We start from the raw sequence: 523,412 nt of genomic DNA, 5'->3' as shown, positions 1-523,412 counted from the left end.
GTACGTGACATAGGTGGGGGTTTGATCAAGTTTAAGTAAAGACAATGCCTTCCAGAAAGATTCCTCAATACCATATCCGTTATCTATAGATGGGACTGTGGTTAGCAGTAGGGGTCTTATCCTTAACCTGGTTGGCAGCGCCAACTGGTCCCTCCTCTGGCTGACTTCTAACTTCTCCTTCTGAGATGCAGTGTAAAAGTCTGAAGAGAATTAAGGGTCTCCTTCCTCAGATGGAGTTACTGGGAGAAACCCAGATTAAGTATATGCCCTTGGGTAAGTCTTAACACCTCTAAGGGTCTGGGATTTTAGGTTTCTCTTTTGTAATACTAAAGAGCTGAAAAATAAACAAACAGAAGGGCTGGGCTAAACAAACTATAAGGTAGTAGGTAGTATTTTTTTTTTTTTTTGAGATGGAGTTTCACTCTTGTTGCTCTGGCTAGAGGGCAATGGCACAATCTCGGCTCACTGCATCCTCTGCCTCCTGGGTTCAAGTGATTCTCCTGCCTCAGCCTCCCAAGTAGCTGATATTAAAGGCATGCACCACCATGCTCGGCTAATTTTGTTTTTTAAGTAGAAATGGGGTTTCTCCATGTTGGTTAAGCTGGTCTCGAACTCCCAACCTCAGGTGATCTGCCTGCCTCGGCCTCCCAGAGTGCTGGGATTATAGGCATAAGCCATCTCGCCCGGCATTCTAAGGTACTACTTTTAAATAGATGGCCCAGAAACAGTAATGTGACAGGAATGGCTTATGGGCAAGCTGACAGTCATATGGATGACCCTATGTGGCCACCTTGGTGTCAGTGCTCATTCTGACTGGTAGGTGCCTATGCAGTACAAGTTGTTAGTAATGTATTTGCTCTGGCTATAGATATGCAGAGGTATTGAGCGCTCAGTCCTCAGCCCTCAGGGCAGCTGGACGTCCTGAGCCTGCTATTTCTAAACACAAACCACCCTATACATTTTTCCTGATATGCATATAAATATTAACTTTTATGAGAAACAATAACATGTCTTTTAGAGATAATATTCTGTTAATTTATAAGAGTATCATTTGCATTTTCTTTTTTTTTTTAAGAGACGGGGTTTTACTATGTTGGCCAGATGGTCTCAATCTCCTGACTTCATGATCCACCTACCTCAGCCTCCCAAAGTGCTGGGATTACAGGCATGAGCCACCACGCCGGGCCTCCATTTGCATTTTCTAGAGGGAAATGTTTCATAATCATAACCCTCAGATAATATATGTGGTAGGCCATGGAAAAAACAAATGGGGAGTTCTCTCTGGAGGGTCTCAGAAAGGCAGAAAAGATGCTTATAGCAAAGATAGAGAATTGGCAGATAGCTGTATGAAGATTTGGCTTTTGGAGATGCATTAATTATCTTGCACCCGAATCACAATGATAATAAAGAGATAATTCCTTCTAAATATCTGGTGTAAGGTACAAGGTTTAGTAAACGGTGAATGAATGAATGACCTATACTAAGTGTCTTTGGGCACCTAGAATTAATACCTTGTTCCCTTGATATGTCTTCAGCTGACCATTTATGTATATCTGTTGCCTCCACTAGACTGAGGACTTCTTGGTCAAGGACACCCAGTTTATAGTACTTTGTTTTAGCAGCCCAAAGTGCCCCATGAGGGCGGAGACCTTATTGTCTCAATTACCACTACATGTAGCCACTATGTTGAAATACCCACCATAGTACCTAGCACACAGTAAGTTCTCAATAAATATTTGTTGACTTAAATAATTAATTCAGCTCCGTCTTTAAGTATAATAGTATAAAGCATGCTAAGAAAGACAATTTTAATGTTGAAAATAGAATGTAAATAAGGTGAGCTGTATTTATTGAGGTCCAGGCTATAAATAAAATTAGGCTCAAATATTTCTTTTTTTTCTTTTCTCTCTTTTTTTTTTTTTTTTTTGAGACAAGGTCTTTGTTGCCCAGGATGGAGTGTAGTAGCCACAATCTTGGTTCACTGCAACCTCTATCTCCTGGGTGCAAGCAATTCTCCTGCCTCAGCCCTCCCAAAGTAGCTGGGATCACAGGCATGTGATTTCAGTACAGAGGAGGTTTCACCATGTTGGCCAGGCTGGTCTTGAACTCCTGACCTCAGGTGACCCACCTGCCTCAGCCTCCCAAAGTGCTGGGATTACAGGCATGAAGCTCAAATATTTCAAAGGATGAGTCTTTGATGAGGGAACTACTTAAAGAGTTCCTTCATGAAAGGACCAGGTAAAGAACACTGAGTCACCTAGAGCTTGCAATAGTGAAATTCTGTTAACATTTCTAGGGCTAAAGATGCAAGGGGAGAAAATAGTGTAGCATAGCCCACATAGTGCAGAGCTGGGGGCCGTCTTGCAAGACCTACAGCTGTGCAATGAAGCTGCCACTGTCAAAACCACAGAGCCCTCTTAACATTGCTTTTGCTGCATCCCAGAGATTTTAGTATGTTGTGTCTTTGTTTGCATTTATTTCAAATAATTTTTAAATTTCTGCCTTAATTTCATTGTTTACCCAAAAGTCCTTCAGGAGCAAGTTGCTTAATTTCTAGTAATTGTGTGGTATTGAGAGATCTTCTTGGCATTTGTGTTTTTATTCCACTGTGGTCCAAGAGCATGGTTGGTACAATTTCAATTTTTAAAACTTTATTGAGACTTATATTATGACTGAGCACATGGTCAATCTTTGAGTATATCCCATGTGAATAAAAGAATATATATCCTGTGGTTGATGGTGGAATATTTTCTTTCTTTCTTTTTTTTTTTTTGTTTTTTTTTTGAGACGGAGTTTCGCTGTTGTTACCCAGACTGGAGTGCAATGGCACAATTTTGACTCACTGCAACCTCTGCCTCCTGGGTTCAAGCAATTCTCCTGCCTCAGTCTCCTGAGTAGCTGGGACTACAGGCGCGCAGCACCATGCCCAGCTAATTTTTGTATTTTTAGTAGAGACGGGGTTTCACCTTGTTGACCAGGATGATCTCAATCTCTTGACCTTGTGATCCACCCGCCTCGGCCTCCCAAAGTGCTGGGATTACAGGCGTGAGCCACCGTGCCCGGCTGATGATGGAATATTTTCTAGATATCTATTATGTCCAATTGATCAAGTGTTTAATTTAAGTCTAGAATTTCTTTGTTAGTAAAAGCAGTGTTAACAGGAAAGTGTATAACTCTAAACATCTACATCAAGAAGTTAGAAAGATCTCAGATTAATAATCCAACATCACATCTAGAGGAACTAGAAAAATGAGAACAAATTAATCTCAAAACTAGCAGAAGAAAAGCAATAACTAAATTCAGAGCAGAACTGAATGAAATTGAGACCCCAAAATTCATACAAAGGATTAACAAAACTAAATGTTGGTTATTTGAAAAGATAAACAAGATGGATAGACTGCTATCTAGATTAACAAAGAAAAAAAGGAGACAAGATATAAATAAGCACAAAAAGAAATGACAAAGGTGACATTACAACCAATCCCGCAGACATTCAAAAGATCCTCAGAGACTGGTATGAAGACCTCTATGCACATAAACAAGAAAATCTAGAAGAAATGAATGAATTCCTGGAAACAGCCTCCCAAGATTGAATCAAGAAGAAATTGAAACCCTGAACAGATCAATATTGAGTTCTGAAATTTAATCAGTAATAAAAAATTTGCCAAACAAAAGTAGCCCTGGACCAGATAGGGTCATGGTCAAATTCTAACAGACTTACAAGAAAGAACTGTTACCAATTCTACTGAAACCAAAAAAACTCCTTAACTCATTCTACAAAGTATCAGCCTGATACCAAAATACAGCAAAGACACAATGAAAAAAGAAAACTGCAGGCCAATACTCCTGATGAACATAGACACAAAAATCCTCAACAAAATACTGGTGAATTGAATCTGGCAGCACATTAAAAAGTTCAGGCAGCCAGGAGCAGTGGCTTATGCCAGTAATCCCAGCACTTTGGGAGGCTGAGGCAGGCAGATCACCTGAGGTTGGGAGTTTGAGAGCAGCTTGACAAACGTGGAGAAACCCCGTCTCTACTAAAAATACAAAATTAGCCAGGTGTGGTAGTGCATGCCTGTAATCCCAGCTACTTGGGAGGCTGAGGCAGGAGAATCACTTGAACCCAGAGGCAGAGGTTGCAGTTAGCTGAGATCATGCCATTGCACTCTAGCTGGGATAATAAGAGTGAAACTCTGTCTCAAAAAAAGAAAAAAGTTAACGCACCGCAATCAAGGTATTCCTGGGATACAAGCAACGCAATCCAGGTATTCCTGGGATACAAGCCTAGTTCAATATATGCAAATCAATAAATGTGGTTCATCACACAAACAGAACTAAAAACAAAACCATACAATCATCTCAACAGACACAGAAAAAGTTTTTGATAAAATCCGGTATCCCTTTATCATAAAAACTCTCAGCAAACTAGGCATCAAAGGAACATACCTCAAATTAATAAGAGCTATCTATGACAAACCCACAACCAACATCATACTGAATGGGCAAAAGCTGGAAGCATTCCCCTTGAGAACTGGAGCAACACAAGGACTCCCACTCTCATTATTCCTATTCCATGTAATATGGACGTCCTAGCCAGAGCAATCAGGCAAGGGAAAGAAAGAAAAGGCATCCAACTAGGAAAATAAGTTAAACTATCTCTCTTTGTTGGCAATATGAATCTTTACCTAGAAAACCCTAACAACTCCACCAAAAAGCTCCTAGACTGATTAATGTCCTCAATTTCAGGATCAAAATCAATGTACAAAAATTAGTAGCATTTCTATACACCATTAATGTTCAAGCTGGGAGCCAAATCAGGAACATAATCCATTTTACAATAGACACACACACACTTAAGAATACAACTAACCAAGAGGGTGAAGGATCTTCACAAGAAGAACTACAAAACACTGCTGAAATAAATCAGAGATGACACAAACAAATGGAAAAACGTTCTATGCTCATGGATTGAAAGAATCAATATCATTAAAATGGCCATACTGCCCAAAGCAACCTACAGATTCAACACTATTTCTGTAAAACTACCAATATAACTTTTCACAGAATTAGAAAAAACTATTCTAAAAGTCATATAGAACCAAAAAAGAGAAAAAATATTTAAGGGAATCCTAAGGAAAAAGAACAAAGCAGAAGTATCACATTAACTGACTCCAAATTATAAGGCTACAGTAACCAAAACAGCATGCTACTTCTACAAAAACAGATCACATAGACCAATGGAATAAAATAGAAAATCCAGGAATAAAGCCACACACTTAGAACCACCTGATCTTCAACAAAGTCAACACCCTATTCAATAAATGATGCTGGGATGGACTGGTTAGTCATATGTGGAAGAATGAAATTGGATCCCTACCTTTCACCATACACAAAAATTAACTCAAGATGGATTAAAGGTTTAAATGTAAGGCCTCAAACTATAAAAATCCCAGAAGAAAATCTAGAGAAAGAATTTATGACATCATCCTTGGGAAATAATTTATTACCAAGTCCTTAAAACAAAACAAAAATTGACAAGTGGAATCTAATTAAACTAAAGAACTTCTGCTCAGCAAAAGAAATTATCAATAAGGTAAACAGACAGCCTACAGAATAGAAGAAAATATATGCAAACTCTCCAACAAAGTTCTAGTATCCAGAATCTAAAAGGAATTTAAACAAATCAACAAGCAAAAAATAAATAACCCCATTAAAAGGGGAGTGAAGGACATGAACAGACACTTCTCAAAAGAAGGCACACAAGCAGCCAACACACATGAAAAATACTGAGCATCACTAATCATCAGAAAAATGCAAATCTAAACCACAATAAGATGCCATCTCACACCAGTCAGAATGGCTATCATTAAAAAGTTAGAAAATAACAGATGTTGGCGATGTTTCTGTGGAGAACAGGGAATGATTCTACACTGTTGGTGGGAGTGTAAATTAGTTCAGCCACTGTGGAAAGCAGTTTGGAGATCTGTGAAAGAACTTAGAATAGAATTACTATTAGACCCAGCAATCCCATTACTGGGCATATATCCAAAGAAAAATACATCATTCTACCAAAAAGGCACATGCACTTGTATGTTCATCACAACACCATTCACAATAGCAAAGACCTGGAATCAACCTAGGTGCCTATCAATGGTGGATTGGATAAAGAAAATGTAGATAAATAAAAGTATTACACATCATGTATACTACACAGCCATGAAAGAGAATGAGCTCTTCAAGACCAGCCTGGCTAACATGGTGAAACCCCATCTCTACAACAAAATACAAAAGTTAGCTGGGCATCATGGTGGGTGCCTGTAATCCTGGGTAGTGGAGGTTGCAGTGAGCCAAGATCTCACCATTCCTCTCCAGCCTGGGAGACAGAGTGAGACTCCATCTTTAAAAAAAAAAAAAAAAAAAAAACGGGCCGGGCGCGGTGGCTCAAGTCTGTAATCCCAGCACTTTGGGAGGCCGATGCGGGTGGATCATGAGGTCAAGAGATCGTGACCATCCTGGTCAACATGGTGAAACCCCATCTCTACTAAAAATGCAAAAAAATTAGCTGGGCATGGTGGCACGTGCCTGTAATCCCAGCTACTCAGGAGGCTGAGGCAGGAGAATTGCCTGAACCCAGGAGGCGGAGGTTGCGGTGAGCCAAGATCGTGCCATTGCACTCCAGCCTGGGTAACAAGAGCAAAACTCCATCTCAAAATAAATAAATAAATAAAATAAAGAACAAGCTCAGCCAGGCATAGTGGCTCATGCCTGTAACCCTAGCACTTTGGGAGGCTGAGGTGGGTGGATCACCTGAGGTCAGGAGTTTCGAGACCAGCTTGGCCAAGATGTAGAGAGTGTGTGTCTCTACTAAAATAATTAGCTGGGCATGGTGACTCACGCCTATAATCCCACCTTCTTGGGAGGCTGAGGCATGAGAATATCTTGAACCAGGGAGACAGAGGTTGCAGTGAGTCAAGATCATGCCACTTGCACTCCTGCCTGAGTGACAGAGCGAGACTCCATATCAAAAAAAAAAAAAAAGTGAGCTCATGTCCTTTGCAGCAACATGAATGCTGCTAGAGGCCATTATCCTAAATGAAAAAACGCAAAAACTGCATGTTCTCACTTATAAGTGGGAGGTAAATATGGGGTACTCATGGACATAAAGATGGGAACAGTAAATACTGGGATTACTAGGAAAAGGAGGCAGAAAGGGGTGCAAGTGCTGAAAACTACTTATGGATACTATGCTTACTACCTGGGCAATGAAATCATTTTGTACCCAAACCTTAGCATCACACAATATACTCATGTAACAAACCTGCACATGTACCCCCCAGATTCTAAAATAAAAAATTGAAATTGTATGTAAGAGCAAAACCACACAGAGCCCGAGTAGGGAGGAAATGTTGGAATTAATACCCTGATAGCTCTCTCCTCTACACTCCCCTGGCTAAACCCGACCAGCAGTCAGTTGATTAGGGAGCATGGGTAACAACAATCCTTGGCTTCCAGGAAAATTGAGAAAATCAAAGAATGGCAGAGAATGAATCTTGAATGGTCAGATGGAAAACAACTAGCAGAGATACAAAAGAATGTTCTCTTGAGAGAATAAAGAAAATAAACCACAGAAAATAAGGAAAAAGTCAAATATGACAGAAATCTTCAGAGAGTGCTAATTCTGTTGTCCTTCGCTCTCTTCGTTTTTCTTCTTGTTGTAGGTATATTTATTATTTTTCCCCTGGAGTCTTATTATTGTCCTCATTTCTTAATGTTGTCTTTCAGTATGAATGTTTTAACTGTCATAGATGATTCCAAGCATATATAAAAGTAGAGTGATATAATAAACTCTCGTTACACCACCCAGTTTCAACAATTAAAAACATTTGGCCAATCTTCTCTATAATTCAACTCTTTTTCCCTACTCGGATTATTTTAAAGCAAATTCCAGATATTATGCATGCATATTTCATACATATAATAAAGATGAAGACTTTCTAAAACACGAGTATAAGATAATTATCAAATCTAAAAAAAGTGAACCATATTTAAGTAGCTGAATATCATCAGATATGCAGTCAGCTTTTACAGGTTCCTGTTTTCCTTACAAAATTTTTTACACTTTATTTTGTGCATCAGAATCTCAATGAGGTGTGTGTGTGTGTGTGTGTGTGTGTGTGTGTGTGTATTTGTTGCCCAGGCTGGAGTCCAGTGGAATGACCTCAGCTCACTGCAACCTCTGCCTCCTGGGTTCAAGCGATTCTCCTGCCTCAGCCTCCCAAGTCACTGGGATTACAGGTGCCTGCCACTATGCCCAGCTAAGTTTCAGTAGAGACAGGATTTCACCATGTTGGCCAGACTGCTCTCAAACTCCTGACCTCAGGTGATCTGCCTGCCTTGGCCTCCCAAAGTGCTGGGATTACAGGTGTGAGCCACTGCACCCAGCCAAGGTCCATATGTTTTAACTGGTTAATATGTCTTTTAATATTTGTGCCCCTCTTCTATTTATTTTCTTTTTCTTTTATTGTTTTTTAATATGCCTTGCAACTCAACTTTTTGTCAAAAATAAAAATTAAAAAAACAAGATTGTTTTCTGCAAGCTCAATTTCCTGGTTGCATCCCCAGGGTTTGCTGCTGTTATTGTTATTTTAAGACGGGTTTTTGCTCTTTCACCTTGGATGGAGTGCAGTGGCACAATTATAGCTCACTGTAGCCTTGAACTTCTGGGCTCAAAGGATCCTCCTGCCTCAGCCTCCTAAGTACCAAGCACATGCTACCACACCTGACTAATTTTTTAAAATTTTGGTAGATACAGGGTCTCACTGCATTGACCAGACTAACCTCAAATTCCTGATCTCAAGCACTCCTTCTGCCTCAGCTTGCTGAAGTGCTGGTGCTAGTTCTAGCTTTTTCATTCAGGAGACACTGTGTCTAGTTTGTGTGTGTGTGTGTGTGTGTGTGTGTGTGTGTTAGCAGCTGATGATTACAGTTGCTTATGTTGATTAATTTATTAGGAATTGAAAAATGAAAAATGATGATGCTCTAATTTTACCATTCTTCATTTATTAGAGGGAGTATATCTATAAAGAGAAACTTCTCATTGTCAACTATTGGGTTACCCTGTGGTACAAGCAATATAAGAAAGACAAAATAAATGCTTTATTCTTTTCCCTTTAATTACTAGTTTTTAGCATAATGAGTTAGTTTCCTAGCATCCTCCAAAAATGACCAATGGCATTTTTTTCTTTAGCATCATTATGAACTCATGGATTTTAAACATATTTAAATATTTTAAACAATACTGAAATATTTTAAGTATTTCAATCCCTTGATTGTGATTCATGTTAACATTTCTCCTCCTTTGGCCAGTGGAAATCTATTAAAGTTGGTTTCAAGTTCCTTTAATGCAACTCTAGTACTCTTTGATAGCTGCATTGTTGTCTAGTATTGTGAAGTATTCCAGCCTCCTCTTTTACTTGCCTTGCCCCAAACATGGAATCCACCATTTTGCCAAGGTGTCTTGGTGCTGTGTCCCAGTCAGTAGAAAAAACCCAGAGGCAGTGACCAGCTGAATAGCAATGAACACCTAAAGTAGCCAGATTGTGATCTCAAAATAGCATTTTTTCAGTAAATCATTGCTTCTAGGTATTATAAAATGTGCTAGGAAATGATGGTAAATTGCAGAAATGGACACACATTCCTCTCCCTCCTGTATACCCCATGTCTCTTCATAATGTGGCATTGACACTTCTACCATTAAGAGGCAGAGTCTCTTTACCTCTTTAATCTGCACTTGGCATTGTGACTTGATTTGGCTAATGGAAAACAGCAAAGCTGACAAAAGCAGAGACTTTGAAAAGCACATGTGCAATGGGGCTTGCTCACTGCACTGCTGAGAACAAGCTTGGGTTAGGCTCCTAGAGAATAAAACACCACTTGGGGAGAGGCACTTGCCATCCTGATTGTCCCAGCTGCAGTTCAGATGTGAATTACACCATTCTACATAGTCCATCCCCAAACTAGCCAGCCAAAACTGCAAACTAGCCAGCTGACCCACGGAATCATGGGAAATAAAAACGTTTGTTGTTTTAAGCCATTAAGTCTTAAGGGGGCCGGGCGCAGTGGCTCAAGCCTGTAATCCCAGCACTTTGGGAGGCCAAGGCGGGTGGATCACGAGGTCAAGAGATCAAGACCATCCTGGTCAACATGGTGAAACGCCTTCTCTACTAAAAATACAAAAAATTAGCTGGGCATAGTGGCGCATGCCTGTAATCCCAGCTACTCAAGAGGCTGAGGCAGGAGAATCACTTGAACTGGGGAGGTGAAGGTGAGCCAAGACCACGCCACTGCACTCCAACCTGGCGACAGAGCAAGACTCTGTCTCAAAAAAAAAAAAAGAAAAAAGAATTCACTTACAATAGTGATGATAGCACCAAACCATAGGGGACACACCCCCATGCCTGAAACACCTCCCACTAGGCCCCACCTCCAACATTCAGATCACATCTCAGCATGAGATTTCAAAAGGACAAAATATAAACCGTATCAAACCCCATCATAAATTGAGGAGCATGTGTATTTTAAATACATTCATATACGTTCATATAATGGCTCTCTCTGTAGTTATGCCATGAACTGGATCTCTTAAGTTCATCTGTTTGCATTTTAATTTTACATTTACTTTTACATTATTATTATTATTTGCTGGAGTTTTGCTCTTCTGGCCCAGGCTGGAGTGCAATAGCATGATTTCAGCTCACTGCAACCTCCGCCTCCCAGGTTCAAGCTATTCTCCTGCCTCAGCCTCCCAAGTATCTGGGATTATAGGCATGTGTCATCATGCCTGGCTAATTTTGTATTTTTAGTAGAGATGGAGTTTCACCATTTTGATCAGGCTGGTCTCAAACTCCTGGCCTCAGGTGATCTGCCCAGCCCTTGGCCTCCCAAAGTGTTAGAATTACAGGCATGAGCCACCATGTGGCCATATTATGATTATTTTTTAAAATTTACATGCTTCTAGAATTAAATATATAACAAAATGTGTGTGAATTAGCTTCCCTCTCTGTCTCTACTGTCCTCTTCCTTCCTATAGGTAACCATTTTTAAAACCTTTAATAATTTGTCCTTTTATTTTATTTATTTTTATTTATTTATTTATTTTTTAAGACGGAGTTTCACCATGTTGGTCAGGCTGGTCTTGAACTCCTGACCTCAGGTGATCTGCCTGCTTTGACCTCCAAAGTGCTTGGATTACAGGCATGAGCCACCATGCCCAGCCTTTGTCCTTCCGTTTTATTGTTAATTTTAAATCACTTCACTAAGCAATTTTAAATAAAATAAATCATTTTGTTGGTAATAAGAATATTTTTGTTAAGCCTTAGATTTGCCTATAATTCCACAGTTTACAGAAGTCTTCTTCAATTCACAATTCCATTGTATAAAAAGCTTCCAGAAGAAAATGCCCCACTGAGTATCTGTATAGACTAATTCTAAAGTGAGATGTGATGCTAAAAGATGCACATTCTCCTCTCATGAAAATTATGAAGACTTAGGAAGTTTGTGCTTTTTTGCCTCCAATTCATCACTTAGGGAATGCATGTCAATGTATTGAGGTGACCCCACTGAGAAATGAAGTAAGTACCAGAGGTAGGATAATCAATGCTTCTTTCCAATTATTGTTTGGTTCAGGTCTCTCTATTCTTTCTTGGTTCCACTCCAGTAACTAAATTAAATTTATAGGAATTTTAGATTCACTTCTACAATGCAGTACATACAATTTGGAAAATGATTGCTTGGTGTTGTAGGGGATATGACCAAAGGCAAGGCCCAATGCTTGACTCTAGAAGCTCAGAATCAAGTGGATTTTTAAAAAGACATTTCAAAAATTCAGGCATTTTTGTTCATTGAAAACAGCCCTACTTTGCATAGAATTTATTTTCTGGGGACCTTCATCAAATGTAAGTCTTTGAACCAGGATTTGAGAATAAATTAAAATGCTGCTGCTTTTTTGTCTTCAGATTAATTGTGGAAAAACTGTCTTCTGACTTTAAGATGGTACCCCTGGTTCTAGAAAGAGCTTCAGCATTTCTATGCAGGGTAAGAGCAATAAGGTAATATACAGGCAGTCCCTCCAACACAGAATGTTCCTACTGTGAACAGATTCTAGAGGAAAAGAAGGTAAACATAGGCCGGGCGCGGTGGCTCAAGCCTGTAATCCCAGCACTTTGGGAGGCCAAGGCGTGTGGATCACAAGGTCAAGAGATCCAGACCATTCTGGTCAACATGGTGAAACCCCGTCTCTACTAAAAATACAAAAAATTAGTTGGGCACAGTGGCGCGTGCCTGTAATCCCAGCTACTCAGGAGGCTGAGGCAGGAGAATTGCCTGAACCCAGGAGGCGGAGGTTGCAGTGAGCCGAGATCGCGCCATTGCACTCCAGCCTGGGTAACAAGAGTGAAACTCTGTCTCAAAAAAAAAAAAAAAAGGAAGCTAAACATACTGTCAGAAAGACTTATGTAATATTTCCACATAGCAACAGCTGTTTTCTCTTTGAGGTTTTCAACTAGACTCTTCAGAGAACCCCCTATAAAACAAAGATGGCTGAAACAGTTTCACGAAGGATCTGTTAAAAATAAACAAACTCACCAAACACTTCTTTATTTCACCCTTTACTTCTAAAATACAATAATAAGGAAAGAAACTTAAGAAAAGGCAAAAAGATTTCACTTTCTTTTCAATGTTATTACCTCTTTAGTAAGTTAAGGGTGCAAAGATCTGTCATTGTAAAACAGGGTTTATGAATAGGAAGATGTTGTTTTGGTGTTTTTAAAGGAGCTCATTGTAAATAAATATACAGTTAAAATTATGAAGCAAAATTACATGATCTTGTAAACATTTACCTTCAAGCTGCTAGAAGCATAAATAGTGATAATACTAATGCTATTACTATACTACAAAATACCTTTTGAGTTTAGTGAATACTCACCTTGTAAAGACAAGGGCTCAGCAAACTATGACCTTCAGGCTAAATCCAGCCCACTGTCTGGATTTAGGATCTTAAAAAAGTAATGACCTCATTACTATTCAGTCTCTTCATAGTCAGCTAATTTATTTTTTCTTTTTTTGACAATTTAAAGGGCTTAACCTTCTGGCTAGCTAAATTTTTTTTTTTTTTTTTTTTGAGACAGAGTCTGTCTGTCACCCAGGCTGGTGTGCAGTGGTGCAATCTCAGCTCACTGCAACCGCCACCTCCCAGGTTCAAAAGATTCTCCTGCCTCAACCTCCTGAGTAGCTGGGACTACAGGTGCACAACACCATGCCTGGCTATTTTTGTAAATATTTATATTTATATTTTTGGTGTTTTTAGATGGAATCTCACTCTTTTGTCAGGCTGGAGATCTTGACTCACAGCAACCTCTGCCTCCCGGGTTCAAGTGATTCTCCTGCCTTAGCCTCCCAAGTAGCTGAGATTACAGGCACGTGCCACCACCATCACTGTTCCTGGCTAATTTTTGTAGTTTTAGTAAACACCAGGTTTCACAATGTTGGCCTGACTGGTCTTGAACACCTGATCTCAAATGATTTGCCTACCTTGGCCTCCCAAAATTCTGGATTGCAGGTATGAGCCACCATGTCTGGCCTTTTAAAAATATTTTTAGTACAGATGGGGTTTCAACACATTGGCCAGGCTGTCTCAAACTCCTGACCTCAAGTGATCCACCCACCTCGACCTCCCAAAGTGCTGCTATTACAGGCTTGAGCCACCATACCTGGCCCTGGCTAACTTTGATATGTAGGAGCACATATGCATGGGGTCTGGAGTGAGCTTCAGATCCTGCCTATGAATGACTTTACATTTTGAAATGTTTGGGTAAAAAAGTCAAAGGAAGAATAATATTTCATAGCACATGAAATTTTTTTTTCAAGACAAAGTCTCACTCTATTGCCCAGGCTGGGGTGCAGTGGCACAATCTTAGCTCACTGCAACCTCCACCTCCCAGGTTCAGGCAATTCTCCTGCCTCAGCTTCCTGCATAGCTGGGATTACAGGCATGCACTACCACACCCAGATAATTTTTGTATTTTTAGTAGAGACAGGGTTTCACCATATTGGTCAAGCTGGTCTCGAACTCCTGACCTCGTGATCCACCGGTCTCGGCCTCCTAAAGTGCTGAGATTACAGTCGTGAGCCACTGTGCCCGGCTGGCGCATGAAAATTATATAAGATTCAAATGTCAGTGTCTATAAAGTTTAACTGGAACTTTACCATGCCCATTCATTTACCTATTGTCTATTGCTTTTACACTATAACAGCACAGTTGAATTGTTGCAGCAGAGACCATATAGCTTACAAATCTTAAGATATTTACTACCTGGCCCTTTACAGAAAAAGTTTTCCAACCCCTGTACTAGGAAGAACAGGGGTGAAATATATACTCATGAGTCACAACAGACAAGATCTCTTGCTTCATGGAACCTACCACCAGACCATTATCTCACTGGCCAGGCGCAGTGGCTTATGCATGTAATCCTAGCACTTTGGGAGGCTGAAGCAAGTGAATCACCTGAGGTCAGAAGTTCAAGACCAGCCTGGTTAACATGGTGAAACCCCATCTCTACTAAAAATAGGAAGAAAAAATTAGCTGGGCATGGTGGCACATGCCTGTAATCCTAGCTACTCAGGAGACTGAGGCAAGAGAATCACTTGAACCCAGGAGGTGGAGGTTGCAGTGAGCCAAGATCGAGCCATTACACTTCAGCCTGGGCAACAGAGTGAAAACTCCATCTCAAAAAAAAAAAAAAAAGACATTAACACTCTTAAATCTCATAACAAGTCCAGAGGTGGAGGTACAATTTTATTATTATCTTCATGAGGCAACTAAGGTATGTTGTTATACCCACAGGCTACTGAGGTACAGAGAGATTAAGAATATTGTCAAAATCCACCCAGATCACTGAGGGAGGCAGGATCTGTCGCTCACTCCAGACCCCATGCATATGTACTCCCATTGATCACCATTAGCCACCTAGGAAGTTAAGCTCTTTAAACTGCCAAAGCGGGGGCGGGGGGGGGAACAGATCCTGACTATGAAGAAAGTGAAATAGTAATAAAGATGTTATTATTTTTCTGACAGTTTTAGATTTACAGAAAAATTGAGCAGAGACTACAGAGCACCAATATGTGACCCCAATCTCTGCACACAGTTGCTTCTTTTAGTTTTTTTTTTTTATTGCATTTTAGGTTTTGGGGTACATGTGCAGAACATGCAAGATAGTTGCATAGGTACACACGTGGCAGTGTGTTTCGCTGCCTTCCTCCCCTTCACCTATATCCAGCATTTCTCCCCATGCTATCCCTCCCCAGCTCCCCCCTTCGCTGTCCCTCCCCTATTCCCCCCAATAGACCCCAGTGTGTAGTGCTCCCTTCCCTGTGTCCATGTGTTCTCATTGTTCATCATCCGTCTATGAGTGAGAATATGCGGTATTTCATTTTCTGTTCTTGTGTCAGTTTGCTGAGAATGATGTTCTCCAGATTCATCCATGTCCCTACAAAGGACACGAACTCATCATTTTTGATGGCTGCATAATATTCCATGGTGTATATGTGCCACATTTTCCCTGTCCAGTCTATCATCGATGGGCATTTGGGTTCATTCCAGGTCTTTGCTATTGTAAACAGTGCTGCAATGAACATTCGTGTGCATGTGTCCTTATGGTACATTGATTTATAGTCCTTTGGATATATACCCAATAATGGGATTGCTGGGTCAAATGCAATTTCTATTTCTAGGTCCTTGAGGAATTGCCACACTGTCTTCCACAATGGTTGAACTAATTTACACTCCCACCAGCAGTGTAAAAGTGTTTCTATTTCTCCACATTCTCTCCAGCATCTGTTGTCTCCAGATTTTTTAATGATCGTCATTCTACCTGGCGTGAGATGGTGTCTCAATGTGGTTTTGATTTGCATCTCTCTGATGACCAGTGACGATGAGCATTTTTTCATATGTTTGTTGGCCTCATATATGTCTTCTTTTGTAAAGTGTCTGTTCATATCCTTTGCCCATTTTTGCATGGGCTTGTTTTTTTCTTGTAAATCTGTTTGAGTTCTTTGTAAATTCTGGATATCAGCCCTTTGTCAGATGGGTAGACTGCAAAAATTTTTTCCCATTCTGTTGGTTGCTGATTCACTCTAGTGACTGTTTCTTTTGCCATACAGAAGCTGTGGAGTTTCATTAGGTCCCATTTGTCTATTTTGGCTTTTGTTGCCAATGCTTTTGATGTTTTGGTCATGAAGTCCTTGCCTACTCCTATGTCCTGAATGGTTTTGCCTAGATTTTCTTCTAGGGTTTTTATGGTGCCAGGTCTTATGTTTAAGTCTTTAATCCATCTGGAGTTAATTTTAGTGTAAGGTGTCAGGAAGGGGTCCAGTTTCTGCTTTCTGCAGCTGGCTAGCCAGTTTTCCCAACACCATTTATTAAACAGGGAATCCTTTCCCCGTTGCTTGTTTTTGTCAGGTTTATCCAAGATTGTATGGTTGTAGATATGTTATGTTGCCTCCGATGCCTCTGTTCTGTTCCATTGGTCTATATCTCTGTTTTGGTACCAGTACCACGCTGATTTGATTACTGTAGCCTTGTAGTATAGTTTGAAGTCCAGTAGTGTGATGCCTCCTGCTGTGTTCTTTTTGCTTAGAATTGACTTGGCTATGCGGGCTCTCTTTTGGTCCCATATGAAGTTCAAGGTGGTTTTTCCAGTTCTGTGAAGAAAGTCAATGGTAGCTTGATGGGGATAGCGTGAGTCTGTAAATTACTTTGGGCAGTATGGCTATTTTCATGATATTGATTCTTCCTAACTATGAACATGGAGTGTTTCTCCATCTATTTGTGTCCTCTCTTATTTCATTGAGCAGTGGTTTGTAGTTTTCCTTGAAGAGGTCCCTTACATTCCTTGTAAGTTGTATTCCTAGGTATTTTATTCTCTTTGTAGCAATTGCGAATGGCAGTTCGTGCTGATTTGGCTTTCTTTAAGTCTGTTATTGGTGTATAGGAATGCTTGTGATTTTTGCACATTGATTTTATATCCTGAGACTTTGCTGAAGTTGCTTATCAGTTTCAGGAGTTTTTGGGCTGAGACAATGGGGTCTTCTAGATATACTATTATGTCGTCTGCAAATAGAGACAATTTGGCTTCCTCCTTTCCTATTTGAATACCCTTTATTTCTTTTTCTTGCCTGATTGCTCTGGCTAGAACTTCCAGTACTATACTGAATAGGAGTGGTGAGAGAGGGCATCCTTGTCTAGTGCCAGATTTCAAAGGGAATGCTTCCAGTTTTTGCCCCTTCAGTATGATATTGGCTGTTGGTTTGTCATTAATAGCTTTTATTATTTTGAGATACATTCCATCAATTCTGAGTTTATTGAGGGTTTTAGCATAAAGGGCTGTTGAATTTTGTCAAAGGCCTTCTCTGCATCAATTGAGATAATCATGTGGTTTTTGTTTTTGGTTCTGTTTATGTGGTGAATTACGTTTATAGACTTGCATATTTTGAACCAGCCTTGCATCCCCGGGATGAATCCTACCTGATCATGATGGATAAGCTTTTTGATGTGCTGTTGCAATTGGATTGCCAGTATTTTATTGAAGATTTTTGCATCTATTTCATCATGGATATTGGCCTGAAGTTTTCTTTTCTTGTTGAGTCTCTGCCAGATTTTGGTATCAGGATGATGCTGGTCTCATAAAATGATTTGGGAAGGATTCCCTCTTTTTGGATTATTTGGAATAGTTTCAGAAGGAATGGTACCAGCTCCTCTTTGTGTGTCTGGTAGAATTCGGCTGTAAACCCATCTGGACATGGGCTTTTTTTGTGTGGTAGGCTCTTAATTGCTGCCTCAACTTCAGACCTTGTTATTGGTCTATTCATAGTTTCGGCTTCCTCCTGGTTTAGGCTTGGGAGGACACAAGTGTCCAGGAATTTATCCATTTCTTCCAGGTTTACTAATTTATGTGCATAGAGTTGTTTGTAATATTCTCTGATGATGGTTTGCATTTCTGTGGAATCTGTGGTGATTTCCCCTTTATCATTTTTTATTGCATCTATTTGGTTATTCTCTCTTTTCTTTTTTATCAGTCTGGCTAGTGGTCTATTTTGTTGATCTTTTCAAAAAACCAGCTCTTGGATTTATTGATTTTTTGAAGGTTTTTTTCATGTCTCTATCTCCTTCAGTTCAGCTCTGATCTTAGTTATTTCTTGTCTTCTGCTAGGTTTTGAGTTTTTTTGATCTTGCTCCTCTAGCTCTTTCAATTTTGACGATAGGGTGTCAATTTTGGATCTCTCCACTCTTCTCATATGGGCACTATTGCTATATATTTTCCTCTAGAGACTGCTTTAAATGTGTCCCAGAGATTCTGGTATGTTGTGTCTTCGTTCTCGTCGGTTTAAAAGAACTTCTTTATTTCTGCCTTCATTTCATTGTTTATCCAGTCAACATTCAAGAGCTAGTTGTTCAGTTTCCATGAAGCTGTGCGGTTCTGAGTTAGTTTCTAAATTCTGAGTTCTAACTTGATTGCACTGTGGTCTGAGAGACTGTTTGTTATGATTTCAGTTGTTTTGCATTTGCTGAGGAGTGATTTACTTCCAATTATGTGGTCAATTTTAGAGTAGGTGTGATGTGGTGCTGAGAAGAATGTATATTCTGTGGATTTGGGGTGGAGAGTTCTGTAAATGTCTATCTCTTTCAGTTTTATTTTACATTAATATAGTACTCTTGTTATAATTAATGAGTCAATATTGTTACTTTATTATTAACCAAAGTCCATACTTTATTCGAATTTTCTTAGTTTTTCTCTAATATCTGTTTTTTTAATTTTTGAGACAGAGTCTTGCTCTGGCACCCTAGTTGGAGTGTAGTGATGCAATCTTGGCTCACTGCAACTCTGCCTCAAGGTTCAAGCAATTCTCCTGCCTCAGCCTCCCAGGTAGCTGGGAATACAGGCATGCACCACTACAAAATTCCTGTTTCTAACACTACAAGATGCTCTAGTTTCATCATGCATATATCCTGCCCAGAATCAGCCATTTCTCCAAGTAGCCCTGGTTTCTTCTACTGAAGAATGGTATTACAATAGAAGCCAAGATCTGCACAGTCATTGTGTACTACCTTGTTTCTTTTAGGCCCTCTCAGTGGACAGAGCAAAGAAATGTATATGTATATACTAATCTAAATGTGGTAGGCCAAGAACAGCCCCCTAAAAGGTATCTACCTCCTCTCCTGGGAACCTGTGAATGTAACATTATTTGGAAAAATTGTCTTTGCAGTTGTGATTAAGTTAAGGATTCACACTCAGCAACTTTTCCATTTTCCTTCCACTCAGTATGTATTGTTGATTATGAACTCAGCAATATACAGTTAGACACAGCCTGTCTGACTTCTTTCCCAAGCACAAGAAGGCCAGCCCTTCACCTGTGTTCACTAACTAGTTGAACTTCAGATGCCTGAGCTAGCAGGCTTCCACAAGGATTGAATGAACGAGAAAGCTTCTGGGAAAGTAGAGACATTTTGACAACCAACAGTTGGGAAAAATTTTTTGCAGTCTACCCATCTGACAAAGGGCTGATATCCAGAATTTACAAAGAACTCAAACAGATTTACAAGAAAAAAACAAGCCCATTCAAAAATGGGCAAAGGATATGAACAGACACTTTACAAAAGAAGACATACATGAGGCCAACAAACATATGAAAAAATGCTTATCATCACTGGTCATTAGAGAGATGCAAATCAAAACCACATTGAGACACCATCTCATGCCAGTTAGAATGACAATCATTAAAAAATCTGGAGACAACAGATGCTGTACAGCATGTGGATAAATAGGAACACTTTTACACTGTTGCTGGGAGTATAAATTAGTTCAACCATTGTGGAAGACAGTGTGGCAATTCCTCAAGGACCTAGAAATAGAAATTGCATTTGACCCAGCAATCCCATTATTGGGTATATATCCAAAGGATTATAAATTGTTCTACTATAATGACACATGCACACGAATGTTCACTGCAGCACTGTTTACAATAGCAAAGACCTGGAATGAACCCAAATGCCCATCGATGATAGACTGGACAGGGAAAATGTGGCACATATACACCATGGAATATTATGCAGCCATCAAAAATGATGAGTTTGTGCCCTTTGTAGGGACATGGATGAACCTGGAAACCATCATTCTCAGCAAGCTGACACAAGAACAGAAAATCAAACACCACATATTCTCACTCATAGGCAGGTGTTGGATAATGAGAACACAGGGACACAGGGAGGGGGGCATCACACACTGGGGTCTGTTGGGGGGAAATAGGGGAGGGACAGCAGGGGGTGGGGAGTTGGGGAGAGATAGTATGGGGAGAAATCCATGCAGTATGCTAGGCTTCCACTTTGGAGAACTGGGAAAATTCAAATGTTAAGAGTATATTTTATTAATAACTATTTATAATTTTTTCTAGTTTTGTTCAATTAGCAGATAGCCATTACTCATTTGACAAATAAATCTACCATACAAACAAAGAAGAAAAGCTACTATGAGTTAGGAAAAAACACTACTGGCAGGGTGTGGTGGCTCCCACCTGTAATCCCAGCACTTTGGGAGACTGAGGCAGGTAGATCACAAGGTCAGGAGGGAGACCAGCCTGGCCAACATGGTGAAATCCTGTCTCTACTAAAAATACAAAAATTACCTGGTCCTGGTGGCACATGCCTGTAATCCCAGTTACTCTGGAGGCTGAGGTAGGAGAATTGCTTGAACCCAGGAGGCGGAGGTTGTGGTGAGGAGAGATCACGCCATTGCACTGCAGCCTGAGTGACAGAGCAAGACTCTATCTCAAAAAAAAAAGAAAGAAAAAAAAAAACTCTACTCCATTCCCCCAAATTAAGATCACTTGTACTGAGGCATGAAAGTAGGTATATCTCCAAGGATCTTAGTCTAAAGCAATAATATTTGCACAAATACATGCGCTTGCTTAGAAGGGAGGAATAAATGAGCTCTGAAAATAATCATTGAAAAGCAGGAAACTGTTTTTTTGACCATGAAAGCCTGCCATAATGACCACTTTCCTTATATAAAGATGAAATATGAATTTATGACTTAATAGACTCACCAAAGTCAAGAATGTAATTTCATTTTGCCTTCAAGATTTTATGCTGTCCACCAGCAAGCATCTAAAGTATTGCTCAGTCTGCAATCATTACAGAACAGTCCTATCAGTCCACAGTAAAGAAGCTGGAGAGAGTCTGGATGCAGTGGCACCACCTGTAATCCCAGCAATTTGGGAGGCCCAGGTGGGTAGATCACCTGAGATCAAGAGTTCAAGACCAGCCTGCCATGGTGAAACCCTGTCTCTACTAAAAATACAAAAATTAGCCAAGCATGGTGGCATGCATCTGCAATCCCAGCTACTTGGGAGGCTGAGGCAGGAGATTTGCTTAAACCTGGGAGGCAGAGGTTGTGGTTTCAGCTGAAAAGCTGAAATCATGCCATTGCACTCTATCCTGGGTGACGGAGACAGACTCTATCTCAAAAAAAAAAAAAAAAAAAAAAAAAAAAAGCTGCAGAGAGCTATCCAGTTTTGAGCTTGTAGTAAAGCCCATTTTAATCTGCTTTAAAGTACATGTGAGAGTATTACTGATATAATGTAGTCCAAACAGGTTCTCCATACCTCTGAAAACCTGAGACCTTTAAAATGAGGAGTGGTCATTCTTTGGCTGCCACTATGTTAGCTATAACTTTTTTGTATTACTGTCTGAGTCGTTCTAAAATTTCCCTAATTATACTCAAGACTGTCGTTTGTCTTCTTTTTTTCCCCATAGATTTTTAAAATGCTGTTCATTTAAGTAAAACGAGATCTTTGAACACTGAAAACATCTATACATTAATTTTTAAAATTTATTTCTGTCTTTCCATTCCTATAACTAAAAGTAGAAATTATTTAATCTTTATTCTGTAGTAAAAGATTTATTACAATTATGACTTTACCATTTCTGAGACAATTATGACTTTTCCACTTCTGAGACAATTATGAGTCACCCAGAAATATATATTCATATTTGGTATTGAATATTTTCAAACTGAATAATTTTTTTTTTTTTGAGATGGAGTATCTCTGTTGTTACCCAGACTGGAGTGCAATGGCAAGATCTTGGCTCACTGCAACCTCTGCCTTCTGGGTTCAAGCAATTCTCCTGCCTCAGCCTCCTGAGTAGCTGGGACTACAGGCATGCACCACCATGCCCAGCTAATTTTTGAATTTTTAGTAGAGATGGGGTTTCACCTCGTTGACCAGGATGGTCTCGATCTCTTGACCTCGTGATTCACCCGCATCGGCCTCACAAAGTGCTGGGATTACAGGCATAAGCCACCGCGCCCGGCCGACTGAATAATTTTTTAAATCAGTTTTTGGAAGCTATCACTATTTTGCTAATGTTATTTATGCATGTATCTTATTTCTTCAGTGTTCAAATATAGGCAAATCCGAAGGTAGGGATCTACACTAAATGAACAAACATTATTTTCTTATTAAAACACGCAGTCTAGAATATTCTTTGACAATATTTGGAAACCACCTTTATGAAAATTGAAAATAAAAAAGGTAAGTTTTATAATCCTTTTTAAAAAAACACTTTGCATTACATGAAAAGTATTATTTTATATGAGAGATTAAGATAATCCAAAAGATGGCCAGGTGCGGTGGCTCAAGCCTGTAATCCCAGCACTTTGGGAGGCCAAGGCGGGTGGACCATGAGGTCAAGAGATCGAGACCATCCTGGTCAACATGGTGAAACCTCGTTTCTACTAAAAATACAAAAAATTAGCTGGGCATGGTGGCACGTGCCTGTAATCCCAGCTACTCAGGAGGCTGAGGCAGGAGAATTGCTTGAACCCAGGAGGCGGAGGTTGCGGTAAGCCGAGATCATGCCATTGCACTCCAGCCTGGGTAGCAAGAGCGAAACTCCATCTTGAAAAAAAAAAAAAAAAAGATAATCCAAAAGATGTCCATATTGATCACACTTGTATATGCAGAAGAAAATTCAGTAATGTCAATTTTAACATTATCTCCAGAGTAATCATTTATCAAATATAATGTTAAGGTGGGCTAAATTGCTATAACAAAGAAATCCCAAGATGTACAGTGACTCAACCACAATAGGTGAGACTTCTCACTCACATAACAGTCCTGGGCAGTGGGATGTGGGTGTTTGTTCTCCAGGAGGTGACTCAGGAACCCAGGCTCTTCCATTCTCTGGCTCTGATTTAGAGTCTCTTGTCTGCAACAAGATGGCAGAAGTGGAAAAGGGGATGCATGGCATAAACTTACTTCTGTAAAGTCACCTCCACTTGCTATCCATCAGCTAAATTCAGTCACATAGTCACATGAAACTGTAAGGAAACCTGGGAAAGGTATTCTAACAATGCCATTAAGGAGGGGGAAATGCATTAGCTAGTAGTTTCTGCCACATCTGGTGAGACAACCACTCATAATTACAGCTACTTGGGAGACTATATTCTGGGTTTGAGAGTTGTTTTGGTTAGAATTTAGGTGATACGTATTCTTTAGATTTCATTCTGGAAGAGTGAGCTTGCATCCACTGTGGGTGAACTGGGATGTACATTATGAAGAGACACCCAGACACAAAACCAGAGCTGACAAAATCACCTTTGGTAACAGGGGCTGCTGCCACCTGGAGGATAAATGCTGAAAGACTGGTTCCTGGGACGCTAGAACATCGGTATGAATGCATTCATTCTCTCTTGTGTTAAAAAATTTGAACTCCGGGTAAAATAGCATATAGACACAAAACCTTTCCCTTCTTAAATTCTACTCAAGTAACCTAAAGCTCGTTCAGGATAGATCTGTTTCTTTCCTTCAGAGGAATAGATAAATCTTAGAAATACAAAAGTGAACCAATTCAAGCTGTAGGGGGAAATCCTGGAATTCTGGTAACAGGTTTTTCTGTGAGGCTTTGAAATCTTCACATTAAGAGCTGGCTTTGGCCAGGTGTGGTGGCTCATTCCTATAATCCCAGCATTTCAGGAGGCTGAGGTGTGAGGATCACTTGAAGCCAGGAGTTTGAGACCAGCTGAGGCAACAGAGTGAGACCCTGCTGGTGCTCTGAAAATTTAATTGATCAAACTCATCTGTTTTTTAAAGTCCATAATGAAATAGGGAAAAAACAACTTCTATTATAAACTGCTCATTTAAGAATTCCCTAGTCAGAAACCGGTAACTGTTTTGGTTGGGCTCTGGCTCTGATATGCTGCTGTTATGTGCTGGTTTGGCATCCATCTGGTCATTCTGGCATCTGCTGTATTCATAGCTGAACAACTTTAAAATCACCCTACTGAGATCCCCACTGAAGTTCCCTCTCTCAAACTTAGGAATATGAACTCTTGACCTCCAAGGAGGGCCTCCTTAAAGTCAGATTGTTATAGGCTGTTTCTGCTTTGTGAATAATTTTCCCCACCTGGATAAGGAATCTGTACAGGATTAGTATACATATGCCACCGATGGAAAACAAAATGTATTTACCTCAGAAGCTACTTTTAAACAAGACAAGATGGTCACTCAGTAGACAGTTGGCAAGTAAGGTTATCAAGTCTCAGATTTAATGAAGCTCTTATTTTGATTGGGTTCTGGACAGTATTAAGTACTTATACCAATTTACAATATGGGGTCTCAAAGACTTCCAGAAAGAAAATAAATGAAAAAAAAAAGCCAAGAAACAAATGAAGTCAAAACTCTTACAGCTTTATATGAGCTCTTTTAGAAAAACTTTTCAGCATGATAGAAATAAAATTATAGACTTCATGAAAGAGACAAGCAGTAAATATTGCTCTATAATTTGCACAAATGCTTTAGGATAAATTAAAAAGATCAGTCTTTAGAGAACTAAATTTTGCAATGGTTTTACTTTGGAAAAGATTCTTTTTTTTATTCCATGTGAAAATCAGTTACTCAATTGAGTTATGAGACTTTTGCTTAAAGATAAATATTATCTTTACCAAATAAAAATGTAACTTTGGTTTATTAAGGTATTGCTCAGTATCCCTACTAATCAGCTATAAGATCAAGACCAAAGAAATGCATGTTAGCATACTTGACATTAGACCAACAATTATTAGTTGTAAGAAATCTTCAAGAACTTTTCTGTATTAAGACCTTTTGCTAAGATTTACAGAGTTTTAATACTAGACCATAAAATTATTTTGAAGAATTCTATATTAAAAATTAGTTAACCTTCTTTACTGATGTTCCTGGAGAAAAAAAAGAATTAGTTAAGTTTACTTAAGTTTATTTTATGACTTGAGGTTAAAATATGGCTAAATGTTTTCTCTGGATTTTTAGCATAGTGCAAAACTTAAATGCAGACATGAAATTGTACTCTAAAGTTTGAATTTGTTTTTTCGCAAGAAGTCCAGTAATTATAATTGCCTAAATTTGTTATATGGTCATGCATCACTTAATGAAGGGGACACTTTCTGAGAAATGCATTGTCAGGCAATTTCATTTTTCTGTCATGATAGAGTGTAATTACACAAACCACGATGGTATAGCCTACTACAAAACTAAGCTATATGGTGCATTAGTTCATTCTCACACTGCTACTACAGGCATACCCGAGACTAGGTAATTTATAAAGAAAAAGAGGTTTAACAGACTCACAGTTCCACATGGCTGGAGAGGCCTCACAATTATGGTGGAAGGTGAAGAAGGAGAAAAGGCATGTCTTTTTTTTTTTTTTTTTTTGTATTTTTGGTAGAGGCAGAGTTTCACTATGTTGGCTAGGCTGGTCTCGAACTCCTGACCTTAAGTAATCCACCTGCCTCAGCCTCCCAAAGTGCTGATATTGGCTATTCTATTATATTTTTTAAAAAAAATTTTCTTGTAAATCCTTGTCTAATTCTACAGAAAAGATTTCCTGGGATTTTGATAGAAATTATGTCAAACCTGTTTATCAATTTGGAAAGAATGAACATTTTATATGTTGACTCTTTTAGTTGATGAACACTATGTATTTTCATTTGTTCTGATCTTCTTTGATTTCTTTCTTTGGCATTGTGTAGTTTCAGCATGCAAATCCAATGCAGTTTTGTTACGTTTACACCTGAACATTTCTCTCTTTTTTGAGCAATTTTAAATGGAATTGTATTTTAAATTTTGACATCTACAAATGTCTACATGTCTCACTGCTAGCATATAGGAATACAATACTTATTTATTTATTTATGAGATGGATTTTTGCTCTTGCTGCCTAATCTGGAGTGCAGTGGCGCGATCTCAGCTCACTGCAACCTCTGCCTCCTGGGATCACATGATTCTCCTGCGTCAGCCTCCTGAGTAGCTGACATTACAGGTGCCTGCCACCATGCCCAGCTAATTTTTGTATTTTTAGTAGAGCCAGAGTTTTGCTATGTTGGCCAGGCTGGTTTTAAACTCCTCACCTCAGGTGATCCATTCGCCTCAGCCTCCCAAAATTCCAGGATTACAGGTCTGAACCACTGTGCCCAGCCTGGAAATATAATTTATTTTTGTATGTTTATCCTGTGTCCTGCAACCTTGTTGAACTTATCTTATTAATTCTTAGAGTATTTTTGTAGATTTTTGGGGGGGATTTTCTATGTAGATAACAGGTCATCTTCAAATGAAAACATTTCATTTTTTCTTTTCCAAATGGTATGCCTTTTATTTCCTTTTATTGCCTTATTGCAGTGGCTAGAAGTTTTAGCTCTATGTTGAATAAAAGTGATGCTAGCAGATGTTCTTGCCTTGTTTCCAACTAGAGAGAAAGCATTCCTACTGATGTCTACAGAATCTGACAATACCAAGCAAAAAGAACAAAGCTGGAAGCATCAAGCTATCTGACTTCAAACTATACTATAAGGCTATGGTAATCAAAACTGCATGGTACTGGTATCAAAACAGAGATATAGACCAACGGAACAGAACAGAAGCCTTGGAAGTAATGCCACACATCTACAACCATCTGATCTTTGACAAGCCTGACAAAATCAAGCAATGGGGAAAGGATTCCCTGTTTAATAAATGGTTTTGAGAAAACTGGCTAGCCATGTGCAGAAAGCTGAAATTGGACCCATTCCTTACACCTTATACAAAGATTAACTCCAGATGGATTGAAGACTTAAACATAAGACCTAACACCATAAAAACCCTAGAAGAAAACCTAGACAATACCATTCAGGACTGGTAATACCATTCCTATTACAGATAATAGGAAAGGACTTCATGACTAAAACACAAAAAGCAATGGCAACAAACGCCAAAATTGACAAGTGGGATCTAATTAAACTTAAGAGTTTCTGCACAGCAAAAGAAACTATCATTAGAGTGAACTGGCAATCAACAGAATGGGAAAAAATTTTTGCAATCTACCCATCTAACAAAGGGGTAATATCCAGAATCTACAAAGAACTATAACAAATTTACAAGAAAAAAAACCAAACAACTGTATCAAAAAGTGGGCAAAGTATATGAACAGACACTTTTCAAAAGAAGACATTTATGCAGCCAACAAACCTATGAAAAAAATGCTTATCATCACTGGTCATTAGAAAAATTCAAATCAAAACCACATTGAGATACCATCTCATGCCAGTTAGAGTGGTGATCATTAAAAAATCTAGAGACAACAGATGCTGGAGAGGATGTGGAGAAATAGGAATGCTTTTACACTGTTGGTGGGAGTGTAAATCAGTTCAACCATTGTGGAAGACAGTGTGGCAATTCCTCAAGGATCTAGAAATAGAAATACTATTTGACTAAGCAATCCAATTACTGGGTATATACCCAAAGGATTATAAATTGTTCTATTATAAAGACACATGCACATGTATTTTACTGTGGCACTGTTCACAATAGCAAAGACTTGGAACCAACCCAAATGACCATCAACGATAGACTGGTTAAAGAAAATGTGGCACAGATACACCATGGAATACTATAGTGCCATAAAAAAGGGCGCCTGGGCAACAGAGCAAGACTCTGTCTCAAAAAGAAAGAAAGGAAGGAAGGAAGGAAGGAAGGAAGGAAGGAAGGAAGGAAGGAAGGAAGGAAGGAAGGAAGGAAGGAAAGAGAGAGAGAGAGAGAGAGAAAGAGAGAAAGAAAGAAACATCACACAACATAGCCTGCTGGGGGGTGAGAAAGCTAGGGGAGGTATAGAAGGGGGTGGGAGGATTGGGGAGGAATAACATTAGGAGAAATACCTAATGTAGATGACGGGGGGAATGGATGCAGCAAACCACCATGGCATGTGTATACCTATGTAATAATCCTGCAGGATCTGCACATGTACCCCAGAACTTAAAGTTAAAAAAAATCTGTAAGTACTAATGAGTGAATGTGTCAAGGTTGCGTAATGCACAGTAAGCAACACATAAAATCAGTTCCATGTGCATATAGTAGCATCAAACACCTGGAAAATATTTTTTAAATTCCACTTATCCTAGTGCCTCCACAAAACATAAAATTTAGGAATTAATCTAACAAAAAAGTCCAAAATCTCTGCACTGAAAATTACAAGACATTATTTACAGAAATTAAAGACCTAGATAAATGGAAACATATTATGTCCATAGATTAGAAGACTCAATATTTTTAAAATCACAATTCTACCAAATAGATCTATAAATTCAATGCAATCCTAGTAAAAAAAAAGTACAGCAGGTTTTTAAATTGAATTTAAGAGCTGATTCTAAAATGTATACATAAATTTAAATGACTTTAAATCATCAATGTGATTTCTAAAAAGAAAAAGCTAGAGGACTTAACACTATCCAATTTCAAAACTTCCTATAGTAAGCTACAGTAATCAAGGCAAAGGTCATGGCAAATCATTATGCCAAGTAAAGGAAGCCAGGCACAAAAGAGCATATAGTGTATGCTTTCTTGTATATAAAATTCTCGAAAATGTAACCTATTCTGTAGTACACACAGCAATTGTGATTGGTTGCAGGATGTGGGCTAAAAGCAGAGGTGGAGAGCACAGAGGGCAAAAGAATGAAAAGGTTCGGTTATCTTGATTGCAGGAAATGTTTCAAAGGTGCATGCATTTGTCAAAACTCATCAAATTGTATGCCTGTACCTTGTACCTTGTACAACTCTTCATTTGTGCAGTTTTACTGACTATAAATTATGTCTCTATAAAGTTGTAGATAGGAATTTGTTCAACTTTTAGATTTGCACATTTTAAAAAAAAATTCCACTGGAGCATTTTACCTTTGGCTGTAGCTGTTATAAAATGTTACTACTCTGTTGTTAATAATCCAGCCATGGTTATGGCTATTTCTTGTTCTTAGACATCTTTGCGGTTCCTTGCTGTATCCTCTGAAGCTACCTGGGAACACCAAGGTGTACTCCTCACCTTGCTCCTGTAACCTGAGGAGCATACTAGAAATAATTAGATATTACTGGGAGGCTTCCATTCCTAGTTCTTTGTCTGGAATTCTCTACAATCTTGTCAAAGCTGCTCTGCTCGTCTGTGAACTGAGACCAGATCTGAAAATAAGTCCTATCTTGGGATCTTTTACGCAATGCAGAGATTGAGTAAGATCGTTAATTCTCTCTTCTATTAACAAAGAGTAAAAAGTGTGTGTCAGCAATCCAGTACCGTGATATTTGCTTGATACCACAGCATTCTACCTGACCTTAGTTCACAATTGTAAGATGATCAAGGTTCTCTATCAAGAAAAGAGTAAAGTTGACCTTCTCTAAAAGTTGGGGCCAGAACTGGTAACCATGACTGGTAACCAAGACACACTTACATGAGTTGATAGCCTGTGAATAGTAAAGTTGACCTTCTCTAAAAGGTGGAGCCTGAACTGGTAACCATGACTGGTAACCAAGACACACATGAGTTGATAGCCTGTGAATACAATAACAATACATTTTTGATTGTTGTATCAATGTGCAAAAGTTATAAATATCTCTCATTCCTATATCTGCTTTTATACACCATTCATCACTGTGTGCAGAATCCTCTGATGCCCTGCCTTGCATCTGGGATGATAGGTGTGATGTGTGGGCAAAGGAAGGCAAGCATCTAGCTAAATATTGATTTGGGTACAGCAGAGTTCTGATTTTGCATAATTCGTACTCATCTGCTTCATCTTGTTGAGAAAAAAACAGAGTTCCTGGATTGTTGTGATATATCAATAGTGGTGCCTGGCCTAGGCTGTGCTAGAAATATGACCTTTGAAAAGTAGATTTCTTTTTTGTTCTTAGGATGAAACTTGAACTTTATTACAACTCATAAGAACACCTATTATATTTGTGGATAGTGTGTTTGAGAGTGTTTACCATGAGTTTGATCCATTTCTTGCATTATAGGTAGGGTGAGTCTAGTTTCAGTTTGCACAGTACTGTTCACTCTTGTTGAATTTCAGTTTTTACCTTATATCTCAGCATAAATATTAATAGTATGTTATGCTTTCAGAAGTATCCCAGTTTGAATGAGAAATTATATGTTCATCTTATACATGTATGTTATAGAACCTCCAATACAAGCCATCTCCCGACTCTCCATGGTGAAAAGGTTCACAACTTCCATGACATAAATGAAAGAGTACAGTTTGGAATAATAAAATAGAAAGTTTCATCAAATGGAGTTTTACACTCTATTCAAGGACCGAAATCACACTTAGGTTTTTGGAACAATCTGGCAATGCCTCGGCTACTTCACTAGAATCTGCTCAGTATTGACATGGTGGCCATGAGGGCCATGGTCCTTTGGAAGTTCTTGACTCTAGGTTTCACCTTAATCAATAGAGGAGTAGTGTGTGCTCTTATTGGCAATTAATATGATATCAATATTCTTGTCAATTAGAACTTGTCTAGGATTTGTATATTCATATTCAAATAGAAACTACCACATTTCAGCAGTCAGAGAGATGGAACTGAGTTACATGGTCTGGTGGCCTTTCAGGAAAATTGTATAAGGTATATTAGTGATATTGTGGACTATGATAAGCCTGTATATAGTGGTAATACTGATAAAATGTTGTATATATTGTAGCCAAGACAAAACTGTCTTGTGCAAGTATTGAAACTGTACATTTTGTATTTGAGAGAAAGCATATTTGAGGCTCAAGTAATAAGAGATCATAGGCAGATTTAGGTTTTATAACAACAAAAATGGGAGACTAGAGAAGAAAAATGCTATAACTTTTTATTTCACTTAGTAGATAATATCCTAGTCTGTTTTTGCTCCATAACTAAAAGTAAATTCAATCTCCAGAGGCTGCTTTTTGTAAAAAAAATGCTAATTAATTTGAGTACTTGTAATTAACTAAGGATCTATCTAAAAATAAATAAAGGTGATGTACCGTCTCCCCCACAGCAACAAAGGGATTTTGCTTTGCATTGTAAATCAAGTTCAAAGAATACTATTTGGTAAGATGTTAAATTGCAAACTTTTTTTTTTGAGACACAGTATTACTCTGTTGCCCACGCTGGAGTACAGTGGTGTGATCTCGGCTCACTGCAACCTCCGCCTTCTGGGTTCAAGAGATTCTCCTGCTTCAGCTTCTCAAGTAGCTGGGATTACAGATGTACACCACCAAGCCCAGCTAATTTTTGCATTTTTAGTAGAGATGGGGTTTCACCATGTTGGCCAGGCTGGTCTCAAACTCCTTATCTCAGGTGATCCATCTGCCTCAGCATCCCGAAGTGTTTCAATTACAGGCGTGAGCCACCACACCGGCTGTTAAATTGCAAACGTTCACGAGAATTGCCCATCTTGTTCTTTTTGTGAGACAGAGATTCATGTGAATTTGAGTTAATGTTATCTGTGTTTTGTCATCTATTAATGTAAAGTTTTCCAGGAAGTATTATTTGACCAAAGTTATTGTGAAACACACATTAGGAATTAGTATTATGTCCTTTCAAAATAACCTCCAACATAATCTGTACTTCTGATTACTTTCCTTACTGGATACATTTTCTTACTTGATAAATTGTAGTTCTGGGCATAATATTGAGTCGAAGCTGCAATGTTTAGCTTCTTTTAGGATTATCTATGTATTTCTGAAGCATAAAAATATTTATCATATTTCTTTACCAATACAGAAAAAAATTATTGCCAGCCTGACTCTGCTGGTGCATAAATTGACAACCTGTTTTTCATTTCATTTAGATTTTAGAAAAATCTGGAAGATAGGCATCCTGGCAATTGGGATTATTTACCTCTGGGACATTTTCTAGCTAAAAGGAGGAGTGATTCTTTTGACAGCTCTAAGGTAAAAGGGGTTCAAAAGTTGGAGTCCAGGTCTCACACGGGAAATGTCTCATTAGCACCCCCCCACACACACTTTTATGTAAATGATAGTACCTCAACTATAGGGTGAACTAAAAAGAAAAAAAGCAGCCCCTCCTCACACTCCAGCCAGCTTCCAGTGACCTGGGTAACCCATAGAAGTCTAGTCTCTGAAATCAGATTGAGGTCACCCAAGAGGACAGGGCTCAAAGAGACCTGATCAAAACACACGAAAATATTTTCTGGGGAGAGGTATCTTCTAGGGCTTAAATTATGTGAACAATCTTTCAAATAAGATGTCCACCACACACTCCTATTTACCCAAGCACATGAGGTGAAAGACAACGTGAAGACTGAAAGAAACGATAAGCAATAGACCTAGATCTGTTGGGGTTTTGGATATTGGAACTAACAGATCTAGATATTAAAATAACTATGCTTACTATAGCCAAGTAAGCAAATCTAAAATAGAAAATTCAGTAGAAAACTGAAAACTGTACAGAAATAACATAGATGATTTTAAAAAGAAGTACCCAGAAATACTTGAACTTTAAAAAGTGTAACAACTGAAACTAAGAATTCAGTGGGTGAGTTTGACATCAGATTTAAAGGAGAATTACTATAAGAGAGGACAGAAAACAGAATGAAGCATGGAGAGACAAAGAGATAAAAATTACATAAGAGATAATAATAAACCCAGAGGATGTGGTGAAGGAAGAAAAACTAACATGCATTTCACTTGAGTTCCAGAGAAAAAAAGGAGAGAGCAAGTGGGTCAGAATAAGCCATTTGAAGTTTATAGCTGAAAAATTTCCAAACTGACTAAAAACGTCATAGCCCAGATCTCTACAAAGCAGAGCTTGAGGCAAAAGCTTACATGTACACTTTACTAGGAACTGTAATCCCACAAGCACGAGAGTGGGGTAAGATTGATGTGAGATAGGGAAGGACGTAGTACAGATGTAGAGTGTGTTATACTAATGTGGGCAAACACTCATTGCAAATCTATTACCTCATCTTACAACCCATCATCAGAAAAGGTACACAAGCAACTGTTACTTCAACAATCTGGTTCTGAGGAGGAAGGGAGAGAAAACAATCCAGGAGTTTTCCTCTCCCATTGGGTAGAACCCACTACAGGGCATGATACCTCCCACACTTCAAGGTTGTGTTCATGTGAGCACTGAGTGGGTACCATGGTATGCATCTCATGCCTCAGCCCACTGGGAAAGCCCCAGGGCAGGACATGAAAGTACATGGCAAGTGTGTGAGATAAGCCACTGGCATGTTGTACTCAAGTGTGACAAGGATCCAAGGATCGGGAAACAGCCACCACAGAGGGCAGATATGAATCTGTGGCAACAAGGCTAGTGCATGGATCAAGGGTGACACAAGAAGTAGATCTTGTACAGACGTCAGTCCAACCAATTCCAGAAGCCCTACAAGCCCAAAGTAGGATAGGAAAAGATTTTCACCTAGGCACATTGGAGTCAAATGGCTGAAAATCCAAGAAAGACAAAAACTTTTAAAAAATTATTACTAGACTTTGAGTTCTGGGGTACATGTGCAGAATGTGCAGGTTTTTTACACAGGTATACACGTGCCATGGTGGTTTGCTGCATCCATCACCCCATCATCTACATTAGGTATTTCTCTTAATGCTATCCCTCCCCTATCTCCTACCTCCTGACCCCCTGACAGGCCCTGGTGTGTGATGTTCCCCTCCCTGTGTCCATGTGTTCTCATTGTTCAACTCCCACTTATGAGTGAGAACATGCAGTGTTTGGTTTTCTGTTCTTGTGTTAGTTTGCTGAGAATGATGGTTTCCAGCTTCATCCATGACCCTGCAAAGGATGTGAACTCACCCTTTTTTATGGTTGTGTAGTATTCCGTGGTATATATGTGCCATATTTTCTTTATCCAGTCTGTCATTGATGGGCATTTGGGTTGCTGCAGCTAGCTCAATGTCTGCCCAAACGGCTGCCCAGTTTTGTGATGAAAACCTGGCAGTGTAGGTATCAGAGGGAATCTCCTGGTCTGCGGGCTGTGAAGACCCTGGGAAAGTGCAGTATCTGGGACAGAGTGCAGGGTACAGTCCCTAACGGCTTCCCTTGGCTAGGAGAGGATGTTTTCTGACCCCTTGCGCTTCCCAGGTGAGGTGGCACCCCACCCTGCTTTGGCTTACCCTTCTGGGCTGCACCCACTGTCCAACCAGTCTCAATGAGATGTGCCAGGTACCTCACTTGGAAATGCAGAAATCACCCACCTTCTGCATCAATGTTGCTGGGAGCTGCATGCTGGAGCTGTTCCTATTCAGCCATCTTGGAAACTTTTTTTTTTTTGAGACGGAATTTCACTCTTACCAGGCCAGAGTGCAGTGGTGTGATCTCAGCTCACTGCAAACTCCACCCCAGGTTCAAGCAATTCTCCTGCCTTAGCCTACCAAGTAGCTGAGATAACAGGTGCCCACCACCACGCCCGGCTAATTTTTGTATTTTTAATTTTTAGTAGAGACAGGGTTTCACCACGTTGGCCAGGCTGCTCTCGAACTCCTGACCTCGGGTGATCCACCTGGCTTGGCCCCACAATGTGCTGGGATTGCTGGGATTACAGGCATGAGCCACGGCACAGGGCGGAAAGACAGAAACTCTTCTTTTTTTTTGAGACAGAGTCTCTCTCTGTCGCCCAGGCTGGGGTACAATGGCACACTCTCGGCTCACCACGACCTCTGCCTCCTGGATTCAAGCAATTCTCCTGCCTCAGCCTTCCAAGTAGCTGGGATTACAGGCGCACACACCTGTAATTTTGTATTTTTAGTAGAGTTGGGGTTTCACCATGTTGGTCAGGTTGGTCTTAAACTCCTGACCTCATGATCTGCCTGCCTCGGTCTCCCAAAAGTGCTGAGATTACAGACATGAACCACTAAGCCTGGTTCAGAAACTCTTAAAGAGCAGCCAGGCAAAGAGAGCAGGGCAGAGGAGTAGTGCTCAGCCATGCACAGTATGTGTGGTCGGGGAATTCTAGTGGAGGCCGGAATGGAAGCAGTTGTGAGAGGGTCCAGCAGAAGAGAACACGGCTGACAAAGTGTTGAGTTCATTGGCAAGTTTGGCCTGGCCTTAGCTGTTGCAGGCAAGAGGTGTGGTTAATTCTGCCTTACATGATGTGGATGCTGGGCACAGAGCTGTCATCTTTGACCGGTTTGTGGAGAATGGGACATTGTGGTAAGGGAAGGGACTCACTTTCTCATCCCATGGGTACAGAAACCAATTATCTTTGGTGTTCTCAACCACCTAATACGCCAGTCATCACTGGTAGCAAAGATTTACAGAAAGTCAGTATCACACTGCATATCCGGCCGGTAGCTAGCCAGCTTCCTCGCATCTTCACCAGCATCTGTGAGGACTGTGATGACCATGTGCTGCCGTCCATCACTACCGAGATTCTCAAGTCAGTGGTGGCTCGCTTTGATGCTAGAGAACTAATCGCCCTGAGAGAGCAGGTCTCCAGGCAGGTGAGCAACGACCTTAGGGAGTGAGCAGCCACCTTTGGGCTTATCCTGGACCACGTGTCCTTGACACATCTGACCTTCGGGAAGGAGTTCACAGAAGTGATGGAAGCGAAATACGTAGCTCATCAGGAAGCAGAGAGGGCCAGATTTGTGGTGGAAAAGGCTGAGCAGAAGAAAAAGGCGGCCATCATGCTTGCTGAGGGCGACTCCAAGGTCGCCAAGTTGATTGCCAGCTCACTGGCCACCGCAGGGGACGGCCTGATGGAGCTGCGCAAGCTGAAAGCTACGTACCAGCTCTCACGCTCTCGGAACATCAACTGCCTGCTGGCAGGGCAGTCTGTGCTCCTCCAGTTGCCCCAATGAGGGCCCACCCTGCCTCCACCTCTGCGGGATGATTCTTAATATTGCCTGCCTTCTGCTCCTACCCCAGAAATCACTGTGATATTTCATGACTGGCTTAAAGTGAAGGAAATAAAGGTAAAATCACTTCAGATCTCTAATTAGTTTATTTAAAAAAAAAAACGTGGCTAGAGAAAAAAAGATCATCTTAAAAGGAACAACAACTGAAATAATAGCTTACTTCTCAGTAGAAGCAATGGAAGCAAGAAGACAATAACATGACATTTTCTTTTCTTTTCTTTTCTTTTTTTTTTGAGATAGAGTCTTGCTCTGCCACCCAGGCTAGAGTTCAGTGTCACTATCTTAGCTCACCGCAACCTCCGCCTCCTGGGTTCAAGCAATTCTCCTGACAGCCTCCTGAGTAGCTGGAATTACAGGTGCCTGCCACTAATTTAGCACCCGGCTAATTTTTGTATTTTTAGTAGAGACGGGGTTTCACCATCTTGGCCAGGATGGTCTCGAACTCCTGACCTCGTGATCCACCCCCTCAGCCTCCCCAAGTGCTGGGATGACAGGCGTGAGCCGCTGCGCCTGGCCTAACATGACATTTTCTTTTCTTTTTTTTTTAATTGCATTTTAGGTTTTGGGGCGCATGTGAAGAACATGCAAGATTGTTGCATAAGTACACACATGGCAGTGTGATTTGCTGCCTTCCTCCCCTTCACCTACATCTGTCATGGCTCCCCATGCTCTCTCTCCCCAACTCCCCACCCCCTGCTGTCCCTCCCCTATTTCCCCCCAACAGACTCCAGTGTGTGATGCTCCCCTCCCTGTATCCATGTGTTCTCATTGTTCAGCACCCACCTATGAGTGAGCACATGCAGTGTTTGATTTTCTGTTCTTGTGTCAGTTTGCTGAGAATGATGGTTTCCCGGTTCATCCATGTCTCTATAAAGGACACGAACTTCGTTTTTGATTGCTGCATAATATTCCATGGTGTATATGTGCCACATTTTCCCAGTCCAGTCTATCATCAATGGGCATTTGGGTTGGTTCCAGGTCTTTGCTATTGTAAACCGTGCTGCAATGAACATTCATGTGCATGTGTCCTTATAGTAGAAAGATTTATAATCCTTTGGATATATACCCAGTAATGGGATTGCTGGGTCAAATGGAATTTCTATTTCTAGGTCCTTGAGGAATTGCCACACTGTCTTCCACAATGGTTGAACTAATTTACATTCCCACCAGCAGTGTAAAAGTGTTCCTATTTCTCCACATCCTCTCCCGAATCTGTTGTCTCCAGATTTTTTAATGATTGCCATTCTAACTGGTGTGAGATGGTATCTAAATGTAGTTTTGATTTGCATCTCTCTAATGACCAGTGATGATGAGCATTTTTTCATGTTTGTTGGCCTCATGTATGTCAACATGACATTTTCAATGTGCTGAAGGAGAATAGCTGCCATAGTGGCTTAGCAAACATCTACAAATGGTGAAAATGCTCTTTAGGAATGAAGTAGAAATAATCAAGATAGAGTGAGAATTCATCTCCAGCAAGCCTATACTACAAGTATTAAAAGGTATTCAGGTAAAAAGAAAATGAGCCCATGCAGAAGGTCAGAAATAGAGGAAGGAATACAAAGCAGTAAAGATAGTAATTATGTTAGGGTCTTCGTTCATTTGTGTTGCTATAACAGAATATCTCAGACTGGGTAATTTATAAAGAACAGAAATTTATTTCCTCACACTTCTGGAAGCTGAGAAGTTCAAGATCAAGGCCATGAGAGACTTCTTGCTGAGCCCTCACATGGCAGAAGGCAGAAGGGCAAGAGAGAGTGAACCTACTCCAGCAAACCCATTAATCCATTCACCTACCCTCTTCCTCAAAAGCCTCACCTCTCAAGACTGTTAAATTGGGGATTGAGTTTTCAACACAAATTATCAAGGACATATTAGAGCATAGCAACTAGTAACTCTAAATAATAGTTAACTATATAAAACAAAAATAATGTCTTGTGCAGTTTAAAATATTTATAGCTACAAGACCACAAGAGTATATAATTTGGAGGGAGGTATATGGAGTTACAGGGCTTAAAAACCTCCCACTGGAAGAGGGTAAAAATACCAGTTGACATTAGACTTTGTCAAGACAAAATTCGCATACTGTAGTTGCTAAGGCAACCACCAAAGAAAGAGTAAAAGCTGTATAATGTCCTGGCAAATAAAGATTAAAAGTAGAATTATTAAAAAGATCAATATCGGCTGGGCATGGTGGTTCATTCCTGTAATCCCAGCACTATGGGAGGTCGACACAGGTGAATCACTTGAGGCCAGGAGTTCGAGACCAGCCTGGCCAACGTGATGAAATCTTGTCTCTACTATAAATACAAGAATTCGCTGGATGTGATGGTGGGTGCCTCTAGTCCCAGCTACCTGGGAGGCTGAAGCAGGAGAATCAGTTAATTATGCCACCGGACTCCAGCCTGGCCAGCAAAGCGAGACTCTGCAAGAAAGAGAGAGAGAGAGAGAGGAAGGAAGGAAGGAAGGAAGGAAGGAAGGAAGGAAGGAAGGAAGGAAGGAAGGAAGGAAGGAAAAAAGATCAATATAAAAAAGACAAGAATGGAGAGAAAAAGGAGCATAGAACAAGTATACATCACACAATAATTTGGTAGAGTTAAAACCAACATATATCAATAATTATAACAAATGTAAAGCAACTAAACGTTGCAATTAAAACATAAAGAATGACAGGCTAGTTTTAAAAAATAAACCCCATGGAAAGAAAGTTTAGATTTCATCTCCTCCAAGTTATCTATAACACAAAATTATCTGCAGCCCCTCAGATTTGGTTCAAATTTATAAACCATAGCAATCTCACTTATCACTGTATCCTAATTCAGATAATTTTGTTTAGAGGGGGTCTCACTATGTTTTTGTGAGAATCCAGGCTGGACTCAAATTCTAGGCTCAATCAATCCTCCTACCTCAGCCCCCCAAGAAGCTGGGACTACAGGCACATGACACTGCACTTGGCTTCAGATAATTCTTTTCTTTTCCTTTGTCTTCAGATGTTAAAGAATCCCTTCATTATTGAGCCAAAAAAATCATCTTAGATCTACTTTATTGAGACAGACAACATGTCTCTCTCTAAATTCATATGACAGTCCATCAGCTGTAGGAATATGGATACCAATTTTTCAATTTACATATCCCTAGTTTTAAAAAATAATTTTTATATGATCTTCACCATGTTTTTATATAATTTATGAAAACGGCTCCTTGTACAGTTGGCCCATTGATCCAGTTCACTGAATTATTTTTGGACTCTGCTTCAGTGAGCCATCATATTGGCACTTTCTTCCACTTCATATCATAGGGAAATGATACAAAGAGCATATTTTCTGTATTTTCATCTTATTCATTGATAAAAACATTGAATTTGCTTCGAGCAGGCATTGGAGAACTTTTTCTACATTGACCTTGATCCATGAATCAACATTCTGAAGGTATGCAGTTTTAAGTCTTAATCAATTTGCCTGTGTAGCCAGTCACATCCCTCCAACTTGTCCATGAGAGGCCTTGAGACATCCTGAGTCAACTTGAGTCTTTGTTAGATGCCTTGCTTAAATTCAAATACATGGCTGGGTACAGTAACTCAAGCCTGTAATCCCAGGACTTTGGGAGTCTGAGGTGGGTGGATCACTTCAGGTCAGGAGTTTAAGACCAGCCTGGCCAACATGGTGAAATGCCATCTCTACCAAAAAAATATAAAAAATTCGCCAGATACGGTGGCACGTACCTGTAATCCCAGCTACCAGGGAGACTGGGGTAGGAGAATCGCTTAAACCCAGGAGGTGGAGGCTGCAGTGAGCCAAGATTGTGCCTCTGCATTCCAACCTGGGCAACAGAGTGAGACTCCATCTCAAAAATAAATAAATAAATAAATTCAAATACCTTAGGTCTGCTTATCAAACTAGATGTGACAATCTCTGTAGTGAGTGCACATCTCATTTCCATTTGTTTATGGGGACAGAGAGTCAACTCTAAATAATATGTAAGTCTGTAGACTTAGGTTAGAAAAAGTATGATAATCCAGCTCCTCATCCATCTACAGGCACTGAAGCTGCCAGACAACACTTTTTTTTTTCTTTTTTTGAGATCAAGTCTCACTCTGTTGCCCAAGCTGGAGTGCAATGGCGTGGTCTCAGCTCACTACAACCTCTGCCTCCTGGATTCAAGCGATTCTTCTGCCTCAGCCTCCTAAAGTAGCTGGCACGTGTCACTATACCTGGCTAATTTTTGTATTTTTAGTAGAGACAGGGTTTCACTATGTAACCCAGGCTGGTCTTGAACTCCTGACCTCATGATCCACCTGCCTTGGCCTCCCAAAGTGCTGGGATTACAGGTGTGAGCCACTGTGCCTGGCCTCGACATTACTTTTTAAAGAAGATGCCACACTGGAGCAGACTGGACCTTTGAACCCCTGGAGAACCTCAATGGGTCCTAAACCATGAATAAAAAGTAAAACTAGTAATAGCCTTTAGAAACCCCAGGGGCCATAGTCAAGGTAGACTGTACTTCAAAAAGTTACAAACTGGTTTATCTGAGGCTCAGAGGGCACTGATCTCAGATAATTGAAATGAAGATGCTCCCTGAACTAGAACTCTGAGGTCCTTCTTAGTGAACCGGAATCACGACGGTGGACTTTTTCCTAGAGGAGCTGCATGAGTTAGGATGCTTTCTGCTGTATGTAACAAAAACTGACTCAAACTGGCTTAGACAATTAAAATGTTCATTATTTCACCAAATCAAACTTCAAGAGGCAGAGCAGGTTTTAGGCTTGGTGGATGCAGTAGCATAATTCTGTCATCCGCAACCCAGGATTATTTTTCATCACTCTAACTTGGGAGAGAAATAAAATTACTAAAACTGATTTAGACCATTTTCTGGGTTTGAATGGATGTTGGTGAGTCAACCACCAACAGAAGAATTTTTGAACCTTGAATGTAGACTAGAACTCCTAGTTCTAAGCCAGAGTTTCTTTCCTGACTTTTAGGGTGAGTCAACCCTAAGGTTGAAGGCAAGGATGTAAATTGGATGACTTAAGAATACACCCAAAGAGATGTAGCTTTACCCCTAGGAATATACCTCTATACAGTCCTATGATCTTCTCCAACATAGTGGTAACATAGTTCATGAATTCTAAACAGAGACCTAGGATGTAGGTGGGGGAAACCCTTGTTCCACAGATACAATGTGTATAGAAACCTTTATTTTCTTTTGGAAGCTTGAGGCAGAAAGTCAAGATGGGAAAGGCACCCAGGTACCTTTCTAGTTGGAAATCAACCTAGACTAAGTTTAATAAATGGTAAAATATAAACGGAATAATTTTATTGGCTGTTCAATAGTGAAGAGAAGCTGGAACTAATGAATAAACTAAGGAATGGGATATTGTTTTTATTAAGTTATGCTACCTCTACCTTTGATCAGGAACATGTAAGAGCTAGCTATGTACTATGAACAACAATATTTTTCTTTATATCTTAGAGATTTTGAAGTGTTTTTAAGAATAGTGAATTTTTTTTTTTTTTTTTTTGAGACAGGGTCTCACTCTATTGCCCCCAACTGGAGTGCAGTGGTGCGATCTCAGCTCACCACAACCTCTGCCTCCCAGGCTCATTTGATTCTCCTGTCTTAGCCTCCCAAGTAGCTGAGATTACAGGCACATGTCACTACCACCGGGCTAATTTTTGTATTTTTAGTAGAGACAGGGTTTCACCATGTTGGCCAGGCTGGTCTCGAACTCCTGACCTCAAGTGATCCACCTGCCTCGGCTTCCCAAAGTGCTGAGATTATAGGCATGAGCCACCGTGCCTGGCCAGGGAAATATTTTTGACAGCTCAATTTATCATATATACTCACTTTACAAGGCATGCTAAAAAGAGAAACTATTAATTACTGAAAATGAAACTGATTTTTACCATAGAATTATTTTAGTGTTCTTATACATGTACTTTTGTCTTAGACATATGGGTTGCTCTTTCAAAGATTAGCATTGAAAAGAGAATTCCACTTCTGGAGTAAGATGAATGTGTAACTTCTATTGACTTCAAGGATTGAAATTGCCTCCACTGGAAGGAATTCTCATTCAAGCCACATATTTTCTGTCTTGTCTCCCTACCTTTGGATAGCATATAAATTTCTAAGAAATAGAGAGAAGGATAGATGTGCATGCAAATGTTGGTATTTATTCCATATTTAGCTATCCAATGCAAAGACACCATCTCAAGAGCAGAGAAAACATATTTGAATAGTGTAATCTTGGGTTAGAAAAGACCACATATCTGATGTTTGCATTGCATTTTATAAATAACTGCAAGTTAATATTGTGCAAATTAATGTTTTAATGCAAATATTTCAATGAAACTTTGAGACTCACTCAGCCTTGTGTGTACTTATTTAGCTGACTATCCCTTGGAGACTTCATAATTTATTAATTTGCTCAAAAAAATTGATACGTGCCAAGTGCACTACCTTAGGCATTGGTGATACGGCAGTGAAAGATGGGCAAAGTCTTAATCTTTGTGGACATTACATACTTGGAAGGGGGATAGGAAATAACCGATCAAATGAATGAACAAGATAATTTCCCATAGTGATAAGGCAGTGGAACAGGTTGATATGATAGACAGTGATGTAGAAGTGCAATATGAGCTGGTCAAAGAAAGTCTTTGAGGAGGTGATATTTGAGCAGAGACTGAAATAATGCAAAGGAGGCAGCCATGTGCACAAAAATCTTTAACCCAAGAGAGATAGTATATGCAAAAGAACTCTGCAGCACTAGCATAATGCCTCTTCCTTACAGCTTGTTGATGCTCCAAAACTTGCTTAGTTGAAAACCTGTCACATTTACAATAAAACACTTAGGACTGTAGAAATTAATTTGTCATGAAAAAATATGGACAAATTTAGCTTCAGGGATGCTATAGTCTAATGTCTTTATTGGGAGTCACTGAGGAGTTAAGAAAGAAGAAATTTGAAGAAGAAAAGAAGAAATTGGAAAATGAACCCAACTTCATCTTGGGGGATCTGGGAGCCCAAGAAGGGGAAGGCTCTGGTGGGGTTGGGATATTCCAAGAGCAAGGATTCTGTCCCCGATTCTGGGGCCCTTATTCCTGGCTCCTGACACTTGCTTTAGCCTCTACTCAGAGTTTCTCAGAAGGGGTCCTCTCCAGCCTGGTGGTGTGGAAGGGGCCTGGGCCCTGGGTCAGCCTCCCAGCTCAGCCACAGTCCGGCTCTGTGGCCAAGGGCAGGTGCTTCGCTTCTCTGGGCCTCCATTTCTTCCTCTATGAAAGGTGAGTAACAAAGTGCTGTCCTCATAAAAATGCTGTCCCAGTTAATGAAGACCATTCTGTAAGGAAGCCAGCACAATGCCTGTTACGTAGTAGGTACTCATTAAAAGGTGCTCTTCATCCCTGAAAAAAAAAAAAAAAAGAAGAAAGAAGGAATTGCTAACTTCTATTTCCTATTTTACTAGTTAATTTTAATTACTGTAGCTTCATCAGATGCTCTTTGTACAAATGTGAGTGTCTTTGGCTGCTTTCTTGTTTGATTTTAAGTTGGGATACAAGTTACTTAACAATAACAAGAGTTGACAGTAGCTGATAATTTCCAGGTCTCAGACACACGTCCATTTGCAAAACATTTCCATTTGTTCCCACTGTATCTGTGAACTTGGCGTACAGTCAAAAACAGAAGTGCACGTGCTATTGTTCGCTATATTTTCTGAATATTCACTATTTACCAGAAGTATTTTCTGTATATTTGTTATTTAACTCCCGAAGTAACAAGGTTCTAAAAGGAAGCAAAACTGATTTAAAAAAAAAGAAAGAAAGCGTGAGAGAGAGGAGATACCACATGATCTGGTGTATCTAGGTCAGTTAATAAATGAAGGAAAAAATATAATAAGGATGATTAAGACATGAGAGGAGCTTCAAAAAGGAGTTAACTATCAAAGGATTAAGATAGGCCTCTTGAGAAATCTGATAGCGTCTTTAAGTATCTTTGCAAAAATACTTGTGCTGCAAATGTCAGTTATGAAGAATGGCATCTCCTACTATCCTGCAAAAATCAGTACTTGATTTGTTCTGTATTTATTCTGTGACTTGATGCTTAATTGAAATTATAACCTCAATTTTATCCAAATAAGATAAAGTTTTTACATTTCTTAGTTTTATGATTCAAAATAAACTTCCAATTGAACCTTTTTTTTACTATTTCTATGAACGATTTGTTCCTATTCCAACTTGTCTCACTTCTATAAGTAGATGGTGCATTTGCATACCTAAAGAATAATAATATCAATTCTGATTCAGGCTTATTGCTCTCTATAGCATTCTGGCATTCATTAACCAAGCCAGAAAAATGTCAGGATAATGCATTGAGATGGAAATTACAATTAAACCACAGCTAGCTTTTTTTTTTTTACCCCTTCAAGGAACTGTTTGGATGAATAGCTGCTTTTCTTTTCTTTTTTTTTTAGCAATAATGTCTCACTGTAATGCCCAGACTGACTTCTGGGCTCAAGGGATTCTCCCACCTCAGCCTTTCAAGTCACAGGGACTACAGGAACACAACACCCCACAGGCTTATGGCTGCTTTTCTATGCCCTAAAGCTCTAAATCTTAGGCTTTCTCCTTCAGTGACCCCATACTCCAAAAGAACGTGAAATGGAAGACACTGGAACTGCTCATTGTTTCGAAACAATGTTGTTTTTTTTTTTGAGACAGATGTCATTTTGATGCTTCATCTGATGCTTCTACCATTTTATACCTGAAATGATTCAGAATCCAGGCAAGAAGGAGAGATGATGTATATTGAACTCCTCAAAAGCCCAACAGCTGACATTTATTACTTACCATGGGCCATTTGATGTCCTAAGCATTTTATGTGGTCTATCTCGTTTAGTTCTCACCAAAGCCCCAATATCATTTCATCTTTGAGTAAAGAAATTCAGAAACTACTGGGGGTGGTAGCTCATACTTGTAATCTCAGAATTTTGGGAGGCTGAGGTGGGAGGATCACTTGAGCCCAAGAGTTTAAGACCAGCCTGGACAACATAAAGAGACCCTGTCTCTACACACACACACACACACACACACACACACACACACACACACACTCACACACACACACAAATACCTGGCAGAGTAGCATGCACCTGTAGTTCTAGATACTTGGGAGACTGATGTGGGAGGATCACTTGAACTCAGGAAGCCAAGGCTGCAATGAGCCATGATCATGCCACTGTACTCCAACCTGGGCATGGGAGTCTCAAAAAAAAGCAAGAAAGAAATGACACCAAAACGTTAAACAATTTTCCAGGCCACTCAGTTCTGGAGACATAATTCGAACCAAGGCAGTATGATGTCAAAGCTGTGGTTTTTACCCCTAGGATATACTATCTTGTGTGTGGAAATAGGAAAATCATCTGAGTATGGATCTATGTTCTGTACAGCCATCCATCTTCCTGTGCAATGATTCATGACCTGTATTTACCCTCATTAATGTGACATAAACTGCTCTCCCAAGGCCATCACAGTCAACTATAGAAGTAGCTACAAATAATGTTAACAGCACATTCCAAACTCCTCTGAAGATATTATACTGTTGAGCAAATTCAGAACAAATATCAGAAAAGCAATTTATATTTTTGGATTTCTCTTATTAATAAGATGTTATATCTCTCATTCTACAAACATTTATTGAACACTATAATTTGCCATGCAGTTGAGGGATTTCAGTGCACCTAATAAACAGCACACTTCCCCCACCCCTAAAGTTTTGAATCAATTGAGAAATCGGCAGTATATTAGTTTGCTAGGACTGCTGTAATTGAGACACACAAAGAAGGAAGAAAATGTGACAGTTAATAAAAGCAGATTCAGATGGGAAAGATGTTGGAACTAGCAGACAAGGACTTTAAAATAACAATAGTATATATGCTTAAAACATTGGGGTACAGGGAGGTGGACAATATATAGGTAGGAAATTTCATTCCAGGAATAGAAGCTACAGAAAATATGCAATGGAAATGCTAGGACTGAAAAATACAATATGAGAAATGAAGAATTCATCAATTGGGCTTAATGGCCACTTGATAAGAGTGGAAGAAATGATCAAGGTACTTGAATATGAAATGTATAAAATAAAACGTAAAGAGAAAAATAAATGAAAAAACTGAACAAATCTTTGAGACTTACAGGTTGTAATGAAATCATCTAATAGATGTGTAATTGGAGCCAAAGAAGAGCAGGAAAGGGAAAGTAGGGAAGGAAACATACTTGAAGAAATAATGACCAAGAATTTTGCAAAATTGATGGGGGGTTGAGGGTAATGGTGGCAACTCACAGATCCAGAATCCTAAACAGGAGGACAATGACAAGATTTTTGGCTGACTTCTCATCAGAAAGAATGGAGGTGAGCCAACAATGGAACAGCATCTTTAAAATGCTGAAAGAAAAAAAAAGCTGAATCTAGAGGTCTATATACAGTAAAATTATCCTTCAAAAACTTAAGGCCAAATAGATACATTTATAAACAAAAATAGAAAGAATTTATCCCCAGACCAGTGCCATAAGACATACTAGGGGAAATCTTTAGACTGAAGGACAATGATATCAGATGGAAGATCAAATTTGCAATAAGGAATGAAGAATATCAGAAAAAGTAAATAAGTACATAAACATGTTTAGAACCTTTTAATTTTGTATTTAATTGTATCACACATTTTTTCATTCCTAAAAAAGATGATTGATTTTTAAAGTAAAAATAATATGAATGTATCAATATATCATGGGGACTTATACAATGTATTGTGGGGTTTATAATACATGACAATAGAGGATGAGGGATGAGAGGGAGGTAAATTAAAATGTAAAATCTGACTGGGTGCGGTGGCTCACGCCTGTAATCCCAACACTTTGAGAAGCTGAGGTGGGCGGATCACTTGAGGTCAGGAGTTTGAGACCAACCTGGCCAACATGGTGAAACCTCATCTCTGCTAAAAATACAAAAATTAGCTGGGCATGGTGGTGTACACCTGTAGTCCCAGCTACTCAGGAGACTGAGGCAGGTGAATCGCTTGAACCCAGGAGGTAGAGATTGCAGTGAGCTGAGATCGCACCACTGCACTCCAGCCTGGGCAACAGAGCAAGACTGTCTCAGAAAAAAAAAAAAAAAGATCCTTATAAGGGAAATGGTGTAATGTGTAATATATAGTAGCAATGTGCTCTGAAAATATAGACAGTATAACTCTTCAGAATGAGCAGAAGCCAGGCGTGGTGGCTCATGCCTATAATCTCAGCACCCTGGGAGGCCAAGTCAGGCAGATCATTTGGCCAACATGAAGAAACCCCATCTCTACTAAAAACACTAAAATTAGCTGGGCATGGTGGCGGGGGCCTGTGATCCAGCTACTCAGGAGGCTGAGGCAGGAGAATCACTTGAACCAGGGAGGCAGAGGTTGCAGTGAGCTATGATTGTGCCACTGCAATCCAGCCTAGGCAGCGGAGCAACAGTCCATCTCCAAAAAAAAAAAAAAAAAAAAAAAAATGAGCAAAGAATGCAGAACCTATACAGAAAGTAAACCAAGTCATTGATTACATTATTGGTATTAGCATTTTTAAAAGGTCATAGTATAGGGGTTTGCTGTTTGGATAAAACATATGGGACCTTGTTGGTGTTCAGTTAGAGCTGACATGGACTCTAGGTATCCTCTAAGTTTCTTTAGATATTCCTGTGTGATCTTAAACATTCCAGTTTAAACTGGACTTATGTGTTGTGTGGATACTGCAGATTGCTTGATTTATCAGCTCTATCACGCTACTCCCTGAGTGCCTTCTATATAGAAACTGGAAGCAAGGCTTTCTTTTATTCATTCCCAACAATTGCTGGTCACCCCTAACAATGCTGCAATGAACATCCTTGTACATATCTCCTTTGGAACCTGTGTGCATGTTCCTCTGGGTGTACTCAATATGGGTTGTTTGGTTGTAGGGGATATAGTATACATATCCAATTAAGTACTCTCAGACTATTCTAGGAGTGTGGCTGGATGACGCTCCCTGCAAAGTACAGAGAGTACCATTTTCCTACCTGCTACCAATATTTAGCATTATCTAATATTCTAAGATTTTCCGATCTGATGGGTATAAAACTTAGAATATTGGATAATGCAAAATATTGGTGAAATATTTAGGGAAACTAGAAAACCTTAATTCAAAGGATGTAATCAGAAAACATCTTCCTTCTTTCCTTCTTTCCTTCCTTCCTTTCCTTCTTTTCTTCCTCCCTTCCTTCCTCCCTCCCTCTCTTTCTTCCTTGCTTCTCTTTCTTTCTCCAATTCTTTCTTGACTTCTATTCCCTTTAAATTTATTTAGTGGGAAAGTACTTTCTGTTCCAACTTGAAAATGTACGCATTTCCATGACATTTCTCTTACTTTCAGGAAATAAAAATATCTTGGTGACATTGAATAAAAACACAGTCTCATTTCAGTAACTAAAAGTACATTATGTTATTATAAAATCTTTGCATTTAAATTAAGTTAAAATCTTTCTCCTTCCCTTGATGGAACCTTCTACAGGCAGAAACCAGGGGAGGGACTGTGATTTTTCTTTTCTCTATGCTCACCTTCCACTCCATCTATGTTGCTAAGTATGGTTTCCTTTAAGAAGAGGGAGGGAGAAGAGGTGAAAAGGATTAGTAACATGCTGACCGGTATTGTAAGATGGTGTTTTCTGGACCTCATAAGTGTTTAGAGCTGATAATGTGTGGGGTGGGAGTATTCAGAGGATTCCACTGGGAATGCTCAATGGCATTTTCCATGATAGGGGAACTAGAGTTTCCTCTGCTCGCCCATCAGCCCCTAATCCTTTGATTGATTCTACTGGAAGGCACTTGCAGACTTTTTCTGTTAGGATCCTGAGGCTCCCCCAGGCAGCCCTTCTTGGGACTTGAAAGGCACCAGATTAGCTCTTTCTCCTTAGAGGTCATTTTGCAAAGGTAGTATGAATACATGCACTACATCAATGCTATATTTTATACAAATATAAAATAACATTTATTGGGAGAAATGGAAAAGCAAAAATGTGTGTAGGTGACAGCTCCTACTGTCATGAGTCCTCCAGGAATGATGCTTGGACTGATTGTGAGTGGACTGAACCCAGCATGGCCGTGGTACCATAGTGAAGAGCTCTACTTCCACATATATTCCATGGTCATAGAAAAATAGGGACAAGGATCATCTACATGCCTTTGTAATGATGGAAAACCTCTGGCTGGAAATAGGCTTTATTAGAAAGAAGCGACTTCTAGCCAGGTGTGGTGGCGCACGCCTGTAATTCCAGCACTTTGGGAAGCTGAGGCGGGTGGATCACGAGGTCAGAAGTTCAAGACCAGCCTGGCCAACATGGTGAAACCCCATCTCTAAAAAATATAAAAATAAAAAAAGAAAGAAGCAACTTCTGAGATCAGTTGTCATATTTTAGCCTGTTTTCCCATTGAGTGAACTCAGATCTGGTGAGCCAGCTCTTTACAAGGCTACTGAAAGGACATAAGGAATCAGCTGCCAGGGCCATGCAAACTTGTCTGTCCTGAGTAGTTGGCTTAGGCATCTATTGCCCTGAAATACAGGCCCATCCCAAAGCAGCTAAATTCTTGCTTTCCGGCATTGGAGTACTTAGTGAGTCTACCTCTGCCTTTACAATTTTCCAGTGGTCAGATACCAGTCCACTGGTCTCCCTGGCTAGTAGGATGAATATAAAACTCTTTAAGTAGTACTGCTGAAGGCTCTCTCTCTTAAGGTGAAGGGGCAGGTATTCTCTCTCTCTCCATTCTGGGGATGGGAGTCAAAGAACAATGCTCGCCAAAGAAACCTTCCTAACAAATTCTCTTTTGACTCTTGTAGCCTCAATATGAGGCTGATTTTTGACCACCTACTTAGAATTTTTTTGAATAGTGAAATAATGAGTTCTTGGAAATAATTGTTTTTTTTTTTTTGCTTCATAGACACTGAGTATAGGATATTTATAGATACTTTGACAGTTTGTTCTCAACTTTGGCTGGATTTGAGAATCACTGGAGAGGCCTGTCCCTTGGCTGCACCCTGACCAATTAAATCAGAGTCTCTGCAGGTGGGCTCTCTAGGTGATTCTAATCTACAATCAAGGTTGAGAACCACTGCTTATGTAGAAACAAAGGCTTTGAAAGGGGAAACAATTACATTGGATGATTAAACATAATTTCCACCAGTTCCTTCTCTTGACTATAGATTTATTCAGTTCCTGTGGTGTATGCCTTTTTTTAAATGATATCGAGTCTTGCTCTGTCACCCAGGCTGGAGTGCCAGGGTGCAATCACAGCTCACTGCAGCCTCAACCTCCTGGACTTAAGCAACACTTCCATCTCAGCTTCGCATGTAGCTGGGACTACAGGCTTGTGCCACCATGCCCCAACTCATTTTTGTATTTTTTGTAGAGACAGGGTTTTGCCAGGTTGGTCTTAAACTCCTGTGCTCAAGCAGTCTGCCTGTCTTGACCTCCCAAAGTGCTGGGATTACAAATGTGAGCCACCTTGCCTTACTTGGCACATGCCTTTTAAAAGCAGGCAACCCAACGCCATTCCAAGTTGCATTTGGTGCTAAGGAATAGGTTGCATTTAGCAGTGTTTCCAGGAGTTGTCCAGAATACATATTTTGCTTCCTTTTTGTGTATTTCTGTTTTCGTTTGTCTGCTAAGTTTTGTGGCTGAAATTTCAAGTTGTGCTTTCCATCTCTTTCTTTGGGGAACCCTTTATACTCCTGTCTGACACAATGCATTTGGTCCCCTTATCCTCTTGCCATTGTGGACATCAGTGAGTGCACCCCTGGCCTCAGGTAGGTGACTCTTTATTTATTTATTTATTTATTTATTTATTTTGAGACAGGGTCTCTGTCACCCAGGCTAGCATGCACTGGCACAATCTCGGCTCACTACAACCTCCACCTCCCAGGTTCAAGCGATTCTCCTGCCTCAGGCTCCTAAGTAACTGCAATTACAGGCACCTGCCACCATGCCCAGCTAATTTTTGTATTTTTAGTAGAGACGGAGTTTTGCCATGTTAGCCAGGCTGGTCTTGAACTCCTGACCTCAAGTGATCCACTCACCTGGGCCTAACCAAAGTTCTAGGATTATAGGCGAGAGCCACCACGCCTGGTCAAGTGATTCTTTAGAATTCCACCAGCAGCTATAATCTCTTGCTTCCCCTTTCCCATGCAATCAGTTCCAAGTGCTAAGATTTAGGCATCTATTATGTGCCAGACATTGTTAAAAATAAATTCTTTATGTTTCAAGCTTTCTATATATAATTTTATTTAATCTTTCCAATTATACTAAAAAATGGGTGCTCTTATTATCTTCCCCATATTATTAACTTTCCCTAAATGGAAGAAACTGAACTTCTTTCCATTTCAATCACACCTCAAAATAAGGAAAGAGATTCCGTGGTTCTGGTTATAAATGACAGAAATTGACCCTTGCCGATGTAATCAGGGAGCACATTTATTAAAAATGTCATGGGTTTGAATGCAAATGTTTCCTTGGTGTCAAAATTCTATTTATCCTATTTGAGTTTTCTAATAAATTTGAAGCTGAGAAAAGACAGAAATTATTTACATTTTTGCTTCTACAAACTATGAACCTGTTAAAAACAGATTATGTTTCTTCTTTTCTAAGTGGCTAATGTTGGGTCTTGAACATATTGTGCACTTATTAAATGTGAGACTCCTTGAGGTATAGGCAGATTCTGCCTTCTAGCAGAGGGCTGAGGTGTGGTCGAAGCAAGCCCTTATGTAGGAGCTTGTTAGAAGTGCAAAGTCATGGGCCTCACCCTAGACCTACTGAATCAGGATTTGGGGAAGGAGCAGGACATGTTAGCGAGCAATTCAGGTGATTCTGATGCACTCTTGATTTGAAAAGCTCTGCTTTCATGGCTCCTGATCTAGTAGACTCATAGAAAATTTCATTTATAAATGCATATTCACTATTTAATCTGCTAAAAGCCATAGTCATAATGCCTCCTTACTAAAATGAAAGAGGTATGAGTTCACCTCACAACTTGATCTTTCTCATCTTCTCTTGCCATAAGCTGCTTCATTCCTTCCTTTTTCATTTGTGTGCTGTTCAGAAATCAAGGTAGAAGTCAAGTGACGTTTGCTCATTTGTGTGACACAGCAAGTCACACCCAGTCCACATTGTTTGGGATAGGAAATTGTTTCTTCCATCTAATGACTTGAAAGAGAAAGTAGCATCAGTTTGAGTGAATGTGTGTCAGCCTAAAGAGATACAGCATCTCTCTCTCTCTCTCTCTCTCTCTCTCTCATTCACTCACTCCCTCATTACCGTGAAGATGACACCAAGGCATTTCATGAGGGATTTGCCTCCATGACTCAGACACCTCCCACCAGGCTCCACCTCTATCATTGGGGATTACATTTCAACATGAGATTTTTAGGGGACCAACCTCTAAACCATATCAGCTGGCTTTCTCTAGAGAAGTGATTCTCAGCTTTGGCTTCACATCAGAGTCACCTGGAGGGTTTCTAAAACTTTCATTACCCTGTGCTCTGGAGGTTCAGATGGAGCCAGGAGAAATGTAGATTTTCCCAAATTGCCCATTCTTTGCCACTTACCCATTTTGAAATCAACATATGACTGGTTAGCTGCAACTTATGAGATACTATTGCTAGCAGCTCTGCCTTTGAGCCTCATGGGTGGCCACAAATCCCTCCAATGGTACCAGGATGACCATAAGATATGCTGCCCTCCAGACCTTCTGCATCTGGGACTATTCCAGGAGTTTGGGTTCTGACCAAGAATGTTTCTTGCCTGTCCAAGCTGGAATCCCAAGCCCTCTGAGAGCTTAATTTAAAAAACAAAAACAAAAAAATTTGTATTGCTGTATAAAGCACATACCATAGCTACAGCTCAATACTGTTTAGTAGATTTATGAAGTTGTGAAGTTATCACTACTCCCAGAAAGATCCCTCATGACCCCTTACAGTCACTCCTCATTCTCACTCCTGACCATGCTCACACTTTTTTTTTTGAAACAGTCTTTCCCTGTCGCCCAGGCTAGAGTTCAGTGCCACGATCATGGCTCACTGCTGCCTCAACTCTTTGGGCGCCAGCAATCCTTCCCACTCAGCTTCCCAAAGCGCTGGGATTATAGGTATGAGCCACCGCACCTGGCCAATTTCTTTTTTTAAAAGAGCTATCTATATTAAGATGTAACTCACATACCATACAATTCACCTATTGAAGGTGTACAATTCAAGGGCTTGTAGCATTTTCAGAGTTGTGAGCTCATCATCACAATCTATTTTAGAGCATTTTCATTACCTCATAAAGAAACCCTGTGCCCCTTAGCCATCACTCCCAACCTTCTGTCTCCCCTAACCTTAGGCAACCACTGATCTACCTTTTGTCTCTAGAGATTCACCTCCTCTAGATATTTCATATCAGTGGAATCATATAATGATGTGGTCTTTTGTGACTGGCTTCGTCTCTCTTGAACGTGATAGTTTCAAGGTTCATCATCCATGGTCTAGCATGTATCAATATTTCATTTCTTTTTATTGCTGAATAATATTCCATTGTATGAATATATCACATTTTGTTTATCCATTCATCAATTGATGGACATTCGGGTTGTTTTCACTTTTTGACTCTTATGAATAAAGGCACTGTAACCTACTTGTAAGAAGTAGTGCAGAGCCAATCACAGACTCTGAGTTTCAGCCAATCACAGGCAGTCAACTGTTAAAACCATGTTCAAATAAGGCAAATGCAGAGCTGTAACCAATCCACCTGTTTCCTTATCTCAGTTTTGTTTCTTATATAACATTTCTTTTTTCTGTTCATAAATGTCATGTGACCATGTGGCAGCCCCAGAGCCTGATTTGCTAATTGTTCTTTGCTCAATTAAACTCTAAGTTTAATTTGTCTAAAGTTTTTCTTTTAACTGAACATTCATGTACACATTGTGTGAACATACATTTTTATTTCTCTCAGATATATACCTACGAGTAGAATAGCTGGGTTATATGGTAACATATGTTTAGCTTTCTTTTTCCTTTCTTTTCTTTTCTTTTCCTTTTTTTTTTTTTTTTTTTTTGAGACAGGGTCTAACTTTGTTGCCCAGACTGGAGTATAGTGGTGGGATCATAGCCTTGCAGCCTTGTACTCCTGGACTCCAGTGATCCTACTGCCTCAGCCTCCTTAATAGCTAGGACTACAGATGTGCACTACCATGCCTGGCTAATTTTTAAAAAGGTATTTGCAGAGACCGAGTCTCACTTTGTTGCCCTGGCTGGTTTTGAACTCCTGGCTTCAAGTGATCCACTTGCCTTGGCCTTCCAAGGTGGTGGGATTATGGGTGTGAGCCAGTGTTCCTGGCTTGTTTTAGCCTTTTGAGGGACCACTACTCTTTTTAAAGCAACTGTGCCATTTTACATTCCTATCAGCAACATACAAGGGTCCCAATTCCTTTACATCCTTACCAACAATTGTTATTCCATAATAACAATTATGGAATGATTTTATGGTGTGACGTGGTATCTCGTTTGTATTTTCCTGATGGCTAATGTCAAGTATCTTTTCATGTGTATACTGGCCATCTCTAGTTCTTATTTGGAGAATGGCCTATTAAGATCCTTTGCTTCTTTTTAAATTGGGCTACTTGTTTATTTATTATTGAGCTGAAATAGCTCTTTATATGTCCTATATACAAGTCTTGTATTAGATATATGACTTGCAAAAATTAACTTCCATTCTTTGGGTTGTCTTTGGACTTCCTTAAAAGCTTCCACCACTCTTGTGACACTCTGCTTCATGCTGGCTCATGTTGTAGTTAGTTGTTAATATGTACCACTCTCTTTTGAAATCAGAAACTAATTGAGGTGCATACCTTTATTTTTGTATACCATCAGAAACCTAGATTGCTTTCTGCACATGAATAGTGCATTTTGGATTTGAGGTCTGCATGCCAGATCTTATTGAATGAAGTATTTTGAATGTCACTAAATCCAGAGATTTTGTTTTCCACATCTAGACAACCCAGCTGCCTTGTATCCGGATAAAATAAATGGGCGAACGCAATCGATTCTATCCATTAACGATTGTTCCCTTTACCAAGAAAAAAAATAGTGTTGCTATGTGAGTTACCATTTCATAAATAAGCTGTATTCCAAAACTTCACTTGTATGGCCATTATTTGTAATGCTGAACATGTTTTCACCAAGTACCAATGTGATAACAATGGCTCAGCTTACGATTCTGGGACTCAAAACCAGCTGCATTTCTGAAGAAGCTTACTGTAAGTGTGTACATCATAGGTCAAAAGAGCCCTTCATGATCAGGTCTGGCCTGGGAATGGAAGCGTAACTCATCATATGATGTCCATGGGAAAGTGTGTTAGAGCACCGAGCAGCTGCATAAACATGTATTTCCTCTCTGTGTACATGTGTTGTAGACCCAGTGACCTCTGGTCAGGAAGCCTGAAATTAAAAGAGGATTTTGGAATATAAGGAGCCTTCCTAACAAACCCTAGCAGAGACCAGTTATTTTTAGGGATGGGCCGTGTGAATTTAAGACAGGGGTCCTACCCAAATAACAATCTCAAGGAAAAGTGAATGTTTGAATATTATGCCCTATCAAAATGATGACAGTGAAGATTATGCTGTTACATAGGCACATGTTCATAAGCAGAAGAACATAGGGTCTCAGATGTTAAACAGAGCCCCTCAACATTCACACCCAACGAAGGAAAGCAACAAAATAAAACAACAAATGTCTTGGCAGAGAGAAAAAATGAAAAAACTAGAAACAAAGAAACCAAAATGCTAACAATAATTTTGTTCATGCGGAATAACTTTTTTCTGCTTTTCTTTCTTCTGAATTATTTCCAATTTGCTTAGATTTATTTTAGTAGTAAAATCCAGGACAACTTCTCTATGTTTAATTTCTGTAGGATCAGGGATCTTGTTTGTCCTCTATACAGAGATATCACCACTGCATAGAAGAGTACTTGGTACAAAAAAGGCACTTAATAAATATTTGTTGAGTTAGATAAGTAATAAATAAAAAAGCATCAGAATGGAAAAGTAAGTAGAGTTTGGAATGCAGTTATGGACTTCAGAGTAAAAGAGGTAATATTGCTTTATATTTTTTTCATCTGGAGGAGAGAAATTCTAGCACCATGTAAAGATTCGAGGAATCATTTTTTGAGGTCTATGTTGTGAAGAAAGTTTCTGAAACATAAATGTAGTTGGTCATCAATAGAACAAATATGATGTGCAGAAGTAAAAGTTCCATACAGAAATCCTAAGAAATAGCCATTTAATATCTTCTCTAGTCTTCTTTAATTTCCAGAAAGGTTGAGCAGCAAATGTTTTGCAGATGTCTTCTAAGTTGTCTCTGTTTTCATTGTAATATGTGCACAGAAGGGTATGTCTTGATTAACTTAGATTCTAGTAGAATCTAGAAGTTATGATGTTTCTTGGAATTATTTAGTATAACTCCAAATATCCCAGCACTCATGTTCTGCTATTATAATTTTCATTAATTCTAAATTTCATGTATTGGCATCTCTGCCGCAATCCTACTTCCCAAACATCCTTAAGGAGGAAAAGGCTGAGAAGCGCTGGAAATGTTACTAATCATAGTTTGTACCAGAGGATTTTTTTTCTCCCCCAACACTTCCCAAAATATTTTATCTGGATTATTTTCAAATTATTTTGGCAATCATTTGATAAGAAATATTGTTACAGTAGGTTTCATTTTGGATCCTTTTTTAGTTACTCCTTCAAGTTTTGAATGAGTCATATTCTTAGTCTCAACTTCACATGATATATTCCCACTTAATAATGAGTATAAATCTCATTTGTTTTCAAATATATTTTAAGGACAACTGACACAGAAGGATGGAAATATACCATTCTATAAATGATAAAATTATCTTCATAAATCTCTACTTTTTTTTTTTAACTTTGACAAAGTTCTCCAAAGATATAACATGTATAGGATTGCATGGATTAAGAGGGCATTTCATATTTCCTTTCTAAAAGGTAAACATGATTTTTTATAGCTTCTAAAAAAGCATGACTAAAGGATAAAGAGAGAAATTTAAAAGATTATGTCTCGTGCAAGCATCTATACTTTTGTTTCCATTTCTTTTAGAATAAAAGTTGTTTTACATTTTATCTCAGGGCTGACAATCTGATCAGACACAACATAAATCTTCAAGTATCTGAAAGGCTGCTTTTCAGGCAACCTGAAATGATTTTTTTCTTGGAGTACTTGTAAAGTACAGACTCTGAAGCAGGAGTGCCTTAATAGTTTTATAAACTCAAGTCAATAGTATAAATTTTTTTATTTTCTCCCTTTCATTCTCTCTCTCCATTCTTCCTGCTCTTCTTTCTCTCTTTCCCTTCTCTGCTCCTCCTCTCTCCTCCTTTCCCCTCCCCTCCTTCCTTCCCTCCCTCCCTCCCTCTCTCTCTCTCTCTTTTTTTCTTTCTTTCTTTGTCTTGCTCCATCACCCAGGCTGGAATGCAATGGCAAAATCATAGTTCACTGTAACCTCAAACTCCTGGGCTCAAGGGATCCTCTGGAATGCATTTTCAAAGAGATGGTAGTAGGTCTTCTCCTCAAAGATATTTAAAAATGGGATCAAGTTGGGTGTGGTGGCATGCACCTATTGTTCTAGCTACTGGGCAATCTGAAGCAGGAGGATGGCTTGAGCTCAGGAATTTGAGACTGCAGTGAGCTATGACCACACTTGTGAATAGTCACTGTACTCCAGCTCAGGTGACAGAGTGAGACCCTGTTTCTAAAAAAACAAAAACAAAACAAAACAAAAATTAAATGTAAAAATTAAAAAAAATTTAAAAATGGGAACAGCAACCATGAATGTGACAAAAGTAAAGTACTCGAACTTAACTTTCAGTACCAAGATAAATAGCCTCTAGATAATGTGGTCAAGTGGAATTGAATAACTGAGATATCAGAAAATGGAAAATTATTATATAATGTCATTTTATATAGGTTCATCAAATTATCTGATTCTCAAACTTTAAGCAATGCAAAGTCTGTTTAAAAAATGAGGACACTGGGATTTAGCATGTTCAGGAGAACTTGTTTAAATAGGGAGAACTGAACAAAGTTATTAATCTCTATAAAAGGCACGAGGACAAAATGAAGGGTGAAGAAAAACCAAACCTTTAAAGGGATGAGGCAGATGGAGGGGGGCACTGACTTAGCCATTCGGGAAGGGTGACTCATTAACCAGTGGTGGGAAATCCAGAAAACCACATGTTTTACATTTTATCTCAGGGCTGATGATCTGATCAGACACAACATAAATCTTCTCTCTCTTCTGTACCACAGAACTGCCCAGACGACTCAGGAACTGATGGAACCAGGTACCACCAGAGGCAGAATTTAGGGTGAGGTTGAAACAAGAGAGTGTATTTAAGAAGCACCAGGACCTGACATCTCCCTGATTCCATATGGCTTATGACTGAGCCTTTTCTATGTCTGCAGATGGCTGGCAAGAGTGGAGAGAAAACCTCTGACAGGGCAGGGCTAGTAAGGGGTAGGAAGGACACACTAGAACAGACAAGAGTTGGGATACCTTATGAAAAAGGGAATTAAGTGAAACAAATAATATTGGATGTTGAGATTCTCCACTCCCCAACTCTCCACCCCGCTACCCTACCACTTCCCAACCTTCTTCCTCCACTCCAAATGGCTGGCAGCTTGCATATTTTTAGGGCAGGGCTAAGGGGCACAGCTTCTCAGAAACCTTTCATAGACATGGTTATGTAAATGACATCCCCTGGAATCATGCCTAGTTTGCACGGTCATACATAAAGATCCCTGAGCAGAAGCACCTCTTCTGAGAAAGTGAAGCAGCCCAAGACACAGGACCCCAAAGTAATGATATGAGAGATTCACCAACTAAACGGCCCAGCTGGCTCTCCCAACAGTGAAGCAAACATTTGACAAGCCCCTACCATAAGCACAGAGCCTTAGATCCACTCTTTGGAACCCCATGAACTTCTAGCCAAGAATCACCAGACTGAAGAAGTCTCTATATGAAAGATAGAGACTGAAATAATTAGAAAAAAAAAAACTTAGAGGAAATAAAGTATTCAGGAATAAGACAAAATTATCATTAATATATGAGAGATGAGAAGATAATGCATATGTGGAAGACAAGCAGTGTTTTGTATTATAGTAAGAAACATTCAGAGAACAAAAAAGAGCGCTTGGAAATTAAAAATGTGATAGTAAAAATGAAAACTCAATAGAATGGTTAGAGAATATAATTGAAAAAATCTCCTAGTAAATAAAGCAAAAACATCTAAAATAGAAAAAAATATTTAAAAAATCAAAGGATCGGTGGCTCACGCCTGTAATCCCAGCACTTTGGGAGGCCAAGCTGGGTGGATCACTTGAGGTCAGGAGTTTGAGAACAGCCTGCCCAACATGGTGAAACCTTGTCTCTACTAAAATACAAAAAATTAGCTGGGTGTGATGCCAGGCACCTGTAATCCCAGTTACTAGGGAGGCTGAGGCAGGAGAATTGCTTGAACCCTGGAAGTGGAGGTTGCAGTGAGCCAAGATCGCACCATTGCACCCCATCCTGGACAACAAGAGTGAAACTCTGTCTCAAAAATAAATAAATGAATAAATAAAAATAAAAAATGGAGGATCGGTTAGAGAAATCTGACATTTGAATAGTAAGATTTCTAGAAGTTGAAAACAGAGGAAAAAGATTAGATAACATCAAATGCAACTTAAGGAAATTCCCTGGAAATGAAAGGTGTGTTTTCACATTCAGAGGGTCCACTGTGTGCCTAACAAAATAAATAGACTCATACTTTAGTATATCATCAGGAAATTTCAGTGCTTTAGGACGTTAACTGTTATTAGCCAATAAAATTCAAAATGCATAATATATTGATGACCCCTCAACATTTTAAATACTTCAAAATTGTCATTGGATCAAGGGGGAGCTTAAGAGAGAGATGAAATCAAGAAGTCAGTGGAAATAGCAATATTTTATAATCAAAGCCTTTACAAGGAAACTTTATTGTCTCAATGGCCACATTATTAAATACAAATGATAAAAATTGAAGGAACAAATTACTCTTATGAAATTAGGAGAGGACTATGGAAACAGCCTAATAAGGTATTAATAAAGATAAAATAAGACATTAACAAATTAGAAAACATACAAGAAGAATTAAGAAATAAAAACCTAATTTTTAAGAAAAACACCAATGAGAAAGATCTTATGAGTTAAACAAGCTTCTTACAAGCCTAATGGTGGGGGACACAGGGTTGGGGAATGAAATTGACAAGATCAGAAATCAAAAAGAGAAATAATCTCAGATATGAGAGAGATTTTAAAAAATCTTAAGTGAGAGAGAAATATTTGTTTTTGAGTGGTCTAGAATAATTTTCACTAATGTGAAAGATATAATCCATTCTGAAGTTAAAATAGAATAGGAAACCGTAGACACAGCAAGAATTTTTTTAAATGAATAAAAGCAAATCCAGGTATGGAAAATAAACAATATGAACAAAAGTCATTTCTGAGCATGAAATCATGGGTGATCTTGATAGTTTTGCTGATATGCATGGCTACCTTTTCTATTGAAACATATATTGGGTTTATAGCAATATATGTATTGCTATAAAATATATATCAATATATTCTATAATAAAATTATAATAAGCACTAAGAAAGAATTTAAGTCACTGAACAGTAACTATTTGATGTAGCATTTAAGGAAAGATGACTTTAAATTCCCCAATTTACTTTGCGGTTTCCACACCAACATGTTTTTTGTAGCAACATACCTGTTGCAATGTTCCACGCTACTCATATTGCTGGGACAATGGTAATACAGCAGAGTAATGATTCTTTTCTCCCTCAGTGAGATAAAGCCAACAGAAACCAAAATTTGATTATTATTTTCCCTTTTAGAAAACTTTTTTATCTTTTTGAGACAGGGTCTTGCTTTGTTGCCCAGACCGAAGTGTGATCATAGCTCAGTGCTGCCTAGAATTCCTGGGCTCAAGGGACCCTTTCGCCTTAGCCTCCCGAGTAGCTGGGACCATAGGCCACACCACCACATCCAGCTAATTTTAAGATTTTTTGTAGAGAAAAGATCTCACTGTGTTGCTCAGGCTGGTCTTGAATTCCTGGGCTCAAGCGATCCCCCCCACCTCAGCCTCCCAAAGCGCTGTAATTATAGGTGTAAGCTACCGAGCCCCATTTAGATAACTCTTACTATGCAAACATTAAATATATACAAAAGTAAAGAGAACAGTAAGATGAACTCTTATATTCATCACTATCTTCCACAATTATCAACGAATCTTATTCCCTCGATTCATTCACCTCCAGCCCCACTAAATGATTTTGAGGCAAATACCAAACATCATATATTTTCACTCATAAGTATTTCAGTATGGCTCTCCTGAAGTCACAAATCTTTTAAAAAGTTACTATAATGTCGTTATGCCATCTGAAAATTTTAATTTCTTAGCATCATCAAATATCTGATCAGTGCTGAAATTCATTCAATAACTTCAAATTGTTTATAGTTTATTTCAAATAGGACCTAAAGTTTATCAAATTCATAAGTCTTTTCAATATTTATGCTTTCTACTTTTCAATTTCTTTATTATTTATTTATTTATTTACTTTTGAGACAGGGTTTCACTGTCACCTAGGCTGGAGTGCAGTGGTGCAATCTCAGCTCACTGCAGCCTTGAGCTCCTGTGCTCAGGTGATACTCCTGCCTCAGCCTCTCAAGTAGTGGGGACTATAGGTATGTGCGACCATGCCTGGCTAATTATTTTTCTGCTTTTGTTTTTGTTGTTGTTTGTTTGTTTGTTTTGGTTTTGTGTAGAGATAGGGCTTTCCCACGTTGCCCAGGCTGGTCTCTAACTCCTGGACTCAAGCAATTCTCCCGCCTCAGTCTCCCAAAATACCGATATTATAGGCATGAGCCAACCGTGGTCAGCCTAAATTTATTACTTTGATATTATATCTGCAAATGGTTGATATTTGTCTTATGCTCACTTCTCTTTTGACAGAAACTTAAGGGTTTCGGTATCATCCATTAGACAATTCATTGATGAAACGTAAGAAGTCTATAGATGTAGTTATTTCTTTTAGTAAAAAATTCACATATTGCTAGACCCCAGGAAACTGCTTGAAAATTATTTATTAATGTAAAAGTGATTTGGAAAAAATTTTTTAAAAGAAAACTATGCATTAAATATTATGTATCTGATTTGTTATTAGGTTAATAATTGGGAGTTAATGTCTCTCTCACATTCAGTGAATCACACTCTTCTGGTTTTTCTTCTGCTCTTTACTCTGAGTCTTTTATTAGGTCCTCTTTCTCTACTTGACCTCTAAATGTTGGGGTTCCTCAGCAGGCCATTTGAAGCTCACTTCTTTTGCATCATTTTCTTATGAGATCACAATAATACCTCAAGTTGTAAATGAAGTCTTTATTGGCAAATTTGACTAAAAATACTTTCACATAGCCAATACAAAAGTAAAAAGGAAAAATGATGCACTGCCTTATAGAAATTGTGGCTTCAATCAAGAGTTAATATATAGAACGTCCTAAAAACAGAAAAGAAAATAATAAGCCAGGCACAGTGGCTCATGCCTGTAATCCCAGCAATTTGGGAGGCCGAGGCTGGCAGATCATCTGAGGTCAGGAAGCAGAGGTTGCAGTGAGCTGAGATCACGCCACTGCACTCCAGTCTGGGTGACAGAGTGAGACTCCGTGTCAAAAAAGAAAAAAATTACATGGGACCTAAAAGTGGTGGCATTGCATTGAAGAAACCAGAATTAAAGAAGAAACAGGAGAACGATCCAAGATGGCCGATCGCTAACATCCCAGGATTGCAGCTCTCAGGGAAGGCGCGGAGAACTAGAGGACGCCACACTTTCAGACAAAGTCTGGTCGCTCACGGAGCAGAAGATACCCCAGTGGTGGAAACACACGAGTCGCCAGTGCGACTCGTGATCGGCGCAGAGGTTCCGCCGGCACCTCAACGCGGCAGCGCTCGGCGCAGAGTAAACAGGACCGGTTCCCCTTCTTTTTTTTTTTTTTTTTTTTTTTTTTTTTTGAGACAGAGTTTCGCTCTTGTAACCCAGGCTGGAGTGCAATGGCGCGATCTCGGCTCACCGCTACCTCCGCCTCCTGGGTTCAGGCAATTCTCCTGCCTCAGCCTCCTGTGTAGCCGGGATTACAGGCACGCGCCACCATGCCCAGCTAATTTTTTGTATTTTTAGTAGAGACGGGGTTTCACCATGTTGACCAGGATGGTCTCGATCTCTTGACCTCGTGATCCACCCGCCTCGGCCTCCCTAAGTGCTGGGATTACAGGCTTGAGCCACCACGCCCGGCCCCGGTTCCCCTTCTGACCGAGGTTTGGAGCCCCGGGAAGGCAGAGTCGCCTACTACGGAAACAAGAAGGAAGCCCAACAGGAGAATCCTGGGCAGAAAAGCACCATCAGTTTTAACGCCGCTGCTCTGGCCCTGGGAGCTAACAACCTGGACATCCACTCAAGAGACCTAATCTGAAAGTTGGTAATTTCAAAGACGACAGGAGGATAAATTTACAATGACGGGAAGAAACCAGCGTAAAAAAGCTGAGAATACTCAAAGTCAGAACGCCTCTCCCTCTAAAGATGATCACAGTTCCACATCAACAATGGAACAAGGCTTGATGGAGAACGAGCGCCTCCTGATGACAGAATCACTCTTCAAGGAATGGATAATAACAAACTTCAGTGAGTTAAAAGAACATGTTGTAGCCCAACGTAAAGAAACTAGGAACTTTGAAAAAAGGTTTGATGAACTCCTATTGAGAATAGACAACTTAGAGAGGAGTATGAGTGAATTAATGGAACTGAAGAATACAATACAGGAACTCCGAGAAGTATGCACAGGTTTAAACACTCGAATTGTTCAAGCAGAAGAAGGGATATCAGAGGTCAAAGTCCAACTTAATGAAATAAAACGTGAAGAAAAGATTAGAGAAAAAAGGATAAAAAGGAATGAGCAAAGTCTCCAAGAAATGTGGGACTATGTGAAAAGACCAAATTTACGTTTGATAGGTGTACCTGAATGCGACGGAGAGAATGAATCCAAGCTGGAAAATACCCTTCAGGATATTATTCAGGAAAATTTTCCTAAACTAGCAAAGCAGGTCAACACTCAACCCCAGGTAATACAGAGAACACCACAAAGATATTCCTCAAGAAGAGCAACCCCAAGGCACATAATCGTTAGATTCACCAGGGTTGAAACGAAGGAGAGGATACTAAGGGCAGCCAGAGAGAATGGTCAGATTACCCACAAAGGCAAGCCTATCAGACTTACAGCAGATCTCTCGGCAGAAACTCTACAGGCCAGAAGAGAGTGGGGGCCAATATTCAACATCCTCAAAGAACAGAACCTTCAGCCCAGAATTTCATATCCAGCCAAACTAAGCTTCACAACTGAAGGAAAAATAAAATCTTTTATGAACAAGCAAGAACTCAGAGATTTTATTACCACCAGGCCTGCTTTACAAGAGCTTCTGAAAGAAGCATTACACACAGAAAGAAACAACCAGTATTAGCCTTTCTGAAAATACACCAAAAAGTAAAGAGCACCAACATAAAGAAGAATTTACACCAACAAATGGATAAAACAGCCAGTCAACATCAAATGGCAGTAACCCTAAATTTAAATTGACTGAATTCCCAATCAAAAGACACAGCCAAAACCCAACGGCATGTTACATCCAGATCTGTTTAACATGCCAAGGATACACAAAGACTCAAAACAAAGGGATGGAGAAAGATTTACCAACCAAATGGAGAGCAAAAATAAATAATAAATAAATAAAAAGCAGGAGTTGCAATTCTTGTATCGGATAAAATAGATTTTAAAGCAACAAAGATATAGTGGTAAAAGGATCAATGCAACAACAAGAGCTAACGATCCTAACACCCAGATAGGAGACTTAAATTCAATGAGACAGAAAATGAATAAGGATATCAAGGACTCGAACTCAGATCCAGAACAAGTAAACTTAATAAATATTTATAGAGCTCTCCACTTCAAATACACAAAATATACATTCTTGTCAATACCACATCACACCTACCCATTAGTTTAAACGAAACATTGATTGGCCATTATTAATACCCAATTTTTTTCAAAATAAAGCAATATTTCCATTTACTCTCCCTCTTTCTCTTCCTCTTTCTTCCTCTCCTTTACTTTTTTTTTTTTTCTTTACTTCTCTCAAAAAAAAAAAAGAAATCAACTTGTAAACCTCTAGATCCAGGTCGGCAATGTCTCATTCATTGCTTGATTTCCTTTCTTCCCTTCCCTCCCTCCCTCCCTCCCTCCCCGCTTCCTCCCTTCCTCCCTTCCTTCATCCCTTCCTTAAAAAAAAAGAAAAAAAAAAAAAGAAGAAACAGACTCGAGAGCCTGAGAAGAAAAAATGTGGCAGAGGAAGAGCCTGAGTTAAAATGACAAATGAATCAGAAGATGAAATTCTACAACTGGCAATCATAGGAAAAACTATAGCTAATGAAAATGTACAGATGGAAAAACATGCTATAGATGGAAGTCTCCAAAAAAGAGTCTTGATCCCAACACACCTGGCAGGAAGAAGAGAAAGGCCTTGCCAGCCTCTGAGACCCCAAAGGCTACAGAGTCTGAGACCCCTGGAAAGACCCAGGGAAGAAGCCAAATATCAATGAGTCAGTGAAGGAAAAAAATCCTTCACTGGGGAAAAAAGCCCGAGACAAGCTCTAAAAAAGCCAGAGGCCAAGTTTTTTGCTACTCTTAGTAAATCTGTGAGAAAAGTTTCCCACAGTCCCCCAAAACCCAAAATACCCCAGTTGACCTAAAGTCAGTAATTCAACTGGAAGCAAACATCAGAAATACCTGAAGAGGCTTTTAGAAATATTGGGGTCCCGACCCACTTTGTAGCCTTCTCCAAGGGTGAGGCCTGGACTTGAAGATTTCTTAAAACCTCCATAGGTAATTCTGACATATGATGTGTTATTTTAATCGAGATTTATTTGAAATTATAGATTCTGCATCATTTAATTTTCTGTTACATAAATGTTATTTAAACAAAACAATAAGACTAATTAACAGTGGCAATTAATGGTAATTAACAGTACCGATGAGGGAGAAGGAAAGGAAGACTCAGTTGGAGGAAATTCAGACTGCAGAAGTGGCCTGCCTGAAAAGTCACAGCAACAGGCAAAAATAAAACAACCTAGAAAAAAAACTCAGGCTGCACATGCAGACAGATAAGCAGACAGGGTCCAGCACAGAAGCCTTTTGTTTGTTATATAAATAGCAAGCTCCCAGGGAAAAGTTTCCTTCCCTTTTCAGGCATATACATGGTGGGAACCTGCAAAGGGAGTGGTGGCGGGGGGGCTTACCTAAAACAAACCCACAGTTATACAAACAAGAGAAGCGATGCTTTGTGCTTGCCTAGAGACATAGCCACAGCTGCGTAAGATAAAGGACATTGCAGAAACAGCTTTACTAATAAGAGAAGTTACTCAATCTATTACAGAGATGAGAGGAGTTTCTTATAAAAACTTTTGAATTCAAGAAGAAGCTTCTCCACTCCTCCTGGAATCTCCACCTGATTCAGCCCGCCTGCCTCCACCATGTCCATCAGGGTGACCCAGAAGTCCTACAAGGTGTCCACCTCTGGCCTCCAGGCCTTCAGCAGCCGCTCCTACACAAGTGGGCCCGGTGCCCCAATCAGGTCCTCAAGCTTCTCCCTAGTGGGCAGCGGCAGCTTCTGGGGTGGCCTGGGCGGAGGCTATGGTGGGGCCAGCAGCATGGGAGTCATCACCACCATCATGGTCAACCAGAGCCTGCTGAGCCCCCTTAACCTGAAGGTGGACCCCAACATCCAAGCTGTGTGTACCCAGGAGAAGGAGCAGATCAAGACCCTCAACAACAAGTTTGCTTCCTTCATTGACAAGGTACTGTTCCTGGAGAAACAGAACAAGATGCTGGAGACCAAGTGGAACCTCCTGCAGCAGCAGCAGATGGCTCGGAGCAACATGGACAACATGTTTGAGAGCTACATCAAAAACCTTAGGCAGCAGCTGGAGACTCTGGGCCAGGAGAAGCTGAAGCTGGAGGCGGAGCTCGGCAATATGCAGGGACTGGTGGAGGACTTCAAGAACAAGTATGAGGATGAGATCAATAAGCGTACAGAGATGGAGAATGAATTTGTCCTCATCAAGAAGGATGTGGATGAAGCTTACATGAACAAGGTAGATTACATGAACAAGGTAGAGCTGGGGTCTCGCCTGAAAGGGCTGACTGACAAGATCCACTTCCTCAGGCAGCTGTATGAACAGGAGACCCAGAAGCTGCAGTCCCAGATCTCAGACACGTCTGTGGTGCTGTCCATGGACAACAGCCACTCCTTGGACATGGACAGTATCATTGCTGAGGTCAAGGCGCAGTACGAGGAGATCGCCAACCGCAGCTGGGCTAAGGCTGAGAGCATGTACCAGATCAAGTATGAGGAGCTACAGATGGTGGCTGGGAAGCATGGGGATGACCCGTGGGGTACAAAGACTGACATATCCAAGATGAACATTAACATCAGCTGGCTCCAGGCTGAGATCGAGGGCCTCAAAGGCCAGAGAGCTTTCCTGGAGGCCACCATCGCAGATGCCAAGCAGCGTGGGTTGCTGGCTGTTAAGGGTGCCAACACCGAGCTGTTCGATCACTGCGCTAAGTCCTGGGAACACAGCTTCCATTAAACCGGCAAACCTTCTGCCCTTGGGAAATACATTATTCTGTAAGAGAGATAAGCATTTTTTATTTTTTAAACCAAATTTATTGAGGTTCAATTTACAAACAATAAAATGTACATATTGTAAGTGCAAACTTCAATGAAATTTTACGAATGTATTCACCCACACGGGCACTACCTTAATAAAAAAACAGACTATTTACATCACTTCAAATCCAGTTCTATCCAAGTTAGTCTCTTCTTGAGCTCTGAGCAGCCACTAATCTGTTTTCTGTCACTATAGATGTCTTTTAAGAGTTTGGGGTCTCACTTGGGGAATCATACTCTTTTGCATTTGATTTCTTTCCTTTTTTCTTTCTTTCTTTTTTTTTTTTTTTTTTTTTTTTGAGACAGAGTCTTGCTCTGTTGCCCAGGTTAGAGTTGCAATGGCATGATCTTGACTCATTGTAACCTACGTTTTCCAAGTTCAAGTGATTCTCCTGCCTCAGCCTCCCAAACAGTTGGGATTACAGGTGCACACCACCATGCCCAGCTATTTTTTTTTTTTTGCATTTTTAGTAAAGACAGGATGTAGAAAGTAAAAAGTTCCTCTTTAAAGTTTCCCTTCTTGTTAAATAATAATAAAAATAAATGTTAAAAATAATAGTTTGTTTTAAAAACTAACTTCAAAGTGTTTTGCTTTTTACTAACAACTCTTTGTTAAGCCCTATCCTATGTAGTTATTAGACATGCTTATAGGCACATAGTACATTCTATGTCCTTGTACTTTAACCAAGATATCTGTGCTGGACATGCTCACAGGCATATCCCAGCTCACAGTCTATGCCCCTTCCTTATTTAGATTTCCTCTTTTCCTTTGTTCTCCATTGCTTTTACTTATTTAGAAAAGTTTAAAGTTGTTAGCCAATCGGGTTCAGTTTAGATTGTGAGGTCTGGCTCCAACCAATGGAGATCAGACACAGCAATAAGGACCCAATGTGTAAGAAATAAATATGCCTGCCTTTCCTTTGTTCATTGTACTCTCATGGCAAGATGGCTGATGGGAGCACCCTTTCTGCAGAAAGTAAAATTGCCTTGCTGAGATAGCTTTTTGTCTGAATGCTAATTTTTCCTTGTGGTACCTAGGAAGAAGCATTCTGTCTCTAACACAGGATTTCACCATGTTGGTCAGGCTGGTCTACAACCCAATGTCTCCACCAGCCAGCCTCCCAAAGTGCTGGGATTACAGGTATGAGGCACTGTGCTTTGCCTGATTTCTTTTACTCAATATATTTTTTAAATTAATTCATGTTGCATGTCAAGTAGTTGATCCCTCTTGATAATTATTTTCATTGTATAGATATGCCACAAGTTATTTATTCAACAGCTGATGGACATTTGGGTTGTTTCTAGTTTTTGATTAAAAAAAAAGCTGGGCCAGATGCGGTGGCTCACGCCTGTAATCCTGGCACTTTGGGAGGCCAAGGTCAGGGGTTCGAGTCTAGCCTGGCTAACATGGTGAAACCTGGTCTCTACTAAAAATACAAAAAACAGCCTGGTGTAGTGGCATATACCTGTAATTCCAGCTACTCAGGAGGCTGAGGCATGAGAATTGCTTGAACCTGAAAGTTGGAGGTTGCGGTGAGCCAAGATCATGTCACTGCACTCCAGTATGGGCAACAAGAGTGACACTCCGTCTCAAACAGAAATAAAAACAAAAGAAAACAAAGCTGGTATGAACATTATTGCACAATCCTCTGTATGAATATATGTTTTTGTTCCTAGGTAAATTTTTAGGCAATTACTGGATCATACAACAAGTATATCATTGTAATAAAAGACTAAGTTTTCCAAAGTGGTTGTACCATTTTGCATTACCACCACCCACATAGCAGAGGTCCAGTTGCTCTGCATCCTTGATAACATTTGGTATTATCTTTTAATTTGGGGCCATTCTAAAGAACAGGTGGTGATAAAGATGTGCTTCTTACCTGTGCCAGTCTATTTATGTAACCCCATTTTAAAACTGATAATTTTATTAATAACTTTTAAAAAAATCAAAAACGTGAGAATCTGAAATTAAATGTCTGGCTTGACTTTGCAGATATTTTGTTTCTATGTTCCTTCAGGAAATTCCCAGGCGCTGTATAGGTACATAAATCCGTTGTCAGGCAGCAGTAGCACGTTGCTGGCAGCTTGGCTGCTCCTTCGTACTCGCAACCACTAAGGTCTATGCGCACTTCTACAGTTTCCCTCAGTCTTCGCGGCACCTTTCTAAGAAATTCCCAGAGGGCAGCTCAGAAAGGGCGGGCTCTGAGGCTCCAGGCTCCGCCTCTTTCCAGGAACCGTCCACTACCCTGGACTTCGACTGAGGGTGGGAAAAAGAAGGTGACTTCCGGTCTCACGATCGTCTCTAATCTCGCGAGAAGAGAAGGCGGCCGCCATCGGCAGAACGGAGGCGTTGGCGAGGGAGGGGGTGTGGCCGGGGAGCGCAAAGTCCCCGGGAGTAAGGGGGAGGGGGCGGGGTCGCGCGCCCAGGGTGTACGCATGCGCATACACTGCCTATCGGGCTGGGCTGAGGGGAGGGGGCGGCGGCGGCAGAGGCGGCGTCGTTATTTCCGTGGTCCGGACGGTGCGTGGCGGCGCGGGTAACCACGGGAGAAGTAGGTAGGGACCGCCCCTGCGGAGACGTTGAGACCCTCTCTCTCGTGTGTCCGAAAGCCGCAGCCCCCTGGGCGTGTGGCGGACCCAGGGGACCCCAGGTCACCCTGCGGCCCCGGCCCTCCCGCTGCACGTCAGGTAGGAGCTGCGGGCTCCCAGGTGCCTGCTGTGGGCCGAGGCCCGGCCTTGCCCGGTGTTACCAAGGCGACGACCCGGCACCGGACGTGAGCGCCCTCCCGCGCGGCGACAGCCCTGTCCTTGCCTCCGCGCCCAGTGGGACCGGGGCTGGGCCGGGCTGACACGGGCGGGGCAGAAGGGAAGCGGGTGCCCGCCTCAGGTGTGCTTCCGTCCTAGGCCCGGCCGGTAGGACCCTGCGGTGCGTGCCTGTTCCTCATTCTGCCCGACGAGGCTGTGCCCGGGTCCGGGCCGGGCCGGAAGAGGTCCCAGAGAGCTCCTGGCCAGGTGACGGGCTACCTTCATTGACTTCAGTAGTTGCTGCATGGGATCCTGGGCTGCGAGAAGGGACTTTGAATAGTGCCTTGGTCATTTGTGGCTAGCTAGTAGTGAAAGTTGGAAGCTCTAGAGTTCTTTTCGGGCCAGTGGTGAGATGGTTTGTGATTTTTTCCTCTTAAATAGAAAGGCAAAGTTTATAGGCCCTGGTAGGTGGTGGGCTGATAGTAAATAAGCAGCAGGAGTGTTAATTGACGTGGGATTTGATTGCATTAAGGTTATTCTTTGCAGTACTTGTCTTTAGACTCAGAAGAGTTCTGCTTAAAGAGTTTAGTAAGACTCATCCCATTCTGAAACAAACACACATTTCTGCAAATACTCTTGTCCTGAAAGCTACATCCTCTCTCTTACATCAGTATTAATTTTACAGACATAATGGTTATGAAAGCTTCTGTAGATGATGATGATTCAGGATGGGAGCTCAGTATGCCAGAAAAAATGGAAAAAAGCAGTACAAACTGGGTGGACATTACCCAAGAATTTGAAGAAGCTTGTCGAGGTGAGTCTGATTTTTGTATTAAGACGTTCAGTATCTGGGAGGGGTAAAAATAAAATGACGATTGTGCTTTCTAAACTTACCTCATTAGATGAAATCAACAGGTAAGTGTGGTTTATTGAGTTTGTTAGCCACACTTTTTCCTGTATCTAATTTTAAAGCAAGTGTATATTTGATATAGCATTAAATACAGATGTTGAGGCAGTTTTTTAAAATTGAATTTTTCTTGAACAAGTTAGAGAGTACATAGTAATTTCTAACTAGAGAAAATACTTTGTTAATCTAAAAGATGGTAGTATTTTTGTATATTTGAGGTTTCAGAATGATCAGATCACATCATTTCTTATTTAAGATCCTCCAGTGGCTTCCTGTTGCAGATAGAATAAAATCCAAACTCCTTCCCCATGGTCTATAAAATCTGGTCCCTGCCTGCTACTCAGGTTTCATTTATGTGCCACTGCCCCCACCAGGCTTATTACATTCCAGTCACAGGTCTTTTTTTTTTTTTTTTTTTTTTTTAATTTCTTCATGATACAACCAAGGTGGTTCTCCCAGGTGTTAGCATTTTTTGTTTTCTCTCTTTTAAATTGTTTTGCCCCTTGCTTTCACACAATTCGTAAGTGTTACCTCCCTGGTGAGGACCTCAAAACAACCACTTGTTCTCTCCTCTGCAGTTCTGCTTCAGTTCAGTCACTTTTGTTTTTCTTCATACAGCTTATCTTTTTTTTTCACAAGCCATAATTTTCAATTATTTCTTGTTTATTTTCAGTCTCACTCACTGGAATATAAGCTCCATGGGGCAGAGGTCATTTCTGTAACCCTAGTACACAGAACAGTTCTTGGCACATGGTAAATTCAATAAATAGGAGTAAATGATCGGAGAAATGAACATGTTGGTTGGTTGAAGGGAAGGAGCCTAGGGAGAGACTGAAGAACAAGAGAAAGAAACAAATACTAGAATAAGAGCTTGAACGTTAAAGAGAGGATGAGATGAAGGACATGGTAGAGAAATTAACTTGGGGAAAAGCATAGGGACACACTGAGACAAGAAGGACTAAAGTTAGGATGACTGTAAAGGTATATTTCTAAGTGACAGAGGAGGACTGGTGAAGGAATTCACACCTGATGGCTTCAATTGTCTTAAACAGCTTGGTTGGGGTGTTTGAATAGTGCTCTGAAGGGGAGGAGTAAAGACTTGAGACAGCTGCAGGTGGAAAGGGAACCAGCTAAGTATAAGCAAAATGATAAATCATGTGTCATCCTTTGTTTTGAAATGCATGTCCAGTTCAATCACTTTTTATTGCCTCAGTGAGACAGTGGAAAGAACATGAGACTAGGGGTTGGGTGCCTGCCCATGTATGTCTATCTAAGGAAGAGAGAAGTGTCGAGTTACAGTGTAGTTTTTGTGTTCAGAGACCTTAGACTATTGAATGGATTATACTTGTCATCTTGCACTGATTTTAAGTAATCTCTATTAGGGGGCTGTCATTATGAACCTAAATAGGGAAGGTTTTTGAAGGATATTTGGCTTGGTTTGGGCCTTAAGGAGAGAGCAGGTTTTTGTAAGGGTAGGTAATAGAGTGATTCTAGACTGCGATGAACTGTATGAGTCAGAGTTCAGTGAGGATTTTATGTTAGGAGAACAATAAATAATTTTGCTTGGCTACAGAACAATTTTCAGTGCTGGGAATTATAGAGGGTCTTTAGTGCCATTGGTGTGTGTGTGGTTTTTGTTTTTTGTGTTTTTTTAGTTTGAGCTTGTTTTATAGGCAGTAGGAGTTTGTTAATGGTTTTGAGCATAAGATTGAAAGTGTATTCCCCTTGATGATCAGTACAATGGCTTGGACCCTGTAGAAGCTACTCTGTAGTAGCTTCTCAGTAACGTAGTGAGCTTTATAGTCAGGTATGGGCTGGAGTCCCATCTCTGTCGTTGGTTTAGTTTCCTTGAAGTTTAATTAATCTGAGTCTTAGTTTTCTACTCTGGAAAGCAGAGCTTCTACTTTAGAGAATTTTGGGGATTAAATGAGATAGTGAATACAAAGTACTGGATCTATAGTAGCATTCAATGATGGTAACTGTTTTTACTCAAGGTATTTGTTTAGAGTTGAAAACATAGAAGGTTTATCTACCAGCATAATTATGAATTAGGATGAAAAGAGCCTGTAACCTTAGACAAGGTTTTGCACTCAGCCCAGGTTGGGGTGTTAAGGCCTTGGACTAGGACTTGAGAGAATGGACTAGAAGGGTTACATATGAGAACAAATAAATTCATGTTGCTGGAGAGGTGAAAGAAACATGAGAGATGATGTGTTACTTAAACTTTTCCCTTGGTGACAGCAGAGGAGAGTGAACACATATACTACTTCTAAACCTCTCCTTCCTAAATCTTATGGATGGAGTTCAAAATATCTTGTTCATAGCTACATGATATCTTTATAATTTCCTGTTTTATCTTAGAAATTCATGGAAAAGTTTGCATTTTACAACATGTTTGTTGTTTGAGGGAAACACATTTCATTTATGTTAAAGGTCTTTTGCTTCTCACATCATCACATTAATTTGAGATTAGGCAGCTGTACAAAGTTTAATCCTGTCTTTGAATCCCCTGGGACATGATGTTCACCCAGGGTTGTTGTGTACCACAATTTGAAAACCACAGGTCTGCAGAATTTAGTCTCAATGAAATATGACTTTAGAGGTCCTCTTAATTTTAGTCATACCGCTTGCTTTCATATGTATATTCTCTACTTGTTTTTGATTATAAGAAAAATTGAACCCAAGAAAGCAGTTTAGAATACTGGTGGGAGAGACGTTTTGACTTGCCTTCGACTTATATCATAAATTAGACTTATTTCTTTGTGAAGGAACTTTGAGTGGGAGATGAAGTTTAATCTGTGCTCCACTGTGGATAGAGAGGGGGTGGCATGCCATTTTGTGGCCAACATCATGCCATCCTATTAACTCTTCGATAATTAGCTCTTGCACTGTGTCAAGTGGCAAAAATGTGAGGTATCTTTCTTGGAACTAAAGAAAAATTGATATAGAATTAATCTTCATGTACAGATTTAGGACTAATGACTGTTGGCAGTTCTTGATCCTTTGGTATTTGTTTTCCTTTCTTGAAATAATCAGATTTGTAGTCTTGATTATGGTTTAGTAGGCTTCTGTTCTAGTGGCTTTCTGAAAAGTAAATTTAAGACAGATATGATTACATTCTTTTAACTTGCAGGAATCTCTCCTCTTTGGTGCAAGTGTAATGGCATTTGGCTAGACTCTGGTGATTTTTTTAGTACCATAAAATAGTCTGCATATTGATGGCGAAGTTGTTTTTCATCTACTTTTGTACGTATTCTTTTAGTGGCTCTTCAAAGTCCTGAATCAAATACAAACCTTTACCTTTCATGATTTCTTTTATTTCCTACTAGGCAGGTAGCACACATTCCCTATAACTACTCTTCAGGCTCTTATTTTTTCTTTTCTGAATTATTTGTAATTTCACCATTACTATTGTTTTGCCTGATAGGAGATATGTAATTATTTTAAGTAATACTCTAGGCTTTCTTTTTTTAAAAAAAAATTTATAATTTTTTTTTTTTTCTTTTTAGAGTTAAGGTTTCACTCTGTCACCCAGGCTGAAGTGCATGCAGTGCTATGACCATAGCTCACTATAGCCTTGACCTCCTGGGTTCAAGCAATCCTCTCACCTTAGCCTCCTGAGTAGCTGACAATACAGGCATGTGGTATGCCTGGCTTTTTTAGATTATTTTTTGTAGAGACGTTACGTTATGTAGGTTGGTCTCGAACTCCTGGTCTCAAGGGATCTTACCTCAGCTTCCCAAAGTGTGGAATCTTCTTACCTCAGCTTCCCAAAGTGAAGCTTTCCTTCACTAGGAAACGTCTAGGCTTTCCTTGGAGCTTCTAGGCTTTCCTTCTCTAGGAAACCTTTCCTAATTTAAACCATCTCATTTTCTACCTGCAAAAAGTCTCTGATCTTCATATTCCATTTGGTTTTCCATATTTAGATGCTTTCTGAATTGTAAACTCAGAACTTAGAAATTTCACTTAAACATAAATGATCATGTAACATATACTGCTCCTTCTGCTGCCCACCAGATTCCCTTCTCCCACACTATGATTAGCAGCATTCTCTCCTAGGATGATGGCACCAGTAGTATCTGGAGCCCAGAAGTAATCCAAAACCTGCCATGCTGACTTCCGTTCTTTTTATGTTTTAGGCTAGGAGGATATGGGCCCATCCTCTCATTCCATTTTCTTCTCTCTTTGATGGCCTAGTTTAAGCTTGTCCAACCCACTGCCCAAGGGCTGCTTGTGGCCCAGCATGGCTTTGAATGTAGCCCAACACAAATTTGTAAACTTTCTTAAAATGTTACGAGATTTTTTCTTTTCTTTTTTTTTGTAAAGCTCATCACCTATTGTTAGTGTATTTTATATATGGCCTAAGATAATTATTCTTCCACTATGGCCCAGGAAAGCCAAAAGATTGGACATCCCTGGCTTTGTTCATTATTCTGTAGTCAGTCTTTATTCCTAGCACTGTTGGTTAAGGCTTTCCAGATTCTTTCATCTTCTTTAGTTCCTGCTTAGTACTTTAGGAAAATTCATTTACACTTTGTCTTGCCTCTTATAAAACCTGGGATGCTTAAACTTCTCATTGCTCTTCCATTCTTTTCTATCTTCCCTCACCTAGAATATTTGTAGGTGCTCAATATGTATATTTGTTTTAGGAATGTAGAAAAATTCTAAAGCCATACTTCCTCAAACTGAAGAATATTTCGATCTAGGACTACAGAAGTTTGAGAACCACTGTAGTACATTAAATGCTGTCATTTTGGGGGATTGCCTGTAACCAGGATAATTGTGAACCACAAGCATGGAAACTGAAATTATGTTGATACTTGATTATAATGTTATTATCTAGGTGATCTGGAATATTCTGTGATTTTTAAAAAAAGATTATCATTGAAATGATTACATAGTTCTAAAATTATGGAAAAAATACAAATTCTTTGTGAAACTTTCAGTGACATCTTTTTTGCCTCCCACACTCTCATCCATGAATCCAGTTTGAGAATCATTGTTCTAGGAATTTACTGTTTGTTAGCACTTTGTTCTAAGAGAAAAAGGATGGATGGATGGAAATGGTCTTGGCAAAAAATCTAGGCAACCTGTAAAATTGTTTTCCTTGCTCTATGCCATCTAGAATGTTATCAGTGGTGGGGCATGGGTGAGATGGCCAGCACTGGCATTTATGGATCACTTCAGATTAGTGGTTCTCAACTAATGAGTGGGTGGTTTTTCACCTCAGGGGACGTTATAAGACATTTTTGATTGTCACAGTGTATATGAGATGGTGCTACTGGCATCTAACAAGTACATGTCAAGGATACTGCTCCCCATTCAACACACAGGGCAGCCCCCACAAATAATTATTCTCCTCAAAATATCAATGCTGCTTTTCAGTGACTGACACCTGTAATCCCAACACTTTGGGAGGCTGAGGCTGGTGGATCACCTCAAGTCAGGAGCTTGAGACCACAGTGGCAAAACAATATCAATAATGCAACAATATCAATAATGTTCACTGTATTTAGATTACTTTCAAGAAGTTTCAGCTATCATTTAACCTCTCTAACCCTGGATTCTTCAGAACGGGAACATGTGAATACTGAATGACTTAACACCCTTATCAATTAGCACTGACATAGAGCAAGCAGTGTGAATGGGACCTTTGATTCACTTTGATACTCTTCTGCAGTGTTGAATGCATCTTATCAGATTTTTTCCTTAATCATTTATGGTGTATCTTACTTCATCTTAGGAGCTTTAGTTAATAAAAAAGGAGTCCCTAGAAGATACCACGTTCTTCCTTTTAGTTGGTTATTTTGATATTTATCTTTATGGTTTTGGGTAGCATGCTTTTATTACTACTTTTTGATTCTATTTGTCCCCAGTTTAGGCTGTACCTATGGACTTAACCCCCTATAGTTATAGGTAGCTACACTATGGATATGCAGATATTCATAGCTAAGCCAAGGAGTAAAACTATTACTACTTTTTCTTTCCTGCACAGTTCTTCTACTTTGCACAAAAAAATTTTTACCCAAGAATTGGTGTACTTACCATTAATTCTACTTCAGACTCTTTACCAGTTATCTAAATCGCCTTAAGACATTCAGACTCATTGGAGATCCAATTGGTTTCATCTCCTTATAGAACTTTATTCTCTATCCTCTTAACTGCAATCTAGGCTTCCTGCTTTTTGTACCTAGTGTGTAACGTCATTCTGAGATCTTCCTTTTATAATCAGCCTGAGTGTCTTTTTCTTCCTTATGATTGGACATCATTATCATCTTCTTGAGTAAAGTGCATAGGAGATACAATGTTTGGAGGCTCTTAATATCTGAAAATGTCTTTATTCTGTCCTCCCACTTGACTGATATTGTATCTGGGTGCCTTTGAGAATTTTGAAGGCATTGTCCATTCATCTTTTGCTATTAAGAAATCTGATGACATTCTGATACATGTGGAAGTTATATGTCCATACCTTTCTTTTTCTTTCTTCCTTTTTTTTTTTGAGATGGAGTTTCGCTCTTGCTGTCCAGGCTGGATACAAAATCGGCTCACTGTAACCTCTGACTCCCAGGTTCAAGCAATTCTCCTGCCTTAGCCTTTTGAGTAGCTGGGATTACAGGCGCTTGCCACATTCCTAGCTAATTTAGTAGAGACAGGGTTTCGCCATGTTTGCCACTGTGGTCTCAAGCTCCTGACTTGAGGTGATCCACCAGCCTCAGCCTCCCAAAGTGTTGGGATTACAGGTGTGAGTCACTGTGCCTGGCATTGATACCTTTCATACATAACTTTTTAGGATCTTCTGTTTGTCCCCTGTGTCTGGAACTGGAGCAGTGGACAAATAGAAGATCCTAAAAAGTTATGTATGAAAGTGGTCTGGAGCCTTTTTACTTTGATGCTTCAGTTCTAGGAAGCATCCTTGAATTAGCCTGTTTGTTTTTCCTATTACTCTCCTTATGGAATGTCTGTTATTTGGATATTGGATCTCCTAGACTTGTCCTCTGAATTTTTTTCTTATCCTTTCTCCCCTATTTTTCAAATTTTTTTCCTCAACTTCATCTTCTAAATCTTTCGTTGCGCTTTTCTGCTGTCATATTTTTAATTTTGAATCATTACAACTATGGTTTGAGTCCAGTTTTCCTCATATTGAATTTTTCCCTTTGCTCTGAGTGGTGAAAGTTGTATACTGTTGAGCCTACTTAAGGCTTTAACATAAATGTAGAAGTAACTTTAAATATATATATCTTAGATTTCCGGCTCTCTGGAATCCCCTCCCACATAGTGGGAGCTCTCTTTCCCCTCCTGGATTTCCCCTCTGGAGTCCCTTTCCACCCAGTGTGGAAGCTATCTTTCCTCTCCTGGATTCCATCTTTCTGGATTCTCTCACTCAGTGTGAAAGCGGCTTTTCTTTCTCTCATTCAGCATGAGAGCTAGCTGTTTCTTTCTCTCTTCTTCTCCTTTTTCTCTCTCTGCCTAAATAAATCACTTTTCTGCAACAACAACAACAAAACAACAGCAACAATAACAGTATGTGTGTGTGTGTGTGTGTGTGTGTGTGTGTGATGTTACCTTTAGTTCAGTGGTTTGGTGACGTCTAAAATTGCTGGGATCCCCAAGACCATTTTATAGGATATGGAGAGTTGAAACTCTTTGGTGGTTTAATAGTAAGAAGGTATTTGTCTTTATTACTCTTATTCCCTTAATAGTATATGGGGAAGTTGTTCAGAGACTCCATGATGTGTGATGATGTCATTGCTCTGATATAATGTAGAACATTATCCTTCTCATTAAAGTTTTTGAGAAATTCTGCCTGGTTGGATAAGGCTCAGTTTACTCAATTCTATAGGGCTATACAAATCATGATTCTTTGTTCAGTCATTCGCTTAGTGGGGTGCTTATACTCTGCTTCATGAGTAAATTCTTAAGTTTTCAAAGTTTAATAGTGAGAGAGCTGATTCCTGAAGTTCTTTTTTTTAGAGATGAAGTTTTGCTCTTGTTGCTCAGGCTGGAGTGCAGTGGTGCAACCTCAGCTCACTGCAACCTCCGCCTCCTGGGTCCAAGCAGTTCTCGTGCCTCAGCCTCCCAAATAGTTGGGTTTACAAGCATGTGCCCCACACCAGGCTAATTTTGTATTTTTAGTAAAGATGGGATTTCACCATGTTGGCCAGGCTGGTCTCTAACTCCTGGCATTATGTGAGCAGCCCGCCTCAGCCTCCCTGAGTGCTGAAATTACAGGTGTGAGCCACTGGGCCCAGCTTGATTACTGAAGTTCTAAGGAATCTTATGAGTCATTTAGTCTAACCTTTCATTTTACAGATGAGGAAACCAAGGCCGCGAGTGATTGACTTGCTTCTAGATCTGTGGGGTGTTTCTAAGTTTAACGAAGTTATTTGGTACCCAGATTTACCCTGATACATGATAGAATATTACAGCAGTTTCCAAACTTTTGGTCTTAGGACCCCATTATACTTTATGTAGATGTTTATTAGAATTTAAAACTGAGAAATTTAAAAAATATTCATTTAAAAACAATGATGGGCTGGGCGTGGTGGCTCACGCCTATGAACCTAGCATTTTGGGAGGCTGAGGCGGGTGGATTGCCTGAGCTCAGAAGTTCAAGACCAGCCTAGGCAACACTGTGAAACCCCGTCTCTACCAAAATACAAAAAAAATAGCTGGACATGGGACTGTAGTCCCAGCTACTTGGGAGGCTGAGGCAGGAGAATTGCTTGAACCGGGAGGTGGAGGTTGCAGTGAGTTGTTACTGTGCCACTACTCTCCAGCCTGGGCAACAGAGTGAGACTCCATCTATAAATAAATAAATAACCCATTGCATGTTAACATAAGTTAACATTTTTTATTGAGAAATTATTGTATTTACCAAAACAAAATATAATTTACAAAAGTAGAGTTGTTTGACATTTTTGCAAATCACTTTAATGTCTGGCATAATAGAGGGCAACTGAATGCTCATATTTGCTTTTATAATTCAGTCTGTTGCCACATATTTTGATTGAAGTATATGATGTAAATTTGACCTCACCAAATATGTAGTTGAAAAATGGAAGAATCATCAGGTAATTTGGATATTCCTCTTTGATACTCCAGTGAATGACTCTTTAATCCATGCCTGATTTAATGACATGCATTGTCATTTGGAAAATACTGGTTCAGTAAGTTATGCAGATCTTCCAATTTTTTTTTTTTTTTGAGACAGAGTCTTGCTTTGTCACCCAGCCTGGAGTGCAGTAGCACGATCTCTGCTCACGGCCACCTCTGCCTTCCAGGTTTAAGGGATTCTCCTGCTTCAGCCTCCTGAGTAGAGTAGCTGGGATTAGAGGCGTGTACTGTATTTTCAGTAGAGATGGGGTTTCACCATGTTAGCCAGGCTGGTATGATACTCCTGACCTCAAGTGATCTGCCACCTTGGCCTCCCAAAGTACTGGGATTGTGGGTGTGAGCCACCGATCCCGGCTAGATCTTCCAAATGTTAACACGTTTCATTATACAATACTAAAAAACACTTTTTAGTATTTTTTAGTATTGTATAATCACTACTAATACAGAACGCTCTTCTAAGTATTAGGAAATTGTTAGATATACAGTGGAAGATACATATTTTCCAAAATTTTAGTTTTTGCTTGAAAGCTCAAATTTTATCATTGGCAACAAACATTGTCAGTTTTTCTTGAAGTGACAGACTCATTTATTTTTTTCTAAAAAATGCCACATTCTAAAGTCTGAATAACCAGTCTGTCGATTGTTTTTTTCAAATAAAAGTAGTGTTTCATGATAATTGTGCAAGTTTTTTTTTTCTGAGATGGAATTTTGCTTATTTTGCCCAGGCTGGAGTATAATGGTGCAGTCTTGGCTCACTGCAACCTCTGCCTCCTGAATTCAAGTGATTCTCCTGCCTCAGCCTCCCCAGTAACTGGGACTACAGGTGCACACCACCACGCCCAGCTAATTTTGTATTTTTAGTAGATATGGAGTTTTACCATGTTGGCCAAGCTAGTCTTGAACCCCTGACCTCTAGTAATCCACCCACCTCGGCCTCCCAAAGTGCTGGCTGGGATTACAGGCATGAGCCACCATGCCTGGCCCTACAGTATTATTTTTGACTACTGTAAGCATTTCATTTAAGTGGACTCATGGAATATTTATCTATTTGTGCCTGGCTTTTTTCACTTAGCATAATGTCCTCAAGGTTAATCTGTGTTGTAGTATGTCAGAATTTCCTTCCCTTTTTAAGACTGAATAATTTTCCATTGTATGTATATTCCGTCAGTGGACACTTGAGTTGTTTCGCATGTTTTAGTGATTGTGAATAATGCTGTGAACATGAGCATACAAGTACCTCTTTGAGACCCCGTTTTCAATGTTTCTGGATATATGCTCAGAGTTTGAATTGGCTGGATCATATGGTAATTCTGATAAAGTTTTTTTTTAGAGACAGGGTCTTGCTCTGTCACCCAGGCTGGGGTGCAGTGGTTCTGTCCTGGCTTTCTGCTACATCAAACTACAGGGTTCAAGTAATCCTCCCACCTCAGCCTCCCCAGCAGCTAGGACTACAGGTGTGCACCGCCATGCCTGGCTAATTTAAGAAAATATTTTTTGGGAGGCCAAGGCGGGTGGATCACGAGGTCAAGAGATCGAGACCATCCTGGTCAACATGATGAAACCCCGTCTCTGCTAAAAATACAAAAAAATAGCTGGGCATGGTGGCGCACTCCTGTAATCCCAGCTACTTGGGAGGCTGAGGCAGGAAAATTGCCTGAACCCAGGAGGCGGAGGTTGTGGTGAGCAGAGATCACGCCATTGCACTCCAGCCTGGGTAACAAGAGTGAAACTCCATCTCAAAAAAAAAAAAAGAAAGAAAATATTTTATACATACAGGGTCTCACCATGTTGCTCAAGTTGGTTTTGAACTCCTGGGCTTAGGCAGTCCTCTTGCCTCAGCCTCCCAGAATGCTGGGATTACAGGCGTGAGCCACTGCATCTGTCCTGTTTTTAATTTTTTAACAGACTGCTGTACTGTTTTCCACAGTGTCTTGACCATTTTACAACCCTACCAGCAGTGCCCAAGGGTTTCAGTTTCTTCACATCCTCATAACATTGGTTATCTGTTAAAAAGAAAACTGCAGGTTTTCTTTTTTTGTAGTAGCCATCTCAATGGATGTAAGGTGGTGTCATTTTAATTTTAATTTGCATTTTCCTAGTGAATAGTGATCATCAAGGGCATTCTTAAATGAGATTGAAGAAAATTTTTGTCTTTTTTTAGCTGCAAGTGCATGGAAGTGAAGAGTACATGATTAGTTTAGCTTGGGGCCACTGGCTTGATTTGAGCTAAAGCTGCAGCAGTTTTGGTCTCTGTTGCTTTTTTGCCTTCCTATCATTGCTTTTGCATCATTAGTACAGGTATCAACACAATAAAAAAAGACAATGAATGTTTTGGTATGATTATATATGTAATTTTAACATTGCAGACTCCTGGGTTCCCAGACCACTCTTTGAGAATTGCTGGATTACTAGTGTGTGTTCTGTTATGTTTTGTTGTTGTTTTTGTTTAGTTTGAGATGAAGTCTCACTCTGTCACCCAGGTTGGAATACAGTGGCACAATCTTGGCTCACTGCAACCTCCGCCTCCTGGGTTCAAGAGATTCTTCTGCCTCAGCCTCCCAAGTAGCTGGGATTACAGGCACCCGCTACCACACTTGGCATATTTTGTATTTTTAGTAGAGATGGGCTTTTATCATGTTGGCTAGGCTGGTCTCAAACTCCTGACTTCAAGTGATCTGCTAGCCTCAGCCTTATTGTTGTGTATACATGATTCTTACCTGTTTCAGTACCTGGAACTGTTAAAAATTAATGTTATTTAACTAACAGTTGGCTAGGGAAGATTGGCTAAAGTTTTGAAAACTGCTTCTTTACACCTTCCACAGGATTTGGCCATCAATATTTGATCTACTTAGCATGTTATAGAAGTGATTTCTGACTTACCTGCATATTAAAATCATCTGGAGTACCCTAAAACCACTGTATAGGTCCCAACTCTATAGATTGCATTGGTTTGGAATGCTGCTTGGACTTTGGGATTTAGAAAGTTTCCCAGTTGACCACTGCTTTATAGGGATTGAACACTGATTTGATTAGCTGTTTACTCAAGTGTTTTCTACATTATTTAAATAAAATAGGATTTAAAAACATGGTTTGACACTGTTACTGGAACAAAAGAAAATTAGATTATGGTAAAAAGTGGTTTAAAAACAACTTGAGATGTAGTAGTCAGTGCTGTGTAAAAGTTTGCTTGGAGAGATACACTAGTGATTTTAAAATGGGGTTGGTAATTCTGATAAGAATATCGTGGCCAATGATGGGTCATGTATTCTCAAAAGTTTTATTTTTTTTCCTAAAACACTTGATTTATAGTATTCTTTTGTATTTACACAAATACTGTATGTAATACATATTAGTAATTGAGTAGAAATAAGTATTTCTTAGAAAATGAATTTTAAAGTAATACAGGCACATTTTTTCAGGTGCTAATGTCTTTTTTCTTAGAATTAAAAGTTAAATATAAATATGATATTCAAAGATTTTTCTGTTTTTTTAGAATTAAAGTTGGGAGAACTACTTCATGATAAGCTGTAAGTATTTATGTATCCTTTGAAAATAGTGTAGTGTAATATTTCAATCTGTTTTTTTCTAATGTGGAGTAATATTCCTTGAAGTTTGAGTAAATTTACATTTCAAAATTGTAAAAATAAAAGTAATTATAAATATATTTTTAACTGTGATGACCTATTTTGGGGCAGCTGACCCTAGTTGCAATGTGAAACAGTTGTACCTAGGGAAACTGTGACTTATGGGCCTTTCCTTGAGAGCAGATGTACTTACTGAATATGAAATTTCTTGAAGAAAAGATATCAGTTGTATGTCATATGTGGTAGATTGGTTGGTAACCACAAATTGGGTGACTGAGTCCCTAGATAAAAGTAAATGAGAATCCCTGTGTCTTAGTCAGTTTAGTGTTGTTGAAACAGAATACCTGAGACCGGGTAATTTATAAAGAGGTTTATTTGGCACACAATTCTGATGACTGGAAGGTTCAAGATTGGGCACCTGCATCTACTGAGAGCTTTAGGCTGCTTCAACTCATGGTGGAAAGCAGAAGGGGAGCAGCAGGGAGTGGCATGTGGTGCAAAAAGATCACATGGTGGGGGAGGATGCAAGAGAGAGAAACCGAGGAAGTCAGACTCTTTATAACAACCAACTCTCTTGGGTAGTATCATTGACCTTTGAACAACTTGGGGGTTGGGGTGCTGACCCTCCCCGTCACAGTCAAAAACTCATATATAACCTTTGACTCCCCCTAAAACTTAACTACTGGTAGCCTACCGTTGACTGGAAGGCTTACTAATAACATAAACAGCTGATTAACACATATTTTGTATGTCATATGTGCCATATACTGTAATCTTACAGTAAAGTAGGTAAAAGAAAATGTTGGCTGGGCGCGGTGGCTCAAGCCTGTAATCCCAGCACTTTGGGAGGCTGAGGCGGATGGATCACAAGGTCAAGAGATCAAGACCATCCTGGTCAACATGGTGAAACCCCGTCTCTACTAAAAATACAAAAAATTAGCTGGGCATGGTGGCGTGTGCCTGTAATCCCAGCTACTCAGGAGGCTGAGGCGGGAGAACTGCTTGAACCCAGGAGGCGGAGGTTGCTGTGAGCTGAGATCACGCCATTGCACTCCAGCCTGGGTAACAAGAATGAAACTCCGTCTCAAAAAAAAAAGAAAATGCTATGAAGAAAATCATAAGGAAGAGGAAATATACTTACTCTTCATTAAGTGGGTCATCATAAAGGTCTTCATCTTTGTCATATTTATGTTGAGTAGGCTGAGGAAGGAAGAGGAAGTTAGTCTTATAGTCACTGGTGGCACAGGTGCAAGAAAACCTTTGTCTAAGTGGACTCATGCAATTCAGACATGTGTTTAAAGGGTCAACTGTAATTTATTCCAGGGAGAGCAAGAACTCACCTCCCTGGGAGGGCATTAATCTGTTTAGGGGGATTCTCCCCCATGCCCCAGATACTTTCCACCAGATCCCATTTCCCAACACTGCCACATGGGGAATCAAGTTTTAACATGAATTTTGGTGGAGACAAACCGCATTCAAACCATAGCACCCTGGAAAAACAAACGGAAATACTTGTTCATGTTTATACACCCATATGTAGCTCCAGTTCCTATACTGCCATGGCCAGGCTCAATTTTTAAGGTGAGGAATATGAAACGAATTAGTAAGTAGACAAGATTCAACATTGTGGTTGGGGGAAATGGCAGGTAGAATCTGAAATCCAGTTCTTCTCAAATTTTAGTGTGTGTCAGAATCATATGGAGGGCTTAATAAAGTGTAGATTGCTGGACTACCACCCCTAGAATTCTTTGTTAGGTCTAGTGTGTGACCACAGAAATCTTTTTCTTCCTCATGGTGCATGTAAAATAATTTGAGGGGCAAGTACATGAAATAATTTTTATGTCAATGGACAGTTAATTGAAATAGAAGTGTTAGCAAGTTGGGCAGATTAAATACATAGAATAGTTATTAAAAGTAATATAATTTTATATCACTGTGAAAATACAAATAAGCTTACTGGCTGAAAAACAATTTGTGCGTTCTTTTTTTTTTTTTTTTTTTTTGCAGATTTGGTCTTTTTGAAGCCATGTCTGCTATTGAAATGATGGATCCCAAGATGGATGCTGGCATGATTGGAAACCAAGTTAATCGAAAAGTTCTCAGTTTTGAACAAGCTATCAAGGTAGTCATTGTTGTACTTTTTGTGTTTCCATTTATCTTTTATTTCATGTTAAAACATTGTGCTTAATAGTGAAATGAAAGTTGTATTAATAAAAGTATATTTACTTGGGAGGCCGAGGCGGGTGGATCACGAGGTCAACAGATCGAGACCATCCTGGTCAACATGGTGAAACCCCATCTCTACTAAAAATACAAAAAATTAGCTGGACGTGGTGGCGCGTGCCTGTAATCTTAGCTACTCCGGAGGCTGAGGCAGGAGAATTGCCTGAACCCAGGAGGCGGAGGTTGCAGTGAGCCGAGATCGCGCCATTGCACTCCAGCCTGGGTAACAAGAGCGAAACTCCGTCTCCAAAAAAAAAAAAAAGTATATTTACTTCAAAGCATGTCAAGTATATAAACAAGAATTAGTTATAAACTTTTAGTTACGTATCTCTATTAGAATCTGAAAAATTGAGATCTTCATTAAAACCTTGCTCCAAATTTGTACATTTGTATACTTTTAAAATTAATTTTTGAAAGCATTTGGCTATCTATTCAAATATCAGGAAAATTGACCTGGGAATTAAATTTTGTATATTAATATGTTAATACATAGAAGTAAATTTACACAAGGAAAATACTTGTAGTGAAATTAAATTTGCTTTAGAAATTCATTTATACTTGCCATAGAGTTTGATTTTACATATTTTAAGAAGAAAGATTTGCTAAGCAAATGGATATTGTAGACAAAATTTACAAGAAATATAGTTAACCAACTTAAGAGAAGTGTTTTAAATAATCTTTATTTAGTTTTCTAAGTAGTTTTGGGTCATTAAAATGATTTATATTAATGCTTAAAGTTGGTTTGAACTGTGCTTTTAAAATACTTGTTGATATTTGGCTTTTCATTTTATTTGAAGGCCTTTATCATTTTAATTTTTTTTACTGAAAACCTAAGATATATTGTTTTTACAATTATTTGTCAATTAAAAATTTACAAGAAGATGTATAGTTTTTAAGAATACAGAGTTAATTTGGTATGATAGTTTTATCAGATGATAAGATAGTATTTTCTTAGAATTGTTTTTAAATATTGAAATCTAAAATGCTACTATACATAGTATATGGTATACATAAATTTTAAAAAAATTTTGCTTATATGTCACATTCTTCCTCCCTTTTAGGATGGCACTATTAAAATTAAAGATCTCACCTTGCCTGAATTGATAGGGATTATGGATACATGTTTCTGCTGTTTGGTAAGAATGGAAATAAGACTATTGGTTAATTTGAAAACTGTGATTTACCTGAATTTTGTGATTTGAAAGCCTATACACTAATGCTGAGTTTGAAGTAAATGTAATAGTGGGCCAAGTAAAGATGTGTATAACATTAGCAGGCCAGGTAATAGCATTTCATCTTGTCATCTACTTGATTTTACTTTCTAATTTTCTGGGTGAAGGGATATTTTATTTTTAGTGAAGATAATATTATAGCCTTTGTTCATAACACCCTTTTCATTCTCAAGTTGCCTAATAAATAAATCTGTAATTCGAAAGTTTCATAAATAAACATGAAATTGAAACAGCTATACAATGGCTTTGGAGAGATTTTTTTTTTTTTAATCTAGGATAAATTGTAGTAAACTGGCCATCTTCTGTGAAGAAAATTTTTTAGTTATTTGGATATGCTGAATTATGTCTTCCCTAGAAATTATTGTTTGTGGAGATATTCTCATTTGTACTGCTTTCCACTTTCCCATGCTTTCTGACCATCCCTTTCTTTTTAAATTGACATTAAGTCATTGTCCTTAGAAATGTGTAAAATTTATTCATTTGTTCATTCAACATTTATTGATTGCTAGTATGGGTAATTAGGTGTTTTATATGTATAGTTGTCACCTGTGTTTTATATGAGCTTTATTAGATATCTGTATTATCTTACTGCCTATGGTTACATTGCTTGGGAGGGGCCTACCCGCAATCCTAATTCTTCATCTTCTGAAGCCGTCTCTCAAAGATTTCTTTATTACCTTTTAGCAGTTACAGTCCTAGTGGATAGAGTAAAGAAAGGAGGTAAAGGATTGCTGGGAACAGAGGTGAAGAAACAACATGTAAATGCTTTTATAATTGTGCTGTGGGAACAGAGAGGAGGAGTTAATTACATCTGAGAAGTAAGAAAGGCTGTGTAGAAATGAAGTGATACTGGTATGAGGTACTGAAGAATGGTAGGCGTATAACAGGAAGATTCATGGTTTAGTAGAAAAAGAGGCTATATTGCATGGGCATGGCTATGTGAAAATGTTCATTTTGGAAAATCATAAATAGATGCTTAAGGCTGAAGTCTGGCAGGGAGTCAAGTAGGAGTGTGGGAATAGTGGAGAGTAGTGGAGAAGGCAGGAAAGGTAAACAGAGGGAAGATTTTTGCCAAAGTTGAGGAACTATTCTGTGAGACTCTTGGGACTGTATTTAAAATTTTGGACTCTAAAAGGCAGATGGATTTTAGTTTGGAAAGTCTGTCTGCTGCACACTAGTTAATACCAAATACACACCTTAATTACAAAGTTTTTCACAAACATTTGTCATTTTGCAATGCAGTAGTATATGTCTTACTTTGTTGCAGAATTCTTGGGCTTTAGTATAAAAATAACTGTAAACTTGGGCAAATAATAACTCTTAACTCTGTTTCTTTACATGTAAAAAGAGTAAAATACCACCTTTCTCAAAGTGCTAGGAAAAAATGAGATAACATATATGAAAAAAACCTAGCATAATATTTTGGACATAGTAGTTACCCAATTTTGCCTAATGTTGGTATTCCCAACCTCTAGTACATGATGCCGGACATATAGTGGGCACTCAGTAAAATAGTATAAAATCTTAATGTTTTGGAAAGATCTCTGGTTGGGAGTATTAAAGATGGGAAGCAGAAAAACTTACCTAGTTTCTTGCAATAATCTAGGTGAGATATGGTGTTGGCTGGGTTGTGGTGGTAAGGATTATAAAGTTCAGTGAGTATCTAAGGACTTGATTAGTTCTAAAATAGTGAATTTTCCAGTTTGTGGATTTTTATTGCCTACGTTGTAGAATAAATTTCTTTTGGATGCTACATAAAGAGACAATCTTAATTTCATTAATCTCTAACATATTATGCAAACTTATTTATATATGACAATGATTCCCATAGACACTTGAAAAATGTTAATTAATTAAAGTGAATTCTAACTTGTCTTTTTTTAAGTCTTATGATTAATCTTATTTGGGTCTATGGTACTCTGGCCTTTGACTCTAGGATCAATTTAGACTTTGCAGACTCAGTTAATCACCTTAAATATGTACTCTTTTGTTTCTTTATAGATAACATGGTTAGAAGGCCATTCGTTGGCACAGACAGTATTTACGTGCCTTTACATTCATAATCCAGACTTTATAGAAGATCCAGCTATGAAGGCTTTTGCTCTGGGAATCTTGAAAATCTGTGACATTGCAAGGGAAAAAGTAAATAAAGCTGCTGTTTTTGAAGAGGTAAGATTTTGTAATATGAGAATTCCTTGGCCAGGTGTGGTGGCTCATGCCTGTAATCCCAGCACTTTGGGAAGCCAAGGTGAGCAGATCACCTGAGGTTGGGAGTTTGAGACCAGCCTGGCCAACATGGTGAAACCCTATCTCTACTAAAAATACAAAAATTAGCCAGGTGTGGTGGCATGTGCCTGTAATCCCAGCTACTTGGGAGGCTGAGGCATGAGAGTTGCTTGAACCCAGGAGGAGGTTGCAGTGAGCTGAGATTGAACCACTGCATTCCAGCCTGTGCAACAGAGCAACAAAGCTAGACTCTGTCTCAAAAAAAAGAATTCCTAAGTTAATTGCCTGCCTTATTCACTGTGAAGTATTTAAATGATTTTGTGATACATACTTTTGTCCTACATGTATAGTTAAAAACAGTTTTTAAAAAGTAATGCTCTTGCCATTATAGATATATTGGGTAAAGTAATTCCATCCTTTCCAAGAAGGGCTTTCGTCTTAGCATATGTTCTTTCTGTCAATACCATTCATTGAGTATTCGTATGTGCAGAGTACTGTTTTTGGATGTTGTGGGAATTCCCAGAGAAAAATAAGAGACAGTCCTTGTCCTCAGGTCTCTTAAAAGTTATAACACAAAAAGAGAGCTAAGAAGAACAAAAGAATATTTTAGGGTATAGACATTTTCCTCTAGTTTGTCGTAAGTGCCTCACCTGAGAAAGTATTTTGAGTTTTAGACTTGGAAAGATTTTTTTTCCCCATTAGCATAAAAAATAAGCTTTCAGATGCTGATAATTTTAAGGGAATTGCATCTCAATCTAGGATTACAAAAAAATTGTAAGGGAAAATGTGTTAGCATTTGAAATTATTGATAACTAATTATTTTTGTTAAATTCTTCTGTTGAAACCAATGTTTCTTTTTAGTGCTGTTGCTGGTCCAGAATAAATTTCATAGAATTCAACAGTGGTTCAGTGTATAGTATGTAAAACTTTTTTCAATTTATACTGTGTATGTGAGAATAATAAAATATATACTCAATATGTTTGTCCATATTTGAAGGTATGGCTTTTATTGGGGGTGGGAGATGGAGTTTCGTTTCTGTTGCCCTGGCTGGAATGCAATGGCATGATCTCAGCTTACTGCAACCTCCACCTCCTGGGTTCAAGCGATTCTCCTGCCTCAGCCTCCCTAGTAGCTGGGATTACAGGCATGCACCACCATGCCCAGCTAATTTTGTGTTTCAGTAGAGACCCAGTTACACTATGTTGGTCAGGCTGGTTGTGAACTCCTGACCTCAGGTGATCCACCTGCCTTGGCCTTCCAAAGTTCTGGAATTATAGGTGTGAGCCACCACGCCTTTCCATATGGCTTTGTGAGTTGTTTATGAAATAGTGTCTACTTTTTATACAGTCACTGGTTATTTACATGTTTGTATTGATAATGAGTATCATTATGGAAAAATGTTATCCATTTGGATGAAATTTTAAAAAGATTAGTTTGAGTTAGAGAAATACAGATTATTCTAAATACTTGTATTTTCAAAGTACAACTAAAAGAACATCAAAATCAGTGGGGCAGAGAAAGGATTCTTTGGACAACAGTGCACGAATGATTGATTAGCACCCTTGAAAGTTACTTTATCATCATTTCATATCAAAATTTCAGGTAGCTGAAATGCGTTAATTATGAAAAAGTTATTTAAAAATCAGGAGAAGATAGTTCACAGAAAATAAAGTGGCCTGTAAATGTAAGACGCTTAACCTTACTTTAATGCAAATTCAAACTGAAATATCATGATTTTACCCATTGTTGGCAAAAATTAGAAATTTTTTATAAGGTTGATGAGGATGGGAAAACAGGCACTCAGATACTCTTTGTGTGTGTCTATGGTATATGTGTGGTTATTATTTTCCACTTTTTATTCTTTTTTCAGAACTTTTTATTGGGGAATAATTTCAAATGAACAGCAATTATGGCAATCAGCACAAAGAACATATAATTTGTATACAGATTCAACTACTGTTAGCATACTGTCCCATTTGCTTTTTTCACTTACGCACGTGCTTGTGTGCGTGCTCGCTCTCATGTATATATGTATGTATGTCTTTTCCTGGACTCTTAGTAAGTTGTGCCCATTACAGCTTTCTTCCCCGTGACACTTTAGTGTGCTTCTCTGAAGAAAAGGGGCACTGTCCTACAGAACCACGACACAGTTACCAACTTCAACAAATCTGTAATATCTGCACTGTTCAGATTCCATTTCTGTTAATTCCATTTCTGTTAATTCTTCTTAGTGTTTTTTCCCCTACAGCAAAGGATCCAGTCTAGAATTATGTCCTGCATTTAATTGCATATCTCTGTAGTATTCTTTAAGCTACATCAGTATCTTAGCTTATCTTTGTCTCCATTGACATTGATATTTTTGTGAACACAGCCTTGTCCTGCTTTTCATTTCTTGATAGGCTATGCCTCACTTGGGTTTATCTGTTTTTTCCTTATTATATTTAGATTGTGGAATCTTGGCTGGAATACAACATAAGTGATTTGTGTTTTTCAGGGTGTCAAATCTGGAGGTGTGCAGTCTGTCTGCCCTTCAATAGTGATATTTTGATCAGTCCATAAAGATTTTGTCTGATTACCATATGGTTACTATTTTTTTTCCCCTTTGTAGTTAAGCAGTCTTGGGATACACTTTAAGACCATAAAAATAACCTACTGACTAAAGTCTCTCCTCTTAGACTGAACATCTATTGATGGTGCTTGCCTGAGCTAATGTTTACTGTGATGGTTGCAAAATTTGTATTTTTTTATTGTGGTACACTTTCCATATTGATCAGTCAACCCTTGACATTCTACTCTACAGGACTTATACTTTTTTGATGGCAGTGTAAACTCTTACAACTTTAAAAAAGAGCCATGTGGCGATATCTGTCATAATCTAAAATGTACATCTTGACTCAGCAGTTTCAGTTCTAGCAATTTATCCTACAAATATATTTGTGTTTGTACACAGAGACCTATGTGCAAGCATATTAATTATAGAATTGTTTGTAATAACTAATCTGGAAACTACCTCAGTGTTTATCAATAGGAAACTAATTGAAAGATGTCACATTCATACAATCAAGTATTTTGCTGCTGGCCAGGTGTGGTGGCTCATGCCTATAATCCCAGCACTTTGGAGGGACGAGATAGATGGATGGCTTGAGCCCAGGAGTTTGAGGCCAGCCTAGGCAACATCTTGAGACCCTGTCTGTACAAAACTTAGCTGGGTGTGGTGGTGTATACCTGTAGTCTCAGCTACTAGAGAGGTTGAGGTTGAAGGATCACCTGAGTCTGGGAAGGTCAAGGCTGCAGTGAGCTGTGATTGTGCCATTGCACTCTAGTTGTGTGCAGTGAGACTCTGTCTCCAAAAAAAAAAATAAGGATTTTACTGGCTTTAAAAAGGAGATCAATTTTTTTAAAAATTGAAAGAAAAAAAGGTCAATTTATGTGTAGAGATAAAGTTGGATTTCTAAAGTGAGGAAACTCAGGTATAGTAAAGCATGTATGTAGCTTGCTACCACGTTTTTCTTTTTTTAAAAAGGGAGATAGGGGCTGGGTGCGGTGGCTCACGCCTGTAATCCCAGTACTTTGGGAGGCCAAGGCCAGTGAATCATGAGATCAGGAGTTCGCGACCAGGTCTTGAGTGCTAGGGTATACACTTGTTTGCTCTTTTGGGATTTTTATGGTGTGTCTGCATTATTTTGTTCCTAAATAAACTAAGTTTTTTAATAACAGAAGAAATAATAATTGAATTTTATTTTTAGAAGGTTCCACTTTGTTACCCAGGCTGGAATGAAGTGGCATGATTGTAGCTCACTGGTAGCCTTGAACTCCTATGCTCCAGCAATACATTGCCTCAGCCTTCCAAGTAGTTAAGACTACAGATTTGAACCACGTCACGTGGCTATTTTTTAAATTTTTTGTAAAGACTGGATTTTGCTTTGTTGGCCAGGCTGGTATTAGACTCCTGGGCTCAAGTGATGTTCCCACCTCAGCCTCCCCAAGTGCTGTCTGGAATTAGAGCCATGAGCCCTAGCACCTGGCTTGTAATTGAACATCTATTTGTATTCTGGATGAAGGACTTATTAGGAAATGGGAGAAATCATAAAGGAAGAGACTAACAGGACAAGAGTGATAGAAAAACTTTTAGGAAAAATAAAGATACAAAGAGAATTAATTTTTATGAATTATGTTCAAATAAAGTATATACTCAGGCCCAAATGAATAAATGGGCAATAAAATAAGTTGCTTATTTTATGAAGGAAGGTTATCAAATGGCTATAACATGTTAAAAATTTAGCTTCACTATAATCCAGAAAATATAAAAATGAGTAGTTTGATTTTTTTCTTTTTTTTTTAACTCCACCCACTTCTTGATCTTAGATTTCCCAGCTCCTAGAATTGATTGATTTTCATCAATATAATTTTTAAAATGAAAATGTTCAGTATTGGAAGGGATGCAGTAAGTTGACACTTCAGTTTTTACTAGTGGGAGTACATTAGCATAGCTGTTTTGGCAAAAAGTTTAATAATATGTATATCAAGAATCTTAAAAATACTGGTATCATTTAAACTGGTATCATTTAATTATTTCACTTCTATAACTCAGCCTTAAATAATTAGGCCAGGCATTGAGCCTCACGCCTGTAATCCAGCACTCTGAGAGGCCAAGACGGGCGAATCACCTGAGGTCAGTAGTTTGACCAGCCTAGCCAACATGGTGAAACCCTGTCTCTACTGAAAATACAAACATAGCTGGGCATAGTGGCACGTGCCTGTAATCATACCTACTTTGGAGGCTGAGATGATTGAATTGCTTGAACCTGGGAGATGGAGGTAGGAGTGAGCTGAGATTACACCACTACACTCCAGCCTGGGTGACATCTCAACAACAGTAACAAAAAAGGAAGTAATTAGAAATGTGGGCACTTTATGCTGAAATATGTTAACCAGAGTTTTCAGTAGTGAACAATTGACACCAACCAGAATGCCACCGTTAGGGTTCTGATTGAAATAAATTATGGATAATTTATTATATTTATTATGTATATTGAGTATGTAGTTATTAACATGATGAAAGAGTGCTTAATAACGTGGAGAAATGCATATGTCAGAAGGTTAAAAAAAGCAGCATTGTAGCCAACTATGTAAAAATAAAACTGGAAAGAGATAAGTCCAAAAGTTTGCTCCTGGGCCAAAAGATTCTATTTTTTTTTGTTTTGCTAAATATTTCAGATTTTCCAGATAAGTTTGTTTTAGTCTTACATAATTAGAAAAACATACTGATGACCTAGTAAAAACTCTTCAAGAGACCTAGTGATGAATAAATAAGAATGGTTTATAAGTAGCAAATTATTTATTTTAATTGGATGTTTCTGGAGTTCCTAAGTCCTGGTGTATTTTGACCTCAGGTATGTCTTTGATCTGGAGACATTTTCAGGTTTATTTCTTAGCATCTTGCTCACATGTGCAAAATGGGAGCCCTGTCAAAACACTTTTCCTTTTGCATTCTGTGTCTTGTAATATCGTACTGCGAGTGTTATCTTTGATTCTCTCTTTCCTCTTACCCCCTACATCCAGGTTATTTTGCTTTGGCTTGCAGATGCCTTGAATCAGGGCACTGTTTTTTTCTTTTCTCTCATCCTTTCTGCTTTAGTTCAACTGATTTGGCTTCTTTGGAGAAACTTTGGAGTTTCTGAACTCTTCTCTCTGGTCCAGTGTTTTCTTTCTACTTCATTCTCCATGTGACCACTAGTTATCTTCCTAAAAACAAGTATCCCCCTCATGTTTGCTATGTGAAAATTTTAAGTGGGATATGCGTGTATGTACATTTTAATAACAGTACTAATACTTTTATGTAGTTTAATAAGTTAAATAGCCTACAAGACTTACGAGGAGAATTACTTTAATTCTTATTTTTAGCCATATCCTTTTAAAAAGGGATACACACAGCCTGGGCAATATAGCAATATCCCATCTCTACAAAAAAATTAAAAATTTAGCCAGGCATGGTGATGTGGTCTCTGCTCTTTTTTTTTTTTTTTTTTTTTTTTACTGTTCCATATTATTTTCATATATCTGGATAATCTTATATGCTAACTTCTAGATTTAAGGATTTGCTAACTGTAGCTATGATAATGTTAGAATAGATCAGAATATATCATATATTGCCCCTCCCCTTGCCCTAAATTGTTATGCAGTCTTGATATTACTCTGATTATATAAATATTAATGAGAGGTGAGCCAAAGTAGTATATGCTTATATACTGTCTCTTCTTTTTGCTTAGTTTTCTGTGAACTTCTCCCCAGTTTTTTTTTTTGGCCCATTATTGTGAAACCTATCAGGTAATCTGTCAGTTGTATATATATATTTTTTAAATGCTCCTCTTGAAGTCTTCTTGTTCTCTAGTTTCAGGCTGCATCACTTGTGTTCTAGGCCCACTACACAACTGTGTCATTCTAGTTTTTTGTTATTTGTTCTCCTGGGAATTTCATTTACCTCTCTGTTTTTGTTAGGTCCCTTTGTTATCTGGCCCACATACCTTTATTATTTTGCTTGGTGGAATATCTCTAGCTCTTCAGAGAGGCATAAAGGTAGATTTTAAGACCTGGTATGTCTTAAAAAAAACATAAGTTTCCCCTATCCTCACATTTATTTGGTAAGTTGCTATTTGCCATGTAAATAGAAGTAATCTTCCCACCTGCCTACATGTGCCCTATATTCTTCTGCTTTTGTGTTATGTAGATGGACCTTCTTTATTCTTAAGAGTGATAACATCTGCTTGTGCATTGATCTCATACTCTATCTTCAAAGATACTACTCTAGCAATTGTCCCCTGTGTTCTTTGCACAATGAATTTACCCCTCTGCTAGATCGTCTACATTAGCATACAAATATGCTTTATATTACTCTTGTTACATCTATCATTTCTTAGCATAATATTGTCTGCATGTACCTTAATTCTTCTTTTCAGCCAGATTCTATTTAAAAAGGGTACACACAGACTGGGAAACATAGCAAGACCCTGTCTCTACAAAAAAAATAAAAAATCTAGCCAGGTATGGTGATGTGGTACACCTCTGTAGTCCCAGCTACTTGGGAGGCTGAGGCAGGAAGATCACTTGAGCCCAGGAGTTTGAGGCTATGGTGAGCTACAACTTCCACTCCATTCCAGTCTGGTCAGTCGAATGACCCTCTTTAAAAAAAATGTGTTTATACTCACTGTCACTGGTTTTCTTATTTCTCTCTCTGCTCCAGTCAGGCTTTACACCTTTCACCAAAACTACTGTGTCACAGTCATCAAAGACCTCAGTGTTAAACCCAGTGGTTAGATTTGATCTTAAACTTGAATTATCAGCAGATTTTGACCTAGTCATCACTCTATCCTCAAAACACATACGTTGCTTGGCCTTTAAGATGCTTTTCTTTCCTGGTTTGCTACCTCACTGGTGGTTTTTGTCTATCATCTCATTCAGTAAACCAGAACTATACAATAGAAAAACAGTGTAAGCCACATGTGTAGTTCAATTTAGTGTTCTAAATTGGTGAAAGTGGCCATGGGTGAAAAAAATTTTAATGCTATATTTTATTTAACTCAGTATATCTAAAATATTAATGTTTTGGCTGCATAGTATTTTGTGAAGAGTGCAGTTTTAAAATAATTATTTCTGGCAATCATCAAATGATGCTAAAACTACTGGACAAAAGTATAATGAGACACAGGATATGTATGTAGTCTCAAAATATCTTTCTACCAGATACTTATTAATTATAAAAGGAAAAATGATAACTTTGTCATGGAGAAAGTTGGCAGATAGCACCTTAGTTAAGTGGGCAGTATTATCAGTAATTGGACATATTGACATGTGCCTACTGATACAGTGCTCTGGGAAGGATACAACATCACTTCTGTGATATTCCTATCAAATATGATATAACTATTAATCTTGAAGAAACATCAGGCACACCAATTACTGAGGGATATATTACTAAATAACTGTATAGTACAAAGTACTATTCAAAATATGCTACTTTGAAGTACTGTTTGAAAACGTACTTCAAAATGTCAGATGTGAACGTTACGGCAGAGAAATACCCTAGATTAAAGGAGGTTAGAGACGTAAATTTCTGTATTTGGTAATTGTGCTGTGGTTATGCAAGAAGAATATTTTATTTTTAAGAAATCACACTAAACTATTTAGAAATAAAGGGGCATCATAGTCTGCAACTTAATCTCAAAGGTTTCATATTGTCACTATCATAAGTGCTAACCTGTTTGTTGATACTCACAAACTCTGTCTTCTCTCCTGTTAAAATGAAAGTATTCCTGTAAACAATCTGAGCTCAGCCCCTCCACTTATGTTCTGGATTCCATACCCTTTTACCTACTACAGTTAATAAATCTTTGTATTGCATTACTAGTCTGTCCTTCATTGCTCGAGTACTCTTACTGGCATGTAAACATGCTTTACATTCATTTGAAAACACCAGTTTCCTTGATCCCATGGCTCCTTGTATCTACAATCCCATTTCTCAGCTACTCACCACGATAAACTTCTTTAATGATTTGCTTATTTTACTTTTTCTTTCATCTTCTCTTTATTTACTCCAAATGCTTATTCTTCACCACTACTACAGTGAACTGGTCTTTAGCCATCTTGCTAAATTCGGTGTTCTCACTCCTCCTTCTCCAACCTGTGAGCATCATTAGACCCAGTTGATACACTGTGAAATATTTTTTTTTTTTAAGATAGCAATGTCTTACGCTGTCAGTATGAACATCCATTCCCCACAAAAGACTCTGATTGGTCAGCTGCAGTATCTCACGCCTGTAATCCCAGCACTTTGGGAGGCCAAGGTGGGTGGATCACAAGGTCAGGAGTTGGAGACCAGCCTGATCAACATGGTGAAACCCCGTCTCTACTAAAAATACAAAACTTAACTGGGTGTGGTGACACATGCCTATAATCCCAGCTACTCAGGAGGCTTAGGCAGGAGAATCGCTTGAACTGGGGAGTCAGAAATTGCAGTGAGCTGAGATTGCACCATTGCATTCTAGCCCAGGCAACAGAATGAGACTCTTGCCTCAAAAAAAATAAAATAAAATTCTGATTTGGCCTTGCTTGGCTAACAGGCCCATCTGTGAATCAGTCTCTGTGGCTGAGAAGTGATTTATGTTAATTGGCCAATGGAAATAACATACTCAGCTCCCCCTGGAGGAGGAGGCCCAGATATATGATTCATGTTCTTGCTTGGTGGAAATGGGACTGGTGGAAAAGTAGAGCTGCTCACTATAATCCCTGGCTTCCAGAAGCCTCACGATAAGAAATAGATTTCTAACCTCTCTCTCTTACTTGTTTCCACTAATTTAAAATAATTTAAGTTGCATGTAGCAATAAATCTCCTCTTTTTCTGATGAACACCTTTATTGAAGCAAATATTTGATGCAGTATTCATTAATGATTTGTATGCAAAATACCATCAAGGTCAATTTTCTCTTTCTTTTTTTTTTTTTTTTAAGTCTGAGCCAGTATGAGCCTTTCTAAAAATATACCAAAAAGTAAAGAGCATCAACATAAAGAAGAATTTACATCAACGAATGGATAAAATAGCCAGTTAACATCAAATGGCAGTAACCCTAAATTTAAATCGACTAAATCCCCCAATCAAAAGATACAGCCAAAACCTAACGGTATATCCAAAGATACACAAAGACTCAAAACAAAGGGTTGGAGAAAAATTTACCAATCAAATGGAGAGCAAAAATAAATAAACAAAAAGCAGGAGTTGCAGTTCTCACATTTGATAAAATAGATTTCAAAGTAACAAAGATACAGTGGTAAAAGGATCAATGCAACAATAAGAGATCTTAATACCCAGATACATAGAAATATTTTTTTCTGTTTGGTTTCTTGATACCCGTGTTTTGGACTTCTTTCTGCCTTACTGGTTAGTCCAGTTCCTGTGCTTGCTTGTCTAATTGCTAGAGTACTCATGGACTCCCTCCCTTCTCCATAACCACTCTCTAGGTTGGTTGATTTTCCCCAGTTCTGTGGCATTCAATATTAACTAACTATATACTGACGAAGTCCAAATTTATACTTCTATCCTTGAGTCTTTCCTGACTTCCAGTTTCAAGCAAGTGAAATCTGAAATCTCCACTTGGATGACCAAATACATTACAAACTTGATATAACCAAAATTGTACTTCATTTCTGCCCTTACACCTGCTCCTCCCAGAGACTGCCTTATCCAAGGAAATGGTACCATCACTTGCTTAGACCAAAACCTTAAACATGATGCTCTGTTGTACAGTTTACCTCATATTCACATTCATTTCATCAGCATATGTTAGCTCTACCTTTGAAATATATCCTGATTTTAACAACTTCTTACCCTCCCCACTGTTGCAATCCCAATCCAAGTCATCTGTTCTTGCTTGGACTGTTGAATAGAGTCCAATGTCTGGTCTCCCTAGTTTCACTCTGACTTCTGTCCTCAAGTCCACAAATCTTCAAGAGTGATCTTTAATGGTAGCAGGCTGTTTACATGACTCTCCTGCTCTCACTTATCCAATAACTTAGTTAAAATTTTCATTACTGAGGTTTATATACTGAGGACCTGTGGTGTTCTTCCAGAAAGATAAGTTTTCCTTAGACTCTTCTTAGCAAACTTACAGGTAAGTTTTATGGATATTTTTGGTTTTTTTCCTACACAGTGTTGGTCTAGTTTTTTAAAAATAAGATGAGGCTGGGTGTGGTGGCTCATGCCTGTAATCCCAGCACTTTGGGAGGCTAAGGTGGGTGGATTGTTTGAGCTTATGAGTTTGACCAGCCTGGACAACATGGCAAGACCCCATCTCTACTAAAAATACAAAAAAAAATTAGCCCAGTAAGTTGGTGCATGCCTGTATTCCCAGCTACCTCGGAGGCTGAGGTGGGAGGATTGCTTGAGCCCAGAGTGGGGTGGAGGTTACCATGAGCTGAGTTTGCATCACTACACTTGAGCCTGGGTGACAGAGCGAGACCCTGTCTCAAAAAAAGAAAAAAAAAAGGAAAAAGAGGAGTAGTGGGGGAATATTTTACATTGAAAAAGAAAAACCCTAGATTTTTCTTCAAAAAAATTAGGAGACCTGACCACACTGGCCCTGTATTCATTCATAGACACAACAGGATAAGTAGTGGCTGACTCCTTTTAAATGAAGCATATGTTTTCCGATTTGCTATTCTCTACCATTCCCTAGTGTATGTTGTAACCAGCCAGATGTATTTAGGAAGATAACCTGCCTTTTGAGTGTATGACTCCTGCCCCGGAATAAGTCATTCGTTGAACACATATTTATTGAATGGAAGTCTGTTTAGCACTTCTAAGTCCTGGAGGTAAAGCAGCAAATAAAGCCATGATCTCATGTATTATACCTTTCTTGGGACAGATAGTCAATGTATATGTAATTAAATACATGTATAATATCAGGTGGTGATAAGTACCATGAAGAAAAGTAAAGCAGGATAAGGGGGTATAAAATGGTGGAGGGTGCTGCCTTAGAATGCACAGGGAAATCTCTGTTTGAGGAATTGACATTAGAACAGAGGCTGGAATATAGTAAGGGATGAAGCCCTGTAAATATTTTGAAGAAAATCCTTTTCATGTGGGAATCCTGAGAGGAGAATGTGTTTGGTATGTCTGAATGACAACAAGAAAGACCTGTCAGACTGCAATGTGGTGAATATGGAGGGGTAGGAAATAAGTTGGTGAGGGAGACCAGGGCCATGTGATGTAGGGCTGTAGAAGCCATGGTGGGCTTTGGGATTTTACTGTGAGGTAGAAAACTATTGAAAGGTTTTGAATAGGAAGTGACATGATCTGACTTATTTTCAGACAATCCCTCAGCCTCGTGCTGGTGTATAAATTATAGCAGCGACTAAGGTGGTAGGTGGGGAGTTGTCTGGAGGTGGTTATGAGAGTGAGTGATAGTGGTGACTTAAACTAGAGATAGCTGTGAAAGGGTGAGAAGTAGTTAAGACTAGAATTTGAAGATAAGGCCTACAGTGTTTTCGGACGGATTTCATACAGGATGTAGAAAAATGATAGGAGTCGAGGCCAGGGTTTCTGCCTGAGCAACTGTAGATAGATAATAGTGCCATTTAGCGATATTGCAAACACTAGGAAAGTGGGCATCAGGCTCCTTTTTGGAGATGTAAAATTTGCGAATCACATTTGATGTCCAAGTAGAGACAGTATAAACTTCATGTAGAGGATAAGCTTATATAGCTCTGTAATGTGATGAGGTTTTTTTTTTTTTTTTTTGGAGTCGATCACATGAGTCATATAAAATACCCCTGAGTTCTTTGAGACTAAGGACATTGACTTTATTTTCTTACTGTTTATGGAATATAGTACCTCACTTGAATTTGATGCTCACTGTTTCTTTTAAGAATCTAGAAATTTTGCTGTAGCTCTAGCCCCTTTTGAAACTGCCTATTACATTTTTCTTTTTTTTTTTTTTTTTGAGACTCTTGCTCTGTTTGCCCAGGCTGGAGTGCAGTGCTGCAATCTTGGCTCACTGCAAGCTCTGCCTCCCATGTTCAAGTGATTCTCCTGCCTCAGCCTCCCAAACAGTTGGGATTACAGGCGCATGCCACCATGCCTGGCTAGTTTTTTTGTATCTTTAGAAGAGACAGGGTTTTACCATATTTGGCAGGCTGGTCTTGAACTCCTGACCTCAGGTGATCCACCTACCTCGGCCTCCCAAAGTGCTGGGATTACAGGCGTGAGCCACCGTGCCCAGCCCTATGTTTTTACAGGAATTATAGTAGGCAGAAACACTTTTAATAGGGCTTATAACTTGTTAATCAAATCAGCCAGATGATAGTAAATATATTTTCTTCAAAGGGAGTCCAGAAAAAATCACTTAATTAGTTAATGACTCTGCAGTGCTGGGCACAGTGGCTCATGTGTGTAATCCCAGCACTTTGGGAGGCCAAGGCAGGCAGATTGCCTGAGCTCAGAAGTTTGGCTACCAGCCGGGGCAACACGGTGAAACCCCGTCTCTACTAAAATACAAAAAATTAGCCTGGCATTGCAGTGTCCCAGCTGCTCGGGAGGCTGAGACAGGAGAATTGCTTGAACTCAGGAGGTGGAGGTTGCAGTGAGCCAAGATTGTGGCACTGCACTCCAGCCTAGGTGACAGAGTGAGACTCCATCTCAAAAAATTAAAGAAAAAAATGATTTGGGGAATGGGGGTCATATGTCTGAATGACTCAACTTTTTCCTTCCAATGGACTGTAGTGGAACGTGGTTTTGCCATCACTTTGAATAATTCTATTTGAGAAATCTTAACTGTGTAAGCAGGCACTTAATAATTTTTTGAAGTAGTCTTATCTGAATTTTGCAGCCCAGTCATTAAACGGTAATTATTAGATATTTACTGTTCACCTGTGAATGTGAGAATACTTTGTGAGAATTATTACTTTGCAATATTTTCATAAGCATTACCCTTATATGACAAATGAACATATTAAATTGCCTAAGGATGAGCAATTAAAAGTAAGGACAGAGACAACATTAGAATATGGTGTTTTGGCCGGGTGCAGTGGCTCAAGCCTTTAATCCCAGCACTTTGGGAGGCCCAGGCGGGTGGACCATGAGGTCAAGAGATTGAGACCATTCTGGTCAACATGGTGAAATCCCGTCTCTACTAAAAATACAAAAAATTAGCTGGGCATGGTGGCGCGTGCCTGTAATCCCAGCTACTCAGGAGGCTGAGGCAGGAGAATTGCCTGAACCCAGGAAGCAGAGGTTGCGGTGAGCCGAGATCGCGCCATTGCACTCCAGCCTGGGTAATAAGAGCAAAACTCCGTCTCAAAAAAAAAATAATAATATGGTGTTTTAAGTGTGTGCCTTAAAGAAAAGCTTGGGTGTATCTTAACAATATTTAGACAAGCAGAATGACTTTCCATTTCTGTTTCTTTATTAAATAGTGATTTTGTAAGAGAAATATAAAGAAAAGTGTTATATTTTGCCACTATTCAAGGTTTTGTTGCTATTCATGAGCCTGATTATTTCCTTTTTGTATAGGAAGATTTTCAGTCAATGACTTACGGATTTAAAATGGCTAACAGTGTGACAGATCTTCGAGTTACAGGTAAAATTATTTTTAAAGATAATTCACAAGTTTTACATTTTCATTTGTTTCCTTTTAAAACTTATTGTTTCTTTTTCTAGGCATGCTAAAAGATGTGGAGGATGACATGCAAAGAAGAGTAAAGGTATATATGTTTTCTTTTTGGTGTAGAAACAGTACACCTCTAAATGTTAGGTTAACTTTACCTCATTACTAATGTGTAGAACCACCTTTTTCCTGTATTTGCTTTGCATGTTTTTGGTAATGAATTTGAACACTGCTAGAGGAGTTTCTGATAAGTTAATGTCATTTTCAAGTACAGTCATCCCTCAGTATTTTCAAGGCATTGTTTCCAGGACCCCTGTGGATACCAAAATTCAAGGATGCTCAAGTCTCTTATATAAAATGGGTGATATTTGTGTATAACCTGTTCATGTCCTCCTGTATACTTTGAGTCATCTCTAGATTACTTATAATATCTAATATGTTGTAAATGTTCTGTAAATAGTTATACTATACTTTTAAAATTTATATATTTTAATGTTACTTAAAAAATTTTTTTTCTGAATACTTTCAATGAGCGGTTGTTTGAATCCACCCTGTGGATACAGAGAGATGAGTATATTAAAATTTAACCCACTCAGTTCTTTCAACTTTTTGCCAATGTTTTAGATTTTTACTATGCTATTTTAAGAATAGTATTTTTCTCCCACTACTGTTTTGAGTTCCTCAAAGGCGAGCACTATCTCCTTCACCTTTATATCTTTAATAGCTGGTACAGTGTCTGGAACACAGCAGGCTGGTACAGTGTCTGGAACACAGTAGGTGAGCTAAGTAAATGGTGATATCCCACATCTGGTGAAAACCTTCTAGATGACCTTGATGATTTGCTGCCTTTCATAGAAATTAAAAAGGGGAAAAAAAGTTATATTTCTACTTTTTTTTTTTTTTTTTTTGAGACAGTCTTGATCAGGCACCAGGCTGGAGTGCAGTGGCGCGATATCGACTCACTGCAACCTTCGCCTCCCGGGTTCAAGCAATTCTCCTGTCTCAGCCTCCTGAGTAGCTGGGACTACAGGCACACACCACCACGTCCAGCTAATTTTTGTATTTTTAGTAGAGACAGGGTTTCACCATGTTGGCCAGGATGAACACTAGTATAACAGTATGTTTATCAAACTTCATATTCTCTTTTTCTGATTTTTACAATTCAGTGAATTGGGCATTTAGACACACAGAGTGCCCCACTTTTAGACGAGGAAAATACAGATTAAAGGAGTTAAGTAACCTGTGTCTTAGCTTTCCAAAAGGGCATGTAAATGGCAGCTTTAGGGCTAGAGCCCACAACTTCTAGCAGATCTTTCTGTGGTATTTGGTCAAATGAAATTGTCCACAGTAAGTTTTGTATTAAGATAGTTTGTATTTTAGTGTAAAACAGATTGGTATTAACCATTGAACTTTATGTTTTCATTATGTGATTTTCGTAAAGGTTACAGTTTTTTCCCTAACAGGGTTAGTTTTGACAGCATCAGGAATTTCAGTTAATAAAGGAAAATGTACTATGTGCCATATGCTTCTGCTTATGTTATTTCATTGTTTTGCTTTTGCTGTTTCAATACTTAATTCTTTTGCATGATCTTTATAATTTATGTTAAAATGACCTTTCTGTATATAGGATTAATAGGAGGACATAAATATAGACACTACGTTTTTTCTCCAACTGTTTTTCCCAAAAATAGATTCTCGTGTATACTCAAAAAATTACTGTTTTACCTTATATACTTATAATGTAATATTTTTTCAGGTGTGTGTTTATTCATTCACCTTTTTTAAAATTTTAGAGTACTCGAAGTCGACAAGGAGAAGAAAGAGATCCAGAAGTTGAACTAGAAGTAATTGAACTTATTTTCTGGTAGATAATATCAGAGAAGTCTACCTGTTAATGTTGTAGTTTTATGAACTGCGTTATAATTTATGGAAGCCCTTTTTAAGGTATTTCTTTAAAAATTGGACATTGCAAGGGATTTTATTTCCCTTGTATTCATTTTGATAATGATAATACAGCTCTTTCAAATACATGATTTCAAAACTCTTCAGTATTCCTGTGAGGTAGGAAGAAAAATACAATCTTTCACAGATGATGCATCACAGCTCCACAGTATCAAAAGTTGCTGAACCTTTGTCAAGATTCTAAATTTTCTGACTCTGCTAAAAGCACATTTTAATCAGTCCTTTTTAAAATGCAGACAAAATCAGTTTTTTTGAGATAATAGTGTAACTTTTGACTTAGGAAAAGATCAGTCCTGTTGATATAGAAACTTTACATTCCTATTTCAAAAGAATAGGCTTTGTTTTCTGCAGCTCATTTTTTAGGCATTTAAAAGCCTATAAGTGCAGGTGTCTGTAATGTAAATTATTAACATTGAGATTTAGGAGTTAATATATGTAAAATGAAATTCCTTTCATGGGCTTTGCATCTTTTAACTTCTAGTCCTTTCTTGTTTTTTTAGCACCAACAATGTTTAGCAGTATTCAGCAGAGTGAAATTTACTCGTGTGTTACTGACAGTGCTTATAGCCTTTACTAAGAAAGAGGTAAGGACAGTTAACATATCTATCTGTTTTAGTGATTTTGGATGTCATGCCTAAGTGAAACAGTTGTGAAATTTTTCCCTTGAAGTGCTCCTAATCTCAGATATACAGAAATCAGCATTTGGTATATTTATATCTGAGTAACCCTCATGACTTTCTCAAGAAGTCACATGAATTTTATATTCTGTAACTTATTTGTAAATAATACATTGGAAGCTGAAATTGCTTGTAGGTTGTTATATTTTGTGAATTGAAAAGAAGGAAGTAAAAATTTTAGGTAGGCCTATTCTTACCTTCAGTTACATAATTAACTCTTGGATTTGTATAGAACCAAAATCGAGCCCTAGATAGTGACGATTTTTTCTTTTTTGTATTTTTGCATGAATTCAAGTCAATTACAGATTAATTTGTGAATAGTTTATAAATGTGAGTAGGAATCCAGTTTTTACCATTAACTTCTGTAATTCTATTTTTCCCCATTTTTTCCCCCACCTTGATGAATGACATAGTAGCATTGTTGAAAAAATTTTCATTTTCTAGTTGATTGCATTTTTGGTTTTTATTGTTAAAAAAATTATTAAAGTAAACCAGAAATATTTTCTATTGTTTTTATCTTATTTTATTTTATTTGAGGCAGAGTCTCACTCTGTCACCCAGGGTGAAGTGCAGTGGTGCGATGTCAGCTCACTGCAATCTCTGCTTCCTGGGTTCAAACAATTCTCCTGTGTCAGCCTCCTGAGTAGCTGGGTATACAGGCATGTGCCACCACGCCCGGCTAATGTTTTGTATTGTAGTAGCGACGGGGTTTCACCATGTTGGCCAGGATGGTCTCGATCTGCTGACCTCATAGTCTGTCCACCTCGGCCTCCCAAAGTGCCGTGATTACAGGCGTGAGCCACCGTGCCTGGCTTATATTTTCTATTATTTTTAAATGAATCCTACATGTTATAAATGAGTTTAAAAAAAAAAAAAACATTTTCTATCCTAACAGGATCTGGACATCCTGTATTAAGTGCATAGTTTATGAAAACCAATGTCATTACAGCAAGCATTTAATTTCATTATTGTTTATAGGATTTTCCTATTTAATGTATATCTTTCAGTGAAAGAATATGTAAGAATGTTTTTGGTGATTTATTTGCTAGACCAGTGCTGTTGCAGAAGCTCAAAAATTGATGGTTCAAGCAGCAGATCTTCTTTCTGCCATTCATAATTCATTGCATCATGGCATCCAGGCCCAGAATGATACTACAAAAGGAGGTAATTGTTCAGTTTTCTCCTACTTTCTTTCCTTTTTTCCATCCAAAATATATAGTACTTAGCTTATACTAAAATTTCTTTCAAGTCAGTCTTGTACCTTGCAATGTTTTACTCCACAGACTTACAGTGTTTAGGTTCTCCTCTCTATATATTAGACTAAAAAACAATACTGTAGAACTTGGCCATTTCCTGTGTATTACTATTTAGACTCGGAATATGTATCCTCTCTTATGTCCGTGCTGAGATGTTAGAGCCTGGGAGCTTCTTCTTGCTGCCCTGAAAAGCCAGTGCAATGAGAACAGCAGAGAAAGAGTTTAATTATCATGGGGTCAGCCAAATGGAAGGATGAGAGCTGTTTCTCAAATCTTCCTCCCTGAGATTTCGGGCACTAGAGTTGTTGAAGAATATATTGGTGGGCAGGGGACAAGCAAGGAGAGGAGGTTAGTTTTGGGAAGGGACAGTTATCTTTATTTTAAATTGTAAACTAAATTTCTCCCATAGTTGCTTAGTCTACACCAGGAATGAGCAAAGACAGTTAGCTTGTGAGTTTAAAAGCAAGATGGAGTCAGCTGTGTCAGGTTTCTCTCATAATTTTTGCAAAGGCCATTTCAATCTTAACAATGAATCACCTTTTTGATCACCTCTTCTCTTTTGTCTGAGAGATCATCACCTCCATTATACAGTCTACTCTGAACACCAGGCAGGCCTAGATATTCTCTCTGTTTTGAAGAAACTTTCAATCTGTGTTTTTCCTCTGCTCTCATACCACCACATCAGTCATCAGTACAGAAGACTTGTGTGATCAAAATGTTTCACACACACCAGCCGGGTGCCCTCTAATTAAACTCCCATTGAAGGAGTGTTTGTGGTGGTTTGTGTGGAAAATACAAACTCCAACCTCCACTCTCTACCTGGAGGTAATGCCAGGTTCCACAGGTTGAGGACTCAGTCCCCCAAGACAGCTCTTCCTTCACAAGCACCAGTTGCCAAGTCTGGGTTTCCAGAACTTCTGACCCACGGGCTTCAAGTCGGGATTCCCAGGATGCCACCTTTGGTTTTGGCTAATTTGCTTTAGCGACTCACAGAACTCTGGGAAACACTTACTGTGTTTACTGGTTTATTGTGGAGGCTATTATGAAGGATGCAGAAGAAGAGGTGCATAGGGTGAGGTATGGGTAAGGGTCTCGGAGCTTCAATGCCCTGCGTGGGTATACTGTCTCCTAGGAACTTCCACATTTTCAGAAACCTGGAAGTTGTCTGAACTGTGTCCTCTTAGTTTTTATGGAGGCCTCTTTACATAGCATGATCGATTAAACCTTTGGCCATTGGTGATCAACTTGACCTTCAGCCTCTCTCTCATTCCTGGAAGATGTAGAGTGGGGCTGAAAGTCCCAACCCTTTAATCATGCCTCTGTCTTTCTGATTATCTGCCCCACCCTGAAGCTGTCAGTCATTAGCATACCAAAAGACAGCACTTGGAGAATCTAAGGATTTTAGGAGTTATATTAGGAAACAAGAAGGAATACCAAATATATATTTCCATACCTTCTGTGTTCTCACTGCATTCATACACGCCTTTGTTAGATTTTTTTTTTTTTAGTACTTTGTATTTTAGTTTTTTACCTATTTGTCTTTGTTTGAGATTTTCAGCACTTTTAGGCCAGACACTCCCTTCTTGTGTATCACCCTGCTTGGCATGTTGTTGGCACTCAGATTTTATTTATGAACTATGTCTTAGAATAGAATAGTGTACCTCTGTTATAAAGTTTACAGTGGGTTAACATTTTAGATAATGTGTAGCAATTTTGATTGTTCTTAAAATTCATTAAAATGAGATTATATCCTTTTTTCCCCTTCAACGACTTGGCCATTCCAGTATAGAGATGAAGAGAAATTTATATGTTTCAAATTAGTGTTACCTGGTTGTCAGTCTTGTGACCAGAAAGGCAAGTTTTTACTGATTCGCACCTCTTTCCTTTTCCATACCTACCCTCCATTTAGAGACAGGCATTAGTGTTCCCCTTCCTGTAAATTTTTTTTTCCTTACTAAAATGTTAGGTAACAGAGCAACCCAGAAGGTCATTTGGGTTAGGAAATCAGAATTATCATAATTTTTATGTTTCTGCTAGTTGTGCTGAATTTGTGTTTGGTTATAGGATGAGTGACTAGGTGGCATTCGGTACCATAGGACATAACAAGGTGGTTATACATAGAAACTTAGTAGTACATGTTTACAGAGAGGGATAAAATGTCCACAACTCTTAAATGCTTTGAAATCTACAACAATAATACTTTTATGAAAACCACTATATAATAAATGACTTCAAAGTAATTTGTTGGTTTGTGTATCAACAAGATGATGCAAAGCAAGAATCTTCCAGATGATTGGAATCTGGATGTTTCTTTTTGCCATGTCTGTCTACTCCTGGGTTATTCTGCTCTATATCTGTAATCAAGCAAACTCTGAGATGATAATTGTCATGTGATTGTTACTAGCTACAGCTTGGACTTTCCTATATTTCAGACCAGTGCTAAAAATAGCTCGTGCATATGATCTTCTCTATTACTCTGGTTTTATAGTCTGCTGACAGGCTTCACGAAAGTTGTTTACATAAAATTGGCTTGAATAAACCTTTAAAAAATGTAATCTTAGGACTAAGCAGGTAAAATTTTAAATTTAAGGAGTACTCATCCTGTGCTTATGTGTATAATACCTTTTTGCTGGCTTAATTTAACTTTGTAATTATCCCTTAATCATAAGCCATGCAATTCTATAATAAAAAGGTTAATGCTTTCCTAATGTCTATTCTAATAGAAGAATGATGAGAAAGTAATAGTATAGATTAGTTTCGGTCTCTACTCATTCTGCCTTCTGGTTCTATTACAACTCTAGCTGGTGACAAAATGGCTGTGTAAATCTTGAAATCACTGAGCATTCATTTTAGCTTCTCATTGAAAGGCGTATATTCTTTTTTCTTTTTTTTTCCATATATTCAGTATGAATTGTAAACTGGCATTAAGGGAGAAAGTAGGAATAATCAAACTTGATCTGAGAATTACTTGCTGATACATTTACTCAGTGCATGGTAATATCTTTATGAAGATGCAGAATGCAAAAGTGGTTTTGGAGGTGGATAAGGAGAGCACCTCACTGATAATGGGATTTTTTGATGCGGTTACATAGAGCACTCTACTATTAAAATAAATATTTGGCTCTGGAAAATGGATAGACAAACAGATTTTGGAGTCATTTTCAGTGCTTATGAGGGAGTAGATGTGTTTACTTGAGGCTTGCTGGGTTCAAAGATGTGACCTTGGGTTATATCGTTGTTGAAGGAAGAAAGGAGCAAAAAAAATCCAGTGAAGCCGATGTTATTCTTTGTTTTTGCTTATATGCTGTCTTGAATTTTACAGTTCTTTTTTATATATCTGTGGAATTTTAGCTCATCCTTTAAAGTGATGTTCACATCACCTCCTCCAATGAGACTTTCCTGGCTGTATTGGTCAAAATATTTTTTTCTCTCCATGTTTGCTCATAGTTATCTGTGAATTGGGTCTAGTTTACCCTTTAGATTATAAGCATCTTTAACAGTTGCCAATGGAAATAACATTTAAATTTATGTTGCCTGAAATTAGTAGATGCTCTTGGGGAGTGTGTTTTCAAATCTAGTACACAGTTTCAGGAGGACTTGTCATCTTTTAAAAATAAATTAAAAGATACCTGATTAAACTTGGTGGGTTGAACACATGTATTTGCTTTCTGAAATCACAAGCAATTAAGAAGTAATTTTTTTTCAAGGCATAGCTGATAAAGATGAAAAAGACAAGAAAAGGAGAAAATAGCAGTAAAATTATTTTGGAAGCTGGAAAACAGAAGGACCCTGACTTAGCTATCTCCAAATAATTGTATTCTTAGCACTGATAGAGGAAGTCAAAGGCAACCCAGTTCATACTGTGGATCCCCTGAAGGCCGCATTATTAGTTTGCCAGATACTTCTGGAAATGGGTATGAGAATTTAGCTGAGAACATGAGAACTGGTTGATAATCTGTTTAGAAGGAGAAATTTCTTCCTCCTTTTTGCTGAGTGACACTCCTGAACCTCACAGTACTAAAAGTTACTCTCTGGAGGAAGGGGACAGAGGGATTCTGTACACGAGGGAATAAGAGGCCGAGTTGAAGGGTACACATTATGAAAGAGTTAAGTGAAAGTTAAGTAGTTATTATTGTGACCTACTTCTCCCCTCTGCTCCTCTCCTCTCTCTTTCAGAACAGGGTAGCCAGTCACATGTTCTACACTTAAAAGTTTAGAAGATTCTTCTTAGGGAAGTCTGACACGCCCAAGAGGTAGGGAAAAACAAAAGCAAAATCTAAATATGTTAATATCAGCAATTCCCCTGATAAAATGGCTTGGTTGAAAGCTCAATCTATGTTCACAGTGCTTTTTTTTTTTTTTTTTTTGAGACAGAGTCTCTTTTCATCGCCAGGCGCCAGGCTGGAGTACAGTGGCGTGATCTTAGCTCACTGCAACCTCCACCTCCCAGGTTCAAGCAATTCTTCTGCCACAGCCTCCCAAGTAGCTGGGACTAACAGGCGTGCGCACTACCACGCCCAGCTAATTGTTGCATTTTTTTTTTTTTTAATTGAAGACAGGGTTTCACCATGTTTGACAGTATGGTCTCGATCTCTTGACCTTGTGATCTGCCCATCTTGGCCACAGGCGTGAGCCACCACGCCTAGCCCACAGTGCTCTTAATGGTTTTTTGTGTGTGTGCTCTAGTTTAAAATCTGAGTATATAGTTAAAGGTGGAAATCTCTAGCCTAAAAGAAAGAGAATAAAACAGGCAAGCAAACGAAATACCTAAGAGAAATGAGAAAAATCGATACATATGTAAAACAAAAATAGGATGCTGTACGAAAGGAAAAAAGGGGAATATGTTCTTTGAGATTGAAAATAGAAGATCACAGGAGGTGGGAGGCAAGGGGAGGGTAGTATTCAGAGAAATACCTAATGTAGATGACGAGTTGATGGGTGTAGCAAACCACCGTGGCACATGTATACCTGTGTAACAAACCTGCATCTTCTGCACATATATCCCAGAACTTAAAGTATAATTAAAAAAAAAAATGGAAGAGCAGAAATGACAAAAATAGAAAGTTTAGGACACAAAGTTGCAGAAATCTTAGAGCCAAATATGAAAAGGTGAAAAATAAGAAGGTTAAAGATTATACAAGGCTTAGTCAAGAAAGGTCTACTATTTAATAAAGGTGGATAAACTAATATAAGTTGTTCCAGAAATATAAATTAGAAAATAGCAAAAAAACAAACAAAAAAAATTACTCAATGTGGTGGCTCATCCCTGAAATCCCACTGCACTTTGAGAAGCCAAGGCAGGAATATTGCATGAGGCCAGGAATTTGAAACCAACCTGTACAACATAGCAAGACTCCAACTCTACAAAAAATTTAAAAATTAGGTAGGTGTGGTGGTACATGCCTTGTAGTCCTCAGCTACTCAGGAGACTGAAGTGGGAGGATTGCCTGAGCCCAGGAGGCTGAGGCTACATTGAGCTATGGTTGTGCCACTGCACTCCATCCTGAGTGACAGAGACTCTTCAAAACAAACAAATAAACATGTAGGAAAATTTCCTGGAGACAGATGATATGAATACCCAGATTGAAAGGGCCAATAAAGAGCCACCCAGCACAACCAGGATGAAAATTGACTTGTACTGAAGTGGCATATCATAAAAGAATGATAGTGGCAACAAATAGAAGATTGTAAGAGAAAAGAGGCAAAACCAAGTTACATACACAGAATCAAGACAGAATATCACATGTGTGGCAGCGGTGGTAGAAACGAGAAGTCAGTGAAGTGAAAACAAAGTTGGAGGATTGTATTTCCTAATTCAAAACTTACACAGAGCTATAGCAATAAAGACAGTGTAGTTCTGGATAGATACAGATCAGTGGAATAGAATAGAATTGAGAGCCCAGAACCAAACTCTCATGTTCTCAGTTGCTATTTGACAAGAGTATCAAGACAATTCAGTGGGGAAAAAAAAGTCTTTTCATCAAAGATGCCAAGACAACTGGATATCCACATGCCAGAGGATAAAGTTGGATTCTCCCACCACCTCTGCTGCTCCTATGCAAAAGTCAACTCAGAAAGGATCAGTTACTTAAATTTAAGAACTAAAGCTATAAAACTCCTAAAATATAGGCATTAATCTTACACCCAGATTTAAAAAAGCAAACCTGAATGAAAAAATGGTCAAGAGATTGAACAGATATTTCTCTAAATAAGATATGCAAATGGCCAATAAGTACATGAAAAGATATGCAACAACATTAGTCATAAGGGAAATGCAAATCATAATGAAAAGTTACTGCAGCCCACCCACTTGATTGCTGTAATGAAAAACATAATAAAAAATCTTGGCCAGGATGTGGAGAAACTGGAGCCCTAATGCAGTACCAATTGGAAAGTAAAATGATACAGTTCTCTTGGAGACAGTCTGGTAGCGCCTCAAATGTTAAACATAGAATTATCCAAGGGAAATGAAAACATATCCATACAAAAAGTTATACACTAATGCTCATAGCAGCATTATTCATAATAGCCAAAAGGGAAAAACAGCCCAAACGTCCATCAATGGGCCGGGCGCAGTGGCTCACGCCTATAATCCCAGCACTTTGGGAGGCCGAGACAGGTGGATCACGAGGTCAAGAGATCAAGACCATCCTGGTCAACATGGTGAAGCCCTGTCTCTACTAAAAATACAAAAATTACCTGGGCATGGTGGCACATGCCTGTAATCCCAGCTACTCAGGAGGCTGAGGTGGGAGAATTGCCTGAACCCAGGAGGCGGAGGTTGTGGTGAGCCAAGATCGCACCATTACACTCCAGCCTGGGTAACAAGAGTGAAACTCTGTCTCAAAAAAAAAAAAAAAAATCAATGGATGAATGGATAAATAAGTTCACATACCCATCTAGTGGTGTATTATTTGTCAATAAAAAGAAATGAAGTACTGAAGGACCTTTAAAACATTGTGTTACATGGAAGAATCTAATCAGAAAAGACTATTTATTGTATGATTTCCATTTATATAAGATGTCCAGAGTTGGCAAGTCTATAGAGACAGAAAGTAAATTAGTGGTTTCCTAGGAATGGGAGAAGAATTATGAGCAGGTAACAGAGTAGTTAGTTGCTAATGAATATAGAGTTTTTTCTTAGGGTAATGAAAATGTTTTAAATTTGATTGTGATAATTTTACAACTCTTTTAATGTGTAAAAAACCATTGAATTATATACTTTAAGTAGGTGAGTTACATGGTATGTTAATTATATCATTAGAATTGTGAAAAAACTCACTGGAGAAATCTCAGACTGGGGGAAAATGGTTTGTAATGTTGAATTCTATACACAAACTATCATTTAATTTTGAGAAAAGATAATTTCAGGCATTTAAAGTCTCAGAATTTATCTCACAAAAGTTTTGGAAGATGTGCTCCATTAAAACATGTAAGTAAATCAAGAAAGAGGGAAGCATGGGGTTTAGGGAAAATGAGAATCTACCATAAGAAAATAATGAAGGAAATCCCCTGCATGGTGCTGGAGGGAGAAAAACACGAGATAATAGCCGAGCACTATGGACAGATCCAGCTTGGAGGAAGCCTCAAGGCTCTAGGGTAAATATCTTGAAGATACAAGACCGATGTTACATTTGATGTATTCAGAAGAGATTCAGAGAACTGGCAAATGGTTTGGGGTTGAATTAATCCTTATGAGATAATTATTAAGCTTCAGAATGCATATGAAAATTTTCACATCTGGGCAATGAATAACTTACTGACTCATTTACTTGATCATAATGGTGCAAATGCTGAATATTGATTATAACCAAAATTATGATCTAACTATATTGTAGGTGAGGGGACAGAGTGTAAAACTGAAAAGAAACGAAGGAGTACTATAAGCTTGTTTTTTGGTAATATGTAGATCAGGGTATCCAATCCAGTCTTTTTTTTTGAGACCAAGTTTCACTATTGTTGCCCAGGCTGGAGTGCAGTGGTGTGATCTCGGCTCACTGCAACCTCTGCCTCCCAGGTTCAAGTGATCTCCTGCCTCAGCCCCCCAAGTAGCTGGGATGGCAGATGTCCATCGCCACACCTGGCAACCTTTTTTTTTTTTTTTTTTTTTTTTTTAAGTAGAGACGGAGTTTCACCATGTTGGCCAGACTGGTCTGGAACTCCTGACCTTAAGTGATCCACCTGCCTCAGCCTCCCAGAGTGCTGGGATTAGGCATGAGCCACCATGCCCAGACAAGGGTGTCCAATCTTTTGGCTTCCCAGGGCCACACTGGAAGAAGAATTGTCTTGCATCACATGTAAAATATGCTAATGATAGCTGATGAGCTAAAAAATTTTTTAAAATCTCAGTGTTTTAAGAAAGTCTACGAACTGGTGTTAGACTATATTCAGAGTCATTGTGGACTGCAAGTTGGACAAGCTTGACGTAGATAATACCAAAAAAGAAATACAACAGATAACTAAGAGGAAATGGAAGAGATTGCCTCTGGGAAGGGAGAAATGGTGGTGTTTGGTGGAGAACATGGTCAGAGGATTGATTATTGGTTTTATTAAAAACCTTGTTCAACGATTTGATTCTTGAGCCACATGCATGTGTGACTGAAAAAAAGTTTAAAATTTTGTGTTTATTAAAAATAGATTAAAATACATAGAATATGATGGTGCACTACCTGTGATATGGCTCTTTTAACTTCCTGAGGACTGACCTTGGTGCTGAAGACAAAACTATGCTGTTACAACCCAGTCGGCTTAACTTATTCACCGTGGCAGTGTATTGTACAACAGAGGTGGAGCTGACTTCATTTTAAAATCACAAGCCATTAGAGAGTACTAGGCCATGATGTGCTAGTGCCAGGAGCTTGAGATGTTTACTCTTTTAGTTCAGAATTTATTGTCTTTTTAAATAAAGTCCATACATACCAACACCTATGTGCTTATGTGTGTCTAATCCAGAGGATTTCTGGTTTGGGGATGGTACAGTGAAGATGGCTCTGATGTTTCTACTCTCTAAAACCAAGCAAAATCTATAAGGAATATGGGAAATAGAATCTTCCCAGTGTCTTTAAAAATGGGAAACACTTATAACCAGAATCAAAATAGAATGGGACCCAGGAGAGGGAGAATATTACGAGTGGGTACTTAGATTTTCTTGTTATAAACATAAGTAGACCTGCAAAGGACAGTGTTCTCACAAGAAGTTGACATAACTTGAAGGGATAAAACTAGGGATTCTTTTGGAATAATCACGGTGTGGAGTCCACAAGCTGACTGTGGGAAACTATGTGAATAATACCTTGGAGAGGCAAAGGAGGTGGGGCTCTGCCAGAAAACATGCACATATGCTATCTTCGTTTCTGCTGCAAGGTAGAGGAGATGTTTTGATGCTTCAGTAGTCTGGTAACTGGTAATCTTTGTCAATAAAAGAAACATATGTACACAGGTACTTCACATGTGGCTTAAGGAAAGTCAGTGAGGCCTCCTGCTCGTCTAGAGTGTTATTCTAACACCTTACTCAAAAAACTGGTTCAGGAGCACTTCTTCAGTGATATCATAATCAAAAAAGAAACTGTACAGTATTTATACACAAATATTCCAAGAAAATAGTGAGCCCAAACCAAGAAAAACAAAAAGCAGATGAAACTCACAGACCAGAAATACTTTCGTGCAAAAATTTAAAGAATTTATTTTAAAATGGCCACTGTAGAACAAAAGTGGAAAGCAAAAATATTAAGACTAAAGGAAGAAATAATAACAGAAAGGGAGTAAAAGTGACTAAGCAGAGTTTAGGAAAGCAGTAGAAGAGAAAAATCCTGAGCGATCTCATTGAAATTAGCAAAAGCATTCTAGACATTGCTGAAAAGCTGTAAAGGACATGGAGGTCAAGACTGAGGAAGAAACTAAGTGAAACAGAAGTGAGCAAAGGAGATTTGAAGTCTGGTGAGAAAGTAATAGCAAAAGAAGACTCAGTATACATATAATTGGTATCCCTTAAGAAGTAAACCATATTATTGGAACAGAAAAAAATGTTAGACATTTCTAGAAAGAAGAAACTAGAATTAAATCCGTGAGTGTCAATTGAAAGAATATAATGTGTTCTAGGAGAAATTGATAAAGAATTATTAATAGTAAAATATAGCCTAGTAAATTACTTAAGATGTAAAGCAACTGTTATATTGGCTTCATGGTTCCTCACGTCAGCATCAACACAGCAAGTGGTGTAACAATATCTTCAGAGTCCTCACGGTTCTGCAGGCTAGGAAGTTCAAGATTTATGCTTAGCTTCTGCGTGAGGCCATGCAATGAGTCAAAACATGGCAGAAAAGTTTAAAACAGACATGTGGAAAGAGGGACCAAACAGGAAGAACCTCCCTTTTAACAATATACACAATATACTGTCATGGGAACTAACCCATTCCTGTGAGAGCTAATCCAATCTCACGAGAGTGAGAAGGTATTAATCTGTTTTAGAGATACTGCCCCCTTTATTCAAACACCTCCTGTTAGGCTCCATCTCCCAACACTGTTGTACTGGCAGTTAAACTTCAGCATGAATTTTGGTGGGTACAAAAACACATCTAAACTATAGCAATGGCCAAAGGAAGGTAAAGGGAGGTCTTTACCATTATCATTGTTATTATAGGTAAGAAGATTAACAGATACCTTTCTGAAGAAACAGAACTTTAGAGATATTAATAAAGTTGTAGATACAAAATTAATACAAGACTTCTCAATTATCAGAAAGAAAATACACCAAAGAATGAATCTTAATGAAAGGTAACATAGGGAACTACGTGTTTCTGATTTAGTGATAACTAAGTTCTGCTTTTTGCTCTTCTTTCCTTCTGTTCTTGAAAAAGTTCACTCCTAATGCCATGAGGTGGGCCTGAGCACAATGACCATGTGCACTAGAGCAAGACTTTGGAGCCTGCCTCAGGGGTGAGGATGATGTACACATGGGAGATAGGAATAGCCTGACATAAGGTGTTGTAACCATGTGGATAGGTTTAGTGTCCTTGTAGCAGGGTGTGGCCTAGCATGGGCCATCAAAGCCTGTGTGGAGTAAGGAAGTGTCCATGTAGAATGGTAGTGGAATGGGAAGGGCATCTGCAAAGAGATAGACCTAGAGCAGGGGTTTGGAACAGTTCAAGATACCTTGAGAGCATCACCATGAATGGGTAGCCTAACTGGATTGACTACTTCTTAAGTGAGTTGAGTAGGGTATCTCCACAGGAGTGCAGCTGAGCTTGGAGTGCTTAAGCCTAAGCAGGATTGAGAAGGGGACCATGAGGGAACAACCTGGCACTGTATATCAGGAACCTAAGTGGGTTGAGGAGGGTGTGTCTATGGGAAGACAGCCTAGTACAGAGCTTTGGAGTCTAAAGGCAGGGAGTAGAGAGAGGCATGGGGTGTGGGAGTCCAGGCAGGTTGAGGCTTATGTTCTGGGGCCTAGCAGAGTAGGGTGGTGAAACCTGAGGTAAATTCATGGAGGTGGTTTTGTGCAGGGCTGTCAGAGACCAAACCAAGTGCAGGGTTTCAGAACCTAAGCATTTTGAAGAGGGTGTCTCTGTAGAAGGTTGCCCCCGTATAGGGTATCAAATTGTAAGTGGGGAGAAAAGGCTGTCCAAGAGGACAGGATGGCATAAGATGTCAAAGCCTAAGCAGGAAGAGAAGAGTAGAAGGGTGGCCCCATGTAGTAAGTTGCAGCCTAAGCAGGTTGATGAAAAGCTGCTGTGCATCAAGGTGGCCTGTCGTGGGGTGTCAGAGCTCAGATAGGGGTGAGGGAGAGCATCTCTAGAGGAGTGACCTGCCAAATGGAGTAGAGGTTATGGTGGTCTGACATGTCAGTGGTAGGAAATTGTAGTGGACTGAATGATGGCCCCAAAGCTATCAGGGTCCTATTTCTACTTCCTAGAACCTGTAAATATTACTTTATTTGGGAAAGGGATCTTTATAAATGTAGTTGTTAAGGGTCTTGTGATGAGAGGGTAATCATGGATTGTCTGGCTGTACCCAAACATCATAAGTGTCCTAAAAGAGGTGAATGAAGATTAGGCACAGTAAAAGAGAAAAGAAGACAGAGGGAGAGATTGGCATGATGCAGCTACCAGAGAAGGAATGCCAACAGCCAGGAAAAGTCACAAGAGGTAAGACATTCTCCCCTACAGCTTCTGTACAGAGTGTTGCCTGGCTCACACCTTCATCTCAGCCCAGTGAAACTGATATTGAAAACTTGTGTGAGCAAATAAATGTTGTGTTAATCTACCCAGTTTTCGGTAATTTGTTACAACATGCCTAGAAATTAATACAAAGATTGATTATATACAGGGAAATTGATTTTATATATAAATGAATTGAGAATTACAGAATACCAAGTTTCTCAGTTTGGGAACTGAGTTACACTAATTTCTGGAAAGGGAGACAACTAGACTGACCTCTGGTATTGAAATGAAAGATAAGGCTGTAAACTTACAGTTTCAAATATATCTATAGATTGATATGGAAATAAATGTGGCTATTCATGAAGTTACATGGATATCCATCTATTTAACTCTAGAGAGCCTGGGAGCAGTGGTACCCCACTAGCATCCAGGTCTTCTTTCCAAAAGGTCATTGTCTGCTAAAGGGAACTAGGGCATCTTGGAAAACTGAATGATTTCAGGGCAGAGAAAGAACATGAGCCTGGAGCATCTTATGCCAGATATACACTTAAAGAATAATAGGAACATATCAGTTGGACACAGAAAACTCAAAGGGGATCTCATGTAGTCTAAATTAGCAAAAACTTAAGTGGCGAAGTAAATAATTCTGACAGATCATAACTTACTGAATAAAGGATAAAGCCATTACTCTACCCCCATGTAAGTAAATGAAATGATGGACAGTTTGATGAGAATATTTACATGGGTGTCCCCAAATACTAATTTCAAAAGGAAAGGGAAATAACTACAGTGAAGAGGCCTGTTGGACACCACCTTAATCAAGTGTTTAAAATTCACATCACCAATAGTAAGTCAGATCCTCATTTTGCTGATAGAATATAACATTCTGTAATATTCCAAAGATTTATAATCTGAATCTGATCAAGAGGAAACAAGACAAATCCACATTGGAAGGCTATATATAGAATTACTGGTCTGTTGTCTTCAAAGATGTCAGTGTCATGGAAGTCGAGGAAAGACTGAAGAACTGTGCCAGACTGAAGGAGAATTAGAGAATTAAATTAAATGCAGCTGACATGGTTATGAAGAATAGTTTGTGAAACTTGAATTAGGTGATAGTAATTGCTTAGTGTTAGTTTTCTAATTCTGATGGTTTTATTGTGATTATATAAGAGTATGTCTTCGTAGGAATAACACACTAAACATACTTGAGGGTGGTTTATTATTGACTGCACTTGCAACTTGAAGATTGTTTAAAAAAAAAAAGTTACCTCAACGCAAAATAGATCAATATTATGTTGATTCTTATGATACATGAACAGACAAGTTATGATATATCCACACAATGAGGTATCATAATGGAATGAGGTACTAATACATGCAACATAATGAATAAATCGGGGAAACATGGTGTTGAGCCAAAGAAGTCAGATATAAATTGTCTGATGTTTTTGTTCATTTAAAAGTAGGAAAGGCTAATCTTTTGTGGGTTTTTTTGAGACCGAGTCTCACTCTGTTACCCAGGCTGGAGTGCAATGGCTTAATCTCAGCTTACTGCAACCTTCATCTGCCAGGTTCAAGTGATTCTCCCACATCAGCCTCCTGGATAGCTAAGATTACAGGCATACACCACCACACTTGGCTAATTTTTGTATTTTTAGTAGAGATGTTTCACCCTGTTGGCCAGGCTCGTCTTAAACTCCAGACCTCAAGCGATCTGCCTACCTTGGCTTCCCAAAGTGTTGTGATTTCAGGTGTGAGCCACCATACCCGGCCAGGAAAGGCTAATCTGTAGGGACAGGAAGAAGTTCCTTGGTTGTCAAGCATTGGAGTGATAGACTGGGAAAGGGCACAGGAAACTTTTAGGGGTGGTAAAAATGTTCTTGGTGTTTACTGTGGTAGTTAAATGGTTGTACATATTTTTCAGACTATTGAACCATACATTTAATGTTTGTATTATATGTCAGTCATTCCTCAGTAAATTAGAAAAGGAAAGTTTCTCTAACACATGGAAGAAACTTGTTGTAATGGTTATTTCTCAAGAGATAAACGGGATCACAAGTGAGCGGCTTTTTTTCTCCTTAAACTCAGTGATAAGAATGCAATTTTTAAAAAACGCTTTATATCTACTGTCTGTTCAAAAATACACACTAAACAATGTCAAATACATAGATTTGTATCATATTTAATCCTAGATTACTCTGACCAGTGATTAGGGTATGATATTTATTGACACCCTACCTTGAATAGTCTGATTTAATGCTGTTTTGTAACATCATGCTTAAATATAACATAAAACTTACCATTTTAAGTATACAATTCACTATCATTAAGTACATCCACATTGCTGTGCAACTGTCACCACTATCTGCAGAACTTTATGTTCACAGACTGGAACTCTAACCCTTAAACTTGAACCCCCAATTTTTTCCTCCCTACAAATCCTCATGGCCATTGTTATACTTCTCCCTCTGAATTTGACTGTTCTAGGTCCCTCATATAAGTGGTATCATACAATACTTGTCCTTTTGTGTCTGGTTTACTTAGTATAATTTTACAAGTTTGTGTAAAAGGAAATCAAGTAACTAAGAAATGCAGAATAACATAACCAAAGCTCACCAGCTTCTGCCTTGTTTTCCAGAATTCCTTCCAACTTAAGGGCAGCCAAAACTTGTTATTTTAATAAACCTCACTATAAATTGTTTCTGTAACTTGTGAAAGATAATGTTGAATAAATTATGTAATGTCTCTCTTGACTAACACATTTCCAGATTTTTAATTTTGACATCTAAGTTACTTTTAGAGTAACTTACTTTACTCAGGAAAATCAAAGTACTTGTTATCATAAATCTTTATCCAGTGGGAAGGGGAAGGTGAAGATAAGTTGGTTAATGTGTACAAAAATATAGTTAGATAGAATATGTTCTATTGATAGTACAGTAGAGAGACTATAGTTAATATTTTGTTGTATGTTTCAGAATAGCTAGCAGAGAATTAGAATGTTACCAGTACAAAGAAGAAAGAAATGTTTGAAGTCATGGATATGCTAATTACCCTGATTTGATTATTATACATTGTGTACATGTATCAAAATATCACATATACCACAAAATACATACAACTATTATACATCGGTTTTTTAAAAAGAAAAAATAATTATGTAATAACCATATGCTATTGGTAATATTTTTCTGTTATTAATAATGAAGACCAGTGACCTGGCAGGAATTTTAGTAACTCAACAGTTTAAACCCGTGTATCATGATATTTTGAAAATATCGGTTATACTTTGTTATTTTAAGAGAGTGATAGTAAGATCTTATGTGGATCTCTTGTACTGAGTGATTTTTAGCATTTTATTTATTTTTAATTTTCTTATTTTTTTGAGACGGGTCTCGCTGTGTTGGCCAGGTTTGGTCTTGAATTCATAGCCTCAAGCATTCCTCCTGTCTCAGCATCCCAAAGTGCTAGGATTACAGGTATGAACCACTATGCCTGGCTTGGCATTATATTTATGAAGCATTTTAACAGGGAAAACCAGGATTATTTTTGTATACTTATAGTCTTGTAAAATAAGGAAGCTCTGAAAATTGTCTATTTTGTATCCAGTTCATTTCAGGAAAACTTGAGTAAGCACATGTTAGGGGAGAAGTGCTGTGAATTATGTTTCTTTCTGAGCTCATTTAGTAAGGGGCATTAGAGCCTATTCAGGTTATTTCAATATAAGACCGTCTGAAATTGTGTGGTGGAGGTATAAAGTACAGTAGGGAAATGTTAAATCAGTTTATCCTGGGAAGGAATTGGGTTTGATAAAACTTCTTTTAACTTTTTATAATTTCTGCTGCCTTGAAACTAAATGCAGTCTTCTGCCTACCTTTTAGCCCCTCTCCAGCTCAACCATAGTCTATATCCTGAATAACTGGTATGATCTTTTGTTGTATCTCGGTTCTTACCCTCTTTTCTAGTCAAGCAACTTATGATATCTGGTATAGGATGGTTACTGAGTTCCTATGCAGGAGATACAACAAGAGCTGAGACTTAAAAATAGCCATTAGCAAGTCCATTAACCTTTAACATGGACAAAAAAATGTGGAGGAAAAAAAATTTAAGTGTATTTGGAGAATGGAGAGGAGCATACAGATAACTTCTAAGTTTATCGTAGAAACTTTGTTTCCAGTCTATTTATAGGCTTTTTCTGTTTTTTTGTTTTTTTGTTTTTTGTTTTTTGTTTTTTTTTTGAGACGGAGTTTCGCTCTAGTTACCGAGGCTGGAGTACAATGGCGCGATCTCGGCTCACTGCAACCTCCGCCTCCTGGGTTCACAAACTTCCTGAGTTTAGAGACGTTAGGACTTTGAAAATTGCAACTCCCTAAGGAAAAAAGAAAAGCCATATTCTCTGTCCCCAACATTTTTGGCACCAGGGACCTGTTTTGTGGAAGACCATTTTTCTACGGACAAGGGCACGAGGAGGATGGTTTCTAGATAATTCAGCTGTATTACATTTACTGTGCACTTTATTTCTGTGATTACATTGTAATATATCATGAAATAATTACACAGCTCACCATAATATAGAAACAATGGGAGCCCTGAGCTTGGTTTCCTGCGACTAGACAGCCCTCTCTGGTGGTGATGGGAGACAGTGACAGATCATCAGGCATTAGGTTCTCATAAGAATCAAGCAACTTACATCCTTTGTACGCACAGCTCACAATAGGATTTGCACTGCTGGGAGAATCTAATGCCACCGCTGATCTGACAGGAAGTGGAGCTCAGCAGTAATAGGAGTGATGGGGAGCAGCTGTAAGTACAGATGCAGCTTTGCTTGCTCACCGCTAACCTCCTGCTGTGTAGCCTGGTTACTGATAGGCTACAGATAGCTACTAGTCCATGGCCTGGGGTGGGGACTCCCACTCTAGGCCTTTCATATGCTTGGAAAACTTTGTCCTGACTGGTATTTTGTCCTTAGAATAACTCAGACTTTTCTAGGAAGTTATTCATCTAATTTTTCAATGAGTTAGATGTTCCTTTTAAATCCTGGGTGTATCCACACTGAATTATGATTGCTTATTATATTTGTATAGACCAATATTTCTCAACTGGGGCCCCCCAGGGATATTTGGCAATGCCTGGATACATATTTGGTTTTCACAGTAAGGTGGGTGCTATGGCATCTTGTGAGAGATCAGGTATGCTGCTAGAACACCTATTGTAGTATGCAGGATAGCTGAGTTAGTTTTAGGATTAATATTGTTTTATTTTGCACTTTTTAATTATATTAAAATGAAGGTAGTACAAATATATTATTGGCTGGCCATTTCCAATTAATAGTTACTTTCCATGATAATAGAGATTTTCATGAGTGGCTGCTATTATCCACTTAATTCTCTACTTGTGGCATAGGCCTAAAAATGTGTCTATTAAGAATAAAAGAATATTCCTAAATAATTTTAGATGCACGCTAGAATGCTTTCAGGGAAAATAAGGGTGATATACTATTGAAGTATCTGAATTCTGTGCATTTATTAAAACCTAAAATATGTTTGTGTTGGTATGGCAAAGAAGTTTTTTTATAGCATTGATACTACTACTTTTACTTTAGTTCTAAAGTGTTCAAACTATTTCGTTATAGTAGAAATAGCCTTTCATTTTATTCTGAGTGTGTCGCATATCTTGTTACTGAGCAAACATATGAGCTGGGTATTTAGGTGTTTGGGAAATTAAGCCAGTTTCTGCTTTCAAAACAGCTCAGAGAGAGGGGAAAGTGACAAAACCCCATATAGATAGTGCAGTAATATATATAGAAAGTACTGGGGAGATTTGAGGAGGAGAGGGCATTCAAGCTTGTGTCCAAACTACCAGCCTAATAATAAGGGATAGGTTTTACAGGTAGAGAAAATAGTTTGTGTAAAAAGTAAAGAGGCATAAAAGAGCATGAAATTTGTGAGTCACTGTGCATGCTTAGAGCTGATGGTGCTTAGGAATAAAGGAGTGTTCAAAGATCATTTTCAGAAAAAGGTAAAACCATGAATCTCTCATACAGATATAAAAATGTATGTGGCCAGGAGCGATGGCCCACGCCTGTAATCTAGCACTTTTCAGAGGCCAAAGTGGGCTGATTACTGGAGGTCAGGAGTTCAAGGCCAGCCTGGCCAACATGATGAAATCCCGTCTCTACTAAAAATACAAAAATTAGCTGAGTGTGATGGTGGGCACCTATAATCTCAGCTGCTCAGGAGGCTAAGGCAGGAGAATTGCTTGATGGCGCCACTGCACTCCAGCCTGTGTGACAGAGAGACTCTTGTCTCTGGCGGTGGTGGAGAACAAAAAAAGAATGCTAAACTTATTCAAAGAAATGTTATGTATCAGTTCAAATGTAAAACTTTAAACATCACAAATTTATACAAAGTAATGGAATGTTGAAATAAGTTGTGGATGGTAGCAAAGTTGTTTTTTCCTGGTAGAATGGGAAATAAATCAAGGAATTACTACCAGATATGATGGAAATTGCATGTTTGTCACTTGCTTACAATTTATAGATTTCTGAATAGCTCCCATAGAATCAGTCTGAACAATGTGTGTAGTTTTCCATTGGAGTAGTTTTTTTTTTTTCTATAGGAACAGCAGGAAATTGGAAAGCACCTTCCAGTGTTCTGCCAGAGAATCTGTACCATATATAATACAGAGTCAATAAAATTTTTGGATTTAGAGAATGAAATCAGGCTGTGTTTTAGATAAAACGGTTGAGGTGGCAGCATATAGGATTAATTGAATGAGGGAGCAGTCAGTGCAGTTAGACTGTTGGAGTGGCACTAAGAGGGAAGAGGAAGGACAGATTGAGTGTTCATTAGGAATTAGAATCTTTCAGACTTACTAAGTAGGTGAGGCAGTGAGAAGAGACAAGGCTTCTGGCTTAAGCAATTGTAAGGATAGTGAGTCATTTTACTGAGAAAGGAGAACTATAAGAGGAAAAGCAATGTTAGGAGAAAAACAAAGATAGTTTTTGGACATTTGCCTTTTGAGATGATATGACATACCAAGGTGGAAATGTTCCTTATGCAGTTATAAGCCATAGGTGTAGAACTAAGAAAAAAGATTGTGGGCTAAAGATTTTAGTCTTTAGTCTGGAATCATTTAAATTGGAATTTATGTTAGAGTAAGTAACATCAATCAGTTACTTAGGGAGAAAATATGGAGAAGACGAAAAAGACCAAGAACCCTGGGAACATCTTTATTTGCGTGGTCCTAAAGAAAATTATTATATATCCCAGGTGCGTTATTATTTGGTTGTCAGTCTTGCTTTTAATTTTTAATAACACCTATTCAGCTTTAATTTTATCTTTCATTGACATCTGAAACCATATTTTTTCTTAGGTTGTGGCCTGTTCATAGAGTAGCAGGAGAACATTGAATAAAAAATTCGTATTCGTGTATCATTTTAGCAATATACTTCCTCATTTTAGATATCAAGTTGACAAAGACTTAGTTTGGAGTTGTGCACTAGTGTGAAAAGTGAGATCACCAGTGGATGAAGAAGAAAGAGGAACTCACCCTTAGATGTCGTATAATACTGTCTTTAAAGGATTGTGAATTTCTGTAATTACATCTCTGTAGCAAATGCATTTCAAACTCATTGAAGACTAAGGGCTGACAGCTGTGCTGCTCAGCTAAATTTGTAGCTATAAATTCAAATTTATAGCTAACTTTGAATGGATTCTACTGTTAAGTAATTGGGGGAAAGAGAAGCCTACATTATTTGTGTTCCCATTTTACCTTTCTTTACAATCTCATGGTTAGTTTAGCATTCCGTTTTGAAAGAATATACTAACCCTATTTTATCCGGTTTCTCGGAGTTCATTTTGACATAGAAACTCCCCTCCATCACCACTGTCACCACCATGTAGGTAGGAAGTACAGTTTTAGATATTAAATCTACTTATTTAGTTTTTTAAAAAATGTGTATATGGATAGATTATAAATTATAAAATATATTTAGAGGATTTTGTGGTTAGAATTTGTTTGAAAAAGCTGTTTAAACTGGCATTTTTATATTTAATAACATTTACAGTTTAAAATTCAGAGAAACATTGGAAATTTTTATTTTGTGTTTTCTTTTCAGATCATCCAATTATGATGGGTTTTGAACCCCTTGTGAACCAGAGGCTACTTCCACCTACCTTCCCTCGATATGCAAAAATAATTAAAAGGGAAGAAATGGTCAACTATTTTGCGAGATTAATAGATAGAATAAAAACTGTGTGTGAGGTTGTGAATTTAACAAATTTACATTGTATCCTGGTAAGTACAAATCTCTGTTCCAGAATATAACTTCCATTTAAAAAAAAATTGATACATAGTAATTTTACATATTTATGGGGTAACTTTGGTTTGATCACAGAATATTGATCACTTTATAGACACTGATCAAGGGTAAATATTGCTCTTTGTCTATTTTCTGTGATAGCTAGAGGATTAAGTGGTTCATAAATATTACACATGCATACCATCTATTTAATCCTCAAAAGCTCTCATACTGTTTTAGTGATTAAGAAGCTCAAGTTGAAAAAGGTTAGATAATTCATCCAAGATTTGTTTGTTCTGAGACAGGATCTCACTCTGTTATCTAGGCTGGAGTGCAGTGGCATGATCTTGGCTCAAAGCGACCTTGAACTCTTTTTTTTTTTTTTTTGGTGGAGATGGGGGTCTTGATACATCACCCAGGTTGGAGTGCAGTAGGACGATCTCAGCTCACTACAGCCTCAACCTTTCTGGCTCAAGCAGTCCTTCCACCTCTCAGCATCCCAAGAAGCTGGGACCACAGGCATGTGCCACCACACCCAACAGTTTTTTTGTTTAATCATTATTTTTGTAGAGATGGGGACTCACTATGTTACCCAGGCTGGTCTTGAACTCCTGAGCTCAAGCAATCCTCCCACCTCTGCCTCCCAAAATGCTGGGATTGCAGGTATGAGCCCTTGTGCCCTGCCTAGCCTTGAACTCTTGAGGTCAAGTGATCCTCCCACTTCAACCTCCCAGGTAGCTGGTAGAGACACATGCTACTAGACCTGGCTAAATTTTTTCCTTTTTTTTTTTTGAGATGGGGTCTCCTGTTGCCCAGGTTGGAGTGCAGAATGTGATCTCTGCTCCCTGCAAGCTCTGCCTCCCAGGCTCAAGCTATCCTTCCATGTCAGCCTCCTAAGTAGCTAGGACTGCAAGCATGTGCCACCATGCATGGCTAATTTTTTATATTTTTTTGTAGAGACAGGGTTTCACCATTTTGCCCAGGCTGGTCTCTAACGCCTAAGCTCAAGCAGTCCGCCTGCTTCAGCCTCCCAAAGTGCTGGGATTACAGGTGTGAATCACTGAGCTCAGCCAATTTTTAAATTTTTATTTATTGTGCAGACAAGGTCTTACCATGTTGCCCAGGCTGGTCTTGAACTCCTGGTCTCAAGCAGTCCTTCCATCTTGGTCTCCCAAAGTGCCAGGATTACAGGCATGGGCCAGCACTCCTGGCCTCACCTAAGTTTTAAGAGTGGGGATTAAACTCTGGATTCTCTCTTCAAAACATAGAAATGTGTGTGTGTGTGTGTGTGTGTGTGTGTGTGTGTGTGTGTACTGGTATGCACATATATACATACATATGTATTTAAGTATGTATATGTTTTTATATATAAAAATGGGATCATGGTGTTTACCTGCTTTTTAAAATTAATAATTTCTGTGTCATGGACATCTTCCTTTTCATGTCAATAAATACATGACAAATTCTATGTTATTTTAATGGCTGTGTGATATTCCATTATAAGCATATATTAACAGTTTTTTTTCATTTCATTCATATTAAATTACATTTAGGTCATCTTCAATGTTACAAATCATACTAAGATGAACATATTTATAATTAAATCTTTTTATTATATGCTTCCTTCCCCCTTAAGATAAATTCCTAACAAATGAAGCTGCTAGGTTAAAGAATATGCACATTTTTGGCCGGGCGCGGTGGCTCAAGCCTGTAATCCCAGCACTTTGGGAGGCCGAGGCGGGTGGATCACGAGGTGAAGAGATCGAGACCATCCTGGTCAATATGGTGAAACCCCGTCTCTACTAAAAATACAAAAAATTAGCTGGGCATGGTGGCGCGTGCCTGTAGTCCCAGCTACTCGGGAGGCTGAGGTGGGAGAATTGCCTGAACCCAGGGGATGGAGGTTGCGGTGAGCCGAGATCGCGCCATTGCACTCTAGCCTGGGTAACAGGAGCGAAACTTCGTCTCAAAAAAAAAAAAAAAAAGAATATGCACATTTTTAACTATCATATTTTGGATTAATCCTTGTATGGGTTAAAATATAGAAAAACAAGGCTCATTTTAAGAACATTCAGGGTTGGAAGTTTGTTTTTCTCCTGTACCCCCTGACAGCAGAAAAGCTTTTTAATTGGTAAGTTATAGTAATGCATAGAACACAGAAAAATGTACAAGAGTACTGTTTTCTTAGGAATAAGTACACTACGGGTGTGGCATAGCTAGGCATTTGAGTGTTGTTACCTTACTTGCCAAGGTATGGAATTGCCAGCCCCATGTCATTTCTTCTGTGAAATCTTCCCCTTTGGTTGCAGGTTGCCACATTACCTGTGCTCTTTGAGATCACACAGTATATAGTTTATACTCCTAGTACTTAGCAGCAGTCTCTGGGAAATAGTTGATAGTAAATATTTGTGCTTTTGTTTATATTCTCTATTTTTCCTTCTATTCTTTGTCATTAAAACCTAGCTTGTCTTCATTTCTTAGTAAAACTTTCACTGATTATGCCTTTATTACCTTCTGTTGCATTTATTTTCTTATTAGGTTGCTCTTATTTTGTCATAAGAATCAGAATTTTAAAAGTAGACAAAGATCATAGACAGAAAGCCAGAGTTACAACAAACTAAGGTTCAGAGGTTCTAAAGTAACCAGATTATAGTAGCTTATCTGGAATGAGAATAGATATTTTCTTACTCTTTTCTGCCATATTGACTCTTTTTATCTTAATTGTTACATGGATATGTATTTGTGTTCACCAGATTAATTGCAAGATCTTTAAGTGAAATCAACCTATAAACGCTTATCAACCATAAGGTAATATGTTCTTGAGATACATAGTTGTTTTACCAGTTGTATTGGTAGGCAAATGGACTTTAAAATTTTTTTTTAATAAGCAATAGGGCTGACTTGGGTTGTGACAGCCTCCTGATATTGAAGGCTAAGTTGTCTGCCATTATTGCCAGTCACTTTTACTGAGCCTTCTGAGGAAAGCATCGCTCATTCCAGGTACCTCAGGGGGACCTACATTGGTTCTAACTGAGGGTAGGTAACTGAGGCGTTGTTAGTGATCCTTTGGACTTTTCTCAGCAAGCTGCAGGATTTTTTAAAGAATCTCAGAAACCTGTATCTTTTGGTCTTTCCCTAAAGTCAGCAACAGTCAGTAATGTGCACGCAGTTGACTTGGTTACTTGGTATTTATTTCTGTGAAATAGGAACTAAAGTTCTGCCATGACTTAGTAAACTATCGTTGGTATTTTTTTTTGAGTCTAGAATTACCCATTGTCCCTTTTATACAGTTAAACAATTTCTATAGAAATAACCTTTATTTGTCATATTTTAACTCTGGTACTATGTCATTTCCAGGTCTAGTAAAAATTATACTCTATATGGTAAAGCATTTTCAGCTTTTATTTAATCTATTAATGACATTGCTTTTTCTTTATGTATCTATTAGGATTTTTTCTGTGAATTTAGTGAACAGTCACCATGTGTTCTTTCAAGATCTCTGTTACAAGTAAGTTCCACTTAGTATCAAAATACTTCTTTCAACATTGTATGCATATTGACATTGTTTTATTGATTGATTGAACAAAAGGTAGATGCTTTTAAAGAATTTTCCAGTTAGTGTTGTATATTTTTTAATTGAAGTATTAACTTTAAGCATTAAACATTCATAAGGTCATATCCTAGGTCATAAAACACACCTCAATAATATAGAAATAATCAAAATCATCCAGAGTATCTTTCTAATTGTTTTATAATTAAACCAGTAACCAACAAGAGAAAGAGATCCAGGAAAATCTCTAAATATTTTGAAGTTAAACAACCTCTAAGTAATGTATAAGTCAAAGACAGAAGTCTTGAGGGGAGTTCAGCAATATTTTGAACTGAATGAAAGTCAAAATATAACATACCAAAATCTGTGAGATAAAACTAAAGCAGTGCTTACAGCAAAATTTATAGAATCAAATGTTTTTTTGTTTTGAGATAGAGTCTCACTCTGTTGCCCAGGCTGGAGTGCAGTGGCACGCTCTCCGCTCACTGCAACCTCTGCGTCCTGGGTTCAAGTGATTCTTGTGCCTCAGCCTCCCAGGTAGCTGGGATTATAAGTGCACACCACCATGCCTGGCTCATTTTTGTGTTTTTAGTAAAGACAGCGTTTCACTTTGTTGGCCAGGCTGGTCTCAAATGCCTGACCTCAGGTGATCCATCAATCTCGGTCTCCCAAAGTGCTTGGATTATAGGCAGGAGCCACCATGCCAAGCCACATTAAATGTTTATATGAAGGAAAAATATGCCTGGCATGGTGGCTCACACCTGTAATCCCAGCAGCTTGGGAGGCTTGAGGTGGGAGGATTGCTCCAGTCCAGGAGATCAAGACCAGCCTAGGCAACATGGCAAAACCCAGTCTCTACAAAAAATGAGCTTGGTGTGGTGGTGCATTCCTGTGGTCCCAGCTACTCAGGAGTCTGAGGTTGGAGGATCACTTGAACCTGGGAAGTCCAGGCTGCAGTGAGCTATGATTGCACCACTGCACACCATCTTGGGCAACAGAATGAGATCCCATCTCAAAAAAAAAAAAAAGAGTCTACAGTTAGCAATTTAAGCTACCACCATATGAAACCAGAAAAAGAAGAGCAAATTAAAGCAAGCAGAAGGAAGGAAATAATGAAGAGGAGAAATTAGTAAAAATACAGAACAGAAAAACAATGGAGAAAATCAATGCAACCCAGAGCTCATTCTTTGAAAATATTCATTAAGTTGATGAACCTTTAATGAGGCAAAATACAAATGACTAATACCAAGAATGAAAGAAGGGATATCATTACAGACTGTAAACATTAAAAGGACAGTAATGGGAGTATTATATACAGCTCTGTTCATAAATGCAAAAGCAAATAAAATTGACCTATTCCTTGAAATTTAGACATAAATGATCAAAACTCAAGACGAAACAGATAATTTGAATAATCTCTTATCTGTTAAATAAATTGAACTTATAGTTAAAAACCTACAACAGTGCAAATTCCAGGCCAGCTCTATGCAGTGTCTTTTAGAAAATAAAAGAGGCAAGAACACTCATTATATAAGTCAAAATTTACTCTATCAAAACTAAACCAACATTACAAACATAGAAAACTATATAGTTTCCTTATAAACACAGATGTAAAAATCTTATTCCATGAACACAGATGTAAGAATCTTCAATATCGTATTAGTAAATCAAATTCAACAATATATAAAAATAGGTAGTATACTAGGACAAAATAAGATTTATCCTAGGAATCAAGTCTGTTTCCCCATTTGAAAATTGTTCATCAGCCGAGTGCGGTGGCTTATGCCTGTAATCCCAGCACTTTGGGAGGCTGAGGTGGACAGATCACAAGGTGAGGAGATTGAGACCATCTTGGCCAACGTGGTGAAACCCTGTCTCTACTAAAAACATAAAAATTAGCTGGATGTGGTGGCGCATGTTTGTAGTCCCAGCTGCTAGGGAGGCTGAGGCAGAGGAGAATTCCTTGAACCTGAGAGACAGAGGTTGCAGTGAGCTGAGGTCGCACCACTGCACTCCAGCCTGGTGACAGAGAAAGACACCGTCTCAAAAAAAAAGAAAAAAAAATTGGTCAGCATAATTACCGTATTATCCAAAGTCTTAGTAGATACACAAAAGAATTTGACAAAATTCAACATCTATTCATGATTTGAAACTCTTAACAAAACTAGATGTAGAACTTCCTAAACCTGATAAAGGACATACACAAAAATACCCTATAGCTGACATCATACTTAATGATGAAAGGCTAAATGATTTCCTCCAAGAATGGGAAGAAAGCAAAGATGCCCACTTCACTCTTAATTAACATTGGAAATTTTAGCCAGTGCAATAAAGCAAGAAAATGAAAGAAATGGCATACAGATTGGAAAGGAAGAAGCGTGTTGTCTGTTTAGAGATGACATGACTTCCCATGTAAAATGCCCATGGAATTTACGAAGAAATTCCTAGAACCAGTTAGTGAATTTAATGAGATTGCAGAATATGAAGGGATTATACAAAAAGCAGTTGTAATTCTATATACTTGAACAGTGGGAGATCAAAATTTTAAAAACAAAACTATTTACAATAACATCAAAAAATGAAATACTTAGGTACAAATCTAACATGGTTAATATTCAACAATATTCAGTATATTGAATATTCAGATTCAGCATGGTTAATAATAAGGAAATGCAAATTAAACAACAGAAATACTACCCGCCTTTCAGACTATCTTTTATTTTATTTTATTTTTTAATTTTTTTTTTTGAGATGGAGTTTCGCTGTTGTTACCCAGACTGGAGTGCAATGCCACGATCTCGGCTCACTGCAACCTCCGCCTCCTGGGTTCAAGCAATTCTCCTGCCTCAGCCTCCTAAGTAGCTGGGACTACAGGCACGCACCACCATCCCCAGCTAATTTTTGTATTTTTAGTAGAGACAGGGTTTCACCTTGTTGACCAGGATGGTCTCGATCTCTTGACCTCATGATCCGCCCGCCTCGGCCTCCCAAAGTGCTGGGATTATAGGCGTGAGCCACTGCGCCCGACCCAGACTTATCTTTTAAAAAAATATCTGATAATACCAAGTGGTGATGAAGATGTATTGGTGATAGGAGTGTAATGTGGTTCAGCTACTTTAAAAAATAGTGTGGCACATTCTTATTAATTAAACATGTAGATCACACTTCTAGTTGATTGCCTAAGAGAAGTGAAATTTGACATTCTTCTAGAAACCTCTGTAAATGTGTAGAGCTGTTTTGTTCATGATCACCAAAAACCGAGTCAACCTGAATGTTCTTTAGCTGGTAAATGGATAAACATACTGTGGTACATGCACAGTGGAATACTACTCAGAAATAAAAAGAAAATGAAGTATGATATACTTAACAATGCCAGTGAATCTCAACTGCATTATGTTGGGTGGAAGAAGACAAACTCAAAAGACTATACGTTTTCATTTTAATAACATTCCAGAAATGGCAAAATGATAGAGTTGGAGAGCAGCAGATCAGTGGTTGCCAGGGATTTGAGGTGAGAGAAGGGTTTGACCACAAAGGGATCACATGAGGGAATGTTTTTGGGGTGATACAAGTCATTCTGTATCTTGATTGTGAGACTGATTTTAAAAATTATGCATGTGTTAGACTTATAGAACTGCACAACAAAAATGTAAATTTTACCATATGTAAATTTTTTTTTTTTTTTTTTTGAGACGGAGTCTCACTCTGTTGCCCAGGTTGGAGTGCAGTGGCATGATCTCGGCTCAGCGCAGCCTTCGCCTCCTGGGTTCAAGTGATTCTCCTGCCTCAGCCTCCCGAGTAGCTGGGATTACTTCTCTCTACTCCTTTATAGCAAAAGTATCAAAATTATTTGGGATCAAATCTCCATGTAAAAGTAACTTAATTGTGTTAACTGGTCTCTGCCACATTGTTTAGATTAAAACTAAGGTTTTTATGAGGTTGACAACATTTCTGATAACTCTTCTAAGTTTTTTTTAATCTCCAGTATAAGCCCTTAAACTTTGCCCTATTAGAGACACTACCACGCCTAATTTTTGATTTTTAGTAGAGATGGGGTTTCACCATGTTGGTCAGGCTGGTCTGAAACTCCTGACCTTGTGATTCACCCGCCTCAGCCTCCCAGAGTGCTGGGATTACAGGCATGAGCCACTGTGCCCGGCCATATGTAAATTTTAAAATAAAATTTAAAAACAATATTAGGAAATCAAGGTATGGTATATTAAATACAAAGATACAGTGGGATTAAGGGAAGGAAATTAAAACAAATTATTAAATGCAAATTAAATATTTTTTATGTTCAGAAATAAGCATGAAAAAACATTTAAAATATTTGCATGTGTTATAAAACATTCATTAGAGATAAATGTAGGATTAATCAAATGACATAGCCATTTAATATTTCATAGTTTGTGAAGCATTTTTTAATACATTAGCTCATTTGACATAATCAGATTGGTCAGTTTATTTTGACCACTTTAATATTAGTACTCTTGGCTTGGGAGATTTTTATTTCTGTACATTTTTTGTTCTACATCAGAATATACCTTCAGTAAGGATTAATAAGTAGTAACACTCATTGTGGAGACAGCAATTTACAAAAAATTTTCACCAATTTTCTATATTTTATTCACTCACGTAGTCTGTAGTATTTATAAGAGTATACTCATTTCACAGTAATGACAACTCTTTGTGACACCATTACTAATATGTAACATTTATTTTAAGACCACTTTCCTGGTGGATAACAAAAAGGTCTTTGGAACTCATCTCATGCAAGACATGGTGAAAGATGCACTTCGGTCTTTTGTCAGTCCTCCGGTGCTTTCTCCCAAGTAAGTTTTATAGTTTTATAAGACATTTTATAGTTGTATGTGCTCCCTTAAAAGCCCAACTTCTCTCTACTCCTTCTTTATAGCCTAGGTATCAAAATTGTTTAGGATCAAATCTCCACATAAAAGTAACTTAATCGTGTTAATTGATCTCTGCCACATTATTTACGATTTAAACTAAGTTTTTAATAAGGTTGACATTTCTGATAACTCCTCCAAGTTTTTTTGTCTCCAGTGTAAGTCCTTAAACTTTGCCCTATTAGAGGCACTGCCCTGAAAAAATGCTGCCATCAGAGGCTGAAAAGGATTGCATGCAGAAAGAATCATTTGAGTTGGCATTCTGAGAAATTTCAGGCTTTTCCAGTGGGGAAGGGAATAAAGGAGTCATTATTTCTTAACAAAGCTCTTACACTTTGTTAAAAAAAAAAAAAAAAAGATACAGTTAACAAAGTGTGTCTTTTTTCACTGAAAGATACTATGGCTTTCTGTCACAAGTTACTTGATGGTAGATCTCATTCTTTTTAATGGCTTCAAATATTTAGTGATAAATGTTGAGTAACTCTTATCCAAAATGCTTTGGACCAGAGGTATTTTAGATTTTTGATGTTTTTGAATTTTGAAATATTTGCATGTACATAATGTCACCCAGGCTGGAGTGCAGTGGCATCATCTCAGCTCACTGCAACCTCTGCCTCCCAAGTTCAAGCAATTCTCTGGTATCAGCCCCCTAAGTAGCTGAGATCATGGACACATGTCACCATGCCCAGCTAATTTTTATATTTTTATTAGAGATGGGGTTTCACATGTTGGCCAGGCTGGTAACCTGACCCCCAAGTGATCTACCCACCTTGGCCTCCCAAAGTGCTGGGATTATAGGAGGCATGAGCTATTGCACCGGCCTAATGTGTTTCTTTTACGTGGTGGAGTAATTTTTGTTAGTTCAAATCTTTTGAAAGCAGAATTCAGCCTGTTCATATTTGGTATATGCTATTGGGCCATGAGTTTGATATTAATAAATCAACAGAATTTTAATCCATTAAATTAAGATGTCTTAAACAGAAATACACATAAAACAAGGTTATGCATTGATTAGTTCATGGAAATGTTGTGACCAGAGACTCATAGGAATCTAACCCTTTATTTCCCCTATTAGCAATGATTTAATAGTCTAATTTTGTAACTTCAGAAACTTTATGGAACTACCACAAATGATAATAATTGACTGTATATATGGAAAAGTTTATTATATGGTAGTCTATAGTTCCACTGTTTTAAAAATTTCAGTGTTACAGATGATGATTCACTCTTCCTTTGTAAGTGATTTGAAACTTTCTTCTGGAGCATTGATGAGGTTCTCTTTATTTTAGGAGTTCAGAATTTTTACCAGAATATTCATGTGTGATTTTCAGCTAGTCCTATCTGGAACTCGGTCATTAAAGACTCAAGTTTTCAGTCAGATTATTTTTTCCTGTTATTACTTACTTACTGCTTCACCTTCATCTGTTTTGTTTTTTCCTTTTTTAGAGTTCCTAGCATACTAACTAGGTCTTCTAGATCTCCCTTACCTATGCCTCATGACATTCATCTCCTTGTCATTTTTGTTGTGTTGTGAGAAAGTTCTTTGTCTTTATATTCAAGGCTACTAATGAACATACTTCTTAATTTTTAAATTTGAAAATAATCATTTTTAGATCGAGAGAGGCTTTTTGAAAAGTGCTTTATTTTAATCTCAAGTAATTTTCTTGCTTTAGGGTTAAAGATGTAATGAACTTTCAGCTCTTCCCATTTCACCAACTGCCTGTTCCAAGTGTTCACCTTTTTCTTTCTCATGGGTGCTGGGTGCACTATATTTTCCATTGTGTGACCATGGCTCTGTTTATCAGAGATGAGGAAGACCAAAGGAAACCACTTTGTGAGAAGAGATGAAGTGCCAAAGGGATGTATAGGTGATTTATAGCCAATGGCAAGAAGTGCGGGTACAGAAAAAATTAGGATCCTGTATAGTATTTTCTTCACTATTGTAAGCACAGTCCATGAGGATATCAGTTGTAGGAAAGTATATGACGCTGAAGTAGTGTCATGAAAAAGTGGGGCTTTGGACTTTTCCTTTTCTCCTTGTTAATTTGGTCTTATTGGATCCAACTGTAATTGTTCAAATACAGATCTGTAGGAATTGGAAATACCACAGATTTATTGTGTGACTTACATAATTGTAAAATGTTTCTTAATCTAATACTAACATTCTTTAGGAATCAGTTTCATTTTCTTTATTCACCTTCTCTGTTATTTGGTAGCATCTGCAGTAATTGCTGCTTTTGTTTGGGCTGAATAGATTGATTTTAATGATAGGAATTTTATCTTGCAGGTGCTACCTGTATAATAATCACCAGGCAAAGGACTGTATTGACTGCTTTGTTACTCACTGTGTTCGGGTAAGAGCTACAATTTTGATTGTTGTAATGAGTACTTTAAAAATGGTAGACTGTGGCCAGGTGCAGTGGCTCATGCTTTTAATCCCAGCACTTTGGGAGGCTGAGGCAAGTGGATCACCAGAGGTTAGGAGTTTAAGACTAGTCTGGCCAACATAGGGAAACCCCATCTTTACTAAAATCACAAATATTAGTGAGGCATGGTGGTGCACATCTGTAGTCCCAGCTACTGAGGAGGCTGAGGCAGGAGAATCACTTGAACCCAGGAGGTGGAGGTTTCAGTGAGCCAAGATCGTGTCACTGCACTGCAGCCTCGGTGACAGAGTGAGACTTTGTCTCCAAAAAAAAAAAAGCTTGGCTGTAATTCTGTTAGTATCTTTATGCTTTTTTATCTTCTGCTATTTCTTTTTTACAGTGAATAAATAAAAACTGTCTCCTCCTAACACTTGGGTAGATGGTTTTATAACCTAAGGTCTTCTGATAGGTTATTAAGCTACAGAGGCAGCCTTGGATGACCTCCCACTGCAGCCTGCAGGGACTACAGATAGGGAATGTTATGACTCAACTGGGAAAACAGCAGTTGCTTCCTCAAAATTTTTTGTGAATGGACATAAAAACTTACTTTTTTTTAACCTTACGAACAAAGAGTATTTTTAATATCCTTATATACTTCATATTATTCTTAATGAACTGAAATATAATGAAATTACTGGTCGGGTGCCGTGGCTCACGCCTATAATTCCAGCACTTTGGGAGGCTGAGGCGGGTGGATCACCTGAGGTCAGGAGCTGAGACCAGCCTGGTCAACAGGGTGAAACCCTGTCTCCACAAAAAAACACACAAAAAAGCCAGGTGTGGTGGTGTGAGCCTATAGTCCCAGCTACTCCAGATGCTGAGGTGGGAGGATCGCTTGAGCCCAGGAGGTAGAGATTCCAGTGAACCAAGGTAACGTCACTGCACCCCAGCCTGGGCTATAAGAGTGAAACTCTTGTCTTAAAAAAAAAAAAGTACAATATATATAAATTTAAATGAGATCACAAACTTTTTTCTGTATGAAGTAATTAGGAAACAATGCAAACCTTGTAGTGAGTTGAATTATAATTTATTTTTAATTATTTTTATTGTTTGTTTAGAGACAGGGTCTCCCTCTTGCCTAGGCTGGAGTGAAGTAGCGTGATCCTGGCTCACTGCAACTTCTACCCACTGGGCTCAGGAGATCCTCTCACCTCAGCATCTAGAGTAGCTGAGTCTACAGGCTCATGCCACCACAACTGGCTAATTTTTTTTTTTCTGGAGACAGGGCTTCACCCTGTTGGCCAGGCCTGTCTTGAACTCCTAAGCTCAAGTGATGTCTGCCTTGGCTTCCCAAAGCACTGGGATTACAGGCATGAGCCACCACACCCAGCCTCATTTTTATTTAATTAGATGGAACATTTATTTTAGAGAACTCCAACAGGCAGTTCTTTTTGGGCCTAATTCCAGTTACTAAATATATATATAGAAAGGCAGCATGGTATGGGAAACAGAAAGAAACAATAGAAGATCAGACTTCATTTCATTGTTGTTAATATTTTATCAGGCATATCTCTTTTTTCCCACTCTTTAGAGAGTAAAATTCTTATATCTTCTCTGACCTCTTACAGGGTAGTTAATGGTCAAATGAGATAGTATCTCTCTTAAGTATGTAAATATAAAACAATATTATACTTTGAGAATCTTCTAATTCACACTTAAAGCATCTTACTAATCCATGTCTCTTGCCTGGTTAGTGGAATGTTACATAGTATTTTAGATGAGAATACTGTATGGAGAAAGCAGGAATAAAGAACCTTAGTGAGGGTTTATGGCTATTAGCTCTTCTTAAGCTATATAATTATTAGGCATTCTGGTACATTTATAGCAGCATAGGAATGTCAGCCTTGAACATTGGCTTTTGACTCAAAATAAGCAGGAAAGAAATTGTCCTTGTGAAATTGCAAGAAGATATCTAGAGGTTGGAGGAAGGTGTTTTTGCCATATGAAAACAAATTTCACATGAAGCTATATTTTTTTCCAGTTATTGATAAATTCTGGTGGTTTTTTTTTATTTTGATTTTTTGGTGTTGAGTTTCTTAAACACCTGTGTAAAATTAAAAATATACATAGACATAATTCTTACATACACAGCATTTTTTCCCCCTTAAACCAGATTGTGAACTTGGAATTTTATGTTTCTTTAGTACCAGGAAATTTCGTATTTATGGTTGACAAATTATATGTATATTGCAGCCATTCTGTAGTCTTATTCAGATCCATGGACATAACAGGGCTCGACAGAGAGATAAGCTTGGTCATATTCTTGAGGAATTCGCTACCTTGCAGGATGAGGTAAGAGCCAAGTTCCCCTCTCTTCTGAAATTAACTAATTCACACACTTTGTACAGATTTCTAAGAACAATTCTTCAGAACAATATTTTGACTATTTAATTTTTCAACATGATGCACTTTTCACTTAAAATATAAGTTTCTTACACCAAAATTTACAAAATGAAACAGAACAGTAATCCAAACTGATAGACATCTTAAATATTTCTTCGATAATCGGAATAAATTATGAAATATGTGTAAAAGTTTCATAACAAGCTTACATCAAGAAAAATATTAATATATTAATTTTAAAATTAATGTGTGTGCAGCAGGAATATTGATGAGTAAGGACCTGAAGTGTATTATTTGCATTTTTGCCCTGTAAATTTGTTGTAGTTTTAGTTTAAGGCATGTTGAGGTAAATGTTAATCATTGTGAAATGAGAACTTTGAATGTAAACCTAACTAAAAATGCATTTGAAAATGTTTCTTTGGGGGGTCAGATTTAAATTTTCTGCTCGTATTCTTTTTAGCTGTATGTTTTTTAAAGTTCTCTCATTACCTTAAGAAAACAAAGTGAACACAGTTTATGACATTGTATTTTAATAGGCAGAGAAGGTTGATGCAGCGCTTCACACCATGCTGTTGAAACAGGAACCCCAAAGGCAACATTTGGCCTGTTTAGGTACCTGGGTCCTTTACCATAACCTTCGCATTATGATACAGTATCTTCTAAGCGGCTTTGAATTGGAACTCTACAGTATGCACGAGTACTATTACATATATTGGTAAGAGCACAATTTGAGTTAAAACTGGTGGCGGTTAAAATGGATAAGTTCTGAGAAAATTTAGAGTTAATTTTAGGATACTTTTTTATTTAGTATATTTTAACTTTAGTTGTGGGACAATTGGAAAAATTTGAAAATTAGAGCTGTATCATCTTGAATATCTTTAAGTGCTATAATGAGCATATTTTTCCAAATATTTATGTAAAAATTACAAAAATGGCTCCAAAGTAAAGGGATTAATTAAAGATCACTTATTTGCTCCTATGGCGAAAAATTAACATTTTGCGGTGCTAGCTGTGGATGTACCTGACAGAGTTAAACATCAAATTGGAATTATGTCTGTCTCTCGGAAGAAATCAGGACTAACATGATGACTGGGAGCATAATTGTTTCATACTGTGGTGCTGAGGAGTCACTTCAGGAGCTTTGGAGTTGATAATCTTCAGCAGAATAGTTCAGTTCTTCCCTTTCACTTGAGGACAAAATAAACCTAGTAACAGGATGTTTGAGCATATTTTAGGCATGTAAAAGCTGTCATAGAAAGAAAATAAGATTGAGCATTAATGAATTCAGTTATTTTGAATCTTTTTCTGTCTGGCACATTATTTTAAACTGATGACCTATGTTACTCATCACAAACACTCAGATTTAGCATATTAGGCTTTAATAGAGTTCACCTTTTAAACATTTAAATTTATAGAACTTAGTCATTAAGATATTCTGTATTTTCTGAAGTCACTGCTATGGGAGGGGAAGTAATTCTCTTCCATGCTGTTGACATAGATTTTGTTATGAGAAGTGAGGGCTCTTAACAGATAATGTTTGGCTATGAAAACTGAATTTGAGCATCAACTTAGTAATATGAGAATAATTTTCCTTTCTATATATTCTTCAACATTTATATAGATAATATTAAGTAATCCTTAATAACAGGTATTTATATAGCTACTTTGGATACTACATATTGTTATTAATCCATAGTAGACAATTCTGGTTTTGTTTTCATTTCTGTATTTTTGAGATGGGGTCTTGCCATATTGCCCAGGTTGGTTTTGAATGCCTAGGTTGTCAGTCTTCCCACCTCAGCCCCTCAAGTAGATGAGACTACAGATGTGCACCACTGCACCTGTCTACTTTTGTTCCTTTTTATAGGGGAACATGCCCAGGTTTTTTCTTTTGTGCTTTGAAGCAGCTAATGGAACCTTTTGTTCTTGATTTCTCAGATCAAAATATAATTTTTATATGCTTTTGTACATAGATTATTGGGATCTTAATTCAGCAAAAGAATGATAATTCAGATAAATACTCCATTACACATTTGTCTACATACATAAGCAGATTCATTTCTTTTCTTGTTAACGGAACTTACCCATAAATAACCCTTGTGGTCTTTTCATACTTATTTTGAACTGCTATTAATTTCAAAATTACAGACTGGGCTCCTGCATTTCCCCAAGATATCTTTAGTTGTTTTTCATTCATAGGATCCCTGAAGCATGTGGACTTTTTTTTTAAATCATCAGCAAATCAGTGATTCTTTTTTTTTTGGAGACGGAGTTTCGCTCTTATTACCCAGGCTGGAGTACAATGGCGTGATCTCGGCTCACCGCAACCTCCACCTCCTGGGTTCAGGCAATTCTCCTGCCTCAGCCTCCTAAGTAGCTGGGATTACAGGCTTGAGCCACCGCGCCCGGCCAAAACAAAAACAGTGATTCTTAAATTTTAACATGCATCATGTTCTCTTGGAAAATGCATTAATACACAAATTTCTGGACTAAGTTCCTAGAATTTCTGAGCTGTTAGGTCTAGGGTGAGACCAAATAATTTGCATTTCTAACTGGTTCTCAGGTGAACTGCTGCTGGCCCAGAGATGACAATTTGAGAACCTTGGTATATCAGCACTCTCTCCTTAGACATAAATGTATATTAATTTTTATAAAGCACTTAAAAGATCATTGAGGTACCTGATATTTGAGAGGGAAAGCCTGCATCTTAGTTGTCCCTTTCACTCATGTTTCCTTAGGTTAGCTAAACAGAAGGTAGACAGCACCATCAGTTCTCTGTAGAAATCCTTCACTTGAATTATGATATATGGGTTGTTAGGTACTCTCAAATTTTGTAGGGTGGCAGGGAAACAGAATTCAGTTACATGCTATAAAAGGGTACTATAATAAATGTTAAATTCAGGGCCAGGAATTATTTGCTCTCCATGTGAAATTATAGGCTTTCTTATTTGTTATTGTTATAAAGTGTGTGTGTGTGTGTGTGTGTGTGTGTGTGTATCTCCTAGATTTGAATACTTTTCTGCCTTAGCAGTGTTAATTAAAGTTCTGAAAAATTAGTGTCTGGTGGAATGTTCTGTTTTATATTTTATTTATTAAATAAACTCAAGTAAATCGTAAATGTGAGTGTTCTTAATTTTTAAGAATGATTTTATATAATGCCAATAATTGTTTATCTTTGACTTTATTTGCTTGCTTTGTGATTAAAACATTTATAGACCAAACTGAATGTGCTCTGATGTAATAAAAACTTAATGGGCGTTTATTTGATTTGCTTATGTACATGTATAATTATCAAGAAATCTTCTGGAAAGTTGTAAAATGTACAAAGGGAAAATTAATCCTTATGTTTATTTCTTGTAAGATCTAATCTATCTAATCGAATGATCTGTTTTTAAAGACCTAAAGCATTATTTGAAATATCTATTATTGTTAATATACATGTCGATGAAGCTGTCTCATTTAGACATCTACCATTAACTAACATTTTGTATCCTGTAAGGTATCTCTCTGAATTCCTTTATGCATGGTTGATGTCAACACTGAGTCGTGCCGATGGCTCTCAAATGGCAGAGGAGAGGATAATGGAAGAGCAGCAGAAAGGCCGTAGTAGTAAAAAAACAAAGAAAAAAAAGAAAGGTGCTGTGGATTATTTTTAAATTTAAGAATAGAGTGCACTTTAATTTTTATAAATAAATAGATGGAGAGCTACTTCCTGAGTTAGTCATTATATTTTAGTTCTTGTTCCTCTTCAGAAACTGTAAGGTGGAGACTGAGTCCCAGTATTAATGATATAAGCTTTTTGGTTCCTTTCCTTGCTTTCATTTCTTTGCTATTCTTTGTATTATCAGAGGATCATTGATCAAGAAGTAGCCATGTGGAGTGTGCAAGTAAGATACAGGGAACAAGACAGCAGGAGCCCATTGACCTTTTGACAGAGCCTGATAGCTCAGGAGGGAAGTAGTTCTGGAGCTGTGCTGTGGGAGTGGGCACTGAAAGGTGGTCACAGAACACCCTGAGGCATCATCCAAGAACCATGAGAAAAGAGAACTGTTTCAAAGGGACTGCCCTATTGATCACTTAAGGAAGGCTACGGATATTACTACAATTATTATAAAATAGGACTTTATATTTTTTCCTTAGGACTTAAAGCAGTTTGGGTGGGTCATTAAATCACTGTAGTCCTGGGTTTCCATATAAGAGGTTAAGTCTCTGTGGGGGTGAATTCAGAAAAGTTATAATTACTTCATGCTAGAATTTTATAGTGTTAGCTATTTGGGGCATGATTACTATATTTTTTTATTTGTAGGTTTTGACCATAAGTAAAATTTAGCCTGTATGAACAAACTGAAGTTTAATTGAGAATACAAGCTGGAAGATTTTTAAAAATTAGATTCTCTTTGCAATAATGCAAGAGGGAGGAGGAAAAGATTATGGAAGTTTTCTTTCTAATTACAGTTCGCCCATTGAGCCGAGAGATCACAATGAGTCAAGCATATCAGAACATGTGTGCTGGAATGTTTAAAGTAAGTTGTTGAAAGTGAAGTTCTTTTTGCCTTTTAGCTGTATTCCTATTATATGGTTTATTTAAAATGAACTCTCTTCTGTGATTCTTTCCAGATTCTAATTTCACCTTTGCTTTACTTCCTGTCTGCTTGAAGATTACCTTTGTTATCATTAATTTATTCAACAACTATTTGAGCCCTTGCTGTGTGTGAGATACTTTGTACTGGGTACATTGCAGGAGATACCAATTCTATATGGTCCTTGCTTCAAGTGACAGGCCTGTTGATGTATCTGTGAAAGGTAGTATGAAAAGGAAGAGAGTACTTCTAATTGATGATCAGGCAAGGCTTCCTGGAAAAGATGGAGTTTAGGTTTTTTAGGGGAGTGTATGAGGAAGAGGGTGAGCTTCACAACGAATGGCTTAAGCAAAAGCAGGCCTTTTCAAGAGGTAATGGATACTAACTATTAAGTTGTACTTGGCAGTCCAAGAAATTATTTGAGGCAACTTACATTAAAATGCATAAAGCAGAACATGGACTTCTGTTTGAAAATAGGACCTGTGACTATGAAAATTTTATGTCCTAATTTCTTCAGAAGCATTTACTTGAAGGTTTTAAATAGCTGTTTGTTTTCTATTCTGTATTGATGAGAGTGTTCACTTTTTCATATTGATGTCATGTTTTTTCTTGTTCTTTTTCCTTTAGACCATGGTAGCATTTGACATGGATGGCAAAGTACGTAAACCGAAGTTTGAGCTTGATAGTGAACAAGTTCGGTATGAGCACAGGTTTGCTCCATTCAACAGTGTGATGACCCCACCGCCAGTGCACTACTTACAGTTCAAGGTGAACCTGCTTAGTGAAATTGTCATGAAATTTTTAGCCTTAGACCTTCTTAGAGAGATGCTGTTGTGTACCTATCTTGTTACATTAGTAATTATTTAAATTATAAGAGTAATATGAGGTAGTATATGAGGGTTGAGAATTATATATTACCTAGTTAAAACTAGGGAGATATGCTGAATGTTTGCCCCAGTGTCTGTACATGGTGAATAGAAAATGTAGAATTCTTTAATAATTAGAAATGGGATTTTAGAGTTGTTCATATTAAATGTGTTTTGAATTATATTTCTCCTTCTTTTTAGGAAATGTCTGACCTCAATAAATATAGCCCTCCTCCTCAGTCTCCTGAACTGTATGTGGCAGCTAGTAAACACTTTCAGCAGGCAAAAATGATATTGGAAAATATTCCTAACCCGGACCATGAGGTGAGACTGGATTCACAGTAACTCTAGGGGAAAAGTGTAGCAGGAAATACATCTCTGACAGCTGGATGAAAGTTAATTATGAAAGTGAACTTTATAGTATTAGTGAATGGAGCTTGTCATGTTTCTGCGAAGGATTTCAGATAGTTTTGTCAAACTAACCTTTTCAGACAAGAATGAGGTGATGTAAATACCTACTTTGTGTAAATTCAGAAGTCAATGCAAAGACAAATTAAGACTCACAACCATAAAGTAAGAAGGATAAACATAAGATCCAGACTGATCTGATTCATAGCTCAAAATGTTAGCATTGAAACATTTCTGTTTTAATCAGTAGTCAAAGGGGCTGAGCGCAGTGACTCATACCTGTAATCTCAGCACTTTGGGAGGCCGAGGCAGGAGTCATCTGAGGTCAGGACTTTGACACCAGCCTGGCCAACATGGTTAAACTCTGTCTCTACTAAAAATACAAATTAGCCAGGCATGGTGGTGCATGCCTGTAATCCTAGCTACTGAGGAGGCTGAGGCAGGAGAATTTCTCAAACCCGGGAGGTGGCAGTGAGCTGAGATTGCACCGTTGCCCTCCAGCCTAGGTGACTAGAGTGAAACTCTTTCTCAAAAAAAATGTGTCTTACATAAATATTAAAAATGATCTGGCCAGTTGTTACAGGAACAACCTTATTTCACTTGACCATTTAAAAGAAAGGTTATTGCTTTTGAAGACTGAGATATCAAAATAAACTTGGAGAAAAATTTTTTCAGGCTTTTGGTATTTTAATAATTTACCATATCCCTAACTTTATTGAAATACATTTATTTTCTAAAAGTTACCTGTAACATGTACATACTGTTTTGGGAAGTGTATCTTGAGACAACTTCCATAGATGGGTAGCTTAGCGGTATTTATCAAAAAATCATAAATGCTTAGATCCAGCAATTGTGCTTTTTGGGATTTATCTTATATAGATACATGAACACATATAGGAAGTGAAAGTGATGAATATAAGAATATTTATTGCAGCAGGATTTCTAATAGCAAAAAATTGGAAGAAACAGTAGTATCTATCAATAGGGGACTAATAAATTATGATATATTCATATGATGCAATACTATGCAGCCTTGAAAAGGACAAGGAAGATCTTTCTGTGATGGAGTGCTCTTTATGATTTAAGAAGCCTAAAAAGAAAGGTGCAATTTAAATAATTTGCATAGTATGGTGCAGTTTCAGTCAAAGGGGGCAAGGAAGCCTATATGTATATATATGAATAGAAAATATCTTTAGAATGATATATCAGAATTGGTATTGGAGGGAAGCACAGCGTGCCTTGCAAGAGGGGATAGGGAAGATACTTTTTTAAAAATCGTGTATACCATCTAAGAAAATATAAAGGGGGGTGTAAAAATTTGAGGAGATACCTATGATACATGGCATATTTCATTTAGTGAAACTTCATTCATTTATTCCAAGATGAGTCTGTGCTCCAAATACTGTGCTGCCGTTTCAGGACTTTGCAGCCTAATTTTTTGTTGTTGTTGTTGTTATTCAGGAATGCAAGATAAGGTATCCCTTTTAATTCAGAGTTAATTGAAATGGAGTTCTATATTAAAAGAAATATTATAATTTTAAATTGTCTTTATTTAATAAAACATCAACACTTCTATTTACAAAGTTCCTATTATTGTCTATAATTAAGAAATGTTGGCTGCCCACAGTGGCTCCTGCCTATAATACCAGCACTTTGGGAGGCCAAGGTGGGAGGGAGGGAGGACTGCTTGAACCCAGGATTTCAAGATCAGCCTGGGCAACATAGGGAGATCCTGTCTCTACAAAAATTTTAAAATGAGCTGGGTGTGCTGGTGCACAAATCTAGTCCTAGCCACTTGGGAGGCCAAAGTGGGAGGACTGCTTTAGCCAGGAGGTTGAGGCTTCAGTGAGCCATATGCATACCACTATACTCCATCCTGGGTGACAGCAGGACTCTGTCTCAACAGAAAAGGAAAGAAATTTTGACTATGAAGTTTATGTTTCAATAGTTTTATGTTTGTGTTTCAGGTTAATAGAATTTTAAAGGTTGCCAAACCCAACTTTGTGGTTATGAAGTTATTGGCAGGAGGACACAAAAAGGAATCTAAAGTGAGTACATTGTGGAAAAAAGAAATGGTCTTAAATTATTGTGAAGTTTCATAATTTTTTCCAATAAGATGTATAAATATTACAGAAAAAATTAAACCACTGAACAAAGATCATTCTAACAATTTTAGTTCAACACAAAAAATTAACTTACTAGAGCTTGCCATTTTGCCTTGAGATGTATAAGATGTATATTTTGTTGAGTTAAAATTTCTAAAATCTGCCCATGTGTTTTCCATCTCCTTGCTGTATAAACTACCAAATAACTTGGGGTAAAAAAGAAAATGTAAAGAAAATTTTATGGGAGAAGTATGAGGTATTTAAAAGGCATCTACCTTTGGGAAAGTGAATGCTTTAATAATGAAAGATTTCTTTGTAATGGCTCAGAAGAAGAAGAGTCTATAAGCTTTTCTTGGTAATATTATATCATCCATGCCACATCAGCATTTTAGAGTAGAGGTTCTGCGCTGTGGAGAAGCCAGCCACTGAGGCACCGTGGGGGCATTTGCCTGTGTGTATTGCGCACCTTGTATTCCATTGTTTCCCATGATCTGCCTTCCTCCTCTCCTGCCCTGGTTTCCTACTGACTCTTATTTCATTGCTTAGTTCTATCAGTTACCCTGGAACTAAAAAGTATGCGGACCCCTGATCTAACTGAATGTCTTTCCTATAATTTGACTATTTATCTTTGTTAACTGTTCTCTGAAGATAGAAAACAGCTAGTCATCCTTCATAAAACCCCAAAACAGTTTTTCTTCCAGATTAGTTCCTACCTTTTTTATTAACCTAATTTTTTGAAAAAATCTATTTTGTGCTGCTTTGTTTCTAAAAAACACAAGAAACTCAAAAATAGTCTGTTTTGTGTACCATATGAATATTTGTAGATACATTCGTTGACTTTCTGGCTTTCTTTAACAGGTTCCTCCTGAATTTGATTTCTCTGCTCATAAATATTTTCCTGTTGTGAAACTTGTTTGAGAGAGACTGGGAAGGTGGCCATAAAAGGGCAGAGTCTACTTTCAGACCCCACTCTTAGAGGGCACATGTACCAGGCTCCACATCATGGGAAGTGAGATGGATTTCTTAGATAACAACTCATTATAAGGAATACTTTTAGTTTGACAGCCTTATATGATGTGAATGAAAACTGCTGTTTTAAAGTGGTTTATTATGTTCCATGGAAGAAACTAGTTTTATTGAATGCATTGATGAACGTTATATGGTTTTATTACAGATTTAATCACAAATCATTTTTTATGAATGATTGAGTGAAAATAGTGTTTGTAAAGGTTAATAAATTTCTTGACCAAAAAAAAAATGCACTGCTGGAGATGAAAAACATTATTAGCTCTTTGTCCATACTAAGAACTAAAGAAGGTGTATGCTGTTTCCAAAAACATTATCCAAAAGGAATTTTCAAATCAAGGGATTAAACACTTGTATGAGATTTTGGTAAAATACCTTTAGAAGGGATTTTTGGGAGGGCCTCTAAGATATAAACAGAAGCTAAATTACATGAGAATTGTGATTTTATATGTCATGACATCACAAATTATATATCTGTAAGAATACAGATGTGTAAAAAAATCCTTTACCTGTTACTTTTGGCACTTTTAAAAGATTATACATTATGTTTGTTGGTGACATTATTCAAAAAGGAGGCAGATAGAAATTTATATAGATTAAAATTTAGGTCTAGGTTTAAATGTGGTGTACTCCTTTTTGTTTACTTCATATTGTTTAACCCATGAAACATTTTCATGGAGGGGGGTCTGTTCAGTATCCTCTGGCTTTGAAAAACTGACTACATTCCCCTGTGCTTTCAAGTGCCTGGTGCCCGAAGCCCTCCCCTTCCTTTCCTGTTCATTCTGTCTCGCTTTCATGTTTGTGATGGCAACTGTCCAGGCCTCTTGAGCCTGCCTTTTTGTCCTCTGTAGCAGGCAATACTCTTTCAAAATGAGCTACTCTGTGGCTTAAATTGGCTTTAGTGGCTTGGCCTAAGACTAGTGATGGTTTTATATTTGGTCTATGGTTAAAAGCGTTTTCAGCTTCAAATATCTTAACTCTGATTTGATACCTTTCGTAAAAACACAATAGTGAAACTTTTCTGGAAATACTTTAAAGCAGCTAACCTGACTGATCTTGCTAAGAATGTGCCTGTCGCCCCGCTTAGCAGCTAATGAGGTAGCCTGGCTCTCCTTTCCAAGAGTGGTAATACTTGTGTTATTCAGGAACAGCCATTAGGCATCCTGAAATTGTAGAACCCAGAAGTCTTAAAAAAAAAATTTTTTTTTAAGTAGCCTGTACAATAGAAACTTGAATTATGGAGAGAGAAAGGGTATATCTGTTGCTGATTCAGTTACTTGGTTGAGAATGAAAACACTGTTTCTGGCTGGTAATTACTGAATGCTTTAAATAAAAAAAGGCAAAGGAATGGGTAGGAAATAGGCAAGACAAGAAACAAAAGAATCAAAAGAAAAAGCAAAGAGGAAAACAGAATGAGAATGGACATGGAAACAACCAAGAAGAGAGCCTGAAGCAAGTTAGAAAGCTGAGAAATTATTCTTGCCTTTCCAGTGGCCAAGATAAAGATACAACACATAAAATATATGTCCTCCTTAAAAGGGAAAAAAAAAAGGAATATAGATTAATGCAACAAGGGCCCTGCTAGATGATGGGATCACTTTCAATTAAGAGGGGGCACTTTTTAACCACTATGTCTAATTGGGTCTGCTGCGATAAGAGAAGCAGCTAGGTTATTTTGAAGTAAGTCTTCCTAAGTAAAAGTTTTCCTTCTAATCTATCAACTAAAAGATTTATTAGTGTCTGTTACTGACAGAATCATGTGTTTTCCTTTAAATAACTTTAATTTTTGCTTTTTAGTTTGTTTAGAGATGGAGTTTCACTATGTTGCCCAAACTAGACCCAAACCTGTGGGCTGAAGCAGTCCTCCTGCCTCAGCCCCCAGAGTAGCTGGGATTGTAGGCACATGCCTGCCTGGCTAGTTTTTGTTTGTTTTTAAACAGCACATTTCTAATTAGAAATAGTTGGCATTTTATAATTTTTAAAGTAATCTACCATTCACAGTATTTACTGAAAAACAATAGAAATAAGACAGTCTCCTATCATAGAGCTTTTATAATCTTACGACAAATACAGAAAAGCAAACAGGTATTGAAAATGCAGTGAAGAATATGCAGTATGCTGAGTAGGAGAACTGCTCACATGAAACTTCATGGGACAAATCCCCATCTCATTTATTCAAGAGACATAGTTAGTAAAGGGTCCTAGACAGAATGTGCATAGGCTTGCAGGGGAGAGGGTGGCAGCCTGGCTGAAGTATAGAGCAGGAAAAGGATGGAAGAGATGAACCTGAGAGACAAGGAGAAGCTGATGCCCAAAAACCTGGGAGGCCAGCTTAAAGATTTTGGACTTTATTCTGATGCTGGTAGATACCACTAAAGGCTTTTGTTGCAGGGAAATGATGGGCATCAAATCAGATCTGCTTGTTTGAGAATGGTTCAAAAGGGAGGCAGAGAACCAGTCATGTGAGAGAGAGTGTTGGTCTTAACAAAAGATAGTGGCAGAGCAGGTGGAAGAAAGTGGATGGAATCAAGTTTTCAGAGGTACAGCTAATGGATGGTAAATGAGAGAATTTCTGCGGGATCAAGGATGAGTTTTCAGAAAATTTTTTGACTTTGGCAACTAGATGGTGGGGGTGCCACTTGCCCATCTAGGCAAGGTAGGAGACCAGGTTTCGGATAGATTGCTTTGTACATTGAGATATCTTTGGGACATCCTTGTGAAGATGGCAGGTAGTTTGGTCTCAAACTAGGAGGTGCCATCCCGGGTGGAGATGAACTGAGGACTGAGTAACTACAGTCACTGTAATTTTTGGGGGTTGCCGTTGCTCAGGAAGCTCCTAGAGTAAGGGTCTGTGATGAGTACCAAGGAACAGACTTGGGAGGGCCAGAGAATGGGGAGGCACAGGCTGCAGGGAAGAGTACCGCAAAATCATACCAGGCCATTGTTTGATAAGTGTCTCTGCCTGTTTCACTGTTTTGTTTGCACAAGACACTAAGACAATATATTGCCTTAAGTAGTCAAAGCGCACCCTGTTTGGAAAAGTTTAGGAGAGGTGGCTGTTTCCCTAATTCCTCTGTGGCTATGCTCTGGGCACTGGAAAAAGCCTGCAAAGGAGACTTACCAGGGAAATAAGCAGAATGCAGGGCCTCATGCAACTAACAGGCCATTAAGAGGAGTACTGAAAAGAGCCCACTGAATTTGGCAAGTAAAGATTGCTGGTGACTGGCGAGAGCTCTTTCTGGAAGGGGTGGGGCAGAAGTTGGAAAGTCAGTTAAAGTATAGACCATGGGGTGAGGAAAAAGAGACAGTGACTCAAGTGGGCTTGAAGACTTGACTTCCCCACTCTATTCTTAGAGAGGCTCGTATGATCTTAAAAGATCGTAACGTGCAAGCATGGTCACTTGACAACTCTACTTAAAATCCACTGTTCTTTGATGACCTAGTCTTTACCCTGAATGCCAGTTTGGCCTCTCCTACTTTGTTTCTGCCCCCTCTGTTCGGCCCCTTGGGCTGCAGCCACATTGCCTCCCTAATACCCTCAAGCCTTTAGTATCAAATTTTGGAGACTCACATGAAGTTATTATGGAATAGCTCTCTGATTCTCTAAATCTTCTGCAAAGATGAAGATAGATTACCTCTTACTTCTGCTTAAATTTCAGGCATTAAGCCGAGCTTAATGGAAAGTGTGGTGCTTTGATCAAAGACATGTCACCTGTTGACTTCTAGAATTAACTTTGAATGAGCTCTTCTCAAAAAACGAGTGCAAAGAAACTGTTAGACAAGATTGTTCTTTACAGGAAACTATAGGCAGTTGTAGACTATTGGTTGAGTTCACAGAACTACTCTCTTAAATGATATTCAGCTAATATCAAAAAATGCTAATACAGCTTTTTTTGGAGAGTAAGTTAAAATACTTAGGGCAAATGTTTTCATTCTGGTTAAAGGTGGACATGATACATCACCGTGGAGGTGCCATTGTTGTCATACTTCCCTATAGCTTCAAAAGAGGCTAATTAAAAACAAAAAAGAGGCCTGGCGCAGTGGCTGATGCCTGTAATCCCAGCACTTTGGGAGGCCGAGGCAGGCAGATCACAAGGTTAAGAGATCAAGACCATCCTGGCCAACATGGTGAAACCCCGTCTCTACTAAAAATACCAAAATAAGCGGGGCATGGTGACACACACCTGTAGTCCCACACTCAGGAGACTGAGGCAGGAGAATTGCTTGAACCAGGGAGGCAGAGGTTGCAGTGAGCCGAGATCACACCACTGCTGTCTAGCCTGGCGACTGAGACTCCATCTCAAAGAAGGAAACATTAAGCATACATCAGGAACTTTTTCACGAAGACCGACCTTTTTTTTTCTTTTTTTTGAGACGGAGTCTCGCACTGTCGCTCAGGCTGTAGTGCAGTGTTGCAGTCTTGGCTCACTGCAATCTCCGCCTCCTGGGTTCAAGCAATTCTCCTGCCTCAGCCTCCCAAGTAGCTGGAACTACAGGCATGTGCTGCCATGCCCAGCTAATTTTTTTGTAGAGACTGGGTTTCACCATATTGGCCCGGATGGTCCTGATCTCCTGACCTCATGATCCGCATGCCTCAGCCTCCCAAAGTGCTGGGATTATAGGCATAAGCCACCACGCCCAGCCGACTCTGACTTACCTTTTAAGGCTAAGTAGGGTTAATTTCATATTTAGCATTTATTTTTTAAAAGGAATTTGTTCATCTAAATCTAAGAAGGTTCTAAAAGGCAAAACTTCAGTTATGTGGATAATTGGGTTATCTGTTATCTAGGACCGCATATCACAGTATTAGGGTTATTGTAGGGTATAAAGCAATATAAGCAAGGTACAGTCTATGGGTCTATGCCACTCAGGATTTCTTTTCTAGCTTAAAACACCTAATTTTATTATAAAGGAGAAAGGATTTAAGAAAAAAAAAAAAAAAGCATTTGTTTCAAATGGTTAGAGCCTTGGTTTATAGAAAGAAGGTGCATCACCTGAAATGTATATATAATACATATAAGTATATAAATATGAGAACATTAAGACGTTTAACTTTACCAGAGATGTTTCACAGGTGCACCCACAGGACAGGAGCATTTTAGTTTAGTTGTTTTTAAGTGCCTGGGAAGACGTCTACTTCAGTCTATAATACATTATCAGAATTTTATCAACTAGTTTTTAAGGGACAGTGGTTCAGTTCACTTTAAGGAAGTTTGTTATCTGAACCAAGAAGTGGCACACACACAAATATTTAGAGGCATGTTTATGTAACCAGCATGTAAAAATAAGCTGTTTCCCCAACCTTCTGACACTAATACTTTAAAGTCTAAGCTAATAACTTTGTGGGGAAAAAAATTAATAATCCAATTAATGAAAGCTTCTTACAGTTTTTCAAAAATTCATTTCAAAGACAAATGTTAGAAGTTGTTCAGTGTCCCATAAACTATAATCTTTTAGGCCAAATACATAGTGAAAGCAGGCCAATCCCTAGGCCCTAATGACCCTGGATTCACAATTCTCTCCTACCACTCCAGGTTCTGTGACTGGATAATCAGTTATTACACTTTACAGCAAAACATGCTGGTTATTAATCTGATTATATAGCATACCGACTTAACAGGTAATGGTTTCTCAACTTTCACAACACAAAAAAGCATATTAAGTATGTGCAGTGACTACTCACGACATCTGAGGTTGCTTCAGTAATCTCCTGATACAGTTCTGTTTGCCTGAAAAAAGATCAAATGAATAACCCCATCATTCTTGCCCACACCATTTGAGTGTACAGAGGAAGGTGCAGATTAGTAGAGTTCACACTGATTAAGCATTCTATCTATCGGTGTAGTGTGGAAAGTGAAGTTTAAAAAAAAAAAAAACCTACTAAAGAATAGCTATTAACTTTGGATGAAACCAAAAGATCAAGGTTTGAAATCTACTTGATGCTGTTGCACAGGTGACTGTTTTATTTTATTGAAACAGCCCACAGCCCTCTCCATTGTTGGCTGAATCTGCGGTGATCCCAAAGGCAGCTGGGGGTATGAGCGCCTGGAGGAAGCATGCAGCATGCACATGTGCTAAGCATATGGCTTTCGGGGCCCTGTGGGTTGAAGACATTGTACCAACAGCCCATCTCATTCCACAGGAGGTTTAAGGCAAGCTGCCATCCTTATTCCACAGTTTGAGGGTAGATTCTTTAATCGATGAAGGGGAAAAGCAAAATGAGAGCTGTGCAAGTTTTAAAAGTTGAACAGGATGTTTTATTTCTTAGCAATTCTATGCATACAAATTAAACATGAGATGAATAGAGACTTTATTGAGAAAGCAAGAGAGAATTCCTATCAACCCCAAGAGGAACTCAAAGTGAGGTTGGAAAAGGACCTAGAAGGGTATGAAAGTAAGATTTTATCTAAGAAGTTGCCTTTTCTGGGTGGGAAAGTTTAACCTTAGTGACTGGGTTAAAAGGACATACACATGAAGAATGTTCAAGCTGGAGGTGACGACATGAATTGCAAACAGGGCCTGCTTCAGTGACTTTGTGCCTATAGTCCCAGCTACTTGGGAGTGTGAGGCCAGGGATGCCAGCACACCTTAGGCCCCATTTTCCCCTCTGAAAATAAGAGGGTTAGATCAAAGGATCTCTTAGGCCTCAGCATCTCAAATCCTGTGGATCCTCCCACTTACCCCTTAGAGAGCCTTACTGAAAGTCAGTCATTAATGACAAGGCCAGCTTATTTGCAAGTGGTAAGAGCATATTTACCATAAATCCTAAGAACCAACTCAAGTCAAACCTTAATGCCATTGTTACTGTGAATAAGGAATTAGTCATTCTCAAAATTTACATTAACTTGATTTTAAAATCAGTTTTGTGAGTCATTTACCACAAGCTAAATGTGTACACTGACAAAAACCATTGCATTTCTCATGTTTTTCTAAACAGTTCCAATTTCTAACACTGTATATATCCTTTCAACATCAATGAACTTCGTTTTCTTTGACTCCAGTAATAAAGTAGGCATGGATCTGTCCACAACAAACTTGCCCTCTCGTGCCGTGCCTCTGGCCTCTCACTATGCTCTGCTCCAGGTCAGCCGGCTTTTCATCTGTTTTTTCAAGTCTAATCTGCTCCTTGCTTTTCTTGGTAATATATTTAGAGATGTTGCTTTGCCCACATACATGAAGCAAAAAGTAAATACAGACCACAAATTTCAAATTGTAAGCCGGCTTAGTAGTGTTTTGCACATTAAAAATGACAAGGGTTATTATACAAGTAATGTTTTAAAAAATTCTCACGAAACAGCTTTGTATTTAGACTTAAAGCTGTTGCTAGTTTGCTACTGACATTTGTGTTAACAGTCAGTGCTCGAAGCCATTGATTGTCAGCATCTGAACTGACTGCACAAGAGCATAAGCCAGTCAGTCTCTAAGTGAGAACAGATAACAGGCTGGCACCAGCACTCAGCACAGCATGTGGACGGGACGATGCCAGAGGTTAACTCAGACAGAGTTCTGTGTCTCTCCTTCACAGCAGATGGACTCTTCCTATACGTGGCTGTTAATTTCCACAAAGTTACATTCCAGAATCAGGAAGCCCTACTGTCGCCAACACTTGAAGAACTATGTTCCATTTTTGGTGTTGATCTTCTCATAAAATACCTATTATCAAAAATTGTTACATCTTATTAGACACTTCAGAAGTACCCCCCAAAAGCTGTTTAAAAGACCATTCCATTTGTCCTACACAAAGTACATACTAAAATTTCACAATAATCATCTTTAGATGTACATTTTAGTACTATTTCACAGTTTTAAGTGTTCAGTCCCTCATGAACATTTTGTAGTCATCTCTTCAGTCCTGATGTGAAATACGTGATTCCAATTCAATTCAGAGCGTATGATTTCGCTTTTCATGCTGATCAAGTAAATTTATGGTGTCTCTTTTCTGATCTTCATTAAAAACTAAAAAGAAAAAAAAAAACACAAACGTAATATTCTAGGATTAAACATTTTGAATTACCAGCCTAGGCAGGTCCCATTTTGCATTAATTTCTAGAAATTGTGTCATAAAGAGGACTGTATCTCCCACAGGAACACTGTAATTGAGAATTGCATTCCTCATCAAGGATGAGATGGCAAAGGTGATATGAGAGGGAGGCAGGGAAGTGCTGGGTATCGAAGGGCAGGGTCCCTGGCATGGGCTCCACCCTCAAGCCTGTCTTCATGACCAAATGTTGCATTTTCCAAGACGACACTGGCCTGCCATTCCCCTCCCCCCCCCCCCCATTCTGTGCCTATAAAAACCAGGACCCCAGCGGGCACACATACAAATGGCTGGGCGTTGAGAGGAACACACTGACAGAAGAGCACATCGACAGACACCAGCAGGGAATTGACGGCAGAATGACGCAGAAACCAAGGGAAATTTGACCAAGGACAGTAGGAGGAAAGCCTGTCTGTTGAGCAGCCTGACTCCTGGGAAAGACCCTTCCCACTCCATCCCTCTTCTCCCTCCCCACCCATCTGCTCACAGCTACTTTCACCACTCAATAAATCTTGCATTCATTTTCCAAGCTCACGTGGTCTGATTTTTCCAGTACACTAGGGCAAGAACCCGGGATACAGAAAGCCCTCTGTCCTTGCAATAAGGCAGAGGATCTAAGTAAGCTGATTAACACAAGCTGCCTGTGGACAGCTAAGCTGAAAGAGCACACTAACACACACCCACTGGGGATTCAGGAGCTGTAAACACTCAACCCTAGATGCTACTGTGGGGTCGGAACCCATGCTCCCCTAGGGGACTGAGCTGCAGGGCACTGAAGAAGCAAGCCACACCCCTACTGCATGCCTTCTGAGAGGCATAAAGGAACTCCTCCCATTTCAAAGGGACTGAATACATGTCCAACCATGTGCCATTAAAGCCGAGGGACCTAAAGATTCTATACTTGTTAAAACAGTGACATAATGCCCCATATGCCATAGAAAATGGACAATATAAAGTGCACTTATGAAATTTTAGATAATCACCCTCCTGTGCGGTGTGATTCCCTTCCTACTGCACTTCTGGTGCACACGCTGCCTCCTGAGAGCCGTCCACAGCTTCAGACAGCTCTTGGGACTCCAAAGCTCTCCCACTTTACAGAGCTGAAGTCTATGTGGCTTCTACCATCTGGCCTTACTCTATCCTTTAACATACACACACACAAAAAAAAAAAACATAAAAAGACACTTCACAAATAAAACCTAAAACCACGGTCTTGATTTATAACTATGGAATATTAAATGGCAATTTAATGACTATTCATTAAATAATTGCCTTATTTAAACTAATAGTATCTGTTAAAGGCTCTAATAAAGTTGAAGCTAATGTCTTTTTCTCCTTATTTCCCTGAAGCAAGTAAGGTCTAAAACTATTTCAGTGACACAATCTAAAATAATGTAGAAGCTGATGTTAACGACATTTCTTCAAAAAGCTGACAAGGCACTTACCTTCTTTCCCTTACCTACCTACTTTGTTTAAAATCTTACACAAAGTCAAGTCCTTAGGACACAAGAGTGTAGGGGATGAGAGATCGAAAAAGCCTTCAACACAAAGCCAAGCATTTAGTATGACACTAATCCCAGCTCAGGCCTGTAATGCCAGTACTTTGGGAGGCCGAGGTGGGTGGGTTGCCCGAGATAAGGAGTTCAAGACCAGCCTGGCCAACATAGTGAAACTCTGTCTCTACTAAAAATAGAAAATTAGCTGGGCATGTGGCACGAGCTTGTAATCACAGCTTCCAGCTATTTGGGAAGCTGAGGCAGGAGAATCACTTTAACCCAGGAGGGAGAGGCTGCAGTCAGCTGAGATCGTGCCATTACACTCCAGTCTGGGAAAAAAGAGCGAAACTGTCTCAAAAAAAAAAAAAAGTTGTTAGAGGTAAGACAGTGACCAGACTGTGAAACATCTCAAGAACTGAAGTACACAAATGAACAGAGTCAATGACATACACAGAACAGAAAGAAACTGTATTTGCTTAAAAGTCTGGCTGTATTCACCATTTACCTTCTTTAAAAAATTGCCTAAATGAAGACAGCTGAAAATTCAAATTAGGACTTGCATTCTAAAAATTCCAAACAACTCTGCCAAAAGAAACAACTGACATCCTGGATAAATGTAATTTTTAAGAGCACACTGTTGAAGAATCAGACAAGCACAAATTGAGGGACTTTCAACCAAATAACTGGGCCACTGTCCTTCAAAAAAGACCAACAACATGAATGATAAAGATATGAATGATAAAGATAGAAACATCTCCACCATAAAGAACACTAAAGAGGTCCAACAATAAATGCAATGTATAATAATCCTGGGCCAGAAAAAAAAAATCAGTTCAACTCACTAAGTTGAGCAAAGTCTACAGATTAGATAATAGCATTGCATCAATGTTAATTTCCTTATTTTGGTAATTTTACTTGGTTATATAAGATGTTAACATTTAGTGAACCTGGGTGAAGGGTATAGGGAAATTTTTTGCTTTTTAAAAAAATCTAAATTATTTCAAAATAAAAAGGTTAAAAAATGTAAATATTAAAACATTAAGAATAATGCATGGCAGGTGCGGTGGCTCACGCCTGTAATCCCAGCACTTTGGGAGGCTAAGGCGAGTGGATTACAAGGTCAGGAGTTCAAGACCAGCCTGGCCAACATGGTGAAACCCCATCTCTACTAAAATTAGCCGGGCATGGTGGCAGGCGCCTATAATCCCAGCTACTCGGGAGGCTGAGGCAGAGAACCGCTTGAACCTGAGAGGCGGAGGCTGCAGTGAACTGAGATCATGCCACTGCACTCCAGCCAAGGTGACAGAGCAAGACTCTGTCTCAAAAATAGTAATAATAATAAAAAAATAACGCATTACCCAGATGGTAATAAAAGAAAGCATTGGCAAGGCAGAAACTGAAGTGAAGGTAACAACTCCTGCTGTCGAGGATTTCTGCTGAATTCTGAAGTTTATGATGATATTTTAAATGTAGTCACCCTCAGAGGAGGACGGGGAAACAATTCATAATCATGAAAACTATTAAAAGGAAAAAAATCAAGCATTTATCCTATCTACCTTATACAAACAATACCACTGAAGGGTCTTTTTGAGACGGACTTTTGCTCTTGTTGCCTAGGCTGGAGTGTGCGATCTCAGCTCACTGCAACCTCTGCCTCCAAGTTCAAGTGATTCTCCTGCCTCAGCCTCCCAAGTAGCTGGGATTACAGGCATACGCCACCATGCCGGCTAATTTTTTCGTATTTAGTAGAAATGGGGTTTCATGATGTTAGGCTGGTCTTGAACTCCTGACCTCAGGTGATCCACACGCCTCAGCCTCGCAAAGTGTTGGGTTACAGTTGTGCACCACCATGCCTGGCTTAAGTGTCTATTTCTAAGAACATTCCAATTAACAAATGACATAGAAATGAATTGATACAGGCACTGAGCATCAACTGGCATCACAAAAAGAAAGCCATCAGTTATGATGTGCTTCCCGAAGAAAACACACACCACCACCGATCATCTTACCAAGGGCTTGCACCTGGACCTGAGTCTCATCAAGCCTCTGGGCCTAGCTGCCACTCTGCAGAACACAGAGGCCAGGAGACCTCGATAATCTGCCCCATGACTCTATAATCAGCAATATTTAGGCTGTGGGAAACTACAGGTCACACGGCTTGGTTTTTTTTGTTCTTTGTTTTTGAGACAGAGTCTCACTCTGTTGCCCATGCTGGAGGGCAATAGCACAATCTCGGCTCACTGCAACCTCCGCCTCCTGGGTACAAGCAATTCTCCTGCCTCAGCCTCCTGAGTAGCTGGGATTACAGGTGCCCACCACCACCCCCGACTAACTTCTGTATTTTTAGTAGAGATGGGGTTTGACCATGTTGGCCAGGCTGGTCTCAAACTCCTCACCTCAGGTGATCCACCCACCTCAGCCTCCCAAAGTGCTGGGATTACAGGCGTGACCCACCGCACCTGGCTGGCTTGGGCTCTTTGACATACTGCAAAGGCGAGAAAGGAATGGAAGAGAAATCTATAGATTAACAGAGACTTACAGATATATCAAAATTTAAGAAAATTGCCAAGAATAAACTGTGATGTCACCGAATATCACTTGGGTGATAAATCCATAAAGAAATGTGAGAAAATGCCTATTATGAAGGTGAGGATGGTGGTTACTACTGGGGGAAGGAGCAAGCTGACTGGAACAGGGAGACATGGAAAGGGCATAGAGAAGGGCCAGCCATGTTCTGCTAGTAAGGAGGCGGCAGTTACAAGGTGTTCACCTTAGTGAAACTCATTGTTTCACATGTTTTCTGAATCTGTGTTTTACTTTATTTAGTTCTTTATTTATTTAGAGATGGAGTCTCACTCTGTCGCCCAGGCTGGAGTGCAGTGGTACAATCTCTGCTCACTGCAACCTCTGCCTCCCAGGTTCAAATGATTCTCCTGCCTCTGCCTTCCCAGTAGCTGGGACTACAGGTGCACATCACCATACCCCAGCTAATTTTTTGTATTTTTAGTAGACTCAGGGTTTCAACATGTTGGCGAGGCTGGTCTAAAACACCTAACCTCAGGTGACCTGCCCACCTTGGCCACCCAAAGTGCTGGGATTACAGGCATGAGCCACTGTGCCTGGCCTGTGTTTTACTTTATAAAATTGGAACGCATACAAAATTAAAATACTGGATGAAAGCATGGATGAATTTTTTTCCAAACCTAGATGGGCAAGCCTTGCTCTAACTGTGACTCAGAATCCAGAAGCAATAAAAGAAAGGATAAAAATGCTTGAAAATTTTGCATGGCTACACCTGGGCAAAACCAAGATAAGATGGGAGAAAGTATTTGCAACTTACATCACAGATAAAAGGCAATCTTCTTAATATATAAACAGCTCTCAAAAACTGAGAAAGAAAATACCAAGAATCTAATAGAAAAATGAATTTTGTTTTGTTTTGAGACAGAGTCTTGCTCTGTCACCCAGGCTGGAGTGCAATGGCGCAATCTCAGCTCACTGCAACCTCCGACTCTCCTGCCTCAGTCTCCGGAGTAGCTGGGACTACAGGTGTGTGCCACCACACCCAGCTAATTTTTTGTATTGTTAGTAGGGACGAGGTTTCACCACGTTAACCAGAATGGTCTTTATCTCCTGACCGCATAATCTGCCCACCTTGGCCACCCAAAGTGCTCTGTTTATGGGCATGAGCCACCACACCCAGCCCAGGAAAATGAATTTTAACAAAGAATACTCTGATTCCATAGTGATACCAAAACAAACAAGTGTGTTGGAGGATGGAGAGGAGTTCCTTAAAAAATGTCAAGTAATAAATGTGCTGGGATGTCAGAATGTAAAACGTTTACTAGCCATTGATGGGCAATGTTCATCAATGGATGGTAAAGCCACACAAATTCAAAGCATCCTCTTCTAGATGACATATTAATGTCCAAAGGAAAATGGCCTTCTGAGACCTCATGGGCACCACATCAGCTAAGGAATCAAGTACCAGTAGGACCACCTGCTGTTATCCTCCTGGGGGAAAGCAAGAATCCATCAGCCTGAATCCATCACAAGCAAACAGACAAGGCCAGAGTTTGATATGTTCTACAAGATACTGGCCTGGACTCTTCAAAAATTCAAAATAATAATACAAAGGGCAGCTATAATAGCTGCTTGGAAGCTCTATGCACATACTGGGGCTTTTCATCTGGGAGGCAGACTAATCTAGTAGTGACCTAGCCATTTTGTCGGGAAATCCCGAAATGTCACTGAAAAATCATCCTACTTAAAGGCTTGAGCCACACTGAATATATTTCTAGGAACTCTATTCAGAGTTTCTGAATAGATGTCATCACCGTGGGCTTCTCAACCCTCACCTCCCTCCACTGCCCCAGCTTTCAAAGTCTCCTGAAGAAAAGATGGTCTCCCTGAAGTGATCCATTAATTACGATACTATTTGAGGATTCACTGAATAATCACAGCAAAGGACCAGAAAGGGGAAATGAAAGGTGACTTCCCCACCGACCCGGGCACCACTGTTACCATCTATGTTTCTGTCATTCCCTGCCAGGGCTGCCTGCTTGTCTGTTTCAGATTCTGCCTCATTTTCATCCATGTTGTAGTCATCTTCTGCTCTCAGTTTTTGCTGGTTTCTCCCTGTAAAATTAGCACATAAAACCTAAGCTACATCATTTCTCTGTTGATGTCACAGGAATATCCGCGCGCAGGTGCTGGAGGTTATCCATCCTTGCTCACAGTCAGATCCGTGTGCTGCCTCTCCGGAAATGGCAGGGACACATGCACTGGCTTCCAAGACAAACGCATGCACTACGTGTACTCTGCTTGGCCTCTGAATCTAGAGACAACATGGCCCTCAATAAAAGGTGCATTCGAAGCTGAACATGGAGAAACTAGCTAACACCCAAGTCTCCATTTTTTTAAAGAGATAACTCTTTAAAAGGTAAAAGAAAGGTGCTACTGTTTTAGGAAGGAACAGTTATCTATAGTTAATGACAGCATCTCCTTAGAATGGAGAGAGGAAATGGAGCTGCCACTGTGAGCCCAGGGAGAAACTGTCCCTCATATTTATAGCACGAGAGCACCCACACTATTCATCCCTGGAGAGGGGCAGCAATCAGAAAAGATGAGGACAAAAGGCTTTCAAGAGACCTACTCAAAGGGTTTAAGCTACACATTTTACATGTGTATGCAGGCCAGTAAAGCAAATCTGTTTTAAAAGTTCACACCTGGAAAAGCAGCTCTGGTTCTATTTCTCTGGCTCACTGCCTGGGGTGGAAACTGCAAAACGCCTGCATGGCCTGGACACCGTTCTTCAAATGAGCTCACTACACCTGCAGCTAGAAGCAGGTGCATCCCACAGGTGCTGCAGCATCTCAGGCCCAAATTTGTTACGCTTCACAGACAGCCGCTGAGGACTCTGATGTTTGAGCGCCACAGGCTGAGCCAGCCGGTGGGATCTCCCCGCCTCACACACTATGAGCAGCTTCCTGCTGGGCAGGCATGGAACACAGGGACCCAGCAGGGATGCTTAGGGAGGGCTAACAAAATGCAATTCTTTAACTGGAACTTGGGAGGACATGTTCTTCAGAAAGACACTGAAGTGAAATTTAAGTTTAAATGGAATCGGGGTAACTTCTGCAAATAAATACATTCTCCAACTTCTGTCTCTTGGTCCACCCCAGAGCGCAGGTGTCATGTCCTCAGAAGTGTTCCTGGCTCAGGTGGGAAGGACATTTTCCACATCTGAAGGGTCTGAATCCCGGAATAGTCTGTTGATCTCAGATTCCTACCCTTTATGTCTTTAAAAAGAAAAAAAGTCAACCAAACAAAAAGGAGTGATTCACATGTCATTTTTCTTCAATGTTCAAATACGCATTAACCTTCGTCTACCCAATATTCCTTCCTTCCTTCAGTCATTCATTCACTAGGCACCGATTGTCTAAACAGCAGCAGACGACAGTGGAGATACAAAGATCAGGCACATGGCCTGCCTGCCAGGAGGGGACGTCCACTTGGTGCTAGGGACCCATCTCCAGGTCACCCACCTGCAAGGTCCCCATGGCTCCTCATCAATATTGCATCTAAAACCTCGAGTTCTGGAGCATATGCTGCTCTTCCTTCCTGCCTCCCTCTTGATAACAAGTAAGAAACCTTCAGACAAAAAGGAACTGGCAAATCATTGACTGCTGTTTAGTAAAATTCAGGGTGATCCCTGGTGCTGGGAAGGAGATGGAGGTGGCTGAGTGTCTGGTGGAAATGAGTCCACAGCAGCCCCCGAAGCCTCAAACCCACCTTCCTCGGCAGCTTCCTGCTCCTCCTCCTGTCCATCGGGGATGACAAGCTGGTCTCGCTCAGGGCCCTCAGCCTCCTGATTTTCCTGGCTCACCGACAGGGCAGCTGCCACCTGTGGGGTCTGGCCCAGTTCTCTGGTTCCCCCGAAGCCTCTTCTGCCCACAGGTCTGTCTTCTGCCACCTGCTCCCGGCCTGGCTCCTGCGGCAGCTGCAGCCTGTCCCTCTGAGGCTCTTCCTCACTCACCACCTGGATCTCATTGGCTTCCTCTGTGCACAGAACAGTTAGCTGTGACCTTGCCAACATTTGATTAAAAAAAAAAGCAAAACCTTGTGCCACTCAATTCCCAGATGAGTGACAGTGGGGTGGGCTGCACACAGGAGAACCACCAGGTAGCTCCTTTTGTGACCTCAGACACCAACTGTAGGCCTCTCTGTGCCTGCAGCTCACCATTGGAACTGCAATGAAGGGAAAAGTAGCTTAAAAACCATGCACCAAATTATCTCAAACTACAAAGGAAAAAGGGTGTCCTGCTGAGTGACCTGATCGTTGTGAGACAAGCACTTGGGAGCCAGGGCAGGCAGGCCCACCTGGTGCCTGTCATGGACACAGCAACCTCCTGGTTCTGCGTCTAGGGCTCAGCTGCCTCCCCCACATCCCACAGGCCTAGCAATGTCCTGCATAAAGATGTAGCCTGGGCCTTTCTCTACACAGATGCCCAAGAGCACAGCACTTAGTTTGCAAGAAGGCAAGGTAAGACGGAAGAAGCCCCAAGGCCCCAATTCCAGGTGCCCAGAGAGACATCGCCCTGCTCCTGGCTGCCCAGCTGCCAGGTTCACCCATTCCCTCAGCAGCTTGCTTGGACCACTTCCTCTGACTGGGCTCTGGAGAGCGGGGAGCAGGGCAACTGCCAGGCTCTGCTTACCTTTCTCAGCTTGTCTCTTGGAATCCACAGCCACTTCGGAACTGGGGGCTGGTGTCTGGGACTTGCTGTTGCTGGGCATCTTTCCTTTCCCTTGTGGCACCTCTGTGCGTGGCAGGCCTGCCGCCTGCAGCCTGGGCTGAGGCTTGCTGAGGTCGTGGAGCTGAAACAGAAGCACAGGACAGCCAGGGTGGGGCTCTGTGAGCAGAAGCCTTACAAGAATCCCACCAATGCAATGAAGCCCGCCAATCCCACTACCGCGTCCTTCCGACCAAGACCCTGAGAAACGCCACTGTCTACTCTGGTCACGCCCTGGTCATGTGGCATAAATCAGAAGACAAGAGGTTGAGTCAGGGTCTCCCAGAAAGTACTGTCAGTATGGATTAAAACGGAGCAGTGATTCTGCTGAGAGGACGCATTTAAGAATATAAAATACCTCAGCGGAAGATCAACAACAACCAAGCAGCAGCCATGAGCGACACAGCGCTCCTCAACTGCAGGGACGTCTGCAGAAGCCTCGGCCCAGAAACGGCAAAAGCACACGGAATATTCTCCAGGATGGACCATGGCGGGCCACAAAGGCAGTCTCCACACACTTAGTAACTAAAGTCACACAAAGTAAATTCTCTAATAGCAATGGAAGGGACTATAAATCAGTAACAGCATGACACTTGTGACATTCGCAAATATTTGGAAATAAAACAACACACTTCTAAATAACCAGTGAGCCCAACAATAAATCACAATGCAAATTAGAAAATGCTTTGACACAAATTAAAACAAAACCACCACAAGCCAAAACTTAGGGGAAGCAGCTCCAGCAGTGTTTAGAAGAAAATGTACACCTTCAAGCATCTGTATTAGACAGAAAACTTCCAGTTTTCAGTTCTTCGTGTGACGACTGACCAACATGGAGAAACCCCATCTCTACTAAAAATTTAAAATTAGCCCAGTGTGGATGTAAGTCTTCGTGTGAGGACTTAGAAGTCACCACTTGGTTCTAACAACAAGTAAAAAGCTAAATAGATTGAAAAGTTACCAGCCCTTCTGGGATCCATAGGAGAGATGAGGACAGAGTGTAAATCACTGTCCCTAAGCCTGGAGACAGAGAGCCCAAACAGTGAGCCCCAGCTCACCAGGACAGGTTCAGGCAGACATCACTGTGGGAACTGGTATGGGCGTGGAGCCCGACTTGCCATTTATGAACTGCTTGAGGCTCAGTGTGATGAGTCTGAGTGTTAAAAACCTTCCCCAGTCATAAGGGGCTCCCATACTTACAAGTTTTACCTGTAGGAGCTCAATCAGGCTCTCAGTAAATATCAGAGAAAAATTGGCTTGTGCTTCCAGCAGTGGAAGGGGAAAACAGGCCAGAGTGCTCCATTCTCCTTCACCAGGCCTGCCCTCAGGAGGAGCACATTACCCAGAGCTCCCCTGCCGGTATCCAAGCCTAGCTGACCTGGGGGAATGAAACACCCAATTCCAATAAACTCTAGGCTTCCATGCGGGAGAAGGAAGCTATACAATTCTAGCCCATTCCAGCCACTCTGTCCCACTGGGGTAAGGGAATGGCTACTGAGAAGCACAGGGGATATTCACAGCCAAGGGACTCAGGCTCACTAAAAACTCTCAAACTTACAGCACAATGATTTTTGACAAAGGTGCCAAGATGATTCAGTGGGGAAAAAACAGTCTTCCTTTCAATAAGTAATACTGAGATAACTTGATATACTCACACACACACACACGAATGAAGCGGGAGCTCTACCTCACACCATATGCAAGAATTAAATTAACTGAAAATGAATCATAGGCCTAAATGATCTAAGAACTAAGAACCATCATCTCTAAGAACTAAGATGATAAAACTCTGAGAAGAAAATGTAACAGTAAATCTTCATGATCTTGGGTCAGGCAAAGTGTTCTAAACATAACACCAAGAACACACAACAAAAGAAAAAATAATTAAAATGGATTTTGTCAAAATTAGAACTTTTTTTTTGAGATGAAATTTCACTCTTGTTGCCCAGGCTGGAGTGCAACAGCACAATGTCAGCTCACTGCAACCTCCACCTCCTAGGTTCAAGCAATTCTACTGTCTCAGCCTCCCAAGTAGCTTGGGTTACATCCACACTGGGCTAATTTTAAATTTTTAGTAGAGATGGGGTTTCTCCATGTTGATCAGGCTGGTCTCAAACTCCCAATCTTGGGTGATAACACCTGCCTCAGTCTCCCAAAGTGCTGGGATTATAGGCATGAGCCACCGTGCCTGGTCAAAATTAAGAACTTTTGTGCCTCAACTAAACACCATCAAGAAAGTGAAAAAACCCACAGAACTGGGGGGTGAAAAAAACCCTTGCAAATCATATATCCATTATCATATATTTTTAGTACAATATATTTTTTAAAACTCTTTGAACTCAGTAACAGCTCAATTAAAAAGTGAGCAAAGGACCTGAATAGACATTTCTCCAAAGATGATAAACAAATGGCCAATGAAGCATGTGAAAAGATGCTCAATATCATAAGTTATTAGGGAAATGCAAACCCAAACAACAATGAGCTACTACTCCACACCTGCTAGTAAGTATGTCATGAAAAGGTAGTATCAAGAGTTGGCAAGGCTGTGAAGAAACTGGAACCCTCATAAACTACTGGCAGGAGTGTAAAATGGTATGGCCACTTTGGAAGAAGTCTGGGAGTTTCTCAATAGGTTAAATACAGATGACCATATGACCCAGCAGTTCCACTCCTAGGTATTACCCAAAAGAAATGAAACATATAACCACACAAAAACTTCGTGTTCATATGGCATTATTCATAATAGTCAAAATGTGGAAACAATCCAAATGCCCATCAACTGACAATGAATAAACCACATGTGGTCTATCCACAGAATGGATTAATCAGCCACAAAAGGAAATGCAACACGGACACATGCTGCAACCTAGATGAGCCCTGAAGCATTTATACTCAGCCAAAGAAGCCAGACAGGCTGGGTGCGGGGGCTCACACCTGTAATCCCAGCACATCAGGAGGCTGAGGCAGGCAGATCACTTGAGATCGGGAGTTCAAGACCAGACTGGCCAACATGGCTAAACCCCACCTCCACTAAAAATACAAAAATTAGCTGGGCGGGGTGGTGGGTGCCTGTAATCCCAGCTACTCAGGAGGCTGAGGCAGAATTGCTTGAACCTGGGAGGAGGAGGTTGCAGTGGGCCAAGACTGTGCCACTGCACTCTAGCCGGGCCAATAGATCGGGATGCCCTCTCAAAAAAAAAAAAAGGCAACCAGACACAAAAGGCTACACATCTATGATTCCATTGACAGGAAATTGTCCAGATCAGGCAAATCAAGAGACACAAAGTAAATTAGGAGTTGGCAATCTAGGGCTGTGGGGACTGAAGATAAATAAAAGAGAACCAATGGATACAGCGTTTCTTTTGTGGCAATAAAAATGTTCTGAAATTGAGTGTGGTGATGGCTGCATAACTTTGTGACTATACCCAGAACCCATGAATTGTAAATTTTCTATGGGTGAATCACAGGGAATGTGAATTATATCTTAATGAAGCTGCTATGTTTTTTAAAAACCAACCAAAGATCATGCAGAAGGCTTCCGGCAGCAGTTTTCGTGGGCTGTGCTCTGCAGGGGAGACGGGCTGACAGCACGAGGCATGGATCGGCCAGACCTGAGGTCCTGATGGGCTCTACCACTGACCAGGTGTGATGCTGGCCACAGAACTTAACCCCTCCCATGGGCCTGGGGTCCTCAAATCAGGAAAACAGCAACTCTCTCCCAGGCTGGCTATGAACTTGAAATAGGATAATTCCTGTAAAGCCCTGAGCTTGAAAGTAGGGCTGGAGGCCAGCACACTTGGTTAGGGTCCAGGCATCCCAGGACCAGGTTCTGCTCTGTTGTATCTCAGGGAGCCAAGTCCACAAGGGAGGTCAGAGACCAGAGAAAGCCAGACAGCAGATTAAAAAAACAAAATGCCTGAAGACAGAGGTACCTTCTAGAAACTCTTGGCAGAAATTCCCCAGTTACCTGCTGACTCTGGTCATTGTTTTCACTCAGGTCTCTGGAAGCTACAGCTTCGTTCCCCTTTTTGGTGACCTCTTCTATTCGCTCCTCACACTGTTCCTTCACCTCCTTCATCTGATTGATGCATTGGCTCCTTTGGTGAAAGAAAGCAAAGGAAAGGCCTGATGTCTACGGCTGTGTCTCTGCTGGACGGTGACATCCACTTCCATAAGAGACACAGACCCTCTTCCTGCTTCAGGCACTTCATCTGAAGATGGCACTTAAGACAGGGCGACATGTGTGTGTTCAATGATTGAATGACCAAAAGAAACACATTAAAAATGATACCATTGTTCTGAAACACTGAACTTTACTGATTAGGAAAAAAAAAGTTTTTTAACATACAATCTGCAGAATAAAAAATATATGTATTGGTCTTTGTCCTTGACTACCAGCACAGAACTCTTAAAACCCTTGGAAGTTCCTGAGTGAGACAGTATCTAGCTATTCATAACAAGCCCCTCTGGACCAGACTTGAGTTTATACTAATGAGGGGATTGTCAGGGGTGGGGGAAGGATGGGTGTCTGATAGTTTCAGGACAGAGACTGACTGCCAGAAGAACCAACCATGTGACTGGAAAGTTGGAACTTTCAGCTCCACCTCCTCTACGGAGGAGAGAAGGACTGGAGATTGAGTTCATCCCCATGGCTGATGGTTTCATCCATCATGCCTATATAAAAAACTTGGCCGGGTACCTGTACAGTGCCTCATGCCTGTAATCCCAGCACTTTGGGAGGCTGAGTCAGGCAGATCATGAGGTCAAGAGATCGAGACCATCATGACCAACATGATGAAATCGTCTCTACTAAAAAATTAGATGAGCATGGTGGTGCGTGCCTGTAGTCCCAGCTACTTGAGAGGCTGAGGCAGGAGAATCACCTGAACCCGGGTGGCGGAGGTTGCAGTGAGCCGAGATGGCACCATTACATGCCAGCCTGGCGACAGCTAGAGACTCCATCCCAAAAAAAAACAATTAAAAAAAGCCCTCAAACTCCAGACCACAAGGTTTGCAGAGATTTCTGGCTGGGGAACATAACGATGCAGGGGATGGGAGCAGCTGACTCCACGGGACAGCAGTTCCCATGTCCCCCACATTGCCAGCCCTCACCTTAGGACTGTACCACTGGGCTGTTCCGTAAAAGTAAATACAGCGCTCCTAAATTCCGTGACAGTCATTCTGGCAAATTATCAAACCTGAGGGGGCGGTGGGTAACCCTAAAGTTGTAGCCAGCCAGGCAGAAGTGAGGGTGGCTGGGGGACACGTTGGACTTGTGGCTGGCATCGGAGGTGGGAGCAGTTGTGTGAGATGGAGCCCCTTAACCTCGGGGGTCTGTGCCAAGTGGGTAGTGTGAAAACTTTAACTGAACTGGAGGACACTTGGTTGAATTGCTGTTGGAACAGACTTTCAGGCATTGCTTCAGCTTTCTGACTAGAATTTATTTTAAGAGTATTTCGACAAGAGTTATGAAGTAATTAAGAGAATACTCGTTTTGCAAATAAGAATGCTAAGGGGTGACACAGTTGTCTGCCATGGGCCAGGGTCACAGACAGGCTGAAGCCAGACTCCAGGGCTCCTTACCATTATGTCCTCTCCACCACACAGCTCACAGCTCAGCTCACCTTTTCTGAGTCGCAGGCATTTCAGAGCCAAATGTGAGTATCACATTCAATCTCTGACTCTCGAAATACACCCTTTTAGTTCAAAGCACCACAGGGTCATAATGTACCACACACACACAGAAGGGTACCAGGTGCTGTGGAAATAATGCAGTGCAGCAGAGTTCCTGACCTTGGACAGCTGAGAGAGCAGGTGGAAATTTCATTTAAATACAATTTGCACAAACATACAAGCCACAGGTGGTAGACTAGTGCACAGGAGCTTAAACACAGCAAACAAAAAGAGAGTTATCCGATAGTGCAGAACTAAACCAGCAGGTCATTTGCTATCCTGGACCTTTAAAGCTGCAAAAGGATAGTACTGGTTGCACCTGCTCCCAGCCCTGCTAAAACAAAGTACAAAGAGCCTTTATCTCGCAGGCTTGCAGATGAAGTGTGGCTTTCCACATTTCATCTTGACAGCCAGGAGCTGAACTACCTCTGTCCTCAATTCTGAGACACAGGTCATGTAGATTGTGACAGTGTTTCTTCCTGAGGCCTCAGCTTGGCTTTTTCTTACATGCAAGTGGCAAATATTCCAGCATTAACTGGGACTAAATTGGAGAGAAATACAGGACTTGGGTCACAAGTGATTACTATAACTGGTACAATGGATGGTCAGAGTACCATTGATGAAATGTGTTCGACACAAGGATCTATCAGTGCAGGGGATCCCATCATCCAGGGCACCGACCATCACAGTATTATATTCTGGTATCAACACTGGAAACTGTTTCCTCACAGCAGAGAGATTAGATAGTGAGCTGTTCATCTCATGTGCTGACTCTAGGTGCTCCATTTTTGGATGGAGCACAGTGATTGCTCGGTGACGCCTGCCACAGGTGTAGGAGAGTAAGAAGTGCAATGTGTGCTAGCTGACTTCAAGGAAAGAAGTACCTTGTATATCAGGAAACCTGGCCTTTCCATTGGCTTTTGTGTTCTTGGCACTGCCTTCCATAGAAGGACTGGACCAGACAGGATGTTTTAATGGAGGGTGTGCAGTTATGTTTCAGGCACCCTAAGAATTCGCACAAATTGCACAACTTTAGGCAGGGGTCCATTTATAAATTTGCTAACAAAGTGTTTGTACTTTTTATCAGATTCTCTAAAAGGGCCTATAATCCAAAGAAAGTTAAAAATACCTAGCTCTTTTTTGCTTCCAACATTCCATGAACATTACCCCCAGGAAGCATATCTAGCACAGGGCCTTGGGCACAGGTAGTGAAATAGACACAGCCAGCCTGAAAGAGCTTTCAATCTAGGTATCAACCCACCAGGAGCAAAAGGAGTGCGTCTGATCAGGCACAGTGGCTCACACCTGTAATCCCAGCACTTTGGGAGACCAAGGTGGGTGATTACCTGAGGTCAGGAGTTCAAGACCAGCCTGGCCAACATAGTGAAACCCCGTTTCTACTAAAAATACAAAAAACATAGCTGGGTGCAGTGGTAGGCACAATCCCAGCTACTTGGGAGGCTGAGGCAAAAGAATCACTTGAACCCAGGAGGCAGAGGTTGTGGTGAGCCAAGATCACACCACTGCACTCCAGCCTGGGCTACAGAACAAGACTTCACTCAAAAAAAAAAGGAGGGCGCCCTACATGCATCTCCAGCCCAGGTTAAAGGTGTTCACCCATTGCCTTGGCCCAAGCTCTCCTACATGGGGAACAGAGATTCCTTCCCTGTCACTGGGCCGACTGATTTCCACCTAGGTCAAAACTTTCTGGGCCAACATTTATCTAGTGAGGCCATTTATGGCTTTTTAAAATGTTTCAATCTATGTGAGGGAAATATGTGCATTAAGGTGTCTTTAACGATGAATAAGACGACCAAGATACTTCTGGCCAGCCGCAGTGGCTCATGCCTGTAATCCCAGCATTTTGGGAAGCTGAGGTGGGCAGATCACCTGAGATCGGGAGTTTGAAAACTGCATGACCAACGTGGAGAAACCCTGTCTCCATTAAAAATACAAAATTAGCTGGGTGTGCTGGCGCATGCCTGTAGTCCCAGCTACTAGAGAGGCTGAGGCAGGATAATCGCTTGAAGGCAGAGGCTGTAGTGAGCTGAGATCACACCATTGCACTCTGGCCTGGGCAACAAGAGCGAAACTCGGTCTCAAAAAAAAAAAAAAAGACTGAGGTACTTCATTTCTGTTTAGATGCAATTCTTTGATTATCAGCCTAATTCAAGGTTTCTCAACCTTAGCACTGTGTATGTTTTAGGCCAGACAAAACCTGGCTATGGGAAGCTGTCCAGTGGATTATAGAATATTTAGTAGTGTTGCTGGCCTCTCCCCACTAGATGCCAGTAGCAGCCTCCCTGTAAGCCATGACAGACAAAAATGTCTCCAAACATTGCCAAAGGCCTGCTGGGCATAAGAGTGCCCCTACTCAAGAACCACTGGCATAGCTGAATAAAGTTCCACACATATGGGTGACAATCACATTTCCCTTCTTTTTGAGATGGAGTCTCACTCTGTCGCCCGGGCTGGAGTGCAGTGTCATAATCTCGGCTCACTGCAACCTCTGCCTCCCAGATTCAAGCAATTCTCCTGCCTCAGCCTCCTGAGTAGCTAGGATTACAGGCACCCACCACCACAGCTGGCTAACTTTTTGTACTTTTAATAGAGATAGGGTTTCACTATGTTGGCCAGGCTGATCTCAAACTCCTGACCTCATGATCCGTCCACCCTGGCCTCCCAAAGTGCTGGGATTACAGGTGTGAGCCACTGCACCTAGCCACATTTCCCTTCTATTGACTAGTTGCTCATGTCCTCTATAGAGACAGGTACTTGGGGCTTCATGGTTTCAGTTGTATGTGGTTATAAAGTTAGTAGGAAGATATTATGGGCAGGTGAACAATATTTTGGAAGAACGTGGAAATCCCCAAGAACTCAATGCATGTGAGGCAACTGATTCTCCCAGGTTGCTGGTAACCATGCAGATGGCTCAAATCCTTTCAGAATGCAGTCTGACAATTCACGCCCAGCAACAAGCTAAACTACAGGTGAGCCTTACAGAATGAAATAATCCAAAATGGTAATTATTTTTTTCAAAATGGTAATTTTTAAAAGATACCACCTGATCACCCAAGGTCAGGTGTTTGAGACCAGCCTGACCAGCAAGGTGAAACTCCATCTCTACTTAAAAAAATACAAAAATTAGCCAGGCGTGGTGGTGGGCACCTGTAGTTCCAGCTATTCAGGAGGCTGAGGCATGAGAATGCTTGAACCCAGGAGGTGGAGGTTGCAGTGAGCTGAGACTGTGCCACTGTACTCTAGCCTAGGCAACAGAGCAAAACTCTGTCTTAAAAGAAAAAAAAGAAATAATACACACACACACACACTGCAAGTAAATTAAAAAATGATTAAAATGTGTTGATGATGACTGCAGTTAAGTAAATTATTCGTGTGAACCTGGGCATGGACTGGAGAGAGTTAAGTCCAAGAGGAAAGGACAGTCACAAGAGTCGGGCTGTGGGTGGCTGGTTCTTTCTGAATCCCAAACTTACTGTTTTATGAGAAAAAAAAGGGGGAAAAACTTGTAAACTGGTTTTTACTATCTTCCCACAGTGTTTAGCTCACTTTTTAATAGTTTAGTATTGCTTCAATTTGATTATAAAAGTACTCCACTCTCACTGTAAAAATTTGGAAAACCACTGAAAAGTCCAAAGAAAACAAAATTCCCACAATGATCAACAGGCAATAAACTAATAAAAATATATCAATATTTTGCCAGAATGTCTTCTTTAGTTAAAATGTCTTTTAGTCAACAAATTTTATTTTGCTTACATGTGAGCAACTATGGAACCCATTTTTAAAAGCTTTATGTTGTTGACTTAACCAGTACACCTGTGCTTTACAGAGTTTCATGTTACATTTTAAGGCATGCTGAGTAATTCATTTCCTACTGAGAACTGGTCTTGTGCATTTGTGTAGGACATGAATCCTAGAGAGGCCCGTGCCTTTCTGAGAGTCCTGGATGGAGCAGAAGGTGCATGCTCGATCAGAGGTTACATCTCCATCTGCCGCCCTCAGCTTAACCCCCCGCCTCCCAGGTGGCATGCACCCTGCACTGGTGGTACACACTCTTGAGGTGCACTTACAGGTCGTAGGAGAACTTCCTCTCTAGGTTGGTCTGGTTCTTCTGAAACTGGAGGACATCCTGCTGCAGCCTGCCGTAATTCCTCTGCAGGGTCTTTAGCTGGTCTACACCAAGGGGACAAGGAATTGCACAGGTAACAGGCACAGCTGTCATGCCATTTAGCCAAAAGACAACAGAGGCAGACTCAAACATCAGAACATAAAGGACAAGGACAGAATGGGACGAAGGAGAGGACAGAGAAAAAGCTGAAAACACAGCCCCTCCACAGAGTCACTATCCCAGCTGTGGAAAGTGCTCTGGAAGAGCATCAACCCAAAAGAACCTGCATCTTGATCCTTTTCCAAATGTCTCTCTTAAATCTTTTTTGCCTCCAGCCCTTAACATACATGGAAGCTTCTATGTGCCTGTCTCTTTCGCAGACATCATAAGCCCCAAGCTGTCCCCAAAGGTCACACGTACCATCCTGCCCTCATCCCCGGCCAACTAATCCTTCCATCTGTAAAACACTGATTTTTGATGTTTGGTCAGATAAGCAGCCACTCCTGCCGGACTCTCTGCCCTCAGCCACCAGGCTGCCTGCCAGCATCCTCCCTCTGGTCATTTATTCACAGCCAAGCCACTCTCCAAGGCCCTGTGCCCATTTAACCACCCAACACTCTCATTAGGGAAACTGTAGCTTTCTTTAACAAAATTAATCAGCCCCATCCCTGCTGCCCTGATGACTTGGCATATAAAAGAGCCCTGGTAGACAAAGGGCCAAGCTGGCATGGAGGGGAGGGCAGCCACCAGGGGATACCAGAGTGGGTGGCAGCAGCAGCTGAACCCAGACACAGCCAGACAGACAGGCCGGGACAGATGCCAGCATCCCCAAGGTGTGCCTTCACAACATTAGACCTACAATAGTCCCAGGTGGAAGAGAAACTGAAATAAAGCAGAAGGCTTCCGTGAATAACATGGACTCATCCCAAAAGCATGCATGTGACACCCTCAAGAGACAAAACTGTGGTGAAGAGAACAGCTGGGTGGGTGCTGGGCCCAGAGAGGGAGGGGACTGTTGACTTCCCAGGGCATGGGCGTGGGGTCCTCGAGCGGTGGGCACATGCCATGTTGACTGTGGTGGTGATCCGTGAGATTATTTGTCAGGACTTATCCGACTGTACCCACGAGGGGTAAACATTCTTGTATATAAATGATACTTTAATATGCTTAATTGAAAACACTCCACAATCCAACTAAGCATGAGACAACAGAACACAAGTCAACAAAGAAATAAACAATGCCAGGTGTGGTGGCTCATGCCTGTAATCCCATCACTTTGGGAGGCTGAGGTGGGCAGATCACAAGGTTAGGAGTTCAAGACCAGCCTGACCAACATAGTGAAACCCCATCTCTACTAAAAATACAAAAATTAGCTGGGCAACGTAGCAAGTGTCTGTAATCCCAGCTACTTGGGAGGCTAACGCAGGAGAATTGCTTGAACCTGGGAGGCAGAGGTTGCAGTGAGCCGAGATCGCGCCACTGCACTCCAGCCTGGGCAACAGAGTAAGACCCTGTCTCAAAAAAGAAAAAAAATGAATGACTTGTATCACAATGACATGAATGAATCACAAATAACTATGTTGAGTGAGAGAAGCCAGGCAAAAAACAGTATAGACGGTCTAATTCCATCCGTACGCATGCACCCAACTATTAAAAACGCAAACTAGTCTACATGGCAGACCAGAGGCTGCCTGAAGAAGGGGGATCACCACGGTGCCCAAGCAAACTTTTGGGATTAATTTGTTCCCTGTGTTGACTCTAAACACAGGGAACAAATTGTATGTGGGAGTTGACACATACGCTCTATCAAAACTGCTGTCAAACTGAACCTTTATGTGGGGTTTACCAAATGTCAGATAGGCACAATTAAAGCTGCTTTCCGAGAGTAGGGAGAGGAAAGGCTGCAGCCACAGCTCAGCAACAGATCACAAGCTCTGAGACCACCACCCCCACCCCACAGCCAGGCAGCCTCTTCGACTTCGTGTAACCCTATGTTTCCCCCAAACACATTTCACAAAGTGGCCCCTTTTCGCATAAGACTTTTTAATATTCTTAGAACCTGACTTAGAACTAGAATTCCGATCCAGCACAGACCAACAGAACTATAATGCAAGTTGTATAGGAAATTTTTCATTTCCCAGTAACCACATTTTTAGAGTAAAAATTATTCAACTCAACAGATTATTTAGCCCAACAGCATGGACCCTGCTGACCCCTCCTGTCACAGTGGAAGAAGGAGTCCCCCCACACAAAGGACAGCACACCATTTCCTGTTGGCTGCTTCAGAAGGACCCAAAGGAAAACCAATCCCCAGCTGCCAAGTTGAGAATAGGAAAGAAGGGCAATTAAATCAGGCTGGACAGTTTTTCTAAGTTTCATGAACAAAATCTAAATTCAGCATGACCCAATTAACAGGTCACATATATGCCATGTGTATATATAACAGAGCATGTATCTATCATAAGTACTATTTCTTAACACATTCATGAATGACATTCTGAACTCTTCTGTAACTAACAGCTTGCAATGTATTCGGCAATATTTTTTTAAAAGGAAAAGTCTCTTAAGGAGACAGAGTTAGGCAAAAAGAATAAAGATTGTTCAGTGACTCATGACATGAGATTATCCACCATGAGATTATAATGTAGACCCACGTGGACCTAGAGAAGAATGAGAGAAAGGGAGCTTCCTCCTAAAAGGCCAGTGTCTGGCATGGAGGAGAGGAGCAAACTTACCTTGCAGCACTCGGATGAGCCTCTCACCTGTGGTGATGTTATTCACCAAAACCGCCTGCAAGGAAGATAAATACGCATGAAACACCCAAACCAACACTGCAGCCTGACAGCCAGATGTGATGGAAACCAAGGATGGGGCCGCCCTCCCCAACCCAGCGCTTCTGTCAGGGAAGAAGCTGGAGTCCAGCACTCGGGCTGGATCCTTCCATGTCTGCTGCTGAAAAATAACAGGCTGTCCTAGAGATCAGCTCCCCACCACTGCCTCCATCCTGAACAAACGCAAACAAGTCCAGCTCAGCTCCAGCCCAGGAAACGCTGCTCCTCCAGAAAAGGACCCAGCTAGGCCTCACTTCCTCTTGCCTGACAGCAGAGGCTCCAGGCACCCAGAGGGCTAATCACCAATTTCACATAGCACCACACACCATTCCACACCAAACCACACCACACACCATACCATATACCACTTCACACCAAACCACACCACACACGCTATATACCACTTCACACCAAACCACACCACACACCACACCATATACCACTTTACACCAAACCACACCACACACCACACCATATATCACTTCCCACCAAACCACACCACACACACCATACCATATACAACTTCACACCAAACCATACCACACACCATGTACTTCACACCAAACCACACCACACGCCATACCATATACCACTTCACACCAAACCACACCACACACTTCACACCAAACCACACCACACAAACCATGTACCACTTCACACCAAACCACACCACGCACCACACCACATACCACTTCACACCAAACCATATACCACCCCATATACCACCTCATACCAAACCACACCACGCACACCATGTACCACTTCACACCAAACCACACCACGCACCACACCATATACCACTTCACACCAAACCATATACCACCCCATATACCACCTCATACCAAACCACACCACACACACCATGTACCACTTCACACCAAACCACACCACGCACACCATATACCACTTCACACCAAACTACACCACACGCCACACCATATACCACTTCACACCAAACCATATACCACCCCATATACCACCTCACGCCAAACCACACCACACACCATGTACCACTTCACACCAAACCACACCACACACACCATATACAACTTCACACCAAACTATACCACACGCCACACCATATACCACTTTACACCAAACCACATACCACACCATATACCACCTTACACCAAACCACACCACATACCATGTACCACTTCACACCAAACCACACCACACACACCATACACCACTTCACACCAAACCACACCATATACCACTTCACACCAAACCGCACCACACACCACACCATATACTTCACAACAAACCACACCACACACACCATATATGACTTCACACCAAACTACACCACACACCACACCATATACCACTCACACCAAACCACACCACACATCACACCATATACTTCACAACAAACCACACCACTCACCACACCATATACCACTTCACACCAAACTCCACCATACACACCATATACCACTTCATGCCAAACTCCACCACACACACCATATACCACTTCACACCAAACCACACCACATACCAGTTCACACCAAACCACATTACCCCATATACCACAACATATACCACTTCACACCACACTACATAACACCACACCACACACACCACTCCACACTGAACCACATCACACACCACTCCCCTACACCAGACACACATCACACACCACACCACATACCATACCACTCCACATCACACACCATGCCACACCACTCCACACTATGCCACACCATGCCAAACACACCATACTCCACACCAAGCCACACCACACCACACCAAACCATACCACACACCAGTACACACACACCACACACCATTTCACACCAAACCACATTACACAACACACCACTCTACTCCATACCACACATAACACTCCACACAATACACCACTCCACACCAAACCAAACCACACACCATGCCACACATACCACACACTCTACACCAAACCACAACACACCACACACACCATACCACACTATGCACCACTCCACAACACACACCACGCACACCACACACACCACTCCACACACCAAACTACACACCATGCCACGCCACTCCACACCAGACCACATCATACACCACCACACCACACCACACCATGCTACATCACTCTACACACTACACACGCCACTCCACACAACACGACACACTATTCCACAACAAACCACACCACACACCAAACTATACCACACCATGCCACACCACTCTACACACGACACACAATTCCACAACAAACCACACACCACACACCACTCCACATACCACACACACCACTCCATACATCACACACCGCTCCACACGTACCATGCACCACTCCACACACACCACGCACCACTCCACACACACCACACACTGCTCCACACACACATCACACACCACACCACACACACACCACTGCACACACAAGACAGCACACACCACTCTGCACAACGTATCACACACCACACCAAACCATACCACCATAGCGCTCCACTCCGCAGCGCTCCACTCCACACCGCAGCGCTCCACACCGCAGCGCTCCACACCGCAGCGCTCCACACCGCAGCGCTCCATACCAGCCTAGGTCACTCCCTCCCTCAGTGCTCAAACTCTGAATTCCAGGCTGCCTAAAAAACAAAAGGGAATGAGGGGTCACTCCACTAACAAGACCTCACTTGAACTTCTGGCCTTCTTCTCCTGTCCACAGAGTCAATAAGCTTAGGGGCTGGAGGGTTTCACACACCGTTTCACCACGCTGGGAAAGTCAATAGCAGAAGACAGAAGCCGCGCAGGATCCAGATAACAACAACAAAGTGAAAAGAAGAATGAATGTCACGCTCAAGGTAACAATTGGCCAATATGCCCTGACAAGTCACTATGCCAGGAGCTCTTCTAAGCACTCCACATCTACTCACTCATTCACTCTTTTTTTTTAGACAGAGTTTTGCTCTATCACCCAGGCTGGGGTGCGGTGGTGCCATCTCAGCTCACTGCAATCTCCACCCCCCAGGTTCAAGTGATTCTCCTGCCTCAGCCTCCCAAGTAGCTGAAATTACAGGCGTGCACCACCACACCTGGTGGTTTTGTATTTTTACAAAATCTGGCTAATTTTGTATTTTTAGTAGAGGTGGGGTTTTGCCATGTTGGCCAGGCTGGTCTCGAAATTCTGACCTCAAGTAATTTGCCCACCTTGGCCTCCCAAAGTGCTGGGTATACAGGCATAAGCCACTGCACCTGGTCTCATTTACTCTTCTTGACGGTTATGTGAGCTGGTGGTATATCATCCCATTTTAGGAACAGGGAAACCAAACCACAGGCTGTTTAAATGGCTCACAGCCACCTGCCTACTAAGAGGCAAAGTCAAACTCCAGCTCCAACAGATGGGCTGGAGAGCAAACTCTTCACAGCTACTTGCCAAATTTCTACAAACCCAAGCAGGACACCAACATAGTGGGCTGCACCTAATGCTAAAAACAAGCAAAAGCCTGAAAAAAGAGGGGAACGGAATATTAATTACCAAAGTGCAGTACACAGGTAAACTCCATCTTATAGACAAACACATACAGCATGTATGCGTGCCGGGCCACAACGTGAACACTTCTTACTGTGTCATCATCAACAAAGTTTGCAAACACTCTACTACTTGACAAGCTGTCCATAACGTGGAGACACATTTCTGTCCCACTCCTGGTTAGTGGCGGATGATGACAAGCACAGTGCCTCTTCCTCTTCTGGAACCTTTCTGTGTAACCACCCTGTTTTCTCAGGCCTGGAGAGAAACAAGGCTTAGGCAAACAGCAGGCTTTTGGAGTAAGGTGTTTACGAACACAGGGATGCATGCCCACAAATGAAATCGCATCAAACAAATCTGGTGTTTGGGAGCTCTGAGGACATGGAACATTTCCTGAGGAAACAGGAGAGAAGTCACAGTGATAATACCTGTAAAATTCATCCTTCAGGGAAAGATAATCTGAAGGAGTATGTAAAGATATGCTGTGTCAGTTTTTTTTCAGGAAGAGAGATTAGAAAATGAAAGGAGGACCCACACAGTAGAAATCGGATTTATGCAGCACCTGCTACTCTTGGAAAAAGTTTGCAGACGTTCATGTGAAAAGAAAAACAATTACCATGTGATCCCGCAACACCACTTGTGTGTCTGTATACAGAAGCTTTCAAAGCAGGATCCCCATGAGCTATCTGCACTCTCATGTTCGCTGCAGCTTTACTCACAATTACCAAGAGGTGAAAGCAACCCAAGGGACCGTGGATGAATGAATGTTGATAAGCAAAATGTGGTAAATACATACAATGAAATATTATGCCACCTTTACGAAGAAGAAAATACTGACACACGCTACATCATGAATGAACGTAGACATTACACTACATGAAAACATAAGCCCGTCACAGAAGGACAAATGCTGTATGATTCCATTCATATGAAGTACATAAAGTAATCAAAATCACAGAAACAAAATAGAAAGGTGGCTAGATTCTAGGAATAGGTGGTGGGCAGCGGGGGGAGATGGTAATTGGTGTAGAGTGAATAGAGTCCCAGTGTTGCAGAATTTAAAATTCTAGAGATCCGCTGCACAACAATGTGAATATCCTTCATGTCACTGATCGGTACACTTCCATTTCCACCTTGCATCAGTATGAAAACCATGTTTCCTCCAGACATCAGTGTGAGACCAAACGGGGAAAAAAAAGAACACTTAAATAATTATACAATGTTTACCATCAGAGCTCATCTCCTGGGTAAATAATATCTTTCATATCTCCTGAGTAAATAATTTCTATAAAAATTATGGCAATTTGACGCATCCTTTTCCATCCATTCCCCTTAGCTCCGCTTCCCACACAAAGCCACATTAGTGCTTGCAACTGAGGTTCAGATACTGGTGCAATTTGAAATATCTGAAGATATTTCTGCCTCCATGGGACTTTATTCTTCCAAAAAATACATTTTTGTTATCTTCCCCCATCTACTTACTTATGCATGGAAAAATACAGCCTTCACTTAGAAAAATAAAAAAAGGAACATAAAATGCCATCAAGGTCCTTTATATACAATTTTATATTTATAAAAATTTTGTTGAATCATTTTCAGGGAAACTATGAAAATGCTTCTTAGCTTCTTTTGGGATGCCACATATTACAAAGAATAAAAAACCTGAGTTCAAAAAAAAGATTTTCATTTTGAATTAAAAATTTTTAAGAGACAGACTCTCACTCTGTTGCCCAGGCTGCAGTGCAGTGGCCCTATTACAGCTCACTGCGGCCCCCAGCTCCTGTCCTCAAGTGATCCTCCTGCCTCAGCCTCCTGCAGCCCTGGGATTACAGGAGTGAGCCACGGTGCCCAGCCATAATTCAACAAAATTGTTCTTAAATGAATTATATATTCTACTCTAAACAGCCAGGTTGTTTTTCATATTTTGGTGCAGATGGACTTTAGGGGTAGCTGTACTTCCTGGTGTTCATGAGGTATTCCCTAAAAATACAGTTATAGACAAGAAGGGAATAAGTGCCACCAGAAATTAAGTGGAAACTAAACTCAAAGAATCTGTGTAAACCAGACAGGCACGGTAGCTCACATCTACAATACCAGCACTTTGGGAAGCCAAGGCAGGTGGATCATGAGGTCAGAAGTTCGAGACCAGCCTGGCCAACACAGTAAAATCCCGTGTCTACTAAACATACAAAAGTTAGCCAGGCATGGTGGTGCATACCTGTAGTCCCAGCTACTCAGGAGGCTGAGGCAGAAGAACTGCTTGAACTCAGGAGGCGAACGTTGCAGTGAGCCAAGATTGCGCCATTACACTCAGGCCTGGGCAAGATCGCGCCATTGCACTCCAGACAGAGCAAGACTCTGTCTCCAAAAAAAAAAAAAAAGAATCTGGGTGAATCACCCATATACAAATTTATTATGACCATTCCATTCTGGGAAACAAGTATATTTTTACCAAAATTTTTCTGTATTAGATTACTAGAAAAATAAGCTCAATATTTCATAATAAGTTTTCAAAGCAACAAATCTACAATAAAGTATCACATTCTGAAAGCTCAATAAGATGTAAAGACTAACTTAAAAAATGCTAATATTTGAAATGCTCACTTGGCAGCAATGCTGATCACACTGTAAAAAGGAAAAGGTGACTCTTGAAGAAGGTGACATTTTTAACTACTGTATTTGTTTGGTTCATTAAAATAACCTGCTTTGAGGGCATGGGTCCACCTTAAATTTCTGCCTTCTTTATAAAGGATCCTTATCCTATCTAATCCAAGTCAACCCCCTGCAATCAGATGCCTGGAAAATTTTTTGTACTGAAATTCCCATTACTGCTTCAGAGTTACTCCTGTTACTGCCTTAGAATGCAAAAGTTAATCTTAGTGACCTAGGAATGACGTAAGAATGAAGGGAAGAATACGAAGTATTCATTGGAATCGTTTTACCTCTTACCAATCTCAAAATTGTGCTATCTAATAGAAATAGATAGAAACAAAATGTCAGTCACATATGGAAATTAAAAATTCTCTAATAGCCACATTCAATTAAGTAAAAAGAAACAGGTGGACAAAAAATCTGAATAGACATCTCCTTAAATCGGACATATAAATGCCCAATATGTACATGAAAGATGCTCAACCTCATCAGTCATTAATGAAATGCAAATCAAAATGAGAAGATACCACTTCACACCCATCGTCATGGCTATAATTTTTTAAAAGGGGCCAGGCATGGTGGCTCACGCCTGTAATCTGAGCACTTCAGGAGGCCAAGGTGGGCAGATTACTTGAGGTTAGAAGGTTGAGATCGATCTGGCCAACAAAGTGAAACCCTGTGTCTACTAAAAATACAAAAATTAGCCAGGTGTGGTGCACTGCACACCTGTAGTCCCAGCTACTTGAGAGGCTGAGGCAGGGGAATCACTTGAACCTAGGAGGCGAAGGTTGCAGTGAGCTGAAACTGCACCACTGCACCCCAGCCTGGGCAATAGAGCAAGACTCTGTCTCAAAAAAAAATAAAATAAGCGAGTCAAGGTGGCTCATACCTGTAAACCCAGCATTTGGGGAGGCCAAGGCAGGCGGATAACCTGAGGTCAGGAGTTTGAGACCAGCTTGGCCAACACAGTGAAACCCTATCTCTACTAAAAATACAAAAATTAGTTGGGTGTGGTGGCAGGTGCCTGAAAATCCCAGCTACTCGTGAGGCTGAGGCAGGAGAATCACTTGAACCCAGGATGCAGAGGTTGCAGTAAGCCAAGATCATGCCACTGCAGTCCAGCCTGGGTGACAAAGCAAGACTCCATGTCAAAAATAAAATAAAATAACAAGTGTTGACAAGAATGTGGAAAAACTGGGGAGAAACTAGAACCTCCATATACAGCTGCAAAGAATGTAAAATAGTGCAATCCCTGTGAAAACGTCTGTCAGTTTCCCAAAAACTTCAACAAAAACACTGGGTAATATGACCCAATAATCCCACTTGTAGGTGTACACCCAAGAGGAACGAGGACATATCTCCAATCAAAAACCCGTCCACAAATGTTCACGGCAGAATTAGTCATTGTTGGAAATGGGTTTATAATGTTGGGCTGAGATAATGAATCACTCAGCAAGGCTAGTTTACTTCCTGCAAGAAGCGGGCAACTCGCCAGCAATCTTGCCACGAGAGCACACCTGAACAAAGAAGACAGGGACGTTTATAACCTTCATAAGCTGATGCAATAGCCCTACTACTGTGTCCAGTTTCCACTGGCCAGAATGGGACCTCACATTCTATGCTTGACCCAATTGGCTAAAAACTTGGAAATTTCCTGAATAGATAAGGGGGAAAGAAGACAAGGAAGAAGCAGCTAGTGAGGAGAAGGTCAGGACGGTTTCCAGGTAAGGAATGGCATGCACCAGGATTTGCAGCTTGCCCAGTTCTGTTCAGACATGCCAGAGCGAGTCAAGGTAGCTGATTTAAGATGTGGCTGATTTAGAGAATATATATACACGGGTATATGTTTATGCTAATAGTGGATAATGGCCATAGAGCAAGAGATTGTAACTCCTATAAGGAGTCCAAGATATAAACTTTGCAGTCCAAGATACAAACTTTGAAGAAGAACTTTCCCATCTCTCACATTCATGAAGGCCAAAAGTGGAAACAATCCAAATGTCTGTCAACAGGTGAACGGATAAACCAAACATGGTATATTCACATAAGGGAATATCATTCAGCCACAGAAAAGAAGCATTACCGACATGTGCTACATCATGGATGAGGCTTGGAAACACTACACTAAGTGAAAAGCCAGTCACAAAATAAAGGCCACATCCTGCATGATTCTACCTACATGATACGTCCAGAATAGGCAGATCTCGAGAGAGAGACAGCAGATGAATGCTTGCCAGGGGTTGGGGGAGAGGGAAATGGGGAGTGACTGCTTAATGGGTACACATTTCTTTCTGGGGTGGGCACAGTGGCTCACGCCTATAATCCCAGCATTTTGGGAGGCCAAGGTGGGCGGATCACTTGAGGTCAGGAGTTCCAGACCAGCCTAGTCAACATAGTAAAACCCTGTCTGTATTACTCTAAAAATACAAAAATTAGCCAGGCGTGGCGGCACCTCTAAATCCCTGTAATCCCAGCTACTCCGGAGGCTGAGGCAGGAGAATCACTTGAACCTGAGACAGAAGTTGCAGTGAGCTGAGACAGCACCACTACACTCCAGTCTGGGCAACAGAGTGAGACTCCATCTCAAAAAAAATAAATAGTTGTGGAATTAGTGGTTATAGTTTCACGGCATTGTGAACATACCCAAACCACTGAAATGTATGATACATTAAAACATAGCTAAAATAATGAATTGTATGTTATGTGAATTTTATCCCAACTTTAAAAATAAGAAATAGGTGAAAGCCACATTTTATTTACCCTAATGTATCCCAATTCTCACTGCAAGATATATTCCACATAAAAATTATAAATGAAAAAATTGGCTTTTTTCACAATCTTTGCACTCCAGCATATCTTACACTTGTAGCACGTCTCAGCGGGGACATGGTAAGTGCTCAACAGCCACCTGCAGCTAGGGACAGCAAGTCCCAGAGGAATAAGTAAGTGGGGAAAAGAGAAAGACAGAGAAGGGGAGGGAGACAAGGGAAGGGAGGAGTGGGAGGGAGAGAGAATGAGAGAGGCACAGAGACTTGCAAATGAGTCCTCTATGGTGTCCTGCTAAGATTACACACTCACACACTCATTCATGCACACAAACAAGACAAGCAGTGACTCCCAAATGCTTCACGCCTACAGCCACCACTGAGCCAAATGGCAGGTCACTGGATGCATGTTCCCACAGGGACAAGGGCACAGAGTGATGAGGAAACCAGTCCAGTCCCCAGGCCCCTACGGATGACATGATTAAGTTTTGTGGGTTACAAAGTCACACCACACAGAGAGGTTGTGACTGACTGAACATTTGACATTAAGGAATTACTGGATATTTTGGTATGGTCATGGTATTGTGGCTATGAGAGAGAGACAATCCCACCTTTTAGGGCTACGTGCTATAATATTCATGGTTAAAACGGCACGAGTTACAATCACTGAAGCCTGGCACTGGATGTGTGAGGACTCATGGGGTCATTCTGTTTACCTTTCCGTGTATATGATTTTCCACAACCAGCCTACACACCGATGAGCACACATAAGCTTGTCACACTGATAAATCTGCAAAGTACAATTTTTTAAAATCTTAACTTCAAGGCTGGTTTTAGAGGAAAAGAAAGGTGAATTAGAAGATGCTGAGACAAACTTGTTATCTGGAGAAATTGGAGGTAGGGTCAACAACTTTTAGTAAGTGCAGGTCTTTGCTGTGCTGTTTATCATTTGTAATTTCACTCCTAAAATTAAGCAATTTTCTTATCACAGTATAGCCCCATCAACAATTATCAGCTATCACAAATGGCCTTTGAAGCTCTTTAATAAGGATAAAGAGAGGAAAAAGAAAATAGAAACAAGTAACAGAAAAAGAGGGCAACAGAGAAAAGACCAGGATGGGAGAGATTTTCTTGAAGACCTGAGACCGTGCCTTCTGGTTTGGGGTCAGCTACTAATTTGCTCCTTGACTTTGGACGCATCATTTAACCTCTCTGTGCCTCTGTTTCCCCAAATGGAGCCTAAACTCAGGTGGCCTGATGAGTTTTATTTAAAAGGGGCGCCCCTACAAGCACCTCAAGTGAGACCCCCAAAAATGTGGGCATGGGTCAGAGAGTGAATGAGTGCGTGTACCTAAGTGTGAGTTGAACTGAGAGAATATCAACAGGAGGAGCGGAGTGGTTAGCTGAGTGTTTAGAGGACAGAGTCAAATGTCAGCATACATTGTGGGATCCTGGTCAGAGAGCAGCTGAGGAGGCTCCAAGGCAGGGGACAGAGATGGGCAGAAGGGTGGATCAGACCAGGAGCTTTGGGAGAGTGTGCACAAATGAAGTTTAAATGGAAGAGCACGGGGAGATTAAGTGTAACTTTCTACGAAGTTTCAAAAAACACCATTTTTCACCTAGTACACACAGGTACCATTGCCACACACTGACAATAGCTCCTGCCAACACATCCCTGGGTTATTACACAGAGGGTAACATCCTCCTACCCTGTCCACCTCGCAGCTTGGCGGGAGTGGGAAAGAACCTCACTGGGAGGGTGCAGGATGCTCCCAGGACCTATCCTGAGGTCACCCAGGAGTCCAGCTCGGCAGAACAAGGTCCATGAAGCGTGGTGGCCATCACAGAGATAAGCAAGGATAGTGAGGGGGCCTGAACCCAAGACTGGCTCATACCCACCACCAGCATCTCCTGGACAGGGCATGCTGCAGGTGCTCCAGGGAGGGAGGAGGGAGGCTGGAGAGGAGGGAGAGAGGAAAGAATGGAAAAGAGAGGGAGAGAAAGGAGGACAGAGAGAGGGGAGGAGGGAGAAAGAAGAGGAGGGAGAATGGAGGGAAAGGAGGATGGAGGAAGGGAATGAAAGGGAGAGGAGGAGGGAGACAGGGTCTACAAGGGAGGAGAGCAAGAAGAGGATGGAGAGAGAAAAAAAGGACAGAGGGTGGAGGGATAGAAGGGAAGAGAAAGGATAGATGAAGGAGAGGTGGGAAGAAGGAAAGGAAGAGAAGCAACGAGGGAGGCTGCTCTTGCCTCTGAGAACCTACCACACTGCTTCCTTTGGGGGCAGCCCACCCCGTGCCTCTAACCCACACAACTTAGGTCAAAGAAAACTTCCAGAAGGGCCCAAACCTGATGGACGGGGGAATCACAGAATGCGCTTTGATGCTTCTCTAGCAGTGAACAAGCACCCATCTTCTTAGTCCCTGCCCCTGGATCTTTCTGAAGGTCTCCTCACCACCTGGCTGCCAGGGAATCTGGCTGGCCCTGAAGCAGCTCACACTGGTCTGTCCCCTCTGCAGCACCACCCAGGCTGCCCCTCAGCTCTTCCTGCTGCTCTCACTCCTGGACACTGCTGAAGGAGATGGCAGGGGAGGAGCTGACGAACCAGAGGGTTCGTCACTGCCAATGGGGCTTAAACCAGGAGTGGTGGCTTGAAAAGCTCCAGGTCAGCTTTTAGAAGAGGAACATTGGATGATAACATGGCAGCAGCAATCTGGACGTTCGTTGCCTGGCTGTTCTTTAACCAGCCAGGAAATGCCCTGCACAAGGGCTGGAGGCCTGGGGCTGCAGATTCCCAATCTCAGTGGGCACCCCAGGGCTGAGCCATCTGAGGGCATTGGGGCTTCCATTTCCAAACGGGAATCCTAGCAACTTCTCTGCTCCCACCTGCAGAAGAGACACACTTTTACACATTCTGACTTTCTGCAGACAGGTAAACAGGTGTACAAAGACATTTGGGGATGAAAGACAAACTAAAACTGAACCAAGTGTACAAGTTACAAGGTCACAGTCAAGGCACCCAACAGACCCCACTTGCCATTTGTTCTTAAACATGAAGGACTGTATATCCCTGCCAAAGAGACAATAGATGAAAAAATAGCTGCCACCTATTTTCTTTATGAATTTCCCATCAAACGACTGTCTTGTGTTGGGTTAAGAAGTACAGTAGGTAATGGAGTCAATTCCAAGTCACTCAAGCAATTTTCTGGATGAAGAGAGAACAAGACAAAAGCTAACCATAATAGCAAAACTCGAAGCCTCCATTACGCTTTCTATGGCAATGAAATATGCAAATGCTCTTTCTAGTATGTATGAAGCCAAGTCTGAGAGTGAGGACATCTGCAGGATTTGGTTCTGTCCCATTAGAACAGAGAGCACATGAAATCCATGCCTCGGCTGGTCAGCAGCTAGCCATCGTGGGCAACTTCACACTGCATCACAGTGCTTTCCATCTGTAACTTGTCTATGGCATATTTGAAAATCAAACCACGTCCTGAATCAAGTACGTGTACGAGTCTTCTCCTGAGGTTCAGGACATGCCATGACAGACCCAGGTCCCTCCCTGGAGGTGGGAGGTGAGGACCCAGCGCTAGGACATCCACTGAGGCACAGTCTGCAGTAAAGGGCATATACCTGAATGCCATGTTTGCTGTTTCTCCTACAAATGTGTCTAAGTGTGGGAGGAAAATTACTTGAGTTTAATTATAAACCTGTCTTTGAAGGTTCAATCCAACTGATAAACTGGAGAATTTACAATCTAAAAAGATTGCAAGTCTTCTGAGATAAACATTTTTATTTTCAGGGCAGCAAATTTTCAATGGATTTTACTGACCTGCTTCCATCCTGCCTCAATTCACATTTTCCAGCACCTATCCCATCTGTCATGGGCCTATCAATCTCTCCTTCTGGCTGCCTCCTAAATCTGTTCATTTTGCAGAATTCATCCTACTCCTGCCAAAATTCAGTGCAACATCACTTTTCACTCCACATATTTCAAGAGCTGCCTCACTGTGCTGTCTCCTCTCTGCCCTGCTCCCTACCCAGCACTCTCACCATGTGGCCAGGGCCCGCCTTTAAACCTCACGTCTGACCACATGCTTCATTACAGCTTCATTACCTACGATGGCTTCCCTGGTGTTGAACTCAAATCCAGACTCCTTCAAACACAAGTCCAAACTACTCCACCACAACATCACACTCTGCTAGAGCCCTGCCACTCGCAGTTCCCCAGGCGCCCTTCCTGGTTAGACACCATGGGGATAGCGCTCCTGACTCCTGTGGCCCAGGGGCCACCTGCCTGGTAGGGGTTCATGCAGCAGCTCGGCTCCTCCACGTCAGTTCCTGCACATGCCTTTTGCTGTGCTTTCCTGGACAGCAAAGGCTCGGAAGCTAAAATGTACTTTTCACACTCATTCCCAGTGGGATTCTGATTCCAATGAGATGCACTTACTAGAGAGTAGAATGTGGAGCAGAGGGCATGGGAGGTACAGAACAGTGAAAAACTGTGGTGTCCCTGGTTCTGGGCCTATGCTGGTCCCACGCTCCAGGCTGGGCACAGGGGCAGGTTCTGAGACAGTACCTGGGAGCCACCCCACCTCAATGCAGGACCTTCCCACACCCTATAGGTACCTATTTTCCTGTATCAAATCCTTCCTGCTTAAAATAGCAGGATGATTTCTCTGTCTACACTGACCCCAATACACGTACTTACTCATCTTTGTCCAGCACTCAATGGTAAATGCACAATGTACACGGCCTGTCCATCACTGGGCATAGGCCAGGGCCGAACAGAATAAATACAGAATTGGAACTGGAAAATCAGTGACAATAAAAACAGAAAAGCTACTCTAGAACTCTGGACTCCTCAATCACAGGGATTAAAGGTGATAAAAATCAAAGATACCACATTTATCTGCACAGGACCGCTCTGGTTCCCCGAGAAAACCAACCCTCCAGAAGGAAATGATCATATTCTCAGGTGCACAAGCAAAGCTGGCCCAGAGAGAGGACACTAGAACTCTCTGAGAATTGCGTCTGGTCACATGAGAATATAGTCTGGTGGAGCCAGTGTGATGGGCAGACCCAGCAGCCCAGGGCAGCCCCATGCCAGCCACTCTCAGGTCCTGGGAGCCTTCCATGACCTCTCTGGCTCTCACTCTCTTCCCCTCTGTCTCAAGTGACAAGAATGACTGTCTCCCAAAGAAATTAAGTGAGAAATTAAATATGTTCATGTCAGGCTGGGCATGGCGGCTCATGCCTGTAATCCCAGCACTTTGAGAGGCTGAGGTGAGTGGATCACCTGAGGTCAGGAGTTCAAGACCATCCTGGCCAACATGGCAAAACCCCATCTCTACTAAAACTACAAAAATTAGCCAAGCATGGTGGCGCGTGCCTGTAATCCCAGCTACTTGGAAGGTGAGACAGGAGAATCACTTGAACCTGGGAGGCAGAGGTTGCACTGAGCAGAGACCACGCCTCTGTAACCCAACCTGGGCGACAGAGTAAGATAAATAAATAAATATGTTCATGTTACAAAAGCATTTTGAAACTCTCAAGTAGGACCAATGAACAGACTTGTTAATGTTAATAACTTCCTTTCCAAGAAGCAAAATACTTCAGCAAAAGTCACTCACAAACAAATGCCACTGCACTTGAGAAAAGCGACCCCATCCCAGGCCCAGAGGACACTCAAGAACCCACTCCACGAACCAGCTCTTTACAAGAGAAAAGCACTGTAAACGCCTCAGAGCCTGCTCGGGCCCCTAGTTACTGTGCAAGGAGAGAACCCGGGTAGCTCCCTGAAACCACCTGGCCATGGGTGAGGTCACACAGGCGAGCATGACAACGGTGAGGCTGAGCCGCCTGCACTCGCCCCACTGCCTCTTTGAGCTTTTCTTCTTCAGGACACAAAACAGTAAGCAAATCAACACCTCTGTTCTTCCATTCAGCAATCTTTCTTTTTTTACTCAGTTGCTCCCCTTCAGGAGAGATACAGGAACTCTATTTTCATAACAAAGGAACTGTTGCTAAAACATTATCTTTGCACCACTGCAATGTTCATGCACATATTTTAACAAATAAGTAAAAAGCATAAATGTCAAAGTGGATATGCAGCTGCAAGAAGCCAGCCAAGTGAGAATGTTACAAGCACAAATGCCGAAAATGAAGCTATTTGTGACTCCAAGTTTTGGCAAGCAAAACTGAACACAGTAGCAGGAAAACGTGCCTTTCCCTTCATGAAGTACCAGTAAGCAATTCAAAGTCTCCCAGACTCTTCTCCAAGCATTTCAGCAAGCAGGTGATGCCACCCCCAAGCCTCTGAGGCCACTGAACAGCAGCTAGCCAAGAGGGGAACCAGGATTTTTTGAAGTCTTCAGACCCAAATTATTATGAATTATGATTTTTTTTTTTAGATGGAGTCTGTCACCCAGGCTGCAGAGGCGCAGCCTCAGGTCACTGCAACCTCTGCCGCCCAGGTTCAAGCCATTCTCCTGCCTCAGCCTCCCAAGTAGCAGGGATTAAAGGCATGCACTACCACACTCACCTAATTTTCATATTTTTAGTAGAGACGGAGTTTCACCACACTGGCCAGGCTGGTCTCAAACTCCTGACCTCAAGCCTGGCTTTGGCCTCCCGAAGTGCTGGGATTACAGGTGTGAGCCACCGTGCCCAGCCCAGACCCAAATTATTAATCATCCTCTGTTAACAACATAAAGGAATGAATTAACCCACTCTGTGCCCTCCTTAGGAGAGAATGCACATCTTTACAAGTGAATAAAGCTTTTGCCAAAAACTAACTAAAACCCAAGTATCTGTTTCTATTTAGGCCCCTTAAAAACCTGTTTTATATACACACACATACGTATCTGTTAAAAAAAAAAAAAGAAACAAAAACAGTATTTCTTTTTTTTTCTTTTCTGAGACAGAGTCTCGCTCTGTAGCTCAGGCTGGAGTGCAGTGGCACAATCTCAGCTCACTGCAACCTCCACCTCCCAGGTTCAAGCAATTCTCCTGCCTCAGCCTCCCAAGTAGCTAGGATTACAGGCGCCCACCACCACGCCCAGCTAATTTTTGTATTTTTTTTAGCAGAGATGGGGTTTCACCTTGTTTGCCAGGCTGCTCTTGAACTCCTGGCCTGGTGATCCGCCCACCTCAGCCTCCCAAAGTGCTGGGATTACAGGATTCACTGGTTGTTGCATGAAGATGTCTATGCACACAACTGTGGTAGTTTAACAACATGACCAGCCGGGTGTGGTGGCTCACGCCTGTAATCCCAGCACTTTGGGAGGCCGAGACGGGTGGATCACTTGAGGCCAGGAGTTCAAAACCAGCCTGTCCAACATGGTGAAACCCCGTCTCTACTAAAAATACAAAATTAGCCAGACATGGTGGTACATGCCTATAATACCAGCTACTCGGAAGGCTGAGGCAGGAGAATCGCTTGAACCTGGGAGGTGGAGGTTGTAGTGAGCCAAGATCGTGCCACTGCACTCCAGCCTGGACAAGAGCAAAATTCCATCTCAAAAAAAAAAGGAAAAAACAAACAAACAAAACCATGACCACAAATTTGTTGACACTACTTTCAAAGGGGGAGGAGTCCAATTCCCCTGAAATTCCAGGCAGCCTTACTGTCTTGCTTCTAATGAATGTAGAAGAAGTGACCATGCTCACTTGCAAGGCAAGGTCAACAAAAGGGGTCGTGGGTTGAACAGTGTACACCCAAAATTCATGTTCACCTCGAACCTGTGAAAAAGCCCATGAATGACCTTATTTAGAAACAGGGTTGGCCAGACGTGGTGGCTCACGCCTATAATCCCAGCACTTTGGGAGGCCGAGACGGATGGATCACCTGAGGTCAGGAGTTTGAGATCAGCCTAGCCGACATGGTGAACCCCATCTCTATTAAAAATACAAAAAAATTAGCTGGGCATGCTGGTGGGAGCCTGTAGTCCCAACTACTTGGGAGGCTGAGGCAGGAGAATCACTTGAACCTGGGAGGCAGAGGTTGCAGTGAACCAAGATCACACCACTGCACTCCAGTCTGAGCAACAGAGTTAGACTCCGTCTCATAAATAAATAAATAAATTTTAAAATAAAGAAACAGGGTCTATGCAGATGTACTTAAATTAAAATGAGGTCACTAGGTGGGACCTATCCAATATGACCAGTGTTCTTATAAAAGGAGAAAGAGGGGACGATAGAGACCGAGAGGCAAGCAGGCCATATGAGGTGGAAATTGCATGAAACTGCACCTACAAGCTGAGGAATGTCAAAGATGTCAGCAAACACTAGAAGCCAGAGAGGTGAGGAAGACTCCTCCCCATATCCCTGCTGGTACCTGGGTTTAGGGCTTCTAGCACCCGAAACTGTAAAGGAATACATTTTTGTTGTTTTAAGCCACCTAGACTGTATTCATTTATATGCAGCCTTAGGACACAAATACAAAAGATGACACAGCTTCCTCCCACTGGTCACATCTGCTGTGAGTGAGGATGAAAGGAAGCCACACTGCCATGTGGAAAACGGCGTGCAGGTGTCTTGGTCCCAGCCCCTGCCCAGGTCTCAGGTGACAGCTGAACTTACTGCCAGTCCCCCAAGTAAGGGACTCTCTGGATCATTCTAACCTCAGCCTAGAAGGCATCCCAGACATGGAGTGCAGAATAGAGACAACCCATTCCCACTAACTTTCCCAAACTGCAGATGTGGGCACAAAATACGTATTTGTCATGGACTTAACTGTCTACACTTGGGGATAATCTGATATGCAGTAACAGATAACAAAAACAACACATGTATGTCTAAATTTACCAGACCAAATGTATGTTTTGTGTTCAAAACATAGTCACCAGTGCCAACTGGATATCAAGGCAGTCTACAGAAGCTCCCTTCTGCAAACAGGTATGCCGAGTCCTCTTGCCTGGATTCATACCTCTGACTATCTACTTACAAAGTGGTTGCCTCAACTAAGAGTGTTAAGACACAATAAGCTAACAGTTTCTGGGATTCCTTTTTTTTTTTTAACAATATGCAAAAGCCAGAAATGGTTAAACGTTTTATCATTTAAAGAACCCCACTTATATTCTACAATGTTCATGGCATACCTACATTTATAAAATCTTCAGTATAATCAGTAATTGATAAAAGTTTATGTGTAATCTGTATTATTTTTTAAGAAACAGAGTGGAGGGTTCTCAGTACTTTGAGTGATAGAACTACAGGTGAATTTTTCTTTTTTGTTTTCCAATTTGTCTATAACAACATATTCTTTTAATTAAGGAAATAACTTTTTGAAAGTTACTTAACATACACCATCATTTCAAAACAAGACAGTATCCTTTCTTATATACAGCAAAGGAAGTATAGTGCTTCCACTGAGTTACATAAATTCCCATAAACTTGTACAACTGTATTGATGCAGTCAAACCATCTTCACCACATCTACTGCTGCAACAGATAGGGAGGCAAAAAAAAAAAAGGAAATGGAAACGGCAGCTCAATCCCCAATATTCAACTGAGTCTCACTCATTTCAAGTATTTACTCTCGAATAAGCTTAGCCTGCAGGATTTGGTTCAGATTAACAAGACACAATCTAATCAACTGGTTAATCCTCTGGCCAGTGGACGGATTCCTTCTACGTGAGGTTCCTTAACCTGGCATGGGGTCATTAACATGGAACACACGTGGCCACCTAGCCTTCCAGGTGGGCAGGGGCTAGCTGAGGCCAACAATGACACCTGCCATTTTACACCTCTATCTCCCAACACTCTTCCCAACTCAGTCACACCTCCACATTCCTTTTCTAACCTTCTGATTGCACTATCTACATGCCTAAATGCCGTCCTTCTACACCTCTCTAAATCCCATTTTCATCTCCAAGGCTCAAAGCCAAACTTTTTTTTTTTTGACATGGAGGCTTGCTCTGTTGCCCAGGTTGGAGTGCAGTGGTGGGATCTCAGCTCACCGCAACCTCTGCCTCCTGGGTTCAAGTGATTCTCCTGCCTCAGCCTCCCAAGTAGCTGGGATTATAGGCACCTGCCACCACACCTGGCTAATTTTTTGTATTTTTAGTAGAGACAGGGTTTCACCATGTTAGCCAAGCTGGTCTCGACCTCCTGACCTCATGATCCATCTGCCTTGGCCTCCCAAAGTGCTGGGATTACAGACACGAGCCACTGCACCTGGCCTAAAGCCAATCTTTTTAGGAAAAAAAAAACCTATAACTACTTTGGCCAGTACCCATCTCTCTCTTCATGTAACTCCAGCTGCTGTTAAAACCTGATCATTCTCTAGATATATGAAGGAATATCATCTTCCTCCAAAACAGCATTCAAGCTGCTAAGGACACAGGGCCCCAGGTACATCCTAGACATCCACAGTAAGTACAGACTGAGATTCCCATTCATTCATTCACCATGAACTTGAACTTTTATTAAGCATCAGTCTCAAACCCATGAGATACGGTAATTGATCAGGCATATAACTTAACTTAGATTAGAAGCAATAAGAAAAGAAGAGTGAAATATTACACACAGAAATGGAAGCCAACTGATCTATCTGCAAGCCAGGAAGTTGTCCAAAGTGAACTATAACAGCAGGAACAATGTTCTGTGACAACAGCTAATAAAAATGAGAGAATATACAACAATCCAGCTACTTAGTTCAGGTGTATCTCTGTATATTTCCATTCAGACTCTTTTAACCATGACCCACAATGATTAATTTTATCTTGTCGTTCAGTACAAACATTTACACACATACATATATACACATATACAAACACATGTATATTCAGAGACAGGGTCTCGCTCCGTTACCTAGGGCTAGAGTGACTTAGGTGCTATTATTGCAGTGGTGCAATTATAGTTCACTGAACCTCAAACTCCTGGGCTCCAGAGATTCTCCCACCTCAGCTTCTTGAGTAGCTAGGACTACAGGCATGCAACCACCATTCCCAGCTACTTTTTAATTTTCTGTAGAGACAGTATCTCAGTATATTTCCGGGCTGGTCTTGAACCCCTACCCTCAAGCAATCCTTCCACTGTAGCCTCCCAAAGCACATTTTTTAAAATATAAAATGCAACAATAGTGGTCAGCCATGGTGGCTCTTGCCTGTCATCCCAGCACTTTGGGAGGCTGAGAAGGGTGGATCACTTGGGGCCAGGAGTTCGAGACCAGCCTGGCCAACATGAAGAAACCCTGTCTCTACTAAAGATACAAAAATTCGCCAAGTGTAGTGGTGCAGGTCTGTAATCCCAGCTACTCAGGGGACTGTGACAATCACTGTGAGGCAGAGGTGGAGGTTACAGTGAGCTGAGATCACACCACTACACTCCAGCCTGGGTGACTGAGACTCTGACTCAAAAAGAAAAAAAAGCAATAATGGTTTCATAACACAATAGTTAACATATACAATAATATTCTAATATTTTTAATTTTTAAAATGTGGGTCGTAACTCACTAAATTATTAAGCACAGCTCACTAAAAGGTCCCAAACTCTAGCTGGAAAACACTGCAACCTTAGAAAACCTCCAGGTGCCTGAGAAGCACTGTATGAGTATGCTCATTGTACCTTCTCTCAAATAGTGAAAAACTAAAAACAACTTAAACGCTAATCAATAAGAGGTGGGTCAATAAACTGGCATTATATTTATACAAAGAAAGAAGGTACAGTAGTTAGAATGAACTAAATCTATAAAATCGATAAAGACCTCAAAAACAATGGTGATTACAAAAAGCAAGTTACCGAATGATAGAGTAAGCAAACACATACATTAAAACCCCAGAAAAAAATATACATGTGGTTTTTGAATGTCTACAGTAATGGTTCAGAAATATGAGCTAAAAAGACAATAATTGACATTGACAACAGTTCCTGTATAAGCAGGAGGGAAAAGAGAGAAGATACGGAGAAGGGGAACATAGAGAACCTTGACTGTATTTTTTGAGTTTTTTGTTTTAAATAATATCTGGGTGAGGGGCACACAGGTGTGAGCTTATTATTCATTTGACCTCTCTGCATGTCCAGCTATTTCTAAGAAATACATTCTACACCTCATTATGTCACCATCATATAGCTGTTGAGAAGCTCATGAGATGTCTTGCACTTGCCCACCCACCCTGGGTGACACTCTAAGGGGTGTCTAAGCAAGCCTATATCAGTGCTGAGGACCTCGAGATCCACCTATATTCAAATTCTGGGTGAGTTGGCTATTTCAGGAAAAAAGTAGTGATCAGTAAGTTTCCAACCCAGCAGAGCTTCTAAAAATGTTTTAGGATTCCAATAAATGTGGGTAGAGGAAAGAAATACCGTACAAAAACAAGTATTAACTCAATTACTTTGTAACAGCTTTACCAAATTACATTTAGATGAATTACAGTCATGCATTGCATAATGATGGGAATAGGTTGTGAAAAATGCATCATGAGATTCTGTCTTTGTGTGTACATCATAGATTGTACTTATAGAAAGTGCATGTATGGTACAGCCTACTGTGCCCAGGCTACAGACCTGTACAGCATGGCACTGTACAGAATACTGCAGGCCTTGTAACACAGTGGTATTCATGTATCCAAACACAGAAAAGATACAGTAAACCTATGGTATTAGAATTTTATGGGTCCATCATTGACCAAAACATCGTATGCAGCACATGATGACATACCTCTTAATCACAATGCCCTTTAATTTTTAAATCACTTCACTGAAGGGTAAAAAGGAAACTGAAAAAAATAGATAACCTTGACAATGCATTTTTATTTTTAAAAGTACAATTCTGTGAAACACTTGATCTCAATCACAGTTTCTGGATCAGCAGCTGCATCACAGTGGTCTGGAAATTTAGAAAAAAAAGTGCATGTCTGAATATGTGTGTGTATGTCTATGGATGTGAGATCTTTTAAAAACTTCTATACTCTGAATCCAAACATCCAGAGTCTGATCCCGTGTATATTTTAAATCTGTATTTTGTTCCTAAGCTCGCAGGTGGTTATCATGAGCAGTCAGGCGAGGACGGATTGCTCTGAAACAACTTCCATAACAAATTAGATCAAAATCCCAAGCTGGGGTGTAAATGACAGCCTATTTGATAAGCTGAACGGATCATTCTGCATCAGAACACCAGCAAGCTATGGAGAGCTTTGGTGGGACACAACTCCCCAGGCAGAAGTTGATTTCATCTTCCATTGCCCAATTCCCCACACTGCTCCCGAACCTTACAGAGAAGGGGGAAAGGCACCAAGGAGCTCAGGAGACTCAAGAGACTCACCAAGGCAGGAGACTCAGACTCTGCCCTCTGCTCCATCAAAGAACATGGCTCCCTATGACTCAGAGGCCCAAATAAGGCTTCCCCCAGCGTTCTGCCAACCACCCAAACCTGTACTGTCCAGTGAGGCCATATTTGGCTATTTACATTTAAATTAAATAAAATTCAGTTCTTCAGTCCCACTAGCCACATTTCAATCAGGTATTTATTAGACTCATGTGGCCAGTGGCTACTGTACTGCACCAGCACACATATAACATTTGTCATCACAGAAAATTCTATCAGACAGGGCTGACCCAAAGCAGTAATTTCATTATGAACAAGTGTTTGTTCACATTTTCCCTGATGATAGGTTTGGTTTTCAAGCTTTAGTCCAGGCCCCCACTTGAGGGGTACAACACCCACCCAGAGTGACAGTGACTGCTTGAGTTGAGGAACACTGGCAGAGACAGGCAGAGAAATTTCTAGGTCAGGTGTAATTTGCAAACCACCCCCAGCCACAGGTCCCCACACCGCACCTCCTCCCATGGTTGAGAATCACTATGGTTCTTTAAAATTTTTTTAAGGAGCCTTGTTCCAGTTCTAATCATAAAAATGCTAATCTTCTAAGATTAAAGAAAAAAAAAGAGAGAGAGAGACAATGTTGAGAAAAGTATTTAGATGAAGGATCAGCCCATCTATGTAGCCAAAACAGAGCTAGTTAGAACCCTCGCTCTTTGGAACTCTTTGGAAGCAAGAAGATACAAAGAGGATTTTTTTTTTTTTTTTTTTGAGACAGAGTTTCGCTCCTGTTACCCAGGCTGGAGTACAATGGCGCGATCTCGGCTCACCACAACCTCCGCCTCCTGGGTTCAGGCAATTCTCCTGCCTCAGCCTCCTGAGTAGCTGGGATTACAGGCACGCGCCACCATGCCCAGCTAATTTTTTGTATTTTTAGTAGAGACAGGGTTTCACCATGTTGACCAGGATGGTCTCGAGCTCTTGACCTCATGATCCACCCGCCTAGGCCTCCCAAAGTGCTGGGATTACAGGCGTGAGCCACCGCGCCCGGCCGAGGATGTTTTTAAAGTTTCTACTGTGAAGTCTTTAATGTAGACAAAGGTTGTAAACAACTTAGTATGATGAACTCCCATGTACTGATCACCAGCTTCAACACTGACTAAGTCAAGCCCATCTGGTTTCCTCTACCCCTCTCCCCTCCACCCTGACGCCCTTTAGGTGGGGACACCCTTTAGGTGTCTACACTGAAGGGAGAAGGAGGCCAGCATGCAGGGGTGGAGGGTGGCCTGGGGGCTCTCTAGGATCTAGGTGTCATCCTGGGTGACAGCTGCTAACTCTCTGAGCCTCAGCTCACTAATAAAATGAGCCCCAGTCTCGTGAGACTGGCTGGGAGGAATTAATGAAACAGTCCCTGTGAAATGTTCAGCCTCACATCTGGCCAAGCACAGGCTCAGGAAACGTCCACTCCTGTCACTGCTGTGGCTCCTGTTCTCCTTCCAAAGCCCCGCCGCTCTGCTTGCTCTTGGTTCCACCTTCCTTGATGTCTTCCTAACTCTTTTTAAAGCTAGCACAATTTGGTTTCATGGTTTCAATTTGGAAGGGGAAAAAAAAAGTCTGCTACGGTCTTAGTGTGGGTGTCCTTCAAATTCCACATGTTGAAACCAAATCACCAAATACCAAATGGAGGTGATGGTGTTGGGGAGGGGCCCTCTGGGAGGGTCAAGCCCTCATACATGGGATTAGTGCCATAAGAGAGGCCCCAGAGAGCTGCCTCTCCCCTTCCACCAGGTGAGGACACCCCAAGAGGGCATCCATGAACCCAGAAGTGGGCCCTCACCGGATGAATCTGCCCTTGTCTTGATCTGTGACTTCCAGAGCCTCCAGAACTGTGAGAATAAATATTTGTTGTTTATATGCTGCCCAGTTTGTGATATTTTGTTATAGCAGGCTTAGACTAAGACAAAGTCCATACAGAAAGAGGTAATATTATCACTGCAGCTGCGGTGGCTTACGACTGCACCCACCACTGCTGCCGTCAGTCCAGATAGGTATAATAATACCAACATCAGTTACTGAGCTTTCATTTCATGTTGAGAACTGTGTTAAACACTTTATAATATTATCTCACTGAATCCTCACAGGCACCCTGTAAGATTCCATTATTATTTCCACTTGACAGTTGAGAAAATAGATCCAGAGGATTTAAGTGACTTGCCTCAAATCACACAGCTGAGGAAACTTTGAACCCAAGTCCTCTTGATTCAGACTTTCCATGCCTCCCACCACCAAACCACAGCTAAAATCCTCCTGCAGCTAAGGTTTGAGGTGAGAACCCACCCTTGCTCACCAAAATGAAAAGACATTTATATTGCACATTCTAAAAAAGAAAAACTGGGAAAACAGACTCACTTTCAAAAAGCTATTTGATGCTCTTTTTGATTTCCTTGTTTTTGAGAGATGAGGTTAAAAGGGTTTTCTGGAGCTCAGACAGCATCTCTCACCAATAAGAAAAGGGAAGAAACATAAAGAAGCACTTTATTACGACAACATTATGAACAATTCCCGGAGAAGAAATATGAGTTTGCAAATATAGGAAAGTACTCTGCAAATTAAAAAAGTACTTCTTGCAGTTTAAATTAGTTATGCAAGAAAAGTCTGAGCCCTCCCTGGAAATAATTCATTTTCTGAGACAATTCAAGATAACAGAAGTTGAGCTACAACCTTCTTCCAATAAATTAGCCACTCCAGAGACAGAGGGCCATGCATTATAAAAGCCAAATTTTTCCGGCAAGGCGAGGTGGCTCACGCCTGTCATCTCAGCACTTTGGGAGGCCTAGGTGGGTGGATCACCTAAGGTCAGGAGTTCAAGACCAACATGACCGACACAGTGAAACCCCATCTGTACTAAAAATATAAAAAATTAGCCAGGGATGGTGGCGCATGCCTATAGTCCCGGCTACTTGGGAGGCTGAGGCAGGAGAAACACTTGAACACAGGAGTTGGAGGTTGCAGTGAGCCAAGATCATGCAATTGCACTCCAGCCTGGGCAACAGCCGTGAAACTCTGTCTCAAAAAAAAAAAAAAAGCCCAATTTTTCTAGTTAGTAAGTGGCCATGAGTTGATGCACTTTGATATAGGAGATATTAGTAACTCACATAGTTACACAATTTTTAAAATTATTTTCTTTTGTACCACACATAGAAAAAACACAATTTAATATAGTCATATATTCCTGCGTAAGAAAACCAGAAAACGTGACACATAAAGCTTAGATATTTTAATTAAAAGGAAGCCCCCTTTTACTCTATGCAGGTTTTGTTGGTTTTTTTTCTTAGCTTAAGAGCCAATGCCCAAGTCCCCTACTTTCTCTGTCAGTATTCAGTAGAGACTCTTCCTCTCCTCTGCTGTCCTCCGTGAGATAGCTGAAGGGCACAAATGTCATTTCTCTTTGAGATATAAGCACTTGCACAGGCCTGGCGCAGAGTAGGTATTTAATACATGTTTGTAGAAAGCGGGAGGAAAAAAACCAATAGGAGGGGGAAAAAAGCCAATAGGAGGAAGAATCTGAGTTCGTTCTGCATTTCTCCTGTTTATCACCATTGCAAAAGGCTTCACTGCAAGCCAGTCAGGGACTTGGAGGGGGAAAGGGGGAGAATGCCCAAATCTTGATTGACAGGCTCTTTCCGCATAATTACATAAATCTAAACCCAGCCTCCTGCCCATCCTCCCACCTAGAAGAAACAGACAATGTAGACACTGTCCTTTAGAAGAGAGCTGAGAGGAAACAAAGCAGGCCTTGCCTTTTCGTCCTGGTACAGCTTGTTGACACTCTCCAGCTGGAAGTTGTGGCTGGACTGGATTTTGTCAAGCTGCTCCCGCTGCTTCTCCAGCTCTCCCTGGAACTCGTTCTTCTTCAGTTCCACGGCACCTCTCTCTGCGGCTGCCCTACGGACCCTGCCTTCCAGCTCCATGATCCGCGTCTACAAGAAAACCTCGACGTCAGGGCCAATGCCAAGTCAAGTCACCCACAGAGCTTGGACCACGCTCTACAAAGACCACCCTGAGGCCCAGAGCCAGCAGCAGCCTCACACAAACAAGTGCCCACAGCTCTGTATTTTAAGTCAACTGTGTAGAAGCTGGAGCAGGTTCTTCCAAAGAAATGGTCTCTGTCAGTGCAAGTGAAGGAAGGCTCTGTGCACTGACACACTCCCCACTGGGTTTTTGTTAGACTTAAATGTGCTAAGTGCATAGAATGCCTCATGCTTTACCTGGCATGAAATGGTCCTCAAATATTTAGTTCTTCTCTGCTAATAAATCGCTTAACAACTATTTAGCAGACACAATATCTGAAAACAGCTTCAGTTCTCCAACTCCAGACAACCAGAGCCCATCTCCCCAGCAAACAGGGGCTCCTGTAGAAGCTGACACACCGGGAGTACAAGCCCAGGAGGGTAAGTGTGACAGCAGGGCAGAGCGCAGAGGGGCTGGGGTGCATGGCTAAGCCCATGCAGGTGGAATCCCTGCTCCACTTCAACCTCCTTTTGGTCAGTCTGACCCCTGTGAAATGAGGAGAGTAAAATCCCAAGCTTATAGGGTTTGTGCACAAAAGGAGATAATTTGTGTAAAGTACTGTTAAAGAGAAATTATTCAGACACTTATTAAAATGCTGAAAGAAAGACTATTCAAAACGATTTCAATAGGAGAGGGAAATTGTGCTCAACTCTGAACACATCCAAGACAGCTGGGGATTTATAGCTAACGAGCACAGTCGGGGGAGTCAGTGGATGGAAATCTCCCTCAGAGGAGGGGGATTCTTGCAAAACTGCCCTAACAAGATTCTTGCCAAATGCAGGCGAAGGACTTAGACAGCAAGGATAGGGATGAGGAACTTGGTCAAGTATCACAGGTAGAAGGATGGCATAGCAGGATCCTTTGCTAAGACTGGGCAGGGCAGGCCAAAGACAGGGAGAGGGAGTTGGCAGGGGCCAAGATCGAGGCCTAGTCAAGAAGGTGGCTCAGAGGAGCCCAACTAAACCTCGATCAAGAGGAGCATCTTTGTCACTGCTCAGCACTGTACCTGACCTACGGCTGGCAACAGTAAATGAGATAGTTAAAATTATCATCATTAAATCATGAAGACATATTTCTTACACGCATAATCCAAGCACGAAGTGCTCTTCCAAGAGCAATACTGCTCTTCCATATCTTGTGCACTGGAGGACCACAAACAACAGGCTGTGGCCAGCGTACGTAAGCAAGCTGTCTTCCCAGAACTACCCCAGTAGTTCAAACGAAGGCTATTAACTCACAGGAAAGGCAGGGAGGGATACCACAACCGCAATCCTACATAACCACAGAGGGGGCCTCTGCCACCCAAAGCAGAGCTGCCCAGAGTCTGGCCCAGGGCTGGGGGTGTGTGCAGAGCCTAAACTCACCTTCCAGCATATGCCCTTCGCAAAACCCCTTGGCTAGCAATAAACAGCAAACCCCTTGAACCCCATTATAACAAAATAAACAAACAAAAACATAAAATAAACGTAACAATAAACAAAACAAGACACCTGGAGATCCACGCTCCGGGAGCTAGCAATCCAGTAGTTGAAGCCCAAGACGATGACGCAGGCCACCAGGGCAGCCAGCACGAGGGGCGGCGACTTCATGCTGCGACGCCCGTTTCCCAAGCCCATCATCTCAAAATCAGCACTGAAAATCTGCCAAGCAAAAGCAAATAAATAAGCCTCAATATTAGTGTAATCGTCTCCAAAGCAGACAGTGTCATCCTTACAACCAAGAGGAAAGGCATCCTGCAAGGCAGCATGGGCCGGCATCTTCTCCTTGATGGCAAAGCTGTTGAGGGAGAAGAGCATGTGAACGGCACACACAGAGCCCATGGTGTTGTGCACCCAGGGCAGTGTGTCCAGCTCCCAGGACAGGCTCAGCGGGGCAGGCATCGCCCCAAAACCTGTCACAGACTAGCTTGAGACTTTAGGCAAGGGAGGATATATCTTACATTTCAGATTCCTCCCCTCTAAAATCATTACCACACTCACCTTCCTGACATAGTTTTAGAATTAATCATTTCTGTAAGCAGCAATGTTTGAGAAGTAATCATTTCTGTAAACAGCAATAATATATTTTAAGTGCTTCCACATCACATTAGAAAGAGTATATTCCTCATTACTTCTCAGAGAGAGCTTTTTGATTTGATTCCAAACAAGGGTTTTTTTACCCTTTGACACGATTATGAATGACACCCAATTAAAGCATTTCTCAAGCAAAGCAGGAAACCCATTCTGGAGGTGAATGTGAACTCCCCACCGTGTATATCACTATGCAGGCAAAGCCCTGGCTATAGAAGTGTCTCTTCCTTCGTGGCATGAAACAGAAGTGGGAGGTGTGCCATCTGCCTGAAGTCACTGGGAAAAATGTGTTCCATCTTAGGCTTTGAGGTGGAAACGAGGCATTCACTCCATGCCAAATTAGAGCACCTTGTCCTTCAAACATTAGTTTCTCACTTTAGGGACCATATCTGTGCAACTGCTACACTGTATGCCTCATGTGAGGAAAAACAGTGCCTCTGTGTGACAGCTACAAAGTGCACAAAAATACATTCAGCTTAGAAGAAAGACGCCATCAGTGTTGTTAATGGGCTTCAATTCAAAGCCAGGTCTGGCTGGATGCAAGCACAGGTCTCCAGGAACAAGGAAAGTGTACTCTTCCAAACGGCTTTTGCTGAGCCAGATAAAACAGAACCTTATCAGAGTGAGAGCGGTTTCACTGCAACCGCCTCTCTGAGCTCTACAGAGAGCCTTTCACACCGGAGTGTCTAGCAACAGAAGAGGAAAGGGAAGCGGAAGGTGGGGAGAAAGACGAGGGATGGGAGGGGAGAAGAGACCACCAAGGAGTCACCTGCAAAACACAATTCTCACCAGTGAGAACAAGGGCGAGCTGAACCTAACCCTATAGTCTCTTCAAGTGAGAGGGCTCTCTCCAAGTCATTAAAAGGCTTCCTTTCTTAACATCTAGCTACTAGTGTGGGGGTCTGCCCAGGAATAAAGAAGCAATCTAGCAGAATCATCTAAAATAAAGCACCCCCAGAATTACCATGGGTGGAAATTCTGACCAGCTTCTGGCCTCTCAGGATGAACGGGGAAACAATGTTTTTCTTTCAATTAACAGTTGATATCAGGAAGCACTGAATATACTCAAAGAGCATAAGCTCAGAAATAGAAAACTTCTAGAAGATTCTACAGATCTGCTGTGTCTCCACTGTCCTATCACATCTCATTTTGATTGCAAAAGTCTTTTTTGACTCGTAAACTTTTTAAAATTTTTTTTTTATTTATTCTAGAGACAGGGTCTCTATCGCCCAGGCTGGAGTACAGTGGCACAATCATGACTCACTGAAGCCTCAAACTCTTGGGCTCAAACGATCCTCCTGCCTCAACCTCTCAGGTAGCTGGGACTACAGGCATGGGCCACCATGCCCAGCTAATTTTTAAAAAAAAATTTTGTACAGACAGGGTCTCACTATTGCCTACACCAGCCTCAAACTCCTGACCTCAAGTGATCCTCCCATCTGGGCCTCTCAAAGTACTGGGATTCCAACTATGAGCCACTGCACCCAGCCTTAACCTTTTTTTAAAAATATAAAAATAAAAACATAACAGGGGGTGGTGAGGACTTTTCCAAATGGCTTTTGCTAAGGAATAATGGGAAACTACACACAGTATAAATTGGCTGGGTGCAGTGGCTCATAACTGTAATCCTAGCACTTAGGGAGGCCGAGGCAGGTGGGTGGTCTGAGGTCAGGAACTTGAGACCAGCCTGGCCAACATGGTGAAACCCCATTTTTACTAAAAATACAAAAATCAGCCAGGCATGATGGCATACACCTGCAGTTCCAGCTACTCAGGAGGCTGAGGCAAGAGAATCACTTGAACCCCGGAGGTGGAGGTGGCAGTGAGCCAAGATCATACCACTGCACTTCAGCCTGGGCGACAGAGGGAGACTCGGTTTCCAAAAACAAAGTATAAATTACATCACCCTCATCCTACTTCAAAAGAATGGGATCCCATTTTCTAACATCTGGGTCCTTCTATTCCAGTGGTCCTCAACACTCAAAGGGCACCAACATCACCTGGAACACTTTTTAAAATATGAATACCTGGGCTCCACCACTTGATTTCTTTCCTTTTTTTTGAGACAGGGTCTCACTCTCTCACCCAGGCTGACAGAGCTGCCTGTTGGTGTGATCCTAGCTCACTGCAGCCTCAACTTCCTGGGCTCAAGAGATTCTCCCACCTCAGCTTCCCAAGTAGCTGGGACTACAGCTGTGCTCCACCATGCCCAGCTAATTTTTTCTATTTTTGTAGAGATGAGGTCTCGCTCTGTTGCCCAAGCTGGTCTCAAACTCCTGAGCTCAGTGATCCTCCCACCTCAGCCTCCCAAAGTGCTGGGATTACAGACGTGAGTCCTCACACCTGGCCCCCACCCCTGCATTTCTAATTCAAAGGGGTCTAGGACAAGGCCCAGATACTGGTATTTTTTTTATAGATTTATTTTCAAAGAGAAAAACACTTACACAATTTAAATACAAGTCCCTCAGAATTACTCTGCCAGAGCCAGCAATAATGCCAAACTGTGTCCTCACTGCCAGACATTCGTCAGTATCATCTGTGTCCTCTCTCAACAAAGCTAAAGGGTCTGATACTTTATTCATATACATCCTCTTATCTGCAATGTAATCCACAATTTCTTGTGGACACATTAACTTTTCCGCATCTAAATCAGGAATTTCAAACCCAAATTCGTCTTCCATGGCCATGATAATCTCCACTTGGTCCAAACTAAGCCCATGTCTTTCATAAAATGAGAATTTACAGAAAGCTTCTCTGGGTCAATCTTGTCATAGAGTTTCAATACGTAAAGAACACGGTCCTGGATGCCCTCTAATGTCAAAGGGGTCGCTTCGCAATACTAGCGGCACAACTGTGTAACTCTACCCGGAACCTGCGCGAACACCGAGGCCGCTGCGAAGGCTGGGGCCTCGTCCGGATCCCCGCGGAGCACAGAGCGGTGCTGAAAGGCTGGGCGGCAAACAGCATGGAGACCCGGGGGGCAGCGGCGCGAAGGCCGCCGGTAGGCGGCGGACACAGGAGGAAAGGACACGAGACGTCATGGCTACGCCGACCCAGGTTGCACTGCTATTGGTATTTTTTAACCTCCCCAGGTGATTCATATGTATAGCTGCTATTCTAGACATTTCTAGATGTAATTCTAGATGTTTCTTGATACATATATATGCATCAATATATTTATTTTAATCCAAACAAGATCACACCATTCATACCATTCTGGATATGCTTAGTAACACATCTTGGCCCCCTTTTTCAGTAGCACATTATGGTTTGCTCCATTCTTTTCAAAGGGCTGAATAGGGGACCACTGTGTGCCAAGCTTTACTTAACCGATCTCCTGCAGAGAAATATTCAAGGTTTTCCAGTCTTATTTCCAACAATGCTACCATAAACAGCCTTACACAGCTGTTCATCAGTATTCACTGGGGACTGGTTCCAGGACCCCCTGAGGACACCAAAAGCCAAGGATGTTCAAGCCCTTTACATAAAATGGCAGTATTTGCATACAACCCAGGCACATCCTCCTCTAAGCTTTAAACCATGTCTAGATTACTTATAATGTTTAGCACAATGTAAATGCTAAGTAATTAGCTGTTAAGCCATATGTTTAGGAACTAATGGCAAAATCTATACACGTTCAATACTGATGCAACCACTGCAGGCCTAACTATATATTTTTTTGTTTGTCTGAGACAGAGTCTTGCTCCATCATCCAGGCTGGAGTGCAGTGGCACAAACTTGGCTCACTGCAACCTCTGCCTCCTAGGTTCAAGGGATTCTCCCACCTCAGCCTCCTGAGTAGCTGGGATTACAGGTACCTGCCACCACACCCAGCTAATTTTTTTTGTATTTTTAGTAGAGACAGAGTTTCACATGTTGGCCAGGCTGGTCTTGAACTCTCTGCCTCAAGTGATCCGCCTGCCTCAGCCTCCCAAAGTGCTGGGATTACAGTCATGAGCCACCATGCCTGGCTGGGCTTAACTACATTTTGAACAACAGCTGGTTGAATCTGCAGATGTGCAACCCATGGATACGGAAGGTCAACTGTGCACCCATCTCTGTGTTTACAAACTTTTACCTATGTGGACGGTACCTTATTCACAACTTTGAAATCCAAAATGGTCTCTAAAAACTCAAAGAGATTATTAAAAACTTTCCAACAACAAAACCTGAACTCAGATCAATGTCTGATCAGAACTTATCTGAAGCTATTTATTTAAAGTCTTTTATCTTCTTCCCTTCATGTGAATACTCATACATTTCTCTGCAGAAAGATAAGTGTTTGAGAATGGGTTGCTGTCCTAACTCCTCCTGGGGCTCTCACATAATATATAATAAACACCCCATTTTATCTGAATTCTGAAGAGTCCTGAGTTCCAAACCTAGCTGGCCTCAAAAGGCTTGAGATGAACCAACTGCGAGCTTACTACTGTGAGACGATGCCCAACACAGGGGCTTATATCAGCTTTGGGGGCATTATCACCCCCATTTTGCAGGAGATTAAATCAATCACATTTCTGTGAGATCTATTTCTGGGTCAAAAACATGTTTTTAATATTGACAGAGCTTCCCTCTTCCAAAATAGTTGGCAAATTACAAAGGGAAAAACAGTTCCACTACATGAAGAATCCTGGCAGATGCCACCTTAGCCACGTGATCAAGCTTGGTATCACTGGTAATGAGGCACATCGACATCATGTACCCCCTGATACGCCGCTCTAGGAGGGCACAGCACCTTTATGTCTCCTGCCAGGAATGCATAACCTCAATTTTATCAGGAGAAAATTCAGAGGAAGTCAAATTGTGGGACATTCTATAAAACACTTGGCCAGCACGGTTAAAAAGATAGCGCCAGGCCAGGCACGGTGGCTCACACCTGTAATCCCAGCACTTAGGGAGGCTGAGGTGGGCAGATCATGAGGTCAAGAGATCAAGACCATCCTGGCCAACATGGTGAAACTCCATCTCTACTAAAAATACAAAAATTAGCTGGGCATGGTGGTATGTGCCTGTAGTCCCAGCTACTTGGGGTCTGAGGCAGGAGAACTGCTTGAACCTGGGAGGCGGAGGTTGCAGTGAGCCAAGATACTGCCACTGCACTCCAGCCTGGCACCTGGCAATGGAGTGAAACTCTGTCTCAAAAAGAAGAAAGAAAAAAAAAGATAGTGCCAAGGTTTACCTCTTAATTTTGATAAATTCTGTGGTTAAGGGGAAACAGGGTAAAGGGTATAAAGGAACTATATGGACTATTTTTCCCACCCTTACATAAGCCTAAATTATATTAAAAATTATTTGATAGATCTTACCATATCCAAAGCAGGTCCAACCTGTCAAATGCATGAGCCCACTGAACCTTCTAGTTAAATATTAACATTTTACAAATTTCCTTCTTTTCATATAGAGGTTTTAAATCACAATCTCCTACAGCAGTAGGAGAATGTCTGTTTTTTGATGTAACATAGAAAACAAACTTTATAATGGCTGACGATCTCATTAGTGATATTTTAAAGGACATTAATTGTAAGTACAAATGAGCATCTTCTCATTTATTGGCCATCTGCATGTTCATTTTGGTGAAATGCCTTTTCAGGTTCTTTGCCCAATTTTAAACTGGGGTGTTCATCTTACTGATTTGTTAAGAGTTCTTTGTATGTTAAAGGTAAACCAATCTTTGGTCTTTCATGCTAATAATGTTTTTTCAATTCTTCATCCATTATTTTACTTTAGAATTTTTACCCAAACTTTTTTTTTTTTCGAAGGTTCTACTTTTTTTTTTTTTTTCAATATACTTTAAGTTCTGGGATACATGTACAGAACATGCAGATTTGTTATATAGGTATACATGTGCCATGGTAATTTGCTGCACCCATCAACCTGTCATCTACATTACATATTTCTACTAATGCCATCCCTCCTCTAGCGTCCAGCCCCTAACAGGCCCCAGTGTGTGATGTTCCCCTCCCTGTGTCCCTATGTTCTCATGGTTCAACCCCCACTTATGAGTGAGAACATGTGGTGTTTGGTGTTCTGTTCCTGTGTTGGTTTGCTGAGAATAATGTTTTCTAGCTTCATCCATGTCCCTGCAAAGGACACGAACTCATCTGTTTTATGGCTGCATAGTATTCCATGGTACGTATGTGCCACATTTTCTTTATTCAGTCTATCATTGATGGGCATTTGGGATGTTTCCAAGTCTTTGGTATTGTGAACAGTGCTGCAACAAATATACATGTGCATGTGTCTTTACAGAATAATTTTTAATCCTTTGGGTAAATACCCAGTAATGGGATTGCTGGGTCAAATGGAATTTCTGGTTCTAGATTCGTGAGGAATCGCCACAGTCTTCCACAATGGTTGCACCATACTACACTATAGTGGAGTATACTACACTATACTCCAACAGTGTAGAAGTGTTCCCACTTCTCCACATCCTCTCCAGCATCTGTTGTTTCCTGACTTTTTACTGATCGCCATTCTAACTGGCATGAAATGCTTCATTTCTCTAATGAACAGTGATAATAAGCTTTTTTCCATGTTTGTTGGCCATATAAATGTCTTCCTTTGAGAGTGTCTGTTTATATCCTTTAGCCACTTTTTGATGGTGTTGCTTTTTTTCTTGTAAATTTGTTTAAGTGCTTTGTAGATTCTGAATATTAGCCCTTTGTCAGTTGAACAGATTGCAAAGATTTTCTCCCATTTTGTAGGTTGTCTGTTCACTCTAAGAATAGTTTCTTTTGCTGTGCAGAAGCTTTTTAATTAGATCCCATTTGTCAATTTTGACTTTTGTTGCCGTTGCATTTGGTGTTTCAGTCATGAAGTTTTTGTGCATGTCTATGTCCTGAATGATACTGCCTAGGTTTTCTTCTAGGGTTTTTATGGTTTTAGGTATTACGTTTAAGTCTTTAATCCATCTTCAGTTAATTTTTGTTTAAGGTATAAGGAAGGGGTCCAGTTTCAGTTTTCTGCATATGGCTAGCCAGTTTTCCCAACACCATTTATTAAATAGGGAATCCTTTCCCCATTGCTTGTTTTGTCAAGTTTGTCAAAGATCAGATGGTTGTAGATGTCTGGCATTATTTCTGAGGCCTCTGTTCTGTTACATTGGTCTATGTATTTGTTTTGGTACGAGTATCATGCTGTTTTGGTTACTGTAGCCTTGTAGTATAAGTCAGGTAGCAAGATGCTTCCAGCTTTGTTCTTTTTGTTTAGGATTGTCTTGGCTATAAGGACTCTTTTTTTGGTTCCATGTGAAATTTTAAGTAGTTTTTTTTTTTTTTTTGAGACAGAGTTTCACTCTTGTTACCCAGGCTGGAGTGCAATGGTGCGATCTCGGCTGACCACAACCTCCACCTCCTGGGTTCCGGCAATTCCCCTGCCTCAGCCACCCAAGCAGCCAGGATAACAGGAACGCACCACAATGCCCAGCTAATCTTTTTTTGTATTCTTAGTAGAGACAGGGTTCCACCATGCTGACCAGGATGGTCTCGATCTCTTGACCTCATGATCCAGCCGCCTCGGCCTCCCAAAGTGCTGGGATTACAGGCTTGAGCCACTGTGCCGGCCAATTTTAAGTAGTTCTTTTCCTAATTTTGTGAAAAAAATCAATGGTAGCTTGATGAGGATAGCACTGAATCTATAAACCACTTTGGGCAGTTTGGCCATTTTCACAATATTGATTCTTCTTATCCATGAGCATGGTATGTTTTTCCATTTGTTTGTGTCCTCTCTTGTTTATTTGGGCAGTAGTTTCTAGTTCTCCTTGAAGAGGTCCTTCACATCCCTTCTAAGTTATATTCCTAGGTATTTTACTTTCTTTATAGCAACTGTGAATGGGAGTTCACTGGTAATTTGGCTCTCTATTATTGATGTATAGGAATGCTTGTGATTTTTACACATTAATTTTGTATCCTGAGACTTTGCTGAAGTTGCTTATCAGCTTACGGAGATTTTGGGCTGAGATGATGGAGTTTTCTAAATATACAATCATGTCATCTGTAATCAGAGACAATATGACTTCCTCTCTTCCTATTTGAATACGTTTTCTTTCCCTTGCCAATTGCCAGGATGTCCAATACCATGTTGAATAGTAGTGGTGAGAGAGGGCATCCTTGTCTTGTGCTAGTTTTCAAAAAGAATGCTTCCAGCTTTTGCCCATTCAGTATGACACCAGCTGTGGGTTTGTCATAAATAGCTCTTATTTTGAGCTTTATTCTATCAATATCTAATTTATTGAGAGTTTTTAGCATGAAGGGGTGTTGAATTTTATTGAAGGCCTTTTCTGCATCTATTGAGAAAACCATGCGGTTTTTGTCATTGGTTCTGTTTACATGATAGATTACGTTCATTGATTTGCATATGTTGAACCAGTCTTGCATTCGAGGGATGAAGCCAACTTGATTATGGTGGATAAGCTTTTAGGGTGCTGCTGGATTCAGTTTGCTAGTATTTTATTGAGGATTTTTGCATTGATGTTCACCAGGGATATTGGCCTGAAATTTTCTTGTTTTGTTGTGTCTCTGCCAGATTTTGGTATCAGGATGATGCTGGCCTCATAAAATGAGTTAGGGAGGAGTCCCTCTTTTTTTATTGTTTAGAAGTTTCATAGGAATGGTACGAGCTCCTCTTTGTAACTCTGGTAGAATTCAGCTGTGAATCTATCTGGTCCTTGGCTTTTTTTGGTAGGTAGGCTATTAATTACTGCCTCAATTTCAAAACTTGTTATTGGTCTATTCAGGAATTTGACTTCTTCCTGGTTTAATCTTGAGAGGGTGTATGTGTCCAGAAATTTATCCATTTCTTCTAGATTTTCTAGTTTATTTGCATAGAGATGTTTGTAGTATTCTCTGATGGTAGTCTGTATTTCTGTCAGATCAGTGGTGATCTCCCCTTTATCATTTTTTATTGTGTCTATTTGATACTTATCTCTTTTCTTATTAGTCTGGCTAGCAGTCTATTTTGTTAATGTTTTCAAAAAACCAGCTCCTGGATTCACTGATTTTCATGAAGGGTTTTTCGTGTGTCTATCTCCTTCAGTTCTGCTCTGATCTTAGGTTTTTTTTTGTTTTGTTTTTTTGAGATGGAGTTTCGCTCTCGTTACCCAGGCTGGAGTGCAATGGCGTGATCTCGGCTCACTGCAACCTCCGCCTCCCAGGTTCAGGCAATTCTCCTGCCTCAGTCTCCTGAGTAGCTGGGATTACAGGCATGCACCACCATGCCCAGCTAATTTGTTATATTTTTAGTAGAGACAGGGCTTCACCATGTTGACCAGGATGGCCTCAATCTCTTGACCTCATGGTCTACCCACCTCGGCCTCCCAAAGTGCTGGGATGATCTTAGTTATTTCTTGCCTTCTAGCTTCTGAAGTTGTTTGCTCTTACTTCTCTAGTTCTTTTATTTGTAATGTTAGGGTGTCAATTTTCGATCTTTCCTGCTTTCTTCTGTGGGCATTCAGTGCTATAAATTTCCCTCTAAACACTGCTTTAGCTGTGTCCCAGAGATTCTGGTACATTGTATCTTTGTTCTCACTGATTTCAAATAACTTATGTATTTCTGCCTTAATTTCATTATTTACCCAGTAGTCATTCAGGAGCAGGTTGTTCAGTTTCTATGTAGTTGTGCTGTTTTCAGTTTCTTTATCCTGAGTTCTAATTTGACTGCCCTGTGGTCTGACAGGACTGTTATGATTTCCATTCTTTTGCATTTGCTGAGGAGTGTTTTACCTGAAATTATGTGGTCAGTTTTAGAATAGGTGTGATGTAGTGCTGAGAAGAATCTATATTCTGTTGATTTGAGGTGGAGAGTTCTACAGATGTCTATTAGATCCACTTGGTCCAGAGCTGAGTTTAAGTCCTGAATATCCTTGTTAATTTTCTGTCTCATTGATCTAATATTGATGTGGGGTGTTAAAGTCTCCCACTATTATTGTGTGAAAGTCTAAGTCTCTTTGTAGATCTCTAAGAACTTGCTTTATGAATCTGGGTGCTCCTTTATTGGGTTGCATATATATTTAGGATAGTTAGCTCTTCTTGTTACATTGATCCCTTTACCATTATATAATGTCTTTCTTTATCTTTTTTGATCTTTGTTTAAAGTCTGTTTGATAAGTCTGATAAGAGACTAGGATTGCAACCCCTGCTTTTTTTTGCTTTCCATTTGCTTGGTAAATCTTCCTCCATCCCTGCATTTTGAGCCTGTGTGTGTGTTTGCACATGAGATGGGGCTCCTGAATACAGCACACTGATGGGTCTTGACTCTTTATCCAACTTGCCAGTCTGTGTCTTTTAACTGGGGGCATTCAGCCCGTTTACATTTAAGGTTGATATTGTTACATGTGAATTTGATCCTGTCATTATGATACTAGCTGGTTATTCTGCCCATAAGTTGATGCAGTTTCTTCATAGTGTCAATGGTCTTTACAATTTCATATGTTTTTGGAGTGGCTAGTACCAGTTTTTCCCTTTTCATATTTAGTGCTTCCTTCAGGAGCTCTTGTAAAGCAGGCCTGGTGGTGACAAAATCTCTCAGCATTTGCTTGTCTGTAAAGGATTTTATTTCTCCTTCACTTTTGAAGCTTAGTTTGACTGGATATAAAATTTTGGGTTATAATTTTTTTTTTTTTAAATCAGAGTTTCACTCTTGTTGCCCAGGCTGGAGTACAATGGCACAATCTCAGCTGACTGCAACCTCTGCCTACTAGCTTCAAGCAATTCTCCTGCCTCAGCTTCCTGAGTAGCTGGGACTACAGGCATGTGCTATCACACCCAGCGAATTTTGTATTTTTAGTATAGATGGGGTCTCTCCATGTTGGTCAGGCTGGTCTCAAACTCCTGACCTCAGGCGATCCGCCTGCCTCAGCCTCCCAAAGTGCTGGGATTATAGGTGTGAGCTATCATGCCCAGTTGAAAATATTTTTCTTTAAGAATGTTGAATATTGGTCCCCACTGTCTTCTGGCTTGTAGAGTTTCTACAGAGATATCCATTGTTAGTCTGATGCGCTTCACTTTGTGGGTAACCCAACCTTTCTCTCTGGCTGCCTTTAACATTTTTTCCTTCATTTCAACCTTGGTAAATCTGAAAATTATGTGTCTTGGGGTTGCTCTTCTCAAGGAGTATCTTTGCGGTGTTTTCTGTATTTCCTGAATTTGAATCTTGGCCTGTCTTGCTAGGTTGGGAAAGTTCTCCTGGATAATATGCTTAAGAGTGTTTTCCAACTTGGTTCCATTCTCCCCATCACTTTCAGGCATACCAATCAAACACAGGTTTGGTCTTTTCACATAGTCCCATATTTCTTGGAGGCTTTGTCCATTCCTTTTCATTATTTTTCTCCAATCTTGTCTTTGAGCTTTATTTCATTAAGTTGATCTTCAATCTCTGATATCCTTTCTCCACCTCATTGATTTGGCTATTGATACTTGTGTATGCTTCATGAAGTTCTCGTGCTGTGTTTTTAAGCTCTATCAGGTCATTTATGTTCTTCTCTAAACCAGTTATTCTAGTTAGCAATTCCTCTAACCTTTTTTCAAGGTTCTTAGCTTCCTTGCATTGGGTTAGAATATGCTCCTTTAACTCGGAAGACTTTGTTATTACCCATCTTCAGAAGCTTACTTCCATCAGTTCATCAAACTCATTCCCTGTCCAGTTTTGTTCTCTTGCTGGCAAGGAGTTGTGATCCTTTGGAGTAGAATAAGTGTTCTGATTTTTGGAATTTTCAGCTTTTTTGCGCTTGGTTTTTCCTTATCTTCATGGATTTATCAAGCTTTTGTCTTTGATGCTGGTGACCTTCAGATGGGGTTTCTGTGTGGACATCCTTTTTGTTGATGTTGATGCTATTCCTTTCCATTTGGTAGTCTTCCTTCAACAGGCCCCTCTGCTGCAGATTTGTACAAAGTCCACTCCAGATTCTGTTTGCCTGGTTATCATCAGCAGAGGCTGCAAAACAGCAAAGACTGTTGCCTGTTCCTTCCCTGGGACACTTTGTCCCAGAGGAGTATTGGCCAGATATCAGCCAGAGCTCTCCTATGTGAGGTGTCTATTTGACCCCTACTGGGAGGTATCGCCCAGTCAGAAGGCATGGGGGTCAGGGACCCACTTGAAGAGGGAGTCTGTCCATTAGCAGATCTGAAGTGCCATGCTGGGAGATCCATTGCTCTCTTCAGAGCCAGCAGGCAGGAACATTTAAGCCTGCTGAAGCTGCACCCACAGCCACCTCTTCCCCCAGGTGCTCTGCTCCAGGGAGATGGGAGTTTTTATCTATAAGCCCTTGAATGGGGCTGCTGCTTTACTTTCAAAGATGCCCTGCTCAATGAGGAAGAATCTACAGAGGCAGTCTGACTACAGCAGCTTTGCCAAACTGCGGTGGGCTCCACCCAGTTCAAGCTTCTCATAGGCTTTGTTTACACTTGAGGGGAAAACCACCTACTCAAGCCTCAGTAATGGTGGACGCCCCTCCCCCCACCAAGCTGGAGTGTCCTAGGTTGACTTCAGACTGTTGTTCTGGCAGGAAGATTTTCAAACAAGTGGATCTTGGCTTGCTGGGCTCCCTGGGGGTGGGATTCACTGAGGAAGACCACTTGGCTCCCTGGCTTCAGCCTCCTTTCCAAGGGAGTGAACAGTTCTGTCTCACTGGTGTTCCAGGCACCATGGAGGTATGGGAAAAAAAAAAAAAACTCCTGGAGCTAAGCTCAGCGTTTACCCAAACGGCCTCCCAGTTTTGTGCTTGAAACCCAGGGCCCTGGTGGCAGAAGCACCTGGGGGAATCTTGGTCTGTGGGTTGCGAAGAACATGGAAAAAGTGTAGTATGTAGGCCAGAATGTGCCATCCCTCATGGCATGGTCCCTCACAGCTTCCCGTGGCTAGGGGAGGGCATTCCCCAACCTCTTGCACTTCCCAGGTGAGGCAATGCCCCACCCTGCTTCTGCTCACCTTCCGTGCATGGGCTGCACCCACTGTCTAACCTGTACCAATGAGATAAGCCAGATACCTCAGTTGGAAATGCAGAAATCACTGGTCTTCTGTGTTGATCTCACTGGGAGCTGCAGACCAGAGCTGTTCCTATTCAACCATCTTGCCAGACACCCTGTTGTTGTTTTAAATAACCTAATCTTGTCAATCTTTTATTAGTTCTCAATTGTTGTTAAATTTAGAAGGACATTTCCTACTCTAAGTTTATAAACACACCCACATTTGTTTCCAAGATACAGTTTCATATTTACATTTAAATTGTTCATCCATTTGAAATTCCTTTTTGATGTAAGGAGTAAGGAAACACAAAAAACAAAAAGGAAAAAAAAAAAAGGAAATACAAAGAATGCAGGGTTTTTTCCCCTGTAGTGACAAGCCAGTTCTTCCAGTGCCCTTTACTGAATAATCTATTTTTACCTACTGCTTTGAACAACTATCTTTGTTATGTACTAAATTCTCTAATGATATACTTTTTTCTAAAGAGGTGGAATCTTGCTTTGTCACCCAGGCACAAGTGCAGTGGTACGATCATGGCTCACTGCAGCCTTGAACTCCTGGGACCAAGCAATCCTCACGCCACAGTCTCCAAGAAGCTGGGACCATAGGCACACACTGCCATGCCTGGTTTACAAAATACTTTTAGATATGACCCTTGCAAGAGCTTTTGTTATTCCAGCAGATATTAAGTCAGTAGGTGGGGTCTACTCTAAGTTTCAAAGCAGAGGTAAATTCAATTCTCACTTCAAGGGGTGTTCTCTTTCCTTTAGACAGCTAATAAAAAATGTATTGAGCAGCTACCATGAGTCAGGTGCTATATTCACATCAGGCACCTCAGGGTGGTGTTAAGAGCACAGACTGGAACCCCACAGCCATGTCTAACCCTGGCTCCACGACTCAGGGGACATAGGTCCTGCCTGTGCCTCACTGTCCTCCTCACATGCTTTTTATGAGGATTCAGAGTTAAGTGAATATGCTACATGTAACCATATGCTACATTTGGCAGATGGTTATTGTTCAATAAATGTTGATAATTATTAGGGATGGAAAGATGTATTACAGATCATTTCTATTTTCAATTTTTTTCCATTTTATGGGGAAACAGTGATGTATGTTTTCCTTTCATAACCATTCTACTTGATAGTAACCAGCCCTCCTCTTTCCTCCTCCTGAGTCTGCCACCAACTAAAACAGCGGTAACTGCCATTACCTGGGGCTGACCTATGGATGCCACTTCAGTAGTGGATGTCCCAGACCAGGAACATATTATGAAAAAGGTTTAAGGAAGCCAAACCTCAAACAGTCCTGGAAGTCATACAGTTCTGGAAGCCCCTCACTGTGACCCAGTGCTTGGCTGGTCAGGAAGGTAAGCAGCTGTCTAGACAGCACTCTTAGGAGAGCCCTGGGCCCCCAATGGGAGCAGGGCTGCCCATGTAAGCAGTGACACAAGGAAAGGAGGTAACACGATGAGCCTTCAGGCCTGCAAGGCACTTCCTCACTGGCTTCCAGGACTGTAGAAACCCTTGCTGCTGGATCATGAGGGACAGATACTGGTGAGAAATTATCAAGATTGACGAAGGCCAAGGGCAGGAACTCAGAGGCAGAGTTTACAGTAGTCAAATACATCAGACACTCTCCCTTCTCCCACCTTAGAATTTATGTGGATCAGGGATGAGATAGAAGTGGGTGATATACTATATCCAACAAATGTATTAATTTAATATTCATTTTCATTTAAGCTTCAGAATATTTTTTTCTCATACTTGATTTTAAGCATCCAACATACTGAAAATGATTAACTTTAATCAGCTAAACTCTGTGAGACTTCAGGCTTCCCTGAAATAAAAACAAGTTGTGTGCTTTTGCATTAAAAATCACTTGATAGGCTGGGTGTGTACAGTGGTTCACGCCTGTAATCCCAGAACTATGGAAGGCCAAAGCAGGCAGATCACCTGAGGCCAGGAGTTCAAGACCAGCCTGGCCAACATGTCAAAACCCTGTCTCTACTAAACCTATAAAAATTAGCCAGGTGTGCTGGCGTGCACCTGTAATCCCAGCTACTCGGGAGGCTGAGGCAAGAGAATTGCTTGAACTCAGAAGGCAGAGGTTACAATCAGCTGAGACTGCACCACTGTACTCCAGCCTGGGCGACAGAACAAGACATCATCTCAAAAAAAAAAAAAAAAAAACAAAAACAAAAAATTAGTTGGGTGTGGTGGCACATACCTGTAATCCCAGCTACTTGGGAGGCTAACGCATGAGAATTGCTTGAACCCAAAAAACGGAGGTTGCAGTGAGCCGAGATCATGTCACTGCATTCCAGCCTGGGTGACAGAGTGAGACTGTCAAAAAAAAATAAATCACTTGATAAATCAGAAAAGAAAAAACTGCATATTTTTACCTACTGGTTTAATTAATTTAAAATTTAAACCTATTGGTTAAAATTATTATTTGCTTGTAAGACAAAATGTAATTTCACAAAAACTTCTAATTACTTTTTTAAAAAGAAAGAAAAGGCATATGAAAATGGACAACATGCCAAATGCACGAGCTCCTTGACCTGCCTAGTTAAATATTACCATTTTAGTATTTCCTTATTTCTATACAACAGGGCTTTTAATCAGAAAAGTAAATATATGGGAGCAATCAGATCAAATTAGCATGTTTGACCAACGTCAACCAGTGTAGAAACTGGGGTTCTCCAAAGAGTGGTGGAGCCACACCTCTACTCCTTCTCAGAGGAACGGCCCTGCCTGAAAGTCCACGCAGAGCGGCTCAGCAGGAAGTCACTGCAATGAGCAAGCACACCTGAGCACACACCAGCGCAGCCCTGGAGTCCGGAAAGAAATCAGTCACCAAGTTTTCTGATGGTTTGGAAACATTCCACCCTGTTCCGAGAATATCTCTAACCCAGGGGTGAGCAAACTTGGGCCCACAGGCTCTATCTGGGCCTGTTTTTTTAAAGTTTTACTGTACACAGCCATAAATACTGCCTATAGCGGCTTTCTGATTACAAAGTAGAACTTAATAGCTGAGACAGAGACCTACCCACAGACCAACCCTGCCCACTGGGTCTTATGAGGACTAAACATTTACCATCTGACCGTTTAGAAAAAGTTTGTCAACTCTGCCTCTAACCCATTGGGATTACATGACTAAGGTCACTGTGTTCTGCTTAAATTACTTTAAAAACTTACCAGGAAATACAGAATCTCTTCCTCTCACTTCCCCAAAATGAACACCATCTTTTTCCCAATGCTGGAAGCCAACAGTATCTAAAGACTAAAGCTTTTAAAATGAATGTATAGTGTTAGGTGGTAGAAACACCAAAAAGCGAGGCAGATGAGTGAAAATGAACAAGGGAACCGAATTCTTCCTGTTTTGAAATTTTCTGAAGAAAGGCCACCTACCATCAAGAATATATCCTGGGGCCAACATGGTGGCTCATGTCTGCAATCCCAGCACTTTGGGAGGCTGAGGTAGGAGGATCACTTAAGCCCAGGAATTTGAGACCAATAGGAGACCCTGTCTCTATAAAAAATTATTTTTAAAAAAGAATACATTTTGGTAGCTCAATTTTTCCTTGAATTCAGCAGTCACAAACTCAGCCCAAGAGCCCAATCCTGCCAGCCATCCATTTTTTGTACACTGCCCACAAATTAAAAATAGTTTGTTTTTTTTTGAGATGGAGTTTCGCTCTTGTTACTCAGGCTGGAGTGCAATGGCATGATCTTGGCTCACTGCAACCTCCGCCTCCTGGGTTCAAGCAATTCTCCCACCTCAGCTTCCCAAGTAGCTGGGACTACAGGCATGCACCACCATGCCCAGCTAATTTTTGTATTTTTAGTAGAGACGGGGTTTCACCATGTTGACCAGGATGGTCTCGATCTCTTGACCTCATGATTCACCAGCCTCGGCCTCCCAAAGTGCTGGGCTTATAGGCGTGAGCCACCATGCCCAGCAAAATAGTTCTTAAGTTTTTTTTTTTGAGACAAAGTCTCGCTCTGTCACCCAGGCTGGAATGCAGTCAGTCGCACAATCTCAGCTCACTGTAACCTCTGCGTCCTGGGTTCAAGCGATTCACATGCCTCAACCTCCCAGGTCGCTGGGATTATAGATGCATGCCATCATGCCCAGCTAATTTTTGTTTTTTGTTTTTTTTTTTTAAGTAGAGATGGGGTTTCACCATGTTGGCCAGGCTGGTCTCAAACTGCTGACTTCAAGTGATCCGCCCACTTCAGCCTTCCAAAGTGCTGGGATTACAGGAATGAGCCACCGCACCTAGCCAGTTTTTACATTTTCAATGATTGAAAAAGTTAAAATAATATTTCATGAGCGAGTGCTACAACTACAAAGGGCTGAGATAAATTCTCCACATATTCCTGGCTGGCTAGAAGATTATACGTACATGCAGAAGACCCAAAAGAGCCCGGCAGGACTGAAAACCAAGGAGAACTGAGAACCAGCTGAAACTTGCAGTGTTCCCCAAGCCCCACACAGACCTACTGATAGAGGGATGGAGACTGACCTGGCAGGGGACTCCTGGTTCAGTTGTCCTTGGAGAATCTGGATGCCATGAAGTGATATTAGATGTCAGTTTAGCTATATGTTAAATGTTTCCTTACTGGTACTGCTGAGGCAGTGTGGCTTAGGAAAAAAGCATTGATGGGGGCAGGCCAAATGGAGTTTCAATCCTAGCTTTATTATCTACCTAAATTTTGGTGAGTTGTACAATCTCTCTGTATCTTATTCAATCCTTGTAAAAGTCCATTGAAGTAGGCTTACAATTATCCCCAAGTTCTAGGATGCAGTCATATGAGACTTCACATTTGTAAAACCTTTTGTTGTTAGGATTAAAAATTACAATGACAATACAGCACACACCACATAATTGCTCAATAGATAGGGTTTTTTTTTTTTGGTTTGGAAATAAAAGAATATCTCATGACACATGAAAATTACATGAAACTAAAGCTTCGGTATCCATAAAGTTTTACTGGAACACAACTATGCCCATTCATTTATACATTTTCTGTGGGATTGAGCTATAACAGCAGAGCTGAGTAACTGTGACAGAGACCATAGGGTCTGCAATGCCTACAACAGTATCTGGCCCTTTTCAGAAACAGGTTATCAATTCCTGCTGTAGTTCAATGTTTCTTAAAGTGTGGTCCCCGTATTAGCAGCATCAGCATCACCTCGGAATGGGTCAGAAATGTAAATTTTGTGGCCCACCCCCGACCTACCAAATCAGAGATCTGTTTACTAATAAATGCAAACACAGGAGAGCATAAGGCCATGGCTGGCAAAGCTCTGTACTGAGAAAGCCTTCCATCACATACATCATGAAGTAGAAACTACGGTGATGTAATCAGATCTGACAAGACACAGGCCCAAAATACTTAAAGTTAAGAGAAAGTATTTAAAACAGGGATTCCACCTCTAATGTTATTAACAATGAATCCAGCCCTATGTGTATATTGGGCCTTGAGATACAATATAATTATAACAACAAATACATGTAATTTATAAATAAGAAACAAATGCACATACAGGAGAGTGTTTAAAAAAGTTTTATTACTAATGAGAAACATCAAAAAAAGTTGAGAAACAATAGCAAATTACAGTATCAACAACTGTAATCATACAGTATTTATATATGTATTGTTTTCTGTCAGGCACTAATTAATCTTCAAAATCTTAGCAAGGGGAACCCCTATTAACAAAACACTTAAAGGTTTTAAAGGAAAGTAAGATCAAAATGTTAAAATCTGAGAAGGCATGGACTTTTTTTCCTGAAAGTGTGAGAAATATCTATGTGAAGGAAAGGAAACACTCTCTGGAGATTTAAGAAACACTTCGGAGATTTGGGGACAAGTCTCCCTTTTTAATGTAACTTCATCAATAACTTGAAAAGTCCAGAAAACCATGATCTTTAAGAACAGTTTTTGGGGAGCAAGTGAAATATTCACCTTTTTCTAAGATGAAAGCAAAAGTATATAGGACCATTCCTTCTACTTTTTTTTTATTTATTTACAAATGTTTAAAAACTTGTTTTGTTGTACAAAAATAGAAGTGCTTTAAAGAAAATCCCAATTACAGAGGTTATTTCTCACATTAGGTCACTGAAAAATGTATCTTTTTTCATGGGGCAACTTTTTTTTTTTTAAAGAAAAAAACAGTAATAACGCTGCAGAATTTAAGCCAAAGGCACAGAACACCCCCCCCCCACACCCCACCACAATGACCACCCCAGGTCCTTTGAGAAAAGGCGCTGTACCTCAAGCTCCCTTTCACCAACAGTGCCCATCAACTGACACCTGTCTCCTGCTCAGCGCACCTGCCTAAAGTGATGCTTCCACCCTCCCCACTGGTCCACACAGAGGCATTTTCCCCAGGTTCCACCCTTTGTAGTTCCAATGCAGAAAGCCAGCTCGCACTTGCACAGGATAAGGGTAACAGTTCCCTCCCTCCTGGGGAAGGTGGCCAAATGTATAAGGGTAGCCCCAGGCCTAACTGCTGTTTCTGCCCCACCTTCAACAGCAGCAGCAGCAGCAGCAAAATCGAGTGGAATGTCAATGCAAAATCTTTTCATTTCCCATCAATAACTGGACCTAAATCAGCAATTAGGAAGCAGATGGTATCCTTAGCCCCTCATATCCAAGTCACCACAATCTCCTGGCCCTACCCTCAGCACTCCTTTCCTCTTATTTCTTTCATTTTTGTGTAAAACAAACTTTTTTTTTTAAAGTGAAAATTGGATAACCTCTCCATAGGAGAATAAAGTATGTCTTAAAAGCTAACCTCTTTAAAACATCCTAAGAATTCAATTTCTTTTTGTTCACAGACACCTTAAGAATTGAGTGTCTGGCCTAAGAACAGTAAGTCTTAGCAAGTTGCTAGTTTCTATTTGGAAAGAAAGTAAAAGTATTCTTTCCAATAGCATGAGCTTAGCTTCATCTTTTATAACACAACTGGAAGAAGCCAGGATGCCTTTGGAGACCCACAAAAACCGACGAGATTGGCCAATGCCCTCCAAAATTCAGAAATACTAAAACTGTGAGAATTGAGCCAATCTGATAGCCACAAGCTAAACAAAGCCACTCAAGCACTGCTAAATACTTCATCAGGTGATTGCACACCTCACTAATCCAGGCCTAGAAATGTTCCTCAATAATTTGCATAATGGAGGGCCTAAGGACCCCAAATCAGACAAAGGAAACCTCAAAACCGTGAAAGTCACACAAGTTTAGTTTTGCATATCTGGCTATGGGACATCTGAAATTGCCCAGCATCATTATGGTATTTCAAATATAAGATTTCTTGAGAGAGATCCAAGATGGCTGATTACTAGCAGCTCAGGATTGTAGCTCCCAACGAAAGCACAAAGAACGAGAGAACGCCACACTTTCAGATGAATTTTTGTTGCTCACAGACCAGGAGATTCCCAGCAGAGGAGCCCCACAGGTTGCCAGCATAACTCTTGTGGCCGGCGTGGCGGTTCTCAGTGCAGCGTAAACGGGACTGGGTCCCCTTTTGGTCAACATTTGGAGCTCCGGGAAGGCAGAGTCGCCTATTCAGCTGATTGAAAAAGGGACTCAAGAAGGAAGCCAGGCCGGAGATTCCTGGGCAGAAAAGCACCATGAATCTTAATGCCGCTGTTTTAGCCGGTGCAGTGGGTTGCTCAGATTCAGGCATTGGGAACCAACAAGTTGGACGTCCACTCAGAGACCTAATTAGAAAGTCGGTAATTACGAAGACGACAGGTGGATAAATTTACAATGATGGGAAGAAACCAGCATCAAAAGGCTGAAAATACCCAAAATCAGAATGCCTCTCCCTCTACAAGGGAATCATAGTGCCTCATCAACAAGGGAACAAGGCCTGGTGGAGAAGGAGTACATCCCATTAACAGAATCGGGCTTCAGAAGGCGGATAATCAGAAACTTCCGTGAGTTAAAAGAACATATTCTAGCCCAATTTAAAGAAACTAAGAACCTTGAAAAAAGTCTGACTAAATCCTAACAAGAATAGACAATTTAGGGAGGAATATAAGTGAATTAATGGAACTGAAGAATACAATACGAGAACGCTGCAAAGTATGCACAGGTTTTAATAGTCTAATTGATTAAGCAGAAGAAAGGATATCAGAGGTTGAAGACCAACTTAATGAAATGAAACGAGAAGACAAGATTAGAGAAGAAAGAGTAAAAAGGAATGAGCAAAGTCTCCAATAAATATGGGATTATGTGAAAAGACCTAATCTACGTTTGATAGGTGTACCTGAATGTCATGAAGAGAATGAATCCAAGCTCGAAAATACTCTTCAGAATACTATTCAGGAAAACTTTCCTAACCTAGTAACGCAGGACAATACTCAACTCCAGGTAATACAGAGAACACCACAAAGGTATTCCTCAAGTAGAGCAACCCCAAGACACATAATCATTAGATTCACCAGGGTTCAAATAAAGGAGAAAATTCTAAGGGCAGCTAGAGAGAAAGGTCAGGTTACCCATAAAGGGAAGCCTATCAGACTCACAGCAGATAGCTCAGCAGAAACCCTACAAACTACAAGAGAGTGGGGGGCAATATTCGATATCCTCAAAAAGAATTTTCAACCCAGAATCTCAAATCCAGCCAAACTAAGCTTCATAAATGAAAGAAAAATAAAATTTTTCACGAACAAGCAAGCACTCAGAGATTTCATTACCACCAGGCCTGCTTTACAAGAGCTTCTGAAAGAAGCACTATACACAGAAAGGAACAACCAGTATCAGTCATCCCAAAAACTTACCAAAAGGTAAAGAGTATCTCCATAATGAAGAATCTCTATCAACTAACGGGAAAAATAGCCAGCTAGCATTAAACGACAATATTAAACTCACAAATATCAATATTAATCCTAAATTAAAATGAATTAAATGCCCCAAAGACACAGACAGGCAAATTGAATAAAAAGTCAAAACCCATCAGTAAGCTGTACCCAGATCCATCTTATAAGCAAGGACACACAAAGACTCAAAACAAAGGATTGATGGAAGACCTATCAATCAAATGGAGAGAAAAAAAATCAGGAGTTGCAACTTTTGTCTCTGACAAAATAGACTTTAATAGTAACAAAGACTAAAAGAAACAAAGGACATTATATAACGGTAAAAGGATCAATGCAACAACAGTAGTCAATGATCATAGACATATATGCACCCAATATAGGAACACCCAGATACATAAGTTCTTAATGACTTATAAAGAGACTTGGACTCCCGCACAGTAATAGCGGGAGACTTTGACACCACACTGTTAATATTCCACTGATCAACGAGATAGAAAATTAACAAGAACATCTATGATTTGAACTCAGACCTGGAACAGGTAAACTCAGTGAATATAGAATTCTTCACACCAGGTCCACAGAACATACATTTTTCTCAGTATCACATTACACCTATTTTGAAAGCGACCACATAATTGGAAGTAAATCACTCTTCAGCATTTGCATAGCATTTCACAGTCTTAAATGAAATATTGGTTACCTGTTTGTTATTTTCTTCCCTTATTCCTTCCTGTCTCCACTGTTAAGTACAATTAACGGCATGAAAGAGGTTTTTAATACCTATTTTTAGATTGCATTCCAGCCTGGGCAATAGAACAAGACTCCTATTCTCTCTCCCCCTTTCTTTCTCTTTTTCTTTCCTTCGGAAAAAAAAAAAAAAAAAATCTTAAATTCTGCTAAAAAAATACTCATCAAAATTGATATTCTTCGCATTTTGCTTCTTAAAAACAAATCATTAAAAATATAAAATAGGACCTGAATGAAAACAAACAAAATATTAAATAGGATGTGATTTTTTACAACAGGGCAAAGTTGTGTGGAACCTCTACGCTGGCAAAGGTGGAAACGCAGGTATGCGGGAAAACCCCGAGCATCCGCGAGAACCGGCTGCAGCCGCGCTCTGGCGGCGCGGCGGGAGAACGTGATGCCAAGCTCCGGAGCCACCAGCCAGGAGGCCCCGCGGTAACGTGGACCCCGCGGCGGCCGGAGTGCGCCTGGGGCTGCAGGGGAGGAAGAGGCGGCGGGAGCGGAGAGGCTGGCGGCTCGACTAACCCTCCACGCCTCGTGCAAATCACGCCGCGCAGAACTGGAACTAGTGCGACTTTGGGGGCGCACGCTTTTGACTTTGGATGCCGACGCGCGTGACAGAGCTCACAACGAAAAGAAAGGCCCCGCATCGCCTGAGACTGCAGGGCACAGAATCCTCGCGAGACCCCTCATCGCAGGGCCAGGGGGGCGCGCGCCCGGCCTTGGGGAGCGAGCCGAAGGGCCCCGGCGGCCGCAGGCTGCTCGGTGTGGGAAGGTGCGGAGCCAGCCCCGAGCGCAGCCAGCGAAGGCGGCAGCCCCGGCGCAAGCCGCGGGGAGGGTCCGGGGACCGACGCGAGGTCTCGGGGCGCTGGGCACGGGGCATGGGCCCGGGGCAGAGGGAGGAAGGGAGGGACCGCGGTTTGGGCCGCGCGCCGCCCACTCACCTCTTTCCGCGGCTCCGGCCGCCGCTCGGCTATGCGGGGCGCCGCTATGAGGCCGCCTGGGCCGCTCTCCCTCCGCAGCCGGCCGGCTCCGCGCCGTGCTACCAGCGCCCAGCGCCGCCGCGTCCCCGGCCTCCGCAGCGGCGAGGCCCCGCCCCCGGGAAGCGCCGGCGGCGCGAAGGGAGGAGGCGGCGCCGCGAGCGCGGAAAGGCGAGACCGGGGCCGCGCGGACTCCCGGCTCCGCGGTGCGCGCTTTCGGTTAGCGGCCGCCCCTCGGCGAGAGCAGGAACGCCAGCGTGCGCCCCCTTCCCGCCGTCGGGCGCGGGAGCTGGCGCCTGAGCAGCGGAGCGGAGAAGTGGCGGTGGGGAAAGGGTACCTGAGGGGTAACGCCCGTCCCACGTTCCGCCCCGAGGGAATGTTCCCGAACAGCCCACACCCAGCGCCACACCCCTGGGCACACTCACGTCACCTTCTTTATGAAGTCGTCTGGGTCAAAACTGCCCAGAGGAGGGGGAAGCCAACAGAAAACAGGTTTTAGGGGGTGTGTACTCACAAAATTGTCTTTTTTCTCCTTCGAGGCATTTCCAGTTGACCATCATCTTGCCTCGGTTGTCACTGCTTAGGCCTTAGCGCTTGGCCTGTGACCCTTCCACTACTTCCAACCGAAAAAGTGAAGATTCCTGGAAACCTTCGGGTGTGATCTACTAGCCTGGGCAGCTGCATTTGAAACAGCGCCTCAGGTGACGCTCGGGCGCACTGATGTTTGAGGCGCACTGTGAGGCCGTACCTCCCGGAGAGGATGCCACAAAACTAATGACATACAGGGAAACCATGCTAGATGGTTCTTAACTCTGGTAGCACCTGCCATACGTTCGAGTAATTTGGGGCGCTTTTAGAGCATTTAGGTACCAGGGTCCCACCTCCAGAGTTCAAACTAAACTTGATATTTTTTGTTTGTTTTGAGCTTTCCAGATAATTGTAATACAGTATACAGCCAAGATGGAGAAGTTTTCCTAGAATCACGTCTTCTTAGCTCTGGTGTCTGGGAGAGGAAACTCCTTCCTCTGCATCTCTCCCAAATCCCGACAATAAAAAAACAAACGAGTAAATACATGAACTCCTAAAGGAATGCTCACAGCCGAAATTGGTTTTAACCAGAACAAAGAGTGACCTTGAAAAAGGTGATCAAGATACCTTACTGCCACCTGAGCATGGAGCGTCTTAACTGCAGGAAACGTATCTTTATGAGCCAAAATCTCTTAGCTGAGTTAGGAACTGACAATACATGACCCGTTTAGAGGAATGTTCTCTATATTCCAAAATCATACTTTTGTTACCTGCAAGTGTTAAACTGTTGCAGTCAGACCCAAGCTCTCGGAAGCTGAGGCTGTGTCAGCCCTGGTTTTGCAGACTTGACTTGCATCACTTTGATCATCTAGTGAGCTTAAATAACCATAATAAGACAGGTACAGGAAATTCCCTTTATTGCCCATTTTAGCTTTCTTAGTATAGTTTGCATTCTTAGACTGGTGGACCGTCACTTCTATATCATTTGCCTCTCAGGAGGGTCTTTATTAGTCTTTAATTTATCAGCAAGTAATGAGTGACTCAGAGACTCTTAAACACTTTGTGGAACGGGTCCATATGTCTAGGTGCTAAGGCAGCTTGTTGAATGAGCTATATTTTAATTGAAGTTCTTTATGACAAAGTTGAAAATTTTAAGATGCATTTTTATGTATGTCTACATACATAATTTACCTTTAAAGAACCGAATCAGTTGCTGGCCCTAAAAATTCAGTTGGTTGGGTTTTGATTAAACCATGTGCAAGGGGCTACAGTGGTTGGTGGAAGGAAACATCCATGTTTTTCCTGTTTATCATCCTTCCCCTCATGTCTTAGTCCATTTCGTATTGCTATAACAGAATTTCACAGACTGGATAATTCATAAATAAAAAAAATTTATTTCTCATAGTCCTGAAGGCTGGGACATCTAATATCAAGGCACTGGCATCCTGCAAGGGCCATTCAAACCGTAGCATTCTGCTTCTATGCTCCCCCACCCCAGTTCATATCCTTCTCATATGGAAAATACATTTATTCCATCCCAATAGCCCTAAAGCCTTCTTTTTGGGCGGGGGCAGTGTTTTTACTCTGTCTCTCAGGCTGGAGTGCAGTGGCATAATCATGGCTCACTATAGCCTCAACCTCCTGAGCTTAGGTGATTCTCCCATCTTAGCCTTCTGAGCAACTGGGACTACAGGTGCATGCCACCATGCCCAGCTAATTTTTTTTGTAGAGATGAGGTTTTGACATGTGGCTTAGGCTGGTCTCAAACTCCTGGGCTCAAGCAGTCCACCTGCCTCAGCCTCCCAGAGTGCTGGGATTACAGGTGTGAGACACTGCTCCTGGCAGCCCTGAAGTCTTCACTAATTCCAGGACCAACTGGAAAGTCCAGAGTCTCATCTAAATCAGATATGGGCAAGACACAAGGCACAATTCATCCTAAGACAAATTTCTTCCAGCAATGAGCCTGTGAAATGAAGACAAATTATTTGCTTTCAAAATACAGTGGTGGCACAGGCACAGTATAGGCATTCACATTCCAAAAGGGAAAAGTAGGTAAGAAAAGATGGGTCCCAAGTAAGTCCAAAACCTAACGGGGAAAACAACATTAAATCCCAAAGCCCCAGAATAGTCTTTCTTGACTATGTATCACCTTCTAAACATACTGGGGTGGGGGTTGGGCCTCCAAGGTCTTGGGCTGCCCCATCTGTATGACTTTGCTGAGCGCAGACATGTCACAGCCTCATGGTTTGTAGTCTCATGCCTGAAGCTCTTCCAAGCTGTGTTGCACATTGGTAGCTCTACACTTCAGGGGGCTCTAGGACAGCCCCAGCCCCACAGCTCCATTGGGCATTGTCCTAGTGGTGGTTCCCTGCCATGGCTTTCCTCCCATGGCTCACTAGGCATTGCCCTGGTTGAGACTCTCTGTGGCAGCTCTGCCCCTGTGGCAAGTTTCTGCCTGGGTTCCCAGGCTGTCCAGTACATTCTTTGGAATCTAGGTGGAGGCTGCCATAGCCCCACAGCTCGTGAACTCGGTGCACCTTCAGAATTGATACCAAATGGACACTGCCAAGGCCCACCACTTGCACCCTCTGGAACAGCAGCCCAAGCAACACCTGGGCCCACCTGAGCCACACAGCTGCAGCAGCTGTGGAGGGCTGTGTTGGAATGCGGGAGCAAATACTTGAAGCAGTGCCAAGTAGCAAATGCTGAGGCCCTGTGGCCACCTCTCTGGAAACCTTGCCTTCAAGGTCCTGCTCTGGGCCTGTGATGGAAGGGGCAACATTAAAAAATCTCTGAAGTGCCATTGAGGTCTTTCTTGTCTTGATGAGTAGCACCTGGCTCCCTGCTAAAGGTAATCTCTTTAGCAAGGGGTTCACTGGACCACATCCCTACAAGGATCTTACATCCTCACAAGGCTCTCCCAAATATGCCTTTGCACTCTTGGCCAGGCTGAAAATTTTTTAAATTTTTACTTTCTGCTTCCTTTTTCATTATAAATTCATCTTTTAGGCCAAGCACAGTGGCTCAAGCCTGTAATCCCAGCATTTTGGGAGGCTCAGGTCGGGGGATCATGAGGTCAAGACATCGAGACCATCCTGGCCAACTTGGTGAAACCCCCTCTCTCTAAAAAAAAAAAAAAATTGTCTTTTAATCATTTATCTCTAATTTTACTGTAAGCAGCCAAAAGAACCCACACAGCACCTTGAATGCTTTGCTGCTTAGATATTTCTTCTGCTAGATATCCTAGTTCATTGCTCTTAAATTCTGCCTTCTTTTCTCTAGCTTTCTTTGTTGTAAAAAACAGTGTATAATACATAAAACATACAAAATATGTGTTAATCAACTGTTTATGTTATCAGTAAGGCTATCAGTCAACAGTAGGCTATCAGTAGTTACGTTTTTGGGGAGTCAAAGTCAAATGCAGATTTCCAACTGTGCAGAGATGGGGGTGCCCCTAACCCCTTAAATTATTCAAGGGTAAACTGCATGAAATTAATTGAATTGAACAGACTAAAAAGTCTTTGTTGTAAATATCTTGCTGCATTTGCTTTCCAGCATCCATTATTTTCTTTTTCAGGTGCCAACATCATCATTTTTTTGGAGAACTATTTATCACTGACTTTTCAATCCTAAATATCTGTGGTAAGCTGAACAGTTGACCCCTGCCAAAGATATATCCAGGCTCAAATCCCCAGAACCTTTAAATACTATCTTATATGGCAAAGCATGTAATTAAGTTAAGGATCGAGAAAGGCGGTGCTTATCCTGGATTATCTGGGTAGGCTATAAATAAACCGTTTAAGTATCCTTATAAGAGAAAGGAAATGGGAGTTTTGAAACAGAAAATAGGAGGCAATGTGACTACAGAGGGCCGAGACTGGAGTATGGGGCCACAAGCCAAGGATGTCTCCATACACAGGAAGCTGGAACAGTTTCCGTGCTAGAGTCTTTGGAGGTAACACAGCCTCACCTCCAGAACTATGAGGGAGTAAATTTCTATTGTTTTATGCCATCCAGGGTGGGTAATTTGTTATGGTAGCTGTAAGAAACCGATACAACGTCCAATTCTAGAGGCTATAGTAATTGGTTCAGGGAGAGGCACATGACCCAATTAGTCCAGTAAGACTCCATTATAGGATAATCACTGAAACTACTGAGACAGAAAAGTTCTTTTTTCCCATAAAGGCAGCCCATTTGGGAAAATGTAGTCCTAGAACTGTTTACGGCCACCACATAGAGTCCTGGGCCTTATATGTGGAGAAAGAGACAAATACCCAGTGTTGATAATGTCATTTGAACTTCTGGATCAAGCCATATGTGAAGCTAGATCTATCCCTGGACTTATCAGTTGTGTCAGCTAATTAACTTATTTCTTTTTCTGGGGTGGGGGATATGGAGTCTCACCCTGTCACCCAGGCTGGGGTGCAGTGGTGTGATCTTGGCTCACCGCAACTTCCACCTCCCGGGTTCAAGCGATTCTCTGCCTCAGCCTTCCGAGTATTTGGGATTACAGGTGCGCACCACCATGCCTGGCTAATTTTTTGTATCTTTAGTAAAGACAAGTTTTACCATGTTAGCCAGGCTGCTCTCAAACTCCTGAACTTGTGATCCACCGGCCTCGGCCTCACAAAGTGCTGGGATTGCAGGGGTGAGCCACCGTGCCTGTTGATTTTTCAGTTTACTTAGGCCAGTATGAAATGAGTTTCTGTAACAAGCAGGCAAAAGAATCCTGACTAACAGAGTCCTTTTGTTACCTGATAGGTTTGCCAGTTAAATATAAACTTCAGATAAACAACAAATAATTGTTTTAGTACAGTTATTTCCCAAATGTACTATGGCACAGATACTAAAAAATTACTTGTTGTTTTCTGAAATTCAGATTTAACTGGGTATCCTGTTTGGTTTTTGCCATCGTTTTGTTTTTGCTGTCTAGAAATCCTGTGTTGGAAGGTTTTTTTATTGATTGTTCCAAACCTTTGAAAGCTCAGGTTGTTGTAGTACAAAAGAAAGTAGAAATTCCTGGACTTTGATCCATCCTCATTCTAGAGTAGATGGCTCTTGTAATTTTAAGCATTCAACTGTGTTTAGTCTTCTGTATTGACTGGGATTGTAAAACTGTGATTATACCTTCATGGTGTCATGAACCTGAATGCAATTTGAAATTGAGGGACATCTTCATATGTAAAAGCCTCCCATCACTGAGTAAAGAGGTGCCGTAGTGTATTGAGAGACCTATAACATCTTTTGACTGATGCAGAGCTGCCTTCACCATTTGCTCTTGTTGGTGTGGGGTACACATTAGAGACAGGTCCAAACGCCAAGGACTGCAGAGGAGCCAGCCAAAGGGGCAGGGTGGGACCGTGTGCAATACCTGTCAGTTTCCTTGAGCAGGTGAGAAGAAAAAGGATACACTGAAGGATATCCTGTCTTATGGGGACCAGTTTGAAGATGTGAGTTCTGGTATTTATTATGCTGGTGCAAAAGTAATGGCAAAAGCCACAATTACTTTTTCTAGGTTGGTGTAAAAGTAATTGTGGCTTTTACCATTACTTTTATACCAACCTAATATAAGGTAATACCCTGGTCCAGCGTATATGGGAAAGGTGTGTGTTTTTGCATCATGGGAAAGGTGTGTGTTTTTGCATCAAGATGAAGTTGTTGTATGAAAAATGGTTCTTCTACTTTATTAATGCTTGAGTGCCTTTTGTTCTCTGAATATTCCCTCACCTCCTTCAAAAGGCTTCTGAGATAGGTTAGCTTTTTGACCTTGAGGCTTATAACTGTGGAATGAGAGATTTATGGTTTATTTTAACTATGCAGCAATATTAAGAATACTTGTAAACTTACAAACTTAAGAAGTTGCCTAGCTCAATGATACTTCAACTATATCTTATTTTTCAATAATGTTTGACAAAGAAGAATACTTACTTAAAATAGTTTGGGGCTGATGTGGTGTGGTGGCTCACACCTGTAATCCTAGAACTTTGGGAGGCTGAGGTGGGTGGATTACTTGAACTCAGGAGTTTAAGACCAGCCTGGGCAACATGGGGAAAACCCATCTCTACAAAAAATACAAAAAATTAGCTGAGTGTGGTGGCACACGCCTGTAGTCCCAGCTACTTGGGGGGCTGAGGCAGAAGTCTCACTTGAGCCCTGGAGGAGGTTGAGGCTGCAGTGAGCCAAGATTGCACCACTGTACTTCAGCCAGGGCGACAAAGTGAGACCCTGTCTCAAAAAATTTCTTTAAAAGTTTGAAATATCAACATCGATTTTATTTCAGTGGTTTCTGTCCTTTGTTTTGATGTGTATTCTTTTTCACACAAGTATGTACTTATGGGCTGTGGAATAGAGCACTTACACCCAATTCTTCTCATCCTACCTTGATGTGTGTGCCCAGAGACCTCTCGTCTTATGAAACTGCACGCAGAGAGATATTCTCATAACGTGAGTTAAGAATCAAGGCACCGGCCAAGCAGGTTGGCTCATACCTATAATCCCAGTACTTTGGGAGGCCAAGGCAGGTGGATCACTAGAGGTCAAGAGTTCGAGACAAGCCTGGCCAACGTGGAAAAACCCTGTCTCTACTAAAAATACAAAAAAAAAAAAAAAAATTAGCTGGGTGTTGTGGTACGCGCCTGTAATCCCAGCTACTTGGGAGGCTGACAGGGCAAAAGAATCACTCGAACTCAGAAAGCAGAGAATCACTCACACTGTACTCCAGTCTGGGTGACAGAGTGAGACTCCATCTCAAAAAAAAAAAAAACAAGGCATCCACCAAGGGTGACATGGTGAGGTCATATCTATGTGGGTTTTGAAATGAGTCATGCCCAGTATTAGTCATCAGAAAGAAAGAACATCGAAGGTAGGTGGGAGAGAGGACCTGTCCTGTTTTCTTGGTCTAGGGAGGTGGTTGTGTCATTATATTAGGTGTTAAAAGCAAAGCACAGAAAGACAAATATCGTATGTTCTCACTTAAATGTGAGGGCTAAAAAAAAAGTGCATCTCATGAAGATAGAGAGTAGACTGCTGATTACCAAAGGCTGGGAAGGACAGAGGGAAGGATAAAGACAGGCTGACTAATACCGTTCAAATATACAGTTTGATAGAAGAACTAAGAACTAGTGTTTGATAGACCAGTAGGGTAACTATAGTTTACAACAGTTTATTGTATATTTCAAATAGCTAGAAAAGAATAATTTGAATGTGTTCCTAGCACAAAGAAAAGACACATATTTAATTAAGGTAATAGATTTTCCAATCACACTGATTTGATCTTTACAAATATCTGAATGTATTAAATTTTCACATGTACCCTGAAAACTGTACATTTATTATGTGTCAAAAAAATTTAAAAACAGACAAGCATTGAACACACACACACAGCAGTAGTTCCCAGCTGAGGGTGATATTGTATACCTATGGAGCACTGGAAATGTGTGGACACTTTTGTTTTTTTAACAATTATTTGAGGGCGTGAGGGTGAGGGAAGGTCTGCTATTAGCCTTTCTTTTTTTTAAGGCAGAGTCTTGCTCTGTTGCCCAGACTGGAGTGCAGTGGTGCGATCTCAGCTCACTACAACCTCCACCTCCTAGGTTCAAGCAATTCTGCTTCAGCCTCCTGACTAGCTGAGACTACAGGCACGCACGGCTAATTTTAAAATATATATTTTCATATTGGCTGAGCGCGATGGCTCACACCTGTAATCCTAGCATTTTGGGAGGCCGAAGCGGGTGGATCACCTGGGGTCTGGAGTTCAAGACCAGCCTGGCCAACATAGTGAAAACCCATCTCTACTAAACATACAAAAAATTAGGTGGAAGTGGTGGCACATGCCTGTAATTCCAGCTACTCGGGAGGCAGAGACAGGATAATTGATTGAACCCGGGGTGCGGAGACTGCAGTGAGCTGAGATTATGCCACTGCACTCCAGCCTGGGCAACAGAGTGAGACTCCGTCTCAAAAAAGAAATTATGTTTATTTTTATTTATTTATTTTTGAGATAGAGTCTCACTCTGTTGCCCAGGCTGCAGTGCAATGGCATGACCTTGGCTCACCTCAATCTCCGCCTCCCAGGTTCAAGCAATTCCCCTGCCTCGGCCTCTTGAGTAGCTGGGATTACAGGCACCTGCCACCACACTTAGCAGTTTGTTTTTTTTTGTTTTTTTTTGTTTTTTTAGTAGAGATGCAGTTTCACCATGCTGGCCAGGCTGGTCTCAAACTCCTGACCTCAGGTGATCCACCTGCCCCAGCCTCCCAAAGTGCTGGAATTACAGGTGTGAGCCACCACACCCGGCCCCTAATATCTTAGTAAAGCTGAAGTTTCAATGGTCCAGACTTAACTAAGGAGGGCAAGGGGAAAGCGGAGCCTTGCTTTGACCCCAAAACTCTTGGATATTCCTTCCATTGAGACTGGAGTCTGTGTCTCCTTCCATGAATCTGGTGGGGGCTTCTAACTACAGACAGACTACAAAAGATCTGAGGCTGAGGCTGGGTCATAAAAGGTAGCAGAGCTTCCTCCTGGCTGTCTCTTAGGTGGTTCCCTGTTGCTGTGAGGAGCTACCACACTGTGACAGAGCTCAGGCCACATGCAGAGGCCACCTGTGGGTGTCTGTCCACCAGCCCGAACTGTGGCCTCAGCCAACAGCTAGCATCACCTGCCAGACACAGAGATCCATCAGCTCTGGAGTCACCACCCCCTGCCACTGAGTTTTCCATCTGTTTGCAACTGCAGGAGATATCCTGAGCCAGAAGGGCCCGCTGCACTAGTCAGCATCCAGAACCAGAGGGAGAGTAAGAAAATGATTGTTGTCTGAAGCCACTCGATTTTGTGATGGTTTGTTATGCAGCAATGGATAACCAGAGCAGGCAGCAGGGTATTGATACTTTGGTAATGAGCACATTCCTAAGGCCAGTGAGTGGAAGTCAGTCAGAAGGAAAGATGTCAGGGACACAGTGAATCAGGGACCAAGGGGAAGGATGGAGATCGATGGGGGGAAGGGGGAGGTTGCGTGGAAAGGGATGCAGCTCTTTTCTTTGCCAAGGGCATCTTCCCACACCCACCGTGTTTTTCACACAATGAGAACAAAAAAGAAATCACACAAGGAGAACAAAAAAAGAAGCCACACAATGAGAACAAAAGAAGCCACGCAATGAGAACAAAACAAACCACACAATGAGAACAAAAAAAATGTGAGGAAGCAGGGAGCCAAAGCAAAGGAAAAAAAAAGCTATGTTCAATGTGTCAAGGTTTTATGACTGGAAATAGAGAAAGGCAAGCATCCAAAGGTCTAAATTATATGCACCCCTGTCTTCCATTTTCATTTTAGGCAAAATCGTAAAAAAGGAAACTCCAGTCTTTACATTTGGGCGCCTCTACTTCTGTTTTCCCTGTCTACCACCTCAGGCTTCTGGAGACTGAGTTTCCGCCTTTGGAGGTCTAACCACCACAACCACCAACCACCACTGCCACGGCCAAAGGTTTGTTTGCTAATGATTATGCAACTGCAGCATTGATCCTGCAAGCCTGAAGATGCAAAGCCCTGACTTCAGTTATTTAGGTACCCAGAACCCGGGTGTTTACAATGGCACAGGATGAGAGACTGACTTGCATGTATACGGAGAATACTACTGCTTTCTTTTATCGAATAGAGCTCATATTCCCCTTGAGTTCCTATGCAGAAATGATGTGGAGTTGGGAAGAGGACGGTAAACCAGCCTGTCATGCTGATTTCAGTCTCTTTGGGGCAGATGTTCAGTTTTTCTGATTTCTTCCTTTTCCTCTGCTCTTTCTAGGAGAGTCTAGTGGGAACTAAAGTGATTCCATATTGGAGGGAAAAATTTAACCTTGGATTCACCAGGCTGCTGGAAGGATTCGTTCCTTCCTACCATGCTGTTGCTTCCTTCCTCTAAAGTATCTTTGACATCAGTCTTGAAGAGAGTTTTACCCTCCCATGTCACAGAATCCTAATGCTGCCACCCGAGGTATCAACTCCCTCAAAACCTTCTTTTAAAATTTTTTAAATTATTATCTAATATGCTTTTTTATTGCCAGCATTTTTTTTTTTGCCTCCTGCCTACCTTCCCAACCACGCAATGTAATAATCTAAAACAGATGTCCTCAAGCTTTTAGTCTCAAGACCAACATTTTAAAGTAAACAAACAAATTATCAGTGAACCCAAAGAGTTTTTGATCATGTGAATCTACTAACTTTAGAAATTAAAACTGAGGCCGAGCACAGTGGCTCATGCCTATAATCCTAGCACTTTAGGAGGCCGAGGCAGGTGGATCACCTAAAGTCAGGAGTTCAAGACTAGCCATGCCAACATGGTGAAACGCCATCTCTACTAAAAATTCAAAAATTAGCTGGGCAAGGTGGCACACACCTGTAATCCCAGCTGCTTAGGGGGCTGGGGCAGGAGAATTGCTTGAACCCAGGAAGCAGAGGTTGCAGTGAGCCAAGACTGTACTACTGCACTCCAGCCTAGGCGACAGAGCAAAACTCTGCCTCAAAAAAAGAAAAAAGACAGAAATTAAAACTGAGAAAAATTGTAAATGTTGATTAATTTATTTAAAAGCATACATCAATTACATGTTAACATAAATGATGTAACGCAACCCACAGTGTGTGCAGGGATCATCTAGCCATCTTTGCATGACCCTGTGGGAAATGGGGCTCAGAGAACCACCGCAAATGCTGATATTCTGGATGCTGCTGTTGCTGTAGCAAACGGTCTTTTATGTCTGACCCAGGAGTCCTGTGTCTTCTATCAGCATCCCTGAAACTGTTGCATGCCAATTTTTTACCCTTCCTAGTAGGGTAAAATCTCAGACCCGTCACAGTTTTTGGTATAATGCCTAACTGAAATCTAACATTTCCTTCCATTTTAACATAGACAGCTGGCCTTTTCCACAGTATTTGCGACTTTGCAACCAATAGAAAACACAGACATTTTCATAGCACTTTGGATTGGTGGCACATGTTTCAAAATAATACGTATGCAGATCAACAATTTGAAATAAGAAAACTTGATCTTATTAAGCACACATATTACTATATCACGCATTTGTTTTTTAATATAGTGACACTTTGGGCTGGGCGCGGTGGCTCACACCTATAATCCCAGCACTTTGGGAGGCTGAAGCGGGTGGATCACTAGGTCAAGAGATCGAGACCATCCTGGTCAACATGGTTGAAACCCCATCTCTACTAAAAATACATAAAAATTAGCTGGGCATGGTGGCGCGTGCCTGTAATCCCAGCTACTCAGGAGGCTGAGGCAGGAGAATTGCCTGAACCCAGGAGGCGGAGGTTATGGTGAGCTGAGATCGCATCATTGCACTCCAGCCTGGGTAACAAGAGTGAAACTCCGTCTCAAAACATATATATATAGAGAGAGTGACACTTTGTCTTTTAATATGACTGGTTTCCTTTTTATTTTTACGCATTTAAAATGAAGGGACTGGCTGTGTGCAGTGGCTCAAGCCTGTAATCCCAGCATTTTGGGAAGCTGAGGTGGGCAGATCACCTGAGGTCAAGAGTTCGAGATCAGCCTGACCAACATGAAGAAACCCTGTGTCTCCTAAAAATACAAAATTAGCCAGGCATAGTGGCTCATACCTGTAATCACAGCTACTTGGGAGGCTGAGGCAGGAGAATTGCTTGAACCTGGAGGGTGCGGTGAGCCAAGATCGCACCATTGCACTCCAGTCTGGGCAAAAAGAGTGAAAGTCTGTCTCAAAAATAAATAAATTAATTAAATAAATAAAATTAAACGAAGGGACCTATAGACTCCACCAGCCTGCACAAAGTAGCTTCAAATAATCCCCTTAACTAGGCAGTCTGTGTGCACTGCATAAGCATATGGACAGCACTGGGGATGAGCAGAAAGAAAAACAGGTTTAATTACTGGTCTTTGAATTTTAAAAGCCCCAGGGCCAAGGGCATGAGGGGGAAATGGAGGGATTCACGTAGTTAGAAAAAGACTTTGAAGGAATGCCTTGAAAGAAGTCTATTCAAGATCAGCCAGTGGAGAAAGCAAGACCACTCCTACCCCCCTACAAAAAATTAGCTGGCAGCTTGGTAGTCTTAGCTGCTCAGGAGGCTGGGGTAGGAGGGTCTCTTAAGCCTGGAGTTGGAGGCTGCAGTGACTCTAAAAAGGATTTCCTGGGTTGAGAAGAAGACTGGACACAGGCCTTTTCAAGGCCTGTTCAGGGCCTGCTGCCCACTTGGTCACCATCTGAGTGAGCCCTGTGCTTGCCTAAGCCACAGAACCTCCGTTCTCCTTCTTGGTATGGGTCACTTCCCTCCACAGCCAGAAGACCCCATGCACTGTGAGGGAGGACCGTGCCAGTATCAGCCACCAAATTGTGTTTGGTCCCAAACAGCTCACCTATCCCCCCTTTCCATAGCCCCGGTTGTGAGTGTCCTGAGGTGCAGGGTAGGTCTAAGCCCTCAGAGGGGTGGTGATCGCTGAATAGAGGGTCCTCCTGACCTGTATAGTGAGTCACTATTTTGTGTGGAATTAGACAGAACCATCTCTAGATTTTCCTCTGCAGTGAAAGAGAAAAACTCACTCCTGTCACACACAGGAGAGAGAGGTCTGGAGGCAAGTAGTATTGCTCAAGGGTTATCATTCCCTATTTTTAATGTCTATGAGCTCAGGAAAGGTTGCTCCTTTAGCGGCCTGAGGTGGCTACCATCTGAATCATGGTGTGTGGGGGCTGCGCTGCCAGCCACTTGGTGCTGCAGATTTCAGCAGCGTGCTCCCGTTGCTATGGTAATGAGCTGGGAAGCTTTTCAGGTTGGCCAGGAAGAGCAGCCTTCTTACAAGAAAGAATCCATCAGGGCTGCAGTTTGAAATTTGGAAAGAGTCAAAGAAGAAGGACATGGAGTTTGAATCAATGATGGAAAGAATACAAGAGTGGAGCCAGCTTAACCCGTGGAGGAGCTGCGGGGAGCAGAGGGGACAGCTTTGGGAGGCTGGGCCTGGTGGATCCTACCCTCACTGCCTTCCTGAAGAATATCTGATGTTGCATCATTTTTGTTTTATGTCTTTGAGTGTTTATGTAGTCTTCTCCCTAATATAGATGTGCGTATTTGTTGTTGTTGTTGTTAAGACAGAGTTTCACTCTTGTTGCCCAGTCTGGAGTGCAGTGGTTCGATCTCAGCTCACCGCAACCTCTGCTTCCCAGGTTCAAGTGATTCTCCTGCCTCAGCCTCCCAAGTAGCTGGGATTAAAGGCATGTGCCACCACACCCAGCTAATTATGTATCTTTAGTAGAGACAGGGTTTCTCCATGTTGGTCAGGCTGGTCTTGAACCCCAACCTCAGGTGATCTGCCCACCTTAGCCTCCCAAAGTGCTGGGATTACAGGGCTGAGCCACTGGGCCTGGCTATATGTGTGGTTTTTTTTTTTTTTTTTTTTTTTGAGATGGAGTTTCACTGTTGTTACCCAGATTGGAGTGCAATGGCATGATCTTGGCTGACTGCAACCTCTACCTCCTGGGTTCAAGCAATTCTCCCGCCTCAGCCTCCCAAGTAGCTGGGACTACAGGCGCGCACCACCATGCCCAGCTAATTTTTGTATATTTTTAGTAGAGACAGTGTTTCACCTTGTTGACCAAGATGGTCTTGATCTCTTGACCTCGTGATCCACCCGCCTCAGCCTCCCAAAGTGCTAGGATTATAGGCGTGAGCCACCGCGCCTGGCCTATGTGTGTATTTTTAAGCAAACCTTTAGAGATAGAAAAAAATATCAAGATACTAATACTTTGGGATTTTTTTGAGATGGAGTATCCCTCTGTTGCCCAGGCTAGAGTGCAGTGGTGCAACCTCCGCTCACTGCAGCCTCTGCCTCCTCTGTCCAAGCAATTTTCCTGCCTCAGCCTCCCGAGTAGCTGGGATCACAGGTGCATGCCACCACACCCAGCAAATTTTTGTATTTTTAGTAGAGACAAGGTTTCTCCATGTTGACAGGCTGGTCTTGAACTGCTGGCCTCAACTGATCCACCTGCCTTGGCCTCCCAAAGTGCTGGGATTACAGGTGTGAGCCACAAGGTACTAATACGAGTAATAATTTTTTTAAAAATTAAAGATCCTTTTTTACTCCACCAAAGTAGAGCACTGTTCATATATGGACAGCACGGCTGGCAGGGGGCCAACGGAGTTACGTGGGGTAAAGAAAGAAGACTGGGAGGGGTGAGGGGAGGTGGGAATGGGCTGCTGAAGATGGACTTGCTGCCAGGCAGAGTCCCAAGACCCTTTTTGCCCCTTTGAGGCCATTCTCAGATGAGAAAACTTAAAAGGCAAGACCTTCTGTGATTGAGACCTCCTGAAGGACAGCTCCCGAAATGAGCATTTCCAGGGCTCCGGGTTAATATGATCCATTTCTCCTGCAGGTTAGGAACAGCCTGTTTTCCTTCAAGCCTTTCTTCATGCTTGAAGACATCAATACAGACCAAATTAGATATTTCTCCTGAAGATTCCTATCCACCAAGACCTCCAGTTATGAAATCAGGCCCTAGCTAAATGAGGCGACTGTAATTCCAAAAGGCCATTGTAGCAGTGAAACAGCAAAAGAACTAACAGAACTCACTCCATTTTTGTTTAAGGGCCTTTTTTACCCCTGATTCTTGCACATAGGCCAGGATAATTTTAGAGCACTGAGATAATATGTAAACATAGCAATCGCATTAATTTTAAAAACTAACTCTGGGATTAAAGGAGAAATATGTAAACAACTAACTATGTTTTGTTAAAGGTTTATAGGAGCATCGTGACCTGACCAAGGAAAAAGAAGTTCCCAAGTGCCTCCTCAGACCCTCGCTGGCACCCAGATGTCTGCAGTGGCCTGCTGGTCACCTCTTGATCCCAAACCCCTCCTCTTCCACCTCCTCTCCACATAAAAAGTGCCTAAACTTTGTACTGACTTAAGATGGCACTCAAGGATGCTAGTTCACTTTGCTCTCCATTTGCTGGCTCTCTGAATAAACCTACTTTTCCTCCCAGCAACTTTTCTCTCTTGAGTTTTGCCTTTTGAGTGTTGAATAGTTGAAACTGGGATTGGATATACCATCACTGCACAGAGGTGTTAGGATGGTTGGTGACGACCACACCTGGTACCTGGATCTTCTGTCTTCCTGAATCCTGCTCCCACAGCTTCCTAGGCTTCCTCTGGGATAATCTGGCCTCACATTTCTCATTCTCTAATTTGACCATATCCACAATGAGAAACCTCTGGAAGCCTAGGAGTAATCAGAAATAGATAAATGTGGCTGGGCACGGTAGCTGACGCCTGTAATTCCAGCGCTTTGGGAGGCCAAGGCAGCTGGATCACCTGAGAACAGGAGATTGAGATCAGCCTGGCCAACATGACGATACCCTGTATTTACCAAAAATACAAAAATTAGCTGGGAATGGTGGTGGGCGCCTGTAATCTCAGCTACTTGGGAGGCTGAGGCAGGAGACTCACTTGAACCTCTGGGAGGCAGAGGTTGCAGTGACCCGAGATTGTGCCACTGCACTCCAGCCTGGGCGACAGAGCAAGGCTCTGTCTCAAAAAAAAAAAAAGAAAAAGAAAGTCTCACTCAGATGAAAGGCACACTCAGATCAAAGGAAACTTGTGTGCTATCTCTAGCAATTAGTCATCCCTGAGAGGGTTAGACTCTACCTAGCCAGTGAGGCCCCAAATGCCAGACCATCAAAAATACAGAAAATAAGGCCAGACACAGTGGCTCATGCCTGTAATCCCAAAATTTTGGGAGGCCAAGGCAGGAGGAATGCTTGAACTCAGGAGTTCAAGAGCAGCTTGGGCAAAATGGCAAAACCCCATCTCTACAAAAAAATACAAAAACACTCCTGTAGGCCCAGCTACTCAGGAGGCTGAGGTGGGAAGATTGCTTGAGCCCAAGGAGGTTGAGGCTATAGTGAGCTGTGATCATGACACTGGACTGCAGCCTGACTGACAGAGTGACCCTTTCTTTTCTTTTTTTTTTTCTCAAAAAAGAAAAGAAAGCAGAAAATGAGGAGATGGTTAATAAACACACCAGCAGTCACTGTGGGCTCTGTGTTGTCCTGTGTTCTCCCTAAGCACATGCTGTTGAAATCTCCCAGCTCATTTCCTTTGCAAATTACAATAGCGCCTGTACCTCTTGTAGATATTGAGCTAAAATTAGGCTTGTTCTCATCCAATTTAAGAATAACATGTCTTCAGTGGGAAATTTGAAACAATGCTCTGGAAACCAAAAATTTCTACTTATTGAAATTTGAATCATATAATGCGAAATCTAGCCTGGGAACTGAAGCTTGCTTTGTGACTTGTTCTATTTGTTTAACATATTCATTTTTTTTTGTTTTCAATGCAATGTTGCATTTTTTAAAATGACAGATCATGTGCTTAGAATTAAAAGGTCACTGAATCATGCTTCATCTTTTTTTTTTTTTTTTTTTGAGATAGAGTCCTCCCAAAGTGCTGGGATTATAGGACTGAGCCACCATACCTGGCCACAGTGTGCCTTTCTGTCACCCAGGCTCAAGTGTAGTGGTGTGATCTCGGCTCACTGCAAACTCTGCCTCCCAGGTTCAAGCGATTCTCTTACCTCAGCCTCCCAAATAGCTGGAATTATAGGTGTGCACCACCACGCCCGGCTAATTTTTTGTATTTTTAGTAGAGACGGGGTTTTACCATGTTGGCCAGGCTGGTCTTGAACTCCTGACCTCAGTTGATCTGCCAACCTCGTCCTCCCAAAGTGCTGGGATTACAGGCATGAGCCACCATGCCTGGCCCATGCTTCATCTTTTAATAAGTTATTTATTTATTTACTTATTTGTTTATTTTTGAGATGCAGTTTCACTTTGTTGCCCAGGCTGGAGGGCAGAGGCACAATCCCAGCTCACTACAACTGCCACCTCCCAGGTTCAAGCGATTCTTCTGCCTCAGCCTCCCAATTAGCTGGGACTAGAGATACATGCCCTCCACCTCCCAGGTTCAAGCAATTCTTCTGCCTTAGCCTCGAGATTAGCTGGGACTACAGGTGCATGCCACCACACCCAGAAAATTTTTGTATTTTTTTTTTTTAGCAGAGAGAGGGTTTCACCATATTGGCCAGGCTGGTCTTGAGCTCCTGACTTTGTGATCTGCCTGCCTCTGCCTCCCAAAATTGCTGGGATTACAGGCGTGAGTCACCATACTCGGCCAATAAATCATTTATTAATATGCACTTCCATTAGTTTGCTAGAGCTGCCATAACAAAGTACTACGGTCTGGGTGGCTTAAATACCCAGAAATTTATTTCCCAGAGTTCTGGAGGCTGGAAGTCTACGATCAAGGTGTCAGCAGGGTTGGTTTCTCCTGAGGCGTCTCCTTGGCTTGTGGATGGCTGCCTTCTCCCTGTGTGTCCACATGCTTTCCCTCTGTGCATGTCTGTGTTCAAATTTCCCTGTCTTATAAGATCATTTTTGGTAAGAGCCCATTCATATGACTTCATTTCACCTTAACTACCTCATTAAAATCCTCACCTCCAAATACAGACACATTCTCAGGTTTGAGGGGCTAAGGACTTCAACATATAAATTTTGAAGTGACACAAGTCAGCCCATAGTATAATATTTATATAAAATATAGGGTGTTGGGCTGAGTGTGGTGGCTCATGCCTGTAATCCTAGTACTTTGGGAGGCCAAGGAGAGTGGATCACCTGAGGTCAGGAGTTTGAGATCAGCCTTGCCAACATGGCGAAACCCCATCTCTACTAAAAACATAAAAAATTAGCCAGTTGTGATGGCAGACTCCTATAATCCCAGCTACTTGGGAGCCTGAGTCAGGAGAATCACTTGAACCCAAGAGGCGGAGGTTGCAGTGAGCTAAGATCGCGCCACTGCACTCCAGGGTGGGTAACGAGCGAAACTCTGTCTCCCCCGCCGCCAAAAAAAATATACATATATACACCCACATAGGGTGTTTTGTTATTTGCAAGCACCTTTCTAAAAGTGGTTATGACAGCACAGAATTAAATAGACATAATTTCTTCACTACATGAGTTACTATCTCTGTTCCTAATTTAAAAAAAGCAGTTTCCAAGCAAACACAGACTTTTTTTTTTTTTTAGGAAGGGAGGAAAGGAGGAAGGGAGGGAAAGAAGGGAAGGAAGGAAATCAAGCAATGAGAGAGACATTGCCAACCTGGATCTAGAGGTCTATAAGTTGATTTCTTTTTTTTTTTTTGAGAGAAGGAAAGAAAAAAGAAAGGAGTGAAGGAGAGGAAGAAAGAGGAAGAAAAAGAGGGAGAGAGAACGGAAATGCTTTATTCTAAAAAAAAAAATGGGTATTAATAATGGCCAACCAATGTTTCATTTAAACCTATGAGTAGGTGTGATGTGGTATTGACAAGAATGTATATTTAGTGTATTTGAAGTGGAGAGCTCTATAAATATTTATTAAGCTTACTTGTTCCGCATCTGAGTTCGAGTCCTGGATATCCTTATTAATTTTCTGTCTCATTGAGTCTAAGTCTCTATGAATCTGGGTGTTAGGATCGTTAGCTCTTGTTGTTGCATTGATCCTTTTACCACTATATCTTTGTTGCTTTAAAATCTATTTTACCAGATACAAGAATTGCAACTCCTGCTTTTTATTTATTTATTTTTGCTCTCCATTGGTTGGTAAATCTTTCTCCATCCCTTTGTTTGAGTCTTTGTGTATCCTTGCATGTGAAATGGGTCTGGATGTAACATGCTGTTGGGTTTTGGCTGTATCTTTTGATTGGGAGATTTAGTCAACTTAAATTTGGGATTACTGCCATTTGATGTTAACTGGCCGTTTTATCCATTCGTTGATGTAAATTCTTCTTTATGTTGATGCTCTTTACTTTTTGGTATATTTTTAGAAAGGCTAATACTGGTTGTTCCTTTCTATGTGTAATGCTTCTTTCAGAAGCTCTTGTAAAGCAGGCCTGGTGGTAATAAAATCTCTGAGTACTTGCTTGTTCATAAAAGATTTTATTTTTCCTTCAGTTGTGAAGCTTAGTTTGGCTGGATATGAAATTCTGGGCTGAAAGTTCTGTTCTTTAAGGATGTTGAATATTGGCCCCCACTTTCTTGTGGCTTGTAGGGTTTCTGCTGAGAGATCTGCTGTAAGTCTGATGGGCTTCCCTTTGTGGGTAACCTGACCTTTCTCTCTGGCTGCCCTTAGTATTTTCTCCTTCGTTTCAACCCTGGTGAATCTAACGATTATGTGCCTTGGGGTTGCTCTTCTTGAGGAATATCTTTGTGGTGTTCTCTGTATTACCTGGGGTTGAATATTGTCCTGCTTTGCTAGTTTAGGAAAATTTTCCTGAATAATATCCTGAAGGGTATTTTCCAGCTTGGATTCATTCTCTCTGTAGCATTCAGGTACACCTATCAAACGTAAATTTGGTCTTTTCACATAGTCCCACATTTCTTGGAGACTTTGCTCATTCCTTTTTATCCTTTTTTCTCTAATCTTGTCTTCTTGTTTTATTTCATTAAGTTGGACTTCGACCTCTGATATCCTTTCTTCTGCTTGAACAATTTGAGTGTTTAAACCTGTGCATACTTCTCGGAGTTCCTGCATTGTATTCTTCAGTTCCATTAATTCACTTATATTCCTCTTTAAGTTGTCTATTCTCATTGGGATTTCACCAAACCTTTTTTCAAAGTTCTTAGTTTCTTTACATTGGGCTACAACATGTTCTTTTAACTCACAGAAGTTTCTTATTATCCATCTCCTGAAGCCTAATTCTGTTATTGGAACGCACTTGTTCTCCATCAAGTCTTATTCCCTTGTTGATGAGGAACTGTGATCCTCTTTAGAGGGAGAGGCGTTCTGATTTTGAGTATTCTCAGCCTTTTTACACTGGTTTCTTCCCATCATTGTAAATTTATCCACCTGTCGTCTTTGTAATTACCAACTTTCAAATTAGGTCTCTGAGTGGACATCCAAGTTGTTAATTCCCAGGGTCGAAATATGAGCAACCCACTGCACCAGCCAAAACAGCGGCGTTAAGACTGATGGTGCTTTTCTGCCTGGGAAACTCCAGTCTGGCTTCCTTCTTGAGTCCGTAATAGGCGACTCTGCCTTCCCAGAGCTCCAAACGTCGGTCAGAAGGAGAACCAGTCCCGTTTACTCTGCACCAAGAGCTGCCACGCCAAGGTGCCAGCGATACCACTGCACCGGCCACAAGAGTTGCGCTGGCGACCCGTTTGGCTCCTCCAAACCTCGGTCAGAAGGGGAACCAGTCCCGTTTACTCTGCACCGAGAGCTGCCGCGCCGAGGTGCTGGTGAAACCGCTGCGCCGGCCACAAGAGTTGCGCTGGCGACCCATGGAGCTCCTCCACTGGGAATCTTCTGCTCCATGAGTGACCAAAATTTGTCTGAAAGTGTGACGTCCTCTCTTTCTCTGAGGTTTCACTGGGAGCTGCAATCCCGAGATGTTAGCGATCGGCCATCTTGGATTGTTCAAACACAGACTTTGAAGTCTAATAAATACTAATACAATCACCTGTGACAATAGCCAAGGATTTCTAGTGATTACTATGCATTATACATTGGGTTAAATTCTTATTTAATACCCGTCACAACAACTCTAATATATAGACACAATTATTATTCTTGTTCTATGAATGAGTAAAGGCTTGGAAGTTAAGTTACTTGCTCCAAATCACAAGAAGCGGTAGAGGTGGTGTTGAAAAACAGGCGTCAGGCTCCAGAACCCAGACTAGTGACTGTTACACTACACCGGACCTTGCTCATATTCTGATGGGGCTAGAAATTTATGAACGCCATCAGGAGCCTTTTGTGCTGAGGCCTCCTGGTGGCTAGAAAACAGGGATTCAGGCTATGCTTTTTAATGCAAATTCAGTAGCATGGTATTGAGACAGTGCTCCACAGGGTTAAAGAAACTGGTAACCTACAGAAATCTTAAGCTTGTCTTGCAGGAGGGCAGATAAAGAAACAGTTTGCTACAATCCTTTCTGCCTACAAAACTAACTGAAGCAGTCTGGAACCAGTATGGCTGACTGGAGTCTACACAGCATAGATTTGGAGGCCAGATGAGTGACTGTGTGTGTGTGTGTGTGTGTGTGTGTGTGTGAGACAGGGTGTGTGTGTGTGTGTGTGTGAGACAGGGTGCGTGTGTGTGTGTGTGTGTGTGACAGAGTCTCACTGTGTTGCCCAGGCTGGAGTGCAGTGGGGTGATTTTTGCTCACTGCAACCTCTGCCTCCCAGGTTCAAGTGATTCTTTTGCCTCAGCCTCCCTTGTAGCTGTGATTATAGTCATGTGTCATCACGACTGACTAATTTTTGTAATTTTTTTTTGGTAGAGACAGGGTTTCACTATGTTGGCCAGACTGGTCTCGAACTCCTGACCTCAAGTGATCTTCCCACCTCGGCCTCCCAAAGTGCTGAAATTATAGGACTGAGCCACCGCACCTGGCCAATGAGTGAGTGACCTTTTGATGTCACAACCAGTTCCCCCCAAATTTGCATAGGTGACCCATGAAGAGGCATGAAGAGGTGACTGCACATACCCAGGGACTTGCCAAACTCTGCTTCCTTGCAGCCAATCATTGTCTAGCTTTAAAATTCCACCTCCAAGATCTTTCCCTCAAATCCATAACTGTAAATCTGGTATGAGGAGACAGATTTGAGCCTGACTCCTGACTCTTTGCTTGGCTGCCTGGCAATGACCCTTTCTCCCTGCAAAAAATCTGGTGCTTTGGTGTTTGGCTTTCTGTTGCATGGGCAAATGAACCCATTTCTGTCAGGTGACAGTATTCTTTTCATGTATGCCAAAAGGTGGTGTTTTCATGAGGTAGGAAAGGAACATTTTGCTAGATCCATCTCTTACCTTGGATGTGAAATTTGCATACAATGAAATGCACAGTCATTCATCAGATTTTGACAAATGCATTTGCCTTGTAACCACAAACTTACCAAGACACAGAATGTTACCATCACCCTAGAAAATTGCCTCATGTAGCCGGGTTCAGTGGCTCACGCCTGTAATCCAAGCACTTTGGGAGACCAAGGTGGACAGATCACCTGAGATCAGGATTTTGAGACTAGCCTGGCTAACATGGTGAAACCTCATCTCTGTTAAAAATACAAAATTAGCTGGGTGTGATGGTGTACACCTGTAATCCCAGCTACTCAGGAGGCTGAGGCAGGAGAATCACTTGAACCTGGGAGGCAGAGTTTGCAGTGAGCCAAGATGGTGCCATTGCACTCCAGCCTGGGCAACAAGAGCAAAACTAAAAAGAAAAGAAAAAAGAAAGAAGGAAAGAAGGGAGGAAGGAAGGAAGGGAGGAAGGAAGGGAGGGAGGGAGGAAGGGAGGGAGGGAGGAAGGAAGGGAGGGAGGGAGGAAGGAAAGAAAGAAAGAAAATTGAGGCCCGGCGTGATGGCTCATGCCTGTAATCCCAGCACTTTGGGAGGCCGAGGCGGGTGGATCACGAGGTCAAGAGATCGAGACTATCCTGGTTAACATGGTAAAACCCCGTCTCTACTAAAAAAATACAAAAAATTAGCTGGGCATGGTGGCACGTGCCTGTAATCCCAGCTACTCAGGAGACTGAGGCAGGAGAATTGCCTGAACCCAGGAGGCGGAGGTTGCGGTGAGCCAAGATCGCGCCATTGCACTCCAGCCTGGATAACAAGAGCGAAACTCCGTCTCAAAAAAAAAGAAAAAAGAAAATTATCTCATGCAACCTTTCCAGTCAATCCCCACCTATCCCAGAAAAGCAACCACAGTTCTGATTTTTTTCACTTGGGTTGGTTTTAAATTTTACAGATTTATTTGTATTTAATTTAAGTTTTCCAGGAGCCTATAAGTCACTTGTTAGATCATTATCAAACTCCTTCAAAGTGTTGTGGATGCTTGGGATTAAGGGAGAAGAACAGGGAGGGAAATTTGCATTTTTAAGATCTTTTTTTTTTTTTACTTTATAGAAGCTGATTATTCTGAATATTAAACTAATTTTATACGGAACAAAAGAGTCACCCCCCTAAGCAAATAATTAAAAAGAGCAGCCAAGCAAGTCAGCCACAGTTAGTTAGCAGCAGTTTTCAAAAGCCCACCACACAGTGAGGACTCCAGGCAAGCAGCAAAGCAGATGGTCTTTCCTCCCTTGGGACTGCCACAGGGCTCCAGTGCCTGGGGACTTAACCTCGGGAGTAACCAACCCTGATGCACAGGATCCCTCTGGCAGTCCCAAGGGAGGTTATGACAGTCCTGCAAGGGTCATGACAGCCCCTACCAGGTAGGAGGGGCAGGTGTTTGAGTCCTCATTCTTCAGAAGGGAGAACTAGTTTAGATGGCGTAAGTGGCAGCCTCCTGCTCACAAAGAAAGTGATCCACACAGCAGCCTTTCCGTCTCTCCACAGCCTCCTTTCAGACTAAGGTTTTAAGACTGATAGTAGCTTGCACCAGAAATTCTCATCTAGTAAGTTCCAACACAGACCTGTGTCCAAGGAAAGTCCTGCCATTTATCTCTCGGAATCTTGGAGTAGAGATCTGTTAAAGTATACTTGCATTAAGCACTTTGAGTTAGAGATGTAAGAATTTGGATAAATGGTCTTCTCTGGGAAGAGATCAAAAGCATCTGGCTCAACTGCAGAGGCATTCTGCTTTTTAATCCTCCCTATTAGCTGAATGACTGAGGTCTTGACAGTGAGATTTCAAGGCAGCCCTTACATGGAGAGGCAGCTTTTAGACATGTTGGCCTTGAATTCGCATCACATGGTAAGGTTGCCTCCCTTACAGAACCTTAAAGAGAGCTCTAAAGAGCTGTTGCCTGGGATACCTGTTTAAACAGCTAGTGTTGAGGCCAATCTTTGGGAATACTGGTTCCATGAGCAGAATGATGCCCATACATCTGGATTTTAAATGAATATCCTAAGCCGTTGCTCTGTGCTTTAAGAAATGCTGCCTTGCGTATGAAGGAAACAAAGCCTGACACCACATCGACAATATAGAACGCTGAGAGTCTTCCAGCCCACACACATGCCATGCCACATCAAAAGGTGCAGGATAGTTTCTTGTGGCTGTCATATCAAATTACTACAAACTGAGTGGCTTAGGAAAATAGAAACACATTCTCTTCTCCCAGCCTAGAAGTATGAAATCACAGTGTGGGCCGGGCTACACTCTCTTTGGAGGCCCTAAAGCGGGACGGTTCCTTGCTTCTTCCAGTTTCTGGAGGCGGCTGGCAATGTTAGGCACTTCTTGGCTTGCAGCCGCATCACTCCAATCTCTGCCTCCATCTGCACGTGGCCTTGCCTTCCTCCCAATGTGGGTCCCTTTGTATCCTCTCCTCTTTTTATAAGGACATCAGGCTGGGCACGATGGCTCACGCCTGTAATCCCAGCACTTTGGGAAGCCGAGGCGGACAGATTACCTGAGGTCAGGAGTTTGAGACCAGCCTGGCCAACATGGTGAAACCCTATCTCTATTAAAAATACAAAAAAAAAATTAGTTGGGCATGGTGGTGGCTGCCTGTAATTCCAGCTACTCGGGAGGCTGAGGCTGGAGAATTGCCTTAACCTGGGAGGTAGAGGTTTTAGTGAGCTGAGATCACACCACTGCATTCCAGCATGGGCAGCAGAGTGAGATTCTGTCTCAAAAACAAAACAAAACAAAACAAAAAAAAACTTTTCTAACATCTGATGGTTTTACAGGGGCTGAATATAAAAGTATTTGTACTGAAAGGTTTTCAGTATTCATTAAGAACATAGTAGTGTCTTTTCTTTAACATTTCAAGGGCTAATCAGGGTTTAATATGATACAAATTATATGACGATTAATAAGGTGAGGATTTTATGAATTCAAAAGAAAATTATTTAAAAGTGGGGAAGGATTTGAGAGAAGGAATGAAATGTCCTTAGATGGCATGGAGGCCATAATATAAAAGATATACAGGAAATATAGGCCCACAGTGTATTTACTGGCTCTAAGTTCCAGTCTAATTTCTAAATTAAATGGGACTCTGATGAAAAGACAGGGCATGGTCAACAGGCTGATATAGTCTTAGGAAAAGTAGATAACACCCAGCTATTGGAAAGCTGGCAGGCAGGCTCTCCTACTTGGCTATCTCCCCCTTTCTTTTAAACTCTTGACCTCCTGAAATTAAAGATTATGTAGTTCAAGCCTATTTTTTTATTACTGTTACAGTAAGCATGCTTGTGGCCAAGCATTTATTTTTATAATGTCTGTAACTTGCTTCAATATTTCAGCAATGTCAGTGTGATATTTACTCATTCAACAAATACTTGAGCCCTCATTATTCACCAGGCATTATTTTAGATGTGGCAATCATCAAAACAGACAAAAATGCTGACCTTCATGGAGCTTATATCTCATTTGTTATTTAAATCAAAATTTTATTTAAGAAGAATTTGTATTGTAGAGGTGATCAGCTAGTGTTTAACCATAAAGGCCACACTCCCCACAGCAGCTACTGTAAGCACTTGAGAAGCTATTCCTGTTAGCCCTAAAGGCTTAATATGAGGAATGTGAGAAACGGACTCTTGTCATTGAAATTAGTGGCATTCAATATAGTATGTGAACTGTCTTAAATATTTTGAGGATATTTCCTTTCTTATAAACAGGGCATAATATCTGGTAAACTTGCCAAGCACAGTGGCACACCCCTGTAATCCCAGCACTCTGGGAGGCTGCAGTGGGCAGATCACCTGAGGTCAGGAGTTCAAGACCAACCTGGCCAACATAGCAAAACCCTGACTCTACTAAAAGTATAAAAATTAGCTAGGCTGGTGGCACGTACCTGTAATCTCTGCTACTTGGGGGGCTGAGGCAGGAGAATCACTTGAACCTGAGAGGCGGAGGTTGCCATGAGCCAAGATTGTGCCACTGCACTCCAGCCTGGGAGACAGTAAGACTCTGTCATAAAAAAAAAAAAAAAAAAAAAAATCTGGTAAACTCTGTATTAATTCTCCTACCTTTCAGAATGGCTCTTTGGATTAGCAAGTCTGGAATTGATTGTGAAGATTTATAATTGCCTGATGCAGACTATAAGTAAACAATTATGCTTTTAGGATGTTGTTGCATTTCCCTAAAGAGAACCATTTATGGAAGATATGGTTGAAGCATCAGAGGAACACAGAGGCACTGAGCGTACCAGACAGATTGTATACACAGTTTCTCCACTGCTTGCTAATGATTTTGTCTGATAAATGTTTACATATATATATATATATATATATATATATAAGAAATATGTGAAAAAAAAAAAAGAAATACGTGATCAGGAACTGTCTTAGGAAGAGTAGGAAGAGGAAGAGGCAACAGCGACAGCTGTGACAAAGGCGTATCACTGCAGCTCCTGTTGAAGCTTCAGCCATGTTGTGGCCATGTGTTCCCTGGGCCTGCTCTTACACCTGGGAACATGAGCTCACTCGCCAACATTTTGACTGAGGCAGAAATGGCAACTAGAGGTCCCAGGGACATCTATCTCAAAGGTGTTTGGCATCTGCACTTTTCTAAACTACAATCGATGTTTTATAACTTTAACTGCTAGCCCTATTAAATCTCATAGATACATTTCTGAACAAATAGAACAGGTTTTCTTTGAGATATATGAGCACTGTCATCTGTCTTCTTGTGTTTAGGTGTGGTCTCTGAAGACACGATGAGCTTCCAATGCCTGTCCCTATATGCAAGTTCAATTCCACTGGTTTTCCTGCTTTCATAAGCTCTAGAAAGGCTTGCTTTGACTAAAAACAATGGTACTAAAGGACACTAATCTGAAAACATTCACAGTCACACAGCTAAATTAAGAACAGAGGCTGTTTATACACACACACACACACACACACACACACACACACACACGTATTTATTTATTTTGAAATGGAGTCTCACGCTGTTGCTCAGGCTGGAGTGCAGTGGAGTGACCTTGGTGGCTCACTGCAACCTCCGCCTCCCAGGTTCAAGCAATTCTCCTGCTTCAGCCTCCCAAGTAGCTGGGATTACAGGCAACTGCCACCACACCCAGGTAATTTTTATATTTTTAGGATAGACGAGGTTTTACCATATTGACCAGGCTGGTCTCGAACTCCTGACCTCAGGTGATCCACCAGCCTCATCCTCCCAAAGTGCTAGAATTACAGGCGTGAGCCATGGTGCCCGCCCTCTCTGTACCTATTAAAGTACAAATTTTGCATAGGCTTCGTCAGGTTCCACACCTATATAAAAGGACCTACTTTAAACCAAGCCTCTGAAGCCTTAACCTTAAAACACTGCTACGACTGTGCTGGTAGCCACCATGGTATTGCCTGATCAAAGGGTTGGTGATCCTTCAACCTGTTGAAGGAGTTACTCAGCTTTCAACAATGTCAGCATCAAAACTAAATCTTGGACCAGGCGTGGTAGCTCACACCAGTAATCCCAGCACTTTGGGAGGCCAAGGTGGGTGGATCACCTGAGGTCAGGAGTTCAAGACCAGCCTGGCCAACATGGTGAACCCCTGCCTCTACTAAAAATACAAAAAAATTAGCTGGGCATGGTGGTGTGTGCCTGAATTCCCAGCTACTTGGGATGCCACTGTACTCCAGCCTGGACGACAGAGCGAGACTCCATCTAAAAAAACAACGACAAAAACAAGAGCAACACTGAATCCTGGATTGATGGGTAATCATGGAAGTTATCATGAGTTGGCGTGCTAGGTACTGTGTGAAGCACTTGATGTATATAAACTCATTTAAGATTTGGTAGTTACCTAGTGGAGAGGGAACAATAGCACTTATGGAGGGGGCTTACCATGGGATTGGAATTCTTCTAAAGGCTTTGCATGTGTTAACTGATTTAATCATGACCAAAAACCTAGAAGGTTGTCAACCCCCTTTTTTGCAGAGGAGGACACTGAGGCATGAGGAAATTTAGTGACTTGTCCAAGGACATACGAAGGCAAATGACAAAGCAAACATTTCATTCAGACTGCTCTTGCTATTTAAATTTTCTTATACTTGATATGTGGCTCAGAGAAATTTTATAACTTAGCCAACATCATCCAGTGGTACTGATGAAGCTGAGACTTAAATCCATGATTTTAAATCTAAAACTAATGTTTATAATCATATCAGTGATTGTTTTTATTCAATTGACAACATTTTAATGTTTCTTTTCTTTTTTTCAGGCAAATATTTGATTCTTATAAAGATAAAACATATTATTAATAAGTTGAAAGTTTGTATATTTTAAAACTTTGGGTTTGACTGGGTGCAGTGGCTCATGCTTGTAATCCCAGCACTTTGGGAGGCGGGTGGATCACATGAGGTTAGGAATTCGAGATCAGCCTGACCAACATTGAGAAACCCCGTCTCTACTACAAATACAAAATTAGCCAGGCATAGTGGTGCATGCCTATAATCCCAGCTACTTGGGAGGCTGAGGCAAAAGAATCGCTTGAACCTGGGAGGCAGAGGTTGCGGTGAGCCGAGATCGTGCCATTGCATTCCAGCCTGGGCAATAAGAGCGAAACTCCATCTCAATTAAGAAAAATAAAATTGGTTTATCTGTTTTTTTCTACAGGTTTTGAGTTTGTACATTAATCTTTATTCCATTTTATTTCGATAGTGAATTTACCCATGTTCATTTTAATTATGAAAATATGCAACCAGCCCAAATGCCCATCAATCAATGAGTGGATAAATAAATTGTGATATATATGTATATATATACCATGAAATACTATCCAGCCATAAAAATGAATGAAATAATGGCATTCACAGCAACCTGGATTAAATGGAAGACCATTATTCTAAGTGAAGTAACTCAGGAATGGAAAACCAAACATCGTATATTCTTACTCATAAGTGGGAGCTATAAGGATGCAAAGGAGGAATTTATAGCAATGCAAGAATGGCCTAAAACAGATAGCTCTGAGGCAGAAGAATAGGATCTGGAGGCAGGGAACATAGGCCAATTCATGCTGACTTCCTAGAACTAAATCAAATGAAAACACTTCAGCTATAACAGGAAATATCCTCTCCATTTACACAGGGCATACACTGAGAAAATGATGGCAACTTTCCTTCCTCCTCTTCATTTACACAGGGCGCACACCAAGTAACCAATGGAAACCTCTGGAGGCTATTTAAAGCCCAGAAAATTCAGGAATAAGGCTCTTGAGCCCCTACGTTTGGGCCCACTCCCACCCCGTGGAGAGTACTTTCATTTTCAATAAATCTCTGCTTTTGTTGCTTCTTTCTTTCCTTGCTTCTTATGTTTTGTCCAATTCTTTGTTCAAGATGCCAAGAACCTGGACACCTTCTACCATTAACAGCTTGAGCAGGAACAAGAAAACAAACAAACAAAAAAATACAAAAAAGCAGATTGGTAACCTCACATTATCTCAGGTTACTTTCCTTGAAAGAGTTAAAGCAGAAGGGACTTTCTTATCACACTGGCTCAAATTAACTAGGCCCTTTCTGATTGGTTGCTGTGAATCTCCTGTTTTTAGGTAAAACTGGTCTATTCTTGTATTTTCCTGCTTCCTTAAAGTTTCAGCCTGATTATGTGGCACTTAGCAAGAGTGACTCCATTTTGTTTTGGTCTACTGGGGCCTAACGCAAGAGCTCAGTCCCAAACAATGGCCTCCTACTTAACAAGCTCCATGAAAACTTGACAGAGGTCCTTACTTTTCTCACTGTGCAACTAACTGGTAAATGATCTATCATAAACCAGCTTCGGAACCTGCGTTTTCTTTGGGAGTCAATGCTCTTCATTATGAAGGACATATTTACTTTCTTTATCTTTTTGAACACAAGGCTTTGCTCTGTCACCCAGGCTGGAAGTACAGTGATATGATTGTGGCTCACAGCTTTGAACTCCTGGGCTAAAGTGATCCTGCCATCTCAGCCTCCTGAGTAACTGGGACTCTAGGCATTTGCTACCATATCCAGCTCCTTTTTAATTTTTTTTTTTTTAGACTGAGTCTCACTCTGTCACCCAGGCTGGAGTGCAGTGGCTTGATCTCAACTCACTGCAACCTCCACCTCCCAGGTTCAAGCAATTCTCCTGCTTCAGCCTCCTGAGTAGCTGGAATTACAGGTGCATGCCACCACACCCAGATAATTTTTGTATTTTTAGTAGAGACGGGATTTCACCATTTTGGTCAGGCTGGTCTCGAACTTCTGATCTTGTGATCCGCCTGCCTCGGCCTCCCAAAGTGCTGGGATTATAGGCACAAGCCACTGCACCTGGCCTATGTTTTACATTTTTGCAGAGACGAGGTCTCACTACATTGCCCAGACTGATCTTGAACTCCTGGCCTCAAGTGATCCTCCTGCCTTGGCCTCCCAAAGTACTGGGATTATACGTGTGAGCCACTGCATCTGGCTATATTATCTAATTTCATCAAACATATGAGGCACACAATAAGTGGCAGACAAACACAGATTGTCTGGAAGGTTTAAAATGAAAGTGTTTTGGGGAATGGCAGAAGAAAATCTTTACAGTCATTCATTCATTTATTTATTGATTGGCCGATCATGAATGGAATGCTTACTGTGTCAGGAACTATGTCCATTATTGGGATCACAAAGAAGAGGAAGGGATAATGTTTGCATTCAGGGAGTTCACATTCTCATTACTTATGATATAATATGATAAGTACCCAAGAGATATTTGCATAAGTTTTAATATGGAATTTAAGAAGTATCTGACTTAGTTTGGGGAGCAGAGATGCCTAAGAGGAGGTGAGATGACTGCTGCAGGTAGTGGACAAGGTGCGGCAGGGCGAGGGAGGCAGAAGGGCACTGGTAGAAATGCAGGCAGCCTGAAGAAACCAACACCGGCCTTTCATTGAGAAGGGAATGAGAGAAGCAATCCCTACCAGGAACTCATAAATACTCTCTGTGGCAACTGTCAACTAAAAATCACAAAACCTATAAAGTTGAAATGGAGAACATTATTTCTGAGAAGGGTTAAACCTGTGGGCTGGGAAAGGGAGCCTCTGGCTGAGACCAAAACAGGCACTTTGAGAGAGAAAGGGTGGGACAGGTGTTTTATGCTAGACAGGCTGGCTAAACATACACAGTTAACAGGTTATAGGAGAAGCTGTGGATATTTATGAAAGAAGGTCTCCCAGCCTGGCCAACATGATGAAATCCTGTCTATACTAAAAATACAAAACTTAGCCAGGTGCGGTGGTGGACACCTGTAACCAGCTACTCAGAAGGCTAAGGCAGGAGAATTGTTTGAAGCCAGCAGGTGGAGGTTGCAGTGAGCTGAAATAATGTCACTGCACTCCAGCCTGGGTGACAGAACAATACTCTATTTCAGAAAAAAAAAAAAAAAAAAAAAAAAGGTTCTCAAGCATGCATGATGAGCAAACATACCTGTGACATACGTCCCATGTTCACTTTGGGGTGGTGATTTAACATTAACATGGAGTAAAATTAGGTTCTGTATGTCAAAAGGTGAGACCAAAGACACAAAGGTACATTGTGCACAGCCCTGACCAGGACCAGTCCCTGGTCGATGGGCATTCATCAGGAAGGAACGCCCTGCAAGTAGGTCTGCAGTCATGTTGAGACCACGAACAGGGAGGGTAGTCTGGCTGTGGAATCAGGCTGGTCAGTGGGGGAGAAGGGGAGTCTTCTTTTCTTTGCTTTCCAGGGCTGGTTTCTGTTTCTCTCTCCTCTCCCCTCTCCCCTACCTCTCCCCTCTCCCCTCTCTCTTCTCTCCTCCTCTCCCCTCTTCCCTCTCCCCTCTCCCTTCTTCTCTCTTCTCCTCTCCCCGCTTCTCTCTCTTGACATAGTCTTGCTCTCTTGCCCAGGCTGGAGTACAATGGCATGATCTTGCCTCACTGCAACCTCTGCCTCCTGGTTTCAAGCAATTCTCCTGCCTCAGCCTTCCAAGTAGCTAGGATTACAGGCACACACCACCAAACCCAGCTAACTTTCTGTATTTTTAGTAGAGACAGGGTTTTCCCATGTTAGCCAGCTGGTCTCAAACTCCTGACCTCAGGTGATCCACCCACCTCAGCCTCCCAAAGTGCTGGTGTTACAGGTGTGAGGCACTATGCCCAGCCTGTTTCTCTTTTAGGAAAGTGTCTAGTGGTGGTCAGTTGGGTAGGGGGTACTGAGGTGTGACTGACCTCCTGTCTCATCATGGCTGGGAAGCTCAGTGTTTAAAGTTTTTCTGGGGTCTTCTTGGCAGAGAGGGGTTGGTTCTGTCAGTCAGAGGGCTTAGGGTCTTATTTTTATTTCACACAACACATATTCAAATTATAAGATTTTGAACAATTAGTTCATCACTTAAAAATAAAAGCAAAAGAAGCTACAGGTCTTTTCCCTGATTCTATTCATTTATATTTTTATTAAATTGCAAATGTTTGAATAAAATTATCCCAAAAGGACCTGGGCACTGTCTCCTACAATCAAGGGAAAATGTACAGAATGATTTGTCCTTAACAGAAAACCAATTTTCTCTCAAGCACAAAAGTCATGCTGAATTAAATGAGCTCAACAAAGGGTCTCAAGGCAACAGGAAATTTTTTATGATTTGTTTTACTGATGGTGAAGGTTACTTCTGAAAGCCAACATTTTAAATTAGTTTTAAAGAATGTTTTGCAATAATATTACAGATTCATATTCAAGTGGGTCTTGAATATGACAGCAGGAAATCAGAGGAACATGAATCAAATAATATACAGGTAGGACCTAATAACAAAAGAGGAAGACGTAGATTCCTTTTTTTTTTTTTTTTTTTTTGAGACGGAGTTTCGCTCTTGTTGCCCAGGCTGGAGTGCAATAGCTCACTGCAACCTCCCCCTCCCAGGTTGAAGCAATTCTCCTGCCTCAGCCTTCTGAGTAGCTGAGATTACAGGCATGCACCATCCTGCCCACCTAATGTTTTTGTATTTTTAGCAGAGACAGGGTATCTCCATGTTGGTCAGGCTGGTCTCGAACTCCCGACCTCATGTGATCCATCTGCCTCGGATCTCCGTGTGTGGCTGAAGACATGGATTTCAAGGCAAAACTTATCAGGGACATGTAGCACCAAATTGTCTTTACCCAATGGATGTAGGAAAGTGGTCAAGTGAACATTTGTCTTTTTCAAAACTGTTGATCTTCAGGAAAGACTTGACAATATCCTTTCAGACTCAGCCATGTCTCTCCTGCATGAATATGTTGATCATAAATGTGAATGCTGAGAACAAATCTGCTCTAGGTCTGGGATGGCAAGTACACTTGGCTGCTTCTCTACCAGGGTAAAGCCTGAACCCAAGAGCCTTGACCTCCCCTGGCATAAGGGGCAACATGAACTGTAGGTGGCCAGGCAGAATAAAGGACAGAAACTATGTGTGTACTAGGAATTATTAGGGAACAAGCAGCAGAATCCCATCTGAAATAGCTCAGGTCAGAGGGGATTAATGGAGAAAATTCACCATGCAGTCACTCAGACATCCAAGTGGGGAACCCAGCAGCCCTGGCCATACAGGAATGGAGCTGGAGAACCTGTGGCATGGCTCAGTGGCTCCATTCACATGGGCCACCTGCTTGGTCATTTCTCCTTCACCCAGGTCTGCTGCATTCTTCTGCTGATTTTTTTTTTTTTTAAAGATGAAGTCTTACTCGGTTGCCCACGCTGAAATGCAGTGGCACGATCTTGGTTCACTACTACCTCCACCTCCCGGGTTCAAGCAATTCTCCTGCCTCAGCCTCCTGAGTAGCTGGAATTACAGGCGTGTGCCACCATACCCGGTTAATTTTTGTATATTTAGGAGAGACGGGGTTTCACCATGTTGGTCAGGCTGATCAACTCCTGATCTCGTGATCCTCACTCTTTGGCCTCCTAAAGTGTTGGGATTACAGGCATGAGCCATCCATTGAATCCAGGGTTTTTTGTTTTTTTTTTTTTTGAGAGGGTGTCTTGCTCTGTCACCAGGCTGGAGTGCAGTGGCTAGATCTCGGCTCACTGCAAACTCTGTCTCCCATGTTCAAGCGATTCTCCTCCCTCAGCCTCTTGAGTAGCTGGGACTGCAGGCGCATGCCACCACATTCAGCTAGTTTTTGTATTTTTAGTAGATACGGGGCCAGGATGATATCGATCTCTTGACCCGTGATCCATTCGCCTTGGCCTCCCAAAGTGCTGGGATTATAGACAGGAGCCCCCACACCCAGCCTCTTCTGCCAATTTTTAAAAATAGCTTTACTAGGTTTAATTCACATACAATAAAATTCACCATTTTAAAGGATACAATTCCTTGGTTTTTAGTGTATTCACAGAATAATGCAACCATCATCACTATCTAATTTCAGAATATTTCATCACTCAAAAAAGAACCTCGTACCCATCAGCAGTCAACCCTCATTTCCTCTCTTCCCCTCAGCTCTAGCATCCATAGACCTACTTTATGAATAGCTATGGATTTTCTGTTCCAGATACTTCATATAAATGCAATCATACACTATGTAGCTTTTTATAACTGGCTTCTTCAAAACATTTTTTAAAAGACAAGGTCTGACTATGTTGCTCAGATTGGAGTGCAATGATACAACCAGAGCTCATTGCAGCCTCAAACTTCTGGGCTCAAGTGATCCTCTTACCTCAGCTTCGCAAGTAGCTGGCACTACAGGCATGCACCACTGTGCCTAGCTTGAATGGTTTCTTTTACTCAGCATAATGTTTTTAAGATTCATTCATGTTGTAACATGACTATTTCATTGCTTTTTAACATATGAATAATATTCCACTCTGTGGATGTACCATATTTTGTTTACCCATTCATCAGGTGAGGGCATTTGGGCTGCTTTTACTTTTGGGCTATTATGAATAATGCTGCTATGAACATGTGTGTACCTGTAGATATCCAGTTGTCCCAGCTCCATTTGTTGAAAAGAGGCGGAAGCTGCAGTGAGCCGAGATCACACCATTGTACTCCAGCCTGGGCAACAAGAGTGAAACTCCGTCTCAAAAAGAAAAAAAAAGGTCCATATCCTATAATTCCCTGTTTCTCTCCAGTCCTAGAAAGAGAATCTGACTGGCTCAGCCAAGGCTAGGGGTTGGCATCTCTTCAGTCAGGTGTCTGCTATGGTCCTATCAGCTATGGCTAGAGTAGAGGGTTGGGACATGCAGTATGCACGTGGCTGCTGAGGCCCACATCTAGGGTGAACGACTCATCCTGGTTTGTTCAGAACTTCCCTGGTATTAGTATTGTAAGTCCCACATCTCCCAGCCCCTCTTCAGTCCTGTGCAAACTAAAATAGTTGGCCACCCTATGCCTCCTCCTCAGCAATACCTGTGTGTACATAGGGTTGGGGTGCGTCACTGAACAAGGGCATTGGTTAGGAGGTAAAAATAGACTCATTCAACACAATGTTTTTGACTCCCAGAGTATATCAGACTGCTTGAGCAGAGGTAAGTGTATTTAAAACTGGAGTTCCAGAACATGATAAATCTTTTTTGGGTGCTATGTGCCCAGGACTGGAAAGTAAGACCATTTTTAGACATGGTCCTTGGGAAGACCCAAAAAACAGAAGAGAAAGAAATGTTTCCTACAAAATACCTAAATCTAGAAGGTGGAATCTCGACCCACAGGCCCACCTCAGTTGTCTTGTTTATCCAGAAAGATGGCTTTATAAACTTTGTGTCACAGTCCTTTTCAGGCTGTCCCACGTTCCATCCTCCCTGTTGCCTTATATGTGCCCCTATACACAAAAATATTACCAGCTGGGTCCTGGAAGGTATCTGAGTTTGTGACTCCTGGCCTAAAGAGAGTACTGTTGGTACTATTCCTTATTCTGGTGGTGAGAGAAAGAAAAGTTTAAGTTCAGGAGTTGAGAAATAACACCAGCTGCAAAAATAACTTATTTGGTGGGAAAATTGGGCAGAATTTAAGTGCACTGATTAGTTAATAATTCTTACTGAACATCACCAGTACTTAAAGCAGGGGGAATACCTAGAAAAGATAAGAGCTGACACCAGAGAAAGTAGTTAGAAAATTTCTGGATCTGGCCGGGTGCGGTGGCTCAAGCCTGTAATCCCAACACTTTGGGAGGCCGAGGCGGGTGGATCACGAGGTCAAGAGATTGAGACCATCCTGGTCAACATGGTGAAACCCCGTCTCTACTAAAAATACAAAAAATTAGCTTGGCATGGTGATGCATGCCTGTAATCCCAGCTACTCGGGAGGCTGAGGCAGGAGAATTGCTTGAACCCAGGAGGCGGAGGTTGCGATGAGCCGAGATCATGCCATTGCACCCCAGCCTGGGTAACAAAGAGCGAAACTCCGTCTCAAAAAAAAAAAAAAGAAAGAAAGAAAATTTCTGTATCTGTGAAGGTATGGGCATCCCCAGAAGCCAACCCTGAGGAGAGGACCCAGGTTCGAGCATTTCAGTGGGAGGTGATTCGAGGTGTCCCTACTGTGGAGTGGAAATGTGACTCAGGGAAGGAAGCCAATAAAAGGCACCTCTGCCTGGTCCCCCTGGGCAAGCCTGGGAGAGAGTGCAGAACACAAACCTCAGAGTAGCCCATGTGAGTGATGTCATGATTTATGATCCTAATGTCTCCAAATGGAGTCACTCATGTCAAGAGTGAAGTCCACAGTGAAGTCAATTCCCCTTCAATGCAATGAACATACAGGATGGCCTGAGGTGGTAAGATTACACCTGCTGCTGCCAGGTATCACCCCAAGCCTGACCTTGGCCTCGCAGAGTGCTGGGATTGCAGGCATGAGCCACCATGCCTGCCCTTATTAGGTTTTTTAGAGATAGAGTCTCATTTTCTTGCTCAGCCTGAAACCAACCTATGGAAAGAGGAAGATGGCTGAGATCATGAGAATAGATCCATTTACTGAGGATCATAAAGACAGCAAAGATCTGGACTTCTCCATGATGCCTTCAGAGGCTCTGCCCTTGAGAACTCTGAGGCCTTCTCCCAACTTTGACGAGGCTGCACCAGAGAAAAGCAAGATCCCCCGCAGCCAGCACTGGAAGGGCATCTGGACCTCAACTGCACACATTTTCTGCTGCCACTGCAATACCCAGACCTTGGTGGGGGCTGTCTGTCCCAAAAGGCAGATAGTGTTGGATGTTAGATTTTACCAGCATTCTTGGCAGTGAGCCCAACGGTACCTGTTAGCTGAACGAAGCAGAAAGGGGATTATTATAGAATATTAGGGGGCTCACAAAGCTTCTGGGAGGGCCAGAGTGTCAGCTACACCATAGGATGTCCCAGGGAACACTCCACTACTTCAGGGCCAGGCACCCACCCACAGAGCTATCACTGGGCACTGTGGTCCCCCAGCTACCCCCCTACTGCCTTTCCGGGTGGGAGTAACTGAAGCTCCCTCAGTGAGAATAACCAGAGGCTATTGACTCAAAGCATGGTATAATGAGGGAGTCATGCCCCATCACTTGCACTTGGCAGAGGCTCAAAAGCAGGCAGGGGAGTGGGGAAGCTGTGTGCTGATAAGCTTTGGGGATGCCCTGATTGGAGACTGTTGGCATGGTGGATGAATTAGAGATGGAGCATCCTATGGGATTGGTTAGAGAGCATATGGGGCTTTTTCAGGTCGGTCCTGAGTTGGAAGCAGAGGCAAATATTTGGTAGTAGCCCACTGAGGTGGTACGCATCTATAATCCTAGCTATGAGAGAGCCTATGGGAGGATGGCTGGAGCCCAGGAGTTAGAGAGCAGCCTGAGCAAGAAAACAAGACTCCATCTCCAAAAAAACTAATAAGGCCAGATGTGGTGGCTCATGCCTGCAATCCCAGCACTTTGGGAGGCTGAGGTGGGTGGATCACCTGAGGTCAGGAGTTTGAGATCAGCCTGGATAACATGGTGAAAACCCATCTCTACTAAAAATACAAAATTAGCTGGGCACAGTGGCATGTGCCTGTAGTTGCAACTACTCGTGTGGCTGAAGCAGGAGAATCACTTGCATCCCGGAGGTGGAGGTTGCAGCAAGCCGAGATCATGCCATTGCACTCCAGCCTGGGCAGCAAGAGCAAAACTCCATCTCAAAAAATAAATAAATAAATGAATAAAGATAATGAAAATAAAAAAGAAATAAAATTCAATTTGGGGAAGCTAGCAGCTACTGACCAAGTCCTGATCACGTGGGGCCGAGTGCCTCTGCTGTCTCCCGCATCACTCTCTCCTGGATGGACAGCTCCTGGCTGTAGGTGCCTGGATCCTACAACAGAGTACCTGGCTCTTCCCTGGGGGTGGGCGACCATGGGGGACATTCATCCATGAGAAAAAGGAGGTTCACACAGGCAGATACAGGGCAGCCACACAACACAACCGGTGTCTGTCATATAAATTTAACTGGTGACCAAGGAGTCACAAAACTATTTTTGGAGGTGGAACCCGGAACTTCTTGAACCAATGAATAAAAAGAGAAATGATTCTTGTGTCAATTTTCCTCCAGGGAGTGAAACTCAAATGGATTCCTTCAGAGAAAGCACAGAAAGTTTAAAGGACAAGAACATTCTCACGATCTCTTCACCAAAAATTAATAATTATTATAGTAACCATTGTTAATATTTTGACATTTTTACTATTTCCTTAGAATATTTTCATCCTTTTTATTTACATGTTTGAGATCATACTATACACACAATTTCATATTCTGCTTTCTCGCTTAACTCTATATCATAAGCATTTTATGACTTCACTGTAACTCCCTGTAAACATTATTTTATGACTTAATAGTATTTCACTGTGTGGTTGTATATACATTATTCATGTAGCTATTCCCAGAACATTGGTTATTCAGATTGTTTCTCATTTCTGTTGTTATTATCAACAAGTATCAATCCTTGTTTTTGTTTCTAAATGGGACATGTTTTAGAGGGGAATTACCAAATCATAGGACATAAATGTCTTCCTCACAGGACTATTTGTAAAGCCAGAAGTATAGCAGGACTTTGTGACCTTCTCACTGTCTGCTTTCTATTTCTGGTCACCAGGAGAGAGAGACAGAGTAAGTGAAGACAATGTAAAGAAACATACGCCCAGCAAGGAGAGGCTTCCGAAACTTATCCTGAGATGGCTCTGAATTTGGATTATGTTATGAAATGATTTCTCGTCTGCTGAGGGATCCTGCAAGTGTTTATGGGAGATATTTTGCTAGCTTGTGGTTTGCAAAAAGAGCAGTGAAACTTATCCTGATTCTGAATAAGTGATAAGAACATTTTACAGTAATTATAATAGCAGGCAATCCATAATGATGTATTTTTTAAATTGGGGGTGTGTCTTAGTTTATTCTGTGCTGCTAAACAGAATATGACAGCCTGGGTAATTTGTAAAGAGCAGAAATGTATTTCTCATAGTCATAGAGGTTTGGAAGTCCAAGATCAAAGGGCCAGCATCTGATGAGGGCCTTTGTGCGGCATCATCCTATAGTGGAAGACAGGAGGACACAGAAAGTGGGGGGCAGGGGGGAGAGAGAGAGAGCGTGCGCAAGAGAAGGCTGAGGTCCTCCTTTCGTAAGAGACCCACTTTCATGATAATGGCATGAATTCACACTTAAGGCGGGAAAACTAATGACTTAAACACCTCTTAAAGGTCTTACCTTCCAATATTGCACATAGAGGATCAAATTTTCAACACCTGAACTTTGGGGGACACATGGAAACCATAGCAAGGTGAAAAATCCATTCTTTACTACTTTAACAAAATACATATCTGAAAAATTGACATCTGAGGCCATCCTTCACAAACCATAGGGGTGTATCAGAAACATGTGGAGGGCTTGTCAAAACACACATTTATCAAGGGTTCAATCTCTGGGCCCTACTCCAAGGACTCTGATTCGCATTTCTAGCTAGTTGTCAGAGGATGCCAGTCCTGGGACCTCACCTTGGGGCTTTGCTAAATTTGGCATAAAGAATTATAAAGAGGGGCATTGTAGGTGGCCTCAAATAACATAATTCGAGAAAAGGGGATCTGTAGCCTCACTTCCTATTCAACCATGAGTGACGGTTACTTGTGAAACATGAGGACTTGTGGCAGACAGGCAAATAAAGTCATGAGGCTAAGGAGAAACAAGCCTGTGTCCTGGGGCTGTGGGTTCTACCAGATTCTGTGCTTAAGGAAGCCCACCACCACCACCTCTCTTTCTTTTTGAGACAGCTGGAATGCAGTGACACCATCTCAGTTGGCACTCTGCCTCCTAGGTTCAAGTGATTCTTGTGCCTCAGCCTCCCGAGTAGCTGAGATTACAGTGCATACCACCATGCCTGGCTAAACTCTGAATCTTTAGTAGAGACAGGGTTTCACTTTGTTGGCCAGGCTGGTCTTGAACTCCCTGGCCGTAAGTGATGTGCCTGAATTGGCCTCCCGAAGTGCTGGGATTACAGGTGTCAGCCACCATGCCTGGCCCTCCTTGCACTTTAAAGCTTAATAATATTTCATTGTTTTTCTGTACTGCATTTTGTTTATCCCTACCTCTGCGGATGGACACGGGTTGCTTGCACCTCTTGGCTGCTGCGAATAGTGCTGCTAAGAGTATGAATGTGCAGTTGGAGAAAGCTTTTTTTTTGATATGGAGTTTCACTCTTGTTGCCCAGGCTGGAGTGTGATCTCGGCTCACTGCAGCCTCCGCCTCCTGGGTTCAAGTGATTCTCCTGCCTCAGCCTCCCCCCGAGTATCTGGGATTACAGGCATGTGCCACCATGCCCAGCTAATTTTGTATTTTTAGTAGAAACAGGGTTTCTCCATGTTGGTCAGGCTGGTCTTGAACTCCCGACCTCAGGTAATCCGCCTGCCTTGACCTCCCGAAGTGCTGAGATTACAGGTGTGAGCCATGGCACCTGACCCGGAGAAAGCTCTTTTTAAGGGCCTGGAAGAAGAGCCTGCAGCACCTGTAAAAATCTGGGCCTTCTCAGCCCTGGCTGAACTTACAGCCAGGTGGCAGACCCCACTTTTGCCTATTTCATGCCCCTTAGGTCCACCTCTGACTTCTTCTATAGCTGCTGGACAGTCCCCTGGGAAATCTGCCTCACCAGAGCCATGACTCAATCACCTACCTTCTCCCCTGGGCTTTCTCAACTGGTACTGTGGGAGCTGTCTTGCTCTGCAAGTACAGGAGGACTAATGCCCCCAGACAACCCTAGACCAGTGGGGTGTAGCTGGTGGATAATGCCATGGCCTCCCATCTTTCTCGTGGACAATTTTGGAAGGCATTCACCTTTTCAGAGGTCCCAGAGAGTCGAGGGGCCACAATAACACGCTCTGATGTTGGAGTTTTCTCCTTCCCCATCTTGCTCTCCCTGCTCCCCTACTCCTGCTGGCTGAGCTTGTCTCCATATAAACCCCCTGCCTCCAGGTCCTTCTTTCACAGGAACCGAAGGAGCACAAAGGCTGGTCCTTGCCTTTGGGTACATGGCCTGTAGCTTTCTTCTCTGCACATTGTCCAGCGGTGCCAAACATGGGGAGACTAAAAAGATAACAGGATTTTAGGAGAGGAGAAGCAGAAGGACTCCAGAGAGATATCACCTGACCTAGGTCCCAGAGTTAATTAGGAGGTGACTTCATACTTATAGTGTCCTTTCTTGTATACATGTGGTTTCTGGATGAGATCAGCAACATCAGTATCACCAGAAACATGGTAGAAATGCAAATTCTCAGACCTCTACCCAGACCTACTGGATCAGAAACTCTGGGGGTGGCCAGCAATCTGTGTGTTATCAAGCCCTGTGGGGGATCCTGATGCACGCTGAAGTTTGAGACTGTAGGGGAGGAAACACTTTTCCTCTGCCTGAGGCCCTGCAAATTAGACCGACAAAAGATCAACACGAGAGAAAGTTTACTAATGTGTGCTGAGCAGTGTACATCCCATGGGAGACACCTCCATGATGAGTAACTCAAAGCGGTGCTTAGAACTTGGCTTACACAACATCTTAGCAAAGAAAATAAATTATAGAGAAGTGACAAGACAAAAGAAAACAGGTTTAGACCTCTAAGGGCAGCAAACTGTGGGAAGGTAAGTGTGTGGGGAAACTAATGGAGTGAGGTTTGTTTATGCAGGTCCATCTTGGTGCTGGCTTTTCATCATTTTCATGGCCATAAACTTCCCTTAGGAGAAGGTATTTATGGCAGTCCTCATTTCTCAGAAGTTTCTGCATTTAGTCAGATAAGGCAAATGCTGAGAAATCTTCTTTTTGCATCTTTTTTTTTTTTTTCCTTTAGCTTAAAAGAATCCTTATGCGGCCAGGCCTGCTGGCTCATGCCTGTAATCCCAGGACTTTGGGAGGCTGAGGCGGGCGGATTACCTGAGGTCAGGAGTTCAAGACCAGCCTGGCCAATGTGGTGAAACCCTGTCTCTAGTAAAAATACAAAAATTAGCTGGGTGTGGTGGTGGGGACCTGTAATCTCAGCTGCTTGTGAGGCTCAGGCAGGAGAATCACTTGAACCTGGGACAGGGAGGTTGCAGTGAGCCAGATTGTACCACTGCACTCTAGCCTGGGTGACAGTGAAACTCCATCTTAAGAAAAAAAAAAAAGAATGCTTATGCCAATGTGGCATACTTCAGATTAGCAAAAATTTCTGCTTTATATGCATAGCTGGTTTGAATAAAAATAACATTTCCTTACTCTGACCTTCAGGTTCTGCATGGGGTTGGGGAGCAGAGATCTTCACTACTCCCTAGCCATACAGCTTGCTCAGTACCCCTCCTCTGATGCTCCACCTGTGAAAGAAAGACCTAGAAGCCCTTATTCTATAAGGAATCCCTTCCACACACAAATATGAGTTTCTCCTTCGAGAACAGAAGATTGGCCTCCAAACATTAAAGCACTTACTACGTAGATACAAGACCAAAGACAAAACCCCAATGAACATATATATCTTTTCCTTTTCAGTCATTGTTCAATAGAATTTACTGAACAATGGCTTAATTCAAAGGCCATAAAAACATCCAGTTTTGATTTTGATGTTGGAAACTTTCTGTGTTCTTTCTTTCTTTCTTTTTTATTTGAGACAGATCTTGCTTTGTTGCCCAGTCTGGAGTATAGTGGCACGATCTTGGCTCACTGCAACCTCCACTTCCCAGGTTCAAACTATTCTCCTGTCTTGGCCTGGAATTACAGGCATGCACCACCATGCCTGGCTAATGTTTGTATTTTAGTGGAGATGGGGTTTCAGCATGTTGGCCAGGCTGGTCTCAAACTCCTGACCTCACGTGATCCACCTGTCTTGGCTTCCCAAAGTGCTGGGATTACAGGTGTGAGCCACTGTACCCAGCCTTCTGTTTTCTTTCTATTACAGAATAACATCTTAAAAAGTGACTTCTTTCCAAAACTCCTGACACCAGTCTAATAATGAGAAAACATCAGACAATTCAGATTGAGGATGTTTTGTAGGATAGCTGGCTAGGACTCCTCATAATGGTTCTGCTACCAATGAACTTGTTTTACTTTTTTTTTTAATCACACACTTTATGACTTCTCATATGATGTAGTTTGTTTCAAATGCTTGTGAATTATTTTTTAGAAAATTTACAAAATAATACTATGGAAATTAATGATAATCACCAAAATCTACCAGTTGTTATAATTGATTCAGCAGTGTTTTCCTCTGCTCTCTTAAGTCTAGTAACAGGCCTGAACATTAAACTGACACAAGACAGATTAACAAGACAAGTGGCATACTTCATATGTATAGGGGGAGCCTCATAGAAAAGAAGTGAAAACTCCAAAAAGCAGTTAGCCCTGGGAGTTTATATACCATTTTAACAAAAGGCAAAAAATTATGGAGAAGTGACAAAAAACAAAAATGTGTTTGAGCTTCTAGGTGTGGTAAATTATGGGAAGGTAAATATAAGGGAAAAACTAATGGAAGACAGGGGCTGTTTATAAGGTTTGTTATGCAGACTCAAGTCTATGCCATCTCTAATAATAAGAGTTATGTTCTCTTCCTAGTATAAAGAGGGCAGGAGAAACACCTTCACAAAGGGAAATTTAGTTTTTCTTTTAGTCAGTAAGGAAGAGGGGAGTGTTCCTTACACATCTAATTTTTCTTTTTCTTTTCCTTTTTTTTAATTTTTGAGTCAGGGTCTCACTCTGTCACCCAGGCTGCAGTGCAGTGACATGATCTTAGCTCACTGTAGCCTCAAATTCCTGGGCTCAAGTGATCCTCCCACCTCAGCCTCTTGAGTAGCTGAGACCACATGCATGTGCCACCATACCTGGCTAATTTTTGTATTTTTTTTTAGAGATGGGTTTTTGTCATGTTGCCCAGGCTAGTCTCAAACTCCTGGGCTCAAGCAATCCACCCACCTCAAGCCTTCCAAAATGCTAGGATTACAGGTGTGAGCCACCGGGGCATGCCCTGTCTGATCTTTCTTAATTGGCTTTAGTTCAAAATAATTCTTATGCCAAAGTGGCATACTTGGGATTGGCATATTCTGATCCCCTTTGATTCAAAGGCCATAAAAAATCCATTTTTGATTTTGGTGTTGGAAACTTATACTGTTCTCTTTCTACTGCAGAATAATGTGTTAAAAAGTGATTTCTTTTCAAAAACCCTAACACCAGTCTAATCATGAGAAACATCAGATGATCCAGATTGGGGTATGTTTTATAGGATACCTGGCTAGGACTCCTCAAAAAGGTCACAGTCATCAGAAACAAGAAAAGACTGAGATACTTAGGCCAGAGGAGAGTAAGATGTGACATGTAAAGGCAGTGTGGTGCCCTTGATGGAATTCTGGAACAGAAAAGGAACATTAATGGGAAAATTCATAAAATGTGAATGCATTTGGAGTTTATGTCATAATAATGTATCAATGTTAGTTTCTTAGTTTTGACAAATGTACCATGGTGATGTAGATAATAACGTTGGAGGAAATGAAATCAAATGTTACGGTGAGATGTATACAAGAGCACCCTGTACTTTCTTTGAAATTCTTCTGTAAAATCTAGTTATTCCAAAATAAAAACTTTATCTCAAAATGCCATCCATGGTAAATTATATTTTAATGGCTACAGTAAAATTATGTTTCCTAAATATCAGTCATTTGTGTACAATAATGAGTTTTCCTTTTGCTATGTATTGATATCATCGGTACTGTTTTCTCTAAATTGAATATTTTGAAATAAAGTATATACCTTTATCATGGGGTTATCTGTGGTAACATCAATATAATGGTATAAGTTTAATGTGTTATTTAAATACTTATCTACTATCTTTTTTTAAGAAGTGAATTTTGATAGATATTTTTTCCCCTGAAATCCAAACACAATGTCATGCCTCCTGTTTGGTCTGGCTTTTCTGACTCATAGCACATGACCTTGGCTAATGCTGTGCCCACCCTTCTCTGTCTGGGAAACATATTCTCCATCTCTCGGCTTACATGTAACCTCCTCAGGGAAGAGCTTCCTCATGTCTCTGACTAGTTTCTGCTGGTGTCAGGGGCATTTGAACCAGAGACACTCCATTTTGAATAGGAGCTGGGTAAAATAAGGCTGAGACCTACTGGGCTGCATTCCCAGGAGGTTAGGATGAGATATAAGGTCAGCACAAGATAAAGGTCACAAAGACCTTGCTGATAAAAGGGTGCAGTAAAGAAGCTGGCCAAAACCCGCCAAAACCAAGATGGTGATGAAAGTGACCTCTGGTCATCCTCACTGCTCATTATATGCTGATTACAATACATTAGCATGCTAAAAGACACTCCCACCAGCTCCATGACAGTTACAAATGCTGTGGAACATCAGGAAGTTACCCTATATAGTCTAAAAGGGAAAAAACCCTCAGTTCCGGGAATTGCCCACCCCTTTCCCAATAAATGAATAATCCACTCCTCATTTGGTATGTAATCAAGGAGTAACTAACTATAAGTATACTCAGTCGAGCAGCCCATGCTGCTGCTCTGCCTATGGAGTAGCCCTTCTTTTATTCCTTTACTTTCTTAATAAACTTGCTTTCACTTTACTCTATGGACTTGCCCTGAATTCTTTCTTCTGCAAGGTCCAAGAATCCTCTCTTGGGGTCTGGACCAGGACCTCTTTCCAGTAACAGTGGCATTGTATAACTCTCCTTTCCAACATTTGTCACACCCATATATTGCCTGTCCACAGCAGTTCTCTCATACTTTTCATATCTCATTTTCTGCCCCAAATAAACAAACTTCAGAAGCAACAGCAGCTCCCAGGGTTTGCCCTTCCTGGAGCCAGCTGGAAGTCTGGGGTGCACTGGCAGAGGCGGCTGCAAGGGGGCGCTGTGGTGTTGGTGGGGGCCACTGGGAGAGAGAGGAAAGGGCAGAGACTTTTTAGGAAGGATATAGGTTCAGTGCTCAAGAGAGGAGGCAGAAGAGAACTAGATTTCTGGTTACAGAAGAGAAGGAACATGGATGCAGGTGTGGAGAGAAGAGAATGAGAATATCTCAGGAAGAATCATAATTTGGAGAGAGAGAAAGGTTATTAATGATATCAAGGCATTCTCTGTCTCATTTTAGCCACATATGTAGAAATGAAAAGGCTAGTGAAAATGTACAGACTGTGTTTGGCAAAGGGCTACTTATATTCTTACTAAGAACCCAACATTGGCAGTGAAAATCTAGTTTTCTTGTGTTATAATAGTTCCTCAATGCTGTTTGTGAAGAAAGTGAAATTATGGAGTAATGAAAATATTCTAATATCTGATACTGATTAGAAAGAATGTAAACTCAAGGTCTGTTAGGAGGTGCTCAGAATAAAGACCTAAACATCTAGAAAGAAAGGCAAGTCCCTTTCCGATAACAGTCTACTCATGAAAGGGCTAAAATATTTATTAGGACTCAGAAACATATGACTTAAAAGAATGATGAGATTTAATGCAAAATTCAGTGAGTTCTTTTTGGATTCATTTGGGTTCGATAAACATTTAAGTATCTACTGTCCATGTTGGGCTATCACTGAGAAGAGGTGCCTGGCTGGTTGAGGCAGACATGCGCAGCACTGCCACAATACAGCTGAAAAGCATGTGCCCCTGTCCATTTGTGGGAGGTGCAAAGGTGATTGAGAGCAAGTGGCAATGTGTGTAGATGGCTATGGGGCGAAGGGGCTGGGAAGGGTTCACTAGAGGCAGTCATGTTGCACAACAAACCATCCCAAAACTTGGTGGCTTGCAATAACATTTTTTTTTCACCCATGGTCTGAAGGTCATTGGTAGGAAGGGGATCAGACTTGCTCATGGGGTTCTCATCCACTTTGAACCAGTGACTACTCCAGGACATATTCCCATGGCAGATGGCAGGAATGCAAGAGGACATATGCCATGTCTCTAAAGGCTTGGTTTGAAATTGTCATGATCCCATGTCTGTCCACGTGTCATCAGCCAGAACAAATGAAAATGTCCTAACTCAACATCCATGGAGTAGAGAAATACACGCTTCTCACTCTAGTGGAGGGTGACACAGTTATCAGGCAGAGGGTGGATGCATAGTCTCAGCATGAAGGGAGGGATAGAGAACAGGAGCAATCCATTGAAATACCTTGGTTGGTGATGCCCAAACAGGAATTTGAAGGATAAATAGAAGCTGGCCAGGCAGTAGGATGGAAAAATTTCATTTTGTCATAGGCTTAGCTCAGATTAGTGCCATTCTAGTTTCCCTAAGACGTCAATTATTGAATTTCAGGTATGAAAGAAAGGAAAATGGATGCCTTCCTTGTTTTCTTCCAAGTTGACACTGTAGGTTTTAGTTCTTCTCTGCACAATCCTCAAAGGAGTTCCTTATATGAGTTCTACTGGGACTCTGTTGCATTTTGTTCAACCTGAACATTGCAAAGTTGAACTGAGGAGAAAGGCCCTGGGTAATGTGACCATGAGAAAGAAGATGCCTTGGAATGCTATGAAGCATCTTTGTATTCAAAAGGCAGCTGGCTGCTCTCCCCAGTGAGTCACACATAAAGGGCCGCTGTTTATTGGTGTCTCTGGTCCTACTGAACACTCAGTGTTGTGGGTTCCCCAGGAAGCCCTGAGAGTACACTTTGAAAATCAGACAGGTGTCTGTAAATGACCTTCCAGTTCTGTCTCCTTGCATTGCTGTGAATAATAGTGTGAGGACTGCTGTCTGGAGAGCAGGGAGCCTGAAGTCATGGCATTCCAAGGGGCTTCAGGCATCCTCAGTTTCTTTATGAAAAGCATTTCATTCTCCTAGGGGAGTGGTGAGGAGGCTGCACCAAGAAGACAGAGGAGAAATCTGTGTGTGTGTGTGTGTGTGTGTGTGTGTGTGTGTGTGTGTAAGAGAGAGAGAAAGACAAAGAAAGAGAGAGGCATACTGGATAAGATGGCAGAGAGGAGGCAGGACTAGCTTATACCTCCAGCTCTGGAGACTCACATCGTAAACTTTTGCTCCAAGAACTATGCAGGAACATTCTGGGAAAGCCAAGGGAATCCACAGACCCTGTGTGTGTGTGTGTGTGTGTGTGTGTGTGTGTGTGTGTGTGTGTGGTGTGTGTGTGTAAGGTGGAGAATGTATATTTTGTGTATTTAAAATGGAGAGCTCTATAAATATTTATTGAGTTTACTTGTTCCGGATCTGAGTTCAAGTCCTGGATATCCTTATTAATTTTCTGTCTTGTTGTGTCTAAATCTCTTTATGAGTCTTATGTATCTGGGTGTTAGGATCATTAGCTCTTATTGTTGCATTGATCCTTTTACCACTATATCTTTGTTGCTTTGAAATCTATTTTATCAGATGTGAGAATTGCAACTCCTGCTTTTTATTTATTTAGTTTTGCTCTCCATTTTGTTGGTAAATCTTTCTCCATCCCTTTGTGTTAAGTCTTTGTGTATCTTTGGATGTGAAATGGGTCTGGATGTAGCATATTGTTAGGTTTTGGCTGTATCTTTTGATTGGGAGATTTAGTCGACTTAAATTTAGGGTTACTGCCATTTGATGTTAACTGGCTGTTTTATCCATTTGTTGATGTAAATTCTTCTTTATGTTGATGCTCTTTACTTTTTGGTATATTTTTAGAAAGGCTAATACTGGTTGTTCCTTTCTATGTGTAATGCTTCTTTCAGAAGCTCTTGTAAAGCAGGCCTGGTGGTAATAAAATCTCTGAGTACTTGGTTGTTCACAAAAGGTATTATTTTTCCTTCAGTTGTGAAGCTTAGTTTGGCTGGATATGAAATTCTGGGCTGAAGGTTCTGTTCTTTGAGGATGTTGAATATTGGCCCCCACTCTGTTCTGGCTTGTAGGATTTCTGCTGAGAGATCTGCTGTAAGTTTAATAGGCTTCCCTTTGTGGGTAACCTGACCTTTCTCTCTGGCTGCCCTTAGTATTTTCTCCTTCGTTTCAACCCTGGTGAATCTAACGATTATGTGCCTTGGGGTTGCTCTTCTTGAGGAATATCTTTGTGGTGTTCTCTGTATTACCTGGGATTGAATATTGACCTGCTTTGCTAGATTCGGAAAATTTTCCTGAATAATATCCTGAAAGGTATTTTCCAGCTTGGATTCATTCTCTTCGTCGTATTCAGGTACACCTATCAAATGTAAATTAGGTCTTTTCACATAGTCCCATATTTCTTGGAGACTTTGCTCATTCTTTTTTATCCTTTTTTTTCTATTCTTGTCTTCTCGTTTTATTTCATTAAGTAGGTCTTTGACCTCTGATATCCTTTCTTCTGCTTGATCAATTCGGCTATTCAAACTTGTGCATATTTCGCTCAGTTTTTGTGTTGTGTTTTTCAACTCCATTAGTTCATTTCTATTCCTCTCTATATTGTCTATTCTTGTTAGCATTTCGTCAAACCTTTTTTCAAAGTTCTTAGTTTCTTTACATTGGGTTAGAACAAGTTCTTTTAACTCCCAGAAGTTTCTTATCATCCACCTTCTGAAGCCTACTTCTGATAATGGCACACAGTCCTTTTCCATCAGGGCTTGTTCCGTTGCTGATGAGGAACTGTAATCCCCTGTAGAGGGAGAGGGGTTCTGATTTTGGGTATTCTCAGCCTTTTTAGGCTGGTTTCTTCCCTTTGTTATAAATTTTTCCATCTGTCGTCTTTACAATTACCGCCTTTCTAGTTGGGTTTCTGAGTGGATGCCCAGTTTATTAATTCCCAGTGCTGGAATCCAAGCAACCCACTGTGCCGGCCAAAACAGCAGCAATAAGACTGATGGTGCTCTTCTGCCCGGGAATCTCCTCCCATTTACTCTGCATGAAGAACTGCCATGCCGAGGCTCCGGCAAAACCGCTGCGCCAGCCACAAGAGTCGCCTTGGCGACCCGTGGGGCCCCTCCACTGGGAATCTTCTGGTCCGTGAGTGACGAAAATTCATCTGAAGGTGTGGCATCCTCTCGTTCTCTGCACTTTCACTGGGAGCTACAATCCCGAACTGTTAGCGATCAGCCATCTTGGATCTCTTGGATCAGCCATCAAAGAGATCCATAGACCCTTTGAAGGAACTGGATCACAGCTTCAGGTTCCCTGAGATGCCAAAAACCTGTGAATCTGTTTGCTTTCTCAACAGGGAGCCTTATGACCTGGGGCAAGTTGTCATCTCTGATCACCTGCTGCCTGCCAATAGACTCTACTGTGCTACTGGGAGGGCATGGTGGAAATGAGAGCAGCCTCTAGGACTGTGGGCTGCATGGCGGCAGGGTGAGGCCTGTGACTGCCAGCTTTTCCCACTTCCCTGGTGACCTGTATTACTCAGCCGAGGCAGCCACAATCCCCCTGGGAATATAACTCAATTGGACTGGGAACCACACTCCCATTCCCCACAGCAGCTGCAGCAAGCCCTGACCAAGGAGAGGCTGCCCTCAGACACACTATCCCTGCCCCCATCTGGTGGTCTTTCTCTACCCACCCTAGTAGCCAAAGACAAAGGTTATAATCTCTCGGGAACTCTATGGCCCTGCCAACCACCTGAGAAACTGAATACTTAACCTGGTCTCCCTAGGGCAAGTTTGCATCCTCCCTATAGGACCACAGCTGATGCACTCTTGAAAGGGCCACCTCCTGGTTGGAGGCCAACCAACACAGAATTAGTGCACTAAGCAAAACACAACCAAGGACCCTACAGAGCCCACTTTACTTCCTTGCTACCATCACTGGAGCAGGGGCCAGTATCCACAGCTGCAAGACCTGAAGACAGATCACATCACAGGACTTTTTGCAGATACTCCTGAGTACCAGCATGGAGCTCAGTAGCTCCACTGGGTGGCTAAACCCAGAATAGCAAAAACAGTCACTACAATTTGGCTCTCAGGAAGCCTCATTCCCAGGGGAAGGGAGAAAACACCACATCAATGGAGCATCCTGTGGGACAAAAGAATCTGAACATCAGCCCTTGAGTCCCAGATCTTTCCTCCAACATAGGCTACCTGTATGAGAAGGAACCAGAAAAGCAATTCTGATAATACGACAAAAGAAGTTTCTTTAACATCCCAAAAGGTCATACCAGCTCATCAGCAATGGATTCAAACCAAGATGAAATCTCTGAATTGACAGAAAAAGAATTCAGAAAGTCAATTATTAAGCTAATCAAGGATGCACCAGAAAAAGGTGAAGTCTAACTTAAATAAATAAAAAAGATGATACAGAATATGAAAGGAGATTCTTCAGTGAAATAGAGAGTATAAATAAAAATCAATCACACCTTCTGGAAATCAAGGACACACTTAGAGAAATGCCAAATACACTGGAAAGTATCACAATAGAATCAAACTGTAGCAGGAGCGGCCACAGGAAACGGATCTCCTGAATACCAAATACAGGAGGAAAGGAGTTTTATTCAGCTGGGAGCCTGAGCAATAATTTGTCCAAAGCTCAGCTCATCTAACAAAGGAAGGTGCTGCCTTTATATAGGCTTATACTTTAGATATTACACGTGGAAGAATCTTAGGTTTATAGCTTTAGAAATAACATATGAAAATGGTCTCCGTTTATAGCTTCAGGAATCACATATGAAAGGGTTCCAGTTTACAGTTTTTGGACTCACACGTGAAAAAGGTTTCTGTTTACATCTTCAGGAATCACATATGAAAGGGTTCCAGTTTATAGTTTTAGGACTCACATGTGAAAAAGGTTTCTGTTTACAGTTTCAGGAATCACATATGAAAGCGTTCCGGTTTAGTTTTAGGACTCACACATGAAAAGGTTTCTGGTTTGATCTTGTTTTAAGTAAAAATAGTGCCTTCCGGAGAGTTTCCCCAAGACCAAGCCTGCCACCTCAGGAAGGTGAAACAGGAGGCGCCAGTCGGTCAGTCTTTTCTTCTATTGAAATGCAGTGTGATAGTCAAAGGGGAAGTTGATCTCAGATGCCTGGGTCTCCCTCTTCAAAACAAGCAGAAAAAAGAACTTTGGAACTTGAAGACAAGGCTTTTGAATTAACCAAATTTATCAAAGACAAAGAAAAAGGAGTTTAAAAAAATGAACAAAGCCTCCAAGAAGTTTGGGCCTACATTAAACATCCAAACCTAAGAATAATTGGTGCTCCTGAGGAAGAAGAGAAATCTAAAAGTTTGGAAAATATATTTGAGGGAATAATCAAGGAAAATTCCCTTTGCCTTGCTAGAGATCTAGACATCCAAATACAAGAAGCCCAAAGAACACATGGAAAATTCATCACAAAAAGATCATTGCCTAGGCATCTCATCAGATTAAGGCACATCTCATCAGATTATCTAAAGTCAAGATGAAGAAAAGAATCTTAAGAACTATGAGACAAAAGCATTTGGTAATTGCTACAGGAAAATCTATCAGATTAACAGCAGATTTCTCAGCAGAAACCCTACAAGCTAGAAAGGATTGGAGACCTGTTTTTTGTTTTGTTTTGTTTTGTTTTGTTTTGTTTTGTTTTGTTTTAATGGAGTCTTGCTCTATTGCCCAAGCTGGAGTTCAGTGGTGCAATCTTGGCTCACTGCAACCTCTGCCTCCTGGGTTCAAGTGATTCTCCTGCCTTAGCCACCCAAGTAACTGGGATTACAGCGGCATGCCACCATACCCAGCTAACTTTTGCATTTTTAATAGAGACGGGGTTTTCACCATGTTGGTCAGGCTGGACTTGAACTCCTGACCTCGTGATCCACACGCCTAGGCCTCCCAAAGTGCTGGGATTACAGGCATGAGCCACCACACCTGGCCTGGGGTCCTATTTTTAGCCTCCTTAAACAAAGCAATTATCAGTCAAGAATTTTGTATCCAGCAAAACTAAGCTTCACAAATGAAGAAAAGATACAGTCTTTTCCAGACAGAGAGAATTCACCACTACCAAGCCAGCACTACAAGAACTGCTAAAATGAGCTCTAAATCTTGAAACAAATCCTTGAAATACACCAAAATAGAACCTCCTTAAAGCATAAATCTCACAGAACCTATATAACAGTAACACAATGAAAAAACAACAAGGTATTCAGGCAACAATAGCATGATGAATAGAATAGTACCTCACATCTCAATACTAACATTGACTATAAATGGCCTAAATGCTCCACTTAAAAGATACAAAAGGGCAGAATGAATCACCAACCAAGTTTCTCACCTAACACATAAGGACTCATATAAACTTAAGGTAAGGCGATGGAAAAAGATATTTCATGCAAATGGACACCAAAAGCAAGCAGGAGCGGCTGTTTTTATATCAGACAAAACAAACTTTAAAGCAACAGCAGTTTAAAAAGACAAAGACAGACACTATACAATGATAAAAGGACTACTCCAACAGGAAAATATCACAATTCTAAATATATACACACCTACTGCTGGAGCTCCCGAACATATAAAACTATAGACCTAAGAAATGAGAGAGAGCAACACAATAATAGCAGAAGATTTCAAAACTCTACTGACAGCTCTAGACAGGTCAAGATAGAAAGTTAACAAAGAAACAATGGACTTAAACTATACCCTACAATGAATGGACTTAAGAGATATTTACAGAACATTCTACCAAACAACTGCAGAATATACATTCTATTCATCAGCACAGGAAACATTTTCCAAAATAGATCATAGGATAGGTCACAAAACAGGTCTCAGTCAATTTAAGAAAACTGAAATTATATCAAGTACTCTCTCAGAGCACAGTGGAATAAAATTGTAAATGAACTCCAAAAGGAATCCTCACGACCATGCAAATACATGAAAATTTGATAACCTGCTCCTGAATGATCGCTGGGGCAATGCAATCAAGATGAAAATTAAAAGATCCTTTCAATATAACAGTGACACAACCTATCAAAACCTCTTTTTGTTCCCAGTTTTAAGTATGTGTTTATCAGCAGCATGAAAATAGACTAATATAAATAGAACCTCCTTAAAGCATAAATCTCACAGAACCTATATTTTTATTTTTAAATTTTAGTAGAGACGGGGTTTCTGCCATGTTGGCCAGGTTGGTGTTGAATTCCAGGCCTCAAGTGATCTGTCTACCTTGGTCTCCCAAAGCACGGGGATTACAGGTATGAGCCACCATGCCCGGCCACAATACTACTTTAAAAGAGAGAAAGAAACACTTCTTTGGCAACCTTTGGAAGTAATTAGAACATCAGCCCTTAATCTAAAAACTGACAACAGAAAAAACGTAAGCCATTAACCTGCTTTCTTGCAGGCTGTATTTCAGTATAATTAAATAGCTCTAGTTGATGAGGAAAAGTTTTTCTTGACAAATAATTTCCAACTAATAAATGTGGAATTAATGGCAGAGTTAGATAATCGCGAACCAGTAACCACTAATGAAATAATTGAGGCAAAGGTCATAGTATGAGTTATCTATTGCTATGTAACAGATTACTTCAGAATGTTGCAACTTAAAACAACAAACGTTTATTATCTCACAGTTTCTGTGGGTTAGGAGTCGGGATGGCTCACCAGGGTGTCCTGGTTCAGTCTCAACACTACAGTCAAAATGTCAATGGGGGCTGCGGTCATCTTAAGACTTGAGTTGGGGAGGATTCACCTACAAGCTTACTCACGAGGTTGTTGGCAGATTTCAGGTTCTTGCGGGCTGTTAGCCAGGGACAACAGGTACGTGCCAGATGGGCTTCTCCATAGGGCATCTCTCAAGATGGCAGCTGGATTCTCTAAGAGCTAGCAGTGAAGAAGAGAGCAAGAGAAGATGTCCAAGGTAGAATCCACAGACTTTTTGCTAGCTTATTCTTGAAGTGACATCCCATCACCCCTGCTGCACTCTATTCTAGAAGTCTTAAGTTCAGCCTAGAGTCAAGGAAAGGAGACTACACAGAAAGGCAATAGCAGGAGGCAGGGATCATGGGGAAGCTCTTAGAGGCTGCTATAAAAGTTGATCATACAAATTGGATCATTCTTATCATGCCTAACTAAATCAGAGTTGAGGGGCCAGGAGCAAAAGCATTAAGACACATAACATTGCTCCAAGAACACCATTCTCTGCAAGCCTGGATGCTGAAATGGCTGCTATAACTTAAAACCAGTTTTATCTAATGGCAACTGGAACAACCTGCTTAGACTCTAAGACTGGTTTTAGCCACCGTGGTCACTCACCAATTAGAGTTTGCCAGTTCTCCAAAACTTTGCTAGTGCCATCTTTCAGAACAATGTGTAACATTTCTTCTTTTTATAAAACCTGCAACCTTCTCTTTGTTCTTTGGACACACTGAAGGCAACCTGGTATGTGTATATGACTCAAATTGCAATTCTTGCTTCCCAAATAAAATGTTTTAAATTTAGATACGTGTTTCTATATTTTATTTGACTTCAACACTGCCTACCATCATCATCTAAGGATGAAAGCTTTTAGATGAAAAGTTGATGGGGACTTTATAAAACAGAGGCATCAGACTGCCATCACCTGAATCCTTAAACTCACTAAGAGAACCATAGACATTATTTGCCTTGTGCTGTGCAGCAATCTGAAGTACACAGCACCACCCCCCGAGTTATTTTTTCCAAAAAGATGTGAGCTCAAACTCTTTATCAGACATCCACTTTATAAGAAATAAATCTATCAATTTATTTTTAAATAAATATATGTGACAGAAGAACAAGTTAAACACCATGAGGATACAAATCTAGAAGGCGGGACCTTCTACAGGTCACTGGACCTATTTCTTCAGTAAGTCAACTACATGAAAAAAATGAGAAATTTCTCTAGACTAAAAGAATCTTAAGAGACCTAACAATCAAACGCAATCTTCAGACCTTGCTTGGATACTGATTCAAATAAGCCAATTAGAAAAAGACAGTGTTATAATAAGGTGACTTTGAATATAGAAACCAAGATGGTACCAAGGAATTGTTAACTTTTCTTAGTAAATAACACATGGTGGTTATGAGAGAAAATGTCCATATTTTTCTACGATGCAAACAAAAGTAACATCTGAGACATGGGGTCTAAGATTTTTTGGTTTATTTTAAAGTAGTTCAGCAAACACAACAAAAGGAACAGATGAAACGTGGTAAGATCTTAATAACTGTTGAATCTAGATTATGGAAATATGCAAATTCATTCTAGAATCCTATTCATTCTTATGAATGTTTAAACATTTTCATAAAAACAAGAACAGATATCAAGAGTAGATGGTTTTATAGCTGAGTTCTGGCTAGACTTCAATATGTCTAATATTGTTTAAATATCTGCGACCTTAAAAAAGATGAAAAACTTCCCAATTCATTTTATAAAGCTAGCATAACTCTTAAAAAACTATTTGGTTGGCTTTTTTTTAAAGCTTTGTTGCCTACACTGAAGTACAGTGGTATGATCATGACTCACTGCAGCCTCGATTTCTAAGCTCAAGAAATTTTCTTGCCTCAGCCTGTCAAGTAGCTGGGACTACAGGTGCATACCATCATACCCAGCTAATTTTTGTAACTTTTTTTTAGAGGCAGGGTCTCACTACGTTGCTCAGGCTGATCTTGAACTCCTGGTCTCAAGCAACCCTCCTGCCTTTGCCTCCTCAATAGCTGGGATTACAGGAGTAAACAACTGTTCTTGGCTCCAAAACCTTTTTTTTAAACATAATATGCATGGAGAAAAATTAATAGTTGTGTGTAGCTTGAGGAATATTTGCATACTGAACACACCTATGCAAAAGATTAAAAACCAGAACAGTTTTTGCACCCCAAATACCTACCCCATGTTGATTTTAGACAGTATCTTCTGCTGAAGATAGTCACTGTGCTGAAGCCAGCATAATTTTTTTTTTAGATGGAGTCTCATTCTATCGCCACGATTGGAGTGCAGTGGCACGATCTGGGCACAATGTAACATACACCTCCAGGGTTCAAGTGATTCTCCTGCCTCAGCTTTCTGAGTAGCTGGGATTATAGGCACCCAAGCACACTCAGCTAATTTTTGTATTTTTAGTAGAGATGTGGTTTCACCATGTTGGCCAGGCTGGTCTCGAACTCCTGACCTCAAGTGATCTGCCCACCTTGGCCTCCCAAAGTGCTGAGATTACACGTGAGCCACTGTGCCCAGATGCCAGCATAAATTTTAATGCCAAAATCTTGTTTTAAAAAATAGTGCAAAAAGTGGAGACTACAGAATAATTTCACTTATATAGAGACAACTTTTAAAAATATTAGGAAACAGACTCCAGAAATATATTTTAATATCTATACAATCACAGACACATATATTGTCAACAGTTTAATTGTTTGCCATTATTTCTTGCATTCCCTCTGGGTTCTTACTAAAATGCATACTTTATTAGTAGTTTTTTTAAGCAAGCATTATGGAGGGTAAACATTCTAGGTTCATCTATTTTTTGACGTATTTATTTTACCCCTATTCCTCAGAAAGAGTCTGGCTGCTTATAGAATTTCAGATAGTTGTTTTCCTTCAGCATTGTGAGTACATGACACTATTGCCTTCTGATGTCTATTGTTAATGAGAGTTCTATTGTCAATTTGTCATTTCTTTGTATGTAGTCCATCACTTTTTTGTAGATTATATTTTTCTTTATGGCTTAGTGGTCTATAGTTTTGCTACACAGTGTTTCTAGGTATAGATCTACTATCAATATGTTGCTAATCAGTCTGACATTTTTCAGTTCAAGGTCTCATATGTTTCTTGAGTTTTTTTTGTCATTTTATTTTCAAATATCACTTCATTTTCATTCTATTTTTTTCTGCTGATTCCATTGTATACATTTCTGAAGTTCTCATTCCATTCTCCAATACTTTTCTTTCTCTGTCTTACTGCGCTATCATCTATAAGCTTTTCAATGTTGTCTTCCAACTTATTAGCCCTCTCTCTTCAGATATATCTGGAGTACCACTGAGATAATTATCAAAGGTTATTATTATAATTTTCAATGACTATATCTTTTACGTCCAAGATTTCCAATTTGTTCTTTTTCAAATCTTCCTGTTCTTATTTCAGAGATGCTGTCTCCTTCTTTGTCTTTGGGAAGTTAATATATTTAAGTTCTCATATTGATCTCTATATCCTCAGTTGTTAATTTATTTGTTGAATTTGTCAAATACTTTTATGATAATGAACTTCCTTGTGTGCTTACAATTCCTTAAAGGGCTATTCTTGCTTCGGTATTCTTCAGACACACTTTCTTTTCATATGACCTATATTTACTTTAGCCCTGGTCCAGATGGGTTGCACAGTTCAAACCACTTCTTACATGAACAGATTAAATTGGACCCTTTGCTCCATAATAATGACTTAATTTTATAATACACCTTCATGTGTGTTGTACACACTCAGTTCAGATGTTCTATTGGGTGCTTGGCTTCTTCACCCATAAATTCAATGCTCTCAAAAGAAGAAATCTATGCCCAAAACATTTTAATACACTATATATTCCATTTAAGAGAATAAATTTATTCCTTCATCTTGATGATCAATTTGAGGATAAATGACCAAAGACTTGCGAACTATAGGGGGGAAAATAACATCAGGCATGTCCCGGCTCTCTACAAATCTCTTCTCAGTGTTGTATTTTATGCCTGTGAATGAAATTGCAGTAGTGTGCCTCCACTTCACAATCCCCTTAAAATATCTCCACTCCAGATCCCTTAGATCCATGAATTGTTTTTCTGAAAAGAATCATATTTTCAAAGAATCACATGGTGTGGTGTTGTTATTCAACCTTTCATGACTCAGAGATGCTTCATGGACAGAACAAACCTTTGAGGAACTTGAGTCCCCTCTTTCTGGCAGAAAGCCATTTATAAAGCTTTATTTTTATTTATTTATATTTTTTGAGATAGAGTTTTGCTTTTTTTGCCCAAGCTAGAGGGCAATGGTGCAATCTCAGCTCACTGCAACCTCTACCTCCCAGATTCAAGTGATTCTCCTGCCTCAGCCTCCGAAGGAGCTGGAATTAAAGGCACACGCCACCATGCCTGGCTAATTTTTTTGTGTTTTTAGTAGACATGGGGTTTCACCATTTTGGCCAGGCTGGTCTCAAATTTCTGACCTCAGGTAATCCACCCGCCTCTGCCTCCCGAAGTACTGGGATTACAGGAGTGACCCACTGCGCCTGTCCTAAAGCTTTATAAACTTAAGGGAGACCCTGTGGTGTTTATTTCATGTGAAGCATGCTCCTAAACAGGAATTGAGTGTATCTGGCTAACTGGGCTTGAGTGGACTCCTGCAGGGCCAGGTAGGTGGAGGGAGTGTCTCATTCTGTGCTTGGATCCTAACAGAATGTGCAAACGGAAAGCTCTACAGAGCAATGAGAGCAGCAGGGAGGAGAAAAGGATCCTAAACCAGGGAGAAAGATGGTCAGAAGTGCACAGATTGTTAGCATTATTTCTTCCAAGATGCTAATGGAAGCCCTAACTATAAAAGGGCAGTGGCTCAGCTGTAATCTGGCCATTCTCCATACTTGTTCAGGATCCATAAGCTTGAGGTGTCATTAGCAGTTACAATTCCTTCAAGGAGCCAATGAGCCAAGGAGAAAGAATCAAGTAAAGACACAACGCATGTTCCCTCCCCAGCAGCCATTCCCTTTTCCCTTCTCTTCCCCCGTTTCATGGCTAAATACACTGTAATGCTGAAAACAACACAAGCAAGGCTGAAGGCAGGGGCTTGAGTGTGAAACCAGGAGTCAATGGGCCACCAAGACAAGTATAAGGAGAATTATGGTCACAGCAGATGACGAGCAGGAGGGTTAGTCTATTCTGGTGGGTGACTACCGTCCCCCATGTGGTGACATTTGAGCAGGTCACCTGTAGTTCAAAGACTGAGCAGACACCACCCCACCCCAATTAGTCCTCCCTCCCTGTACTGGGAGGGCCTGGGCCTTTGTGGTAGAAAGTCTTTATATAGACTCTGTCCATGCCTGAAGTAGAAGACAGGTGCCAGCGACTTTCCTTGGGCTCATACCTCCCCAAGTAGAATACTACGTCTGGCCATGGTGTTCAATAGTCCATTGATAAGGCCAGTTGCCAAGTTTCAGGGAGTTTGACAAGACCTTTGTAGGCCTGGCATAGCAAGAAGTGGCAAAAGGAAGGAAGGGGATCTTTGACAAGAGAAGGTCTGAGAGCTGATGATTTTGGTGACTAAGGAACCTCATGTCCCAAACTCCTGATCTCAGGTTATCCTCCTGCCTTGGCCTCCCAAAGTGACCAGCCTGGCCAACATGGTGAAACCTCACCTCTATTAAAATACAAAATTAGCTGGTGCTGGGCACCTGTCATCCCAGCTACTCAAGAGGCTGAGGCAGGAGAATCACTTGAACCCAGGAGGCAGAGGTTGCAGTGAGCTGAGATCGTGCCATTGCACTCCAGCTTGGGTGATAGAGCAAGACTCTGTCTCAAAAAAAAAATAAAAGAACTTCATGTCATGATCTCTGACAGTCACTTTAGGTTGGCTTACTCGATATACACTGCAATCCTCTTCTGCCTTCCTCTGCTATAGACAGGGGAGCTAAGAACTCTATTCACCAGCCTTCCCTGCAGGAAGGGGTGATGATTGGAAACAATACTGGCCAAGATGTATAAAGAAGTCGCCTAGGGAGAGGTGTTCTAGAAAATCATTCCTTCCCTATTAAAAGAGAACAGAAGTATCAATGTGGACCTTAATCCTATCCCACCTCTTCCTGCCTGTAATGTGGCCGCAGTACCTGAGAATAAATGTGATGTCTTTTGGACATGAAAGCAAAAGGTACAGATGAAACAATGGCAGAGCCCAGGTCCTTGGAAGCATTTGAAAGCACGGCTCCACAGAGAGTGGAATCATGGTCACCAGAGACAGAGAAGGAGCAGGAGATGGGGAGAGAAAATCAATGGGTTCAGAGTTGTAATTAGAAGCCCTGTGTAGTGGCATGCACCTGAAGTCCCAGCTACTGAAGAGGCTGAAACAGGAAGATTTCTTGAGCCCAGGAGTTTGAGGCCAACCTGGGCAATGTAGCAAGATACCAACTCAAAAAAATTTAAAATGGGCCAGGAGTGGTGGCTCAGGCCTATAATCCTAGCACTTTGGGAGGCCAAGTCAGGCAGATTACCTGAGCTCAGAAGTTCAAGACCAGCCTGGGCAACAAGGTGAAACCCCATCTCTACAAAAAATACAAAAATTAGCCAGGCATGGTGGCATGCACCTGAGGTCCCAGCTATTTGAGAGGCTGAGATGGGAGGATTGCTTGAGCTCAGAAGGTCAGGGCTGCAGTGAGCTGAGATTGTGTCATTGCACTCCAACCTGGGTGACAGAGTGTCTCAAAAAAATTAAAATTAATTTAAAACAAAGTTACAGTTAGATAAGAATTAATTCTGGTGTTCTATTACACAGAGGGTAAGGATGGTTAACAATAAAGTACAGTATCTTACAAAGTAGCTAGAAGGAAGGTTTTTAAAAGTCCTCACCACAGGTCAGGCGTGGTGGCTCACACCTGTAATCCTAGCACTTTGGGAGGCGGAGGCAGGTGGATCACGAGGTCAGAAGATCGAGCCCATCTGGCCAACATGGTGAAACCACATCTCTACTAAAAATACAGAAATTAGCTGGCCGTGGTAGCAGGCGCCTGTACTCCCAGCTGCAAGAGAAGCACTTGAAGCTAGGTGGTGGAGGTTGCAGTGAGCTGAGATTGGGCCACTGCATTCCAGCCCGGTGACAGAGTGAGACTCTGTCTCAAAAAAAAGGCCTCACCACAAAGAAATGGTAAGTGCATGATGGTCAGGCTAACTACACTGACTCAATCACTATACAACATATATATCTATTGAAATATATATTGTATTCCATATTCCATATGTGTACAATTACAATGTGTTCATTAAATAGAGAGATAAAAAGCATTGTTCCAGCCATTCTCTGCATACCCCTAGACTTCTAACTATATAAGAAAAATAACCCCTCTTTAGTTTTCCTGTTATTTTTGGTCAAACACATTCCTAACCTACATGATTCTACAAGATTTAGCCTGAATAAGAGGAGCTCATACAATAGGAGAAGAGCAAAACTCCCTTTTCCTCCATCAGTGCATGTTGCTAATAGGGATATGTCCTGTAGTATACTTTGGAATACCAGGATCCTAAAGGTTTTCTGGACTAAGTAGGAGAGATTAATTGTTGCAATACCAATTATACCTAAGGGATTACTGGATATCCTTCACATAGATGCCTGCCCGGTTCCATGCATATTTCTTGAATAGACATGACATGTACCAGAAATTTACCTCCAGGATCTCAGGAAATGAAGATACTGAGGCAGAGAAGAGACTCCAACACAGAGTTTGTGAGGCCAAATCAGAGACCTCCAGAAGTTAGGTAACAGCAGGTAATTCATGCATTAGGAAGAAAGAAAAACTTGGCCCCTATGGATGGCAAAGTCATAAATGTTCAAGACCCCATCAATCATCCAAAAACCTTCTCCAATAGGTTTTTGACTAGCTCTTCTTACTGAGTCTCAACACTTTTCATGATTTTTCCTCTCTGGTCCCAGACTTTACTTGTGTACTTTGTGAATTATCTAGGCCGGTCCTATGATTGCTTTTACTGCACCTCTACCTAGGCTCCAAACACACAAAGTAGGACTCTGAAAGGAACCTGCATTTGGCTCTGTTAAGACATTAACGTGTGGAGTTACGGCAAAGACTCTTTCAACTTCTTGGACCAAATATACTCACAGTAATCAATCTGTTCCTTTAAATCTGCTCCTTCTGCCTCTTCCTTTTTTTTTTTTTTTTTGAGACAGAGTTTTGCTCTGTTCCCCAGGCTGGAGGGCAGTGGCACCATCTTGGCTCACTATAACCGCTGCCTCCTGGGTTCAAGCAGTTCTCCTGCCACAGCCTCCCAAGTAGCTAGGACTACAGGTGCATGCTACCATGCCTGGCAATTTTTAAATTTTTTTTGTAGAGTCAGGGTTTTACCATGTTGCCCCATCCCGCTACTTTTAATATAAAAATGGTGATGTCATATTTGCTGTGAAAATGGTCTTATTTTGAAACAAGAACCTACTTCAGAAGGTTATTACAAATTGATGTGATGTATTAACAAAATGACAACACATTACCTCTCTCAAATTATATAAGTAAAATGGAGACCTAGAGTGTAAGACACTCCCTTCTCATTAAAATTCAGCATCGTACATTTCATATATTTTAAACTTGTGTGATCCTTTGCCTTTTATAGGCACCTCTCTATTAAAGAATCAGAAATCAACATTTCCTCCTGTTGTTGGTGGCCTCTGTTAAAAACTCTGCTAGAAATGTATTAATAAGGAAAGAATAAAGATTCATGAAAAAAATCTCTTAAAAATAGCCCTTAATTGCATCAAAGCCAAGATATTGAAGAATAAAAAAATAGCACTAACTTCATGTAATAAGAAACAAACAGCTATGCGTGCCTTAGAGTCCAAGTTCAACTGGTTCATTTTGTAAAGGAGAGTTTAAGTGTCATGCCTAAGAATGTATTACATCTTTTTAAGAATGAATCTGGGATATCCCGGAATTCTGGATTCCCTGTTCTGCATTTTAATTTATTTTTATTTTTATTTATTCTTTTTTTTTTTTTTTTTGAGATGGAGTTTCGCTCTTGTTACCCAGGCTGGTGCAATGGCGCGATCTTGGCTCACCGCAACCTCTGCCTCCTGGGTTCAGGCAATTCTCCTGCCTCAGCCTCCTGAGTAGCTGGGATTACAGGCACCTGCCACCATGCCCAGCTAATATTTTGGTATTTTTAGTTGAGATGGGGTTTCATCATGTTGACCAGGATAGTCTTGATCTCTTGGCCTCGTGATCTACCCGCCTCGGCCTCCCAAAGTGCTGGGATTACAGGCTTGAGCCACCGAGGCCGGCCTATTTATCATTTTTTAGGGACAGGTTCTTGCTCTGTTGCTCAAGCTGAAATGCAGTGGTGTGATCATAGCCCAGTGCCACCTCAAACTCCTGTGCTCAAGTGATCCTCATGCCTAAACCTCTCAGGTAGCTGAGATTATAGGCACGTGCCACCTAGCTCAGCTAATTTTTATTTTTTTTGTTGTGGAGATGGGGTCTTTCTATGTTTCCCAGGCTTGTTCAGCCATGAACCCCAGAATTGCAAAATTGCTGTAGGTCAGTATTTGAGTATGTCCGCTCTAGTAAATTTGCAATGAGATTTCCATTCCTTTTCTGCCACGTGGCCTCATCTGTTTAAATTACCTGGGTCAACTAAGAAGTATCTATGAAGTTTATCTTCAAAGAAAAATTTTTCCGTAGTGGCACTGGAAATGCCTAGCCTGCATAAGATTTTGGTGCTTGGAACCTTCTTCTGTGTGGTAACCTGGGCCAAGGCATTCGAGTGATCAATGAGAATTTCATAAGGAAAAGTGTGCTTGGGAGGGGGGATCCCACACTGTGACAGCCTCTGCTGGGACCTGGAGAGCCTCTCCACTGGAGACAGTGAGCCCTCCAGTAAGGTGCGGTAGAGGAGCTCAGTCATGGATGCTGGCTTCTTCTCTTTGTTAACCACTATGCACCTGCTAACGGGTTGGAGATCTCTTCTCACATCAGTGCCCTTGGTCAATGACAGAACATTCAGGTTTTTAGCAAGTGCTTCCTGTGCTTCGTTAAGTGAAATAGCATGTATTTTTAGAAGATTTGATTTCTTGCTCTCCTTATTAAAATGTTCAATACATGCATATAATTCTGGCAGCTGTGGACAAAAAAAAGTGGCAAGTCATGAGACTGACAAAATGTAGTATTTGGGCAGACCCACAAACCCTATAAAAAATAACAAATAACCATAGGACAATGAACAACCATAAAAACAAAAGCATTTTTACCTTTGGAACATATCTTTGCCTAACTAAATCAAGTCAACGGTGGCAATGTGGAACAGAGAACAGAGCGGTCAAATCTCAGATTCATTCCCATAAAGATGTATTATTTAGACACATCTTATAAATACTTGTCGTAAAATTGGGCAGTTAGAATTGAACTCAAAAGTCTTGAAGTCATCTTTCCAACTCTAAAATTCTATGAGTGACCATGGAGAGAAATAGCTGTAGGAGACTGTGGCCTTTGCTTGCTTTGAACAATGCTATCTTTTTTGAAGGAAGAAAGGGAGCCAGATCACCAGCTTCTTCCTGGTGTTCAAAGAGCCCAGAATGTTCAGGAATCCAGTGCTGAGGAGGCTGTAATAGTCATTGCTTACAAAATGTTTGACCAGAGCAAATGGTTGCATTCATGGAGTGTCTTGGAATAGTAGACAGAAAAAAACAGTAAGAGATCCCGGAGAAGACCTGTCCCCATCTAAAATTCTACACTGCCTACAAATCCCATCATTTCTAAGAGGTTTCTTTGACTTTACACTGGAAAGTCAAAGAGGCCACAGTCTCAGGTTAGAACCAAAATTTAGGTTATTTAGTCCAATACAGAGTTTTCTTTCAATCCTAGTCAATGTTATTGCAAGGGCAACAAATAGAAAGTGAGCTAACGTGTATGAAAGCAGAAGGGATTTTGGATGTCTTCCAAAATGTCGAGAGCTTGTGGCTACAGAGGCTACTCATGGTCCAGACCCTGGAACCAGTATGAGTTCTGCTACAAGGTGGTGCAGGAATATATTAATGCATTCTCAGTTATGCCAACTTCAAGTAAGAGGTGACAAGGGCCTGTGGACCAGGAGGATTGCCTTTAATATTTTATGATAGTCTGTTTTGTTAGTTTACCCCAAATTGTGTATCTATCTTGTAACTGTTTTAGAAATTGGTACATAAGTAGAGATTTTATATGTAAATGTGTTAGCACTAATAATCTTTTTTCCAATGTTTTATTGGGGAGTTAAATAGTGTGATGTTTGGACTGATATCATGGAATCCTCAACCTGGAAATTGGGCTGGATTATTCTTTGGTTAATGCACCTTTTCCTAAAGGAAAAAAAACAAAAAAAAGAAAGTGAGCTAACAGTGGTGAATGGTGCTTTATAACCAATTATATAACCAAACTATCATGAAAACAGTTCAGCACTTCTGCTCACCTGCCCTGGGAAGAGCTACATTTGTCTGTGACTAAGAATGTTAAGTCATTAAAGTGACATTTTGGTGTTTCCTATGGCTCTCCAAGTATGTCACTGTGTGTTCGATATTTTGAATGTTTATGATTCTTGAATGTAAAGCTCCCCATGTACACTCCATCATACAATGTTAAGCACATACCGAACACTGAAGAAGGGCAGCCCCTCTGCTGTCCTCAGCTGGACTGGTGTCTCCACTGAGGAACATCGTGCTGGGATTTTATTCTCTAATTCCTAAAAATGCAATATAAGAAAAGACAAAAACCAATGATGAAAACCAGATAAAATACGAAAGAGGAGGCGATACTTCTTAAATCTTCAGAAATTTGTGAGTGGGACATTTTGAATATTTTATACCTGTATTAGTCCATTCTTGAATTGCTATAAATAACTATCTGAAACTGGGTAATTTGTAATAATTTGGTTTCATTGGCTCATGGTCTTTCAGGCTGTTGGGGAGGCCTCAGGAAACATACAATTATTGGGGGAAGGCAAAGGAGAAGTAGGCACATCTTACATGGCCAGCACAGGAGAAAAAGCGAAGGGTTTGTGTGGGGGGTGCTACACACTGTCAAACAACCAGGTCTCATGAGAACTCACAATCATGAGAACAGCAAGGAGGAAATCCTCCATGATCCAATCACCTCTCACCAGGCCCCATCTCCAACACGGGATAACACTTTGACGTGAGATTTGGATGGGGACACAAATCCAAAGCATATCAATACAATTTAAATCTTTCATTTGCTTTTTCCTAGTTTAAGTCTGCCAAATTTGTCACATTTCAACTGAACATTTCTCTGAAATGTCCAAATTCTTCTACAACATGTATATTTAGTTTTAATACTAGTTCAATGAATCCTATATGGATGGTTGTATTTTTTATTTTATATATATATATGTTTTTTTTTTTTGAGATGGAGTTTTGCTCTTGTTGCCCAGGCTGGAGTGCAATGGCACGATCTCAGCTCACCACAACTTCTGCCTCCTGGGTTCTAGAGATTCTCCTGCCTCAGCCTCCCAAGTAGCTGGGATTACAGGCAGGTGCCACCATGCCTGGCTAATTTTATGTTTTTAATAGAGATAGGGTTTCACCATGTTGGCCAGGCTGGTCTCAAACTCCTGATCTCAAGTGATCTACCCGCCTCGGCCTCCCAAAGTGCTGGGATTACAGACATGAGCCATCATGCCCAGCCAGATGGTTTTATTTTTTTGTGTTAGATATTCTGATCAACTTTCAGCTCATCTAAAGAAAAACTCACCCACCTCCTTACCCACAAAACATATTTTTTATTCAGAAGGAAAAGGCTCATATGTAATGATAATTATAAAAACAATAAGCATTTTGAAAATAATTTGCTTTGTGCCAGATACACTATAAGGCATTTTACAGATGGAATTGTGTTTAATTACTCTGCAAGAGATTAAAAACGGCCATAGAACAATTCATCTCATTGATAAGTGGCAGTTAAGTTCTCTCCCACATTTGACTGGGCTGGCCTATGCTTGGTGTTGTGTCAGTGACACAGTGTGAATGCTGGAATACAGGCCTTAAGAAGCTTTGCAGCTTTCCTATACATTCTTGGGATCTTCAGCCACCATGTAGAGAGAACTGGCTGCACATCTGGCGAGACCATGCAGACTCAGAAGCCAGCACCAACCAATAGACATGTAGAGGAAGCTATCTTGGTTCAACCAGCCCCAGATAAGCCTCCAGATGACTACAACAGCATAAGCAACCTCAGCAGATCCCAAGTGGAGAAGAACCACCTCCAGCTGAGCAAGGCAACTCTAAAAATTTGACAAATAGTAAATTATTATTGTTTCAAGCCACTAAGCTTTGGGTCAATTGTTATATAGCAATAATACAGATAAAGTCCACAATACTTCACATTCTTGGCTTAATTTATTCCAGTGAAACCCTTATTGGTAGGTAAGGGAATATATGAAGGGAAAATATACTCCTAGGTACAGGATACCACTGTATCCTGACTGGCAGCTGTGGTCACTGCAATGAGTGCCTGAGATGAACCAAAAGCACTCACTTGGTATTTGGGATGAAGTGAAAACAACTGTTTCTCCTTCCTGAGCAAAGTAAAAAAACCCAGAATGGACCCACACACACACACACACACACACACACACACACATTCTCCAAATATATATCTATATATTCTCCAAATAAATTTTTGTCACTATTTGTCATTACTGAGATCACTATATTGATATGCAGGACTAAAGTGATACAGTGCAGCATGCCTGCCAGACTTTTTATCCCTAGGCAGTTAAAATAAGACTTGATTGTGCTTTCATTCTGCAAAGGAAAGAAATGGTTCCTGCAAAGGAAAATACTTCTCTAACGTGCTTTATATAAAACATCTCAATGCCTTCTAGTCAACTATTAGTATTGCCTTTCAGACAACTTCAGAGTTGTCCACCACAGGAAGCCTGCCCTCTCCCATCACCAAGGGTTAATATATACTCTCCCTTCCCTCAGAGGAGGGAAAGATTTAACCTCTCTCCTCTCTGCCCTCCTTTCTCTTTCCTTGCCACCTCCCACTTTTAATCAGCAGTGCTGATTCAAGTAGACAATGTCTAACCTCAATGGCCAATCTTGCAACTCTCTCTACAGAGAGTCAAAGCAATGGCTGAGAAATATGTCCTCATTTTATTACAGTAGTATTGATGACACGGAATGGAGCACAAAGAAGTTTAGATTTTTGCTAATCCTCTTTGCTAAACTACCTTTGGGTGCACCTCCCTCTCACTGAAGTGTCAGGATTCTGAATGCTGAAACAGATCACTAGCCAAAAATGCTTTTATACATTTAAATGCTGACTCGACTAGCAAACTTTTAACCTCAGTCTTTTTGCTTGATCCAAGTCAATACCTAAATCTAGATTAGCCCTTTGATCCAATCTCTCATGGAGAGTGTTCCTGGAGAAGTAATGGAAATATGGCCAATGGGCCTGTTTACAGATTCGTGCAAGTAAAATGGAGCTCTTGCAGGAGCTCTGTGGCACTTCTCTTCATTGTTATTCCCAGAAATTCCCAGAGAAAATTTGCATTTTACTGTGAAGGACAGGAACTCCCAAGGGTGGTATCCTGTTCTCCATTTGCACTCCCAAGTTTTCACCGTTTCCTCCAAAGCAGAAGAAAAAAGTTCTCTCTGCTCGACTAATATTAATTTTCTCTCTCTCCCACCCAGGGTGATATATTTTATCCTCCTCATAATTCTTATTTTTTGGGGGGGAGGGGGACAGAGTCTTGCTCTGTCACCTAGGCTGAAGTACAGTGGCACGATCTTGGCTCACTGTAACCTCTGCTTCCTGGGTTCAAGCCATTCTCCTGCCTCAGCCTCCCAAGTAACTGGGACTACAGGCATGTGCCACCACACCTGGCTAATTTCGTATAAAATACAAAATTAGGGGGCCCAGCCAGTGCTTGCGCAGTGGCGCAGGCAAGTGGCGGGGGCGAGGAGGAGGAGGAGGAGGAGGAGGAGGAGGAGGAGGAGGAGGAGGAGGTGGTGGTGGTGATGATGATGGCGATTTTGAACAATCCGCGGAAATTCATCGAGAAGATCGCACTGCACAATTAGAAGCAGGCGGAGGAGACGGCGGCCTTCGAGGAGGTCATGAAGGACCTGAGCCTGACGCGGGCCGCGCGGCTCCAGCTCCAGAAATCCCAGTACCTGCAACTGGGCCCGAGCTGCAACCAGTACTATGGCGGGTCCTTGCTCAATGTGAACCAGATTGGGAGTGGCACCATGCACCTGCCCTTCCAGACCCCCTTCCAATCCTCAGGCCTGGACACCAGCTGGACTACCTGGCACCACGGGCTGGTGGACAGGGTGTACCGAGAGTGTGGCTGGCTCGGCTCCCCGCACCGCCCGCCCCTGTCAGTGGACAAACGCGGACGGCAGGCCGACAGCTGCCCCTACGGCACCGTGTACCTCCGGCCACCCGCGGACACCAGCTGGAGAAGGACCAATTCTGACTCCGCACTGCACCAGAGCACAATGACGCTCACGCAGCCAGAATCCCTTACCAATGGGTCCCAGGACGTGAACCAGAAAAAAGTCTTACTGTTAACAGTCCCAGGAATGGAAGAGACCACATCAGAGGCAGACAAAACCTTTCCAAGAAAGAGTGGGACACCAAGAAGACCGGGTCCAGGCCCAAGTCCTGTGACGTCGCCGGAATCAACATCTTCCCATCCGCCGACCAGGAAAACACTACAGCCCTGATCCCAGCCACCCACAACACTGGAGGCTCCCTGCCCGACCTGACCAACATCCACTTCCCCTCCCCGTTCCCGACCCCGCTGGACCTGGAGGAGCCCACCTTCCCCGCGCTGAGCAGCTCCAGCAGCACCAGCAACCTCGCGGCCAACCTGACGCACCTGGGCATCGACGGCGCCGGCAGGGAATGAGCACACACCTGGGTCCTCTCCGCAGCACCGCCCAGCCAGCGTCAGCCCCCTGTCCATGAGCACAGAGGCGAGGCCTCAGCAGGCATCGCCCACCCTGTCCCTGCTATCATCCATCGCTCAGGCCGTGGCCATGGATGCCCTGTCTCTGGAGCAGCAGCTGCCCTACGCCTTCTTCACCCAGGTGGGCTCCTAGCAGCCGCCCCCCACCACCCCCGCAGGCGTCCGTCTGCCTGCCCCCTGCGGCCCCCTGTTGTCCAGCAACAACCTGGCTTGTGGGCCACAGCCACCCCTAATCGCGGTCACGGTAGCGTTCTCTTACCCCCAGCGCCTCCCAGAGAACCCCGGCCAGCCGTCGATGGGGATTGACATCGCCTCGGCGCCGGTGCCGGCTCTGCAGCAGTACAGCACGAGCGCCGGCTCCGGGGCCAACCAGTCTCCCACCTCGCCAGCCTCCAATCAAGGTTTCTCCCCGGGGAGCGCCCCACAACACACTTCCACCCTGGGCAGCGTGTTTGGGGATGCGTACTATGAGCAGCAGATGGCCGCCAGGCAGGCCAACGCTCTGTCCCACCAGCTGGAGCAGTTCAGCACGATGGAGAACGCCATCAGCTCCAGCAGCCTGTATGGCCCTGGCTCCACGCTCAACTACTCGCAGGTGGCTATGATGGGCCTCACGGGCAGCCACGGGACCCTGCCTGACTCGCTGCAGCTGGGCTACGCCAGCCACAGCGGGATCCCCAACATCATCCTCACAGTGACAGGAGAGTCCCCTCCCCCCCCACAGCCAGTTTCCCCTGGATGAACTCAAGATCGACCCCCTGACCCTCGACGGACTGCACATGCCCAACGACCCCGACATGGTTCTGGCAGACCCAGCCACCGAGGACACCTTCCGGATGGACCGCCGGTGAGCAGACACACCAGGCACCCTGCGACTCAGCCATCCAGACGGCGCCTACCCAGCGCCGGGACAGCCGCTCTCAGTCCCTCGCCAATGGCGGAGCTTGCGATTCTGAGCTTGCAATGCAGCCAAGCGCTCCCCGCCGGCCCGCCCCCGGTTTTCCACCTCCCGCGAAGTCCAATCAGGAGGCCGCGAGCTGGGCCTTCCACCCACCCGCCCGTCCGCCCGGGGCAGTGCTGGGATAGGAGACCATGAGCCCCTCGTCCCCGCAGACTCTCCCTGCACTGGCTCCCTAGCCCCCAGCTCCGGGGCCTAAGCTGTCGTCCCCTGGCATGGCGGGCAGGCTCAAGAGAGGGGCGCGCATGGTCCGGCCAGCGCTGTGGGCAGCGGTGCATTTCCGGCTGTTTGTCCAACTCTCACTGCCTTCCTCCATTCCTGGTCCCCCAACCCATCTGCTGCCCCCAGCCCGTGGTCAGATAGTGAATGAGCCCCACACGCCCCAGGGAGGAGGCACCAGAGCACAGGGCAGACGCAAAGTGAAATAAACACTATTTTGACGGAAAAAACATTTTTAAATTTAATTGTCAAGATTATTCCAGGGCAGGAGTTCATTTCCAATAATTTATCTCCAGTTCTTGCTCCTAAGGGGCATAAGCCAAGATGATCATTCCAGTTTATTCTCAAATTTGTGCTGGATCTTTCATGCACTCCCAAATTTGGCCAATGCAGAGGGAGGCTATTCTGCTGGGTTCACAGCAGCAAATCGTTAAGTCCAACAAACTAGTCAATCTTGGTCGGCTGGCACCAAATAAACCCATCTCACTCTGGGTCCCCAGGTGCAGAATCGATGTGTGATCTTAACTAAATCACAGACCGCTTTGCTCCAGTGTTTACTTCCTCCAGTCTTCAGCCAAGAGGATGTCTGCGGTCATAAGGCTACTCGGATGCAGTGGTACTTGAGTTTGCAAGGCAGGACTCCTTTGTTCAGTTGGTAAAAGTCGACCAGCTGGAGGCAGGTCAGAGAATTTGGTGTTCCCATCATCAGGGCTGAAGAACATCTGCCCATTGTCCTCGCAAGGTAAGATCTGGAAATTTTTAATTTTCTGGTGATGACACAGCGTGACTACAAATGCCTTTGGATTACTCTGGCTGTCATGGAGGAGAAAAAGCCCGTCCACAAGCCCTTGCTGTTTAGTGATCCTGTGGGATTCCTCCCTGGAGATCCTCCCATGAAACCAGTGCTGTGTCCTGTGATTCACTGTACTTAGGGTAGAAGGGTGGAGGGGACTTTAGCTACCTAGGATGTTCAGGCGTGTGCTTCGTCGTTTCCTCCAGGTGTGGCCCGCTTCTGGGTCTGCACTCTGGGCCTCCGCCAGATTCTCTATCATGCCTCCTGTTTGCCCAGAAAAATCCATCACCACAAGGGAGTTCTTGGAGACACTGTGCACTGGCATTGAGAATGGGGACAGCAAGGCCTTACTCTGCTGAGGGATTCAGTAGTTCTGGTAAAGGAGCACTCCATACTTGAGGAGTCTGAACGCCGTCATCCAGCATACCCTGGTTTGCTCATCCTCTGCACATAGCAACCTCAGCTCTTTAGTTTCATTCCTGACTTTGGCTTTATGCAGAGCCCATGGTCTGTGGGGGCACTGTACTGCTTCCTGCCAGCGATCAAGATGTTTCGGTCCTCCAGGTCTGCCAGCAGCTGCAGGTGTCTGGGTTCCTTTCCAGTTCCCTTTGTGGAGCAATAAAGGCCAGATCTCCATAAACATACATATAGCTTTTTCCATGATTTCTGTCCAACCTCTTTCACATGAAAAAATCCTTGAATTTCAGGACAGCTACTGAAGTTCAGAAAATTCTGCAAAAGCTGGCTTTGACTGCCATTTGACTGCTGGCACCAAGTAACCGTCTGTTCTGGGAAGAAATTCATTGGGTTTTTAAAGAACCATATTTGCGGGGGGACTCAAGATGCTGCGGTGAGAACAACCCAGGATTGAAGCTCTCAGTGAATGCACAGAGGGTGAGTCAGGGCCGCATTTCCAGACAGATCTTTGTTGCCCACAGAACGGGGAAATTCCCAGGTATAAAAGAGACGCGGGACACCAGGCAGAGGTTTTGGCTGGTGCAGCTGGCGGCCGGTGCTGTAGCACAGCAGCACTCCACAGCGCTCGGCACAAAGCGCACTGGTCTGGGTGCCCTGTTGACCTGGCAATCTGAGACTTGAGAGGGCTGAACTTCAGACTGAATGGGACTTGGACAGTGAGCCAGGCCAGGAGATTCCAGGGAAACAGCGTTTGGGGTAGCGCAGTGGGACAAACAAAACGGCGATTCCAAAGGCTCCGGGTGCGGGCACAGCTGAACCCAGGATGGTGCTGGGGGAGGGGCGTCTGCCATTACCGAGGCAATCCGCCCCTACTGAGGTACACGCCCCTTGCTGATGCAGCTTGCCGTTGCCAAGGCAACCCGCCACAACAGAGAGACTCCGCTGCAGGGCGGAGACCGCAGCAGCATGGCAGAGCCTGCAGCAACAGGGCGAACCTCACACCAGCAGGGCGGAGCCTCAGCAGGCAAATAGTGACTAGACTGCCTCCTAGCTGGGCAGGACAGCACAACAACGCTCACAAAGAAAGCCCCAACCCCCTGAGACAGAGCATCTGAGAAAAAAAGGTTTTTTTTTTAATGAGTTCTGCTACAGCAGAATTAAACATAGCAGCCTAACAGCCCTGAATGAACAACAGAGCTCACAACTCAGCACTTGAGCTCCTATAAAGAACAGACTGTCTCCTCAAGCAGCTCCCTGACCCCTCTATATCCAAAAGACTGACATTTGGCAGGCATTATTCTGGGACAAAGATAGCAGAAAAAGAAACTGGTAGCATCCCTCACTGTTCCGCAGCTGCTATAGGTGTACCCCAGACAAGCAGGGCCTGGAGTGGACCTCAACAGTTGTACAGTGGAGGGGCTAGATTGGTAGAAGGAAAACCAAGTAACAGAAATACTTCATCATCAACAATCTGGGCGTCCACTCAGAGACCCAATCGAAAAGTCAGCAACTACGCAGAGAACAGGTGGATAAATCCACAAAGATGGGAAGAAACCAGCGCAAAAAGGAGGAAAACACCCGAAATCAGAACACCTCGCCTCCTAGAAAAGACCAAAACTCCTCACCAGCAAGGGAACAAAGCTGGACGGAGAATGACTGTGACGAAATGATGGAATTAGACTTCAGAAGGTGGATAATGAGAAACTTTTGTGAGCTAAAAGAACATGTTTTAAATCGATGCAAAGAAACTAAGAAACTTGAAAAAAGATTCAAGGAAATGATAACAAGAATGGATAACTTAGAGAGGAATATGAATGAATTAAAAAACACAATACAAGAAATTTGCAAAGCATGCACAAGTTTCAACAGCCGAATTGACCAAGCAGAAGAAAGAATATCAGAAGTCGAAGATCAACTCAATGAAATAAAACGAGAAACCAAGATCAGAGAAAAAAGTGCAAAAAGGAATGAACAAAGTCTCCAAGAAATGTGGGACTATGTGAAGAGACCTAACCTACGTTTGATAGGTTGATTGTACCAGAATGTGACAAAGAGAATGAATCCAAGCTGGAAAATACTCTTTAGGACATTATCCAGGAAAATTTCCCTCACCTAGCAAGACAGGCCAACACTCAAATGCAGGAAATACAGAGAACACCACAAAGATATTCCGCAAGAAGAGAAACCCCAAGGCACATAATCGTCAGATTCAACAAGGTTGAAATAAAGGAGAAAATACTAAGGGCAGCCAGAGAGAAAGGTCGGGTCACCCACAAAGGGAAGCCCATCAGACTCACAGCAGATCTCTCGGCAGAAACACTACAAGCCAGAAGAGAGTGGGGGCCAATATTCAACATCCTTAAAGAAAAGAACTTTCAACCCAGAATTTCATATCCAGCCAAATTGAGCTTCATAAGTGAAGGAAAAATAAAATCCTTTGCGAACAAACAAGTACTCAGAGATTTTGTCACCACCAGGCCTGCTTTACAAGAGCTCCTGAAAGAGGCACTACACATAGAAAGGAACAACCAGTACCAGCCATTCCAAAATCACACTAAATGCTAAAGAGCATCAACATAATGAAGAATCTACAACAACTAATGGGCAAAACAGCCAGCTAGCATCAAAATGGCAGTATCAAATTCACACATAACAATATTGACCCTAAATGTAAATGGACTAAATGCACCAATGAAAAGACACAGACTGGCAAATTGGATAAAAATCCAAAACCTATCAGTGTGCTGTATCCAGGAAACCCATCTCTCATGCAAAGATACACAAAGGCTCAAAATAAAGGGATGGAGGAAGATTTACCAAGCAAATGGAGAGCAAAATAAAAAAAGCAGGAGTTGCAATTCTCATCTCTGATAAAATAGACTTTAAAGCAACAAAGATCAAAAGAGACAAAGAAGGCCATTACATAATGGTAAAAGATCAATACAACAAGAAGAGCTAACGATCCTAAACATATATGGACCCAATACAGGAGCACCCAGATACATAAGGCAAGTTCTTAATGACTTACAAAGAGACTTAGACTCCCACACAATAATAGTGGGAGACTTTAACACTCCACTGTCAATATTAGACAGATCAACCAGACAGAAACTCAACAAGGATATCCAGGGCTTGAACTCAGACCTGGAGCAAGCAAACCTGATAGACATTTACAGAACTCTCCACCCCAAATCCACAGAATATACATTCTTCTCAGCACCACATCACACCTACTCTAAAATTAACCACATAATTGGAAGTAAAGCACTCCTCAGCAAGTGCAAAACAACTGAAATCATAACAAACAGTCTCTCAGACCATAGTGCAATCAAGTTAGCGCTCAGAATTCAGAAACCAACCCAGAACCGCACAGCTTCATGGAAACTGAACAACTGGCTCTCGAATGTTGACTGGATAAACAATGAAATGAAGGCAGAAATAAAGAACTTCTTCAAAACCAATGAGAATGAATATACAACATGCCAGAATCTCTGGGACACATTTAAAGCAGGCTCTAGAGGAAAATACATAGCAATAAGTGCCCATATGAGGAGAATGGAGAGATCCAAAATTGACACCCTATCGTCAAAATTCAAAGAGCTAGAGGAGCAAGATCAAAAAAACTCAAAACCGAGCAGAAGACAAGAAATAACTAAGATCAGAGCAGAACTGAAGGAGATAGAGACACGAAAAACCCTTCAAAAACTCAATAAATCCAAGAGCTGGTTTTTTGAAAAGATCAACAAAATAGACAGACCACTAGCCAGATTGATTAAAAAGAAAAGAGAGAACAACCAAATAGATGCAATAAAAAATGATAAAGGGGAAATTACCACAGATTCCACAGAAATTCAAACCATCATCAGAGAATATTACAAACAACTCTATGCACATAAACTAGTAAACCTGGAAGAAATGGATAAATTCCTGGACTCCTGTGTCCTCCCAGCCTAAACCAGGAGGAAGCTGAAACTATGAATAGACCAATAACAAGGGCAGAAGTCGAGGCAGCAATTAAGAGCCTACCACACAAAAAAAGCCCAGGTCCAGATGGGTTCACAGCCGAATTCTACCAGACACACAAAGAGGAGCTGGTACCATTCCTTCTGAAACTATTCCAAATAATCCAAAAAGAGGGAATCCTTCCCAAATCATTTTATGAGACCAATATCATCCTGATACCAAAACCCAGCAGAGACCCAACAAGAAAAGAAAACTTCAGGCCAATATCCATGATGAACATAGATGCAAAAATCTTCAATAAAATATTGGCAAGCCGATTGCAACAGCAAATCAAAAAACTTATCCATCATGATCAAGTAGGATTCATCCCGGGGATGCAAGGCTGGTTCAACATATACAAGTCTATAAACGTAATTCACCACATAAACAGAACCAAAAACAAAAACCACATGATTATCTCAATTGACGCAGAAAAGGCATTAGACAAAATTCAACAGCCCTTTATGCTAAAAACCCTCAATAAACTCGGTATCGATGGAACGTATCTCAAAGTAATAAAAGCTATTTACGACAAACCAACAGCCAATATCATACTGAATGGGCAAAAACTGGAAGCATTCCCTTTGAAATCCGGCACTAGACAAGGATGCCCTCTCTCACCACTCCTATTCAATATAGTACTGGAAGTTCTAGCCAGAGCAATCAGGAAAGAAAAAGAAATAAAGGGTATTCAAATAGGAAAGGAGGAAGCCAAATTGTCTCTATTTGCAGATGACATGATAGTATACCTAGAAGACCCCATCGCCTCAGCCCAAAAACTCCTGAAACTGATAAGCAACTTCAGCAAAGTCTCAGGATATAAAATCAATGTGCAAAAATCACAAGCATTCCTCTACACCAATAACAGACTTAAAGAAAGCCAAATCAAGAACGAACTGCCATTCACAATTGCTACAAAAAGAATAAAATACCTAGGAATACAACTGACAAGGAATGTAAGGGACCACTGCTCAACGAAATCAGAGAGGACACAAACAGATGGAGAAACATTCCATGTTCATGGTTAGGAAGAATTAATATCGTGAAAATGGCTATATTGCCCAAAGTAATTTACAGAATCAATGCTATCCCCATCAAGCTACCATTGACTTTCTTCACAGAACTGGAAAAAACCACCATGAACTTCATATGGAACCAAAAGAGAGCCCGCATAGCCAAGTCAATTCTAAGCAAAAAGAACACAGTGGGGGGCATCACACTACCGGATTTCAAACTATACTACAAGGCTACAGTAATCAAAACAGCATGGTACTGGTACCAAAACAGAGATATAGACCAACGGAATAAAACAGAGGCATCGGAGGCAACACAGCACATCTACAACCATACAATCTTTGATAAACCTGACAAAAACAAGCAATGGGGAAAAGATTCCCTGTTTAACAAATGGTGTTGGGAAAACTGGCTAGCCATGTGCAGAAAGCAGAAACTGGACCCCTTCCTGACACCTTACACTAAAATTAACTCCAGATGGATTAAAGACTTAAACATAAGACCTGGCACCATAAAAACCCTAGAAGAAAATCTAGGCAAAACCATCCAGGACATAGGAGTAGGCAAGGATGTCATGAACAAAACACCAAAAGCATTGGCAACAAAAGCCAAAATAGACAAATGGGACCTAATCAAACTCCACAGCTTCTGCACGGCAAAAGAAACAGTCACTAGAGTGAATCGGCAACCAACAGAATGGGAAAAAAATTTTGCAGTTTACCCATCTGACAAAGGGCTGATATCCAGAATTTACAAAGAACTCAAACAGATTTACAGGAGAAAAACAAACAAGCCCATTCAAAAATGGGCAAAGGATATGAACAGACACTTTACGAAAGAAGACATATATGAGGCCAACAATCTTTTGAAAAACTGCTCATCATCACTGGTCATCAGAGAGATGAAAATCAAAACCACAATGAGATACCATCTCACGCCAGTTAGAATGGCGATCATTAAAAAATCTGGAGACAACAGATGCTGGAGAGGATGTGGAGAAAAAGGAACACTTTTACACTGTTGGTGGGAGTGTAAATTAGTTCAACCATTGTGGAAGACAGTGTGGTGATTCCTCAAGGCCTTAGAAATAGAAATTCCATTTGATCCAGCAATCCCATTACTGGGTATATATGCAAAGGACTATAAATCATTCTACTATAAAGACACATGCACACGAATGTTCATTGCAGCACTGTTTACAATAGCAAAGACCTGGAATCAACCCAAATGCCCATCGATGATAGACTGGATTGGGAAAATGTGGCACATATACACCATGGAATATAATGCAGCAATCAGAAATGATGAGTTTGTGTCGTTTGTAGGGACATGGATGAATCTGGAGAACATCATTCTCAGCAAACTGACACAAGAACAGAAAATGAAATACCGCATATTCTCACTCATAGGCGGGTGATGAAAAATGAGAACACATGGACACACGGAGGGGAGTACTAAACACTGGGGTCTATTTGGGGGAAAAGGGGAGGGCCAGTGGGGGGGTGGGGGAGCTGGGGAGGGATAGCCTGGGAGAAATGCCAAATGTGGGTGAAGGGGAGAAAGGAAGCAAAACACACTGCCATGTGTGTACCTATGCAACTGTCTTGCATGTTCTGCACATGTACCCCAAAACCTAAAATGCAATAAAAAATTAAAAAAAAAAAGAACTGTATTTGCATAATTTTTCCTGAATAGAAATTTACTCTCACTGGCCATGGTACTCTCCACCTGGACCACCAGCTCATGGTATTCCAAGCACCTCTCTAATCTTAGGTGCGGGTGGTGCTCCACTAGTGTCCAGCTGTTGTCATCCACACAGTGACTTTTGTAAACCAGCAACTGGCTGTCATGTCTGCTAGAATCTCCACCACTTGGCTCGTCCCATCGTCACTAAAGACTTTAACATCCTGCTATGTGGCAGCCTGGCTCAGAGGTAAAGAAGCCCGCGTGAGCACAGTGGGGCCCCCAGGACCACAGAGTTTGGGGAAACGATTGGGGATGGCTAGCCGAGACAAGGTTCTAAACTGCTGCTCTTCCTCCTGAAGGCGCCTGACAGCAAGGTTGTATACAGGCTGGGAGTGCTGCACCGTCTGCCTTGGGGATGCCTGAGGCTGGACAGACCGAGTACCTGAGGCCTGAGGCTGGCTGCAGGCATGCTGGCCATTCTGCAGGAGGGGCACCGTGTCCAGCTGCATGCTCTCCAGGGATGCGTTCATATCGTTCACCAGGGCTTCCAGGTCCACATCATCCTCCTGGTGATTCACGAGTTGGTCAGGCTGTGCGGGGAGCCCTGGTCCTGCCAGGTCTTGTTGACTGTGAGGTGTCTGCTCCACTTTGTCCTGATAGTACGGATGGTACAAAAAGGAATCTGGGCAGCCAGTTAAAGCCATGGGTTCCTTCTGCCTTCTTCAAATTACATTTACTGCACTGAGATGGCTCAGTAGCTTTGTCTGCTGGGGTGGCCACCTGGCTTCACTGAGAGGACCTAGGTGAAGACCTGGCTGCCGGTCACTGGGCTGATGGTCACTGAGCCGCCAGTCACTGGGCCTGCAGCTGCTGCTTCCTGCTCAGCATTGTGGTCAGCGCCAAGATGGGGTTTCACCATGTTGGCCAGGCTGGTCTCGAACTCCTGACTTCAAGTGATCCATCTGCCTTGGCCTCCCAAAGTTCTGGGATTACAGGCATGAGCCACTGCTCGCAGACCTTCTTCATAACTCTTGAGGAATATTTTCCCTCAGTTGTCCTCCCTTCCCTTAAAACAACTCTTTTCTTCCTTCTTGCTTCTCTATCATTCTCTTATCTGCAGTCTAATGTTCCCCAATGACTCCTTCCTTTCTTTGCAAATACGTAAAATGTTTTTCACTCGGGGTAACAATACGCCTTACCTTCTCTTGACTATGATCCTACCACTAACTCTGACCCTTGTCTCTTCTTTACCTCTGAACTTGCTACATTTATATTTTCATCATGTATTCTTCAGTATAATGACATTTATCTTCCACCTGGCTGATTAAATAAAATTGAATTCTTAACAGCAATAGCAACTTCTTAATTGTCAATTCTAGTGTAGTTTTTACAAGCCTCACTTTTCTTTTTTTTCTTTTTTGAGATGGAGTCACAATCTGTTGCCCAGGCTGGAGTGCAGTGGAGCCGTCTCAGCTCACTGCAACCTCTGCCTCCCAGGTTCAAGCAATTCTCCTGCCTCAGCCTCCTTAGTTGCTGGAATTACGGGCATGTGCTACCATGTCTGGCTAATTTTTATATTTTTAGTAGAGATGGGATTTCGCCATGTTGGCCAGGCTGGTCTCAAACTCCTGACGTTAGGTGATCTACCTGCCTCAGCCTCCCAGTGTTGGGATTAGAGGTGTGACTCACTTCGCTGGGCCAATTTATAAATTTCTTGACCAGACTTACAAAGACTATCCACAATCTGCCCCCGACACTTGTCTATCATTTAAAAATATGATATTTCAGTGCTACCACAATGCCATAAATGTTCTCTATACTTTAGCCAGCTGGGCTTGTTGTTTCTGAAACAATTTTCTGTGCTTCTGTACATTCTTTCTTTGAGCCTGTGCTCACTCTGATTCCCCATTTAGTCAAACAGAATGTCCTTCCTTCTGTTTTATGAGAATCTAAATAAAAACATAATAGAACTGAAGTTGAAATGGAGAGAACCACAATGTCGAGCAGCTATTGTGTCATATAAAAGGAATACACAAATAACAGGAAATGAAATAAAGGTTAAAAATTATTTAGAGTGAACCCAATTATGGTGAATTGATTTTTCTGACAAAGTTGCCAAAACAATTCAATGGAGGAAAATAGTATTTTCAATAAATGGTGCTGGAACAATTAAATAACTACACATAGAAGAATGAAGTTAGACCCTTATCTCAATCCTTACACAAAATGAACTTAATAAAGCTGAAGCCATAAAACTTCTAGAGTAAAACATAGGGGTAAATTTTTGTGACCCTGGGTTGAACAATGGTTTCTTGGCTATAACACCAAAGCATAAACTACAGAAGAAAAGAGTAAATAAGTTGGATTTCATCACAATTAAAAACTTTCGTGCTTTAGTAAAATAGTGAAAACACCAATCATAGAATGAGAGAAAATGTTTACAAAGCATACATCTGGCAAGAAACATGTACACAAATGTACAAAGAACACTTAGAAATCAACAATTAAGGCTGGGCATGGTGGCTCACGCCTGTAATCCCAGCACTTTGGGAGGATGAGGCCGGTGGATCACGAGGTCAGGAGTTCAAGATCATCCTGGCCAATATGGTGACACCCCATCTCTACTAAAGATACAAAAAAATTAGCCGGGCATGGTGGTGGGTGCCTGCAATTCCAGCTACTTGGGAGGCTGAGGCAGGAGAATCGCTTGAACCCGGGAGGCGGAGATTGCAGTGAGCTGAGATCGCGCCATTGCACTCCAGCTGGGCAACCAGGTGAGGCTTTGTCTCAAAAAATAAATAAATAAATAAGAAATCAACAATCAAAAGACAACTCAATTTAAATATGGGCAAAGGGACTTCTAGTGTGGTTTCTCCTCTGAGGCAAGGAGCTTGGAAGGCACCGGCAACTATTCTTAGATCTGGCAGAGAAGTAAGGTCACAGGGCAAATTGCTGCCCTAAAATTGGAGAGACAGACCAGCAAATACAGGGAATTGTGGCTTACTGAAGTAGACAGCTCCCTGAGAACAGGGCAGAAACCTCCAGAAGAGCAAGAAGAAACCAGAGCAAGAGAAATCATGTTCGGCTTTCAACAAAAAATTATAAGGCAAAAAATAGACTTTGAAGAGACAGAGCAAGCATCAGAACTAGATTCAGATATGGCAGGGATGCTGGAATTACAAGACTGAATTTAAAACAGCCATAATGAATGTGCTGAGGGGTCTCAGAGGAAATGTAGACAGCATGCAAGAACAGACAGGTGATGTAAGCGGGAGATGGGAATTCTAAGAAAGAATCAAAAAGAAATGCTAAAGGTCAAAAACACCATCACAGAAATGCAGAATGCCATTGATGGACTCATTAGTAGACTGGCTATGGCTGAGGACAGAATGTCTGAGCTTGAGGATTTCTCAACAGAACCTTCCAAATCTGAAAAGAAAGAGGAAAAAAAACGCTGGAAAAAAATGGTAACAATATCCAAGAACTGTGGGACAATTACAAAAGCTATAACATATGCATAATGAGAATACCAGGAGAAGAAAGAAATAGAAGCAATATTTGAAGCAATAATAATTTAAAAGTCCCCCAAATTAATGTTGTACACCAAACCACAGATCCAAGAAGTTCAGAGAACATAAGACAGGTTAAATGCATTAAAAAAAAAAGTTAACATTGGTATATCATATTCATACTGCAGAAAACTGAAGATAAAAAAAATCTTTAAAGAAGCCACAGGAAGATTAGAAATAATTCTTCTTTGCTATAAATAGAAAGATAAGAATTACCTCTTCCTTCTCAAAAAGCATGCAAAGAAGCAGAGAATGGAATGAAATAAAGTGCTGAGAGGAAAAAACCCACCAACCTAGAATTCTGTATTCTGTGAAATTATCCTTCAAAATTAAAAGAGAGGGCCGGGTGTGGTGACTCACGCCTGTAATCCCAGCACTTTGGGAGGCTGAGGCCAGTGGATCACAAGGTCAGGAGTTCAAAAGCAGCCTGGCCAACATGGTGAAATCCTGTCTCTACTAAAAATACAAAACATTAGCCATTGTAGTGTTATATGCCTATAATCCTAGCTACTTAGGACACTGAGGCAGGAGAATCGCTTGAACCCAGGTGGTGGAGGTTGCAATGAGCCAAGATTGCACACTGCACTCCAGCCTGGGTGACAGGGTGAGACTCCATCTCAAAAAAAAAGGAAAAGAGAGATACTTTCTCATTCAAACATTGAGGGAATGTGTAGACCTGTCTTACAAGAAATGTTAAGTTCTTCAGAGAGAAGGAAAATTATGTAGGTAAGAAATTCAGATCTACATAATGAAGTGAAAAGTATTAGAGAAGGATTAAATAAATGAAGATTCAAGTAAAAATGTTTATTTTTCTTATTCTTTTTTTTTCTCTCCCTCCCCTCCTATTTTTCTTATTCTTAATTGATCAAACAGATAACAGTTTATTCAAAATAATAATAGCAGGCTGGGCTAGGTGGCTCATGCCGGTAATCCCAGCCCTTTGGGAGGCCAAGGCAGAAGGATCACTTGAACCTAGGAGTTTGAGGCCAGCCTGGTCAACACTGGGAGACACCATCTCTAAATAAAAAACAAAACAAAACAAAATATAATAGCAAAAATGCATTCAAACAATTACAGCTTATTATAAAATGAAACAAATGACAACAATGACACAAAGAACAAGAGGGAATAATTAGGAGTATCTTGTTATTATAAGGTACTCACACTGCCTGCAAGGTGTTATAGTGTAATTTGAAAGTGGACTTGAGTTAGTCATAAACATATATTGCAAACTCCAGGGCAACCACTAAAAAAGTAAAAAAGAAATATAATTAATATGCTAAGAAAGGAGAAAAAATGAATTGTATAAAATGCTCAATTAAAACTACAAAAGGCAGAAAATGTAGAAGACAAAAATAGGAACAAGGAGCAAGGGCAACAAATAAAAAATAGTAAAACGTTTGGTAAATATGAATACAAACACATCACAATCACTTTTAATGTCAATGGTCTAAATACACTAATTAGAAATAGAGAGTATCAGAGTGGACCAAAAAGAAGATCCAACTAATTATATGTTGTCTAAAGAAACACATTTTGTTATTTACTTTTTTTTATGAGATGGGGTCTCATTATATTACCCAGGCTGGTTTCAAACTCCTTAGGCTTAAGCAGTCCTGCCTTAGCCTCCCAACTAGGTGGGACTACAGGTGTGTGCCACTGTCCCTGGCCAGAAACACACTTAAGTATAAGAACTCTTGGCCGGGCGCAGTGGCTCACACCTATAATCCCAGCACTTTGGGAGGCTGAGGCGGGTGGATCACGAGGTCAAGAGATCGAGACCATCCTGGTCAATCCCCGTCTCTACTAAAAATACAAAATTAGCTGGGCATGGTGGTGCACGCCTGTAGTCCCAGCTACTCGGGAGGCTGAGGCAGGAGAATTGCCTGAACCCAGAACCCAGAAGGCAGAGGTTGCAATGAGCCGAGATCGTGCCATTGCACTCCAGTCTGGATAACAGCAGTAAAACTCCATCTCAAAAAAAAAGAACTCTTATAGCTCAAAAGTAAAGAGATAGAGAAAGAGATATTATCCTCATTAAAAGAATACAGGTACAGCTATATTGATTTTAGACAGAGCAGACTTCAGAGCAAGAACATTTATAAGGGATAAGGAGGGGCTTTACACAATGATAAAGGGGTCAATATATAACAATTTGTAACATGAATGCACCTAACAACAAAGTGTCAAAACATGTGAGGCAAGCAGGGTGTGGTAGCTCGTGCCTGTAATTCCAGCATTTTGGGAGGCTGAGGCAGACAAATCACCTGAGGTCAGGCATTCGAGATGAGCCTGGCCAATATGGCGAAACCCCATCTCTACTAAAAACAAAAAAAAAAATTAGGTGGGTGTGGTGGTGGGTGCCTGTGGTTAGTCCCAGCTATTCGGGAGACTGAGGCAGGAGAATCGCTGGAACCTCAGAGGCAGAGGTTGCAGTGAGCAGATATCACACCACTGTACTCCAGCCTGGGTGACAGAGAGAGACTCCATCTCAAAAAATAAACAAAAAACCCAAAACAAATCATGTGAGGCAAAAACTGATAGAGCTACAAGGAGAAATAGATGGATCTTTACCACCCTTCTACTGAAAACGGACAGATCCAGCAGGCAGAATATCAGTAAGCACATAGCAGAACTCAACAGCACCATCAATCAACTGGCTATAATTGACATCTATAGACTATTACTCCATCCAGCAATGGCAGATTACACATTCTTCTAAGATCAAGTTCATATGGGACATTCACCAAGATAGACCAGACTCTGGGCCATGAAACACAAATGAATTAATTTAAAAGAACAGAAAAACATACAATGTCTGTTCTCATACTACAGTGGAGTTAAACCAGATACCATAACAGAGAGCTGGAAAATTTCAAAATACCTGGAATATGATCTTGTTTTTGTTTAAAATATATCTATAGTGAAGGCTTATATATTCATTTTAAAATATGGAGAGACATACACAAAGAGTGGGACTACCCAAACAGTAGTCCCTAAGAGTTTGGGTTACAGTGGAACGTTTCCTTTCCTTGTATCTTTAAATTTTTCTTTCATGAATTATTATAATAAGTACAGAAGTAATTCCAAGTTGAGTGAGAGAGGGTAGCATAAGAAATGGCAGAGATGTGTGCTAAAATAGCTCTCCAGAGATGTAAAAAAGGTGTTATGTATAATAGAAAAAAATAAAAAACAATGTCCAATGATGAGCTCATAATTGAACAAATATGGGGAAATTACAAAATTGTACAGAAATGTTTAATGACATTTTTTTTTTTGAGACAGAGTCTCACTATGTTGCCCAGGCTGGAGTGCAGTGGCACAATCTTGGCTCACTGCAGCCTCCGCCTCCCGGGTTCAAGCAATTCTCCTGCCTCAACCTCCTGAGTAGCTGGGATTACAGGTGTGTGTCACCACACCCAGCTAATTTTTAGTAGAGATGGGATTTCATCATGCTGGTCAGGCTGGTCTCGAACTCCTGACTTCGTGATCCACCTGCCTTGGCCTCCCAAAGTGCTGGGAGTACAGGCGTGAGCCACCACGCCCATCCAGGAAATTTTAAAAATAATATTTATACTAAACAAAAGAGATTATAAGAAGGTATCTATAATACAATTCTTTAAAAAAAACATATGATTCACTTAAAAATGTTAACAGTTCCATCTAGCGGTAAGATTATGAGAAATCTGTTCTCTTTCTTAACAATTCTTTGCACTTTTATGTATTTTACAATGAAAATTTATTACTTTTGCAATTAAAAAAACATTTTAAATCAGCAGAAAGAAAAGAAAAGAGAAATGGGGCCAGGCACAGTGGCTCAAGCCTGTAATACCAGCACTTTGGGAGGCCACGGCGGGTGGATCACGAGGTCAAGAGATCAAGACCATCCTGGTCAATATGGTGAAACCCCCTCTGTACTAAAAATACAAAAAATTAACTGGGCATGGTGGCATGTGCCTGTAATCCCAGCTACTCAGGAGGCTGAGGCAGGAGAATTGCCTGAACCCAAGAGGCGGAGGTTGCGGTGAGCCGAGATCGCGCCATTGCACTCCAGTCTGGGTAACAACAGCGAAACTCTGTCTCAAAAAAAAAAAAAAGAAATGGATGAAGGCAGCTATCTGTAGAAATTACACATCAAGGGAGATTGCTTATAATGTTTCACTGAGGAGTCATAGTTTAGGGGAGTCCAAATAAGGTGGCTTATTGCACTCCCTGAGGGCCTGGGTGGCTGGACCAGGACCCAGCAGCAAACCAAACCCTTCCAGCCTTCCTGGGACTGGAGGAGGTACTGGGAAGTGAGTGCAAATAGGCACCATGTTTCTTTTAGTGATGACCGATAAGTTCTCAAGTTAGATTGTGGTGTTGGTTGAACAACTCTGTGAATTCACTAAAAATCACTGAATTGTATGCTAAAAAGAGTGAATTTTATCTTATGTAAATTATACCTAAACAGAGTTGTTTTTAAAAGGAAACAAAAATCTAGTCCGTTACATTGTGATCTGCTTGAAGGAAAACTGTGTTAACAGAAGGGTCTGCCTTGTACGTGTAAAAGGGAATCTGGGCTGTTAGAATTTTCCAGGATGCACCCAGCACCACTCAGGGTAAGAGACCCCTGACGGTGGAGCAGTTCAGTGCCCTGAGCATTATGCATCTGATATATAATGAAGCCACCGGTGCACACAAATTCAACGATACTGCCTATTACTAAGAGCTATGAATACTAATGGATAGTCTGTGAGCATTTACTATATGCCTTTATAAACCTTCGGTCCTAAGAACTTAAATGTGTTATCCCATTTGGTCCACTCAACAACAACTTTCTGACACATGTAAATTATAATCCCTATTTTACATTTGAAGAAATTGAAACACAGACAAGGTAATGCCCCTTCCCTAGCATAACAGAGCTAGTATTGAATCTGAGATGAAACCAGATAGTTTGACATCAGAACCCATAGTTTTATGTATTGTGCTATAGTGCATAAATACAATCTTGTCACAAATACATTTTTAAGTGCAATTTAATTTGCCTGCCTGCTTGCCTGCCTTCTTTCCTTCCTTCTTGTCTCTCTCTCTCTTTCTTTTGTTCTTTCTTTCTCTCTCTCTTTCTGTTTTTTTTTTTTTTTTTTTTTAATGTGTGTGTGTATGACAGTCTTGTTCTGTCACCTAGGCTGGAGTGCAGTGGTGTGATCTCGGCTCACTGTAACCTCTGCCTCCCAGGTTCAAGTGATTCTCCCACTTCAGCCTCCCAGGTAGCTGGGATTATAGGCGCACACCACCACACCCGGCTACTGTTTGTATTTTTTTTTTTTTTTTTTGAGACGGAGTTTCGCTCTTGTTACCCAGGCTGGAGTGCAATGGTGCAATCTCAGCTCACTGCAACCTCCGTCTCCTGGGTTCAGGCAATTCTCCTGCCTCAGCCTCCTGAGTAGCTGGGATTACAGGCACGCGCCACCATGCCCAGCTAATTTTTTGTATTTTTAGTAGAGACAGGGTTTCACCATGTTGACCTGGATGGTCTCGATCTCTTGACCTCGTGATCTACCCGCCTCGGCCTCCCAAAGTGCTGGTATTACAGGCGTGAGCCACCGCGCCCGGCTGTTTGTATTTTTAATAGAGACAGAGTTTCACCGTGTTGGCCAGGCTGATCTTGAACTCCTGACCTCAAGTGATCCACCTGCCTCATCCTCCCAGAGTGCTAGGATTACAGGCATGAGCCACCATGCCCGGCCTCTTGTGGAGTTTACAGGCTAGCAAGGGGAACTGACAGAATATCATACATATAATAAGTGAATTTGTAAGTTTGAAAGCCCTTAAGTGCAATGAAGGTTATCAAAGAGATCAGCATGAAGGGGATTGGGAGTGTGGTGATGGAGGGTTACAACTTTAAATAGGGTGGTTGGGTTGGCCTCACTGGGAAGGTGACATTTGAGCCAAAGCCTGTAGAGGTGACAGTGAGAAAAATGGGGAAGAATCTTCCAGGCAGAAGGACCAGCCAGGGCAAAGGCCATGTGCTGGAAGAAGAGCAGGTTGCAAGAGAAACAGGAGAGGGAGAGAGGAAGGGAAAGGAAGCGAGTCCCGTCTTCTTAGGACCTTGCAGAGAGGGAACAAAGGAGCCAACACAGGCTCCGAGAATGACAGGCTCTGGCTTACATTCTTTCTTTTTTCTGCTGCCACAAGACTATGTACAGCAGGCTGAGCTGAGTAGTTGGCACAGCTTTGTTCTGTTTTTCTAACTTACATTTATTCCTTTCTTTTTTTTTTTTTTTGAGACGCAGTTTCGCTCTTGTTACCCAGGCTGGAGTGCAATGGCGCCATCTCGGCTCACAGCAACCTCCGCCTCCTGGGTTCAGGCAATTCTCCTGCCTCAGCCTCCTGAGCAGCTGGGATTACAGGCATGCGCCACCATGCCCAGCTAATTTTTGTATTTTTAGTAGAGACGGGGTTTTGCCATTTTGACCAGAATGGTCTTGATCTCTTGACCTCATGATCCACCCGCCTCAACCTCCCAAAGTGCAGGGGTTACAGGCTTGAGCCACCGCGCCCAGCCCTCTAACTTACATTTATTCTTAAAGGCGCACTCTGGCTGCCATGTACAGCTTATAATTTATCAATTAGAAACATTAATTAAAAATGTCAAATATGTACTAACAGTAATTATATAGTCCACCATATAAAAAATGAAGCCAAGCCAGGTACAGTGGCTCGGGCCTGTAATCCCAGCACTTTGGGAGGCCAAGGTGGGTGGATCACGAGGTCTGGAGTTCAAGACCAGCTTGGCCAACATGGTGAAACCCCGTCTTTACTAAAAGTACAAAAATCAGATAGGCACGGTGTTGCATGCCTGTAATATCAGCTATCCGGGAGGCTGAGGTAGGAGAATTGCTTGAACCAGCACCCAGGAGGCAGAGGTTGCAGTGAGCCGAGATCACGCCACTGTATTCCAGCCTGGGCTACAGAGTGAGACCATGTCTCAAAAAAAAAAAAAAAAAAAAGGCAAATATGTATTTTATGTACAAGGGAAAATACGTTTGTCTATCAAGTGAGAATCTATACATAGTTGTGAATTCACAGAGCATACTCTGGAAGGACGCACATCGCTTTTTGTTTTAGATGGAGTCTTGCTCTGTCGCCCAGGCTGGAGTGCATAAATGCAATCTCAGCTCACAGCAACCTCCACCTCCCATGTTCAAGTGATTCTCCTGCCTGTCTCCTGAGTAACAGGGATTACAGGTACACGACACCACACCCAGCTAATTTTTGTATTTTTGGTAGAGATGGGGTTTCATCATGTTGGCCATGGTGGTCTCGAACTCCTGACCTCAGGTGATCCACCCACCCCAGCCTTCCAAAGTGCAGGGATTACAGGCGTGAGCCACCACACCTGGCCACAGGCCACATCTTAATAGAAGGGAGTGAGCGGGAAGGCATGAAAGGGGGCCTTTCAAAGTTTCAAAGTAGGACTGAGAGAAATAAAAATATTTTACCCCCAAAATATCCTTCTTTGACATATTTTGAGGTGTCTCTTCAGAGAGCTAGCCAACAGGAGTAGCCCTGCAAAGCTGTCTTTCGTGGGGAGATTTGCATCTGTACGGAATCTGCCTTGATGCATCCAGGCCTCTTCTGAGCCTTCTTCCCTTGTTTGATCTAGGAAAGATTAAGTAGAGTTTGACACCTTTGAAGGTTGGAAACGTTTACCATCTATTCTTTCTGCAGGCTGCTATCTATAAGGTTTCATCTACACAGCAAGACCACGTTTGCTAGCCAGGCCTCCTCTTCTCTCCCCGCCATAACCTGTCTTGCGTCATAACCTGATTTACCACTATAACCTGTTTTGGGCCATTATCTGAGCTCCCATTCTTTTGGTAACCTCAAGATGGTATATAAGCTTCTGTACCCCACTGTGTGTTTGGAGTAATCACTCTGTGGTTCTTTCCTATGTACACATAAATTCATATGCTTTTTCTCCAATTAATCTGTCTTTTGTAAGTTATTTTTTTAGCAAACCTTTAGGAGGCAAAAAGGACATTTTCTCTTGGCTCCTACAGGGGTATTGTTTTCTGAGTCCTAACAATCTCATCTGGCCATGGTCTTATAACTGTGCTCAGGGGTCTGGGGGAAGGAGAACTTGGAGCTAATCAAACATATTTTTCAGATGTTCATTGTGGCACTTCTTACTTTCACTTTTTGGCTGCTTATGCAAGATCATCCATCTGCAGATGTGCTTGACCCAGTGAGTCCTGGTTGCCATTCTGCATCATTCTGGAATTATGGGCATTACGTGCATTCACAGATAATCCTGATGTGTGGAATATCCACTACTGTCTCCATCATTATTTTAGGGTTCAATGAATACTTCTGAGCCACTAACTCAATCTAATATAACCCAATGGCAGTGATAAAGATTGTAGACTTACTAAACAGAAATAAACAAATGTTGTGAAAAATATATTAACCAGAATGAACTGTATCCTGTTAACTGAATGTTATTTAAGAACATTTGATTAATATTGTCTTTGTGGAAAATGCTCAACATTTAAAGATGCAAGGACTATTAAGAATAAAATGAGATTTCTGGGAAATCATTACTATGTTATATTTTCAATTTATGAAGTGTGACTACAACTGTTTCATTTGGGAAAGCAAAGTAACTCAGAGCAGTGTGAAGAATGTGAGGAATGCAAAATTTAGCAGAGAGACAGGAGAGTCTCATTAACCTATGAACATGGTTAATTGTTTAAAGGCATTTTGTATTGTTCTTTTATTGCCTGTAGTTTCCAGACTAGCAGATAAATTACCTAAAATGTTACAGGCTGCACAATATGACCCTCATCCCTATCTTCATGTTTCTGGAATTTGTGATACAAAGAACAACACATAGCCAATCAATAGATTGTTATTTTGAGTGAGTCACCATGGCATGCACCTGTAATCGCAGCTACACAGGAGGCTGATCACTTGAGTACAGGAGTTCAAGATCAGCCTGGGCAACACAGGGAGGCTTTGTCTCAAAAAGAAGAATAAAAAAGACGCTTATGTTATTTTAATGAACCAATGTAAATACTTGATAAACAATTTTACCAAGAACTGCCCCATCTTTTTTCTCTTTGAAAACCCACTTATAATTGCTGATTGGAGCATATATTCTGGGCAACTTGAATCGAAATCCCCAGGGTTGCAGTCCTCAAGTTTGGCTCACATAAGCTCTCTACTTATATTCATTTTGCCTCGGCTTCTTCCTTTAGGCCAATACATTGTCTTTTCCTCTGAAACCCTAAAGCACTTGTGGCTCACTGCATCGATTACTGGGTTCCATGCTTTGGGAGTGCTGGTCTAAGTGAGAAGACTCCTTGGGGAGATGAGAGCCCATAGGGACCTGAAGATTCCCCTGCAGGTCAGCAGGCCTTTTAAACTCTTCCCTCCTGGCTTATAATCAGTTGGAGGTTCTGTTAAGCCAAATGGGACATCTGCCTCTTTTTCTTTTTCTTTTTTTGAGATGGAGTTTCGGTCTTGTTGCCCAGGCTGGAGTGCAATGGTGCAGTAGTGGAGATGGGGTTTCTCCATGTTGGTCAGTCTGGTCTCAAACTCCCGATCTCAGGTGATTTGCCTGCCTTGGCCTCCCAAAATGCTGGGATTACAGGCATGAGCAACTGAGCCTGGCCCTGCCCCTTTTTCAGTTCTCTCGGCTGTCACTTTTCATCTAGACTTCATTAGCTCCTGCCTGATCTCTCCCCAAAATGCCTAATAAGATTTTCCTTGACTCCTTCCCCTTGAGTCTGGCTGTCTTTCCAGGGCAGCTGCTTGTCTGGCAAGGCAACCAGAACAGAGTAGTCACTCAATAATTTTAGGCCTTCTACTCTAGTTGTCAGAGGGTGAATTGACAACACAATTTATTGACAGGAAATGCAATTTGCTACTACTGATATAACAATCAGAACTGAAAATATGACAGTCAGACTTCGCTCCTCAGAGAGAGGGGAAAAGGCTGTGCTCTTGGCCAGGAACAGATCAGTTGAGTGGATTTATATATCAACACAATGGATGACAAAGGTGACAGCGTCCTGTCATGATGGCCTCAGGGAATGAGCATTGTGGGCAGCTCAAACAACCCAGCTGTTGCTGACAGGGAGCAGGAGAGAGCTCATCAACCTTGAGCAGATATTAGGTGCAGAGGCCAGATTGCTTTCTCCTGCGGGTTTTATAGCTGTGCACACTCAACTATTAAGGACAACCTTTATTATTAAAATTTTTTAGGAAAAATTAACTTTGTCATAGAGGATGAAACTCTCAATCCCTCCTTTGAAATAATTACTTTGAGAGAGCTTGTTTGGAGGTTCTAGCAGAGGAGTATGGCTACACATATACCCTTGACCAAAGAACGGCCCTCCTCTGATGGGGAAGGTTGTCCGCAGCATCTGGAGGGGCACACATGGAGCGATGAGGGAGGATGGGGACACCCACCTAACCAGTCTGATCAGACAAATCAACCCTAGCCATCAGTGGGGTGGCAGATGTTGCAGCCAGATCACCCTCCCCTCCTGAAACAATTGCTTTTAAAATGCAATATTTGAAAACCTGAATTTTCTTGGGTAAGCAACTATCCTATTATATTGCTAATTTAACAAAAGACTTCTTTTAAAAATAATTAATAGATTTAATTTTTTAGAGCAATTTTAGAATTGGTTAGAAAGTACAGTGTTCCCACACGCACCTTCCCTGCACCACACACACAGCTTCCCTTTTATTTACTACTTATGTTTGTATGGTACATTTGTTACAATTGATGAGCTGGTATCAACACATAGTTACTAACTAAAGCCCATACTTGACAGTTTACATTAGGGTTCATTCCTGGTGCTGTGCATTCCGAGATTTCACAATGTGTACAGTTAATTACATATATCCATGGTTTTTTCTTTTTCTTTTTTTTTAAATGGAGTTTTGCTCTTGTTACCCAGGCTGGAGTGCAATGGCGCCATCTCGGCTCACCGCAACCTCTGCCTCCTGGGTTCAGGCAATTCTCCTGCCTCAGCCTCCTGAGTAGCTGGGATTACAGGCACGCGCCACCATGCCCAGCTAATTTTTTGTATTTTTAGTAGAGACGGGGTTTCACCATGTTGACCTGGATGGTCTCGATCTCTTGACCTCGTGATCCACCCGCCTCGGACTCCCAAAGTGCTGGTATTACAGGCTTGAGCCACCGCACCTGGCCTTTTTTTTTTTTTATGTAGTCTCGCCCTGTTGCCCAGGCTGGAGTGCAATGGTACAATCTCAGCTCACTGCAACCTCTGCCTCCTGGGTTCAAGCAATTCTCCTGCCTCAGCCTCCCGAGTAGCTGGAATTACAGGTGCCCACAATCATGCCCAGCTACTTTCTTCTATCTTTAGTAGAGATGCATATTCACCAAGTTGGCTAGGATGGTCTCAAACTCTTGACCTTATGATCCACCCTCCTTGGCCTCCCAAAGTGCTGGGATTACAGGCATGAACCACCGCACCCAGCCCATATATCCACTTTTTTTTTTTTTAATAAGCCTTTAGCACCTGGAATTCCCAGGCAGTCTCCCATCCAAGTACTAACCAGGCCTGACCCTGCTTGGCTTCTGAAATCAGATGAGATTGGGCGTGATCAGGGTGCTATGGCCGTAGACATATCCACTTTTATAGTATCATACAGAGTAGTGGTTTTATTCCCACCCCGCCCCCTTTGAGATAGGTTCTCACTCTGTCACCCTGGCTGGAGTACAGTGGCGTGAACACAGGTCACTGTAGCCTCAACCTCCTGGGATCAAGTGATCCTCCCACATCAGCCTCCAAGGTGGCAGAGAAAAAAGAAAGGACACTGGGTGTGAGGGAGGGATGCAGTCAGGACCAAGCGTCCAAGGGAACACAGGAGAGAATGAAAGCACAGAGGCTGGGAAGAGAGGGCAATGCTGTCATTGCTGAAGACCGGAGTCTGCAGGCTTAGCATGATCAACTGGGTTCCAGCTTCTGTGACCTGCCTGGAAGATGAAACAGCCTTCCCACCCTCATTGGTAAATATAAACCCAAACCCCATCTCACCTCTCAGCTCTGGTCTTCCCATCTCCCTCGCCACTGCCCACCTCACTCCATCTCTCCTTGCCAAGCCTAGACTAGCTTAGCTTTCACTGCTCTGCGGTCTCACAGTGCCCTGTGGCTATGGCTGTAGCTGCACTTACCGCTTGTTTTACAGTTGTCTCTTCACGTGGTCATATCCGTCTTGAGTCTCTGCACTCCCAGGGCAGAGGCTGAGTCTCATTCATCTGGCAGCCCCAACAGTGCCACTCCTAGCATGTCATTGCTTAGTGTTAAGCGACTTGTCCATTGTGACATGGACATCCTCAAGGTCACATAAACAGCTAAGGGGTGGGGAACTGTCTTGCAGCTTGGTGGGCAATGGGAGAATAATGGGTGGGAAGATGGTAGAGGATGATGGAAAGGCATTTTTAAAAAGAGTAAACACCGAGTAGCTGAATTTTGAATATTATTTTTTTCCCTTCTGCCTCAGCCTGTAGCTGGGACCCCAGGCACGTTCCACCATGCCTGGCTAATTTCTGTATTTTTCTGTGGAGATGGGGTTTCACCATGTTGCCCAGGCTGACATGAATATAATTTCTAATCAGTCAAGTTTTTCCTTCTATAGACATGGGCAAAGTGCAAATAAAAAGTTGAGGGAGATAATAGGAGGTAGAGCTATGCTCTCTGCACATGCCCGGATGTGGGGAGAAGTGGACTGGGGGCTGCCTGGCCATGCAAATTCTCTCCATGAGCCGTGCAGCTGTGCTCCAGACTCTGTCCCCACCCCTGGGAGGTCCTTGCAGCAATCACTGAAAATTTTGCTCAAACAGCCATTTCCCCACAATGCAATCTACTGGGTATTTAAATAGTCTGATTAATTGAGTTAACTTGTGAACACTGTGGCAACATATCCACAACATGAAACCTACCATGTTAACCCTTTTCGGGTACACAGTTCTGTGGCATTCAGTACATTCACAATGTACTTCACCGCCTTCCATCTCCAGAACTTTATCTTTTCCAACTGAAACTCTGTGCCCATGAAATTAATTTCTCACCCCATCTCCAGTCCATGGACACCTGGGTTGTTCCTATCTTTTGGCTATTGTGAATAATGCTGTTATAAACATGGATGTACAAAAAAGTTATCAATTTTAAGCAGAATTTAATAAATACAGATGATTCTTCCAATGAGAAAATATTTCAAAAGCCTGTCATCCAAAGGTGGCCTGCAAAACAATAGCACTGGCTTTACTTGGGCCTTTGCTGCAAATGCAGAATCTCAGGCTCTACCCTGGACCTCTGTTATAGAATCTGCTTTTTTATTTTTCAGGCAGAGTTTTGCTCTGTCACCCAGGTTGTTTTTTCATTTATAGAATTACTAGTTAGTGGAAGTAAAAGCAGTGTAGTGGCTCACTATGATCTCTGCCTCTCAGGTTCAAAAGATTCTACTGCCTCAGCTTTCTGAGTAGCTGAGACTATAGGCACCCACCACTATGCCTGGCTAAGTTTTGTGTATTTTTAGTAGAGACAGGGTTTTGCCATGTTGGCCAGGCTGGTCTTGAACTTCTGACCTCAAGTGATCCACCCACCCTGGCCTCTCACAGTGCTGGGATTACAGGTGTGAACTACCTACCATGCTCAGGCCCCAGGTGACTCATTTGCACCTTAAACTTTGAGGACTGCTTCAAAACACAGAATCCATGGAGAACAATAAATGAGTTATTTTTTATTTTTTTTGAGACAGGGTCTCACTCTGTCACCCAGGCTGCAGTGCAGTAGTACAATCTCGGCTCACTGCAACCTCCACCTCCTGGGCTCAAGTGACCCTCCCACCTCAGTCTCCCAAGTAACTGGGACTACAGGCATGTACCACCACATCCAACTAATTTTTGTATTTTTTTGTAGAGACGGGGTTTTGCCATGTTGGCCAGGCTGGTCTTGAACTCCTGGGCTCAGGTGATCTGCCCACCTTGGCCTCCCAAAGTGCTGGGATTACAGGCATGAGCCAACACATCTGGCCCAATAAATGAGTACTTTATAATGAAAATTGGGGAATCACTAGTTAGTGGGAGTAAAAGCAGTGATTCACCAAGGCTGTCAAAGAAGTAGGCTAGTTTTAAGCTGAGTACCACTGGTACAGAGCCCTTGCCCCGCAAAGGTTAGCGTGAAATAAAGCCTTCCCTGAACACTTTGTACAGGAGCAAGGGAGGAAACACATTCACAGTGACTTCACCACCACATGGCTCCGTATCTCGATAGAGGCTGAGGCTAGGGTACACCTCTCTCTCTCCTTCCTCTTGTCTGATGAGACCCAGCCTGGACTTGGAGACTTGAGTTCCTACTGGGGAATGAGCTTTTCAAAACAGCTCCTTGATTAAGGCATGTCTGTCTATAATCAGCCACTAAGAGAATGAAATTTCTCTGTTTTAATTTACGGCTCTTTTTGAAGAAGTTACTGTGGTCATTTATTTGAAGGAAATACAGCAAATTTCCCCCAGATTTGAATATGGGATAAAAAATCCGTAATTGTGTCGAAAGTCTTCCTCTAAACTCTTGCTTTGATAACCCACTAGTGTATTATCCCTTTTGGCACAAGAAAATGTCTAAAACGGATGAGAACGACAACGTATGAAATGTCTACTCTTAGCAGACGCCATTTATGTGTAGTTAGCTAATCCCATTCCCCCAAATTCTGAGACTGTTCTACAGGATACATGGCTACAAAATAACAGGAACCATGATCCAAATCCAGGCACATCTCACCCCACACCTAAACCTTTCCAGGCCAGTCTCCCAGCCTGCTTGAACTCAGGTGAGCTGTATTTGGGTTTTCTCTAGGTTGATCTGTCTCTGGCCCATGTCGCGTCTGTTCTAAGGCTCAAATTAGTCACTGATGTTGCTTACAGCTCAGCTTAACACAGGCTTTTCCATTTCCTGATTTCTCAGTTATCAAAACCTGACAAGAAAGTCCTTTTTTTGAGGTTATTTCCTGCTGAGTGAAACCTAGGAAATACTGAAAATCTTAGGGTGTAGGGATGGTTCCCAATCCTCTTTCCTGTTTGAGAAAAAAAAAAATCATTCTGGTGGGTCCTGTGACAGAGGGCTAGGAGGTGCCTCGCAACAATGAAGCAGCGGGCCTCTATACTGATGGCCTGATCTATTCAACTTAGCAGCCTGATGTGGAAGAGTGGGCTTCTAATTCACCATGGGAAGCCTGAGATCTGCTGCTCAACAGATCTGCTGGCCTACACATCACCCAGGGGCACTACCAAATGGCCTTACACAACGATGCCAAGTATTTGTGAGCAGAATGTGGACGAATGTGGTGCAACAGACAGAACCTTCCTGGTGAGGGCTAAGGCTTGCATGACAAGGAGGTAGGATGGAGCCATTTTGCAAAAATAATTCTGACCTGCCCAATGCTAAATGAACATTGAAGAAATATTTGTTGTCTCTGTCTCCAAGAACCTTTCAAATTGTACAACAGATAAGAACCAAAACCAATGAAAGTACAAGCACTGCCTATACAAATAGAAACGAGTCACAGAAAACTGGCTATTGACGTTGGGCTATGGATAGAGTCCCAACCTTTCTGCCTCCTAAGCCTGTTTGGGTCCCTGCTCAGGTCCTATTATAGAGGGCTTTGCAGTAGCTTCCTCCTGCCCTTATCAGTCAGCCTGCTCAGCCATGGTGACACTTCTTAAGGAGTGCCCCTAAACACTTCCAGTAGCCCCCAGGCCTAAAGAACCTGCAGAAAGCCCAGATGCCCCAGGCCTCTACCATGCCCTCCAGCCTTACTGCTCCTCATTCGTCTGAATGCTTAGCTTACCTCTGTTTTTTCAGTCTTCTTTACTACTGTTCACTCTCTTCCCTCTTCCTCAAATCTTTCAACTGGGTGCAGGAGTCATAACCTGAAGGATACTTTTTAGAAGCACACTCCGTCGGTTATATCAAAACATGGAGCATGGCCTAACAGGAACACAGCATCTGGAACCATAGGCACGGGGCGTGTTTCTGATTCGGCCACTTAGTGTTACCTTAGCTATTTTATTTAAGCTGTGTTTTGGGTTTATCTATGAAAAAGACAGTAGTCAGACTGCGTTTCCAGATCGCTGAGATGATGATGTTTATTAGAACACTTCCTGGCATGCAGTGGGCATGCAATCACCGCCAGCTGCTCATACACTTATTACCACGGCAATCGATGCTCTTCGTTGGTGTCTCATTTGCCGAGTCTAAGCTCTCTGAGTTTGGGACTGTCTCTGATGACCTGTGAAAGCTCAGGGCTAGTGGAGAGTCAGTGCTCACTATTGTGCCCGAGTGAACAGTGGAGAACCTTCTTGGAGGAAATTCATGTAAAAGCCCAGACAGCAGAGGGAAAAGTGCTCCAGGTAGTGATAATGCTCTCCTCCTGAGGACATGAGAAAGTTGCTTGGTGGGTAGATGACCTCACAGAGGGACAAGGACGAAAGCAAGGGTAGCAAAGCCAGGGGGACAAGAGCCACTTGAGATGGTCTCTCCAGGGCTGTGTGGAGAATCAGCACCTAGGACTCTGGACGAAACAGTGTCAGGTGGAAAAGATGCCTGGTGACAGGCAATTCAGGCAAAAAAGAGTCATTTTTTATTGCTTTAGCAGCTACTATCCCAAACCCTTTCCCCTCAACAAGAAAAGGCAATTTTATGATCACAAAGAGGCCACTTTTTTTTTAATTGACAACTCAATCTCTACATACATACAGTATTGCACAAATTGTAAGTGGGTCAACAATTATATTATTGATACAAACTCATGAGCATTTACATAAAACTACCGCTCTAGGTTTTGGTGTTTTATGCCAGCTACTTTAGTGAATAAAAGAAACATAAAGGAACTCAGCTACTTGAATTAGTAAGAATCAGCTTTCAAAAAAAAGCATCGATGTCATCTCATAGAATACTCAATATGTCAGACCCAGGAAAATCAGTAACTAAGTGACAAAAAGAACATGTTTAAAGAAAAGTTGGTGATAAAAATGTTAGGCTAAAATATTAAGAACTTTAGCAACTGGATGAGGAACCAGAAAGTATATGCACACTGGGAATTTTAAGAAAAGATCCACATGTTCTCCTGCACAATGAGGACCACATTCCAAAAGCACAATTCTGTGCTGCTACCATGTCTTCTCTGCTACAAACCACTGTTTCTAAGGTAAAGAAACAAGATGGTAATTCACATAAAAGGGTTTTAAAATTCTTCCCACTCAAAATAAAATAAAAATAATATGATCTCCATCAAATTATAAAGAAATTCTATCAAAATGTTGACCAGATAAAGAAGTCAGATCATTTGCCTTCACCCATTGCCTCAAAGGGCAGAGCATGTGTTATCTACAAGGAAGGGAAGATGGGGGTAGAGTCCCTGCTCTCCCCCGGCCTGTGGAATAGGGGTGGACGGGAGCCGTTTGGCTTTCCTGGGGTTTTGCTTCTTCACATAGGGAAATGAGGGAGGTGGGCTAGATGGCTTTAAGAGACCCCTCAACTAGAAGAATCAAAGGCAGCCTGAGATCCCACCTCTGAGCAGACAAATAGGGTGGCAAAAGAAATGGTTTAAAAAACAGGTGGATGACATCTTTCTCACCTTATGATGCCACATTCAGAACGAATCTGTACTATAGTTGAAGAAAATCTTTGCCCGGTACTATTAAAGGGTACACAATGAGGCATCTGACAATAAAATTTTTGATGAAAATGTATAAAGAGGCTATGTTAAGTTTGCATGGAAGAAACAATGCACCACCACATTATTACCAGTAGTCAGGATGTCCTGTCTCTGATTTTAGGAGTCACCGATCTGATTGGGAGAAATGCTGAGGGAGATGCATGTTCAAGCCATTCAATAGAGGTCTAAGCACACGGTTCAGGAAATGGAGAAACAGGTGCACAGGAAGTCAATTAATAAAACTGGTTCTAAAACAAATGATGCAAGAGATCTAAATAATCCAAAGACAGTGATGGCTTCTCATTTTCTGTCCCCTACAGAGAATATAAATATTATTTCTTCTGGATCTAACATATTGGCTTCATTTTCAAAATGCATCACTTTATTTTTCTTACAAGGCAGCCACACATTAAGCATGTGACAGTCACATGATTTATGCAGTGAGCCGCAAGGCTTCCACCAGCTTTCCTGGAACCTACAGCCAGAAGAGTCCTGAGATTTCAAATATTAAAGCTTTCTCCACAGCCACAAGTTCCTTTGATGTTTGGGTTATTGAACACAAACTCACTGGATAATTTGTCTTCAACATAGTCCATTTCTGTTCCTAAAAGTGTTAGCTGTGCTTTCTTTTCGATGAATACTCTGACTCCTTGGGGAAAAGAAAATATGTGTCATATAAAGCCTGCAGCCTTATGGAACCTGCTGATTCAAAGCACAAATGAACTTTAAACAGGGACTATCAACAAAAGTCAAACAGGAAGCTTTTGAAAATTTTAAATTATTTCCTTAAGGAATTAAGCATTCAGTTTCCCATCTGCCCTTCTTTCCGACATACGAATCTATGTCTAAAACAATCATGTAAGGGGAGAATTTTATACAAGTAAATTCCATGACAATTTTATGTAAAATTAGAATTTACCTTTCACTATACGTCACTCATTTTTCCAGTTTGCAACGTGAAGAAAATGTATATTCTCAGTGAGTTTTGTTATGATGAAATTTTAAAAAATTATAAAAGTTCTGCAATAACATCACTAGATACATGGATTTAAGCTTAAAGATATATAAAGGACTGTGATACAATGGGGCTATTTTAATAAGATTAATCAGTACAACAATAGTCTTTTCTGGTTATGAACAGAAAACAGGTACTATCCCTAATAATTACACAGGTAGAAAGGTCAGCATCTTTAGAAATACAATCTTTTTTTTGACAGAGTCTCGCTCTGTCACCCAGGCTGGAGTACAGTGGCACAATCATGGCTCACCACAACCTCCACCTCCAGGCTCAAGTGATCCTCCTACAGGATTACAGGCACACGCCACCAGGACCAACTAATTTTCTATTTTTTTTTTAGAGACGGGGTTTCACCATGTTGCCTAAACTGGCTTGCATTCCCGGGCTGAAGTGATCCTCCCACCTTGGCCTCCCAAAAGTGCTGGGATTACAGGTGTAAGCCACAGTGCCCAGCCAAAAAATACAATCAGTTTAAGAAAGGTTTCTATTCTGGTAAACATGGCAAAACCCTGACTCCACTAAAAATACAAAAATTAGCTGGGCATGGTGGTGAGCGCCTGTAGTCCCAGCTATTCAGGAGGCTGAGGTGGGAGGATTGCTTGAGCCCAGGAAGTGGAGGCTGCAGTGAGCTGAGACTGTATCACTCCACTCCAGCCTGGGTAAGAGAGTGAGACTCTACCTCAAAAGAAAGAAAGAAGGAAGGAAGGAAGGAAGAGAGGAAGGGAGGGAGGGAGGGAGGGAAGAAAACACTTTCTTCCTTATAAGATATTGAGCCATTCACTAAATATAAACTATATATAATTAAGTCACCTCTTCCTTAAAATGAAAATCTCAAGGTTTATCATGTGTTATAATTTTTAAAACAATATATTTTTAAAAGGTCTTTATTCATTAGTAACTTTAGTTTAATAAAAAAGCACATTTAGGAATCTAGGCCTCATTCTCCCATGCAGGCAAGAACTGCAAGCTAGCCAAGTGCATACTTCCAATGGCAAGATAAATAAGTGACTTATTTTATTTTAGGTAGGTTTTAACAGATTATAGAGTGGAAGACGGGGGCAGTGGCAAATATAATTAAAGAATTGAAGTTTTTAATAAAAATGAGAAATACAGGATTCCTCAAAAACATGAGTTGATAATGCAGCTCCATTAAAAATACAAAATTAGCCAGGCATGGTGATGTGGGCCTGCAGTTCCAGCTACTTGGGATGCTGAGGTGGGAAATCACTTGAACCCAGGAGGTGGAGGTTGCAGTAAATTGAGACTGCACCAGTACACTCCAGCCTGGGGGAGAGCAAGACTCTGTGTCAAATTAAAAAAAAAAAAAACAAACAGGATTACAATGGAGCTGAGAATTCCTATTGCTAGCAATGTTGTAGCCACCATAATATCACAAGACAACCCATTACTCAGGTGTTTGTGGTGATGCTGGTGTAAACAAACCTGTACTTCTAGTCATATAAAAGTCTAAGCATGTACAATTATGTACACTACATAATACTTGATAATGATAATAGTTATGTTACTGCTTTATGAATTTACTATACTAAACTTTCTATTGTTATTTTAGAGTATACTTCTACTTATAAAAAAAAGTTAACTGTGAAATAGCCTAAGGCAGGTTCTTCAGGGGGTATCCAGAAGAAGGCAGTGTCATCACAGATGACAACTCCATGAGTGTTACTGCCCCTGAAGACCTTCCAATGGGACAAGAGTAAGTTGTGGAAGACAGGGATACTGATGATCCTGACCCTGTGGAGGCCTAAGCTAATACATGTGTAGATGTGTTTGTGTCTTAGTTTTTAATTAAAACATTTATAAGGTTAAAAAAATAGAGAAAAGCTTATAATAAGGACATAAAAAATTTTTTTACATTTGTACAATGTATATTTTAAGCTAATATTACTACAAAAGAGTCAAAAAGTTAACAACCCCAAAGTTTACAAGGTAAAAAAGTTTCAGTAAACTAAGGTGAATTTATTAGTTTATAAAGTGTAGAATACTGAAAAGTAATGTCCTAGTGGCTTTCTCATTCACTCACCACTGCCTGCTCACCCACTGACACGTGGACAACTTGCAGTCCTGCAAGTTCTATGCATGTTAAGTGCCCCATACAGGCATACTATGTTTTATTTTCTTCTCCTTCCTTTTTTTTTTTTTTTTTAAAGAGATGGCAGTCTCACTTTGTCACCCAGGCTGGAGTGCTGGAATGCAATCGCATGGCCTCGGTTCACTGCAACCTCTGGCTCCTGGGTTCAAGCAATTCTCCTCCATTAGCCTCCCCAGTCGCTGGGACTACAGGTGTGTGCCACCGCACCTGATTAATTTTTTTTGTATTTTTAGTAGAGACGGGGTTTCACCATGTTGGCCAGGCTGGTCTTGAACTCCTGATCTCGTGATCTGCCCACCTTGGCTTCCCAAAGTGCTGGGATTACCTGCATGAGCCACAGCACCTGGCCAGTACACTACAATCTTGAACTCCTGTGCTCCAGGAATCCTCCTGCCTCAGTCTCCTGAGTAACTGGGACAACAGGCTTGTGCCAACACACCCAACCCCATTTCATCTTTTACAGTGAAATTTCACTATACCTTTTCTATGTTTAGATATGTTTACACAAATACTTACCATTGTGTTAGAACTGTGCACAATACTCAGCACAGTCACAAGCAGTACAGGTTTGTAGCCTAGCAGCAACAGGTTGTATCATCTAGCCAAGGCATACGGCAGGCTCTACCATCTAGGTTTGTGTAAGTACACCCCAGGACATTTGTCTAATGTCACATTTCTCAGAACGTATCTCCAATGTTAAGTGATGCATAAATGTATCTGCATTATACTAACTGGTTGAGCACCCCAAATCCAAAAAGCTCCAATGAGCATTTCCTCTGAGTGTCATGTTTGCACTTACTTGTAAAGTTTTGAATTTGGGAGCATTTCAGATTTTAGATTTTTGGATTGGAATGCTCAACTTGTACTTATTTGACACAGATGTAAAACTGCTGCTTACACAAAAACTGTTGGTTCACTGTGAGCCTTAAGGTTGGTTCAGTTTTTGGACACAACAATGGTTTTTCATAGATAAAACAAACAAGCTTATATAATAATTTATCAATTAATTACTAAGAGCACAGTCACTGGAAAGAATTACTATGACCTTCAACTACTTAACCCCTCTGTGCCTCAGTTTCTTCATTAGAAAAACAGGAATAATATGGTATCACCTTCATTCATCGTTGTGTATAAATCAGTTAACACATGAAATTCCATCAAACAATGCCTACGCACACAGTGAGCACTATTTACACAGTTCCTGATACTATCCTTACTTTTTACTTTGTGCTGTGCAAGGCTAACAATTTTAGGCAAAAGAAAGTGCCCAAAAATGTTTGTTAAAAACTCACCATCTTGAATAACTTCTTCATCAGAATCTCCTTTTGTCTTTGTATATTCTAGAGTATAAGAAAGGCCATTACAGCCCCTGGTTCGGACACCAACTTTTACACCTACCTGAAAAAGAAGTGAAAATATAAATTTAGTTTTAAAGTAGTACAGATTAAACAATTACACTAATAAAGTGACAGTAGTCTCCCTGTACCAAATGGACTTTCTTTTACTTTTTCGTAGAGATAGGGTCTCACTACATGGCCCAGGCTGGTCTCAAACTCCTGGACTCAATTCTTCCACCCTGGCTTCTCAGAGCATTGGGATTACAAGGTAGGAGCCATCTCATCCAGCCTGGCACTTTATATCCTCTGGATGTTTCTTTATGGTTAGGGTTCAGCAGGGTTCACAGTCCATCACCTGACAATCCTATCTCTACATGGATCTTTATTCTAATGCAGACTTGTGTACAGTCTCAAATACCAGAAAGCCAACGAAAGTGACCAAACAGCACTTAAAAAAATCAATGTTTACATTAATCCAATATTCTAACAATATCTACCTAAGTTTTCTCTCTTGGAGTTGATCTGCTTTTTCATTTAAATACAGTCATCCTTCAGGATGCGTGGGAAACTGGTTCCAGGACTACCCAAGCATACAAAAATCTGCGGACACTCAAGTCCCTTATGCAAATGGCACAGTGTTTGTATGTAACCTATACAAATCTTCCCGTGTACTTTAAATGACTTCTGGATGACTTGAATACCTATAACAATGTAATGCTATATAAATAGTTGTTATACTGTACTGTTTAGAGAATTAGAAGTCTGTACATGTTGAATACAGATGCAACCTTCTATTTTTTTCCCAAATATTTTTGATCTGTGGTTGACTGCATCCATGTATGCAGAACCCACAGATATGGAGAGGTGACTGAACACAGTAAAAGTATTATAAGTACTGTTTTACCAGCAGTTCCTGATTCTACAAAGCTAATCTGTTTTTTCATTTGGCCACTTTGGACTCTAGTCATTAGTCTAAACAAATTGAGTCAGAACACTGATATCCTTTGAAATTTAATAATTTTAAAAGGGAGGTTTGAGAACTCCCATTACATTGTAATGTAGGTTGACAAGAGAAACCAGAAACCATTCCAGTCTAATCATTAAATATTGACAGTCTATTACTTGAAATGATTTACAGAATTCCATCAGCAACGAACAATGTACAATTTAAATGATACGCACACCCCTAACTCAACAGTTCTACATCTAGGAATGGATCCTATGTAGGTAGACTAAGCCACACTTATAGGTTTATAACAATGAGCCTGGTACACGGTAGCCTCTAAATAGTTGCTGAATGGTGTCTGTGGCAGCAATGAATGAAAACGACCCTTTAATATAGGGACTGTTTAGAGAAATCAAACTTGTTCAATGGAATATACTGTAAATGCAGCTAAGAAAGGGAGGCAGATTATTTCATAATAATATGGAAAGATCTTTAAGCTACATTATTAAGGGTAAAAAGCAAAGTGTAACTACAACATTTATGGTAGGAAGAGATACACATAGGAATAACAAGCCCAGTCTAGGCCATGGGTTCCCCTCAGGGAGACATTTTTGTGACAACCAAAGCTTTGTAGAATCAGGAACTACTGGTGAAATACCTTCACTCTATACAGTCACCTCTCTGTATCTGTGGGTTCCACATATGTGGATTCTTTGGTTGTGACAAAGAAATGGTGCTACTGGTATCCAGACAGAGGCCAGAGATGCTGTCAAACATTCTACAATCTGCCCTAAATTGTCAACCGTGAGGAGACTCAGAAAATCAGGTCTAGCCACTTCAAATGTATACATTATCCCTGGAAGGAGACCAAAGAGGTTGCTTCTTGGAAGAAAAAATGACAGGTTGAAAGAATGACTTCCCTTTTAGTTAAATACCCTTTTGTATTATTTGAATTTTTTAGAAATCTTGAGTATATTTTACCTTTTAAGTAAAAACCCCTAAATGAAAACATACTGTTTATCACAGGATAAATTCATTCTGAAAATACAGTTTCAGATTTTTACTGAATAATTAACTGGTTTTACTTACATGCTCAGGTTTATCTTTGAGAAGCTGCTTTATCTTGTTTACTGCTGCAGGTGTCTGAAAAAAGAAAATGATGTTTTTAGCTACAAAGCTTGCATTCTTTAAAGCTTCATATTTATCTTTTTAAGTCTGTCTTTAGCAAATTCATGTAACAAATTTATGTTCCATTCTTGCCAGGGTACCTTGTGGATTTATAAAGAAACACATGAACTATTTTATTCAAAATACCCTCTTTATTTTAAAAAATACCTGCCAGCAACATCATTTTAATCTTGATCTTCAGTCCAGGATAGTTCCCTGTCTTTCTCTCTACGGTGCTATTTACTCACATCACAAATGCTATTTTTCTGGGCAGCATCTATTTTGTGCATCAACTCTACACCCAGCAACCAGCACGTTGCCTACGACAAACAGCCAATGAAGGAATCAAGTATCTCACCGGGAAGGCCAACCTTCAGGTGTTCTTCCTGTCAATTATTCATCCTACTGCATTTTTTTTTTTTTTTTTTTTTTTGCCTACTCACATCCATTCCTAATCCATCAAAATGCGTAGCTTGAGGAAAGAGCGTTATCTGCATAAAATAACCCAGGGTGTGCTTCTTGTACCAGTCCTGCCAAATGCTCACACAGATTTTTTCAATGTGGATTAAACAAACATCTTAGGAGATCTAGACGAACAAAACACTAAGCTAGTCAATGACAGAAATAAGAATGAGAAGGACCTGCTTCCCAGGAGAAATGCTGTTTAACATAGCCCAGTGGGCCTCAAAATGAGAAAGACATCACAGTTTGTATGTAAATAGGTCAGAGTTACCAATCCCACTTCCTTGGAAAGGAGACTGTTTCAGGGTATTCCTGGCCCACTTCCTAGCTGTGTCCCCAGGGCAGTTACCCTACATGGCTTCTCTGACTTCTAGTCCTTTACTTGTGAAATAGGGATAATAGTCCCTTATCAAGATTCTTGCGAGGATTAAGTATTTAAACTCATGAAAAGCATTCAGGACAGTGCCAGGCACAAAAAAAACAAGTATTATTATGATGATGAGAGTACATGATAATGAAGAGATTACTTGCGTCCTTCCTACCTTATCTTAAGCTCCTCTATTTGGCAGTGCTCTGCTGGCCCTCCAGTTCTTTGTACTGACATTTTACTGGCTTGTGAAGCCTCAAAGTCTGGATATTGCAACCTCAGGCCTGATAGTAAACTGAGGCCAGGACTGACGCCTGTCCAGGGGGAGCCAGCCCAATGGACAGCCCTAGTGTGCTCTCCTGCCCTGTCGGGGTTAGGGCTCAGCCAGATGATTATGTTTAAACACAGTCTACACCCAATTTAGAAGGGCATAAAACCAATTTATAATGTGAAGACCAACATGTTTTAAATTTAAAATAGAAAACAATGCACTGCACTTAAAAAAAAAAGTGTCTGTGTAAATACATTTCTTATTGCAAGTCACTGTAAAAAAAAAAAAACAAACCACTGACAGTAGGTGGTCTCTAAAGGCCTTTTCCCACGGTTCTATCACAAAAGGAGGCAACCAGTCCTACAATGCAGAGAGTAGTATACAGAGGAGGAAGGACAAAACGTGGAAGAGCAGGATTATGGTTTTGTTTTTGTTTTTGTTTTCTGAGTCACAGAATATCAACTTTAAATAGTTACAAAAATATTTATTATTATTTTTTAAAGTGCTCATAACCCGTCTTAATCAGTGGTCCCCAATGTTTTTGGCATCAAGGACTGGTTTTGTGGAAAACAATTTTTCCATGGAAGGGGGATGGTTTCGGGATGATTCAAGTGCATTACATTTATTGTGCAATTGATGTCTATTATTACATTGTAATATATAATAATTACATAACTCATCAAAATGCACAATCAGTGGGAGCCCTGAGCTTGTTTTCCTGCAACTGGATGGTCCTATCTGGGGGTGATGGGAGACAGTAACAGATCATCAGGCATTATTCTCATAAGCAGTGTGCAAACTAGACCCCTCGCACGTGCAATTCATACTAGGGTTTCGCTGACCTGACAGGAGGTGGAGCTAGCTTAGGTGTCAATGCTCCGCTTGTCTGCTGCTCTCACCTCCTGCTGTGAGGCCCTGTTCCTAACAGGCCAAGGACTGGTATCAGTCTGTGGCGCAGGGATTGGGGACCCCTGCTAAATGATTGTCAATAAAAGCTAGCTTTCTTATCAACTACTTGTAAATTTTCACAGTCATATTTTCCTATGTGCATGCTGAAAAAATTAATCACTTACTGTCAAATAAAAGTAGCTTTCTATAAGTTTATTTTACAAAGGCACAGCCTGGACAGGCACGGTGGCTCATGCCTGCATTCCCAACACTTTGGCAGGCCAAGGTGGGCGGATCACTCGAAGTTAGGAGTTTGAAACCAGCTTGACCAACAAGGTGAAACTCCATCTCTATTAAAAATACAAAACTTAGCCAAGAATGGTGGTATGCGCCTGTAATCCCAGCTACTCAGTAGGTTGAGGTACAAGAATCACTTGAACCCAGAAGGCGGAGATTGCAGTGAGCCGAGATCATGCCACTGGACTCCAGCCTGGGCAACAGAGTGAGACTCTGTCTCAAAAAAAAAAAAAACCAAAATGGCATAGCCAAATACCTGCTGGAACTAAAATCTGAAATGTAGTCTTGGTTTAATGTGAGTCAAAGGCACAGATGAGCACACCACTGAATGATCTAAACCAAACAATTGTGTCTCTCACACTATTCCATTTACCAGCCTCAAGAAATTTTTAATTCTCCAAGTGGTTTTCTAAATTACCTGATTTAGTTTTGCAAAATCATCTATTTTCTTATTTTCTCAACTGTTAGCAGGAAACAGTAAATAAAAGCAATTTGTGGGGACTGGTCTACTTATCACAAAGTTGCTGATGTTCACATCTTATACTGAAATGCTCTTTAAGGGAAAAGTAACATTCAACAGGAACCTGTGTGCCTGGGAAACTGTTGATATGGGAACTAAACGTGTCTTAATTTTCCCATGTCAGGCGAAAACCAAACCTACTCCATTGGGAGGGTGTTACTGATGATGGATAACCCAGGTGTGTACTCAACCAAGGAAAAAGGTTCTCAAGACTTTCAAAGTGACTGATCTGACTTTCAGAACAAGTGAGAATGGTTAAACAGGGAACAGTTGGTACTTTTAAAAAAAAATCCAGCTGCCAAAAATACTTTTTGTGTCTCAGTACCAAGAAGAGGCTAGGAATCCTACTCTGCTTTAAGTCTACATACTCTGGCAACTTTGTGCTTAGGTGAATCCATCTGAGAAAGCGTGTAGAATCTTCAACTACACAGCATGCTGCAGGGCCTAGCAGCCTGCCAGCACAAGTGCACTTCCTAGAACAACTAAGAAACCTGTAATTGTCAAGAAATTTATCTACTATTCATGACTATAGCTTACCTGAGATTTGGCCCATGTTTTAAAATTTAAGAGCTTCCTGAAGCCCACTAAAATATGATAGTTTTTACTTTACTCACATGCAAATCACAGAAATATGACTTTTAAAGTGAGAGGTTACCTTTGAGTTAAGAAGATATTTTGGCTGAATTAAAAAATATATATATTTCCAAGATGTTTCTGCTGTTAAAATTATGGGAAAAGGCACTGTAGATGAATGTTTTATCACTATCTCATAGCAACACACTTTCTAATCCTTGTAGGAGAAACTTTTCATTCTCAATCCTGTATTTCCTTACGTAATTCCCCAGGCAATTTTCATCTTTTGCTGCTTAAGAAAATAAAATTAAAACCCAAAGTTAACTATGTGACAATACATACTAAACATGTGCCAAAAACTACAACTTAATTTCATTACAAACGTGGCATTTTAATGTTTAAAAGGCAGCAAATGTTCAACATATCAATTTTCCGGGGGCACAAAAGATGGTAAATAATACAGCCAATAATCAAGCTATAGTGTATTTGAGCCAAGCATGGTGGCGTGTGCCTGTAATCTCAGCAACTCGGGAGGCAGAAGCAGAGAATTGCTTGAACCCAAGAGATGGAGGTTGCAGTGAGCCGAGATCACACCATTGCACTCCAGCCTGGGCGACAGAGCAACACTCTGTGTCCAAAAAAAAAGAAATTCTGAAAGAAGAGGTAACATGTCAAATGGGTGATGTAGAAAGACATCAGGGCCAGGCGTGGTGGCTTACACCTGTAATCCCAGCACACCGGGAGCCTGAGACGGGTGGACTGCTTGAGCCCAGGAATTCAAGACCAGCTTGGGCAACCCAGGGAGACCCTAGGTGCATGCATGATGCACACCGGTGGTCCCAGCAACTTCGGAGGCTGAGGGGGGGATGATGGCTTGGGCCCAGGAGGTTGAGGCTGCAGTGTGCCATGATTACACCACTGAACTACGGCCTGAGAGATAGAGCGAGACCCTGTCTCGGGGAAAAAAAAAAATCAAGACATCAATTAACAGGGTTGCTAAAGAGCAAAAAAGAAAAGGCAAAAAGCTGTTCCTGAAACGTCTGGCTCTTCCTGGACCTACCATTACCAGTGGAAGAACTCTCTGAATTCTAAAGAGACACAAAGAATGAATTGTACCCTCTAGTTCTTAAAACCTTGTTTAATTCCATGGTGTATGAAATACACATTCCATGATGTATGAAAATAAGCCTACAAGAGGTAATATAGAATGATAATCAGTACACGAGTAGTACCATATATAATCAGGATAACATCAAAGGCCTAAAAAATTGATTATAAAAATACATTCTCTTATTTGATTACAATTTTCTTCTATTTTGCTATAAACTTATTTTCTGGTAATAGGCCCTTTCGGCATTAGATGCAACAGAATCCATTAATCAATTTAAAACTTTTTTTTTTCAATCTCTAAGCGAATGCTTGTATAAAATCGTCTTCTTAACTAAGAGGGGAGTATATGTAGGAATGTGATCATAAGTTTTTCTATTGGGGTGAAAATATTTTGGAACTAGATAGAGGTGATGGTTGCACGACACAATGTCCTAAATGGCACTGTTACCCATTTTTCCTCCACTAAAAAAACTGCACGGTGCGGCTGGAACACTGAGCTAGCTCAGTGAATTCTCTAAATTATCAGTGGTTGTACTCTGGTGTCCTCTGAGTGTTTGCCCTTTCACCCAGAAAACTCTGTAAACTCACTCCCGAAAATTATGTTTTATCCTAAGAGCCCAGGCTTGAGGCACAGAGGGAGTGTCAAAGGCCTCAATCACTTAGTACACCGGGAACTAACGCTTTGTGCGCCGCGACCGGGACCTCTGCAGGAGCCGGGGGCTTTGTTGCCCCTGTCTCTGTGCTCGCTCGCCGCGGCCGCAGCCAACCTAACACAGCGGTCCTTCGAAAGCCTTGTCCCTCCCCACCGCACGCACCTCCAAGCTAGGACTTCGGGCCACCACCCGGCACCCCGACAACCGGGTACGTCCAGCCTCTGTGCAACCGGAGAAGCGGAACAGGGCAGGCCGGCAGGAGCGCGGAGACGCTCGGCCCCAGAGGACGCCCACCCCAGAGCTCTCCTCCGGACCGCACGGTAGGGCCGCGCGGCCTGCCGGGAAACGTAGTTGCCAGGAGCTAAGGAGCTTGTTTATCGCAGCAACGGGGGCCAGAGGGAAAGGAGGAGGCACGGCGGCTCGGAGTGGCCCAGAACTCGGACGCGCCCGTGCCCCTGCGGCCCCACTTCTGGCCGCCCTGACCTCCCCTCGCATGGGGCGGACACGGGCAATGTCACGGGCCCCGCCGCACGCCGCGAACACTCACCAGGGTGAGCGCGGCCCGGGTGGGCTGCAGCTTCCTCTTGCTCACAGCCCGGACAGTTGCCCGGACTAAGGAAGCCGACATCTTTGCCGTCTCGGCGCCCTGGTGCCTTGGGCCGAAGCTCGGCAGCCCCAGCCTCTCTCCATGGACAAGGCGGGCGCATTGACGCCACAAGCTTCGGCGCACGGCGCCCTCAGGCTTATCCCCGCCCTCCACCGCCACCATTGGGTAGGCTGCGTGAGTGACGGGCCGGGGGCGGTACGGGCCGCTCGGGGCGGGGTTTCGTCTCAGTGCCCCGGACCTACCAGAGGGTTTGCGCGTGCGCATGGTCGCCGGCCGTGGGCGACCACGGGCCCGTGGCATTACTACGCTGCGGGGCGCAGGGCCGGGGAGGAATGTCGTCACTGCCGAAAACAGTCGGTGCGACGTCGGGGAGCAGGCGGGAGGGGGCGAGGAATGACCCCCGACCTGCTGACTCCGGATGCGCGTCGCTTCACCATCTGCCCCCTGGGCAAGGTGCTGCGTCACCCCCTGCTTTAATGCTCACCGTGACAAACACCATAGGCAGTGAGGCTTAAGGACGCAGAAGTCAACCCTGCACGGGGAGCTTCTGCTCTCAGATGCAGAATGACTGTTCCGATGCCCAGACATCTACATCCATTTTCATTGTTTTTGGTCCAGCTAGGCAGTTCTTAAGAGCATGGTGTTACCGCTGAGTTGTATAATAAATCTCCACCCATAACCCTTCTCCCTAGCGTGCTGTACTGCTGGGGATGCTGAAGGGTGGTGACTAATGCAGTTTTAAGTCTGCTGCTGAACTGGGAACCCAGCCCTACTCGAAGATGTGACTGGGCAGCACTGTGAATAGTCACATTTATATCGATCAGCAATTACTCGATTTAATACGTGTCATCAGACCTTTCCTTGGCTGCTCAGGGGCTTAATTCTGCCTTTAGACGCAGTGTTCTTGAGCACCAGGCACTGTGCACAGGTGCAGTACCCGGGCATACACAGGAAGCCAGGTAAAAAGGGGCCAGGGAAGAATGAGATGCTGGCAGGACAGAAGTCCAACAGGGTTGGCAGATGAAAAGAGGACATCAAAACAGATGGCATTTGTCATCGAAGTGCTAGAGGTGAAGGGAAAAGGGCAGGAGGGGTCTATGGAGTAGTCCTGGGGAGGACAGATTCGCAGTGTTTGGATGTGGAAAGAAATAGTTGGTGAAACATTTTTTAAAGCCCAATTTATCTTTGATCTCTTGCAGGTTCCAAAAGGATAGTTTAAAATTCCAAGTAGTTCTTCCTGCTTCAGAAATGCAATCGAATTGACAGTAAGAGGGTGCTTTTTTTCCTAAGCCTATCTGCACATAAACCGGGCAAGTGGCTGATGCCTGTAATCCCAGCACTTTGGGAGGCTGAGGCGAGTGGAACACCTGAGGTCAGGAGTTCAAGACCAGGCTGGCCAACATGGTGAGACCCCATCTCTGCTAAAAATACAAAAATTAGCCGGGTGTGGCAGAGCACACCTGTAATCCCAGCTATTCGGGAGGCTGAGGCGGAAGAATCGCTTGAACCTGGGAGGCAGAGGTTGCAGTGAGCCGATATCGCACCACTGCACTCCAGACTGGGCAACAAAGTGAGACTCTGTCTCAAAAGAAAGGAAGGAAGGGAAGAAAGGAAAGGAAGGAAATAAAATAAAAATAAATTTAATAAAAGATGTTGTGTCATTTTTTCGATTATTGATACATTACGCAGCTGTGCAGCACTTTAAGATTCAAAAACCCCATGAGCATATTATATTATCTCAGACTAGCCTCACAACTTTGAACTGAGTAGGGCAAAAGCACTGGCATGGTTGTTTTACAGATGCTGAAACTCAAGGATTTTAGTAGAGAACATTAGATACCATTGAAAAAATCTAGTCCCAAATTCTGATTCAGGATCCTGTGTATGTTTAACAGACTTCCTTCCTCCATTTAATACCCACTATTTAACAAAAACAAAAAAGAAAAAGAGAAAAACCCCACTATTCAGTTTTTAACTTGGTTAGTTGTTTGGCAAGTAAGCATTAATTCACATAATCTACTTTTTAGTTTCTAATAACTTGAAACTGGCACAAGTCCCCAAAAAAAGTCGGTATGTTAGAATAAATAATTTTCATGATTATTTAAGCAACATGTGAGCTTATCTCAGAGCAGCAGCTGTTCTATGGTGTCAAAATGAGGTGGGTGTGGAGTTACAAGCTGTAACACTTTTAGATTTCCACTAATATGTGACAGAACTTACAATAAGGAAGTTTCATCCTACAGTTCAGGCATTATGTTTCACAGTTCTAGACATTTAAGTGTTTTTCTGGTAAGACCTCACTTGATCATCACAACTCTGTTGAAAGCCAAGAATGGTTTCCATTTTATAGGAATGCAAACTGAACTGCCTGAGATTAGGGGACTGCCACACAGCTGGAGAAAGAGCTGGGCTAGACCTTGCCTAAATCTTGAGTTCCATTCAGTGGAAAGTCTGTGAAGTTCTTGACTGTTGCTGTCCAAATATGCCTACTTCCAAAGAAAAACCTACTGAAGGCTTTACAGTTTTACAGGGGTTAAATTCTGCTTTCAGTGTGTTGTGTTTGTATATTTTGGCCTGTAACACTGAACTACTGATGTATCTATCCAGGATCTTTTCCACTCAGAAAATTTTTTTTAATTAAAGCCATTTGACAAACATTTCAAGATGAAAAATACACTGAAGTTATTAAGAACATTTTTCTCACGTCTAGAAGAAGAAAACATTTAAAAAACATTTTTGCACACTGCTGATCCTGCACACATTGAGCAAGAGGTTTTTTGTTTGTTTGTTTTTGAGATGGAGCCTCACCCTGTCTCTGACGCTGGAGTGCAGTGGGCAATGGTACAATCTTGGCTCACTGTAACCTCCAGCTCCCAGGTTCAAGTGATTCTCTTGCCTCAGCCTCCCGAGTAGCTGAGATTACAGGCACCCACTACCAAGTCTAGCTAAGTTTTGTATTTTTAGTAGAGACGGGGTTTGGGCATGTTAGCCAGGCTGGTCTCGAACTCTTGACCTCAAGTGATTCGCCCACCTCAGCCTCACAAAGTGCTGCGATTACAGGTGTGAGCCACTGTGGCCAGCCAAGCAAGAGTTTTAAACACTGTAGACAGGGGCCACTGGACCCCTGCTATACAAAATATATTTCATATTTTTGTTTGTTCCTGAGAGAAGGTGTCAAGGAGAATCTTGGTAATGGGGTATTTGTGGGGCTTAAGACAGATAAGCCAGCTGCACTTGCAAGACAGCTAGGCCAATGTACTTAGCACAAGAGCAGATGTGTCAGTATCCCAGCTGGGGCAGCAAGATGGAGCTGTGACCACTTCCAAGGAAAGAATCAAGGGCAATCCATTTTCCAGCCTGCTGGCAAATTGCTCATTGTCCCATGGATCCAGTGCAAGAAACTGAAAATCAAACAAAAAACCCAGTATTTTGGGCAGAAGCTGCTATAGGGATCACAATAAAATGTAGGAAATTTTTAACATCCTTAAAGGGATACAAGAAAACGTAGTTTCTATGAAAAGGAAGATAATATAAGTAAACTAAAGACATGAGAGGTAAAGGAAGGTCAGTCAGGTAAGTTCTAGAAAATTAGAAGTGCAATGAGAAAATCCATATTGGAAACAGGAAGCAGCAGAATGACACTAAAAATTAAGCCAGTCATGTAGAGATTAAGCTTGAAAGTTTCCTAGCATGAAAAGTCACCGGATAGACTATTTCCAGATTGAGGTACTTTTCTTTCTGAATTATAGGGATAAACTGAAAAACACAAACACCCAGGCAGAAAAACAAAATCTATAAGAGAACAAAAATTAGCCTGGTCTTCTTAGACCTGTCTTCCACTATAATGCCAGAAAACAACAGAACAGCATCAGTGGGCTTTTCAAAGAAAAGTGTGACAAGCATTGTAAGCCTAGTCGACTTTCATGCATGAGTTAAAGAGAAGAAACCAGAAGAGGGGCAGCTGAGGACAGTCATGTAGAGCAGCCCTCAGCCCAGGTCGAGTCATTCATTAGTTTGCGTTCAAAATGAGGAAGGAACCATCACTATTTTTTCTACTATGGCTTCCAAATTCTGAAGTCCTTAATTTTGATATGACTCTTCTTTAGCTAGACTATCTTCAAATAATTTTTTTTTAAAAAGAAGAGCACATGTATATGCATCTTCTGAGTCCTCGAACATCCGGAATGCTTGCCCAGCAAGCACCCCTGCACCTCCCTGCCTACGAATTCCTCCACCTCAATCTGTGCCTTTTATAATAACAAATTTGTATGTTCCCAGAGCTTGGAACACACTGGATGTTAACACACACCAATGATTTGCACAAGTCAAAGGGAAATCTGTATACACTACTTTAGAGGAGTATATCTGTACTAGCCTTTCTTCTTTTTTGGTAAACTACTCTAATCATTCCCAGTGTCCTCACTCCTTGATCTATTTTTTCCCCCCAGGAAATTCAGGAATTTTTCACTAGAAAATAACATAGATAAAATTACAGGTTGAAATTCTGATTTTATTTCAAAATGATAAATAAACCAAGGCATGGTTTTGACCAGGTATTATGTCTGCAGGGCTTGTGAAGTTAGAGAAACAGTCCAGTCAGACCCAGAATGACACCAACCACGCTTGTGACTGGCAGAGATAACCTCTTTGATCTTCAGGAATTTTTAAAAGTTCTCCAAGGCCGGGCCTGGTGGCTCAAGCCTGTAATCCCAGCACTTTGGGAGGCTGAGGCGGGTAAATCACGAGGTCAAGAGATCGAGACAATCCTAGTTGACATGGTGAAACCCCGTCTCTACTAAAAATACAGAAAATTAGCTGGGTATGGTGGTGCGTGCCTGTAATCCCAGCTACTCAGGAGGCTGAGGCAGGAGAATTGCCTGAACCCAGGAAGCGGAGGTTGCGGTGAGCCGAGATCGTGCCATTGTACTCCAGCCTGGGTAACAAGAGCGAAACTGCGTCTCAAAAAAAAAAAAGTTCTCCATCCTAATTTCTGAATATCATAAAAAGTAAAAAGTACTTTCTTTTTATTTTTCCTTTGAAAATGTTTTTAGTGGCAAACAGGACTACTAGTTTTCCTTACTTCATTTTTATAAGCATAGTAGTTACATGTCAATTTACTTAAAATTAGAGAGGGAAAACCCGAGAGACCTGAGTAGCACTGCTCATCCACTGAAGGCCCCCATAAACAGGTACTCATATTCATGTTATCATGTCTACAAATAGCAATAAAATGATGTCTGTAAATCGGAAGTACAGCAGTAGCAGTTCATATATATTTGATATGCTTTCACACAAGGATTCAGTAAACAATAAATATAATTTCCCCTCTTCAAAACAAAAAAGGGATTTATAGGGGAAAAGGGTTAATTTACTTGGGGTTTCTCAGCACACCATTTTTAATGTGCTTTAAAAGAATTGAAAACCATGAAACTGTATTCATTGAATACTGGTCCATAGTTACATTTTTTCTTTTAACCTGGCTTAAAAACACACATCATGGCTTTCTATTAAAATCTTTAAATCTATGGGGATGTGTGGTAGATAAGACTATATTAAAATTTTTTCCTCATTAACAATTTCATTAAATTAAAAAAAAAGTCTGCCATTTCCCTTAAATGTTAAGTTGAAGCCTAATCTAAGCTGCTGTGTCCTGTAAAATGAGCCTAATTTTCCAAGTGAATGGGAATGCCTGAGCGGCCATTTAGAGTGTTGCATATTCCTTCCCTCATGATTCCTGCTGGGTCCTCTTCGCTGAGGCTTTTCCCTGAGTCATATATTTACTGGAAAGGCTACCTAGAGGAGGGGAAAAAACAAAACCCAATATAAATGAAACCAGCCTCACTTTATGACCAAAGCCATAAAATTACTTCTTATTGTTAATTAGTCACAAAAGCTTCATACTAGAATTGGTCACTTGTTTTGAATCAAGTAATAAGACTAGATAGTAAAAAGTATATACATACATGATCTATTAAATATAAGCTTAGTCAAAATTCTTTCTGAATGCAGACAAGTTCCTAGAGTGTTATCATTTTAATACATTTACATATTCACTATTTCCATGTTGGTACAGAGGACCAGAAACCTGAGGTTCTGCCTTGTATAATTCAGTATCTTCATTTGCAACCAAACAAAATAGACTGCAAAGAATTATCTGGCCAGAAATAAATATCTTAGATCATTTTCCTGTAGATATGAAGCTGTGGATGGTAATCATTGTAGCAATAACTTATTGGTATAAAAGGAAAAAAAGAAATTTATTATATTTACAGGTGGAGGACACAAATGAGGATTACTGATTTAAACCAATACCACAGAATAGTTACTACATTTTGTTCTGGAGTTGAACAAATAGATCAATGAAAAAAATGAAGAGACCTGAGAAATTCTTAAGTGATTATATGTAATGAAATACATAATGAAGACTGCATTTCAAACTAATGGGGGAAAGTATGAATTATACCATAACTGGTATTATGTCAAATAAGTAATTTTGGAGGGGGAAGAAGGGAGGTATTTCCTTCCTCAAATCATATCCTTCTTCTCTACCCATTTCAAAGTGAACTACAGAATTAAATGTAACTATAAGAAAGTCAGATTATAAGAAATAGTGAGTATTTAGATAATCCTAGGGTGGGGTAAGAAAGAATATCTTAAGTACACTACCATACGTAATGAACTTATAAGTCAAAAGAGAAAAGATGAACACCATCAGATAACTAGGTAATGAAAATATACAAAATAGAAAAAAATGGCATAAGCATATGAAAAAAATTCAATATCAAAGGTAATCAATGAAATACAAATTAAAACTATCAATTTTTGGTTACCAAATTATTAGAAGGAAGAAGATCAGGAGGAGGTGGATAGAAATGCTGCTAAATAAATATTCATAAAAACCTTATGAAAGTAAACAACTTAAAAGTCCAAAACTTACAACATGACCAAGTATATGAGGAACTACGCATATAACAGAAAATTAAGTACACACAGAGTAGTTCTCATAATATGAGAAAACAAGGTATAAAACTATATAAATAGCATTTTCAAAAACTAAAAAACACCCCACCAATCATGTACTTGGTGCCTCATTTTCTTTATCTGTAAAATGAGGACAATAATATCTGCCCTCTTGAAGTTATTGTGAAGATCAGCTGAATACATGCAAAGCAACTGGAAAGTACCTGGCACATAGAAAATGCCTAATAAACATTAACTAGTATTACATTAATGTAAAAAGACAGGAAAATTTTATCCCCAAAGCCTAAATAGTAGTTAATGTTAGAATGAAGGGAGTATAGGTGGTTTTTATTTTCTTCATTTTACTTAACAATACTTTCTAAATTTTCCATAGCAAACATATTAAGTACGCAAATAAAAACATTCCCTAAACACATCTTTTCAAAGCAGGACATCTTGATAATCAACTCACAACGCAAAATATCAGCCAAGGAATTCAGTAAGAAATTTCACTCAGGAAGAAACAAAGTACTCTATTGTTCTACCACTGTATTATTTGTGCCACAGAGTGTCTATTGGTCTATAGGCTCCCATCTTTGATATTGTGACCTGCACAAAGTATTGAGATAAAGCTTTTCAGCTGGGCAAGGTGACTCACGTCTGTAATCCTAGCACTTTGGGAGGCCAAGGCAGGGGGATAGCCTGAGTACAGCAGTTTGAGACCAGCCTGGGCAACACAGTGAAACCTCCTCTCTAAAATACCAAAAATATATATATATATATTAGTTGGGTGTGGTGGTATATACGCCTGTAGTCCCAGATACTCAGGAGGCTGAGGCAGAAGAATTGCTTAAACCCAGGAGGTGGAGGTGCAGTGAGCCAAGACTGTGTATTGTACTCCAGCCTGGGCAACAGAGCGAGACTCTGTCTCAAAAAAATAAAAAATAAAAAATAAAATAAAGCGGGGCGGGTAGCAGGCTTTTCACTAGAGGGAAAAAAGCTCAGATCACTACCTCATATTTTACACACACATAAACTATAGATGGATTAAAGATCTAAATAGAAAAAAAATTTTAAGTTGTTAGAAGAAAATAGAGATGCATATCTTTATGACCTCAGGTTACAAAAGAATTTCTTAAAGATGACACTAAATTATGAACCATGTGATGATGAAAACTAATTATGGAAAGTTAATAATTTGATTATCTCAAAATTAAAAACAATGTTGATACACACAAAAAATAAAACAAGATATACTGGAGGTAGACACTTGAAATTTTTTTTTTTGAGACAGAGTTTTGCTCTTGTTACCCAGGCTGGAGTGCAATGGCGCATTCTCAGCTCACCGCAACCTCCGCCTCCTGGGTTCAGGCAGTTCTCCTGCCTCAGCCTCCCGAGTAGCTGGGATTACAGGCACGCACCACCTTGCCCAGCTAATTTTTTGTATTTTTAGTAGAGATGGGGTTTCACTATGTTGACCAGGATGGTCTCGATCTGTTGACCTCGTGATCCACCCACCTCGGCCTCCCAAAGTGCTGGGATTACAGGAGTGAGCCACCGCGTCCGGCCCAACACTTGAAATTTATACAATAAAAGAGCAGTGTTCAGAATAAATGAAGAACCTTTAATTTAATTGAATTTTAATTAAATTTAATTTTCCTATTAATTTAAAAATTAATAGGAAAATAGGCAAATGATTTGGACAGACAATTCACAGAAGAGGAACTCCAAATGGCCAATAAATATGTAAAAAGGGCCTGTAATCCCAGCACTTTGGGAAGCTGAGGCTACTAAACTACCACCAAAAAAAATTACAACCAAAGTAGTTTTCATCCATCAGGTTTACAAAAATGAAAATTCTGACAAGAAATCAAGTATTTGGAAGGATATATAGAAGCAGGAGAATTGCTTGAACCTTGAAGGCAGAGGTTACAGTGAGCCGAGATCACACCACTGCACTCCAGCCTGGGAGACAGAGGGAGACTTTGTCTCAAAAAAAAAAGGTTGGGGGAGGCGGGGGGTGGACTAGAAGGATGTTTCTATGTATGTTTCTAGGGCTGAGAAGGGCATGACAGAGGAAATGAGCTTGGCAATGGTACTCAGGGCACTTCCACCACTTCAGGGACAGGTCTTTTATTAAAAAAAAAAAAAAAAAAAAAAAGATTAAGCCAGGCACAGTGGCCCATGCCTGTGAGCTACTTGGGAGGCTGAGGTGGGAAGACTTCCTGAGCCCAGAAGTTTGAGGCTGCAGTGAGCTTTGATTGTGCCACTGTACTCCTGCCTGGGTGACAGAGTGAAACCCCCTCTCTAAAAGAAAAAGAAAATTGAAAAACAGTGCCAATTCACTAGAAGGTAAGTTAGTTTTTGTTATACTACTACTTGTACCTGTTTCTGTTTTTCCAAAATGTTAAACACTTAGGTAAGTATAATACTAGCAGGTTTTTACTAAACTTACTAGTATTATATTTTTTACTTAGCATTTAAACATATAATCTACTATATCAGAAAAATCTTCGCTATACCTGAATATAAAATACTTGCATGTAAAAAAAAACAAAAGTACTAGAAATAACACATGAATGAATTTTTATATAATATAGAGGAATAACATGAAATTTATACAATTCGGTAAGCATGATTTGAAACTAGCAAAAGTTGGCTAGATCACACTATTAAAACAAACAGTCATCTGTATGGCAAACACATCTAAGTGAGGTTAAAAGAATAATAAATCTGGGCAGAATGGAGTGGCTCAAGCCTATAATCCCAGCACTTCTGGAAGCTGAGGAGGGTGGATCATCTGAGCCCAGAAATTCAAGACCAGCCTGGGCAACATGGCGAGACTCCCATCTCTACAAAAATAAAAAAAATTAAAAAACAGTTGAATGTGGTGTTACTCGCTTATGGTCCAAGCTACTTGGGAGACTGAGGTGGGAGAATTGCTTGAGAGTTCAAGGTTGTAGTAAGCTATAATTAAGCCACTGCCATCCAGCCTGGGTGACAGTGAGACCCTGTCAGGAATACTCCAATACAAAAGTACAAAGACATAAATATAAAGAAAGATGGATGAAATAATGTAAAAAAATGATAGAGTTCAATGGTAATTATAAATGCAAGCAGACGCATGCAAAATGAAAAGACTATCCCAATGAAGTCGGGGTATGGGAAACAATGTCACTGACTCTCTGGGATTGTCAACGATCACAATTTGGGAATATTGGCTTCACTCAAAATGTGCACACCTTTTAACCTATAATTCTTTTTTTTTTTTTTTTTTTTGGGACGGAGTTTCGCTCGTTACCCAGGCTGGAGTGCAATGGCGCGATCTCAGCTCACCGCAACCTCCGCCTCCTGGGTTCAGGCAATTCTCCTGCCTCAGCCTCCTGAGTAGCTGGGATTACAGGCACATGCCACCATGCCCAGCTAATTTTTTTTGTATTTTTAGTAGAGACGGAGTTTCACCATGTTGACCAGGATGGTCTCGATCTCTTAACCTCGTGATCCACCCGCCTCGGCCTCCCAAAGTGCTGGGATTACAGGCTTGAACCACCGCGCTGGCTTAACCTATAATTCTTATGAGTGGGAATTTATCCTGATGAAATGGACAAATATGCAAATATTCATTAGAGTGTTTTATACAAATGGTGCTCTTCCAACTTGGGTCCATGTGTTGCTGAGCCTAGCTGATGGCATGTAGGTAAGGATAGTTTATTTATTTTTATTTATTTTTTGAGATGGAGTCTCACTCTGTTGCCCAGCTGGAGCTCAGTGGCTCAATCTTGGCTCACTGCAACCTCCACCTCCCGGGTTCAAGTGATTCTTCTGCCTCAGCCTCCCGAGTAGCTGGGATTACAGGTGTACACCACAATACCCAACCAAATTTGTATTTTTAGAAGAGACAAGGTTTCACCACATTGGCCAGGCTGGTTTCGAACTCCCGACCTCAGGTGATCCACCTAACCCGGCATCCCAAATTGCTGGGATTACAGGCATGAGCCATGATGCCTGGCTGCAAGGATAGTTTTAAGAGATTCAATTTCTAGCTCCTCAACTTCCATATGTACTCTTTCTTAAAAATTATATGCCTGTGAATGCCTTTGTGGTCAAGGTTTAGGCTGGTTTTCAGGAATCATTCCAATTATTCTTTTTGTTTCTTTTTTTTTTGAGACGGAGTTTTGCTCTTGTTACCCAGGCTGGAGTGCAATGGCGCGATCTCAGCTCACCGCAACCTCTGCCTCCTGGGTTGGGTTCAGGCAATTCTCCTGCCTCAGCCTCCTGAGTAGCTGGGATTACAGGCACGCACCACCATGCCCAGCTAATTTTTTTTGTATTTTTAGTAGAGATGGGGTTTCACCATGTTGACCTGGATGGTCTCGATCTCTTGACCTCATGATCCACCCGCCTTGGCCTCCCAAAGTGCTGGGATTACAGGCTTGAGCCACCGCATCCAGCCCTCCAATTATTCTAACTCCCCTTTGACAATTATTCACCTACTTTACAAAAGAATTGAGTATCTCCTAACCAGTCAAATCTTACTGGAGTGTATTGCCATGAGGCAAAAACACCTGGGGAAGAGGAGAAACAAACAAAAGCTGGTATCTGTGGTGAATGTGAATGCCTCTAATAAAAATCCAAATTTTAGCTTTTACATTGATAGTGGATGATCATTACAAATAATTATTGATGATACATCACTCATTTTTGGTCATGTAATTAAGAGGGAATCATAATAATTGAATGGCACTGTTGTAATATATCTTGTATTCCCAAACTCTTAAAGTATTTCTATTATTTTTAACTTGCTATCATAAAGAATATTGGGTTTTTTCTATTTTATCAACTATAAAAATGAAAAAATTAGGGATAGAAAAGGAACAGTCTCACTCATGCAATAAATAATAATGACTCAAAGATACATGAATGTATAGGGAAAAATCCCATTTTTCTTAGTAAATAAAAGTTGTTTTCAGTATATAAACTTAAAAAGTAATTGTTAATTAAAATTTCTAACATTTGTTTTGATCAATTATATATTCTAATAATTGTGAAAACAATGTAGAAGATACTTTCATCCTTTGAGATTTAATAAAAAGCTTAAAAATTCAATTTATAGGCCGGGCATGGTGGCTCAAGCCTGTAATCCCAGCACTTTGGGAGGCCAAGGAGGGTGGATCACGAGGTTGAGAGATCGAGACCATCCTGGTCAACATGGTGAAACCCCGTCTCTACTAAAAATACAAAAAATTAGCTGGGCACAGTGACACGTGCCTGTAATCCCATCTACTCAGGAGACTGAGGCAGGAGAATTGCCTGAACCCAGGAGGCGGAGGTTGCGGTGAGCCAAGATCGCACCATTGCACTCCAGCCTGGGTAACAAACGTGAAACTCCATCTCAGAAAAAAAAAAAAAATTCAATTTATAGAAAATAGGGTCTAGCTTGTCACCCCTGTCATTTTTGTTGCAGATAAGCATGATAAGCTACTCAATAAAATACAAGAAAATACGTGTAATAAAAATATATCACCTCAGAAAGAAGTTCAAACAAACAAAATATATCATCTTATGCTTAAATTCTATAGAACAAGTACAACAAAAGAAATCAAGGGCAAAAGGGAAATGATATAACATTTCTATCTATTAAGGAAGAGCTGAGCTCTACATAAATGATGGTGGGTATGAAAAAGCAATGCTATTTATACTTCAGTTGATACATTTAAAGGCTGCTTTAAAAGTTTTATTTTAAAATGTCAATATTTACAGCCCCCCTCCCCCAAGAAATTACATGCTTTGCAACTACAATGAAAGACTTAGATATCAACTTTAAAAATATACAGGAATATATATAGGCTTTCAATATTTTGGGAGAGAATACGTAATCACAAGTTGTGAAGACAGTTGGTATATCAAATATGTGAAAACAGCCAGTCCATTAATAAGACATGATTAAATAAACAATGGTATATTAATACACTAGTATATCCAAAGGGTATAAACAAGAATGATCTATATTCACTAACACTGAGATCTCCCCATACTATTTTTTAAAGTATTTCTATTAAACTTATTATCATAAAGATAACTGTTTTTATTTAAATTTAATTTAATTTTTAAAATTTTTTTGAGATGGAGTTTCGCTGTTGTTACCCAGACTGCAGTGCAATGGCACGATCTCGGCTCGCCGCAACCTCCGCCTTCTGGGTTCAAGCAATTCTCCTGCCTCAGCCTCCCAAGTAGCTGGGACTACAGGTGCGCACCACCATGCCCAGCTAATTTTTGTATTTTTAGTAGAGATGGGGTTTCACCTTGTTGACCAGGATGGTCTCGATCTCTTGACCTCGTGATCCACCCGCCTCGGCCTCCCAAAGCTGGGATTATAGGCATGAGCCACTGCGCCCAGCCTTGTTTTTTTAAAATAGGGAGGCTTTAAAATTCTGATCAATGATAAAAGCTGTAAAAGAATACATTACTATGAGGGCGAAAATACATCTACCAATCTCTTACAGCATCTCAAATTTTTCAGATTTCAAGTCATAAGATTAAAATGGAATAAAAGAACAGACAGAGGTAGGTTTTCTTTTAAAGTAATTTTACCAAAAAAAAGGGTAGAAAGATTAAAGAATAGAAAAAAACATTAGTTTTCTTAGATTCTAATACTGAATAAATTGTCATACATAAACCAGAGTAATTAATGTAAGCACAAAAATCAGTAAACTATCACTGTGGTACCACAATCTCTGCATACTTTTGTTTTCTTAGAAATTTCCCTTATTTATTTGTCCTATAAGTTAGAAGAGATAAATTACAGCAAGTGTTTCTGTTAACCATAGTAACAAAGGGCAGTGATAATTTATTGAGTGATGAGATGTGTTAGATGCTGTGTTAAGTGCCTTATCTACGTGAAGTTAATCCTTACAATAGTCCTGTGAGGTTTTAGCACCAATTTACCAAAAAGGAAACTGAGGCACAGCGAGGTTGCATAACTTGACAAAGGTCACACAACTAGTAAATGGTTGGACTGGATTTCAAACTCAAGTGTCTCACTGTAAAACTCATGTTCTTGCCCATTCTCCTGCTTTGTCTTTTTATTCGTCCCAAGTAAATTCACTTGTAATAAAAAAAACCTACTGAATATCTAAGGCATTGTGTGTGGAGGGGGAGAAGTAACAACAAAGAGCAAGGACATTCATGGGACTTTCTATCTATTATGATGTCCTTTGGGAGTTAAGAACTATATGCAACCTAGAGGAAAGGATAGAGGTAGGTATCAGGAGAGGAAAGAGAACTTGACTGAGTGCCTACTATGGTTGGTACTTTAATCTTCTTAGCACCCTATGAGATAAATGGTGTTAACACCAATTTTATAGATGAGACATCTGGAGCTCAGAGAAACTACATCTCTTGCCTAAGGTCAATACACCATGTATGAGAAAAGGGGCTGTCCGTATCAACATGCTCTCTTGAGAAATTACAAGTGGGTTAAAGACATACTTAGTACTATGGAAGGGAAGAGCTGTTGGGAAATTAATACTACTTACAGGTGAGTTATACTTCACATTTATAACACCATAGATAATTTGGATACGTCTATCATGGATAACTAGACAGTTATATCATCTGTCATACACTTACTTGGAAGAGTCTAATGTATTGGATACGATAGATTTTAACCATCTTTCTGGTATAAAGTAACATAATTATTGCAATACATTTTTCCTGTAGTAAACACATTTTTTTCCAGTTGCTCAAAAGATTTATAAGTATTTAGATCTTTTACTCAGAAGATAATTACAGAAATCCTAACTTATTGTCAATGCCATTTCTAGGTATATGCCTAGCATCTATATTTCTCTCTCAATCTGAACAATGCTGGCACTGGAAGACTTGGTGATACCCTGAAGGAATAATACCACCACCAGGAACCTTTGCTCTGCTCTATATGCAGGCACTGTTCTAGGTACTTTTACATGGATTTTTCCCAACATCCCTGTCAGGTATTATTATTATCCCCTTTTTACACTGAGGAAAGTGAGGCATATGGAGGATAAGGCAGTCTCTCAGGATCACAAAGCTAGCAATCATACCAACACAGTCTTAAACACTATGCTATGTTATTCTCGGCAAAACGAACATCTTGGCTATTCAAGAATTAGCTTTTTCCTATATAAAATGTTTAGAGAGTATCTGTTCAAGGCTGAAGCTATGGCCAAGTGTGGCGGCTCATATCTATCATTTTAATAGTTTGGGAGGCCAAGGTGGGAGGATCACATGAGGTCAGGAGTTCAAAACCAGTCTGGGCAACACAGAGGGGACCACATCTCTACAAATTGGTAGGCTGGGGTGGGTTGGTTTCTAAGCGGCCACCTAGTCTCCACACAGTAGACATAATGAACCTTTTAAAATAGGATTCAGATAATATTACTCTTTGGCTTAAAACTCTACAATAGTCTCTCATTTCACTTGGGGGGGGCGGGGATGGACAACAAAACGGTCACTACCACTGCTGAAGGCGCTTCATAACCCAGATCCATCCACCCTCTGACTTCACCTCTACCACTCAACCCTCCTGCCTGTTCCACTCTTTTTTTTTTTTAATTTCTTTGTCTCTCAGGTTTCCAATCCTGCTCCACCCCTGCCACACTGCCTCACTAATACTGCACGACAACTCTGAGTTTACCAGTCTAATGCCAATTTCCCCTTAACTGGCCCCTTTGTTTCATTTGATTCTTTGCTTAAATGTTACTTTACCAGAGAGGCTGCCTATTTACCCCTTTTCTTGCTTTGTTATTTCTTCCTAGCATTTGCCACCACATGACATATTATCTCTGTATCTCTTTATTGTCTACCTCTTTTGAGAAGGATGCAGAGTAAATGAGAGAAGGGGATTTGGTTGTTCACTGCTGTATCTTCAGTGTTGAAGCCAGCATCCAGAACTTGGAAAGGGAGGGAAAGGCTGGATAACTATTTGTTGAAAGAATGAATAAATGAAGTAGCTGAGAAGTAAGAGTGGAGTTCAGGTTAAAAGTTACTTTTTTTCCCTTACTTTGTGTGTGGCAAACACTCTCCAGGAGGAGAAAACACTGCTGGCAAGACAGTAACAAGTTCAAAGCAGCAACAAAAAGCACAGGACTGGAACAAATAATTGAAGACTCTGGTTGCCACTCACAGGTGGTATAAACATCACTTGGAACATTTACAAAACACATAGGCCCATGCTTAACCACTGAAGAATTAGCTTTAGGAAATAAAGGTAGAGGATGGGCAACTGTGTGTTTTAAAGTTCCACCAAGTGATTCTGATGTCCAATCCCTGTGAAAAACACATATTCAGAGAGTCTCAGAAGGCATGTGGTAAAGTATGCAGTAAATAAAATAATACACATTTGTTTTTCTTTTAAAAACCCACATACCTGACTGGGGACTCAAAAATATTGTTGTTTTTTGTTTCTTTTTGTCTTCATGTAAAAGCACTGCCTAAAAAATGAAACAGACTGGTTTACAATATCGAAAAGAAGAGCATCTGAAACAGCCTTAAAACTGAAACCATATCCAAGGAGAGCTGAAATAAGGCATGTGGGTGGCAGAATTTTGCAAGTTAACTGAAAAGCGAGACCATATGCAGGAGTTCTGAAACAAGGCCCTGCCATCCAGTGCCCAGCAAGCCTCACCATGCACCGAACACACACAGCACAGACAAAAAGAGCGCTGCAGGTCAGCCAGAAGGAGGGCCCAGGCTGCCACCAGTGCCCAGGACCTGGCGCAGAGCTGAGAGCACTCAGGGAGCATCTCCTGAGTGAACAAATGATAGACATGCCTCCTTCTTCGTTTGAGCTAGGTTTACCTGAACAAATGGACCAGTTGGTCTCAAAGGGACAGGTGAGGGGGATCCAAACGTACAATCAGATTTACACATTCCTAAAAAAGAAATTAGCACTTTTTGTTCCAATTTAAATTGAAAGCAGTAGCCCTATTTTAAAACTTTCAGAGAGAGACTTTCTGTTAGTGTGTCAGAATCTCCACTCAGTACACTGTGTGGACAAAGAGGCAATATTTCTAAAGAAATAAGAGAAAGCAGTGTAATATTTAGACAGTAAGAAGGAGCTGATTATTTAACTGTCACCAAAGGAAATTCCCTCTATCTATCCCCATGCCTCCACTGGCATTTCACTTTTAAAATATGATGACTACTAACTATAGTATGTCAAGACTGCATTTTGAAGGGACCACATTTCTAGAGAAGTGCTTTTCCTTATGCTTGATAATCCACCTGCCACCAGGACTCCCCTTTCTTTTTGAGTTGCTGCTGCCCCCACAGGCTGCCAAAATCACTGGTTTAACTGCTGTGAGAACTTCCCTAGTAAACGACTTAAAACTTGCTGCTAGAGAGAAAAAATAAATTCATCAAGGCTGGGGCAAATTCTCTACTTTGTTGTACCAAAGTGGAAGACTGTAATAATGTTTCAGTCATGAGTAATCAACACAGGCCTTGAGTAATTTTGGGAATACTATTTAAAACTTACCTATACTATTTACAGTTTCCTTACCTGTAAAACTATGGATATTAATACCCCATTTAATCAAGCTATTGTGAAAATTAAATGAAATTATCTATGTAAAGCACTTAAAATAGTGCCTAACTCATAATGAATGCTCAATGAATGTTAGCAACTATTATGATTGCAGTTTCTTTTAAATACATTTTTCTCTTATAACAACAAAAGAAAATCACTTTATTCTGGTGTATGTTTATGTGAGCTAGCTAAAGCTGTATCTTTCATAAACATTTAAACCCTACTCTAAAAATAAGATAAAAATTTTTAAATATTTCTTTTCATATAAAGTTCCTTTAAAAAAGAATGAGTATGATCTAAAAATCTCCTGTCTTAAGAAAAGATACACTATATTGCTGAACATGATAAAATAAAATGGAAGAGAGGTATTCTTGTTCCAGGAACTATACACGTGGAGTATTTTAAGGAAACTGTGAAACAGCTCACATTTGATGCTGTCCACAAACATATATATAAAACTGAGGATAGCGACAGGATTAACTACTTTAATTTAAAAAAAAAATTACTTCCCAAAGATTTCTATGCTTATTAAATCTCATCACTTGCACTGTTCTGAGAAGGGAGAATGTAAATTGCTTTGTAAATCATTACTTATTATACACACACAAGATATTCTTACAGTTAGTAGTCTGTTAAAAAGGTGCCCACAATAGACATTTCACCCAGTTAGCAAAATGGCCAATTTGTATTTAACAACTCTAAGGGGCAAGGTTTGTGGATGGTGTTGTACTAATGACTGCTATAGATATTTTCTTCACCATAAGAATAATCATACTCACTTGTAGAAAATTGATATGACAAAATCTACAAAAAAAAAAATCTTCCATAATTCCCCTCTGCAGATACACCCACTGCTAACTGTGCAGCCTACTTCCTTTTGTTCCCTTTTCTATGCATGTGCTTGGGTGTGGCTCACCTGTGCACAGAGTATGGTGTCCTGAGATAACTCGAGCTACTGCCTCCCCCTATGATTTGACTTCACAACTACATACATTAAGTAGCAAAGCTCAAGTTGCAGCTTCTTTTCTGGTCACTGAGGCTACATTTGCAGGTACCAGGGATGACTACACTTTCACCTCACTAATAATCTTAGAAAAGTCCACCAAATGACTCTCATAAGACTCTAAATAAAGCCAGGAATAAGTATTTAAAATATATGAAGGATCAACATTAAAGGAGGGGGAAGGGATTTTATTTTCTTAAAAACAAAGTCTTTTTTGAGTAAATTATACTGATAAATAAAGATGACTAAAAGAGTAAAGAGCTCTAAAAATGAGATTTCCCTTGAGATGTTAGAGCGAGCATCAAGGTGTGATAGGTGTCCATACCTGAAGAGCCTTTAAACTGTGGGCATTCCTTTTTAATGTGCCCTTCTCTTCCACAAATAAAACAACGTTTTTCTCTTAAGTCTTTGTCATCCTGTCTCTTCCATTTTTCCACTGGTGGCCTGAGGATCTTCTCCCTCCCCAGGTCAGCAGCTGCCCGCACTGGCTTGGCTTTCTGAGGTGTGCACTGCGTGGGCTTATCTTCTTTTGTTGACACCTCCCTTTCTGTGTACTTGTTGTGAATTTCTTTGTCCTCCTTGCTTCTTTTTTCTTTGTTCTCAGGGTATCTTTGGTTCAGGGCATCTTCCTGATCTCGACGCCGTCTCACTCTGTGGAAAAATATCATATTAGTAGCAAAAAATCTAACCAGAAGCCTAACAAGTTATTAAGGCAATCCCAAATTATTAAGGCAATTCCAGACTTCAGAGGAATAGAAGGTATCAAAGGGAAAAGCGAGAACCTAAATGAAAAAGCATTTTCTCTATTAAGAAGCTCCCTCAGGGTTTATAAGTATTGCTTTTCATTTTCATTTTCAAAGTTGCTCTAGTGCTGAAAAACCAGTATCTGCAATTAGTGGTGGTTCCTTGGTTGAATGCCTACTTTGACACTGAGATAATGAAAGGCAAATCATCCTTGCAATGACTTCTTGAACGGCCTTTCTGGTGCATTAGCATTCTTTACTAGGCACTGGAAATTTGAGATGTGAAGGCTTAAATTCACAAAGGAACAATAGTTATGAGATTTATGTTCTTAAAATGTCAAAATCATTTCTCCCTTGTCCTAATAATCACTGATTTTTGAGTAATTAAAAAAAAAGAACTGAAAAAAAAGCTTATCAAATTCCAGATGGTAATCTAATTTGAGCACCATGTTTTTAAATGTTACTGTACCATTAAAAACACCATCACTACCACCCAAAACGTGTCCCAGGCAAGCAAGCAAAAACATGCCTCTCTTGCCTCTCCATAAATACCACCAGAAGAAAGCATGGTGATCAAACTGCGTGGCTTACCTCCTCACAGCAATTATTAAGGGTTAAGTGGAATACAAACAAAGAGTGCTAAAATCCAGTGAATTGTTTGTGAATATAAATCCCAACATTCTGAACAGTTACTGTATGTAACTGAGATCCGGAAGGAACTCATTTGACTGTTCACTGACTGACATGATTCTGAACTTCTCACTACTGTAAAAAGGAAGAAGTTTTGTTTCCTCTTTTCTTCTTCCGTCCCAGTCAGAGAGGCGAATTAATGGTTAGAGCCATGACCAAAATTAGGAAAGGGGATCTGGCCCTGAAGACTGTAGCCTGTACACCAGAGTCAACCCTAGTCATCTGCACTTAAAGTCATGGGTTTTTGTTTTTGTTTTTTTGTTTTGAGACATAGTCTTGCTCTGTTGCCCAGGCTGGAGTGCAATGGCGCAATCTTGGCTCACTGTAACCTCTGCCTCCTGGGTTCAAGCAATTCTTTTGCCTCAGCCTTGCAAGTACCTGGGATTACAGGTGCCTGCCACCATGCTTGGCTAATTTTTGTATTTTTTAGTAAAGATGGGGTTTTACCATGTTTGTCAGGCTGGTCTCAAACTCCTGTCTTCAGATCATCCAATGCCTTGGACTCCCAAAGTGCTGAGATTACAGGTGTGAGTCACCACGCCTGGCCTAAATTCATGTTTTAAATTACTTAATTTCATTAAAAAATAAAATACCTTAAATGTAACTGAAAACTGCTGGATTTCACACAAGTGTATTTCTTTGTTATAATAGTACCTTAATTAAAAATTGGGATAATAAGAAAATAAAAACACAACCACTCCTTTTTGAACATTTACTTACTTTCTCCTCATAGGACAGTCTTTCATGAAGTGTCCGATTTTCCCACAAATTCGACAACATCTATCATTTGGGGCCAGCTCTCCTTCAGTTAACACATCTGGATCAAAAAAATACTCCTGGAAGAACATAGATATATAAAAGCCTGAACTATTCATGTGAGATAGGAACACAAAAATAACCACATATTAAATGGTAATCTTAGAATTCAATGCTGATATATCATCACTTTTAATAAATATTATTTATACTGCTTAATTCCAAACAAAATCTAAAACCATCAAGGTCTAACTCAGGATAGTTTTAACTAAATCCATTTTTGTTTTAGTCATGCAGACCACTGCTGAGCCCTAATCTTAAAGGTTTAAGCACACTTCTAAAGAAGTGGATTACATATCCCTACGAGTCAGCTTCCCCAGGATGTGGGAGGGAGCTGAGGCCAGGTACAAAGGCTTTGTCTCCACATGAAATGAAAAGACTAAAACCTAATGAATTAAGAAACATAATCTGCATCACACAGATTATACTGAAGAAAAGAAAAAAGCTACGTGTTGCTGCTTTGCTTAGTTGTGGCTTCTGAAGGAAAAATAACAGAACAAAAAGACAATGGTCTAGCCTCTAGCCTCTTTGTACTAAAATTAAGGTGGAAGGAGGCCAGCAACATCAGCATCACCAGGGAAAAGCTGTCACTGGAAAAAGCAGTCGTGAGCCTGATCCTAGACCTGCTGAATCAGAATCTGCATTTTAACAAAATCCTCAGGTGATTTGTTTGAGCAAGTTTCAGAAGCACTGGTGTAGAAGCTACATCGATATCTAGCAAAAACCAGATGTACAGATGTAATCAAACACTGAATGTGCCTATGCAGCAATATACTTATGTTCAAATAAAAAAGTCTTTGCTGGGAGGAGAGAGGGAAGAGGAGGAGAGTTGGTCAAAGGGTACAAAGCTTCAGATAGACAGGAGGAGTAAGTTTTGAGATCTATTGCACAGCAGGGTGACTATAGTGAATAACAGTATATATTTCAAAATAAGAGTAAATGTAAAATGCCTCCCATAAAAAATGGTGAGGTGATATATGTTAATTACATGTTGATTTCATCATTCCATACACATGTATCAAAACACCACATTGTGCTCCATAAATTATGTCAATTAAAAATAATATTAATTAAAAAGCCTTCATAAGGAAATTAATGCAGAAAAACATAACTTTATTCTTAACAAAATCAACTAGTCCCTAACCATTTTCCTCTTACTGAAATTATTTTTTTGACATAATTTTGCTTTGTTTTCAATAAATGTGGTCCCTTAAAATCCCGAGTATCAAGTTATATGAGAAGAGATAGCTGTCTGGTACAGGTAGCACCGTCATCCCCCTAGTCAGAGTAGAAGATTTGCTACTTTTTGCTAGCAGATTGGAATATCTAGATTCTAGATACGTACAAACTGGGCTTGGCCAAGGCTGGCATCAAGCCGAATGCTGGCAGAAAAGCAATGCACCTATGAAGGTTAGCATAGATAACCAGAAGAAAAAAGGTATCAAAGAGGAAAATTTATTAAATTTAATAAATTTAAATCCAGCTTCTCTATTAGGAAACCACCTCAGGGGTTAGAGTGTAGCTTTCCTTTCTTTTTTTTTTTCAAAGCTGCTCTAGTGCTGGCATGAGTTTCCCTGGTGCATGTTACCAAGGAAAAGCAGCAAAAGGAAAATAGGAATTTTTCCACCCAAACTCCACTTCTAGCTATTTCTCTCTATTCTGATGGCCTCTACCCAGGGATGTCTAAAAAAAAAGAAGGGAGGGGGGCCCTCTGGGAACTATTTTGTGCTACGATCATTTATTTTAGCTAGACTTACCAGACTTTCTAAGTATTTAAGTAATGAAGTAATGTGTACAAATTAGGCACTTTAATTAATTAACTATTTTTTTTTGGTATTTCCAATAGACACTTACCATTTTTGAGGGGTAGTCCTTTGGAAATCCCTTGACAGGAATACCAAATACTCTTCTACCATTGATAAAAGCCTTCATTATAAAATTTGTCACTAAAAAGAAGAGTGAGAACTCAATCAGATGGGTTAAAAGGAAAAGAGATTGTATTACAACTGACAAACTACCTGGGCCTGGTGGTGCCTGTTATTCTAGCACTCTGGGAGGCCAAGGTAGGAGGATCGCCTGAGCCCAGGAATCTGAGACCAGCCTGGGCGACAAAACCCAAGACCCTGTGTCTATTATAAAAGTAAATAAATAAAATAAAAAGTAAAATTGGCAAAACAAAGTTACTTACTTTTCCTTGACAATCCAGCTCCAAGATTATGATTCAAATCAAAAGGATCTATGTAAAAAAAATTTAAGAGCAAATAAGGTAATCAAATAGGAAATGCCACCATTCATCCAATAAGTAAAGTTCATAAAACAAGACAAGAATATCACCTACTTTGCTTATCATTAATAAAAGTTTTAAATTCACATCATAGAAAAGAAGTACAAAAACAAGTTTTAAATGACACCTTTTAAATGAGCTTAAAAGTTATAATAAAACTAAGCAATACATATTCCTAAACATAAGGCAAGTTTTTCTACTAAAGTGTTCATCAGAATAGAGGGAACTGCTTTATATTTAAATCATTATAAAGCTTTTCATGTTATGACTGGCTGCCTGTTTTTGAACAAAATACTGTTTGCAGAAGGCACATTAGCCTGATATTACTTAATGACATTAGTTTTGGATGTATATAGAAGTTACAAAAATATTTAAAACATTTTAGCACTAAATGTTACCATTATGTAACAAGTTTCTGAAAGATCACTTTAGAAAATAATTCATAATGGAGATTACAAAATACACTTATAAGATAAATTAAAACACACAGATATATACATCTGTCCCAACAGCATGCCATTGGCTACCTGGATCTTGGGATACAATTTCCAATAAAGGCTTAATATAGACTCTCATTTGATCTTCTATGTCTGCATCTCAAACATCTTAGATAGCTGTATATATGATGTGCTTTGGAATACTGTTTGTTAAATAGCTCAGAAAACAGTAGGAACGATGAAAACAATGCTGATGTCAAAGATGTACGTGAGGTCTGAATAAACTGTTTCATGAAATAACTAGGGTTAAAAGCACTATTTCTAAATCCAAAAACTGTTTTATAAGTGATCTAAAATAATATACAACCATAATGATTCATAATTTAGACATTATGGTATAGATATTTAACTTCTATTCTTCACATCCCTAAAACAATATTCAAGAAGGCAAAGAAAAAACAGTGGTCCTTTCTTCTGAAATCCTCTTATTGAGAAAATGAAGGATTGCATGGATATGGTATACACAAGAAAAGTAAAGAAGTAAAAAGAGGCATCTTCCACTTGCCAGTTACACTTCTAGGGAACAGTAACTGAGGTGTACCATACTGAGATTAAGACTAACAGTTTAGTGAAGTATAGGACCCTTCCTTCAGCTTAACCCTACAATAATAATTGCTTTGAGAAGGTTACCTTCATCAGTTTGGTCATGCTTTCTTCAAGTGATTTTTTGTGTGTATGTGTATTTCTGGTTTTGCTTGGTATAGTGGAGATACTACAACATTAGCTACTGTACAGTTAAAAAAACTATTACTGGCTGGGTGCAGTGGCTCATGCTTGTAATCTCAGCACTTTGGGAGGCTGAGGTGGGCGAATCACCTGAGGTAAGGAGTTCGAGACAGCCTGGCCAACATGGCAAAACACCATCTCTACTTAAAAAACAAAAATTAGCCAAGTGTGGTGGCATGCGCCTGTAATCCCAGCTATTCTGGAAGCTGAGACAGGAGAACACAGGAGGGTGAACCCACGAGGTGGAGGTTGCAGTGAGCTCAGATTGTACCACTACACTCTAGCCTGGGTGACACAGTGAGACTCCACCTCCCCAAAAAACAAAAACAAACTACTACTATCACCACTGAAATATCTCAATTCTATAATAGCTGGTTTTATGATTATGAAGTCTTCTTTTTAGTTTAGCCTATTATTAACAGCTCATCTGAAAGTAATGTAAAAATAAGAAGCAAAAAATAATAAACCTTTAAAACATAAAAAAGAATACATTAGGCCGGGCACAGTGGCTCACACCTGTAATCCCAGCACTTTGGGAAGCCAAGGTGGGCAGATCACGAGGTCAGGAGTTCGAGACCAGCCTGGCCAACATGGTGAAACCCCGTTTCTACTAAAGAAACAAAAAATTAGCCCGGCGTGGTAACGTGAGCCTGTAATCCCAGCTACTCGGGAGGCTAAGGCAGGAGAATTGCTTGAACCTGGGAGGCAGAGGTTGAAGTGAGCCAAGATTGCACCATTGTACTCCAGCCTGCAAGACAGAGCAAGACTGTCTCAAGGAAAATAATAATAATAAGTGACAGACCATAAGAACTGCAGTGATAATGACAAGGAATAAATCAAAAGTTCTATGTGTTCGACATATGAGATCTTTATTTATTTATTTATTATGAGACGGAGTTTTGCTCGTTACCCAGGCTGGAGTGCAATGGCACGATCTCGGCTCACCACAACCTCCGCCTCCTGGGTTCAGGCAATTCTCCTGCCTCAGCCTCCTGAGTAGCTGGGATTACAGGCACGCGCCACCATGCCCAGCTAATTTTTTGTATTTTTAGTAGAGACGGGGTTTCACCATGTTGACCAGATGGTCTCGATCTGTTGACCTCGTGATCCACCCGCCTCGGCCTCCCAAAGTGCTGGGATTACAGGCATGAGTCACCGCGCCCGGCGACATATGAGATCTTTAAAACGTCAAAACTATGTCTGTAACCCATGGTGATATGAGTTTCATTTTACAAAAAGTTCACTGTATTTTAATATTACCAATAGGCAGAAATAATAATAAAACCACAACTTAGAAAAGTACATATTATTTAAGTGATACAAATATTAAAAATTTTAAATTTAAAAATCTTATTAAAATTAACAAAATATTTCTTAGCCATTTCTCAGCTTAAGCATTTAAATTCCATTTTGTCTTAAAATTAGAATCCCACAAATTGGAAATAAACAATCAACTATTAGCATCAATGACTCCAATAGACCACTATATTCAATAGAAAAAGAAAAGGCAGCTGGGCACAGTGGCTCATGCCTGTAATCCTAGCACTTTGGGAGGCCAAGGCTGGTGGATCACGGGAGGTCAGGAGTTTGAGACCAGCCTGGCCAACATGGTGAAACCTCATCTCTGCTAAAAATACAAAAAATTAGCCCAGTGTGGTGGTGGGTGCCTGTAATCCCAGGTACTCAGGAGGCTGAGGCAGGAGAATTGCTTGAACCTGGGAGGCATATATTGCAGTGAGCCGAGATAGCCTCGGTAACAAGAGCAAAACTCCATTAAAAAAAAATAAAAATAGAAAAATAGAAAAAGAAAAGGCTTCCATATGGTCAAAATAAATGCCAAAATTTATATATTATTACTTATCGGTGAACTCCATCAATAGGTAATGAAGATCTTGAAAATTCACTTAGTGGCACTCTTCAAACTCTCAAATCAGAGAGTTGTAAAAGTACCACTTTCTTGAAGCTGCTTTATCACTACTGCTGCCTTATTCTTCAGTATGTGTCTAACAAAAGTAAAAGACTGTGACAAGGTGAAAAGGCTTCAGTCATTTAAAAACAAATCTTTAGCCTGGAAAGAAACAAGTTGGCCTGGGGTGGACAATGAGGCTGGGGCACTGCACACCCCAAGCAGCTGCAAGGAGGAAGAACAATGTCCTTATAATTCAAGCTCTACAGTCTATTCAACTTCAAGTTTAATTTTATTTGTACCTTCAATAACAATGTATTTTGAGGTCCACTGTTTCTTAAAAGTTGTAAGCAGACTTTTTCTCCTGATGCTAATAACATGTTCTTTAAAATCAAATTCCTCTGTGTAGAAACGAAGAAGGCCCAACCATAGCTGCCCAACAGATTCTGTATTTTTCCCATATTCTGGCCAATAAGTAGGCTAGAAATAAAAGGGAACAAGGGACACCATGGTCTTTAGTAAAGTGTTAATATCAATATTCATTTGTATCTTAGGGAGTAAATTTGGATTTATTTCTAATTAAGTAGAGTTTAATTATACAACTTTTCTTATTTAAAAATATCATTTACATCAGCTTATTAATCTCTATGACTTAGAAATGGGAACAGCTCAGAGTTTTCAGTGTGAAGTCTCAGAACATTTAGTTGGAGGATCCAGAAATAGATTCTAAGAGCCTTGGTAATGCGTAGGTTATTTCGTATCTTTAGTTCAACGAGTCTTTCTAAACTCTAGGTACAAAGCCACAGAACAAATATTCATTCACTTGAAATAGAGTTACTTAACCACTTGGAATTATTAGGCATTAAAGAAATACTGGATATAGTCCCTAGAAATTCATTTGGCTTAGTAAAAATATTCTCACATCAAAGAAAACATCTGTAAACACTACTTTTTTTTTTTAAAACTATCATAATATAAATACAACAAGCAATAAAATAGCTGTTGACTACACTGTAGTATAGCTAATTTTTAGTCAAGGATATAGGAAAATCTTTACTCTTAAAATACGTACCAGTTCATCTATTTGATCAAAAAAATAAATATTCCAGCCATCAACAAATATTTCAGGTTTCTTTTCACCTTTGTATATCTGAAATTAATTTTTAAACTATTAGTATGGATTACAAACTTAATGCATGGATACAAAAACTTCTAGAAAAATAGGTATAACTTTACAGAACTGCAGAATTTTAGAGCAGGAGAAAGGCTGAGAGATCACCCAGTGTTCCAGGTAAGAAATAAAATTTCATTCACTAATACCTCTTGAAGAATAGGAATGACTGGTGGATTCCTCTGCTGGAGAAAATATAGCACCATAAGAGTATATGCATATGATGATAAGCTGCCTCTAGATGCATCACCAATATCGCACATCTAGACAGAAGGAAAACAAAGAACGAAGGAAAGGTCACCAAGGTTTTCTGCTAAGTTTGCATCCCTTCTATTGCCACTAAAAGTAAAGTGCATTACTTTGAAGGCTAATATAAAAATCATGTTTTCAAAGGTAAAAAATATGCAAACAAAGCCAATCCAACCTAGCAAAGCTGTGGACAGTTGGCTACATGCAAGATTGTATAAAATTCAGAACAAAATTTTAGCTGTCTCCATAGGCCCTGCCAAAGAGTTACATGAAGCATTTCACATGACTATAGTTCATTAACAAATAGACGTATGCTTTAACAGTGTTTAAAGATGCAATGAAATTTCCTGATAAGTCACAGTAAGAAGCATACTTACCTTTGTAAACACTTTCATGGTATAGCACAAATACTTCACTCTGGGATCAATGGCGGAATAAGCAGATAAAAGCCTTGTATTATGCAGGGCCTGTTAAAAGGGAAATAACACTATAAAACTAACAATTACGTGTAAAGGGTTTGTTGTTGTTGTTGCTGTTGTTGTAGTTTTAAATAATGGAGATGGGATCTCACTATGTTGCCCAAGCTGGTCATAAACTTCTGGGCTCAAGTGATTCTCCCCCGTCAGCATCCCAAAGTGCTGGGATTACAAGCATGAGCCACCATGCAAGCCTAGATGAAAATTTTAACCTGGAATATTCTAATAGGTTTACAGTGTGATTCATATTAGGCAGAAGGCATTTCAACTGAAATTAACCTTTTTTTAATCCCCCTTAAAGACAATCTTCATTAACTTACTAGACAATAATAAAGAAGTATAAGTAACATCTGACTTCATGACTCTTATGTCCTTGGTCTGAACATCTAGAAAATAAGAGCTAGTGAAATAAACTATCAGTTCCCTTTCAGTAGATATAATATCTCTCTGCATAAACACCCCTCAGGGTCCAGAGAGGTCCTACAAATCCCTGAAACATATCTGAATCCTCAGCCTCAGAACATGGCCAGTTTCACAGCAAGTAAGCATAATAACCCTTGAAAGACTGACTAAGATGAAATGAATGGCTTGCTTAATTTGAGGTTTTTGAAAGGTAAGATATTTGCTCCCTTAATCTCTCTGAACAAAAAGCCTGAAGAAAATCTTACCAATGTGTTATACAAACTGATATCTACTTCCAGACCACTTCTCAAATGGAAGAACTTCACAATTGGTACCTTTGCTGTTGTAATAGGTAAGATGTTTCTCAGACCTAAGTTGGGAAATAAAATGTTATCATTAACAGCAGCCGGGGATATAAGTAATTCTTTTATTAACGTTCCAGTATAAAATGGTGTAAATCTAACTTTGGCCTGTTTCACTGCCTTCATTAGGACTAGTAAAAAAATTCTGTTATTAACAAACATCTGGGAAGATTAGTCTGGCAAAGTTTACATTTATTAAACACACTGATAATAGAACTACAAGAATCAAACAGTCACTCCCCTCTAGGAACTTACTGGATCATAAATGCACACGTGTGCGTGTGTGTATGTGGGGGGAGATCCCGCAAATGCCAAGGCAAGGGCCTAAAGCTGCAGTTTGTTCCCATATAAATAATGAAACAGAAAAGAACTAGAAATATAATCACATAATTATTCATAACTAATCATTGATATAGATACCTAGATATATATACTCAGTATAATCTTTTAACTTTGCTAATGTTTCTCAGCTTGTGAAGTGTGAACCTAAGATGACACTGTGAAAGAAGTGACACTAATGCAAGATGTTCTAAGCCCTCTGTCACACCCATGTAATGGCTGCTGGAGGGCATCTTGGGTGTGCAGCAGTGCTAGCGCTGAGAAAGCGACCACTGTTTAGCCAGCTGTGGAAGGAGATGTCCAAGATACCTCCTTCCTCAGAGGAGTTAGGAGAAAACTCCACTCCCGTAAACACTGTGGTAGGCCTGACGGCTGTCAGAGATGCCTACAAACACCCAGGGGCTTAACTGTCTCTATGTGGTGCTGCGCTTCAGTGGTCACGTTCCACGTCTACTTTCATGTTCCGCTTCTGCACCTAGTTCCTCTTTTTCTTAGAAGACAGAATCAGTAATAGTAACATAAATCTTAAAGTTTTTGTTCTTTCTTAATGAAAAAAGTGCTGACGCATTATGCTCCTTCCCTCGACTCAGCTACTTGAAAGTCCTGGGCCTCTATCTCCAAGACACATGATTTACTTGACCCTATCACTGACCACCAATGACTCACCCTACCTACCCTGTCCCTTGCTTTGTCCTCAATAAAAGTCAGAGTATCCAGGCACTCCGGGCCACTGCCGAACTCCGTGCCTTGCTTAGCAGTGGACCCCTGGGCCCAAATTTTCTTTCTCTTGATCTGTATGTCTTGTGTCTTTACTTCCAGTTTCTTATCTCCACATCAATAGAAAGGGGCTCAAAGGACCCTGTAGGGCTGGACCCTACATACGAACATGCATATAGATGTGGTTGTCAGTCAGACAAATATCAAAACAGAAGAAGCTACTACAGAGTCTGAACTATGTTGTTCCCACCTATTCTTCCCATGCGACTATATCTAATTTGGAGAAGAGCCTATGGGACAATCATCCTCAAAACAAATTACTCACCTTAGAGCTAGAAGTTACGAATTTATGAAGGTAATAGAAAGGAATCAACTTCAATAGAAGAAAGGAAATTGCCTGAGCTAAGCTTTGAAAAAGAGGGAGAACAACCAGCAAAAATAGTGGCAGTTGAGGGAATTTACCAGGCAAGGCAAACTACACAGAAAGCATAGATGCCTCCAACAGAACGGTATGTTTAGGAGGTTCCAGAGAATTGTGTAGGTTATGGAATGAACTTGAGGGAATGGAATATGAGGCATAGAAGATGGAGAAACTGGAAAGAGCCCAACTAGAGAACATACACATTTTGCTAAGAATTATTCTTAGAATCAAAGAGGAGCCAATGAACTGGTCTAATTTGGGAGGAATCACTGACTACATCTAGTTAGACAATGCCCCCAGCAGTGGATTGACTGGTGGCACCAGGAATAGAGGCAGGGTGACCACTTATGAAAAAATAACGGGGTGTGAACTCTCATGGTGGTATGGGGATACACAGAAGAAGCAAGGCATGTTTGAGAGCATCTATAACTGGATGGGGAGCTAGGGATAATAAGGGAGGATCCTTTAACAGTAAGAGCTACCACTTCCTGAGCCCCTAATGTGTGATAGGGGTATGTGAAGAGTCCTTTATAAACATTACCTCCTTAGCTTTATCACTCTCATCTTACAGATGAGGAAACAGAGACCCAGAAAAATCCACTAGTTTAGGAACATGCAGCTGGTAAATTGTGGAGCTGGAATTCAAATCTAGGTAAGACTGACTGACTCCCAACCTAGTCTGGGTCAGGCTAATTACCATTTCATCTGTTTTGTTGATTCCAGGGATGCCAATATCAACAACCATGAAAGAGGATTCAGAAGGAAGGGCAGATTAATGGAGTTGGTTGCTACAGAAGTGAAGTGTTAAAGTGAAAGATAAGCTCATTCTGAGATGTCAGAGTTTGAGTTTCTTCTGAGAGAGCTAAGTGGTGATATCTAGAAAGCAGATACATAGCGATTGTATCATAGAACACAGGACAAAATAAGTAGATAGAAGACATTTCAGGAAAAAAGGGTCTTTGTGGCAGACAGAGGAAATGGAACTTAATTTGATGGGGAAAGGGGGCAAGGAAGCTCATTTTACTGAATACTTAGAATATGCTAGGCCTTGTACTTTAATGTATTATCTTTCTTAATCTTAAATGCCATAGAATTGTTATTTCCACTTTGGAGATGAGAAACTGAGTGCTTGCTATGAAGCTGAATGATTTTCTGGGATTGCACAGCCAGGAAGTGGGAGACAGAATTTAAAACCAGAGTCTGATTCCAGAACCTCCACCTACTACTTTGCTATCCTGCCTCTAAATTAGACAGATACCTTTTTCTTCACATTGTTCCCATTCTGGAATTTGACACTGTTGACCATTACAACACTACAAAGTCTGGGACTTATTCACAGCATATCATTCCAGTTCCTTTTCTTAATTTCTGTCTAGTCTCTTTCTCTCAATCTCTCTCTTTTTCCTCAAGGCTTTCAAGCAAAAAAACCTGTTTTATTTTCATCTTCAATTCTGACTGACAACCCAATATTTCTAATTGCTTTCTGGAATGTTAACTCTTTGAGATTATATACTCATGGTAAACTAAACACTTCCACACAGGTGTTCTCTGCAAACATTCCCAGTTCTCAGATACCTCTGACCTTCTCAAATACATATTGTCCTTACTCCCTACTTGTAGGTACAAAATCCAGGAAATTTCCCCACTTGGAATCTCTCATATCTTTTTCCTGTTAGTACCAATGACAGCCTGGCTGAAGTCCTGCTGCCCTGTTGTCTAGATTATACTTCCATAACAGAGACCACACCAGCTGCGTAAAAACCTTATGTTATGCTTTTATTGGGTCTTTTCCCTCCTGAAGAAACTTAAGTAGCCTCCAAATATTTACAGACTTGACCTTATTTCTAATATTTCCCATTTGAAAATCTCCAAATGTACCAATCTTCTTACTGCTTTCCAAAATATCCCACAGTAACACATTCACTTCTACGTACTTAGAAATGCCTTCTTTTGCTGTCCTTTTCAAATTGTATTCACTGTCACCTGAGATCATAGCAAGTCCATCTCTTCCATCAGCCTTCCCTGTGCAACCCGTTCCCATATTCTCTCTTCTCAGAAGTTATTTAACTGAATACTACCTTACATTGTTATGTAGTTTGGGAGATTATTTTACCTCTTAAAATATGGAACCTTTCAAAAGAAAAACCTATAGATTTTTAATTTTTCCACCATCCCTAAGTGCCCAACACAGTGCTGTGCACATAGGAGGCACCCAATAAAATACCTGCTTTTAAAGCCACTAAGTTTTAAACACAGCCCTCTAGCTGTTATGAAATTCTTGTTCTGTGCAATCTGCATTCCATTATTATTATAATCATGTGTGTCTAAGTCATTTCTAGTCTAAAAATGATTTGTTTTTAACATGGTTCCTTCTTAGGAAATATATACTGAGGTATTTAGGGGAAAGGACATAATGTCTACAGCTTAATCTCAAATGGTACAGGAAGAAATGAAGAGCAAGCAAAAGATGGAATGATGAATCAAATATGGAAAATGTTAATTGGTAGATCTGAATAAAAGCTATATGTGGAGCTCTTTATGTAACTTTTGCTGCTTTCCTTTAAATCTGAAATTAAATTATTTCAAAACACAAAGTTAAAGTCTAGCTAAGTGCTAAAAAATTAATAATTGGTCGGGCACAGTGGCTGACACCTGTAATCCCAGCACTTTGGGAGGCCAAGGCGGACAGATCATGAGTTTAGGAGATCAAGACCATCCTGGCTAACATGGTAAAACCTGTTTCTGTTAAAAATACAAAAATTTAGCCAGGTGTGGTGGCATGAGCCTGTAGTCCCAGCTACTTGGGAGGCTGAGGCAAGAGAATCATTTGAACCTGGGAGGTGGAGGTTGCAGAGAGCTGACATCGTGCCACTGAACTCCAGCCTGGGCCACGGAGCGAGACTCTGTCTCAAAATAAATAAATAAATAAAAATTAATAGTCATGGTAACTCAGTACTTTAGTTTCTTTGCACAACCTTCAAAACAAAACGAAACAAAACAAGTGCCCTTTAGAGGTGGAATTCCTAAGCTAGGGAAATGTTTATTTCAATGACCAAAGAAAAGTGTATCAATGCACTTCTTTTTTTATATTTTTTTCTGCCCTCTGTGAACAAATCAATGCACATTTAAGAAAAAAAGCCCAACCCAATCTCTGTATATTTTAGGTTAACTTTTGTTGGGAATAAACCAAAACTAAGATTTTTTTTTTTCCTCATGTTATTTAAATAACATGGTATGTACTTTATTAACTCCTGGAAAAAAATTCAAAGAAAAAGGGCACTCTAGGTGTGTATGTATGTGTATGCCTAGGTGTGTGTGCACATTCATGCTATGACTTAAAAGTCTGTTCTTAACTGAAATGTACAAAAACTTTTCATGGAAAGACCATGGATTTCAAGTTTCCTGAGGACGGGGGCCATATATTGTTCACTCTCATTCTCAGCTCTTGGCACAGAAGTTTGCTGAACTACATTTTAAAAGAAGATTTTTCACTGTTAACGGTATCCATAGCTGCCATGACAACAAAAGGGTATGTTAACAGCCTTTCAATTCTGTCCATGGCTTACAAAATCTATACATTTTATGCTGTAAATACTCTAGAAATTACCCAGTCTAGTTTTCTCAATTTATCAATGAAAAAAGAGATCAGTCTAGGCATGGTGGCTCACACCTACACTCCCAGCACTTTGGGAGGCCAAGGCAGGAGGATCACCTTAGCCCAAGAGTTAGAGACTAGCCTGGACAACCTAGCATGAACCCATTTCTTTAAAAAAAATGAAAACAGAAAAAAAAAAAGAAATAGATCACTTCCAAGTGAAGGACTTGTTTAGGGTCATATACAGCTTCTTGAGCAGAACAACAAGCAATTCACCCACATGCCCAGTCCAGAATGCTTTCCTTTCCTGACACTTCACACCATTAGCAACTCCTACACTTTGACTTACACAACACCAATAAAGGAAAATAATTTACAGACTTTCGTGCCTGTCTCATGTAAGCTTTGTCTTGAAATAAAACTGAGGTAGACAACAATATACCCATAAATTATCACCAATTCCTCACTCTCTCATACTTAAGCATACAAGATTTTAAAAAGACATTAATATTACAATTATTCTATAAATGAGCCATTACACTGCTTCATGGCATTAATAAACTCTAAGTACAATTGGCCCTTCATGTCTGTGGGTCCTGCTTCCCCATATTCAACCAAACACAAACCAAAAATATTTGAGGGAAAAAAGCAACTAATAAAAAACTAACAATACAATAAAAAAAAGTACAAATAAAAATATAGTATAACAACTATTTACATAGCATTTACCCTGTATTAGATATTATAATTTAGAGATGACTAAAGGTATATGGAAAGATGAATATAGGTTATATGCAAATACTATGTCATTTTATATAAGGAACTTGAGCATCTAAGGATTTTTTTACCTACTGGGAAGGGGAGAGGTGAGGGATGAGGAGTGTGCCTGGAACTAACACCCCATGGATACAGAGGGAAGACTATACAAAACAGTAATTAAAAAGTCAAAAATATTTTTAGAAAAAGTTTACAGAGGTACCTGAATGTTTTCTGAGGACTCGTGCTAATTCTTCAATAGTTCTGACACAGTCTAATCCCTGCAACAAAGAAGGTACCAAGAACTTAATAAAAACTGGAAGACAGGTTCTGAAACTGGCTATAGTTTCCATTACCTTTAGAAATAATGAAATTAATTTCAAGTCAGCCTCTCTGTATATTTTTCCTTTCTAGTTGGGTATCAGAGTCAGTAATCACAGGAAATATCCTGAGGGTACAAAAACCACTGAACACCCAATACATCCTAATTGTTTTGGGTGTGCAGCAAAGGCTAAAATCAGTCATGAAGCCTATGGACCCAGGACTTCCAAAAAAGTCTGAACCATAGTGAGGACCTTCATTTCTTCCCCTCCATATAATTATATCACTCAGAAGTACTCCATGTCCCAGAATATATAAGAGAAGGCTTCTGTGCTGCAGCTTATTTATTCTAAGTAGAGCTTCATTATAGTTTAGGAGTTGATGAATTGCTGTGGAGAGTGATTAAGCTCAAATTATTTCCCAATAGGACTAGCCAGAATTATAATGTATAAAACTAAAGTCATACAGCAAATATGAATAGTATTTCAAATAAATCATTCTTAAAAACATTTGGGCTGACTCTATCAACACAGGCCTGTTTGATGGTTATAAAAATCCCAGAACATATTTGGAATGTTAGTTTAGAAATGCCCTCAAAAAGAGTTCATAAGCCAAGTAAAAAAAATAAATAAATAAACCTTGAGGATGTATAATAGGGTCATTCCATATGTTGAGCCAATCTTGCTTATATACTTTATTCATATTCAGGCTAGATCACTTTTGACTATTTTCCCAAATCAGGTATATCCTCAAAATATAAAGACGTGAAACTAAGAAAAGGTACAAAAAGGTCTTCAGCAACAGCAGCATCATTCATGTAGATATCTAGCATTTGGACTGCTGTCAAGATTTAAAAGGAATAGGGACTCAGCACTTCCCAGACTTTATACCTTTATATGGTATTTTATAAATGCCTTCAGATATCCCAGGGGCTGGCAAGCTTATTTTCCTTTGTGCACCATATGGTCTCTTACAACCACTAAACTCTGTGCTTACACAGAGTGAAAGCAGCCATAGGCATTATGTAAGTGAGTAGGTACAATTCTGTTCCAATACAACTTTATTTACAAAAACAGGCAGTGGGGGGCTGAATTTAGCCCAAAGGCCGTTGTTTGGTGACTCCTGACATACATGATCCATGATAATGTGTACAAAAATCAGTGGAGGCAGGAGGAACAGGTATTAAACTTTATTATTTACCAAAGACCACATATTTAGTTACTGATGAAACCAAGTTTATCTCAAATCCAGGTCTCTGGACTATAAGGTTAATACTCTTATCATTTACCACACTGCCCATCTGGTAAAAAACTTTACAGATAACCTTATGTGGGTGTGTGATCCAAGCTGGCACAGTAGCCAAGCCAATGAGACACTGGAGAGGCTGGTTTGGCTATGTAGAATTCCCAGGCATCACTTTCCAATCCACTTTTTGCTACAGGGTGAAAGTACAACCTTTCTACTCCTCACATTCCTCACAACCTTTCTAAGCTATTTAATGTATTTGGCCAGAGACTGTGCCAAACAGCACACTCCATAGGGTATGCCCTGATAAATTTGGAAAATACCAAGCAGTAATGTCAGTCTAGATTGGTCAAATCACACTGCCACAGCAAATGGAAGTTTTATGTGGTCACTGTACCTCAGCAGTTTCAAGTCCATTAATTGTCATACAGACGTCAAGGTCACTCTGTTTGAACCCAAATCCATTTTTGGAGGAGCCAAACAGGCTCAATTTAGTTCCTGTTAGGGATATATGAAAAGTAATAACTAATTACCTGAGTACATTTAATTTTTGATCAAAATGGCCCTCTCATGAAGCAGAAATACCCAGTTGTTTATCCTATATTATTCTCATACTTATGTTCTCTGATTAACTGGTCATTTATTCTAAAATCTTTTTCTCAAAGTTTCCTTTATATATAAGCTGTATATGGCAAGAAAGATTACCAGTGCTACTTTATTCTCAAATGCAAAGACATTTCAAGGACAATGTTAGATCACCTCAACACATTTAATAATGTAAGCTTAACTTTGACTACAAACATAGTATTACATGAAATTCATTTATGGCACTTACTAGAATAAACCCTACACTATTTCTGTTGGTAAACGAGGATTAAGCAGACCAAGGACCATTCTGGGTATATCGCAAAACAGTGGAAACCCTGTTTTGATTCTCAAAATCAGTGTGCTTATAACACATGAACTCATTTAGAAGAAAGGTCACACAACTTTTCTTAAAAATAAAAAACAATTTACCTGGAAAATCCTGTCTTATGAAACTTTCTAGGTTTTGCCGAATATGTTCACGAGCCTGATCTTCTATAATTGTTGGAGAAAAATCCTCTGTTTAAAAATAAATCATCATATTAAGAAAATATGACTGTTAACACTTTTTAATTTTTACAAAATAAAACTTATAAACTTAAATTCAAAAATTCCTAAATTATTGTCTTCTCAGTAGACAGCAATAACAAGGTAAAATTCTTTTATTTATTTTTGAGACAAGGTCTGGCTCTGTTGGCCAAACAGAGTAGTAGTAGTATAGTGGTGCAATCTTTTTTTTTTTTTTTTTATTGAGATGGAGTTTCGCTGCTGTTACCCAGCCAGGCTGAAGTGCGGGGGCACGATCTCAGCTCACTCAACCTCCGCCTTCTGGCTTCAAGCAATTCTCCTGCCTCAGACTCCCGAGTAGCTGGGACTACAGGCGTGCACCATCATGCCCAGCTAATTTTTGTATTTTTAGTAGAGATGGGGTTTCACCTTGTTGACCAGGATGGTCTCGATCCCTTGACCTCATGATCCACCCGCCTCGGCCTCCCAAAGTGCTGGGATTATAGGCGTGAGCCACCGCGCCCGGCCATTGGTGCAATCTTAACTTACTGCAACGTCTGCCTCCCAGGCTCAAGCCATCCTCCCACCTTGGCCTCCCCAGTAGCTGGGACTACAGGCATTTACCCATGCCCGGCTAATTTTTGTAACAATAATGTAAAATTTAAAATGTACTTTTTTAAGAGTCTAAGAAGTGATCTTGAAATGGAAAATAATTTAAACAGGGATCTGCACTTGGGTTTCCCGAAAGGCACTAGCATTACAGAAAGGGCCTTCAGGGATCACCACCCCACAAAAGTGTGAATTTAAAAGTTTGTGAGCATTTGCATGTATTTTTTTCCCTAAGGAGAACCTAGGTTTTTTTCATAGCTCATAATACCCAAAAAATGTTTCGAAAAAATTAAAAAGTACTGGTTAAGAACACGTGCCTTCTAGCACAGATGAACACGTTATGATGAAGCCACGTGAAACAAGTTCCTTTATTTTAAGCAGCTGAACATCTCTCCTTTAAATGTTTTCTTTTTGTAAAACTTTAAGCCTCTCTACACCAATGCTTCCCCAAACTCGTGTTCCTAAAGGGTTGTTACGTAGGCTATTGTGTTACTTGAAAAGTATTCTATGTTCAAATGTTAGAAATAATATTTCTCAGATACCTTTACTATGCTAATATGTCCTGGAAATCTCTAAAGGAGACTGACTGTCCCTAAGAGAGAAGGGAGTGTGTTGCATTATTCCCTACTTGGCCCAGGTATACTTCTGGTGACGAAATATTATTAACTGCATCCAGAAAAACATTTCAAAGGATACCAGCTGGGAATTGCTAGTACTCTAGTTTTAAGACTCAAAAGATCCCCAGCAAATCAACTTTCGGCCCCTCACAGAGACAGTACTTTGAAATTCATATTGAGATTTTACCCTCTCCCAACCATTTTGGAAAAATTATGAACTGAAACTTTTCAGAAAATATCTTTTTTCTGGAAGAAAATGTCCCTCCCTTACTCTCATCCTTATTTTGTATCCTGTCTTATAACAGTCCATCCATTTTTGTAGCAAACTTTTCAAAAACAGTTATATAACCTGGTCCTATCTTTCTGGGGCCTGGATCTGCTTACACAGCAGGAAGGATACCACCACCAACCTTTACATAGCCCAGCTGGCCATGAAAGTGTGTCCAGGCTTCAAGTAACTCAAATTTTAATCTTTGGCAGGGTGCTTTGGCTCAGCCTATAATCCCAGTACTTTGGGAGGTAAAGGTGAGCGAATCACTGGAGGTCAGGAGTTTGAGACTAGCCTGGCCAACAATGGTAAAACCCCATCTCTACTGAAAATGCAAAAAAAAAAAATTAGCCTGACATGATGGCACATGACTATAATCCCAGCTACTCAGGAGGCGGAGGCAGGAGGATTGCTTGAACCCAGGAGGCAGAGGTTACAGTGAGCTGAGATCGCACTGCTGCACTTCAGCCTGGGTGACAGAGCTAGACTTCGTCACACACAAAAAAATCTTTCTTGGCAGAGTAACGGAAAATTGAAAGGGGGGAAGATATTAATACTGAGCTTTAAAAAGAAACCTGCTGGCCAGGCGCGGTGGCTCAAGCCTGTAATCCCAGCTCTTTAGGAGACTGAGCTGGATGAAACACTTGAGGTCAGGAGTTCGAGACCAGCTTGGCCAATATGATGAAACCCCATATCTACAAAAAATATAAGAACTAGCTGGGTGTGGTGATGCATGCCTCTAACACCAGCTACTTGGGTGGCTGAAGCAGAAAAATTGCTTGAACCCAGGAGTTAGAGGCTGTGATAAGCTGATACCCCGCTACTGCATTCCAGCCTGGGGGACAGAGCAAGACCATGTCTCCTCACCAACCTCTAAAAAATGAAACCTGCTATGATTAGTATATACCTTGATGCAACAACTATGCTGTTAATAAAAGGAAGTATGAAAGACACTTGGCATTAAAAGAAAAACAATGGGGAACACAGGGAAACTGTATCACTACAAATAATTAAAAAATCAGTCAGAAAGAAGAAAAAAATCAGTCAGGCATAGTGGCATGCACCTGTGCTCCCAGCTGCTTTGGAGGCTGAGGTGAGAGAATTACTTTAGTCTGGAGAGGTCAAGCCTGCAGTGGCTTATGATAGTTCTCCTACACTCCGGACTGGGTGACAAAGTGAGATCCTGTCTCAAAAAATTTAAAAAAAAAATTTTTTTTTAAATAAAAAAGACCCTCTCTGCTTCTCTCCTCATCTTTCTTTGACATCTATTGAGTTTCGCAAATGGAACAGACATGACATGGCACAATGTGGATACAACAGAGAACGGAATAGACTTGGTCCTTAATGTTTAGAGAGCCAATAGTGATTCTAATGACTCAAGTAAATGTCAATTTAGTATTCTGACAAATCAAAAGAAATGTGAATAACTTACTATAACATTGGATACAAACTTGATCTAAGATATTTAAAAACTTGGGTGTTAATGGTGGCAGAGGTTCTAGATGGATTCTTTTGAAGTCTTCAGGACAGTCCTTCTTTAGATGACCCTCTCGTTTGCATAAGCTGCACACCACCATAGGAGACTGCAGGAATATGGCAAAGCAAAACAAGACTTAACACTTTATTTGCCAAATAAAGGAGTCTGGAATCATTTCTTAAAAGTACATAGTCACCTATCCACTTTCAAAGGAAACAAAAATATAACATGCATCCATTCAAATGATCTGAGAGATGGGGACATCCTATGGTATCCTTAGGAGAACAAGGTAGTTATTTTCACTACTAATAGGCTTCCCTTCCTCTGCTAATTCCCATGAGTCTTAAGGAGGAAAGTGGACGAAGCAGTCATATGAGAATGAAAGGCCAACTTGTTAAACACTACCAAACTAGGAAAACTCCTAGTATATAAAAATTGAAATTACATGCATTCAAATTGCTTAAAATCTCCTAGTTCTATGTCTAGTAGTGGTACTGATTACCTTGCCTTTGGTGAAGATAAGTTTACTGAATTCATAAAAAAAATCAGACTGATCCACAGGTGAATTTTCTTCACATACATTTTCTTCCTTAAGACTTATTTTGTTAAGTCCAACTAGCAGAGCTCCATCTACATGTTTCCCACAATCTTTCACATCTTCATACTTAGCAGGCTCGCCTAACTCATCATCCTCTTCAGATAGCGCATCTTCATCCCCTGACCCAGTGTACGTGTTGTCTAACTCATCTTCGTTAGCCATGCCATCTTCATCTTCCCTTTGGTTAATGGTGAGCCTAGGTTCTTCTTCCTCCTCTTCTTCATCCTCTTCATCAGAGGGAATAATTTCTGATGCCTGGCCCTGTATTGAGTAGGTAAAGTGGTTTAGAGAGTCTTCTAGTTCCTCAGTACCTTCTATACTTTCTCCATCAAGATCAACCTTCTCATTTAAAGTAGCAAGTCCATCACACTCTTTAGTGGTGGGATTTTGGAAGCCTTCTAAATCCAAAGTGCTATCTGACTCATTATTACATGTGCTGCCACAGATGACACGCTCCCCATGTTTCTGATCAACAGTCAACAGATGCTTGCCCTTTCTTCCAATTTCCTCTTTCTCATTTTTCCTTCCTATTTCTTGATGGTGCACTTTATCAACCTCGTAATCATCATAGTTAACGTCTGCCTGGATACAGTCTGAGTTTTCAGGGTGGACACTGATGTGCTCATTTCCCATTTCTTCTGTTGATGGGCTCCCAAAGCTTTCAGCATTCTTTTTAAGAGTAACTGGCTGTACCATACAGGTATTTGCAGCTGAACTGGTAGCATCAGGACCTTGAGCCAAAACTGAGTTTTTGAGTTTATCATCTTTTGCTTGTATATCTGGATCATGATGTACTACTTCTTTAGGATGTTCTGAAATACATGTAACTGCATTCAGGGGCTTTGGAAGGCTGGATTTTGCAATTTTGTGTGGAAGAGCAAAATATTTGTATGTTGTCCTTAAACAATGAAGTATATATTCAAACACAGGTTGACTATTTAGGGTCCTTGCCACATTTCTTTTAACAGAATAGGGATCTGTAATTAAAAAAAAAAAGAAAAAAATCCATGTCTTCATATACTACTGTATTTCATGTTTTAAAAATTAGCCTGCTGCAGATAAAAACAGACAACAAACAACAGTAAAATTTATCTTTTACTTTATACGCTTAAAAAAAAAACTGGGGATGGAGAGTAAGAAAATAGAGTTTAAGAACAAAAAGCAGTATTTTCTGAAACATCTGCTCTATGAAGGGAACCCATTCTGTTCAGAACCAGTACCCCTTCTCCCTATTGTGCTCTGTGACTGTGGAGGTAGAAAAGATGTTATCAGCATGGCTCACAGGCCCTCAGGAAGGAAGATCTTCCCACCAGGCTCTGCTGCTGAGTGCTCTGCCTCCCCACTCAGCCAGGCCCTGCGGTTTATCGAGCTTACCTCCACTCTTCTGCCCTGGGAAGCCCCATCACTGAATTGGCTGGACTGATTTCAGGGGCGAGAGGGAGGCACCAGGAGGAGACACCACTTCTCTCAATCTTTTCTCCTCCCCTAGAACTCCAGCAGGTTAGGCAATTGGCCAGAAGAGCTGAGCCAGAGAAACTGCAGGGGAGGGTTTAAAAATGTGAGATCCCCATGACTGCACACAGAATTTATGCAAAATGCAAAAAACCCTCTTATGCAACATAAAGCTTGAAAAAAAATCAAGCAAAAATAAGAGAATTCCATTTAGGAGGTTCTTTAAATTATTTAAAGGAGGAGAATTAAGATTTCTAGAGGGGCTTCAACCTCCTGACTTTGCAAAGCTGAGAAGATCTAGTCCATTTAATGACGTCTACAGGGCACACCAGTGTATCTTTGATAAAGTGATTTCAGTTAAATGAGCCTTCACTAAAAATGTGTTTTTATGAATTAAGTTCTAAATGTTACTGTAGATACGTCAAAAATAACTACTCATTCTCTCTACTGGAGAGGAATCCAGTGGAGAATGACATTTTTGACGAGAAAATCGTCCTCACCTTTGCAAAACTAAACGACTTTGACAATCCACAAAAGGAGTAAATTTAATGGTAAAGAGGAAAGGGGGATTTACACATCACTTTGAAAAACATATTTTAGGCATTTAAGTGGTTAAGCAATCTACAAAGAAAGCAAGGACTCAGCCAGCCAATATTCAAGTTGTTTATACTTTAAAAACCCAGGGTGAACAGTTTGATTCCTTGAAATGACCCACTGTAACACATTCAAGATTCTAATTATTTATTTCCCTTTGAGGGCAGGCCTACCTTACTTGTAGGAGCTGAAAAGAGGCTGAAATAAAAAGCATGCTATTAGACTGGTACCTTAAAAAAAAAAAAGGGGGGGTGGTAGTGGGAGGGAATTAAAGATAAACATTTTGAGATACCTTCAATGGCAATGCGTTTCTTGGGCCAGTCCTTCAATTCCCGAGATACCAATTCTTTGACACGAATACTTATCACTAAATCAGCCAAATTAAATTCTAAAGCATAGAATCGAAGCAATTCCACCCAGAGCTGCCCAACTGGTACTGAAGGCTGGTGTTTCATATCCAATATTAATGACACCTATTAATAGCAAAGAGAAACATACAGGTTATTTCTGATTTAAGTATAATCTGGAAAATTAAAGATCATTCAAGCATCAAATTAAAAAAATCTGGAAAACCTGAGCAAAGATATAAACCTGACAATGCATCTAGATAAATCAATTCTAACCTCTATTTTGTTTGTAGTAAAATAGCATTACTTCACTGCACTATTAGAATTAGAATATGCTATAATCCAGTGATTATCACAGGAATAGACAGGATCAATTTTATTTAACCAGACAGCGCTCCTAATTTTGAACTGTTAATAACAGGTCGAGAGGACTGTGCATAGGTTGCTAATATTCTCAGCACTGAACTCTTCCTGTTACTGCTGCTGGAGGCACCTTTATAGTCACAGACACACAAAAATGGACAATAGCTAAAGTCATAGAGAAAAAGGAAAAACACTCCTCTCACTGCCCTGGGAAGCTACATAAGCACACTGACTCTGTCAGTGGCAAATGATTTTAAAGTCAAATAACTCTTGCCATCAGAAATTGACACTAGTTTTATACTTATAGATTTCTGACAAGTTGGAACATAATTGCGTTGTAATATATTAGAAAGTACGTATTACTTAGGATAGGGGAAAATAATGGGCCCAAATAGATTCTGCCACATCATAGCTCTTAATTGCTCTATGACTTAGCTTCTTCATTCTCAGACTGGTAGCACAGCACAGTGGCTAAGAAGACTGGTTTTGGAATTGGGACAATCTTAGATTTGAAATCCAAACTCTGCCATGTATTAGCCGTGTATGAGCAAGGTCAAAGTCTATAATCTCTCTAAGCCTGGGTTTCCTCATCTGAAAAATGGGGATAACAGTACCCACCTCATAGGGTTGTTGGGAGGACTGAATGAGATAGTGTCTGTAAAGTGCTTAGCACAGTGCCTGGCACACAGTGTTCAAAAAATGGTCGCTATCATTATCTGCAGAGTAGGGATGATACCACCTATAACACAGGATAGTGATGAGGATTAAATCAGAAACAAGGGAAATCATCTGGCAGACTTGGTTGCTCTGTATTTTTTCACGTAGGTATAGCCTTTTTAAGTTCAAGAAATCCATATATCACTGAAACACAATGTCACAACTGTAAGATGCTCTCAAGAGGTAATCTAGTCCAACTCCTGTATGTTACAAGAGAAGGAACTGAAGCCCCACAAGTTTCCATGGCTTGTCAGAAGGTTGCACTGCCTGGCAGTGGCTGAATGAGAACAATGTTTCAATGTCTCCTGATCCCAGTACACTGCACAACATATGCAACCTCGTAATGCCTGTAGTTCACTTTATTTCAGAAATGGCAGCATGATAAATCTTTCCAAATAACATAAAAATGTAAAAATAAAGCATTAACTGGATTTACAGCAATAGCTTTTCCTATAATTCACACTGAAACAAGTAATTTCCTCTAAAGTACACAAATTTGTCTTCAATCATACTTTATTATATTAAGCTTCAAAACCAGTGGTATATTTTTCTCAACCACAAAGGTTCTGTCAAGTAATATAAAGTAACATGGTGGCTTTACAAAGCAGAATCGATTAAAAATGCAAGTTGTCTAGGTCCCAAACACTATAGTTTGAGGACACAAAAAAATACCCCAGAAATTTTAAGCACTGTAACATTTTACCTCTTTATCCATAACAGCATTACAAAGGATTTTTAAGCATCTCACTGAAATGACTTGATAATACCATAACATGAAACTGGAGAGATCTTTGAAATATCTAGACTACAGGTACTTAAACTGGTTTCCTTTAAAGCAGAAACATTTTCTTTTTCAAATAAGAACAGCAGCTAACATTTACTGAGTGCTCACCACATGCTCGGCACTGGGTTAAGCATTCTGTAAGTGACCCTATGAGAGGGTACCAATATTATCCCCATGAGGAGGGAGGAAACTGGTGCACAGAAAGGCTAAGTCACTTGCCCAAGGACACACAGCTGGGAAGTGGGAGAGCTGGGATACAAATTCACATATTCTGGCTCCACAGCCTATACTTTTCTCCACTACAGAAACTCCAAATAGGAAACAGATAAAAGTGGTTCTGGTGGCAGCAGGTGTAGGGTGGTACCACCACTCTCCTCCTCCTCCCAGTGTTCAAGAATTCTAGAAACCACAACTAGAAAATCTGTGATTCACCACTAACTCCTCATTTTAGGCATGAGTAAAACATGAACTGGAGGAGTGACATGACTTGTTTGTATAGAGCTGGGATTCGAATCCAAGAATTCTGTAGATATTATTGTCATTTTACCCCATTTAATGGGAAGAGCAGGGGCCTTTCACCTATGTGGGAGAGAATCTTATTCTTATTACTAGGATAATGACATTGCAGAGATGTTCGTTTGAAATTCTAATGGATATAAATTCCCCTGCCCACCTCCAACAGTATAGGACGAGTACATTAAATCATATATGCATTCACTGTTATTTTAGTAACTGAAAGTTAGTTAACCCTTCATTCATTAAACCTCATAATACCACCTAAGACTAAGCTCTTTGAGCATAGATAAGGATTTACCTTTGAATTCTGAGTCTTTTTCAAAGGACCCAGCACAAAGAAACTACATAAATAAATGCAGATGTAGTGATCTAATTTTTTTTAACTTTTCTCGTTATTTGTCTTTTCAAGGTACTAAATAGACTGGCAAATGAAAGAGCCATGAAATATTTAAGATAGTTAAGGAAAGAAGACAAGACTGATTAACCCACAAACTTCACAATTGACAACTAGAAACAAAAGAGAACAGACCTGTCCCCTTTTAATCGGTATTTCTCTTGGTGCCTCTTCTTTTGATGAATCTGTGTCCCCTGCAGCATTGTCACTATATTCCCAGATCACAACATCTTTTTCAATGTCTTTAAGGTTGAAATTCCCTAGTTTGCTTAGTGAGAATCCTTCAATCTAGGAAAAATTAGACACATACTAAAATAAGATAAAAGTAATTTTATATCAAACATAGCCTACTAATCTTGGAAGGAATGAAAAAACATACTCATAGTTCATTAAAAATACAAAATATAATTTGTGGAATATCACAGAGACATCTATAAATTTAAAAATATTTTTAAAAGTAAAAAACAAGGTTTTGACTTGTAGAAAGAATGGTGACTTTGTGAAATAATTCTTCAGTAAATATTCTAAGAGTAGGCAAAGTAGCCTAGTGGCTGAGGTCATGGGTTCTGAAGTAAAACTGCCTGGTCTCAAATCTCAGCTCCTTCGTATACTAGCTGTACAACCTTGGGTAAGGTACTTACTCTCTATAGGACTCAGGTTCCTTTAAAAAGTGATAACACTAGGACTTCCTCCATGGGATGGTTATGATACAAAAAAATGACCATAAGGCACTCAGATAGAGGCAGTATCTGCTTGTAGCATAAAGCACATAGTAGCTGCTTAATAAATATAAGACAACTATACTGTTAGAAAATGAAATTAAAAAACTAGATCCAACTAATAGCAAATAATTTTAAATATTATTAATTCTGATTATGCTGGACATTTCCAAAGTAAATTTTATGTGATATTAATGAATTTTGATGCAAAAGAAAATGGTCTGGCTGAAAAGGCTTGCAAAATAAACCGAGCCAAACAGGTTTCTTCACTGTATAATGAGATTTATCTCAGCCTTTAAAACAGGTAAATGAACAAAATAATATGGGATGAAGTACAGATGCGGCCTCACATTTCTCAAATGTATTTTTATACTAAATGGACTACTTCATCGGTTTAGAAGAGAGTGATCCTTCCAAAATTTTAAGGCATCATGTCACTTTCCTGTTCATAGTGGTTTCCTTCTCTCTAGATGAAATGCAGTCCTTTCCAGGGCCTGCAAAACCTGGCCCTTTTCTATTCCTCTGATCCTTCTTCTATCTTCGTGGCTCAGAGATGACACCTGGTATTCCCTTGCTTAAAATGCCCTTCTCCCTAACAAAGTGAGGGAGGATATGGCTCACTTTATTCTTCCCCACTTTATTTAGTGCTGCTCAAATGTTTTCTCTAAGGAGCTCCCCATTTATCATTCTCTGTCCTCCTTACCCTGGTTTATTTTTCCTCAGAGAAATTACCACCACTGCATATGTATTTATTAGTCTCTTGCCCCTACTGGATGTACAAATTCAAGGAGGCAAAGATTTGCGTTTTGTTCACCACTTCTTTTTTTCTTTTTTTTTCCCTGAGATGGTCTCACTCTGTTGTCCAGGTTGGAGTGCAGTGGAGCAATCTTGGCTCACTGCAACCTCCACCTCCCACGTTCAAGTGATTCTCCTGCCTCAGCCTCCCAAGAAGCTGGGATTACAGGCACCTGCCACCATGCATGCCCAGTTAATTTTTGTACACACACACACACACACACATATATATATATATATTTTTTTTTTCTTTTTTTTTAGTAGAGATGGTGTTGCACCATGTTGTCCAGGCTGGTCTCGAACTCCTGACCTAAGGTGATCCACCTGCCTTGGCCTCCCAAAGTGCTGGGATTACAGGTATGAGCCATTGCCCCCGGCCATGTTTACTACTTTTAACCCTAACACCTAGAATAGTGCCTGGCCATGGTAACTGCTCAGTAAAGATTTGCTGACAGACTGAACTAGTCTTCCACAGAAAACACTTTGGAAAATATCAGGCATGGTGACTGTTTCTTAATTGGATGTATGTTTGCAATATTTTTCTCAATTGGGTAGATTGCCTTTTTGTTTAGGTAGTGATGTCTTCTGAAGAGCTGCAGTTTTAGAATTCAATAAAGTTTGATTTCTTATGTTTTTCTTTATTGATATGGTTTATGCTTTAGTATTTTAAGAAATCCTTGCTGCAAAGGTTTTTTTCCTAAGTTTTCTTCTGGGAGTTTCAGAGTCTTTCTCTTTGAATTTAAGCATTTAAATCTAAAACTTTCCCTATGCACACTATTTTAGCTACATCTGACAAATTTTATACATCTTCTTTTTTTTTTTTGAGATGGGGTCTTGCTCTGTTGTCTAGACTGGAGTGCAGCGGTGTGATCATAGCTCACTGCAGCCTCTACCTCCTGGGCTCAAGCAATCCTCTCACTTCAGCCTCTTGAGTAGCTGGGACTAGGGTGTATGCCACTATGCTAAGCTTATATTTTTATTATTATTTAGTTCAAAATATGTTCAATCTCCCATTTGAATTCCTCTTTAATCCATGGAATCCTTTCAAATGTACTATGACTTCTTTTAAGAAACAGCATAGGCCAGGTGTGGTGGCTCATGCCTATAATCCTAACACTCTGGGAGGCCGAGACAGAAGGATCACTTGAACTCAGGAGTTTGAGATCAGCCTGGGCAACATGGTGAGACCTTGTCTCTTAAATTAAAAAAAAAAGGAACCAGAATATAGTCTATCTTGATGAATATACCATATGGACTCGAAAAAAATATGTATTCTGCAGTTATTGGGTATAGTGTTTTATAAATAACAATTAGGTGGTTGGTAGTGTCTATCAGCTTATACTGTCTATACTGTGTGTTTAGCTAACACAGGTGTCAACTGATGAAAGCTGTTAAAAATCTCATCAGATGGTAGAATAGATTCCATCAATTTTTACTTCATGTATTTCAGTGCTCTCTTAATAGGTGCAAACATTTGCAATTGTTTTGTCTTCCCAATGAATTGACCCTACCCTAATAAAATCTCCCTTTTGTCTTTCGCATATTTTTTTGCTTGAAATCCATCTCATCTGATATTAACATAGCCTCTCTTGTATGGTTACAATTTACATCTTCTGCCATCCATTTACTTTTAACCTATATGTCTTTACATTTTAATTTATTTCTTCTAGAGAGAATATAGTCTTGCTTTTAAAATTCATTCTGAATGGGATCTAGTTAAACTTAAGAACTTCACAGCAAAACAAACTCAACAGAGTAAACAGAAAACCTACAGCATAGAAGACAATTTTGGTGAACTATACATCAAAGGTCTATCATCTACTATCTATAAAGAACTTAAACAAGTTTATAAGAAAAAAAGAAAAAAATCCCATTAAAAAGTTTGGGCAGACGAGAGGACTCAAGATGGCGCTGTGAGAACAACCCAGGATTGGAGTTCTCGTGTCGGCGGAGAGGTGAGTCTCAGCTGCATTTCCAGACTGATCTTTGTTGCCCACCGAACGGGGAAATTCCCAAGTGAAGAGGAGACGCGGGACGCCAGGCAGATATTCCGCCTGGCGTAGCCGGCAGCCGGGGTGGCGGCGGCCGGCCCTACCCAGTGCTCCCCACAGGGCGCACTTGTCCGGGTGTCCCGTTGAACCGGCAACCGGAGACGTGAGAGGGCTGGACTTGAGACTGAGCTAGACTTGGACAGTGGGCCAGCCCAGGGGATTGCAGGAACAGAGCGTTAGGATTGGCCCAGAGGGACGAACAAAACCGCGATTTCAAACAAGCCCCGTGCAGACGGCCCGAGACGCTCTGAGGGGGAGGGGCGGCCACCATTACCGAGGCAACCCGCCCCAACTGAGATACACGCCCATTGCTGACGCAGCCAGCCGTTGCCGAGGCAACCCGTCCCTACTGAGATACACGCCCACTGCTGACGCAGCCTGCCGTTGCTGAGGCAACCCGCTACAACAGAGAGACTCCACAGCAGGGCGTGGCAGAGAACAGCAGAACAGCTGAGCCAGGGTGAGCCTCACAACAGCAGGGCGGAGCCTCGGCAGGCAAACAGTGGCTAGTCTGCATCCTAGCTGGGCAGGACCTCAACGGACATCCAAAAATAAAGCCCAAACCCCTCAACACAGAGGATTTGAGAAAAAAAAGGGTTTTTTTAATGAGCTCTGTTGCAGCAGAATCAAACATAGCAGCCTAACAGCCCTGAATGAACAACACAGCTCACAGCTCAGCAATTAAACCCCTATAAAGTACAAACTGTCTCCTCAAGCAGCTCCCTGACCCCTCTATATCCAAAAGACTGACATTAGGCAGGCACCATCCTGGGACAAAGATAGCAGAAAAAGAAACTGGTAGCATCCCTCGCTGTGCCACAGCTGCTAGAGCTGCACCCCAGACAAGCAGGGTCTGGAGCGGACCTCAGCACTCACACAGCGAAGGGGCTAGACCGGTAGAAGGAAAACCAAGCAACAGAAATACTTCATCATCAACATTCAGGGTGTCCACTCAGAGACCCAATCGAAAAGTCAGCAACTACGCAGACGACCAGCGGACAAATCCACAAAGATGGGAAGAAACCAGCGCAAAAAGGAGGAAAACACCCGAAACCAGAACACATCGCCTCCTAGAAAGGACCAAAACTCCTCACCAGCAAGGGAACAAAGCTGGACGGAGAATGACTGTGACGAAATGACGGAATTAGACTTCAGAAGATGGATAATGAGAAACTTTTGTGAGCTAAAAGATCATGTATTAAATCAATGCAAAGAAACTAAGAACCTTGAGAAAAGATTTGAAAAAAGATTTGAGGAAATGATAACAAGAATGGATAACTTAGAGAGGAATATGAATGAATTAAAGGAGCTGAGAAACACAATACGAGAACTTCGCGAAGCAAATGCAAGTTTCAATAGCCGAATTGACCAAGCAGAAGAAAGAATATCTGAAGTCGAAGACCAACTTAATGAAATAAAACAAGAAACCAAGATTAGAGAAAAAAACGCAAAAAGGAATGAACAAAGTCTCCAAGAAATGTGGGACTATGTGAAAAGACCTAACCTACGTTTGATAGGTGTACCAGAAGGGGACGAAGAGAATGAATCCAAGCTGGAAAATACTCTTCAGGACATCATCCAGGAAAATTTCCCTCACCTAGCAAGACAGACCAACACTCAATTGCAGGAAATTCAGAGAACACCACAAAGATATTCCGCAAGAAGAGCAACCCCAAGGCACACAATCGTCAGATTCAATAGGGTTGAAATAAAGGAGAGAATACTAAGGGCAGCCAGAGAGAAAGGTCGGGTCACCCACAAAGGGAAGCCCATCAGACTCACAGCAGATCTCTCGGCAGAAACACTACAAGCCAGAAGAGAGTGGGGGCCAATATTCAACATTCTTAAAGAAAAGAACTTTCAACCCAGAATTTCATATCCAGCCAAACTGAGCTTCAGAAGTGAAGGAAAAATAAAATCCTTTGCGAACAAGCAAGTACTCAGAGATTTTGTCACCACCAGGCCTGCTTTACAAGAGCTCCTAAAAGAGGCACTACACATAGAAAGGATCAACCAGTACCAGCCATTCCAAAATCACACTGAATGCTAAAGAGCATCAACATAATGAAGAATCTACAACAACTAACAGGCAAAACAGCCACTTAGCATCAAAATGGCAGTATCAAATTCACACATAACAATATCAACCCTAAATGTAAATGGACTAAATGCACCAATCAAAAGACACAGACTGGCAAATTGGATAAAAAGCCAAAACCCATCAGTGTGCTGTATCCAGGAAACCCATCTCACATGCAAGGATACAAAAAGGCTCAAAATAAAGGGATGGAGGAAGATTTACCAAGCAAATGGAAAGCAAAAAATAGCAGGAGTTGCAATTCTCATCTCCGATAAAATAGACTTTAAAGCAACAAAGATCAAAAGAGACAAAGAAGACCATTACATAATGGTAAAAGGATCGATACAACAAGAAGAGCTAACGATCCTAAACATATATGGACCCAGTGCAGGAGCACCCAGATACATAAGGCAAGTTCTTAAGGACTTACAAAAGGACTTCGACTCCCACACGATAATAGTGGGAGACTTTAACACTCCACTGTCAATACTAGACAGATCTACCAGACAAAAAAATCAACAAGGATATCCAGGGCTTGAACTCAGACCTGGGGCAAGCAAACCTGATAGACATTTATAGAACTCTCCACCCCAAATCCACAGAATACACATTCTTCTCAGCACCACATCACACCTACTCTAAAATTGACCACATAATTGGAAGTAAAGCACTGCTCAACAAATGCAAAACAACTGAAATCATAACAAACAGCCTCTCAGACCATAGTGCAATCAAGTTAGAACTCAGAATTCAGAAACAGACCCAGAACCGCACAGCTTCATGGAAACTGAACAACTGGCTCTTGAATGTTGACTGGGTAAACAACGAAATGAAGGCAGAAATAAAGAAGTTCTTCGAAACCAATGAGAACGAAGACACAACGTGCCAGAACCTCTGGGACACATTTAAAGCAGTCTCTAGAGGAAAGTATATAGCAATAAGTGCCCATATGAGGAGAATGGAGAGATCCAAAATTGACACCCTATCGTCAAAATTCAAAGAGCTAGAGGAGCAAGATCAAAAAAACTCAAAACCCAGCAGAAGACAAGAAATTACTAAGATCAGAGCTGAGCTGAAGGAGATTGAGACACGAAAAACCCTTCAAAAAATCAATAAATCCAAGAACTGGTTTTTTGAAAAGATCAACAAAATAGACAGACCACTAGCCAGATTGATTAAAAAGAAAAGAGAGAACAACCAAATAGATGCAATAAAAAATGATAAAGGGGAAATCACCACAGATTCCACAGAAATTCAAACCATCATCAGAGAATATTACAAACAATTCTATGCGCATAAACTAGTAAACCTGGAAGAAATGGACAAATTCCTGGATTCCTGTGTCCTCCCAAGCCTAAACCAGGAGGAAGCTGAAACTATGAATAGACCAATAACAAGGTCTGAAGTTGAGGCAGCAATTAAGAGCCTACCACACAAAAAAAGCCCAGGTCCAGACAGGTTCACAGCCGAATTCTACCAGACACACAAGGAAGAGCTGGCACCATTTCTTCTAAAACTATTTCAAACAATCCAAAAAGAGGGAATCCTTCCCAAATCATTTTATGAGACCAACATCATCCTGATACCAAAACCCGGCAGAGACCCAACGAGAAAAGAAAACTTCAGGCCAATATCCATGATGAACATAGATGCAAAAATCTTCAATAAAATATTGGCAAGCCGATTGCAAGAGCAAATCAAAAAACTTATTCATCATGATCAAGTAGGATTCATCCCGGGGATGCAAGGCTGGTTCAACATACGCAAGTCTATCAACGTAATTCACCACATAAACAGAACCAAAAACAAAAACCACATGATTATCTCAATTGACGCAGAGAAGGCATTTGACAAAATTCAACAGCCCTTTATGCTAAAAACCCTCAATAAACTCGGTATCGATGGAACGTATCTCAAAGTAATAAAAGCTATTTATGACAAACCAACAGCCAATATCATACTGAATGGGCAAAAACTGGAAGCATTCCCTTTGAAATCTGGCACTAGACAAGGATGCCCTCTCTCACCACTCCTATTCAATATAGTACTGGAAGTTCTAGCCAGAGCAATCAGGCAAGAAAAAGAAATAAAGGGTATTCAAATAGGAAAGGTGGAAGCCAAATTGTCTCTATTTGCAGACGACATGATAGTATACCTAGAAGACCCCATCGCCTCAGCCCAAAAACTCCTGAAACTGATAAGCAACTTCAGCAAAGTCTCAGGATATAAAATCAATGTGCAAAAATCACAAGCATTCGTCTACACCAATAACAGACTTAAAGAAAGCCAAATCAAGAGTGAACTGCCATTCGCAATTGCTACAAAAAGAATAAAATACCTTGGAATACAACTCACAAGGAACGTAAGGGACCTCTTCAAGGAGAACTACAAACCACTGCTCAACGAAATCAGAGAGGACACAAACAGATGGAGAAACATTCCATGTTCATGGTTAGGAAGAATTAATATCATGAAAATGGCTATACTGCCCAAAGTAATTTACAGAATCAACGCTATCCCCATCAAGCTACCATCAACTTTCTTCACAGAACTGGAAAAAACCACCATGAACTTCATATGGAACCAAAAGAGAGCCCGCATAGCCAAGTCAATTCTAAGCAAAAAGAACACAGCGGGGGGCATCACACTACCGGATTTCAAACTATACTACAAGGCTACAGTAATCAAAACAGCATGGTACTGGTACCAAAACAGAGATATAGACCAATGGAACAGAACAGAGGCACCGGAGGCAACACAACATACATACAACTATACAATCTTTGATAAACCTGACAAAAACAAGCAATGGGGAAAGGATTCCATGTTTAACAAATGGTGTTGGGAAAACTGGCTAGCCACGTGCAGAAAGCAGAAACTGGACCCCTTCCTGACACCTTACACTAAAATTAACTCCAGATGGATTAAAGACTTAAGCATAAGACATGGCACCATAAAAACCCTAGAAGAAAATCTAGGCAAAACTATCCAGGACATAGGAGTAGGCAAGGACTTCATGAACAAAACACCAAAAGCATTGGCAACAAAAGCCAAAATAGACAAATGGGACCTAATCAAACTCCACAGCTTCTGCACAGCAAAAGAAACAGTCACTAGAGTGGATCGGCAACCAACAGAATGGGAAAAAATTTTTGCAGTTTACCCATCTGACAAAGGGCTGATATCCAGAATTTACAAAGAACTCAAACAGATTTACAGGAAAAAAACAAACAAGCCCATTCAAAAGTGGGCAAAGGATATGAACAGATACTTTACGAAAGAAGACATATATGAGGCCAACAATCATATGAAAAAATGCTCATCGTCACTGATCATCAGAGAGATGCAAATCAAAACCACATTGAGATACCATCTCACGCCAGTTAGAATGGCGATCATTAAAAAATCTGGAGACAACAGATGCTGGAGAGGATGTGGAGAAAAAGGAACACTTTTACACTGTTGGTGGGAGTGTAAATTAGTTCAACCATTGTGGAAGACGGTGTGGCGATTCCTCAAGGCCTTAGAAATAGAAATTCCATTTGACCCAGCAATCCCATTACTGGGTATATATCCAAAAGACTATAAATCGTTCTACTATAAGGACACATGTACACGATTGTTCATTGCAGCACTGTTTACAATAGCAAAGACCTGGAATCAACCCAAATGCCCATCGATAATAGACTGGATTGGAAAAATGTGGCACATATACACCATGGAATATAATGCAGCAATCAGAAATGATGAGTTTGTGTCGTTTGTAGGGACATGGATGAATCTGGAGAACATCATCCTCAGCAAACTGACACAGGAACAGAAAATCAAACACCAAATGAAACACCGCATATTCTCACTCATAGGTGGGTGATGAAAAATGAGAACACATGGACACAGAAAGGGGAGTACTAAACACTGGGGTCTATTGGGGGGAAAAGGGGAGGGCCAGTGGGAGGGGGAGGTGGGGAGGGATAGCCTGGGGAGAAATGCCAAATGTGGGTGAAGGGGAGAAGAAAAGAAAGCACACTGCCATGTGTGTACCTACGCAACTGTCTTGCATGCTCTGCTCATGTACCCCAAAACCTATAATCCAATAAAAAATTAAAAAAAAAAAAAAAAAAGTTTGGGCAAAGGGCATGAGCAGACACTTTTCTAAAAAAGACATACACGTGGCCAACAAGCATATGAAAAAAGCTCAACATCACTGATCATTAGAGAAATGCAAATCAAAATCACAATGAGATACAATCTCATACCAGTCAGAATTTTAATTTACTATTAAAAAGGCAAAAATAACAGATGCTGGCAAGGTTGCAGAGAAAAGGGAACATTTTCCTCAAAGAGCTAAAGTAGAACTACCATTCAACCTAGCAATCTCACTACCAAGTATATACCCAGAGGAATATAAATCATTCTACCATAAAAGCACATGCATGTGAACATTCATTGCAACACTATTAACAGTAAAAAGATGTGGAATCAACCTAGATGCCTATCATTGATATACTGGATAAAGAAAATGTGGTACATATAAACTGCAGAATATTATACAGCCATAAAAAACTAAGATAATGTCTTTTGCAGAAACATGGATGGAGCTGGAGGCCATTATGCTTAGCAAACTAGCATAGGAACAGAAAACAAAATACCAAATACCACAAGTTCTCACTTATAAGTGGGAGCTAAATAATGATAATTCATGGACACAAAGAAGAGAACAATGGACACTGGGGCCTACTTGAGGGTGAAGGGTAGCAGGAAGGAAGAAGAGCAGAAAAAATAACTCTTGGGTACTAGCCTTAGTACCTGGGTGACAAAACAATCTGCCCAACAAACCCGTGGCACGAGTTTACCTGTACAACAAGCTGCACGTACACCCTTGAGCCCAAAAGTTAAAAAAATTAAATTCTGGTAATCTGTGCTTTTTAATGGGGATATTTAGTCTATCAATATTTAAGGTGATTATTGATATCACTGGTTTTAGGTCTAACATTAGAGTGTTTTGTTTGTCCACTCAGACAAAATTTCCATTTGGTTCTTTTGATATTTCCTACTTCTCTAGCTGACATTTCCTGTCCACTTATTCCAAGTGTATTACTTCCTCTATCTTATGAAGCATAGCTATAAAAGCTGCTTTAATGTCTTTGACAGTTGCATCTGGGTCATCTTAGGGTTTGCATCTGTTCATTTCATTTTCCTTTGAGTAGGTCCCACTTTCACTTTTTGAGTAATTTTGGATTGTATTCTAGACATTATAAATCTTATAAAAATTCGGCATCATTTTACTACAAAAAGTGATATTTTTGTTTTAGGAGCAAGTAATTAACTTGTTCAGAAAAACTGGAAATTATCACACTTCCAGTAGATTGTGGTTCAGATCTTGGACCAGTTCTTTTAAGCCTTGGCTCCTTAACTATAGGCTGCCCCACACAGGAGTGGTATATGAGTCTGGCGTTAATTTGGAAAAATTCTGTCATTAGTATTAAACTATTTCTTGTGTTCTTTTTTTCTCTTTCTTCTCCTCTTAGTATTCCCATTATATATATGTTTCAACTTTAACTAATGGACCTGGTTCTTAGGTATTCTGTTCCTTTTTACATTTCTTTTCCTCTTTACTTTTCAATTTGAGAATTTTCTGTTGCTATCACTTCAAATTCACTGATTTTTCAGTCTAGTCTACTGATGAGCCCAAAGGCATTGTTCATTTGTTACAATTTTTTAGATTTCTAGTATTTCCTTTTAAATCTTTTTAGAGTTTCCACCTCTCAGTTTATATTACCCATTTATTTTTGCATGTTGTCCGTTTTTTCCATTACGGCTTTTAGCATGTTAATCATTACTACTTTAAATTCGTGCTCTGACAATTTCAACATTTCTGTCATATCCAAGTTAAGTTCTGATACATGCTCTGTCTCTTTAAACTGTGCTTTTGCCTTTTAGCATGCTTTGTAATTTTTGTTGAAAGCTAGAGATGTACTGGGTAAACAGGCTTTTAGGGTGAGATTTTGTGTTTATCTGGCTAGGGGTTAGGATGTTTACTGTTTTTTGCAGCTGCAGTAGCTGAAACTTCCTCTGGTGTCCTTGTTTTCATCTCCTTTGTCACTGTTTCCCTAAAGACTACTTTAAAAAAGGTCTGAGACTTGTAGTTCAGACCTTGTGATCCCTGGAGAGGGGAAACACTGTATTTTAAGATTAGGTCTCAGTCTTTTAGTGAGCCTGTGCCCCTAGGCTGTGATCTAAGTATTTCCCAGTCCTCCTACTACCACCCCTACTTAGATGAGACAGGAAGGCTAAAGGATGTGGAGTTAGGTACCTCCCTTCCCCTGGGTGGGTTAGGCTTCAGTGAAAAAGTACCCCTGGAGGGCAGGCTTTCATTAACAACAAAATGCTCTGGGCATTATTTCTAAATGGCTACTTTTCCTCTCATCCTGCCAGAAGTACTGGGAGACTTTTCTCAGCTTTACACACTCAGAACTTGGTGGGATTCCTAATCCAACACAAAAGTTTAGGGAAGCCCTCCTAAGAAGGGGATGAATTTTTAACTCTCAAGTTTGTCTAAACTGACCCTTTGGAAATTTGTCAACTACACTTCAAATTTTTCAACTTAAAATTCTACACTTTAAATTTTTCAACTTAAAATTCTCAAAATCCTTGGCAGGATTCTGTTCGTTTGTTTAGTTTTTTCCTGTGAAGACTAGAGTGACAATTTCCAGGTTCCTATCGGGCCAAACTAAACTGGTTCAGGAGTTGGCCAGAGATATACTGAGTTTTTACACTCTGGGTTCTTCTTAAGGGTTCCATTTCTCTTCATTTTAAGAGTTCCACTTCTCTGTTATCTTTCTTTTCAGTTCCTCCTCCTGTACCCCTTATCTTCTGGTGGCCCTGGTTCCTCTGGCCAGAAAGAGGACTGATTTTTGTTTGTTTTAAATCAAAGCTGCCTTTAGGGGTAGAGCTACAGAAAAACAGGGGACTCACTCTGTGTCTGTCATTTGCTCCAAGTTTTGACTCCTCTCCAAAGCCTGTTTGGATTTGTTCAGTCCGCAGGACATTCAAGCTATTGTTTCTATATTTTGTTCAGAGTTTATAGTTGTTATTTGCAGAAGGATCACTTGATAAGGAGTTCACATTTCCACACCATAAGTAGAACTTGACATTCTACTGAAGGAGAAAACAACTAACATTTTCTCCTTCCTTGTTTCAGGAGTTTTACATTCATTATCTCATTTAAGGTTCAGAATGACACTGAGGCTAAGAGATTAAATAACTCACTCAAAGTCACAAGGATGTGAGTGACAAAACTGAGATGAGTTCCAGTGCTGTTAAACTTTAAAACTATCCTTTCTTTCTACTATATTATCTGGCATCTCTAAAGTATCAATATTTGCTAAGGACTAGGTTTGTATTATATAAAATTATTCTTTATTCACAAATCATTATGATTAACTTCAATCATATCAAGATTTAATAACAATAAAATGGGAATTTTGATCGGGAGTAAAGGCTGGAGAGGACTGGAGTCTCCAACATGGAAGAGATCTCAGTAGGTTGAGACAGAATGACTAAAAGATTTTTGAAGGCCAGGCATGGTGGCTCACCCCTATAATCCCAGCACTTTGGGAGGCCCAGACAGGTGGATCAGGAGGTCAGGAGATTGAGACCATGCTGGCTAACATGATGAAACCCCATTTCTACCAAAAATACAAAAAAAATTAGCCGGGTGTAGTGGGCACCTGTAGTCCCAGCTACTCGGGAGGCTGAGGCAGAAGAATTATTTGAACCCAGGAGGCGGAGGTTGCAGTGAGCAGAGATCGCACCACTGCACTCCAGCCTGAGTGACGGAGCAACACTCTGTCTCAAAAAAAAAAAAAAAAAAAAAAAAAAGATTTTTGAAACGACAGATCAGAGCCCACAGGCACAACACATTAAACTTCTTTACAGGGAATTTGGTCTTGTCCACCTTTGTATTCCCTTCAGGGACTACTACAATGACTAGTATACACAGTGTTTTAAATATTTTGAAGGAGTTAATGTGTAAATACTTTCATGTATATAATTATGAGGATCTCATTGGATTTTCTGCAGAAATAATCTATGTAAAATATCTAGCATAAATAAGGTACTTAATAAATATTTGTTCCTTTCTCTTCACTTCCTAACTAGTTTAAAATGCTGAAAATGGCAAATTCATTTTGGTTAAGGTGGTAGTGTGCCTTAATGGATCCAATTATTTCAGTCCAGTGTTTGATCACCACATACCTGCTTTTGTCATTAAATTTTGAATAAACAAATGATCAAATCAAAATCAAATTCGATATTACTTTAGTTTCCAGCATCACTGACAAGAAAATAATATGCTGGCCATAGAAAAGGGTATCCATACTACCCTGAAAAATCCTTAGGAGAATCTCATCACCAGAAGAGATTTTTCTTTTCCCTTCATTCTCAGGTTAATGACAGATGACTACTTAGAGAGGATCAAGACACGGGAAAAAGCAGATCTCACTCAGTAAGACAGTAGTGAGAAACTCAACTTATCCAACCTGTTCCAGGGCTTTTTTAGGTGCAAGAGTCCAACTGGTTTGATACTTTCCTAAATTCCTGTCTCTCTTAGATCAAGGTGAAAGGAAAACTTCAAAGACTTTCCAGATTCCTACTTGGGTGTGCTAGAAAGAGTTATTTATCAACTAAGGGTTGATTTTGTTCTCTTGCTCTTTTTTCTACCAGGACAGAGGTCTGGTAGAGATACCCTCTTGTGGCTCTGAATTCTCTCATTTCAATACCACAGGTACAAAAAGAACTACCTTTAGGTTGCTGGGATATACAACATGCTATAATCCTTTATGCCAGGATAGTTTTATAAGTGGCTTATTCTACTTCAGTCTTTTTTACCAGGGCCTGGTAGATAGAAGTCCCTCCTTAATCTCAGCTTATTAAGGAAAAAATTATCTTTAAATATATTTTTTTATGTGTTCCCATTGTTGAGAACTCCTTAAATGATTAGAGAAACCTGTATGCATTAACAAAAGTAGTTAAAATAGCCAATGTGTCAAAGTTAGCTTTTCTCTAAGGGGTCTTTCTACACATAAAAATATAATAAGGTAATACCAAGGAATTAAAAATAAGGTTTCTAAGAGGATGAGCTAACCATCATTTTCACTCTTTCAGATGGTCTCTTCTTAAATCTTATTTGAACAAATCAACTCAACATTAATTTATCCAGAAAGAGTGATCATATGAATTCTAATTCATCTTAAAAATGTCAAAATATCATTCAAGAGATGACTATTAGGTTCTGCATCTCACGGTACAGGTAGCAATCTCAATGTTTATGTATTTTTTTGTTTTATAGGTTATGGGGAGAAATAGATTAGAAACAGAAAGAAAGTTACAGTGAACCAAATGCTTCACAGTCTGTCTCTCTGAAGGTAATATGTAAATTCAAGTATCAATTTAGAAAACCGTACCCAAAGAAATAATGTATCAAATGGTAAATTTCATACAGGGTCACAGTCTCCTGTTCATCTCAGGACCATATATAGTTCAAAAATTAAGAGATTTTGCAGTCTAGAAAGGTAACAATATCCCTAAGCAGGTTATAGGTCAGCATACGGAAATCAAACGCATTATTATTTCAGCAGTGAAAGGTATGAATATTCACACTAATAGAATAAATAAAACCATGTCAGTTCTGGTTAGGTGTCTAGATTTTGAAATTATGCAAAACCGGTAGTCCAATCAGTTCAGATATATAAGCAAAAAAAAGTTTCATACCCATGATCCTAGATAAACAGGCAAAACGGGTTCTTTCCTCTGCTGAAGAAAGAAAATGGTCATAAGGGCAAACACATAAGGTGGCAGACCTCCTTCTTCAGGGCGATCTATACTGCAAAGCTACAAACAAGATGAAAAAAAGGTTAAGCATTCTTTTGCATGAATTTGTCATTTACCCGATTTGGCCTAAAACCTGTGACTTCATTCTTGTTACATGATTTACGGTAATTCTTGGGATGAAAATAGCAGTTATAAAATATACAAGTTCCTTATTTATATATAAAACTTCCTTTTGCAGCAACCACATATTGTGGTATAAGTGATAGTTTCAATTTTGAATATTTAATCCTATTAACCATACTCACTCATGCACTCATGGACAGTCCTAAAATATTATTTCCCATTTTATTTTTTTGATATCCATGGTAAATTCATTCATTTAGTTAGAACACGTTAATGAATTAAAAATGATCATTCAGTTGCAAATGTAAGCCAGTTCAATGGTCCTCTTACCCTAACCCATAACCTTGATTATGCATGCTTTGGTCACAAAGGTTGATACAGGAAGAGAATGTGGACAAACTCATCATCACTAATAGAAATAACAGCTAAAAAGGCACATTCTACTTAGTGAAGAAGCAGGAGGTGGCTTTCAAAGGATAGTATATTACAATTATCATTTACCTAGTGAAGACTGGGACATCCTTTGTTCATTCTGGATCCAAGAAACAGGAACTATCTATTGTTATTGATATACCTGAATCAGTAAAGCTTTTGCTTTTCTCTAAAAGCACATACACAGAATTTCAATTTTATAATCATGATTCAACCTTACATTTTGGGGGAATGTTAAATGTTCTACTGTTTGAGTATTTTAATTGGAATATTATATTTAAAACATTATGGAAATGTAAACAAGATCAAAAAGTATCTTCTATTTTTTGCAGTTTGTGTGTATGTTATTGGATATGATATGAGAAGCTTTATCTCAACTTTCCTGGGCCTAACAACCACTGTGGTAAACTAGTTAAAATGTAAATTCCTGGGCCTTATCCTCTGAGATTTGACCCACAAATCTGATTCTTAATAAGCACTATAAATCATTTTGATCTTTTGAGCAATACTGTTAAAATGAAATAGAAACACTGGCTCTTCCATCTGTACATGTTTCTGTTGGAAAATTTAGATGCCTTTCTCTTTTGATGTCTATAAATATGCATTTAAACATTGAAGATTAAATTAAGTAAAAATCAAAGCATGCTGCTTATACATATGTAGAATGTATTCACGCATTTAAAGAACTCAAGCTTACCTTTGCCCAGTACCTAAAGGCAATCACCAAAGGAATCAGCTTTGGTTCTAGTTTTCCAAGGGCAGTTAAATGCTCTGTTGTTAAACAAGCATTTTCATTTCCTGCGCTCACTTTACAAAGAAGACCACTGGTGAGAGGTAGAGGATAAGAATGGGAAAGAAAAAAAGAAAAAAGTGTTATACAGGTCTTAAACTATCTTTTATGCCAACAACTAATATACACAGATAATAAATACTTCAAAAATAAAAAAAGCTTAAAAGTTAAAAAAACTCACTACATCTTTATGGGTCATTTAAGAAATTGAATTTTCTTTACAAAAAAGATATTGTAGCTATTTCTGAGTAAACGTTACTTTTCGGGATTACAATTTTTGTGTGTTTCAAATATTAAAATTTTGGGGGGAGAAAACATTATAAAACGTTTCAAATGGGAGCATCATTCATCTCTGTAACAATACAAGAGTGTTCTCCCAAGAGTTGGAGGAATCTGCCTAATGAAGAATCATTACAGCCTATAAATCACCTATTTACAGTAGTGATGGTAATACTTTCACATGGAGGTAGAGAGAGATAAACTGGAAAGGTCACACTGTTAACTCTGCACTGCCATAAATGCTGCTAAAAAGGATGGCAAATACAGGTGATTACAGCAGGTAACTATTTAATAGGCCTGTTTTTTAACAAGCTGAAATGGACTGAAATGTTTCCTTCCTGTATTTTCTCTTTTAAGTCATTTTATTATTTTTAAAATAAGATTTTCCCCTTTTACATCAAATGCCAAAAGTAAAGGGAGAATGTTAGTAGGAACCACATGTGATAACCAAATAAAAAGCTTATAATTCTAGAAATTGGACATTAAGATTTAGTAAAGTGCTTGTGCTTTTGGCAAATCGATAGTTAATAAATAAACAGTTTAAAGAAATGAGACCTTTGCTTTTCTCTGCACACCACCACTGGCACCCTAGCATGGAAGTCTGCATCAACATCAACAAAGGAGTCTGAGGAAAGAAGAAAAAAAATATGAAGTGGGTTAATTAAAGCTTTGTTTAAAAGCAGAACCAGATAAAGTACAAGTACCAGTTGTACCCTAGCTGTTGAGTCTTTTGAAAGACCACTACCAAATAAAGTTCTGAAATGACTTGAAAAGAAATAAGTATTATATTCAAAAATCAAGTTATCACATTAATACAAAATTCTTAGTTTGCAAAGTGAATGTCTCATGAGAAGTGACTACATCATTGGATCAGAAAATTCAAATGTTACATGGATAACAATTAGAACTATAGATAACACGTTTAAAAACAAAATTGCTGCAAAAGGTACTAAAATGTTCAGTGTCAAAATATGTATGATTGAAGAAAAAACTTAACCAGAACAAGGAGGATGGGGATGACTAATCCAAGATATGACAGTTTCTTGAGGCCTACGTAAAAAACAAAAAGCCATACAGCCCCAAGCTGGACATTATATTAGACAACTGACAAACCTAAATGGGCACAACTCTGCGGATTCATTAATCAGAGTTGGGTCACACCTACCTATTCACTGTTGGTAAAATACTGATTTTAACCATTGATAAAAGCAGATTATCCTTTAGTTTTATCCTCCGGAGTATATTTTATATATTTTGCATTTCTTAGTCACATCTAGGACTCATTTAATCTTTAAAAATAGTGATGATGTCATCAAGCTAAAAGCTTTACTTATGAAATGGTTATTCTGCATAGCAGAACTACTAACAGTACTCTAGTTAATAATTCATGGGCATTTCCCTTGTTTTTTGCTTTCAATATTACCCATATAAATAATTTTGAAAACATGCCTTGCTATTTTTAAAGTTTGAGAAATAAGATATATCCAGATTTAGACAACATAAAAATTTTTAAATGTGGAATTTAGCCTTACCACTGTTCTTTAAACATTCTTGAACAAGTAAGAGGACATCTGGCTGAGACATCTAGGAAATAAATCAATGAATACATGAAATTATTCCTAAGTGATTTTGCTTCACTGATATAAAGAGTCATCTGAAGTTCCCCAAATTCCTTTCTAAATGAGAAATTGCTACCAGAGTAAAGAAATTACTTACTATGCTATGCACATATGTCAGTCAAAGACAGATCATTTGGTAATGAGGATGAATGTGGGCAAGAGAGACATACTACACCATTAACATCTCATGAACTACTGAGGTAACCTGCCTCTCAGCAAGTCTCAGAGTGGTAGCTGGAAATCTGTCAAACTGCTAACAATATTACCTCTCACAACAATATTACCACTGCAAGAGACAGCTTACTGGTCCTGGAGTTAGTCTCGCCTTTCTTTTTAAAATCCTTGTTTCGCACTGGAACCAGAACCATTTAAAATCATAAACTGTATCCTTACAACTCTCAATGACTTCTTACTACCCTTAGGTCAAAACCAAATTCTTTATCACCGCCTACACTATTCTGCAGGTCCAGCGCAGCCTACCTCTCCATCCTAATTCTCATACTCTTCTTTTTCTCGGTCCCTTTACCTCACTTATACAACCTTTCTTTTAGCTCCTTGAATATGCCAAGCTATTTATTGATTCAGGGTATTTGCAAATGCTGCTCACATTGCCTGAAACTCTTTTCCTCCCCACCCCTAGCGTTTTCCCCTCTCCCACAGACTCCTTTTCAACTTTTAGAACTCAGCTTAAATGTTCCCTCTTCAAAGAGGCCTTCATGACTGCTGTATCTCTGCCCAGCCCTTGTCCTTTTTCTATCCCTGAACCTTGTTTACCTGCACAGCTCTCACTATAATTACGAGGTAATTACTTATCTCCTTTATTACATGAGTTCCATAAAGAGGAACCATCTTTGTTTTGTCCTTTATAACTCGGTATGTCTGCCACACAAATGGGATTAGTGAATATTTGCTAAATGAATTAATGACACCAGATCAAAATAACTGCTATGGCTGGTAAATCACTGATCAGAATTTAAGGTTAAAAAACAGTAAGATCTATTGGGTAGCTTACCAGGTAGCTATAGCAGTCAGGTATAGCAAGTTGTAAAAAATAGTAAGATCTACTGGGTAGCTTACCAGGTAGCTACAGCAGTCAGGTATAGCAAGAAGAGAAAGGTTACGAAATAGAACCTCTAGGGCCCCAGAATCCAGATTTTTTTTTTTTTTGAGACAGATGGGGCTGGCCAGGTTGGTCATTAACTCCTGGCGTCAAGTAATCCTCTGACCCTCAGCCTCCAGAGTAGCTGGGTTTAGAGGGTTAAACCACTGCGCCCAGTTCACAATCCGGATTTTTAACAAGCAACCCAAGTAACTACAAACAGACCATCTATAAACAAGCCTGTGGGAACTACTGGTAGAGAAATGGATAATTTACTAAAGTGTCCTTCAGGTTTTTTGTTTGTTTGTTTGTTTGTTTGTTTTAAGAGATAGGGTCTCACTATGTTACCCAGGCTGGAATGCAGTGGCAATTCTCAAGTGCAGTCACAGCTCACTACAGGTTTAAACTCTGGGCTCATGATCCTCCCGCCTCAGCCTCCAGAGTAGCTGGGACTGCAGGACTGTACCACATGCCCAGCTAAATTTCAGTTTTAAAATTCTAACTCATAAACAAACTTTTCAATCATGTTTAAACCAGAAATCCAAGATAAGTGTGATTCTTTAAAAGTGTAATTACTTTAACAAAATAGGTATACAAAAAGAGGAAATTCCAGAGATAATTAAGCTTTCAGATCATAAATCTTTAAATATCTACACTGCTTAAAATCTGAATTCCCTTCCTGCCATTGGAAAGTTGATTTTATCAAGAAAATTTATTGTAACAGAAAAAAGTAAAAGTAACAGAACCTAAATATCCCCATTAGGTGCACATGGTTGAAAAACCAGTGTTGGAAGTACGAAAGATCTATAGAGTAAAATAAGTATAAAAATTTGCAGAGTATTTAAAAAAAAAAGCTCTGAAACTGAAGGCAAGTAGATGCTGTCACTACACTTAAAATATCTTCAAATACCTAAAATATATTCATAGACGGGTTGGGCGCGGTGGCTCAAGCCTGTAATCCCAGCACTTTGGGAGGCCGAGGAGGGTGGATAACGAGGTCAAGACATCAAGACCATCCTGGTCAACATGGTGAAACCCTGTCTCTACTAAAAATACAAAAATTAGCTGGGCATGGTGGTGCATGCCTGTAATCCCAGCTACTCAGGAGGCTGAGGGTAGGAGAAGTGCCTGAACCCAGGAGGCGGAGGTTGCGGTGAGCCGAGATCGCGCCATTGCACTCCAGCCTGGGTAACAAGAGTGAAATTCCATCTCAAAAAAAAAAAAAAAAAAAAAAATATATATATATATATATATATATATACATATATACATTCATAGACAGTTTACATTTGTAAGAAAGAATTTCAATGCCACTCTGAAAATGCCACCATTTCATTTTGTACTTACAATGGCTGGAAATTGGATGTCAATGTTCACATCTGAATTTTTGAAACCCAATCTGCTACAGGATGACCCATATAATCTTAGAGAACAATCTAAAACATAAATGAAAGTCATAAATGTAGTAGAATTTCTCAAAAGTTATAACAACACCCAGCTATTTTAGAAACAGAACCATTAGTTAAAATTACACACAAAAGCAAACTTGTATTCAAGACTGGCATAAACAAAAGACGGGAATAGGTGGCTCTTTGCTCTTCACTTAATTTATCAGGGAAGGCTGCATCAGCTATGATTTAGCTTAACAGCCATTCTTCACGTCAGTTGTAAAATGTCAAACTGCTACATTATCATGTTCACATTTTATGAAGAAAATACTATTTGAAATTTTTTAAATGTGCCAGTTGAAAAAGGATGCCTTTGTTTTAGATTACAAACCTGGTAGTATATTGAAGAGCTAACGAAACATTTCATTTCCCCCTTTAGAATGCACACATAGGTATAATTTGCTATAAAGAGGTTTTGGTCAAACAATAATAAAATAATCTTTTGGCATATTTAATATGAATTTTTCATTACATTATGAACAAAAAGCATTTGTTATAACATAATCCCTATAGATATACTTTTGAAGAATAATTACAACATCACTGATAGAATTTAAAATGCTAGGCAGCAGACACTTCACTCTTCAGAGGAAGATGTGCATTTATGTGTACTATCTATATTTATGGCATTTATTTTCAATGTTTTACTACAATGTCAAAATAGTATCCTTTCTCATCAGAGGGTGGCTATTTTGTTTAAGGTTCGCTAAAATTCAAGTGATTCCCTTGGGTTTTAGCAGTTTTCCACAACAAAGTACATTCATTTTTACTTGAAACTCTAAAGCAAAAATCATCAAAGTTACAATTGACTTTTCATGAGATACTTATATAATAAAATGAGTAGAGTATTTTCCCTTATTCTTATGAAAATACATATATTACAAATACTATATGTATGCTCTTTCAGTAGAGCAAACAGTTTTAAGGTTTATAAGGTGACAAATACAAATAATGATTCCAACCCTAGCTGTGGATCAGAATCACTTGAGCTTTGTAAAAATAGTTGTCTGTGGCTTCACACATAATTCTGATGCACAGCAAGGATTGAGAATGACTAAGCTATTCCAACCATTTACCTAAACAGGAATGGCCAGTAGGGGTTCGGGGATTACTTGGGGTGGGGTTTGTTGCTATCAAGGATTGACAGCAGTTGTGTCAGGCACTGACCATACCTGGCTTTAAATTTTCATAGTAATACACTCCAAATAGTTGTCCCCCCTCCCCATCATGCCAAGGATCTAAAGTTAAAAATAGGCAGAAGACAGACATAACTTGGAAAATCAATTCAACAGTACACAAAATCCATTACAAATTTCTTAAAACTAGTTTTGAAAGTTCATTTTAGATGTTGCAATTTTTTAAATAAAGTTAAAAAGAATTTTTTTTGACATGAATAACCTGAAAATAACTTTAGGATACTTCTCTTAATTTTAACTCAAAATATAGTGTCAATTTAGATGAGTAGAAAGGCAAACAAATATATACAGAAGAGTCCCATAGTGCCCCAACAATACAGGGCATTCAACTTAACGTTCACACACACGGTAAAATTTATAATAGAAACAGGTTTACAACGGCAATGTATGTGAAAGTCCTTGTTTCCTTGGGAAAAGCCAGGGAAAACAAACCAAAAAAACCAGAAAACAGAAGAGCTTCATGACATGGCAAATTATTTGGTGAAAATTACTACTGATGGGAGAAATGAATGAGGTACTTTTAAGTAGTTAAACAGAAAAAAACAAATCTAGAAAATACCTGGTAACTTGTGTTGAAACACATTTTCCATGATACGTTTGATTTCTAGCCTCTGTTCCAAGTTCTCATTGTGTAAGCCAAATTCCTGTACTACTTTGTCAATGGCAATGCCAACTGCATTTATCTGGGAGGGTGTTGGTGGGGGTAACGTAGTGAGCAACTCTTCCTCTTGCTTCTCCTTTTAAGATCAAATGTTGAGATTAAAAATGACTTACACATAGTTTTTAACCTTCTACCATTTACGAAGACAGTAAGGCCCTATAGAGTTTTCTTTTTCTTAGCCCTCCCTTCTCATCTTAGCTCTGTTACTCTTCATCCTATCAAACATATTTCCTTATGCACACAATATGAATCAGTGATAACAGGATAAGCAGGCATAAGGAGAAACTATAAGGAAAGAATATTAAAAACAGCACTTACAACGTTTGCGTTAATACTAGTAAAGACATATACCTAGGTCCAATCGATGACTTCACGTATCCTGATGCTGCCCTTAAGAAAATTCACAAGACTAACCAGTAAAACACATCTGACCTAATATATTATGTATTTTGGCTCAAATTATTCAATAAATAAAGCAGTAAGGTTATCAATAGCATAGCCTTAAGGAAAAGAAAGCCACAAAGATGACAAGTAATAACAACTGACAGGTAAGCAGACTTGTTTGGGTTACATTCAACTTACCTTAATGTTTTTCTTGTGCCTCTTCTCCTTGATATGCTTATGGGCAAATGCAATGGATTCAATTAAAACATCACAGAGTTTGCAGGTGTACTTTGCTGTAGGGTAGTTTCGTGGTCGCTATAATTTGAAGAGATTTATTTAGAGAGAGATATATGTATAACCAAACATTCAGATAAACAAAATCAGCCAGGAAATAATTTCTCCTTCAATTTATTTTCTCTAAAGAGACAGGGGTCTCACTATGTTGCCCAGGCTGAAGTGCACTGGCTACTCACAGATGCCATTATAGCATACTATAGTCCCAAACTCCCAAGCTTAAGCAATCCTCTTGCCTCAAACCTCACAAGTGACTGGGGCTATAGGAACACCACTGTGCCTGGCTTCTTCTTTTTTTTAAAAATTGCTACTGTTATTGTTCCCTTTATCACAACCCTAACAGTCATTTTAAGTATAGTAGCAATGACTCCTAATCCTATTAAATCACACTGGATACCAGTTTTAACTTGTAGTGCTTAAATACCAATAACCAGAGTAGGGTTTCTAGCTGATCAGAGCACATATATTCAATTACTAACAAAGTTTAGGCCAAAACCAGGATTCTAACCAACAAATATATTTGGATGTTACCCTTTTTAGCCTGTCAATGCAGTCTCTTTTCAGTCTCTCCTCAGCCTGCTGTAAGCCCAGCAGCTCCTTCGTTGAAAGCACAGACTCGTCGATCACAGGGCCCTCCAAGTCTCCATCCTGCTCATTTTCCTCATTTCTAGTCTTCCGTGGCTTCCTAGGTCTGGACCTCTGCTTCTTGTTTTCTTAAGTTGGGAGAAAAACATTATTGGCAATATTGAATAATGCTACTGCTGAGTAAAAAGCAGACCTCACATATATATTAAGTCACGTGGGAGAATAAATCACATATGAATGCAGAGCAGAGGGAAAGGTAGCTGTCCCATGTACAAAATGCTTGAATACTGTAGTCAGTGAGCACATCACCTGCAGATGTTAATCCATAGAAATCATCATTTTGGAAAACTTAAAAGAATTCTACTTCCATCATATAATTTATTTTTATTATCTCTTCCTGGTATACTGTTGAGCATACTCAAACAACAGAACAATTATACTCTGAAGGCAAGTATATCTATAATTCTATTACATGTAATGTATTACAATACATACTGTAAATATATCTAATATATTCTAATAATACCTGAAAGTACACCTGTTATTCTAATTAAAACCATCCACATTTGCTTTCATTTTCTGTAAGTGAACAATCTCAATAAGGCAAAATGGACAATGTACCCCTGGACAACTCAGAAATTAACTACATCCTCACGTGGAGTGAAAAATCAATCATTTAGTTGCAAATTTAGCCTTGAACAACAGGTAAGCTGGGTCCCTCCATTAATATGAAGAAGTTGAAGCCAAAATTTTATTTACTAAGGACAACTATCTCTCATTTTATCTTTACTTTCATTTTAGCTTCTTTGAATGGCCTGTATACTGAGCATATTTCAAAGGAAAAAAACAACTGGCAATTGAAACAAAAGTTTTCTCTAAGTACATTTGTTTATAAACCCTGCTATTAGTTCTACAATCCTTATAATGAATAATTCTCTTCCTTTTTAAAACTTACAACTGCTCAACTTTAAAGTGATTGCGGGATTAAACTATAAAAAATTGTTTTATATAGCTTTGATAACTTCTTTTGAGTTTTGAAATACAAAACTATTAATTAGTAACACATTAGTGCTTGGAAATATAAACCTACTGAAATGTCCTACATGAGACAATTCCTCCATCAAGTTTTCAGAGGAACTCATTATTACTAGTACGGCAATTACAATGAGCTGGCTGGCTGAAAAAAAATCTGTCCAAAAAGGAAATATAAGACATCAGATTTTATAAAAAGCTTGCTGAGAGCTCCAAAGGATAGCCAGCAAGCACTGCACTAAAACTACCTGAGATGACTACCATGATATTCTGCAAACAACTTCCATAATATGAGAAAATTTAAAAAAAATTAAAGTGTTAGAAAAGTAGTTTTAAAAAACCAATCAAAAGCCACTGAACAAATAAATACTAAAAGGTTAAGTTGTCATTTGAACAGAAAATCAGGCTACCCTGGGCTACCTTAATACTTCCTTTTTTAACACTTCCCCTACTCCCAATTAAATTTATCATAATCTTTTAAGGCCAGTATTCTTGGTCTGAATAATTTTTTTTAATTCAGATAAGCACTTCTTTTACTTAGAGACTTGTCCACTCTCATTTAGTTTGCTTAGCAGTAGAAATGTTATCAAAAAAATTACATCTGGCTTTATTATTACAGGTTTCTTAGGCAAAAACTCATTACAAATTTAGAATAATATTGCAACACCCTTAGAAAAACCCCTATTAGTTTGCAAGCCAGTAACTCATAGGGAACTGAATTTGTTTTTAAACCCTTCCTCTCTTCTGGTCACAAAGCCTTCTCCATATTACTGTACTTGCTGTCACTTTCTAGAAAGAGTAACTTCTCTCTTCCTCCAAAGACCACAAGTAACTAATTTCTATCGCTTTTATACAGAAGTGGATGGCTGCAGAAATTCTGTCAGATAACGGCAGCTACCAAGATGGTGTCTCTTATTATGCAATAGATTTAAAGCACAAGCACTTTATATGTACTGCCTCAATTTAATCCCTACAGCAATCCTGCTAATACTAATATCGTCCCCATTGTACAGATGGGGACAATGCTAATCTAAGAGAACAACTTCTCCAAAACCAGATGGCTAAATCAAAGTAAAGGGATCAAAAATATAGATTAAAATATGGATGGGGCCAGGTGCAGGGGGTCATGGCTGTGATCCCCAGCATTTTGGGAGACTGAGGTGGGAAGATTGCTTGAGCTCAGGAGTTCAAGACCAGCCTGGGCAACATAGTGACATGTCATCTCTAGCACAAATGAAAACAATTAGCCAGGCAAGATGACATGCTCCTATGGTTCCAGCTACTCCGGAGGCTGAGGTGGGAGCATTGGTTAAGCCCAGGAGGTGAGGCTGCAGCAAGCCATGATTTCACCATCACACTCCTGCCTCAGTGACAGAATGAAACTGTCTAAAAAACAAACAAACAAACAAAGGATAGAATCCTGAAATTCAGCCTTTTATCTAACAACATAAAAACTGGAAAGAAATTACTAAAAGCCCTTCTTGGAACATACCCATTCACATCTACAGTGGACTATCAACCTTCTAAACTGAGTTTCCCAGGAATGAACGGTAAAAACTGTCAAAAACTCTCACTGGAGGGACTCTTGGAGGGTAAAGCTAGGTACTGATGAGAAATTCTCATAATTAGTTAGAGGAAGACTACCTGGCTCACCTCGGATTTATTGTAATAACAGTTCTCTATATTCGGCATTCCAAGTTTCGCATATTTTATTTGCATATGGTTTACAAAGGACATGTATATTTGAGTGGATGCTTTCCAGCTAAGATCATTAATGTCAATGTCCCAAATACATTAAATTGGCAACCTAGGACATTTGAGGGATAAGGTAGGGGCAGTAATGTAGAGCTAAAAAAAGAAGGTAGTACTATATTTGGGGCACACAAAGCAACTCTAACATAATTTCCATTATATCTTCTTACATTGTTGAATAATACCCTGCCTTATTATTTATTTATTTTTTTTTTTGAGATGGAGTCTCACTCTGTCACCAGGTTGGAGTACATGGCACGATCTCGGCTGACTGCAACCTCCGCCTCCCGGGTTCAAGCGATTCTCCTGCCTCAGCCTCTTGAGGAGCTGGGACTACAGATGTGTGCTACCATACCTGGCTAATTTTTGTATTTTTAGTAGAGACAGGGTTTCACCATATTGGCCAGGTTGGTCTCGATCTCTTGAGCTCATGATCTGCCCAACTCGGCCTCCCAAAGTGCTGGTATTACAGGTGTGGGCTACCGCGCCCAGCAGACCCTTTCTTATTAAGGCACAATTTTGATAAATAAATTTCAATCTCTTTAATGAGATCCTTTTTTACTTTATACTTTCAGTTGAATATTCTCTAAGTAAGCGTTAAACCAAATCTTAATACTTCCAATATGAAGCCTTTACTTAATAACTGTGAAAGCATATACCTGTATGTCATACAGGGACAACACGCAAGCTTTTGAATTACCTCCAATAAAAAGATAGCAAAATGCATTTCCTTTTCAAATACACTTAAAAGCAACTTAAAGTTGCTTTTATAAGAACACATATAAGCTAAAAATACATACAAAAGTTTTCTAGTCAGCAACTGGTTGCAAATTTTTGATCTATAAACGTTCTTTTTAAAATGCTTTTTGGCCAAGCGCGATGGCTCATGCCTGTAATCCCAGCACTTTAAGAGGCTGAGGCAGGCAGATCACGAGGTCAGGAGATCAAGACCAGCCTGGCCAAAATGCTAAAATCCCATCTCTACTAAAAATACAAAAATTAGCTGGTTTGGTGGTGTGTGTCTGTAGTCCCAGCTATCCAGGAGACTGAGGCAGGAGAACTGCTTGAACCTGGGAGGCAGAGGTTGAAGTGAGCCAAGATTGCACCACTGTACTCCAGCCTGGATAACAAGAGTGAGACTGTCTCAAAAAATAAAATAGAAATAAATAAATAGATCTGACAACTAGAAGTATCTCTGAAAAGCCCATTTCCCCTCATTTAATATTAACAAATGCTTGAGACTTTTATTTTTATCCTAAGACCTTGTAAAGATAAGAGACGACCTTTTCGCTTTTAAGTATTCTATATGCATGGGACACAAATTCAAACACCTTATAGGTAACCTGTGTATGAACTGGCTACTGTGAGGTAACATGAAGGGAAAAGGCATGGGGCGATCTAGAAAGTGGCCACATTAACAATGCATTTAAACTCAAAAAATTTATTTAAAAGTGCTGGCCAGTTTGCAACACATTCTATGTGACCACTAAGAAGCTTTCAGCCAATAAACTTACAAAGTCCATGTTTCCAACTACATGATACTATTGTTTCATTCTTTCCATTCAATTTATGTCTTCACTTCATTTCAGTAAATATTGCCCATTAGATAAAAATAACCTTCCTATTTGTAGAAATCACTGCCACATGAACTAAATCTACCTTTTACTTTTAGGAAAACATATTATTTCCTTATTATCCCTTTGGGGCAATTAACCAAGAATGTGAAGGCACTTCGAAATTAGTTTTGATCTTATTGAAACCAAACAGCAAAGCTTGAATCTGTATTTGACTTTCTAAACTTGTTTCTCAACCTGTCATGATCCCTTTTGAAAAACAAAAATCTTAGATTACCCTTCTCAGGACACTGACACTATACCCAAAAGATATATCTCTTGTTGCAGGAGAGAAACGGCATCTATATTGTGTTTTTACATCAACAGATTAAGTTTTTTTTAAAAAAATGTTTATATTCTGTCATTTATATTATGAACACATTCATTATTCAAATGCAAAAGTATAATAATAATTTTTAAAATATACACACCACTGAGCAATTATGATATGGTCCCTTGAGGCATATAACTACCCTCTTCTGTAAAAAACATGTTACAGAAAACATGTTTACTAAAGTAAAATGAGCCTTGGGACAAAATAAACTTTTAAAGGGATCAGTATGTGAAATGTGTTGAAGCTGCCCAAATATGATTACAGTCCTTAAAATAATCACAATAAGTAACCACATCTTATAACAGAAACTATGAAAAACTGGAACTAAATTGCTGAAAATAACAAAACTCATTTGGATGAAAAAGAATAAGACATCGCTGACAAGTTGGAAAACATTACCAGGACTTCCTGCTTCCATTTCTGACGTGGTTTCTAGGCTTGTTAGGTCTTTATGAAACAGTCGTCTTACAGTTCTGCAGCCTCTTGTGTCTTGCCACCTATAACCATCTTCATTTTCTTGAAAGGAGTCTTTTCTTGGTCGGTTTATAACAGGAATTCTAGGTCCAGGTTTGAATTCTCTCCAGTTGTCTGAATTACCAGTACGTTCATCAGACAGCCATCTCTTACTCTGATCTTTGTGGTTGTCATTTATCCAAGCGGGTTGACTGTAGATTGGGTTTTTAAATGCATATGGATTGTTGGAAACAGCACATGGTCCTTTTCTGGGGGTATTCCCATAGTTCACTGGTGTTATCTTTTTTTTTTGAAGGCCCTTTTCCATTTTACTGCCATGGCCTTTAGCATAGTCATCCATTATTAAATAATCTTGTTGGGGGTGACCCCTTCTGAAATCATCATCATCTATAGTCCCTCGGTCTTTAGTGCGCTTCACGAAATAAGGTTTTGCTGTATCTCCCATGGTCTGACTTCAATTTTCTTACTTTGCACCTGAAAGAAGGCATTTTGGGGAAATATCAAACTATATAACAAGATATCACACAAGTATACAAAACAACACGTTTATCGTGCAGATACCCAAAAGCCTGTAAGAAAGAAACTTTCCCTATTTTTTTTTAAATAAAAATTCTATCACATCCTTTATAATCAGTGTATTACCCTAGAGGTTGAGAGCCTTGGTCCTCTAATATTCTTCACGAAAATCAATACTATTTGGCATGAAGAATAAATCTGTGAATAAGAGGTCTATAGATTCGAGAACTGTAACACAGTAGAATATTACTCATAACGTTTGGTTGGCTTTTCCCTATGTAACAATGCGTTTCTCTTCAAAGAAAACCTCATCCCAAGCCAATATATTACTAAACTCCCGAAACAGTCTTTTTTTTTTAAGTGGGCAATTATTTGTAAGTGTTATACACCGAAACTTTACGTGAACGCAGTACTACATCTCTCAACTCCAATTTTCCGTCCCTTCACCACCACTATTCTGGACAGACCGGCTTTGAGCGCTTAGGTTACGGAGGGGTTGGGCTCCAGACCAAGGTGTAGTTGTAATCAAAGGGGCTGGGTTTCCGATCAAGGGACAACTCCAGCTAACCTCCTCAATCCCCGTTCTCCAACCACAAACAAGTCTGGTTTTGTCAGGAACAGCAATTCCCTGAGGAATGACACTCCTCTTCAATCCTCATCTGAAGGCTCCACCACCGATCTGCCTCAGTTTCCACCTTTCTGAGCCCGACGCGGAGAAAGAGGAGGCGTCCCTGCACTCCTGGCCAAGAAGCCACCGTGGGGACCAGGAAGCAGGAAGTGACCTGCTGCCTCCATGGGGATCCCGGGTTCCCCCGGCTGGCCAGGGGGCCAGAGGCGAATGCCTTGACCCAAATCCCATCTTCTGCGCCCTCAGAGTGTGACAAAAAGTGAAAACACGGACTCGAACCGAGAGCTCAGTCTCTGCCGGCCTGGGGGTTCCTCGGTCACCTAAACTGGTGCGAGGAGGCCGGCGGGGGATGGAACCAACGTACCTCCGGAGCCAGGCCGGACCGCTACTGTGGAGTCTAGGAAACCCACTGGAGAATCAGCGCGGAGGCGAGTCTGGCAGGGACGTGAGGAGAAGGCGCCCAAGAGCACTCACCACCTTCGCCGCGGTCCCCAGCCTCTTCCTGTCCTGGCCGGGCTCCCTCTCCGTGTTTTCCTTCGGCCCCACTTCCGGCGCTCAGCGCTGTCTCATTGTGCGCGATTGGGAGCCGACTGTGCCCCGGCCCTAGCGCTCCGCCGCGCACACCGGAAACGCTCGCCGCGCCGGGAGGGCCGTCCGCCGCGCCCCGCCCCGCCCCGCGGTGCCCCACCCACGCTTCGGGCCCGCCCTGCGCGCCTTGCCCCGCCTAGCCCAGCCTGGCCCCGCCTGGTCCGCGTCCCAGCACCCTCCCTCTCAGTGTCGGGCGTCTGGTCTGGCCCTGGGGCGCGCCTCTCGGCGCCGGCGGATTACTGGCTGCTTGCGGGATAGTCGATTCGCCGGTTTTTCCGGCGCGCGCCGGGGACCAGGCCCCAACTACTGCCGCGAGCAACACCAGCCCCTTCTCTCTCCCGGCTTCGACGCGCCTCAGGTTGCTCTCTCTGCTCTGGGCCCTGAATGCTCGGGAGAGGCGCGGGAGCTGAGACTTCTGCGCCGGGAGAGGGACGCGGAGCCGGCGGGAGGGCACAGCCGAATTCCCAGTGCTCGCAGCCTGAGCTTTGCCCCTTTGTGCTACCCGGTTGCTTCCAGGGGGAGCGAAGGCTCGGAGGCCTCATAGCGCTGTTGGTGTTTTTCTAATAATTCGGCGTGATTATTTTCGTGAATTCTTAATTGCCGGCCTTGTTGAAATGCCAGCATTTAAACATCCACTGCTCACCCAGATCTCAAAGTGGTCAAGGAAAATGGTCTGCTTTTTTCTTACGTTGTTTAGGGATAACTTTTACTTAAAAAAAAAAAAAAATAGTGCGTTTCGAAGAGTATGTGTAATGGCAAGGGATGACCAGGGACCGTTAAACTAGAACTTTTGAACTGAAGAAGCCACACTTCGAACTCGGGTTCCTTTTTTTTCTTTCTTTGTGACCTTCCTATTTGCAATGTTCTAAATGCTTTGAAAAGCGTCAAGCAACTAGTGAAATTAGGGAGCGTTGGGAAAATGTGACAGTTTCGATTTCTCTGCTTTTTTAAAGCATGTAAATTGAAAGCTATCAGGTGCTATGCGGCAGTGGTCTTAAAATAATACACAAAGTACTGGCTATGCTAGTAACTTTTGAAGGCTTTTCTAATATTAACTCCTTTGTTTTATTTATTTTTTTTATTTTTGTAGAGACGGGGGTCTCCTATGTTGCCCAGGCTACTCTCCAACTCCTGGACACAAGCCATCCTCCCACCTCGGCCTCCTAAAGTGATGGGATTACAGGGATGATCCACCATACCCAGCCTTAACTCCTATAATCCTCACAATTTCAGAAAGACTGCATCGTTATCCCAATTTTAAAGATGAGGAGATTTATTTAGCACTTGGAGTGAAGCAAATGGCACTGCCGCAATCCAAACCCTGAATATGAGGCTGTTATTATTAACCATGTGGCTATACCACATCACAAAATTGATGTAAAACACATCTCTACAACTTTCATCGAATTCCTTACTTAGATATTTTGATTCTGAAAACACATGAGCATCAAACTAATACTCTCTTCTACAGGCAGACAGTGGCCTTGAAAATATAGTCCAAAAGGGAGTGTGGTGATACATGATTACATTCATTCTGAGACAGCAGTGTCACCACACCCCACCCAAGCCAGTGATTCCTGTACAGAAGAAATGGTTTAGAAATCTGCCTCCACCTGGAGTTCTAGAGTAGCAGCAGAGGATACATCTTTTTAAGGATTAAAAAAAAATTTTTTTTGAGACGGAGTCTCACTTTGTTGCCCAGGCTGGAGCACAGTGGTACCATCTCAGCTCACTGCAACCTCCACCTCCCAGGTTCAAGCAATTCTATTGCCCCAGCCTCCCGAGTAGCTGGGATTACAGGTGTGTACCACCACACCCAGCTAATTTTTGTGTTTTTAGTAGAGACGGGATTTCACCATGTTTGCCAGCCTGGTCTCAAACTCCTGACCTCAGGTGATCCCCCTGCCTCGCCCACCCAAAGTGCTGGGATTACAGGCATGAGCCACCATGCCTGGCCGGATTTAAAATATTTTTGCTGGGTACTTTTGTTCATGCTTGTAGTCCCAGCAATCCTGGTGGCTGAGGTAGGAGGATACCTTAAGCCCAGGAATTGGAGGCTGCAGTGAGCTGATGGCACCATCACACTTCAGCCTAGGCAACAGGGAAGTACCCTGTCTCTCTCAAAAATAAATTAAAAAAATGAAACATTTTAAATTTGCATTTTCTTCAACATCCTTCCAAAAGCCCAGCTTCTCTTATTCTAATAGTTGCTTGCCTTTAAGATTCATCTTGAGGACAAATGAGGCTCTCTAAAATAAGATACAGTACTAATCAAAAGATATTGACAACTTAATATGCCTTTTTCTGTCCACATTATGCTGTAATGGATATTTAAATTGGTTCTAGGAATCCTTACAATCCAGTCGGAAATTATTGTTTGATTTTTCTTTGGCTGCCATTGGAACAACTAATGAGTTTCTCAGAATCTTTGTGGTGATTGCTTCATGGTCTTGACATATTTCCAACAACCTGGAGCAGAAATATGAGGGCAAAGGCTGCTATATACTGTTAAGCATTGCTCAGAGGACATTAATACTGCTCTATATTTTACAATATATTTTCTATCTTGAGCTTAACATTGTAATACATCTTAAAATTCTTGTAATTCTATCTTGAAATTAACATTGTAATACATGTAATACATCTTGACACTTTTGTAATTCTATCTTGAAACTAGCATTGTAATACATCTTGACAAGTCAACTTTTAACAAACCCAGTGCTTTCTGTAGAGCCATGGAGTCAGAAATGCAGGAATTATATGTATAGCTTTATCAGCCAACTTTTCCCCAGTGGTTTATTTGGTTTGGTTTGGTTTTTTAGAGCTCTAATGCTTAAATGCCAGTGGTTTTTATCCATGTTCTTAGCAAGTTATGTTGGTTCCGCCTTCAAATCTGTCCAGAGTCCAAAAACTTATTACCACTTTCACTGCTTCCAGCCTGATGCTTACTACTATCACTTGCTTCCACCTTGTCCTCCTATTTACTCTTGACACAGTAGCCAGAAAAAAGCCAGACTAACTGATTTTCCCCTCAGAACCCTTCACTGCCTCCCAGTTTCTCTGGGAGTAAAAACCAAAGTCTTTCAATGGTTCAAGGCCTTTCCCTTTACCTCCTGATATCAGACCTTATGACTCTTATCCCAGTGGTATAATATAAAATATATTTGGCCTTTGTCCCCAGTTTCTATGATGGTTCTGTCTGTCATAGAGCTCTTAAAATCCTTGAAATTTCCTGAGTGACAGAAATGTCTTTCCGTGTTCATAGTGAGCCCCTAAACTCCTGGTTTATGCTAATGAGGTGATTTAGGATGGGGGCCCTACATGGCCTCAGCATGGGGTTAATCACCAGAAAGACCAAGTGATCGGAGGATTAGAGGGTTAGAACATTGAGTTCTACCAACTGACCTCTGTGAAGGGAAGGAGGGGGCCGAAGATCAAGCTCTCTAAGTAGTCTCGAACAAAAAGACTTGAAGAGATTCCCTAGAGTTGAACACAGGTAAGTGCTGGAGGTTGGCTCACCTAGAGAGAGCATGGAAGCTCTGTGCCCTGCCCCCAACCTTGCCCTTTGTACCTCTTCATCTGGCTGTTCATCTGTATCCCTTATAATAGCATTTATAATGAACCAGTAAACATGTTTATCTGAGTTCTCGGGGCCATTCTAAAAAGTTACTTGAACCCTAAAAGGGGGTCACAGGAACCTCGGAAACCAGTCAGTAAGAAGTATGGGTGGCTTTGACTTGTGATTGGTACCTAAAGTGGGGGGCAGGCTTTTAGGGCTGAGCCCTCATCTGTGGGATCTGACACTATCACCAGGTAGATAGAATTGAAATGAATTATAAGACACCGAGTTGCTTCTGTAAGGGCAGAAGGAAGTTTATACCCTCAGAAGTTTTGATGGTTTGAATCTATAAAACAAACTGGCCATGGAGAGATTAATAGGAGAAAAGGCATATCGATTTATTAACTTGCAAGCTAACAAGAGCCAAACAAAGTATGAAACTCGAAGAGCCAAATGGCTGAAGCTTAAAGAGGACTCTGAGCCACAGAAAGAAATTATAGTGGTGGTGACCAAAGTCATTGAAAGGTGAGGGTAAAGTAAGTACATGGTGAGCAAAACTTTTCTTGTTATACAGATAGTCTTTCAGACTAGAAGAATGGTTTTAAGAAATAGGTGAAAAGTCTGTCCAGCCAGACGTGGTGGCTCACACCTGTAATCCCAACACTTTGGGAGGCTGAGGCTGGAGGATCGCTTGAGCCCAGGAATTTGAGAACAGTCTGGGCAACATGGCAAAACCCTACCTCTCCAAAAAATACAAAAGGTTAACCAGGCGTGGTGACACACACCTGTAATCCCAGCTGAGGTGGGAGGATCACCTGAACCCAGGGAGAGGCACGATCTCAGCTCACTGCAACCTCCACCTCCCAGGTTCAAGTGATTCTCCTGCCTCAGCCTCCCCAGTAGCTGGGACTAGATGTGTGTGTACCCCCATGCCTGGCTAATTTTTTTATTTTTTATAGAAACAGGGTCTTATCAAAGAGGCTGGTCTCAAACTGGCCTGAGGCAAGCATCCTCACAAAGCACTGAGATTGAAGGTATGAGCCACCACATTTGGCCTAGATATCATTTCTACTTGATCGTATTAGATATCAATTTCTAGTTAGTGTATTTGGGAAAAAAGCAGAATTTTAAACATTCTCAAATTTTAGCTTTTTCCTGCTGTGGACTACTTCCCTGGAGAGAGACTGAATCTGTGGATGTTAATGTAGTGTCAGACTTTACGATCATCTCCAGAAAGAGTGTATTTAAGCTCATCAAAAATCCATTTTCTTTATATATCTAGACTGTCCTAGCTGTTAAACATAAATGGCCATTGAGAGTCACCACAGAATTGAGGAAAGCCGCTGGCATGAAAGATCAATTCCAAACAGAGTAAAAAGAGCTTGGCAATATTGGCAGTTCCCTGTGACAAAGGTGCCATCCTAATGCAAGCTGTTAATACTAGGAGAAACTGGGTGAGGGGTGTACTACCTTTGTAATTTTTCTGTAAGGTTAAAGCTATTCTAAAATAACAAGCTTATTTAAAAAAAAAAAAAAGAAGAAGAACTTCGGGAAACAGAGTTAATGCACAGAGCAGAAGGAAAAATATAAAATTAATTACCTTATTTCCATTACGCCCCCTGCTGGATTTGGGATGGAGAGAGTAAACCCTTGCCCTTGGCCATCAGCTGGTTCAGAGTGTTAAAATGATTGCAATACGTTTACTTTTTTTTTTAAGAAGAATATATTGTATATGGAATATAAAGTAACATTTAGATAAGAAAGAGCTTGCGGGACTGGACATGGTAGCTCATACCTGTGATCAGGCCGAGGCAGGCGGATCACTTGAGCACAGGAGTTGAGACCAGCCTTAGCAACATGGCAAAACCCTGTCTCTACAAAAAATACAAAAACTAGCTAGAGACGATGGCATGTGCCTGTAGTCCCAGCTACTTGGTAGGCTGAGGTGGGAGGAGCACTTGAGCCCTGGAAGTCGAGACTGCAGTGAGCTGTGATTGTGCCACTGCACTCCAGCCTGGATGACAGAGTGAGACCCTGTCTCAAAAAGAAAAAAAAAAAAAAGAAAGAAAGTTAATACTGAAATTTCTTTAAATCTCTCATAAATCTACAGCATTTTGGGATACATGTAGTTTTAAATGCATACCCTAATTCCATTCCTAAAGCTTTTCCTTACATATCTCTTAAGTGCCTTCAATTTATCATGATTGTTTTACATTTAGGAGTATAAAACTGAGTTATTCAGACTCAAGTTTGTAGTTCATGTATTTATCCACCCGTGCATTTTCCCTTTTGCCTCAGAGTCTCATTCCCCATTCCCCTTCCGTCTCCTTCTGGTTACTCACTCTAATGTCTTTGAGTAGACTTGTAGCTTTACAAGACATGCAGTGCCATTCAGTGTCCCAGTTAAGTCATGTAAAATTTAAAAAGTGAGGTTCAGTCCACCCCACAATAGCTCTAGTCCTGTGGTCCAACAAAGCCATTGAAGACTCTAGTCTTTTGAGATCCTTGCTCTGCTACCTACCAGAATGTTAACTTCCATTTAAAACCAATATCAAAATCATTTGAAGGCCAACATTCCTCATTGGTTATAAGACATCAGTCAACAGTCACCAGTTCTGCATGATTGCATTTATGCCCAAGCAGAGACACTGGTTTCCTGAGGTTTTCCTTAAAAGCAAGTAACCAGCTTTCTCAGAGACTCTCAGAGCCCTGCTCAAATCTCAGAGGCTCAAATTGGCTTAGCTCTGAGAAAAGAAAGAATGATTCTAACAAGGATCACCTTGGAGCTGATATCTATCAATTAGATGTCACCATTTTTACCCAATGAGAAGGATAGAATGCATATTAGGAGTCACAATCCTCTAAAGGCTCCTCACTGTCTCCCCGACTTTATTTTGCTTTCCTCCAATTCACACAATACAGCAACCACGTGACCATGTAACTCATCACTTGGAATCCTTCCGTGGTATGGTAGCTAGTCTTTAAAGATGCCCTCCCACTTAGTTATGCCATCTAGTATTCAGACAAGACACAGCTTGATTTCATCCGATCATCATTTCATCAGGTAGATATTAATATACCTATTTCATGGATGAGAAAACAGAGGTTTAGAGAAGTTAAATCATTTATCAAACAGTGTGCCTGGCACACTGTATCTCCCTCCCTGGTATGGCTCCTGAGACTCTTTGGCCACCTACAAGCCATTTTCCAGGAATGCCAGACCAGAGCTTGTTGGACTGTTGGGTAGGAAGGACCTTAGGAAGCCATCAAGTTCAAGTTCAGTCATTTTTCAGCGGCAAGAAGCCAGGGCCCAAGGGAGAAGGGATGAAGTGACTTGTTCAAAGGCACCCACTAGTTAGAGAAAGAGATAACAGAACCCATGTTGTGAATGAAAACCATCATGTGTAGCTGTGTTCTGTGATAACATCTACATTTCCACTGCCTTACTTTGCAGTGGCGTAGTATCTTTTACTCTAGAATTGGGAAACATTTCCTGTTATACTGCTGTTACGCAATGGGGTACAGAGAGTGGGCATAAACTTACCCCATTCACCAGTCCCCCTCACCCCTCAACTGTCTTGTACAAAGGTTGTCACAGACAGTGGGTCCTCTGTGGAGGAGGGGCTCAGCACACTGGGGCAGCTGTGCCCCTCAGGGCCTGGGGCAGAGGCTGCCAGGGCCAGGAGTTCTGGCTTCTTTTGAATGACTGATTGGTTTTTTTATGAAAGTTAGTCATTTAAAAATCAGCACTCTTTAATATTACTATTGTGCAACTAAGGACCATATCTACCAAGAGTGTCAAAGGCGGAATCTGATACATATTTTTAATGTGGAAAATGGTCTCAGTGCCTCACCTTCCTTGGAGACTCATTGAGCCAAACCTGGACGGGAGTCATGAGTGACCCCTGAATGATCCCCGCTAGGGAGCTGGGCCACTCCAGGACCCGACACACCTCTCTGGAGCGGCTGGGGCGACTCACCGCCACAGTGGAGTCCTGGAATTCTGTCTCTCACATGACAAGCTGTTGCTTAGTGTGGCTGCTCCTGAACGAGGCATTGCAGCAGACCCTGACGCCCTGTCGCCGCAGCAGCCCAGACCTGCTCCGGTTCTGCTGGGGAAATCCCCTCCACCTCCTGAAAGAACAGAATCTTACCCACTTTTCAAGTCTAAATGCCACTTTATTTTTATAAAGAAACCAAAATTTCATCTACATCTAATTTCCAAAACAAATACAATAAATCTAGTTTCCTATGGAAGGAAAAGAGTGAAGATTCACACGAAGTCCAAGGAGACAAACTGAACAGTCAAACTGCTTATAGGACACGTTAATCATGAATTTGAACTGTTAAAGTGAATACATGTGAGAGAGGACAGCAACCCCACTTCCATTTTTAACTCCGCTGGCCACACCAGACAGAACAGTGAACCTAAAGTAACTAGGTCTCTGGGCCTTGGTGAAAGGAAATTTGATTTTTAAGATGACCTTCCAATTCTGCCAGGTCAGGAGAGAGCCAGAGGCTGCAGAAGGGTCAGGAGCTTGCGTTTAAATTCCACGGCTGCGCCCCCTGCTCTTCTCCCCTTGCCACACAGGAACAGAGCAGGACTCCCCTCCTGGGCCGTGTGAAGAACAAAGGAGATGGCACCTAGCAAGTACTTAGGAGCATGCCTGGCACATAGGCCTCTGCTATTATTATGATGGCCGAGAAAAATCCTAATGTTTCAGAATAAAAAATTTCCACAAAAAACCCTTTATATCTTAACTTCCATTTTGCCTCCTGTTCTGATTTTCAACATAGTCATGATACTTTAGATTTTTGAGTGCCTGTCACATTTTAGGCTTGACGATGGGAGTTTTTACATAGCTCATCTCTGTTACTCTTCACGGGGTGCGTAGGGTTGCAGACTAGAAAAGTAGAACTATGAACTGGTATTGGTCAGGGACACTGTCCTGGAGTAGATAAGACTCAAGCTGGGTCATCTGGGAGGTGGAGGGTGACTGAGAAGGGATGGGTAATGGGCTGGCAGAGGAAGCTTTCCAGGGAAAGGGAACAACAGCCTGGGCAAAGGTGCGGAGACAGGGATGGGGGCTGTTTACCCACTCAGCCAGGCCACCTTCCCCAGGGAAGAAATCAGAGCTCCCCAGATCCGCCAGCTGTCTCTGAAAGCCACTGATGAATTGAGTTGCCCAAGTGTCTCCTATTCCTGTTCCACTGGCTAAGATGGGTGACTTGCCCTGAAATGCAGAAAGTAGCTTTTCAAAGGCCTTTAGCATTTCTGTTTCAACATGACTTGCACGCATGTTCAATGGGGTCTTTACAGATTTTATGCATTAGAATACATTATATATTCATATATCTACACACACCTACATATATTTACACACTCATATATATGTGAGTATACAGATATATCAATATTCTATTGGTACACTATTATGAGTATCTTCAGGGTAATAAAATATCTTGATATAAGAAGGTTTTGCTTTAATATCTTCATCTCTCCCTTCCTCCATCTCTACTTTCTTTTCTCTCCTTCCCATCTAATACATTTATTTGTTAGATGAAGGCCCTGGGCAAGAAATAATTGAGGCAGTCCTCCTTGTTAGATTGTCAAGGATCATGGGGCTCTGGACCCAGCTTGGGTTCCTGATGTGGTGTGAGCACAGAGGAGGAGAGTATTAAAATTGGATTCTCTTGAGAGGGTTCACATGTGGGGGAGCTGGGCTGGGGAAGGAGGCCACAGCCAGCAAAGCATGGGAGAACCAATACAACCTAAGACCAGTGAGATGGATTTGGCCTCAAGTCTTAGCTTTAAGGCTCTGAGCACATTAAAAAAGTGTCTCTGTCCTTTTGGTTCACTCATCTGTGCAATGGGGACGGATAACCGTGAAGATAAAGTGGTTTAATAAGAAGCACCTAGCAGGAAGTAATAGACAGTAATGACTGGCAGCTGCTGTTATCATTAGATGTTGGGAAAAACAGCAAAGGAGTAAGGACTCACAGATGCCTACATAAATTGGTTATAAGTAACATATAAACAAGGAATGACAAACTGCGGAAGTCTGCAGCAGGCCTCTGAGGAGGAAGCCCTCTCCATGCCTCATGTTCCAGTGCAGGGTAATCTCGGCTCTGTTACCAGAAACATTGTGCTCAAGGATGTAAAACCCCTTCGTAGCACTACAACGTAGCCAGATTCCTTGTAAGGCCTCCTGTAGACTCCTTGTAAGGCCTGAGTTCAATCAGCTGTACATTGATAATAAGATAAAGATAACCACATGTTCTTGTTTTGTGAAACTCCCAAACCACCACTGTTATCAGTCCTTAGGATGACACACCGGTTCCGGTTCATTGATCCACTTCCGGCTCACTGATTCATCCCATCATTACTCCACCCCTACCCTATAGATCAAAGTGATTGTAATCAATAAAGAGTGTGGATGATCAGAGCTCAGGGCCTTCACTGTTACCTCCAGTAAGTGATGGCCCCCTGGTCCAACTTTTAATCTTTTTCTCATTCTTTGTTGCCACCAAACTCGGGGTACCCATGGGTGATGTAGGGCTGGCTCCCTACATTCTGGTGCCCAGTGTGGGACTCATGGATCCCTACATTCTGGCACACCAACATGTGGGGCTCACGGATTCCCTACAATTAGACACGTTCCATATTGTGGACAGGAGGGCAGGGAGCCTTTGCCAGGATGCCAGATGGTGAGTTCAGAACCAGCTCAGGAAGTGACTCTCTCCTGGTGATCAGCACAATCCCAGCCAAGATAAGAGCAGATTCACACATGCATGGCTTCATCAGGTCACCTGGGTGAAGAAAGCATTTGCGCATAGCCTGAACAAAAAGCGGCCAGTGGATGAGACAAAAGAAGCCTGGAGCAGCTTTATGATTTCAGTTCCCTTCTTCCTTCCTGCACGTCAGACAGTGTTTGAAGGAAGGAGTCTACCCTTTGGCATAGTTCACCTTGACACCAGGAACACGAGTGCTCATCCTGAGCCCCTTGGTGCCTGTCTACCCCCATGTGCCTGGTACTCCTTCCTTGGGGACGTCAGGTGAGTCATTCTACCATTCTTGACCTCAGTGTCCTGCTCTGTACATAAAGGGGGTTTGGCAGTATGCCCATTGAGAGTCCCTCACCAGCTCACCTCTGTAGCCACCACAGGGCCTTGGTCTCCGTGGCTGAGCCCTGGGATTGGTTGAAATGAATTGCATCTACCTGGGAAGATGAGGTGGAGTCAGCTAAATGCAAGATGGGCAGAAGGCACCATGACAGCCCATAATGCACTGCTGTGTGATTGTCCAATTGGGAGGGTCTCGCAGAGGGGTTCAAGGGGGGGGGTTGTGGGAGCAGGGGTGAGCCGATGGGAGCCTGAGGGTTGTCTGTACTCCTCGAAAGCCTTATGAGTCCTCTGCCCCACTCCTACCAGTACTTAACTTGGAGTTGTACAGCTGTGGTCCACCCTCTATATAGATGGAGCCCTGAAGCCCCTCCTTCACAAAGAGTCCAGACTGAGTTGCATCCTGTGAAAGGAAAATTGAATTTTGGGACCCCAAACTCACTTAGCCTAAGGGAAAAGTCAAGCTGAGAACTGGTTCATGCAAACCTGCCTCCCGCTTTTAATTCCTAAATAAGATAGCTACAAGATTTAAAAAGCTACATGCCTCCTCCGCCATATATTGCCCACAAGGAAATTCCTAGTGAGATGTTAAATTTTCACCATGGCCATGTAAATTGATAGCTTATGTCTACAGGTGCAGTCACCCCCAGCACACCAGACACAAGTGCATATCAAATTGTTCCCCTGCCTCATTTTGTCTATATTATCTTGTGTAAAATGCAGATTCCCTGCATTTTTCCTCTGCCCCATTTGTTTATGTCATCTTATGTAAAACTGCTCCAGACAAAGACATGAATGACTATTTTTCCCTATCCACCACTTACATGAAAATTGTGTACTTCTTAATATCCCGCCCTTTCCCCTTTAAATTTGGAGTCCTCAAAATCACCTTCAGAGAAATGCATAGACCTGTTTCCTAGGCACGTCCTTAACTTTGGCAAATAAACCTCCTGAAATGATGGAGGCTTGCCTCGACATTTTTCTCAATTGACAATCGCATTAGATTTTTAACACAAAACTCTATGGTACTTTGCGTTTGAAACTTCAGGCTCCCAAAGGGAGTTGTTGGTTATTTATGCCACAGGCTGGAGGACATTAACAACCACTCTTGCTTCATCCAATTATGTGAGTGTCCAGGTGTGTGGTCATGCTGGTCCTGAGCCACAACAGCGTCTTGCTTGGGTGGGAAAAGTTGAAGGAGCCAAGGAAAGTAGTGGTTTCTCAAATGTCTTGATTAGGATCAAGTCCCAGCGTTTCTGGAGTAAAAACACGGGAGATCTACAAGGAGCAGAACGAGTATGACAGCATCGTTCTCCTTTGCTGGAGTCCTTTAAGCCCGATTTCCTAACAGCAGGTTTGCACAGCAGCCTCCAGGAGGTTACAGGGCTGCCCATTTTAGCACTGTGTTCTCTTTTTATTCCTGATATTAAATATGGATTGAAAACCTGGGACTGAATTTCCAGACTGAGCAAGTGGTTTCCCCATTCTAAACCACTGGTATGGACACATGAGTTCTGAAACCTTTCAGGATTCCTGAGGGAATGAGCAGGTGGTTAGAAATGTACTGACTGGCTGGGTGTGGTGGTTCAGGCCTATAAACCCAGCCCTTTGGGAGGGTGAGGTAGGTGGATTACTTGAGGTCAGGAGTTTGAGACCAACCTGACCAAGCAGAGGGGATCCTTCTGGGTAGCAGTGAGGAAGAGGCCTCAGGCTGCACCCAACGGCTCCATGCAAGTTCTTATTAGGGAGCAGAACAGGACGGGGATGGTGGAAGAGAGGGTGGCATGTGAGGGGGAATGACACTAGAGTGGCATAGTTACTGCCTCACCATGTAGACCTTGAATAGGTTCCCTTGAGTGCACTGAGCACCTTGCCTACACGATCCTGTTAAAAGCTCTTATGTGATATTTGATGTGAAATTGTTCACATGTCTGTGTCTCCCTAAGATGAGGGATCTGGGCTACGTCTTCCCGTTCTCAGCACTGTGCTCAGCTCAGGGAGGCCCTCCCTAAATGCTAGTTGATGAATGAAGGAGTGAGTGAGTCATGAACTACCTCATGCTGTGAAGCCTCCTGCTTCTCCCTGTGGGACTGAGAAAGGAGAAATTGAGGAGGATGTTGTGTCCCTGGCCCCCTTTGCAGCATAGCGCTTGTACCTTGTGATGTCCCTTCTTCCATCCTCTAGCCCTGTTACAGCCTTAAAAGGACCCAGACCCCTCCTCACACAGAAAGAGACAGGTACCTTTGCTGGTCAGACAGGGCTGATCCTATTTCATGTTTAAATCAAAGGCTTCACAATTGCTCCAACCAATTTGTTAGGCATCAAAATGCAATGGAAATACTACATCCCTAGAGACAGAAAACAGATCTGTGGTTGCTAGGGACTGAGCAGAGTGGGGAATGGCAAGTGACTACTCATGGGTACAGAGCTTATTTTCAGGGCAACTCACACGCTCTGGAAGGAGACAGCTGATCCAGTGTTGTGAGGACCTAGAGTGACACAATGGCATCCCCAAGGGGCACCGTTCCTGCTCAGCTCCGAGAGAGCCTTTGGTGTCTGAAAGCTCCTTAGCGGTTGTCAGTGTTGCTCTGTCTTGTCACATCCACCCTTCTGGGGAAGTTTTGCTGCCTTCCAGGACCTTCCACAGGCAGGGTTATCAATTCACCACAAGAGGAGGCTGTCAGGATTCACACCTAGAACCTCAGGGTTTCCTTTTCTTCCCAAGGGGGAAACGCCTGCAGTGAGCAAGAAAAACCAGTGCAATCTCTAGTGTGATTTCTGCTGAATCCTCTTTTAGGAAGAGGAAGTTAATTTTTTGAAAGATTAGAAAAGAGACCTGATTGGGCATGATGGCTCACACCTGTAATCCCAGCACTTTGGGAGGCCAAAGTGGGTGGATCACCTGAGGTCAGGAGTTCGAGACCAGCCTGGCCAACATGGTGAAACACCATCTCTACTAAAAATACAAAAAAATTAGCTGGGCATGGTAGTGCTCACCTGTAGTCCCAGCTACTCAGGAGGCTGAGGCAGAAGAATCGCTTGAGCCTAGGAGGTGGAGGTTGCAGTGAGCAGAGATTATGACACTGTACTCCAGCCTGGGTGACAGAACAAAACTGTCAAGAAAGAAAGAAAGAAAGAGAGAGGGAAGGGAAGGGAAGGGAAGGGAAGGGGAGGGGAGGGGAGGGGAGGGGGGGAGGGGAGGGGAGGGGAGGGGGGGAAGGGAAGGGGAGGGGAGGGGAGGGGAGGGGGGGAGGGGAGGGGAGGGGGGAGGGGGAGGGGGGGAGGGGAGGGGAGGGGAGGGGAGGGGAGGGGAGGGGAGGGGAGGGGAGGGGAGGGGAGGGGAAGGGAAGGGAACCTTCAAAGAGTTTCCTAAACCAAGCCAATTTTGTGCTTTGTGCCTTGATTCATTCTCTGTACATGATATCACAGAAGAGTCAGATCTGTTCCCCAGGTTGAGGCCAAATGTGTTCAAGTTTGTGTTTCTCTTATTCCCCTCAGTGAGGGAGAATGCTGAGGAGCATTGGGAGCTGTGGAGAGTTGCCTGAGATTCAACTTCTTTTTTTCTGACACAGAAATAGAATTGACACATGGGGAGAAAATAACAAAAACAGATTTTTAATCAACACAATTGCAATGTTGCTAATACATATAGTGATATTTATAGAGCACTAGGCCAGGAACTAGGAAAAATGTGTTTTCAATGAAGCCTCGTTTAACGCACACAGCAGCTTCCGGGGTGTTTTTACCACTGTTTTGCTGCAGCCTTGAGGGGTCAGTCGGCTGCCCTGAGGCACACAGGTGGCAAATCACAGAGCCTCGGGCACCTGAGCCAGTGCTTGTCAATGACACTCTGCCCAATGGCATTCACTGCACGTTTCCATTTTCCAGTGGGATGTTTGACCTATCTGAGGATGTCAGATGGGTTACACCTTTGCTGGAGCCACTGGTTTTCCGCATTTACTCATCAGGACAGCCTCGGTGCTGCTCTAGGCCAAAGATGTAGAAAGAGCCTCTACGTAACTTTAGGGATGAGTGATGGAAGCATCCAGTTACTGCAAAGCATGCCATCTCAGGACAATCTGCAGGTGGGCAGGAAGCGCCACTTTCTCACGGTGGAGGGGAGTGACTGTTCTGCCTTTCTTCCAATACAATAAAATTGTCATTTGAATTTTATGAGGTCCCTACATTTGTTGATCTGAAAGTTTCTTCACGTTTTATTGTTGCAAGATATCTACATGCAAACGTTCTTTATATCTATATGGAGTTTTGTTCTTCTTGCCCAGGCTGGTGTGCAACGGTGCAATCTCAGCTCACCACAAGCTGTGCCTACTGGGTTCTAGCAATTCTCCTGCCTCAGCCTCCCGAGTAGCTGGGATTACAGGCATGCGCCACCATGCCTGGCTAATTTTGTATTTTTAGTACAGATGCAACCGGTTTCTTCATGTTGGTCCGCTGGTCTTGAACTCCTGACCTCAGGTGATCCACTCGCCTGGGCCTCCCACAGTGCTGGGATTACAGGCATGAACCACTGTGCCCGGCCATAGATATCAATTTTTACTCAATTCTTGGTGTGGTCCAAAGCGAAGGGACGGCAGGATGAGGGGCCCAGCAGCCACATGGGCCAAGTCAGAGGCAGGAGGAGGAGCTGGGATCTGTGACACGTAGGTGGCCTGGGGCAGGGAGAGTAGGGGCAGACATCGGGGCAGGAGTGGGGTAGGGAGACATCAGGGCAGGCGGGCTGGCAGTGCAGTTTACCGTAATTTCTTGATCTTCCCACGTCGCTTTTTCAGTCTCCTGGATGATGTTGTTCTACTTGACCTGCCGGTGTCGTCCATGAATCCTTTCAGGGATTGGCGGGTACGTTTAGCGGGTAGGAGCCTCTTGTCTCTCCCCCACCTCCGTTGCTTCGGAGGGACCAGTGGCAGCTGCTGGGGTTGTGCTGATCGTTTGGTCCAGATCATCAGCACCGCTCTGAGCCTGCCTTCCAGTGACTGAAGTTTTAAGACAACTGTTCATTCATGCGTGCTTCAACTCCAGTTTGTCAGCAAAGCAGAATAGAAGATCAGTCCACGAGAAGTCACGAGAGTCATTTCCTTGCTAACAGTCAAGAAAGTGATTTTCAACATGCTTGTTGTGCTTCTGAGAGAATGCAAAAGAAGATGGGAAGAACACAGGCTTCCTAGATGGGTCACTGGCTGGCAAAGTTGGATTTTAGCCACACAATGTGTTCATAGTTGACCTATTTCAGTACATCACACATATGGGTTTCAATAACCAAGGATAAACAGGGCAGAATGCAATAATGATGACAGCTCATTCAACTGAGAAATCTTCAGGCACAGGTTTTTCTTAATCCTACAATCCTATATTAAACTGTAGCCGAGAGCTCATCAGAGGCTCCCGGTCATGTTTATGGCCCTGGATTTCTAATCTGTCCACCTCTGCTCTGCCTTAAGATCTCAGGTGACCAGGTCTCCCCAGGTCTCAAGGGCCTGTCACATGCCATATTACCTTCCTGTATATTTTGACAATTCTATCTAAATTCTTCAGTGATCTCTCTTAAGATAAAACCCTAACTAACATGTTTCAATGATACAGGGGCACTCTTAGGTTAACAAACACCTTCAAAAATAATAGTGGCTCTCTGCTGGGGACTGGGGACTGGATACTAAGCACTACTGAATCATCCCTTTTAATCTTCAGAGCACCCACATTTCAAATTTCCCTTTCACAGGTGAAGAAATGGGGGTTCTACAAGTTTAAGTGCCTTGCCCAAAGTTACATGGCTGTAAAGAAGCTGAACCATGATTTAAATCCAGAACTCTTGAATTTCAAAATCAGTGGCCTTAATTACTCTTCATTTGTTTACTTGATTATTGTCTGTCTCTGCCTGTCAACTATTGTGCTCTCAAGATACAGGATAAATAGCCAACATCAACTGTTGATGTATATCCATAGAAAATGAATCATTCTAATAAATATGTTCATCACAGCACTATTCTCAGTAGCAAAGACATGAAATCAACCCAGGTGCCCATCAACAGATAAAGAAACCGTGGTACATGTACACCATGGAATACTATGCAGTCCTGAAAAAAAATCATGTTCTTTGTAGCAACATGGATGCAGCTGGAAATCATTATCCTAAGCAAACTAATACAGAAAGGGAAAATAAAATACTACATGGTCTCATTAATAAGTGGGAGCTAAACAATGAGTACCCATGGATATAAAAATTGGAACAATACACATTGGGCAATACAAGAGGGAGGAGGTAAGGGTTGAAAAAGAAACTGCCTATTGGGTAAATGCTCACTGTCTGGGTGACAGATTCATTCATACTCCAAACCTCAGCATCAGGCAATATGCCTCTGTAACACATCTGCACATGTATTCCTGACTCTAAAATAAAAGTTGAAAAATGAAAAAAAAAAGGGGGGGTATCAGATGGTCCTTATGCAACCCTGTGCCCTGCCTGCCCCTGGGCTCCTGTGAGAGGCTCGCCCGTGCTGCACTTTCTCATGGTTTGTGCCAGGCTTGGATGTGCTTTCTGCTTGTTCACATGGAATAGGAGCTCCATGGGAAAGGGGTGTGAGTATTTGCTTCACTTTTCTGTCCCCAAACACAGCACAGCATGGCCTAAATAAAATGCGCTTAATAAATATTTGTCAAAAGCGTAAATATGAAGAAAAAGTATTTAAACGTGAATTATGAAATTTTTAAAACGTAGTACTAAGGGAATGAGATCAAATCTCCTATATGTGAATTATGAAACTTTTTAAATGTAGTACTAAAGGAACGAGATCAAATCTCCTTGTAATACTTGTTCTTATTTTTTTTTATGAATAGAGGTGATCGTTACTTGGTGAAATTCAGTGTTTTAAGTTTATCAACCTTGAATACACATATACATGCATTTCCCAATGTTGATGTATGGGAAGCCCAAGCCACGGAGAGGCCCCAGGCAGGCGCTCTGATCAACAGCTCGAGACGAATGTCCAGCTGATGCCGGCATCTGTGGCCAGCCAAATGAGTGAACCCTCACTGATATCCAGTCCCATCAAACCTCCTGATGTTCTCAGCACAGATAGAGACCTCTGTGTAAAAACTATGCAGCTGAGTCCAGGCAGGAAATGTGAAAGATGTTTCTTCCAAGACGCTGGTTTTCTGGGTGGTTCGACAGCAAGAGAGAACCAGAACAGTCTGTTCACTGCACCCGCCCCCTCAGTGGTTCCCCTGTGTCCAGACACTCCATTGCACAAGCTTTGTCACCCAAACCCTGGATGCAGTCACTTCCACAGGGTCTCTAACCACAGGGTCTTGACTTAGGGTGGCTGACATGTTAGTCTCTCCCAAGATGCTCACTTCTTCACCTTCCTGTACTGACTGCTGCTCTGGCTGATGTCTGCATTCCCTTTCTCCTGGAAGCCCTCCCTAATGAACTCCCTCTCTCTAACAGCTGCAACTCCTTGAGGTCAGGGCTTGTCTCTTCCACTGTGATGATGACCTGCACATAGCAGGTGCTGCATAAATTCAAGTTACATCAAATCTAGATCCCAGTCAGTACAATAGATTTAGCTTCGGAGTCTCCCAAACCTTCTTGCTACCACACTGGCTATTTTCATTACTAAATCCAAAGAATTTAGCTTCAAATGCCACATCTGTCATTTCAAGTCAGAAAGTGTGAAATTTTAGCAACAACTCAGGAGAGACTCAGGAGAGTCTGACATGACACGTGGTCCAATTCAAGTGGACCTGGGCAGAACCTGCTGGAGGCTTTGTGAGCTGAGACCCCACTGTGCACCTGGTTACCCTCCACTGGGATAAGGAGTCTATTCACTAAGTACTCCGACTTATTGTTTATGTTTCTTGAGTGGGAACATAAGATTGTTGAAAATACACAGGTGATGAAACTATGTGCTTTTTTAACCAGTGCAATGTGGGAAGTTTTTCCTATGTATTAAGAAATTAATCAGGGATAGAGCAGCTTGGTTTAAATGCAGCCATAGATCCTCATTCCTGGTTCACTTGTTCTCCACCTGCCAAAGCCAGCACACCACCTTTGAAGCCCAGCCTCAAACCCTGAAGTTTATCCCTTGTCCCTTTAGGATCCAAAACCAAACAGCCTTGGCAAGGCACTAGTGCCCTGTCCTGCCTCCACTGCAAAGACCATGTGCTCCCTTTGTCCTCATAGATCATTGTCAAATTTTTATACAATTAAAGATTGGGTCAGACATAGCCCCTGTGCAACTGACATGATATCTACATATCTGAAAGTAGAAGAGGGAGCAGGCCACCCACTCTTCCTCCTAGTGAACCACTGGCACAGCAGTTACATCTTTAGAGCCCAATTACACGCTTGACTACACTACCAAACATCAGTGCATCATCCACTCCATCTGAAATTAAGTTTTATTTAAACAGGTCAAACTTTATCCATCCTTTTAAAGCTAAAAATCTAAAGTCATTCAGTGAATCAATAATGCAATTATAGCAGTAATCAAAATAGTGGTAACATTTACCAATGTGAAAATGTCACAGAATTCAAATCACACTTGGATCTTCAGTGATTTAGGTGTGCATCCCTCCACACAGCAGGGGCTGGTAGATTGAAGATGAATCCCTCTGGTACATGTGCCATCCCAAGTCAAGTCCTTCCTCTTCACCATCTATCAGCTCATGCAATGGCAAGCCTGGCAGGTGTAGTGATTTCGCCATTGATTTTTCAGTCTTTGGCCATCTTTTATGTAGCCACGCATGCCCCAGTCTTCACTCCAGCTGAAAGAAAAGGAGATTTTCTGTTGCAGTGAAAGAATAAAGTCCATCGGGCTATTAATAGGAAGACCCAAGTTAAACAGTGTGTCAGAGGCCACAGGCTTCACAGAAAGAATCAGGAGAGGCCAATGTTTTTGTTCATCCTTTACACATTCTTGAGTCTTAACCTACATGTAACTTCCATCCCAGACTCAAAACTGTGACCTTTTGCATAACTGCAAAATCAGAGGCAGAAAAATAATTGGATGTTTTCCATCCAGATATGTCTCAAGATTAAGAAAAATTTCAGAATGTAGCAGTGCAAAGGTAAAGATACTACACTGATACTGCTTGTGATAATATCCTAATGATATAATCACACATTACTACTCCGTGTTTAACCTAAATAGGAGAAAGAATCTAAGACGTGTATCCAGAATACTGATTCTAAACAACAATTCCCTTTGAACTTCAAATAGAAGTATTTTTAGCAATTTATACCTGTTCTTCACCGGCCAATATTTATTTTTATCCGATTCTGTTCCTTCATAGCCATGGCCAACCGCCAAAAGAGTGAACTCCATTTTTATACGGCTGCACTTTGGCTCAAAATAAACACCTGGGAAAGTAATGCACAGGAGGCGAGGAGAAGGTCTCTGCCTGCGGGCTCTGTCCTCACCTGAACAACCTCAGGCCCGCAATGATAGCTGTTGGAGCAAAGCAGAACCTCCTTCCTCCCAGACTCCAGCAGTCAGTGGCTGAGCTGGGCCACTGGGAGAGATGGTGAGGGCTCCACCTGCCAGGGCGCAGCTGGCCATGCCGTCCCATCCACCCACAAGTTGGCCATGCCATCCCATCCACTCACAAACATCTCTAGAGCCCCTGGTGATGGCTATGCTAAGCACATAGTTCCTCAGGAGCACCCCAAGCTCACATAGACTGCCCTCCTGTAATAGCCTCCTCCTGATGCCACCTTCTTAGCAGGGCCAGCCCCTGTACCGGCATAGCCCCACCTTCCTCCCAGGCCCAGGGTCCAGGCTGCCAGAGGTGCTGAAACCGTGGTGCTGCAAATGGAGATAAGAAAGGACGGGCAGGTGGGCCACACTCTCAGAAGCATCTTAGGGGCCTCTCCAGTTCCCTCACACGCGGAGCCTCAGAGCAGCTCCATGTCTCTGATGCAGTTATCTCAGGCGATGATGGCTATAGGGGTATGTGTGTGCGTGTGTGTGTGTGTTTGTGTGTGTAAGACTGAATGAGAAACAGAGGAGAGAAGGACAGGAGGGAGAGAGAGACCTGGAAAGAGGGGGGATCAGAAGGGGAAGGAGGAGGAGAGAGGAAAGAAAGGAGAGGAAAGGGGAGAAGAGGGAATGGACCCAATTAGGGAGAGAAGGAGAGAGAAGAGAAACAGAGGGAGTGGGAGAAACAGAGGGTGACAGAGAGAAAGGGATCAGAAGGAGGAGGAACTTCTCTGTACCCCATTGCGTAACAGCAGTATAACAGGAAACGTTTCCCAATTCTAGAGTAAAAGATACTACGCCACTGCAAAGTAAGGCAGTGGAAATGTAGATGTTATCACAGAACACAGCTGCACATGATGGTTTTCATTCACAACATGGGTTCTGTTATCTCTTTCTCTAACTAGTGGGTGCCTTTGAACAAGTCACTTCATCCCTTCTCCCTTGGGCCCTGGCTTCTTGCCGCTGAAAAATGACTGAACTTGAACTTGATGGCTTCCTAAGGTCCTTCCTACCCAACAGTCCAACAAGCTCTGGCCTGGCATTCCTGGACAATGGCTTGTAGGTGGCCAAAGAGTCTCAGGAGCCATACCAGGGAGGGAGATACAGTGTGCCAGGCACACTGTTTGATAAATGATTTAACTTCTCTAAACCTCTGTTTTCTCATCCATGAAATAGGTATATTAATATCTACCTGATGAAATGATGATCGGATGAAATCAAGCTGTGTCTTGTCTGAATACTAGATGGCATAACTAAGTGGGAGGGCATCTTTAAAGACTAGCTACCATACCACGGAAGGATTCCAAGTGATGAGTTACATGGTCACGTGGTTGCTGTATTGTGTGAATTGGAGGAAAGCAAAATAAAGTCGGGGAGACAGTGAGGAGCCTTTAGAGGATTGTGACTCCTAATATGCATTCTATCCTTCCCATTGGGTAGCAATGGTGGCATCTAAGTGATAGATTTCAACTCCAAGGTGGACTTTCTTAGGGTCATTTCTTTCTTTTGTTACATTGATTCTGGGATGGGCAAACAGCCACAGCTTGATTTCAGCCAATCCTCATTTCATCAGGTAGATATTACTATCCCCATTTCGTGGATGAGAAAACAGAGGTTTAAAGAAGTTAAATAATTTATCAAAGGTCTTAGCTGGTTAAGCCATGGAGTCTGAGCACTATGCTTTTAGTGACTACGCATCGAGATCCTGCTGCTGTGATAGACACTGGAATAACGCCCAGAGCCAGCAGTCAGACAGCACTCACTTACAGATAGCCCCATCCTCAGCACATTGCAGGTACTAATTCACCCAATCCTCAATCTTATCCCCACCTGACGGTTGGAGAAACTAGGTCCAGAAAGGTTATGCCACCCACCCAAGGTCACACAGATAGTATGTGTAGGAGAAGCATTCTTAACAACAAGACATAACTTTGAATGATGTTTCCACTTTTTATAATAGAGTATGGAAATACTGTTTTTAACATCTATGTATAGAACATTTGCCCACTACCAAAGACTTTAGCTTTCTAGACCTCCTCCAACAATAAGATTTAATTCCCCAAAAAACGTCCTCACTCGGTCATCCCTAAGCACTAGCAGTTGGACATATTAATGAAACACTTCATCAGTTACCATATATATAGTCCCGGGTCCAGTCTTTGATCTATGGAGAAGGCACATGTTAGCCCACTCATACACAATAACATCCTTAAGTTTCATCATATGAAACAAAGCAGTACAGATTTCTAAGAGGGCACTTTATGCCATTCTAAAGTTAGAGTTCCCAGAGGGTGTTTTATCCCAGGACTGGGATAGATAATATTAAATTGTTGCTTTAAGCCATTAACTTTTGGGATAGTCCTGTAGGTTGACTGCACTCAGCTGGACGGTTCTCACTTGAGGTCTCACATGAGGTGTCAGACAGGGATCTGCTGGGCAGGATGTCCAGGGTGGTTTGCTGACATGGCTGGTGATTGACACCAGCTGCTGCTGGGAGCTGAGCTGGGGCTGTCAACCACTGTGCCTACATATGGCTCCCTCACATGGCTGGGGCATCTCACAATATGGTGACTGGTTTCCTAAAGGGGGGTTCCTGAAAAGGAGTATTCCTAGAGTCTCAGGCAGAGACAGTAAGGTTTTTTATTATGATGACTTCTCGCCTCACCATCACCACCACTTGGGCCTAAGTCAGGACTATTGCAGCTGCTTCACTCATGCTCTCCCGCCGAACTCGCATTTTCCCACCTCAAAACATTTGCATTTGGTCTTCTCTCTTCTTAGATCTCTCTTTCACCAAGTGTTCCTAAATTTCATTCCCTTACTTCTAAAATAATTCTGTTCCCACAACATCTCTCTTTAGAAGCCTTCCCTGTCCACTCTCTGTATTCTTTATCTTCATACACACTTTTGTTTCTTCATAGAACTTCATGACATTAACTTAAATATTTAGTTCTTTATCTGTTTATTGTCAACTGCCCACTAGAATGTAAGTTCCCAGGAAGTCAAATATGTTTTTAGGCATTTCTAAGTCTCCAATGCCTAAGAGAGTAAGTTCACAATATAAGCGAATGAATGAATGAATGGATGATGTGAAATTAAAGCTGAAATGAAAGTCTAAATGACTGCTCTGATGGGGTAAATAGACACAACTAAAGATAAAATTAGTGAACTAGAATATTAACATCAGAAATCTTGCCAAAATAAAACATAAAAGGACAAAAATTGAAAATGGTAGAAAAAGTTAATTTATGTAAAAGATAAATATATACCTATATTTAAAGAAAAGGGGAGTTTTTATTGTTATAAAATATAAATACATATAAAATTTACACTTTTATCATTCTTAAGAGTACAAGTCAGTGGCATTAAGCATCTTTTCATGTGCTTCTTGGCCATTTATATATCTTCTTTGGAGAAATGTCTATTCAAGTCTTTTACCCATTTTTGAACTGAGTTGTTTGTTGCTGCTGTTGTTAAGTTGTAGGAGTTGTTTTTAAATATTATGGATGTTAAGTCCTTATTATATATAGGCTTTGCAAATATTTTCTTCCAGAAACAGGAGGGTTTTTTTTTTTAAAGAAATAACATAAATAATAAGGAAACAGCAAAAAAAAACTTGAAAAAATTGTTATAGAACTGAAGACACATTTCTTCAGCTTGAAAAAAACCAAGTTTCCAGCAGAATAAATGAAAAATATTTATCTTTACTACCATAATACCTATATGTATAATATATATATACATAAGTATATGCTTTATTGTTACATGCACTTAAAATTTTATACACACATATTAATAGATCATATCCTCTGACAATATGATTTTTTTTATCAGCACAGTGTCTTTGAGATGTATTCTTATTGATGCATGTAAACTTGGGTAAAAATAAGGTGGATGTATGCTTCTTAAATTCTAGAAAGTTTTCAAGGGAAACCGGTCAACAGGTCAATCTAACAAAAGGAAGTACAGAACTACACACATCATATAAACCAAACTCCAAGATGCAAACATAGACTGGGCAAAGAGAATCACTTAATTATAATAAAAGAAACAATCCTCTGGGGAAAAACTGAGATGAAACATACAGCATTTGAAGAAACACCAACAGGTGAAATCAAACATCAAAACCCACACACAGGGCCAGGCACAGTGGCTGACACCTGTAATCCTGGCGTGAGGAGGGAGGCCAAGGTGGGTGGATCACTTGAGGTCAAGAGTTCAAGACCAGCCTGGCCAACATGAAACCCCATCTCTGCTAAAAATACAAAAATTAGCTCAGCATGTTGGCACACTCCTGTAATCCCAGCTACTGGGGAGGTTGAGGCATGACAATCACTTGAACCCAGGAGGTGGAGGTTGCAGTGAGATGAGATTGCACTACTGTCCACTGCACTCAAGCCTGGGCAACAGAGTGAGACTCCATAAAAAAAAAAAAGCGCACACAACTCTTTTTTTCAGCAGCCTGAGATAGGTGAAAACAGTTCACTGTACACTTGACCCAGAACATCCCACAAAAGTATGTAAATACAGTGACTCAAATCTTTGTATTCACTTTAGGAACATCCAAGAAACTGCCCTGGCCATCAGGGTATACATATACAAAAAGCCACCATGTACGTGAAAGATGTCACCTTACAGAAGCAATGTGTGCCTCTCCATCATTATCAGGGTGGAGGTAGTGAGTGTGTCCAGGCTATATAGTGTGGCTGGCCAGACGATTGATGGCCTAAAAAGAGAGCTGAATGTTTGCTGCACATGCTGAACAGTGCAGAGAGTCCTGCTAAACTCAAGGGTTTAGCTGCAGATTCTCTGGTCATCGAGCTTATCCTGGGGAACAAAACCCCCTGAGATGTGCCGTCCAAATGTACTTGCAGAGCTCGTGGTGAGGTTACCCCACACATGCGTGTCCCTTGAACAGATCCTTACTGAAAGAAAAAAATTGTTCCCAAACCAGAAGAGGCGTTTGCAGGAAATAAAAAGAGATCTCAGAAGAGACTGAAGAAACAGAAACTTATGGCAAAAGAAGAAATTCAGCATGAAATAAATGCAAATGTAAGTTAAAAATATATGTATACTCAGATATTACCGAGTAGTTGAAGAAAATCAACACCTGAATGAGAACTAATACTCCTGAAAACAGTTAATAAATCAAATGCTTGGAAACACTGAGATAAGTATAATTGCATCCTCAGAGGACCAAGTGAAGTTGTTTTATATGTGTTAAGTTCAGTTTTTCTCCACCCAGTTTTGCTACTGCCCCTCCGGTCAGGTCATCATCTCCACCACTCCACCAAAACTGCTCTCATTGAGGTCATCAGCGATGCCCACATTGCTACAGCTGTGGGCACTTCTCTGTCTACCTCTTGACCTTTTAGCACTGCTCAACCAGATGGCCACTCCATTGTCCCAGAGTCCTCTCCTGGTTTTCCTCAGACCTTCCTGACGTTCCCTGGGACTCAGGCTTGAGCCTATTCTCTCTCCATTCCTTCCTCAGGTGATCTCAGCTACAGTCTTTAAGTTCACACTGTAACCCAGTGCAGGCCTGGCTGCTCACAGCTTGCATAGCCAGTAACAAGGATGAAGTATAGGGGTAGGAAAGTGACTGTATTCAAGCTAACAATGGGAAAGTAGCCAGTTTACACCTCCAGAAACCTCTTCACACTTTAGGCTTGGGAGAGGGGCTTCAAAGCAGGACGTTGGAATGGGAGGCATGCTGGAGCAGTGCTGAGTGCAAAGTCTGCATGTCCTGTTACAGTGGTAGCAGAAGCTATGGTCCACCTAGGACCCCAGCTGGTATCATCTCAACATCTCATATGTTGCTGGTGGGAATGCAAAATGATGCAGCCATTCTGGAAAGTAGTTTGGACATTTTTAATAAAACTACCCTGTGACACACCAATGGCAATCCTGGACAAGTCTTCCAGAAACAATGAAAATTGATGTTCACACAAAAATCTGTACACAAATATTAATAGCAACTTTTATTCATGACAGCCTAAAACTGCAAACTACCCATGTGAATAGCTAAACAAACTGTGGTGCACTCATACTATGGAATACCACATGGCTATCAAAAGCAACAAAGTATTATTCTATGAAACCTCCTGGATGAATCTCTAGGGAATTTTGTTCAATGAAGAAAAGTTAATCCCGAAAGGTCTCCTATTGTATGACTCTATTTACATAACATTCTAGAAACCCAAAACTATAGAAATGAAGATGAGGTTAGTGAGTGACAGGGCCCAGGGAATAAGGGCTGGGAGAGGAAGGGAACTGGGTGTAGTGGTAAAGACAACAGGAGAGAGTCCTGTGGTAAACAAATGATTCTGTGTCTCAACTGTCTCAATGTCAATGTCCTGGCTGTGATACTGTACGATAGTTTTGCAGGATGTTAACATTGGGGAAAACTGGATAGCAATGACATTGGTGATAAACAGTCCATGAGCTGAAATAATTCTGAATTATTTCTTACAACTGCATAGAAATCTACAAATATCTCAGAATAAATAATTTTTAAAGCAATATTCTATTGGTATGGGTACAAACAAATAGACGAATGGGATCAAATAGAGACTCCACATGTAAACCCTATTAGTTTTGTTTCCCCACAAGCAGACCACAAAACAAGGATTTGTGTAAAAGTAATTTATTAGTGAGCATTCTCAAGAAAAAAAAATGGTAAAAGAAAGGGGAGTTGGGATGAGGAAGGGAAGGTGACTGGAGTGAGTTGAACTGTGAATCTCAAAAAGGTATGTCTATGTCCTAATCTCCATCTGATGGTTAGTTTTAGGAGTCAACTTGACTGGACTAAGGGATGCTCACATCGCTGGTAAAACATTATTTCTGGTTGTGTCTGTAAGGGTGTTTCCAGAAGAGATTAGCATTTGCATTCATAGACTAAATAAAGCAGACAGCCTTCACCAATGTGGGTGGGTATGATTCAATCTACGGGAAGCTTGAGTAGAACAAAAAAGCAGAGCAAGGTTAAATTTTACTCTATGTAAGCTGGGGCGTCCATATTCTCCTGCCCCTGGACTTTGCTCCTCCTGGTTCTTAAACCTTTGGACAAGGACTGAATTACACTGCTAATAATGTTCCTGGTTCTCCAATTTGCAGATGGCAGATTGTGGGACTTCTCAACTTCCATAATCATGTGAGCCAATTAGTATAATAAATCTCTTATGTAGAGATCTATGTATATTATATTCATCCTGCTTCCCTGGAGAACCCTATACCCCAGAATGTGTCAATGTGACCTTATTTGGAGAAAGGGTCCTAACAGATATAATGAAGGATCTCAAGATGAGATCATCCTGAATTACCCAGGTGGGCCCTAAATTTAGTGAGAAGTGACTTTATAAGAGACACAGAGGACAGACACATACAGGAAGAGAAGGCCATGAAAAGATTAAGGTAGAAATTGCTGTGATTCTGCCACGAGCCAAGAACTCCTGGAGCCACCAGGACCTGGAAAGGGGAATAAAGATTCTTTCCTTGATCCTTCAGAAAGAGTGTGGCCCTGTCAACACCATGATGTTGGACTTCCAATCTCCAGACTTTTGAGAAAAAAATTGTGTCTGTTTTAAGCCACCTAGTTTGTGGCAATTTGTTATGGCAGCACTAGAAAACTAATACAGATTTTGGTACCAGGGAGTGGGTGCTGCTGTAACAAATACCTCAAATTGTGGAAGTAACTTTGGAACTGAGTAATAAATAGAGGTTGGGTGGTTTTTGAGGTACTTGAGAGAAAAATTATAGACTTTCTTGAAGAGACTCTTAGTGCAATTATGGATTTTAAAGGCAATTCTGATGAGGGGACATAAGGAAGTGAAGAGCATGGTAGAGAATTCTTCCACCATCTTAGAAATGTATACCTCATCACGAACAAAACATTAGTAGAACTATGGATGTTAAAGGTGGTTTGAGTTGAAGGCTAAGAAGGAAATGAGGGACATGTTATTGGAAACTGAAGGCAAAGTGACCCTTGTGACACAGTAGCAAAGAACTTGGATGAATTGTGTCCTCTAGTTAGGTGGACAGTAGAATTTCTAGGCAATGATATTTAGCTGAGGAGATTTCTATGCAAAGTGTTGAAGGTGTGGCCTGGTTTTTTCACGTTGTTTATAATACACAAAAGGAAAGAAGAAAATTGAGGAAGGAGCTGTTAAGCAAAAAGAAACAACACTTGTTGACTGGGAGTTTCAGATTGCAAATGGTGCTAAAACTGGGAAATTCACTGTTGGGAAAGTGTACCCTGGAGAGAGGGCCAAGGGTATGCCTAGACAATATTGTGCTGAAGAGACCTGCTATATAACTGATAGATCCCTCAGTTATCTCACAGATTCAGGGATAGATCCAGTGTTATACAGGAAAGATCTGTGAGGGTTATTTTATCTAATGGCATGGATCCTTATGACATACATGGGAGCCTCAAAAGTTCTTGAGAAGGTTGTATCAGAAGAAACACTGTCAGCTTGGCCTGAAGAGACTGAGACAGGACAAAGTGAAAGAGAGGCTATCAGATATGCAAAATCCCTCAGGCAAGAAGAGGACTGATAGAATCACTCAGGCGTTAGCATGCACTGCCTTTCAAGAAAAAGGACGAATGACTATAAGGACAGAGTCATGGGTACAGGGGATAGAGGCTGAAGGTTCAAGAGCAGAGACCTACCAAGCTGCCACGAGCAAAGAGGCCTGTGAAGCCATGGGCCCAAAAGACGCAGCTTCAAGCCACAGAAGACTATTGCCAGACCTTGAAACCAAATAAATTTGCCTTGTTGGATTTCTAACTTTCTTGAGACTGATGATACTTTGATTCCTTCTATTTTGTCCCCTTTGCAGTGAAATTGTCTATCATATACATGGCCCACCTTTGTGTTTTGGAAGCAGATATCTTGTTTCCTAGTCTCATGAGTTAACAGATACAGAGGAATTTTGCCCTTACATAGCTCATACCCATAGGCTCACCTATACTCGATTATTAGATAATTTATGTGTTAATGTGTGGGACTCTTTGAACTACTTTTTATGGTATTTTTATGGTATGGATGAGAGTTAAGACCTTTGGAGATGTTGAGATGGAATAAATGTATTTTGCATACGAAGCTGGTGTGAATTTGGAAGGCCAGAAGTCAGATACTATAGTAGATTAAATGGTGGACCCCAAAAAGACACGTCAATATTCAATCAGGGATTAGAACCTGGGAACATGGCCTATTTAGAAAAAGTTTCTTTGCAGATGTAACTAAGTTAAGACTCTTGCTGGAAAAGGCAAAAAGATCTTCTTCCCAGAGCCTTTGGAGGAATGTAGTCCTGTCAACATCTTTTTTTTTTTTTTAATCTTGAACATTTGCTTTTTATTTGACATTGTATCTTGAAGACAATGCCTCTAAAATATATAAAGAATATTCTCATTTTTTAAAGAAACAAATGCATAATGGTTCACTGTCTGGATGTATCTAATTTTTTTATGTGTATGAAGATTGTTTCTATCATTTTGCTGAATAAACTTGCATGTGTCTCTGTGTGTATTATTTTGCACAAGTGTGAGTGCGTTTGTAGGACAAGTACCTAGAAGTAGAATTATCTAGCCAAAGGCTGTGTGCATGTTTTATTTTGCTAATACTACCAAGTTGCCCTACTTTGAGGTTTTAATAAGTTACATCCCCCTCAGCACAATATAAGGGTGATTCACTATGAGGCTAGTGTTTGTGTAGTGCTGACATGCCCGTTAAATAAATTTAGCACGTACTGACGACACAAGCATGGCAAAGGCATCAAAAAATGGGGAAAAATTTTTTAAAAATCTGTTAAATTTTCAAAAGAATTAAAATAGTCATTTTGGGAAAAGCGAAAATTTTACTTACTTTGTGGTTTAGTGCTGTTTTCCGTTTGGATTACATATGTGAAGGGACATAATTTTTTCAGTGCTTAAACCACTCAAGGTCTAGTTCAGCCATATGTGTGGGAGTGATTTCCGTAGTAACTGGGTGACCCTAGTCAGCCACCTAGCAACTGGGTTTCAACCTAACAATAAGAGTGTAGAAACGTGAGCTAGACAGAGTTGGTGTCTGTTGCTCATTGTGGACCAAATTTTATGCCAGGCCACATCAAAGGCAGTGGTATTCCATTAGTTTGAGCCAATATGTGGTTTCTTCCTAGTACATATGTTAGTCCACAGAGCAACAGTTAGGGCAAGAGCTGCTTCCTCTTAAAAGGAAAAGAATTTATTCAGTTCATGTTCCTCAAAAGATGGCAGCCAAACTGCTGTATGCTTTATGGGCTCTCCAGTTTGAGCATCTATGAACTTGAACCTAAATATCATTAGGAATACTGCTGTTCTTTCCTTGAGCCATAACATCTTTTCTGAGCTTCAATTCTATTTGAAGCTTCTAATTCACAATTTGAAAATATGCTCTACCCTCTGAGTAGCTTTTTTTTTTAAATTGCATTTTAGGTTTTGGGGTACATGTGAAGAACATGCAAGATAGTTGCATAGGTACACACGTGGCAGTGTGATTTGCTGCCTTCCTCCCCTTCACCTATATCTGGCATTTCTCCCCATGCTTCTCCCCAACTCCCTACCCCTCCTGCTGTCCCTCCCCTATCATCTTAATTCTGTACATCTGACTGCCAGAAATGTGAGAGAATAAATCTCTGTGTTTCAAGGCACCCAGTTTGTAATCACGTGTTAGAGCAGCCCTAGGAAACTGTTGCAGAGGCCAAGAAAAGTGCAAAATCAAGCAAACCCATGGTGTATTCCTTCCAGTGGTCTACTGCTGCATAACAATCCCAAAACAGTGGCTTAGAACAATAACAATCGTTTATTTTGCTGACACATTTGGCTGTCAACTGGGCTTAGCTAGGCATACCTCACTCAGGGTCTCTCAGTGGTGGTAACCGGATGGCTGCTGGAGCTGGGGCCACCTTGAAGGTGTCATCCCTCACATGTCTGGTACCTGGACTGGTAAGACTCAAACAGCCAAGGGCTGGGGCAGCTGGGGACCCTTAGTCATCTCTTCCCCACTCTATGTGGTTCCCAGATGATCTTTCTTTATGGCAGTTGCATTCTCTTATAGAAGCTGCCACAAAGATACGCCCAGCCTTATGTTATTAAAAGTAAAGGTATTGGTAGGGCGCGGTGGCTCACGCATCTAATCCCAGCGCTTTGGGAGGCTGAGGTGGGCAGATCACGAGGTCAAAAGATCGAGAGCATCCTGGCTAATATGGTAAACCCTGTCTCTACTAAAAATACTACAAAAAAAAAAAAAAAAAAATTAGCCGGGCGTGCCTGTAGTCCCAGCTACTGGGGAGGCTGAGGCAGGAGAATCACTTGAACCTGAGAGGCGGAGGTTGCAGTGAGCTGAGATCGCGCCACTGCACTCCAGCCTGGGTAAGAGGGCAAGACTCCGTCTCCAAAAAAAAAGAAAAAGAAAATAATAATAATACAAATACAAAATTAGCCAGGCGACGTGGCGCATGCCTGTAATACAAGCTACTCGGGAGGCTGAGGCGGGAGAATAGCTTGAACCCGGGAAGCAGAGGCTGCGGTGAGCGGAGATCGCGCCATTGCACTCCAGCCTGGGCAACAAGAGCGAAACTCCATCTTAAAAAAAAAAAAAAAAAGTAAACATATTGCAGTCATTTTAACACTGCACCCAGCTGATGGCCAAGTGCAAGGGTCTACTCTCTCCATCCCGAATCCAGCAGGGGGCGGAATGGACATAAGGTAAATAATTTCTGGAGATACTTTCCTGCATCCCACCCGATGCCGCCCGGCCTCCCGTCAACCAGTGCGCAAGTGCGAGGAGGCGGTGCCCAGCGCTCCACCGCCCCGCCCTCCGCAGAGTCGAGGACGTCACTGAGCAGCGACGCGCACTTTTAGGACGCGTTTGCGACCCGCCTTCCGGAAGGAGTCCTCAGCGGCTAACTATGGCGACCGCCACGGAGCAGTGGGTGCTGGTGGAGATGGTACAGGCGCTCTACGAGGTGGGCTCCGCGCTATGAGCGCCCCGCGACTACACCTGGGCCTGGGGAGGTTGGGACGGCGCGTGTGGATTTATGGCCTGAGACCTCAGCGGGACTGGCTTGATCACGCCAAGACTCGGCGTCTCTTGCTGGAAGGAGTGCCGTGATCTTCCAGTCCCAGCGGCTCAGTATTAGGGAGGAACGGGCCGGGGCTGAGACCGAGGGTCTCGGTTTGAGTTCTTATGCTCCGGGTCCCCTCGAGGCTCGGGAAAGGAACACGTCTAAGAGGACGCGGGAGCCAGGTCTGCCAAAACCAGACGTTCGATAAAACGGAGTGGTGAAAATGAGTGAAAAACCTTCCTCTGGGAAGGTCCTAAGGCGGTCAGTTCCTTGGTACTATGAACAGTTAATTGGGGAATATAATTGTAATAAATTGGAGTTTGGTTTTGTCGAAAATAAACCAATTTATTTAGGATTTGTAAATAAATTGCCATTCTTCCATGAACATTAGTTTTCTGTCTTACAAAGTTACAATGATTTTAGTAGATTTTTATTTTTATTCTATTTATTTATTGAGATGGAGTTTCACTCTTGTCCAAGCTAGAGTACAATGGCGCAATCTCAGCTCACCACAACCTCTGCCTCCCGGGTTCAAGCGATTCCTGCCTCAGTCTACCAAGTAGCTGGGATTAGAGGCATGTGCCACCACGCCTGGCTAATTTTGTATTTTTAGTAGAGATGGGGTTTCTTCATGTTGGTCAGACTGGTCTTAGACTCTTGACCTCAGGTGATCCGCCTGCCTCAGCCTCCCAAATTGCCGGGATTGGTCACCGCGCCCTGCTGTAGATTTTTAAAGGAAGAATAGTTAAGAGTTTTTTTGGAAGGCTAGTTATTTCAGATACATAAGATAATATGAAACCAGAATGTCAGTCTTAGTATTCATTCATTTATAAGATTCCCCACGCTGTTCCTCAGAGCTTTCCGAATCTTCTCTGAGCTATTCATTAGGCACTTATTTTTATTTTTTTTTTTTGGATAGGGTTTCACTCTGTTGCCCAGGGTGGAGTGCAGTGGCGCAATAATCTCACTGCTGCTTTGACCTCCCAGACTCAAGCGATCCTCCCACCTTAGACTCCCCAGTAGCTGGGACCACATACCACCACACCCAGTTAATCTTTTTTTTTTTTGTAGAGACGGTGGTCTTACTATGTTGCCCAGGCCGGTCTTGAACTCCTGGCCTCAAGCAGCCCTCCTGCTTCAGCCTCCCAAAATGCTGGAATTACAGGCATAAGCCACAATGTCCAGCTGGAACTGAATTTTTAAAACTTAAATAGCCACTTGTAACTAGTGACTGTCCATGTTGGACCACACAGATCTAGATGCAAGGGATAGTGCAGTGAACAAACAGGCACAAGTCCCTGTGCTTACAGAGCTTACATTTATTTCATGTGAATTTCACATTACTTTTGATGACTTAATATCACAAAAATTTATCACTGTCTACTGGCAGGGGTAATGATGGTGTTTCCATTGCAAGACGTATTGGGAATTTTATCTTGAAACGTATCAGAGGGAGCAGATGTGGCTCTCTCTTATCCTCAAATATTAAGTGATGTCCAGTATTAGGTTAGAGTGACCTAAAATGAACGACTAAAATTGAATGATCTTTTTTTATATATGTTTTTAAGAAATGGATTTTCTATTAAACGTTGTTCCCTTTTTGAAGACTGAAGTAGTGTAACTTCATATTTCAAAATTGTCCAGCAGGGAGACTTGGGAGAACTCCTGTATGTAACATTTCCTGGGGAGAAAAAGAAGTGGTGTTTGTGATTTTTATTAATTCACTGGTCAGATAGTTTCTCAAATTTTCTTAGGGAGATTTCTTTGTGGAGTGGGCTCTAACTAGTGGCTTGGGCAGATGTTTGCCTGCTAGAATCCAACTATTTAGAAAACTAAAAGGGTATTTAGAAAACTAAAAGGGTATTTAGATTTATTCATAAATGAATTGTATTCAGGGGGATCAGCAAATTTTAAAACTCATCCTAAAGAGAAACTTCTTATTCCCAATTTTTATGCACATTGAACGTAGAATTTGAGTAGTCTTTTATGGTGCCCCCAAAAAAGAAATAAGCACTGAAATTAAATAATCTGGTAGTTTATATTGTTTTAAATATTGAGATTCTGTGTTAGATTTTTTTTTTTTTTAGTTTTAATTTTTATTCCCAAAGAAGTTTTGAAAGCCAAAAATATTAGGGGTTTTTCATGTGAAGGAGAAATTGCCTGCCATTAGAAATGGGGAAAGGAATAAATAGAAATTAATGGAGCTTTGAAAGTAAGTAGTAAGAATTAATAGGCTAAACATCATGAGGGGCAGTATATGCAGGTGTGGTAAATTTTATATGCAGATTTTAGAAATGTATGTTTCATTTCTTATTTGTTTTTAACTCACTCTTAGGCTCCTGCTTACCATCTTATTTTGGAAGGGATTCTGATACTCTGGATAATCAGACTTCTTTTCTCTAAGACTTACAAATTACAAGAACGATCTGATCTTACAGTCAAGGTAAAAAATTAAATCTCTGTTTCATTATTGGGTATAGGATTATAGTTGCTATGTCTTTCCAGAAAGGATTTGTGGTGGCTCAACTATGTGTGTTAAAACATTTTCTGTAATGTAAGGAAATCAAGGGGAGTGAAATATTAGGGTAGGCAAAATATGGGGAAATCTAGAAATAAAGTCAGTACCCAAATGCAGAGCATATTATGGTCTTGGATACTTTGCTAGGAGTAAACAGCAGTCTTGGAAATAGATGGTTAGAGGGAAGCATGAGCAGCTACTGGAGTTTGAATGTTCATATGAGGGTTGTGTGAGTTCCTGCAGAATAGCACAACTATTTCTGAAGTGTGAGAGAAAGTTTCCCCTGTGGTCTTCTTAAAGTAGAGTCAGAGTAGAAAAGAATCCTACTCAAACCTATCTCAGATCGAATTTTGATGTGTTGTGTACTTTAGAAAAAATCCTGAGCATAGAAGTAAAATTTTCATGAATTGTCAAGTCATCCACAAAACTACTTGGAAAAGAGCCTCTAGCAAGTGATAAGAAAAGGGGTGAGGGTGGTGTCCAGAACTCACAAGTGATTCTGTTTTTATTCTAGCCACAACTAGACATGGTATTTCTAGCGACTTTTCCATTACAACAGACAATTTCGATATTGCTGAAATTGATGTAAAGTGACTGGCCCTGCATTATGTTTTAACTCTTTTTCTCCTGTAGGAAAAGGAAGAACTGATTGAAGAGTGGCAGCCAGAACCTCTTGTGCCTCCTGTCCCAAAAGACCATCCCGCCCTCAACTACAACATCGTTTCAGGGTAAATTGATTTTGCTACTTGAAGTACTTACTTGTATTGGGTTTCTTGTAGTAACCTGCTGTATATAGTGCTTTATATATAGTATTCCTTTTTTATTTGAAACAAAACATTTAGAAATTCCCAGGAGTAACAGCTTTAGCTCCTGATTTTAAATTTATTCTAGGGATGTTAGAGGAATTTTTTTAAAGTCTCCAATATAAGCATTCATGTTTGTCCTTTTTTCCAAAAAAAAAAAAAGTATATATATATATATATATATATAGAAAATAAATATATATATATTTTCAAACTAATGTGCATGTGTTAATATTTCAAATGGTTAAACACTTGAAAAGCAACAGACTCCTTTTTATTCACCTGGTGGTTTTCTGATTTTAAATCTGTGGTAGGTTACCTTCATAATTCTAGATACTGTAGTATGCTTAACTCCTGTTTTCTGATTCATCAACTATAAACAACACCTGTTGACCCATGCGGTATAAATTATGGAGCCTCCACTCACTTGCACCTCTTCCCTCCTTGCTTCCAGTGTCTCACCTATTTTTTACTTTTTATTCTCTTGGCTATCTTTGCTATATTTTATGTATTTTCATTAAGAAATATTTTAAGAATACAGAAAATTGATATTAGACACCTATATACCAACCACCCAGAATTAATAGGCATTAACATTTTGCTATCTTTACTTCAAACTTATTTTTACCGATAGATACAATATTACGAATACATCTTAAGGAATCCCTTCGCATCCATCACTTACTCTTGCTTCTCATACATATAACCACTGTCTTGAAGTTGGTGATGATTGTCTTTCCTTTGCTTATGTTTATAATTTTACTATATACGCCTGTTGCCCTGAAAATACTAAGTTTTTTAATTTTAAAATGTGATGCAAGATATTTTCCTGAGTTTATTCTAATTCTGATCTTATCAAAGAGGAGCTTTTATTCTTCACTTCTTATTCCTCACTTCTTTTTTTTTTTTTTTGAGACAGTCTCACTCTGTCACCAGGCACCAGGATGGAGTGCAGTGGCGCGACCTCAGCTCACTGCAACCTCCACCTCCTGGGTTCAAGCAATTCTCTCACCTCAGCTTCCCGAGTAGCTGGGACTACAGGCGCGCGCCACCACGCCCAGCTAAATTTTTGTATTTTTAGCAGAGACGAGGTTTCACCATGTTGGCCAGGATGTTCTCCATCTCTTGACCTCGTGATCTGCCCGCCTCGGCCTCCCAAAGAGCTGGGATTATAGGCGTGAGCCACCGCGCCCGGCCCTTATTCCTCACTTCTTAGAACTCTTTAGTTTTATAAAAGTTTTACATATTCTGAAATCAAACTTAACAATCTCCTGTAGTTTGGTCTGTTGAGGTCTTAGGGACTCCTTTCCTACCCTAAAGGTCTAATGTGATTGTTTTCCCTATGATGGTCAGTTGTCCCAGCATTATTAGTTGAATAATCCAGTGTTTACGTACTGCTTGGAAATCTCCCCTCTTTGGTATGCCAAATTCCCTTCTAAAGGATCTGTTTCTGGCTTTTATTTTTATTATTGGGATATATATGTATTTCCATGTACCAGAGACTCATTCATATTAATACCACAGCTTTATAATGAACATTGATTAGAGTATCTTTTTACTTCTATGTTCTTCAAAATTGTCTCAGCTATTCTTGACCCTTCTTCGCTGTGAGTTTAGGTTTAGGTGATCATATCTGACCAAAAAAATGTGTTTGGGTTTTTGATTAGAAGTGTGTTGAATTTATGGATTAATTTAGGAGGCTTGGTATCTTACTGATGCTTTATCTCAGTACCTGTTTACATGGTATTATATTGCTTGTATACTTGGGTCTTTTATTTTCTACCGTAAAGTTGTTGTCATAGAGAGTTACCTTTTTGTTTCTACTTTTTATTTGGAAATATTAATAGATTGACATTCAGCTGTAAGAAGTAATTCAGTGAGATTCCTTATGTCCTTTACCTACTTTCCCCCAATGGTAATGTCCTGCATAACTATAGTGCAGCATCACAGATGGGAAATTGACATTGCATATCTTTTAATAGATTTATATCTAGGTACCAGAGAGGTTTTATTTCTATTGTGAAATACATCTTTTTTTTCTTATTCCTTGTCTTAATATCACTGGCTAGGTTACTTTTCCTTTAGTGCTGAATAGGAGGGGTGATGATGGTCTTCTTTTCCTGTACTGGGTGGTTTTTAAGAGATAACCTATATTGAATTACAGATATTCTTTTGTTTTTCTTAGTATACTAAAGGAAACATTTTGATAGTTTCTTAAATCAGAGTATTATGTCAAATATGTTTTCTGAATCTCTTTCTATAATCATGACTTGTCTAATCAGTTGCTATATCACATTTTACTGACAGGTTCTTTTTTGAGACAGTGTTACTCCATTGCCAAGACTGGAGTGCAGTGGCACAATCTTGGCTAACTGCAACCTCCACCTCCCGGGTTCAAGCAATTCTCCTGCCTCAGCCTCCCAAGTAACTGGGATTATGGGCGTGTACCACCACACCTGGCTAATTTTTGTAATTTTTTAGTAGAGATGGGGTTTTTCCATGTTGACCAGGCTGGTCTGGAACTTCTGACCTCAGGTGTTCCACCCACCTCACCTTCCCAAAGTGCTGGGATTACAGACATGAGCCACCATGCCCGGCCGATAGGTTCTTTTAATTACTTATGCATATTTAAATTTAAAATTTTTGTGAGAAAAACCACAATCTACTATGCCGCCGATTCTCAACCCAGATTTTCACTCTTTAGAAGTAACAGCTTTCTATTTCTTTAGCTCTTTGTCTGGCATTTACCTTTTTTTAAAGAAACTTGCTTTTGTTGTTCTTTAGTTTCTTCTTATTTTTTTTTCCCAGTTTTTGTTATAGTCATGCATTACTTAGTGATGACAGGGATACATTTTGAGAAATGTGTTAGGTAATTCCATTGTCCTGTAAGCATCGTAGAGTGGACTTACATAGACCTAGATGGTATAACCTGGTACACACCTAGACTAAATGGTATAGCCTATTGCTCCTAGATTACAAACTATACAGCATGTTACTCTACTGAATACTCTAGCAGTTGTAATAAAATTATATTTGTGATCTAAATATATTTAAGTATAGAGAAGGTACAGTAGGGCCAGGCATGGTGGCTCATGCCTGTAATCTCAGCACTTTGGGAGGCTAAGGTGGGCGGGTCACTTGAGCCCAGGAATTTGAGACCAGCTTGGTCAACAGGACGAAACCCATCTCTACCAAACAGTGCAAAAGATTGGCTAGGTGTGGTGGTGTAGGCCCGCAGTCCCAGCTACTTGGGTGGATGACATAGGAGGATGGCTTGAGACCAGCAGACGGACGTTGCAATAAGCCGAAATTGCGCCACTGCCCTCCAGCCTGGGCAACAGAGCCAGACCCTGTCTTTAAAAAAAAAAAAAGCAGTGCAATAAAAATACAGTGTTAAAATCTTATAGGACTACTGTTGTATATGTGGTCCATTTTGTCAACCGAGATGTTGTTATGCAGCATGTGACTGTATATCCAATAATTGTAGGAGATTGAGACTGACCCTCTGAAAACACACCTACACTCACTGTCCCCAGACCTGGAATAGCTCCTGTCATGCCTTTGTGTGGATTGGGGGAAGGTACTCTTCCTCCAGCAGGTGCCCGGTGCTTGTGGTATAGATCCCTGAGTAACCCTAACATGACCCCAGCTCATGCAGTGGCCTTGCTCTGCCCTTTCTCCTGGCAGAGTTTAGTTATAGCATAATGTGTCCTTAGATAATTTAGTGGTTATATTTTTATGACTTCATTAATATCCTCATTAGTTGGGCCAGTGTTATGAGACTGTATTTTCTTTATTGGATACTTTTTTTTCCCCAGAGATAATCATTTTTGGTCACTTGCTTGGTTCTATACTTTGGTCTATGATTTGTGTTGTTTTCCTCTAGGAGTATAAAACTCCATTCAGAATGTTCAAACACATTAGTTATCTATTGAATTCACTTTTTTTATACTTCCTGTATCCTGCTTCTGTCCTGACTGGTCGTTATAAGCAGCTGCTATACAGGGTGGCCCTGGAGTGACCCATCACCATTAGCTTGAGAATTTCCTCTCTTCTGCATTGGATATTTCCTGTCTCTTCATTTATAATATATTCCAGATAGACTCCAGAGAAGAGTCATGGAAGGTGGATTTTTTTTTTTAACTTACACATCTTAAAATTTTTTGTTTTTACCCTTTTGCACTATACTGTTTGTTTTATCCATTTTTATTAATCTGTTAGATACTTCCTCAATATCTGGTGATTGTTAACATCCCTTCTTTTTTTTCAATATGCAGAATATTTTTATTGTAATCAAGAACATTATTAAATTGTTTGCAGAAACTATAAGAAAATTGAAGGGTGTTTTGTTGATAGTGATACATTGAGTGTTACTTTCCTTCAACTTAGGGAATATCTATTTACATTCAATACTGAGTTGAAACAAGAGTAAGTGAATTTACTTAGGTTTTTTTCCCTTTAAATAGCAGCTTTATTGATATATAATCTATACACTATAAAATCCACCATTTTGAAGTGTAAGGTTTTTTTCCTTTAAACAGCAGCCTTATTGATATATAATCTATACACCATAAAATCCACCATTTTGAAGTGTAAAATTAAGTGGTTTTTAGTATATTCCCAGAGTTAATGCAATCATCACCACCATCTAATTCCAGAACATTTTTATCACCCCAAAAGAAATCCCAATGCCAGTAGCAGTCACTTCCCATTCCTTCCTCCGGCCAGGCCTTAGCAGCCATATCTACTTTTTTTATGGATTTGCGTATTCCGGACATTTCATAAATAGTACTTAGCCTTTGTTTCTGGCTTCTTTCACTTACCATAATGTTTTCAGATCTCATCCACATTGTAGCATGTATCCATACTTCATTTTACCACCAAATAATACACATTCTGTTTATACATTAATCAGTTGATGCACAATTGGGTTTTCCCCCCATAAGAGTATATGAAAAAATAAAATATATATGAATATAAGTGCTTTGAAATAATGTATACACATTTTTGTGTGGACATAATGTTTTAATTTTTCTTGGATATATGCCTAGAAGTGGAATTGCCAGGTTGTATGATAACTCTGTGTTTAACATTTGAGGAATCCCCAAACTGTTTTCCAAAGTAGTTGCATCATTTTATATTCCAACTAGCTACATATGGGGTTTACGATTTCTTCACATCCTCAGCAACACTTATTATTTTCTATTTTATTATAGCCATCCTAGTAGGTAGGAAGTAAGATCTTGCTTTAATTTGCATTTCCCACATAGCTAATGATGTTGAACATCTTTTCATCTGCTCATTGACCATTTTATATATTTTCTTTGGTGAAATGTCTACTTTAATCACTTGGCTGTTTTAAATTGTGGGTTCTTTTTATCATTAAAATTGTAAAAGTTCTTTATATATTTTGAATACTCATCCCTTGACAGATACATGATTTGCAGATTTTTTTTTTCATTCTGTGGGGCTTTATTTTACTTCTCTGGTAGTGATCTTTGAAATTCAAAAGTTTTTTATTTGAATGAAGTCCAGCTTATATATTTTTCCTTTTGTTTGTGCTTTTTTTGTCATCCATAAAATCTTTGGCTTAAACTAAGGTTACAAAGATTTACTTCTTGCTGTCTTCTGACAGTTTATAATTTTTACCCTTATGTTTAGCCTGTAATTCATTTTGAGTTAATTTTTGGGTATGATGTGAGGCAGAGGCCTATCTTCATCTTTTTTGCAGATGGAGGTCAAGTTGTCCTAGCACCATTTGTTGAAAAGACTGTTTTGCTTCTGAGTTGTGTTGAAAATCAGTTGACCATAAATGTAAGGATGGTTTATCTATTTTCAAGAATGACAAACTAAAATGCTCATTGAAAGCCCTGTAAAAATGGGCTTGGCTTTTTCTTCAGCTCTACTGAGGTATAATTGCCAAATAAAAGCTCTAAATATTCAAGGTGTATAATGTGATGATTTTATATATATATATATATATATTATATTTTATACACACACACACACACACACACACACACATTGTGAAATAATGTCTACAATCAAGTTAATTAATATATCCATCACCACATTTAGTTACCATTTGTGTGTTAGAGGGATGAGGATGGAGTGGGCTCCTTGACTGGGGACTTACACTAGAATAATCAGACAGGGACCTGTTCGTTTATTTGAGGGGACCCCAAACTTAGTATATATAGTTTTTATTCTCTAGGCTTTGTGTTTCCCAGGAGAGGAGTCCTCTAGTCTGTTATTTTGCAGGTAGAAAGCTGCTTTCCTCCATTTGGGAGCTGAGTTGAAGGCAGGAGGCTCAGGGTCTTACCATTCATTATATAACTGACACTTAATTTTTGTCTTCAGAATGGCACCCCTGCCTTTACTCGTTCTTAGGACTTCCAGTTTATACACAGCCTTTCCAGAGAACACATCTCTAGTTTTTCTTCAGGTTGGAGGAGGGGAGTGACTGCCTGTTATTTAGGCACCCAACCAGTCCTTCTGTGTCAGTCTTTCCCATTTTCCCATGTTTAAAGGAAGCTAGTGTCCCAGTTAGGGAGCATGTTTCAGGCATTGCTGCTCGGCGTTTCACTGCCAGCCTAAGCTTGGCTTTCTCTCTGATCTCTTTGACTTGTCAAATGCAACTTGTCCATATGCTTTCCAGTCTCCAACATTTGGTCACCTCTTCTCTTTGTTCTGGTCTGGGTAGATTTAGACCTTTAAACTTTCTAGGCATTTTGCATGTGCTTTCTGAGTGTGGTTTCAGAAGAGATCAAGGGTTGAAGTGATTTTAATGTTAGCTGATATTAAATGGTCTGAAGAAATATCAAAGTAGGGTCAGTAAAGAGAGGTGGAGTTGCTGTACGTATTTCTTGTTCATTTCTTTTGACTGCTACATATTCTTCTGTTGTGTATGGCCACCACATTTTGCTTCTCCATTTTCCTCATTATAGACACTTAACCCGCCCCCCATTTCCCACTGCTGCAAAGAATCCTGTGACTAATATTCCCTGATGAACCTTAATATTCCATTGAATTTCTCTGGGGCTATGGAACGAGGAATGGGATACCTATATATGCCTACCTAATTTTCCTGTAGGACTATGCTATGTCATGTACGGTCCCCTGAGTTGCTATATGGGAATTCAAGTTTTCTCTACATCTCTGTTTAGCAATACTGTTTTCTTTGGGGTTTTCTTATTATTTGAGCCTTTGAGCATTATTTCATCTACTTTTTAACTGCTGGAGTTTTTCACTTATGTGAATGCCTCTTCAAATCTTTTACTCGTTTTTCTACTTAATTCCCAGTCTTTCTTTTGATTAGCAAAGGTTCTGTATACCTTGTAGATTTTAATCCTTAGTTTTTTACTTAGTACCCTATTACGTTGATTCTAAGATACATACTGTTTTTTCCTAATTTAAAATCTCTGAAGTGGGGATGAATCTTAAAGCTGCTCAGAGTCACTGATGAGCCATTGTCAGCCAGGAAGGTAGTTTGTGACATGATTGTCATTGCCTATGTGTCAGTGAACCTGGTGGTGGTGGGCTTACTGTCAGCACTCCAGTTGTGGTGTATGCCCTACTGGTCAACATGGCAACTAATGGCCAGAGAAATGGCCAGACCTGCAGAGCAGAGGCTCCCCTGAGGCTGTGATGACAAAGGCTTTGAAGATCTCTTTGTTAGACTTCCTGTTGCCTTGGGTAGTATCAGCTTACTTTCTAGAAATGTGATTAGATTGGAGAGATGGAGAGATGATAACACTGTTTGATTAGTTCGATAGGAAAGTTCCAGCATCAGAACTTGAGAGTGGGTGACACTTAACATGTCACATAATCTCAGAAATGATAGGGGAGCATGCTCATACGAAATGCCAAGATACTGCCTAGAGCAAGAAGGAGAATACGGTATGAAAACTTGGGGAATCAGTGACCTAAAGGAGAGGGACAAAACTTGGCTAAAGAAGTTATAGGAATATCTTGACCGATTTATCTTGCATTTTCCTTTTCATAAGTACAAACATAGTGTAACAAAAATATATGTCTAAGAAGGTGTAATAGACCTTTTCATTAAGCATAAACTAAAAAGCTGTACATCACAAAATATTATTGTATTTTATTTTATTTATTTATTTTTTGAGACGGAGTTTCACTCTTGTTACCCAGGCTGGAGTGCAATGGCGTGATCTCAGCTCACCGCAACCTCCGCCTCCTATGTTCAGGCAATTCTCCTGCCTCAGCCTCCTGAGTAGCTGAGATTACAGGCTCATGCCACTGTGCCCAGCTAATTTTTTGTATTTTTAGTAGAGACGGGGTTTCACCATGTTGACCAGGATGGTCTCGATCTCTTGACCTCATGATCCACCCACCTCAGCTCCCCAAAGTGCTAGGATTACAGGCTTGAGCCACCGCACCCAGACAAAAATATTATTGTAGTTTAATTGACACTGTTTCTCTTCCTTAGTGATAGACAAAATACAATTGATGACATCTTAGATTCAGTGAAATACAATAAACCTCTATCACCCATCTGTTAACATTGTCTTTGGTATCTTTCGTTGAACCAAATTTCTTAATTTTCTTAACTTGGTCAAATACATCCATTTTGGCCTTATGGTATGTGTGATTGGAGACTTGGTTAAGAAATCCATTTCCTACCCTGAGGTGCCAAAAACATTCTTCCACATTTGGTTATCTTTTCTAAAATAACTTCTAGGTTTTCACTATGTCCGGAATTCACTGTGTACCTGGCTCTTCAACTTTACCCATAGAGAATAATTTGTGTGAATCCTAGTGGTTTGTGGGGTAACTGCTGTCATTTTCCAGGTGTTCGTATGCACACAGTTCTATTGAGTTCTAGATGCTTTCATCGGTCTCTGCGTATCTGCTCCAGTACCAAACCTCTTGTTAACAGGGGTTTGTAATATTTGCTTTCTTCTGGTGAAGTACCACCTCCCTATTTCTAAATTCAGTTAGCCATTCCTGAACTTCTATCTTCCTATTTAATTATTGAAGTTTATAGAGCTCTGTTAGAAATCCTGGTGTAATTTTAATTGTGATTGTATTGAGTTTATAGTTTATTTTGGCAAAATGTAGTATCTTTAAAATATTGAGCCATCCCTTCATCTGACCATTGTATATCTTATCATTTATTACTGTCTTTATATTTTTCTTGATATTGTAAATACTTTGTATTTTGTTACCTCTATTAGTGTTGAATCCAATAGTTTGTTGATTTCGTTTTTTATGTAAGGTGATATCACCTGCACATAACAATGTGACTCTTTTCAGACATGTATGTGTGCATGCACACACACACTTGTTTGTTTATTCACAATTTTGGACTTACAGTTTTACTGGTATGGCCTTTAGTAATATGCTGAATAGTAAAAAGATACCAAGCATCCTTGTTTTGTTCATATTCTTAAAAGTAATGTCTCTGCTGTTTCCCAGTTAATATCTGTAGGTTTTAGGTATTATAGTTTTATCAATTTGAGACCATTCCCCTCTGATTTGAGTTTTATAAATAGATGTTGAACTTTACCAAATGTCATTTCTGTATCTAAGATCATTGCATGACTTTTCTTTATCATGTTGTATTTTCTGAAATTCTTGCTTGTTATTTAACTTATATTAATATATTTGTTTTTTTTTCTAAAACGGAGTTTCGCTTTTGTTACCCAGGCTGGAGTACAATGGCGCGATCTCGGCTCACCGCAACCTCCGCCTCCTGGGTTCAGGCAATTCTCCTGCCTCAGCCTCCTGAGTAGCTGGGATTACAGGCATGCGCCACCATGCCCAGCTAATTTTTTGTATTTTTAGTAGAGACGGGGTTTCACCATGTTGACCAGGATGGTCTCGCTCTCTTGACCTCATGATCCACCTGCCTCAGCCTCCCAAAGTGCTGGGATTACAATATTAATATATTTCTTAGGTGTACTCTGTTCCTTTTCTGACTTAGTTGAACACTTAATTTACATTTTTAATATTTTCTAGTACTGATTCACAATCTCTTTCCAAAACCCTGAATGTAGTTCAGAATTCAGGCTTTAAGATTTTGAAAGATAATGAAGTATGTACTTCTTATTACAGGACCACTCTCATGCGGTCTGGGCAGCATCCCCAGAATAGTTTCATTCCATAGAATAAATAAAGCACTAAAGAATTTCATATCTGTTTAGGACAGGTTTTGCTACTAAATGAACTTGCTGCAAACTTTCAAAATTGTGTATGAGGGATAATGAACTTTTCTGTCTGTGTTTAAGCCTATAAATTCCCTGCTAAGTACTATTCCAGCTGTAGACTATACTCGTTTTTTTTTTTGTTTGTTTTTTTGAGATGGAGTCTCGCCCTATCACCAGGCTGGAGTACAGTGGTGAGATGTCAGCTCACTGCAAACTCCGCCCCTGGGTTTAAGCAATTCTCCTCCTTCAGCCTCCCAAGTAGCTGGGACTATAGGTTTACACCACCACACCCAACCAATTTTTTCTTTTCTTTTTTTTTTTTTTAAAGTAGAGTTAGGGTTTCTCATGTTGGCCAGGATGGTCTCGATCTTTTGACCTTGTGATCCACCTGCCTCAGCCTCCCCAAGTGCTGGAATTACAGGCGTGAGCCACCACACCCAGCCTATAGGCTGCACTTCTCATGTGTGTTATTCAGACCTAAATATTTTCTAATTTTCATTTTAGTTTTTTCCTTTGACTAAAGCATTATGTTTTCCTTGAGTTTTCTTCTTCTCAGCAATTTATAATTTATTGCTGTGTATTTAGAAAACATGTTCTGGATGATAGCTTTTCTGAATGATTCTGCTGCTCTTGTCGAGACTGGCTTTATGTTTTATTTATTGTAAATTTTGTAAATGTTCCATGGCTTTATCACAAAAATTTATATTATATATTTCTTGTATTCAAGGTGTCTTGTGTTCATTACATCAAGCATTTTAATTATTATTCAGATAGTTGATGGTCTTAGCCATATCTATCTGATATGTAAATGAATGAGAAAGAAAGAGACAGTAGATAACAGTATTACCCACCATGTGGATTCATTCTTTTCTGTTTTATTTTTAAATTGTTTAAGTTTGAAGGTATGTTAGTAGGTATATGTGGGTTCAGCATTTTTACATCTATTTTAATGTTCCTTATTTACAACGATAAATATGTTTTACCTTAAATTTCATTTGTCTGATAGCAGTGTAGCTACACCAGCTTTCATTTAGTTGTTATGTGATTGATAGACTCTGTTTTCAGTTTTGCTTTCATTGTGTGTAGTTGTTTCTTTTGTACATAACTAAATTTAAAAAATAATCCTAGTATCATCATTTTTTAACTGAGGTGTTTAGTCTGTTTACATTTATGTCAATTACTAAGTCGTTTGTATAATAAACAGTAATATCTGCTGAAATATAAGGTGATTCACAATTTTCCCAGTAACATTTAAAACAGTTTTTTGGCCAATTTGATATGTAAACTTAAAGGGATATAAAAAGTAGGCAAAAATAATGTTATTTGATTTATAATTTAATTGCACATATATATTTAAAATGTCATTGTGCAAATAATAAATTCAAAAATACTGCTCTTTACTCCATGCAGTAGTTTTATTCTAATTCTTTATAGGCATCTTGGAGACCATATTTATCATTAGAAGCTTTGAACAATTTGTGTTTAAAGTCTGTCAGTTTCCCTTCTGTCTGATGCATAACTTTTTGAATCTGTGTATGTTGCTATCCCTCAAAATTTTACCCAAGTCTCACTCAGTATTTGTGATTCTACAGTTGACTCCTTATAGGGTTGCTTTTTGTTATGGTCTTTAAAAGGTGTGTTTACTTGGTTATGTAGAGCTTCACTTTGAAATCCCACTCCCAGGAATATGTATTATGTGTGGGAAATCTGTACAATATCTGTGTCAAGTTATTTTACCTCTTTTTTAAAAAAATGATTTCTTCAAAACATCTAAACGTAGCATTGTTAGAGTTCATTTTTGTAATTAATTAGCAGTGGATATAGCTGCATGTGTTAGGAAACCCAAACTTACATGGCTTAAGCAAAGTAGTTTATTTGCCTTCACAAATGTGCAGCGAGGTACTGCCACAGATGATCAGGGACCCAGGTTACCAACCTGGTACTCTGCCCTTGAGGTGTGTGACTTCCATTCATAAGTCACCTTAAGGGAGGATGGCAGGCAGATGGACAGAAAAGAGGCTCCTTCTGGCCCTGTCAGCTTGGTTAAGGCAACATTGGCCACACCTGGTTTCAGGAGCAGCTGACAGATGTGGTCTTTTGTTCCAGGGCAGTGTTAAACAGGAGAATACATGTCGGGTTGGCAACTGTTGGTGCCTTGCACTAACAGTGGAGTGTAATTACAGGAGTGCCCAGTCATATGAGAGACTGAAACGTCACCTGCATGGTACTCTCTGTTACCTCAAGGATCATAACTAGGAAAAAATGTGTTGTAGATGCTATTTCTGTCAACATTTTTTCTAAATATCAGGCTTTTACTTTTTTCTTTTTCTTTTTCCTTTTTTTTTTTTTTGAGACAGAGTCTTGCTGGAGTGCGGTGGTGTAATCTCACTGCAACCTTTACCTCCCAGGCTCAAATGATCCTTCCACCTCAACTTCCCAAGTAGTTGGAACTACAGGTGTATGCTACCGTGTCTGACTAACTTTTCTACTTTTTTTGTAGAGATGGGGTTTTACCATGTTGCCCAAGCTAGGCTCAGGTGATCCGCCCACCTCAGCCTCCTGAAGTGCTGGGATTACAGGCCACTACTCCAGGCCTTAAATTTTTCATTTCTTTTTTCTTTTTTTTCTTTGCATTGTTTCTCCTTGATCAGGTTTTCTTGATTAGACTTCCCTTATTCTTTTCTTCTTCTCATGGTTAACATAAGTATTTCCTGTCCCTTTTTTTTTTTTTTTTTTTTTTTTTTTTGAGACAGTCTCACTCTATTGCCCAGGCTGGAGTGCAGTGGCATCATCTCGGCTCACTGCAGCATCCGTCTCCTGGGTTCAAGTGATTCTCCTGCCTCCAGAGTAGCTGGGGTTATAGGAATGCACCACCATGCCTGGCTAATATTTTTTGTATTTTTAGTAGAGACGTGGTTTTACCATGTTGGCCAGGCTGTCTCCAGACCTCAAGTGATCCACCCGCCTTGGCCTCCCAAAGTGATGGGATTACAGGCGTGAGCCACTGTGCCCCAAATGTTAACTAATCTTCCTCCATACTTAACAGTACTGGGACTTACTAGACTCTACTTAAGTCGTTTCCCCATCCCCACTCCCTGTTTCTTGATGTCCTGGTCTGATATTTGACTTCTACTTATTTTATACCCTCCAGGATTATTATTTTTGAGAATCACCTTTACCTATTTATCAGTTTCTTATTGCTGATCTTTAGGTATTTATTTTTTTTATTCATACAGCTTCTTTGGGCTTAAAACTACTCTTTCTAAAGTATATTCGCTATTAGATTGTTATGTGGAGATTCAGAGAAGGTAATCTGTATCTCCTAATGAGAAATGTTTTTATTTTACCTCCTTGGATGACAGTCAGTGGATAACAAGTTCTAAGTGGATATTTTCCCTGTAGCCCTTGGAGAATTTCTGCATCATGGCCTGGCCTCTGTTCTAGGGAGACTAGTGTCAGTCTAATTGTCATTCATCTTATGTTTTTTTCAACTGGTTTTTACAATTCTTTTCATCTGTAAAATTCTACAGTTTTACTGTCATTCATCTTGTAATTAATTCATATTTATCCTCCTTGGGATTCATTTTTCTACTTCAGTCTGTGAATTCCTGTCTTCCATTGAATTCTGGGAATTTTTTTAGCTGTTATCTGTTCAAACATTGTCTCTCACTTTTTTCCTCCAGTTTTTCCCTGTAGAACTAATGTTCAGTGTACTTGTAACCTTCATATCCTCCATTGTTAGTATGTAGTCTTTCATATTTTTACATCTCTTGGTAATCTCAGCTCTGTTTATCATTTTTCCGTTGTGTCTGATGGGGTATTTAATGTATCTTTTAGATTTCTAATTTTATTGACTCTTAGATTTTATTTCTGGAAGTTATATTTGACTATTTAGCATGTTCTTGGTTTTGTTTGTTTTTGAGGCAGAATTTTGCTCTTGTCACCCAGGCTGGAGTGCAATGGCTCAATCTTGACTCACTGCAACTGCCGCCTCCTGGGTTTAAGCAATTCTGCTTCAGCTTCCCGAGTAGCTGGGATTACAGGCATGCAGCACCATGCCAAGCTAATTTTTTTGTATTGTTAGTAGAAATGGGGTTTCACTATGTTGGTCAGGCTGGTCTTGAACTCCTGACCTCAGGTAATCTGCTGGTCTCGTCCTCCCAAAGTGCTGGGTTTACAGGCATGAGCCACCGCACCCGGCCCAGCCTGTCCTTTTCTCAGTAGCTTTTTAACCTTTCCTTATATTTATACTTTTGGTCTTCAGCACTTCCTAGAGTCCAGCATCTTTGCATTCTTCTGCGGCAGTCTCCTTCTGTATGATTCGCCTGCTGATTCTCACTCATGGTCAGGTTGTGGTTTTTGACTGGGAAAGTTGTTTTCTCTCTTTTGAGTTCTCTCAGGTCTTGATTGTGGAGATGACTTTCTGGTTGGTTTTCTTGCTTCTGCAGCATACCCTGTAAGATTTTAGGTTCCAGGATTCCTGTATCAAGTGCCCATTATGACTTATTCCTGCTGGCCTGTGTGGGGCACAGGTCTGAGACTTCCATATCTCAATGGAAACTTTGTTCCTTCTCTACTCCAAGCACTAGACAGAAATAGCATCCCTGTATCACATCATACTGCCTCCTGATAACTTTTGAGCCGTTGTCAGGGGTTTGGGATGTACTTGTTCTTAATAATTTATTTTCTGTGTATTACAGTTTTTATAGAATAATCTCAACGTTCATAGCGCCTTTAGTACAAGGGTGTCTACCTAGGTCTTTTGTTTTGTTTATCTTTTTGTAACTGCCAATACCTGACTGTGGAATCAGGGAGGACTTAGGAAGCTTAAGGAAACCCTGAGAAGTTCCTAAATAACATGATGGAATCAGAATACAGTTGAGGAGGTAAGTGGCACTGGATTTGAACGAGACGCCCTTGAAGACTTAGGGAAGAAGAAAGAAAATATTTAGAGAGCACTTCCTATGGGCCAGACACTTTTATAAGAGCAATTTCCCTGAGAAATAGGTTCTCTCTCTGCTTTAGTGTTGAAGAAACTGAGGATCACGGAGGTCAGTGATGTCCCTAAGCTTCTGGAGTCATCAGTAGCTGTAATGCAGACAGGATCTGTCTGACAGACTCTACAACCCATGTTCTTTTCACTGAGTCGTCTTGCCTTTTGTATGAGTTAGTCAGCTTTCATGAATTTACTTCAAGTTGTCATTCTTTTCCTGGTTTCCCAGCATCTGTGTTTTCTCATAGATGACCAATGCTGTTAAAAGGTATCAATGAAAATAGTGTTTCTCCATCTTTTCTGGCTGCAGTGCATTTTGTTAGAGCAACCCAGTACGTGGACCAATACAGATACATATACATAGTTCCTTCATTCGATACAATACATAGTTCCTTCATTCACCCTGTGCCATGGTTCTGATACTTTCCTTTCTTTTATTGTTTCCTCTGGTTAAAATAGGCTGATTGTGACTAACTTGGTCTCACAGGTTTTTAACAGTTTGCAACCCATAATTTGAGCCCATGATTTTGAAGCATGGCTCATGGCTGGAGTATAAATCAGCAGAGGACTTAACAGAAGTATGCTCAGGAGCACATTGCCCTGTCCCAGCTGGGCTCACATCTGGCTCCAGTATAGCTGCCACCCACATTCTCCCCACTCCCCAGGAGTGTGAGGATTCCTCTTAAACAGCATTCCAGCATTAACTTTAGACATTGGGAACATATCCCACTTACTCTTTAGTGGCTTCCTATAGATGACATTTCTTTTTAAGTCACTTAACTATACAAGATCATAACTCACTCTGCCTTTTCTTACCTTTGATCTTATTGTGTGTTTTCTTCCTGTTTGGCTTATTCCAGATTTTTCTGAGATACGTTATTTAGCAACTTCATTCTTAAGCAAGTTTTAAAACCAAAGCATTTAAGATTTGCCATTCATTCATCTTGGAATTCTAGCTTATTTTTCTTTTTTGTTTTAGTAGTACAGGTAGTTTATTAAAAATAAAATTCGTGGAAAAATATTTTAATGTGCTGTGCTCTGATATTACTTTAAGACAAGAAATCAAAGACCAATATGCAAATAGGGTAGGATGACAACACCATGTTGTTGTGCCTGCCACCAAGGTAATATGATAGCATGTAACATGAATGTGTAATTGACGTTTACCACTCTTTATCTCTTCCCTAGCCCTCCAAGCCACAAAATTGTGGTGAATGGAAAAGAATGTATAAACTTTGCCTCATTTAATTTTCTTGGATTGTTGGATAATCCTAGGGTTAAGGTGAGTAGCACATAATGCTGAAGTAGACAGATAACATTATGATTTAAGAAACTGGACATAAAAGACAAATGCAGGCCAGGCGTGGTGGATCACTTGAGGTCAGGAGTTCAAGACCAGCCTAGCTAACATGGTGAAACCCCTTCTCTACCAAAAATTACAAAAATTAGCTGGGCATGGTGGCACACACCTGTAGTCCCAGCTACTGGGGAGGCTGAGGTGGGAGAATCTCTTGAACCTGGGAGGCAGAGGTTACAGTGAGCCAAGATGGTGCCACTGCACTCTAGCTTGGACAACAGAGCAAGACTCTGTCTCAAAAAAACAAAACCCAGAGTATTGGAAAGGGCTATGCAAGTTTTTCCCATTACTGTTTATCTGACAGAGTTGTGAGCTGGACCTAGGCAGAGGGAGACAAGAGTGTCTTATGAGGCTCAGTGTTGAGCAACAACCACAGATCTGAATAGGCCAGACCTGGGGAATAGTTGGAGAAGGGTTTAGGAAATTGCTGTCTCTCCTATTGTGACTACGGGCCAAGAAGCATTTTCCAGGAAAGACTTAGGCCCTCAAATGCAGAAAAGTTAACCGGTTTTGAGAATCAGGCTAATATAACTTTTCCATGTTTTAAATCATACCTCTGTCTTTACATCTATCTTGTCTTTATATTCTGTTAGAGTTGTCATAGTTCTAACAAAAAGGGGAGGAAGAAGGAACTATGTGGGTTAAAGAATAGGAAATGTTCGTTTTGAAATCCTAAAAGATAAATGATTAAAGTGTAATTCTTTAACTTCAATCAAGGCAGCAGCTTTAGCATCTCTAAAGAAGTATGGCGTGGGAACTTGTGGACCCAGAGGATTTTATGGCACATTTGGTACGTTTCTGTTGTGTTTTTTTTTTTTTTTTCAAACGACTGCTTTCAATAGTTAAGATTCTATGTTAGTCCCAGCATAGTAGCTCACACCTACAATCCCAGCACTTTTTGAGGCCGAGGGGGGCAGATCACCTGAGGTCAGGAGTTACCAGGTGAGCTAAAAGAGTCATGTTTATGGGGTTGTTGACTGTAATCTGATGAAGGCTTTCTTTCTGTGACTGTTTGCTGGGGTAAAGGAATTGTTTTCTTAAAAGCCTCTTTCTAATGGGTTTTATTGACATGTGACTTGGCCCCTGCTTGAGTCTTGATCTGGAAAGACAGATGAGAGACTTATTGCCAAGTCCAATGTGATAGTTTCAAATCTTCAAGACAAGTTTTCTCAAAGCTGTGAAATATATTGTTAAAATAGCTTTCCATTTGGATCACCTGCATAATAGCATGCTAGATGCTTCCAAACATGAGGTCTTTAGATTAATGGGTTTTAAATTAATTTTCTTGATTGGGTAGTTCAATACATGATAGAAACTTCGAAGAGTATACAGAGATAGACATGGGAAATCTCTTAACCTCAGGTTCTGTTTTCCCCGCTGCCAACCTACCCCCTTAAAAGCTACTATCAGTAGTTTCTTGTTAATTCTTCCAGAGACCTTTTTCCAGCATATGCGAACCACTTCCACACATGTATTTTTACCCCATTCTTAGAAAAATGCTAGGGTACCATACGCCTTGTTCTGTACTTTGCTGTTGACGTGAACGTTTTAAATTTAAACTGGATTTGATCTTTCTGGGGTTTAAATGGGCTGCCAGAGGCAGGATGATGAACACACAATTGTGTGTTGGATCCTCTGAAAGCCACATTATTAGTCACTGAGTCATCTTTATCCTAAAGCTATAGGTGAAGGTGAAGGTTCAGACAGACTGTGGCTTCTGGACGAAGGTTGCAAGATAATTTGCAGTGGGATTGTTTTCAAACAAGACACTAAATCTACAGCTTAAAGTAATGTGTAGTGTTTTCTGAGTGCATTGTCCTTCAGATAACCAGGATTTTTAACAGTTGCCCGTCTTTACTTGTCATCCTTTTTCCTTTCTTTAAATATATATATTGCCCATATTTGTACTTTTTCGATTTCTGACAGGATTTTTTTCTATGTCCTTTTTCATTCTGGAAGCAATAACTTCAATTATTATAGTTTTATTAAAATACCTTGAAATTTTAGCAATAGATACAGAGAAGCTAATTGAAGTCATCTAAGGCTAAGTTTTATATCTAAAATACCCTATATAATTAAATTATTCAAATGTGCAGGGGATGTTTGCCTTTTGCACCAAGCAGTAATGCAGACATGAAGCCCTGTTTCTTCTCTTGTTTACAGTTGCTTATGTATTATTGAAGAGTTTAATTCGAGGTGTAGAAACACTTTCCCTGGACTCCCACATGATTGCTTTTAATACTGTCTTCCCCGACCCACAAAGTATCACATTTAGGCATCTAGTTTCAAAGCACACCCCTTGTAGCTTTCTTCTCAACTCTTGAAATAGTGACTGTGAATCACTTGTAAGAGTAAATTCTTTATTAAACATTCTCTCTTGTTTACGATTTCATGGTGACATTTATGTTAAATGATTAATTCAGAAAAAGTAAACGAATCAATGGTTAAGATTCATCTAGTTTTTTAAGGCTAAACAGTCCCCTACCTCCTAGAGGCCTGACAGGTAGAAAACTAAACAAGTTGTTAGAACAGTTTCCTTAGGACTGTGAACTAGATTCTTCCCACCCACTGATGCAAGCCATTGGTTTTATTGAGTTGTGGAGCCTTCCTTTCCTCTAAGGCCAGTGGACCCCAGGGTACTTAGGATATTGTCTATTGGTGAACTTTTTGTTTGTTTCTTTCTTTGTTTTGTTTTTAATACATTTATGTCTTACGTGTGATTTATCTTTGGTCTGTTTTGCATATGTAATGACTCATTGTCTTAAACTAGGTCAGAAACAATTGGGTGGCAAGGTTTCATTATGAGAGAGAATAGCATTTAATTGTGTTTCAGAGCCAGTCTAAACAGTTGTTCATTTCAGTAGTTTATAAAAATATTTGGCTTCTTTGTTTTACAACAGTCAACTGATCCATGACTACCTGTTCCAGTAAGAAGAACATTTGGTCATAAAATTCCTAGATCTGCCACTTCTTACCAGTCATGGGATCATGGTTTTCTCAGGTGTAGGTAGGAACAGTCATTGCTTGCACGGCTTTAGAACAGTTTGGTAAGGATCGCATAAGATACTGCATGTGAAAACATGAAAAACGTTTGGCCCTATATGTTCTTAGTGAGTACCTAAGGGCTATCATTTATACTCTTTTTTTTTTTTTTTTTTTTTTTTTGAGACAGTTTCACTCTTGTTACCCAGGCTGGAGTGCAGTGGCGCGATCTGGGCTCACCACAACCTCCGCCTCCTGGGTTCAGGCAACTCTCCTGCCTTAGCCTCCCGAGTAGCTAGGACTACAGGCACGCGCCACCATGCCCAGCTAATTTTTTTTTGTATTTTTTTTAGTAGAGATGGGGTTTCACCATGTTGACCAGGATGGTCTCGATCTCTTGACCTCATGATCCACCTGCCTCAGCCTCCCAAAGTGCTGGGATTACAGGCTTGAGTCACCGCACCCGGCCCCATTTATACTCTTAAGAAGAAAACTTGTCCATGTCTCTAGGGATTTTTTTTTTTAAGGACAGTATGTATGCAAAAATATGAAGGCCTTAAGAAAACATAGTTTGTTTCTAAACTGTCCTGCACTCAGGTATTTTATGGTATTTTCTCTGGAACAACCAGGAAGGCCATAATCTCTCCTCCTTGTGAGAATCTGAACAAGTGGCTCTTATTAGAAGATAGTCTTAACTATCAGAATTCACATAGCTTAATTAGAAGACTTCCTAAAGTGTGACCAGGCTTTTGCTTTTAAAATAAAACCTTTTATTCTACAAAATTGATGTAATTAAACAAACTCTTAAATAGCATATTACTTGTTCCAGGTGATCCTTCTACTAACCTTTGAGGAAGGTAGGACTGTTACCCGTGTTTGACAGAGGAAGGCACCAAGGCTGCCCAGGGCTGAATCCCCAGGCCTACCTATAGTCTGAGCTCTGTGATGTCTGAGGTAGTGAGGCCTCCCGTATGAGGCCTCCCATCCCTGAGGCTCTTCTGGTGAGGGAGTCAGACAGGCAAATAAGCAAGTGCAAGAAAGTGCTAAGGGCTGTGAGGTGTGGGAGGCATTCTAGGATGCCTCCCTCCATGGCTACTTCTTTACCATGTTTATTGCTAACAGTGAATTGGAGAATATAGTGCTTTAGTTTTATTCCATGCAAGTCTACATTTCCAATTAGTGAAATGGATCATACACACAGTAGATATGGACAACAAAAGTTGAAGAAAAGTGAGTGCCCTTGTATTATTCCTGCTTGCTGCCTCCTGCTCCCTTGGACTGAGAGTTTCTTCATTGCACAAAGGCTCATCAAGAGAAACAAGTTCTGCAGTAATCCATATTTACCTATCACAAAACCTGCTTTGCAAGGCTGACGTCAGCTAAAACCCAGCGTCTCTTGATAGAAGGAAAGACTTGTCTTTTTGAGCTTTCAAGACTGCACTAGAACCAATAAGTCATTGATTTATTATTGAGAGATTCTTCTTCGCACTTTATGGCAACTGTATGTAAACAGTTATGAGTATACCTAATGATGGGAAAGATTTGTAACATGCTAATTTTCATCAACTAGGTAACACGTTCTAAAGTCCTGAAACAGGGTCACACTCAGTTTTGCAGTCTCATTATCATCAATAAAAAGAATCATTTAGAGCCAAGAAGTCTAAAGAATGACTTAAAATTCCTTTCGTGTTTAGCGAAAATAGTTTGTATACATAGCATATTTTCTTTTTGAAATGGAGATACCAACTGAAAGCAAACCACTGTGGCCTGGGTTGTCCTCCTGGCTGAATTGTGAAGGTTTGTGGCAGATATTTTCAATTAGAAACACCATTATAATTTGAAGGAGGCCTCCTACCTGGTAAGGTGAAAAGTGGCAAAGTGATGGCGCTCGAACAGTAATGAGGATGAGAAGGAAGACGTACCTGAGAGTAACCCATGCTCGGCTGCTTGGCTGCTTTCCTCTTTCTTGCTGGATTTTGCCTGAAACCTGTTCTGATAGCATCTCTCCTAGAGGGTGGCTCTCATACAAGGGATCACAGCCTTGGATTTCGTGTGATTGTATGTCAGAGATCTGAGACTTGAAGATCAACTGGGACATGTTCTTCTAAACTCTGTGTTGTCGTAAAGTCCCACATTTAATATTGGTATAGTGAAAAGTGTCCATTTTATAAAATAACTGTAACTAATTGGTTATGGAAATCAAATGATATTGACTGTGTTTATATATATTTTAATGTACAAATAAGAAGCATGCCTCATATTTTATCACTATTTGATAGGAATGGAATTAATGTTTGGAATTAATGGAATTAACAGTTCTGTAATGTTCTTTAGGAAGTCTGTAAATACACTGCCTCCTGCCAGGCCATCAGCCGTCTATACTGCCCCAGCTCAGGAATGCCCAGACTGCCTGCCATTGTCCATGCCTGGGTTCTCATCGGTAGATACACCATGGCTCCCTCATCCTGGGTCTCAAACTCCCAACTCTGTAGCCTCTGATTTCCCTCCTTTCTCCCACAGCTCTCTGAAGCTGGAGGGCCTGGCCGCTTCTAGCTCTCCCCACACAGGACCTGTTGTGAAACTCTGTTATCTAGTCCTCCAGGTTTGGGTCCTGCCATAGTTAAAATAACTAAAGGAATTTTTAAAAATTCCTTTCCCTGCTTGATAATGTCTCATTTTAAGACTGCTTAAGTTTTAAGATTCTAAGCTAGCAAGGGCCTCTTTATTTTAAGCATCACTGGTCCTCCATCCTGGGGTGTGAAGCCTCTGGGTTCAGTCTGAGAGGTGAAAGGCTATAGCAAGGAACCATGATTTAAGAGGAAAATAAAACATGACTGTCTAATAATTATAATGTATCCTCATTATTATGTCAACATTCTCCTTACGGTGCTTCTCTAAAAGGACTACATTTCCTTTTGTACTATAAGTTTGAATTCTTCATTGCACTTACAAGAAATTCAGACAGAAACCCAGCCCCAGAAAGTGTTGGGAGGTGCCACTACTAAGTGCTGACACAGATTGTTAGAGGAATGGTCACTGGAGTTCTCATAACTGTCACTGTCTTGACAAAGTATACAGGGTTCTTTTTGCTGAAATGCAAACAGACATTAATAAGTTAACATCAGACATTGGTGAGGCCTCAGTGGTTTTGGCTGAGGGCAGTTAAAACAGGGAAACTTGGTAGGCCTTGAAGTCTTACAGTAGAGTGATATCAAAGCATAACTCAAAGTTGGAGCTGCCCCAGTAACACGTTTTACAGATAGACGAGTAGCTGATTTAGTTCATGTATTTTAGAAGTAGTGTGGGCCTAGAATTATTTTTATAGGTCTTATATAATTTATCATTTAAAAACAATTCCATTTTGGCCATAAGGTGAAGGTATTGATAATTATACTGCTTGTGTTCTTTTATTTATTCTTTAGTAGTGAGAAAGAATTATAAGACAGTTTAATCATTTCACTTTTTTAACTGAAACAGATGTTCATTTGGATTTGGAAGACCGCCTGGCAAAATTTATGAAGACAGAAGAAGCCATTATATACTCATATGGATTTGCCACCATAGCCAGTGCTATTCCTGCTTACTCTAAGAGAGGGGACATTGTATTTGTGTAAGTAACCTTTACCTAGTTTTCTATTAGCAGTTTCTTTGAAATAATACTAATCGTCTTACAGAAATAACTGCATAAAATAATATTGCTTTTTGTTGTTTTTCAAGAAGTAGTCACCTCACCAAAAGTTTCAAAATTTGTGAAACCTTCACTTAAAAGATGCTTAAAGGTGTCTGTAATCATTTATCTGCCACGATAATTATTTATCGATGTCCAGATGAGGACAGCTGTCTGCCTTTGTGTAGCTCTGGGGCTGTGTGGTATTCTAGTCCGTGATCACTTAGACCACCTGGCAAAGTCTCTCCATGGCTCATCACCCACACACCCCGTCTTCTGGTCTCAGCTGGTCTTGCTTCCTGGCTTATTAAGATAGAGGACCCATGGCTTAGACACTTCCTTGACTACCTACAAGTGGATCTTCACACTCGCATGTGTGTTGTGAATGCCTGCTACCGTGGTTTACCGTGAAGGGCAAGGGCAGAGGGCAGCCAAGCAAGGGCTGGCAGGGCTTAGACTGCTGATGAAACAGGCAGAAGTTTCTGCTGCATCAAGCCAAGCCCCTGTCATCCTTGGAGTGGGCTAAAATTTCGGTCTCAAATTTACTTTTATTTCCTTTTTTCCAACCCCATAGCCAGAGTAATCTTTTAAAATGTAAATCCTATTGTGTCACACTTCATTTAATACAATATGGAGCTTCTGTTGTTTGTAAACTGAAGACAAAAGTCCTTTGTATGATCTTGTGAGCTCTGCACCACTTTTTCAGGCTCATTTTGTACCATTTTCCCCGAGGTGTTTAAGCTATAGCCTTGCCAGTCTTATACGCTAGTGTCCTCTCACTTCAAGGCCCTTGCAAATGCTCGTAACTCTGACTAGACACTGTTCCTCCTCTCCTCTCCTCTTTAATTCCTTCTCATCCTACACATAGATCACCTCTGCAGGGAAGGCTTCCCACACCTCTCAGCAGGTCAAGACCCCTGCTGCATGTGGACAAAATCTTACAGCCAGAGAGAATTTATTATCCATGTTTATCCTATTATCTCACAGTAGCACCCAAACTGCCTGTCAAGGTCACCCTGCTTCTTAAGCCTCCCTCCCTCGCACAGACACACGCACACTCTCACACATACTCTGCCCCACTCACTTGCTTCGTACTTACTGTACTTTTGTAGAGCTTGTAACAGTTTATAATTTTATATCTGTGTAGTTATTTGCTTCTGTTTCTTGCTGGGAGCCCATTACTTAGAATGGTATAATATCATTTAGTAATGGTCAATAAACACTAGTTCAGTAAATGAATGAAAGGAAGCCAGAGCTCACAATAGGGGTCCAGGTGTCTGTATGGTAGAGCCTGGCCTCCCTTGAACCCTGCACTGGCCTCTTACTTACCATTCACTGTTGGAACTCTTGCTTGTGCAGCAGCAGAACTTTCTATCACACTTACTGCAGCTCTACCTGGGACTTCTGGGGGTACATGTGACTCATTCCTCACCATAGCCCTGCAACACTCTAGGAGCACTACAGCGAATGTCCTGGGTCTAAGTAGTATACCAATATGACCATAAAAATGAAAATTTTTATTAATTTCTGGTACATAGTTTAAAAAATAATCTGAAAGACTCATCACAAACTGGAGTGCCATTGACTTAAAGTGTTTCTAGGTTTTTAGTAAAAGCAGAGTTAGAGACAGCTGCAGTGTCATTCAGTGTCACTTTAAACACAAGCACCCCACTATAAATTCTTTTTGAGTTTACATCCAGAAAAAGTATATGGTTACTGGTGAACTCGTATGCTTCATTTCATAAATACTACATTGTCTTTTTTTGTTTTAACTGCTAGGAAATGCAGACTAAATTCACTTCCATGTATTATGCCCAGTGTCTTAAACGCTTCAGTTTCCAGTAAGTTGCTGGCCTGTTTAGTGGGCTACATAATTTTAAATATTATATTCTACCTAAAATGTGTCTGAGTATAGGAGTACTAGAGGTAAACATGGGGTTTGGTAAATTGGTTTTGATAAATTTGTCAGACATAGACACTGTCTACTGCTTCATTTCCTTCCTTTCAGTAAACAGTGTTAATCCTTTGTGCTTTGCTAATAGTGGATTTCAGTACAGTGGTCATTCATGGACTTAAGTCTGTCCAATCACTCCACTAAGTCTGTGTTCATGTTACTTGACAGATCTTTTTAAAATTAAACTTTTTACATTCAGGTAATTGTAGATTCAGAAGCACTTGTAAGAAATAATACAGAAATCCTGTGTACTTTTTACTAAGTGTCTTTCAGTGGGGACCTCTTGCAAGACAAACAGTTTAAAGGCCAGGATATTGACTTTGTAATTGTCAAGGTACAGAACGTTTCTGTCACCACAAGGATCCTTCATGTTGCTACATCCACGTTCCTCCCACCTTCCCACTCCTTAACCCCTGGCAACCACTAATCTGTTCTCTATTTCTATAATTTTGTCATTCTAAGACTGTTAATACAGGTGGAATCATCCAGTAGGCAACGCTTTGGGGTTGGCTTTTTTGTTCAGCATAATTCTCTGATGATTTATCCAAGTTGTTGCTTGTATCCGGAGTTGGTTCCTTTTGATTGTTAACTGTTACTCCATGGCATTAAGGTACCTGTTAACTGTTACTCCATGGCATTAAGGTACCACCATTTATTGAACCAGTTACCTATTAAAGACATCTGGCTTGTTTCCAACTTTGTGCTATTAAAAAAAAAAAAAGCACTCAAGCCTGTAATCCTAGCACTTTGGGAGGCCGAGGCGGGTGGATCATGAGGTCAAGAGATTGAGACCATCCTGGTCAACATGGTGAAACCCCGTCTACTAAAAATACAAAAAATTAGCTGGGCATGGTGGCATGTGCCCAGGAGGCGGAGGTTGCGGTGAGCCCAGATCGCGCCATTGCACTCCAGCCTGGGTAACGAGCGAACCTCTGCCTCAAAAAAATTAATTAATTAATTAATTAATTAATTTTAAAAAGCTGCTCTAAACATTCATGTACATTTATGCTATGTGAACGTAAGTTTTATTTCTATGGTATACGTGCCAAGGAATGCAGTAGCTAGGTTTATAGTATTGCATATTTAGATTTTTCAGGAACCACCAAACTATTTTCTGTAGTGTCTATACCATTTTACATTCCTATCAGCAATATATGAGTGATCAAGTTTCTCCATGTCCTCAGAAGCATTTGGTGTTGTCACTGCTTTTTCAGCCAGTCTGATAGGTGGGTAGAGAAATTTATATTTTTCTGATGGCTAACGATGTTGAACATCCATTTATATTCATATTTACCATCTCTTCAGTGAAATGTCTTTTCATGTCTTTTGTTCATTTTCTAGTTGTATGATTTGTTTTTATACTAATGGGTTTCAAGAGTAGTTCTTTACCAAATGTGTGGTTTGCAAATACAGATTTTGATGTTCACATATTCATTGCTAATATATGGAAATGAAATGGATTTTTTTGTGTGCTGATCTTGTATCCTGCAACCTTGCCAAAATCACTTAATTAGCTCTAGGAACTGTTTTTCTAGATTGCTTAGGATTTTCCATGCAGACAGTTGCCATATCATCTGTAAATAGTTTTATTTTCTGATCTATATACTTTTTATTTCCTTTATTGCCTATTGCACTGGCAAGAACATCCAGTTAAGAGTAGTAAGAGAAGACTTTCTTGCCCTGTTCCTGATCTTAGAAATCTAAGCATTTAATCTTTCACCAATAAGTGTAATGTTAGGTGCAGATTTCTTACAGATGCTCTTTATTACATACACTTTCCTGCACCCCGTCCTTTTTTTCTGAGCATTTTCATTTTAAATCAGTGTTGAATTTGGTTGACTACTCTTTCTGTGTTGATACAATCATGTGATTTTTCTTTTATAGTTTGTTAATGTGTAAAATTTTCTTTTTTAGTCTGTTAAAAACATTGATTTATTTTCAAATATTGAACCAGCCTTGTATACCTGGAATAAACATCACTTGGTTATGGGTGTGTGTGTGTGTGTGTGTGTGTGTGTGTGTGTGTGTACATATATATATAGATAGATAAATTCTATTTGCCAATCTTTTGTTAAGGATTTTGAATCTGGGTTCATGAAGGAGACTGTCCTATAGTATACTTTTCTTGATACTTCGGTTTTGGTAGCAGAATAACACTTCATTGAATCGGTTGGGAAGTGTTCTGTCTTCTATTTTGTGGAGCCATTTATACAGAATTATTTTTAATTATTTAATTGTTTGGTAGAATTCTTTCATTAAACCATCTGGGCCTGGAGATTTCTTTTTTGCAAGTATGTTAATTCCAAATTCAGTTTCCTTAGTATTTATCAGGTTATTCAAATTATGTTGTATTGAATTAATTGAGGTAGTTCATGTTTTTCAAGGAATTGGTCCATTTCATAAGTTGTCAGATATATATGTGTGGTCCCATTCATGGTATTTCCTTATTATTCTGATGTCTATAGAGTTTACAGTGATATACTCTGTTTCACTCTTGGTGTTGATAATTTGTGCCTTTTCTCCTTTTTTCTTTGTTAGTCTTGTTAGAGGTTTGTCAGTTTTATTGATCTTTTTAAAGAATCAGCTCTTTGTTTCATTGGTTTTTCTCTATTGTATTTTTATTGTCAGTTCTGTTATTATTTCCTGCCTTTTCCTGCCTTCTGCTTACTTGTGGTTTGTTTTGTTCTTTTTCTTGATTTTGAAGTAGGAGCTTAAATGATTAATTTGAAACTTTTTCTCTTTTCTTGTATGTTCATTTAGTGCTATGAATTGCCCTCTCAACACTACTTTAATTGTGTCTCACAGATTGAGATGTGTTGTGTTTTCATTTGTATTTAATTCATTTTTGTTTTGTTTTAAAAGGTAGGGTCTCACTATTTTGCCCTAGTTGGCCATGAACTTCTGGGCGCAATGGATTCTTTTGCTTCAGCCTCCTGGGCAGTTGGGACTACAGCCAAACACCCGTGTCCAGCTTAGACTTTCCCTTTGACCTATGGATTATTTAGAAGTGTATTGTTTACTTTTCAGGTGTTTGGGGACTTTACATTTGTTGTAGTTTGGTTTATGGCTAATACTGTAGTCTATTTTAGATGTTACATGGGCACTTAAAAATGTTTATTCTGCTGCTATTCAGTGGAGTGTTCTATAAATGTCAATTAAATTTTTTTGGTTGGTGGTGTTTTTTAGTTCTTCTATCTTGCTGATTTTCTGTCTAGTTCCTCTATCAGTTGTTGAGAGGGATAGTGAAGTTTCCAACTATAATTGTGGGTTTGTCTGTTTCTTTTTTCAGTTTTGTCAGCTGTTGCATTTCATATCTTTTAGCTTTTTTATTTAGTGCATATCTAGGTATCTTTGTATCTTCCATTTCATCACTGAGGCTTTTTATTTCATTTGCTTCAGGTGTCTTCATGATAGCTCATTAAAATATTTTTATTGTGGCTGCTCTGAAATTATTGTAAAGTAATCTTGATATCTCTGTCATCTCACTATTGGCATTTGTTGTTTCATTCTACTTGATATCTTCTGGTTCTTGATATAAGGGATATTTGATGGAAACCTAGATACTTTCATATTACATGTCTAGTTTAAGCCATCTCTTTTATTTGGCTTACTCTGACATGGTTCCAACAAGGGGTTGGGGGATTGCTGCCTCATTACTCTTCCAGGAGGAGGGACAATCCAGGGGCCCTACTCAGCCTCCATTGACACTATTGGGGGTTTCTTTGTTGCTGCTGGGTGTTGGTGATAGTTCTGACTCTCCACTTGCCCTCCTCTGACACTGCCCAGGAGGAGATAGGGAGGGTACTCACTACTGCCAGGCACAGGTGGAAGTTAGGGCTCTCTGTGTGTTCTTTGCTGACACCATAGTGGGGGTGGAGGTGGTCCGCTTGTTACCAACTGACAGGAATAACAGGCTCAGCTCCTATTTGGCCTTCCCTGACTAGGAGGCGCATCACCTTGTTATAGCCTCTTGAGGATCAAAGTCCAGGTTCCCTGCTCAGCCTTTGCTGACAATGGATGGACTTGGATACCGCCCATTTTTTCCTGTGGGGTTAAGCTACAGTAGAATAGTCAGTATCTAAAAGTTTTCTTCTAGCTGAGCTGCCAGTATTACTTTTCAGGGTAAAATAATGGCAGAATAATGTGTCAGTCAAATCAGATGCCACTGATGGTGAGGCACACCCAGTATTTTATGTTTCTTAGAAAAATTTGTGAATAAACTAATAAGTCATCCATAGTAAGATGCATGCTGATTTTGGAGATGTTAATATATAGCTAGAGTGTGCTTCTTGGAATAGATTAAATATGGTAGTTACGTGAAAAAGACTGGTGTAATGAAGAGCAAACAGTGACGTGTAAATATTCAAACATGTTTTATTTATTTGCTATGCTCATGTTAACAATTAGTGATTGCTCAGCTTAAAAAAAAAAGCATTTCTTTTGAGAATGTTGACAAGACCCTTTAAACCCAATTTGGTGGGTCTCTCTTCCTTGCAGAGATAGAGCTGCCTGCTTTGCTATTCAGAAAGGATTACAGGCATCACGTAGTGATATTAAGTTATTTAAGCATAATGACATGGCTGACCTCGAGCGACTACTGAAAGAACAAGAGATTGAAGATCAAAAGGTATGATTCTTTTGAAGAAAATTATACAGTTCTTTTGTACTTTCTAACCAGCTAAATTATATATGAAATGGTAATTTGTCATGAAAACTTGCCTGCAGATCACATTCCTGCTTATTAGATGTACTTCTTGTTGGGGAGCCAAGTCTGATTGTAATTGCCTTGTCATTGCTGTAATTATATATAGCAAATTGGGGGGAGGTAATCCAAGCAGCTTTTTAAGAGATCAGAAGAGGGTGAAAAACAGCACACACTTGGTGAGGCGGGGAGATGTCCACTCTCAGCCAGGCATAATGACACCAAAACTTACTAGGGCTTTAATTATATGTACTTAGTCAATTCAGAATAGGCTTATTCACACCAGAATAAATCATGTATCAATTACACAAGGCAAGAATGGCAGCAAGCTTATTATATTAATATATGAACAAAGTGAAGCCCTTTCTCCCCACACCACCTGTATCCTGCTCTGAGCAGCTGCTGCCTGTGGGAACTGACTGCCCCTAGCATGGTCTCCTTCCAACTTACGTCCTGGTTTTCAGTTCTTTCCTCCCAAGAACCTACATAACCCCAGGTGATGGTGGTTTGGAAGTAGCTCCTTGGTGTTCTGATTAGAGAGTGGAACAGAGGAAGTGTGTTCAAAGCATCACTGTTAAAATTATAATTTATTTTCCTCTGACAACACAGGTAAGTAAAGTAGTTGAGATCTGTGGTTCTGAACAGGGCACTGTGAGGTGTGTCTTCATTTCAGACACACTTCAAAGTGGACTTTGCCAATGCAACTCATTCATAACTAGAATAAATGATAAAAATGCTCATCACATTTCTTAATTTTGTGTTTTCAATTTTCCAGATATTTACATTATTCATTTAGGATTCTGTCATCTTTGTTTAGGTGTCGGTCGCGGCACCTCATGAATATACGCATTGTCATGATGAATATGCAGGACCTTGCCATTTTATGCTAAATCTGCTATAGGCTAATGTTTCACATTTACACAATTTAGAAAAATCTGAAGGGAAAATCTTAAAACAGCCCATTTCACTGATCAATTTTTTCTACAAATTATATAAAGATGTTACTTATAATGATTCAGTAATAGAAGGCTAGTCTGCATTCAGTAATAGAACTACAGTCTGCTGCCATTTATTTTGCCAAGTTAGTATTACATAAATTTGAAAAATGTCAGATTCAAGATTTGTATGTGCTTGTTTTTCTACAAGATCTGTAAGCTGGCCAGGCACAGTGGCTCACACATGTAATCCCAGTACTTTGGGAGGCTGAGGCAGGTGAATCAGGAGGTCAGGAGTTTGAGACTAGCCTGGTCAACATGGTGAAACCCTGTCTCTACTAAAAATACAAAAAAAATTAGCTGGATATGGTGGCGGGCGCCTGTAATCTCAGCTACTAGGGAGGCTGAGGCAGGAGAATCACTAGAACCCAGGAGGCGGAGATTGCAGTGAGCTGAGATCATGCCACTGCACTTCAGCCTGGGCAGCAGTGCAAGACTCCATCTTAAAAATAAAAATGAAAGGGCCGGGTGTGGTGGCTCATGCCTGTAATCCCAGGACTTTGGGAGGCCGAGGCGGGTAGATCACGAGGTCAAGAGATTGAGACCATCCTGGTCAACATGGTGAAACCCCATCTCTACTGAAAATACAAAAAATTAGCTGGCCATGGTGGCGCATGCCTGTGGTCCCAGCTAGTCGGGAGGCTGAGGCAGGAGAATTGCCTGAACCCAGGAGGTGGAGGAGGTTGCGGTGAGCTGAGATCGCGCCATTGCACTCCAGCCTGGGTAACAAGAGTGAAACTCTGTCTCAAAATAATAATAATAATAATAATAATAAAAATTTAAAAAATCTGCAAACCATGGAATTTTTTTTAAATGAGCAACAAGAAATAAAATAATCTTGAAATTTATTTCTACTTTATAATTTTTACTTTTTTACTAATTAATTTATATTTTCCTTGCCAAGAACAGGCTTTCTAAGTAACTTTACATTTTGGTTTTTAGAAATACTCATTTTTAATTTTATTTTCACATAAAGAATCTAACCGTTAGCACTTTGAATGTTTTCTTTGTCCATTTCCCAAGTGCTGTGGTTCATATATTGGTTCTTATCCCTTTTCCTACAGGGTACTCTTGTGCTATATTAATTATTCTTAAAGAATTGTCAGTGGATATGAACATAGTACTTCATAAAAGACATATACATAACTATGAACAAGTGAAAAATAGCCTGGCCTCACTAAGAATTAAGGAAATTAGGCAAGGAGTTTTGCCTGGCACATTTTTAATAGTAATAGTCAATGCCAACACAGGTGTGGTAAGACAAAGAGTGTTCCTATGACACTGGAAAGAGTTTAAATTGGCACTGCCTTTCTAGAAGGTAAATGGGCAGATACATTCCAGGATCCTAGTCTTTCCATGCCCTTTGACCCATTCCTATGATGGTGTTTGAAAAAAGTTACCAGAAATGATGTCGCATGCTGAAGGATATTCATATTGTGCTATGAAAAAGCAAATGAGGGGAACAACTAAATCCAACATGAGGGAAATAGTTAAGTAGTTTATGGTATACCCACAGATAGAATGTCCCCATTAAAATCATGTAATCCTAAATAATTTAGAAATGCTCACAGCAAATGTTTTTTTAAAATCAAGTCCTAAAACTACAGTAAAATCCTGATTTTGAACAAAGTAATTTATATGCTTATAAAAGAAAGATAAAAATTATCATCATGTAGTATGACTAGCTGATTTTAAAAATTCTTGTTGTACTTTTTTCATTTCCCAAGAATCCTACATTGAATATATTTAAATCTAAGACTAATGTTTTTCCTTTAAAAAGATAGGCAGAGGTATAGCATGCCCTGTGTAGGAATGAGGGTGGCATCTTTTCATCAGTCACTCCTAACATACTGCTAGCTCCCCAGCTTCAGTTGTGAGTTGACAGACAAGAGGACTGAGCAAAATCAGTCATGTATACTTTATATTCCTCTAACAAAGTTTTTTTTTTTAGTCCTACTGCTGTGGGTTGTAAAATACCCCTTAAAGCATTACTGTGATACTTTCTAATTCTGATCATTTCTAATTGTCCATTGGAGCAGAATATTAGAGGTGAGAAACCTCTGAGTAAGAAGGTAATGGCAAACTCTGTCTGTGGATCTCAGTGTTTTTGCAGTCCTGCACATCTGAAGAATGTAGTTTCATACATGTAGATAGATTTATTAACGACTTGCTGTGAGTTGAGTGTGTAGAGGTAGGTGTCTGTTGTTTGAAAAGGAGACCTCATCTAGGTGCAGTGACTCACGCCTGTAATCCCAGCACTTTGGGAGGTCGAGGTGGGTATCACATCAGGAGTTCAAGACCAGCCTGGGCAAGATGGTGAAACCCCATCTCTACTGAAAATACAAAAATTAGCCAGGCATGGTGGTGGGCTTCTGTAATCCCAGCTACTCTGGAGACCGAGGCAGAGAATTGCTTGAACCCAGGAGGCAGAGGTTGCAGTGAACCGAGATCATGCCACTGCACTCCAGCCTGGGCGACAGAGCCAGACTTCTTCTCAAAAAAAAAAAAAGGGAGACCTCTTCACTCCACCACCTGGGAACATCACTGGACAGGGTCGTAGTCAGATTTTACTTGACCCGATAATAGATCAGTGTGGGGAGAGAGGAAGGAATAGGGTTACCCCCTGTTTGTGGGAGGTGAAAGGAAAACAGGATTTGAACTTTTTGTCTTTTTGTTATGGAAAAATACTATCATATAAGAAGGAAACAGTGGTATAGTGAAGCCCCCTCTCTACCCTTCCACCAGCTTTGTTATCAGTATTACATCATTCTTGTACCATCTGCTCCTCACCCCATCTTCATGATGATGATCTTCATCATAGTTGTTTTGGGTAAATTTACAGACATTGAATTATATGAGTACAGTCATACAATTTTGACCAGTAGTTATACCAATGTAACCCAGTAATCTCGGGGATGTAAAACATTCCCATTTCTTTAGAAAGTTCCCTTAGGCCTCTTCCCAGTCGTGCTAGGGTTGGAGGGTTTTGTTTGTGTTTTAATATTCTCAGAGTGCCTAATAAGTTTGTGTGTGTGTGAGGTCACCTAGCTAATTCTGTGAACTGAAAAACTTGTCTAAGAGAAGATAGCACTTGTTCATCTCACAATAACCAATCGCAAACATTGAGCTTTAAATTCATTCTGAATATTTTTTTAGGAATACACCTTGGAATGTGAAAGTGCTAGGAAATATGTAACATATCTTGTCTTTAGAGTTATTGACATTTAAGATGTCTGCTTTTTCTCTTTTAAAGAATCCTCGCAAGGCTCGTGTAACTCGGCGTTTCATTGTAGTAGAAGGATTGTATATGAATACTGGAACTATTTGTCCTCTTCCAGAATTGGTAAGCAACCATGTTTAGTTGTAATTTTGATATTTGGACTGTTTGACAGATGTGTCCTTTGTTTATGACCACTTTTAGTATATAGTGTCTGCGTTGCTTTGCACAGTAGGCATCATAAGCATATTTTGCTCAGATCAGGGAAGAAGAACAACACTGAATGCCAATGCTGGCCTTCAAAGAGTAATCAAGACTGCTCTGTTGCCCAGGCTGGAGTGCAGTGATGTAAACACAGCTCACTGCAGCCTTGCCCTCCTGGACTCAAGTGTTCCTTCCACCTTAGCTTTCTGAGTTAGCTGGGACTACAGGCACATGCCACCACACTCAGCTAATTTTTTCCTTTTTTGTCAAGTCAGGGTAAAAAACAAAACAAAAAGAAAAAGTGTTTATCCAGAAAGAAAACTATCCAGAAAGTTCCCTCATGCCTCTTTATAGTTAGTACCCATTGGCCCCAGATAGCCATTAATCTACTTTCTATTCTTGTAGATTAGTTTTACCTTTTGTAAAATTGCATATGAATGAAAGCATATGATATATATCTTGTAACACTTAGCTTTTTTTTTTTTTTTTTTTGAGAGAGAAGAGTTTTGCTCTTGCTGCCCAAGCTGGAGTGCAGTGGTGCAATTTCAGCTCACTGCAACCTCCACCTCCCAGGTTCAAGTGATTCTCCTGCCTTGGCCCCCTGAGTAGCTGGGATTACAGGCATGCACCACCACACCCAACTAAGTTTGTGTTTTTAGTAGAGACAGGGTTTCTCCTTGTTGGTCAGGCTGGTCTTGAAATCCTGATCTTAGGTAATCTTCCCACCTCAGCCTCCCAAAGTGCTGGGATTACAGGTATGAACCCCCACACCCAGCCAAAGCTTAGCTTTTTAATAGTGAAAGCAACATACTGTTTTTAGAAACCATGACCATTGAGATTTTCTTAATTGAGGTGAAATTCACATAACACAAAATTAACCGATTTTGTGACATTTATTACATTTACCATGTGTGCAACCATCAACTCTAAGTCCAAAACCTTTTCATCTCCCCCAAAGAAGACCTCCAACCCATTAAATAGTCACTCCCCATTTCTCCCTCCCTCTAGCTCCCAGCAACCACCAATCTGCTTTCTGTCTCTATGGATTTACCTTTTCTGGATATTTCCTGTAAATGGTGGCATCATATAATATGTGACCTTTTCTTTCTGTCTTCATTCACTTAATGTAATGTTTTTAAAGTTCATTAACATTGTATAAATGTGTCAGTATTTCATACCTTTTTAATGCTAAGTAATTGTCCATTGTATGGATAATACCACATTTTGTTTTATATGTTCATCTACAGATGGATATTCGGGTTCTTTCTACCTTTTTGCTATTGCGAATAGTGCTATTGTGAACATTTGTGTACAAGTATTTGTTTGAATTCCTGTTTTTAGTTCTTTTATGTATATGTCTAGCCGTGTAATTGCTGGATTATATGGTAATTCTATATTTAACTTAATGAGAAACTGACATACTGTTTTTCACAGCGATTGCCCCATTTTTCATTCCCGTCAGCTATGTACCAGGGTTACAGTTTCTCTAGGTCTTTGCCAGCGCTTGTTATTTTCTGGGTCTTTTTGTTGGTTTGTTTTAGCCACGCTAGTGAGCATGAGGTAGTATCTCACTGTGGTTTTGATTTGTGTTTCCCAAAGAACTAATGATGTTGAGCCTCTTTTCGTGTGTGTGTGTGTGTGTGTGGTTTTTTTGGTTTTTTGGCCATATATCTTTGGAGAAATATCTATTCAGGTGCTTTGCCCATTTTTCAAATTGGGTTGTCTTTTTGTTTTAAAAGAATTCTTTATATGTTCTGGATACTAGATGTTTATCAGACTTATGATTTGCAAATATTTTCTCCCATTTTGTGGGGTTTGTTTCATCTATTTGATAGTGTTCTTTGGCACACAATTTTTAGAATTTTGTTGATATCTAATTTATCTGTTTTATTGCTTGTGCTTTCGTGTTTTATTTTAGAAATTTTGGTTTAATACAAAATTATCAAGATTTACTGCGGTATTTCCCCCTAAGTGTTTATAGTTTTCAGTCTTACATTTAGGTCTGTAGTTCATTTGAGTTAATTTTTGCATATGCTATGATGAAGAGGTCCAATTTCATTCTTTTGCAAGTGGTTATACAATTTTGCCTGCATCATTTGTTGAAAAGACTTTTGCACCCTTGTTGAAATTAATTGACCATAGATATAGGGGTTTATTTCTAGACTCTATTCTGTCTGTTTCATTCTTCTATATGCCTGTCCTTATGCCAGTACCACACTGTGTCAATTATTGTAGCTTTGTAGGAAGTTCTGAAATCAGGACATGTGAGTTCAACTTTGTTCTTTTTCACAATTGTTTTAGCTAGTTGGGGTGTCTTGAAATTCCATTTGAATTTTAGTATTAGCTTTTTCATTGCCGTAAGAAGTATTGTTGGGATTTTGATGGAAATTGCATTGAATAATTCACTTTGGGAATTATTGCCATCTTAATGATATTAAGTCTTCCAGTCCATGAACTTGGGATGTTTCCATTATTTAGATATTTTCTTCAGGAATGTTTTGTGGTTTTCAGTATACATATCCTGCACCTCTTTGGTTAAATTTATTGCTAAGTATTTTATTTTTTTAATTCTATTATAAATGAAATTGTTTCCCTAATTTCTTTTTTGGATTGTTTACTGCTAGTTTATAGAAATAACAATAGATTTTTGTGCGTTGCTTTTGCATGATGTAAATTATGCTGAATTTATTACCTCAAATAGTACTTTTGTGAATCTTATTCTGTATATATAAGATTATGTCATCTGTGAATAGAGATGGTTTTACTTGTTTCTTTACAATTTGGATGCCTTTTGTCTTTCTCACCTGATTGTTCTGGCTAGGACCTCCACTACAGTGTTAGCTGGAGGTGGCGAAAATGAGCCATGTCTTGTTCCTGATCTTGTAAGGAAAGCTCTCAGGCTTCTAGCATTAAGTATGCTGTTAGCTGTGAGGTTTTTATAATAATCCTTTATCAGTTGAGGAAGTTCCTTCCCATTTCTAATTTGTTGAGTGTTTTGAGAGATTGTTGGATTTTGTCAAATGTTTTTTTCTCCATCTATAGGGATGATCATGTGGGGTTTTCCCCCTACATTCTACCAATGTGTATGTAATACGTATTTGATCTTTCCATGTTGAACCACCCTTACATTCAGCCATTGAGATTTTAATCTAGCCATCTGTTTGTTGAATAAGGACTCAAAATAAGGGTTTCATATGTTATTTTTAATTTTTTTTTTTCATTATTTCTGTGGAAATCTAAATATATTTTAAGTATAATAAAAAAGATGCATTTGTTTTCTTCTTTCTGTTTTTGTAAGAATGTCAACAGCTGGTAGAATGATGTGAGGGAGGTAATGAACCAGAAGATACTAGAACTGTATATTATAGGGCTACAGTAATGAAGCAGTACTGATGGGCAAATACACACCCAGAACAGTGAAACAAAAACTGAAATGTAGGAACAGTCCAAGTGTAGATAAGCATTGAAGCTGGGCATGGTGGCTCACACCTGTAATCTTTAACACTTTGTGGGGCTGAGGTAGGAGAATCACTTGAGCCCAGGAGGTCAAGGCCGCAGTGAGTCATGATCCTGTCACTGCACTTCAGCCTGGGTGGCAGAGCAAGACTCTGTCTCAAAAAAAAAAAAAATCAGTATTGTGCTGTCTCTGTTAAGTTGAATATTTTAGACCATTTAAAGTACAATTGATTCTCGTCATTCACCCAACTTAAATTCTATGAAGTTGCCATGAATGAACACTGGAATAGGAAATACTGAACTATTGCTGCTAGGGCAGATAATAAGGTTAGGTTTCTTTGAGCCTCTGGTTACAACATTTTCATCAACCAGTTGACAAAAAACTTGCTTTATGTGTGCTTTTATTTAAAGGTGTCTTATTTAATGTCTGCTGATTCTTTGCACTGTAACTCAGCCTAAACAAAGCTTCTCTAACACACAGATTTTCTCTGTGAGGGACATTACAGCCTTCTTGGACGTGGGGATAATAGACAGCACTTTAACATGACACTTGGGGGCCACTGTAAATAGCAAAATCACCAACAAAAAGCACAAAAGTACAAAAAAAGTGGCAATAGATTGGCCATGAAAAGGGTACTTGTTCACAGTATCAGAGCTGAAACAGTTGCCTGTTCGCCCTCACCTGGGAAAACACGTCAACTAATTTAAATTCTTCACTGTTCTGCACATGCGCATGCCTGTGATGACAGGAAGAAAAAGTATTGATTTGGAGGTTGCAAATAAAATTTAATAAGTAGATGAATTTAATAAGTAGATGAATATAGAATTCACAAGTATTGAGGGTCAACTATACACACTTTTAACCTTAATTTTTTTCCTTTGCAATGTGTTCTTTATGATGCTGATCATTAGTATTTCAACCTTTATATAACACTTAGGTTAAGTTAAAATACAAATACAAAGCAAGAATCTTCCTGGAGGAAAGCCTTTCATTTGGAGTCCTAGGAGAGCATGGCCGAGGAGTCACTGAACACTATGGAATTAACGTAAGTTCCCATTTTTAGGAACATTTTCCCTCTTATAGGAAACATGTAATTCCATTCTGCTAGGCATGCATTTTTATAGGCACAAGACAGTGTTCCTCATCGGTTTGAAGGGTCACAAAACTTTGGTGTCTGTCACCTCACTGAGCCCAGGATGGGTCTAGTCAGCCAAACCAGGGGAACCCATCTTCCTTCTGAACTTATAAACTCAGAGTGGGTAGTCATGGTTTGTGCTGTGTTTGCATAGTTGCGTTTGAATTGGCTTTTATGTCTCTTCTCTAGAAATGGTTAAATTTTTCCTTCCAATTATTTCTTAAAATCATTAAGAATTTCCTGAGTAGTCTTTTCAAAAGTATTCATTATGGCAGAGAAAAGATACTGTTTCAAACACTTAAAAATCAGTATTCTATATAATGAGTTTATGGGAGATAGATACACTTATATGTGGTGGGTGGGGCTGGGTGTGTGTGTGTGTGTGTGTGTGTGTGTGTGTGTGTGTGTCAGAAACACCACTGGCATGCATTCAGCAAAACCTTTTAACTTAAAGTCCCAAACAGTCAGAGTGAGGTATCATGCTTCCTTTTCTGAGGGAAGCTGACCCAGACTGCCCATAGTGCCTAGTGGATTTTGCTCCTGGAGCCTCAGGGCAGAGGGAGTCAGCCAGTCTTGAACAACTGTCTTACCAACCACCACGGGAGTTACCGGAAGCTTTTTCTCCAAAACATGTGCATACGAGCTGTGCAACCTATGTTACAGAATCGAACTATAAAATGTAAAATGCCTTAGATTATCTACATCCCACGACCATATAGTCCCAGAGAAAAATGTAGAACAGAGTGAATATCCTTTGAGGTTAGATGGAAGCCCCTCTAAGGCAGACTGACATTCAGCAATTACATGCACCAAGGAGGTAAGTGGAATAAATGGAAAGATAAATGGAAATGTAATTCAAGCAAATTTAGCAGCACTCTACAGCCTTCTTTAAGGCATGAAAATTTTTATGAAGGAAAAGACTTGAACATCACCGTTGTAGTTTTCTGAATGCTTCCAGCAGTTGTCACTGAGGAAATACGAGTGCCTGGGAATAGAGAGCAGAATGTATGGGCTTTATTTGGATCCTGATTCAAACAAGTGCTGTTAAAAAAAAAATTGGCGAGACAATCAGAGATATTTGAACACTGAATATATCAATATATTTAACATCAAATTTACATTTGATATTTAAAAATTGTTAACATCTTAAGTGTGATACTAGTTTTGTGATTATGTTTTTGAAAGCGTTTTTATCTTTTAGAAATACGCAGTGAAATGTTCACAGATGAAACCCCAAGAAGTCTGGGATTCACTACAAAGAAATGATGAGAGTGGTAGGGGATGTAGATGAAGCAAGGTTGTCCTTGAGTTGATAATGATTGAATCTGGGTGATGGAGATACTTTGTTCTGTTCTATTTTGTTCAGGCTTGAAATTTTTCATAATGAAAGGTTTAAAAATGTTTTTACTTTGGGAGGCTGAGGCGGGTGGATCACGAGGTCAAGAGGTTGAGACCATCCTGGTCAACATGGTGAAACCCCATCTCTACTAAAAATACAAAGAATTAGCTGGGCATGGTGGCGCGTGCCTGTAATCCCAGCTACTCAGGAGGCTGAGGCAGGAGAAGTGCCTGAACCCAGGAGGCGGAGGTTGCGGTGAGCTGAGATAGCGCCATTGCACTCCAGCCTGGGTAACAAGAGCGAAACTCCGTCTCAAAAAAAATTTTTTTTTTAAAAAGAGCAGGAGTGCGGTTTCTCTGTTGGATCTATGAAACACTTAGGAAAACACTAGATGTGTTCTGATAGCGCATTAACATGGCCATCAGTAAGTAAGGAGTGAATGCCTACTTTGTGCCCAGAATGGAACTTGGTGCTGAGGGTTGGAGATAAGAACACAAAGGAGTTCTGAGCAGTCAGAAAGATGTAGGACTCAAAGCCCGTTAGGTCATGAGAGCACATTAGGTTCTCCTGCTGTCCAGTTGGTCAAAGATTCCATTGCCATGACATTTGGATAAACTGATTTATGAAATGCCAAAAGGCAAATTGAATACAAGAATAAAGTACTCAAGGCTGGGCGAGGTGGCTCACTCCTGTAATCTCAGCACTTTGGGAGGCCAAGGCAGACGGGTCACGAGGTCAAAAGATATATCAAAACCATCCTGACCAACATGGGGAAACCCCTACTCTACTAAAAATACAAAAACTTAGCCAGGTGTGGTGGCACATGCCTGTAGTCCCAGCTACTTGGGAGGCTGAGGGAGGAGAATCGCATGAACCCGGGAGGCGGAGGTTACAGTGAGCCAAGATTGCGCCACTGCACTCCTGCCTGTTGCCACAGCAAGACTCCGTCAAAAAAAAAAAAAAAGTGCTTAAAACTTCAACAGACTTATTTTTATTTATCTGAAGTCCATCACAGGGGGAAGGCCAGGTAGACAACTGTTTTAGCAAGGAAATAATTTTATTTTGTACCTCTGACTACTTTGATATTAAAAGCTTTGGGTTTTATCTTATAATTTGTCTGTCTTTGCTGTGAGTTAATTTGCCATGTATAGTGAAATGGTAAAAATGTATAAAATGAGACAGTTTCAGAAATGGGCCATGAAACTACACTTCATTCAGCAATAGATGTTGTATGGTTTATTTTTTATTTTCACATAGATAGGTAGTTTGAATCCAGATGTTAACAGATAGTTTAATGCTGTTAAATTTTGTCTCTAGGCTTCCAGTTGGCCTTTGTTTCTTTTAACTGTGGAATAACTGTTATTCCTCCTTTTCTGGCAGATTGATGATATTGATCTTATCAGTGCCAACATGGAGAATGCACTTGCTTCTATTGGAGGTTTCTGCTGTGGCAGGTCTTTTGTAATTGACCATCAGGTGGGTCCTTTATAAAAACAGGAGCTAAAACTGAAAGTAATTGCTCCATTGGTCACCTCAAAATGTAACTACAAAATTTTACTTAGTTCATCACAGTTTTTATTTAAATGTCAATTTTTAAAGAATCACTCAAAATATTTCTATTTAGAAATGATCTCTCATTTAGCAAAAAGTCTTGTTTCTGTTACACATATAACATTTATTTATGGCTGGATCTTACCCCCTCACCACATGTACACACTGTTCAGTAGTTGTTCTAAAGAACCGATGCCTTTCAAATGTTTACCTAGAAAGGACAACGAATATGTATATGTCTTCACCTCATTTGTTTCTTCTCAGAGACTTTCCGGCCAGGGATACTGCTTTTCTGCTTCATTACCTCCCCTGTTAGCTGCTGCAGCAATTGAGGCCCTCAACATCATGGAAGAGAATCCAGGTATAACCCTTTAAAAACCCAAGAATCAAATTTCAGGTTGCATTAGTTGTGTTACTTGTTTACTTACTGGAGAAATTGTTTGCCAGACAAAACTCTGGCTTGGAATTACATGATCTGGCATTCATAGGAAGAATGGCAGTGAAGTTGTTCCTGCCCAAGGGACCTGGGGTCAGAGCTTTTCTCCTGTGCTTGGAGCCAGAGCCAGAGCCAGAGCCAAAGCAAGGCTGGCTCAGATAGTGGGTGGAGATGCTGGGAGGAGGAAGGGCTCTCAGCCAGTTCTGGGCCTAAACATTCCATTGGTGTAAGTAAGCCAGTCCTTATTTAGTTAATAGTTTTTTTCAGCTGAAGCATGCTGCTTTTTTATCTATGTAATTTTATTAATATTGTCAGTTTTCACCTTTAGCCTTTGAATCATCAGTTGGTACTAGGGCCATGCCTGGTTTACCAGCAAAAAATTTACTCAGTGGGAAAAATTAAAAGTCAACTAAGAATTTAAAATGTGGCCTTTGGCTATGACAGTGCCACCTTTCCAAAGCTTAAAACAGAAAGAGAGCAGCAGGCCCTACCCAATGCAGTATTTCTGAAAATATGTGTCTCTGTGCTCATTCATGTGCTTGCTTCTCAGAGGGCATGGCACTCTCCTACCTTCTGATTAGATACATTAGTTTTGGGACTTTCCTTCAATGAAAGGAAGATATCAAGAAAAGTTTGTAAAAATTACTACAGTTGATTTTTCACCAAATTGTTTAGGATAAAGAAATAAGCAGTAAATTTGTACCCTTTGATTCTTAGCCAGATTATCTCGAGGATCTTGATGAGAACAAGAGGCATTGATTGCTCTTGAAAGCATCATTCCAGGTTTGTTGAAAGTGGGATTAGTGAGGTGAGAAGGGGCTGGTTAGCACGCACCGAAGAACCTTGGGCCTTCAGGAGAGTATGAGTTCCTGGCTCTGCTAGTATGTAGAGGAGGATATGTAGCATTTTAGATTGATGAACTTGATCTGGGTCTTCAAAAATATTTTTAGGTTAGTACTATTATACGTTCCAGATAGACTCTCAAATGTATTTTTTTTCATCCAGGTATTTTTGCAGTGTTGAAGGAAAAGTGCAGACAAATTCATAAAGCTTTGCAAGGGTGAGTTTTATGTATTTTTAACGAACATAAAGTTTATCTGCACCACTCTTAAACAACTAATGAAACGTTTTAAATTTATAGGCTTGGGTCAGTTTGACCAAATTGCAACTAAGAAACCAAAAGCTTAGTAGTTCACTCACATTGGTTTATTTGTATAAAACCAGAGCATCGGTTTTAAAGAATCATGACTTTGTTTTTCTGAAAATGAAACAACTCAGTAAAATATTATAGCAGTACAGAAGATAGAAAGAGGGAAATAACAACCCAACATCCTACCACTGGAAATAACCGTTTTTACTTTTTATTGAAGCATCTCTCCATGTCTGCACACATACAAGAATGCCATTATATATTGCATAATTAGGTGACTGTGTTCATACCATCTATGACTGTGCTACTTTTTAGTAAATTACTGTTTTAACACAAGAAAAAGAAGTGAAATTTTATGAGTGTTTATTTTTTTTTTTTTAACCTTTTTTTAAACTACACAAGAATCACTTTTTAAGATTCCTCTCTAGTTAAAAAAAAGATCAAGGTTGGTGATATCTCCAGGCACATTTCTAGTCTTATAGAAAGTGATCTCAAGTTGCTCAAGGTGTTTCTTTTTGCCTTTCCTAAGGTGAAACATGCTTTTTTGGTCATAAAAGTCCTATATCCGTTCCAGATATGGAAACTGGAGACTTTACTAAAAGAAAAGGACTGTTGATAAATGAGTACATCACAGCTGTTCCAGATAAAGAAGGGACAGAGACAATTAAAGTTCTGGGTGTGTCTGTGTGATAGTAACAGCAGTTCTTACATGATTTATGGTAGAGAGATGTATTTGTATTGATTCCAGTTCCATAGGTTTGTGAAATATTAATATGTCAACACAGCCTAGCATATTGGAGTCACTGGAAATTCATCATCGCCAGCCTCACATACCCTTCACTCTGCGGTGTTAACCTGCTTTTTTCTAAGTCCAATCCTCCACTTTCCCCAGCTCTGTCACACTTTTTCTTTCCATAATTCCTAACCCTGTCTTCACTCCCTCTCACTTTCAGCTAACAGCCTGGCCTCATGCTGTCACTTGGGACTTGTCATATTTCCTGACACATCTGCACACCTATGGGTATCTGAACTATTCTTCCCCCTGTAGGCCAATAAATGTTCCTCCAACTACCATTTTTTAAGGACTGAGCACCTTTGCTTGTCCCTGCTGCTTTGTCATCAGGCTGTCCCCTTTCTTGCGTCATTTGATTAGCAGTCATGTCCACTTTAAGTTTCTCTTGCCTATCATCCAGCATTTCCCTCTACAACTCCCCATGTCTTTGCTCCTCTCTGTAGCTATCTTCTCCATGTCTTCATTTACACTGGAAGCTCTGAGACCTGGCTTCTGCTACTGCACTTCACCTGGACTGTTTTTGCGGAGGTCTCCACTGACTGCTAAATCCAGTGGACCATCTTCAGAGCTCATCTTCTTGATGTCCCCATAGTTTTCAGCACAGATGACAACTCTTTCCTTCTTTGGACTCTACTACATTGCACACCTGGATTTTCTCTTGTAACTTTGAATGGCCTCATCTCGGTCCATTTTGAAGGCTTACTTTCAGCACCTTGCTCTTCAAGACTTTGTCTGTGGTTCTCTTTTCTTCTTCTTACCTTCTTGAAGAATTGCCTTCTTCCACACCTGCAGCTGCACATCATTTCATGACACCTGTATGTAGACAGCTTCTCGCTTCATATCTCCACCCTGGACCACTGCAGCTCCAGGTCTCACACCCAGTTGCCTACTCAGTATCCACAGTTGGAAGACTCCATGGCACCTCATACTAAACACACGTTCAAAAGGGTCACAGGAGCAAAGAGGCCAGTGTGACAGGAGGGAAGGAGTGGGGAATCCAGTGGAGGATGAGGGCTGTGTCATGAGCCATCCACACACAGGGACTTGTGAGCCATAATGAGAGCATTGGCACACAGAGGAAGCCCTGGCATGGTTTTGAGCAAAAAAGTGACACAGCCTGTCTGACACCCTAGAAAATTACTTTCGTGTGGTGTGAAAAAATGCATTAAACAGCAATAAGAACAGAAGCAGAGACTAGTTAGGAGATTGACCCAGGCAAAAGGTGACGGTGACTCTGACCATGGTGGGAGCTGTGAGAACTGTCTGGATTCTGGATATCTTCTTTGGGGAGAGCCACTGGACCTAGCAGAAGTTCATATGCATGGTGAGTGAGAAAGAGAAAACTCCACGTGGAACTTAGGAGTTTTGGGAAGAGTAAGTAGGTGGAGTCGCTAGTGAGTGAGATGGACAGAACTGTGGAGAAATACTTGCTGGGGAAGGTCAGCAGTGGTTATGTTTAGCCCGAAGTGCCCGTCAGACATGGAGTGCGGAGCAGCAGCTTGTTATACAAGCCTGAAGTGTGAGGGAGAGTACTGAGCTAGAGATAAATTTTGGGGTCTTAGGGAATAGATATTATTTGAACTATTTCAATGTGAAGAGACCAGAAACTAGCTAAGACTAGTCCAAGAAAGAGTGGCCAGTAAGGAAGAGGAAGGCCAGAAGAGCCTAGAGTCCTGGAAGCTAGGGAAGAAATTGCTTATGTAGGAGGTCAGCCTGTGACATGCCGCTGCTGACAGGCCAGACCAGGTAACAGAACACTGATCCTTTGAGTTTGTCGTGTAGAGGTATTGTGACTCTGAGCAGTTTCAGGGGAGTGTGAGATAAAATGCCTGCTTGAAGGAGGTTCCAGACAGTTGGATACAGCTTAGATGACTGTGAGGAGTTTTTCTCTAAAGAGGAACTGAGAAACAAGATGGTGGCCGTAGATTGGTCAAGAGAAAAGTATTTCCGTCTAAAATTACTGAGGTCAGTTTCTGAATAACATCTGGCGAAGTATAAACATCCTTTCTCCTACTGGTTGGCAGTACTGTCTCTGTCATATACCAGATTCTCATTTGTACCTAGATCTGTTTTTGAACTATCTCTTCCATTCCATTGGTATATTTGCTCATTCCTCAGACTCTTTTATCTGTTTTTATCACTGTTTTAGAATACACATATCACTAATGTCTGTTTTTATCACTGTTTTGGAATACAAGTTCCTCCAAAGTTACTGCTAGAATCTTAATTGGAATTGCATTAAATTTTCTGATGAATGTGGGGGGAATTGTCATCCATGAACATGAGCTCTCTGTTTGAATCTTTCTTTGTGTCCTTTCATGGAATTCCTATAAAGCCCTTATACCTTTAGCCTTTAAAGGGGATTTTCAGACATCCTACAGATTTTGTTGCTCTTAAGAGTGGAGTTGTCTTTTCTCTTATAGTTTCTACTTGATTATTGCTGATTCATAAGAATATTATTGTTTTGTTTTCTCTAATCTGATCTTATGTCCAGGAGTCTTTCTAAACTCTTATTTCCAGTAGTTTGTTTCATTCTGTTATGATGATGTGCATAGAAGTCCTGTTATCTGCAATAATGGTGTTCTCTCTTTCCTTGCTAATGTTTTTATACCTTAGTTCTTTTTTGTATTGTATTGCTTTGGTCTGGGTCCTTAATGCTGTATTGAACAGTGGCAATAATAGCAAACATTCTTTTCTTATTCCCAGTTATAGAAGCACTTAGTCATTAAGTATAAAACATCATGCGTCCAGGCACAGTAACTCATGCCTGTAATCCCACCACTTTGGGAAACTGAGGCAGGCAGATCACCTGAGGTCAGGAGTTCAAGAACAACAGCCTGACCAACGTGGAGAAATCCCATCTCTACTAAAAATGCAGAATTGCCCAGGCGTGGTGACACATGCCTGTAATCCCAGCTACTCAGGAGGCTGAGGCAGGAGAATCGCTTTAACCCACGAGGTGGAGATTGCGATGGGTCCAGATCCTGCCATTGCACTCCAGCCCGGGCAAAAAGAGCAAAACTCTGTCTCAAAAATGATAATAATAATGATAATAATGATGATGCTGTGGAGTTTTGGTGAGAAGCCTTTATCAAATTATTCCTAGTTTTGTTTTGTGTTTTTTTTAAGAGACAGGATTGCACTGTGTTTCCCAGGCTGGAGTGTAAGTGGCCATTCACAGGTGTAGTCAACACACTACATCCTCAAACTCCTGGACTCAAGCAATCCTGCCTTTACCTCCCAACTAGTTTGGACTACAGGCACATACCACTGCACCTCGCTAAATTGTTCCTAAATTTGAAGACCTATTTTTAAAATCATAAGTAGATGTTGAATTTTATCCACCTATTTTTGACATCTATTAAGGTAAATTATAAATTTGTCTTATGGCTGAACTGAAATTTTTTTTTTTTTTTTTTTTTGAGATGGAGTTTCGCTCTTGTTACCCAGGCTGGAGTGCAATGGTGTGATCTCGGCTCACCACAACCCCCGCCTCCTGGGTTCAGGCAATTCTCCTGCCTCAGCCTCCTGAGTAGCTGGGATTACAGGCACATGCCACCATGCCCAGCTAATTTTTTGTGTTTTTAGTAGAGATGGGGTTTCACCATGTTGACCAGGATGGTCTTGATCTCTTGACCTCGTGATCCACCCGCCTTGGCCTCCCAAAGTGCTGGGATTACAGGCTTGAGCCACTGTGCCCGGCCAGAACTGAAATATTTTCTGATGTTAAACCATCCTAGCATTCTTGAGGAAACCCTTCATTACAATATCTTTTTCTGCACTGTTAGATTTATTTAGCTAATATTTTAATTTGACTTTTTGTATCTGTGTTTATAATTTAAATGGATCTATAACCTTATACCAACTTTAAGTAACATAGGAGTCAGTAGTAGGGTAGCTTCAGTAGATGATTTGGCTATTTTCCACTCTGTCTTCTTCATGGATCCACAAAGTAAGACCAGGCTTGTTTCTTCAAAAGTTCAGTAGGCCTCCCACTTTAAGGCCGTCTAGGTTTGGAGGCTTTGGTTTGGGGATAGTTGGTGATTATCTCATATATCTATATTGTTTAAACTTTTTATTTGTGTAAGTTTTGTTTTGTGTGTTTTCATCATATTCTGTTTTCTTCCTTATTTTTATGCACTGTTTCATTGCATTGTGTTTTTATTCTTCAGCTTCTTACATTTAGCTTTTTGTTTCTTATTTTCCAATAAATATATTAAATATAAATATTTTCAGAGGTAGTATCTTCAATGTTTAGTTCTGAGTAATTTTTTTGTTTAATTTTTCTCTGATTGTTCACTTCTCTCATCTCTGAGATTGAGTTTGGGAAAGGAATTCAACATCCTGTGCTGGTTTGCCTCTTTTTTCATTGTAATAGGGATAGTTCTTGGTGTCTGGTTCTCCTTATAGACTGTAAGCACACAATGGAGACTGTGGCTACCTTAGTGATTGCTATGTCCCTGGGACATAGCCCAGTACTCGTTGTTTATCCATTGGGGTAAGATGTTTGGCAAAGTTTCTCTTTAAAGAGTAGTGTAATAGACTCCGAAACACAGCTTCTAAGTTTCTGGACTCAAGCTACAACTGTGTCCGTTGGTTTTAATTAAACTCATCTGACATTCAGCCATCTAGGCAACCAGAGATAGGGCATAGGGCATTTTGTTTAATTCCTTCTCTCACCAGCATGTGAGATGAGACCATTTGATCAAAAAGCACAAGCTAGATTTCGACCTCAAGTGCTTTATATTTCTTGAGGAAAATTAAGTCCATTCGATTCATATGAAATGCTATTTGGAAAGCAATATATATATATATATATATATATATATATATATATATATATTTTTTTTTTGCCCTTGTTGCCCAGGCTGGAGTGCAGTGGTATGATCTCAGCTCACTGCAACCTCCGCCTCCCGGACTCAAGCAATTCTCCTACCTCCTCCTCCTCTGTAGCTGGGATTACAGGTACCCACCACCACACCCGACTAATTTTTGTATTTTTAGTAGAGACAGGGTTTCACCATCTTTGCCAGGCTGGTCTCAAACTTCTGATCTCAGGTGATCCACCTGCCTTGGCCTCCCAAAGTGCTGGGATTACAGGTGTGAGCCACTGCACCTGGATGAAAGCAATTTTTTAATTCTCTGAGAATACATAACCACCCAAAAAAAAATACTTGATGTGTACATTTAACATGATCAGAATTCACACAGGAAATCGGTTTTGAAAGTATATTGCTTAGTTTCTAACATTAGTTAAAGAACTAATCTAGAAGGTTCCCCCACATTCCACATGCCCAAGATTACATGATTTAGAACTACTATGAGAGATCTATTATGATGTATTATATTTAAAGAAAGGAGATACAGATTAATAATGTTCCAAGGGTGATTGGAAGGACAGGTCAGATTAGTCTTCAGAATTCACATTATTGTAAGACACAGTAGTCATTCTGTAAAGGCTTGTCAAGTCCTAAACTGGGAAGATTCAGTTGTGCTACCTAGTGCTTTTTATGGTCATTTCATTCTGAGGAAAAACAAATCATTTTAAGTGAAACACACTAAATGAAAGGAATCTAAAATGTTTAGCCCAGTTTCAGATAGGCATATATCACATTTATGTCCTAGGAGGTAGGTCAAAAATCAAATATTTGTTACTATAGGATAAAATAGACTTTAAATGAACTTGACTAGATATTAATAATACGGCGTAGCATTTCATGACATTTGTAGTAAAATACTAGATTAAATTTAATTTAAAAATAGAAGATGGCCTGGTGGGGTGGCTCACGCCTTATAATCCCAGCACTTTGGGAGGCCGAGATGGGTGGATCACGAGGTCAAGAAATCAAGACCATCCTAGTCAACAAGGTGAAACCCCATCTTTACTAAAAATATAAAAATTAGCTGGGCATGGTGGCGCACACCTGTAGTCCCAGCTACTCAGGAGGCTGAGGCAGGAGAATTGCTTGAACCCAGGAGACGGAGGTTGCGGTGAGCCAAGATCGGGCCATTGCACTCCAGCCTGGGTAACAAGAGCAAAACTCTGTCTCAAAAAAAAAAAAAAGAAGAAGAAGATTTGACCCCCTAAAGATTTGTCTTTCTCCCTGAGAAACTGCACATTTTGTGCTGTTAATCCTGAATAAAAAGAAAATAATTTTAATCCAAGTAAAATCTAAAACTTAACATGCAAGTAAGGACGTTTTTCTATCTAAACGTATTGCTATTAGTCAAAATATAATGTATGTTTGTTTTCTATTGGGTATGTTTTGTTTTGAGATAGGATTTTGCTCTGTCACCCAAGCTGTTGTGCAGTGGCACAATCTCAGCTTACAGCAACCTTGACCTCCTGAGTTCAAGTGATCCTCCCAAGTAGCTGGGACTACTGCAAGCCACCACACCCAGCCAATTTTTGTTTTTTTGTTTTTGTTTTGTTTGCAGAGATGGGGTATAGTGTTGTTAATGTCAGAAATCTTTCCTGTAATTTGTGAGACAAAATAAAAACTAAAGACGTAGATAATAAGCAAGGAAGCATAACATTAAGTGTAGAGAGTAGCCTGTGAAGGATCCATACAGGATAATAATAGCGAATGATGGAGCAGAGCCTGCCCTAAAGTCGGTAATGAAGAAGGCCCCACCAGGAGGCCGTGCTGGAGCTGGGCCCCAGCATGTGCAGCCAGCACAGGGAAGAACGAGCAGTAGGGGCACAGTGTGGGGGAGGGAGTACATAGCAAGGGAATGACAGGCCAAGGTGGGCCCGGAGGGCCTATAAGGAGGGGCGTCCAGGCCAGTAGCCGGGTGCACAGACTCCCCGGTGGGATGCTGGGCCATGAGACCCGGTCCTGCGGTCCTGTGGTCCTGTGCTCACAGAAGCCACATCCCAGGCAAACTTTTTTAGATGAGGAAGAGCTGCCCCAGAGTGCCTCATTTTCCTTCCTTTGTCAGAATTGGAATTCCACCACATGATGCTTCCTGTCAGTTGCAATGTTCTGTCCGTTCACTGTGCCTGGACATTGTAGACTTATAACATTATTTCTTCGTAAGTAATCTTTGATCCTGGAAGGGACTTACAAGTGTGTGTGTTTCCTTTCTTCAGCATTTCTGGACTAAAAGTGGTGGGGGAGTCCTTTTCTCCAGCCTTTCACCTACAACTGGAAGAGAGCACTAGGTCTCGTGAGCAAGACGTCAGACTGCTTCAGGAAATTGTAGATCAAGTAGGTACCAGTTACTTAAGGAAATATCTCCACACCACTTCTGCCCTCACCCCAAGCAACGTTTTAATGTTATTTTTAAGGAAAGTCTCTGCCCTGAGAGAGAGGATAGAAAGGAAGATGCTGGTGACCCGCTCTTGACATTGAATCCTAATCCTCCATCCAGGTCCTTCCCAGCTTCTGGCCACAGTAACAGGCAGCAATATGTGGCTCCCTCCAAAGTTACTCTGTTTTGTACATTTTGCATTTAAATATACTTGGCCTCTCCTCCGAAAAATATGCCTTCCACAAAACTCACTTGCTCACCATTTTACAAAGCCAGGCTTTCCTGTGTGTAGTTGGGGGAGGCATTGTGTGTGGGCATCACACATACTCCTGGACGGCTAGCTGTCCCCGCAGCACAGCTCAGGGGCAGTCCACTTGCAGTCACCCCAAAGTCAGGATGCTTTTTTAAACGGAAAGGAAGACCACCTTTTATTACATGCCTAATTTGGGGGGTTTATTTAAATTTATCTTCCAAAAGTCATTTTGCTACTGATTATCTAAGAACCACATGACCAGGGAAAACTGCTTGCCCTTTTTCATCCGATAGCACTGCCCATCCTAAACGCTTCCTGCCCTAGGCACGTGGGTTTGCAGTGGCGTAGGGCCAACAGAAGTTTATTTAAAAGAGGGGGAAGAGCAGCAGAGTGACCTGGGCAGGAAGGACTCAGGAGGGCATTGGGTGCCTCCCTCCCCCCCACACCCTCCCCAAGCCCCAGGATGCTGGACTGCTGCTTTCAGAAGAATCTGGGTTTTTATGTGGGCTACTGCTGCTGCTTTTAGAAGAATCTGACATATACTTAATATGTATTTGGGAATGAAAATGGGTGGGATTCTGCTTTTTTGTCCAGAGGCTGCAGCTGTGAGCAATGCTACTAGCTCCCTGGGGTCGTAATGGCAGCTACCACCGTCATTAGTCTTTCCGAGGCCAGGCCCTGTCCTGAGCCTCATCTGCCTGTACAGCCTCTCAGGCAGGCTCTTCTAGGCCACATGGCTGTGCAGTATACAGACTGGGTGTCCAGGCAGCCTCTGTTGCATAACTGGCTTCAGCTGTCCTATGTCCCACAATGTTTGAGCCACATAATCCGGAATAACATATTTGTGGAGAACTTCACACAACTTGTGGCCTTCTAGAGTTAATTACTTTAAAAAATAATAATAATAAAAACAAGCCCAGGATCTGAGCTTCCTAAGGAAACATGTCAGATTATAAATTATCAACCTGGAGCTACGTGGCTTTTGAGGTGAGGAAATGCAACTGATGTTTTCTCAGGCACAGCTCTAGATAGGAAGAAAGCCTCTCCACAGGGAAAAAGCTTCCACTGCCTGAAAGCCTCTCCACAGGGAAAAACCTTCCACTGCCTGCTTCACTACCTCATTGTTTATATTGTAAAGTTCCTTAAATACATACAAACACAAAACTAAGTATGACATCTTTGTGATTAGAGTTCTCATACAAATGGAAAACCAGAACAAATTTATAAATTAAATAAAGCTAAATGGACAAGCCAGTAAAATTCATGTTCATTTCATTACCTTCATGAGACAGGTGAATTCGTTTTTTTCAAAGGAGTTGCCCCATCAGGACAGCTGAGAGCCGTGTTCACCGAACAGGCTCATGAGCTGCATGCGTGGGTGTTGGGTCTTAGTGATGGCGCTGCCATTCTCCCTCGAGTGTCTCCTTGAACTACATCAGGACAGTTGTCCACACATGCTTCATGTTGTGGGACACTCATTTCCTTCAGATGCCAGTGTGTCCATTGCATAGTAAACCCACCTCTGTTCTCTTTTCATTAGATAGCAACAGCTGAAGTCTTACTACGGCTTTGTACCAAAGAGAGATGGAGAGGAGGTGCGAACAAAGCAACTCGGTGTTAAAATACTGTGCTTACAGGGATTAGCCATGTAACGAAAGAGGAAATGAAAAGTCTGTGGACAGCTCACAGATCTCAAACTCCCATTTGTGGGCCTGGTGTGATACTGGCTGTCTAAAGGATTCCTCTCAAGGGTTGAGTGACAAGAGAACAGTCTGGGGTGGGGAACAGAATACTATCTAGAAACTTCATAGGAAAAAAGAGAAAGATCTTACCGCTTCTGTGCACCATCACAGCTTCCATTTTTAAAATCTTCCAAACCTTTGTCCCACTCCCCTCTCTTCTTTTCAGTATTTGAAAGAGAGGAAAGAACCATGCTGCCTGCCGTAACTCTTATTTAAGCTTTGTAGATCTGAGAGGCTTTGCCAAGTTTATGTTGAGTTGCTCAACAGGACACTGTTTTTACAAACTGAGCTATTGTTTATAGTGTCTCTTAACCAGCCAGTACTTGAAACAGAGCCAGTCCAGATGGTTGCAGGAGTTCACTTTTCCAAGTACGCTTCCAGAGCCTGGAGTCAGTGAGAGGTTGTTGCGAATGCCTGGTGTGGGTTTTCCATCTCTCCTCACAGCCTACGACATGACCCTCTTGAGGCAGATGCTTTTACTGTCAGGCACATAGAATAATCGTTCTTCCCTTCACACTGCCCTTTGCTCTGTTGGTTTTTTTATGTAACTCACATACCATAAAATTCACCCTATTGAATGTGTGTGTGTGTGTGTGTGCATGCGTGCGTGCGTGTGCGTATATATATACATTTTTTAATAGAGCTGGGGTTTCACCATCTTGGCCAGGCTGGTCTTGAACTCCTGACCTCGTGATCCACCCACCTTAGCCTCCCAAAGTGGTGGGATTACAGGCATGAGCCACCGCACCTGGCCCTGAAGTATATTGTTAAGTGACTTTCAGCATCATACATTCAGCAGGTTGTGCAGCCATTACTGTCTCATTCTAAAACATTTTCATCACTCCAGAAAGAAACCCCTGTAGTCTATTACCTTGCTCTGATGTTTATGCTTTCTGTATTTAGTAGCGATTGTTTTAATTTTTTCTTAATGTTGACAGATGGTTAATATATAGTAAAGCTATGTAGAACTTTGTTAACACCAGACTCTGCAGTGCCCAGCAGCACCATGCCCAGGTGCCACATAGAGACATCATTTATGCTAATACCTGAAGGGCAGTGAGTTTTCTCTGGTGCAGTCCTGCTGGTGGTGGTACTGTTAAGTACACCTGCAGGACTTTGCTCGCACCACATCCTCGCGTGCTAACTCTGCTTTGTCTAAATGGTAGCCACTAGCTATCTATGGTTGTGTAAATTTAAGTGGAAATAAAAAAAGGTACAAGTGTGACCTCTCAGTAGCACCAGCCACATCTCCATGTGCTCAGCAGGCACACGGCTCATGGTGCCTGCTGGGCACTACGGAACAGAAGCGTTTGTCACTGCAGAAAGTTCTGTGGACAGTGCTGCCCAGGTGGTGCTGTAGTATTTTAGTGGTATCTTGTAGCAATTATAATTGGAAAATGAATTAAAGCTACTGTTGCAGGATTTCTGCATTCCCCACTTGAATTACCGCGGTGTCTGAAGTCCAGGTTGCAAATGTCTTCCTTTTTCTTCCTGCAGTGCATGAACAAAAATATTGCATTAACCCAGGCGCGCTACTTAGAGAAAGAAGAGAAGTGCCTCCCTCCTCCCAGGTCAGTTAATAGTAAAATATGACCTTATTTTTTTCCCTGCTCTGAGCTCTATGAAATACATTATCTTTTGTAAAATTTTGAAAGACTATTATAGGCTAAGGAAGATTATCTGTCATTAAAATATAGTACATCACCTGTTTAATTCTTTTAAACAAAAAGTTTTTACATTTTAACTGAAAAGCCCCCTAAGACTCACTGAGTACCCTCTCAGTTCACTCAAAGAAATGTCTGGGAGCCCAATAATGAACTTCGGCAAACCTGAGTTTCCATCAGCTCATTCCTACCACATCTGGAAGGTGGCTCATGCTGTACCAGGAGTTCCTGCCACAAGGACCGTCCTGCAGGGAGGATCGGCAGTGTGGGGTAGGGGTGGGCATGTGCCTCTGCTGCTCTGTCAGTCGGCACACAGTCATTTACATTTGGGAAAAACCAAGCAACGGTGGGGAAAATCTACAGCTTCAAGAAAAAAACACATCTGGTGTTTTTTTAGTAAAGGAAGAGACTAATGTCTTTTAAGGAGACTGGATTCTGTTCACAAAGCGTGTACGGTGTAGGCCAAGGAGGTGGCCATCCCACCACGGCACTGGGCCAGGCAGTCACAGCAGGCGGCATGGACGTGGCCAGTTCTGCCCCGGAACAATGCTCAGGCTTTTGAGAGCAGGTGATGTCTACACCAAGCCTGGAAAAATGTGTGTGTCGGACATCCTGTGGTCATTGTGGCTTTCCATCACATGAGGTGGTGTGTGCTTTGCGGTGGTGAGGGTTTTCAGCGGCTTAGAGACCTCCAAGTTCATCTGGGAGTACAGAGCACAAGCTGCAGAAGAGTTGGAGAGAAGGGTCCTGAGACCAGGTGCCAAGTCAAGGAGGCTGCAGGAGAGCCCCCTGGGGAGTTTGAATGCTCTTGCAGCCCGGAGTGCCAGATCAGATTTGTAAAATCACTCTGGTAGCAGCTCAAAGCACCTTAAAGATTCAGCCCATCTCAGCCAGGCACAGTGGCCCACACCTGTAATCCCAACACTTTGGGAGGCCAAGGTAGGCAGAACACTTGAACCCAGGAGTACCAAGATCAGCCTGGGCAACATGGTGAAACCCCATCTCTACAAAAATTAGCCAAGCGTGGTAGTGCACACCTGTGTGTGGTCCCAGGTGCTCGGGAGGCTGAGGTGGGAGAATCACGTGGTTCCAGGAGGTCAAGGCTGCAGTGAGCTGAGATCACTCTTTTGTACTCCAGTGTGGGCTGCCCCCATCATTTTTCATTGCACTCATCCAAAGGTATAATCCTATATCCTACGTTTACTTGTTAGTAAAACCACAGTGCATGAGGACGGGAGCCCTGCTGGTTTTGTGCCCTCGGGACTCCCTACTGTAGCGACCCACCTGCCCCAGTAGTGAGAAAGCGACTATGGGCAGCAAGTACATGAATAGGCAGGCCGAGTGCCAGGACAGCTTTGTTTACAAAAACAGGAGGTGGTGGATTTGGCTCTCGGGCCATAGATGGGTGACTGTGACTGCAGGTCCTCACCTCACAAAGATAATTCTTTGTGTTCTTTACTTTTCTCAGCATTCGGGTTGTGGTCACAGTGGAACAAACAGAGGAAGAACTGGAGAGAGCTGCGTCCACCATCAAGGAGGTGGCCCAGGTCGTCCTGCTCTAGGCTGAGTCTCAAGACTGTGGCGTCCTGCCACACAGCACGCAGACAGGACTCAACACTCCCGCTAGCCAGGGAGGGGCCTGAAGGAGAGCAAGAGCATGTGGATCTTTTATAGGATTGTTATCAAATGGTGCCAATGTGGACCAATTATGTGAACATGAGAAGGATGCTTATTTTTTTTAGAAGAAAACACATCTAAAAGCCCAGGAACTGATTTTTTTAAGAGGAAAACTAACGACAGTATATAACTGATATTTAAATTGTGCATTTAATACTATTTAAATGTTTTATTATACTAGTATTTTGTATTCTTTTGTTGTGGTTTAAAACTGGAGCTTCAGTTTCTCTGCCCTCCCTTCTAATAGTAATGATTCAGTAAGCACTCCTTAACTCCTTAATATTTCATAGAAAAATGACTGCAGCGCTAAAGCTTAGAAGAACACTTCCACATATGTGGTACAAATTTATGATCTAATTAGACCACATATTTTCCAGTCTTTGTCATGTTAATCTAAATGGGGGCTAAAAGGAACACTTTTTCTGTGATTATTATAAATTTTGCATTGTATTTGAATCCTAGAGCTTTTATACACACTAAATATTGATGTCATACCATTTCCGATGTCAGCATCTCTAACCAGAGAATATTCATTATACTTCCTAAGTGAGCAGTAATTTAACTCAGAAGCTATTTTATTTTAATATAATTGACCTCTCTTTTCTCTTTACATTTCTTATGTGTTCACCTCTAATCTATTTTAGGAAGAGGGGTGGTTATTATGTTGATCCCAGAATATAAATCATATTCTTTATATTTTAGAATATCTCAAACGTATTCCTTTTTTTTGTATGGTGGGTTTGCCTAGGAATGTGTAACTACAGGCCTTTTCTAAGCTAAGGAAAAAGAATTTTTCTTTTCCACTTACAGATTTCAGGTCTCTACAGAAGATGTGAAAGCACTAAAAATACCATCTCTAAGCTGTACATTGCCTGGTTTTTCTTTAGCAAACCAGGTTACTTGGTGTAAAGGTTTGTTATATGTGCCACAAGATAGTATATAAATATTATGCCATCATTCCTTCTCTTGTTAAAGGTAGAATAAAATTGTCATTTTTATAATCTATGCTCATAGTAGTCAAATGGTCTTCAACATCTTTTTAAATAACATGTATTTTTTGAATGTTCAGTTTCTATTTTGCTTGAGGTATTTTGTACATATGTGCCTTGTGACTCCTGCTGCTTTAAAGGATAAAGTACTCTTTGGGGGGTGAGTCTGTTTCGTTTTCTTTTATTTTTTAATTAAATAAACCTACATTCCTGATTATTAGTCTATTTGCATATGTAATATATTCAACAGGATAGTCTCTTGATTTTAACTTTTCTGCACAGCTGGGATAGTATTCTTTGTGTGTTGTTTTGTCTTGTTAGAGAAAATAACAACTAAGTTTCTTAGTTCCTTTTTTTACATCCAACCAAAGAAGATATAGTATCTGAAGTTTCCTAGGTTCCTGCTGGCCCCTTAGCACTACGAAAATATGGCCATTATTTTCATGAGCAGTAACTTTTCAGCTTCTTTTATGATACTTTCTAAGTCAAAATAGCAACATCAAAATAATGTTTATAGGCCAGGAGCAGTGGCTCAGGCCTGTAATCCCAGCACTTTGGTTAGGCTGAGGTAGGTGGGTGGATCACCTGAGGTCAGGAGTTCGACACCAGTCTAGCCAACATGGCCAAACTCTGTCTCTACTAAAAATACAAAAATAGTCTGGGCATGGTGGTACATGCCTGTAATCCCAGCTACTTGGGAGGCTAGAGCAGAATTGCTTGAACCCGGGGCGGGATTGAGGTTGCAGTGAGCCAAGATCTCACCACTTCACTCCAGCCTCGGTGAAAGAGCAAGACTTAAATAAAAATAATGTTTGTAATAAACTTTTTGAAAATATGATCAGAAGTTTCTGGGAAAGATGGTGGATCAGGCACATTATTTCAGTCCTTAAAACACACCAACATTTTAAACAAAAAACCAAAAGTAATACTTTTTATGTTAAAATTGCAGTGACCACAGTCCAGTAATATACACCACAAAGAAATGTCTACTAGAAACAGTAACATTTGGATCAAACTGAAGCAGTATGCTGAGAAAGTACAGTCCTCTTAAATCTGGAGCAAGTTATGCATTTCTCTTTTACAGAGTGAGAAGTTTCCAAAGTGCACATCTACCAATGATCTTGTGTTTTAAAAGGCAGTGGCATGGGGGTGAGCAGTGTAGAGACCATTTGGACCCCATTTTCACTTAGCAGGATTGTCCACAGGGAAGAGAACCACATGACCTTTTTATTATCTATGACTAAATTCTAACTCAGGAAAAGTGGGGCTTTGGAGCAAGTTGGAGCAGAAAATACACCAGTATTTCTTCAAATACAGAACTTCACTAATCGTACCATGTGTACTTTTTTTATATGCCACTAAAAAAAAATTCTTTCTATATTATGCTATCAGCTGTAAGGTGACTTCCAATATTAGAGATATTACAATGTGGGTGGAGAAGATGTATCTTTATGAAATAATAGTCATCTGATGTGTGGGCCTCATGCCATCTTTCCTTGTGGACATAAAACCTTAGTCCCAGAAAACAGAGATGTCCAACATCTAAATCTGAATATCTCCATGCATCTTTCCAAAACACTGTCCTGATAATGACATCAAATTAAAACATTTGTAATGTACACCTACAGTATGGGTTAAGCTATGGAGGATGCATGAACTTCATTTCCTTATGAAGTTGGAAATGCCTGGTGAAAAGGATTAGTAGGAAGCTTAAGAATGATGGAACACAGATAAAATAAGTCATCTCGACAGCAACATTTTCTAGAGATTTGAAGGAAAAAGGAAATGTGATTGAAGAATTTTGTATCCGCAAAGCGGTCTTTCAAATAACAAGGTTATAGAAAAACAATTTAAAGTTAGAATGTAATGCTTCTTTTTGAGACCTTCCTGAGGAATCCACTAGGGGAAAGCATCTAACTAAGAAATGCAAGACCTGGCACGGTGGTTCACACCTGTAATCCCAGCATTTTGGAAGACCAAGGCAGGAGGACTGCTTGAGATCAGGAGTTTGAAACCAGCTTGGGGAACATAGCGAGACCTAATCTCTATAAAAAGTTAGCCAGATGTGGTGGTGTGCACCTGTAGTCCTAAATACTTGAGAGGCTGAGGCAGGAGGATTGTGTGAGCCCAGATCAAGGCAGCCATGAGCTGTGATTCCAGCCTGTGCGACAGAGTGAGGCCCTGTTGGAAAGTAAAAAGCAAAAATAATCTGTCATGAGATTCAAATTTTTTAAAAGTAATAATGTATATATATTATACCTTGCAAATTAGAGACAGAGAACCAAACATCGCATGTTCTCACTTATAATTAGGAGCTAGCCATTGCATACTCATCGAATGAAGATGGGAATGAAGATGTTGGGAGGGAAGGAGGTGGAGCAAGGGTTGCAAAACTATTGGCTACTATGCTCAGCACCTAGGTGAAGAGATCATTTGTACCTCAAACCTCAGCATCATACAGTATGCCCAGGTAACAAACCTGCACATGTACCCCTAAATCTAAAAGTTGAAAAAAAGTAAAATAATATGCTCATAATGTATTGTGTAAATAAGGTACATTACAAAAATATTTAGACTGACAAAGGGAAAGTATGAAAAAGAGGGATTAAGTACATTGTAAGAAGTTTTATTATAAAGATAACTAGAGGCCAGGTGCAGTGGCTCGCGCTTATAATCCCAGCACTTTGGAATGCCCGATGGGCAGATCACAACATCAGGAGTTCAAGACCAGCCTGACCAACATGGTGAAACCCTGCCTCTACTAAAAATACAAAAATTAGCTGGGCATGGTGGTGGACACCTGTAATCCCAGCTACTCAGGAGGCTAAGGCAGGAGAATCGTTTGAACCTCGTTTGGGCTGAGAACCATTTGAACCTCGGCTCACTGAACCTTGAGGCGGAGGTTGCAGTGAGCCGAGATCGCACCATTGCACTCCAGCCTGGGTGACAGGGTGAGGCTCCATTGTAAAAAAAAAAAAAAATGAAAAAAAAAAAAAACTAGTAGAATGCAAACATAAAACTTCCTAAATTCAAAAAAAGCAAAATTAGACCCTATACAGGGGAAAAATAACAAATATAATGCAATACATGCAGAAAATACAACCAAGTATCAAAACTGCACTGTATGTGCTGAATTTGTAAAATTTTAAAAATACAACAAAATAGCATGAGTTGAGACCAAGCATATTAATCATACAGTGAATGTGCAACCCCTTAAAGTCTTTTTTTTTTTTTTTGAGACAGGGTCTCACTCGTTGCCCAGGCTGGAGTCCGGTGGTACAATCACAGCTCGTTGCAGCCTCAAATTCCTGGGCTTAAACAATTCTGCCTCAGCCTCCTGAGTAGCTGGGACTATGGGTATGTGCCACAATGCCTGGCTAATTTTTTTAATGTTTTTGTAGGGACAAGGTTTCCCTCTGTTGCCCAGGCTGATCTCCAACTCCTGGCCTCAAACCTGCCTTGGTCTCCCAAACTGTTAGGATTACATGCATGAGCCACCACACCTGGCCCATGCACTTTATTTCTACTCCAAGAAAAAATTTTCAAATTGGTACACAAATCAAAACACAAACTCTGCTATATACAAAAGACAAGAAAAGCTAAACATAAAAATAGTGACAAAAGAGCAGGGCGCAGTGGCTCACACCTGTAATCCCAGCATTTTGGGAGGCTGAGGCAGGAGGATCACAAGGTCAGGAGATCAAGACCATCCTGGCCAACATGGTGAAACCCTGTCTCTACTAAAATAAAAAAAATTAGCCAGGCATGGTGGCGCACACTTGTAGTCCCAGCTACTTGGGAGGCTGAGGCAGGAGTATTGCATGAACCTGGGAGGAGGTTGTTGACACTGCACTCCAGCCTGGCTACAAACTGACAAACCTTTAACTAGACTAACCAAGAAAATAACAGCAAAGACACAAATTACCAAAATTAGGACCTAAAAAGGCAACATCACTATCAACCCTACAGAAACTAGAAAACTTAAATGATATGAATATATTCCAAAAAAGAAAATCTGCCAGGGTGGTGGCTCACGCCTTTAATCTCAGCACTTTGGGAGGCTGAGGTGGCTGGATCACTTGAGGTCAGGAATTCAAGACCAGCCTGGCTAACATGGGGAAACCCTGTCTCTACAAAAATTACAGAAATTAGCCAGGCTTCATGACATGCACTTGTAGTCCCAGCAATTCCAGAGGCTGAGGCAGCAGAATCACTTTTGAGCCTAAGGGGCAGAGCTGAGATGGTGCTACTGCACTCCAGCCTGGACAACAGGATTGAAACCCTGTCTCAAAAATAAATAAATAAATAAATAAATAAATAGAATAAATAGAAAATCTGATAGACTATCACAACTAAATAAATGGAATAATTTAAAATATTTTCACAAAAAAATATCCAGATACAGGTAAGCACTAGTGAATTCTACCAAATATTTAAAGAAAAAGTAGTACTAATCATTTACAAATTTCTTTCAGAAAAATTGAGAAGGTGGCAACATCTCACAATTCATTCTATGAAATTATTATTATGTTAATTCCAAAGCCAGACAAATTACAAGAAAACTGCATATGAATCTTCCCTCCTGAACATAGACACAAATATCCTTAACTTCTTTTCGAAACGGTGTTTGAGAACCTAGCCTATATAATAAAGCTAAAAAAGAAAATTGAAAGCATCCAGATTGGAAAGCATCCAGTTTTAAAAACAATTCTATGTATAATAATGTCAAAGAGAATAAAATAATAATTAACAAAAATGTATAAGGCTTATACACTGAAAGCTACAAAACATTGCTATAAGAATTAAGATTGGCAGGGTGTGTTGGCTCATGCCTGTAATCCCAGCACTTTGGGAAGTAGAGATGGGTGGATCCTGAGGTCAGGAGTTCAAGACCATCCTGGCCAAGACGCTGAAACCCCGTATCTACTAAAAATACAAAAAATTAGCTGGGCGTGGTGGCAGGTGCCTGTAATCCCAGCTGCTCTGGAGGCTGAGGCAGAGAATTGCTTCCTCTCAAAAAAAAAAAAAAAAGAATTAAGATTGGCCAGGCGTGATGGCTCTCGCCTGTAATTCTAGCACTTTGAAAGGCCAAGGTGCTTGAGGTCAGGAGTTCGAAACCAGCCTGGCCAACATGGTGAAACCCTGTCTCTACTAAAAATACAAAAAAAAATTATCCAGGCCTGGTGGCAGCCACCTGTAATCCCAGCTACTTGGGAGACTGAGGCAGGAGAATCCCTTCAACCCAAGAGGCGGAGGTTGCAGTGAGCCAAGATTGCGCCACTGCACTCCAGCCTGGGTAACAAACCGAGACTCTGTCTCAAATAAAATACAACAAACAAACAAAAAAAAAGAATTAAGATTTAAATAAGTGGAGACCCATTCCATGGACTAGAACATATCCAAAATTAATTTATAGTTTCCATGCAGTTCCCAACAAAATTCTGGCAAATTTTTACACAGAAATTGATAAGCTGAACCTAAAATGTATGTGAAAATATAATACAAGGCCCTACAGTAGCCAATGCAATTTTTAAGGAGAACAAAGTTGGGGGATTTACATCATCTGAGTTTACATTAACTTACCATAATGCTGCATTAGCAAGACAGTATGTTTGACTGATCCAAGGATGTGTCCACGGAACAGAATTGAAAGTCTGGAAGTCAATAAACTCTTATATTTAGGGCCAGTTAACTTTCAACAAAGTGCCAAGACAATTCAATAAGGAAACAATAGTCTTTTTAACAAACATTAGTGGGAGAATGTTATTGTAGTAGGTTAAATAACGGCCACCAGAAGAATCAAGTCCTAATCCCTGGAACTTGTAAATATTACCTTCTCTGGAAAAAAGGAATCTGTGCAGGTGTGATGGTTAAGGATTTTGATATGAGCTTACCTGAATTACAGTGAGAAAATAAAGTCCTATTGTTGTAAGCCACCAGTTGGCACTAATTTGTTACGGAGGCCATAGGAAACGAATACACAATCTATTTGAAAACAAAAAACTTAGACCTACTTTGTGTATATAAATTAACTCAAACTGGCCATAGACAACAATGTGAGAGCTAAAGCTATAAAACTTCTAGGAGAAAATCTTTTAAATCTTGAGTTAAGCAAGAAGTGCTTATATATAAAACACCAAAAGCATGAGATAGAAAAGAAAAAAAATCCATTTCATTAAAATTTAAAACTTTTGATCTTCCAAAGCCCCCATGAAGAATATGACCATAAGCCACAGACTGTGAGAAAATATTTGCAAATTATATACCTATAAAGGATGTGTATCCAACTATAAAGAACACTTACAACTTGGTAATAAGAAGTTTAAAAACCCAATTTATAAATGGTTGAAAGAGTTGGTATTTCAACATGAGAGCCCTGGAAATGGTAATGAGCACATGAAAGAGTTATTAACACTATTAGGCATCAGAAAAAATGCAAGTTAAAGCTATGAAG

General features: G+C 40.7%; 7 protein-coding genes, 1 long non-coding RNA gene and 6 pseudogenes across 48 annotated transcripts; 6 read left to right on the top strand and 8 right to left on the bottom strand.

The window, feature by feature from the left end:
* The first annotated feature begins 35,545 nt into the window (after positions 1 to 35,545).
* LOC100415646 (prohibitin 1 pseudogene) lies at positions 35,546 to 36,285 on the top strand (annotated as a pseudogene).
* Positions 36,286 to 66,791: 30,506 nt separating this feature from the next.
* Positions 66,792 to 68,313, top strand: LOC128932012 (keratin, type II cytoskeletal 8 pseudogene; annotated as a pseudogene). The gene has a single exon (XR_013533133.1). The product of XR_013533133.1 is annotated as a keratin, type II cytoskeletal 8 pseudogene (transcript).
* Positions 68,314 to 70,659: 2,346 nt separating this feature from the next.
* Positions 70,660 to 151,181, top strand: NAA35 (N-alpha-acetyltransferase 35, NatC auxiliary subunit). 8 transcript variants are annotated; one of them, XM_035303379.3, is made up of 24 exons: positions 70,660 to 70,754; positions 71,103 to 71,210; positions 71,629 to 71,757; positions 84,458 to 84,491; positions 86,556 to 86,670; positions 87,833 to 87,907; positions 90,005 to 90,172; positions 104,290 to 104,356; positions 104,437 to 104,480; positions 106,177 to 106,227; positions 106,846 to 106,929; positions 108,072 to 108,186; positions 128,556 to 128,734; positions 132,187 to 132,246; positions 137,014 to 137,120; positions 139,483 to 139,549; positions 141,815 to 141,913; positions 142,501 to 142,679; positions 145,464 to 145,600; positions 146,420 to 146,487; positions 147,172 to 147,312; positions 147,612 to 147,734; positions 149,786 to 149,866; positions 150,782 to 151,181. In XM_035303379.3, the coding sequence occupies exons 3-24, from the start codon at positions 71,634 to 71,636 to the stop codon at positions 150,839 to 150,841; spliced, it is 2,178 nt and encodes a 725-aa protein (XP_035159270.1). In that variant the 5' UTR covers positions 70,660 to 70,754; positions 71,103 to 71,210; positions 71,629 to 71,633; the 3' UTR covers positions 150,842 to 151,181. The 8 variants fall into 8 exon arrangements, with proteins under 8 accessions (XP_035159270.1, XP_017827914.3, XP_054111138.1 ...); XM_017972425.4 differs by lacking the exon at positions 71,103 to 71,210 and having other exon boundaries at positions 70,660 to 70,719; XM_054255163.2 differs by lacking the exon at positions 71,103 to 71,210 and having other exon boundaries at positions 70,660 to 70,750.
* Positions 143,076 to 156,679, bottom strand: LOC144581834 (uncharacterized). Its single transcript, XR_013533160.1, has 3 exons — positions 156,633 to 156,679; positions 144,644 to 144,707; positions 143,076 to 143,210 (listed from the first exon to the last, which is right to left on the bottom strand). It is a non-coding gene; the product is annotated as an uncharacterized LOC144581834 (long non-coding RNA).
* A 504-nt stretch (positions 156,680 to 157,183) lies between these two features.
* GOLM1 (golgi membrane protein 1) lies at positions 157,184 to 232,903 on the bottom strand. 7 transcript variants are annotated; one of them, XM_054255174.2, is made up of 11 exons: positions 232,724 to 232,903; positions 208,111 to 208,260; positions 206,350 to 206,529; positions 180,310 to 180,364; positions 177,537 to 177,639; positions 171,743 to 171,872; positions 167,701 to 167,860; positions 166,778 to 167,044; positions 165,008 to 165,121; positions 162,898 to 162,968; positions 157,184 to 158,905 (listed from the first exon to the last, which is right to left on the bottom strand). In XM_054255174.2, exons 2-11 carry the CDS (start codon positions 208,237 to 208,239, stop codon positions 158,873 to 158,875), a joined length of 1,242 nt encoding a protein of 413 aa, XP_054111149.1. In that variant the 5' UTR covers positions 208,240 to 208,260; positions 232,724 to 232,903; the 3' UTR covers positions 157,184 to 158,872. The 7 variants fall into 7 exon arrangements, with proteins under 7 accessions (XP_054111149.1, XP_035159293.2, XP_054111152.1 ...); XM_035303402.3 differs by lacking the exon at positions 232,724 to 232,903 and adding an exon at positions 232,174 to 232,329; XM_054255177.2 differs by lacking the exon at positions 162,898 to 162,968.
* On the bottom strand, positions 210,940 to 211,744 carry LOC144581825 (acyl carrier protein, mitochondrial pseudogene; annotated as a pseudogene).
* On the top strand, positions 231,817 to 247,748 carry LOC144581829 (uncharacterized). 9 transcript variants are annotated; one of them, XR_013533150.1, is made up of 7 exons: positions 231,817 to 232,542; positions 232,749 to 232,910; positions 233,143 to 233,351; positions 236,315 to 236,379; positions 242,064 to 242,214; positions 242,530 to 242,718; positions 247,498 to 247,748. XR_013533150.1 is itself a non-coding variant. In XM_078367406.1 (2 exons), the coding sequence occupies exon 1, from the start codon at positions 231,832 to 231,834 to the stop codon at positions 232,507 to 232,509; it is 678 nt and encodes a 225-aa protein (XP_078223532.1). In that variant the 5' UTR covers positions 231,817 to 231,831; the 3' UTR covers positions 232,510 to 232,553; positions 232,759 to 232,890. The 9 variants fall into 9 exon arrangements, 2 of the variants coding, with proteins under 2 accessions (XP_078223532.1, XP_078223527.1); XR_013533153.1 differs by having other exon boundaries at positions 233,135 to 233,636; XR_013533155.1 differs by having other exon boundaries at positions 232,759 to 232,910; positions 247,498 to 247,637.
* A 4,452-nt stretch (positions 247,749 to 252,200) lies between these two features.
* On the bottom strand, positions 252,201 to 332,927 carry C1H9orf153 (chromosome 1 C9orf153 homolog). Of its 7 annotated transcripts, none has more exons than XM_035303441.3 (6): positions 332,101 to 332,927; positions 323,718 to 323,877; positions 317,395 to 317,476; positions 299,224 to 299,315; positions 297,547 to 297,722; positions 290,772 to 291,686 (listed from the first exon to the last, which is right to left on the bottom strand). In XM_035303441.3, the coding sequence occupies exons 4-6, from the start codon at positions 299,287 to 299,289 to the stop codon at positions 291,641 to 291,643; spliced, it is 288 nt and encodes a 95-aa protein (XP_035159332.1). In that variant the 5' UTR covers positions 299,290 to 299,315; positions 317,395 to 317,476; positions 323,718 to 323,877; positions 332,101 to 332,927; the 3' UTR covers positions 290,772 to 291,640. The 7 variants fall into 7 exon arrangements, 4 of the variants coding, with proteins under 4 accessions (XP_035159332.1, XP_078223492.1, XP_078223489.1 ...); XM_078367366.1 differs by having other exon boundaries at positions 291,310 to 291,686; positions 297,230 to 297,722; XR_013533138.1 differs by lacking the exons at positions 290,772 to 291,686; positions 297,547 to 297,722; positions 317,395 to 317,476; positions 323,718 to 323,877; positions 332,101 to 332,927 and adding exons at positions 252,201 to 253,252; positions 258,532 to 258,647; positions 287,630 to 287,744; positions 313,104 to 313,498.
* Positions 302,572 to 304,423, top strand: LOC100399368 (CREB-regulated transcription coactivator 1 pseudogene; annotated as a pseudogene).
* LOC100395744 (growth factor receptor-bound protein 10 pseudogene) lies at positions 305,206 to 306,483 on the bottom strand (annotated as a pseudogene).
* LOC118147982 (5S ribosomal RNA) lies at positions 327,762 to 327,880 on the bottom strand (annotated as a pseudogene).
* A 20-nt stretch (positions 332,928 to 332,947) lies between the features above and the next one.
* ISCA1 (iron-sulfur cluster assembly 1) lies at positions 332,948 to 346,632 on the bottom strand. Of its 2 annotated transcripts, none has more exons than XM_002742885.7 (4): positions 346,236 to 346,632; positions 340,470 to 340,523; positions 338,390 to 338,495; positions 332,948 to 334,618 (listed from the first exon to the last, which is right to left on the bottom strand). In XM_002742885.7, exons 1-4 carry the CDS (start codon positions 346,593 to 346,595, stop codon positions 334,470 to 334,472), a joined length of 669 nt encoding a protein of 222 aa, XP_002742931.2. In that variant the 5' UTR covers positions 346,596 to 346,632; the 3' UTR covers positions 332,948 to 334,469. The 2 variants fall into 2 exon arrangements, with proteins under 2 accessions (XP_002742931.2, XP_017828707.1); XM_017973218.4 differs by having other exon boundaries at positions 345,851 to 346,396.
* A 2,274-nt stretch (positions 346,633 to 348,906) lies between these two features.
* Positions 348,907 to 423,735, bottom strand: TUT7 (terminal uridylyl transferase 7). 11 transcript variants are annotated; one of them, XM_002742884.7, is made up of 29 exons: positions 423,469 to 423,735; positions 421,886 to 422,434; positions 416,702 to 416,883; positions 416,075 to 416,191; positions 415,391 to 415,568; positions 413,535 to 413,623; positions 411,002 to 411,053; positions 410,025 to 410,094; positions 409,098 to 409,224; positions 407,786 to 407,905; positions 392,505 to 392,657; positions 389,541 to 389,721; positions 387,107 to 388,179; positions 386,560 to 386,710; positions 383,559 to 383,645; positions 382,939 to 383,039; positions 381,199 to 381,256; positions 375,052 to 375,155; positions 374,285 to 374,374; positions 373,808 to 373,921; positions 373,560 to 373,637; positions 372,790 to 372,967; positions 369,263 to 369,310; positions 368,929 to 369,020; positions 366,979 to 367,094; positions 365,151 to 365,476; positions 363,093 to 363,166; positions 362,662 to 362,725; positions 350,785 to 352,088 (listed from the first exon to the last, which is right to left on the bottom strand). In XM_002742884.7, exons 2-29 carry the CDS (start codon positions 422,403 to 422,405, stop codon positions 352,021 to 352,023), a joined length of 4,611 nt encoding a protein of 1,536 aa, XP_002742930.3. In that variant the 5' UTR covers positions 422,406 to 422,434; positions 423,469 to 423,735; the 3' UTR covers positions 350,785 to 352,020. The 11 variants fall into 11 exon arrangements, with proteins under 11 accessions (XP_035159221.1, XP_002742930.3, XP_008994345.2 ...); XM_017973193.4 differs by lacking the exon at positions 350,785 to 352,088 and adding an exon at positions 362,079 to 362,561; XM_008996097.5 differs by lacking the exon at positions 363,093 to 363,166.
* A 32,036-nt stretch (positions 423,736 to 455,771) lies between these two features.
* Positions 455,772 to 517,178, top strand: SPTLC1 (serine palmitoyltransferase long chain base subunit 1). 2 transcript variants are annotated; one of them, XM_002742883.6, is made up of 15 exons: positions 455,772 to 455,852; positions 458,287 to 458,394; positions 459,103 to 459,197; positions 475,629 to 475,722; positions 476,515 to 476,587; positions 482,257 to 482,389; positions 488,898 to 489,027; positions 493,351 to 493,440; positions 497,913 to 498,020; positions 500,830 to 500,925; positions 501,265 to 501,361; positions 502,442 to 502,496; positions 510,473 to 510,590; positions 514,126 to 514,199; positions 515,761 to 517,178. In XM_002742883.6, the coding sequence occupies exons 1-15, from the start codon at positions 455,796 to 455,798 to the stop codon at positions 515,852 to 515,854; spliced, it is 1,422 nt and encodes a 473-aa protein (XP_002742929.1). In that variant the 5' UTR covers positions 455,772 to 455,795; the 3' UTR covers positions 515,855 to 517,178. The 2 variants fall into 2 exon arrangements, with proteins under 2 accessions (XP_002742929.1, XP_078223356.1); XM_078367230.1 differs by lacking the exons at positions 502,442 to 502,496; positions 510,473 to 510,590; positions 514,126 to 514,199; positions 515,761 to 517,178 and adding an exon at positions 502,154 to 502,225.
* Positions 517,179 to 523,412: the final 6,234 nt, after the last annotated feature.

Source organism: Callithrix jacchus, chromosome 1 (assembly GCF_049354715.1).
Source record: "Callithrix jacchus isolate 240 chromosome 1, calJac240_pri, whole genome shotgun sequence".
NCBI lineage: Eukaryota > Metazoa > Chordata > Mammalia > Primates > Cebidae > Callithrix > Callithrix jacchus.
Note: the sequence above shows the minus strand (reverse complement) of the source record. Positions and strands in the feature narration are given on the sequence as shown.

Bases quoted from the DNA above. Each gene is read 5' to 3' on its own strand.
- NAA35 (XM_017972425.4), top strand. From the start codon at position 71,634: ATGGTTATGAAAGCTTCTGTAGATGATGATGATTCAGGATGGGAGCTC. The intron at 104,481-106,176 runs GTATATATGTTT...TTAAAATTTTAG, and splicing joins ACATGCAAAGAAGAGTAAAG to AGTACTCGAAGTCGACAAGG. The intron at 139,550-141,814 runs GTAAGAGCTACA...TGTATATTGCAG, and splicing joins TTGTTACTCACTGTGTTCGG to CCATTCTGTAGTCTTATTCA.
- GOLM1 (XM_054255174.2), bottom strand. From the start codon at position 208,239: ATGATGGGCTTGGGAAACGGGCGTCGCAGCATGAAGTCGCCGCCCCTC. The intron at 177,640-180,309 runs GTAAGTTTGCTC...CCCTTGGTGTAG, and splicing joins GCTCATCCGAGTGCTGCAAG to ACCAGCTAAAGACCCTGCAG. The intron at 171,873-177,536 runs GTAAGTGCACCT...CTTTCACCAAAG, and splicing joins AGGAAGTTCTCCTACGACCT to GAGCCAATGCATCAATCAGA.
- LOC144581829 (XM_078367406.1), top strand. From the start codon at position 231,832: ATGCCGACGCGCGTGACAGAGCTCACAACGAAAAGAAAGGCCCCGCAT.
- C1H9orf153 (XM_078367366.1), bottom strand. From the start codon at position 299,289: ATGTTCCTCAGTGGAGACACCAGTCCAGCTGAGGACAGCAGAGGGGCT. The intron at 297,723-299,223 runs GTATGTGCTTAA...TTTTGTCCACAG, and splicing joins CTGCCCTTCTTCAGTGTTCG to CTGCCAGAATTATATGCATG. The intron at 291,687-297,229 runs GTAATTTAAACA...GATTCTTTTCAG, and splicing joins ATACTTCTTAGTTGACCCAG to AAAAACAATTCATGGATCTA.
- ISCA1 (XM_002742885.7), bottom strand. From the start codon at position 346,595: ATGCCACGGGCCCGTGGTCGCCCACGGCCGGCGACCATGCGCACGCGC. The intron at 340,524-346,235 runs GTGAGTGTTCGC...TTCTTTTTTCAG, and splicing joins CCCGGGCCGCGCTCACCCTG to ACACCTGCAGCAGTAAACAA. The intron at 338,496-340,469 runs GTAAGTAAAACC...CTTCTTTTTCAG, and splicing joins TCAAAGATAAACCTGAGCAT to GTAGGTGTAAAAGTTGGTGT.
- TUT7 (XM_035303309.3), bottom strand. From the start codon at position 422,405: ATGGGAGATACAGCAAAACCTTATTTCGTGAAGCGCACTAAAGACCGA. The intron at 375,156-381,198 runs GTACCTCTGTAA...TTCCCAACTTAG, and splicing joins AGTCCTCAGAAAACATTCAG to GTCTGAGAAACATCTTACCT. The intron at 369,021-369,262 runs GTAAGTAACTTT...TCTTCTTTTTAG, and splicing joins AGCTGGATTGTCAAGGAAAA to TGACAAATTTTATAATGAAG.
- SPTLC1 (XM_002742883.6), top strand. From the start codon at position 455,796: ATGGCGACCGCCACGGAGCAGTGGGTGCTGGTGGAGATGGTACAGGCG. The intron at 459,198-475,628 runs GTAAATTGATTT...TCTCTTCCCTAG, and splicing joins AACTACAACATCGTTTCAGG to CCCTCCAAGCCACAAAATTG. The intron at 501,362-502,441 runs GTATAACCCTTT...TTTTTCATCCAG, and splicing joins CATCATGGAAGAGAATCCAG to GTATTTTTGCAGTGTTGAAG.